Below are 531,853 nucleotides of genomic sequence, written 5' to 3' on the forward strand. Positions count from 1 at the left end.
GCACCCATAAATGCGGTAATATCAGCACCCATAAATGCGGTAATATCAGCACCCATAAATGCGGTAATATCAGCACCCATAAATTCAGCAATATCAGCACCCATAAATGCGGTAATATCAGCACCCATAAATTCAGCAATATCAGCACCCATAAATGCGGTAATATCAGCACCCATAAATGCGGTAATATCAGCACCCATAAATGTGGTAATATCAGCACCCATAAATGCGGTAATATCAGCATCCATAAATGCAGAGAAATGGTGCGGTGTATCATGGGCACAGCACTGGGCAGAAAGGCAGAGTGGAATGGAACATCAGACAGTGACTGCACGCAGTGGTACACATACAGGTCACACTCACTGGCACTGTGATGGTCAGGGACACGCAGCAGTGCAGGGGGTGTTTCCTTGTAATGGATACAGTCCTCTGCCAATGCTGCGCCAGTGCCTCTGACACTGTACAGGGGGAGAGAGGGAGTAGGATCACCAGTGGCCCTGTCTGCTTAGCACACACGCACAATCACACATGATGATGACTTTAAGGCCTCTGTCACACTGGGGAGGTGGGGGCATCGGCAGTAAAGCGCCGCTATTTTTAGCGGCACTATTCAGCCGCTAGCGGGGTGCTTTTAATGGCCGCAAAGCGCCGCTTTGATTTCAATGGGCAGGGGCGCTTTAGGAGCCGCTCCTTCAGCGCCTCAAAGATGCTGCTTGCAGGAAATGTTTTAATGTCCTGCCAGCGCACCGCTCCAGTGTTAAAGCACTTGGGCTTTCACACTGGAGTGAATGGAACCACTCTTTCAGGGCACTCTGCAGACGCTATTTTTTGCGTTATAGCACCTGCAAAACGCCTCAGTGTGAAAGGGGTCTTAGACTACTTTCACACTGAGGTACTTCGCAGGCGCTACAAAATAGCGCCTTCAAAATGCCCTGAAAGAGCCTCTCTTCTCACTCTAATGCGAAAGCTTTCACACTGGAGCGGTGCGCTGGCAGGATGCGCAAAAAAGTCCAGCTAGCCGCATCTTTGAGGCCCTGTAGGAACGGTGTACACACTGCTTCTAAAGCGCCCCTGCCCATTGAAATGGGCAGCGGCGCTGAACCGCCAGCAAAGCGCTGCTTTTTTTTTTATCCTTTTGGACCGCTAGCATTGTGCTGGCAGGACGCTCAAAAAAGTCTTGAGGCGCCCTGCTAGCGGCCGAATAGCGCCGCAAAAACGACAGTAAAGCGCTGCTAAAATAGCGACACTTTACTGCCGACGGCGCGATGCCCCAGTGTGAAAGTAGCCTAAGTCACATGCCCCTCCCCCGTCCTCTCTGAGATTATTATACAGATTTCAATTTTATTGCAAGGGCAGCAAAGGTAGGTGACAGAGAGAGAAGGGGGGGGTGCAGATATGGGACACTGGGATGGGAGCACAGGGGGACACTGGGATGGGGGAGGGGAGTACGGGGGGGACACTGGTATAGGGGAGGGGAGTACGGGGGGACACTGGGATGGGGGAGGGGAGTACGGGGGGGACACTGGGATAGGGGAGGGGAGTACGGGGGGGACACTGGGATAGGGGAGGGTAGTACGGGGGGGGAACACTGGGATGGGAGCACAGGGGGACACACTGGGATGGGGGAGGGGCGTACGGGGGGGGACACTGGGATGAGGGATGGGAGTACGGGGCACACTGGGATAGGGGAGGGGAGTACGGGGGGGACACTGGGATAGGGGAGGGGATTACGGGGGGGAACACTGGGATGGGAGCACAGGGGGGACACTGGGATGGGGGAGGAGAGTACAGGAGGGACACTGGGATGGGGAGGGGAGTACGGGGGGACACTGGGATGGGGAGGGGAGTACAGGGTGGGGGGACACTGGGATGAGGGAGGGAAGTACCGGGGGACACTGGGATGAGGGAGGAGATCACAAGGGGGACACTGGGATGGGGAGGGGAGCACAGGGGGGACACTGGGATGGGGGAGGAGATCACAGGGGGGACACTGGGATGAGGGAGGGGAGTACAGGGGGGACACTGGGATGGGGAGGGGAGTACGGGGGGGGACACTGGGATAGGGGAGGGGAGTACGGTAGGGGACACTGGGATAGGGGAGGGGAGTACAGGGTGGGGGGGACACTGGGATGGGAGCACAGGGGGGACACTGGGATGAGGGAGGGAAGTACGGGGGGACACTGGGATGAGGGAGGAGATCACAAGGGGGACACTGGGATGGGGGAGGGGGGCACAGGGGGACACTGGGATGGGGGAGGAGATCACAGGGGGGACACTGGGATGAGGAAGGAGATCACAGGGGGGACACTGGGATGAGGGAGGGGAGTACAGGGGGGACACTGGGATGAGGGAGGGGAGTACAGGGGGGACACTGGGATAGGGGAGGGGAGTACGGGGGGACACTGGGATAGGGGAGGGGAGTACGGGGGGACACTGGGATAGGGGAGGGGAGTACGGGGGGACACTGGGATGAGGGAGGAGATCACAGGGGGGACACTGGGATGAGGGAGGGGAGTACAGGGGGGACACTGGGATAGGGGAGTACGGGGAGGGACACTGGGATAGGGGAGGGGATTACAGGGTGGGGGGACACTGGGATGGGAGCACAGGGGGGACACTGGGATGAGGAAGGGAAGTACGGGGGGACACTGGGATGAGGGAGATCACAAGGGGGACACTGGGATGAGGGAGGGGAGCACAGGGGGGACACTGGGATGGGGGAGATCACAGGGGGGACACTGGGATGAGGGAGGAGATCACAGGGGGGACACTGGGATGGGGAGGGGAGTACGGGGGGACACTGGGATGAGGGAGGAGATCACAAGGGGGACACTGGGATGGGGGAGGAGATCACAGGGGGGACACTGGGATGGGGGAGGAGATCACAGGGGGGACACTGGGATGGGGGAGGGGAGTACAGGGGGGACACTGGGATGGGGAGGGGAGTACGCGGGGACACTGGGATAGGGGAGGGGAGTACGGGGGGACACTGGGATGGGGGAGGGGAGTACGGGGGGACACTGGGATGGGGGGAGGAGATCACAGGGGGGACACTGGGATGGGGAGGGGGGTATGGGGGGACACTGGGATAGGGGAGGGGAGTACGGGGGGACACTGGGATGGGAGAGGAGATCACAGGGGGGACACTGGGATGGGGGAGGAGATCACAGGGGGGACACTGGGATGAGATCACAGGGGGAACACTGGGATGAGGGAGGGGAGTACAGGGGGGACACTGGGATGGGGAGGGGAGTACGGGGGGACACTGGGATAGGGGAGGGGAGTACGGGGGGACACTGGGATGGGGAAGGAGATCACAGGGGGGACACTGGGATGGGGGAGGAGATCACAGGGGGGACACTGGGATGGGGAGGGGAGTACGGGGGACACTGGGATAGGGGAGGGGAGTACAGGGTGGGGGGACACTGGGATGGGAGCACAGGGGGGACACTGGGATGAGGAAGGGAAGTACGGGGGGACACTGGGATGAGGGAGGAGATCACAAGGGGGACACTGGGATGGGGGAGGAGATCACAGGGGGGACACTGGGATGGGGGAGGAGATCACAGGGGGGACACTGGGATGGGGGAGGGGAGTACAGGGGGGACACTGGGATGGGGAGGGGAGTACGCGGGGACACTGGGATAGGGGAGGGGAGTACGGGGGGACACTGGGATGGGGGAGGGGAGTACGGGGGGACACTGGGATGGGGGGAGGAGATCACAGGGGGGACACTGGGATGGGGAGGGGGGTACGGGGGGACACTGGGATAGGGGAGGGGAGTACGGGGGGACACTGGGATGGGGGAGGAGATCACAGGGGGGACACTGGGATGGGGGAGGAGATCACAGGGGGGACACTGGGATGAGATCACAGGGGGAACACTGGGATGAGGGAGGGGAGTACAGGGGGGACACTGGGATGGGGAGGGGAGTACGGGGGGACACTGGGATAGGGGAGGGGAGTACGGGGGGACACTGGGATGGGGAAGGAGATCACAGGGGGGACACTGGGATGGGGGAGCAGATCACAGGGGGGACACTGGGATGAGATCACAGGGGGAACACTGGGATGAGGGAGGGGAGTACAGGGGAGACACTGGGATGGGGAGGGGAGTACGGGGGGGGGCACTGGGATAGGGGAGGGGAGTACGGGGGGGGCACTGGGATAGGGGAGGGGAGTACAGGGTGGTGGGACACTGGGATGGGAGCACAGGGGGGACACTGGGATGAGGGAGGGAAGTACGGGGGGACACTGGGATAGGGGAGGGGAGTACGGGGGGGACACTGGGATAGGGGAACGGAGTACGGGGGGGACACTGGGATGAGGGAGGGGAGTACAGGGGGGACACTGGGATGGGGGAGTACAGGGGGGACACTGGGATGAGGGAGGGGAGTGCAGGGGGGGGGGGACACTGGGATGGGGGAGGGGAGTACAGCAGGGAGACATTGGGATGAGGGAGGGGAGTACAGGGGGGGGGCACTGGGATCAGGTGATGGAGAACTTTTCATACAGAATCACCCCTCCCTGTACATTGTATTACCCCCCCCCCCCCCCCCCGTACTGCAATTGTCCTATCCTGTCCGTCCCCTCTAATATAAGAGACATACCTTGTGCTCCAGCCTCCAATGCAGGGTGGCGACACTTCTCCTCTGCGGTTCTCTCCCCTCACTCGTGACCCTGCATGCAGAGGACATTGCGGGCTGTCCTGGCGCCGCGCGGGAAGATGGAACATGTCCCGACGTTTGTTTCTCCTGCTCGGCTCCTCCCCTTAGACACATGATCAGTGATGCTGCTCACTGATTCGTTAGGTAAGAAGGGAAGTGCCGTGCGGCGAGGAGCATGGCGGCCGCAACCCGCCGGCCCGCGGCTGCTTTTAACTACGGCAGCGGGCAGTGACAGTCTGGACTGGAGCTAGGCAAAAGCAGCAGCCCCAGGGAACTCAGTGCAGCCGACACCGTGCACAATTGAAAAGAGCGGCGGCCGCGGCGGCGGCGATGGCGGCCGCAGCTACGGCCGCCGCTGATTGTATTTGATTGACAGGCAGAAAAGCAAGCGGCCTACCGGGAATTTTCCCGCTATCCCGGTAGGCCAGTCCGGCCCTGTAAAATTGGAACTCCCTCCCACAATCTGTCTAACTATCTCCTAATCTACCCATCTTTAGATGATCCCTGAAAGCCCTTCTCTTTAACCACCTCAATACTGCGCACTTTCTCCTGCCCAGACCATTTTTTAGCTTCCAGCGCTGTCACATTTTGAATGACAATTGTGCGGTCATGCAACACTGTACCCAAATTTTTTTTTCTTATTTTCTGACAGTACATTTTGTAAATAAGTATTTTTTCACTATTTTTGCTGCACTGATGTGGTGGCACTTATGGGCACTGATGAGGTGGCACTTATGAGGAGACGCTAATATGTCACAATGATGGGCACTGATAGGTTGTACTGTTATGTGGCACTGGTGAGCACTGATAGGTGGCACTGGAGGGCATTGATAGGTGGCACTGATGGGCAGCACTGATGAGCCGGCACTGATGGGCATGGATAGGAGGCACTGACTGGCATCACTTATGGGCACTGACTGGTGGCACTTATGGGCATTGATTGGTGGCACTGATAGACACTGCTGGGGCTTTCCTGTAATCAGGGCACTGGTGATCAGTGCCCTGATTAGCTGCCCAGGTCCCCTCTGCGAGGAGATGCTGCTGATCGGCACTCCTCACAACACACTCTGTCAGTGTGAGGCGAGGAGAGCCGATTCATGGCACTTCTGTACTTACATGTGACTGGCTGTGATTGGACACAGCCGATCACATGGTTAAAGAGCCATGGCCATGGCTCTTTAAAGAGATCGGGGTTGCGCTGTGCCCTAGCAACACGGTGGGGCAACGATCGCTGCGCACCCCACAGGTGCATGAAAATGGTCTGTCGCGGTCTCTGCCCCTCCTTGTCCCTTACACCCCAGAGAGCTGTCCCCTGTTGTGTTATGTAATCTTTGCTGTGATTGTTTAGGGTGTGGTTGTATTCCATTGTTTGTGTCTGTCTGCCTTGGAAGAAGCGTATATTATGGGATGGATGTCCATGTGGAGGGAGGGGGGACTCCTCCAGCAGCCCCCACCTGCTGATAAGCCTGTTTACCGATGATAGGTTGAATACACCTGACCTGTGTGTCTATTGTCACTGGACAGTTTAACCCAACCTGAATCCAAGTGTCTCTGAGGCATTTTATCTCTCGTAACATGTGCTGGAAGATAGGCAGTTGGGGTTGTTCCTCATCCCGGCTCCTGCTTTCTACACTGTCAGTCTGTGCGGTCCTAGGCTATGGCCAGCGGCTACAGGCCAACCCCTTTGGCCTTCTCCATCCTGGGAGTGGATTGACCATGGCTGTGTGCCATCCTGTGAGCGGATTAACCCTGGCTGTGTACCATCCTGTAAGTGGATTAACCCTGGCTGTGTGCCATCCTGTGAGCGGATTAACCCTGGCTGTGTGTCATACTGTGTGCGGATTAACCCTGTGATCGCCAGCGTTGTGAGTAGAGCGAACTCTGTCCTTGTGTGTCCAAGACTGGGCACGGGCTACCCCTATCTGCCAGAACTCTGTTATTTCTCTTGTTTGGCCAGCCTGGCACGCATTACCCTTTACCAGCACGGACTCTGCTACCCCGCTGTGTATTTATACTGTGTTACAGACTCTTGTTTTGCCCAGCTGTGATAACTGCTACCTGGCTGTGTTAACCTCCTCTACCGTTAAATAAAAAGCTTTGCTCCTACTCTCCGCGTGTGTCTGTTCCACCACCTACATCTCAGTTTTAGGGCACCGTCATATGAGCTCCTCCCAGAATGAGAGCCGCACCTTCCCTCCGTCACATGACGGTGGGCGGGCAGCAAGCGTTTAAAGAAGCCAATCCTGCTTCTAACTAATACACTGTTTTTTACTTTCTCGATCAGCTCATTACCCCACAGTTACAATTTTTTTTTTCACTTGACCCTCCCTCTTAGATTGTAAACTCTAGCGAGCAGGGCCCTCGGATTCCTCTTGTACTAAATTGTATTGTAAATGTAATGTCTGCCTTCATTTTGTAAAGAGCTGTGCAAACTGTTGGGGCTATATAAATCCTGTATAATAATAATGATAATAACTTCATAGTACAAGTAGCTACAGGAATCGGGGATGGCTTGTTTTAAAGTTCTCTTAATGCTTGTTAGGAATATGTCTTAAAGAGGAGCTAGAGTCTCCAAACCCAAAATTGTTATTTTAACCACTTGCCGCCCATGGACGTCCTTCCATTCTTGCGCTCTGCGATTGCAAAGTCTGTGAGATTCAGCTGATCATAGATCGGGTAAAGGGCCAATCACAGCAGGTCCTTTACTACGTGATCAGCTGTCAGCCAATGACAGCTGATCACCGAAATAAACAAATGGCGGTTATCATCCTTTTTCTTCACGCTGACAGCGTGAAGAAAAAAAAGCCGCAGCTTCTGTTAGCGGGATTAGAGGGACATCGGTCCCCTTAGCGCCCACCAGTGCCACCTATTGGTGCCCATCATTGCCACCTATCAGTGCAGCCTACCGGCGCCTATCAGTGCCACACATCAGTGCAGCCTCATCAGTGCCTCCTGATTAGTGCCCACAAGTGCTGCCTCATCAGTGCCCACCAGTACAGCTCTCTGGGTACAGCAAAATGCCTGGAATTTTAATGCCGGGCATATTTTCAGCTTCTCACCCTTCATGTGCATGAGGCTTTTACCACTTCAGCCCTGGAAGATTTACCCCTTAATAATTGCACATTTTTTGCGATATGGTACTGCGTCGCTTTAACTGACAAATATGCGGTTGTGCGACGCTGTATCCAAACAAAATTTATATCCTTTTTTTCCCCACAAATAGAGCTTTCTTTTGGTGGTATTTCATCACCTCTGCGGTTTCTATTTTTTGCACTATAAACAAAAAAAAAAAAACATTTTGAAAAAAAAACATATTTTTTTACTTTTTGCTGTAATAATTATCAAAAAAATAAATTAACATTTCTTTATCAGTTTAGGCCAATGTGTATTCTTCTACATATTTTTGGTAAAAAAATCGCAATAAGCATATATTGATTGATTTGCACAAAAGTTATTGTTTTTACAAAATAAGGGATATATTTATGGCATTTTATGATCATTTTTTTTTTACTAGTAATGGCAATGATCTGCGATTTTTAGTGGTAATGTGACACTGCGGTGGACAGATCGTACACTTTTGACACTTTTTTGGGACCAGTGACATGTATACAGCGATCAGTGCTATAAAAATGCACTGATTACTGTATAAAATACACTGGCAGGGAAGGGATTAACACTAGGGGGCGATTAAGAGGTTAAGTGTTTCCTAGGGAGGTGTTTCTAACTGTGAGGGGAGTGGACTGAATGGGAGTAAAGAGAGATTGCTGTTCCTAATCACTAGGAACAGACAATCTCTCTCTACTCCCCTGACAGAACAGGGATCTGGTCAGTTTCTGCACTGGAAACTGACTGCATGGTGTGAACTAGAGCCATTGGAATATGTGGAAAACACTGTGCATGCATTTTTAGTGCAGAAAAAAAGCGCACGGAACTGAATGGAACTGCATCTGGTGTGAACGGACCCTAATGTAATTTTTCATGTAAAAAGCAGTATATTTACAACATAAAATAGAAGCATGATAAATAAATGTACCAATGATCAATAGCATATATAGTTAAACTGTAACCCATTTGCAGAGAGTCAGATGGGTGGGAATGAGACTCACTGGCTTATATTATAACAGAGTTGAGAGATAAGCCCTGTACACACGATCAGATATCTGATGGAATCTAATCCGATGGATTTTTTCATCAGATATTCGATGAAGCTGACTTTCATCAATCTTGCCTACACACCATTGGTTAAAAATCCGATCGTGTCCAAGGCGGTGACGTAAAACACTACGACGTGCTGAGAAAAATGAAGTTCAATGCTTCCGAGCATGCGTCGACTTGATTCTAAGCATGCGTGGATTTTTGACCGATGGATTTCCCCACAGACGAAAAATTGAAAACAGGTTCGTCCGATGAAAACGGTCCATCTGTCCGTTTTTATCAGACGAACCGATCGTGTGTACAGGGCTTAATGATCCCTAAACATCAGGTACTGACTGCCAGAGGTTCTGAAACATCACGAGGGTAGCCAAGCAATCCTGGATGAATTTTTTTCAGCTGCTATGGTAGTAAACCCCTGGATGTTTTTTTTTTCTGACCTGAAAGGTATTGTCATAATGTGCTAGTATGGATCGCATACTAGCACATTATGTGAAACTTATCTTAAAACGAAGACTTCCAGCACAACGCTGTCACCGCTGGAGGTGGCTTCATCTTCATCCGTTCTTCCCTCGGGCTGTGTGACTGGCCAGAGCTGCGATGACGTCACTCCCGCGCATGCACAGGGAAGCTGCCGTTTATGGCACAGGACTCTTAAGGGATGGACTGAGTGACCACTTCTTCAGAGCGCATGTGGATGTTTAGGAGATATTTACACTTATTATAGGCTTACCTATAGGTACAAGTCAGAGATGGGAGTTTCCTCCCACTTTAAATAAGTTATATTTCTTCATATAGATATATCTGCATTCCTATTATACTCAGTGGGCCGGATTCAGAAAGAGATACGACGATGTATCTCCTGATACGCCGTCGTATCTCTGAGTCCGGCCGTCGTATCTATGCGCCTGATTCATAGAATCAGGTTACGCATAGATATCCCTAAGATCCGACAAGTGTAAGTGACTTACACCGTCGGATCTTAGGCTGCAATCTCACGCTGGCCGCTAGGTAGCGCTTCCGTTTGTTTACGCAAGGAATATGCAAATGAGGAGTTACGCCGATTCAGAAACGAACGACCGCCTGGCGCTTTTTTTTTTACGTCGTTTGTGTTCGGCTTTTTCCGGCGTATAGTTACCCCTGCTATATGAGGGGTAGCTAATGTTAAGTATGGCCGTCGTTCCCGCTCCGAGTTTTGAAATGTTACGTCGTTTGCGTAAGTCGTTCGCGAATACGGCTGGATGTAATTTACATTCACGTCGAAAGCAATGACGTCCTTGCGACGTCATTTAGAGCAATGCACACTGGGAGATTTTACGGACGGCGCATGTGCCGTTCAATTAAAACGTAAAAAATGCGGGGTCAAGGGAAATTTAAATAAAAACACGCCCCCTACATCCCCATTTGAATTACGTGGCCTTACGCCGCTCTAACTAATGGCGCAAGTTCTTTCTGAATAAAGAACTCAAAGTTAGAGCGGCGTAACGTATCTCAGATAGGTTACGCCGGGCGGACAGATACGCCAATGTATCTGAATCCAGCCCACTGAGTCACCCATTACAACCATGTGATGAGATGACATAAACACACAGTACACATAGTAATAAAACTTCTCAATAAAGCTTTGACAGAATGTAGATCAAAGGATGTGATGTGCACTTTATTCATGTGGAAAACAGCAGCACAGACAGACAAAATGTTCCAGACGTAAACATTTAGAAAGCAGTTTTATATATGTATATATACTATATGTTAATAGACTAGGAATCTGCCTAATACATGATGTTTTTAAATTCCTATGTGTGAATAAGCGCTGGATTAAAAATGTTCATACAAAATATGGATGCATTAATAAGACCTGAAAGAATGCTCTGACAATGACATGGGTGGGAGGCGGATATACGACACAATTAAACCAACATTTCTAGGTAAAGTGGACCTGCCATTTATTTACATGAATGAATAGGGCACAGCGTTACAAAATAAAATTATACTCTTGGGTAAAAACCTTCCTTGTCATAAATAAAAATCACTGCACTGAGCTCTATCATGTCACTTAACCACTTAAGGACTGGACCAATATGCTGCTAAATGACCCAAGGGGTTTTTACAATTCGGCACTGCGTCGCTTTAACAGACAATTGCGCGGTCGTGCGACGTGGCTCCCAAACAAAATTGGCGTCCTTTTTTCCCCACAAATAGAGCTTTCTTTTGGTGGTATTTGATCACCTCTGCGTTTTTTATTTTTTGCGCTATAAACAAAAATAGAGCGACAATTTTGAAAAAAATTCTATATTTTTTACCTTTTTGCTATAATAAATATCCCCCAAAAACATATATAACATTTTTTTTCCTCAGTTTAGGCCAATACGTATTCTTCTACCTATTTTTGGTAAAAAAAAATCGCAATAAGCGTTTATCGATTGGTTTGCGCAAAATTTATAGCGTTTACAAAATAGGGGATAGTTTTTTTGCATTTTTATTAATTTTTTTTTTTTTACTACTATTGACAGCGATTCGGTTTCCCTTCTAAACATTTTTTTTCTTTGTTTTCTTTGTCTGAATTTCTCACTTCCTGTTCCTCCTCAGTAAGGTGTTCTGGCTGACTAACCCGATGGGGGCAAGCTTACAGGAAGTGAGAAATTCAGACAAAGAAAAAAAACATTTAGAAGGGAAATCGAAGGATAAGGTAAGTGAACTAACAAAGCACTAGCTTAAAGGAACCTATTTAGAGAATGAAAAACAAACCTTTACAACTCCTTTATGTTAAGGATGTGCTACATAATGGATCCTGAACCTGGGGAGAGCTAAAATAGATTTTCCTATGTGCTAAAAGTTAGAGTGAAAATCTGTTGTAAATGTTAAGCAGATCTTACAGTCACCTGTGCAAACCAATCCATATATGTAGGCCTAAAGCCTAGTACACACTGCTAGGTTTTTTTCCGTCCAACCCAGCGAGCTGAATGAAAATAACTAACAGCTCAGGTTGGAGCATCTGTACTAATAATCTGATGTTAGTACAGAAATCTCCCCTGCTGTTCTATTGTGTTTTGACACCACCATCCCCTGCAAGAACACTCCAGTCAGAGATCTCAGCCACTGGCTGAGAGCTCTGATCAGGAGCTGGTTGACAGACCTTTTTTAGTCTTGCCCTTTCGTCAGAACCCTGGCCAAATGGCTTCTGTTGGACAGGTTGCAGTACACATTCGGCCTGTGCAGGCCTGGTGCTACCACTAGGCAAACTAGGCACTGCTGCCTAGGGTGCCCGGCCCCAGTCGGGTCCCCCCTCCCCTCTGGTAGGCTGCATTGATGGGCGCTGGTAGGCTGCATTGATAGGTGCTGGTGAGGCTGCATTGATGGGCGTTGGTGAGGCCCCATTAATGGGCGTTGGTGAGGCTGCATTGATGGGCGCTGGTAAGGGCTGCATTGATGGGCACTGGTGAGGCTGCATTAATGGGCGCTGGTAGGCTGCATTTGATGGGTGCTAGTGAGGCTGCATTGATGGGCGCTGGTGAGGCTGCATTTGATGGGTGCTTCATTAAAAAGGTGGGGTATACATGGGCAGGGCAAAGGGGGGTGAAGTCAGGGGTGGGTCCAAGGTGGGCAGTAAAATGAGGTTTCACCTAGGGTGTCAAAAATCTTGCACCAGCCCTGGTCCCCTGTGTTAGGGGCCTTATGTCAAGCTTTATAACTGCAAAGCAAAGATGCACATTTCCTCCCCAATGTCACTTTAGTCCTGTCTGTACACTGTGTGATCTGTAGCTGTGTAAGGTTTGCTAGATAGCCAAGCTTTGCAGGTTTCAGACCACATCACTTGTGTTTCTAAACCCATTAGTATAGTATTAACTATGTAATGACATTATTTATGCATCAGCAAGTATTGTGAACCAGCAACAAATTAAATATGTATTGAATAATGTTATTTTTTGAAAACAGGGCAATGTGGGGCTCAGCAGCTTACTGACCCGCAAACCAACCCGGATGTGGTCTGGCAAGTGTCCATCTTGTCTAATCTTAGGCCAAACCTGCAGCCAAGAGACTGGATATTGAAGTGTATTCTACAAAAAATACTTTTGATTTATCATCTCTACTTTGAACTGTGTTTCACAAATTGTGGCGCATCATGTAGCACCATAACCATTGTAGATTCTGAGAACCACCTGCATGAATATAAATGACTACAGGTACTTCCTGGTACACCATTAGAAAGCTTTCCAACAACTCTATGGTCCATCTTTGGCTTCTTCCTTCAAAACTTCATTTTTCTTAAGCCATTGGCCCAGATTCAAGAAGCACTTGCGCGGGAGCAAGTGTGATTTGCGCCGCGCAAGTACTGATTTGCTCCCATGCAAATTTGCGGCTGATTCTGTAAACCAGCTAAGCCTGAAATTCTGCCTTTTTCCAGCGCACGCAGCCTCGCTGCTCCGGCGCAATTCTTGTGCAAATTTGCGCGGGGTGTAACTTGCGCATTCATGTTATTCCCTCAGCTAATATGCAAATTAGGTACTGCCGATGATTCTGAAACATGCGCGTGTGATGCGCATCTTGCGCTGGAAGCGCGCAAGCTTTTTTCCCCGGGCAAACTTGCTCCTTCTAAAAGCAGGGGCAAGTTAGCAACAGATGGCCACATGTCAGCTGCAGGAGCGCGCAACTTCAGCAGCACCTAGACAGACGAGCTGAACAAGCAGAGCACCCACATTTTCGGGACCTCACATCTGTGCACCAACATGCCAGGGGCAGCTATGGTTCTTGATATTCTATTGACTGAGCCGACTCGTAGGAGGGCACGGGAGAGGATTTACAGAGGGCGCTACAACCTTTTTCATATGAGTGATAATGAGGTGTATCGCATGTTTCGCTTCAGCCCTGAAGTCATCCTTGAGTTGGTAACAATCCTACAGGATGACATCAGCAGCCCGACCCATCGGGGACAGGCATTGCAGCCACTGGTGAAGGTAGTCGCAACCCTTCATTTTTTGGCAAGTGGCTCATTTCAGCGCACAGGTGGAGTGGTGGCGGGGATGTCCCAATCCAGCATGAGCAGGTGTGTGCACCAAGTGATCCCTGCAATACTCAGACGCATGGGCACACAATTTATCAAACCAACCACGGCTGACCTGCGGCAGAAGGCAATCAGTGATTTTTATGAAATAGCCAGATTCCCACGCGCTGTGGGTGCAATAGATTGTACCCATGTGGCACTACGCCCCCCCCGGCACCTCGAGCATATCTACTGCAACAGGAAGCATTGGCATTCGATAAATGTGCAGGTGATTGTGGATGCACATGGCCTCATATGGCATGTCCGTGCCAAACACCCAGGGTCAAGCCATGACAGTTTTATTTACCGACACAGCCCCATCCCAACCGAGTTTGACCAGAACATGTATGGAGACAGCTGGCTGATTGGTGAGTGACATGGGTGTCAGGTATGACTGCCCCCCCTCCATGATGCAGACATCACAAGGGGCACATGCACGACTAACATCCTCCTGTCTTTTCCCTTCCAGGTGACTCTGCATATGCCCTGGGACCTCACATGATGACCCCATTTCGTAACCCTCAAACACCATGAGAGGAAAGATTTAACAAAGCCCATGCACGTACCCGTGCGGTGGTGGAGCGCACATTTGGCATCCTTAAATCTCGATTCAGATGTCTGGATAAATCAGGGGGGACCCTGTTGTATTCACCCAACTTTGTGTGCCAAATCATCGGGGCATGTTGTATTCTCCACAATTTTGCTAAGAGAAGGGGCATGCACATTGAGCTACGCAATGACCTTACCCCCGAACCACGCAATCCCCCCCCCCCCAATAAACACTACCGGATCTTCTGAGGGAAGAGCAATCCGGAATGGTCTTGTGGAACGTCTCTTTGCACATTAAACACACCCTGATCTTGTCACAAGTATAATGCATGTATGCACAACACTGTGGTCCCTAGCACACACACACGACACATGCACCCCAAAGTGGATTAGACCCAACAATACCACATGGTATTAGGGAGCAGCAACGCCGCGTCAAGGCTCCAATTATGTTGCTGTCCATTCATACACCTTTCACATGGCAGAGGGTGACACCCCTTTTCCAGCAGGAGTGCCACCCCCCCCCCATTCACACACCAGTCACACTGTAGTATACACTCCTCACCGTGTGTAGGGACTACAAATAAATATAAAAGCTCATATTCTGAGCATATAATAAAAAAAATAGCTCATATTCTGAGCATATAATAAGAAAAATAGCTCATATTCTGAGCATATAATAATTTTTCAAATTATATTAATTTTTTTTTTCTTCTTTGGGCCAAGGGTGCCCCGGCTCCGGCTCCTCTATCTCCGTGGTGCGGAGGAGGCATGGGGTGGGGATGGAGGGGGGGGAGGAGCATCAACCCCTACTTCCAGACTCCTCGCAGGTGGTGGCTGCATGCCCTCCATGGCGTTGGCCAGGTGGGCGAGGATGGTGTTGGTCTGGCCCAACATCCGCATTTGGCGGGTGGTGGTGTTCCGCTGATGACGGCGGGTAACTCTCCCCTCCTCCCGCACTGCAGCGGTGTTGGCCTGCACAGCAGCGGTGTTGGCCTCCACCGCAGCTGCCATCCTGCTGACCTCAGCGGTTAATAAAGCGGGTGCGTTCTGCTGAGCCACCAAGCAGGTGACTATGGCCTTGGAGTTGCCACTTATTTCATCCAGGCTCCGTGAGACATGTTTGTCCCGGTCTGCATGCAGGGTGAGGGCATGCTGCACAGAGGTGGAGGTGGATGCCATGCTGTCCGCCAGACGTCTTACATCTCCCACCATGGCCCCTATATGGCGGCTCTGCAGGGCCTGCTCCTCCAGCAGACCCTGACGGAGGCTGGAGGGTATATCCCTGGTTTTGAACAGAGCCTTCCTGGGAGGAGAGGCTCGGGCACGGACAGAGGGAGAAGGGGAGGGGTACACAATGGAGGGGCTTGCCCTGGAGGGGGATGACGTGCTGGCCGGGGGGGTGGTGGGTTGATCAGGGATGGTGGTATCCTCCTGGAGGGAGCCAGAGTCCTCCTGGATGATGAAAAAGGACTCCTCCTCCAAAACCACTTCCTCCACCATACTTGTCCCCGGTAGGATCTCCTCCTGTACCAGCATTGCCATAATGTCCATGGGGCCTGACTGGACCCCTGGCTCAGGTATGGATGGCGTGGGTCGCCCCGCAGCCGAAGACGGCCCAGCTTCATCATCCTCATCACCACCTGTGGATGACACCAAAAAAAAAATTGTTGCTGGTGCAACACACTTCTCACATGTTCACTTCTACCCCCTCCCATGATGCACAGCAGATATGAAACAAAAATAATAGTTCCATGTTCACTTCTACCCCCAAATATGTTCACTTCTACCCCCTCCCATGATGCACAGCAGATATGAAACAAAAATAATAGTTCCATGTTCACTTCTACCCCCAAATATGTTCACTTCTACCCCCTCCCATGATGCACAGCAGATATGAAACAAAAATAATAGTTCCATGTTCACTTCTACCCCCAAATATGTTCACTTCTACCCCCTCCCATGATGCACAGCAGATATGAAACAAAAATAATAGTTCCATGTTCACTTCTACCCCCAAATATGTTCACTTCTACCCCCTCCCATGATGCACAGCAGATATGATTTAGTCGGATCTTACATCGTGGTCCACCTCCCGTGCCACCGGTATGTTTGCGGATAAGAGCCAGTTTCTCCCGGACCCTGCGCCTCATATAATTTAGTTTTTTCTGGATGTCATCCCAGGAACGCTCTTGATTACCCAGGGCATTGATGTCCAGGGTTATGGCTTCATAGATAGCCCTCCTTTGGGCAACGGTGGTGTTTGGCCGCTGGGCACCATATAGGACTTCTTTATGGCGCTGGAGTGCAGCAATTAGGATGTCCATCTCCGCAGCCACGAAGTTGGCCTTTCTTTTTTTAGTTCCTTTGGGAGGTGCCATCTCTTCAAAATAGGCTAAATTTCCTTGCTCAGGGGGGGTTGGAAAAAGCAGGATGAAATTCAGCAAAGAACCTGCGCAAGTCTGCTCCTATTTATTTGTTCAGTGCAAGCAGCTGAGCAGGATTTGCCCTGAAAGTATGATAGGCGCAGTTTGACGCATGCGCAGACGGAAGCGCCATAACTGCGCATGCGCGCGCCCAGCGCAAACCTCTGCTGAGCCGAAAAATGCTCATTTACATAGGGGCACACCCACTTTCACTTGCGCGGCCTTGCGCCCTCAGCTTTGCCTTAAACAGGAGCAAATTAACTGAACAAACGATTCCTGAATCAGGTGGCAATTTGGCTAAATTGCCCCAGCGCAGAGAAATTCAGCTGAGCAGCTCATGTGTAAGTAATGGGCAAATCTACCTGAATCTGGGCCAATGACTCAAGTCAGGAATTCATAGAGGAACCTTGTTCCCCATGACTTCCTCTCCCTCTGCTTTGCCGCTATGGTTGAGCGCCACCTGCAGTGGAGACAGCAAACTGCACCTGCTACTGGCCTTTAGGCATTTTTTTTATAAGGCGCATGCAAAGCATCTAGACTCTGTGGGCCAGATTCACGTAGATCGGCGCATCTTTGAGCGGGCGTAACGTATCCTATTTACGTTACGCCTCCGCAACTTAGACCGGCAAGTGCAGTATTCTCAAAGCACTTGCTCCGTAAGTTGCGGCGGCGTAGCCTAAATAGGCTGGCGTAAGCCCGCCTAATTCAAATGTGGAACAGGGGGGCGTGTTTTATGTAAATGTTATGTGACCTGATGTGATTGACGTTTTTAACGAACAATGCATGCGCCGTCCGTGGACATATCCCAGTGTGCATTGCTCCAAATACGCCGCAAGGACGTAATGGTTTTGACGTAAACGTAAATTACGTCCAGCTCCATTCACGGACGACTTACGCAAACGACGTAAAATTTTCAAAATTCGACGCGGGAACGACATCCATACTTAACATTGGTACGCCGCATGTACGCCTCATATAGCAGGGTTAACTTTACGCCGGGAAAAGCCTAACGTAAACGGCGTATCTGTACTGCGTCGGCCGGGCGTACGTTCGTGAATTTGCGTATCTAGCTGATTTACATATTTCTAGGCGTAAATCAGCGTACACGCCCCTAGCGGCCAGCGTAAATATGCAGTTAAGATCCGACGGCGTAAGAGACTTACGCCGGTCGGATCTAATACAAATCTATGCGTAACTGATTCTAAGAATCAGGCGCATAGATACGACGGCTCAGACTCAGAGATACAACAGCGTATCTGGAGATACGCCGTCGTATCTCCTTTGAGAATCTGGGCCTGTGTTTGCAACCCTGCGCTCTAGGTATTCTGCGTTCCAAGCATTTGTCCCTGAATCTTTCAAAGGACCCTAAGCCCAGGTTCACACTGACAGTGGGAATGAAATTGTGCTTGTTCAGCTGAACTCGCACAATTTCATTGCCACATGTTAGTCCCGAATGTGGCGTTGCACGATTCGGACGGTGCCATTGACGGCAATTGCCACCGATTTGGCATGCGATTTGACATGTCAAATCACATGCCAAATCGCTTCAATTTGAGTACCATTCTATACAGCGTTCAGCCCCATCCAGCTGCATCGTATTTTGCCTGCCATAGACTTGGACAGCTTGGAGGCAGTGGGGCTGGACACTGCACCTGCGCCTCTGAGGTTCACTAAAATACTTGGATCATATGCACAGGGGATAGATTACCAGTGTGCAAGTGCCCTATTGTTTTATGTAAGTGTGTCCCAATGTAATGTCAATGGCCCAGATTCAGGTAGAATTTGCCCCTTTCTTACAGAGGCACAGGGCAGCGTTTTTGCCCTGCGCCCCCGCAAATTTACTGCGCTACCCGCGATTCACCGAGCAGTAGCTCCGTAAATTGCGGGGGCGCTGTGTAAACTTGCCCTGCGTAAGAGTGCCTAATGTAAATGATCCCGTAGGGGGCGGGAATCATTTAAATTAGGCGCGCTCCCGTGCCGAGCGTAGAGTGCATGCTCCGTCGGGAAACTTTCCCGACGTGCATTGCGGCAAATGGCGTCGCAAGGACGTCATTTGCTTCAAAGTGAACGTGAATGGCATCCAGCGCCATTCACGAATCACTTACGCAAATCACGTAAATTTCGAATGTCGCGACGCGGGAACGACGGGTATCCTATAGCATTGGCTGCGCCTGCTATTAGGATGTGCAACCTTACGCGAAACCCGACGTACGCAAACTACGTAATTTGCGTACGCAGGGCTCGCGCAACGTTGTGAATCGGTGTTAGTATGCAATTTGCATACTATACACTGATCACAATGGGAGCGCCCCCTAGCGGTCATCGCTAGAATGCAGCCTAAGATATGCGTGGCATAAGAGCCTTATGCCACGCAGATTTTAGGCTGCAGTCGGCGTAACGAGCTCTCTGAATCAGGAGAACTCGTTACGCCTGGGCAACTAAGCAATTGCGCTGCGTAACTATGGTTACGCAGGCGCAATTGCTCTCTGAATCTGGGCCAATGTTATCTGATTCATTTTTTTTTTTTTTTTGCTGTATAACTTTTCCAATATGACTTCTATCCTCAATAGAATTTTATTTTTATTTTTTTGAGAAAAGTGCAACTTACCCGCATCTAATTTGCATGTCAGGAGATTGAGACCAGCTCTCTATGGAGCCGGTTCACACATCTCTGCAGTGGCTCCGGTGCGAATTGCATAGGAGTCCTGTGTGTCTTTTGTTTAATTTCAGGTCTGAATTTGTACCTGAAACAGTGAATGGAGACGCACTGGACCACTGCTGTGATCCGCTGCGTGTTCTAGTGTGAACCCAGTCTTAAAGTGGTGGCAGACCCTTATGTATACCTAGAGAAATGACTGACCACAGGTGATACACAGAGATGAAAAAAATACACATATATAAGAGTGTATTTTAATAAATTTAAAGCTTGTCCGAGGGTTCGGAAAAAAAAGGGGGGGCAGAGAGGCTGAAGTTACACTCTGCAGAGCTCAGGGAGGAGAGCTCTGATAGCTGATTGGAGGGAAGGCACACACCACCCTCCACACAGCACACAGGAACAGAGCTGAGGCTGTCAATCACCTAGGTCCCTCCCCGTCACCATTTTTCTCTTGGTGTCAGGAAAACCTGTCAGAAGTGACTCATGCTGATAGCAGGAACGAAGCAGCAGACAAAAGTGACACTTAAAGCGGTTGTAAAGGCAGAAGATTTTTTTATCTAAATAGATTCTATGCATTAAGATAAAAAGCCTTTTTTGTGCAGCAGCCACCCCAGCACCCCCTAATACTTATCTGAGCCCATCTCTATCCAGCGATGTTGCATGAGAGACTCGGCTGTCTGGGACTCTCCCTCCTCATTGGCTGACACAGCAGAGGCTGAGCTGAGGCTCGGCTTGGGTGCCCTCATAGCAAGCTGCTTGCCCTGAGGGCACTCAACAGGATGGAGGGGCCAGGAGCGGCAAAGAGGGACCAGAGAAAAGGAGGATCTGGGCAGAGCAGGTAAGTATAACATGCTTGTTATTTTTAACAAATAAAAATAAAAAAATTGACTTTAGTATCACTGTAAGATGACTATACATTTTACAATTTTTTTTTATTATTATTTTTTTTATTTTCTATAGATTTACCTTTAACTATGTAGTGCAAGGGCCTGCCTGATTGCATACAAATTGAAAGTGTTTAGATTTGACCTGATATCATACGGTTTTGGTAAATTTAAAGGAAAATTGTACAAGGAAATTGTATAATTTGTGGCCAGCTTTAGTGCTTTTAACTGAGACAAGTACACACCATTATAATAGAGGGATAAGCTTTGTTCATATTTCATACAACCACAAGTACCGTATTTATCGGCGTATAAAACACTCACTTTTGTCCCATTAAAACCAGGGGAAAATTGTGGGTGCGTGTTATACGCCGATCCCTGCTTGTCTCTGAGGGGAAGAGGAGCGAACGCTGCCGAAATAGACCAAGCTGAGTGTACTGTGTACTCGACTAGGCTCGCCTCAGCTCGCAGTCTCGCCCAGTCCCGCCTCCTAGCCTTTATGCCCCACCATTGGACCGTTGTTGTGTACATCATAGGAGCCGAGCCAAGGGGCGGGACTGTGAGACGAGCTGAGAGGAGCCGAATACACAGGACATCCAGTTCTGTGTATCTCGGCAGCGCTAACATTTAAAAACCCATCATGCTGCAATTTTGGGCAAACCTGCAGATGGACACTGGGCAAGGCTGCAGATGGACACTGGGCAAGGCTGCAGATGGAGACACTGAGGCTGCATTGATGGTCATTTAAAATGGAAGTTTTTTTCCTTAAACTTCCCTCCTAAACTTGGTGTGCGTGTTATACGCCGGCGCGTGTTATACGCCGATAAATATGGTAATTGTGACATGTGTACCTTTTTTTACAAATATTTATTACAGTAGCGATATAGAATTCTGGGGAGATTTTTTTTTTCTTTGTGTGTGTGTGTGTGTGAGGGCGGGGGTTTGCGAGGGGGCGGTTATGGAGCAACAAGATTTGCCAGAAATTGTTACAAAACATCTTTACAAAAGCGAAACAGGTTACTCACTTATCCAATTGTTTCCAAGCAAAATACTGTTTTTCCTTGTACTTGTTTGGCTATTATTTGCAAAGTAAATCTTCACATTTACCAATGTAATGCTTCGTACACACGACCGTTTTTTCTCAGCAGGAAAAAAAAACAAAGTTTTTCACAACGCGATTCCTCTCAAGCATGCCTTGCATATACACGTTCAGGCCAAGTACCGCCCTTCAAAAGCGCGGTGACATACAACACATACGACGGGACTATAAAGGGGAAGTTCCATTCAAACGGCACCACCCTTTGGGCTGCTTTTGCTGATCCTTTTGTTAGTAAAAGTTTGGTGAGAGGCGATTCGTGCTTTTCATGCGCTGCATTAAACGATGCAATAATTTGCAACGTAACGAATGTGATATCTCCATTATGAACACTAATTTTACTTTCCCCTTGGAAAAGCATACACACGACCGGTTTTCCAGACAGGAAAAAGTCCACCGGGAACCCTGACGGGAAAAAGGAAAGCTGGTTCTCTTTTTTTTTCGGCAGTTTTCTCGTCGGGAAAACTGCGATGGAGCATACACACGGCCGGTTTTCCCGACGGGAAAAAGTCCACCGGGAATCCCGATGGGAAAAAAGAAAGCTGTTCTCTTTTTTTTTCCCGACAGTTTTCTCATCGGGAAAACTGCGATGGAGCATACACACGGCCGGTTTTCCCGACGGGGAAAAAGTCCACCGGGAATCCCGACGGGAAAAAAGAAAGCTAGTTCTCTTTTTTTTCCCGACAGTTTTCTCATCGGGAAAACTGCGATGGAGCATACACACGGCCTGTTTTCCCGACGGGAAAAAGTCCACCGGGAATCCCGATGGGGAAAAAAGAAAGCTAGTTCTCTTTTTTTCCCCCGACAGTTTTCTCATCGGGAAAACTGCGATGGAGCATACACACGGCCGGTTTTCCCGAGGGGAAAAAGTCCACCGGGAATCCCGACGGGAAAAAAGAAAGCTAGTTCTCTTTTTTTTCCCGACAGTTTTCTCAACGGGAAAACTGCGATGGAGCATACACACGGCCGGTTTTCCCGACGGGAAAAAGTCCACCGGGAATCCCGATGGGGAAAAAAGAAAGCTAGTTCTCTTTTTTTCCCCCGACAGTTTTCTCATCGGGAAAACTGCGATGGAGCATACACACGGCCGGTTTTCCCGACGGGAAAAAGTCCACCGGGAATCCCGATGGGGAAAAAAGAAAGCTAGTTCTCTTTTTTTCCCCCGACAGTTTTCTCATCGGGAAAACTGCGATGGAGCATACACACGGCCGGTTTTCCCGAGGGGAAAAAGTCCACCGGGAATCCCGACGGGAAAAAAGAAAGCTAGTTCTCTTTTTTTTCCCGACAGTTTTCTCATCGGGAAAACTGCGATGGAGCATACACACGGCCTGTTTTCCCGACGGGAAAAAGTCCACCGGGAATCCCGATGGGGAAAAAAGAAAGCTAGTTCTCTTTTTTTCCCCCGACAGTTTTCTCATCGGGAAAACTGCGATGGAGCATACACACGGCCGGTTTTCCCGAGGGGAAAAAGTCCACCGGGAATCCCGACGGGAAAAAAGAAAGCTAGTTCTCTTTTTTTTCCCGACAGTTTTCTCAACGGGAAAACTGCGATGGAGCATACACACGGCCGGTTTTCCCGACGGGAAAAAGTCCACTGGGAATCCCGATGGGGAAAAAAGAAAGCTAGTTCTCTTTTTTTCCCCCGACAGTTTTCTCATCGGGAAAACTGCGATGGAGCATACACACGGCCGGTTTTCCCGACGGGAAAAAGTCCACCGGGAATCCCGATGGGAAAAAAGAAAGCTAGTTCTCTTTTTTTTTTTTTTGACAGTTTTCTCATCGGGAAAACTGCGATGGAACATACACGCGGCCGGTTTTCCCGACGGGAAAAAGTCCACCGGGAATCCCGATGGGAAAAAAGAAAGCTAGTTCTCTTTTTTTTTTTGACAGTTTTCTCATCGGGAAAACTGCGATCGAACATACACACGGCCGGTTTTCCCGACGGGAAAAAGTCCACCGGGAATCCCGATGGGGAAAAAAGAAAGCTAGTTCTCTTTTTTTCCCCCGACAGTTTTCTCATCGGGAAAACTGCGATGGAGCATACACACGGCCGGTTTTCCCGACGGGAAAAAGTCCACCGGGAATCCCGATGGGAAAAAAGAAAGCTAGTTCTCTTTTTTTTTTTTTTTTACAGTTTTCTCATCGGGAAAACTGCGATGGAACATACACGCGGCCGGTTTTCCCGACGGGAAAAAGTCCACCGGGAATCCCGATGGGAAAAAAGAAAGCTAGTTCTCTTTTTTTTTTTGACAGTTTTCTCATCGGGAAAACTGCGATCGAACATACACACGGCCGGTTTTCCCGACGGGAAAAAGTCCACCGGGAATCCCGATGGGAAAAAAGAAAGCTAGTTCTCTTTTTTTTCCCCGACACTGCGATGGAGCGGTTTTCCCGGCCAAAAGCTCTCATGGCAGTTTTCCCGACGGCAAAACCGGTCGTGTGTACGAGGCATAAAGGAAAATTCCTTTGGACATTCAATTGGAAAACAAACAGCCTATTTGCCTTTAGTAAATGAACTCCAATATCTGGAACAACATCATAACACGTGAAAACCAAGATGGGTAAATGATTGGGATTTAAACAGCTGATTTCTACCACAAAACCATCTGTCATCTTTTTGACGTTCTCCTCTAAACAACTCATACCACCATGAATCATTTCCTCTAGTTTTATGGTGATCATTTCACTTTATTTTATGCTGGTTTATATTCAGACTTTGGCTCAAATATGTGTGCTAGCGATCAGGAGATAAAGAGCAGCTGGGCAATGGAAGGAACTATTATCAGCGCAATGACCTTAGAATATCAGTATTTTGCATGTCCACCATCCAAAAACATTCAAGACAAATGCTTCTTTCCAAGAAAAGGAGTTGAAGGGGGAAAGGAAATCTCCAGCAACCACATGATGTTGTTGAGTCTCTTTTCCCTCCTCCTTTTGTCCCAAGAACATATGGGGCTCCTTTTTGCAGTGTTTGTTAAGCAATCCTCTCACCACAGGTCAGACCAGAGTAAAAAACCGCCTGGATGTCTCCCAGATGTGAATTCTTTATAGGATGAGAGAGAACTCACCCCTCCCCAATTTCCTGTGTCTGTCAGATGGAGAAAGGCTGTGTTCACTCACATCACTGTACTTATATAAGCTTCACTATACCGCCTAAATGCCATGACAAACAAGGTGGGCAAGACCATACAGCACCCTGCGAAACGAAGAAGAAAGCAGTACCGGAATACGAATAACTGGGCAAAGAATCGTATTGTGGTTCATGCAGCTGGTCCGCCACACTTAACTGAAGCTCGAGTTAATTATCAGCAGATGTGCATTATTCTGCGCGTTTCCTGATGATGCTGTTTTGTTTTCTGCCTTTATTTGTTTGCTCACATTTATCTATGCCTTTGTACAAGGTTGACATTACGGATCACGTGTATACATTGCAGTTTCCAAAGAATGTTTCAGACAGTAGAAAAAAGAAATGGGAAAGAAACCACAGCGGGATACTTGCAAACTTCCTTTAAAGTTCTGTTGGGGGTGGGGTGGGACGATACGTTTTGGAACAGGAGTACCATTTTATGTAAAAGGAATGTAGATTGCAAAATATGATTAGCCTGTCTTTGCGTGGACTATACTAATTTAGTGCACTTTCGGCGGGGTTCACATGGACTACACATGTGCTGCATTACATTTCCAGCTGTTTCAGATGTGTAAAGTATGGGTTGAGGGTGGTGGCGTTTTTCCGATTGTGTTCTCAGGTTCATGAAAATTCAAATGTTTCAGCTTCCTTAGGGAAACCAAAGGCATTGGCCCAGATTCAGGTAGCAATTGCGCCTGCGTAACCATAGTTACGCAGCGCAATTGCTGACTTGCGCCGGCGTAACGAGTTCTCCTGATTCAAAGAACTCGTTACACCGACTGCAGCCTAAAATCTGCGTGGCATAAGGCTCTTATGCCACGCAGATTTTAGGCTGCATTCTATCGATGATTGCTAGGGGGCGCTCCCATTGTGATCTGTGTATAGTATGCAAATTGCATACTAACACCGATTCACACCGTTGCGCGAGCCCTGCGTACGCAAATTACATAGTTTGCGTACGTCGGGTTTCGCGTAAGGTTACACATCCTAATAGCAGGCGCAACCAATGCTATAGGATACCCGTGTCGCGATATTTAAAATCTACGTCGTTTGCGTAAGTGAATCGTGAATGGCGCTGGACGCCATTCACGTTCACTTTGAAGCAAATGACGTCCTTGCGACGTCATTTGCCGCAATGCACGTCGGGAAAGTTTCCCGACGGAGCATGCGCTTTACGATCGGCGTGGGAACGCGGCTAATTTAAATGATTCCCGCCCCCGGCGGGATCATTTACATTGCGCGCGCTTACGCCGGGCTATTTTGCCGGCGCGCCCTCGCAATTTGCGGAGCTACTGCTCCGTGAATCGAGGGCAGCGCAAAATATTTGCGTGGGCGCAGGGCAAAATCGTTGCCCTGTGCCTCCGCAAATAAAGCGCAAGTCGTACCTGAATCTGGGCCATTGCTCAAATTGAGATTACACGATAATGCCTTGTACACACGGTTGGAATTTCTGATGGAAAAAGTCCGACGTAATTTTTTCATCGGATATTCTGACTGTGTGTATGCCCCATCTGACTTTTTCCTTCGGAAATTCCATGTTCTCTTTTTTTCAGACGGAAAAATTCCGTTCGTCTGTATGGAATTCCGACGGAGAAAAAAAAACATGCATGCTCGGAAACAATTCGACGCATGCTTGGAAGCATTGAACTTCATTTTCTAGGCTCGTCTTAGTGTTGTACGTCACTGCGTTTTTTACGGTCGAAATTTGGTGTGTCCGTGTGTATGCAAGACAGCTTGAGCGGAATTCCGTCTGAAAATCCTGTGGAAGTTTATTCAGACGGAAAAAAAACGGTTGTGTGTACGCGACATAAGCCTCATCGCCGTCATAGATGAGCACAAGTCTTAAAAGTGATAGGTGATATTTCCACAGACCAGGGAAGGATTAGGAGTTTTTGGCTTGGGAGGCATATGCCACCAACTGGAAGTTTCTTAGTAGGGCATGGGTAAGGAAAGTGAACTATAGCACATTATAGTGCACAGATGTGAATGCTGTGTGCGTTGTGGTGTTGGCAAAAATAGTGCAGGTGTGTGTTCAAACATGTTGATAGCCCATTCAAAGGAAATGGGCTTCCTTAACCCCTTGACCCATGGAAGGTTTTACCTCCTTCGTGACCACGGCCGGTTTTGCTATTTGGCACTGTGCTACTGTGATACTAAAGTCTAGTTTTTTTTCTCCCCCCATTTAAAAAATTTTTTATACTTGAGTTGAGAGGTATCTTGATATAGAGCGGTTTTACCCCGAAGGGTCCCGACGCGCAGGAGCCGATTAACCCACCAGCATGTCTTTAGAGTGTGGGAGGAAATCAGAGGTCCTGGAGGAAACCCACGCAGGCACAGGGAGAACATGCAAACTCCAGGCAGATGATGTCATGGTCGGGATTCAAACCAGCGATACTTACTTGCTCTGTGCAGTGGTTTTGCACAAAGCAGCCCAGATCCCCCTTTTCTCTCTATGTCGAATCTTTTCTCTCTATAATGTTGAATCTTTTCTCTCTATGTCGAATCTTTGTTCTCTATGTAGAATAATCTTGGACTAATAGAGTTAAAGGGTTTGTAAAGGATTTTTTTTTTATCTTAATAGCTTCCTTTACCTTAATGCAGTGCTGTTTTCATGTCCTCATTGTTCGTTTTTGCTCTCAAGTTGCTGTAATTCTTCTCTGATCTCCACACTTCCTGGTTGTCTGTTTCCTGATGACCACAGTACTGGGAGCTTTCTCTCTGTGGTCACTAACTTCAAGGAGGTGTGATTACTGTGTGTCTAGTTTCTAGTTTTGTTTTCCAAACCATCACTGCTCTATGGCTCTGTATGCTCTGTACATCACAGAAGCAGGAAACAACATCTATCTATTATCTATTTTATCTATTTTTTATCGTTTTTAAAAGGAATCAGTTAACTATTATGTCTCTATACCCTGTAAACAGTCATTTCAGCAATTTTTTTTTTTTATTTACAACCCCTTTAACCACTTTCCCACCGCGCCATAGACAAAAGACGTCTACAGCAAGGTGGAGTTATTCTGGGAGGACGTCCTCCCAGAATCCTTCACTCGCGCGCCCCCTGAGCGCCGGGTCTAGAAGACCCGGCGCATCACAGATCGCGGTAAATTGCCGCTGATAGCGGCCGTTTACCACGTGATCGCTCCGTCAAATGACGGAGCGATCACTTGTAAACAAACCAGCGTCATGTCATGACGCCGGTTCCTCCCTCTCCTCTCTGTACCGATCGGTACAGTGTGAGAGGAGAGGGGGGAGAGCGGAAGCAGCAGCAGCTGCTGTGGGCTGGATCTGTGACAAATGCAGTCACAGATCCAGCCATCCCTCCCTGCGCAATACTCTGCAATAACACCAATACTCTGCAATAACAACAATACTCTGCAATACCCCCCATACTCTGCAATACCCCCCAATACTCTGCAATACCCCCCAATACTCTGCAATACCCCCCATACTCTGCAATACCCCCCATACTCTGCAATACCCCCCATACTCTGCAATACCCCCAATACTCTGCAATACCCCCAATACTCTGCAATACCCCCAATACTCCGCAATACCTGCTAATATGACGGAAACAAGATTTTTTTTTTTACAGAATTTTCAGTGTTTTTTCATTTATAGCACAAAAAAAGTAAAAACCCAGAGGTGATCAAATACCACCAAAAGAAAGCTCTATTTGTGGGAAAAAAAGGACAAAAATTTCAGATGAGCACAATGTTGTATGACTGAGTTATTGTCATTCAAATTGTGAGAGCACCGAAAGCTGAAAATTGGTCTGGTTAGGAAGGGGGTTTAAAGCGGTCCTCCACCCTAAAGTGGAGTCCCGCTGATCGGAACCCTCCCCCCCTCCGGTGTCACATTTGACACCTTTCAGGGGGGAGGGGGGTGCAGACACCTGTCTAAAGACAGGTATTTGCACCCACTTCCGGCCACACGATACGGGCGAAAGACGGGCATTCCGTCACATCCCGTCTGTCGCCCGTTGTGTGCTGGGAACACTCGGCTCCCAGCACACAGCGTGTGAGCCAATCGGCGGGCGCAGCGCGACTCGCGCATGCGCCGTAGGGAACCGGGCAGTGAAGCCGCAGCGCTTCACTTCCTGGTTCCCTCAGCGTGGATGGCGGGGGGAGCAGCAGAGTGACGAGCGATCGCTCGTGCTCTGCTGCGATCGGCGCTGGACTCCAGGACAGGTAAGTGTCCTAATATTAAAAGTCAGCAGCTGCAGTATTTGTAGCTACTGACTTTTAATATTTTGTTCCCATGGCACATCCGCTTTAAGTGCCCAGTGGTGAAGAGGTTAAGGTTAGGCACATTCGACCACAGGTTCGATAGACACAGATTGTTATTGTCAGCGTCATGTCGAATCTCTTATCTATATCGAACTGTTGTCGCAAAGAAAACGGAAATAAAGCATTTGTTTATGTCTGATCTTTCGGTTTTCGGATTCTGCGTTTGTTAAAACGATAATGGAAATACCTGAAATTTGGATGAAATGCATTCGGACGAAAACTAATGCACATGTCTAATTCTAAGTACCCTATAAAAGAAAGATTCATATGATTATCTTTACTGAGAGTGCTCTTGTCCGGTCACATGATCTCTTTAGTGCCGGCTTCATTGAAGAGGAGAGATTGCCAACAATGGCTGCAATGCCTACACAGTGGGCCAGATTCATGAAGAGATACGACGGCGGATCTCCTGATCCGCCGTCGTATCTCTGAGATCCGACGGTCGGATCTATGCGACTGATTCATAAGAATCAGTTCCGCATAGATCTCCCTTAGATCCGACTGGTGACTTACACCGTCGGATCTTAGGCTGCAATCTACCGCCGGCCGCTAGGTGTCGTCGCTGTTTTTTACGCGTCGGATATGCAAATGAGGAGAACCACCGATTCAAGACCGAACGCCCGCCCGTCACTTTTTTTTTACGTCGTTTGCGTTCAGCTTTTTCCGGCGGATAGTTACCCCTGCTATATGAGGGGTAGCTAAAAAGGTATGGGGAGGGGGAAACATAAAGGCACTCACTTTTGCCAACATCCGAAATATTGAATCAAAAAACGTACTACACAAGGTAGTGACAGGGCGGACTTTTTCAGGCAATCACAGGGACATAGGGATTTTGAAAAATATAAATTTAATTACAAAAAATTACATACAATAACTTCAATAAAATACAGTGAAAAAGTACAGGATATACATCCACAAGCAGTATTATCTTTCGTTTGGCGAGACGAAAGATAATACTGCTTGTGGATGTATATCCTGTACTTTTTCACTGTATTTTATTGAAGTTATTGTATGTAATTTTTTGTAATTAAATTTATATTTTTCAAAATCCCTATGTCCCTGTGATTGCCTGAAAAAGTCCGCCCTGTCACTACCTTGTGTAGTACGTTTTTTGATGAGGGGTAGCTAATGTTAAGTATGGCCGTCGTTCCCGCGCCGAGATTCAAATTTTTACGTCGTTTGCGTAAGTCGATCGGGAATACGGATGGCCGGAATTTACGTAGCCGCCGAAAACAATGACGTCCTAGCGACATCATTTGGAGCATGCGTACTGGGAAATTTCGCCGGCGGCGCATGCGCAGTTAAATCGGCACGGGAACGCGCCTGATTTAAATTGTACACTCCCCCTAGCCGCGGAATTTGTATTCTGCCGGGGGAGTTACGATCCGACGGTGCAATTTTCGAGGTACTGTAAGTGCTTTGTGAATACTGCACTGGCCTCGATAAATTGCACCGGCGGATCTAAAGATCCGCTAATCTATGTCAATCTAGTCCAGTGACATTACCTATAGGATTACAATGGGGCATCCTTTGTTGGCTGTCCCTCTTCTACACTGAAGCCGGCTCTGGGAGTCGATCATGTGATCGGACCAGAGCTCACTCAGTTTAGGTAAGTTTAGACATCTTTTCTTTACAGAGTAGTTAGAATAGGCTTTAAATGGGGGTGGGAGCATGTTTAAAGTGTTTTTAAATGTTTTATTTCTTATTTTAAAAAACATGAAGGTAAAAAAAACTTCAACCTTTACAACCACTTTAAATATAGTTAGGATTTGTCTGGACATCTACTTTAATACTTTAGGACTAATTTGGTCAGAAACCAGCTTACCTTATTTGTGGAAGGAATCAAGAACTCATGGAGAAAACTCAACAATAGTGACCTCCGTATACAAGTTATTGGTAAAAGCAAAGGTGATATGCAAAGTGCAGAAACCGAAAACAAACAATAATAAATCCTTGTGCATCCGACACATCGGAAGACAGTAAATCAAACTGTCTGTTACATTCCATCTAGTGGTAAATCCATCATCGTGAATGCTGCTGAAAATCAGCCCGGCGTATCAGACTACTTTTTAATTAAACAAATTTTGCCAGGGCTAAATTAGGAAACATCAGCTACACCCAAAGGAACAATAATTAAGTAGCTGCACGTGCCAGACAAGATGGCTTACTAGTCTGGACCTGCTCAGAGATTTGCTGGCATCTTTAAGATGTCCTCTTTTGGAGTTGATGTGTCTAAACTGATTAATAATAACAAAATCATGTTTTAAATATACTTGGTTCATTAACAGCAACTAAAAAAACAAATTGAATGCATTTTAAGAAAAAAATTGTGCAAAAGGGGCTTAAAGGGGTTGTAAAGGATAATTTTTATTTCCCTAAATAGCTTCCTTTACCTTAGTGCAGTCCTCCTTCACTTACCTCCTCCTTCGATTTTGCTTTTAAATGTCCTTATTTCTGATGAGAAATCCTCACTTCCTGTTCTTCTGTCTGTAACTTCACACAGTAATGCAAGGCTTTCTCCTTGGTGTGGAGTGTCGTGCTCGCCCCCTCCCTTGGACTACAGGAGAGTCAGGACGCTCTCTACGTTGCAGATAGAGAAAGGAGCTGTGTGTTAGTGGGCATACGGACTCTCCTGTAGTCCAAGGGAGGGGGCGAGCATGACACTCCACACCAGGGAGAAATCCTTGCATTACTGTGTGGAGTTACAGACAGAAGAACAGGAAGTGAGGATTTCTCAAAGGATGAGGTAAGTGAAGGAGAACTGCACTAAGGTAAAGGAAGCTATTTCGGAAAAAAAGTTTTGTACCTTTACCTCCCCTTTAAAGTGAACCGTGCCTATAATACACACACTAAAGTGTTTACATATTTGGGACAGAAAGAGAATATTAAAACAAACCCTCATTCATCTCATTGTATCATTTATTGTATCTTGAAGCATGGTAAAGAAATTAGTCAAAGTTCACAACAAAGGCATTGGGGTGAATTAAAGCGGCGTTCCAAGTTTTTTTCTGTTTATTAAAAGTCAGCAGCTACAAAAAGTGTAGCAGCAGACTTTTAATAAACAGACACTTACCTGTCCCACGTCCCATCGATTCGGCCCCCGGCGCGTCAAACCCTCTCCCCCTCCTCTCCGCCGGGCACCTCCATTGACACCCAGCAGTGACAGCTTTTGGCTTTATAGCCGGGCACGCATTGCCATGCGCGAGTCACGCTGTGCTCTCGGAGTGGACAGGCGATCTTCTTTTTCTTCTTTTCCACTTTTGGGTGGAACTCCGCTTTAACAAAGCTTGGCCAAAAGACATGTGCTACAATGGGAGTCTCAATCGTGCGGGCATACTGATCCGTACACCTGTGCCAACGGCCAGGCTGCTGGTCCCAATTTGACAGCTGCAGTGTTGAAACGTGCATAGAAATCTGGTGGGAAACTCAAGCTGTGCATGCTGGTGGCAGGAGAGCAAGTCACATACTTACCTGTGATCAGGGGCACTGATAGAAATCATGGGGCCCCTTACAGCCTACCTGATGGGGCCCCCTTCACCTCCACCCCTGGTCCCTCCTTTAGCCCCACTCTGGCTCCACCCCTACCGCCAATGGCATAATTCTACTGGCAGCATGGGTGGCACTGTCTCTGCAGGAAAAAAGAATAATTGCGCTAAACCAAATCATATGAATATATCAAACAAACAATTTAGGCATCTGCCCAAGTGCATGTGCTAAACATATAAATTAACACTCTAATGTATAAACAATAGTGTAAATCGCACAGAGTCAGGGGCCCAAAACCACCTAGCTCTGCTTGAAGTGGTGTGTGAGAACCCCGGTGATAGATGCCACAAGTTACTAGATGCAACAAAACACCGTGGCCACAATAATACTAGTGAAAACAAACCACCGAAGTGGTAAGTGAAGTCCAAAATAAATAAAAATAAGTGATAAGTCCAATGGCAGGAAAGACACCCGTGTGAACTGCAAAGATGATGTTGTTAGGCACCAGACGTGAATCCACTGTCTCTGCAGCACATTACAGCATTAGCGGCATGGGTGGCACTGTCTCCCATGCCGCAATGTGCTGCAGACAGTGCCACCCATGACGCTAATGCCATAACGTATGTGCTACCTGCTGACAGCGCCACCCATGTCATATTGTGCTGCACACTGCCACCCATGCCGCCAATGGCATAATTCTACCGGCAGCATGGGTGGCACTGTCTCTGCAGGCAGCACATGTGTTATGACATTAGCGGCATGGGTGGCACTGTCTGCAGCACATTACTGCATGGGTGGCACCGTCTCCCATGCCGCAATGTGCTGCAGACAGTGCCACCCATGATGCCAATGCCATAACTCATGTGATACCTGCTGACAGTGCCACCCATGCCATATTGTGCGGTATGGGTGGCACCGTCTCTGCAGGTAGCACATGCATTATGACATTAGCGTCATGGGTGGCACTGTCTGCAGCACATTACGGCATAGGCGCTTTGGCGGCATGGGTGGCACTGTCTCTGCAGGCAGTACGTGTTATGGGCAGACAAAGCCACCTATGCCACAATGTATAGGTGCCATTACCAGAAACAACGCAGTGTTACTAGAGGTGCCATGCTACAAATAAAACAGTGGTTGTAGATCCTTAAGCACACCCCCCCCCCCAGCAAGCACACACCTGACCTGTGTAATTGTTGGCTGGGCTGAGTCACTTATTCCTGGTGATCCTGCTGCTGCCTGGACTTGAGGGTCTCCCACAAACTATTCCAGTCAGATGATCATCATGGGATGCCTCTGCCGATGCCGACATCCTCTGCCGCCACTGCTTCTCTTGAGTAGCCTCACTGCTATTTCTTCACGTGGAGCGAGAGGAATCAGAATCACTCTGCCGCGCCAGGAGGTGACGGCTACAGAGGACGCGCTGGCCGGGACTTGAGCCAGCATCAGCATGGCATGAGGAGCGGGCGCGGATGAGGTATTCTTCCGCGCCCGAAATATGAGAAATAGTCCCTTCCCTGCCGCAGCGGCCATATAAGAATGAACATAAGAAATAAAAAAAATAAAACGTAAAATGAACAGGGGGGGGGGGGGGGGTGTCGGCTAAATGACTGTTTGGTGCTGGACGATGTTAAGGGACCCTGATCGGTAATTTTTTTTCACATTTAACTAGTATTTTGTTCAGGTTGCCGGGCCCCGCTACTGCTCGGGCCCGGTACAACTGGGCCAGTTGTACTGGCCTATCAGCGGCCCTGCCTGTGATAATGGATGTCCTGCATTTTGTAGGCATCTGGAGAAATCTTCACTGCAGGGTTGCCTGTCTTCTTCCTGTCTCTAAACTTCCAGAGCTGCAGAACATCAGTACAGATGGTCCAATGGGGACCTAACCCTTCCTTCCTCCTTTTATTTCCTCCTAATCAATGAAAGAGGACAAGGAAGGAAGGTTGTGTCCCCATTGCACCATCTATACTGCTGTTCTGCCAGAAGACCCTAAGCTATTAACTATTGCTGCATCAGAAGTTCAGAGATAGGAAGAAGACAGGCATCCCTGCAGTAAAGATTTCTCCAGGATGCAGCTGCCTACACAAAATAGGACATCCTCCATTACAGATAAGCCATGTGATTAAAGCTATGGAGTTTTTTTTAGCTACATTTTTGCTTTACATTGTATAAAAACCCAATCAGTAAAATACAATACATATGTTTTATTATGGTAATGTATCTAGTATTAGGTAATCACAATTAATTTGATTTTCTATAATGTTGAAGATGTTTTGTTCCTTCTTATAGAACTGGGAAAGTTACAGAATAAGTAGTGAAATGTCTAGGTGAACATGCTAGTACTACAGGCTACAAGTTAAATAACCTGAATAAATAAGCCTCAGAAACATGTTAAAGCAGTAGTTAAAACAAAATGGGCAAAAGGCAGTTTAGGTCATGATGTGCTAGTATGCATCGCATACTAGCACATTTTGATAGAGTTACCTGAAAATGAAGCCCTCCAGTGGCACGCTGTCACCGCTGAAGGCGCTTCAATCTTCACCTGTTCTTCCTTCCGGGTTTGCGGGCTTCATCGATTTAAGTGACAGAGCCAACGATGATGTCACATGCTTGTGGAAGTCACATTTTACAGCACGATTCAAGGAACGGCACGGGTATGGTGTCACTGGCTGCATCTAAAGTAAATATCTCCTAAACGGTGCATGTTTAGGAGATATTTACTGTACCTAATAGGTAAGCCTTATAGGTAAAAAAATATTATTATTATATTATTATTATTATATTATAATTATTGTTAAAAACATACAAGGGGCTAGATTCAGATAGCCCGGTGTAATTTTCTGCGGGCGTAACGTATCTCAGATACGTTACGCCACCGTAACTTCGGGCGCAAGTTCCGTGTTCATAAAGAACTTGCGTCCTAAGTTATGGCGGCGTAGCGTATGTGGTCCGGCGTAAGCCCGCCTAATTCAAATGTGGATGATGTGGGTGTGTTTTATTCAAATTACTTATGACCCCACGTATTTGAAGTTTTTTTACGAACGGCGCATGCGCCGTCCGTGAAAGAATCCCAGTGCGCATGCTCGAAATTCCGCCGCAAATCGTCAATGCTTTAGACGTGAACGTAACTTACGAACAGCCCTATTCGCGAACGACTTACGCAAACGACGTAATCGACTGAAAATTCGACGCTGGCCCGACGTCCATACTTAACATAGGATACGCCTCATATAGCAGGGGTAACTTTACGGCGGAAAAAGCCTAACGTAAACGACGAAAAAAAATGTGCCGGGCGGACGTACGTTTCTGAATCGGCGTATCTACCTAATTAGCATATTCATTGCGTAAATCGACGGAAGCACCACCTAGCGGCCAGCGTAAATATGCAACTAAGATACGACGGTGTAAGAGACTTACGCCAGTCGGATCTTAGCCAAATTTCGGCGTATCTTGCTTTCTGAATACAGAATATATACGCCAACGTAGATTCTTTCTGAATCTAGCCCAAGGGCTTTTTATTATTGTTATTTTTGTATTTTTAAATCTGCAGCTTTGATAAAACTGTTACCTGGGGGTTGTTGTACGAGAAAATCCAGTTTTGGTCAAACACTGTTTTGTCTCTGTCTCCTAACTTTGTTGTCACCCTGTCACGTGGATTCCCAATGAAGACTGTAAGGAAGCTGTAAGCCATCACGTTGCACATTACACATTGCAAAGACATGGTCCATTGTGGCCACCGTTAGGAAATCTCTCATGGTAAATGTCCAGAAAGAGGAAGTGGCTGAAAATAGACCACAAGATATTAGCAGCTCTGAGATACAATAAAAAAAAGGTCAAAACCAGTATTTTATTTTAAAAATAGTGATCATTATTAGAATACATGATTTATGTAGAACCAACAGTTTGCATTGTGCTTTTCAAAATAAAGGCATATAGTACAGTTACAATACATTGTAAACCAAGAGAGCATGTGTCACTAAACCCACATAATAAAAAACTATCAATGAATGGTGTATTACATGCCGTTCATACTCAGTCAGTCACTATGAGATTTGTTTTCTGTATTCTGCAAAAAACTGGTAAATCCTGCTGCTCTCTATCTCCACCTTCTATTCATGTCCCCAATTTGGCTGGGGATTTTGCAGAGCAATGTTGGCAGCTCTGTACATGCTCAGTTTCCAATGAGTTTCTATGCTAAGTATTCCCTCCATATCACATCTGAGTAACCCGTGTGACTATAGAGTCACACATGTGGGCTTATACACAGTGGTGAATGACAGCTCACCCCCTCCCTCTTCCTCCATACCCACTAAGCAGCTAAACACAATGGGGGTGGGCTATTACATGTAGATTGATGGAGGCTACACCTCCCTCTTATTCTAAAGCCCTGTACACACGATCGGTTTGTCAGATGAAAACAGACCGATGGACTGTTTTCATTGGATAAACCGATCGTGTGTGGGCCCTATCGGTTTGTTTTCCTTCAGTGAAAAATAGTAGAACATGTTTTAAATTTTTCCTATGGATAAAAAAAAAACGATATAAAAAACTATCGTTCGTGTGGAAGGCCATCGGTCAAAAAATCCACGCATGCTCAGAATCAGGTCGACACTTGCTCGGAAGCATTGAACTTCATTTTTTTTCAGCACCTCGTAGTGGTTTACGTCGCCGCGTTTTGGCACGGTCGGATTTTTGACTGATGGCGTGTAGGCAAGACTGATGAAAGTCAGCTTCATCGGATATCCGACGAAAAAATCCATCGGATTAGATTCCATCAGATATCCGATCGTGTGTACGAGGCCTTAGACACAGGCTTGAGGTATGTGACACAGCCTGCGACTGGCAGAAATCCACCCAAAAAATTGCCAAAAAATAATAAAGATTTAATTTCAAATATATATTTGTATGATAATTTAAAACAGTTTATTGATATGAATTATTTATTAATACTCTGTATTCTGAAGGCTGTTTTTTTTATTTTGAACATGTGACCAGCAGCAGAGGAGTAAAAGCTCCTCCTGCTTATGTTTCCCTGCAGACAGGCTGGGAAAGATCTAGGTCATGTGACATCTATATATCAATTAGGAAAAAGGTACTGTTTTAAATGTTTTTTTTTATTATAATTATTAAACTAATCATGGTGCCATCATCCACATACAGAAAAAGAAGGGGCGATGTAAATGAAACAGTGTGTGTGTTAATATAACAAATTATAGTTCGGTTAGAGACATTGAGGGTTTTTTTAAAAACATCCTGACTTTTAGTTAATTTTCTAACATTACATTGAGCTCAGTTTCGACATTGACAGTATGCAGATTTTTTTTTTTGCTGTACATACCTCGTAAAGCTATTTTCTTAGCCGGTTTCTGGGTAGTGAATCCCGCGGGAGTAGGCGTTCCTATGCCGCAGTTGGTGATTGACTTGATGACAAAAACTACCCCCCCGTCGCATAAGGAGCGTCACAAGTTGCCGAAAGAAGCCGAACGTCGAGTCAGCGCTATACGGCGCCTGCGCACCGACGTTCGGCTTCTTTTGGCAACTCGTGACGCTCCTTATGCGACCGGGGGGTAGTGTTTGTCATCACGTCAATCACTAACTGCTGCAAAGGAACGCCCACTCCCGCGGGAGGCACTACCCGGGAAGCCGGCTGAGAAAATAGCTTTACGAGGTGTGTACAGCAAAAAAAATTAAATAAAAAAATCGGCACACTGTCAATGTCGAGACTGAGTTTAATGTAATGTTAGAAAATTGTTTTTAGGGTGAACCCCCGCTTTAAAGGGCCATTTTCCTTTATCTTTGTTTTTAAGAAGAATTTTTGTAGCCTTATTGGTATAAGGGGAATTTAGTGACATAGCTGAAATATTTTTTATACATGTTTAATGTATCAGTACGGGACATCTGCTATCTTCCCAACCCCGGATGATCACCCTCACCCTAGGAGACTGGGAACTGGATGACATTTTTCTTCCTGCATTAGGGACCTCAAAGGCAGTTGTAGGATATTTATAGGCAGCAGTGACCTGCAGTGTTGTTTTATCCCCAGTAACTGCAGCTGCAGCCAGACATGCTGTCTTTATCATCTTCATTCTTCAGTTTAATAAAACTTTTGCAAGCAGTTATCCACTGATGTTCTAGAACATCTGGAGTTCTTTGCTGATAACACCTTGTTGAGCCCTCAATTATCACACATTCTGGGATTTGTGATACAACTAGAGACAGTTCATCAAAAACTCTCTTATCCTTTCAAGTGACTATTATGAAGAGCTGTCAGATCACACTGGAAAGAAAGCCTGCAGCATTGAGTCAGAATTGCAAACTGTTTACTAAAAGCCCTTTTTCTTTTTAAACATTGCTTTTTAACTTTTATTTCTTGGAGCAAATGGTTTAAAATAAAAATAAAAACCTCTGCAGAAATTCTACAGAAGTCTTGTATGTTTGATGTCAAAGTGTGCGACTATGAACAGAATATGTAGTCATGGATTTTGTGTGGACAAATAGAAAAAAAACTTGAATACCATAAAAACACGTTTATTATTGTAGCGCCCCCCCCTTTTTGTTAGTGGGGCGTTACGCTAAAGTTAGTGGGGAATGGGAGATTTCGGAGGAGTTCCCCTCTTTGGGCATGCTGGCGGGGGGGTATATCTGGAGCCTGGCCATTTTTTCGGGTAGTCTGCGGGGCCCGAGTTTCAGGTGCGGCATCCACCTTTAGGGTGCGCGCATCCGCGGGCTTCATCCTCATGGCAGGTCGGGTCGAGGCTGTGCACCTCGCATCTCAGATGCGTTACGCCGACGTAACTTAGAGAGGCAAGCTCTGTATTCTCAAAGCAAAAGCGTCCAATTTTGCGCCGGCGTAACGTAAAATCGTCGGCGTAATTCAAAGTAGGAAGGAAGTGGGCGTGATCCATTTAAATCAACCGTGACCCCATGCAAATGAAGGCCCGAAAGAACGGCGCATGCGCCGTGACGTGATCATATGTCCCGCGCCCCTCTGCGCATGCTCACAACTACGCCCGGCGTAATTCCTAAGTTACGCCGGCCCACCGTTTATGCCCAGGGCATAAATACGCCCAGACATGCCCTTCGTCGAGTGCAAAAGTACACCCGTTTGGTTTGGTGTAGGTACTTTTGCGCTATTATTCTGGACATGTCTGCCCGGCGTTCTGGGAACAGAAAAAATAACTTCTCCCCAGAGGAGAAGGCCATCATCCTTGCGGCCATGGAGAAGTATGACGATCGCCTCCATGGGGCACGGAGCAAGGAGACGAGCAAGGGCAGAAGGGATGAGATCCTTATGAGGATCACCAACCAGGTGAATGCCGTGGGCAATGAGGTGAGGAGGCCCCAGGACATAACAAAAAAGATGAACGATATGCGCAGGAGGGTGAAGGAGAAGCTGTCCATTATGAGAAGGCATGCCAGGGACACTGGTGGTGGACCAGCCTCTCGCATTCGGCTGACTCCTGATGAGCAGGTGGTTGCCCGCTGCCTTAGGAGCAAGTGGAGGGAGTTGAGGGCTACGACTCAGTTGAGCCGCCCTTGAGGACAGGTAAGTGTGTTTTTTTTACTATCTGGTGTGTAGCATGTGAGGGGGGGATATGTGACAAGTGTGTGGGTCCACCAACATGTGAATGTTTTGTGTCATCTGCAGATGTCCAGGAGGGAGCTGGGCCATCTGGTGCCTCTGCCTGTCCCACGCCATCATCCCCTGATGATCCTGCCCCTGACCCCCTGGGAAGCCAAGAGGCATTAGTGGAGGGGAGTGGTGCCCAGACCTCCACTGAGGAGGTGATTGATAATGCTGAACATTTGGGTGAGGAGGTGTCTCTCTATCTAGAGGAGGCCTCCATATCGGCTGGTCCATCCCGGACGTCAAGCCTCCGATCCTCTGGCTCCATCCCCAACCCACCCACTCAAGTCCCTCCCCCTATGCCAGGCCTGAAGCCTCTCCTGGCCCCAGGAAGGCAACCAGGAAGACCAGGGGGGTTCCGGACTTCCTGCCAGAGAACCTGACGAGTGTCCAGAACTCGCAGACCCGCCATATGGGTGAGATGGCCCATGACATGAGGCGAGTGGCCGACAGCCTGGCCTCCAGGGGCCACATCAATGATGGGCTGCAGGATGTGGCTGGCAACACAGCAGCTGTCATCACCTGCTTGGGTGAGCTGCAGGCCACAACGGCTACCCTCGTGGCAGAGGTGCGGTCCCTGTCAGAGGCCGTCCAGGGCCACACAGCTGCCATTGAGGCAGAGGGGAGACTTTCGCGGCAGGTGCAGGCAGAGACCAACACCATTCTGACCCGCATTGCTGTGGCGTTAGAGGGCAGGCCTCCAGCCATGGTGGATGCTCCTCCACCTAATGCCCCCCCCACCTGAGCCGTCAACTAGGCAGTTGCGGAGCCATGGCCGTGGCAGCAGCCAGGAAAACTAATTATGTTGTTTTTTTTTTGCTCTGGTTAAGAGTATTATGATTTATTTTGTGCTCTGGTTAAGATTTTTTTTTTTTTGCTCTGGTTAAGAGTATTATGATTTTGTTTCTAATAATGCACACAGTGAGGTGTGCAGATTAGTGTGACTGGTGTGTGAATGCGGGGGGGGGGGGGTGACACTCCTGCCAGCAAAGGGGTGTCACCCTCGGTCGTTGGGGAGAATTTATCCCCACGACCCGTGTAAATGTGGTATGAATGGTCAGCAACATAATTGGAGCCTTGCCGTGGCGTTGCTGCTCCCAAGTCCTGCTTGTTGGACTTGGGCTAATCCAATGTGATGTGGATGTGGGGTGTGTGCTAGGGACCACAGTGGTGTGCATGCGTGCATTCTCCTTGAGCCATGATGAATGTGTGTGTTTAACGTGCAAAGATACGTTCCACGAGACAACTTCGGACTGCTGTTCCCTCAGCAGACGGGGTATCCTCAGGCAGGGGGGGATTGTCTGGTTCGGGGGTCAGGTCATCACGTATGTCAATCTCCAGGCCCTTTCTCTCAGCGAAGTTCTGCAGAATGCAACATGCACTGATGATCTGGCACACAAAGTTTGGGGAATACAACAGGGTCCCCCCGGACTTATCCAGGCATCGGAAACGGGACTTCAGGATGCCAAATGTGCTTTCCACCACTCCACGGGTACGTATGTGTGCAGCATTGTAGTTTTGCTCTACTGTGGTTTGGGGATCCCGGAATGGAGTCATGAGATGGGGCCCAAGTGCATATGCAGAGTCACCTGGAAGGGAAAAGACAGGAGGATGTTAGTCATGCATGTGCCCCTCGTGATGTCTGCATCATGGGGTTTGGACAGTCATGCCTGACTCCCATGTCACTCACCAACCAGCCAGCTGTCCCTGTACACGTTCTGTTCAAATTCTGTTGGGATGGTGCTTTGACGGTATATGTAGCTGTCGTGGCTGGACCCTGGGTGTTTGGCACTGACGTGCCATATGAGGCATTGGGCATCGGCTATCACCTGTACGTTGATGGAATGCCAGTGCTTACGATTGCGGTATATGTGCTCTGTGTCACGGGGGGGGGGGGGGGGGGCGTAGTGCCACATGTGTGCAATCAATGGCCCCCACGGTGCGTGGGAATCCTGCAATTCTGACAAAATCCGCCATTGCCTTATTCCGCAGGTGCTCTTGGGTGGGTCTGATGATGTGGTGGGACATGCATCTGAGGATTGCGGGGACAACCTGGTGCACACATCTGCTCATACTGGTTTGTGACATCCCAGCCACAACTCCACTTGTACGCTGAAAAGATCCAGTGGCGAGGAAATGCAGTGTTGCCAGTACCTTGACCAGTGGCTGCACTGCATGTGAGCGGTGTGTCTGGCTGGTGATGTCACCCTGCAGGGTTGTGGCTAAATCCAGGATGGCATCAGTGTTGAATCTGAAGATGCGATACACCTCCGAATCCCCCATGCCAAAGACGTTTATGCGCGTTCGGTATATACTCCCCCGTGCCCTCCTCCTTCTACGCGCCTGGGCACACACTAGTATAGCTATGACCATGCCTGCCCCTGGCATGTTGGCATACAGATGTGTTGTCCTGCAAGTGTGGTTGCTCAGCTTGTCCGTAACGGTGCTGCTGAAGCTGCTCTACAGCTGACCTGCACACGTCTGGTGCAAAGTTGCCCCTGCTTTATGAGGGGCAAGTTTAGACCGGATGTACAGCTTACGCGCACCGCACGTAGCCTGCGTCGGGCGGACGTACATTCGGGAATCGGCGTATCTCCCTCATTTGCATATTTGAATAGGAAATCAATGGGAGTGCAAGATGCGCCCAGAGTAAATATGCGCCTACGCTACGCCGGCGTAGAAAAGTTACGCCGGTCGGAAGAAGCCTATTTTCAGCCGTATCTGGTTCTGTGGGTACGGCGCATAGATACACTGGCGTATATATACACTTACGCCGCGCATCTCGAGATACGCCGGCGTAACTTCTTTGAGAATCTGGGCCTTGTTCTTTTATCCACACTCACATGCATCGCCATTAGACAGAAGAATTTGGTAACTTAATACGCCGATCCAAAATTAACCAGCGCCTCCTTCGGGGGTAGCGCTACATTATATACGTACCATTAAAAATCTATTACACAACATTGAAAATTACTCTGCACATAGGAGTTCACAACATGCAACATGCTATGATTAAGCACCTCCATAAGGTGTGAAATGCGTCAACAGCTTTTTCCTGTTTTATGTAACATAAATTGACTGTATTGGATTTCATCTGCTATACAAGATATCAATAAAAATACCTTAAACAGTGTGCGGCCATCCAGGACTTTTCCTTTCTTCCATGCAAAGAGTGAGGTTTCGCTTTAACCAGTTCCCGACCCCCCGCATGTACATATACGTCCACAATATGGCACGTACAGGCACATGGGCGTACATGTACGTCCTCGCCTATTAGCGGGTGGGGGGTCCGATCGGGACCCCCCCCGCTACATGCGGAGGTCGGGTCCGCTCGGGGAGCGATCCGGGACCACGGCGCGGCTATTTGTTTATAGCCGCTCCGTCGCGATCGCTCCCCGGAGCTGAAGAACGGGGAGAGCCGTGTGTAAACACGGCTTCCCCGTGCTTCACTGTGTCGGCGCATCGATCGCGTCATTCCCTTTATAGGGAAGACACGATCGATGACGTCATTCCTACAGCCACACCCCCCTACAGTTGTAAACACATACTAGGTGCACCCTAACTCCTACAGCGCCACCTGTGGTTAACTCCCAAACTGCAACTGTCATTTTCACAATAAAGAATGCAATTTAAATGCATTTTTTGCTGTGAAAATGACAATGGTCCCAAAAATGTGTCAAAATTGTCCGAAGTGTCCGCCATAATGTCGCAGTCACGAAAAAAATCGCTGATCGCCGCCATTAGTAGTAAAAAAAAAAAAAATAATAAAAATGCAATAAAACTATCCCCTATTTTGTAAACGCTATAAATTTTGCGCAAACCAATCGATAAACGCTTATTGCAATTTTTTTTACTAAAAATAGGTAGAAGAATACGTATCGGCCTAAACTGAGGAAAAAAAATGTTTTTATATATGTTTTTGGGGGATATTTATTACAGCAAAAAGTAAAAAATATTGCATTTTTTTCAAAATTGTCGCTCTATTTTTGTTTATAGCGCAAAAACTAAAAACCGCAGATGTGATCAAATACCACCAAAAGAAAGCTCTATTTGTGGGGAAAAAAGGACGCCAATTTTGTTTGGGAGCCACGTCGCACGACCGCGCAATTGTCTGTTAAAGCGACGCAGTCCCGAACTGTAAAAACACCTTGGGTCTTTAGGCTGCATATTGGTCCGGGGCTTAACTGGTTAATGTTTGAAGATCACTGCTTTATTCTAATATGTTTTTGGACCCTTTATCATTACACATTATTTGTTTCATTCAGAGTGAGAAGCTATTACTATGGTATATTGATTTATGAGGCGGAATTAATAGGTATATACACTATATTACCAAAAGTATTGAGACACCTGCCTTTACATGCACATGAACTTTAATGTGATCCCAATCTTAGTCCGTAGTAGGGGTGTAACGGATCGTCACCGATCCGTGATCCGAACGGGCCACCCCGTTCGGATCGGCACACCCCGCGATCCGCGGAGCGCTCCGGAGCCTAGGCCTAGGAAAGTCCCCGACTTCGGCCTAGCTCCGGAGCGGCGGCCAGTCTGCTTGCCAGAGCCCAGCGTGACACGCCTCCCCGGGGAGGCGTGTCACGCTGTGCACTGGGCTCTAGCAAGCTGAATGGGAATGTTAGCAGTGAAGCACTGGTGTGAGAGGAGGGGGGGGGGGGGGGGAAGGGGGGAAAAAAGAGCACAATAGCAATTCACAGGGGTGGATTAAAGAGGAAGCAGGTGAGGCTGTTTGGGACTTAAAGTACAATCTTGATGTTTTTACAGCAAAAAAAAATATATATATATATATATATATATATATATATATATATATTTTGCTGTAAAAACACCAAGATTGTACTTTAAGTCCCAAACAGCCTCACCTGCTTCCTCTTTAATCCACCCCTGTGAATTGCTATTGTGCTCTTTTTTCGGATCAGCAAAAAAAAAAAAAAAAAAAAATTCCTTTTTTTAATTGGTCCAAAAAAAAAAATATATTATTTTATTATATATATATATATATATATATATATATATATATATATATATATATATATATATATATATATATATATAAATTTTTTTTTTTTTTGGACCAATGAAAAAACGGACCCTTTTTTTTTTTTTGCTGATCCGAAAATGATCCGATCCGTGACTCCTGATCCGAGGATCGATCCGATCCGTGAGTTTTTTGATCCGTTGCACCCCTAGTCCGTAGGGTTCAGTATTGCGTTGGCCCACCCTTTGTAGCTATACCAGCTTCAACTTTTCTGGGAAGGCTGTCCACAAGGTGTCAGGGAACTCCTGTGAGACGTTTTGCATACAGATGTGCACAAGCAAATAGCCTTTGCTGTCTGGCCCACAGGCGCCAGACAGCCTATTTAAAGGAAGTCTGGGCTCTTGTGCTTTGCTGACTGATCTTCAGCTGTGTTCCTGAATCCTGCTCTGATCCTGTGTGTCCTCCCAGTATTTAGACCCGGCTTGCTCTTGACCTTGGCTCTGTGTTCTGTTCCTGTACTGTTGCCCATCTCTGACCCGGCTCCGTTCCTGACTCCAGGCTGCTGAACCCTGCCAAGCTGTTCTCCCGGGACCTCTTGCTCCAGGCACTCGTGTCCCTCTTGTCCTTCAGTTTCCTCTGTCTCACCTTCAGCGGAGCCAGGACAGGAGAATTAAGAGAGGCTGACCTCATCAAATCAGTCTCCCATCCGATCCCTGACAGTATCAGTCAGCCAATAATGGAGTCTGAAAGGGAGGCCTCTCCACCTACGGACTTTTTGCAATCAATCTCTGCACTAACGCACATCGTGCAAAAGTTGCAAGCAGATCTAAGTCGCATGGAAGATCGATTAACAACCGACACAGAGACTTTGCCACTTTTAGGTCCTTCTGCTGCTACATATGTAGCCACTCAGACGGAGGTCTACACATCCAGTGGAACCTACCCTATTCCCAAACCCTGACGATTTTCTAGAGATCGCAGGACATTTCGGAATTTTCGTAATGCATGCAAACTTTACTTTTCTCTCCTCCCACAAACTTTCTCCACGCAAGATGTCAGGGTGGGATTTGTTATTTCCCTCCTTCTGGATGAGCCCCAATCCTGGGCCTTTTAGCTTTGTGAGCAACTTGACCCAGCCCTAGCCTCTATGGACTCTTTTTTCTCTGCCATGTCTCAGCTGTACGCTAACCCCTTTTGTAGGCAGACTGCCGAACAAGAACTCATCAAACTACAGCAGGGCCAGAAACCTGTGGAGGATAACGTAACTGATTTTCGCCTCTGGAGTACCGATACAGAGTGGAATCAATCAGCCCTTCATCACCAGTTTCGTCTTGTTTATCTGACACTATTAAGGATGAACTTGCCAGAGTGGAAGTACCCCCGGTTCTGGAGGACCTGATTAACCTTGTCATTTGGATTGACCGACGGTTACGGGAACGCCAGTCTGAGAAAACCCACAGAGACTCTCCTCATAACAGATCTAAGAATGCCATTACCTGTCTCTCCAGCGACACGACTAGCTCACCCCGAGCTCCTTCTCGGAAAAGTTCTTTTGAGGTCCCCTCTGTCTGCAGCCGAACGCCTTCGTCGTCAGCACTCTGACCTTTGCCTCTACTGTGGTGATGCCGGTCACTATCTGCGAAGCTGTCCTGTACGGCCACACAAATCTCCCATCAACTGGATCCACACGATGCATCCACCCGAACCTGATTGGGTTCACCTAACCCTTCTTTGCCATCTACAGCTTGCTGGGAAAACCATTTCTGTCTCTGCTATCATAGACTCTGGTGCCTGCAGCTGCTTTGTGGACTCTAGTTTCGCAGTTTGGCACAATCTCCCTCTTTGTACCAAAAAACAAGGGTTCGTGGTACACCTCGCTGATGGCTCTGGTATCAAGTCTGGCACAGTAACACAGGAAACGATCCCCATCCTCTGCCTTTCTTCTACCAGTCATCAAGAGTTCCTACGTCTAGATGTCATCTCGTCACCCTTGTTCCCTATCATCTTGGGTATGCCCTGGCTGAAGGCACACAATCCCAGCATCAATTGGCTTACAGGGGAGGTTCTTTTCTCTTCACCTTACTGCCTGGTACACTGTGTTTTGCACGAGGTACACACCACTACACCTCTCCTGGCCATCCAGTCTGATCCGGAAACCTTGTTCCTGCAGTCTATCACGAATTTCTCTATGTCTTCAACAAAAAGAATGCGGACTCTCTCCCTCCTCACCGGGCCCTTTGATTGCCCCATAGAACTGTTGCCCGGAGCTGAGATTCAGTTTGGCCGTATCTATCCTCTTTCAGAACCCGAATTAGAAGCCCTCCGTCACTACATTGACAAAAATTTGGAGAAGGGCTTCATCCGACATTCCACATCTCCTGCAGGGGCAGGCATCTTCTTTGTCGAAAAAAAAGGATCATACCCTCAGACCCTGTGTGGATTATCGAGATCTTAACAAGATAACGGTTAAGAATCGGTACCCCCTTCCTCTGATTCCAGAACTTTTTCAAAGATTGCGAGGGGCACAAGTGTTTTCTAAACTAGATCTGAGGGGTGCATACAACTTAGTCAGAATTCGTAACGGGGACGAATGGAAAACTGCATTCCGAACACGCTTTGGACACTATGAATATCTTGTCATGCCATTTGGCCTCTGCAATGCCCCTGCCACATTTCAACATCTGGTCAATGACATTTTCCCGGGACTACTTAGATTTGTTGATTATCGTCTACCTGGACAATATTCTTATATTCTCCAGTTCTCTTGATCTTCACAGGTGTCGTGTAAAGAAAGTACTTAAAAAGGCTGCGACAACACCACCTTTACGCTAAGGCTGAAAAATGCGACTTCGAAAGATCTTCCATCCAATTCTTGGGACTTGTTATTTCTGCAGAAGGCATCTCTATGGATCTGCAAAAAGTTGCTGCTGTGCTTGATTGGCCTGCTCCTGAAGACAAGAAAGCCATTCAACATTTTGTAGGCTTTGCTAATTTTTATAGAAATATTATTAAAAACGTTTCCGGTATTATTGCTCCTGTCACCCAGTTAACTAAACAGCATGCTTCTTTCAGATGGACTCCTGAGGCACAGGATGCCTTTGAAAAATTAAAGACTTTGTTCACTTCTGCCCCCATTCTAAGACACCCTGACCCTGCTCTGGCCTACGCGCTGGAGGTAGATGCCTCTGAAACGGCAGTTGGGGCTCTACTATCTCAAAGACAGGGGGCTAAATCTTTACTCCATCCAATTGCCTTCTTCTCTAGGAAACTGAACGGAATGGCGCTATCTGTTGGAAGGGGCTGCGCATCCTTTCCTTATTTTTACCGATCATAAAAACTTGGAATATTTAAGAACTGCCAAACGCCTAAGACCCCGACAGGCCAGATGGGCACTATTCTTTTCATGTTTCACTTTTCATCTTACCTTCTGCCCCGGATCCAAGAACGGTAAACCCAATGCGCTTTCGCGCATATTCTCTGAGTTGGCCCCACCTCCTGAACCTGACACTATTTTACCTGCCAAAAACGTTCTACTCCTACAGGCAGATGTGATGTCCCAAATCAAGGAGGCAGTTGCTGATCACCCCCCTCCTCTGGATCTGCACCTTCAACCAAAGGATGAGCTCTTCTTCCACAAGGAGCACATTTTTATTCCTGAGCAGTTTAGAGTTCACATCCTCAAATGCCATGACCACCCGCTTGCCGGGGACTTTGGAATTCACAAGACCTCTGACCTAGTGTCCCGTTCCTTTTGGTGGCCTGATTTATTAAAAGATTGTAGAGATTATGTCAGGTCCTGCTCCGTATGTTTTAGAAACAAGTCTGATCGTGCCAAGACCTGGGGGTTGTTAGAATCTCTTCCTATACCTGAAAAACCTTGGAACATGGTTTCCTTGGATTTTGTTGTGGAACTCCGTCCGAAGGATTCACCACCATCTTTGTTATAGTGGATCGTTTCTCAAAAATGGCCCATTTTGTACCTTTGAAAGGAATCCCGTCTGCCTCTGAAACCGCTTCCGTATTTGTTAAGGAGATTGTGAGATTGCATGGCATTCCAGCAAGCATAACCTCAGATCGTGGGGTGCAGTTTACCTCCAAATTTTAGAGGGCTCTATGTAAAGCTTTGAGGATTGAACTATGTCTTTCATCTGCTTATCACCCGCAGACCAATGGTCAGACTGAAAGGACAAATCAGTCCCTGGAGCAATACTTGACATGTTTCTCATCCTTCTCTCAGGAAGTCCCTGATTGGTGTCCCTACTCCCCTTGGCAGAATTTGCATATAATAATTCTGTTCATTCTGCTATCAAACAGTGACCCTTCTATGTTAATTATGGGTATCACCCTTCCTTTCTACCTGATGTACCCATGGAGTCTTCTGTACCAGCCGTGCAAGAGAGACTGGACTTTTTCAACACCAATAATCAACTCTTGCGAGAGACGATCGAAAAGTCACAGGCGGCTAACAAGAAGATTTTTGATAGGAAGAGAAGAGGGAACCTGAACTTGAAGCCAGGAGACAGAGTTTTTCTGTCCACAGCTAACCTAAAGCTGAAATGCCCCAAAATTCTTGGGTCGTTTAAAAAAAAAAAAAAACAGATCAATTCTGTGGCTTTTGAATTATCCTTGCCAAGCAGTTTAAAGATTCATCCTGTGTTCCACATTTTGCTGCTCAAACCTACCCCTTTCCAAATCGTGGCACCGAAGCCCCTGCCCCACTACTGGTTGAAGGAAGTGAAGAATATGAGGTTGAGGCTGTTCTGTAGGAAGAGGGGAGGTCGGACTCAGTTCCTCATTGAATGGAAGGGTTATGGCCCTGAGGATAACTCCTGGGAACCAGCATCCAATGTTCATGCTCCCCGGTTGATACAGGCCTACCTCCAGCTTCATCCTGAAAAACGGTCTCTTGTGGGCATCCGGAGGCTGCCCCTAAAGGGGGGCAATGTCAGAGAACTCCTGTGAGACGTTTTGCACACAGACGTGCACAAGCACATAGTCTTTGCCATAGAATGGCGTACAGGCGCGCACATGCGCACCAGAGCTCGCAATCGCGCACACGTACAGGCCTAATTCCCCTTGGCGCCAGACAGCTTATTTAAAGGGAGACTCTTGTGCTTTGCTGACTGATCTTCAGCTGTGTTCCTGAATCCTGCTCTGATCCTGTGTGTCCTCCCAGTATTTAGACCTGGCTTGCTCTTGACCTTGGCTCTGTGTTCTGTTCCTGTACTGTTACCCATGTCTGACCCGGCTCCGTTCCTGACTCTGGCTCTGTCTATGATTTGGTACCTCATTGCCCGCCTACTGACAAACCTGGCTATCCCTGAGACCTTGCTTCTGTCTATGTTCCTGGTTGCTGTTAACTCTTGGTTACCTGCCTGGCTATTTTCTGTTCCTGCTCAGCGCATCACAGTCTACTCCAGGCCGCTGAACCCTGCCAAGCTGTTCTCCCGGGACCTCCTGCTCCAGGCACTCGTGTCCCTCTTGTCCTTCGGCTTCCTCTGTCTCACCTTCAGCGGAGCCAGGACAGGAGATATAAGAGAGGCCGACCTCATCAAATTAGTCTCCCATCCGATCCCTGACACAAGGTTTAGGAGTGTGTCTATGGGGATGTTTGACCATTCTTTCAGAAGAGCATTTGTGAGGTCCGGCACTGATGTTGAAAGAGAAGGCCTGGCCTGGGATATGATCAACATGTATAAGTAATATATAGGTTAATTATAGGTGTAATTTTATTGTACACAAACAAGTACACACAAACATAAATACTGATAGTGGAGCAAACAGTGCTCAATCAGCAATAGGTTGCATCTACAATATATCCAGTCAACATACATATCTCAACGTAGAAGTTACAATTTTACATCCGTAACTCAAGTGAGAAAAGATAAAACAAACATACAGGATCCTGATGTTCGGTTCAAAAAGAGAGGATGTGGTCTGAATTTGCATTGCTATCCTATGTATTAAGTAGTAGGCGGTATAGTAAGATTCGAATTGACCCATGAGTCTCAGATTTTATTAAAGTTTCGGGAGCATCTCCTGGCCCCATGTGTCAATTTGTATAGTGGGAGTGCTTGGTTAATGATGGTAAGCCAGAAAGTTATAGTGGGTGAGGACTGTGACTTCCAGTGCATAGTTATGGATTTCTTTGCATAAAACAAGACTATACGTCATCAATGTAGCCCAGTAGGGACCTCAAGGGGTTGCAGATGTTGGGTATTTGAGTAATTGAAATAATAAAGGCAGTCATTTCTGACCAAAATCTCCTAATCGGTGGACATTCCCACATCTTATTGTAAAATGTACCATCAGCCATGTTACATCTAGAACATGTTGCGAAGGACAGTCTATTCAAGCATAGCTCCCAACTGTCCCTTTGCTGCATTTGTCAATTTTAAAAGCCAATTTAAAAGAATATTAGTGGTAAATAAAGCTCTTGTGGATTTAATTAGCCTTTTTTGGGGGGTTATGTCCCCTTTACGGGGCGCATAAGGGGCGTGTCCTATGCCTACATATGTTTGCTAGTAGTTGTCCCTCATTCCCATCTCAAAATGTTGGGAGGTATGTATTCAAGAGATAGAGTAAACAGGGAGTATAGTAGGACCTGTATAATAATTTGGTTTGTATGACCTTGTCTCGAGAAGAGATAATGATAGAGACTTGGAGAGGAAGGACCTCCTGGCAGATATCCTCTGTCAACTTCGGTATTTCAGAGCGCCACCTGCTCTCCGTGATTCGAGTCCTACTAGTTGTGGAGTGAAGGAGAGACTTGTAATATGTGGACATTAGTTTTGTGTGGGAGGGGTCGTCAATAAACACTTGAGTGGAGAGGGTTGAATATCTATATTACAGAGGCCAAACTGTGCAGCAGAAGTGTGGCATATCTGCATATATCGAAAGTAAGCCTTGAAAGGGAGACCAAAGTCCCTACAAAAGTCTGCAAAGGATCAAAAAGTATTCTCTAGAAACAAGTGTGAGATTAGTCTCACCCCACGGCTAAACCAAAACTCACCGTCCATTCTACGGAAAAACTCCCACAGACATGGGTTGCGCCATAAGGGGGGGGTTAGGTGAGTATATGGTGGGAGTACCCGACGGCATCAATTTTGAGAGTCTAAATGAATTATAAGTAAAGTTGATGAAGGGAATATCCAATTGCCTCTCAGGGTATCAGGACAATTTTTTTTCCCTTGCCGGAGAAAATGGTTTCAAGCTTTGCTGGGGTTTTTCACCTTCCTCTGGATCAACTGTGGGTATAGGATTGTGTATATGGGATTGTATGATTTCCCCCCCCCCTTTTATTGGTTGAACTGGATGGGCTTGTGTCTTTTTTCAACCTGACTAACAATGTAACTATATCTTTATTATCACAGAAGATACTGTGTACAGTACATGGAACACGGCTTTGATGATTTATAAACGGTATACGTTTTAGCACAGGACTTTTTTTAATTCAAATGTATTTATTGCACTGATTGTTTACACAACACCATGGCGATCAGAGCAGAAGTTCGGCCCCCCTCCTCCCCAGGTCCCAGAAAGCTGCGGGACCAATCACATGTGCAGTGAGCAGCCGGCTGTGAAGCTGGAAGCTGTCACTGCCGGCTGCTCACAGTTAGTATGCCGGCCCTGGGGACTAGAGTTGCCACCTGTTCGGGATTCACCCTACGCAGTCAGGGTTTTGAATCGTGTCCAGGTTTCAGTCCACCTGAAATCCAGGCACATTATTCAGACAGAAATGTGGCTCGCAACAGAGCTTGACAGGTGGGTGAGGGGGCACTATGTGCACTGTATTACTATTCTCTTTAGAGTGGCCAAAGGTGCCCCAGGTCTGTTACAATCCTATAGTGTATACTAAAAAAAAAATATATGTATATTGTGTGCTGCTAAAGTGTTAGGGTCTGGCTTGAAGAAAAAGTGGCCACTCTACTGGGGACCGAAGCCTGGTGAAGAGACCGGCCAGGTGATGACATTGCTTAACTGTGGGACAGGTGAGTGTCTAATTATCAAGGCTGCTTTCACACTAAAAGCGCCCGCCGGCTGTTAGCACTAAAGCGCCACTCGTTTTAGCGGCACTTTAACGCTGTTAAATCACGCTTTTGCGCCATTTTTTGGCCACTAGCTGGACTCTTTTTACCCCAAAAAAGGGTAGAAAGTCCAGTTTCACAGCATTTTTAAAATGCTTTTCAGGTGGTTTAAAAGCACTGCTCATTTTTTCCAATGGGCAGGGCGTTTTGGGAGTGCTAAATACAGCTCTCCTAACTTGCCCCATAGATGCAGCTTGCAGGAATTTTCGGAACGTCCCACATGCGCACCGCACCAGTGTGAAAAGTCACACTGGAATGAATGGGAGGCGGTTTTCGAACACTTAGCAGAGGCTATTTCTAGCGCTAAACTGCCTGAAAACTGCCCCAGTGTGAAGCTGGTCTGGTGAAGTCAGCAGCTACAGTTTTCGTAGTTGCTGACGTTTCATTTGTTAATATATGAGAGAAGAAACTCTTTAAAGATATATGCTAAAGAGGCAGATCCAGGGATTCCATACCCGTTCAAAGACAGTAAAGCCCTGTACACACGATCGGTTTGTCTGAGGAAAATGGACCGATGGACCATTTTCATTGGACAAACCGATCGCGTGTGGGCCCCCCTACCGGTTTGTTTTCCATTGGTGAAAAAAATAGAACATGTTTTAAAATTTTCCTATGGATAAAAAACTGATAGAAAAAAAAGATTGTCTGTGTGGAAATCCACGCATGCTCAAAATCAAGTCGGAAGCATTGAACTTCATTGAACTTCATTTTTCTCAGCACATCGTAGTGTTTTACGTCACCACGATCGGATTTTTGACTGATGGTGTGTAGGCAAGACTGATGAAAGTCAGCTTCATCGGATATCCGATGAAAAAATCCATCGAATTAGATTCCATCAGATAACCGATCGTGTGTACAGGGCATAAGAGTGTTGTTCGATCTTGTAGTAGGAGCCTCATTTTTTTTAGTTTACAACAGGATCTTTTTAATAATACTGTACTTCTTTCTTGTACAGGTGCAATTTGGTTCATAAATATAGTTTCTTGCCAGCAGAGGGCAGTAACTGCGCTTTACAATACAGCATGTCTGTGATATTTCCTGCTGTAGAAAGATGGATTAGACTTTTTTTTCCCAAGTTGAAAAATACACGTGCTCTGGGCTTTACATTGGGTTATAAAAACAAGCCTGAGTCACCATATAAGTAAGCACCAAAACTGTGAAAAACAGTAGGTTAGCCACGTAAAGTTTCCTTTTATAGCTGCTGTTAATAAAGTGTTCCACTCCCATCCTAATGTTTTACCTTGCATGAACTGAAGAGCCTGTTGCAGATGAAATATGAGACGCAAGCCTTTAGAAATACTGAAATTCTTCATTTTCGACAATTTGGCAGTAGATGTAGCTAAAAACAAAGGCTGGCAATTATCATTTGTGTGATGTATTTTACAGATGTCACTGATTCAGTTAAATGGCAGACATACCCTAGTTATACAGACTCAATTAAACATCAGAAACGAGGGAGTCGCTGAATGTATTATTTAAAGGGGTTGTAAAGGTTTAATTTTTTTTGTTTGTTAAATAACAAACATACCATACTTACCTCCACTGTGCAGTTCGTTTTGCACAGAGTGGCCCCAAACCTCATCTTCTGAGGTCCCTTGGTGGCTGTCTGGGCTCCCCCCTCTGGGAAGCGCTCTCCCAAGGTGGTTAGCTTGCGGGCGCGCTCCTGTGTGATACAGTCAGCAGCCATAGCCGCCAAGTGTATCACTCGGCCCGCCCCCGGTGCACAGCGTCATTGCTTTGATTGACAGCAGCGGGAGCCAATGGGTGCACTGCTATCATCAAATGAAGAGTCCACAGAAGCTGGGGGAAAGCAACGCGGGATCGTGCCCACGGAGTTTCGGGGCTCAGGTAAGTAAAAACGGGGGCTCGGAGAGTGCAAGGTGTTTTTTCACCTTAATGCATAGGATGGTTAAGGTGAAAAACACGAAGCCGTACAACCCCTTTAATGTAAAGATCAGAAGTTAGGGTGTTACTGAATGTAATATTTCACACTGGGGCGTTTGTCAAGCGTTATTCGAGCGAAGCCTCATCTGCAATCCCAATGTGAAAGCCTGAGTGCTTTCAGAGCCCTTTCACACTGCCAGCGCCCGAAAAACGCTGGTAAAGCACCGCTAAGACCCTAACGATTTAGGGTGTTTTTGCAGTGCCTCAGTGTGAAAAGGTAAGGCGTTTTTACAGCGCTTTTCAATTTATTTCAATGGAGAGAGGTGTTTTTGAAGCGTTTTTTCAGCGCCCAAAAGCTGCTCCAAAGATGCTGCTTGCAGGACTTTTCTCAACGCCCTGCCAGTGCAACGCCTCAGTGTGAAAGGGTAAGGTGTTTTTACAGCGCTTTCAATTCATTTCAGAGGGGCGTTTTTGGAGCGTTTTTTTCAGTGCCCAAAAGCTGCTCCAAAGATTCTGCTTGCAGGACTCAGTGTTAAAGGGTCCATTGAGATGCATGGAGAGCGTTTTAATAGCGCTGTAAAAACGCTTCAGTGTGAAAGTGGTGTAAAGCTGAACTCTGGGTATAAACACTTTCATTGAAATATAGTCCTTAATAGTCACCAAAAATAAATAAATCTAATTTTGGTGCACCAAAGACATTACCTGGTAAAAAAAAAGTAGCCTAAGGGCTGAAGGACAGTAAACAGGCCCTTTATTTAGAGACCCCTACTTTAGACTTTGCATGTCAGTACATGGCACTCCCCAAAGAACAATCTGCGATAGATCATTTTCAGTAGAACCGCAACTGCCAGGCATGCAAGAAAAAGCTTCCACCTCCTGAAGGCCTTTTTTTTGCAGCCAAATGGGGATTTAGAGTGGTATATCTACTGTCTGCCATACGTGACCTGTTTCAGAAAAATTTTCTACTCTGCACTGTGACTGTATTATTATTAGTATACAGGATTTTTGTATAGCGTCAACAGTTTACACAGCGCTTTACAATAAAAAAGGGAGACAATACAGTTATAATACAATAAAATACAAGAGGATTAAAAGGGTAGCAGTGAGTACTAACATGCCAAAGGCAATGTCCATGATAAACTTGCGGCTGGGTAGTCCTGGTGGGGGATGGCAGGCAGTAAAAACCCAGCTTAACCACCCATTTTGCCACCCATGCAAACGGAGCCTAACCATGCTGACTGGCCAAGCACTGCCAAATGGTGGGAGTCACATACTCCGCCATACCCAGTACATGGTATTTCAGTTGGCTCCCGAAGCTCGATGGAACTGCCCTTTAAATACTTCTTTAATACCGACCAGTGTAGTAATTTCCAGTCTTTTGCCATGTTATTGCAATTTGCCAGTAGAATTAAGAGGAAAATAATCACTGTCCCAGTGGGCACAGTTTAAATGGTTATCTAAAGTAGAGAATGCTGACTTCTGTGAATTTTGTGTGCCGTAACTTTTATTAACCACTTGCTTACTGGGCACATATACCCCCCTCCTGCCCAGGTGAAATTTCAGCTTCCGGCACTGCGTCGCTTTAACTAACAATTGCGCGGTCGTGCGACGTGGCTCCCAAACAAAATTGACGTCCTTTTTTCCCCACAAATAGAGATTTCTTTTGGTGGTATTTGATCGCCTGTGCGGTTTTTATTTTTTGCGCTACAAACAAAAAAGAGTGACAATTTTGAAAAAAAATACAATATTTTTTACTTGTTGCTATAATAAATATCCCAATTTAATAAAAAAAAAACACATTGTTTTTCTCAGTTTAGGCCGATACGTATTCTTCTACATATTTTTGGTAAATAAAAAAGAAAAAATCGCAATAAGCGACTGGTTTGCGCAAAAGTTATAGCGCCTACAAAATAGGGGACAGAATTATTTTTTTATTTTTTTTTTTACTAGAAATGGCGGCGATCTGCGATTTTTATTGGGACTGCGACGTTATGGCGGACACATCAAACACTTTTGACACATTTTTGGCGCCATTCACATTTATACTGCGATCAGTGCTATAAATATGCACTAATTACAGTATAAATGTGACTGGCATTGAAGGGGTTAACACTAGGGGGTGAGGAAGGGGTTAAATGTATCCCTGCATTGTGTTCTAACTGTAGGTGGAGGGGGGGTGACTGGGGGGGGGGGGTGACCGATCTATGTCCCTATGTACAAGGGACACAGATCGGTCTCCTCTCTCCCTGACAGCACCGCTGTCTCTGTGTAAAACGGCAATGAGAGATGATCTCATATGTTTACATATGAGATCATCTCTCATTGGCCGCACAGATCGCATCGCAAATGGCCACTCTGATTGGCCGTTCGCGGCGATCTGTAATTGGCTGTGTCCAAGGGACACGGCCAACACAGAGTTTCCCCGCTGCGCGCTCTGGAGCGCGCGTGGGGAACGCCCAAAAAGGCGGACGTCAATTGACGTCCTGTTGGATTTTGGGATCCGCGCTGTAGCCGTCATTTGACTATAGCGCGGGTCCCAGGAGGTTAAAGAGAACCTCATTAGCTTTATACTGACAGAGATATCTGATTGGACTTTAGTTATAGTGCTAAACTAAAGCAAACAAGAAACTCAAAATCAATCAAAATATTTTTTTCTATTTTAAAAGAAATCCAATAAAATCGAATTTTGTCATTTAAAAAAAAAAAATATTTGTTTCCCCTTTCCGCTTTGTCATTAAGTACCGAACAGCTATTAATATATAAACTACATTTAGTGCAGGCAATTGTGGATCTGTAAAGAATAAGGCGCTAAACATGTTCATGTGAAACAACTGGCACAAAGAAAAACACTGCATCAAACTTAAATGTGCACATTAATGAAAAAAGAAGCAAGCATAAAGTCCATAAGTGAATAAATCCCAGCACCAAAACGGAATGCTCTGAGATAAAACTTCTAGATCTTCCACCACGAGTGCTCAGTATGAAGATGGCCGCTCACCAGAGCTGTTTGACCACTTTTTACAGGACGGTCAAAAAATGCTTTGGGAACACCAGATTGGTGGGAAGGGGCTAGGATGTAAAAAATTACTTCACAGGAGACACGGATAAAAGTCTCATAGTGTAGTATTTTTTTAATAAAGTAAAAACAGCAGCAAAAATAGCAGTTACACTCACGTGTAATAGTGCCTGGCACTAGGTGTAAACAGCGTGTGTGAGTCAGCTGATCCCAGGGGGTGGCGTGCGTTCCGTCTCTCTCTGAAGGGCAAAGCCTGATGTGGGGTATCTCTTATGGACCCGGAAATGACGGATCCTCTGCTCCAACATATGTTTCGTCGTGATTGGCTCTTCAGGAAATGATCCCTTCCTGAAGAGCCAATCACAGCGAAACATATGTTGGAGCCCAGTTCACACATATGCAATGTGGGAACCAGGGCGATTCCAGTGTGGGTTCCCTCATTGCATGTCACTCGCCGGCGGTTCACACCTGAAATCTGCGAACCGCTGTGGGTATCAATGTTAATTGTTTAAGTTAATGACACCCCCAGATGGGTTTGCAGATCGCAGTGTGAACTGCCAAATGGTGCAGGATTCGGATTGCATAGGTGTAAACACCCATGCGATCCAATACCAAAAAAAGGGTCCTGCACCATTTTAGTGCGAATGCAATGCGATTTCAGCCAAACAGTTTGTATGGCTGAATTTGCATCACACAGACATCGCATGTGATCTGCACAGCAATGCGGTGCGAATCACATGCAATGTCTGTCATCTCACAAGCCTTGGAGAGGCCTATCCTGCCTCCACCTAACAAATGTATTTTATTTTCTCCATCAGATCATCCCCCACAGTCATTACCCTTTGTATCATTTGACCCTCCCTCCTAGATTGTAAGCTCTATTAAACAGGGCCCTCTTGTATTGAATTGTATTGTAACTGTACTGTCCGCCCTTATTTTTTAGGCTGGGAGCTACAGAGGCCTTTTGAACATGGCTGACTGAATGTGTAGCATACCTCCCAAGATTTTGAGGTGGGAAAGAGGGACACCTACTAAAAAGTGCATTTTTTATGCAACTATATAGATCAGACCAAAATGAGGGACAAATGAGGAGGAATGAGGGACAGAGGGACATTGCTCCAAATCAGGGACAGTCCCTCAAAATCAGGGACACTGTGCCTGGGCTGTTTGCGCTTCTGGGCTAGGATGCCCTTGGATGAGAATCACAGAGAGTTTCACTGCTATTGCACAATTTCTGCTATCTCTCCACCGTTATCGCTCTGCACCGTCTTATTTGTGTATCGGTCTTCCCAGCTTCCAAGGGCCTGATGGTGACCCCCCAGAGCCAGGGAAAACTGGCATTCCTCCTTAGGGTGCAGCTTACTAGGCATAGGTGCAAAGTGGAAAGATTGGGCGCAAGTTACTTTTTATTTATCTGTAGCACTGACCCCCGAAGGAGCTGCTGGTTTGTTTTGGGTGGCATGTTACCTCTGTGACTCCGCCGTCTAGGGTAGTTGATGAGAGCCGTAGTAATGGAATGTCTTTTTCTTGTGCTTTTATTTACCCAACAAGGTAAAACAATAAAACTTGCGGTGAAGAGTAAAGATGCAGTAGGAGAAGAAACAGCAGATTCAGGCGTAACAATAAGGAAACAGTCCTGCTTCCAACAACACTTTGATTTCTTCGCCACTCCTGCCAGTGTGGGTTTAGTAGTGTACCTGGACAGGCCTCTCTCACAGACCTGGCAGCCAGAGTATCACTCGGAACTTTAAGGGAAGAAAGTCTCTGCCACAGACCCTCCCTAGAATTGAGATCACGGAGACAATCCTCCTTGATAAACGTTGGGCCTGGATCTCCTTCAGGTAGTTTGCAATTAGGTGTAGCGCTCACCCCCGAAGGAGCCGCTGATTGATTTGGGATCGGCAAATTAAGTTACCCTGACGTGGTTCCAGGGGTGCAGTGGTAGAACAAATAGTGAGCGAAGGTCCAGACAGTAATTGAAAGGTTTTCAATGCTTTATTTCCAGGCCAACACCAACATCAGTTTGGAAGGACAAGGTTGATGAAAGGATAGGAGGAGAAAACCTTGCGGTATCAGGCCTGGATAACAATAGAGCAGTCAGTACTACTCTGTATAGTACCAACTTCTGCAACTCGTCACCACTCTACTCGGAGTGGGTAAAGTGCCCCCGAACAGACCCCTATAATAGGCCTGGCAGCCGAAGTGTCACTCTGAACCGTCTGGGAGGAACGGGTCTGTCTCACAGACCCGGCTCTAGGGCCTTGGTCACAGGCCAATTTTGATAAAGGACTTGGGTGAATAAAGAGCAACTCTTCCCAGTAGACTTTTTCCTAAACAGGCCCCCGGATGACAGCAATCATACCTGTCAGTGATCCGAACACCCGATCCCAGACTGGGATTCTTTCAATAGGTCCTGGAATCCAGCGAAACACTGAAGTCCACCTTTTCCTTCTGATGAGGTTTGAGGCAGTATTGAGCCTTGGCCAGGTGGGCCGTGCTGGCGGGAACCATGGATGTGCGTACCCTGAAGGTGGGTACCGCACCTGGAACGGGGACCCCGCAAATGTTATTTGACACATGACCCCTGTCACAGATATACTCTCCCCCAGCATGCCTTGCGAGGGAAAACTCCTCTAATTGGCTGCTGAGAAAGCTTGCTCTGCCAGAACCCCTCTAGCGCCAACTGCTGGCCAGGGATGGCACTGTATCCCTGGACCACAGACTGACCCAGCGGATAATTCTGGAATGACAGACATCTGGAATTTGAACAAATCTTGAATGGGAGCAAAGTAACTCTCCCATTCCCCACTAACTCTAGCGTAGTGCCCATGCTAAAAGCAAAGGGGGCGCTACATAGCTTACCAACTGACAGGTGACTAACGTCCAGCCTCTCAGTGTCCGGTCACCTTGATGCCAGGTGGATTGTCGAGACCCTATTGGATCGCCAGCCTCTCTTGGCTCTCCTCAGGTGGACTCCCCAACGAACAGCCTCCTCTCAAAGGAACAATGCTTGGGATATTCTCAGGATTGGTGACCCAGTCGATTACTGGGGCCCAGCCACAGCTCAAACGTTCCGAACCAACGTGGTCTCAGAACCGGGAGCACCGTGTGGCACGCGCACCCCAGCCTGGTAGGCCATTTCGCCAGGGGCCCGCGATGTGGTCACCCTGAAGGTGGGTGCCACACCGGAAGAAGACCCCACCTCAATGGTGTCTGTTCCAGAAATACCCTCTCCCAGCATGCCCTGCGAGAGAACACTCCCTCCTGATTGGCTGCTGATAAAAGGCACCCAAGCCTCAACTCCACTGGTGCCACCTGTCGCCCCGGGGTGGAATAACACCCCAGCAACAACAGAACAAGCCCACAGCACAGCCAAGCTGAAACAGAGACCCTACTCAACATTGCAATTGAAATCAGAGTCCTTACACTCTGATTATCCCTTAAATTTCGACCAGCACCGGTACTTGGAAGTAACCCGGCGCTACAAATCTTAACAGGAATGGTGGAAGCGGGGGGTTAGGGCACAGGACACCCTTAGGCAAATGCAATAGCAATTTAGGCAAATTCCAGAGACAAAAATAAAACTAGGCAGGCAGCAATACAGAAAATGACCTTTAAACTGAATGCAGCAACCACCTATAGCAACCACTTCTCTCTCAGTAATCCCACTATAGATCTTCCAGTTTAACTCACAGTATCCCACTGTAGATCCTCAAGCTTTACTTACAGCTACCTGCCGTACTCCTTCAAGCTTTACTCACAGCTACCTGCTGTATTCCTGGATGAATCTCCACCAAAGCTTTCCTACTTACTTCACTTTCCCCAGCTAGTGAAGCATCTGCTCTGGTACTACTTCAGAACTTCATCCCTTCAAACTTGCCTCTGGTAACAGGAGTGGTCGTCCCTTCGGCAACTGCTTCTCCTTTACCTCTGGCAACGAAGAGGCTCCCCGTGGGCTGAGCCTCTAATTCACGTGGTTCTGCCCCAGGCTTTGAAGCTTAACCTCTGCTGCTTCTCCTTTGTAGCCCTTGTATTACTGGATAGGCCTCATGTAGACCTAGACGTCTGTAAGACTCCTGGATAGGCTTCAGGCTTAGCAGCCAGGAGCTGTTTGACACACATCCACCTCGGCCGCAGCCCCGGGCAGGAGAAACCCTGATTACCTGACTCCTTCCAAATAAATGGCCTATCCCAGCATGCAAAAAATACTAATGGCTGTGATAGGGGCCTTTTTTAAATATAATTTTCTTTCCTTGGAATGGGGGGGAAGTGGTGGTGGGTGGTCTGTATGGCAACTAATGGCTGATGGGGGCCAGCTTTTGTTTTTTGTTTTTTGGGGGGGTGGGTTGCGGCGGTGGGTAGTCTGTATGAGAACTAAGGCCTGATGTGGGCTTTTTTATTTTTCTGTGCTTTTCACATGTTTCTCGCTTTCTCTCAGGTCTCAGCAAGGCTCAAACGAAGCACACAATTTCAAGGCCACTGGGAGACTCACTGAGAACTATTTTGTTCCTGTATCAGCCAGGTCATGCAAGCTACAGTTTGCCCAAATTAAGGTATGTATTAAGGCAGGGTTTGACAAATTTGCTTGGAATCTAGGATCCAGCTAAAAAAGTTAGGAGCCAAAAAACGCACCCCGTCCCGACGAGCTTGCGTGCAGAAGCGATCACATACGTGAGCAGCGCCCGCATATGTAAACGGTCTTCAAACCACACATGTGAGGTATCGCCGCGATTGGTAGAGCGAGAGCAATAATTATAGCCCTAGATCTCCTCTGTAACTCAAAACATACAACCTGTAGATTTTTTTAAACGTTGCCTATGAAGATTTTAGAGGGTAAAAGTTTGTCAGCATTCCACGAGCGGACGCAATTTTGAAGCGTGACATGTTGGATATGAATTTACTTGGCGTAACATTATCTTTCATAATATAAAAAAAAATGGGGATAACTTTACTGTTGTCTTATTTTTTTATTAAAAAAAGTGTAATTTTTTCCCAAAAAAAGTGCGCTTGTAAGACCGCTGCGCAAATACGGCATGACAGAAAGTATTGCAACGATCGCCATTTTATTCTCTAGGGTGTTAGGATAAAAAATATATAATGTTTGTGGGTTCTAATTAGAGGGAAGAAGATGGCAGTGAAAATAGTGAAAAATTACATTAGAATTGCTGTTTAACTTGTAATGCTTAACTTGTAATACCAACGGCCACCACAGATGGCGCCAGCTTACACATCTGGTGGTAATAACTTGTAATACCAACGGCTCACCACCAGATGGCGCCAGCTCACAAAACAAAAAGCCAAGTCGCCAGGACCCTATTTCTAGTCGCCATGGCGACCTGGCGCCCGGGATTTGTCGAGCCCTGTATTAAGGTATGCAGTTATAAATATATATGGATCAGGGCTGTTTTTAACACAGGACACTGGGCCCACCAGTCATTGTTGTGGGTCCCAAAGCAGCTGCCCCTCTCACCTGCAGTCTCTTCCCCTCTTTTGTAGTACGCCTGGAGCCTCTGACCCTCTCCTTTACTACGCTTGTAAACTCTGACCCTCTCCTGTAGTACACCTGCAGTGTCTTACCATCTCTTGTACTAACTGCAGTAATCTCTAGCAACCAATTAGTGAGCGGTAATGATGTGCTGTGACCTCTAGCAACCAATAAGTGAGTCCAGAAGCCTGGCGTAATAAAGTACAGTGATGAGGAGTAAGAAAAACACAGGTACATAAATTTGGCACATCTTCACCACTTTTAGAATGCATGAGAGGCACTGTCTGTCTGTGCCAGTCTTTATGAATTACAAGGAGAGTGCAGAGGTCAGGTTTAGGTAAAGCACAAAGTGCAAGGGTCAGGAATAAACAAATGCACAGAAATGCACAAAATACCGCTCAAGCTAAAATTACCCTCTTTTCCCAATTGAAGTTCCACACCCCCAATTAATGACAAAACCACCTCCAGCACAAATTCCTGCCCCCCCTTCTATATTCCGCAGTCCAAGTAACAAAATATTTATTAACCAGTGTGCCACAGGTGGTCAGTGGCAGTAGCAAAAGTCAAACATCCCAATCATTGGTGGTCAAAAATGACCCTCCCTCCAGAGCAGTGGTCATCAACCCTGTCCTCGGGGCCCACTAACAGGCCGGGTTTTGTGTATTACCTTGGGGAGATGCAGACTAGAATACTGCAATCACTGAGCAGCAAATTATATCACCTGTGATGTATTTCAGTTATCTTGCAAACCTGGCCTGTTAGTGGGCCCTGAGGACAGGGTTGATGACCCTTCCTCCAGAGCATTCATGGTGAGTTTGAGTATAAAGACATTTCCCCACTCCCCCTAGCATTGGGTTCAGTGTCAATATAACAACTCCTTCTTCTCCCCCCTGCTTTGGTGGTTATTGGTAGTAAAACAGCCCCCCCTTAGTTCCCCTCCTGCTCAGGAGGTCATGAATTTTTCAGATGCCACACTCTATCACTGTTTCCTCCTGCTGCTGGAACTATGTATATACAGTAAAACCTTGGTTTGCAAGCAAAATTAGTTCCAGAAACATGCTTGTAATCCAAAGCACTTGTATATCAAAGCATTTTTTTTACAGGGTATAAAAGAGAAGAGAGGCACCTCTAAGTGTAGCAATAAGTTGCTAAATGCTGTACCTTCATTAAATGTAACCATATTGCTACACTTAGGAGGCTCCTCTTTTTTTTATACTCAGTTGTGACATTACGCTACTCTTATATCAAGACATCGCTTGTATATCAAGGCAAAATGTAATAAAACATTTTGCTTGTCTTGCAAAACGCTCTCAAACCAAGTTACTCTCAAACCAAGGTTTTACTGTACTGTGGAGCAGGAGACACCCCTCCCAAAAGTATGTGTATAGTGTTTTGGAATTAGGATGTAAAACACAGCCCACATTTTCAGGACTTCAGAACTTAGTTTAAGTCCCAGGACAGTCCAGCCACATCCGGGATTGTTCAGGGGTATGTTGTGCCTCTGCATTAGTGAGCAAGGGATGCCTGAACCTTCACAGTGAGTAGGAGGACCCCAGCATGATTAGTATGGTATCATAAATACATTTAGGTCGATTCAGGTAGATTGGATTAAATTTAGGTTGGCGTAGCCTACTGTTTTTAGGCTACGCCGCCGTAAATTATCTAGGCTAGTAGTGATTTTCAATCAACTTACCTGCTAATCTACGGCGGCGTAGCCTAAAACGAGCGGGCGTAAGGGCGCCTAATTCAAATGACTTGGAGGGGGGCGTGTTGTATGGAAATGAGGCTTGACCTCACGTTTTTTTGCTACTGCGCATGCGCCGGGCGACTACATTTCCCAGTGCGCATTGCAGCTAAGTACGCCGTACGGGCCTATTGATTTTGACGTGGACGTAAACGACGTAACTCCCGATTCGCAGACGACTTACGCAAACGACGTAAAAAAATTTGAACCTCGCGGCGGCAACGGCGGCCATACTTTAACATTGTTATTCCACTTCAAAGGTGGAACAACTTTAGGCCGCCTAAGGCCTTGCGGAAACGACGTAATTCGACTGCGGCGGGCTCGCGTACGTTCGGGAATCGGCGTAAAAGCTCATTTACATAATCTACGCCGGTCGCAATGGAAGCGCCATCTAGCGGCCAGCAGAAAAATTGCAAGCTAAGATAGAACGGCGCAAGCCGTTCTATCTTAGCTTTGTTTAAGCGTATCTCTGTTTGAGCATATGCTTAAACAAACGCCGGCGTAGATTCAGAGTTAGGTCGGCTTATCTACTGATAAGCCGACCAGCTCTTTCTGAATCTACCTAATTCTTTTTAGTGATTGCTAAATCATAATAAATGCTTTTTAGTCTGGGTTTACGTCTAAGAATTGCCAATTTCGCAAAATCACATGATTTACAAAAAGCGCCCTGCCTGAAAACTGTGAACCAATAACTCTGGACAAAAGCATGTGATTGCATACCATTGACATATGACATCTTAGTATGGCAAATTGGCAACATTAGGCGCTGCTATTTCTGAGTTTTTGCTTCTGGTATCCAGATGTCAATGTTCTGAAATATGTGTTCCATTACTGCCCTCCTGTGGATCATTGTATAATTACAACACTACATAACATTTTCTACAATAAAGAAAAAGCAAATTCACTTGATTTTTTTAATTTATCAGCTCCTAGTTTGCCATTAAAAAGTGATAATGACATGGAGAACAAATATAACATTCATCCTGTTATAAATATGCCAATTGTAAGGTTGGCGCAGATTTCATAATAAAGTTTAGGAAAATTAAGAAGCTACATAAATCTGGCTAATGATTTAGTGAAACATGTGGATGAATCTGGACTGTGCATTAATAAATGTGGGAAAGGATACAACATACTGTACATGTGTTGGTGACATAAAATTCAGCAATTGTTGAAAAGTAACTTTTTTAAATCAGCCCCTAAACATTAGTATTTCATGCCTTGCTCTCACTTTATCAAAACTCTTTTGTAGCTTGCATAGAGATACTGGGGCAGATTCACGTACCTCGGCGCATCTTTCCGCCGGGCGCAGCGTATCTAAGATACACTACGCTGCCGTAAATTATTTTATTTTTTTTCCGAATCCTCAAAGAATTTGCGCCGTAAGTTACGGAGGCGTAGTGTATCTTTGGCGGCGTAAGGGCGCGGAATTCAAATGGATGTAATGGGGGTGTGTTTTATGTAAATACGTTGTGACCCGACGTAAATGACGGGTTTTTTTAACGGCGCATGCGCCGTCCGTGGGGGTATCCCAGTGCACATGCTCGAAATGAAACCGGAATAAGCCAATGTTTAAGACGGTGACGTCATTCTATGCAAATCCCTATTCGCGAACGACTTACATGAACGACTTACGCAAACGACGTAAAAAATTCAAAATGCAAGGCGGGAACGACGGCCATACTTAACATGGAGTACGCCTCATAATAGCAGGGGTAACTATACGCCGGAAAAAGCCGAACGCAAACGACGTAAAAAAATGCGCCGGCCGTACGTACGTTCGTGGATCGCCGTAACAAGCTAATTTGCATACTCGACGCGGAATTCGATGGAAACACCACCTAGTGGCCGCCGAAAAATTGCACCTAATATCCGACGGCATACTAAGACGTACGCCTGTCGGATCGATCCGAGATGCAGTCGTATCTTGTTTTGATATCCTCATTTTCAGGGGTCTATCCCCAGCAAAAATATGTTCCCACTACCTGGGGGGGGGGGGGGGGTACTGGGACTTAGGCCTTGTACACACGATCGGACATGTCCGGTCGGAGATTTCTGTCTGATGGTTGTACACACCATCAGATAGAAATGAGAGGCAATCCGCGCGGACAGACAGCGCGGTGACGTGTCCGCGCCATCGCCGCGACGTGCGCGACGCAGGAAGGTCAATGCTTCCACGCATGCGTCAAAGTCATTCGACGCATGAAAGGAATGGCGGCCGCTCGGACATGTATGGTAGGTCTGTACAGACGACCGAACATGTCCGACGGACAGGATTACAGCAGGCTGTTTCTAAACAAGTTTGGAAATATTTGCCCGCTGGAAAAAGGCCCGGCGGGCAAATGTATGCTGGAATCCTGTCCGCTCGGCTGTACAGATGATCGAACATGTCTGCTGAAACTGGTCCGCGGACCAGTTTCAGCAGACATGTTCGGTCGTCTGTACGGGGCCTTAGAGGATGCAACCCTTGGTTATAAGCGGAGTTGCAGCAGTGTGCCAAGTATTGGGCTGATCACAGTAACTGGAGGAATCAGTTGTCTGTATGTTTCCACACTCTTAGGTAAGCTCCTTTCTATGAACAAGATATCATTTTTCTGTGACGTTTTGTAATTATTAGTGATGCACCGAAATTTCAGCCGAAAATAGAGGTCTCAGTGTTGTGCCAAAAGAAAAAAAAGTGGCGTTAATGGCTGCCGAAAAAGCCTTCGATTTTGCTGCAATTTTACTATGACTTTGATGCGATTTTACTTTGACGCAATTTTATTTTTATGGTGTATTTTTCATTGGTCATGTAATTTAAATAGTGCATCAAGAATGCAACACAGGCGCATTTTTGATGCATTTCAATAGGGAGGTGTGTGTTTTTGGTGCAGTTTACCAAACATTGACCAAAAACGCATCAAGCAGGATTTTTAACACCGCCTCAAAAGGTGCTGATAATGGCCTATAATAAATTCATATTCATTAAAAATGTTGATATTAATTAAAAAGTCAAATATAATACTATATATATATATATATATATATATATATATATATATATATATATATATATATATATATATATATCGATGCAGCTCCCTTCCCTTTGTTTTACTTTATAAATAGGATCTATGACAGATAATAAAGATAGTGAAAAGTGTACATTTATAACCAATACAAGAAGGTGGGACTTTAAAGCGGGGGTTCACCCTTAGAGGGCACTTTTTCCCCTTAGATTCCTGTTCGTTTTCTCTAGGGGAATCGGCTATTTGTTTTAAAATATGTGCAGTACTTACCCGTTTACGAGATGCATCCTCTCCGTCGCTTCCGGGTATGGGCTGCGGGAATGGGCGTTCCTTCTTGATTGACAGTCTTCCGAGAGGCTTCCGACGGTCGCATCCATTGCGTCACGATTTTCCGAAAGAAGCCGAACGTCGGTGCGCAGGCGCAGTATAGAGCCGCACCGACGTTCGGCTTCTTTCGGCTACGAGTGACGCGATGGATGCGACCGTCGGAAGCCTCTCGGAAGACTGTCAATCAAGAAGGAACGCCCGCTCCCGAAGACCCATACCCGGAAGCGACGGAAGAAGATGCAGCTCGAAAACGGGTAAGTACTGCTCATATTTTAATACAAATAGCCGATTCCCCTAGACCGAACGAGCAGGAATCTAAGGGGAGAAAAAAAAATTTTTATACATGGGTGAACTCCCGCTTTAAGGGCAGCTCAAATATTGAAAAAACATTTACGAAGATAAAAATAATCGGTGCATACATCAACATTAGAAACATAACAAAACACAATATAATAGTAACTGTAGAGCGTGGGCACGTGTGCACTCGCACCGTGCATGTGACGATCTTGGTGCGGGCTGCTTTGTTGATATGGCATTGTTTACTTATATTAACATCTATATATACCATATCCCTGTTTCATTGTTCCTAACAAATGTTATGTTCTGTTATAGAGTATTTTAAATGAATGATCTTCTCTATGTGAATTGTCCTGAAGAAAGGGTTCAAGTCTGTTCCTGAAACACGTTGGGTATAATGAGAACAGACTATCACTACAACATCTAGCTCCACAAACAGTTACTATTTTATTGTGTTTTGTCTGTTTTACAATAGTAATGTATGCACTGATTTTTTCTCTTTGTAAATGAATAAAACTTTTTATTTCATTATATATTTTTTCAATATTTGAATTGTCCTGAAAGTTTCACTGTATTGGGAAGTACCTTCTTGTATTGGTTCTCAACTATAGGGATGTTGGCAACAATTTAGGCTCCATTCTATGTACTATGGGCCAGATTCAGGTAGCTCGGCGTATGTTTGTGCGGGCGTAGCGCATCTCATATGCGCTACGCCAACGTTAAATGGAGAGGCAAGGCCAGTATTCACAGAGCACTTGCTCCCTAAGTTACGGCGGCGTAGCGTAAATGGGTCGGCGTAAGCCCATCTAATTCAAAGTAGACAGGTAGTGGGCGTGTTGTATTAAAATGAAGCGTGACCCCATGTAAATGAAGCGCCGAAAGAACGGCGCATGTGCGCGCATGCTCAGAATCACGTTGAATTTACGCCCTAAGATACGATGGCTCAATGGCAACGACGTGAACGTAACCTACGCCCAGCCCCATTCACGTACGACTTACGTAAACGACGTAAAATCCGACTGCAGTTCTGATGTCCATACCCTAACAGACTTAGACCAGGTATTTGGTGGTTTATCTTTACGCCGGACGTACACCTTACGTAAACGGCGTAGCTTACTGCGACGGGCGCAAATACGTTTGTGAATCGGCGTATCTCGCTCATTTACATATTCGACGCGTAAATCAATGGAAGCGCCCCTAGTGGCCAGCGTAAATATGCACCCAAGATATGACGGCGTAGGAGACTTACGTCGGTCGTAGGAAGCCAAAATTCAGGCGTATCTTGTACTGTGAATTAGGCGCATAGATACGACGGCACATCCGTGGACTTTAGATACGTCGGCGTAAGTCTTTGTGAATCCGGCCCATTGTGTACATTTATAAGCTAAGCCCTGCCTGCACTGTTAGAAACATATAGGGATCCCTGAACATAGCTTTGTATATCCTTAAAATAGTTGTAAGCCTCTAGAGTGAAAAATTAACAAAGCATATAGGGGCAGATCCACAAAAGAATTACGCCGGCGTATCTATTGATACGCCAGTGTAATTAAAAATTTCCTGCGTCGTATCTTTGTTTTGTATTTATAAAACAAGATACGACTGCATCTCGGGTCGATCCAACAGGCGTACGGATCTTAGGTGCATTTTTTCCGCTAGGTGGCTTTCCGTCGAATTCCGCGTCGAGTATGCAAATTAGCTAGTTACGGCGATCCACGAACGTACGTCCGGCCAGCGCATTTTTTTACGTTGTTTGCGTTCGGCTTTTTCCGGCGTATAGTTAAAGCTGCTATATGGTGGCGTACTCAATGTTAAGTATGGCCGTCATTCCCGCATACAATTTTGAATTTTTTACGTAGTTTGCGTAAGTAGTTCGCGAATAGGAATTTGCGTAGAATGACGTCATCGTCGTAAGCATTGTCTGGTTCCGGTTTGGGATACCCCCACAGACGGCGCATGCGCAGTTAAAAAAAAAACTTTGTTTACATCGGGTCACGACGTATTTACATAAAAAACGCCCCATCACTGAGATTTGAATGGCGAGCCATTACGCCGCCAAAGATACACTACGCCGCCGTAACTTACGGCGCAAATTCTTTGAGGATTCGAAAAAAAAAAATACGTTACGGCGGCGTAGTGTATCTTAGATACTCTGCGCCCGGCGAATTCTTACGCGAAGGTACGTGGATCTGCCCCATAGTGTGTACTTGCCCTAGTCTATAGCTTTTTAGTGTAGATCAAGGCTGCTCTTTCCTTATTCTGCTATCTGCATGAGTCACTTCTGACATCCAACAATCTTTGGAAATGACCCACCCCACCCTCAGATGTACATGTTTCCCTATGTGACTGTATAGCGGGGGGGGCTGTCTTTTCCCTCCACTCAGGTCTCAGTTTACACTTAGCTCTATGCTGTGCACTGTTTGACATCAGATCCCTGCTCCCTGGAAGCTGAAAAATAACATCCAACTTTTTGACTTTCCTGGGCCACATTGGAAGAAGAGGAGTTGTCTTGGGCAACATAAAACTAGTGCGATATTTTACACTGTTTTTGGTAAACTAACACGTTAATATCTGGTTCGATGGATGGAGTGTCAATTCTCAATGAGTTCTTAAAGCGGAGTTTCACCGAAAATATCAACTATATTCTATCTTAATCAATGCACTATCTACATCATTAAAAGCCACAAGAATTTTTTTTTTAATATATAAATACCGTATTATTTCCATTCCCATTTAGACTTCCGGCAGGGATTCCCCTCCCGCGGGAGTAGGCGTTTCTAAGCCTTTCCCCGTGCGCCGCAATGCAATGTGGGACTTCGCTGCAATGTATTCTGGGAGCACAGTGTCGTGCTTCCCAAGATACATTGTGGAACACAGTGCAGCGAAATCTCGGAAGATTTCACCTACGAAGTGACACGTGACGCTGCTTCCAGGAAATGATTGCTTGTGGGCTTCACAATGCCCACAAGCAAAATGTAAACTCACAGGAACAGATTTTATAACTCCTTTTTTCACACGAAAACGGACAGCGGATAATTGCAGGGACCAAAGAAGTGAGTGTACCGTAGTATTGTTAACCCCCATAGAATGCTGAAAAAAAAAAAAAAACGATCTGTCACGGAACCCCCGCTTTAAGGTGCTCATCAGATATTTTGGTTCCAATTTTGCCTTTCATGTGCTTCACCCTTGAAAATCGTTGGTCACAAATATAGGTGTTGCTGAAAACTGATGGCATGAATGAGGCATAATTGTGAGGAGTGGGAGATTTTTCTTCGGGAAGATAAAACGCACAAAAGTCAAGTACAGAGACACTGTCAAGTTTTTCTTGTCCTGCATATGTTTGCTAAGTGTAAACGCATTTTTATAACAGTCCCCCACCCAGAAATGATAATTTCTTGGTAAGTCTACGATTTAGCGCAGGAACACACTAGACACCCAGCACAATGGCAAGAAAGGTGTCAGTGCGTTGCCTGACCAATACATTTTTGCTGTGGCTCTAAAGCTTCAAGTTTTTTTACCTTCCTTCATGCAGTTAAAAACCTTCTCTGTGCAGCTTACCGATCTTTCTCCAGTGCTGTGCATGAGATCCTCGGCTCTCAGAGGACTCTCCTTCCTCATTGGCTGAGACAGCAGCAGAAGCCATTGGTTCCAGCTGTTTTCAGCACAGGCAGCACACTCTGCACCCAGTCACATGAAATAAAAAAATGGAATTTGCTGTTAAGTTTAAAGTGCATTGTGTGTACAGAGGGGGAAAAGATATATGTGTGGGGGGGGGGCTACAGTGGGGAACTGGTGTGTTTGGGGGGGGGGTTGTGGGGGGTTCAGAGGGGAACTGGTTTGTGTGCGGGAGGGGGGGTACAGAGAGGGAACTGGTGTGTGTGTGTGGGGGGGGGGGGCAGATGTGCAGGGGTACAGAGAGGGAACTGGTGTGTGTGGGGGGGCAGAGGGGGATCTGGTGTGTGTGTGCAGGGGGGTACAGAGAGGGAACTGGTGGGGGGGGGTACAGAGGGGGATCTGGTGTGTGTGTGTGCGGGGGGTACAGAGAGGGAACTGGTGTGGGGGGGGATGTGCGGCGGTACAGAGAGGGAACTGGTGTGTGTGTGTGTGGGGAATGTGTGGGGGTACAGACAGGGAACTGGCGTGTGTGGGGGGGCAGAGGGGGAACTGGTGGGGGGGTACAGAGGGGGATCTGGTGTGTATGTGCAGGAGGGTACATATGGGAACTGATATGTGTGTGTTGGGTGATTTAAGGGGAACAAAGGTGGGGTGCAGAGGGGAACAGGTGTTCAGGATGATACAGTGATGGGGTGATCTGAGGTGTGGACGTTCAAATTCACTTTTGTAAAATAAATAAATGCAGATCTTTTTGCAGGTCAAAAAATTTGCATTTATTATTGTTTCTAGTAAGAACCTGTAAAGCATTGTCAGTGTATCTGTTGCTCGTACAGACAGGCAGTTACATAGTTAGGCCCCTTTCACAAGGGGGGGATCAGTAATGATCCGCCTCCGTGTGCTCCGTAAGCTCAGCGGGGATCGCTCCGTTGATCCCCGCTGAGCCGTCATATGACAGGACGGTCTCTGCACACTGTGCTGGGACCGCCCTGTCTTTTCTCCGCTCTCCCGTTCTTCCGTCTGCAAAATCGGATCTTTGCGGAGGCGGACAATTATAGGGTGTCAGTGGATGTTTATCCGCTGACACCCGTGATCTCATAGGGATCAATATATGGCCCTTTTTCATCCGCAAACAGATGGATAAGAAAGCGTACATATGGTCCGCAAGTGTGAAAGGGGCCTTAGCCTCTCTGTATACTGCTCTAGCCTGTGGACCACAGCTAGCGTGAGGAAGTGAGCCGGTGCCATCCTCTAGTTGTCTTCGGGCCAGGTCCAGGGGCACAGGTGCAGGCATGTGGACCATGGCTGAAGTATAGGTGAAGAGGCACCGCAAAAATCTTAGTGAGCGGAGGAGCGAATGGGGGGGGGGGGCGGCAGCTAAATGAGGCTTCGCCTAGGGTGTCAAAAATCCTTGCACCAGCCCTGACCGTGGGACATGCAAATAGTCAGGGGCACAGGCAGACAAGGAAGTCGGGAACAAGCCAAAACGGTACACGGAAGATGAATGAAGCACTCTGCAAACAGGAACTAGGAACTACACTGCAGATAGGAACACTGTTGAACAGCACTGCAGACCTGTAGAGCAACGGTTAATATAGGCTTCCTGGGATGGACTAGGGTGGAGCCATACAGGAAGAGGAAGTGATAAAAAGGGGAACCAGAGCAGGATCAGCCTCTAATGAACACATGGAGATCAGGTAAGCAGACAGACTTGTTGCATATTCATGACACCACTGCACTGACCAGGTAAGTATAACATGTTTTTTATTTTAATGTAAAAAAAAATCCAAAGCTTTAATATCACTTTAAGGTTTAAATAAACTTTAACCTGTGCTGTGCATTACATGTATCATCATTGCCAAGATGCCACCATCAGTGATCCCCAAACACCACTTTTTTTTAAAGAGGTTCTGCTTCAAAGTGTTATTTCACTGTTAATGGTTATTTTACCAAAAAGCCCCCATGCATTCCAGCATCCTCAGCACATTACAAACCGCTCCATTTATATTGTTACTCCTATTCCCCTACATACATGTAGGCTGTGTGCAGCCTGCCAAAAAAAAAATCCCTTAGTAGCTCATCCCCAACATTGTGCATTGCTGGCAGGATGGGTTGGACATTAGGAGTGCACCTGGTCTGGCTGCAGCAGGCAAAGAAAAGTTTTTCTCCCAAATGTTTCTGCATTCAGAAGTTACCCCATAGTCTTAAGAACTGCTGTAGAACATGTGGCCCCAATGTTAGCCGCCCACAGCCAAGGTCTAGTTTGATAAAGCCAAGAAGGCTAGTACTGTATGAGTGTGGGGGCCTTTTTTAAGACGTACTAAAACTTTAAAAACATTGGTGAATTTCTCCCCTTCCCTATACTTTTCAAAATGTTTCATTAAAGGGTCACTAAAGGAATTTTTTTTTTTAGATAAATAGCTTCCTTTACCTTACTGCAGTACTGGTTTCATGTCCTTATTGTTCGTTTTTGCTTTGAAGTAGCTGTAATTCTGCTGTGATCTCCACACTTCCTGGTTGCCTGTTTCCTTATAACCATGGTACTGGGAGATTTTCACGGTGGACTCTAAGCTGTCATTACTGTGTGTCTAAAACTCCTCAGAACCAATCAGATTCATTTTAAAAACAAAACGCTGCCCTGGATTTGTTTGTTTTTGTTCTGTGAGTCTTCCCGACTCACCTCTCACCCGGAACTTCATGTATGTCCTTTAAAACCGAAAGTGAAACTAGAGGCACATTATATGATAGATTAAATTAAATTTTTAATCATTTTTAAAAGCAATCAGTTAACTTTTATGTCTCTATACCCAATAAACAGTCATTTCAGCAAAAAAAAATGTTTTCCTTTAGTGACCCTTTAAGCTTTAGCTAGAGTCTAACCTTCTGTTTTCTCCATATTTTATTACAGAATAACATTGCACTTTGCATTGAAAGATTTTGTTCCCCATATACAGTATATTGGTATTGAACATTTTTTAGCCAAACAGCATTGGGCACATCTTGCGCCCGCTGAAATGGAAAATAAAACAGAAGTCATGGCACCAGCTCCAGTTTTAATTGAGGAGGCAGGTGACATCTACTCAGATATTGAAATGACAGAACTTAAAAATTGTATCTATCCTACAAGGAATCGTGAACAAGAGAATGACAGTGAGTGTTTCAGAAAGCACTGACAGCACACATCTAGAGGAATGCCCATGTCAGCTTGTGCATCAAAAATACCCAACAGAAAAGTTTGAATCCCACAACAGAAACTTTAATTCAAGTTGTTTCAACACATTTTCATGGCTTTAATATTCCCCTAATGATGCTGCATTTTTTCAAAAAGGTGCTCATAATTTGCATGTCAAGCTTGCATTTTTATTGACTGGATTCTGAAGCTGCAACCATTGAATCGTTTAAGAGGCCATAATGTACAGTATGTAGATGTCATAAAATTGCTATGGAGGCATGCAACAAGTTAAAGCGGATTTCCGGCCACAATTTCACTTTTTAAATATAAATACCCCTGTAATACACAAGCTTAATGTATTCTAGTAAAGTTAGTCTGTAAATTAAGGTCCATTTTGTTAGGTTGTTACAGCATTTAGACACTTTATAAAATAGAAATTGACTGGGGCCATCTTAAGTGTGGGCATCATGAAGCCAGACTGTATGACTTCCTGGATTTCAGCCTTGCAGATCTCGCACATGCTCAGTGCTGCACAAGCAATGTAATAGTTTTCAGATCAGGTTTCAGCACCTGTACTGTCCAAGTCACATGATTCTTCGAGACTGGGGAGTGCACAGACTCCTGGAAAGTTACACCCACTACATTTCCAGGAGTCTGTGCGGTGAAGCTTAAGCACCTAGGTGCAGGAAGTGGGAAGATTAACTATTCTGCCTAGCAACAACACTTTGAAGGCATCTAAAAAAAAAAAAAATTTTCTTAAAGGACTAATGACATTTTTTTAAAACTACTGATGTAATGTTATATTTATGGGTGGAACTCCACTTTAAGTTAAAAAGAAAACATGTCTCAAAAATAATAAATGCGCTAGATAAAGGACATGTAAAGGATGTTAAAGATAAAGGGCCAAATCCTCAAAAGGGATACGCAGGCGGAACTGCTGTTCAGCCTGCGTATCCCTGTGCCTATCTTTGGAACTGATCCTCAGAAGCAGTTTTCCAAAGATAGGCAGAAGATCCGACATCTGTAAGAGACTTACACTGTCGGATCTTAGGATCTTCGTGTCGAAATGCCGCCTAGCGTATGCAAATGAGGACTTACGGAGATCCACAAAGCTTTTCAGCTTTGTTTTCTGCGTAAGTTTACGTTTGCATACGTAAAATTAGTTCTGCTTTTACAAAGTGTAAACTAGTAACACCTTGTAAAAACAGACCTTTTTTTCGATCGCCGCGATTTTTTTTAAATTTTGAATTTTTTTAACCCAACGCAACTTTATTGTCCAGTCGCAATCCACAAAGCCCGGCGTAACGTAATTTCACACGCTGCCCGTCGGGAAAATTACGTCACGAGCATGCGCAGTACGGCCGGCGCGGGAGTGCGCCTTATTTAAATTGTCATCGCCCCCTGCAGAAGAGGACCGCCTTGCGCCGGAGACATTTAAGTTACACGGCCTGAAATTTCTAGGTAAGTGCTTTGTGGATCGGGCACTTAGGTAGAAATTTTAAGTCAGTGTAACTTAAATGGGAAAAGATAAGTTAGGCAGGATCTTTGAGGATTTGTCCCAAAGAGAATATAAATTCTGTTGTTGAAAGTTTGAGTTACACTGCTTGTCAGGGTCTTGCACAGAGAGGTTACGGAGTAGATTGCAACTCTTCTAATAGTGGAAACTTTATTGATTTACTCAATGATGTTGCCATGTATGACAAAACAGTTGCTAAAAAAGATAGATGACACTCCTTTAAATACAAAATACACACTCCATGACATTCAGAATGAGATTTTCACCTAGCAACGCCCCTGCACAACCTGCTAAATGTTTGCACTTTATGTAGCTCCTTGCCATGATTGGCAAGGAGCTACATAAAGTGCAAACATTTAGCAGGTTGTGCAGGGGCATTGCTAGTTCTGGGGCTAGAGCCTATGGCAGCAAAGTAAAGAAGGTCATACGCTTGGGCGGGAATACGCATGTATATAATATACGTGTGTGTGTGTGTGTGTGTGTGTATATATATATTATATTACATTATATATTATCATTCCATCAGGGTCCCCAAAGCCCCCCTCATTTCATCAGGGTCCCAAGAGAGCCTCCCCCTACATCAGGGTCCTCAGAGATCCCCCTTACATCAGGGTCCCCAAATAGCCCCCTTACATCAGGGTCTCCAGAGAGCCTTCCCCTACATAAGGGTCCCCAGAGAGCCTCCTACTTACATCAGGGTCCCCAGAGAGCCTCCCCTTACACCAGGGTCCCCAGAGAGCCCCCTCTTACACCATGGTCCCCAGAGAGCCTCCCCTTACACCAGGGTCCCCAGAGAGCCTCCCTACTTACATCAGGGTCCTCAGAGAGCCTCTCCCTACATTAGGGTCCCCAGAGAGCCCCCCTACTTATATTAGGGTTCTCAGAGCCCCTCATTACATCAGCATCCCCAGAGATCCCCCTTACATCAGGGTCCCCAAAGAGCCCCCTTACATCAGGGTCCCCAGAGGGCCTCCCTACTTACATCAAGGTCCCCAGAGTGCCCCTCCTTACATCAGGGTCCCCAGAGAGCCTCCCCTTATGTCAGGGTCTCCAGAGAGCCTCCCTCTACATAAGGGTCCCCAGAGAGCCTCCCTACTTACATCAGGGTCCCTAGAGAATCTCCCCCTACATTAGGGTCCCCATAGAGCCTCCCCTTGCATCAGGGTCCCCATAGAGCCTCCCCTTGCATCAGGGTCCCCATAGAGCCTCCCCTTACATCAGGGTCCCCAGAGAGACTCCCCCTACATCAGGGTCCCCAGAGAGCCTCCCTACTTACATCAAGGTCCCCAGAGAGCCCCCTTACATCAGGGTCCTCAGAGAGCCCCTCCTTACATCAGGGTCCCCAGAGAGCCTCCCTATTTACATCCCTTTGGGTATATCAGGGGCTGCAGATGAGGCATGTATACACTAAAAAGCACCCCACAGTGTTGTTATTAAAACCACATGCTGCAATGTGAGATTCTGAAAATAACACTAGGTGGTGGTACACAACCATAAACACAGAACATGCAGTAAATAAATAAAATGCTCTGTATAAGCAGTGATAATACTGATATGTTTACTTACACTTGTTGTCAGACTATAAGTATAGAATTACTTTATTAGACTATTTCAGGATTACTTACTAATGCAATGTTATGTAACTCGTAGAAATTAGTCAGGATAACTATTGTGAACAACTTTCACCACACTAAGGCGCTGTTCACACTGCTGTGATCTGAAAGTCGTGCGACTTACGGAGTGTCTTTGCCAAACGACTTCCTGGTGACTTGAGTACTACTTTTATGCAACTTTTTTTATCAAAAAGGTTTTTATTGAACATATTAAATATCTTCCAATGCACAAGCCATATTTTTTGAACATTGACAATTACACAGTTGAGTTAACGTTGCAGTTGCTACAAATCAACATACAGCATACATTAGTGCACTTCCACGCTGTCCCCTCATGGACACATTACATCATGCATGGGTTATATATATATATATATGTAGCGCTACCCCCTCAGGAGCCGCTGGTTAGATTTGGGATCTACTCATTAACTGTTTCACCCCCTGTAACTGGCTCGAACCCACCCTTGGCACACCAGATAAATGCAACAGTATTGTGGCCCCTACTTGGCTGAGGCCACAATAGCACATATAAACATGTAATGGTAATACAATAATATTCGTTACCTTTTTCCTGTTGGCGACTCCCAGAAGTAAACACACGCCACACAATTGTTATATTCAAACCAAAGGAATAACTTTACTTTGCGTATGGTAAAGGGTAGGATTGTCCCGATACTAGTATCGGTATCGGGACCGATTCCGAGTATTTGCGGGAGTACTTGTACTCCCGCAAATACCCCCGATACCGAAATAGAATACTTGCCCCCCCCACCGCCGTTACGCCGCATCCCGCCGCCGTTACGCCGCATCCCCGCTACCGCCGACTGGGTAATACGGGCGGGGAACATTACAGCTTTCATTTGAATAGCTGTAATGATTCGCGCCGCGTATAGACACTCCCCCTTGCTCGGGTGAACTGTCCAATCCCGAGCGAGGGGGAGTGTCTATACGCAGCGCGAATCATTACAGCTATTCAAATGAAAGCTGTGTAATGTTCCCCGCGCGTAACAACCAGTCGGCGGCAGCGGGGATACGGTGGGATGCAGGTAAGGGGGACATGGCTGGATATGGGGGGGAGACATGGCTGCATGGGGGGAGACATGGCTGGATATGGGGGGAGACATGGCTGGATATGGGGGGAGAAAAAAAAAGGGAAAAAAAAAAGAGCGGAGGGCGCACCGACCTAGTGTGATACTGTTAAAATGTATTTATTCAAATATTAAAATCAATAGTTATACTCACAAAATTGGAGTTAAAATCAGGCTTTAAAATGAGTGCAGCAGATGTCCAGCAACATCAATGGAACACGAGTAATCGTTTGAACCAACAGTCAATATTACAGCTGACGCGTTTCAGGGGCGTACCCCTTTCTTCAGAGCTAAGTGGTCTGCAGTGCTATATGGGGGGAGACATGGCTGGATATGGGGGGACATGGCTGCATGGGGGGGACATGGCTGCATGGGGGGGACATGGCTGCATGGGGGGGACATGGCTGCATATGGGGGGACATGGCTGCATATGGGGGGACATGGCTGCATATGGGGGGACATGGCTGCATATGGGGGGGGACATGGCTGGATATGGGGGGGGGGACATAAAAAAAAAAAAAAACTTTTTTTCCATTACACAAGAAAAGAAAAGTCCCCTATGTGATGGAAAAAACTGTTTGGAAAAAAAAATCAAAAAGTGGAAAAAGTAAAGTTACACCCAAGCACAGGGTTCACGTGCTTTGTGAGTCACACATTCCATACATTCACATGTGCAGCTCAGTTTACACGTCATACATAAAAGCCGGCGGCGGCAGGTATTGTTATTTTATTGTGGAAAAGACATTGCATAATTCTCTTCTGCAATATAGAGCAGCTGGCTTGTACAGTTTTTCAAATATTGTTTTTAGTTTCGCTTTAAAAATCACCAAAGACCTATTCACGCTTGTGCATTGTGGTAACTCCCATTCCTACAACGCATGGCAACGTACCAGCTCTATGTGCGCAGTGATTCAATGCCATTCACTATATATATCTATATGCTTTTTTTTTCCAGATGTTGCAAAATGGAAATTCTGGGCAGAATAAAGAAAGGGAACAACCACGGGGCACGGATTATGGGAAGAGGGCTAACCTTCTGAGACAAATTGTAAGAATTTCCCATTGGACGCAGCCGATCACATAGGACACAGTGAAATTATCAATGGCACGCCAATGCATTGTATAATAGATCCTGACACACTGCAGTACACCACACTGCCTATACCATGCGTTACCGTGCACTTCATTTTTTTAAAAAAAAGGGTTATTTTTCAGTTTCAAATATTTTATTGAATTTTATAATTATCAACAAAATTCCATTAACCACTTAAGCCCCGGACTTTTAGGCAGCTAAATGCCCAGGCCAGGTTTTGCGATTCGGCACTGCGTTGCTTTAACAGACAATTGCGCGGTCGTGCGACGTGGCTCCCAAACAAAATTGGCGTCCTTTTTTCCCCACAAATAGAGCTTTCTTTTGGTGGTATTTAATCACCTCTGCGGTTTTAATTTTTTGCGCTATTAACAAAAATAAAGCGACAATTTTGAAAAAAATGCAATATTTTTTACTTTTTGTTATAATAAATATCCCCCAAAAACATATATACATTTTTTTCCCCTCAGTTTAGGCCGATACGTATTCTTTTACCTATTTTTAGTAAAAAAAATTGCATCAACCGTTTATCGATTGGTTTGCGCAAAATTTATAGCGTTTACAAAATAGGGGATAGTTTTATTGCATTTTTATAAATGTTTTTTTTTTTACTACTAATGGCGGCGATCAGCGATTTTTTTTCATGACTGCGACATTATGGCGGACACTTCGGACAATTTTGACACATTTTTGGGACCATTGTCATTTTCACAGCATAAAATGCATTTAAATTGCATTCTTTATTGTGAAAATGACAGTTGCAGTTTGGGAGTTAACCACAGGGGGCGATGTAGGAGTTAGGGTTCACCTAGTGTGTGTTTACAACTGTAGGGGGGTGTGGCTGTAGGACTGACATCATCGATCGAGTCTCCCTTATATAAGGGATCACTCGATCGATACGCCGCCACAGTGAAGCACGGGGAAGCCGTGTTTACACACGGCTCTCCCCGTTCTTCAGCTCTGGGGAGCGATCGCGACGGAGCGGCTATAAACAAATAGCCGCGCCGTCGTCCCGGATCGCTCCCCGAGGGAACCCGACCGCCGCATGTAGCGGGGGGGGGGGATGTCCCGATCGGACCCCCGACCTGCGGAAAGGCAAGGACGTACATGTACGCCCATTTGCCTGTACGTGCCATTCTGTGGACGTACATATACATGCGGCGGTCGGGAAGTGGTTAACAGAGCATGTACAATAATATAATAGTAATAGATATTTCATTAACAGAACATGTACAATAGTATAATAGAAAAAGGCGTAATCATTCAGGACAGTAACTCTTATAAATGTAAATGAATATAGATAACCTAGCGGATTGTAGGATAAGATTATGTAACATGAAGTGTCATAATCATAGCTTCATGGCAGCTATTTAACGACAAGTAATTGAGAAATTAAGTTGATTCAAATAATATAAAATAATTATGTCCAACTTTTCATATCCGTAATACTTGCACCATGTACTTGTATAAAAAAAAGTAACCTGTTCTCTTTGTATTGCTACCTTTGTGTGAAATCCCTGGTGTTCCTGCCCCCCTTTCCTATTAAAAAGTGACCACACTAAGCTGGAGAACACACCGTGGTCAGCTCTGTAGCTATGCTGGAAGCTCTGCCTGGAAACTCTTCTCCTATGATCAGATAGTATGGCGTGGTGGTTAGCACTCCCATGATATTAGCATAGTGGTTTGCACCCCCACGATATTAGCATAGTAGTTAGCACTCATGTAATATTAGCATAGTATGGCATAGTGGTTAGCACTCCTGTCATATTAGCATAGTATGGCGTAGTGGTTAGCACTCCTGTCATATTAGCATAGTATGACATAGTGGTTAGCACTCCAGTGATATTAGCATAGTGGTTAGCACTCATGTCATATTAGCATAGTATGGCGTAGTGGTTAGCACTCTTGTGATATTAGCATAGTATGGTGTAGTGGTTAGCACTCCTGTGATATTAGCACAGTATGGCATAATGGTTAGCACTCCCGTGAAATTAGCATAGTATGGCGTAGTGGCAGGTGGCGTGGCAAGTCACAATCCGCAACATGTGGCAGGCGACGTGGCAAGTGACATTCTGCAATTTGTGACAATCTTCAACGTGTGGCAGGTGACGTTGCAAGTGACAAGCTGCATCTGGTGGCAGGTGACGTGGCAAGTGAAACACTCGGGGGTCCCACTGATTTTACATTATGGTGAGTTGAACCATTTCATTTTATATTACAATGTAATAATATAAATAATGCATTTCAATCATCCTGACACCAAAACAACCATGGTGCCGTGATCATTGAAGCGCCAACACCAGCAATTTCCCTGATAAATTGCCCCCCAAAATAATATTTTCTGGTAGTGCCCCTCCCGAGACCAGACTCTGGATCCGCCCCTGTCCTATGGTATTAGCATAGTATGGCGTAGTGGTTAGCACTCCCATCATATTAGCATAGTAAGGCGTAGTGGTTAGCAGACATGCCATATTGGGATAGTACTAGCACTCCCATCATATTATTATAGTATTACATAGTGGCTAGCACTTCCGTCATATTATCGTATGTTGTAGTGGTTAGCACTCCTGTGATATTGGCATAGTATAGCATAGTGGTTAGCACTCACATGATATGAGCATAGTATGGCGTAGTGGTTAGCATAGTATGGCGTAGTGTTAGCACTCCTGTCATGTTAGCATAGTATGTTGTAGTGGTTAGCATTCTTTTGATATTGGCATAGTATGGTGTAGTGGTTAGATCTCCTGTGATATTAGCATAGTATGGCGTAGTGGTTAGCACTCCTGTGATATTAGCATAGTAGGGCATAGTGGTTAGCACTCCTGTCATGTTAGCATAGTATGGCGTAGTGGTTAGCACTTCTGTGATATTAGCATAGTATGGTGTAGTGGTTAGCACTCCTGTCATATTAGCATAGTATGGTGTAGTGGTTAACAGTCCTGTGATATTAGCATAGTATGGCATAGTGGTTAGCACTCCTGTCATATTAGCATAGTATGGTGTAGTTTTTAGCACTCATATCATATTAGCATAGTATGGTGTCGTTTTTAGCACTCCTGTGATATTAGCATAGCATGTTGTAGTGGTTAGCACTCCCGTGATATTACCATAGTATGGCATAGTGGCTAGCACTCCTGTCATATTAGCCTAGTATTATGTCGTTTTTAGCACTCCTGTGATATTAGCATAGCATGGCATAGTGGTTAGCACCCCTGTGATATTAGCATAGTAGGGCATATTGGTTAGCACTCCTGTCATATTAGCATAGTATAGTGGTCAGCACTCCTGTGATATTAACATAGTATGGTGTCGTTTTTAGCACTCCTGTGATATTAGCATAGTATGGCGTAGTGGTTAGCACTCCTGTGATATTAGCATAGTATGGCATAGTGGTTAGCACTCCTTTGATATTAGCATAGTATGGCATAGTGGTTAGCACTCCTGTCATATTAGCATAGTTTGGTGTCGTATTTCGCACTCCTGTCATATTGACATAGTATGGTGTAGTGGTTAGCACTCCTGTCATATTAGCATAGTAAGGCATAGTGGTTAGCACTCCTGTCATATTAGCATAATATGGCGTAGTGGTTAGCACTCCAGTGATATTAGCATAGTATGGTGTCGTTTTTAGCACTCCTAAGATATTAGCATAGCATGGTGTAGTGGTTAGCACTCTTGTCATATTAGCATAGTATGGTGTAGTGGTTAGCACTCCTGTGATATTAGCATTGTATAGTGTATTGCTTAGCACTCCTGTGATATTAGCATAGTGGTTAGCACTCCTGTGATATTAGAATAGTATGGCATAGTGGTTAGCACTCCTGTGATATTAGCATAGTATGGTGTAGTGGATAGCACTCATATCATATTAGCATAGTACGGTGTAGTGGTTAGCACCCCTGTGATATTCGCATAGAATGGTGTAGTGGTTAGCACTCCTGTGATATTAGCCTAGTATGGAATAGTGGTTAGCACTCCTGTCAAATTAGCTTAGTATGCAAAAACGGTCAAAAGCAACATGCAAAGGATTGATTTGTGCCTTAGGCGGTAAAAATGCGGTAGAAACGTGAGTGGATGATTAATGCATTTTTCGACACGCGTTTTACCACGTTTTTACCGCGATTTGCTGTTTTTGTTTTTTATATTTGTTTTATTTTATGATTTTAGCATAGTATGGCGTAGTGGTTAGCACTCCTGTGATATTTAGTATGGCATAGTGGTTAGCACTCCTGTGATATTAGCATAGTATGGTGTCGTTTTTAGCACTCCTGTGATATTAGCATAGTATGGCACAGTGTTTAGCACTCCTGTGATATTAGCATAGTATGGCGTAGTGGTTAGCACTCCAGTCATATTAGCAAAGTATGGTGTAGTTTTTAGCACTCCTGTGATATTAGCATTGTATGGTGTAGAGGTTAACACTCCTGTGATATTAGCATAGTAAGGCATAGTGGTTAGCACTCCTGTGATATTAGCATAGAATGGTGTAGTGGTTAGCACTCCTGTGATATTAGCCTAGTATGGCATAGTGGTTAGCACTCCTGTCATATTAGCTTAGTATGCAAAAACGGTCAAAAGCAACATGCATAGGATTGATTTGTGCCTTAGGCGTAAAATGCGGTAAAAACGTGAGTGGATGCTTTCTGCGTTTTTACTGCGATTTTATCGCGATTTGCTGTTTTTTTATATTTGTTATATTTTATGATTTTAGCATAGTATGGCGTAGTGGTTAGCACTCCTGTGATATTTAGTATGGCATAGTGGTTAGCACTCCTGTGATATTAGCATAGCATGGTGTAGTGGTTAGCACTCCTGTGATATTAGCATAGTATGGTATAGTGGTTAGTACTCCTGTGATATTAGCATAGTATGGTGTAGTGGTTAGCACTACTGTGATATTAGCATAGAATGGTGTAGTGGTTAGCACTCCTGTCATATTAGCATAGTATGGCATAGTGGCTAGCACTCCTGTCATATTAGCATAGTATGACTTAGTGGTTAGCACTCCTGTGATATTACCATAGTATTATGTCGTTTTTAGCACTCCTGTGATATTAACATAGTATGGTGTAGTGGTTAGCACTCCTGCCATATTAGCATAGTACTGCGTAGTGGTTAGCATTCCTGTCATATTAGCACAGTGTGGTGTAGTGGTTAGCACTCCCATGATATTAGCATAGTAAAGCATAATGGTTAGCACTCCTGTGATATTAGCATAGTATGGCATAGTGGTTAGCACTCCTGTGATAATAGCATAGTATTGTGTAGTGGTTAGCACTCCTGTGAAATTAGCATAGTATGGTGTAGTGGTTAGCACTCCTGTCATATTAGCATAGTATGGCATAGTGGTTAGCACTCCTGTGATATTAGCATATCATGGTGTCGTTTTTAGCACTCCTGTGATATTAGCATAGAATGGTGTAGTGGTTAGCACTCCTGTGATATTAGCCTAGTATGGCATAGTGGTTAGCACGCCTGTCATATTAGTATGCAAAAACGGTCAAAAGCAACATGCATAGGATTGATTTGTGCCTTAGACGTAAAATGCGCTAAAAACGTGAGTGGATGCTTTCTGTGTTTTTCGACACGCGTTTTTACCATGATTTGCTGTTTTTTTATATTTGTTATATTTTATGATTTTAGCATAGTATGGCATAGTGGTTAGCACTCTAGTGATATCAGCATAGTATGGTGTCGTTTTTAGCACTCCTGTGATATTAGCATAGCATGGTGTAGTGGTTAGCACTCCTGTGATATTAGCATAGTATGGTGTAGTGGTTAGCACTACTGTGATATTAGCATAGTATGGTGTAGTGGTTAACAGTCCTGTGATATTAGCATAGTATGGCATAGTGGTTAGCACTCCTGTCATATTAGCATAGTATGGTGTAGTTTTTAGCACTCATATCATATTAGCATAGTATGGTCTCGTTTTTAGCACTCCTGTGATATTAGCATAGAATGGTGTAGTGGTTAGCACTCCCGTGATATTACCATAGTATGGCATAGTGGCTAGCACTCCTGTCATATTAGCATAGTATTATGTCGTTTTTAGCACTCCTGTGATATTAGCATAGCATGGCATAGTGATTAGCACTCCTGTGATATTAGCATAGTACGGTGTAGTTTTCAGAACTCCTGTGATAGTATGGTGTGGTGGTTAGCACCCCTGTGATATTAGCATTGTAGGGCATAGTGGTTAGCACTCCTGTCATTTTAGCATAGTATGGTATAGTGGTTAGCACTCCTGTGATATTAGCAAAGTATGGTGTCGTTTTTAGCACTCCTGTGATATTAGCATAGTATGGCGTAGTGGTTAGCACTCCTGTGATATTAGCACAGTATGGCGTAGTGGTTAGCACTCATATCATATTAGCATAGTACTGTGTAGTGGTTAGCCCTCCTGTGATATTGGCATAGTATAGCTTAGTGGTTACCACGCCTGTAATATTAGCATAGTATGGCATTGTGGTTTGCACTCCTGTGATATTAGCATAGTATGGTGTAGTGGTTAGCACTCATATCATATTAGCATAGTACTGTGTAGTGGTTAGCACTCCTGTGATATTAGCATAGAATGGTGTAGTGGTTAGCACTCCTGTGATATTAGCCTAGTATGGCATAGTGGTTAGCACTCCTGTTATATTAGCTTAGTATGCAAAAACGGTCAAAAGCAACATGCATAGGATTGATTTGTGCCTTAGGCGGTAAAAACGTGAGTGGATGCTTTCTGCGTTTTTCGACACACGTTTTTACCGCGATTTTATTGCGATTTGCGATTTTTGTATATTTGTTTTATTTTATGATTTTAGCATAGTATGGTGTAGTGGTTAGCACTCCTGTGATATTAGCATAGTATGGTATAGTGGTTAGCACTCCTGTGATATTAGCATAGTATGGTGTAGTTTTTAGCACTCCTGTGATATTAGCATAGCATGGTGTAGTGGTTAGCACTCCTGTGATATTAGCATAGTTTGGTATAGTGGTTAGTATTCCTGTGATATTAGCATAGTATGGTGTAGTGGTTAGCACTACTGTGATATTAGCATAGTATGGTGTAGTGGTTAGCACTACTGTGATATTAGCATAGTATGGTGTAGTGGTTAGCACTCCTGTGATATTAGCATAGCATGGTGTAGTGGTTAGCACTCCTGTGATATTAGCATAGCATGGTGTAGTGGTTAGCACTCCCGTGATATTACCATAGTATGACATAGTGGTTAGCACTCCTGTCATATTAGCATAGTATTATGTCGTTTTTAGCACTCCTGTCATATTAGCATAGCATGGCATAGTGGTTAGCACTCCTGTCATATTAGCATAGTATGGTGTAGTTTTTAGAACTCCTGTGCTATTAGCATAGTATGGTGTGGTGGTTAGCACCCCTGTGATATTAGCATTGTAGGGCATAGTGGTTAGCACTCCTGTCATATTAGCTTAGTATGCAAAAACGGTCAAAAGCAACATGCATAGGATTGATTTGTGCCTTAGGCTGTAAAAATGCGGTAAAACGTGAGTGGATGCTTGCTGCGTTTTTCGACACGCGTTTTTACCGCGATTTGCGTTTTTTAATGATTTTAGCATAGTATGGCATAGTGGTTAGCACTCCTGTGATATTAGCATAGTATGGAGTAGTGGTTAGCACTCCTGTGATATTAGCATTGTATGGTGTAGTGGTTAACACTCCTGTGATATTAGCATAGTAAGGCATAGTGGTTAGCACTCCTGTGATATTAGCATAGTAAAGCATAGTGGTTAGTACTCCTGTGATATTAGCATAGTATGACATAGTGGTTAGCACTCCTGTGATATTAGCATAGTATTATGTCGTTTTTAGCAGTCCTGTGATATTAGCATAGTATGGTGTAGTGGTTAGCACCCCTGTGATATTAGCATATTAGGGCATAGTGGTTAGCACTCCTGTCATATTAGCATAGTATGGTGTAGTGGTTAGCACTCCTGTCATATTAGCATAGTATGGCGTAGTGGTTAGCACTCATGTCATATTAGCATAGTATGGCATAGTGGTTAGCACTCCTGTGATATTAGCATATCATGGTGTAGTGGTTAGCACTCCTGTGATATTAGCATAGTATGGTGTAGTATTTAGCACTCCTGTCATATTAGCATAGTATGGTGTAGTGGTTAGCACTCCTGTCATATTAGCAAAGTAAGGCATAGTGGTTAGCACTCCTGTGATATTAGCATAGTATGGTGTAGTTTTTAGAACTCCTGTGATATTAGCATAGTATGGCATAGTGGTTAACACTCCTGTGATATTAACATAGTGTGGCATAGTGGTTAGCACGCCTGTGATATTAGCATAGTATGGAGTAGTTTTTAGCACTCCTGTGATATTAGCATAGTATGGCGTAGTGGTTAGCACTCCTGTGATATTAGCATAGTATGGTGTAGTTTTTAGCACTCCTGTGATATTAGCATAGTACTGCGTAGTGGTTAGCATTCCTGTCATATTAGCATAGTGGTTAGCACTCCTGTGATATTAGCATAGTATGGTGTAGTGGTTAGCACTCCTAGCGTCTTCCCCTGGGAATTGATCTGGAATGATTCAAAGTGGATTGCTTTTCACGGGATACTGCACATGCGAATGAGCCCCTAGAGGGGAATTTCCCTCACTTTATGAGTTCCTTTCACTTCCTGTTGCATCCTTGTGACAGGAAGTAAATGGAAATGTTCCCAACAGTACACAGACTAAGGATGAGCTCTGGCGTGTTCGCATAGAACACGCGCAGAGCCCGCTAGGAAGTGTGCACGGCGCTGCGCTAATAACAGCCAGGAAGACATTTCACGATCCCTGCAGCCGAGCATCAGGACAATGTCTCCCTGGCTGTGATTAGCACAGCGCCGTGCACACTTCCTGGCGGGCTCTGCACGTGTTCTATGCGCACACGCCAGAGCTCATCCTTAACACAGACATAGCCTGTCTATAGCCAATTGTACTTGCGCTCTGCACATGTGCCTATCAGCCCCATAACATAACCAGCACTGTGTCCTACTGTTCTGCCATAGAGACAGAGACCAGCGCTGTCAATTACAGGGGTAGGACCGAAACCCTGATTGTTCAGCCATTGGTGAAAAGTGGGAGAATTCTCCCATCCACTTGGAGGGAACTGGATCATATATATATTTTTACTGGTGTACTGATTAAAAAAAAAAAAAAATCAAACAACAAGTATTTGCTGCATAAAAGTTCTAAATGGAACAACAAGGGGGGTGATAGATAGAGGAGGGAAGGAGATAGGGACAGTTCACTAAACAAAGTGTAAATGTGTAAATGCAGAGTGTAAAGTACAGTTCACTGAACAAAGTGTAAATGCAGAGCTCACCCATTGGATGGACGAGGCTGGAAGCTGGTGGCTCAGACATCATACACACAGCTTGGAATGTGTAGCAGTCAGGTCTCTGCAGTTCTTCATATCTCCCGCGCACATCTCCCCCTCTCTCTCCTGCACACAGCTGTACATCGTGATAGGTGAGACAGGAGGAGACAGGAGGAGGAGGAGCTGTGGTGTCTCATGTTTAATGCTGGGAGGGGGGAGTGAACTCGCTGGGCTGTGTGAGAGGAATGTCAGAGACACTCACTCCACTCAGCTGCAGCCCGCAATGTGCAGACTGATTCTCCTGTCCTACGGATGGGAGAATCAGTCTGTTCCCTCGATCTGTCAGTGACCGGACTTCCCCGACCCTGCAAAGTGGGGACAAACTTCCTCCGGGGACGTCTGGTCAGCCTAATGCTACAGGCTGCAGCACTTATAGCAAGTGGCTGCTGGGGGCCCCTGGCCAGCTCGGGGGCCCCCAGCAGTTGCTTGCTTTGCCTGTCCTGTTCCGACGGGCCTGCTTACATTCACACTGCAATGCAACCCAGAGTGCTGCAGCGGGCTGTGATAAAATGCAGGCATAGTGCATTTTATCGCAGTGCACTGTACAGAATCACCTGTCACTGTACAGCATTGCAGTGTGCTGCTGTTCAGTGACATGAATGAAGTGTACTTTTGTACACTTCAAATAAAGCTAAGTGAGGGGAAAAAGGGAAAGGGGAGCAGTATACTGTATCCCACACCACAACACCCCTTACTATAACCACAATGGACAGCTCCCGGGAAAGGAAACTGCAGCTGTTTACTAATGTGTCACTATTGGATCTAGGTTATGTAAAACAGGGAGTGTAATGGCGCTTGCCAAAGGGAAACTACAATAAGATAAAATATATAACAACATATAAAAACGTATGCGTATTGATCAGTGGTGTTCAATCAAAATATGTTCCACTCCTAATTTCCTTGAAGACCCTTCATAACATCCATAATTCAGGTGTGAAGGGTAGGAGTAGTGGATATGATAGATAAAATGGATTTACAATGATACTATGGAAATCATTGATTGAAGTGAATGAACAAATAAATGTAGACAAAGGCTTCCAGTGATACCACCAAAATAAAGTGCTCAAGTGTTGACGTGAATACAAAATCCCAAATAGGAAGTACTTTGTATAACAATTATAGCAAATGAGCCAGTGTGCACAAAGATAAAAAGTGCAAAGTGAATAAATAATGTTAATAAATAGATTTCATGAAGAATATAATGATAAAAATATATATATAGAAAAATGTCATAAATATGTAAAAATAATCCAGTTGATATAGTGTTCAAGTTGACTTCCAAAATTTCATACAAAAAATGTTCAAACGTTGTGTTCCAAACGTGCAAATAAATAAAAAATTAAATCAAGTGAAAAAGAATATAGAGATATTCAAAGTGCATAAATTTCAAAGATTTCCCAGCGGTGAAAAAGTTGTTCATACCTATGATTAAGTAGCGTTGTTCTGCTACGCAACGCGTCAGGTGAAGGAGGAGTGTCGTTGGTGACGTCATCTCCGCTCGCGGCCGAGAGCGGAGATCTGCTGACCATCTGTAATTATGACTGTGGAGTTATCTGCATGCTGTTCACAGCCGTTATAACTGTGAGTGTTACTACAGTATATCTTTATTAAAATTACCATTGATTTACTGCACTATGGAGCCTGCTTTTTACTTCTCTTGAGAGTGTCTGGAGGAACTTGGAGGTGGAGGATCGGAGTTACCTGAACCTTCCTGTATGCAGAGTGTGTACTGCTGGGTTTCATCCCCTATCCAACAGGCTTGTATGATCGCAATTGAGGTGAGAGGCTAGCATTATCTATCCTATCTGCACAGTCACTCTGGAGGATCGTGTGGTAGATTGGAGTATTGGTTTGAACAACTTTTTCACCGCTGGGAAATCTTTGAAATTTATGCACTTTGAATATCTCTATATTCTTTTTCACTTGATTTAATTTTTTATTTATTTGCACGTTTGGAACACAACGTTTGAACATTTTTTGTATGAAATTTTGGAAGTCAACTTGAACACTATATCAACTGGATTATTTTTACATATTTATGACATTTTTCTATATATATATTTTTATCATTATATTCTTCATGAAATCTATTTATTAACATTATTTATTCACTTTGCACTTTTTATCTTTGTGCACACTGGCTCATTTGCTATAATTGTTATACAAAGTACTTCCTATTTGGGATTTTGTATTCACGTCAACACTTGAGCACTTTATTTTGGTGGTATCACTGGAAGCCTTTGTCTACATTTATTTGTTCATTCACTTCAATCAATGATTTCCATAGTATCATTGTAAATCCATTTTATCTATCATATCCACTACTCCTACCCTTCACACCTGAATTATGGATGTTATGAAGGGTCTTCAAGGAAATTAGGAGTGGAACATATTTTGATTGAACACCACTGATCAATACGCATACGTTTTTATACGTTGTTATATATTTTATCTTATTGTAGTTTCCCTTTGGCAAGCGCCATTACACTCCCTGTTTTACATATGCTTGTTGGTGCGTGATCACTGTTTCAGTAGTGGCTGCTGCCTTTATAGATTTATTTATTATTTTATTGTATTTTACTTAGTTGCCCTGGGTAGATTGGTTTTGCGCATTAGTTCCCCCCTTTTTACTGGATCTAGGTTATGCTTTCTTCTATTTTTTCTACCCTCATCCCATTCACTCCAGAAGTTTCCCTAGGGTTTCTCGATGACGAGCTCTGGCCCACATATGCCAGGATTCCACATATGTCAGGATATTCCTGAGAGAAATCAAATTGTTGGCACATAAACATATATTCCGCTTAAATGGATGCAGGCCTCTCCACCCTTGATCTTTCAATGGATTAATGCTGTCAACTAAATACTTCCTCGTAAATACCATAAGGTCTGGGACATTTGGTGCAATCCAACCCATGCTATGACTGGCTAGGGGTGATGAATCTATTTTTTTCCACTAAGGTTTGCCTGTAGGATGCTCTAGTTTCACTTTTTATTTGGATTTCAGATCATCTTTTTTTTACCAGATGTAGCCAGGTGCTGGATACCTACATATCCCTGCAATCAGAAGACGCTGTGTGGCATTTTTTCAGGGGAAGCTGTTTCCCTCTAGTCAAAATAGAAAGGAAAGATAACCGCTCAGTTGTGATCAAAGAGCCTCCTCACTGAATCCAAACCATGGGTGCCGGCAATGCAATGGTAATGCAAAAATACGAAGGGGAACTTGGACAGCCACACTCCAAAAACGTTCCTTTTCTTTTAATCATCCTTTATTTGATTTTAAACAGCAAAAAACAGAAATTCACAAAGACCCGAGAGGCATTCCTCTGGTTTAACCCTCTCATTTACATAAGTCAGGGATATCAACATAAAATTCATCAAAACAAGAAAAATAGAACTCAAAGAAACATTTCCCCAACATATCATTCCCATGAATACACAAGGAAGAAAACAATCGCCATACATTTTAGGTATTCTTATCTTATCCTAATTCCCTTCCCCTCTATCTGTTATTCGAGGGCCGCTCTTTGGTCTGATAACACCTTCTTTGCAATAATACTATTTGTCCCTTTCCTAGCGGGATCCCCATGTCCCGCCAGAATCAGGGCAGTTAAACTGTCTCTCTCTGTTTCGCTTTACTTTACCTCCCTTATACCCCCCTTCCGTAATCTGTCCCCCCAAAAAAAACACACTAAAAACAAAAAAAAAAAAAAAACGTTCCTTTTATTAAAATAGATCACAAAATATACATGCCACAGCAAAAATTGGAACAAAACTAATGCGTTTAGCACTGTAGCTTCAGTGCTTAGTCATATTTTTGGAGTGCGGCTGTCCAAGTTCCCTTCGTATTTTTGTGTTTCCCTCTAGTGTTCCAGTGTGGGATGTCCTGTTACTTTCTTAATTAGAGACAAGACAGAGAAAAGCATCTTGGGACATGTAGTCCATACGGATATGATTCACCCTCTGGCTGTATTATGTGAAACTACAACTACCAGCTGGCTGATGAAGAAGAGCAGACTGCTGGGAGGCAGGGGCAGACTGACTATTGAGGCTCTCGGGCACTGTGTTTTTTTTACATCTGTCCCTGATATGTCCGAAACCGACATGCTTTTGATGTGAAAATCCTGAGATTTTAGCTGCCCTGCCTCTGCACTGCCTTCTGGCGTGGTGGCCATCTGTAAGCCTGGGGGGCCCCATAATCTTCTATTGCCCGGGGGCCCCATGAGTTGTCAGTCCGCCCCTGCTGGGAGGGACTATAAGAGGGAAGACCTGGCCTCTCTTAGGACCGGCGTGGATCTGCATGCAGGGAATCTGTTACAGGGTGAGCTGCAGATGAGTTGCGGCCTGCTCTGGCGGAGTTACGCAGCGAATATCTGGAAGGACACCTGCGGACAGTTCCCCTTCACTGTCCAGTGCCAGCGGCAGAGGCAGCCCGGAGGGCACTCCTGTTCCATCCACCCTGCAGGTATTTCGAGTTTGTGTGAGCTGTGGTGCGGTGGAGGCTGGATGTCATCCCTTAAACAACATTCCTGAGAGATCATCATCCTCTTCTGTTCCGGTGTGGTGAACGGGCGATAGACCAGTCTTATAGACACTGTATATAGACATCATTGTCTCCTGCACTCATTACCATCTTTAGTTGAAGGATCTGTTCCAGCATATAATAGACACTATGGGCCAAATCCACAGCCAGCGGCGCAAATTAAGTTTCTGAAAACTTATGTCATTTAAGTTACGGCGCCCTAAGTTGGTGTCGTAAGTGCCGTATCCACAGCGCATTTGCGCACAAAATTGCGCCAGCGTAACTTCAATTCTGAGGCGTAAGGCGGGGTTATGGCAAGTGGGAAGGAAGTGGGCGTGCTTCATTGTAATGAGCCGTGACCCCGTGCAAATGAAGGGCCGGCCGTACTGCGCATGCGTGCACGAATCTGCTGCTCACTGCGCATGTGCAGAACTTTGCTCAGCGCAATCAGTGAGATAGGTAAAAGGCCAAGTGTACTTAGTTTGAGGATCGCCCTGTGCTTAAATAGCCCCAGTCAAACACACTTCCCTTGCAAAAGTATTTCCCTGTGTTCCCTTCCATGAGCAATTTGCTTCTGCTCTTAGTTTGTCAGTGTTTGTTGGTAAGTTGTGTGTGATAGAGAAGTGTTGGAGGAGTATTATATTGTAGTTGTTGTTTGTTTCTGATAAGTGTATTTTTTGTTTGATTGTTTCTGCTAAGTGTTTTTTTTTTTTTTTTGCTTGGATTTTGTGTTTGTTTTTTGGGTGTTTGTTTTTGACTTTGTAGTAGCTGTCTGCTTGTGTGTTTTGCTTTTTGTGTGTTTGTTGTGTTGTATTTTTGTGTGTTTGTCCTGTTTGTTTTTTTGTTGCTGGGTGGTGTCTGTGATGGCCCCCAAACACAGGAAGCTTAATTTTTCTTATGTTGAGAAGAAAATCCTTGCCAGATATATCCAATATGGAAGATTTTTACATGGGCCTGATAGCCGGAACATCTCCCCGGCCCAAAGGAAGAGGATATATGCTAAAATTACGGATCACATAAATGCGGCGAGGGGGGGGGGGAGACTAGGACACCCACTGGCATCAAGAAAAAGATCAATGACCTGAGGAGCGTGGTCCGCAATAAGGTGGCAAAGCTCACTGCCCATAGGAGGGGCACTGGAGGAGGGGGACCATGCCCCATCCGGCTGACTGAGGAGGAATGGGCAGTGGCCCAGTGTTTCGAGCCAGAGCAGGTGGTGGGCCTGCCTGGTTATCAGTCTGATGTTCCTGTGAAGCCAGGTAAGTTTTTTGTTTTTCTATTTGGTGATTAGCATGTGTGGGTGCGGGAAGGGAAGATGTGGCAAGTGTGTGGATCCTCAAACCTGTGATTGTTTTGTGTCCTCCACAGATGACCAGGAGGTTGCTGGCCCATCAGGCCAGGAGGATGCTGGGCCATCAGGCCAGGCTGCTGCACCACCCCAAGGACAGGAGGCTGCTGAGGAGTCCCCAGGGGAGGGGAGTGGCCAAACCTCCCCTCATGAGGAGGCTGAGGGGGAGGAGGCTGAGGGGGAGGAGGATGAGGGGGAGGAGGAAGAAGATCTCCAGATTGGCCGGGAAATCCTTATTGCCACTGATCTCATGACATTTGAGGCTACCCTTGAGGCTACCCCAGAGGCTGGCACCAGTCAGGCCACCATCAGGGGTAACCCCTCCCACTCCTCCCCCAACAGGCCGCAACCCACAAGGGTCACTCTATCCCCTCCTCCCAGGCCACAAGCCTCAGGGGCAGGCAGGATGGCGACCCAGGAGACCAGGGGGGTGTTTGAGGGTCTGCCGGCCAGTCTGCAGAGGGACAATGCCCGGCAGACCCGCAGTCTGGGTGACATCAAAAAAACTATGACCAAGATGAAGCACAGCCTGGATGTAATGAGAGAGTCACTCAGTGATGTGGCCACCAATTCATTGGGGGTCATCACATGTTTGTGGTCCCTGCATACCGCCACAACAGGCGTGGCCCAGGAGGTGACTGCCCTCACCCAGGCTGTGCAGGACAACACCCGGGCTGTGCAGGACAACACCCGGGCTGGCCAGGCCAATACGGCTGCCATCACTGTCTGTCTGAACAGGATAGCAGTGGCCTTGGAGGGCAGGCCAGCCGGAGGTCAGACACCAGGGGAGGCTCCTCCATCCCCTGCTCACACCCCCCCCATGAAGATACTCCCTCCCCTGCTCACACCCCCCCCCATGAAGATACTCCCTCCCCTGCTCACACCCCCCCCCCGTGAAGATCCTCAAGTTGGCCATGCCCGTGCCCGTGGGCAGCCCAGATGGAGCACTCGCCGCCGGAATTAAATTGCAGGGGTACTTTTTTTTTTTATGGATTTTTCATGGATGGGCCGGGCATTTTGGCAGTCAGATTGAAGTCCAGCAAATATGTGTTGTCAGCTCTTCCTCAATGCTGTTGCTTGAGCAGACCTTTACACGGCAGGTGTAAAATTAGGGCTGCTTTTATAAAGTGTAACTTTGCTCCAGGAAACTAACAGGTGCGCACAGGGCGTAATCTACGGCGCACAGGGCGTAATCTACGGCGCACACACTTAATTTTGTGGATCGCCTATCTCCCTCATTTGCATCTTTGCCTATCAAAAAAAGCGGCGTGACTAGCGTAATTTGCGTCAGAGGATGCGCCGGTGTAATTATTTTAGGTAGGACAGAAAAACCGGATTTTTCGTTTTGAGGATCGGGCGCAAAGATACGCGCGGTGTAAAATTAGAAATCTCGAGTTAAGTCAGCGCATCTGCTTTGTGGATTTGGCCCTATATACAGACATCTTTGCCATCCATTGTTCTGCTGTTGCTTGGAGTTCCACAAAAGTTAACATCTTTAAGTCAGTGATCACTGTAAATCCAATTACAGTACTGATTTGCACATGAATACTGTATGCTGGTTATACACCATCTATTGGATCAGCTATTTGCTTTACCATTCAATATTCCTTGCATGCAATTTAACACCTAAGAGCTAGCTCAAGATAAACAGGATTGCCACACAGCAACACAGGACAACTTTCACCTCCCTCCCCACTTCAGGGATTTGTTTTGCTGAAGCTTGTAAAGCTGCAGTTCACCAAGAACTCTTTGTAAGAGCAAGTTGAATTGTAATAAAGTTCCCGTTTGCACTTGTTTATCTTCTGTCTTTTCCTTTTATGTGCGAAGGAGCAGTAGAGAGAGGTCTGACACTCATAAGAGCCATTCCTCTGTCCTTCTGTAGCCTATTCACATAAACATTGGGGTAGATTCAGGTAGATTTGCCCATTTTTTACACATGCGCAGTGCAGCTCAATTGCTCTGCGCCGGCGCAATTGGGCGAGATTGCCACCTGATTCAGGATGCCTTTTGTGTGTAAATTTGCGCCTGTGTAAGCTAAAATTGAGGGCGCAAGCCAGCACAAGTGAAAGTGGGTGTGCCCCTATGCAAATGATGGTCTGTCCGCCCAGCAGTGGCTTGCGCCCGGCGCATCCTCGATGGCGCATGCGCAGATCAAACGCTCCCGTGTGCGCATGCGTGCAACTGCGCCTGTCCTACTTCCTGGGCTACGCCGGCCCACCTGCTTGCACTGAGCAAATAAATAGGGGCAGACCTGCGCATGTCCTGTGCAAAATTACATCCTGCTTTTTCCACCCCCCCCCCCCTGAGCAAGGTAATTTTGCCCTTTATTTGCGATGGCACCTCCTCAGAGGGAAAAAAAGAGAAAAAATAATTTCAATCTCTCTGAGATGGAGATTATGCTGGCGGCACTCACTCGCCATACTGCTGTCCTGTATGGTGCCCAGCGGAAGAACACCACCACAGCCCAAAGGAGGGCAATCTTTGATGCCATCACTTTGGACGTGAATGCGCTGGGCAATGAGGAGAGGACCTGGGATGAGATCCAGAAAAAATTAAATGATATGCGGCGTCGGGTTCCGGGACAAACTGGTGATAATCCGGAAACATACCAGGGGCACGGGAGGAGGACCAGCCTGCCCTTTACGTTTGAATGTGGAGGAGGAGGTGATTGCCCAAAGTTTTGCGCTGGAGCAGGTGGAGGGAGTCCCAGGATATGATTCCACTGTTGGGGACTTGGGGACAGGTAAGTGTGTTTTATCTCATATTTGCTGTGTATCATGGGAGGGGGTAGAAGGGAACATGTAACAAGTGTGTTTTATCTCATATTTGCTGTGTATCATGTGAGGGGGTAGAAGGGAACATGTGAGGGGGTAGAAGGGAACATGTGAGGGGGTAGAAGGGAACATGTGACAAGTGTGTGACTCCACCAACATGTATTTTTTTGTGTCATCCACAGATGTTGAGGATGAAGCTGGGCCGTCGTCGGCTGCAGGGCGACCCACGCCATCCCCACAACATCATGGGATCCAGTCAACCCCCATGCAAGTACTGGGCATGTTGGTGGAGGAGGAGAGCACCCATATGCCATCTATGGAGGAGGAAGTGGTGGAGGAGTTCATTGACCTCCAACAGGAGGACTCTATATACCTCCTGGAGGATCCCACCATTCCTGACCAACCCACCACCCCCCTGACCATCACGTACTCCCCCTCCAGGGCAAGCCCCTCCAGTGTCCCTCCCACCATTGTCGCCCCCTCCAGTGTCCCTACCACCAGTGTGACCCCCTCCCCTTCTCCCTCAGTACGGGCCCCAGCCTCTCCTCCCACTAAGGCTCTATCCAAAACGAGGGGTGTACCCTCCAGCCTCCGAGAAGGGCTGCAGGAGGAACAGGCCCGGCAGACCCGCCATATAGGGGCCATGGTGGGTGATTTGAGGCAGGTGGCGGACAGCCTGGCATCCTCCTCCTCCTCAGTGCAGCAGGCCCTCACCCTGCATGCTGACCTGGGGAAAAGAGACACAGAGAGCCTGGAGGAAGTCAGCGCAAACTGTCTAGCCATGGCCACCTGTATGGTAGAGCAGCAGGACGCCACCGCTTTGCTCACAGCGGAGGTGAGCAGGTTGGCAGGGGCGGTGGAGGCCAACACTGATGCTGTGCGGGAGGAGGGGAGACGAAACCGGCAGCAACAGAGGAACACTACCACCCGGCAGCTGCGGATGTTGGCACAAACCAACAGAGTGCTCACTCGCCTGGCCAACGCCATGGAGGGCAGGCAGGCACCACCTGCCAGGAGTGAGGAAGTAGGGGATGATGCTCCTCCCCCCCCTCCATCCCCACCCCATGCTCCATCCTCAGCCCAGGCTCCACCACGCCGACTGAGGAGCCAGAGCCGGGGCACCCTTGGCACCAGGATGTCGAAAAGAAAAAAAAAATAATTTTCCTGTGCCTTTTTTTTTTTTTAACATATCCCTTGGTGCTGAGATAAGGAGCTTGTTCTATTTAGTTGGATTATGCTCATATGATGATTTTTTTTTAATATTTTTTTTTTGCTCAGATTATGAGCTTTTCTATATTTATTTAATGCTCAGATGATGAGCTTTTATATTTTTATTTTATGCTCAAAGTTTGAGATTTTATTTTGTAGTCCCTACACACGGTGAGGAGTGTATACTACAGTGTGACTGGTGTGTGAATGGGGGGGGGGTGTCACTCCTGCTGGAAAAGGGGTGTCACCCTCTGCCATGTGAAAGGTGTATGAATGGACAGCAACATAATTGGAGCCTTGACGAGGCGTTGCTGCTCCTTAATACCATGGGGTATCCTTGGGTCTAATCCAATTTTGGGTGCATGTGGGGTGTGTGTGCTAGGGACCACAGTGGTGTGCACGCGTGCATTCTACTTGTGACATGATTAATGTGTGTGTTTAACGTTCAAAGATACGTTCCACGAGACCACTCCTGATTGCTCTTCCCTCAGTAGACTGGGTAGAGTTTCTTGGGGGGGGGGGGGATTGTGTGGTTGGGGGGTCAGGTCATCACGTATGTCAATCTCCAGGCCCTTTCTCATGGCGAAGTTGTGTAGAATGCAACATGCCCCGATGATCTGGCACACAAAGTTTGGGGAATACAACAGGGTACCCCCAGACTTATCCAGGCATCGGAAACGGGACTTCATGAGGCCAAATGTGCGTTCCACCACTGCACGGGTACGTGCGTGAGCTTCATTATATCTTTCCTCTCCTGGGGTTTGGGGGTTCCGGAATGGGGTCATAAGATGGGGTCCCAGTGCATATGCCGCATCACCTGGAAGGGAAAAAACAGGAGAATGTTAGTCATGCATGTGCCCCTCGTGATGTCTGCATCATGGGGGGGACAGTCATACCTGACACCCATGTCACTCACCAACCAGCCAGCTGTCCCCGTACATGTTCTGGTCAAATTCTGTTGGGATGCTGCTCTGACGGAATATGAAGCTGTCATGACAGGACCCTGGGTGTTTGGCATGGACATGCCATATGAGGCCTTGGGCATCCACTATCTATGGACATTGATGGAATGCCAATGCTTCCGATTACAGTATATGTGCTCGGTCTCACAGGGGGGCTGTAGTGCCACATGGGTGCAATCAATGGTGCCGATGGTGCGTGGGAATCTGGCAATTTGATAGAAATCTGTCACTGCCCTCTGCCGCTGGACCTCCTGGGTGGGTTTGATGAAGTGGTGGGACATGCGTCTCAGGATTGCAGGGATAACCTGGTGCACACATCTGCTCATGCTGGATTGTGACATCCCAGCCACAATTCCACCTGTGCGTTGAAAGATCCACTTGCCAGGAAATGCAGGGTTGCCACTACCTTGACCAGTGGCTCCACTGCATGTCCACGATGTGTCTGGCTGGTGATGTCATCATGCAGGATTGTGGCCAATTCCAGGATGACTTCAGGGCTGAATCTAAACATGCGATACACCTCCGATTCCTCCATGTCAAAGATGTTCCTGCGCACTCGGTATATCCTCTCCCGTGCCCTCCTACGAGTCGGTTCACTCAGTAGTAATGCTAGAACCATAGCTGCCCCTGGCATGTTGGCACACAGATGTGAGGTCCAGAAAGTGTGGGTGCTCTGCTTGCTCAGCTCGTCCGTAACGGTGCTGCTGTAGTTGCTCTCCAGCTGACCTGTGGATGTCTGTTGCCAAGTTGCCCCTGCTTTTATGAGGAGCAATTTTGCCCTGGCCAAACAGCTTGCACGCTTGGTGTGCAAACTGCGCCTCACACGCGCAGGTTTTTGAATCAGCGTTAGTTCCTCATTTGCATATTTGCTGAGGGAAAACAATGAGAGCGCAAGTTGCACCCTGCGCAAAAATGCTCATTACATGCACCGGGGCAGAGAAACTGCGTCCGTTGAAAAAAGCCTAATTTCAGGCTTAGCTTGTTTTCTGGGTCATCCGCATATTTGCCTGGGCGCAAATCCGTACTTGCGCGGCACATATCGCGATTGCGCACTCGCAAGTCGTACCTGAATCCGGGCCATTATATGCACTCTTTTGAGCATAACAATTATAGTATTCACTGTTTAATGTTTGAATCTTAGAGATAATAGTTGTTTCGCTATCAATAACATTCTATGGGAAGCAACATTTTGGGGTGTAAGCTCATGTTGACTCTTTGATTTCTTTATCATTTATCACATTGCGTAAACTATTTCTGATTTAACCAATTCTGGTGTATTTCCTTATTGCTGCTGTTATTTAAGGAAAAAATGTTTGAACACAGGGTTGCAGAGGACTCACAGGGTCAGGGCAACCAGAGGCATTCTGATTTATCTTGCAACCTCAAGAGGGCAGTGCTACACTCACTTAAAGCATTGTAAAAAGGAAGACAGCTTTTGGTGTGGTTTAAAGCGGGGGTTCACCCGAATTTTTTTTTTTAACATTAGATTGAGGCTAATTGTGGGAAGCACAATCGGGTGTTTTTTAAAAAAAATCAATGCAGTACATACCTTTTTAGAGATAGATGTTCTCTGCGGCTTCCGGGTATGGTCTTTGGGACTGGGCGTTCCTATTTGATTGACAGGCTTCCGACCGTCTCATACAGCGCGTCACGAGTAGCCAAAAGAAGCCGAACGTCGGTGCGGCTCTATACGGCGCCTGCGTACCAACGTTCGGCTACTTTCGGCAACTTGTGACGCACTGTATGCGACGGTCGGAAGCCTGTCAATCAAATAGGAACGCCCAGTCCCGCAGTCTATACCCGGAAGCCGCGGAGAACATCTATCTCTAAAAAGGTATGTACTGCATTGATTTAAAAAAAAAACACCCGATTGTGCTTCCCACAATTAGCCTCAATCTAAAAATGTGTTTTTTGGGTGAACCCCCGCTTTAACTGTATTATATTTCCTCATGTTCATTACATGCTATGTATCCTGTCATTTCAAAGTCTCTTGCAATAAACAGTGTTTAAAAAAAAAATACCATCAAAGGCATTTACTGATCTATTTGACAAGTACAAAAATGAAAAAGAAAATAGCTGTTAATCCATCCAGAAGTTTTATGAACTGATAACTTTCTTTACTCTCTGCTTCTGGATTTTTATCAGTTAGTACTGTTCCCTGCTATTTCAGTGGAAAACAAAGCCCCTTCACCAATTATGGCAAAGAAAGGAAGGTGTTTTGTAGTCCTAATATTTTTCCTGTATTAGGGTGAAAAAGCTGCTCTGTATGGCTGTCATCCTAAAACAGGAAGCAAGTTAATGGCAGATATTTTGTATTACAAATGTATCCGTCTGGAGACTGGCAAGGAAATGTTATAGCTACTTTGTATGCTGGCTGAGCAGGTTGTCATAAAGTAGCTGCAGAAAGTTGTGTGAGCGTTAAAGCGGAACTTTACCCTAAATCGGAGGTTCCACTTTATGCCCTCCTCTGCTTCTAATTTTGCACATTCTTCTGGGGGTGGGGGGGGGGAATGGATACTTGAATTTGCCAGGTACCCGCTCGTGGCTGCATTCCCCCAGAAGTCCCCCCTCCACATGACCTTCTGGGACACGTCATAGGTCCCAGAAGGTTGTAGGACCATTTCGAAAGCACAGCATCGCCCCCCAATGCGCAGTGGTCAGCTGGCTGTGAAGCCACAAACATGTCGATGCCTAAGAACCGAAGCCTGTCGAAGAAGTGGTTTGTGCAGGGCTGATCCTGGGTGGCCGCCGCAAGCGGGGGGTGCCAAAGCTCAACTGGCACTCACATTCAGCAACAGCAGTTCCCATCTTCTCACACAGTGCTTCAGTATTTGTTCCGGCCGGCCGAGACCCTCTTGTTGCACTGCTGGCCTCTACTGCCTGCACTGGTTGCTAGGGTCGCCTGCCACCTGGCGTCAAGCAACTGGTGACATCACGAGGAGGAAAGCGAGGTCGAGGCCCCAGCATTCATAGTGGAGGAGGATTTAACTTCTTCCCTTCTCTGTTTCTAATTTTTGCACATTCTTCAGGGGGTGGGGGGAGTGGATACTTGAATTTGCCAGGTACCCGCTCGCACTTAAGGTCGGATTGCCGTTGCAATCCCCCAGAAGTCCCCCCTCCACATGACCTTCTGGGACACGTCATAGGTCCCAGAACGTTGTAGGACCATTCCCAAAGCACAGCGTGGCTCACGCATGTGTAGTGGGCAGCTGGCTGTGAAGCCACAAACATGTCAGTGCCTAAGACCCGAAGACTGTCGAAGTGGTTCATGCAGGGCCCATCCTGGGCAGCCGCCACAAGCGGGGGGTGCCAAAGCTCAAGTGGCACTCACATTCAGCAACAGCAGCTCCGATCTACTCACACAGTGCTTCAGTACTACTGCCTGTGCTGGTTGCTAGGGTCGCCTGCCGCCTAGCAACTGGTGACTTCACAAGGAGGAAAGCGAGGCTGAGGTCCCACCTAGTCAATTTTGGCTCCGCCCACCACCTCTCTCCATCTTCTCCAGGGTGGCTGCATGTGTCTCTCAGAGCCTGAGGGAAGGGAGATTAGAGCACGTCTGAAGAAGCAACCTGCACCTGCCTGAGGTGAGGCGGATGAATTAAAACATGTGTGTGTAATTTAGGTGCATGAGCTGACAGCAGATTATACCCACAGAGGGATAAGAGGAGGAGGTCACAAGGATAGACCTCTGTGATTCATGCAATGAATCACAAATTACTCCACTGTGTTATTGCAGAAGATGGAAAAGGACGGGAGAAGACATCGAGGACTCGGAGGACAGCTTTGACCAAGACAGGTAAGTGCTGGGCAGAGGGGGGCATTTGATGGGGCAAATCTGGCAGCACATTGGTGGCATTTGATGGGGCACACTGGTGGCATTTGATAGGGCAAATCTGAGAACACACTGGTGGCAATTTATGGGTCAAACTGGCAGCAATTGATAGGCACACTGGCATCACACTGGCGGCATTTGATGGGGCAAACTGGCAGCACACTGGTGGCAATTCATGGGCACACACTGGCAGCAATTCATGGGGTAAATCTGGCAACACACTGGCGGGAATTAATGGGTCAAACTGGTAGCACACTGGCGACATTTGATGGGGCAAACTGGTGGCATTTGATGGGGCAAACTGGTGGCATTTGATGAGGTAAACTGGCGGCACACTGGCTACATTTGATAGAGCAAACTGGCAGCACACTGGCGGCAATTGATGGGCACACTGGTGGTAATTGATGGGCACACACTGGCAGCAATTGATGGGGCACACTGGCAACACTGGCAACAATTGATGGCTACAGTAGCTGCATTTGATGGCACAGTGGCTGCGTTTGATGTTTTTTTTTCAGATTGTTTGCGCCTCCCCAAAAATGTTGAACACCAGCTGCCACTGGTTTACAGAGGAGCCAAACAGACTAAATTTACATGAATTTCTCTATCAACCTATTCTAGGAGGGTGCTAGTCTTGGGGATCATCAGAGCATGCTGTAGTATGCCTTATGGGAGTCTTCGGCTAGCAACAAGTGCTGCCCACCATGCCTTAGTTCAGGGGTGGACATACAGGGGCTGCAGGCATCGCCATCCTGACTGGGCCCCATGCTGCAGGGGGTCCGTGTAGGCCTCATGTGTGTCTTTGTAGGAAGAGCAGTAAGGCCGGCTGAGACCAAGCTCCCCGATCCTCTGCCAAACTGTAAATCTGCACTGCGGGGAGCTGGTCACACTGATTTTGCCTAAAGTGAAAGCATAGTGTGTGCTGTGCTCTTTGTCTCTCCCTACAGTGCAGTACCCAGTAGGAAGAGAGGAACAGTTCTCTCTTTTAAAAAAAAGGCTATCTATGTGTCAGGTCACCTGTGGCCAGGTGATAAGTGCACCCCTGGACCACAGAGCAGATATGGAGGAGAGATTCACTGGGGCACAAACAGGGATCCTACAGGCAGCTTGAGCCCAAGATTCCCCAGGGCGCGCAGTCTAAGACCCAGCTTGGTGTTCACCAGAGCCTCTAGTGGTGAGGATGGCCTTCGCTGCAGCTGGATCCAGGTCGCGGCACCTGGAGTCAACCTTCTGTAGGGAGAGAGGGGAAGCAGCACACAGGACACAAGCGATAGTGGAGGATAAGCCGAGGTCGGGGCAACAAGCAGACGTGGAATAACCAAGGGACAGGCCAAGGGTCAGGATCACAGGCAAACAGGAGAAGTCGGAGACAAGCCAAAGTCGTTACATAGAGATAACGTAGCACATGGCAGACAGGAACCCAAACACACAATGCTAACAAACAACGTTGAACAGCCAAGCAGACCTGCAGTGCACTAGTTAATATAGAGTTCCTGGGATGGCCTGGGGTGGAGCCATGCAGGGAGGAGAGATGATAAAAGGCAGACAGATAAGAGAGTCAGGCCTCTAATCAACACATGGAGGAGAAGGTAAGCTGCCAGACATTATTGCATATCCATGACCGTACCCTCCCTCTTATGGCCCCTCCCCCTCCCCCGCCTGGGCCCAGGCCTAAAAGGAAATCCCAGATGAAATCTCCTCAACAGACGAGGCACAAAGACCTTAAAGTCAGAAATCCAAGACGCTTTCTCAGGACCACGACCAAGCTCGTACTTTAGATAATCCTCAGAGAGCGGAACCGAGGTAGGGGGAGGACGAGAGGAATTATTGAGGACCAAAGGCCTAGGAATAAGCAAGGGCAAGAGAGGATCAACAAGAATCTGAGGAGGGTCCCTCAGACCCTTAAAGATTAACTGGGCATCTAGCACAGGACCATCAGACTGGGCAAAGGTCAGAGGAACCCTGAGGTCAGGTTGGTTAGAAGGTGACATGACACAGAAGTCCAGCTGGATAGCAGAAGCACCAGTAAATGCAGAGAGCCCTGAAAAAAAGGTTGAAAACCCCACCTAGCAGAATGAGGCAGTCTATCCAAAGGATGGATTGAGCCTCTTAAACAGGTTTGAATGGAAGTAATAGTATTAGGATGAGGCGAGGTTGCAGAAGGTCCTGAACAAGAAAAAGTAAAAGGCTCACTGGGCATGGGTTGGGTTGGCATAACTGATGCAGAGGCCGACTGAATAGCATAGTCAGGTGTAGCGACTACAGAACTTGCAAACAAGCCAGCCTGGCTGTGTGTTTTAGGGAGGGACAAAGGTAAACTGTTATGCAAACTGGAGTGCATGATCGGCTCAGGTTCACAGGTGGGCTCCTCATCCAGAGTTCCACATGGGCTAGAGAGTACATCGGCCTGACTATTGCAGGACACATCCCGGAAATCACTACATGCAGTAGGAAGAGCAAAAGATACTGGGATGGTGGCAACAGGAAGTTTCTCCCTTGGGGCAACCTTTGGTAGGCAGGCTGTGGGACAGGAGGGACCCCAAGCCAGGATCCTTTCCGGCAGTCCAGTCAATGTGTGGAGAATCGAGCCATAACCAAGGAAGGCCCAAAACGATAGGAGCTGAGGCCTTAGGTAGGACAAGGAAGGATATCCACTCCTGGTGAAGTGTCCCTACTGACATCTTAACAGGGAGTGTCTGGAAATGTATAGGACCCTTTGGGAGAACAGTGCCATCAATCGCCAAGACTACCAATTGTGTGGTGAGGGGCAAAAGGGTAATGCCGCGTACACGCGATCAGTTTTCGGTATAAAAAAACGTTGTTTTCACATCAATTTTCGTGTTCTGAAAAACGACAAAAAAAATTCGAACATGCTGCATTTTTTTAACGACGTTTTAAACTATCTAGTTTTTCGGGTTGTGAAAAATGTTCCTGTGTGGGCTAAAACGACATTAAAAACCCACACATGCTCAGAAGCAAGTTATGAGACGGGAGCACTCGTTCTGGTAAAACTACCGTTCGTAATGGAGTAAGCACATTCATCACGCTGTAACAGACAGAAACGTGCGAATTGTCTTTTACTAACACGGAATCAGCTAAAGCAGCCCCAAGGGTGGCGTCATTCGCATGGAACTTCCCCTTTATAGTGCCGTCATACGTGTTGTACATCACCACGCTTTGCTAGAGCATTTTTCTAAAAACTATGGTGTGTGGGCAACGTCGTTTTAATGATGAAGTTGGAAAAACATTGTTTTTTCTTCATGCTGAAAAATGATCGTGTATATGCGGCATAAGTCTCATGGACGATGCGATTTCCCAGTCCATGAAATTGCCAGGGGCTACGGAATCCAGATATGCCGAGACCGAATGGGGAGAAGCACCAACATGAAGGAACACAGAAAGAAGAAGACGAGAAGGTGAAGGTGATATTTCTGGGTCCAATACTCCACCTTCCAGATGTATTGAACCCGAGCGTTTTTCCGGGCGAAGAGAGCAAGTGTCACGAAAATGACCTTTGCCCCCACAGTAGAGACACAGGCCCAGAGTTCTGCGCTTAGCACGTTCCTCGGGAGATAGCCTGGTCCGACCCAGCTGCATGGGTTCCTCAGCTGGCAGGAGATGCTCCATGGGTCGAAGAGAGGGGAGCTCAGGCTGACTAAGGCCAAGGAGTGCCGGCGTCGCTTTTCTTGGGTCCTTTCCTGAAAGCGAGTATCGATCTGGTTACACAAGGAGATAACTTCGTCCAAATTAGTGGGAATGGTTCTTCCTTCTAATTCATCCTTCACCCTATTAGAAAGGCCATGCAAAAAGGTTGCTACTAAGGCCTCATTGTTCCAGCTCAACTCAGCCATCAGTATGCGGAAATGAAGAGCATACTGTCCCACAGAAGCTGAATCTTAGCTGAGACATAAAAGGGTGCTGGCTGCTGAAGAGACACGAGCCGGTTCTTCGAAGATATTCCGAAAAAGGTTCAAGAAATTAGGCAGGCTAGAAACCACTGGATCATTCAGTTCCCACAGAGAGGCTGCCCAGGCTAAAGCTTCACCGGAGAGGAGGGAAATGATATAGGCTATCTTAGCCTGATCAGACAAAGTGTTGAGGCTGGAGCTCAAAATGAATAATGCATTGGCTAAGGAACCCCCTGCAGGCCTTGGAGTCCCCAGAGAAACGAGACGGAGCAGGCAGTTGTAGTGAATGCGACTGGTGCAATAGGTGCAGTCGCTGATTGTACTTGAGGTTGCTGATTCAGGGTTCCCAAAGAGGTCTGGAGCTGCTCGAAGCGGGAAGCCAGATCCTGAAGCAATCGCATCACCTGAGTCTGATTAGATTCTTGAGTCTCAAGTCTGCAGACTATTGTAGTGATCTAATTTGTCCAATAAATGTAGTGATCATGTATATGTGTATATTGTGCCCAGTACTCCGGTTAGATAATTAATATCTTAGATGTTTAGTCTGATGACCATAAATTACGTTGTTTCGCAGCGACACACCAGGCTCTCCAGAGAACGCAAAATTTAATTAACTTACAATAACATACAAAGTCTAAAGTTCACAGACGATACAAGAATCCAACAGAGTATAATTCAGAATCCCATCTTCTCCTAGACCTGTGCAATGTTCATCATAGAGTGACAAGACAAGACTGCCAGCTTGAGTGCTTCAAATATTGGACTCACACTGGAAGGGGGGGTCAACCAAATGTTCCCATTGAATGAACATCCCACAAGTCTAATTACCATCAATAAACAATTCCTTATGTAAGGAAGTACCAGGCTATTTCACACACCTAGGTCGCCTTAGATAAGATTAACACATCAAAGAGTCTTCTGTATCTTTTGATGCGTGTCGTTTGACCACTAACCCCTTTGATGTGTAACCTTGAATGCCTGTATGTAAACCTATATATACTATGCCTTTCATATATTTTACAATACCTACATATCTATATTAATATTACTACAACTATGCCCTGCAATGGATCGTCTACGGGTAGCGGCACGTCGACCGGGTTTATGGCTGTTCAAACTGTCAGGTCACCTGTGGCCAGGTGACAAGTGCACCCCGTTGGGGTCAGGGGTGCACCACAGGGTAGTGATCCTTTATAGCCGAGTTCTGTGGACGGACAACAGAGCGGATATGGAGGAGAGGTTCGCTGGGGCACAAACAGGGAGCCTACAGGCAGCTTAAGCCCAAGATTTCCCAGGGCGCGGAGTCTAAGACCCAGCTTGGTGTTCACCAGAGCCTCTAGTGGTGAGGATGGCCTTCGCTTCAGCTGGATCCAGGTCGCGGCCCCTGGAGTCCCCTAGGTCACGCTCCGTAGGGACAGAGGGCAAGCAGGACACAAGCAATAGTGGAGGGTAAGCTGAGGTCGGGGCAACAAGCAGACGTGGAATAACCAAGGGACAGGCCAAGGGTCAGGATCACAGGCAACACAGGAGAAGTCGGAGACAAGCCAAAGTCGGTACACAGAGATAACGTAGCACACGGCAGACAGGAACCCAAACACACAATGCTAACAAACAACTTTGAACAGCCAAGCAGACCTGCAGTGCACTAGTTAATATAGAGTTCCTGGGATGGCCTGGGGTGGAGTCATACAGGGAGGAGAGATGATAAAAGGCAGCCAGATAAGAGAGTCAGGCCTCTAATGAACACATGGAGGAGAAGGTAAGCTGTCAGACATTATTGCATATCCATGACACTATGTATGTGTGTTTATATGTACAGTGGGGATCGAAAGTTTGGGCACCCCAGGTAAAAATTTGTATTAATGTGCATAACGAAGCCACGGAAAGATGGAAAAATCTCCAAAAGGCATCAAATTACAGATTAAACATTCTTATAATATGTCAAAAAAAGTTAGATTTTATTTCCATCATTTACACTATCAAAATTACAGAAAACAAAAAAATGGCGTCTGCAAAAGTTTGGGCACCCTGCAGAATTTATAGCATGCACTGCCCCCTTTGCAAAGCTGAGACCTGCCAGTGTCATGGATTGTTCTCAAACATCGTCTGGGAAGACCAGGTGATGTCAATCTCAAAGGTTTTAAATGCCCAGACTCATCTGACCTTGCCCCAACAATCAGCACCATGGGTTCTTCTAAGCAGTTGTCTAGAAAACTGAAACTGAAAATAGTTGACGCTCACAAAGCTGGAGAAGGCTATAAGAAGATAGCAAAGCGTTTTCAGATGTCAATATCCTCTGTTCGGAATGTAATTAAGAAATGGCAGTCATCAGGAACAGTGGAAGTTAAAGCAAGATCTGGAAGACCAAGAAAAATATCAGACAGAACAGCTCGCAGGATTGTGAGAAAAGCAATTCAAAACCCACGTTTGACTGCACGATCCCTCCAGAAAGATCTGGCAGACACTGGAGTTGTGGTACACTATTCCACTATAAAGATATATATGTACAAATATGGTCTTCATGGAAGAATCATCAGAAGAAAACCTCCTCTACGTCCTCACCACAAAAATCAGCGTTTGAACTTTGCAAATGAACATATAAACAAGCCTGATGCATTTTGGAAACAAGTTCTGTGGACCGATGAGGTTAAATAGAACTTTTAGGCCGGAATGAGCAAAGGTACGTTTGGAGAAGAAAGGGCACAGAATTTAATGAAAAGAACCTCTGTCCAACTGTTAAGCATGGGGGTGGATCAATCATGCTTTGGGGTTGTATTGCAGCCAGTGGCACAGGGAACATTTCACGAGTAGAAGGAAAAATGGATTCAATAACATTTCAGCAAATTTTGGATGGTAACTTGATGCCATCTGTGAAAAAGCTGAAGTTAAAGAGAGGATGGCTTCTACAAATGGATAATGATCCTAAACACACCTCAAAATCCACAGGGGATTACATCAAGAGGCGTAAACTGAAGGTTTTGCCATGGCCTTCACAATCTCCTGACCTCAACATAATTGAAAATCTATGGATAGACCTTAAAAGAGCAGTGCGTGACAGACAGCCCAGAGATCTCAAAGAACTGGAAGACTTTTGTAAGGAAGAATGGGCAAAGATACCTCAAACAAGAATTGAAAGACTCTTGGCTGGCTACAAAAAGTGTTTACAAGCTGTGATACTTGCCAAAGGGGGCAGTACAAGATATTAACTCTGCAGGGTGCCCAAACTTTGGCAGACAATTTTTTTTTTGTTTTCTGTAATTTTGAAAATGTAAATGATGGAAATAAAATCTAACTTTTTTTGACATATTATAAGAATGTCTAATCTGTAATTTGATGCCTTTTGGAGATTTTTCCATCTTTCCTTGGCTTTGTTATGCACATTAATGCAAATTTTTACCTGGGGTGCCCAAACTTTCGATCCCCACTGTATGTATACTGTATGTGTGTGTGTGCATGTATGTGTGTATATGCATGTATGTGTGTGTGTGTGTGTGTGTGTGTACGTGAATGTATGTGTGTGTGTATACATGTGTGTGCATGCATGTGTTTGCATGTATGCGTGTGTATTTATATACCGTATTTATCGGCGTATACTGCTCACTTTTTTGCCCTGAGAATCAGGGCAAAATCGTGGGTGCGCGGTATACACCGATACCCGCTTTCCCGCGCCGAGTTTGAATACTGCGCCGACATATACCAAGCGCAGTACACTCGTGTATTGTCGGGCAGTCTCGGCTCCTCCCGTGCTGACGTCCTGGAAGTACAGGACGTCAGTGCGAGAGTAGTCGAGCATTGCCGACAATACACGAGTGTACTGCGCTCTGTATATGTCGGCGCAGTATTCAAACTCGGCGCGGGAAACGAGCGGGGAGGACGCGAGGACGCCGCAGAAGGACGCCGGACCCGACGAAGAGGACACCCGAAGCCGCAGACGGACGCCGCGCAAGACACCAAAACTGTAAGTACAAAAAAACTATTTTCCACAGGAATTCGGGGGAACTTTAGGGGTGCGCGCTATACGCGGGAGCGCTCTATACCCCAAAAAATACGGTATGTGTTTTTATGTGTGTGTGAAAGGGGGGGGGGGGTGAATGGCAAATGTATGCTTGTGCCACATCCAGTATATATGAGGAAAAAAAAAGGGGTTCCCATGGGTGGACTTTTAAGGCACTGATAGTATTAATTCCCAATATATGGGATATTGAGGTAAAAAAAGATTTTTTTTCACAATTACACATATTTATCAAAAAAAAATTAAAATTTTATTAAAATCTACAGTTTCAAAGATTGTCACCATATAGGTAAATGCATGAAAACCTTCTTTACCTCTGACGCGTTTTTCTTCAGGGGTGTGTAGAGAAGGACAATTAATTAATCTAAGCATAAAAATACATAAAGTTAATTACATGCATTTAGAACATTATTATTAAATATATACAAAAAGTTTTCTTTATATGTGATGTATATACATGTAATCATTCACTTACGTATTATAAATGTAGTAGAAGGATGATGAATATTTCATTGGATACGATTTTTTAAAAGCATTGAAAATATAAACAGTGGATTTCTATAGATATGGCTTTTATATGTTAACTAAACCATCACCTCTATGCTCGGGTACTCCCTAGTTTGGATTTAGTTATTCAAACTTTTTTGTTTGTTATCCTCTATATGAACAAATATTAAAGTGGAGTTCCACCCATAAATATAACATTACATCAGTTGTTTTAAAAAAAATGTCATTAGTCCTTTACGAATTTTTTTTTTTTTTTTTTTTTTAGATGCCTTCAAAGTGTTGTTGCTAGGCAGAATAGTTAATCTTCCCACTTCCTGCACCTAGGTGCTTAATGCTTCCTAACCTACACCGCACAGACTCCTGGGAATGTAGTGGGTGTAACTTTCCAGAGTCTGTGCACTCCCCAGTCTCAAAGAATCATGTGACTTGGACAGCACAGGTGCTGAAACCTGATCTGACACTGCTTGTGCAGCACTGAGCATGTGCAAGATCTGCAAGGCTGAAATCCAGGAAGTCATACAGTCTGGCTTCATGATGCCCACACTTAAGATGGCCCCAGTCAATTTCTATTTTATAAAGTGTCTAAATGCTGTAAAAACCTAACAAAACGGACCCTAGTTTACAGGCCAATTTTACTAGAATACATTAAGCTTGTGTATTACAGGGATATTTATATTTAAAAAGTGAAATTGTGGCCGGAACTCCGCTTTAAACAACAGAAAATATCATAATATTGAGATATATATATATATATATATATATATATATTTTTTTTTTTTTCTGTTCCTTAACATAATTCAACCAAATAATGCTATTTGACTTATATTTAATAATAATGTTCTAAATGCATGTAATTAACTTTATGTATTTTTATGCTTAGGTGAATAAATTTACCTTCTCTACACACCCCTGAAGAAGGTTACCCCGAAGCGCGTTGGGTGTAAAAGGTTTTCATGTATTTACCTATATGGTGACAATCTTTGGAACTGTATATTTTAATTCAATATTTCATTTTTTTTTAAATATGTACAATTGTAAATAAAAACTTTTTTTTACCTTAATTAATATACCATATATTTGGAATTAATACTGTCAGTGCCTTAAAAGTCCACCCATGGGAACCCCTTTTTTCTGTTTGTGTGTTTATATGTGGGTGCATGTATTTGTGTGTTTTTATATATGTGTGTGTATGTGCGTACATGTGTGTGTACATGCATGCGCATGTATACATATTACTTTTAATCCTGACCCCCCTATATGTGTACAATCAGAACTATTTTCGTTTACCTCTTGTTCAAAGTACAAGCAAGAAAATGCAGTTCTGAGCATTGATTGTTTTTTAGAGTCTTTTGACAGCCAGTAAAGCGGCAATATGTTGCCTCCTGACGACCTGTTTTAACCCCCTAAATGCATCATCACTATACTGCAACTGCGTGCAATACACACAGTTGCGGATTGGTTGCAGTGCAACCCCATTCACCTAGGGGTATACTTCAAGAGTGCCCTGACTGGATAAAGATTGAGAAACACTGGCATAGAGGAGCCAATCTCTCCATTTTCCTCCTGTGGCTGCTGAATGGAGGAGAAGTGGGGGGAAATTGAGAGATTGGTTCTTTTATATGCAGCTGCTCCCCCTATCCAGCTTCTTTCTGCTGCCCCCCTGTGTGCTCTCCAGCCCCCTTGTGCTTTTTCCTGCCCCTCCCCAATCCCCACAGCTCTACAGGGATCTCGCCTCTCCCACCAGATGCTGTGGGAGATCTGCCAGGATCACTAACTCTGTCTATTCATAACTGAAACAGAGTAAACTGTGTTTACTATGCTTCAGTTTGTGAATCAATGGGAAGCTCTGTACAGTATCTGTTTCTACCGCTAGACCTCTGTACCGCCCTGTTGGATTTTCACCACTCAATCAGCCCTGCAGGCTATAGCCTGATCAGTGTACTCTGAAGTTTCCCTGCTGTCAGGATACAATAGCTCCGTGGGGAATATTCCCCCCCATCCCCATCAAGCAAAAAAAAAAAATGTACACGTTTTCTGCTGCGAGTATATGTGCCTTTATTTATCCTTTTTTTAAAAAAGGTGCACTTGAACCATTGCAGGGTGGGGGTTTTGTCTAATTCCCAAAGATCAGCTTTACTAACCTTTAGTTGTGAAGAGGTTTATAGGCAGACACACACCGGGGTTGATTTAAAGCAGAGCTCCACCCTAAAGTGGAACTTCCGCTGATCGGAACCCCCCCCCCCCTCTGGTGTCACATTTGACACCTTTCAGGGGGGAGGGGGTGCAGATACCTGTCTAAAGACCTGTCTGGGTCTTTTCACTTCTGAAAAACGCACAGTGTCATGCGGAGTCCCTCAGGGATCCCCCTTGTCGCCCGTACTATTCAATATCTATCTCCGCCCTCTTTTTGAAATCATCAGTAACCAGAAGTTACTCTACCACTCCGACGCGGATGACACGCAACTATATTTTTGCATCTGCAACAATAAGGATCACTATCTCGGACTAGAGAAATGCCTTACTTTGATAGAAAATTGGATGACGAAGAGTTACCTTAAACTCAACGGCTCAAAAACAGAACTTCTCCTGTTTCACGACAGCCGAAAGAGACTTCCCGCACCAATATGGACACCGCCGCCCATTCTGGGACAAGCCATCACCCCTAGCACCAAAGTCGAAAGTCTCGGAGTCATTTTTGACACCCACATGACAATGGATACACAAATAGGGTCAGTAGTCAGAGGATCCCACCATCTGCTGCGCCTGCTACGTAGACTCATTCCCCCAATATCTATGCGAAAAATTAAAATGTCACAACTCCAATCGCGTTCTGCGATCCACCAACCAAAATCTACTCCAGATACCCAAAGCCAGATAAAAGTCCAAAGGAGAACGCAGATTTGGAATCCAAGGACCTAGACTATGGAACGCTCTACCACCAGCATCCGGTTGGAGGTGAAACACCTGGCCTTCAGAAAAAAACTCAAAACCCATCTTTTCTGAGGGCAAAAGTACAGTAGGGAAAGGATACTAAGCGCCCAGAGGCGATTCAGTTTGCATGTGTTGCGCTATATAAGTTTCTCACGCACTCACCCATAGTATCTACTGATACGCCGTCATATCTGTTGTTCTATCTATGCGACTGATTCATAGAATCAGTTACGCATAGATGCTGTAGCCATAAGATCCGACAGGTGTAATTGTTTTACACTGTCGGATCTTAGGATGCAGTACCGCGGCCGCCGCTGGGGGGAGTTTGCGTCGTAAACCAGCGCCGGGTATGCAAATTAGGAGTTACGGCGATCCACAACGGTTTTTCGCGTTCGCTACGACGCCACTAGTCTAGTTTCCCATCGCAAAGTTAGTCGTTTTTTTGGTGCCTTAACTTTACACAGCAATCGTATTGCTGTAAAAAGTATGGCCGTCGTTCCCGCGTCGAAATTAAAAAATAACATTGTTTGCGTAAGCCGTCCAGGAATACGGAATTACGCTACGCGCGTCGCCGTTCGAAAAAATGACGTCACTTCGCGCAAAGCACGGCGGGAGTTCGGAAACGGAGCATGCACGGTAGGTCCGGCGCGGGAGCGCGCCTAATTTAAATGGCACACGCCCATTTGAATTGGCCCGCCTTGCGCCGGAGCCCGCCGGCGTAGGTTTTCATCGCAAGTGCTTGGTGAAGCAGGCACTTGCGATGAAAAATTGCGGCGGTGTAACGTATCTAGGAGTAACGGTGTAACGTATTCTACGTGAATCTGGCCCTATGTAACTAAATACAGTGGAACTTTGGATTACGAGCATAATCCATTCCAGGAGATTGCTTGTAATCCAAAGCACTCGCATATCAAAGTGAGTTTCCATAACTTGTTTCACTTTGTCTTCTATTTCCCTGTACACACAATCGGACCTTTATCCAACCAAATTCACATCGGAATTCCGACGGAATTCCATCGGAGGAAAATAGAACATGTTCTCTATCTAATCTCCAATGGAATTCATCGGAATTTCCGATGGAATTTCTCTGATGGGGTATACACACAGTCGGAATTCCCATTGGAAATTCCGATTGTGTGTACGAGGCCTATGGCATGCAATACCGCATGTGGCCAGATGTGGGGGGAGAGACTCGGAAATACTTAGAGATCGCTCGGCTGCACTCGGAAACCCTCGGAAAGGTTCGGAAACACTCGACCGACTCCGAGTGTCACCAGCGCCCCCGCACCACTGGCCAAATGCGGTACTGCACACCACAGAGGCTTGAATCCTGCTCATTTTGCAAGACAACACTTGCAAACCGAGTCAGGATTTAAAAAACAAATTGCTTGTATTGCGAAACACTCGTTAACCGCGTTACTCGCAATCCAAGGTTACACTGTACATGTACACAGGGTCGTTTTGTAGTCGTTTCTAGGCGGCTGAGTTTAGAAGCATTTTTTGGAAAGCGAAAAAAATGCATTCAGGATGGATGTTCAAAGGCATTGGAAATGCCTGTAACAGCTTGTAAACGCCTAGTTTCGTTTACAGGCATTTAACATTTTTGACTATTTGAAAAATTGCTTCTAAATGCAAATGGTGGTATAAACTGACGTTTCTTAAACGTTGGTCACTATCTGTCAAGTTTAATCGTTCAGGAGAGGTTGTAAAACGTCCCGTGTACATTAAAGGGGTTGTAAAGGTAAAAGTTTTTTTACCTTAATGCATCCTATGCATTAAGGTAAACAAACATCTGACAGCCCCGAGCCCCCGTTATACTTACCTCACCCCTCGAAAGTCCTGTGCGCGTTCTCGTCATCCTATTCGGTTTCCAGCCTGGCTGTTGATTGGCTAGGCTGGGCGGATTGATAGCAGTGCAGCCATTGGCTGGTGCTGCTGTCAATTACAGCGAATGACGCGGCGTGCCGGGGGGCGGGGCCGAGTGATACAGTCGGCGGCTATGGCCGCCGCTGTATCACGGGAGCGCGCTCCGAAAAACTTTCCACCATGCGAGGGAGCTCGCATGAACGTGGAAAGCTTTTGTGAGGAGGAGCAGAGAGAGCCGCCGAGGGACCCCAGAAGACGTGGATCGGGGCCACTCTGTGGAAAACGAACTGCACAGCGGAGGTAAGTATAACATGTTTGTTGTTTTTAAACAAAAAAAATCTTGCCTTTAGTTTCCCTTTAAGCCTTAGCGTTAGACATGAGCACTATTTCCAGTACAGACCCACATAATATAAATACCGTATTTTCCGGCGTATAAGACGACTTTCTGGATGCAAAAACATGCATCCAAAGTCGGGGGTCGTCTTATACGCCGGGTACGGTCTCCGGGTGCTGCCAGCCTCAATGATTTAAAAGACGCTCCTTCTCCTCCGTGTGTTCTGTGATAGGAGGAACACAAATCTTCCCAGCAGCGCCTCTGGTCTGTGTTCCTCCTATCACAGATGCCTTCTCATCCTCAGACGAGATGAGAAGACGTCAGTGATAGGCGGAACAAAGAACAGAGGCGCTGCTGGGAAGATTTGTGTTCCGCCTAACACAGGACAGTCTGAGGAGAAGGCGCGTCTTTTAAATCCTTGACGCGCGCCGCACGGAGACTGTCACCACATCGCACCGCACCGCCTGGCCTGCTATTCAGAAAAAAAAGTGAGTACCGTAAATGCACCGTTTGCAGTGATGGCACAGAGAGGGGGCAAGTGATGGCACACAAAGGGGGCAAGTGATGGCACAGAGAGGGGGCAAGTGATGGCACAGTGAGCAAGTGATGGCACAGAGAGGGGGCAAGTGATGGCACAGAGAGGGGGCAAGTGATGGCACAGAGAGGGGGCAAGTGATGGCACAGAGAGGGGGCAAGTGATGGCACAGTGAGCAAGTGATGACACAAAGAGGGGGCAAGTGATGGCACAGAGAGGGGGCAAGTGATGGCACAGTGAGCAAGTGATGGCACAGAGGGGGGGCAAGTGATGGCACAGAGAGGAGGCAAGTGATGGCACAGAGAGGGGGAAAGTGATGGCACAGTGAGCAAGTGATGACACAGAGAGGGAGCAAGTGATGACACAGAGAGGGGGCAAGTGATGGCACAGAGAGGGGGCAAGTGATGGCACAGAGGGGGCAAGTGATGACACAGAGGGGGCAAGTGATGGCACAGAGAGGGGGCAAGTGATGGCACAGAGAGGGGGCAAGTGATGGCACAGAGAGGGGGCAAGTGATGGCACAGAGGGGGCAAGTGATGACACAGAGGGGGCAAGTGATGGCACAGAGAGGGGGCAAGTGATGGCACAGAGAGGGGGCAAGTGATGGCACAGAGAGGGGGCAAGTGATGGCACAGTGGGGGCATGTAATGTAATGGCACAGTGAGGCATGTAATGTAATGGCACAGTGAGATTTGAAAAAGCCTGTTTCTGTCAGCGGTTCTGGCTACCCCTCAGCTTCCAGAAAGACTAGTAAGAAGGGGGTAGTCTTATACAGTGAGTATATCCCAAAATCAACATTTTTCCTGGAAAATTAGGGGGTCGTCTTATACGCCCAGTCGTCTTATACGTCGGAAAATACGGTAAACACAGAGATCTCATGTTTACTTGATACCGTCCATATCATATATTACCGAACTGACTGCAGCTTATTAAAAACTCAACAAAGCACGCGTTTATGTCTTCTCGGGCAATGAGAACATGTTTCATTTTCTCTCCATTAAACTGTTGCTCAGGGTGAATGGAATAGAAGACATTTCCAAGCAAGCTTTCACACAGAGGAAATTTGTGCAACTTTAAGGGCTGGGCCTAACCAGAAAAAAAAACTCAGGCTGCTCGCCAGCTTTCTGCTTTCAAATCAGGAAGTGAAAACAAGAAAAAAAAAAAATACGCAGCAGACAGCAGAAAGATTTTAGACCACTAAGGAAATACAAGAAGCACCCTGTATTATAATTGTTTGCTCTTCCTAAGGCTCCGTCTATTGATCTTTTATTGGATAATTAGTGTTGTTTAACCCGAGCAGATGAACTTGACAGCTTTTTATTCTACGAAGAACAACAAGTAGCTCGGAAGAAAGTGAAAGAGGAAAGCTATCGGTGTGGGGGAGGTATGTGTAATCTATATGATTTCCAGTAGTGCATTTAGAGTTTTATTATTATCTCACTGCGGTGGGATTGTCACTTTTTTTCTGATTGTTACATTGTAAAACAAATTGGATGGCGTGACATGTGTTGATTCTTCCTGGAATAGGCTGGCTTAAGAATGGAGTTGTACTTCCCTCAGTTGGTGGAGCGTGCAATGTCCGTATTTACAGACATTGTTCAGTAATGGCTTTTTGAGACCAAATATTTAGTAAATAGGGTTGTGTCCCAGGTGCTGTTTTAAAATGGGCCAGGATTGTTCTAATTGGGACTGGGTTACAGGGGTTGTAAAGCTTAAATTGTATTTATTTTTTTAAATAACAAACATGTTATACTTACGTTCGCTGTGCAGCTCGTTTTGCACAGAGTGGCCCCGATCCACAACTTCTGGGGTCCCTCGGCGGCTCTCTCGGCTCCTCCCCACTTCTGGTAACCCCCTCGGAAGCGTTCTTCCAAGAAGGTTACCTTGCGGGCACGCTCCCGAGTCCTGTATCCGATGTCCATAGCTGCCGACTGCAGGACTCGGACGCCCCCGACCCTTGCGTCATTGGAGTTGATTGACAGAAGCGCGAGCCGATGGCTGCGCTGCTATCATTCTATCCAATGACGAGCCAAGAGGACCGGGCCGAGATCAATCGCGTTCTCGACGTGGGACTTTCAAGGGCTCAGGTAAGTAAACCAGGGGGCTGGGGGGCCTGCAATCGTTGGATGTTTTTTTCACCTTAATGCATAGGATGCATTAAAGCGGGAGTTCACCCATAAAACAATTTTTTCAAACAATCCCCTTAGATGTATGCTCATTTTGTCTAGGGGAATCGGCTAGTTGTTTTAAAATATGAGCCGTACTTACCGTTTTCGAGATGCATCTTCTCCGTCGCTTCCGGGTATGGGTCTTCAGGAGCGGGCGTTCCTTCTTGATTGACAGTCTTCCGAGAGGCTTCCGACGGTCGCATCCATCGCGTCACTCGTAGCCGAAAGAAGCCGAACGTCGGTGCGGCTCTATACTGCGCCTGCGCACCGACGTTCGGCTTCTTTCGGAAAATCATGACGCGATGGATGCGACCGTCGGAAGCCTCTCGGAAGACTGTCAATCAAAATAGGTCCCGCAGCCCATACCCGGAAGCGGCGGAGAAGATGCATCAGTACAGCTCATATTTTAAAACAACTAGCCGATTCCCCTAGACAAAATGAGCATGAAGCTAAGGGTAAAAAGTGTTATGTACGGGTGAACCCCCGCTTTAAGATGAAAAAACATGAAGATTTACAACCCCTTTAAGGGAGGGGATGGTTACAAGGTATGTGCTTATTTTACTTGTATTGTTTACCAAAAAAGGTTGCTTAAAAAAAAAAAAAACCTTGTTAAAACAAATGGTACAGAACAGTGGCTATTTGTCCCAGGGCCTATTTAAAACTGCACTCCTGACACTAACACAGAACCACTGGCTTGTTAGTGACACCCGGGACCTAGCGCTAGGCCCAATCGCTGTAATGATTACATCCTGGTATTTCCATAGCTCCCAACTGTCCCTGATTTCGAGGGACTGTCCCTGATTTGGAGAAATGTCCCTCTTTCCTCCTCATTTGTCCCTCATTTTAGTCTGATATATATAGTTGTATTAAAAAATTCACTTTTTATCTTTCAAAAAGTATTTCCCAGTGCTAAACATTTGATCTGATTTCTAAATTGCTGCATTTGTAATTTTCAAAAGCCAGTATAACGGAATAGTAGTGGTGAAAAAAAACACTTGTGGGTTTGATTCATATTTTTTTTGTATAATTCCTCTTTAAAGGGTCACTAAAGGAAAACATTTTTTTTGCTGAAATGACTGTTTATTGGGTATAGAGACATAAAAGTTAACTGATTCCTTTTAAAAATGATTAAAAATTGAATTTAATCTATCATATAATGTGCCTCTAGTTTCACTTTCGGTTTTAAAGGACATACATGAAGTTCCGGGTGAGAGGTGAGTCGGGAAGACTCACAGAACAAAAACAAACAAATCCAGGGCAGTGTTTTGTTTTTAAAATGAATCTGGTTGGTTCTGAGGAGTTTTAGGCACACAGTAATGACAGCTTAGACCACCGTGAAAATCTCCCAGTACCATGGTTATAAGGAAACAGGCAACCAGGAAGTGTGGAGATCACAGCAGAATTACAGCTACATCAAAGCAAAAACGAACAATGAGGACATGAAACCAGTACTGCAGTAAGGTAAAGGAAGCTATTTAGCTAAAAAAAAAAATTCCTTTAGTGACCCTTTAAGGGGAATTATTGCTAATTGGTGTCCATCTCAAAAAGTTGGGAGGTGTGTCTTCCAATCTTTCTACAGATCACCCCAGAAGGTAGAAGGGAATTGTGCAATCACATTATGTTTATATTGGGAGTTTAGTGATTTCACGAGTGACATCACAGTACTTTCTATGACATCACAGGTTGCTAAAAAAATGTGTAAAAAAAAAATATTAATGAATATGCTGAGTTTGTGTCTATATATATACACACACACATAAGTACACACATATACACACAAACACAGATTCATTTATTTTTTTATTTTTTTTACGCTTTTTCTTAGCTTATGTACACACAAACACAGATTCACGTATTTTTCTATTTTTTTTAACACTTTTTCTGTGCTTATGTGTGTGTTTATGTGCATATCCTGAAAACAAATAAACCTATTCACTCCACAGATTAATTCCCAGCCCACAACAATGTTGTCAGTTGACCTTGATGACATTTGTATTTACTGCACAAGCGCCACCTAAGGGCTTGGTGACATGCAGTGTTCACTGTACTACGATGCATGCCTGTGCGGGTAAACACGGACTCGCACAAAACTATGCCGTAGTATTCCCCGTGTGAGCGAGCGAATCTCATTTGAATTATTAGCAGTGGCAAACCAGTAACAAAATTTGCCATTGACAACCAAAAATTATTTTTCTATATGTTACGCTTACAATTTAGACAAACCATGTTTTTCCCAGTGGAAATCGCAATGTAGTGTCAAAAGGGGATAAAGTTCCATAGCTCCCAACTGTCCCTGATTTCTAGGGACTGTCCCTGATTTGGAACAATGTCCCTCTTTCCTCCTCATTTGTCCCTCTCTTTGGTCTGATCTATATCAGTGTTTCTCAACTCCAGTCCTCAAGGCGCCCCAACAGGTCATGTTTTCAGGATTTCTTCAGATGAAACGGTTGTGGTAATTATTAAAGCAGTGAAACTGATCAAATCACCTGTGCAAAATAATGAAAAGCCTGAAAACATGACCTGTTGGGGCGCCTTGAGGACTGGAGTTGAGAAACACTGATCTATATAGTTGAATATAAAAAGCTCTTTTTACCTTTTAAAGTGTTTCCAAGTGCTAACTCTTTCTTCCAATTTTTAAATTGCTGTATTTGAATTTTTTTTTAAAGTCTGTATAGTGGTAAAAAAACACTTGTGGGTTTAACATTTTTTTGTATAATTCTACTTTAAGGGGGTGTGGCAGGGGGGTGTCCTATGCCTACATACTATTGCTAATAGCTCCTAGTTACCATCTCAAAAAGTTGGGAGGTATGAATTTCCCCTAAAGTAAGACACATAGGGCCAGATCCACAAAAGGGATACGCAGGCGTATCTACTGATACGCCTTCGTATCCCTGTTTCTATCTATGCGACTGATTCATAGAATAAGTTACGCATAGATATTCCTAAGATCCGGCAGGTGTAATACTTTTACACTGTCGGATCTTAGGATGCAGTACCTCGGCCGCCGCTGGGGGCATTTCTCGTCGAAATTCCGCGTTGGGTATGCAAATTAGCACTTACGGAGATCCACAAAGCTTTTTCCCTTCGTTTTTTTTCCGTAAGTGTTAGTTTGCCGTCGCAAAATTAGGGCTACTTTTACAAAGTGTAAACTTAGTACACCATGTAAAAGTAGACCCTTCTTTCCCGCGTCGCTGTCAAATTTTTTTTTAATTTTTTTTTTTTCCCGCCGCAACTCTTTTTTTTTCTTTTACGCCTGTCGCGATTCTCAAAACTCGGCGCAACGTAATTTTCGCGCAAAGCACGTCGGGAAAATCGCGTCGGGAGCATGTGCAGTACGTCCGGCGAGGGAGTGCGCCTAATTTAAATGGGACTCGCCCCATTAGATTGGGCACGCCTTGCGCCGGACGGATTTAAGTTACACCGCTGCAAATTTCTAGGTAAGTGCTTTGTGGATCGGGCACTTAGGTAGAGATTTTGAGGCGGTGTAACTTAAATCCCAATATTTAAGTTGCGCCCGCTGTACGTGGATCTGGCCCTTACCTTTTGCTTTTTCATTCTGCTACATTACAGAAAAGTCTCACTGTGATATTAAGCACATTCAGGGGTTGATTTACTAAAACTGGAGTGCAAAATCTGGTGCAGGTTTGCAGAGAAACCAATCAGCTTCTATTTTTTTACAAAGTTTAACTGCTTTTGGACAACCCAATTGTAAAAATACTGCAGCAGGGCGGCCGCTCGGTGCTGGGTCATGTACATGCACATGATCTAGCATTTCCGGGTAGGGGGTGCACGCCCGTCGCCCCATCTGTGCCCAGATTCGGTATATAGCACAAGTCAGTCAGCAGATCTCAGCAAAAGATTTATGGCTGGGACATGCTGATCGGCTTAGTGAATCACAGAACAGGGTCCTGTTTACTAACAGCACATGGCTCTGTACACGGAACACCGATATGGCTGTTTTTTTTTATTTTTTTTCAAATGTTTTTACTATTTGTTCCCAATAAATTCAAAGAAATAAAAATCTATCTGGTCCAAAAAAATAATGTATAATATAATAAGATAGGATACTAAAAAGATATACGGTAATTTGCAGAACCTATACGATACCTACTATACCTATACTAAAAAGTATAATTTTCAGAACCAAGCAAAAAAAGCTATGGGAATTTAGGGGGAAAAAGGCTCTGGCAACTAAAGTGGTTAATAATGCAGTAAAACTGGCAAAAAAATATGTTGATTGCTAAGATAATAAACTCTTCCATAATAAAGGTAAAATAAGTCCTAACTCCTAAAAAACAGTTTTGTAGATTTGGCATGTGTTAGTAAAGCCTCATACACACGATCGGACTTCTATTGGCCTTTCCCGTAGATTTTTGTCCGAATGGGCTTTGGCCGTGAACTTGTTCTGCATACATACGGCAGAACATTTTCAGCCAACTTTCACCAAATCACGTGATTTTTCAGCTCTTTACCGCCACCCTTTGGGCAACTTTTGCTGTTGTTGGCTGATGTTTAGCATTGGTTCTGAGAATGCGTGTTTGTACTTTGAACTATACACACGATCGGATTATCCTCCATTGAACATTTGTTGTCGAAAAGTTTGAGAGCATTCACAGCGAATATTTGTCTGTGGAAAAAGCAACAACAATTGTCTGATGGAGCATACAGACAGTTGGATTGTCCGATAAAACAGGTCCGTCGGACCGTTGTTGTCAAAGTCTGATCGTGTGTATTGGCCTTTAGGCTTGGTTCACCCGATGCGGGAACCAGTGTGATTCCAGCGTGGGTTCCCGCATCGCATCTCACTCGCAGGCAGTTCATATTGCCACCTGAAAACCGCTGTGGGTGTCAATGTAAAGTTAATGACACCCCCAAATTGGTTCGCAGATTGCATTGTGAAATCCGAAGTCAGACAGGAATCAGATCGCATGGGTGTGAACATCCATGTGATCCGATTCCAGTTCGGACCCAAAAAAGGTGACCCTAACCTTGGCCCTAACCCTGACCTAGATCAAACCCTGATCTTGCTATTTTATCTTTATTTTTTTTATTATTTTACACACACTTCGTTGCTTACAATTTTCTCCTCTAGCAAGGAGAAAATGACACAGTGTATCTTTTTCTCCATTCAAGAGGAGAAAACAACACAGGGATGGATTATTCAGTGACTGATCACTGTGATAGCCAAACAGAGGCTATGACAGAAATCAGGTGATCAGGAACCAGACCTCCGGATTCCCGATTGTTAATATGAGACCCAGGGCTCTCGTGAGAGCTCCACCTTTGTGCTGAGAGTGTACTGTGCAGCACGCTCCTAGCACAAACACAAATATGTGTGGCCACATAAATGTGTACAGAGGGAAGGGGTAAATATACAAAAAACACAAAAGTACTTCTTAAAGAGGAGTTAAGCCCAAAATCCTGTCCCCCCTCCCCCCGAAAGGTGCCAATTGTGGTACAGGAGGGGGTAAGGAATCAGATAAGCAGAAGTTCCACTTTTGGGTGGAACTACGCTTTATCCAATACTTTTTTCTTTAGGCTGCAATAATATTGGGGCTGGATTGAAAGGCTAAGTGAAGTATAACACTTTTTGAATGTATATTTTCAGATTTATACATTAGACCAAAAGCAGGGACAAATGAGAAGGAGTGAGGGACAGAGGGACTTTGTTCCAAAAGGAACAGTTCTTTCAAATGAAGGTCAGTTGCCAGCTATGCTGTTATTGGTTTGGTGATTTCCAAGGGGTCATTTGAGTTTGAATTTTTTCAGGTGTTTTAGGGTGTTTATATTTGCATGGTATAAAAGTTGAGCTTGACAGTTGTGTTCTTATATTAAATATAACTTGTTTAACGTAGGATACCAAGATGATGATGGAAGGTTCTATGCATTGTCAAACAAGCCTTTATGGCGTCCATTGTATTTAAGTCTTGAGAGTGGATAACAAACAAATCATGTCATGGACAGCGAACAGGCCCAGTGGAGCTCTGTATACAGGAAACGTGGAAAACTCTCAGGGACAGAGCTAAGAGTTTAGTGCCAAATATTTCATCCAATGCAACTGCAAAAACAGCTGTGCTCATCCTCCTTTACTCAGCAGGGGGGGGGGGGGGGGTCGGGTCTCTGCATGGAGATGCAGAGACCCGGCATCGTTGTACACATTTTTATACCAGTATCATACTTACTCGCACCATTTTTACAGTTTATGTAGCTACATCGATTTTATCTCCAGTGCAATATTTATTTTTTTACCTACTTGAAGACTATAACGTTTTTTAAAATGCTATTCCCATCGAGCGCTGCCTTTGTGTGTTTTTTGTATCCTGCTATCCTTTTTTCCAGTGGTTGGTAGCTGCACTGGGAATCAGCCTGCAAGGAGATCAGCTAAAAGTAGTTGGATCTGTATGTGCGTTATAATTAATCAAAATTATTTGATTAATCGATTAAAAAAAAAAAACGATTAATCGAACACAAAAATTTTGATCAGTAACAGCCCTAATATATATATATGTTATTGCTCTATGCAAGGGTTTTGCACAGAACACTCCTGATCCTCCTCTTCTCAAGTGCCCTTCCAGTGATCCTAGCTTTTCCTCCCTTTCTGAGTGCCCACATAGCAGGCCGCTTGCTAAGGGGGCACTCGTGCAGGCTCTGCCCCACCCCTTGCTCCGTCCACACTGGCTGTGATTGACAGCAGCAGGAGCCAATGGCTCCCGTTGCTGCATCTCTGTCCAATAAGAGAGAGCCGGCTCTCCAAGAGAGAGAGCCGAGAGACCCGCTGCTCTTGTGTACATCACTGGATTGAGAATCACTTTAAAGTGGTAGCAAAGTCTGTATTTTTATTTGAACCCAGGGCTGGACTGGGACAAAAATTTGGCCCTGGACTTCATCCAGACCGGCCCACTTTGACAGGTCTCTCCCATGGCGGCCAGACAAACCCCCCTGGCCGGCCAACCCCGATGGCCACACAAGCCCCCCTCCCCCTACACTAGCCATTAGCCGTTCTACTTTATTACATGATGCTCTGGTCCCCCATGCGCCTCTATCCCCCCATGATGCTCTGGTCCCCCATGCGCCTCTATCCCCCCCATGATGCTCTGCTCCCTCAATGCGCCTCTATCCCCCCCATGATGCTCTGCTCCCCCAATGCGCCTCTATCCCCCCCATGATGCTCTGCTCCCTCAATGCGCCTCTATCCCCCCCCATAATGCTCTGGTCCCCCGCAGCGCTCACCTACTCTACCTGGCTAGTTAACTTCAGCGTGACTGAATACAGACATGCTCCTCGGGAGTCGCACTGAGAAGCTCATCAAGACAAACTGGAAGGATGGTGGCCACACAGCTGTGACATAAGCTTTCGCGGCACTCGTTCTCCTGGTCCTTCCTTCATCCGCTTTCCAACCTGTCTGCTGCCGCGGAGAATCTATATGGAGAACGGGGGAAGGAAAGACCAGGAGAACGAGTGCCGAGGAAGCATGATGATTGTATGATGAGCTTCTCAGTGCGACTCCCGAGGAGCATGTCTGTATTCAGTCACGCTGAAGTTAACTAGCCAGGGAGAGGAGGTGAGCACTGCTAGGAGGGAGAGGAGGTGAACGATGTGGGGAGAGAGAGACAGAGGGGCGGAGGGGGGCGGCGGTCCGGTCACATCACCGGCACATGTGCTCTGAAGTAACAACATACCCACGTTTCTTTAGAGCTCTGTGCCACGACCATGACTCCCATGCACATGGGCTGGAGTGACTTTATTGTAGCTCGGCCATTCAAGCAGCTGCACCCGCAAACCCGGAAGCAAGACCACATGAAGATGGAAGCCTCTGCAGCGGTATCAGCCTGCCTCTGGATGGCTTGGTTTTATGGTAAGTCTTTCGTAATGTGCTAGTATGCAATGCATACTAGCACTTTATGTCTTTACTTTGCAGGGTTTGAGACAAAAGGGGGCAGCCCTGGGACTTTGAATGAGGTGAGAGAGGTTTAGCCAATGTTCAAAAACGAACAATGAGACAAAATCAATGTATTAATTCCAAAGTGTTATGTAACGAAGCGGCAACAACAATGGCCCAGATTTAAGAAGCAATTGCGCCCGTGTAACCATAGGTTACACGGCGCAATTGCTTACTTGCTCCGGTGTAACGAGTGCTCCTGATTCAGGAACCTCGTTACACCGACTGCAGCCTAAAATCTGCGCGGCATAAGGCTCTTATGCCACGCAGATTTTAGGCTGCATTCTTGCGTGGGCCGCTAGGGGGCGCTCCCATTGTGATCAGCGTGTAGTATGCAAATTGCATACTACCACTGATTCACAAACTTGCGCGGGCCCTGCGCAAGCCAGGTACGGAGTTTCCGTACGGCAACTTTAGCGCAAGACTGCCCCTTCTAATAGTAGGGGCAGCCAATGCTAAAGTATAGCCGCCGCTCCCGCGACGTGAAATTTGAATTTCACGTCGTTTGCGTAAGTGATTCGTGAATGGCGCTGGACGCCATTCACGTTCACTTTGAAGCAAATGACGTCCTTGCGACGTCATTTGCCGCAATGCACGTCGGGAAAGTTTCCCGGCGGCATGCGCTGTACGCTCGGCGCGGGAGCGCGCCTAATTTAAATGATTCCCGCCCCCGGCAGGATCATTTACATTGCGCGCGCTTACGCCGGGCAATTTTGCCGACGCGCCCTCGCAATTTACGAAGCTACTGCTCCGTGAATCGAGGGCAGCGCAAAATATTTGCAGGGGCGCAGGGCAAAATCGTTGCCCAGCTCCCCCGCAAATATCGCGCAAATGTACCTGAATCTGGGCCAATGATTGTGAGTTACCCGGCATAATAGCCAATGTACACAGCACAAATGAAAGTAAATATATAAAGATTTATTACAATTGTTATACGTCAATGAGCAACAATAAAACTTGAAAGTTGCAGGGCCAGTGGATGCACATATACAATAAACAAATAAAATGTACATACATATAAACAAAAATGTAAAACAAGCAACAAGCTTTATTGATGTTTGTTTTATGCCTGCACATGCTGGATATTATTGATGTCTGCATTATGTCTACATATTTTTGTTTACATGTATGTACATTTTATTTGTTTATTGTATACTGTATGTGCATCCACTGGCCCTGCAACTTTCAAGTTTTATTGTTGCTCATTGATGTATAACAATTGTAATAAATCTTTATATATTTACTTTCATTTGTGCTGTGTACATTGGCTATTATGCCGGGTAACTCACAATCATGGATGGAGGTATTAGCGGGGTCACACCAGACCTTTATTTTCTTTTTCTGTTTGCAGGGTTTGAGTTTTTTTTTAGCTATTTGTTATTCGTTTTTTTTAACCTTTACTATCGTAAGGACATGTCCCATGCTATTTATCAATAATCCATGATACCAGTGTTAGACTGCAGGGGCCAACTATTAATACAATTATAAAGGATGGGGAACAAACATCCATTGGGCCAGATTCAGGTACAAATGCGGCGGGGTAACGTATCGTCTTTACGTTACACCGCCACAAGTTTTCAGCGCAAGTGCCTGATTCACCAAGCACTTGCGTGTAAACTTTCGGCGGCGTAGCGTAAAGCCGTCCGGCGCAAGCCCGCCTAATTCAAATGGGGCGTCTACCATTTAAATTAGGCGCATTCCCGCGCCGAACGTTCTGCGCATGCTCCGTTTGGAAATTTCCCGCCGTGCTTTGCGCGAAATTACGGCGCCCCGACGTGTTTGTGAATGGCGACGTGCGTAACGTACTTACGCCAAAAAAAAAATTAAAATTAGATGCGGGAACGACGGCCATACTTTAACATGGCTGGTGTAAAGTTAAGCCATGAAAAAGCTGGCTTAACTTTGCGACGGGAAAAAACGACTCGCGACGACGTAACGCACGCGAGTACCTTCGTGGATCGCCGTAAAAGCTAATTTGCATACCCGACGCTGGAAAACGACGCAAACTCCTCCCAGCAGCGGCCGAAGTATTGCAACCTAAAATCCGAAGGCGTACGAAGCTGTAAGCCTGTCGGATCTTAGCCAAATGCCGTCGTATCTTGTTTGTGAATCACAAATTAACCTCTTCCATACCGGGCAGTTATACACACTTCCATACCAGGCCTATTCTGGCACTTCTCTCCTACATGTACAAATCATAATTTTTTTGCTAGAAAATTACGCAGAACCCCCAAACATTATATATGTTTTTTTAGCAGACACCCTAGGGAATAAAACGACGGTCATTGAAACCTTTTATCTTGCACGGTATTTGCGCAATAATTTTTCAAACGCCTTTTTTTGGGAAAAAAATTGTTTCATGAATTAAAAAAATTTAAAAACAGTAAAGTTAGCCCAATTTTTTTGTAAAATATGAAATATGATGTTACACCGAGTAAATAGATACCTAACATGTCACGCTTTAAAATTGCGCACACTCATGGAATGGCGCCAAACTTCGGTACTTAAAAATCTCCATAGGCAACGATTTGAAATTTTTTACAGGTTACCAGTTTAGATTTACAGAGGAGATCTAGTGCTAGAATTGTTGCTGGCACTCTAACGCACGCGGCGATACCTCACATATGTGGTTTAAACGGCGTTTACATATGTCGGCGGGACTTGCGTGTGCGTTCGCTTCTGCGCGCAAGCTACCGGGGACAGGGGCGTTAAAAAAATTAATTTTTATTTCTTTTTTTTTTTCATATATTTATTTCTTTTTTTACACTTTTTTTTTTAATTTTTTTTTTTTTTTATCACTTTTATTCCTATTACAAGGAATGTAAACATCCCTTGTAATAGGAATGTGTGTGACAGGTACTCTTTATGGAGAGATGCGGGGTCAATAAGACCCCACATCTCTCCTCCAGGCTGGAAAGCATGAAATCGGTGAAAAAAAATTCACCGATCTCATGCTTGTGGTTGCTTAGCAGCCGCAATCGCGGCTTTGTTTACTTACGGGGACCCGGGCGTGACGTCATCACATCGCGCCCGGGTCCTCCGACGGTCATAGAGATGACTGGTGACCATCTGGTCACCAGTCATCTCTATGCTTCCTGCGAGCGCCGGACGATTCGTTCTCCGGGCCCCCGATGGCACGGGAGAGCCCGGAGAAGCACCGGATGGCGGCGGGAGGGGGGGGATGTCCCCTCCCGCCGCCTGTAAGAACGATCTAGCGGCGGAACCGCCGCTATGATCGTTCTTACGTTGTGCAGAATCGCCGGCAGTTTAGAAGGATATCTGAATGATGCCTCTAGCTGCAGGCATCATTCAGATATCCACCCGGAAAGCCCAGGACGTCACATGACGTCCACTCTGAACGGCAGAAGTTCTTTGTGGACGTCATTTTACTATGGGCCGGTAGGGAAGTGGTTAAGATACGACGCGGCAAATTTGAAAATACGCCGGAGTATCAGTAGATACTCCGGCGTATTTCTTCTGTGAATTTGGCCCCATGTATTTATGGATGTATTTGTAGGATGACCAAGAAGGCAGTAAAATAGATTTTTCTATAGTCTACCTTGGCCCTGCGCCGGGAGATTTAGGAACCGGTTGGGCCTGCTTGTCACTACTGCATAGCTGAGTGGCATCTCTGCTTGAGGAAGAACTTAACCCCCTCATGGATAAAAAAATGTCTATAAACGGCTGTAGCTGAAGTTTACAAATAAGCATGATACCATATTTTTTTGATATAATGGATTATTCAATCTGTGTGGCTAAACATTTCCTCATATTCTTAAAACTAGTCCAACTTTCCCATATACTATCAAATCTTCCTACTTGCTCTTTCTCCCTACTATTCAGGTATTCCATTTTATGTATATACTCAATCCTATTGAACCATTCCCTTGTCGTAGGTCTTTCCTTATCTTGATACTTTTTTGGTATCACACACTTGGCGGCGTTTATTAAGTACAGTAATATTGTGTCCTTATATTGTGTTTTTATCCCATGTTTATATTGTGGAATAAACAGCACCAAGGGTCACCCAGAATCTCAAATCCCGTCTGGTTGGAATTTTTGGGCCAGTACAGGCGTTATGTACCATCTAGATCAGGGTGTTAAACTCAATTTCATCATGGACCGAATCAGCATTATGATTGCCCTCAAAAGATTAGCCTCTGTAAGATTAGATGTCCAGTGCATCCCCTCCCCTTTATATTAGATGTCAAGAGCCACCTTACCATCAGAAGTTGAGTCTCCCACTCTCCCTTACATCACAGTGCACCCCCTTTCCTTATGCTGCTGCTGGAAAGAAGCTGGATGCATTGCTTGAAAGCAGAAAGTAAGGGTCTTGAGAAGGCCCAGAGGAGGGCTGGAGCTCTCCTGCAGCTGCAGAAGAGGTGCGAGGGCCACATGAAATGGCCTGGAGGGCCGGATTGCAGCCTCAATGTGCCCATCAAATGCAGCCACTGTGCATTAATTGTCACCACTGTGCCATGCCATCAAACGCAGCCACTGTGCCATCAATTGTCACCACTGTGCCATGCCATCAAACGCAGCCACTGTGCCATCAATTATCACCACTGTGCCATGCCATAAAACACAGTCACTGTGCCATGCCATCAAATGCAGCCGCTGTGCCATGCCATCAAACGCAGTCACTGTGCCATGCCATCAAACGCAGTCACTGTGCCATGCCATCAAACGCAGCTGCTGTGCCATGCCATCAGATGCAGTCACTGTGCCATGCCATCAAACGCAGTCACTGGGCCACGCCATCAAACTCAGTCACTGTGCCATGCCATCAAACGCAGCCACTGTGCCATCAATTGTCACCACTGTAGCATGCCATCAAACACAGCCACTGTGGCAATTGTCACCACTATGCCCCTCAATTGTCGCCACAGTGCCAATTGTCACCACTGTGCCCTTTAATTGTTGCCACTGTGCCCATTGTCACTACTGTGCCCATTGATGCCACTGTGCCCATTATCACTACTGTGCCCATTGTCACTACTGTGCCCATTGTTGCCACTGTGAATGTCTCTGTGCCCTTTGTTGCCACTGTGCCCATTGTCACTTCTGTGCCCATTGTTGCCACTGTGAATGTCACTGTGCCCTTTAATTGTTGCCACTGTGTCCATTGTCACTACTGTGCCCATTGATGCCACTGTGCCCTTTGTCACCTCTGTGCCCATTGTCGCCTCTGTGCCCTGTAAAATGCACTTACCTTAATCCTTCGACGTCCCTCGATGTATTCTTCTCCCGCCTTGGTGAGGCTTCAGCCAATCAGGTTACCGATAACCAGAATCGGCGAACCTGATTGGCTGAGACGGCCGTCAGTCTTATCCAAGGAACGCACCCCGTACGTTCCCTGGATAAGACACCTGGGAGGATGAGGACTGTACACGGAAAGGCTATCAGAGCCGCTGGCTCTGATAGGCACTTCCGCACAGCCAACCAGCTGCCGTTATTCAGGTGGTCGCCGCTCAATGTCCGGCCACCTTGAATAGACCAGCGGCAGCTGGCAATAATAACATACATTCATGCAATGCATGAATGTATGTTATTTTCAGTGGCGGTGCGGAGCCAGAGGGGGCGGCGCGCCAGCGCCCTCTATGGACGGACCGCCGCTGGTGCTGACCCTGCCATCTTGGGTAAGGGAATCAGGAAGTGAAGCCTTGAGGCTTCACTTCCTGGTTCCCTACTGCACATGCACGAGTCGCGCTGCACGATCCCACTGGTCCCTGCTGTCTTCTGGGACCTGTGTGTCTCCCAGAAGACAGCAAGGGGGACAGAGAAGGTGCCGGACGTGGCATAGGTTGTTGCGGTAACCTATGCTTGGAAGTGAGAGCAAATACCTGGATTACATAGGTATCTGCTCCCCCCTGAAATGTGTGTGTGTGTGTGTATGTGTATATATATATATATATATATATACACATTTTACATACACACACTCTTATAAATAAATGTAAACAGACATTTTAAAATGTGTTAAAACAAGGATGGTATCAGTAGGGCAGTTGATCATGTCAGCGGTTGGTGTCAGTAGCAGTGGACAGTGCCAGTAGTGCAGTGGATCATGTCAGCCAGAAGAGCAGTGGATGTGTCAGTAGTAGTGGACAGTGTCAGTAGTGCAATGGATCGTGTCAGTCGGAAGAGCAGTGGATATGCCAGTAGGACAGAGGTTGGTGTCAGTAGTAGTGGACGGTGTCAGTAAAGTAGTGAACTTTGTCAGTAGAGCCATGATCAGGGTCAGTAGGGCAGAGATTGGTGTCAGTTGTGCAGTGGGCTGTGTCAGTAGGGCAGAGGGTGGTGACAGTAGAGCAGAGGATGGTGTCAGTAGAGCAGAGGATATTGTCAGTAGAGCAGTGGGCTTTGTCAGTAGAGCTGTAGACTTTGTCAGCAGGGCAGAGGATGGTGTCAGTAGAGCAGTGGACTTTGTCAGTAGGGCAGATGATGGTGTCAGTAGAGCAGTAGACTTTGTCAGCAGGGCAGAGGATGGTGTTGGTAGAGCAGTGGATGGTGTCAGTCCTTTTTTACATTTTTTTTAATTTTTTTTATTATTCTTTACTATATTAATTTCTATTTTATTTTTACACTTTATTTTAGGAGCCTGTTGGGGGGGGGGGTTCTTTGGTGAAATATCAGGGGTCTATGATTTCTTACTTTTGAGACAGCGAAAGGGGCTGATGACAGAGAAGATTCCCCAGTCCCTTTCTCTGCAGCCTCGGTTGTACTGGACAGTGAAGGAATGGGAAGTGCTCTGTGCAGAGTGGCTTCCTGTTCATTCACAAACTGAAGCATGATAAACACAGCCGGGCAGCGGGGGAGGGGGGGGGAATCTATGCCACATAGAGTGATTAGGGTGTGCCCAGGCACACCTGACACACCCTATGCGCACGCCTATGGCCAGAGCAAAAACATTTCCCTGTTTAATATACTTAGATACTTGAAGAGCAATCAGAATTTTTCCTCTTCCAAAATCTCACATTTCATAATTTGTGTTATGAATTTGTCTCTGAAAATGCCACCAATACCATATGAGCAATCATCTAATGTGTGGAATTCGAATTTGTTCCATGGAGCACATGTAGGTCTCCTAATCTATACACTTCTCCAGTTAAAGAGGAAGTAAATGCTGCCTTTTTTTGCTGACCTGTAAAGTAAAGGCATGATGTGCTGGTATGCATCGCATACTAGCACATTATGCGAAACTCAGCTGCAAACAAAGTCCTCGTTGTTTTCGCTGGAAGCTGCATCCATCTTCGCCCGTCTTCCTTCTAGGTCCGCGGACTCGGTCTCTGTGACTGTCCGGAGCCATGTGACATCGCTCCCGCGCATGCGCATGGGAGCCGCCGGTCACGGCACAGGGTTCTGAAGAAATGGCACAGGTGGCAGTACCTTCAGAGTGCATGTGTTGATGACGTCATCGGTGGCGTATACAGTAAATCTCTCCTAAACAGTGCAGGTTAATTCCTTTTTAGCAACCCATTGACTCCCCTGTCAAAACAGACAGTGTTGAACCATTTTGTTCACTCGACGGTGGGACGGGGAAGCCATATTAACCACTAGCGATATTCGCATTTAAAGATGGCGGTACCCAAGTTGATGGATCAATGAACTTGGGTACATCCAGCCTTCCCATAGATGGTTCGAACCTCGGCCAGTTCAGCAGGGACTGGCTGAGATTTGAAACATGTATGGGGAGGCTAAATGTGCGCAAGTTGATCGATCAATCAACTTGGGTACTACCAGCTTGTCAGATTTTCCATACGATTATTGCTAGCGGCTATTATAGCCACTAGCAGTAATCACTGTGTTCACTGTGGGATATCTCCCCCGGCTGGAAGAACACAATGGCTCCATGGGAGGGATTCCCCCATCAACACTGACTGTGATGATGGGGGAATTAAGTGATTTCCTTTCCTGCAACCCATGACTATGGCTGGCTTTAGTTCACTGTTTGTGTTTTCTTTCTGGTCTATATTATTTGTTTCATTTAATAATTATTACTGAAATTTAGAGCAGTGCGGGACAGTAAAGTACACTCCATTCTTTATTCTTTTATTTGAATATCTCTAAAATCAACTGATGTTAAAGAGTTTGTAAACTTCTATTGGTAAGTTGTACCTATAGGTAAGCCTATAATAAACCTATAGGTAAGCCTATAATAATGCTTATCTATAGGTACTGTAAATGTCTCCTAAACGTGCGCTGTTTATGAGACATTTGCTGTTTCCTCTTTAATGTTCCGTAAATCTGTAGATTTAATAAATTGGGGGGTCCCTAAGACCTAAAAAATATTTCAAGGCTTTCTCCGTGATAAAAACTTTGAAAAAGGCTGTTTTACCCTTTCCTCACTGTATGCAAAGTTCAGAAAACATATGGCTGGAGTTATACTATATCAATTACAAACTAAACATACTTCCTCAATATAATAAAGAAAGAGCTTTATGGTTAAAGTGCCTGGTGGCAAAATTATATTAGCTTTTGTTTATTGAACTGCAGGGACCACAAAATTATGAATCCGCAACTTATATTTTAATAAACATTAAAGCTTGTCTTATAAATAAAAATACAAGACGGAATAGAAGGTGAATGATGGACTTTGTAGACACCACAATAACAACTTATTAAAATTCAATACATTTTTATTACAGAATATATACAAATTAACAATACTAAAAACGTTAACTATTCATAATGCAATAATATAATATTGCCATTAGACTATATGAACACACCACCTATTGAACCAATAGCATTAAGCTAACTATTCATCAAAGAATTCATGGATTATAATCCATTGATATTGTTACATCAAATGTAGCGTGAAGAATAGGAAGTGTGCCATGGCTCAGCTCAGCATGTTTTGCGTGTGAACGCTTCTTCAGGAGCTTAGGCATAATACATTTCCATCATGGTAGCATACAAGGGCAGATATCCTTTTGTATGCTACCATGATGGAAAAGATAATGGCCCAGATTCAGGTAGAGCCGCGCAATATTTGCGTGGGCAAAGGGCAAAGATTTTGCTCTGTGCCCACGCAAATATTTGGATTTGCCCGCGATTCACGGAGCAGTAGCTCCGTAAATTGTGCCGGGCACTATGCTAATTAGCCCTGCGTAAGGGCGCCTAATGTAAATGATCCCGCTGGGGCGGGAATCATTTAAATTAGGCGCACTCCCGCGCCGAGCGAACAGCGCATGCTCAGTTGGGAAACTTTCCCGACGTGCATTGCGGCAAATGACGTCGCAGGGACGTCATTTGCTTCTAAGTGAACGTGAATGGCGTCCAGCGCCATTCACGAATCACTTACGTAAACGACGTGAAATTTAAATTTCACGAGCGGGAAGGGCGGCTATACTTTAGCATTGGAAGGGGCAGCCTTACGCTAAAGTCGCTGTACGGAAACTCCGTACCTTGCGTGCGCAGGGCCCGCGCAACTTTTGTGAATCGGTGGTAGTATGCAATTTGCATACTATACGCCGATCACAATGGCCACGCCCCCTAGCGGCCAATGCAAGAATGCAGCCTGAGATATGAAGGCATAAGGAGGCTTATGCCTGTCATATCCTAGGCTGCAGTCCGCGTAGCGATGTTCCTGAATCAGGGGCATTCGCTACGCGGGAGCAAAACAGCTATTGCGCCGCGCAACCTATGGTTGCGTGGGCGTAATAGCTTCTTGAATCTGGGCCAATATGTCTAAGCTCCTGAAGAAGTGTTGACATGCGCAACATGTAGAGCTGAGCTTAAGGCACACCTCCTATTCTTCACGCTACACTTGATTTAACAATATCAATGGACTACAATACATTGGGCCGGATTCAAAGAGATTTGCGCATTTATTACGGAGGCGCAGGGCAACAATTTTGCCCTGCGCCCCCGCAATTTTTTTGTGCTGCCCTCGATTCACGGAGCATAAGCTCCGTAAATTGCGCGGGCACGCCGGCCAAATGCCCGGCGCAAGAGCACGCAATTTAAATGATCCCGTAGGGGGCGGGAATCATTTAAATTAGGCGCCTTTCCGCGCCGAGCGTAGAGCGCATGCTCCGTCGGGAAAGTTTCCTGACGTGCATTGCAGCAAATGACGTCGCAAGGACGTCATTTGCTTCAAATCAGGAGCACTCGTTACGCCGGGGCAAGTAAGCAATTGCGCTGTGTAACCTAAGGTTACACAGGCGCAATTGCTTCTTGAATCTACCCCACTATGTCTAAGCTCCTGAAGAAGTGTTGACATGCGCAACATGTAGAGCTGAGCTGAGTTAAGGCACACCTCCTATTCTTCTCGCTACACTTGATTTAACAATATCAATGGGCTACAATACATTGTTTCTTTGATGAATAGTTAGCATAATGCTATTGGTTCAATAGGTCGTGTGTTCATAGATTCAAATGGCAATATTATTGCATTATGAACAGTTAACGTGTTTAGTATTGTTAATTTGTATATATTTTCTAATAAAAATGTATTGAATTTTAATAAGTTGTTATTGTGGTTATTGCAAATTTATCAGGACATGGCACTCTTATACATGTCTTTATTTTCTCAGTACCACTCTGTGATTATACATACAAAATCTTCCTTATAAATAAAAATCTCCTCCTTATTTAAAAACGTTCTTCAGAACTAATTGGTGATTTTCTTGGTAACTAAAGCCTTCTCAAATGCAGTTTGGATTGGTGGGAGGGTGAGATTTTGAAAAATTATTGTATCTCTCTGTAAAAAATAGGTAATAAATCATCTGGCCCTGATGGTTTGTAAAACAAGTTCTACAAGCATTTTAAGGATGTGGTTTTTCCTTATTTATGTTCCATTTTTACATGTTATGGAAACTGGTACTTTTCCCAAGGAAATGTTACAAGCACAGTAGGGCACATTCTAACAGTCTTTTCAAATTTTTAAGAACCTAATTATGGAATAATGATGTCAAGAGTTAAAGCAGAAATTCACCCTAAAGACACACGGTCGGACTTTTGCCCAACTTCAAAATCTGGAACTTTTCGCATTTGTCCGACCGTGTGTACGTTCCATCGGACCAACTTTTTTGGCTTTCATCGGACAAAAAGTTGGGTCTGCGAACGGACCAACTTTACGTCAACAAAAGTCCGATGGTGCAAAGTCCGACTGTGTGTACAGAAAACAATTGGACTTTTGTAAAAAGTAAAAATGCACATGCTCTGAAGTAAAGAGCACCCGGAAGCCTTCTGTCTAGTAAAACTAGCGTTCGTATTTGAAAATGCACATTCGTGACGCGGCAAGTTTTGAAATCTAGAAAAGCAGCGCATATTCTCTTTTTGTTTATAATGTCATAATATTAAAACCTGCTTTGCTGGTGATACGGACGGATTAAAAAAAAAGGTATTTACTTTGGATTAGTGTATTTTGTTTATATGAATCAAGCAAATTTCTAGATTCTTTTGTGTGTCAACTTCTAACAACCCCATTATCCCCAATTATTTATGATGGTCAAAGTACCAACTACTCTATTTGTGTCCCTTTAATTTACGCAAAGGAACGACCAAAAAGGCACGAAACAGAAAATCTGGAAAGCACTCACACGAAATGTCAACTAACTATAGAGTAGCTGAAGGAACGCAACGGGTGACGTCGGAGAATTGAACTTCCTCTTTTAAACGCTCGGCAGTACGTTGAAACGTCACTACGTTCGTGTTGGTTGCCGAAAAAGTCCGAGTGTGTGTATGCTATGGGAGTGATCGGACAAATCAATTAGGACAAAAATCCAAGGGAAATTTTGTTGGATGTCCGATCGTGCGTACAAGCCTTAACACTAAAATGTGTAAATCTAAAGACATCCACAATCTAAGACGAACCTATATAGCCCTGTAAAGACAATAACTCTATACATACCTTTTCTGAAGCTGGTCCAGTCCTAAGCTGAGCTGTCAGCTGCAGCATCCCTGTGGAGGCGGGAGCAGAGGAAGCATCCGACAACGGAAGCCCCATAGTAAGTCTATGGGAGATGTCACTTCCCATTAATTTCCCAGCCGTTAACAGCTATATACTCTGCACAACTTCCACCGCTTGAGACCAGACCAGATTGGCTTAAAAAAAAAGGTATATATAGTGTTTTATTCTTTACAGGGCTATATAGGTTAGTCTTAGATCGTGGATGCCTGAAGATTTAGAGATTTTAGTGTTATTGTGGACTTCTACTTTAAAGTGTATCTAAAAGTCCAACTTCTTTTTTAGTTATGAATAGAGTACGGAAGGGCTTGAACCCTGGTCAGGTTTTTATTACACACGGGTGTCACTGCTTCGAAAATCACCCTCTCTCTTCTTGTCCTTGTGAACCCTGTTACCAGGGCTTTCAATAAGTATAGATCCAAATTGTTGCATTTTCACGAAAAGAATAATAGTGACCCTTGTTCCAATGAAAACTGTCAAAGAGAAGATGTTCCCCAGTTACTTTTCACGTCCTGTTGTGCCTTTAGGTCAGGAAGTGACGGTAAATCTTGATAATCTGACACAGAAAAAAAAAAAAGAAAATCCGTCAAGGGTTTTAAGGCCAAATCCTCAGCCAGGCGGAGTAACTTAACTTTTTCCATTTAAGTTACACCGCCGCAAATTTCCCAAGTTAGTGCCCGATCCACAAAGCACTTACCTGGGAATTTGCAGCGGTGTAACTTAAATTCCGCCGGCGCAAGGCGTTCCTCTTCAAATGGGGGCGATTCCCATTTAAATGAGGCGCGCTCCCGCGCCGGCCGTACTGCGCATGCTCGTGATGTCATTTTCCCGACGTGCATAGCGTGAAATTACGTTACGCCGAGCTTTGTGGATTGCGACGGGTCAATAAAGTTGCGTCGAAAAAAAAAAAAGATGCGGCGCGAAAAAAAAAATTCAAAACAAAAAAAAAACGCGTCGCTGGACAGAAGGGTCTGCTTTTACATGGTGTACTAACTTTACACTTTGTAAAAGCAGCCCTAAAGTTACGATTGCAAACTAAAACTTACGGAGAAAAAACGAAGCTGAAAAGCTTTGTGGATCTCCGTAAGTGCTAATTTGCATACCCGAGGCGGCATTTCGACGCAAAATAACCCCAGCGGCGGATGCATCCCAAGATCCGGCAGTGTAAGTGGAAACTGATTCTGTGGATCAGTTCCAAAGATAGAAACAGGGATACGACGGCGTATCAGTCGATACGCCATCGTATCTCTTTTGAGGATTTGGCCCTAAGTTTTTTCTACTTTATATAGATCCAAGAAAAATAATTTTGCCATTACACTTCTGTACCATGAGACAACCCAGAAGGAACATAATGGTACTTCCGGGTATTGCAGAGGCAGTGCAGGAGTGAACAGGGAATGCCAGTCTGAGGAGCGCATGTATTATGTCTCAACCTTTTTCCATTCATGAACTGTATTTATTGGGCTAAAGGTAAGTGACATCTGCACTGGATGATGATGTCATCCTGTCCAAAGAGTCCCCCCTCCCTTTTCAGCAACATAGTAATGTTGTGAGTGTATCCTGTCACCCCTCCCCCCCCCGGAACCACCATAAAAAACAATAATGCAGTGTGGCAGATTGGGGCAGGGCACTGTGCAGCCATGCTGACTCTGCAGTAGCCCCCAGCCCCTCACTGCTGTCCAAGGCCACTATTGCATATCATGGGGCCCCAATACATCTGGTGCGAAAATTATAAGTAATAATACAATCCAAATAAATTTGGTATAGTGTCCAGTGCTCCAAAGCGAAATCCACAGTGACTTGTGACAATACTTCACAGAGGGAAACTTTTCAATGACTTTCAGTGATTCCACACACATGCTCCCCCTCCCCCCTTGTGATTGTGCTCCCCTCAAAGATTTTGACTGCACACCTAAGTTTGGTTAAAATGTGCAGTAGAACCAACACTGGCCTCAGGGTTGGTGGACTCTGTGGAACGCCAATCCCTTCGCTGTGGATGTCCTTGTGTGTGTATATGCAAAGAAAGGCTCAATAGTATAATAACGTTAAAACGCTGGTTTATTAAAAAATAGATTCATTGTACTCACATCTTTGTGCTACCAGTGCACTACTCTATACATAGCATGGGTAAATAGAACAGTTCCAATCCGACAGGTGTATTGTTATGCCTCTAGTCACCTTGTTGAGAAATCATTGTCACAGCTGGCTTCTCCTCTGTCCTAGCCCCTCCCCTTTAGAGTGTAAGCTCCTTGAGGGCAAAGGCTAATGTGAATGTAGAATATATGTGTAAAGCACTGTGTAAATTCACAACGCTATACAGTATAAGTACCTGTAGTAATAATAATAAGTAAACATGTCTAAACTGCTGCCATTCCATTTACTTTTGATTGCATGTGCTGAGCTCTGCTCAGGGCTTCCATATGTGAATGTCCCTCCACCATAGATAATTAGTAGGCATAGGATGTCCTCTAATTAGTTCTGTGGATCACACAGTTTTATTGGACACTGCACTATCCAGCAGCTGGAGAGTGGATTCTTATCTGTAAGATCGCAAGGAGTGCATAGTTCTGTGTACTGAGTGAAGAAGTCATACAGAACATCACAGAAGGCTGGGGGGTGATAAATCATTAGTGATCTGAGCTGAGCATTAGCAAGTGCTGTGTGAGCAGATCACGGTATCAGGTGAAAGGTGATGGACAGCTGCAGAAAATAATTATTTTTTCCTGTATCTGACCCTTCTGGTTTTACCAGATTTCCACCTGAATATAGTAATGAGTAGCACCATAGCACCAGAAAGCCGCTTGGAACCTGGAACTCTGGCCCTTCATGGCTCCCTCTCTCCCTGATAGCGCTACACTGTCCCTTCTCTTCTTTAGCCCTGGTTCACACTGGAGCATTTGATGTCAAATCGGCGGCAATTGCCATCAATGGCACCATCCTAATCGGTGCGACACCGCACCAATTTCAAAATGTAGCCTCTGTACTACTTTTAGCGATTTCGGTCTGCGACTTACAATGACATCTGTTCCGAAACCTGCACAGATGTCTCTAAAATTGCGGCCAAAATCGGGACTGACATGCGGGAGTGGAATTGTGTGAGTTCAGCTGAACTCACACGGCTTCATTCCTGCAGCTCAGTGTGAACCTGGGTTCAAGTATGGTGGGGGTCACAGTCCCCTATTAGTGACCCTGCCAAAGTCAAGTGCAGTCTTTTGCACTGCATAGGTGAAGGTAAATCTAAAGGAATATGAATAACAAAATTGTATAATGTATGGCCAGCCTAAGGGATGTTCTACTCCCTGCCTCTTCTACCCAAACTAGAAGAAAGATTTTTGCTGCTTCAAGAATGTTCAAGTATTCAAAGCTGATGGTACTAGAAGGGTTATAAAACTTGTGATATTAGTGGAGACCTTTTAGACTGCTCTACTCTTGTCTCTGTATACCTTTTATGGGTGTTCTGATATATAATTTGACATTTTTTGGTGGGGTTTTTAATGTACTGTATGTCTAGAAAGCTTGTATTTTGGATAGATTATGGAAGAATTAGACCTTCCGTCAGCTTACTATTACTGTCTGTGTCCCCTCTGGGGAAAATCACACTCTCTTTGTCCTGGTTATCATTGGAAAATCCAAAATGTTACAGTTGTCGAAAGAACAGAGGTGTGCGAAAATTCCCTGAACAGGACCTCCTTGTAGGACCTATGCACACATGTCCTTTTTCCTGTAGTAAAACACATCATTTGAATTCATCAAAATACATTTTAAGTAGAAATCTGAATTTTTCCTATGTGGTTGGTTGAACATGCGCTGCAAGTTTGTGGGTATGTAAAGGGAAATTCTAAAGGTCCAATTACGCCAATTTGACTTTACCGTAAGTGCGGCAATACTCATGTAAATAGGCCTGCCCTTGCATTGAGAATTTCCTTTGACTTTCCTCTCCTCTTTCCTCTCCCCTCCTTGGTTAGGGATACACTTTAGGGAACCCATCTGTGATCTGGTAATCAAGCTAATGCAGTTCTTATCCCATTTACCTGAGAACATTTACAGTATATGGATTCTCTCTCCCAAAAAATAGCAAACCTGGATGAATATCAAAATCTAATTTTAAGGAATGCAACACTCACACTCGTTCATGAGAAAGTTCCAACAGGGAAATCAGCTCCTCCAATCATCCTAGCCTTGCTTTGGCTTGTGGGATTAAGTAGAGGTGCAATTTGTTTCAGTCTAAAGTTGGACGAATTTGAGTTTTTTTGAGATTCGGATGTATTTGAGTTTCCGAATAACAATAGTGAAGAATTTCATAAAAATTTGTTTTGTTTTATTTATTCATTTTCTAACAAATTCAACTTTTTCAGAATTATTTGAATTCAAATTGGCTGAAAGTTTATTGACCGATCCAAATTCTGTATGAAGAATAGCTGTTTTTTTAAGGAGCGGGCCCGGAAAGCCGACCGCCGCCTCCTTAACAACCAATGATTCATCAGCTGTCAGTGGGCTTCCCCACTGGCAGCTGAATGTAAACAAAAGAATGCCGGCAATGGAAAATAAAGGAAAAAAGCCTGGGGTCTCCCCCCTCTTCATACCATGCTCTTCGGGTCTTGTATGGATATTAAGGTGAACACCATGCCAAAATTGTTAAAAAAAAATGGCTTGGGTTCCCTTCAAAATCCATACGAGTTCCTTATCTGAGAACGCAGTGCCGCAGGTCAGGAAAGGAGGGGGGGGACCACACCAGGCCACTAACTAAACAAAACAAATTCCGCAACGAATCCTCGAAAATTTTTTTTGCAACATAACGTATTTATCTGAAATTAAACAAATATTTTCTTTCTGCACATGTCTAGCAGAGACATGCCCACCAGCTGCTTTCAGGGTCTGAAGGGAGGAGGATTGTGGTCACGTGACAGGCAATAAATCACCCAAAATAAATGTAGAAAAACATACTAGCTTACTACTCACTTACCTGATATTGAAGCCTCCGAAGTCCTCCTCGTTCACCGCCGCTGCCATGTCCCCTCGCAAATACTTCCTGTTTTTGCTTAATCTAGGCTTACCTGTAGGTGCAAGATGTGTGGCTGGATTCAGGTAGATCGGTGCATTTTTAGGTGGGCGTAGCGCATCTCATATGCGCTACACCGACGTAAAGCAGAGAGCCAAGCACCCAATTCACAATGCAAATGCTCCCAACGTTGCGCCGGCGTAACGTAAAATCATCGGCGTAAGCCCGCCTAATTCAAAGTAGGTGGAAGGTGGGCGTGATCCATTTAAATGAACCGTGACCCCATGCAAATGATAGGCCGAACGAACGGCACATGCACTGTCCCGTGGACGCTTCCCAGTGCGCATGCTCAGAACGAACACCTAAGATACGTCGACTCACTGAATGTAACCTACGCCCAGCCCTATTCACGTAGTACTACGTAAACGACGTAAAATACGACGGCTGTTCCGTGGTCCATACCTTTGCATGGGATGCGCCTCCTTTATGTGAAATAACTTTAAGCCAGACGTACGCCTTTCGTAAACGCCATATATTTCTGCGACGGGCGCAAGTACGTTCGTGAATCGGCGTATCTCCCTCATTTGCATATTTGCAATGAGGTGGCCAGCGTAAATATGCGCCCAAGATACGCCGGCGTAGGAAAGTTACGTCGGTCGGAGGAAGCCTATTTTCAGGCGTATCTAGTTCTATGGGCACGGCGCATAGATACGACGGCGCACATTTACACTTACGCGGCGTATCTGTAGATACGTCAGCGTAAGTGTTTTGTGAATCCGGCCCATAGTATTTTTTGAAAGTCAGGCCATGGTTCTACTTTAAATGATCATTATTAGCCTATTGTCAATGACAAGTTTTAAAACTGGCCAAAAGTTGACAAAAATTATCTTTTGCAAATGAAAATGTCCTTCATATCCTCCTCTCTGAGTCAGCAATCTACCTAAATGGTGAACCAAAATATTTGTCTGCGCTTATTGGTATCTAAAAACGGATATACAAAAAACATCCTAACATAACATAAATCTGAAAATTTCAGCGCTTACAAAAATATTTCTTAGTATAAGAGTGTTACACCCATGCACAATTTTTTTTCTAAATATGTAAAATAAAGTTTTAGTATAAATTTCCCGTGATAAATTCATCTTGGATATATTGAAACCATCATTCAACCACAATAGTGGATCCACCATGTGTTGCCTTCACCTCAGATAGGAATGCAAACTCACCAGATATAAATGAATATTTATTCATTATACATACTCCTGAAGACGTGCCTGACATTAAAACAGCTGTAGAGTGTACCTGTTTGATGAATAAGGTTTAAAGAGGAACCACACTTTATCTGAGCACCACAAACCAAAAATGCTATTGCTTTCATTTTTTATATTTAAAGCAAACTTACCCATCTATCCGTGTCTCCATGCTTTAATTTGTTGAGAAATCACTTTGAAAAACACCACCTAGCATTTCTGGCCATGGCCAACAGATGATTCATGTAGCATTTACTTCCTGGAATCCAGGTACCCTTATCTCAGGCATGTAAGCAGGAGAGGGTGTGCTTATCTGAGAAAGCCCCTCCTTCCATACTGAAGATTCCTGGGATGTATGACATGATTTTTCTAGGCATAAAAAACAGGAAGTAACTGAAGAAATTACAAATTAAAAGTTTAAAACAAGCAAACATTGTATACTTTCCTATCCGTTTACTAATGCTAGCAGGAAAAGGAATAATGATAGTCAATGTTGATTGAGAAAGGGAAGTTCCGCTTTAATAAACCCGCTAGTATACACAGCTGGCAGTTAATGTTTGGGAAAATCTTCTACTTCCTCTCACTGGACATAGAAAATTTCAAAGAATGTCAGGCATTGGGAATCAGCTAAAAGATTACAGTTAAAATGGTATGCCACTCCACAAACAATGGCTAATAGACAAGGCCCGTCATTATATTGGTGGCCTATTCCAGCAATGTACAGGTGCCACACTCAATATTTTTGTAGTTGGACTTCAGCTGCCAAATTTCTAATGATTTCTGTAGTGAGCACAGAAAACTCCAATGTGTATTGCAACATGCTTCATCTCTCCCACTTATTGTGTAGCCTAACCAAGCTGCTTACATATTGTACAGCCACTGAACAATATTTATGGCTATTGTCTGTCAGGAAAAACTCTCAATTTTTTATCGTATAAGATAAAAATGTGCCTTACCTGTTTTTATTTGCTTCCTTTATAAGCACTTGAGTTTTGTCCTGATCCTAATGTCCTGATGCAACCCTTAGGCCGTGTACACACGGGCAAACATGTACGATGAAACCGGTCCGCCGGACCGTTTTCCCGTACATGTCTGCCCGGGGCTTTCTGTACGATGGCTGTACTAACCATCGTACAGAAAGCCGCGCGTAAACAATACGCGGGGCGTGTCCGCGGTGTCGCTGTGTCGATGACGCAGCGACGTGGGCGGGCCTGCCAGTTAAATGCTTCCACGCATGCGTCAAAGTCATTCGACGCATGCGAGGGATGGCGGGCGCTCGGACATGTACGGTAGGTCTGTACAGACGACCGAACATGTCCGAGCGGGGAGGATTCCAGCGGACTGGTTTAAAACAAGTCCAGGAATATTTGCCCGCTGGGAAAAGGCCCGGCGGGCAAATGTTTGCTGGAATCCTGCACGCTCGGGCCTACACACGACCGAACATGTCTGCTGAAACTGGCCCGTGGACCAGTTTCAGCAGACATGTTTGGTCGTGTGTATGGGGCCTTAGAGGGTTGAGCTACCCCTACACCTCAAGCTTATATGTTATAAGTACACTAGAAGGTGTTAAGGTTTATTGTATCACATCATAGTATTCTCTATTTAAATTTTTTATTAAGATAGTCTGTGTAACATGTCATGCCATTGAAGTCCAACACCAGCAAGCTATATACTTGCAACCCTTTTTTTCTCTACACTCTACACATTTTTGCATGTGGTATGGGTAGAGGTCTTCTTTTGTGTGTTTCTTACTGTGTTTTTTTGCCTCCGTCCTCCCTGAGCTCCCAAACCTCTCCTTTTACAGTTAAAGTGGAGTTCCACCCATACATATAACATTACATCAGTAGTTTTAAAAAAATGTCATTAGTCCTTTAAGAAATGTTTTTTTTTTAGATGCCTTCAAAGTGTTGTTGCTAGGCAGAATAGTTAATTTTCCCTCTTCCTGCACCTAGGTGCTTAAGCTTCCTAACCTACACCGCACAGACTCCTGGGAATGTAGTGGGTGTAACTTTCCAGGAGTCTGGGCACTCCCCAGTCTCGAAGAATCATGTGACTTGGACAGTACAGGTGCGGAAACCTGATCTGAAACCTATTACACTGCTTGTGCAGCACTGAGCATGTGCGAGATCTGCAAGGCTGAAATCCAGGAAGTCATACAGTCTGGCTTCATGATGCCCACACTTAAGATGGCCCCAGTCAATTTCTATTTTATAAAGTGTCTAAATGCTGTAACAACCTAACAAAATGGACCTTAGTTTACAGACTAACTTTACTAGAATACATTAAGCTTGTGTATTACAGGGGTATTTATATTTGAAAAAAGTGAAATTGTGGCCGGAACTCCGCTTTAATTTCCATGCTCTATGTATACTACAAATCCAAGTCCCTAGCCCATCTAGGGAGCAAGCAAGAGAGGGTGCCTGTGTTTCTACACACAGTGGGATTATGGAAAAGAAGAAAAAAAGAAAATAATGTAGCGCCAAAACTATAAAAAAGGTAACCACTAATTGGTTGTGAGGATGTGACCTCTATAGTTAGAGTTGTGTTAAGGTGAACAATCTCTGTGAAAATGTTCATACATATATAACAGAGCTATAATAGTAGCTCTGAGTGCTAGTGATATACCTGGATGGTATTATTAGCAAACAAAAGAAAAATCTTAAGTAATATAGTAATTACAAATGTGAACAAACACAAAAATAAATGTTCTGAAAACTAGGACGGGGAACACTCCCAGAGCTTCCCAAGAGCTGACTGTTCGTCACTTCAGTTGGAAAGCACCTTTTCCACATCAATGGAGAATCCTTTCCCTCAGAGATTGCACATCTTCAAAAGGACATTTTCATGAGGGATATGAGAAAAGAGGGAAAAAACACCTCCTCATAGTGTAGAAATGTATTTAAAATTCTTGATCAAAAAATATTGATACAACAAAGAGATAGTCCAAATCTCATTAAAAATAATTGCACAGCAAGGAAAAACGTCCAAAGTATAAAATGTTAGAATATAAAAAACCCAAACGATAGAAAAGTTATTCCCCACGGCACATCAAAGAAAACCACAGCAGGCAGATGACTTGAAATTGGCACAATGTTGGTGATATGGGTCAAAAATAACCGACCGGTTTCGTCCTCACAGACATCAACAGGGTTATGGAACTGACCCCCACCTCCACCTGTGCCTATAAATAACCATATGATTAGCTTACCTGTGATCTGCACCTGTTACACCGCTCCCCTCGGGCGTGCGTCTCACCCACTGCTACATCCTCCTCCTGCGCTCCAACAACCGGAAGTGGAACAACAGGGGCGCAGCCGAGGAGACCAATCGCAGTGCTCCAGTGTTTGGTGTCATCTCCTCCCGTCCCACATAACAACCTCTGTCCAATGTGAGGATGTGGGACAAGGGGTCGCTCCGCCTCCCACCGTTCAGCGAATCCGAGCCACAGACTCATCATCCATGACTCGACCGCTCAGGGGGCGGCGGTGATGTGCGCGTTGTCACATGACCACGACGATATGCGTGTCAGCAGACGTCGGGCGTGATGACATATGCGCTCCATCTCGTGCGTCCCACAGGGAATCATTAATGAAAAGAGAGGTGTGAGCAGTAGCTTTAAACCTCTAAGGTGAAACGAATCCTAAGCAGTAAATAAGTGCATTAGGTCCCCGGGAGCGTGTATACAGAATTGATCACAGATACTATACATCCCCGATTATCCAGGTGATGCAAAAAGTCATAATTTTAGTAAGTGTATGGTGATTGTGAAAAACCATCCACTGTATACAAATAAGAAACATAATGAAAAGGAAAGAAATTTGTTTGTTTTTTCCCTGATAAGTAACCAAGATGCCTGGTATATCCAGTATACTTCTAATTTGGATACACCCCTCATACCTGGTTCACCTCTCCAATGAGGGACAAAATGGTCTATAATTTGGAACAAAGTCCCCTCGACCTTCTTATTGTGGTGTTCCAAGTAATGTCTTGGTACAGTGTGTTTAGGGTACCCTGCCAAGATCTTGGCAATATGTTCACCTGCCCTTGTGGAAAAGTTCCGTATGGTACGTCCCATGTACTGTTTTCCACAAGGGCAGGTGAGAAGGTAAACAACATACCGGGTGGCACATGTTGAAAATTGTTTAATGGGGAATTCAACCCCAGTAACCGTGGATCTAAAATTAATAGATTTCTTCTTGGTAATGTTGTATGCACACACTTTACACCTCCTACATGGGTGATAACCCTTAGAAAGAGGAAAAAAAGTGGGTTTGACTGGGGGGTCCGGGACATTTGGCGCGATCTGATTTCTCATTGACATTGCCCCTCTATAAATGATGGATGCATTATTGGGTAAAGTGGGTCCCAAAGTGGGATCACTTGTTAATACATTCCAATGTTTTTGGATGATTGACTTAATTTGCTTATATTGCATGGAAAATGAAGTGAAAAAAGAGTTCCTGAACCTACTATCCTGTACCGTTCTGACTTGTTCTCTTGTCAGAGTTGCCCTATCAATCGTTGAAATTCTTTCAATTTCTTCCTGGATATGATTCTCAGAGTATCCTTTATCAACAAAGCGATTCTTGAGAATGTTTGCTTGTTCTTTGAAGTCTCCCAGGTTAGAACAATTCCGTCTAATTCGCAGAATCTGACTATGTGGGACGGACTTCAACCAGGAGGGATGGTGGCAGCTGTCAACCGGGATAAACCCGTTACGGTCGGTTTGTTTAAAGTAGGTTTTAGTTTGTAGACTATTATTTTGCACAAAAATTTCCAGATCCAAAAAATTGATGTTAGAGGTATTGGCCTCGTATGTTAAGCTGATTCCAACTTGGTTATCATTTAGATACCTCATGAAGGTCTCCAAAGACCCACGGTCTCCTCGCCATAGGAGGAGGATGTCGTCTATGTACCGCGCCCAGAGAACTATCTCCGGTCTGGCGGCAGCATAGACGACATCCTCCTCCCATTTGGCCATGAAAATATTTGCGAGGCTGGGGGCAAATTTAGCCCCCATCGCAACTCCCTTATGTTGTAAATAGAAATCCCCAGCATGCCAAAAATAATTGTGCGTGGTGGCAAACCTGAGGAGATCCATTATAAACAATCTTTGCAAAATGGGGAGATCGGGTGACCTATTGAGAAAGCATTCCACAGCTTGAAAGCCCAGATGATGGGCTATACTGGTGTAGAGTGAGGCCACATCAGCTGTGACAAGAATGATGTCATTGGTGTATATCACTTCCCCAAGTTTAGCAATGGTATGCCTGGTATCCTTGAGGTAGGAGGGAATTTTTCTCACTATAGGCTGGAGGTGGAAATCGATGTATTTTCCCAATCTAGAGGTGACAGAGTTAATGCCACTAATGATTGGCCTCCCTGGAGGGCATGTGGTGTGTTTATGAATTTTTGGCAGATAGTATATAACAGGGATACGAGGTACCCTAGGTACCAAAAAACATCATTCCTTGTTGTTAAGGATGCCTCTCTGTACACCCTTCTCCACTAATTTTTTTAAAAATTGGGTGTAACTACTGGTGGGATTAGATGGTAGTTTGACATAGGTCATGCCATCCTCCAGTAATCTTGACATTTCTGAATTATAAGCGGACTTGTCAAGAACCACTATCCCCCCTCCCTTATCCGCAGGGCGGATAACAAGGTCTTTTCTCTCGCATAGGGATTTCAGGCCATTTCTAATATTGGGATCAGAATGAAACCTTTTTAAAGGTAAATCTTCTAGGTCCTTCAAAACCAAATCCCTGAAAACTTTGATACTCGGTGCCAAAGGACAAGGAGGGTTAAAAAGGGAAGGGTTAGAAAGGCCCGTATGTCTCACACCCGTTGTAACGTCCGGGAGATTTGGTCTGGTGGGATTGGAGATAAAGTATCTTTGGATACTCAATTTTCTCGTGAATTTTTGTACATCTATAAATGTCTGAAACTTGTTGAGTCCTTTCGGAGGAACAAACTTCAGACCTTTATCTAGAACTAATTTTTCTGCATCATTGAAGGTAGAGGTGCTTAAATTAAACACCCCAGTACCTGTTATACTCTCGGTCTATTTCTTCCGGGCACGCCGCCCCCTCTCGACCCCCGTTTGGTTCTCCTCCTTTGGGGTGGTTGCCCTGTCCCTTGTGAAAATCCCCCGATTGGGTATAATTAGGTTGAACCTGATTATAATTGTAGGGGGGTCTATCAAAGTGATCTTCTTCTCTTTCTAGGTACCCATAGTAAGGGTCATAGTGTCTGGGTGGGTAATCTTTCCTAGGTGTGTAGGGTCCACCCCCACCCCTACCCGGTGTCCCATATCCCCTTGGGGGGTAATAATGGGAATCATTCCCTCTCCGAGGTGAGTAATCATTAGTACGATGTTCACGGGATGGGTCTCTAGAACGGTGTGAACCCCTTCTCGGGCCTTTACCTTTCCCCTTATTCCTTGGGGGGGGACCCCCTTGAGGTTGGTTGGGAGTTCGAGGACCAGAATGGTAACTATACCCAATATCTCTATTGGGAGGACCCGAAGTAGGTATGGACTGAGAAAAGGTAAGGACTCGAGGGACCTATACCCACCCCAGTATTCTCCTTATTCTGCCAACTAAAAACCGAAAGGGATCCGTAATCGGCAGAATCTCTCGTATATTTTTTCTGTTTTTTATGTTTCTGTTCCCGCTCCTCTTTTTCCAGATGAATCTTCAAACTGGTGGATAAAGTGATGTACTCTGTGGTGAATTTAGAAGGAAGGAGTTTCTCCTTAATTTCTTTAATTTCTCTATCTAAATTGGACATTCGGGTCTTTTTCCTATCAATTAAAAAATTTAAAAGGGATACGCCCTTAAGATTGAAAAACTGATACCAGGACTCAAGATCAGGATCTCCCTGTTGGGGGTGTACATCCCATCTCAACCCTCTGGGGACCATGTTCTCCTTGACATATTGTTCCAAGAACGCTATGTCCCATTGGAGATGAAGTTCTGAGGTCATCACGTTCTTGAGTCTCATAAAGAGACCACCCGTTTCCGAGTCTGTTTTCAGAACAGTAAATACACCTTCAGTGTTAAGAGTGCGACTAGTGCAGTAGTCAAACACATCCATTGTTGTATGGCAGCAATATATGAAATCCAAGTGCAGTAAAAAATATAAAAAGAATATATTGCGCTAAACAAATCTAAGTGTATATATAGTGTAAATAGGCAGCCAACATACCAGTGGATAAATGCAAACAGACAAAAAGAAAATAATGTAGCGCCAAAACTATAAAAAAGGTAACCACTAATTGGTTGTGAGGATGTGACCTCTATAGTTAGAGTTGTGTTAAGGTGAACAAACTCTGTGAAAATGTTCATACATATATAACAGAGCTATAATAGTAGCTCTGAGTGCTAGTGATATACCTGGATGGTATTATTAGCAAACAAAAGAAAAATCTTAAGTAATATAGTAATTACAAATGTGAACAAACACAAAAATAAATGTTCTGAAAACTAGGACGGGGAACACTCCCAGAGCTTCCCAAGAGCTGACTGTTCGTCACTTCAGTTGGAAAGCACCTTTTCCACATCAATGGAGAATCCTTTCCCTCAGAGATTGCACATCTTCAAAAGGACATTCCTTGGCATATAAAAGTTAGGGTACTCTTACCAGCTTTAGTTGACCCACAGCTCACCGTATGGTGGGTAGGTCCTCAGAGCTTGTATATACTGGCCGTCCTTCAGTTGCACCAATGGGTAGATGGATATCCCAATTCCGATACTCCGGATGGATCCCAGAAGGAGAGTTGGTAGCACCGGCCACAGGAACGTCACATGAGATGGTAAGGAGGGGAAACTCCCAATTTCATGAGGGATATGAGAAAAGAGGGAAAGACACCTCCTCATAGTGTAGAAATTTAAGGGCGTATCCCTTTTAAATTTTTTAATTGATAGGAAAAAGACCCGAATGTCCAATTTAGATAGAGAAATTAAAGAAATTAAGGAGAAACTCCTTCCTTCTAAATCCACCACGGAGTACATCACTTTATCCACCAGTTTGAAGATTCATCTGGAAAAAGAGGAGCGGGAACAGAAACATAAAAAACAGAAAAAATATACGAGAGATTCTGCCGATTACGGATCCCTTTCGGTTTTTAGTTGGCAGAATAAGGAGAATACTGGGGTAGGTATAGGTCCCTCGAGTTTGGAAATGGACGTTTCCCAACCATCTACGAGTGAGGCCAAAGTCCTTACCTTTTCTCAGTCCATACCTACTTCGGGTCCTCCCAATAGAGATATTGGGGGTTATCCTCAAAAGAGATACTCCGACTTAACTGTTGTTCAGTCTGTGTGTAACTTTGGAAACGATCCTCAAAAGGCTTTTTCCAAAGTTACACAGAAGATCCGGCATGTGTAATTGAATTACACTGCCTAATTTTAGGATGCAGTACCGCATCCGCCGCTGGGGGCATTTCGAGTCGAAATGCCGTTGCTAGTATGCAAATTAGCACTTAAGGCGATCCACAAAGCTTTCTAGCTTCCTTTTTGCGCCGTAAGTGTTATTTTGCAAGTGTAAAATTAGGGCTCGTTTTACAAAGTGTAAAGTTAGTAACACCTTGTAAAGGCCCATTCCAGCGACGGCATTTGGTATGCTTTCCCGAGGGAGAACTCCACGGCAATTTGTAAAAAACAAAACCGGCATGGGTTCCCCCCCAGGAGCATACCAGGCCCTTAGGTCTGTCATGGGTTGTAAGGAGACCCCCCCACGCCGAAAAATTGACGTAGGGGGTCCCCCTACAATCCATACCAGACCCGTATCCAAAGCACGCTACCCGGCCGGCCAGGAAGGGAGTGGGGACGAGCGAGCGCCCCCCCTCCTGAGCCGTGCCAGGCCGCGTGCCCTCAACATGGGGGGGTTGGGTGCTCTGGGGCAGGGGGGCGCACTGCGGGCCCCCCCACCTCAGAGCACCCTGTCCCCATGTTGATGAGGACAGGACCTCTTCCCGACAACCCTTGCCATTGGTTGTCGGGGTCTGCGGGCGGAGGCTTATCGGAATCTGGGAGTCCCCTTTAATAAGGGGGCCCCCAGATACCGGCCCCCCACCCTAAGTGAATGGATATGGGGTACATCGTACCCCTACCCATTCACCTGGAGGCAAAAAGTAAAAGTTAATAAACACACAACACAAGGGTTTTTAAAATATTTTATTATTCTGCTCCGGACGCCCCCCCTGTCTTCGTTATTAGCTCAATTACCAGGGGGGGCTTCTTCTTCCGCTCTCCGGGGGTCTTCTCCGCTCTCCGGGGGGGGTTTCTTCTTCCGCTCTCCGGGGGGGGGCTTCTCCGGACTCCGGGGGTCTTCTTCCATCTTCTCCCCTCTTCCGCTCTTGACTCGGCGAACCCCGGTTCTTCTGCAGCTCTCCGGTGCCTTCTTCTTCAGCGCTGGCTGCCTGCTATGTTTGTGTGTTAGCTCAATTAGTAACAGGCAGCCAGCGCGGTCTTCTGTGGCGTCAGGGTCTTCTCTTCCTTTCTTCCGATGTTGCCTCGTCGCCGGTTGTCGCTGCAATGATGGAAGCGCGCCTTGCATCACATTTATATAGGCATCACCGTCCCATCATGCTCCGGTAGGTACCCACGTGGTGGGTGCACGTGGGTAGGCACCCACCACGTGGGTACCTGCCGGAGCATGATGGGACGGTGATGCCTATATAAATGTGATGCAAGGCGCGCTTCCATCATTGCAGCGACAACCGGCGACGAGGCAACATCGGAAGAAAGGAAGAGAAGACCCTGACGCCACAGAAGACCGCGCTGGCTGCCTGTTACTAATTGAGCTAACACACAAACATAGCAGGCAGCCAGCGCTGAAGAAGAAGGCACCGGAGAGCTGCAGAAGAACCGGGGTTCGCCGAGTCAAGAGCGGAAGAGGGGAGAAGATGGAAGAAGACCCCCGGAGTCCGGAGAAGCCCCCCCCCGGAGAGCGGAAGAAGAAACCCCCCCCGGAGAGCGGAGAAGACCCCTGGAGAGTGGAAGAAGAAGCCCCCCCCTGGTAATTGAGCTAATAACGAAGACAGGGGGGGCGTCCGGAGCAGAATAATAAAATATTTTAAAAACCCTTGTGTTGTGTGTTTATTAACTTTTACTTTTTGCCTCCAGGTGAATGGGTAGGGGTACGATGTACCCCATATCCATTCACTTAGGGTGGGGGGCCGGTATCTGGGGGCCCCCTTATTAAAGGGGACTCCCAGATTCCGATAAGCCTCCGCCCGCAGACCCCGACAACCAATGGCAAGGGTTGTCGGGAAGAGGTCCTGTCCTCATCAACATGGGGACAGGGTGCTCTGAGGTGGGGGGGCCCGCAGTGCGCCCCCCTGCCCCAGAGCACCCAACCCCCCCATGTTGAGGGCACGCGGCCTGGCACGGCTCAGGAGGGGGGGGGGGCGCTCGCTCGTCCCCACTCCCTTCCTGGCCGGCCGGGTAGCGTGCTTTGGATACGGGTCTGGTATGGATTGTAGGGGGACCCCCTACGTCAATTTTTCGGCGTGGGGGGGTCTCCTTACAACCCATGACAGACCTAAGGGCCTGGTATGCTCCTGGGGGGGGAACCCATGCCGTTTTTTTCTTTGAAAATGGGCATGGAGTTCTCCCTCAGGAATGCATGCCGCTGTCATTTTTTTTATCCCGACGCAACTTTAAGCCGTCGCGATCCTCAAAACTCGGCGTAACGTAACTTCGCGCATGCGCAGTACGGCCGGCGCGCATGCGCAGTACGGCCGGCGCGGGAGCGCGCCTCATTTAAATGGGACTCGCCCCATTTGAATAGGAACGCCTTGCGCTGGCGGAATTTTAGTTACACAGCCTGAAATTTCTAGATAAGTGCTTTGTGGATCAGGCACTTAGGTAGAAACTTTAAGGCAGTGTAACTTAAATTGGAATTTTTAAGTTACGTCAGGTTTTTGTGGATCTGGCCCATTGGGTATAGTTACCATTCTGGTCCTCGAACTCCCAACCAACCTCAAGGGGGTCCCCCCCCAAGGAATAAGGGGAAAGGTAAAGGCCCGAGAAGGGGTTCACACCGTTCTAGAGACCCATCCCGTGAACATCGTACTAATGATTACTCACCTCGGAGAGGGAATGATTCCCATTATTACCCCCCAAGGGGATATGGGACACCGGGTAGGGGTGGGGGTGGACCCTACACACCTAGGAAAGATTACCCACCCAGACACTATGACCCTTACTATGGGTACCTAGAAAGAGAAGAAGATCACTTTGATAGACCCCCCTACAATTATAATCAGGTTCAACCTAATTATACCCAATCGGGGGATTTTCACAAGGGACAGGGCAACCACCCCAAAGGAGGAGAACCAAACGGGGGTCGAGAGGGGGCGGCGCGCCCGGAAGAAATAGACCGAGAGTATAACAGATACTGGGGTGTTTAATTTAAGCACCTCTACCTTCAATGATGCAGAAAAATTAGTTCTAGATAAAGGTCTGAAGTTTGTTCCTCCGAAAGGACTCAACAAGTTTAAGACATTTATAGATGTACAAAAATTCACGAGAAAATTGAGTATCCCAAAGATTACTGGAGGATGGCATGACCTATGTCAAACTACCATCTAATCCCACCAGTAGTTACACCCAATTTTTAAAAAAATTAGTTTCTGGGGGAACTTGGTGGAACTCAGTTCCACCACCTCTGGCTCAGACCCTTTGGTGCCTGCTCACCACAATCACTTGTAAAAACAGAAGTCTGGCTTCTGTGTTTACAAGTGACAGCTCTTCACTCTGTGTGTAAACCCCCCTGAACTCTGCACTCTGTATGTAATGCAATCCTGGTATTTAATGCCCCTTTAAGACCTTTCTACTGTTTGTGAAATCTGAACGGGGTCATGGTTGAGTTCCTGCACCTATTTTCTGAGAAAAAAAGCTCTGGATAGCAATATCTGTAAAATGTGCCAGCATCCCTATTGTTTGTAATTGGTAAGACCTGATCAATAAACTCAAACAAAGGCTGCTTGGGGCCTGGTTAATTGACCATAGATCAAAGGAGGAGGGGGAGTTGTTTGGGATTTTCGAGGCACTGATATGCAACAATGTATTAAAAATGTATAAATATTTATTTGACAAATTATAATGATACAAAAAATACAAGACATTTGGGACAAACCCCACAAATCAGATCGATCACAAGACCGTTTTGTCTAATCGGTGGAGTCGTAGTCTCGACCGGTTTCGCAGTATAAAACTGCTTCTTCAGGAGAATGTCTACAAAATATACAGGTAAAATATAGTAAAACAGCAAGCAATTATGTACAATAATTTGATAAGAAAGAAATTTCATAGGGTCAGTGTTGCGCTTTGTAGGAGAGTCACAGGACTACTCACCTCGGTTTGCCAGAGTGATCATAAACCCGCTCGGGCAAAAACCCCCTAGGGCGCACGTGGGGGATAATAAGGACGGGCTCTGGTGGAAGAAGTTAATTCGTTAGTCCTAATGGTTGGTATACTTAAGGACGGTTGTGCAAGAATGAAAAAGCCGGGGTGGGGTGAAGAAAACGGGGGGGGGGGGGAATTGTGGGGAAAAAGGAGAGGGAAAAAAGAACAAAATTAGGAGGAAAAAACAGGTATAGAAAAGTGTAATTGAAGGAGGAAAGAAAGAAAAGGAGCGAAAAAGGGAGGGGGGAAAAAGAGGGGGAAAGAAAAGAAAAAGTGAGAAAGAGAGAAGAGAGAAGGAGAGAAAAAAAAGGGGAAGAGGAAAGAGGAGGAAGAAAGGAATTATGTGACATAGGGAAAGATTGGGATGAGAGTGATGGAAAATAAAGAATTGAAAAGCAAGTGGAAAATGAATGGTAATGGGATGGGGAAGGAAAGGGGGGGTCGTGAATAGTGAAAATCCAGGGTACCCAAACGAAAACTGATTAGGACAACCAGAAGTGCTGATAATTGGATGAATGGGACACCAGGAAGTGACAATTCGTGCTGGAGTGGAATGGGTTAATTTAAACTAGCTTACCGTCCAGGATATAATAATCAGTTTAAACGATACTGGGGCGGGTGACACAAGATTGTATGCAGGGAACCAGCAAGCTGACAGGAGAGCCGGTGTAGTTAGACACAGGCGGTAACCAATCTAAAGAGAGACATGGTGCCAAACATATAGTTTGGAAGTGAATGTCTGGGATAATAGAGAGGCACAAGAGCATACAGTGCAAGGTCAGCATGGACAGTATATACTTACCAAGCTCTATGGAGTGTCAGCGCGTCCCCAGGGAGAGCTCCGTGCGTCTCATTCAGCTTGCTCGTGGAGCAGCTTAAATGGGATATCCCAAGTCGCGTCATAGGTCACATGGACGTGACGTAGACGCGACTCACCATCCAGACGGGCGCGCATCGTTTTTTTATTTAAAAAAATTCTTTTGATAAAGAATGTGAAAAGTACATATACTGCAAGTGCTTCTGAATACAGATTTAAATAGTGTGCATGATTCACAGTACAGTGGTTGACACGTAATGTTTGAAAGCATTGACACAAGTATAATAGAGCGTCATAACGATAAAAGATAAGTAAAATACACCACAATGCTTTGGAGACGGGTCTCTTATCAAAAAGCAAGACCTTATCTTGAAAGATTCTCTTTAAAATAAGCATCAAAGGTTTCAGGTTCTGTTGCTCAGTCCTCCCACTAACTCACTCTCTCAGACTAACCGCAGCCACGACATTCTTAGCCTTACAATATAATGTCAGATATTACTTTATCTCCTCGTATATATGATGTTAGTTGATCTTTTTTAGCTTCAGACTCCCAGCAGCTGACAAATCTTAAGAGGAGCATTGATTGGACAATTTGAAAAACCCATCCTGATGTGTTCTATGCCAAGATAAGCAGATGAGTCAGAACTGAGCCCTTTTCTTCTTCTTTGCCATAAACCTTCTACATTGGTAGTGTTGTTGACCTTCCCTTTCTATGTTAATGGGGCACCCTACAGAATATCAGCAGATTTGTACAGGTTTGTACACAGGGCAAATGCCAACATAACTACCGGATGATCTCCCCCAAGTTAGAGAGGTGGAGCCAACTACAGTATGTGGGGAGGTACTAGAGCTGGCTGAGTGCTTGAGCTTAATACAGCAACAAAAATAAGACACGTGGAAGATGGTGGAGCTTTTAGGGAGATGGGGAAAAGATAAGGGCAGTAGAGGGGGGTCATAATTGAGTTCCTGTACCTATTTTCAGAGAAAAAAAACTGTCTTTTACCTAGAAACAACAGTGATTGCCCAGTTCCTCGAAGCCCATGTTTAACCACTACCTGACGGCCGTACAACTTTATACGGCCGCAGGGTGGTTCTGAATCTCTAACTGGCCGTGTTTTTACGACCTGCGCATGCAGACAGCGGCGCGGGGCGCGCACGCGTGCTCGCCGCATCGCTGAGATGCCGATGCGAGTGCCTGGCGGCCGTGATGTCCGCCAGGCACTCGGGATCGGCGGCTACAGGGACAAGACGTGGATCTGTGTGTGTAAACACAGAGATCCATGTCCTGTCAGGGGAGAGAGGAGACCGATCTGTGTCTCTTGTACATAGGGACATAGATCGGTCACCTCCCCCAGTCACCCCCCTTCCCCCACAGTTAGAACACAATTCAGGGTACACATTTAACCCCTTCCTCACCCCCTAGTGTTAACCCCTTCAATGCCAGTCACATTTATACAGTAATTAGTGCATATTTATAGCACTGATCGCTGTATAAATGTGAATGGCGCCAAAAATGTGTCAAAAGTGTCCGATGTGTCCGCCATAATGTCGCAGTCACGAAAAAAAATTCTGATCGCCGCAATTAGTAGTAAATAATAAAAAATAATAATAATTCTGTCCCCTATTTTGTAAGCGCAATAACTTTTGCGCAAACCAGACGCTTCTTGCGATTTTTTTTTAGCAAAAATATGTAGAAAAATACGTATCGCCTAGACTGAGAAAAAAAAAGTTTTTTTTAAAAAATTGGGCTATTTATTACAGCATCTGAAGAAATCTTCCAGATTGTTTATTGGACTTTTTTTGTTGTTTTTACTGGGGATCTGCACAAGACACAGTTTGCTGTTTTTTAAGCGCAACTCCACCTTTTACCCAAGTAAAAAATATTGTTTTTTTTTTCAAAATTGTCGCTCTATTTTTGTTTATAGCGCAAAAAATAAAAACCGCAGAGGCGATCAAATACCACCAAAAGAAAGCTCTATTTGTGGGAAAAAAAAGAACATCAATTTTGTTTGGGAGCAACGTCGCACGACCGCGCAATTGTCAGTTAAAGTGACGCAGTGCCACAAGCTGAAATTTCACCTGGTCAGGAAGGGATATATGTGCCCAGTAAGGAAGTGGTTAAAGCACCTGTTGCATTCTCCACCAGTGCTGGTGATAGTGGACGCTACCTGGTGTGCTCTTGCATGAACCATCTTGTATTAGCTTTGTGGATTACTGTGTATGACATTGCTGGCTCTGACCCTGCTGTCTCCACCAGGGCCGGCCTTTGCGTTGTGCAAGTTGTGCGATCGCACAAGGCGCCTTGGACAATACGGGCGCCGTGCGGCTGTCACATCTTGCAGTCACTTTACTAAAAATGTGTTGAATGTGGCAGGAGCAGGGGCGGCCGCCGCCCGTGTCACTGCTGAGCAAGAGCACGGCACCCCAGCGCTGCGGAGGGGGGGGGAGCGTCGCGCCCGCTGACACTCATGCACGGGGCCTTGACACTCCCTCCTCCTCTCCTTGTCTCAGGTGGTACTGGCCTGGGTAGCGCGGCGCCGTAGCGTAAAGCGTGCATGCGTGATGCATGCTGCTGAGCTTCAAATCCTAATGGCGCCAAGAGGCAGCAGAGCACTGACCGACTGAAGCCGGGACCTGCCTGACAGACTGCCGTAACTCTGAAGAAAAGTAACGGTAAAGCAGCCCGTCCCCTCCCCCTTATCTAGCAGGCTCACACCTGTCATTCCCTCTTTCCCCCCCCCCCCACCTGTACACCAGATTTGAGCCTGTAAAACATTTTTTATATGTTATAGCAAAACATAAAATTATTATTTTTTTTCAAAATTGGTCTTTTGTTAGAGAAAAAAAACGAAAAAAATATAACGCAGAGGTGATCAAATATCACTGTGCAGTTGTCAGCTTAAGTTAAAGTGGAGGTTCACCTAAAAAATTTTTTTTATCATTGCATTAGGCTATTTAGTAGAATGAGAATCTGCGTTTGTTTTTTAAAAATGCTAGCGGGACATACCTTTTTCTATATAGATGATCAACGCGGCTTCCGGGTATGATCGTCGGGGCTGGGTGTTCCTAATTTATTGACAGGCATCCCGACAACGCATACAGCGCGCCACGAGTTGCCGAAAGAAGCCGAACGTCGGTGCGGCTCTATACGGCGCCTGCGCACCGACGTTCGGCTTCTTTCGGCAACTCGTGACGCGCTGTATGCGTTGTCGGGATGCCTGTCAATAAATTAGGAACACCCAGCCCCGACGACCATAACCGGAAGCCGCGTTGATCATCTATATAGAAAAAGGTATGTCCCGCTAGCATTTTTAAAAAACAAACGCAGATTCTCATTCTACTAAATAGCCTAATGCAATGATAATTTTTTTTTTTTTTTTAGGTGAACCTCCACTTTAAGCAGCGCACATAGCAAAACATGGCCTATCATGAAAGGGGGGGGGGGGGGGTAAATCTTCCAGAGGTCCGATTTTTTGCCCAGAGTTTATTTATACTTCAGGCAGTCTGTAATTGGCCTGTACTCCTACAGAGGATCACTTCATGTTTGTGACACCCCATGTTTATTGCCTGAAGTATAAATAAACTCTGGGCAAAAAAATGTCACGGTTTAACCACGTGAGCTCTGGAAGATTTACCCCCCCCATGACAGGCCATTTTTTGCGATGTGCACTGCATAATTTAAGCTGACAACTGCGCGGTCATGCGACGCTGTACACAAATAAAATTTGTATTTTTTTCTCTGTGGTATTTGATCACCTTTGCGTTATTTTATTTTTTCTGTTTTAACAAAAGACCAAATTTGAAAAAAAAAATGTTTTACTTTCTGCTATATAACATATCCAATTTTATTAACATTTTTTCATAAATTTAGGCCATGGGTCTCCAAGCTTTCTAAACAAAGGGCTGGTTTACTGTGCTTCAGGCTTCAGGAGGGCCAGACTGTGGCCATTTGGAGTACAAAATGTCCTGATGTCAGTGGGGAAAAAACCATGCTCCATCTTGTGTGTCAATGGGAGAAATTGTGCCCCATAATTGGTGTCAATGGGAGTAATGGTTGCCCCATAATCGGTGTTGTCAGGAGAAATTGTGTCCCGTCATTGGTGTCATTGAGAGAAATTGTGTCACATCATTGGAGTCATTGGGAAAAATTGTGCCCCATTATCGGTGTCATTGGATGAATTGTGCCCCATCATTGGTGGCAGTAGGAGGAATTGTACCCAAGGGCCGGAATAAAAGCAAGCAAAGGGCCACATATGGCTCCCTGGCCGCAGTTTGGAGACCTCTGATTTAGGTCAATGTCGTTGGTACAAAATATCCTAATAAGTGTCTACAAACTATGGGATATATTTATGGAATTTTTTTTTCTAGTAATGGCAGAGATCAGCGACTTATAGCAGGACTGCGATATTGTGACTGACAATCTGATACTTTGTGGGAACCAGTGACACTAATACAGTGATCACTGTACTAATGACACTGGCTGGCAAGGGGTTAATCATCTAGGGCAGGGGTCTCCAAACTTATTAAATGAAGGGCCAGTTTACTGTCCTTCAGACTTTAGGGGGCCGGACTGTGGCCACTGGAAATAGCAAAAATGTTCCGGTATCAGCAGGAGTAAACAATGCCACGTTTTTTGGTGTCAGTAAGAGGAGGAATTCAGGGCTGTGGAGTCGGTAGATAAATGTTCCGACTCCGACTCCTCAGTTTTATGTACTTCCGACTCCCCGACTCCGACTCCTCTGTATTAATATGCGAATGTATTTTATACATTCCTTGAGGGAAAGAAACGCAACCTACCACAGGACTACTGGCTGGGAAGCCAACAGTCTACTGTATTGCACAGTTTAAGCAAAAGACAAACACAATGAAAACAACGTTTTTTATTCTAAAACATGATTTTCCTAGGAGAATTCCATAGTCATGTTTAAAGTTTAAGCTAACAATCGGAGTTTACAAGTTTTTATAGCCTTAGCTAAATGACAGCAGTTTTTCCAATGGTTTACAGCTTCAGTCTTGAACTATTGGCCCTCCATTCCCTTCACTTATACAAGGGTCTCACTCTCTAGTCCTGCAAAAAACATATTTATTTAATCCCTTATCAGTGAGAGGCTAGGTTACACATGGACGCTGCGTTCCCTGTAAAAGCAGAACACAACACTATGGAAAGTATAAGTATTGCAGCTCCTAATTGTGCGTTGCGTGCCATATAGTGAAGCACATGAAAAGCATGCTTCTTCACGGTCACTTAACGTGTTCGTTTTGCGGTTACGTGAGGCACTGCATGCATTGGTCTTTATTCTTACAGTAGAGAAGCCATTAATTATAACTTTTTGTGAATTGGGACATTTAAACTTGCTTTTTTTTTATTCCAATCTAAATTTAGTAGGAGTCGGAGTCGGTGCATTGTTTGCCGACTCCGACTCCAGGTACCCAAAATTTCCTCCGACTCCTCGACTCCGACTCCACAGCCCTGGAGGAATTGTGCCCCTTTGTTGGTGTTATTAGAAGGAAATTGTGCCCCATTGTTGGTGTCATTAGGAGGAATTGTGCCCCATTGTTGGTGTCATTAGGAGGAATTGTGCCCCATTGTTGGTGTCATTAGGAGGAATTGTGCCCCATTGTTGCTGTCATTAGGAGGAATTGTGCCCCATTGTTGGTGTCATTAGGAGGAATTGTGCCCCATTGTTGCTGTCATTAGGAGGAATTGTGCCCCATTGTTACTGTCATTAGGAGGAATTGTGGCCCATTTTTTATGTCAGAAGATGAAATATTGCCCCAAGGGCCAGATAAAAGCAAGTAAAGGGCCACATCTGGCCCCTGGGCCGCAGTTTGGAGACCCCCTGATCTAGGGCAATTAAAGGCGTTATTGAGGCGTTATTCAAGCGAAGCCTCATCTGCAATCCCAATGTGCTGGTAAAGCACCGCTAAGACCCTAACGTTTTAGGACGTTTTTGCAGTGCCTCAGTGTGAAAGGGTAAGGCGTTTTTACAGCGCTTTTTATTCATTTCAATGGAGAGGCGTTTTTGGAGTGTTTTTTTTCAGTGCCCAAAAGCTGCTCCAAAGATGCTGCTTGCAGAACTCAGTGTGAAAGGTCCATTGAGACGCACTTAAATTGTCTGTTTATTGTTTATTAAAACAAATTATTTGTTACAAATATTTTTTTCCTCTTTGTGTATGTTTAGGTGACCAGGGGGGCGAGGGGGTAAAGATGGGGGGGGCGCCACAAGATTAGCTCACACAGGGCGCCTGAACACCTAAGGACGGCCCTGGTCTCCACTGTTCCACTGAAGTTCTTAGGATGGAAGTATCAATGGAAAGGCTTCTTATGATTGCCAGAATCTATAAAAATGATTTTTTTTTTAAATATCTATGAAAAAGTGGTTCTCATGGCAGTATCTCTTGAAGGTGTCCTTCAGATGGCATTGTTTATAATTCTCAGAATGGGCAATATCTATGAAAGGAGCTCTAAGGCCCCGTACACACGAGAGGATCTATCCGCTGGAATTCATCTGCGGATCAGTTCCAGCGGATAGATCCGCTGGTGTGTACATCCCAGCGGATCTTTTTCCGCTGATTTTTTTCGGGCCGACCGATTTCCAGCATGCTAAGAAATCTATCCGCTGGAATCGGCTTCAGCGGATCGATCCGGTGGTCTGTACAGACTCACCGGATCGATCCGTCCGATTCCCTTTCTCGCATGCGTCGTAATGATTCGACGCATGCGTGGGTATCCTTATATGACAGCGTCGCGGACGTCGCAGCGTCATCATCGCGGCGACGGCGCGACACGTCATCGCGATGGGATTTCGGCGCGGATTTCGATCCGATGGTGAGTACACTCCATCGGATCCAAATCCGCGGAAATCCTCGAGAGGATTTATCCGCGGATACGGTCCGGCGGACCGTATCCGCGGATCAATCCTCTCGTCTGTACCCGGCATTAGAGTGGCAGTATCTATCAATGGATTTCCTAGAATGGCCAAAATATGTGAAATTCTTACAATTGCCATTCCTATGGACAGAATTTTTAAAATAGCTGTATCATTGGAAGGAGTTCCCGGGGTGGCCAGTATCTACAGAAGGAATTCTTATGGTGATCAATATCTATCAAAGAAGTTATTTGGGTGGGCAGTATTTCTGCAAAAAATTCTTACGATGGCTTTACTGTATATTATTTGAGCCTCACCTGAAATGGACAAGTTTGGAAGGGCTGTGTAGGGTTTATCTAATGAGATATAAAATGCTTATCTAAATTTTTCTTATTGTACATAGAGATTTTTCTTATTTTGTATATACTGACTTCTCCTTGGGGGGGGGGAAAACAGATCAAATACTTATGGAATATAACTATAAAGAGGAAAACGTTATTTAGAAACAGGGCCGGCACTAGCGCAAGGCAACATTGTCACTTGCCTTACGGCGCCAGCGCCGGCCAGGGGACAGGGTGGGAAATCAGCCGAGCGAGGCTGCCCGATCGCGATCCAGCAATCCAGCAGGGAGTGCGCCGCACAGGGTGCACTTCACCCAGGCGCCACAGGGGTGGAGGCGCTCAAGCGCCAGAGCGCTCGGCTCCCTCCTCCTCTCCTTGTTTGAAGCCGCGCTCTCCACCGCCGCGGTATTTCCTTGAGTCCTCCTCTCCTCACGATCGTCATGTTCTCCACCCGGGCGGCGCAGCTGCACACTGCCCTCTCCTCTCCAGCTGCCACCCGGGTGGGGTTTGTCCTGGGGGGTGGTTTATGGTGGCCTCTGTACTAATGGAGGGGGGTGAGCGTGCTTTGTGGGGGGGTCTGTACTAATTGTGGGGGGGGGTCTCTACTAATGGAGGGGGGGTGGTGGTTTGTCCTGTGGGGGGTCTGTACTAATGGGGGGTGGTTTATGGGGGGGGTCTTTACTAACGGGGGGTGGTTTATGGGGGGTCTGTACTAATGGGGGTGGTTTATGGGGGGGGGCTGTACTAATGGAGGCGGGTTTGTTTGTCCTGGGGGGCAGCAGTGTGTGTGGGCTGCCACTGCGGGCGGCATCTGAAGGACAAGTTCAGACCACGCCACGCTCACCACACAGGCCGGACACACGCCCGCAGACCCGCCGCGTGACTTACAAGGCTTCAGAAACAGGTAAGGGGGACCTGTTTTAAAGTTTCCTGTTTAAAAAAAACACCAAATCCCTGCAATAATATATTAAAGCGGAGTTCCACCCTAAATCGAACATTATCGTAATAGTAATAATGCTCATAAACAATGCTTAATTCGATATTTTCATATAAAAAAGTTTTACAGTACCTTATAAGCAAGATAGGCTTCCGGTCTCCAGCCCTCGGGTTTCCGTCGGGTTTTCCATTGTTTCCTGTCCCGCGCTGCGTCTTCTGGGAGCTTACATTCGCCCTGTTAGAGGAAACATCGCGTGTCACTTCATGCTGCACGAAGTCGCGCGATGTTTCCTCTATGTAAAACAAGGAAGGAGGGCGGTGCAGTGTCATATTCTACAGCGGGCGTTTGATCTACATTACAGGACAGATACCGAGCGGTGGATGCTGGGATTACAGCATCACCGCATCCAGGAAGTCTCTGCTGGTGGGATTCATAATGCCCACAGTGAAGATGGCAACGGCTGACGATAGATGATATAAGTTTTTATTACAGACAGCATCAGATCGGAACGGACCTTGAACACATGAAACGTGAGTTTTATTAAGCCTCAACATTAACTGTTCAACTACCCCCCCAAAAAAAAAAACGTTTTGGCATGGGAGATCCGCTTTAAGCAGCCTGTATAATGTATTATTGCTGGGATTTGTACAGTAGTTCTCTGTAACTGCTGGTATTCTGCATTGCGTTTTATATAATGTATTATTGCTGGGATTTGCTGGGATTTGTAGTTCTCTGTAACTGCTGGTATTCTGCATTGCATTTTATATAATGTATTATTGCTGGGATTTGTAGTTCTCTGTAACTGCTGGTATTCTGCATTGCATTTTATATAATGTATTATTGCTGGGATTTGTAGTTCTCTGTAACTGCTGGTATTCTGCATTGTGTTTTATATAATGTATTATTGCTGGGATTTGTAGTTCTCTGTAACTTCTGGTATTCTGCATTGCGTTTTATATAATGTATTGTTGTTCCTCTATAGCTGGTGGTATTCTCCATTGCGCTGTATAATGTATTATTGCCTGGATTTGTAGTTCCTCTATAACTGGTCAGTGGTAATCTGCATTGCGCAATATAATCATTATACAGCGCAATGGAGAATACCACCAGCTATAGAGGACTACAAATCCCAGCAATAGTACATTATATACAATGCAATGCAGAATACCAGCAGTTACAGAGGAACAACAAATCCCAGCAATAGTACATTATACAGCGCAATGCAGAATAACGCCATCTATGCTATCTTTCTCTGTAAAAGATAAATAAGTTAAACGATCACTTTAAGCATCATAACCATTAAAGCTTAATGGAGCACAGATATAATGTATGGTGTGTGTGTGTGCGCGCGCACGCACGTCGGGGGGGGGGGCGTCAAAATGCACCTTTGCCTTAGTTGGCAAAAATCCTTGCACCGGCCCTGTTTAGAAATAACACTGAATTATGCGAGAGCATAGTGTGTTTAGGAAAGGAAGAGGAGGTGGGTGGGGTGCATGATATAGTTATACTCTGCTGAGTGTCTATATTAAAGGGGTTATAAAGGTAAAAAATGTTTTCCCTAAATAGCTTCCTTTACCTTAGTGCAGTCCTCCTTCACTTACCTCATCCTTCCATTTTGCTTTTAAATGTCCTTATTTCTTCTGAGAAATGCTCACTTCCTGTTCTTCTGTCTGTAACTACATACAGTAATGGGAGGCTTTCTCCCTGGTGTGGAGAAAGCCTCTTGAGGGGGGAAGGGGCGAGCAGGAGGGTCAGGACGCTCTCTACTTTGCAGATAGAGAAAGAAGCTGTGTTAGTGGGCGTCCTGACACTCCTGCTCGCCCCCTCCCCCCTCAAGAGGCTTTCTCCACACCAGGGAGAAAGCCTTCCATTACTGTGCGGAGTTACAGACAGAAGAACAGGGAGTGAGGATTTCTCAGAAGAAATAAGGACATTTAAAAGCAAAATGGAAGGATGAGGTAAGTGAAGGAGGACTGCACTAAGGTAAAAGAAGCTATTTAGGGAAAACATTTTTTACCTTTACAACCCCTTTAATGCCAGTAAAAACATGTCTCTCATGATTATTGCAAGGATCCTTTAATGTGTGCTGTAAAAGCCCCCATAAACACCCCCTCATTTTGTAGAACCACTTGTAAAGGGGTTTTCAGTCAGTGTTTATGAAGTTATGTGTATTTGTACTAGGCAGTAGGGCCTGTTGCACTTTATCTTGCAACTCAGCTTATGAGCAGAAAAGGTGTTAGTTCCCTCCGCGATGAGCCAGCTTTCAACTTACTGTACAATAATAACTTTTTCACTAATTGGTACAGGAGATCGATACTGTCTTTGCACATTGTGTAACCATTTAGAGATGTTTGGGTTGTATGGAGAATATTGGTAACACAACACCAGGGGTGGACTGACCATTGTGGCACTCGGCACTGCCCGAGGGCCCCATGCCACTAGGGGGCCCCATTAGGGTTGCATGGCTAAGTAAAACCAGGGACAGTATGTAAAAATCTGTGTTTTTTTTTTTTTACATCGGTCCCTGATATGTTTTAAAAACGACATGCTTTTGATGTAAAATTCCTCAGATTTTAGCTGTCCCGCCTCTGCACTGCCTCCTGGCGTGATGGCTATCTGTAAGCCCCGGGGGCCCCATAATCCTCTATTGCCCGGGGGCCCCATGAGTTGTCAGTCCGCCCCTGCACAACACTTATTTACATTTTTATATAAGCTTGTGACATGCACAACATGCTTAAATTGACATTTATTTAAAGACTGAGGGCCAGATCCTCAAAAGGGATACGCCGGCGTAACTGCTGTTACGCCGTCGTATCCCTGTTTCTATCTATGGAACTGATCCACAGAATCTGTTTTCCATAGTTAGGCAGAAGATCCGACATGTGTAAGGGACTTACACTGCCGGATCTTAGGATGCAGTCCCGCATCCGCCGCTGGGGGCATTTTGTGTCGAAATGCCGCTTCGGGTATGCAAATTAGCACTTACGGAGATCCACAAAGCTTTTACGCTTCGTTTTTTCTCCGTAAGTTTTAGTTTGCAAACGCAAAATTAGGGCTGCTTTTACAAAGTGTAAACTGTTTACACCATGTAAAAGCAGACCCTTCTGTCCAGCGACGCGTTTTTTTTTTGTTTTGAATTTTTTTTTTCCGCCGTATCTTTTTTTTTTCCCGACGCAACTTTATTGACCCAACGCGATTTACAAAGCTCGGCGTAACGTAATTTCGCGCTATGCACGTCGGGAAAATGATGTCACGAGTATGCGCAGTACGGCCGGCGCGGGAGCGCGCCCAATTTAAATGGGAATCGCCCCCATTTGAAGAGGAACGCCTTGCGCCGGCGGAATTTAAGTTACACAGCCGAAAATTTCTAGGTAAGTGCTTTGTGGATCGGGCACTTAGGTAGAAATTTTAAGGCAGTGTAACTTAAATGGAAACATTTACGTTACGCCGGCTCTTTGTGGATCTGGCCCATACATCTTATGTAACCTACAATTAAGCATTTCTTATCAGATGATAAATGTTTAGAAAAGTGCTGGTAAGCAGCAGCTGAAAAAATAAATCCCTGCAGCGAATTACAGACATCGAATAAAGCTTACCCACACCGGGCAAGGGCATACATGTTTACACATGCTGGGAATGTATGAAGAAGGCACACAAAAGCTAATAAGGAAAACGGGAGCAAACAGGAGAATAACAGAACAAGTTCTTAATGGAATGGATTAAACTGTACGAGAGTAAAATTGTTATGCAGGATTGTATTTTTGCTCAAAGTGTGAAGTTCCATACTGCTAATCGTAGATACCATAACTAAGTACGCCGCACACTCTATAATTGTTTTCACAACCACATAAGCACTTCAGACTGGTTTGGTTTTAGAGGTTAAGCAAGCTACAATTGTGTTTTCATAGTAGGAGACTCAAGGAGACTAACGCATATATAGATAGAACAAAGCATACCGATGCAGTCATACAGATAATTCCCTACTAGGGTTTAATCCCAGAACAAAAGCATGACTGCTTATTTTTCTTGGTTTTGTAAGTGGTAGGAGTAGGTAGTTGCCAAAGGACAGGATGATGAACAACATTTCTAGGCTGCGGTATGTAATTTATCTGGATCTTTTAAAATTCCAAGCAGCCATAACCACAGTTGGAGACTCTAGTGCAGTGGTCTCCAAACTGCGGCCCGAGGGCTGGATGCGGCCCTTTGCTTGCCTTTATCCGGCCCTTGGAGCAGTATCCCTCCCACTGATACGAGACACTATTCTGACATCTGACACCGACAGTGGAGCACCATTTCTCCCACTGACATCACTAATGGGGCACTATTCCTCCCTAGGATACCAACGATGGGGCACTATTTCTCCCCCTAATACCAGAGGTTTAGTTCCACTGATGCCAGGAAAATTTTCACCCACTGCTGGCCAAAGTCCGGCCCTCCAAGAGTCTGAAGAACAATAAACCGGCCCTTTGTTTAGAATGTTTGGAGACCCCTGCTCTAGTGCACAGGTTTTAATTCAGTGGTCCGTGTGCCCAAAGGGGTACTGCAGGCACCGTCAATAGTATTGCTTCCTAGTGCAGTACAATCAAATATGTAGATGATTGGAAAAGAGTACTATCTCTCAGGAATTACTTCATTTTTTATTTACTTAGGCTGTCCTATCTCTTGCCTTAAAGAGGAAGTAAACCCTCTCTGAAAAAAAAAACACCCAAAAAACCCTGCAAGACAAAGGCATAATGAGCTAGTATGCATAGCATACTAGCTAATTATGAATTACTTACCTGAGAACAAAGCCCCCGCAGCGGTCCTCAGACACGTCCTCGGTCGCCTCCATGATCCCTGGAGTGCCTTCCGGGTATCGCTGCTCTGGCGCTGTGACTGGTCGGAGCAGTGATGACGTCACTCCCACGCATGCACACGGGAGCCACCACTAATGGCATGATGCCATTAGTAGCGGCACGCTCAGTGCGCCTGCGCGCCGTTGTGCATATTAAAGCCAAGTAAAAATATAAGAAAACAATAACAAACACGTCATATTTACCTGCTCTGTGCAGTAGTTTTGGACAGAGCAGCACTGATCTTCTTCTTCTCGGGTCCCCCATGGGCACGTATGGCCCCTGCCTCCTGCCAAGTGCCCCATAGCAAGCTGTTTGCACCCAAGCAGGCTCGCTCCAGAGCCTCTGCTCTGCGTGTCCATTCACACACAGAGTCATGGTGTGGCCCGCCCCTTCTCTTTCCTCATTGGCTCACTGGCTATAATTGTCTCAGCCAATGAGGAGGGAGAGTCCCAAGAGAACCGAGGCTCTTGTGCACATCGCAATGGGGCTCAGGTAAGTATTGGGAAAGAAGGGGTGGGCCACACCGCGACTCTGTGTGTGAATGGACACACAGAGCAGAGGCTCTGGAGAGCAGAACAGTGGGGTAGTGGATAGCACTTTCACCTAGCAGCAAAGGTGTCGCTAGTTTAAATCCCGACCACAACACCATCTGCCTGGAGTTTGCATGTTCTCCCTGTATCTGCATGGCTTTCCTCCCACGCTCCAAAGACATGGTGGTAGGTTATTTGGATCCTGTCCAAATTGGCCCTAGTATATATGTGTACTACTGTGTGTCCCAAGCATGTCGAGATCCTACGGGGTAAATGACCGCACCAGCCAGGAAGACACTGGCTGCAAAAAGCGCCTAGAGCCGATTCAGTTTGCATGTGTAGCTCTATACAAGTCACTCATTCATTCAACAGAGAAGGTTTTTTACCTTCATGCATAGAATGCACAAAGGTAAAAAACCTTGCACCTTTATAACCACTTGAATTCTCTATAAATGAAGCAATGTAGCAAAGGTTTAAAACACTTAAAAACTGTCCAGCCAACAACTGTTTCCAGTGCAGCACACATGCTTTCTCAAGCTGCACGCCAGTTGGATTTGAATTGTTTTTAGCTTTTTCTACATTACATTCTACATTAAAGAAATTATATACCATGAGTGTGCTTGAAATCTTTTTATGGGATGTATCATTTATAGAACTGTTACAAGTGAGCACTGAGATATGCTCATATTGATGATACAAAGAAATGTTTTGCAGAGTTTGTAATTTTCTCCTGAATATATGAGTCAATCTCTCCAGAATCTTAACTGTGAGTGTCACACAGGGCCAAATCCACAGCCAGCGGCACAAATTAAGTTACTCAAAACTTATGTCATTTAAGTTACGGCGCCCTAAGTTGGTGTCGTAAGTGCCGTATCCACAGCGCATTTGCGCACAAAATTGCGCCAGCGTAACTTAAATTCCGAGGCGTAATGAGCCGTGACCCCATGCAAAAAAAGGGCCGGCCGTACTGCGCATGCGCGCACGAATCTGCTGCTCACTTCGCATGTGCAGAACTTTGCTCGGCGCAATCAGTGAGATAGGTAAAAGGCCAAGCGTACTTAGTTTGAGGATCGCCCTGTGTATAAAAAGCCCCAGTCAAACACACTTCCCTTGCAAATGTATATCCCAGTGTTTCCCTTCCATGAGCAATTTGCTTCTGCTCTTAACGTTTGTTGGTGTGTTGTTAAGTTGTGTTTGTGAGAAAAGTATTTGAGGAGTTGGAGAGTCTAGTTGGTGTTTGTTTTTGATAAGTGTATTTTGTTAATTTGTTTGTTATTGTTTTTGCTGATTTTTTTTTTGTGCTTGTATTTTGTTTGTTTTTTGTTCGTGTTTTATTTATAATTTATAGTAGCTGTCTGCTTGTGTGTTTAGATTTTTGTCTGTTTTTTGGGTGTATATTTTTGTCTGTTTTTTGGGTGTATATTTTTGTCTGTTTGTTGGGTGTGTATTGGTGATTGTTTTTTGGGTGTGTATTGGTGATTGTTTTTGGGTGAGTTTCTTGGTGCTGGGTGGTGTCTGTGATGGCCCCCAAGCGCAGGAAGCTTAATTTCACCCTGGGAGAGAAGCGAATTCTTGCTCTGGGCATCGTGCGATATGGGCGTTATCTGCATGGCCCTGAGAGCCGGAACACCCCCCCGGCCAGGAGGAAGAAGCTCCTTAAACGGATAACGGATCAGGTCAATGCGGCGGGGGGGGGGGGAGACCAGGACCCCCGCTGGCATACAGAAAAAGATTAACGACCTTAGGAGCGTCGTCCGCAATAAGATGGCAAAGATGGACGCCCATACCAGGGGCACTGGAGGAGGGGGACCCTGCCCAGTCAAACTGACGGAGGAGGAATGGGCAGTGGCCCAGTGTTTCCACCCACAGCAGGTGGTGGGCCTGCCTGGCTATCAGTCAGATGTTCCTGTGAGGACAGGTAAGTTTTTGGTTTTTCTCTCTGGTGATTAGCATGTGTGGGTGGGGGAAGGGAAGATGTGCCAAGTGTGTGGATCCTCAAACCTGTGATTTTTTTGTGTCCTCCACAGATGGCCAGGAGGTTGCAGGCCCATCAGGCCAGGAGGTTGCAGGCCCATCAGGCCAGGAGGTTGCTGGCCCATCAGGCCAGGCTGCTGCACCACCCCCAAGACAGGCTGCTGATGACTCCCAAGAAGGGCAGGATTCCCCAGGGGAGGGAAGTGGCCAAACCTCCCCTCATGAGGAGGTTGAGGGGGAGGAGGTTGAGGGGGAGGAGGATGAGGGGGAGGAGGATGAGGGGGAGGAGGAAGAAAATATTCAGATTGGCCGGGAAGTCCTGTTGGCCTCTGATATGATGACCTTTGAGTCTTCCCCTGAGGCTACCCCAGAGGCTGGCACCAGTCAGGCCACCATCAGGGGTAGCCCCTCCCACTTCTCCCCCAACAAGCCTCCACCCACAAGGGTCACTCTATCTCCTCCTCCCAGGCCACAAGCCTCAGGGGCAGGCAGGATGGCGACCCAGGACACCATGGAGGTGGCCGAGCGTCTGCCGGTCAGTCTGCTGAGGGACAATGCCCGGCAGACCCGCACTCTGGCTAAAATGCTCCAAAAAATGACCCAGATGGAGCACAGCCTGGGTGTAATGATGGAGGCACTCGGTGATGTGGCCACCAACTCAGTGGCGGTCATTACATGCATGAACTACCTACAGACCGCCACAACAGGTGTGGCCCGGGAGGTGACTGCCCTGACCCAGGCTGTGCAGGACAATACTAGGTCTGGCCAGGCCAATGCGGCTGCCCTCACTGCCTGTCTCAGTAGAATTGCAGTGGCCTTGGAGGGCAGGCCAGCAGGGGAGGCTCCTCCTTCCCCTGCTCACCCCCCCAGGAGGCTCCTCCTTCTCCTGCTCACCCCCCCAGGAGGCTCCTCCTTCCCCTGCTCACCCCCCCAGGAGGCTCCTCCTTCCCCTGCTCACCCCCCCAGGAGGCTCCTCCTTCCCCAGCTCACACCCCCCCCCAATGGACATCCTCCGCGAGGGCGTGGCCGTGCCCGTGCCCTTGCCCGTGGCCAGCCAAGGCGTAGCAATCGCCGCCGATAATTAGCAGGGATACTTTTTTTTTTTTTTTTTTTTTTTTTTTTTTTTTTTTTTTTATTATTTCATTTGGTATTCTGTACTTATGATTTGATTTATGTGTGTGAATGATGTGTGAATGTGGGGGGGTGGCATTCCTGATAAAAAAAGGGTGTCACCCTCAGTTTTGGTGGAGTAGGGATCCCCAGGACCAGGGAGAAGTGATGCCAGGTTCCTGAATGGTGTATGAATGCACCGTGACATAATTGGAGCCGTGGCGTGGCGTTGCTGCTCCCAAGTACCAAAGGGGGGGGGGACTTGGATCTAATCCAATTCGATGTGCATGTGATGTTTCTGTGCTAGGGACCACAGTGACGTGCATTCATGCATTCTCATTGTGACATCATTAATGTGCGTTTACTCTGCAAATATGCATTCTGCGAGGCGTCTCCTGACTGCTGTTCCCTCAGAAGAGGGGGTACCCTGGGTTACTAAAGTCACTATTATAGATAGGGGCATGGATGCCCCTGGCATGGTGGCATACAGATTGTAGTCCAGCAAGTGTGTGTGGTCAGCTCTTCCTTCATGGTATTGCTTTAGCTGACCTTTACACGGCATGTGTAAAATTAGGGCTGCTTTTATAAAGTGTAAAATTGCTCCGGGAAACTAACAGAAGCGCACAGGTCGTAATCTACGCCGCACACACTTAATTTTGTGGATCGCCCTATCTCCCTCATTTGCATCTTTGCCTATCAAATACAGCGGCGTGTCTAGCATAATTTGCGCACAAAAAAGCGCCGGTGTAATTATTTTAGGTAGGACGGAAATACCGGAATTTCATGCGTATCTCGTTTTGAGGATCAGGCGCAAAGATACGCGCCGTGTAAAATTAGAAATCTCGAGTTAAGTCGGCGCATCTGCTTTGTGGATTTGGCCCACAATTCTTATGTTACAGCTCAAGGAGTATGTCATACTTGCATGCTCTGTGCACTGGTTTTGCACACAGCAGCCCCAATCCTCCTTTTCTTTGGTCCCCCGCCAGCCACGGCAATCAGTTACACTCTGACAGTAAGCTCAGTGAACTACCTAGAACAATCAAGAGCGCCCTCGTAGTTAATTGAGCACTATATCACGACAGCCACAAAGGCTGTTAGTACTAATTTTCACATTCACAGAACACCATAAATGAAGCCATGCATTTTTTTTTTACATTGTTTCAGCTAGAAGATCCCATGCTCACTGTCAATGGATCGGGGGTGCGGAGGCTGGTGCATGTGTAACATGTTACACCCTGAATATAGGTGTAACATGTAACATATTACAAAAGGCGAACTTATCCTTTAAGGTGAAAAACCTTCTGCTTCTAGAACCATTTTACATATGTTAATGTCAAGGAAGATATGTCTGTACAGTATTGGCCAGATTCACGTAGAGGCCCGTATCTTTATGTCGGCGAAGTGCAAATGGGATGCGATACGACGTAACATAGTGAGGCAAGTACTGTATTCACAAAGCCCTTTCCTCCAAAAGTTACGTTGGTGTAGTGCAAATGGCCCGGCGTAACCCTGCCTAATTCAAAATAGGCAGGTAGGGGGCGTGTTGTATGGTAATGAATCGTGACCCTATGTAAATGAGGGCCGTTGGTACGGGGCATGCTCAGAATCACGTCGCAAATACTCATTGCTTTCGACGTGAACGTCACCTACGCCCAGCCCTATTCACGTACGCTTACGCAAACGACGTAAAATACGACGGCTGTTCCGTCGTCCATACCTTGCATGGGCTGCGCCATCTTTTTGGTGGTTTATCTTTACGCCGGAAAAACGCCTTACGTAAACAGTGTATCGGGCGTAAGTACGTTCGTGAATCGGCATATCTAGGTCATTTGCATATTCTAGGCGTAAATCCACGTACACGCCCCTAGCGGCCAGCGTAAATATGCAGCTAAGATACGACGGCGTAGGAGACTTACGCCGGTCGTATCTTAGCAACAGAGAAGCGTATCTCAGTTTAAGAATACGCTTAAAGATACGACGGTGCGCATTCGGACTTACGACGGCGTATCTAATAGAAATCTATGCGTGACTGATTCTAAGAATCAGGCGCATAGATACGACGGCACAACTCAGAGATACGACGGTGTATCTGGAGATACGCCGTCGTATCTCCTTTGTGAATCTGGGCCTATGTGTCTATTGTAGCCTCTAGAAAAAGATAAGGACCCAGAGATTAAATAACAGGAAACCATTACATTAGCTGTCAGTCTTTAAATATTTACAGAAATCCAAAGCATTATTGCACAGGTGATTTTATTGAACATTGTATATTATTGTATTACTATTTTAGATTTTTTATGTATTTATACTTGAACGTACAGGGCCAGATCCACGTACCTCAGCGCATCTTTCCGTCCGGCGTAGCGTATCTCTGATACACTACGCCGCCGTAACTTACACCTTTTTTTCTGTATCCTGAAAGAATTTGCGCCGTAAGTTATGGCGGCATAGTGTAACTTTGTCCGCGAAAGGGTGCGCAATTCAAATGGATGAGATGGGGGCGTGTTTTATGTTAATACGTCTTGACCCAACGTAAATGCCGTTTTTTTGAACGGCGCATGCGCTGTCCGCGGGGGTATCCCAGTGCGCATGCTCCAAATTAACCCGCAACAAGCCAATGCTTTCGACGTGAACGTAATTCTACGCAAAGCCCTATTCGCGAACGACATACGCAAACGATGTAAAATTTTCAAAATTCGACGCAGGAACGACGTCCATACTAACATTGAGTACGCCTCATATAGCAGGGGTAACTTTACGCCGAAAAAAGCCTTGCGGAAACAACGTAAAAAAAATGCGCCGGCCGGACGTACGTTTGTGGATTCGCGTATCTAGCTAATTTGCATACTCGACGCCGAATTCGACGGAAGCGCCACCTAGCGGTCAGCGTAAATATGCACCTTAGATCCGATGGCGTACTAAGACGTACGCCAGTCGGATCAACCCAGCTTCAGGCGTATCTTGTTTTGTGGATACAAAGCAAAGATACGCCGTAGCAACCTAGCAGGTACGCGGCGTATCAATAGATATGCCAGCGTAACTGCTTCGTGGATCTGGCCCACAGTATGTTCTTTTAAGTTTCCCGTCTATTGTTATATATGGGGAGATTTACTAAAACCGGTGCATACAGAATCTGTTGCAGCTGTGCACAGTTAGGTCCCTTTCACACGTGTACAACACAACAGTCGTATGACTGTAGATCTGAGTTTGCCCTGCAGCTTGAAGTCCGACATACATCCAAATTAATTGAACAGGCATCCGACTTTGGGCCCCGCCAATATCTGGTATGAATCTTTAGGGGGAATTCCATGCACAAGGTAAAAAAAACACCATGGGTTCCCCCTCCAAGAGCATACCAGGGCCTTCGGTCTGGTATGGATTTTAAGGGGAATCCCCACACTGAAAAAACTGCGCGGGGTCCCCCCAAAATCCATTCCAGACCCTTGTCTGAGCACACAGACCGGCAGATGAGGAAAGGGGGTGGGGCGAGCGAGCACCCCCCCAAACTGTACCAGGCCGCATGCCCTCAACATGGTGCTTTGTCTTCTCGCCGTTTTCTCCCTGTTCTTCTTACGATGTTGACTCAATGCTCTCTACCGCTCTAATGCTGGGTGCACGGTGTGCTACTACTTATATTGGCATGTCACTGGAGGCCCGCCCCTTATGACATCACCACCCAGCATGACCCCCATGCCAATATAAGTAGTGGCACACCCTGCATTAGAGCGGGAGAAAGTTTTGAGTCAACATCGGAAGAAGAACAGAGGGAGAAGACAGCGGAAAAGACCAGGCAAAAGAGCGGGCAAAAGAGCGAGATGACAGCGAGAAAACAGCAGAGAAGATCTGCCAGAGGCAGAAGACAGAGAGAACCGGAGAGGGCTAGAAGACATGGGGCCTGGTATGGTACAGGAGGGGGGGTGCTCGCTTGTCCCCACCCCCTTTCCTGACCTGCCGGGCTGTGTGCTCAGACAAGGGTCTGGTATGGATTTTGGGGGGACCCCCATGCAGTTTTTTTTTGTGTAGGAGTTCCCCTTAAAAATCCATACCAGACCGAAGGGCCTGGTATGCTCTTGGAGGGGGGACTCATGCGTTTTTTTTTTACCATTTGGCGTGGAGTTCCCCTTCAAGATCCTCAAAACACAAGTCGCATGCCAAAGTCAGATCAGTTAAGACGGCGACCTGACTTTGATCTGACTTCAGTGATATTTAATAGGCTCTGAAGTACAATCAAAGTCAGACCCAAGTAGTGCAGGGACTACTTTGAAGTCGGCAGGACTTGAAGTTGTACTAATATGAACGGTAGTCATTAAAAATCATGGGGGAACGACTTGTCAGGCGACATTGCAGCCCCAAATCTTAGGACAGATTGTACAAGTGTGAAAGGGGCCTAATCAATGCAGCTTGTTCAATTAATCACTTTGCGCCGGCCGTATGCATATATGTGGTTACTTGACAGGTAGGCCTTAACAGCTTTAAAATTGACTTTATCAACAGAACAAAAGAAAATGATAATCCATAACTATTTAGCAACCTAGTATAACAATAGATATACTGTATACTGTGATGCAATACAGAACTCTGTTACAAAAAACAGCCAGATTATTTTCTGTGACTTCTGTAGTCCGTAAACAAGAATCAAAAAGTACATCTGCTGGAGAAGGAAGTTTCTATATTTGCAAGTCTTGTGAAAACTGCAAACATTTCTGAGCACTTTTGTCAATAAGAGAACATGGGAAAGTAAACTTGATATTATAGCTTGCTTGAACTTCCTTTTGTTGGAGCAGTAATAGACAAATGATAAATATTAAATGGTAGATTTCAACATAATACAGTGTGCCAAGTCATCAGGACAATAACCATTATAGAACCAGGGGCCGTGAGCGTAGAGGGCCAGTGTTACAGAGTAATACATATTGAAGCAGTAACAAAGCAGTATCTGTAACTGACTATTGCCAAACTCCCAATCCCAGGATGTCCAAATAAACAGTATTGAACAATACCACAAGAAGCCAGACAACAATGCTAAGAGGAAGAGTACAGAAAACCGTTGATTCCTTTGAAGGAGAATTCTACATTTTGACCTGTTGCTTTTAACACATTAGGTTCAACAAGACAACCACACCAGAAAAAGGGATAGTTATTAAAAAAAAAAAATACTTTCAAATGACTACAATGAGATTTAAAAAGTCTACAGTTAAAATAAAGATCCTTGGGCCAGATCCACAAAAGAGATACTCCGACTTAACTGCTGTTCAGTCTGTGTGTAACTTTGGAAACGATCCTCAAAAGGCTTTTTCCAAAGTTAGGCAGAAGATCCGGCATGTGTAATTGAATTACACTGCCGAATCTTAGGATGCAGTACCGCATCCGCCGCTGGGGGCATTTCGAGTCGAAATGCCGTTTCTAGTATGCAAATTAGCACTTAAGGCGATCCACAAAGCTTTCCAGCTTCCTTTTTGCGCCGTAAGTGTTATTTTGCAAGTGTAAAATTAGGGCTGGTTCTACAAAGTGTAAACTAGTCACACCTTGTAAAAGCCCATTCCAGCGACGGCATTTGGTATGCTTTCCCGAGGGAGAACTCCACGGCAATTTGTAAAAACAAAACCGGCATGGGTTCCCCCCCAGGAGCATACCAGGCCCTTAGGTCTGGTATGGGTTGTAAGGGGACCCCCCCTACGCCGAAAAATCGACGTAGGGGGTCCCCCTACAATCCATACCAGACCCGTATCCAAAGCACGCTACCCGGCCGGTCAGGAATGGGAGTGGGGACGAGCGAGCGCCCCCCCCCCTCCTGAGCCGTGCCAGGCCGCATGCCCTCAACATGGGGGGGTTGGGTGCTCTGGGGCAGGGGGGCGCACTACGGCCCCCCCCACCCCAGAGCACCCTGTCCCCATGTTGATGAGGACAGGACCTCTTCCCGACAACCCTTGCCATTGGTTGTCGGGGTCTGCGGGCGGAGGCTTATCGGAATCTGGGAGTCCCCTTTAATAAGGGGGCCCCCAGATACCGGCCCCCCACCCTAAGTGAATGGATATGGGGTACATCGTACCCCTATCCATTCACCTGGAGGCAAAAAGTAAAAGTTAATAAACACACAACACAAGGCTTTTTAAAATATTTTATTATTCTGCTCCGGATGCCCCCCCTGTCTTCGTTATTAGCTCAATTAGCAGGGGGGGCTTCTTCTTCCGCTCTCCGGGGGTCTTCTCCGGACTCCGGGGGGCTTCTTCCATCTTCTCCCCTCTTCCACTCTTGACTCGGCGAACCCCGGTTCTTCTGCAGATGTCCGGTGCCTTCTTCTTCAGCGCTGGCTGCCTGCTATGTTTGTGTGTTAGCTCAATTTCTAACAGGCAGCCAGCGCGGTCTTCTGTGGCGTCAGGGTCTTCTCTTCCTTTCTTCCGATGTTGCCTCGTCGCCTGTTGTCGCTGTAATGATGGAAGCGCGCCTTGCATCCCATTTATATAGGCATCACCGTCCCATCATGCTCCGGCAGGTACCCACGTGGTGGGTGCCTACCCACGTGCACCCACCACGTGGGTACCTACCGGAGCATGATGGGACGGTGATGCCTATATAAATGGGATGCAAGGCGCGCTTCCATCATTACAGCGACAACAGGCGACGAGGCAACATCGGAAGAAAGGAAGAGAAGACCCTGACGCCACAGAAGACCGCGCTGGCTGCCTGTTAGAAATTGAGCTAACACACAAACATAGCAGGCAGCCAGCGCTGAAGAAGAAGGCACCGGACATCTGCAGAAGAACCGGGGTTCGCCGAGTCAAGAGCGGAAGAGGGGAGAAGATGGAAGAAGCCCCCCCGGAGTCCGGAGAAGCCCCCCCGGAGAGCGGAGAAGACCCCCGGAGAGCGGAGAAGACCCCCGGAGAGCGGAAGAAGAAGCCCCCCCTGCTAATTGAGCTAATAACGAAGACAGGGGGGGCATCCGGAGCAGAATAATAAAATATTTTAAAAAGCCTTGTGTTGTGTGTTTATTAACTTTTACTTTTTGCCTCCAGGTGAATGGATAGGGGTACGATGTACCCCATATCCATTCACTTAGGGTGGGGGGCCGGTATCTGGGGGCCCCCTTATTAAAGGGGACTCCCAGATTCCGATAAGCCTCCGCCCGCAGACCCCGACAACCAATGGCAAGGGTTGTCGGGAAGAGGTCCTGTCCTCATCAACATGGGGACAGGGTGCTCTGGGGTGGGGGGGCCCGCAGTGCGCCCCCCTGCCCCAGAGCACCCAACCCCCCCATGTTGAGGGCATGCGGCCTGGTACGGCTCAGGAGGGGGGGGGCGCTCGCTCGTCCCCACTCCCATTCCTGACCGGCCGGGTAGCGTGCTTTGGATACGGGTCTGGTATGGATTGTAGGGGGACCCCCTGCGTCGATTTTTCGGCGTGGGGGGTCTCCTTACAACCCATACCAGACCTAAGGGCCTGGTATGCTCCTGGGGGGTGAACCCATGCCGTTTTTTTCTTTGAAAATTGGCATGGAGTTCTCCCTCTCAGGAATGCATGCCGAGCGACGCTGTAATTTTTATTTTTTTTTTCCCCGACGCAACTTTTTTAAGCCGTCGCGATCCTCAAAACTCGGCTTAACGTAACTTCGCGCATGCGCAGTACGGCCGGCGCGGGAGCGCGCCTCATTTAAATGGGACTCGCCCCATTTGAATAGGAACGCCTTGCGCCGGCGGAATTTTAGTTACACAGCCTGAAATTTCTAGATAAGTGCTTTGTGGATCAGGCACTTAGGTAGAAACTTTAAGGCAGTGTAACTTAAATGGGATTTTTTAAGTTACGCCAGGTTTTTGTGGATCTGGCCCCTTATTCTTATATTAAAGGAGTTGTAAAGGAAAAAAATGTTTTGCCTAAAATTAATGTCTGCAAGGTAGACAGACAGAATAGTGTAATGATTCTGTTAAAAAACGAGTAAAAACCTATTAAATTCCTTCATCTATATCACATCTGGCGTTCTAGTTTCTGTTCTCTCATCCACTTCCTGGTTTGCGGCACTCGTTCATGTAAGAACTACATTTCCCAGTATGCATTGTAATTCACACCTTCTTGAAGTCTCTAACACGTAGAGAGCGTTCTCCCGCACAGATGTAGTTCCCAGGAGCAGGGGTGTCATTAGGAGTGGGCTGAGGAGGCTGGAGCCCCGAATGGGCAGCCGAAAAGCCCAGAGTCTTGGGCATGCCGAACTCAATTAGTAGCCCCGAGCGCCGCCGAGCAGGGACCATTCTTTTTCTGAGTGGGCCCGAAGACACAGCAGGTCCCGCCTTCTGGAACCTGCAGCGCCTATGATTGACGTCCCACTGGTCCAATCCGGGACATGTGACGTCCATCATAGGCACTGCAAGCTCAGAAGGCGGGAATTACAATGCCGCCCGGTGCGCCATGTCACTCGGTTCAGCGGCTCTCCTCCTCGGCTGCATATGTACGACAGGGTGACCTCAGGCACATTGGCACCCCACATCCCAGCTCCCTGCTCCATTCAGCGGCTCTCCTTTCCTCCTCGGTTCCTGAGTCCAGATCCTCCTCGAGTCCTCTGGCTGCATCTCTACCACGGCCGAGGTAGGTCACTCAGTGTTAGTGTATGTAGGTCAGTGATTGTGTATGTAGGTCAGGTCAGGTCAGTGTGGTCAGGTCAGTGTAGTCAGGTCAGGTCAGTGTGGTCAGGTAAGGTCAGGTCAGTGTAGTTAGGTCAGTGTAGTCAGGACAGGTCAGTGTAGTCAGGACAGGTCAGTGTATTCAGATCAGTGTAGTTAGGTCAGTGTAGTCAGGTCAGGTCAGTGTATGCAGGTCAGGTCAGGTCAGTGTAGTCAGGTCAGTGTATGCAGGTCAGGTCAGTGTGGTCAGGTCAGTGTAGTCAGGAAATGGTCAGGTCAGTGTAGTCAGGACAGGTCAGTGTAGTCAGGACAGGTCAGTGTAGTTAGGTCAGTGTAGTCAGGTCAGTGTAGTCAGGACAGGTCAGTGTATGCAGTGCAGGTCAGTGTAGTCAGGTCAGTGTATGCAGGTCAGTGTAGTCAGGTCAGTGTATGCAGGTCAGGTCAGTGTATGCAGATCAGGTCAGGTCAGTGTAGTAAGGTCAGGTCAGTGTATGTAGGTCAGGTCAGTGTAGTCAGATCAGCGGACGCTTGCAGGCAAATAAACCGCTCGTGTAGAGATACGATGAGAGGGGATGACGTCAGCACGTCGCTCGCTCCGCCCGACGCGTTTTGTGATAGGTCACTTAGTCTCCGCGTCGGGCGGAGCGAGCGACGTGCTGACGTCATCCCCTCTCATCGTATCTCTACACGAGCGGTTTATTTGCCTGCAAGCGTCCGGCCGGCGCTGCATGGCTGAATGCTTTTTGAAATCGTCACAAATGTGAGTGTTATACCTTTGTAATCTGTACCAATAAAGCAGGGGTGGCCAAACTTTTTTCAAAGAGGGCCAGATTTGATGAAGTGAACATGCGTAAGGGCCGAACATTTTGCTGACATTCTTTGAACCATTAAAATTTGGTCTAAGTGTGTTTGCCTGAGCACTAATACACTGCCCACACAAGAATTCTCTTGGCTTTGTGGCTGTGTGTGGTGAAGAGATGAGCTCAGGCTTATTATTTGGATATACCGTATTTATTGGCGTATAACACGCACCTTAACGTTGGGAGGGAAGTTTCAGGATTTTTTTTTAATAAAGAACTGTGAAGCAAAATACGGGTCATTGCCCATGAATGCAGCCTTGCCATCGCCATGAATCCAGCCTTGCCATTGTCATGAATGCAGCCTTGCCATTGCCATGAATGCAGCCTTGCCATTGCCATGAATGCAGCCTCTCCATTGCAATTAATACAGCCTCTTCATTGCCATTAATGCAGCCTGATTGATGCCCATCTGCAACCTCAGAGGGGAGGCGGGACGAGCGCCAACAGATTACATACAGGATAATCTCCTGTTTACACAGCAGCCTCTTTAATACAATGTCCCGCCTCATATGATAGACCGAGGAGTTGTCCAATAGCAGCCCAGGAGACAAGACTTCCTATTACAGATGCTGCAGAGTAAACAGGAGATTCTCCTGTATGTAATTTGACAGCACTTATTCCCCGCCCCTTCCTGTCCCCTCTGAGGCAGCACCGATAAATACATTATATATCCAAATTACCAGGGGGGGCCACATTAAACTGGAACGGGGGCCGCAATTGGCCCCCGGGCCGGACTTTGGACATGCCTGCAATAAAGTATCCCTGGTTTTATGCTATGGAAGCATCTCTTTTCCTTTTATGATCGGTACCATCAAATGTTAATGTGGAGTCTGCTGTATCCGGAAACTACTAGTAAACAGGTCATCTGTTTGGAGTTACATGCTGGGCTTGGTCCATTGGGACCTTCACATCTGGTAAGCAGATTCAGATTATCGGTGGTGGATTCACATAAGGCTCCCAGGGATCACGAACAGTCACTTTCTGGATTGTGCACGGGTGTTTAAATCTGACACGTCTATGGACTTTTTTCACTTCTTTGTGATTATTTTGCAAATATGAACTTTTTTTGTTCTCCTTTTTCATTTTTCACTTTTTCAACATTGATTTAGTTCATTTATTGGAACCTCTCCAGTAATGGTCAGAGAGGTCACTGGTTTATACACAAGTGTTGTTAACCTATTGTGTCTCCAGTGTGTTGGAGTCCATTTTATGATCACATATTAATGTTTACACATTTATTTATTTATTCATTTATGTATGCATCACTGTGGAATTTATCCTATTTAGGTAATTAACACATATTCTTGGGCATTATGCCCTATCCAGTCTTTCTTTGAGAGGAATACTGGCTTTTGGTTTAGCGCAGTTATATTTTTTCCCCATGCTTTTTTATGTTTGTTTAACGTAATAATTGCTGCTTATTAATCCAGATTCACCATATTCACATAGCGCAGTTGCTCTCCATTTTTCTATGTCCAGAATATAGTTGACCCTAAACATCTATTCATCATTAGGATGCTTAGGGGCATGTGTCAAACTCTGATGTGACAACCAAGGCCGGCCATACACGATGCAAATTTAGAAATTTGCATAATTTCCCCATCAACACGGATAGTGCTGACAGGGGAATTCCTCCTGCTGAACTATTGTCTGTTCACGGTGGGGGAAGCCATCCTTGCTGGCAGAAGACAGTGAGTATCGTAAGAGAATCCGGCTAGCTGGGTGTACCCAAGTTGATCGATCGATTGATCAGCTTGGTGCATTCAGCCTGCCCAATAATGGTTTGAATCTTGGCCCAGTTCCTGCAGAACTGGCCAAGATTCAAACTGTGTATGGCCAGCCTAAATTCTTTTTGCATATGCCTCAAGACCTGCAATTACATTTGATCCGCACATTTTCAGTCTAAGACCCCTTTCACACTGAGGGCATATTGCAGGCCCTATAGCGTTAAAAATAGCGCCTGCAATCCGCCTGCTGCTCCATTGTCTCCAGTGTCAAAGCCTGAGGGCTTTGACACTGGAGCGTTACGCTAGCAGGACGGTAAAAAAAGTCCTACTAGCCGCATCTTTGGAGCGGTGATGGAGCGGTGTGTATACCGTTCCTCCACCGCTGCTGCCCATTGAAATCAATGGGACAGCGCGGCTATACCGCCCGCAATGCGCTTCTTCATCTAGCAGCCGAAATGCGCCGCAAATCCGCCCATATCGTCGGCGGTAAAAATAGCGGCATTTTACCGCCGACGCTATGAGCGGTTCAATATGAAAGGGCTCTAAAAATGGTTGAACTACTAATATGGCTGGAGAACACTCTGTAGTATTTTTTTTTAATTAAGGGTTTTGTTATCAATATAAATTTTTACTGCAGTTATCCCCAAAGGTATTTGTAAAAGATATTTAAAAAAAAGTAAAGTATTCCCACTACATATGACATACAGTATGTTCTAACAAGAGATTAGACTATTGCGATATGCATGTGTCTCTGCTTGCATTCCCAAAATGCTTAGCTATGAATGCAGCCTTAACAATGTATTAATGACTACAGAGCTGCATTCATTTGTATCTTTTTCTATCTGCCTGGAGTTAAGTTTTCAAATGGAGAGAAGACGAGCAGCAGTAGTAGTAGTATATAGTTTTTTTTTCAAAATTGTCGCTCTATTTTTGTTTATAGCACAAAATATAAAAACCGCAGAGGTGATCAAATACCACCAAAAGAAAGCTCTATTTGTGGGGAAAAAAGGACGTCCATTTTCTTTGGGAGCCACGTTGCTCGACCGCGCAATTGTCAGTCAAAGCGACGCCGTGCTGAATCGCAAAAAGTGCTCTGGTCTTTGGCCAGCCAAATGGTCCGGGGCTTAAGTGGTTAATAAAGTAAAAAAAAAAATGCCCTCATTTTACCTCATGGGTTGGTGTGAATGAGCCCTATTAGTACGGATCGGATTTTGGGTGGGGGAGGCAGGTTTTCTTGTGGTTTTTCTTTGTCTCTTTGGTGTTATGTATTTTAAAACATACATGGATTGTATGTTGTTTGTGTTGTTTGTGTATAAAAAAGCAATAAAAACTATTTAATTAAAAAACTTGGGAAAACGTTTTTTTTTGTACTGATGGGTGCGTTAAAAAAGAACTCTCATGAGAAATGTATTTAATTCATATAGCACTTGATCCCATTCTGGTCGGTGGCCCCATTGTTCTCTAAATGCACCACTTTGTGCTAGATGTAGCTCCTCCCCAATCTGAAGCCCAAATTATGGGTTTTACTGTAGGGGAACAGAGCCTCCATCCCCTCTCTAAGACGAGGGATTGTTCACTGTTATGAGTGAAAAATCAGTGCTGCTGGTTCATTCATATTAGTTAAAGATCATTCAGAGCTGCAGCTCAGTGTAATCTATCTGCCAGTGCCCTGTATGTGTACAAGCAGCAGCAGACAGTTCACACTGAGTTGCAGCTCTGGTTGATCTTTTAGTATTATGAATAGAACCAGTACTGATTGTTCATTCATAATACTGACCAGAGCTTTTTTTCTCAGAAAATAGGTGCAGGAACTCAACCACGACCCGTTCAGATTTCACAAACAGTAGAAGGGTCTTAAAGGGGCATTAAATACCAGAATTGCATTACAAGTGATTGTGGTGAGCAGGCACCAAAGGGTCTGAGCCAGAGGTGGTGGAACTGAGTTCCCCCAAGTTCCCCCTGAAAAAAAGCCCTGATACTGACAATGCATTTAGTGCTGTGTGAACTTCCAGCAGCTGGTTTTACACATGCATAGCCCTGGCTCCACTTCACACTCATAGAAAGTCCCAGCCTTGCTGCACACACATACACAGCCCTAGATCCTGCTGCAATATGTGTGATCTTTCAGCAGCTGCTTTCACACCTACACTATATAACCAAAAGTATTGTGACACCTGCCTTTACACGCACATGAACTTTAAAGGCATCCCAGACTTAATCCGTAGGGTTCAATATTGAGTTGGCCCACCCTTTGCAGCTATAACAGCTTTAACTCTTCTGGGAAGGCTGTCCACAAGGTTTATAAGTGTGTCTATGAGAATGTTTGACCATTCTTCCAGAAGGGCTTTTATGAGGTCAGGCACGAGAAGGCCTTTCTCGCAGTCTCCGCTCTTATTCATCCCAGAGGTATTCTATCAGTTGGGGTCAGGATTGTGCAGGCCAGTCAAGTTTCTCCACCCCAAACTTGCTTACCTGTGTCTTTATAGACCTTGCTCTATGCACTGGTCCAAATCATTTGGTGGAGGGGGGATTATGATGTGGGGTTGTTTTTCAGGGGTTGGGCTTGGCATCTTAGTTCCAGTGAAGGGAACTCTTAAAGGGTTTGTAAAGGATTTTTTTTTTATCTTTATAGCTTCCTTTACCTTAATGCAGTGCTGTTTTTATGTCTTCATTGTTCGTTTTTGCTCTCAAGTTGCTGTAATTCTTCTCTGATCTCCACACTTCCTGGTTGTCTGTTTCCTGATAACCACAGTACTGGGAGCTTTCTCTATGTGGTCACTAATCAAGAAGGTGTGATTACTGTGTGTCTAAAACCCCTCAGCACCAATCAGTTTAGTTTTCCAAACCATCACTGCCCTGTTTTGGCTCTGTGGCTCTGTACATCACAGAAGCAGGAAACATGCAAAAACGAAACTAGAAACGGAAGGTACATCATATGATTGATTTTTTATCTATTTTTAATAATTTTTAAAAGGAATCAGTTAACTATTATGTCTCTATACCCTGTAAACAGTCATTTCAGCAAAACAAATGTTTTCCTTTACAACTCCTTTAAGGCGTCAGCATAGCAAGATGTTTTTGACAATTTCAGGCAGGGCCGCTGATAGGGGGGGACCACCAACCCTCCTGTAGGGGGCCCTGGCACTCAGAGGGGCCCAGATAGCAGGAGGGTTAGTGGAGAACAATGCCCTCTGTGTCTCTCACCCAGGTTTCTCCCCCCTCTACCTCCCGCCGGCTTTTAGCTGCTGGGTGAGAGACATGGAGGGATAATGAACCTGGCCAGCTGCCGCTGAGCTCCTTCCCCTGCCCCGAGAGGGGGTTGTGCTAGGAGGAGGGATTTGTGGGAATGTGTGCTAGGAGAAGGATTGAAGAAAGAAGATTTGTGCTGGTAGGGGAGATGCAGCTGATTGTGTACTAGGAGCCGATGAGGGAATTCCGGGCTAATAGGAGGGATTTGGGGAATTGTGCAGACAGGGGAGATTTGTACTAGGAGGGGGAATTGGGGTGGCATTTGTGTTCATTAATAATGATTTTCATGTATTTTTTTGTGAAAATATTGTATAGAATACTGTCAGGTGTGTGTGTGTGTGTGTGGGGGGGGGGGGGGGGTCACATAGGCTGTACGGGGCCCCATGATTCCTAACAGCGGCCCTGATTTCAGGCTCCCAACTTTTTGGCAACAGTTTGGGGATGGCCCCTTGCTGTTCCAACATGACTGCGCACCAGTGCACAAACAAGGCGGAGACTGCGAGCCAGGCCTTCTCGTCTACATCAGTGCCTGACCTCACAAATGCACTTCTGGCAGAATGGTCAAACATTCCCATAGACAGGCAAAGTGTCTGACCAAACTGCTTTGTAAATGAGGAACAGACTTGAATGGGGCCAAGTAAAAATTTAGTAATGAAGCTTCTCTAAACACACAAAACTGGCATAAAGTGGAAGCCTCAAAAAAGGTCATACAAGATCCTCTTTCCCTTGTGCTTCTCTGCAATTTGTTTTGTGTTAGTTCTATTTATGTATGTCAGTTGCCACACTATAGCTGCTTTTCCTGTCCTGTTTTGTTTTCTATTTGTCTCATATCTTTTCTCAATCTTTGACAAAAACATGACAGGAAGAGACAAACTAGAGGACAACTATGCAAGTATATATATGTCTTACTGATTTGTGTTATGTTTATAGTGCTCATAAGTGTTAATATACCAAAGCATAACACATAGCATTTTTATTATTTTACATTTGAAACTCAAGTCTTTCATGTTCACTTTATCAAACAGATCAGTTGACTTAAAGGGGTGGTTCACCCTAAAAACGACTTTTTTTTATTACACTGGCCCCCCACATTACAATACGATTAAGGCTATTATTATTTTTTTGATGCTGTACATACCTTTGTACAGCATATTCACCCGTTGCGAGTCCCGCGGGAGTGGGCGTTCCTCACATGTCTGTGATTGACATTTTGACCAAAAACGAGCTCCCCCCCGTCGCGTAAGCCGCGTCACGATTGGCGAAAGGAGCCGAACGGCGATGCGCATGCGCAGTATAGCGCCGACTCGCCGTTCGCCTCCTTTCGCCAACCGTGACGCGGCTTACGCGACGGGGGGGAGCTCGTTTTTGGTCAAAATGTCAATCACAGACATGTGAGGAACGCCCACTCCCGGGGGACTCGCAACGGGTGAATATGCTGTACAAACGTATGTACAGCATCAAAAAAATAATAATAGCCTTAATCGTATTGTAATGTGGGGGGCCAGTGTAATAAAAAAAAGTAGTTTTTAGGGTGAACCACCCCTTTAACATGGTGCATACCATATTACTGAGTTCTGCAGTATTTCATATGTGAACATTAAAGCGCACTGGGGAGCATACAATTTGAATGCAAATTACTTGTTTGGGGGAGAACCTCTGGAGGAATCAAGGATAGAAAAGGATCTGGGGGCTCTAGTAGATTGCAGACTCAGTAATGGATTCAACAGTAGCAACATCTTGAATATGCTGTCCATTTCTGGTAGCCAATGCTCAGTAAGAACTGGAGATGGTCCAGAGAAGGCCAACATAGCTAGATGGTGCCAGGAGGACCTCAGTTATAAGTTATAACTACAAACATTAAACGTATTCTCCCTGGGGAAGAGGTGCTTAACCACCTCAATACTGGGCACTTTCACCCCCTTCCTGCCCAAGCCATTTTTCAGCTTTTAGCGCTGTCAGAATTTGAAAGACAATTGCGTGGTCATGCAACACTTTACCCAAATTAAATATTAATACTTTTTCCACATAAAAAGAGCTTTCTTTTGGTGGTTTTTGATCACCTCTGTGGTTTTTAGTTTTTTCGTTATAAAGAAAAAAAGAGTGACAATTTTGAAAAACAATAACAATATTTTTTACTTTTTGCTATAATAAATATCCCCCCCCCCAAAAAAAAAAAAAAAAAAATATATATATATATATATATATATATATATATATATATATATATATATATATATATATTAAAAAAATCCTCAGTTTTGGCCGATACGTATTGTTCTACATATTTTTGGTAAAAAAAACCCCGCAATAAGCATATATTGATTGGTTTGCGCAAAAGTTATAGCGGCTATAAAATAGGGGATAGATTTATAGCATTTTTATTATTTATTTATTTTTACTAGTAATGGCGGCGATCAGTGATTATTATCATGACTGCGATATTGCGGCGGACACACTTTTGACACTATTTTAGGACCATTCACATTTATAAAAGCGAAAAGTGCTATAAATATGCACTGATTACTGTGTAAATGTGACTGGCAGGGAAGGGATAACCACTAGGGGGCGATCAAGGGGTTAAATGTGTACCCTAGTGAGTGATTCTAACTGTGAGGGGAAGGGGACTGACTGGGGGAGGTGACCGATCTGTGTCCCTATGTACAAGGGACACAGCATCGGTCTCCTCTCCCTGACAGGACATGGATCTTTGTGTTTACACACAGAGATCCATGGTCCTGCTCAGTTACTGGGCAATCGCAGGTGCCCGGCGGACATCGCGGCCGCCGAGCACGCGCATCGGGTTCTCAGTAACATGGCGAGTGTGCGCGTGCCCCCTAGTGGCTCGGCAAGGCGAGGACGTGATATGACGTCCTCCAAGAACTAGAGGATTATCGTGCTTGCGTCAATTGAACGCGGCCGGTAGTAAAGTGGTTAAAGGGACCTTACAGGTTCAGTTTTTTTTTAAATAACAAACATGTCATACTTACCTACACGTGCAGTTCGTTTTGCACAGAGTGGCCCTGATCGTCCTCTTCTGGGGTCCCTGTCTTGGCTCCTCCCCACAAGAGCTAACCCCCTCTGGGAAGCTCTCTCCCGAGGGGGTTACTATGCAGGCACGCTCCTGTGTTATACACTCGGCGTGCATAGCTGCCGATTGTATGATTTGGCCCCGCCCCCGGCGGGCGTGCCACTGGATTTGATTGACAGCAGTGGGAGCCAATGCCTGCGCTGCTATTAATCTATCCAATGAGGAGTCGATCAGCCAAGGAGAGGGACGAAGCGAGATCGCGCCCACTGAGATTTGGGGCTAAGGTAAGTAAAACAGGGGCTCGAGGGGCCACTGTCATCTTCTCAGTGCATGCACACACTTTTACTTGTGCAGTGGTTTTTGAATGGTCCTGTAGCCTCCTGGGACATGTGATGTGTCCTAGGAGGCTGCAGGAGGGGAGAGGATGGAGAAATGGATGTTCTCCTTGTCTAGGCAAAGTTTGCAGAAGTGGGAGCAAGTAATGAAAGAAAATGGCACTTGACCCCCCCCCCCCCACAAAAAAATCTGTAACTCAGCCACATGCTGGGGGGGGGGGAGTGAACTAGCAGGACTTACTTTTTTTGTGAAGGTCTTCTTTAAAACAACATTGTTATATATATATATATATATATATATATATATATATATATATATATATATATATATATATATATCTCAAGTGGAAACGGATATAATGCGATTTTATGATAAACTTTTTTCATTATATTCTCTTATATATATATATATATATATATATATCAACGGCGGATCCAGGGGGAGGGGGGCAACAGGGCAATTGCCCCCCCCCCCCAGATGGAACACTGATTGAATCAGTGTTTTGTCTATCACACAAGCCCGTCTAGGGGGGGACCTTTCTAGAGCACACTGCCCTGCCGAACACAGACCTACAGCTCCTGTTTGTTCCATGACACACGTCGGGAGAGGAGATACCTGCTGTGTGCGATAGAGGCAATGCCATGGTGAGTGCCATGCACAGTGGGGCTGCATTAATATACAAAGTGGGGCTGCATTAATATACAAAGTGGGGCTTCATTAATATACAAAAGTGGGACTGCATTCATAGACAAAAGTGGGACTGCATTTATAGACAAAAGTGGGACTGCATTCATAGACAAAGTGGGACTGCATTCATAGACAAAAGTGGGGCTGCATTAATATACACAAGTGGGGCTGCATTAATATACAAAAGTGGGGCTTCATTAATATACAAGTGGGGCTGCATTCATAGACAAAAGTGGGACTGCATTCATAGACAAAAGTGGGACTGCAGTCATAGACAAAAGTGGGACTGCATTCATAGACAAAAGTGGGACTGCATTCATATACAAAAGTGGGGCTGCATCCATATACAAAAGTGGGACTGAATTTATATATACAGTGGGACTGCATTTATATACAAAAGTGGGACTGCATTTATATACAAAAGTGGGACTGGATTTATATACAAAAGTGGGGCTGCATTTATATACAAAAGTGGGACTGCATTCATAGACAAAAGTGGGACTGCATTCATAGACAAAAGTGGGGCTGCATTAATATACACAAGTGGGGCTGCATTAACCACTTGCTTACTGGGCACTTAAACACCCCTCCTGCCCAGAGCAATTTTCAGCTTTCAGCGCTGTCACACTTTGAATGACAATTACTCAGTCATGCAACACTGTACCCAAATTATTTTTTTGTCCTTTTTTTCCCACAAATAGAGCTTTCTTTTGGTGGTATTTGATCACCTCTGGGTTTTTTATTTTTTGCGCTATTAATGAAAAAAGACCGAAAATTTGGAAAAAAAATGATTTTTTCTTAGTTTCTGTGATAACATTTTGCAAATTATTAATATTTCTTCATAAATTTTGGCCACAATTTATACTGCTACATGTCTTTGATAAAAATAACCCCAAATTTTTGGAAATTATTTGGTCTGTGTGAAAGTTTTAGAGTCTACAAGCTATAGTGCAAATCATAAAAAATTGTCACATCTGATCACACCTGATGTACTGAAGGCCTATCTCATTTCTTGGGACCCTAACAAGCCAGGAAAGTACAAATGCCCCCAAAATAACCCCTTTTTGGAAAGTAGACATTCCAAGGTATTTATTAAGAGGCATGGTGAGTTATTTGAAGTTGTGTTTTTTTCCCACAATTCTTTGCAAAATTAAGATTTTTATTTTTCATTTAAAAAATTTCTCAAAATTGTCATTGTAATAGCTTATTTCTCTCACATGGCATGTGCATACCACAAATGACACCCCAAAATACATTCTGCTACTCCTCCTGAGTAAAACGATACCCCATGTGTGAGACTTTTTCACTGCCTGGCCACATACGGAGGCCCAACATGCAGGAAGCGCCATCAGGGGTTTTAGGAGCATAAATTGCACATCTAACTAGTTGACTACCTATTACACTTTTGAAGGCCCTGGAACACCAGGACAATGGAATTACCCACAAAGTGACCCCATTTTGGAAAGCTAATGCCCCAACGTATAATCTATGAGGCATAATGAGTCTTTTGAACGGTTTATTTTTTTCCAGCAGTTTTTGGAAAATGTGGAAAAAAAATGAAAACGCATTTTTTTTACACAAAGTTGTCCATTGATAAGATATTTCCAACACATAGCATGTACATACCACAAATGACACCCCAAAATACATTCTGCTACTCCTCCTGAGTAAAACGATACCCCATGTGTGAGACTTTTTCACTGCCTGGCCACATACGGAGGCCCAACATGCAGGAAGCGCCATCAGGGGTTTTAGGAGCATAAATTGCACATCTAACTAGTTGACTACCTATTACACTTTTGAAGGCCCTGGAACACCAGGACAATGGAATTACCCACAAAGTGACCCCATTTTGGAAAGCTAATACCCCAACGTATAATCTATGAGGCATAATGAGTCTTTTGAACGGTTTATTTTTTTCCAGCAGTTTTTGGAAAATGTGGAAAAAAAATGAAAACGCATTTTTTTTACACAAAGTTGTCCATTGATAAGATATTTCCAACACATAGCATGTACATACCACAAATGACACCCCAAAATACATTCTGCTACTCCTCCTGAGTAAAACGATACCCCATGTGTGAGACTTTTTCACTGCCTGGCCACATACGGAGGCCCAACATGCAGGAAGCGCCATCAGGGGTTTTAGGAGCATAAATTGCACATCTAACTAGTTGACTACCTATTACACTTTTGAAGGCCCTGGAACACCAGGACAATGGAATTACCCACAAAGTGACCCCATTTTGGAAAGCTAATACCCCAACGTATAATCTATGAGGCATAATGAGTCTTTTGAACGGTTTATTTTTTTCCAGCAGTTTTTGGAAAATGTGGAAAAAAAATGAAAACGCATTTTTTTTACACAAAGTTGTCCATTGATAAGATATTTCCAACACATAGCATGTACATACCACAAATGACACCCCAAAATACATTCTGCTACTCCTCCTGAGTAAAACGATACCCCATGTGTGAGACTTTTTCACTGCCTGGCCACATACGGAGGCCCAACATGCAGGAAGCGCCATCAGGGGTTTTAGGAGCATACATTGCACATCTAACTAGTTGACTACCTATTACACTTTTGAAGGCCCTGGAACACCAGGACAATGGAATTACCCACAAAATGACCCCATTTTGGAAAGTGAACACCCCAACGTATAATCTATGAGGCATAATGAGTCTTTTGAATGGTTCATTTTTTTCCAGAAGTTTTTGGAACATGTGGAAGAAAAATGAAAACGCATTTTTTTTACACAAAGTTGTATGTTTCTAAGATATTTCCAACACATAGCATTTATAGCAAAAAAAATACACCCCAAAATACATTCTGCTACTCCTCCTGAGTACAACAATACCACATGTGTGAGACTTCTACATAGCCTGACCACATACAGAGATCCAACATGCAAGGAACACCGTCAGGTGTTCCAGAGACACATAGTATGCACATACCAAGAATTACACCTCAAAATACATTATGCTGAGCAAAGCGTAAACAAAAGATTACCTGTGGTAATAGTAGCGCAGTTCTACAGCAGGATAGCACTGGTCCAGGCAGCAGGCAGGGACTTGGTCAGCAACGTCCAGGCAGGGATACTGTCCCGTCAGGGTTAGTGCAGGTGGTCAGTTCATGCAACAGGCAGAGGCATGATGGCATAGGTCCTACAGGCAGCAGGCAGAAGTAGGGCCTCGTTCAGGACAGAATGGGGACAGGGGTAGAGGCTTCTCCCACCCAAATCTCTTTGAAGCCTCCGGGCAACCAGACCCTAATCTAGGATGAGAAAACAAAAAAGTTTTCTTCATCCAGAAAAACTTTTCTGGCGCCCCTCACATATGTGAGACCCCTGTGTTCCCACTAGTTCAGTAGCAGGGTACAAGATCAGTCCATGAGGCAGGCAAAAACATGGTCAAACAGTCCGAGGTCAGTTCCAGATCAGGCAGAGGCAGTACAGAATCGTTAGGCAGAAGAATGGTCGAAAAAACAGTCCAGGGTCAATTCCAAATCGGGCAGAGGCATTACAAAATCGTTAGGCAGAATCGTGGTCAAAAAACAAGCCGGGGTCAGTTCCATATCGGGCAGAGGTATTACAAAATCATTAGGCAGAATCGTGGTCAAAAAACAAGCCGGGGTCAGTTACAGAGCAGGCGGTGGCATAAGGGGTGTGAAGGTGTGTGAAGGCAGGAACGGAGGATTAATACTTTAGTTTGGTGTGGTAACGGCGAAAACAGTTAATTATACAGAGGCCTGGTTGGGAAGGACAATCCACACAATGGAAAGATGTGTCTCGTCTGACTCCATCACTGGCGCATACCTTGCATTTTTTTTGACGTCGTCGGCCTGTTTCTGTGGGAGGGATGTTATCGGGAAAATGACGTTCGGCGAGACGACTTAAAACATCAGATCGGATGGTTTGGGGTGGGCCGTTCGGGAAAATAAGGGCAGTGATAAGGTCCTCTTGGTAGCCAAGGAACTGTTTGGGGTTTTGGGTGGAGTTGCTGTAAATTACATAAGAATTGTATATGGCCAATTGAAAAAAATAAATGGCAACTTTTTTGTACCAATGGTACGTTCTTCTTGTAGCAAGATAGGGTTCAAGCATCTGGTCGTTGAAGTCGACCCCCCCCATAAACAAATTATAGTCCTGGATGCAAGTGGGCTTTCGGATGGTGGTGCCACGCCTTCTGCGGGTTTCAACGACGGTATCATTATGGATGGAAGATAGCATGTACACGTCTCTTCTGTCCTTCCACTTCACCGCCAGAACCGCATTGTTACGCAGACTTGCTGATTCTCCTCTTTTCAGCGTTGTGTTCACCAGGCTTTGAGGAAAGCCTTTCCGGTTGTTTCGGATGGTGCCACAAGCCGGGGTCTGCTTCCGGTGCAGGTTGTGGAACAGGGGAAGAGAGGTGTAGAAATTATCTACGTATAGATGATAGCCTTTTTCCAATAGGGGGTTAATGAGTTCCCAAACAATTTTGCCACTTGATCCCAAGTAGTCTGGGCAATTAGGGGGATTGAGCTGGGTGTCCTTGCCTTCGTATACTCTGTAGGCATACAGGTATCCTGTGACTCGGTCACACAATTTGTAGACCTTCACGCCATAGCGGGCTCTTTTGCTGGGGATGAATTGCTTTATTTGTAGTCTGCCACTAAATTTAACAAGCGATTCATCCACACAGATGTATTGGTCCGGGGTATATAATTGGGGGAATTTTTCTGAAAAATAATTCAGTAAGGGCCGAATTTTGAAAAGTCTGTCATGTTCTGGATGATTTCGGGGATGGCTCTGGGTATTGTCGTTGAAATGTAGGAATCTCATTATGGCAAAGTATCGGGATCTGGGCATTACGCTGGAGAAGATGGGCATGTGGTAGATCGGGTTTTTGGACCAAAAGGCACGGTAAGTGTTTTTTGGGTTGAGTCCCATACAAAATGTTAGGCCTAAAAAATTTTTAAACTCCTCCACCGTAAGGTCTCTCCACTGGAAGGGACGGGCATGGTATGACGTGGGATTTTTTTCAATAAATTGCTGTGCAAATCGGTTGCACTGGGCCACAATTTCGGATAGCATGTCTTCTGTGAACATTAGATTGAAATAATCAATTGGGGTGAAATTCTCCGTGTTCACTTGGATTCCTGGCTGGGCCGTGAAAGGGGGAATGTTGGCTTCTCCTGAAGTAGGAGGAAGCCACAAGGGGTTCTGAAGGGCATAGGGAAGGCTGGCATGGGTCCTGGAAGTTTGTTGCCGAGGCACTGCGGTGCTGGCGGATGGCCCTGCAGTGCTGGCGGATGGCCCTGCAGTGCTGGCGGATGGCACTGCGGTGCTGGTGGATGGCACTGCCTCCTCACTAGAACGCCTTCGTTTAGCCGGCCGGCTATCTTCCTCCTCTGAGTCACTCAGTGTTCCGCTACTGATGGCGGGCTCATAATTGACGTCCAACTCAGAATTTGAATTTGAAAGGGACTCTGAAAGAGAGAGCTCCCCGTTGCTCTCGTCGGGGGCAGAAATGATTTGGAATGCCTCCTGAAGGGAATAGGACCTTTTGGACCTTTTGGACATGGTTGCTGATGCAACTGCACAGGTGTGTGCTAAGCCTTCACTGATGGGCACTGATGAGGTGGAGAAGATCGGCACTGATGAGGTGGAGCAGATGGGCACTGATTGGCGGAGCAGATGGGCACTGATGAGACGGCACAGATGTGCACTGATAATGCTGCACAGATGTGCACTTATAATGCTACACAGATGGGCACTGATTGGCACAGGTGGGCACTGAGGTGGCACTGATGTGGCGGCACAGGTGGGCACTGATGTGGCGGCACAGGTGGGCACTGATGTGGCGGAACAGGTGGGCACTGATTGGCAGCACAGGTAGGCACTGATAATGCTGCACAGATGTGCACTAATAATGCTGAACAGATGTGCACTGATAATGCTGCACAAATGGGCACTGATTGGCACAGGTGGGCACTGATGTGGCGGCACAGGTGGGCACTGATGTGGCGGCACAGGTGGGCACTGATGTGGCGGCACAGGTGGGCACTGATGTGGCGGCACAGATGTGCACTAATTGGCGGCACAGATGTGCACTGATTGGCGGCACAGGTAGGAACTGATTTGGCGGCACAGGTGGGCACTGATGTGGCGGCACAGGTGGGCACTGATGTGGCGGCACAGGTGGGCACTGATGTGGCGGCACAGGTGGGCACTGATGTGGCGGCACAGATGTGCACTGATTGGCGGCACAGGTAGGAACTGATTGGCGGCACAGGTAGAAACTGATTGGCGGCACAGGTGGGCACTGATGTGGCGGCACAGGTGGGCACTGTTGTGGCGGCACAGGTGGGCACTGATGTGGCGGCACAGGTGGGCACTGATGTGGCGGCACAGGTGGGCACTGATGTGGCGGCACAGGTAGGAACTGATTGGCGGCACAGGTGGGCACTGATGTGGCGGCACAGGTGGGCACTGATGTGGCGGCACAGATGGGCACTGATGTGGCGGCACAGATGGGAACTGATTGGCGGCACAGGTGGGAACTGATTGGCGGCACAGGTAGCAACTGATTGGCGGCACAGGTAGCAACTGATTGGCGGCACAGGTGGGCACTGATTGGCACTGATGAGGTGGCAAAGGGATGGCACTGTATGTTCAACACGGATGGCACTGGGATGGCACTGGGATGGCACTGGGATGGCACAGGGATGGGCACTGGGGTGGCACTGGGATGGGCACTGGGATGGGCACTGGGATGGGCACTGTAAACGGGCACTTTTCACAGTAATTGACAGTAATCAGACCTTCTCTCTCCTCACACGCGCTGTCTGTGTGAGGAGGGAGAGGCGGCAATGAGAGATGATCTCATATGTTTACATTTGAGATCATCTCTCATTGGCCACATAGATCGCATCGCAAACGGCCACTCTGATTGGCCGTTTGCGGCGATCTGTAATTGGCTGTGTCCAGGGGACACGGCCAACACAGAATTTCCCCGCAGCGCGCTCGGGAGCGCGCGCGGGGAACGAACAAACAGGAGGATGTCAAATGACGTCCTCTTGGATTTTGAGGTCCGCGCTGAAGCCGTCATTCGGCTATAGCGCGGGCCGGAAGAGGTTAATATACAAAAGTGGGGCTGCATTAATATACAAGTGGGGCTGCATTAATATACAAAAGTGGGACTGCATTAATATACAAAAGTGGGACTGCATTCATAGACAAAAGTGGGACTGCATTCATAGACAAAAGTGGGGCTGCATTCATAGACAAAAGTGGGGCTACATTAATATACAAAAGTGGGGCTGCATTTATATACAAAAGTGGGACTGCATTCATATACAAAAGTGGGGCTGCATCCATATACAAAAGTGGGACTGAATTTATTTATACAGTGGGACTGCATTTATATACAAAAGTGGGACTGCATTTATATACAAAAGTGGGACTGAATTTATATACAAAAGTGGGACTGCATTTATATACAAAAGTGGGGTTGCATTAATATACAAAAGTGGGACTGAATTTATATACAAAAGTGGGGCTGCATTTATATACAAAAGTGGGACTGCATTAATATACAAAAGTGGGGCTGCGTTCATATATACAGTGGTGCTGCATTCATATGTACAGTGAGGCTGCAATGATGGGCACTGATGAGGCTGCATTGATCTCTTGTACCATGTCTGCAGTCTCTGACCATCTCTTGTACCATGTCTGCAGTCTCTGACCATCTCTTGTACCATGTCTGCAGTATCTGACCATCTCTTGTACCATGTCTGCAGTCTCTGACCATCCTTTGTACCATGTCTGCAGTCTCTGACCATCTCCTGTATCATGTCTGCAGTCTCTGACCATCTCTTGTACCACGTCTGCAGTCTCTGACCATCTCTTGTACCATGTCTGCAGTCCCTGACAATCGTCTACAAACTATGGGATAGATTTATGGCATTTATATTTAAATATTTTTTACTAGTAATGGCGGCGATCATTGATTTTTTTAGCGGTACTGCAACATTGCAGAAGACACACCGGACACCTAATTGAGTTCTGTAAGCAACACCTTATTTTCTGGCAGTGCCCCTCCCGAGACTAGACTCTGGATCCACCCTTGCATACATATATATACACACACGTGTTCACTTTTCGATTGTACTTGTGTTGTGTTTTTTCTGTGATATTTGTTTGGAGCAGAGCCAAACAAGCGATTTCATGTTATTGCGCTGTTTTATTACTATTTAAAGCATGTGACTGCTGGTGCTTATGGGTTATGACTAAGCGAAGAAATTTGTGTAATGCGTAAACCATGCTCCATGCTGTAAGAAATAACGTGGATTAACTCAAGCGCTGATAAGAATAAATAAACTGGATAAAATAAAAGACTACTAAATGAACTAAGCTGCAACTATTCAGATTAGTTCTGACACCACAATAAAGTAATAAAATAAAATAAATAATAATAGTAATTAATAGTGCACTAAGGACAACCTGATAATAATGCACAGTGCTAAATACACACACTTCTTGATAATGCTACAAATATATATATATATATATATATATATATATATATATATATATATATATATATATATATATATATATATATATATATATATATATATGTCATAAGTAGCAATAAATTACTGAAAAAATACCTTGCTCCGTGAAGATAAAAGTACATAAAAGGTTGCAGTCAGGGCCATCTTTAAGGCAGGGCAAAAGGGGCAGCTGCCCTGGGCCCGGTCATTGTTGTGGATTTATGCACAGTAGGTTGAAGAATAAGCCAATTATTGACCTCCAAATAAAAGACAATAAGACCCTGTACACACGATCAGTCCAAACTGATGAAAACGGACTGAAGTTCAGTTTCATCAGTCCAAACCTACCGTGTGTATGGCCCATCAGACTTTTGTCCTTCAGACCAAAGTTTTAAAACTTGCTTTAAAATCGGACTGATGGACTGATGACCGATCGGTCAAAACCGATGGTTAGTACGCAAAAGCATCGGTTCAAAACCCGCGCATGCTCAAAATCAAGTCGACGCATGCTTGGAAGCATTGAACTTTGTTGTGTTTTACGTCACCGAGTTGGACTCAATCGGATTTTTAACTGATGGTGTGTACGCACATCAGACCTCGTAACACACGGCCGAGTTTCTCGGCAAAAACAAGCAAGAAGCTTGCTGTTTTTTTTTTTTTTTGCCGAGGAAACCGGTCGTGTGTACACTTCAACGAGGAAACTGCCGAGGATCTCGTCGGGCCAAAAAGAAAGCATGTCTTCTTTTTCCTTGATGGCAATGGGAAAATTTGGCTCGCCGAGATCCTCGGCGGCTTCACAAGGAACTCGACGAGTAAAACGATGTGTTTCGCCCGTCGAGTTCCTCGGATGTGTGTACGAAGCTTGAGACCATCAGTCCATCAGACTTCAGCCTTCAGTCCATTGTCATCAGTTTGGACTGATCCTGTGTACATGCCTAAGGCCCCGTACACACGAGAGGATCGATCCGCTGATCGAAGGACCGGAGGACCGTATCCGCGGATAAATCCTCTCGTGTGTACTAGGCATAAGGCTCCGTGCACATTGAGGTACAATGGAAAGAGGACATGATATATAAACACATGCAGGGTGTCTAACATTATATTGTAGGTATATAGACAATATTATGGGTATTTGAAAAAATAAATTTAAGGAATTTTACATCCAGATTAAACAATAATCAGAATATTATAAAATGAACATGGGAAATGAATAAAAGGAATATAATTTTTTTTCGATTTTGAAATAATGAATAACAACAAAGGAATACGTACGTACATGTATGTTTTTTTTTTTGACGCTACAGATAAGAAAGGTAATATTTCTCACGGTAGCTGTCACCATAAATCATGGTGACTAAATATTGAGGGACAGCTTTTGAGAATTAGATGCAATTGTACTGATGAGACAGATTACTGCTGAGAAAAAAAGGACAGTTTGTATATAAAGGATATGAAAAAGAGCTTTATTAAGGACAAAGAGAAAGGAAAAAATGTTTACAAAATGAATAAACAGAGAATAAAAAGGATGGGTATACATTAGCAATCATTCTGGTTTATAATAAACGGTATAAAAGTGTTGAAAAGGTGATAGAAGACATTGGCCAGATTTAAAAATAGTGATAAGCATCTGGGCACTATTTTACTAGAACACCCTAGATTAATTTTTTTTTTTTTGTTTACAAACTTTTATTGCAAAAGATAGAGAGCGGTACATAGTTGGAAAAATATAAAGATACAGCATAATTATAAAAGATGTGGTAAGTTCATATCAGAAACAGAAATATAATATGACACAGCAAAGCAATTGGGGTTAACAGGCTTTACTTAGAGATGGGAAAGAACCATGGAGGATCTTGAAAGAATATTGAGGGAAGCCATGTTAAAGGGAATGTGGTATAATAAAGAAATTAGTTTGTATTAAAAAAGAGAGGTGAATATTCAGACCAGGGGGACCATTTATTGTTGAAAATGTGCATGGTGTTTTGTAGCGTATGGGAGATTTTTTCCATCAAATTTATCTCGTTAATCCTGTGTTTGAGTGGATTTAGGAGTATTATTGGGGATTTCCATTGAGATGCAATCAGCCAGTGTATGGCTACACATAATGTATGGATGAGTCTCATATGGCATGTGGAAAGGTCCGTGATGGGGGAGAAAAGTAAACAGTTATGTATTGTGAGGGTGATTGGTTTGTCTGAAATTTTAGAGGCAAAACTTTCAAGCTGTGACCAAACATTCTTGACCTTATCGCAAGACCAAAAAATGTGGGGGAAAGAACCCGAAACATCGCAGCCTCTAAAGCATGAGGAGGGGATTGAGGGAAAAATGGCGTGGAGTTTGGTCGGGGTATAATACCATCTGATAAACACTTTTAGGGCTGTTTCCTTGATTGCAATAGATCTGGTGCATTTGTGTAGATTGGTTATACAGTTGTCCCAGTTTACTGGGGAGTACGTAAAGTTAAGGTCTTGTTCCCATTTTAGCATATATGATAATTTATTGGGCTCTGTGTTGTTAGACATGATGAAATAAAGTTCTGAGATGAAACCTTTCATCCTGGGGGAATCGCGACAGAGTTTTTCAAAATGAGAGGGGGATTGGGTGTTTGTGGTTTTGAAGTGAGTTTCGAAAAATTGTTTGATAAGGATGAAATTATCGAATTCCGAATCCGGAATCTGATATTTAGCTTTCAGGGTGGAGAAGGGGATGAAGTTTGTACCTATAATAAATTTGTTAAGTGTAGTGAGGTTTTTAGTCTTCCACCATGAAAGGTCTATTGGGGAGTTTTGTATGAATTTTGGGTCTCCTATGAATGTAGCAAACGGTGGGGATTTAGAAACGAGGTTATATTTTCCATTATGGAGCTTCCATAAGTGATAAGAATGTGCTACAATTTGGTTAAGGGAATTTAGGGATGGAATTGAGATTTTATTTCCCCAGAGAATCCCTGAGATGGTGAAAGGGGATATTGAGGATTTCTCGAAAGCTATCCATGGGATCTTGGAATGCGGGATGTGCCATTGTGCTGTTTGGGTCCATCTTGCTGAGAGGTAGTATAGCCAAAGGTCTGGGAGGCCGAGGCCGCCAGATCTCTGAGATTTGTGCAAGACTTGTCTAGGAGAACGGGGGTGGGAGTCAGACCAAATAAATTTGTTAATATCAGATTGGAATTTGGTGATAAGGGATTTATTAATTCTAATGGGGAGTGCTCTAAATAGATAAAGTAATTTTGGGAGGAGTGTCATTTTAATCGCTGTGATTTTACCGAGGAAAGAGATCTTGAAAGATTTCCACATTTTAAGTGTCGCCCTTAATTTTTGAAACATCGGGATGTAATTTTTACTTGCAAGGTCATCAAGATTAGGGGTGAGATAAATACCTAGGTATGGGAGAGAATCTGGGGTGTAAGAAAATTCGAAGGAGGAGCGTATGGAGTCTAATTCTAGTGGGGGGATGTTGATGGGCATGCCTATTGATTTTGAGACGTTGACTGTGAGGCCTGATATGGATGCAAAATTGTTTAGGGTTTGTAGAAGGTTAGGAAGTGTATTGACCGGTTGTGTGAGGAAGAGTAGCATGTCATCTGCATACATGCTTAGTTTATATGTATCGGGTCCAGATGAGTAACCTTTAATATTAGGGTTGGTGAGGATTGCTGTGGAAAGTGGTTCAATTGCTAGTGCAAAAAGTAAAGGGGAAAGGGGACAGCCCTGTCTAGTACCTTTGCCTACTTTAAAAAACTCAGAGTTACAGCCCGGGAGACGTATTCTGGTGGAGGGGTTATGGTAGAGTGCATGAAATGCGTGTAAGAATTCGCCAGTGAAGCCGTATTTATGTAGAACACTGTCCAAGAATGACCAATGCACACTGTCGAAGGCTTTGTTTATATCAAGGCTGAGTAACAAAACAGGGTTGGAATGTATCTTGGCATCCTGGACTATATTTGTGACTAGTCTGATGTTATCTGTGATTTGTCTTCCGGGGATGAAGCCTGATTGGAAGGGGGAAATGAGAGTAGGGATAATAGAGGAAAGTCTGTTAGCTAAAAGTCTACTAAATATTTTAAGGTCATTATTTATGACGGAGATTGGTCTGTAATTTTGGGGGAGAGTATGGTCTTTGTTGGGTTTTGGGATCAAGGACATGTTGGCGAGTAGCATCTCGTCTGGGAAGTGATCGCCTTTTAAGATGCAATTAAAAAGTTTCTTCAAGTGTGGGACTAGGATCTGAGAATATTGTTTGTAATAGAGTGATGAGAATCCATCTGGGCCTGGGGCGGAATTTTTCTTAAGTGTTTTGATAATTTGTTCTAGTTCATCGTCTGAGCATGGCATGTTAAGGTTGTCTATTTGTGTTTGATTGAGTTTAGGGAAGGGGAGATTGTTCAACCACGTGGATGGTAGAGTGGGTGGGGAGGGTTTTGGTGCAGAGAGAAGGTCAGAGTAAAATTTTGTGAATATCGAAAGTACTTCTTTTGGGTGTGTGACCACTTGGTTCCTATTATTCTTGAGTCTGTAGATGTGTGACGGTTTGAGGGATTGGTTAAGTTTACGGGCGAACATTGCCGAGTATGAGTTGCTGGAGAGAAGAAATCTAGCTTTTGACCATCTGAGTGACTTTTCGGCTTTAAGGGAAAGCAATGTGTCAAGCTCGTTGCGTTTAAGAGAGATGGTTTTAAGGACAGCAGGGTCATGTGAATGTGTATGGATTTTGTATAGGTTATGAAGGTCTTTCGTGAGGGAGATGATTTTTTCAACATTATTTCTGTTACGTTGGGCTGCGCGTCTAATCAAGTGGCCTCTGATTACTGCTTTATGAGCTGACCAGAGTGTTGCTGCAGAAGTTTCAGGAGTGTCATTCAGGGAAAAATATTCTTTAATCTCTGAGTCAATTCCTTGTTGGTGGTTAGGGTCTGTTAGAAGGGATTCATTCAATCGCCAAGAATAGGAGGTGGGGGAGAGACCTATGAATTTTGTGGTAAGGGTGACAATATTGTGATCAGACCAGGAGCAAGGATAAATATCGGCGCCAAGGGAATTAGCTAGAATTATTGGGGTGCAGAATATGTGATCAATTCTTGAGTATGAATCGTGTGGGTGTGAATAAAAGGTGTAGTCTCTTGCACCTATGTTCAAGGCTCGCCAAGAGTCTATTAACTGGAGGTTAAATAGAAGAGAGGAGGTTGACTTGGAGAAGGATTTAGAGTTTAACGTTTGTTTGCTTCTGTCTAAGTTGGGTTGCGGAATTAATTTACTACCTTGAACTACGGGAGAGTCAGGACGCCCGCTAACACACAGCTCCTTTCTCTATCTGCAATGCAGAGAGTGTCATGACTCTCCTGTAGTCCAAGGGAGGGGGCGAGCACGACAATCCACACCAGGTAGAAAGCCTCGCATTACTGTGTGGAGTTACAGACAGAAGAGCAGGAAGTGAGGATTTCTCAGAAGAAATAAGGACATTTAAAAGCAAAATGGAAGGATGAGGTAAGTGAAGGAGGACTGCACTAAGGTAAAGGAAGCTATTTAGGGAAACAAATTGTACCTTCACAACCCCTTTAATAATGAATTTTAATGAGATTAAGGTTTTATACAGTCTTTTTACATAAAGTATTTTAGATTTAGATTTTAATATGTAGAGATTTATGATATGATATATGGATTTTATTGTATCTGGTACATACATTTAGGACATGCTGTATATATTTTATTATTTTATTTAAAATGATTGTAATGTCTCTTCCCCCCCCCCCTCTAAAAATAGCAAAGATGTTATACTTACCTCCATGTGTAGTGGTTTTACACAGATAAGTCCGGATCTTGCTCTTCGCGGGTGCCTCTTCTGTGCTCCTGGCTTCTCTCTCCTGTTGAGTGCCCCCAAAGCAAGCAGCTTGCTATGGGGGAACCCGAGCTGAGTCACAGCTCCCTGTGTCCATTCAGACACAGAGCTGAGGCCACACCCCACCCCCTCTCTCTCCTGATTGGCTGACTGACCTTGACAGCTCCACTGTTGTGTCTCAGCCAATCAGGAGAGAGAGTCTCAGATGACAGAAACATTCATGGACAGAGATGGGGCTCAGGTAAGTATTAAGGGGGCTGAGGGGGGCTGCTGCACACAGAAGGCTTTTTTATCTTAATGCATAGACTGCATTAAGATAAAAAACCTTATGACATTACAAACACTTTGATATTTCGTTTTTATTTCTATATTTATTTTAACCACTTGACGACTGCCGCACCCCGATGTCAGCAGAATGGCATGGGGAGGCATATTGGCGTACAGGTACGTCCATTTGAATCTGCCTCCCAGTAGGCGCGCGTGCCCACCGCGTGCCTCTCCAGTGCGGCCGTGGGTCCCGGGAACTCCATGTTCCCGGGAGTCCCGCGATTGCGGTCGGCAAGAGCAGAACGGGAGACTGCCTTTGGAAACAAGGCATTCCCCTATTCTGCCTCGTGACACTGTCACTGATGACCCTTCCCCGTGATCGGGAACGGTCATCAGTGACTTTTCACGTGTATCCACGCCCCCAAACAGTTAGAAGTTAGAATCACTTCTTAGGGAATACTCAACTCCTGCAGCGCCACCTAGTGGTTAACCTCTTCACTACCAGTGTTTTTTTTTACAGTAACCAGTGCATTTTTATAACACTGATCGCTGTAAAAATGACAATGGTCCCAAAATGGTGTCAAAAGTGTCTGATGTGTCCGCCATAATGTCGCAGTCACGATACAAATAACTGATCGCCGCCATAACTTTTAAAAATAAAATTATTAATAAAAATGCCATAAAACAGTCCCCTATTTTGTAGAAGCTATAACTTTTGCGCAAACCAATTAAACGCTTATTGGAATTTTTTGTTACCGAAAATATGGTAGAACAATGCGTATCGGACTAAACTGTGGGAAAAAATATTTTTTTATATATTCCTTGGGGATATTTATTATAGCAAAAAGTAAAAAATATTGAATTTTATTCAAAATTGTCGCTATTTTTTTGTTTATAGCGCAAAAAATAAAAATCGCAGAGGTGATCAAATACCACCAAAAGAAAGCTCTATTTGTAAGAAAAAAAGGACATAAATTTTGTTTGGGAGACACGTTGCACGACCGCGCAATTGTCAGTTAAATCAACACAGTGCCGAATCGCAAAAAGTGGCCCGGTCTTTAACCACCAAAATGGTCCAGGGCTTAAGCGGTTAAGGGCTTGATAATGTGTACAATAATGTATTTCAGTGCTTGTAACATTTTTTATTGTGTTAAAGGAATAATCGCCCTTGTAATCTTTAATTGGATGAATATAGGCATTGTAAGGTCCCATAATAACATCAGCATTTATAATGGGAATGCAGCGGTAGTTAAAGTGGAGTTCCACCCATAAATATAACATTACATCAGTAGTTTTAAAAAAATTTCATTAGTCCTTTACGATTTTTTTTTTTTTTTTTTAGATGCCTTCAAAGTGTTGTTGCTAGGCAGAATAGTTAATCTTCCCACTTCCTGCACCTAGGTGCTTAATGCTTCCTAACCTACACCGCACAGACTCCTGGGAATGTAGTGGGTGTAACTTTCCAGGAGTCTGTGCATTCCCCAGTCTCAAAGAATCATGTGACTTGGACAGCACAGGTGCTGAAACCTGATCTGACACTGCTTGTGCAGCACTGAGCATGAGCGAGATTTGCAAGGCTGAAATCCAGGAAGTCATACAGTCTGGCTTCATGATGCCCACACTTAAGATGGCCCCAGTCAATTTCTATTTATTAAAGTGTCTAAATGCTGTAACAACCTAACAAAACGGACCTTAGTTTACAGACTAACTTTACTAGAATACATTAAGCTTGTGTATTACAGGGGTATTTATATTTAAAAAGTGAAATTGTGGCCGGAACTCCGCTTTAATATGAAGCAGAGTGAACTAAAATGGTGTGGAGGGGTTTCCATACAAAATGAGTAAACAACACACGCGTTAAAAAGCAACATTGTAGAGGAGATTCAGGATGCGACCAGCTCTTTTACTACCTTTCAGGCCTCGTACACACGACCGAGTTTCTCGGCAAGAACCAGCAAGAAACTTGCTGGGAGATATTTTTTTGCCGAGGAAACCAGTCGTGTGTACATTTTCGTTGAGGAAACTGTCGAGAAACTCGACGAGCCAAAAAGAGAGCATGTTCTCTATTTCCTTGACGGGAATGGAGAAAATTGCCTTGTCGAGTTTCTCGACAGCCTAACAAGGAACTTGACGAGGAAAACGATGTGTTTCGCCCTTCGAGTTCCTCGGTCGTGTGTACGAGGCTTTAGGCTCCTGGGGATGATGGGTTACCCATGATGGTTTTTCAGAAATATTCTAACATACTTATGCCAAGATTATTAAAGGTGTTTATTGAAGCCCTCAAGTGTGGTCGATTACCATGTCTAGGACTGGTATTATTTTACTTTTGAAATCTGACAAACCCTCCACAGAACTCAACTCGTAGAGACCCATCTCCTTGCTACAGACTGATATAAAAATCTTAGCAAAAGTCCTGGCTAGGAGGCTTAACAAATTTTTTGCTAGCATTGTCCATGCAGATCAGGCAGGCTTCATGCCCAACAAATCCACAGCTGTCAACCTTAGAAGGCTGTATATTACAATGCAAACTCCGGCAGACAATATGGGAGCTAGGGCACTTCTATCACTAGACACTAACAAAGCCTTCGATAGCGTGGAGTGGTGCTATTTGTGGGCAGTGTTGGAGAAGTATGGCTTTCGAAAAACCTTCCTTGCCTGATCGTGTTTACTATATCAGAGTTCGCAGGCGGCCATCCGGGAGGGGGGTAGGACTTCCCAGCCTTTTGAGTTAGGAAGTGGAACTAGGCAGAGCTGTGCTGCCAACCTCCCTTGCCAATGCCACTGGCACTGATGCAAGAAAGGGAGCCGGCTCCTCAGTGCTTGCACCGCCAGTGCAAGTGACTGCCTGGCTGGAGGATTCCCCCCCCCCATCCTGGCGGCATGCTGCGTGTCCACAGAGAGGGCTTGGAGTGCCAGCTGTGGCACACATGCCATAGGTTCACCATCACTGACCTAGAGAAACGTTCCTCTGCTTTTTGACAGGCAGCTTTAGCTGGTGGGATAAAATGCCGGCTACAGCAGTGGCAGGGGATTGTGGCGTCTGGAGCACGGGGCACCCGACAGGGCATATGGGGCACATGCCCTGGGTGCCCAACATAAAGGATGCCCCTGGTGCCATTAGGGATGTTTTCCCTATGTATTGTAATTCTGTATTGTAATGTCATTCTTAGGTCTTATTCACATTGCAACTTTTCTTGAGACTTTTAGGCACTTCGCAGGCGTCAGGCCCTTTGTAATGGGCCCTGTAAATGCCAGATCTAAAATGTATACAGAGTACAGAAGCATAGCATAGTATGCACATTCTAAGTCTGTGTAAGCCTTAACCAGAAAAACTTTTATTTGCCCCATTTAGACTTTTGAAAGCATTTTGTTATATCTGTTTGATGTTTCCAAAAAAAACTTTGGGCCAGATTCACAAAAGGGATACGACGGCGTTTCTCCTGATACGCCGTCGTATCCCTGTTTCTATCTATGCGATTCATTCATAGAATCAGTTACGCATAGATATCCCTAAGATCCGACAGGTGTAATAGTTTTACACTGTCGGATCTTAGGATGCAGTACCGCGGCCGCCGCTGGGGGGATTTTGCGTCGTAAACCAGCGTCGGGTATGCAAATTAGCAGTTAGGGCAATCCACCAAATTTTTTCCCGTCGTTACGTCGCCGCAAGTTTGCCGTCGCAAAGATAGGGCACCTTTTACAAAGTGTAAACTTAGTACACCATGTAAAAGTATACCCGTCTTTCCTGCGTCGCTTTCACATTTATTTTAAATTTTTTATTTTTCCCGGCGCAAGTCTTTTTTACCCGTCGCAATTCACAAAACGTTGGCGCGTCGTAACTTCGCGCAAAGCACGTCGGGAAATTTGCGACGGGAGCATGCGCAGTACGTCTGCCGCGGGAGCGCGCCTAATTTAAATGGGACTCGCCCCATTCGATTGGGCACGCCTTGCGCCGGACGGGTTTAGGATACACCGCCGCAAATTTCCAGGTAAGTGCTTTGTGGATCGGGCACTAACTTGGAAAAATTGCGGCGGTGTAACTTAAACCAGTTACGTTACGCTGCACCCGGGCTATGTGAATCTGGCCCTATGTTTTCAGGAAGTGTGTTAGGACTAAATAACCCCTCTTTGTTGTAGAGATGAGGAGAGGGGGAGATGTTGTACTCCTAACACAATTATTTTCCTAGGGTGAGAAGGAGTGAGTGCTGTCACCCTAGGACAAGATGTATGTTACTGACAGGGTCACCAGGTGAATATAAAGGATAAAAGCCTGTAAAAGAAAAATGATTGCTGCTACTAAATCCAAGCAAGTTGCAATATTAATATATGATCCTTTTTAACCTGGGTTTAGATACACGTTAGAATAGCATAATAGCCACACAATCTTTAGTATAGTGAACCAGATGTGTAAGAAGTATACTTAGCAACACCTAGACACAGTTGAATTGAAGACTACATGGGTAACTCTTTATCCCTGCACTGTATGTTACAAACTGAACACAGTGGGCTAGATTCAGATACAATTGTGTATCTATGTGTCAGCGTAACGTATCTCAGATACGTTACGCCGCCGTAAATTAGGGCGCAAGTTCAGTATTCAAAAAAAACTTGTGCCCTTAGTTACGGCGGCGTAACGTATTTGGTCCGGCGTAAGCCTGCCTAATTCAAATGGGGATGATGTGGGAGTGTTTTATGCATATTAACTGTGACCCCGCGTATTTGATGTTTTTTACGAACGGCGCATGCGCCGTTCACAAAAAAATCCTAGTGCGCATGCTCGAAATTACGCCGCAAATCGTCAATGCTTTAGACGTGAACGTAACTTACGTACAGCCCTATTCGCGAATGACTCACGCAAACAACGTAAAATTTTCAGAACTCGACACGGGAACGACGTCCATACTTAACATTAGCTACGCCTCATATAGCAGGGGTAACTTTACGCCGGAAAAAGACTAACGTAAACAACGTAAAAAAATGCGCCGGCCGGACGTATGTTTCTGAATCGGCGTAAATACCTAATTAGCATATTCCTTGCGTAAATATACGGAAGCGCCACCTAGGGGCCAGCGTAAATATGCAGCCTAAGATACGACGGTGTAAGACACTTACACCGGTCGGATCCTAGGGAAATCTATGCGACTGATTCTATGAATCTGTCGCATAGATACAACGGCCCGCACTCCTTTCTGAATCCGGGCCAGTGACTGCACTAACTGTATATCTCTCAAGTGAATTTCTTGTTCCTGTGCAAACACTTGGGCTTGGGTTGCAGTTTTCACTTGGCCTTTAAAATGTTGGCAATTCTGATCAGATCAGTCATACCAGTAATATTTTTTGCATACCTCCCACCTATCTTTCCTCTAAGTCTGGTGATTTGTATATCCAGCACTTGCAGGGCACCTCCGTGTCGTCTATTTTTTTTTTAAAGGTTGGATTTATACTGTGTTGTGCATTTAGCAGTATGGTAAAGTACACATGTAAATGTGAAAAGACCCACACAGATTTCCTTTGTCCTCTGCAGTAAACTTCAGGACATAGATCTGAACCAGCCACACAGGAGAGAATGGAGTTTCTACTTGACATGCGCTAAAATGTAACAGCGTGAATGTATCGTAAGGGAAAATCTGATATTCTTAGAGCCTGATTACACAATTGTTCTGCGTTAGCACATGTGCATTAATGTTCATATTGAATGGGCTGTCTAACGCCACAAAAAAAGGCACTTGTGAAATTTTGGCGTGGCTCCCAAACAAAATTGACGTCCTTTTTTTCCACAAATAGAGCTTTCTTTTGGTGGTATTTGATCACCTCTGCGCTATAAACTAAAAAAGAGCGACAATTTTAAAAAATAAGCAATATTTTTTACTTTTTGCTATAATAAATAGCCCCAAAAAATATCTAAAAAAACTAATTTCTTTCTCAGTTTAGGCCGATATGTATTCTTCTAAAAATTTTGGACACCACTAGACTTCTGAAGTTATGTTGTGGTAATTGGAACCAGGCCATCAATAAATGCCTCCATGGATCAAATCTCAAAGATGCTCAGGCCTCGTACACACGACCGAGTTTCTCTGCAAAAACCAGCAAAAAACTTGCTGGGATTTTTTTTTTGCCGAGGAAACCGGTCGTGTGTACATTTTTCGACGAGGAAACTGTCGAGGATCCCATTGAGCCAAAAAGAGAGCATGTCTTCTTTATCCTTGACGGAATGGAGAAACTTGCCTTGTCGAGTTCCTCGACAGCCTAACAAGGAACTCGACGAGGAAAACTATGTATTTCGCCCGTTGAGTTCCTCGGTCGTGTGTACGAGGCTTCAGAGTTTTTCAGTGAGACTTCAGGAGATACATAAATTACCTACATTTAAAGCGGTAGTTCCCCCTCCAAAAAAGTTTTACCCTTAGTCTGATGCTCATTTTGTCTAGGGGAATCGGCTAGTTGTTTTAAAATCGACGCTGTACTTACCGTTGTAGAGAGCGATCTTCTCCGTCGCTTCCGGGTATGGGTCTTCGGGAGTGGGCGTTCCTTCTTGATTGACAGGCTTCCGACGGTCGCATCCATCGCGTCACAAGTAGCCGAAGGAAGCCGAACGTCGGCGCTGCTCTATACGGCGCCTGCGCACTGACGTTCGGCTACTTTCGGAAAATCGTGACGCGATGGATGCGACCGTCGGAAGCCTGTCGGAAGACTGTCAATCAAGAAGGAACGCCCATCCCCGAAGACCAAACCCGGAAGCGACGGAGAAGATCGCTCTCTACAACGGCAAGTATAGCGTAGATTTTAAAACAACTAGCCGATTCCCCTAGACAAAATGAGCATCAGACTAAGGGTAAAACTTTTTTGGAGGGGGAACTACCGCTTTAAGCAAGGGCATTATTTAACTTTGATCAAAGTTGCACAGTTTGTTTTTACATCAAAGTGAAACTGATCAAAGCAGTGAAGGCATTTTTATTTTTTGCTACAGCCGCAGTCACATAACATGCCTGAAATGATGTATGTTCCACGTCATGCAGGCTGATCCTTCCTATAGAAATCTTCTCTTCAGGGAAGGCTGGTCCTCAATACAGCACTAAATTCCTGGCACTGCGGAGGATAATAGCTTTGGGTCTAACATTGGAGTACATTGAATAAGGTTCAAAGAGATGCCCATTGCTTTACAGAATGTAACACGTTCTCTGAAAGTGGGGGAGAGGCGGATGAATGACAGGATCATCTCCCACGGTCACAGAACATGTTACATTCTGTAAAGCAGTGCAGGGAATTTTCTGAATGAAGGATAGGACAGAAAGGTTTGTGAGTCTGTTAGGACCTTCTTCAAAGTAAATCATTGCTAGACCTGAACCTACAGGAAGTTCAGTGCTGTGATGAAGATCCGGCATCACCATGTGAAGCGAAAATCATTAACAGTGAGTACAAAAAAAAAAAAAAAACAGCGTAAACTTCAGCTTTTAAGGAGTTTTGGCTGTACTTCTCCTTTAGATCACAGGAATGCAGATTGTTCTGCACTTCTGTGACCCGTTTTCAGCAGATAGCAAGCTGAAGCCATCCACTCCCGCCACCTCCACAGCCCAGCGCTCCAGTGGGTGCATGGGGGGGGGGGCAGAGCGAGAGGTGTTTGATCGTTCAGTTCTCAGCCTTATGCCCTGTACACACGATCGGATTTCTGATGGAATCAAATCCGATGGATTTTTTCTCCGAATATCCGATAAAGCTGACTTTCATCTGTCTTGCATACACACTATGAGACTAAATTCCGACCGTGTCAAAACGCGGTGACGTAAAACACTACAACAAGCCGAAAAAAATGAAGTTCAATGCTTCCGAGCATGCGTCGACTTGATTCTGAGCATGCGTGGATTTTTCTCAGATGAAGTTCCACACAGACGATCGGAATTTCCTATTGTTTTTTTATCCATAGGAAAAATGTAAAACATCTTCTATTTTTTTTTTTACAACGATGGAAAAAAGACCAATAGGGCCCACACACGATCGGTTTGTCCGATGAAAACAGTCCATCGGTCTTTTTCCATTGGACAAACCGACTGTGTGTACACGGCTTTAGAGTCTGTGGGGGACAGATGCCGCATGTAAGTATGTTTAAAAAAAAAAAAAATTCCCATACTTCTCTTTTAAACGAGTTGTAAAAGTCGAAGGTGTTTTTATCTTAATGCATTCTATGGGTAGAAGCCTCAACAGCACCCCCCTGTGACTCAGCTTACTTTAGCAAGCTGCTTGCTGTTGGGGCACTCAACAGGAGGGAGGGGCCAGGAGCAGCGAAGGGGGACCTAAGAAGAAGAGGATCAAGGCTGCTCTGTGCAAAACCAACTGTAGAGAGGAGGTAAGTATAATATGTTTGGTATTTAAAGCGGGGGTTCACCCTATGAACGGAAACATTTTTTTTTTTTCTACTACCATAAAATCAGGCATTGTAGCGCGAGCTACAGTATGCCTGTCCCGATTTTTTTACCCCCGTACTCACCTTGTAATCGTTCATCGAAGATACCGGGGAATGGGCATGCCTATGGAGACGGAGGATGATTGACGGCCGGCTCTGGCGCGTCACGCTTCTCCGGAAATAGCCGAAATAGGCTTGGCTCTTCACGGCGCCTGCGCATAGCCTGTGCGCAGGCGCCGTGAAGAGCCGAGACCTACTCTGGCTGTCTTCGGGGAGAGTGACGTGCCAGGGCCGGCCGTCAATCATCCTCCCTCTCCATAGGCACGCCCATTCCCCGCGGGAGCCGAAATCTACGATGTCCGATTACAAGGTGAGTCCGGGGTTAAAAAAATCGGGACAGGCATACTGTAGCTCGCGCTACAATGCCTGTCTCGATGGTAAAATCATGTGGGTGAGGGTGAACTACCGCTTTAAAAAAACAAGACTTTACAATCACTTTAAGGCTTCCTTCAAAGCTAGCAATTTGGGATCATGAGCAGAATCGCCCAGATTCTGCACACGATTCTGAATCGGCCTGCAATGGTGGCAAAACATAGCACGCATGTTTTTGTGCCATTAATGGCACCTAAAACGCGGTGCAGTTTTGACGCATTACGCAAAGCTTGTCCCCCAAAAGAAGCACCAGCTCCTTTTTGGGCGACAAGCTTTGCACGATGCGGTTTTAGGTGCTATTAAAAATTAATGGCACATAAATAAGTTTTGACAGAATTGCAGTGCAATGTGGAATCGCAGGCAGAATCACAACAATTCTGCCCACGATCCCAATTTGCTAGATGTGAATGGGGCTGAAAGAAGACTGAAGAACGTTTATACATTTTCAAAAGCTTCAGCACTTTACTGTGAGTTTCATAGAGCGTGAACTGGTAGGGTGTTTATGAATCTGCCACACAAAAATGTCTGAGGCCAAAAACATCAAGTTCCTCGTCGAGTTCAGTGTTGAAGCCACCAAGGATCTCGGCGGGCCGACTTTCCTCATTGAACAACGAGGAAATAGAGAACATGTTCTCTATTTGTCCCGACGAGTTCCTCGTCGGCTTCCTCGCTGAAAAGTGTACACACGACCGAGTTTCTCGGCAGAATCCAGCTCCGATCGAGTTTCTGGCTGAATTCTGCCGAGAAACTCGGTCGTGTGTACGGGACCTCAGACACAATACTTAAATGTGCAATACAATTGAAGGAAGAGTTGTTATTTACATTTCATTTTCCTTTAGCCTTAGTGGTAAAGCATTACCACATTATGAATTTGTCACAACAATATTAATAGACAGTAAAAGTATTGTAAATAAGAACTGTATCGATTTGTCACACACATCAGTTTTAACAATGAAAACGTTGCACGGGTTTCATGAATTTGGTTCAAGGCTTCCAACTATTTCCACACCGCCAGAAATGTGTCACAAAATACCTTATTAAATCGACACCATTGAGTTTCAATGTTTTGTTAGTTAAGGCTGATCTGCTTCCTCTCCCCCCTCGGATGCCATATTTGACACCTTTCACGGGAGAGGGGGGAACGGGTACCTGTATTTGACAGGTACCCTTCCCCATTTCCTGGAGACTGCGCCTCAGAGCCGTCCCTTAGAAGTTAGGGCCCCTTTCCTCCGCTGCCGGTCCAGTTAAAAAAAGCACCGCGCAGTAAGGCACTGGCTGTGAAGCCGAAAGGCTTTAATTCTGGTTTCCCTTACCACGAATGGTGGCGGCAGCACCCAGGAGGTGATCCAAAGATCAGCTGGGGTGCCGACATCGCGGGGCTCCCTGGACAGGTAAATGTCCATATATTAAAAGTCAGCAGCTACAGTATTTGTAGCTGCTGACTTTTAATTGTTTTCCCCCCAGGCGGAACACCGATTTAAGCAATGAAGGAGCACCATTATCAGGTTGTGCTTGGGGCATCAGTTGCTATTAATCCATCCCTGACTAAGTGCATTAGTGTCACAAAATTTCTACCCATATAGCAATGATAGCGTGTCACAAATTTGTGTCAGGCCTAGTACACACGAGAGGATTTATCCGCGGATACGGTCCAACGGACCGTTTCCGCGGATAAATCCTCTCGAAGATTTCCGCGGATTTGGATCCGATGGAGTGTACTCACCATAGGATCGAAATCCGCGCCGAAATCCCATCGCGATGATGTGACGCGCCGTCGCCGCGATGATGACGCGGCGACGTGCGCGACGCTGTCATACAAGGAATTCCACGCATGCGTCGAATCATTACGACGCATGCGGGGGATCCATTCGGACGGATTGATCCGGTGAGTCTGTACAGACCAGCGGATCAATCCGTTGGGATGGATTCAAGCGGATAGATTTTAAAGCATGTCTTCAAATTTTTATCCGCTTGAAATCCATCCCAGGGGATAAAAATCCGCGGAAACAGATCCGCTGGATTGTACACACCAGGGGATCTATCCGCTGGAGCCGGTCCGCGGATCAATTCCAGCGGATGGATCCTCTCGTGTGTACGGGGCCTCAGTGTTGAATTGTAAGTCTGGTAACTTGCTGCACATCTTCACTGACAAGTTGTACACTTGCAGAGCACTTGGAGCACAAGTTCTAGTTAAAACCTTTCCAATTTGTAGAAAATTTGCTTGGCAACCAGTTGCGGCCTGCCCATTCGGGGCGCAGGGGCGCCTGGCCCCTAATCTTCCCTTCCGGGGCGCCAGATGCATGGATTTCAGTGTGGGTATTTTTTATTTTTTAGAAGCACATGATTAATTGGTTTAAAAGGGTGGGCTCGGGGGGCAGAGCACTGCGCCCCGAGCCCTCCCACTTGTGTGACATTAGAGAATTAACACTCGCTAATGTCTTACTGCTTCTCTTCCTGGCCAATCAGGAAGCGAGTCCTGATACCTGACTGCCCAGGGATTCTTAGGACTCCTGGCCAATCGGGTCTCAGGACCCACCTCCTGTTTGGCCAGGAGGAGAACCAATGGCCCTGACTCTTCTCTTAGCAACCAACTCTCCGCACCTCTACCAATGCATAAGGTAAGGCCATGGATCGAACGTCGGGGGGGGGGATAGTGGGAGCTAGCGACGGGGGGATGGGGGTAATGTGTGCAAGCAAGTGCCGGGGGAGCAAGCGCTTAGTGTTTGCTGCCCCCCAAAATATTAAGCACCAGCTGCCACTGGTGGCAAGTCTCTAGCAAGAGAAAAGTTGCAGTGGTGAGTCTACAGCAAGAGCTCTGCAAGTCTACAGCATGAAAATTCTGCCACAGTGACCCCTGTGGTGGGATGACTTTTACACAACATAACTGAACAAGGACTTGCAGCAGATTTGCAGAATGTTTGCAAAAGTAATCTGGAGCCATGCAATGCGGACTTGCTGCAATTGTGCAACAAACTTGTGAAGCCTGGCAAGTCTAGCAATAGCTTGGCAAGTCATTTTCAAACTTGCAAATCAAGTGCTTGCTATCTGGGAAGGTCTTTGATTCCACCTGACTCTTGTCTTTTAAGATATGTTTGGTTTGGTATTATCAGTTAAATTCTGCGAATACCTACCTCAACAGATGATTGATACTGAATTGCTTGGCTCGGTAAACTCGTTTAGCAAGTAGGAAACACTAGTAGTTAGAGAAAACTCTTTGAAAGAAAATGGGTCAGGTTCCTATGTCTAATCGTGTCATGTGAAATAACATGGTTTTTGTTCACGCCTACAACATATTATACAACAGTGTAGGCTCCTGTGTAGGCGTGTACAATGTACTGTACAGTATAATTAAGAACAATTTTCAACCTTCTTTATCATCAAGGGTCAAGGATCATTACAAACAATCTCTACTCATTATCATGATCAAGAGAAAATAAATATTCTTACTGGGCGCATGAAAGAAAAAAAAAGTTTTTATGAGTTTTTGCCAGCATTATTATAAAAGTTTTTATAACACCAACAATTTTACGTAGTGCTTTGCTTACTTTACATTCACCTCAGTCCCAACCTTCAAGAAGTTACATTTTAAGTTCCCTCAAGAATACATATTAGAGCCAATTGACCAATAAGTACCGATCACTCACTGCATCCATTCATACCTGAAGCATAGTAAATGCTATGTTTACTATGCTTTCAGTTTGGGTAATGAACAGGAAGCTCTGTACAGTGCACTTCCCATTCATTAACTGTCCAGTACAGCTGAGGCTGCAAGGGAATCTTTGTCCTCATTTCCTTTCTCTGTCTCAAAAGTGAGACAGCAGGAATCTGTTTCAGACCCCTGATATTTCACATATTTCACCAAAGCCCCACAAACCTAAAATAAATTGTAAATAAATAAATATATATATATATATATATATATATATATATATATATATATATATATATATATATATATGTGTGTATATATATATATGTATATATATATATATGTATATATATATATATATATATATGTGTATATATGTATATATATATATATGTATATATATATATATATATATATATATATATATATATATATATATATATACATATATATATACTCACACACATGTGCTTGAGCTCTGGGGTTAGGCTGCGCAACATGCATACTCCATGCAGGTAATGTCCTGATTGGGATTCAAAGTGTAAAAACTCCGGTCTTGCCTAGTAGTGCTAACCACTAAACCATTGGTACTGGGAACAAGTCCAATTTGTGTACCAAGTTTCTTCTCTGGTTTTAATTAAGAGTCTCAGGCCTCGTACACACGACCGAGTTTCTCGGCAAAAACCAGCAAGAAGCTTGCTGTTTTTTTTTTTTTTGCCGAGTAAACCGGTCGTGTGTACACTTTTCGACAAGGAAACCGTCGAGGATCTCGTCGGGCCAAAAAGAAAGCATGTCTTCTTTTTCCTCGACGGGAATGGGAAAATTTGGCTCGCCGAGATCCTCTGCGGCTTCACAAGGAACTCGACGAGCAAAATGATGTGTTTCGCCCGTCGAGTTCCTCGGACGTGTGTACGAGGCTTCAGAGTTTCAAAGCCTCTTTATACTGACTACATTTACTAACCGTAAAACCAAGGTAGAGGCAGTGTGCTTAATTATATCCATGCTTATGTACACCTTCACACCTATTACTACAGGCAGAGTCTTCTGCAGGCGTTTCAGAGTAGTATGCAAATTAAAGCCCAATTGAACTTTTAGTTATCAGCTATATACATTCCAGGTGTATAAAACAAAAAGTGGAAGGACTCATGCCAATGGCTTTCTCTAGTTGTATAGCACGAATTCCGGTGCGTTTGCAATGGGCCCACAGTTGCTGCATACAAGTGCCTGTAGAAGTCAATAGCTGTACCCAGCAATAAGCTAGTATTTGCAGGTGCTTGTATAAGCACACGTATATGTACAGGTGTGCAACTCTACATGCAAAATTCTGCATCAGGAGTTTAAAGTCCCTATGCATATTTATGCAAATATCCCAGTACATCCTTTAACTTCTATAGATGGCTGTATTAAGCACCTGTAGGCTTCATGGTGGGAAAGTGTATGCCAGAATTGATGCTCTATAGCCAGATATAGCCATGTGCATGAGCCCTAAATCAACCCTATTGCTCTGCAATTAACAAAATTGGGCTCCCTGCTGATTGGAGAGCTCTGGCTCGACTGAGTAGAAGGCTGGTCTGACCTCTGCAAAGAGATCCCTGCTTGTGCTCAGAATGTAGTGTCCTGCTTTGTAGCTACTGACAGGGAACAGGCATTTCCTCTCAGGCTATAGCTTCCTAAAGTGGATGTAAACCCCCATTTTTTTTATTAAGGCTTGCACCTTGTACAGTATAGGATTTCATGTCATCGTTGCCCAGTCTTCCCACAAATAATTAATCCAGCTCTGAGCAGTCCTCTTGCTGTGAGTGAAAGGTGATTTAAATATCTCATGCACGAGTCTGAGAGAGGCATTCTTTGTACCTCACATCCCTTCCTCCTTTTTTTCCAGCTCTCCCAATATTGGCTACTCCCCCCCCATTAGCACGATTGGGCATTCTGAAGTCATGTGGTGACTTTTCTGTGTTTTGACTGGATGTTAGTGATCATAGCAGAAGTTCAGTGTAAGAAATACACAGGAGAAAAAGCATGTTGGCAAGGGGAGTGTGGAGGTGGGCGGGGAGTCTACTGACATCACGACTCCACCCACTGAGCTCCAGACAACAGACCCACCCACAGAATCTGCAGTTTTTCGGGTCTGATAACAGACAGATCGCAGACATTTGACAGGTAAGGATACATGCAGGAGGCATATATATCCTTATAGATAACCACAATGGCAGTAGTTTAGAAAGGATTAGAGTGGGTTTACATCCACTTTAAGCCTCAAATACACAATGAGAATATCTGATTGTCAATCTTCTTTTTTTGTATAATAAATAGAAATGCTGCTGACAATTCTCATACGACAGAATACAATTTTGGAAGGGATGTAATGTATTGTATTATATTGATATATATTCTTTCGTTTCCGAGCACTGTTCCGATTTTTTTCTGATGAAAACTGTACTGATTAAATGAAAATCGAACGATCTGGTATAAAATGTTGTGTTTGTCCCTTCGGATAATTTCGAATGAACTGTCGTGATCGTCTCTCGATCGATTTGAAAGCGGTATTTTTAGTTTGATTTTCTGATCATGTGTACTAGGCTTTAGAAAGAAAATAAATCATAAGACAATGAACACCTTTTGTTATAATGCACCTGGAATATATTTACCGGGTTTAAATTGAAAGTTTAGTTGGGCTGTAAAGTAATTTTGGTTAAAGTGTATGTATGGACAATTTTTTTTAATTGTTACTAAGGCTTGGGTCACATATATGCGAATCGGATGCATTTTTAGCCACATTCATGTGAACTGGACCACTTTCGATGGAGCCAGTTCACACATGTCCGGGGCGGCTGCGGTCCATTTCTGAAAAGGGTCCTGTGCAATTTTGGGTCTGGTTTTGTTGCGAATTCAAGTAAAAATGTACTCCTGGTGAACAAAACCACACCGGACTGCAAATCGCAGCCGGCCATGTGTGAACCTAGCCTAAGATTCTTCAATGCACATTTCTGAATATTTCTCCATATTTATTTAAAAACTGTAAGAACAGAAAAATACCCATTGATTATACCAGCGAGTGGCTGGAGGCAGCCAAATAGGGTTATACACGTACCAGACAGCAAAAATGATACAGTATTTTACCCTGTTGCATTCAGCAGGCAGTGCCAACTAACCCGACCCAATAAGGCTGCAACACAATCACTTCTAGTTCAGCCAGAATTCTAATTCAAGCACTCCTATCAGACAGCCCAGCTAGTAAATGTAATGTGGGTGGGCGGCAAGTGGTTAATAAATACATAACTGGGTTAGTATGTTATATTTATCTATATGTCTGCTTTAAAGCGGTACCACACTACATCTGAGCACCACAAACCAAAAACTCTATAGTAAAACCTTGGTTTTCGAGCAGAATTTATTCCAGAAATATGCTTGTAATCCAAAGAACTTGTATATCAAAGCATTTTTTTTACAGGGTATAAAAGAGAAGAGAGGCACCTCTAATGCCACGTACACACGATCGGTTCATCCGATGAAAAAGATTATTTCAGATTTTAGGTGCTGAAAGCGGTACCATTATTTTGGAAGGAAATTTGGTGTTTTACATTGTAGACCTGTAATCCATAGGAATAACTCACTTAAATCTGTCCAAACAAGAATCTAGTAGACATCCCGGGTATGAAAAAGTTTGAAAAACAAAATAATAAATTATAATATAAATATAATAAAAATTATTCAATAATGTAATCAACTCAAAATCACTGAAATTTGCTCAGTTGCAGAATTGTCGCTGTCATTACTTTTATTTTTTTATGAAGAATTTCCCCACAAATCGCTATCGCACAATTCTGCAAGTGATTATAATTTATTATCGCTGTTTTCTAGCTGCTCTAAAACCACTTTTGACATAAAGGGACACTTTTGGTTGCTATGGACAATCTACAGTTTGCAGGCAGAAAGAACAGTTTTTATAATATAAAAGTACATGTAGGACACTGGGCAGACCACTAGGGACAAGGGGGGGGGGGTGTATTTTTTACATACAGTACTGTAATCTATAAGATTACAATATACTGTATGTAATGTGTTTATTTACTTTTTTGAATTTGGCGCCGATCTCCGCCCCCGTGCGTCGTAACGTCGCAACGTCGCAGGGAACGGAGATCGGCGGCACACAGGGACACTGTGTGAATCGAGCGAGGACGCCGCTCGCTCACACAGCGGGGATGCATCGCAGGATCCAGGGACAAGGTAAGTAACTTTGTCTGTGGCTGCTGCGAGGCGAGCCCGAGTCTGGCTCGGGGATACCGCTTTTTGGTACAGAAATCTTACTCCGAGCCAGACTCGGCAATACCGCCAGGGGGGTTAAATGTAACCATATTGCTACATTTAGAGGCTCCTCTCTTCTTTTTTATACTCAGTTGTGACATGACACTACTCTTATATCAAGACATTGCTTGTATATCAAGGTAAAATGTATTAAAACATTTTGCTTGTCTTACAAAACGCTCTCAAACCAAGGTTTTACTGTATTCACTTAATTTTTAATATTCAAAGCAAACTCACCCATCCATCCATGTCTCCATGCTTTATTCTGCTGAGAAATCGCTTTTACATTTTTTGTATAAGTTTATACTGTATAAAGAAAAAAAAAATCTATAAAAATATATTTAAGCAAAAAAGAATAACACCCCTTCGAATTTCTGGCCAAGACTACCTTGAGTAAGGGCAGATGAATCATGTAGCATTTAATTCCTGGATTCCATCTGCAGGCTCTCGGGATGTATGACATAATTTGCCTAGGCCTGGAAACCAGGAATAAACTGAAGAAATGTAAATACTTTTCTATCTATTTACTATTGCTAGAAACATATGGATTAAAAACAGTCAATGTTGAGTTATAGAGTGAAGTTCTGCTTTAAATATCATCAGGTCTCATATCTGAAATGATTATGGAGGAATCCAGCTTCATTGCTGATGCTTCAATATTTATTTTCTAGGTCGTTTCGCAACCACCTCCCTCATTATCTCCTGATCACGGAAGAGCTGGGAACTTTTCTTCTAGGAGACAAGAAAGGGTAAGTGACAACATGACCCTAAAGTGACTAGTCATGAATCTGTTAGCAAGCAAGAATGGCTGCTACATGAAGTAGTCTATTGGCTATTGTAGCATGTTTTTGCTGTTTTTGCTGAGCAATGTTTGGATAAATGTAACAATTACTGTATATACTCACGTATAAGCCAACCCGAGTATAAGCCGAGGTACCGAATTTTACCACAAAAAAATGGGAAAACGTATTGACTCGAGTATAAGCCTAGGGTGAGAATGCAGCAGCTACTGTAAGAGGGTCAACAATGCCCATTTGTAGCTTCACTGTGCCCATTTGCACGCCTCACTGTGCCCATTGCAACCTCACTGTGACCATTGCAACCTGACTGTGCCCAACCTCACTGTGCCCATTGCAACCTGACTGTGACCATTGCAACCTGACTGTGCCCAACCTCACTGTGCCCATTGCAACCTGATTGTGCCCAACCTCACTGTGCCCATTGCAACCTCACTGTGCCCATTGCAGCCCCACTGTGCCCAAGTCAGTGTACCTGAAATTCTTGACAGGCTGCGGGCGTCCATTCATTGTTTAAAAGTCACGGTCTCCTCCTGATCCCTTCCGTGATAGGCGTTTCCTAGCAGACACTGTTCCGTCTATCTCATCCTCGGACTCAGTTAACAGCAGACACTGTGTTCAGTGTTCTGCCAATCATGGACGTCCTTTCATCCTCGGACAAGAGGACGTCCGTGATTGGCGGAACACTAAACACAGTGTCTGCTGGGAAACTGAGTCCGAGGATGAGTCCTGTGTCTGCTGGGAAACGCCTAGGGGACCAGGAGGAGACTGCGACTTTTAAACAATGGACTTCCGCAGCCTGTCAAGAATTTCAGGTACACTGACACGAGTATAAGTCGAGGGGGGTATATTCAGCCTTAAAAAAAGGGCTGAAAAACTTGGCTTATACTCGAGTATATACGGTACTACCAAATATAATCTAGGCATAGCAATTTTGGAAGGTCAGTAAACAAAAATGTACTTTTCTTTTAATGCTCAAAATTGCTCAGTTTCACTGCTGATTTACAACACAGCAACCTCACTTGACATATAACTGATGCATTTTTAAATGAATTTGTCAACAGGGTGTATGAACATTGAGTGGCATTTAAATTGCACAATGAAGCATGTCTTGCTGAGTCAGTCTGTTTTTTTATTCTAGTATTGCTAAATTTACTTAGAGGGCTGAAATGGTAAATAATTAGAACTGTCAACACACCTTGCTATAAAATCAGAGGAATAAATAAATGGAGTTGTTTTACACCTCTGGTTACTCGCCAGTAGCACCCCTTAATAAATAAAAGCAGTTTCTTAATTTCTTCACTTACTGGCTATTGCAGTGAAAAGTTGTATCGATCACTGGATGTTTTATAATATTAGTTCTGCTAGTTCTCAAGGTGCAGCTTTCTGCCCTCCTGGTTTTTTTTCAGGCTGCTTTTACTGCCATAATATTATCGTCTGATGGCACACTGCCTCATTGTTTTGGGTGTCAAAGCCTCCACCTCTGGATGAGGCTCTACTGCTGACTTTTAACGTGAGCACCACCCCAGTGTGAATGTTCTATGAGCATCAGCTTGGCCTCCTAGGTTGTATGATTGTTTTGGCCCTATATTCTAATGATCATGACTTAGCACCAACGTGGTGCAGGAAAACTGTGATTTCTACGCACTTCCTGCACTGCACATGAAAGTGCTGCCCTTACGAGATGTGTGCAGGTGTTAATTAATTGTTAAAGACACCCCAATATTTGCAGCCACCAGTGGCATACCAACAGGGGGTGCCACACATTGGGGGGGATGTCAGCCTGGTTCCCCCCGTGAGTGAAGCGGACTATGAAGTGCCTTTATGCACTGTGGCATTAGAAGAATTTTGATTTCTCTGATCTTTTAGTCCACACAAGACTATCTGTTACTCTATAATTCCTCTAGCACCATTCTATGGAAGCAGTAGGTTTAAAGAGCACACCAAACTCTTGAGATAACTTCTTTATTAACTTCAGCTTTTCTTCATATGTAACACTGACAATTTCGCAGCAGACAGTCCAAGTACAAACGCGTGTTGAATAAAGTATAACAAATGGCGGTTCAACTGTTCAATCTTGTCATTCTACATAAAATGGTAGATATATTTCTTTCTTCAGTATCTGTACTCTCACTTTAAGTTATTTAAACACTTTATGATCTCTCTGAGGCTTAATCAATAGTATTACTCGCAGTTTGATAGCATGCTTGCTATTGCAGTTTGATAGCACGTTTGCTATTACAGTTTGATAGCACGTATGTTTGCTTGTTTGATAGCACGTTTGAACATTTGCTATGATGTTTGAGGTTTGAGGTTTGAACTTTGGTGGAACTATAAGAATACACATAACTAGTTCAGTATACAGTTCTAATCACACTATTAACAATAAGAACATATATTCTGTAACTGTATTAAATGCCTATTTTGGCCACTTGCTTCCATAAAACTGAACTCTGAGTGGATGTGTGTCGGTCCAAATTTTCTCTCTCTGGTGTAATGAGTTCTAGAAGCTCTGCTTGGGAACTTTCCAGACAGAATGAGTGTAAGGCTGGCTGTGATTGGCCAGGACTCCCGCTCAATGTGAGATTGGCTGTGATTGGCCAAGACTCCTGAGTCACAAAAGCTTAACTCTATGCTTTCTGGTTTCAATTCTGATGGGTCTTGAGCTTACCTTACAGTCACACAACAAATCTTGAAAGGCATATTCTCTCTTTTTGCTTCTGTGAACACAATATACAACTGTTATATGACATCCATATATAAAGTCACAGTAAATAACTCTGCTTTTATCTCTCACATGTAAGCATATGAATTGTATTAAGGTTATTAGCAGTTCTAGCTTTATATGCATGTAAGTCATATTAGCAATAGGGATGAGCCGAACACCCCCCCTGTTCGGTTCGCACCAGAACTTGCGAACACACTAAACGTTCGTTTGAACTTTAGAACCCTATTAAAGTCTATGGGACTCGAACGTTTGAAATCTAAAGTGCTAATTTTAAAGGCTAATTTGCAAGTTATTGTCCTAAAAAGTGTTTGGAGACCTGGGTCCTGCCCCAGGGGACATGTATCAATGCAAAAAAAGTTTTAAAAATGGACGTTTTTTCAGGAGCAGTGAATTTAATAATGCTAAAAGTGAAACAATAAAAGTGAAATATTCCTTTAAATTTCGTACCTAGGGGGGTGTAAAGTTAGCATGTGAAATAGCACATGTTTCCCGTACTTAGAACTGTCCCTGCACAAAGTGTCATTTCTGAAAGAAAAAAAGACATTTAAAACTGACTTGCGGCTATAATGAAGTGTCGGCTCTGGCAATTCAGAGAGGATTCATTCATAAAAAATAAAAAAAAAGCGTGGGGGTCCCCCCAAATTTTATTACCATGCCCTTCAGATCTGGTATGGATATTAAGGGGAACCCCCGCCGTCAATTAAAAAAAAATTACGTGGGGTTCCCCCCAAATATTCATTCCAGACCCTTCAGGGGTCTGGAACTCGAAGCGCATCCCTAATTAGCAACCTAGGACAGATCTTTGCTGGCCAGCTACAACTTCTGTCAAACAGGATTGTTGGAAAAAAAATTTGATTAGACCCTGGGAAATTGGATGAGAACTCTGTTAGAATACAATGTCTCAGTGTGGAGGATTCTTCTATTCACCTCGATTGTGTAGTCTGCTGTCTTTCTTTGTTTGACTACCATTACTCTGTGAACATACATATCCAAGAGGGGCGTGGCCAGGCAGCGGATGTAGCCGGACGCGATCGAAGTGAGCTCCGCCGTGTATCCTAGCTATCATCCTGAGGAAGAAACCACACACCGACCAAAAGCACATTTTCGTGCCCCTCGCTATCCCGTGAGCACGGGCATACCTTTCTCGGCGCTCCGGTCCCGCGATGTCGCTCAGCAAGAAGCAGCTGGTGAATAGACCGGCGGAGCACATGTTCCAAAATGGCGCACATGCAGGCCGCACAGCAAAGGAGAAACAACGAGAGGCGGCGGAAAAACTGTTCTCCAAGTCCCAGCCAAAGGATCAGGTGGCCACACCAAGCACACCGGAGGGCTCTCCAGGTGGTGGATCCGAAGCGGATGACACCGTACCGCTAGAAGACCCGGTACAGGCGGGACTCGTGTGGGCCACAGTGAGTACTCCTAACCCCGAGTCCAGTAGGCCCCAATCCCCAGTGAGTCCTACAACGGAGGGGGAACCTACCCTGCGGGACATATTTGCGGCAGTGACCTCATGCAATCTGTCTATAACTGCCCTAACCACGGAAGTTAAGGGTATGAAGTCCGAGATCTCTTTTCTCAGGCAGGATGCCCAAAAGATGAGGGAAAGAACCTCCGCACTGGAAGAGAGGGTGAGCACCATCGAGGATGACCTGGGGCCCATGCAGAGGGATCTCGCATATAATAATCACTTGATTGACCAGCATTCCTCTAGATTAGAGGAATTAGAGAACAGGATGAGGAGAAGTAATATTAGGGCCATAGGCCTCCCGGAAAAAATAGAGGGGAAGAACCCCGTCGAATTTATTGAGAAATGGCTGGTTACTGCATTTGGGAGAGAAGTTTTCTCCCCTATGTTCTCGGTTGAACGTGCCCATAGAGTGCCATCCAGACCCCTACCACCTGGTGCACCACCGAGACCTTTTTTGTTTAAACTCCTGCACTACCGGGACAGAGACGCTATCCTGCATAACGCGAGAATTAATCCATCAGCCTTAAAAGTAGACAACACAAAAATCTCCCTATTCCCAGACTTCTCGGCTGAACTGCAAAAGAAAAGGGGCAAATTTCTGGATGTTAAGCGCCGCCTGAGGAACCTGGAGCTTAAATATGCGATGTTATACCCCGCCAGATTGCGAGTGGAAGTATTTGGTTCTGTACAATTTTTCGATTCCCCGTCTGCTGCCGCACAATGGTTAGATCGAGAAGAACAATCGATCCGGGAAGCAAGGGGCAGACGTCCCGCAGACTGAGTAAAGGACTTGCCAAGTCATCCGGGGTTTTAGGCAGCATCCTCCGCACTATCCGTTGCTAGGCGGTTTTTGTTCGCTTTGATTGCTAAGGGCTAATAGTTGGCTGTTGAGAAGCTTTTTAAAGACACTATGGTGCGCTTCCACTGTTGCCCCCACAAGGGCTATGTTGAGCCCTATACAACACCACAACCGGTGGTTATTCAGGCCATCTTGGCCATGCTACAACTATTTTCAATACTAGGGAATCCCGCCACGAACTGCCACATGAACTTCACCAGTAACTACCAATACACACCTGTGCTGCTGTTGACTTACAACCATATATCTCGAGTACCACCATGCCTGTTCCGAAACTTCTCCTGCTCCAGGTCACCTTTGTCGACGTACCTCCCAATCCTAATTTTGAGAGATAGGCCCAATCAAGGCTTTTACATTTGTCCGTTTGTCCCACACATGCTGCTGCAATGTTGCCCTACCTATATGTTTTTTGTCGCATTATACCTAAGACTTGGTTTTACTACTGGTTTGCTAGCTACACTTGATCACAGTGATATTTACCTAGGTCTTATACGAGGACATTCTCCTGTCACTAATATGAATCTAATACAATGTCTAATATAACTAGATGCCTATCTTGGAATGTAAGAGGTCTGAATGGCTCCGTGAAACGGTTGGAGGTGCTGCGCACAATCAAGAGACTGGGTGCTGAGGTGGTATGTTTGCAGGAGACTCACTTCCCCTCGGGCTCCACTCCGAGGTTAGCGACCGGGCAGTTTTGCCACCAATACCACTCCACGCATACGGTCTACTCGAGGGGAGTGAGTGTCCTGATCCGTCGAAGCACCCAATACTCAAATATGGCTACTAAAATAGATCCTGAGGGTAGATATGTCTTCATATATTGTTCTTTGTATGGGATTAAGTGCGTGTTGGCTGGAGTGTACATTCCTCCACCATTCTCCTCGACTGTATTGAAACTACTTGCTGATTTCATGTCTTGTCTTCCTGGTATCCCAGTGTTGGTCCTTGGGGACTTCAACAACCTGATGGAATATGAGAAAGACAAACTGAAGCATAATATAGAGATAGGGGGACATGTGAGAAGGGGCCCCACGCCATTTTCTAGATTGATGGGGGAGTTGGGTTTGACGGATGTCTGGAGGATCCGTAACCCAGATGCCAAAGTGTATTCCTGTAGGTCAGCTTCAGTGGGAGGATTGTCTAGGATAGATATGGGCTTTGGCAATGTCCTCTTGCTCCCCATGGTTAAAGACTCTGCATATCACCCGAGACACACCTCAGACCACTCTCCGTTCACGGTCGATTTAGGCCTAGGGGTACAGAGGGGTAAGAGCCTATGGAAACTCAATCCGTTTTGGTTGTCCCTTATTCCAGATCAGGATCCAATGCCACGACTCTTAACAGATTTTTTTAAGGATAATTTGGGAACGGCTGACATCCAAGTTGTGTGGGATGCGGCTAAGGCCTATATGCGCGGTCAATTTATTAAAATCATCAATCATATCAAAACCGACACTAAGGAGTGGGAGACACGGGTGTTAGACGAAGCGAGTCGCTCTGAGGCAGACTATGTGGCAGATCCCTCTGACGAAAACGCAAAGCGGAAATGGTTAGCCTCACAGAACATGCTTAAGGACCTCTCTTTTCGAAAAGCCGAGAACAAGAGGTTCTTTCTGCAGCAGAAGCATTTTGAAGAGGGGGAAAGCACAGGTCATATGCTGGCGATTCTAGCTAGGTCACAGCAGCCCCATTCCTATATTGCAGCGGTTACTGATGCGGGGGGTGCGATGTGTCATTCCACGCAATCCATCTTAGAATGCTTTAAGGAATTTTTCCAAAATGTATATTCATCTAAGGTTAGCCCCACTAAGGAACAAATACACTCATTCTTGGACAAATGTCGGTTACCGACATTTTCTAAGTCTGAGGTTACCATGCTTAATGCGCCCCTTACCCGAGAGGAACTCTTAGAGGCACTGGCGCAGGCACACAATGGCCGTGCGCCAGGAGCCGATGGCCTTCCATCAGAGGTCTATTGCAGGTATTCAGAACAGATCATCCCCATCCTTTTGAAAATATATAACACGGCCTTTGAAACTGGAGTGCTGCCTCCATCTATGAACGAGGCCCTGATTATAGTTCTGTTGAAGCCTGGGAAGGATCCGCTCTCCCCAGATTCATACAGACCCATTTCCCTCCTGACATTCGATGTCAAGCTTCTGGCTAGAGTCCTGGCAACCAGACTGTCCAAGTGCATTCACAATGTGGTGCATAGGGACCAATCAGGCTTCATTCCCACGAGATCCACGGCACAAAATCTACGTAGGCTGTTCCTAAATATTCAGGTCCCAGTAGACAATCCAGGTAATAGGGCCATACTCTCTCTCGATGCAGCCAAAGCATTCGATAGCGTGGAATGGCCATACCTTTGGGAGGCGCTGCAGCGGTTTGGGGTGGGACCCTCTTTTTTGAAATGGGTGCAATTGTTGTATAGCGCCCCAACAGCGAGGATGAGAGTCAACGGGGAGGTATCCGGGTCGTTTCGACTCTATCGGGGCACGCGGCAGGGGTGCCCACTGTCGCCCCTGCTGTTTGCCCTGGCACTGGAGCCCCTGGCGATTCACGTGAGAGCGTCTCCAGGGGTCGCAGGTTTTGTCAGGGGAACGGGGCGGGATGTTATCTCTCTATTTGCAGACGACACGCTATTATATTTAGGTGATACACGGGAGTCTTTGCGTAATGTGATGTCTTTGATAGCCGATTTTGGGGATCTGTCTGGCTTCAGCATCAACTGGAACAAGTCGGTACTCATGCCACTGGATCCCATGACAAATAGTCTCCCAAACTGCGCCAGGGATATAGTGGTGGTAAATGAATTTAAATATTTGGGTATTCAAATCACCCCCGATCCTACCCAATACCTGGCCAAGAATCTGACACCACTGTTACTTAAATTCAGACAGAAGTGTGCGTCATGGAAAAAACTCCCTCTATCTGTCACAGGCAGAGCAAACCTTGTCAAAATGGTGTGGGCCCCCCAACTCTTATACATTTTTCATAATGCCCCGACCTGGATACCACATAGATGGTTTTCTCAGATTGATGCTCAGTTTAGGGACCTGATATGGGGTGGTAAGACTGCACGCATAAAACTTAGTACACTACAACTTGCCAAGGACCAAGGTGGTCTAGCGGTCCCTCATGCTCGTTATTATTTTATAGCTTCGCAAATCCAACATGTAGGAAATTGGGGGGAGATAGACCACGGGGACCCGGTACGTGCGCCGCTGATTCCGCAGGGGTCAACGCTCCCGGCGGTGTCACACCTAGAAGCGGGGTTCACGCATCTAGACCAGACATTACCCACGGTGATACTGCTCAATACGCTCTGGAAATATGTCCGGTCCAGTCTTGGTGTCAGAGGAGTATGCCCTTTCACCCCAATTTGGAAAAATTCTTACTTCAGGGAGCTCCTTAAACTCGAAGGCTTCAGGCCGTGGGGCAATGCAGGGATCCAATACATTACACAACTGTTTGATGGTCTAATCCTTAAGTCATTTACAGATCTACAAGAGGAGTTTGGGTTGGGCAGAACTCAATTTTATAAATATCTTCAATTACGGCATGCAGCCCAGAAAGAAGCCAGACTTTTCCCTATAAGTATAGTGAGACACCCCCTCCATAGTGATGTGCTTTTCAACAAGGACAAAAAGGGCATGATTTCACAAGTCTACTCCAGACTGCTGAGTGTCACTCACGATGCGTCCGAATTGCCATGTAGGAAGGGGTGGGAAACTGATCTAGGCCCCATTGACGGGGATACATGGGAGATGTGCGTGACCTCTGCTCCTTTGGTCTCAGTCTCAGCGCAACATAGACTCTCGCATTTGTACCTCCTCCATAGAGTGTACAGAACCCCCGCCCGACTATACAAATGGGGAATACGAGACTCCCCAATCTGTCCCAAATGTAATGTGGAAGAGGGAGATTTACTACACATGCTATGGAAGTGTCCGAAATTATTCCGCTACTGGAAATATGTCATTACCACTATTTCCCAGGCATATGGCTTTTCGTTGTCACATGACCCAGTGATATGCCTTTTAGGTGCCCTCGAGGTACCATCACTCTCTCCTAATGGTCATACAGCCGTACTGAGGCTGCTGTATGTGGCACGAAAGGCCATAGCTAGATTGTGGATCACCCCCAGAGTACCGTCAGAGGGACAATGGGTAAAGATGGTAAATAGCCTGCTAATAAGAGAAAAGATCACTTATCAACATAGGAAATCACTTAAGAAGTTTTACTCACTATGGCAACCCTGGTTGGATGTACCGGGATTGGGCCCCACCCAATTGATCATGGAGAGACTACTGCAAGGGTAAGGGGATAATTGAAGGTTGGGCAAGGGTGGGCTGGTGTCAGGACAGGTAGTGAGATGTCCAGGTGTGTCTCGTGCGACAGGTTGTGGTGTGGTAGGGATCCTTGGATCATTGTCTTTTCACGAGTTACAGGGTAATGGCACATAAAACAGGTCCATTGAGTGCCTATGCCGTGAGGCATGGGGTGATATATGTGGAGGGATGCGGGTGTGTTGGGATAGTTGGGAAGACGGAATAGAGCCTGGAGTCCAGTGCATTGAGGTGCTGACCTCCATTACGTAAGGTTGGTGTCCTCAAGGATGCTGGTTCCATGTACAAGCAATACTGTACGGACTAATGTTACTGTATATCCTTAATTGTTTTATTTGGATGGGCATTCGCCCAGTTGTGAACACATGTAAGCTGTTTTTATTTTTTTGTACGCATCCTACAGTACTGTATGATTATCTTTTTTGCTTCAATAAACCTTTTCTTGATTAAAAAAAAAAAACATACATATCCAAATAAGGGGATTAGGAAGTTACCTATTCGAGGCTTCACCTGTGATCTTTGTGTGTACTCCACTGCCCCATACAGTGACCAGTCAAGGTGGGCCTTGGTTGAGAGATGGGCCTTTTTTTTATATTTTTGGTTGACTGATTTGTCTGAACACCCTGTACAGTATATACATTTATTCCACTCCTAAACACTTACCAGCTTCCTCTCACGATGCTGCAGAGGGCACAGAACTGCTCCACTGACTTACTCTTCTCACAGGAGACTCAGAGCAGACCATTGGCTCCTGCTGCTGTCAGTCAAATCCTGTTAAGCCTAGTAAACATGGGCTGAATGTCGGGTGACATCGGCTGGTGTAAGGCAACCGGGCCGACAGTTTGGCCAGCTTCTTTCGGATGAGCATGCTGGAAAACCAGCAGCCGACGGGCTCCTGATCAGTGCTCTTAGCCAATGGTTGAGAGCACTGACCGGAATGTTCTGGTGGGGGGCCCGTCCCCCTGTCAGAACACAAAAGAACAGCAGGGGAGATCGCTGCGCTAAGGTCGGATCATTAGTACAGCAGCTCCAGTCGGAGCTGTCAGTCTTTTTAATTCTACATGCCCTGTGTTGAACGAAAAAAGACTAGTGATGTGTACCAGGCTTTAGGAGGGAGCAGGGGGTATTGCAGAGCCACACTGGCTCAAGAGTGTGCCTGCATGGGCAGCCCTATAGCACATGGAAGCATACTTGCCAACTGTCCCGTTTTTAACAGGACAGTCCCGTGAAATAGGACCTAGTCCCGGCTAATTTAGCCTTCCGGGACTTGTCCCGGCTAGTGGGGAAGGCAGGTGCGGTGTATTGTCACAGTTTGCTGCCTATCGTACAATGCCCCGGAATTCACGTGGCGGCCAAACTGTGACACTACAGCGGCTTCTGGGTCTCGGCAGGGGCGGGTCTTGAACCAATCAGAGGTGCCCTCACATCTATACTAGGCGCCTTCCTTTGTTTACTTCCGCTGGGTGCAACACTGAGCACAGTCCCCCGGATCGGAAACTTTCGGCGAGTGGCCAGGAAGACCCCCGAGCCTGTAGAAGGGGGAGGTTATTAAAACGCGCACACTTCCGAGGCTGTCAGTGGTTGCGGGGAAGTGAGGGACATTGCGGAGTAAGGCTGTGAACCGGCTCCGTGGGAGAGGTGGGGTGTCTAAGTGGGTCCGGCTCAATGTGGGGGGGACGTGCTTTTTGGCAACCCGACAGACCCTGTGAAGGGACTCCAAATCCTTCCTGTACCGGCTGTGCCAGGCGGACCCGGACCTGGACTCTGATAAGGTAAGGGGGGGCTTGGGGATACCGGGCTGTGGGGACATGGGGGGGCTGTGCTATTAGTGCTTTCTATAGTGACTGGGAAGGGCTGCCTGTCACAGAGCCTGGGCTACTATTGTCCTAGCAGAAACGCAGATTTGGATTCTTGATGGGAATGTACATTGTAATGTATATGTAAAGCGCTGTGTAAATTGACAGCGCTATATAAGTACCAAAAAAATAAAAAAATCTTACTCTGTGTGGGTTTTTTCTTTTCTTTTTTTTTGTTCTTGTTTTTAATTATTTTTTTTTTTCCTGTAACCAACTTTAAAAAAAAAGTAGATGACTCGATACAGAAGGTAAAGTACCCTTTGGCTATGTGAATTGGGGTGTCCTTTGATTCCATGATATAATCGGGTAGCAGGGTCTGGTGGTGATGTAGAGTGGGACAGTATGGAGGACAATAAACACCATTCTCCTGTCCTAATACCGGCTGTCCTGGATATCCAGGTCCCTTTTTCAGTAGGGATCAACCGCTTTATTGGTGTGGCCAATATTCACTTTTTTTTTTTAAGTATCGGTCACAAATGTACCTGACTTATATTAATATTGCTTCAAGAGTTTTCTCCGGGGTCATCGATTGTGTATCCCTATAAAAGGTTCCCCGTTCTTCACAGTGAAGAACGGGGAAGCTGTGTTTACACACACCTCTCCTCGTTCTTCAGCTCCGGGGACCGATCGCGGGAGTGGGTGGAGCTTCGGGGAAGTGAGTGTGGTAATTAATTAATAGCTGTGCTGCAAAGTGTCCCTGGAATTTTTTTTCAAATGTTGGCAACTATGATCCACACTTAGAAGAGAAGAGGAGCAGAGAACGCTGGTGGGGTGGAGGCCACCAAAAAGAGCTATTATTGCACAGAGCAGGTAAGTATAGTTTTTTTTATTTTAGTCAGCAAAAAAAACGTTGACTTTAATATCGCTTTAATTTATGGTTGTGTGTCAGTGTTGTGTTGATTGTGTCTTTGTGGGCATGTTTCTAGTCAGCAAAGAATTGATTCTGTCTCTGTGAACATGTTCCTGTTCATATCTTTTATTTGTTTATGTATCACCGTGATTTGGTCATATTTGCCATACATTTGTTTGGTTGTGTGGAACTTTGGCTTCCTTTTTTGGATGGGAATTTCCAACATTTTAAATAGGACATATTAAATAGGATTTGTGATCATATTTTTTGTTCATACTGTTTTATATGCCTGTCTGCACTTCCTATTTCTTCATTACACACGTTGATCTGATTATTATTATTTTTTAACACAGTGGACTTTCTTTTTAAAAAACAGACCACAGCTTAAAGGGGTTGTAAAGGTTCGTATTTTATTTTCTAAATTGGTTCCTTTAAGCTAGTGCATTGTTGGTTCACTTACCTTTTCTTTTGATTTCCCTTCTAAATGTTTTTTTTTCTTTGTTTGAATTTCCCACTTCCTGTTTCTCCTCAGTAAGCTTTCCACCATCATCCGAGTGGTGGAAAGTCATTTAGAACAGCTTACTGAACACCTTACTGAGGAGGAACAGGAAGTGAGAAATTCAGACAAAGAAAACAAAGAAAAAAAAGATTTAGAAGAGAAATCGAAGGAAAAGGTAAGTGAACCAGCAATGCACTAGCTTAAAGGAACCTATTTAGAAAATAAAAAACAAACCTTTACAACCCCTTAGCAACCTTATACTAAGGCCCCATACACACGGGAGGATTTATCCGCGGAAACGGTCCAGCGGACCGTTTCCACGGATAAATCCTCTCGAGGATTTCCGCGGATTTTTCATCCGATGGAGTGTACTCACCATCGAATCGAAATCCGCGCCGAAATCCTCTGACGATGACGTGTCGCGCCGTCGCCGCGATTATGACGCGGCGACGTGCGCGACGCTGTCATATAAGGAATTCCACGCATGCGTCGAATCATTACGACGCATGCGGGGGATCCCTTCGGACAGATGGATCCGGTGAGTCTGTACAGACCAGCGGATCCATCCGTTGGGATGGATTCCAGCGGATAGATTTGATAGCATGTCATCAAATATTTATCCGCTGGAAATCCATTCCAGGGGATAAATATCCGCGGAAACAGATCCGCTGGAGTGTACACACCATAGGATCTATCCGCTGAAACCCATTCGCTGGGATTTTTCAGCGGATGGATTCTATCGTGTGTATGGGGCCTAACATAAGTGGAAGTGCAAGGTATCAGTGGGCAGAAATTCCTGTTCCTAGCATCAGCCACTTAATCACACTCTCAGTCTAATCCAGTAATCAGAACAAAATGGGATATATCTCCTGATTAGGATAAACTCAGGCTCATAGCACGAGCTATCCCTTTAGGAAGCTGTCAAAGTCAATAGCCAATTATAGGTGGCAAAGGGATTCCCTGCCAAGCAGCCACACCTATGCAAGGGGCACGGTGTACACATGTGGCTGCAGGGTAGCAAATGCTTCTGCTGCCAATGATTAGCTTTCGGCATTGACAGCTTCCCAGCAGAATAGCTCAGGCGAGTTCAAACCCATGCTAGAAATCTCCTCTCTAGCCCCAGGGTCTAAGCACGATAAAGCCCATGAGTGCATAAAGTCCACTTTATCTTCTGTGGGTCCCCTCCAGGGTGCCCACAAAAAAGTTTTCTCTGCTTGAATGTGGCAGCTACATCAGTACACAGCCTAGCTGCATTTTCTTCATATGTTGTTAAAGGAATAAGAAGAATAACTGGACTGCAGTTTGGAAACACTGCCAATTCTGCCTGCAGTCTTGATATATTCACTGTGTACAGAAAGTAAAAAGTTACTGGGCTTATTTCCTTCTAACAAACTCTTCTTCCTGTATTTTATTTAAATGTATAAAATATAAAAAGGGAAGAGTGTGACAACAGCAGTCTCAGATCTCGCTGCTGCCACCAGAAAGCAACGTTTGCTTTCTCTGCCAAACACTACGCAGAGATGTTTCCAGTTTGTGGGACAATAATCTAAGTGCCATCAGATTGAGAGTAATCGCCACCAGGGTCTGTTAACTCTGCAAATAACCCACCACACACTCAAACCATAGCCGCCCCCACATGTTTTAATGTAAACATGCACTGTTCACACGTTTAATGCGATATTTTTAAGGGTCTAGAAAAAACAACGCTTTTAAGGGTCTAGAAAAAACAACGTTTTTAAGGGTCTAGAAAAAAATGTTTTTTTCAACCCGATCATTAAAACGGCCTTGCCTACACACGATCGTGAAAAAAAAAGAATGCTCTAGCAAAGCGCGAAGACGTACAACACGTACGACAGCACTATAAAGAAGAAGTTCCATGCGGATGGTGCCACCCTTTGGGCTTCTTTAGCTGATTTCCTGTTAGTAAAAGACGATTCGCACTTTTCTGTCTGTTACAGCGTGATGAATGTGCTTACTCCATTACGAACGGTAGTTTTACCAGAACGAGTGCTCCCATCTCATAAACTTGTTTCTGAGCATGCGCAGATTTTTCACGTTGTTAAAGCCCGCACACGACCATTTTTTACAACCTTAAAAACGACAACGTTAAAAACGTCGTGAAAAAAAAGAGCATGTTCGAATAATTTTTTTCGCCTTTTTCAGAACCCGAAAAATGCTCTGAAGCCCACACACAATCGTTTTAAATGACATAAAAACAAAACGTAATTTTTTACAACCTGAAAAATTATCATGTGTACGCAGAATTGGAAACAACTGTGATATTTGCCGTCACATCCAAACAGGAATGTGTGGAATCTAAAATATGATAGCCCTCATAGATGCAAGGATTCTTTTTTTTTTCTAACTAATGCATTTAGAGATTATGCTTACAGTAAATATAGTTTTAATGAAAGAAAATAAATAAATGGTGCAACAACAGTTCAATAAATGAGACACAAAATGAAAGGTACTAATAGGAACCTTTGCCTGTTTTTTGGTTCCTGGATAGAGTCCAATTTATTTCAGAGTAAGGGCCCCGTGTGTGTCCGTCTGCTCAGCGGGGATCATCCGTAAATCCCAGCTGAGCTGTCGGCAGACAGGGCGGTCCCCGCACACTGTGCAGAGACCGCCCTGTCTTTCCTCCGCTCTCCCCTATGGGGAATCGGATGAATACGGACCGTGTGTCCATATTCATCCGATCCGTTCCGCCAGACGGAAGAAAAATAGGTAAACGGACTTGTAAAAAATGGACCGTTTGTCCGCCCGTGTGAAAGGACCCTAATACTGATTCTGACAGAGTTGTTGGTTCTCACAAATACCTGGATTTGGATTTCAACTGAATACAGAAGCACACGGCCACTCTTCATTCAAGGGAAGTTCCATCCCTAGTGCTGTTTTTTTTTTTTTTTGTTCACAAAATTCCAGCTTTAATGCCAAATATTCTAAAGGCATCAATATTTTGAGGTGACCATGTCTTACAGTTCAGCAACCAACATATTACTGAAAATAATTAAATCATGATTTGATCGATATAAAACAAGATATGTATCTTAAAGCGGTTGTATACTCATTTTAATAAATTTTCAGTGAAGCCAACAATGGAACATAATTCCTCCCATTGACACCAACAATGGGGCACTATTCCTCCTACTGACACCAATGATGGAGCATTATTCCCCCCACTAACACCAATGATGGGTCACTATTCCCCCCACTAACAATGGGGCACTATTATTCCCACTAACACCAATGATGGGGCACTATTCCTCCCACTCGCACCAACAGGCTTCTTACAGTGCCCATGGATAACTATTTTTCCACATCATTTTGTTTAACCACTTGGTATCCCTGCTATAGTGAAAAGACGGGCACAAGGTGGCTCTCAATTGCCGTGAGGACGTCTATAGACGTCCTCGGCTCCTCTGACCACTGGGGGGTGCCCGCTGCATCACTACAGTGCCAATGCGCGCGCCTGGCGGCCGCGATGTCCGCCAGGCTGCCATGATCGGCCGTTACACAGACAAGGACGTGGATCTGTGTGTGTAAACACACAGATCCACGTCCTGTCAGGGAGAGGAGACCGATGCTGTGTCCCTTGTACATAGGGACACAGATCATTCACCCCCCAGTCAGTCCCCCACCCCCACAGTTAGAAACACTATGCAGGGCACACATTTAACCCCTTTCTCGCCCCTAGTGTTAACCCCTTCCCTGCCAGTCACATTTACACAGTAGTCAGTGCATATGTATAGCACTGTTCGCTGTATAAATGTGAATGGTCCCAAAAATGTGTCAAGTGTCCGATGTGTCCGCCATAATGTCGCAGTCCCAATAAAAATCGCAGATCGCCGCCATTACTAGTTTGTAGGCACTTTTAGGTAGATTCAGTAAGAGTTAGGCCGACTTATCAGTAGTAAACCTATGTTTAAGCGTATACTCAAACAGAGATACGCTTAAACATATCTAAGATAGGACGGCTTGCGCCGTCCTATCTTAGATTGCAATATTTCGGATGGCCGCTAGGTGGCGCTTCCATTGCGGTCGGCGTAGAATATGTAAATGAGGAGATACACCGATTCACGAACGTACGCCCGGCCGCCGCAGTAGTTTTACGCCGTTTCCGTAAGGCATTAGCAGGCCTAAAGTTATTCCATCTATTAGGTGGAATAACAATGTTAAAGTATGGCCGCCGTTCCCGCCACAAGATTCGAATTTTTTACGTAGTTTGCGTAAGTCGTCCGCGAATCGAGATTTACGTTGTTTACGTCCACGTCGAAATCAATAGGCCCGTGCGGCGTACTTGGCCGCAAAGCACCCTGGGAAATGTAGGCGCCCGGCGCATGCGCATTAAAGAGAAGACGTGAAAAACGTGAGGTCAAGCCTCATTACCATACAACACACCCCCCTCCAAGACATTTGAATTTGGCGCCCTTACGCCCGCCTGCTTTAGGCTACGCCGCCGTATATTAGCAGGCAAGTACATTTTTTTTTTAATTCTTTATTTTATCATTTTTTTCAAGGTTATCCACATCATGTTAATTCATTTACACGTAAATATGCCTTCTGTATGTTACAACATAACTAAAAACATTCCACTTCTCTTTTTCTTACATTCTTTCTGTAAGTGTTTATAGTAGTAACTATAGTTCCTGAATAACCCATACATGTACCTCCCATCCCTCCTTCCCCCCCCCCCCCCCGGGGAAAAAAAAAAAAAAAAAAAAAAAAAAAAGGAAACGAATCTCTCCAGGTTGTTGTCGCCAGTGCCCCCCCACCCCCCTCCCCCTTCCTTCACGGGTCTCCCTCTCTATATCTTATATAGGGAGTCCATGTCATTCTGTACTTATCCTCTTGCTCTCTTATGCCCATGGTAAGTTTCTCCATCTGTTGGATTTCCGATATTCTACCTAACCATTGTTGTTTATTTGGGGTGTTTACACTTTTCCATAAAATTGGGATACATGCCCTTGCTGCCACCAGTAGGTGTCTGATCAGGGACCTTTTGAACCTGGCCAACGAAATTGGTATATCCAGCAAAAGGTATGTAGCCGGGCTATCTCCCAAATCCACCTCCAAGATATCTTTAACTGTATCTCTGACCATTTTCCAAAAGTCTTTTAGCTTTACACACGACCAGAAAACATGTAGCATTGTGCCCTCCTCCTTACCACATCGCCAACATCTATTTGAAACTTCCGGAAATATCCGGTTTAATGCTACAGGCGTTTTATACCATCTGGTAAGGATTTTGTACCCTCCCTCTTGATATCTGGTCGCCAATGAGGCTTTATGTGTGAAGTCAAAAATCTTTTTTATCTGATTCTCTGAAAACTCGACCTCCAACTCTCTTTCCCAGGTACGTATGAACGGTAAGTCCTTTGGTGCTCCCATCTCCACCCAGATGCTATACATCACTGAAAGACCATGTCTCAACTCCTCTCCCTTCAAACATATTTCCTCGAATCTCGTAAGATCTCTGAGCGGTCCTAGTTTTAATGATTTAATAGCCGTCTTTAGTTGATTTTGTCTCATTACATCTAGTTCTTTTGTTATTGCCTCCTCCCTTTCCTCTCTTCTTGCCCTTGGGATATCTCCCTCAAAGTGTATTACTCTACTCCAGCCTAACCGTTTTACTATCTTAAAGTATGGGTCTAAGAGTCCTATTTGAAATTTAGGGTTTCCTAGTACCGGGGTCAATGGGCTTGGGTATGTCGCTAGCTTGTTTTTCTTGAAGAAGTTTTTCATGACACGTAGAGTTGCGCCTACTGTAGGGTGTTTCTTGACCTCCCCTGGAATTTCTATTTCTTGTATCCAGACTATGCCTTCAAGGGGGATGTTTGTGATTTTTTGCTCTAGAGACATCGATGGTCTCTGATTTTCCCGGTTGCACCATTCAACCACCCTGAACATATGTGATGCCTCATAGTATCCCACTGGATCTGGGAAGCCCACTCCTCCCCTCTCCTTTGGTAATGTTAAAATTTCCCTGCGTAGTCTCGCCGTTTTTCCTGCCCATATGAACTTCGCGAACCTAGATCTTAGGTCTTTAAGGAAGCTCAAAGGGATCTTTACTGGCAGGGTCTGGAATAGGTACAGTAGTCTTGGTAACACATTCATTTTTAGAATGCTAATCCGCCCAAACCAAGAGTAAGTCTCTCTTTCCCATCTCGTAAAATCAGATTTAATTTGCCTTGCTAACGGAGCAAAGTTTAGTTCAAAGATTCTGTTTAGGTTTTTTGATATTTTTGTCCCTAAGTACAATATGTGGGAATCCGACCATTTAAACGGGAAATTCGCTATTAGTTGATCTTTTATTTGTTTGTTTACTTCTATCCCCATCGCCTCTGATTTGCCGTAATTAACCTTGAAATTGGAGAGAGCTCCAAATTCCCTTATCTCCTTCATCAAGGGAGGCAATGATAATTCTGGAGCCACCACTGAGAACAACAGATCGTCTGCGAAAGCTGCTACTTTGTACTCAGTTCCTTTGATCCGAAAACCTCTTATATCTGGATTTGATCGTATTGTCCTCAGTAGAGGCTCCAGTGTTAGGATAAAAATGATCGGAGAAAGCGGGCACCCTTGTCTAGTCCCGTTCCAAATTAAGAATGGGTCCGAAAGAGCCTCATTTACCTTCACTCTAGCAGAAGGGCACGAGTAGAGGCTGGCAATCCAGTTCTGCATGCCCACCCCAAGGCCTATAAATTTCAATGTTGCATTCAAAAAAATCCAGTCCACCCTGTCGAAGGCTTTCTCCGCGTCTGTTGAAATAAGTGCTACTGGCTTATGATATAATTGGGCCAGGTAGATGGTACTTAGCACTCTATGTGTATTCTCTCTCCCTTCCCTTCCAGAGACAAACCCTACCTGGTCTGTGTGTATAAGAGAGGGGATATATCTTACTAGTCTGTTAGCGATTATCTTTGAGAATATTTTTAAATCTATATTCAGCAAAGATATCGGTCGGTAGCTCGCACATATTGACGGATCTTTTCCTTCTTTCGGGATGACCGCTATATGGGCTTCTACTGTTTCTCGTCTCATCTGGGCTCTTTCTTTCAGTGAATTGAAGGCGTCTAGGAATTTCGGTAATAATTTATCTTGAAATGTTTTGTAATATAATAACGTGTATCCATCCGGCCCTGGTGATTTACCTGGTTTCATTTCCTTTATTGCCTCTTGACATTCTTCTAATGTAATCGGGGTCTCCATACTCTCTATACTTTCCTTTGAAATTTTGGGCATCCCTGACTTCTCTAGGTATTCTTTCATATTCTCTTCTCTCTTCTGTCTTTCCTCAGCTGATGGTTGGTTATTTAGTTGGTACAATCCTTTGTAATATTCTCTGAATGCTTTCGCAATTGATTGTGAGGAGTTCACTAAATTGTCTCCCTGTGTTTTTATTTTCTCTATGTGTTTTTTAGCTCTTGAATCTCTCAGCGCGTTTGCTAGCATCTTGGTGGGTTTGTTACCAAACTCATAGTACGCCCTTCTGCATCTATTCAGCTTGGCTTTCGCCTTGTCCATCAATAATAAATTAAGCTTCTCTCTAAGGGACATCAGTCTATCCTCGTTTATTATTTTTTGCTCTTTTTTATGTTCATTTTCCGCTATCTTAATTTCCCCCAGCAAGGTATCCAATTTTGCTCCTAATTTTCTCTTCCTATGGGCACCCATTGAAATAAGTATTCCCCTCAAATAACACTTATGTGCTTCCCACTTACACAGTGGGGATGTTTCATCGTCATTGTTCCTTTCGAAGAATACGACTATTTCCTGACCTATCCTCTCCTCGTAGTCTGGGTCTTTAATTACGGATTCATTAATCCTCCAGTTCCAAGCCTTCGGTCCTGAAACTCCCCAATCGATGCTACAACTGACTGGGGCATGGTCTGAGATTGTGATTGAACCAATTGAGGTTTCTCTTAGGTTCATCAAAACCGCTCGATCTAAGAAAATGTAATCAATTCGTGTATAAGTTTTATGTTTATGGGAGAAAAAACTATAGTCTCTTTCATGGGGGTGTTGGGACCTCCAACTATCTACTAGTTGCAGGTCATACAGCATGTTTCTTGCTTGCCTCAGTTTCGAGTTGGATATGCCATATACTCCCCTGGACGAATCCAGAGTAGGGTCCCATAGCATATTCATATCTCCTCCTAATATCAGAGCTCCTTCTTTGTTTTCTTTTATCAATTCTGCAAATTTACTTAAAGTAGTTACTGGGTCTATATTAGGGAGATAGATATTTACCAACGTAACCTGTTGATCGTTTAATGTCCCCTTTATCATCAGAAACCTTCCTTCTTCGTCTGTCAGCACCTTAGATTCCTTCCATTTTATATTTTTGGCTAGTAAAATTGCTACCCCGTTAGCTTTTGACGATTGAGATGCCCCCATGTAAACCACTGGGAATCTCTGGCTCTTCCATTTTGGAATCTTATCTTTTCTAAGGTGTGTCTCCTGTAAGAAAACAATTTGTGATTTTAATCTCACTAGTTCCAACAGTAGTTTGGTTCTTTTTTCTGGGATATTTAACCCTTTCACATTATACGATGTTATATTTAATCTGTTCATTTTGAGGCACCTTATTTGTCTGCGTTAGGTATACGACTTCCCGGCTTTAGCCCCTCTCTCCCTCGGCCCCGTGACCCTGTCTCAAAGAGGGGGGGGTATATAAGAGACGATGGCGACAACAAACTGGGGAGCGAAAAAAGAGAGAGAAGAGAAAAAAAAAAAAAAAAAAAAAAAAAAAAGATTCGAATTTTTTACGTAGTTTGCGTAAGTCGTCCGCGAATCGAGATTTACGTTGTTTACGTCCACGTCGAAATCAATAGGCCCGTGCGGCGTACTTGGCCGCAAAGCACCCTGGGAAATGTAGGCGCCCGGCGCATGCGCATTAAAGAGAAGACGTGAAAAACGTGAGGTCAAGCCTCATTACCATACAACACACCCCCCTCCAAGACATTTGAATTTGGCGCCCTTACGCCCGCCTGCTTTAGGCTACGCCGCCGTATATTAGCAGGCAAGTACATTGAGAATCATGTACTTGCCTAGCTAACTTACGGCGGCGCAGCCTAAACAGGCTAAGCTACGCCGCCGCAAGTTTGCACCCAGGAACCTACCTATATAACTTTTGCACAAACCAGTCGCTTAATGCGATTTTTTTTTTAAAAATATGTAGAAGAATACGTATTGGCCTAAACTGAGAAAAAATATAGTTTTTTAAAAAAAAATGGGATATTTATTATAGCAAAAAGTAAAAAATATTGTGTTTTTTTCAAAATTGTCGCTCTTTTTTTGTCAATAGCGCAAACAATAAAAACCGCAGAGGTGATCAAATACCACCAAAAGAAAGCTCTATTTGTGGGGAAAAAAGGACGTAAATTTTGTTTGGGAGCCACGCTGCACTTTTGAACTCTGAGTCGGTTGCAATGCAAATGTTTAACATTTGACTGTGGTACTATTTAGTTCAGTTGCATTAAAAGTCCATAACCACAAGCTCAGAACATTCCTGTCTGTGTAGTGAGGTACATACGGTAATTATTCACTTTACTGCTGAAGTATAAAACCTCGACATGCTTGAACGACTTCACATGGTGTTATGAGACAATCAAATCTCTAAGTATATCTTGCTTCCTTGCCAAATTTTTGGGGGATTTTTTTGCATTTGTATTTGAAGCTGAGTTGTGTATTGATAGCAAATGATTTTAAGTAATTACATATGACAGTAACATACATAAATTCACATGAATTGAATGAAATAAATGAATGTGTGTGCATCATAGTCATCAAATATCCTCCATAGATATATAATGGTAGTTACAAGATCAGCCCGCCAAACAGGCATTCTATGAAATGATTGTAATGTAGACATGCATTCCACTATTGGCTAAGCATGTCTTTTCAATAGGCAAAATACCCCAGTGCTGGCCAGGAGGTGCCTACGAGCAGGTAACCGACTGTGATCTGCAGTTGTTTTATTATCTGACTGAGATTATCTAGCTCGGGCAACCATCATATAAATGTAGTACTTGGCTGGGCTTGCCCAGCAATGCTGACAAAAAAAACAGCAACAGGGGCATCATTTTTTTTACCTCAGTGACGGACAGCTGCAGAGAGAGAGAAAGCTGGTCTGTGCTCTGATTGGCTGTTGCTACAGCTGAAGAGAACCCACCCCTTGCAGTCCTGGGGCAGGAAGACTTCTCATTAGCTGCCTGGAGTCCATGGACAGTACAGTATTTGCCCAGGGAGTGTGCTGCAGGTGGCGCTCAACCACAGCGGCAATGCAAAATAAAGCAAAGAGAAACACGGTTCCTCTATTTTTTCATGGGTCACTGTCGCAGTGATCCAGTTGGATGCTGACAGCCCATGTAATTCTGGTGGCCATCTTGGGTTGGACAGAGTCTATTTAAGTCCCTGGCTCTTGAGTTTGGCACGCATTTAGTGTGTGGGTAGTGTAGGGACAGGTCACCCGTCTGTCCGAGCCAGTGGTTAGGCAAGGCATCCCTGCAGTGATGAGAAAAACTGTACTAAGCAAGACAGAAGATGCCTTTATATATTTTGGAACATTTAATAAGAACAGTTTTTATTGCCTATACCAACCAACAAGCAAAAAAAATGGTTGCTAGGGACAGCTAGAACAGGTCTTGTTTATCACTTGCCACAGATAACAAGTGATTGAATCAATGCATTTGAAGATATGATTATCGCTCTTAAAAAAGTGGTTCTAAAGCCAGAAGTTTTTTTTATCTTAATACATTCTATGCATTAAGATAAAAAACCTGTGTGCAGCAGCCCCTCTCAGCCCCCCTAATACAGTCCTGATCAAAAGTTTAAGACCACTTGAAAAATGGCAATGCCCGCAGGACAAGGGACTTCTTCCAGGAGAATAACATCACTCTTTTGGCCCATCCTGCGTGTTCCCCTGATCTAAATCCAATTGAGAACCTTTGGGGATGGATGGCAAGGGAAGTTTACAAAAATGGACAACAGTTCCAGACAGTAGATGGCCTTCGTGCGGCTGTCTTCACCACTTGGAGAAATGTTCCCACTCACCTCATGGAAACGCGAGGCATCAAGCATGCAGATTTTTTTTTTTAAATGATCAACAATAACGGCAGAGCTACTCATTACTGAGTTCATGTTTGGAAGTTGGATTTCTGTTTTGGGGGGGTTTAGTTTTTTTTTTTTTGAAGGTGTGGTCCTAAACTTTTGATCAGCTGAAAAACAGCCTGTTTCAGTTTAATCGTTATTTTCAATTGAATGCTCATAAAAAGTTTTTTGTCTCACTCATTTCTTCTTGTTGCATGCTGAAGCTCTACTTGGAACATTGTTAAGATCCAACAATGTAAAATAAGATTTTTTGCCATTTTTCAAGTGGTCTTAAACTTTTGATCAGGACTGGATCAGGACTGGATCACGATCCAGCGATGTGCATGACAGCCTTGGCTGTCAGGGAACTCTCCCTTCTCATTGGCTGAAACAGCAGTGGGCACCTTTGACTCCCGTTGCTGTCAGTCAAAGTCAGTAAGCCAATGATAAGAGAGACGGGTGGGGCAAAGCAGCGGCTCCATGTCTGAATGGACACATAGAGCAGCAGCTTAGCTCGAGTGCCCCCATAGCAAACTGCTTGCTGTGGGGGCACTCAGCAGGAGGATTGGGGCTACTCTGTGCAAAACCACTGTACAGAGCAGGTGAGTATAACATCTTTGTTATTTTTAAACCAAAAAAACGAGGCTTTAATATCACTTTAACCGTATAGCTGTATTTGTATGCATCAGCAGCGACAAGAACAACTTCCTGATGATGTTATTTCTTGCAAAACATGTATTGTTGTATCTTTAACGTTGCAACAACAGTAATTGGTATCACCAAAACACACTGCGTAATGTTGAGTATATGTGATGCTAGAGAGGACTGCCAGAAACTGCAGACATATTAGAGGAAATGTTGGTTGGAGACTGTGGATATGCTACCAATATGTTTGGACACTAGAGACATTCTGCAGGAGACAGAGGATAGCAGGGATCACTGCTATTAGAACTTTACAAGTCTATACTCACTATCGTCCAGAGTGCCTAGTCTATCTAGGGACAAGCAAGAGAGGATGGCTATGTTTTTACATAAAGTGGAACCATGGAGAACAAATTCAGCAACAAGGAATTATGAATTTAGAGATTTGGACGAGGCTGAGAGCAATAGAAGGTACTTTTTTGAGTTAGGGATACATACTTGAATGGATTTCTCTTTAAACTGGAGTTTTGTGTCACATTAACCATTCAGAAAGTAGAAAGAAGATGTGGGTGCTGGATCTCTTATTGCAGTAGGTAATCCTAGTAAGGTCACAAGTAGTGTAGTGGGAAAGGGTACCTTAGGCAGTCCTCCCACATATTAACTTTTACTAGGGCATTATGGTCACTTTCACTTGCACACTATGGGGTGTGTTTATAAATGTTTTCACACAAGAGTCAAATAACTTGTGACGTTATCATACGGTGTGATGCTATGGAAACTACAAGATCTCCATGTTTAGCATGCACTTGGTTTATGCTAACATAGAATAGACTTATTTACCAACGCTAGCATTTATTCTTTAGAGTTAGGTTTACCTTTTTAAAGCAAAGGGTCCCCTGTAGGTTAAAACACACTGAGCAGGTTGGTTAAATGTTGTTCATAGTGAGTGTCAGACCTGTAGACTAGAAGCCTAGTTGAAAAACTTCCTTTCTGTGTCCTGCCTTATTGCCAGGAGAGGCCAGCTGATGCACTTGTCCCCAATATCACAGGAGCGGTTGGCTTTTCTCTTCCTAATCTTGGCGCCAGTAGGTGCGTTTTCTCCCTGTTACCAGCAAACGCCCTAGAGAAGAAGTATGTTCCTGCATGTGCCATACCCTCTAGCTCTAGGGTTTATTTCCTGATTTTTCCAAAAAATATTTAACAATTGGCATGATAACATCACCATGTAGGTCACGCCCCTATGCATGTCATCAACAAGGGACAATATGTTTTGTGAATATGTTTATGCTCTTAGAACTTCTACCCCAGGCATCAAAGCCTCCTGCATCATTTTGAGTCCGCTCCACCAGACTTATTAGCAGCAGCCCCAAAGCAAGCAGACTCTCTGTCTCCAGCAGGTCCCAGCAGCACACAAGGGACACTCCCTGGTCTCTGCTCAAATGTTTCTACCCAGGTTCAGGGAGGACTTAGTATGGCGGTGGCAGTAGCCAATAGGAATTCTCCTGACCTTGTTGCCAGGAGTGGGCACAGTCTGAGGTTGCAACAAAATTGTCTCTCAGTCTGGTTCAGTAGGAATCACAATCATGGGAGAGACTACTGACCTGACAGTTGTGCAGAAAACCATCATTGACACCCTCCATAAGGAGGCAAAGCCTCAAAAGGTAATTGCAAAAGAAGTTGGAAGTTCCCAAAGTGCTGTATCAAAGCACATTAATATAAAGTTATGTGGAAGGGTGCACAAGCAGCAGGGATGACCGCAGCCTGGAGAGGACTGTCAGGAAAAGGCCATTCAAAAGCGTTGGGGACTTTCACAAGGAGTGGACTGAGGCTGAAGTCATCAAGAGCCACCACACACAGATGGATCCTGGACATGGAATTCAAACGTCGTATTCCTCTTGTCAAGCCACTCCTGAACAACAAACAACGTCAGAAGCGTTGTACCTGGGCTAAAGAAAAACAGACCTGGTCTGTTGCTCAGTGGTCCAAAATCTTCTTTTTTGATGAGAGCAAATTTTGCATCTCATTTGAAAACCAAGGACCCAGAGTATGGAGGAAGAATGGAGAGGCACACACTGCAAGATGCTTAAAGTCCAGTATGAAGTTTCCACAGTCATGCACTTCATGCTTCCTTCCGCAGATGAGCTCAATGGGGATGCTGACTTCATTTTCCAGCAGGACTTGGCACCTGCCCACACTGCCAAAAGCACCAAAACCTGGTTCAATGACCGTGGGATTACTGTGCTTGATTGGCCAGCAAACTCGCCTGACCTGAACCCCATAGAGAATCAATCTATTGGGCATTGCCAAGAGAAAGATGAGAGACATGAGCCCGAACAATGCAGAATAGCCGAAAGTCACTATTGAAGCATCCTGGTTTTCCAGAACACCTCAGCAGTGCCACAGGCTGATAGCTTCCATCCCATGCCGCATTGAGGCAGTAATTGCTGCAAAAGGGGCCCAAACTGAGTACATATGCATGCTTATACTTTTCAGAGGTCCAATATTGTTTTATAGACATGTGCACACTGAAATATTTTGTTTCGTAATTTCGTTTTCGTCCAAAAAATACATTTATTTAGTTTTTCGTATTAGTTTTTATTTATTTAGTTTTTCGTTAAAAAAGGCATTAGTCCGAAAATCTAAATTAAGGTTGAATCTGTCATTAAAAGCTTATGGTGTCTGTCGAATGTTCTAAGAAAAAAAAAAAAAGAAGAATCTTTAAAAAAAAAAATTGACTCTTCATGTCTCTCTATATCGAATCTTCATGTCTCTCTATGTCGAACCTTTTCTCTCTATGTCGACTCTTCTTCATGTTTCTATAATGTAAAATTTTTTCTCTTTATGTCGAATCTTTTCTCTTTATGTAGAATAATATTGGACTAATAGAGTTAAAGTGGAAGTTCACCCTCAAAAAAAATTCTGACATCACATGGAGTCGAGCCATCCTACCGACAGAATGCCGGTGTTTTGTTTTTTTTCTCAGCACATACCTCGTTATCACGATTTTCACCCCCCGGCAATCCCGCGGGACTGGGCGTTCCCAAGCACTGCCTGTGATTGACAGGCTTCCGAACGGCGCATACTGCGCATCACAGGTTGCCAAAAAAACTGAGGGAAAAAAAAAAAACACTGGCATTCTGTCGGTAGGATGGCTCGACTCCATGACTCCATGTGATGTCAGATTTTTTTTTGAGGGTGAACCTCCACTTTAAGGTTAGGCACATTCGACCGCAACGAAAACGAAAATAAAGCATTTGTTTATGTCGGATCTTTCGGTTTTCGTTTTCTGTGCTTTCATTATCGTTTGTTAAAACGATAACGAAAATACCTGAAATTCGGACAAAAATGCATTCGGAGGAAAACAAATGCACATGTCTATTGTTTTATGTACAATCCTGGTTTTACTGATTGCATGTAATATTCTTATTTTCTGAGATTGTGGATTTGGGGTTTTCATGAGGTGTAAGCCATAATCATCACAATTATGACAAATAACGGCTTGAACCATCTTACTTTGCATGTAATGAGTCTATCTCATATATTAGTGTCACCTTTTAAGTTGCATTTTTGAAATAAATGAACTTTTGCACGATATTCAAATTTTTCGAGTTTCACCTGTATACTAACAACAGATATGAGTGAGTGAGTGAGTGAGTGAGAAACTTATAAAGCGCAACACTTGCGAACTGAATCGCCTCTGGGCGATAAATCTATATCTATAAAACCTATAACAATAATGTTAATAATGAAAGATACTTATCCTCTCCTCTAGGTAAGCTCTAGGTAAGCTTTGCTGGCTGAGCTCCAGCTGGAAAAGGAGTAGGCCTCTGTGAGCCTCATGGAGTTAGGCCCAAGCCATCAGGCTTCCATGAGGCCTTCAAGAGCCATGCGGCTTCAACATAGGTCTTCAATGAAAGAGGGACTGAGCTTCCTATAACCATTCCCTTTTACAAAACTCACTCATCGCTCATTCAAACTCCCCCCATTGCCAACCCTCTGTGCCTTCTGGAACAATCCTTTCACCGGCCAGTCTTCCTCAGTAGATTATATTTACTGACTGTCCTGCCATACTTGGCCTATGGGGGCGGTATTGCAGTCCATTGTCATGAACCTCTTTGAAGCTTCTAGCTCACCAGGTAGGCTGGAGACAAGCCCTTTCGCTACGCAGACTGCCTGGGGCCAAATTCCTCTATAGCTTTTAAAACCATAACACAGCAAGTGTCAGCATGGCTAACCTTGGTTTTAAAAACAGATGTTTAGAAACTTCAGAAATATAACATTATACCATGGCAACGTGTCGTTTTTCACAGAAAAGCCACCACTTTCACTATTCCACCTCGTTTTAATTAAGGCTCTAATAAGGATTACCAGAGCCCCATAACCCTCCAGAAATGCGTGGTCATGAAAGGCTAATGTTTACTACTCTGAGTTTCTGCTATACAACTATCTGCCCAGCTATATACACCAAGGCTCATGGTATCATCCAGACTCCTCCCCAGGGTGGATGTAACAGTATCTCGTACAAAAAACATAAAGGCTCGCAATAGTGTAAAAACCTCTATTAGACTTTATTTATTCATAAGGTTACACTTGCATGAATTTCAGAGTGACAGCGCATATACTGTACAAACTCCCAGCCAGCATCCATCATGGAGAATAGCGATTGGTGTGCTAACATCACCATTTAGGCCACACCCCTATGTGTGTCATCATCAAGGGACAATATATTTTGTGTCAGCTGTTTTAGAGGTGATTTCCCGCAGGAGAGCATTTTGAGAGAAAGACAGAATACTAATATATATATATATATATATATATATATATATATTGGTAAATACCCAAACAAGGACTTTCATTGCAGGAATGTAATTTGGTCAGTAGGTTTACCTGTGATCCCCAGCTGTGTGTTTACAATACATTACAGCAGCCAGGGATTCTGATGGTCAAATTGACCAATTTTGGCCAAATATTTTGCCACGAACCTGAATCTTATGCCGCGTACACATGACCATTTTTAATGGTCTAGAAAAAATTAAGTTTTTTTTCAACCTGATTCTTGTCAAGCCTGCCTTGCCTACACACGATCGTGAAAAAAAAATGCTCGACCAAAGCGCGGTGACGTACAACACGTACGACGGCACTATAAAGGGGAAGTACCATTTCGGATGGTGCCACCCTTGGGGCTGCTTTTGCTGATTTTGTGTTAGTAAAGGTTTGGTGAGAGACGATTCGCGCTTTTCAGGCTTCGTGCTTTTTTTAGTCTGTTACAGCGTGACGAATGTGCCATCTCCATTACGAATGCTAGTTTTACCAGAACGAGCGCTCCCATCTCATAACTTGCTTCTGAGCATGCATGTTTTTTTCACGTCGTTAAAGCCCACACACGACCATTTTTTGCGACGTGAAAAACGAAAACGTGAAAAACGACGCGGAAAAAAAAGAGCATGTTCTAAATTTTTAATGCCCATTTTTTACGTCATGAAAAATGCTCTGGAGCCCACACACGATAATTTTTAATGACATTAAAAAAAGGTCATTTTCACGTCATGAAAAACAGTCGTGTGTACGCGGCATTGTGTCTTTTAAGGGTTATAACATGTGTGGTAACTGAGTGTTGTCTTCTCTGCCCAATGGGGTTGATTTACTAAAGGTAAATAGTCTGTGCACTGAAAGTGCAATTGCTCTAAAACTAATGGAGAACATGCAAGGAAAATAAAAAACTTAATTTTTGCTTGCACATGATAGAAATCAGCAGTGCTTCCCCTCAGATCTAGAGTAACTGCACCTGCAGCCATAAGTGGCCTAATGGCTTGGGCTTGGTGGCTCCCCACAAAACATAGAATCCATGTATAATAGATTAATAAAGGTCCAAAATCTTCAATAGTTTAACTGGTGACTGCAAGAAAGGTAAAAGACAGCAAATGCATTTCGGGGTGACAAAATCCCCCTTCATCAGGTCTGGGTGGAACAAAAGATTATATGAACTCAAATTTTTTTATCAATAAAAAATTCCAAAAGCATAACACTGCGCTTGATTTAAATGTGAATAATAAACACCAATAATTAATGAATAGCTGCCAGTACCAAAATTTGTGATACAAAAATTAATAAAACATGTGGAATATACATTACAGCGCTCAAAGAAAATTTGAAATAAAATCTAATAGTGAACAGATCTTAAATATGACTATAATAACTGGTGAATAATGAGAGTTCAATCTCACAATATCAGATTAAAGTAAAAAAACAGTGTGTGTGACACAAAAACATATGTGAAAAAGGTAAACGAAAAATAAGAAGAAAAGTCCCACTGCATAAGATGAGTGAAAAAACATAAAAAATCGATGAGCGCCGCAGAATCGGAGCACCGAGCACCGCGGTACAAGAGGAGGGAGGGTTGCGGGGTGACACCGCAGCACCATCCATCCCCTCCTCTCACAGCCACGGGCTGTTAGCGATGCTCGGCAGTCGGCACAGCCCCCTCCTCTCTGTTTGTGTGTACAGAGGGGGAGGGGACCTTCTGTCCACGTGCCGTGGCGCTGCCTGCGATGATCTGAGGTACTGGGAAGGGGGGTGTTTGCACCTGGGGGGATTTCACTGAAGGGGGGGGGGTGTTTGCACTGAGGGGGGGGTTGTACTAAGGGGGTGTCTGTGTAACATGCAGGGGTCCAGAGGTGCAGGTGGCTGTGTAATGTAAAAGGGGTGCAGTGATGCAGGGTGCTGTGTAATGTAAAAGGGTGCAGGGGGCTATGAGATGTAAAGGGGGCCAGTGATGGAGGGTGCTGTGTAATGTAAAGGGGTCCAGTGATGCAGGGTGCTGTGTAATGTAAAGGGGTCCAGAGGTGCAGGGTGCTGTGTAATGTAAAAGGGTCCAGAGGTGCAGGGTGCTGTGTAATGTAAAGGGGTGCAGAGGGCTGTGTAGTGTAAAAGGGTCCAGAGGTGCAGGGGGCTATGTGATGTAAAGGGGTGCAGAGGTGCAGGCGGCTGTGTAATGTAAAAGGGGTGCAGTGATGCAGGGTGCTGTGTAATGTAAAATGGTCCAGAGATGCAGGGTGCTATGACATGTAAAGGGGTCCAGTGATGCAGGGTGCTGTGTAATGTAAAGGGGTCCAGTGATGCAGGGTGCTGTGTAATGTAAAGGGGTCCAGAGGTGCAGGGGGCTATGTGATGTAAAGGGGTCCAGTGGTGCAGGGGCTGTGTAATGTAAAGAGGTGCAGGGTGCTGTGTAAGGTAAAGGGGCCCAGAGGTGCAGGGTGCTGTGTAATGTAAAAGGGTCCAGAGGTGAAGGGGGCTTTGAGATGTAAAGGGGTCCAGTGATGCAGGGTGCTGTGTAATTTTAAAGGGGTCCAGTGATGCAGGGTGCTGTGTAATGTAAAGAGGTCCAGAGGTGCAGGGTGCTGTGTAATGTAAAGGGGTCCAGTGATGCAGGGTGCTGTGTAATGTAAAGGGATCCAGAGGTGCAAGGGGCTATGTGATGTAAAGGGGTCCAGTGGTGCAGGGGGCTGTGTAATGTAAAAGGGTCCAGAGGTGCAGGGGGCTATGTGATGTAAAGGGGTGCAGAGGTGCAGGCGGCTGTGTAATGTAAAAGGGGTGCAGTGATGCAGGGTGCTGTGTAATGTAAAATGGTCCAAAGATGCAGGGTACTATGAGATGTAAAGGGGTCCAGTGATGCAGGGTGCTGTGTAATGTAAAGTGGTCCAGAGGTGCAGTTGTGGAGAGGGGTACACAGTAGTAACAAAAAGATATTGAAGGATGCAGAGGTATGCAGGGGGCACAGTGGGGTGTTTTTACATTTTAACGTGGGGGGGTGCCAGATATTGGATCCGCCCCGGGTGCCAAATGCTCTAGGTACGCCCCTGGCCTATAGGCTCCTGAGATGTGAATTCCGGTTCTGGAGAAAGAGAGGTGGGGGGAGGGGACAAAGAAAAATGGAGAGAAAGAAGAAGGGATAGAACGAACAAGAAAGATGGATAGGGAGAGAGAGAAAAGGGGAAGAAAGGAGAACAGAGAGCAAACAGTAGGGTAAAAAATATTTGAAAAATGTTATGGGGGGGTGACACCATATTTTACCGCACCAGGTGACACCAACCCTAGTGACGCCACTGGTCCCAACCCTCCGAAGTCTTTATATGCTTTGAGAACAATTTCTAAGAGCTGATTAGGGGGAAGAGATCCCCCTTCACACAGCACACAGGAACAGAGCTGAGGCTGTCAATCACATGATGTGCCCTCCCCTGTCACCATTTTTCTCTTGGTGTCAGGAAAACTTGTCAGAAGTGCTTCTAGCATAGGAATGATGCAGCAGACAGAAATTACTTGCTCCAGACAGAGTCAAACACGCAATATAGAGGAATATGCTTTGTTCATATTTTATGTCTGAGGCTTACAACCGCTTTAAGTCTGAAATTCTAGGGTATACTTTAAGCCTTCAAATGTATGTACTGGGAAGTAAATGCAGTGGGTCTTTCAGAAAGCAAATGCCAAAAGACAGCTTGGGCCAGGTGGCTGGAACATTTACCAGTTTACATGTGCAGTGAGTGTTATTGAGAACTGTATTTCCCATTAAAAAGTTTGCAGAAAGCAGGACAGGAATCAAAGAAATACAGATTCTGCCTACAGTGAATACAGGCAAAAGTGCGTCAAATGATCAGTGAAGCCGTCATTCACAACAATAAAATAAAAAATTAGTAGGAAGGCTGGCCGCAGGCCAGCCTGAATTTGTGGGAGGAGTCCGGGGCTTTATAGCCCGCCTCCGCAACCTCTCCAGCGTCGGCTGGTTTTCTGGTTGCCTGGGCGACGGCGTCACTTCCGGCGTCTCGATTCGGTGCACACTCTTATTGAAGCTCGGCACCTCGTGGCGGCGTCTCCCGGTGGAGTGGCGGCAGGTAGGGTGGGGGGGCGCGCGGTCCTAGAGGGGGACATGGAGGTGCTCGGCCGGCTGCAGCAGCGTGGGGGGGGGTCCCCCGCGGCGGGCGTACGCACGGGTCACGGACAATACATTTTGAGCCACCCTGGCGACTTCGGGGTCGGATGGCATTTAGGGGAGCTGCAGCGCTGGATCGTCTGACCAGCGGCGGTAGGGGTGACACGGCATGGCGGCCGGGGGTAGGGGGGCTGGCGGTGGTTGGGCCTCGGCTCGGGTGTACTTATGTAGTCGGGGGGGTCAGGGCTGGCATAGGGTGCGTGGGGATGGAGTGTTTCAGGTGCCTTGTTCCTGCTTGGGGAGGGGGGAGAGCTGCGGTGCCGGCGGCAGGTCAAGTTGCTGTGGAGCTTTGACGGGGGGCGTTTCGGGGCTTACCCTCTCCACAGGTCCACTGGTTAGCTGGCTCATGTCTAATTTGAGTGTTCGCATCTGTCTCTTATCTCCAGCTTCTGCGCTATGGGCCAGATTCACATAGAGTTACGTTACTCCACGGCGGTGTAACGTATCCCATTTACGTTACACCGCCGCAGGTTTACAGCGTAAGTGCCTGATTCTCAAAACTCTTACCTGTAAACTTGCGGCGGTGTAACATTAATGCGCTCGGCGCAAGCCCGCCCAATTCAAATGCGCCAAACTTCCTGCGCATGCTCCGTCGGGAAATTTTCCAGACGTGCATTGCGCCAAATGACGTCGCACGGACGTCATTTGTTTGGACGTTAATGTAAATGGCGTCCAGTGCCATTCACGGACGACTTACGCAAACGATGTGATTTTTTAAATTTCGACGCGGGAACGACGGCCATACTTAATATGGCTTAGAACACCTAGGGCTCAGCCCTAATTTTACGCGGCGTATCTCGACGGAAACTACGTAAAGTTAGATCGACGGGCAGTGCGGACGTTCGGGAATCGCCGTAACTAGTCATTTGCATATTCTACGCCGACCGCAATGGCCTCGCCACCTAGCGGCCGGCCTAGAATTGCATTCTTAAGATCCGACCGTGTAATTCAATTACACCTGTCGGATCTTAGGGCTATCTATGCGTAACTGATTCTATGAATCAGCCGCATAGTTAGGACGGGCGGATCACAGAGATACGACGTCGTATCTCCTTTGTGAATCTGGCCCTATATTTTTATTTCAGGGTGCATTGCATGTTCATTTGTATGTATCTGTCATTTCATTTCCAGGTGGCTTCCTTACAGTTTTTATCTTGTCAGGAGTTCTCACGTTTCCCAGAAACGTCAGGTGTGTTCAGGTTCTAGCATGTTACCTGGGGGGGGGGGGGGGGGCCGACGCTGGACAATCTTTTCTCTTGTTTATTTTTCTGTCATTTATTTTCAGGTGTTGCTCCATTACGGGTGTTTTATAGGAATCCTCGCATTTTCCCTGAAAGGTGCGTGCAGGTTCGGGCGGGTTGGCTTTGGGTAGGGGCGGTCCCGGCCTCAGGGGTACTCGGGGGTCGTTCTTGCTGGTCGTGGGGGGTTTTAAGTTGCTTTGTCTATCTTTCGTTAGCGTTCGTAGGTGTGGGCGATCCGTGTCATTCTCAGCTCTTTCGTGAAGCTGCAGGTGCGTGTTTTTCATTTTCTTTCACAGGAGTTGTAGGTCATGCACAGGGCAGGGTCAATAGGTCATTCGGGCCAGAATTTGATTGTAAGTGTCATACAGGTTCTCGGCCGACATTCCTTCATCATACATTGCACTTCACTTCCTACTCTCATCTTCATACCCACCACGTTCTGTGGGTATCGTAGCCCTGAGCGTTCGTTATTTATTACCTGTCCTAGCGCAGCAGGTGGGGGAGCGGTCTCTTTGTTCGGCTTGATATTTTCAAATGTGTGTTGTTTTTACTTAGAGTCAGCATGACGCACGTCTCAGAGAGCGAAGAGTTCGCGTTTATTCCTCCATCCCTCTCCGGGGCTTCAGAACACGGCAGCACCACGTCGCTGGGAAGGTGGACGGTGCCCAGGCTTGCGGCGGAGCTGCGTCGTAGGGGCATTGCGTTTCCAGCCTCAGCCAGGAAAGCGTAACTGTTTAGGTTGCTTTTCCCTAGCCCAGCGCAGTCTTTTCCTGCGGATGATCTGAGTCAGGGGTCGGTACAGAACTCTCTCACGCAGATCCATGCCTTGTTAAACACCTTGTCCACTTCCATGTCACAGATGCAGGACAGGATGGAGGCGGTCGAGGCGCATGCGGCCAGGGCACAGGTGGCTCCGGCACCTCCAGTGCCAGTGCCGGCGCTTCCGTGCGCTCCCTTAGGTAATTCGCCCATCCTCTTGCCTGTGGCAGCGCCATCCCCGTTAGCGGTTTTTCCCTTTGTGTCACCAGCGCATTTCATTACGGCCAATCTCAGGAAAGACATATTGGAAGGGAAGGATGTCAATCTAGCTTCCCTTCTGATAGCGTCACAGGATGTCACGGAGAATAAGTCATATGCTTGCGGGGAGGTCTTGGTTGTCCTGAAGTCCAAGGACCCCAGGCTGAACCGGAAGCTTAGTGTGGCGGAGTTCGTGTTGGCTTTCGGTATTTTCCGCGACATCATTTGTACTGTTAGTCCAGATAGGAGGGTGGAGTTGGACTTGTACATGCATAAGGTGGTGGATTTGGCTCACAAGTATGGTGGTTGTAGCTTTTACGACTACCACCGGTCATTCGCGGCCAAGGTGGCGGCCACTTGGGCTCAGTTCCAAGTGGTCATGTGCTGGAGCAACATAGACATGGAATTGTTCTGCAGGCACTTCTCCAACCAGAAGTCCCCAGTTGGCAGCACATGCCAGTCCACTACGCACACCTCTGCATGGTGTCCCATTATAGAGGTCCCGGGTTCCTCAGGGGTGGGTAAGCTCATGACCAGTGCGTCCACCTCGGCACCATCCTGGCAGGTGGACAAGTTGGGCAGACCTATCCACTTCCTGGGTAAGTCACAAGTCTGTAACAATTACAACAATGCAGGGTGTAACTACAATCAATGTAGGCTCCTACACGTATGTTCTAATTGTTTCAGAGCACATCCTAAATCTTCCTGCGGTGTTAAACCGTTTTGTTCCGCGTGACTAAGCCAGGTCAACGTTGCCGCACTAGGTGCTCATTTGGAGGGTCATCTGTCCTCTGGTGTCAGGCAGTTTCTGTTGGAGGGTTTCTCCGCTGGCTTCCACACAGGGCTGATCACGCTGCCCATGGTTACCTGGGAATGCAGCAATCTGTTCTCGGTGGAGCATCACGCTTCTTTGGTGAATGAGTTGGTGGGGGTAGAGGTGGCTAAGGGGTTTGTTATTAGGCTGTTTAACTCTTCACCATTTGGCATGTGGAGGGTCAGCCCGATCGGGGTTGTATGTGGCAAGTTTTCCAATAAATACCGTCTCATTTATGACCTGTCTGCGCCTCATTGTTCGCACATTCCCAGTCTGAATGCGCTGATTCCCGCTGAGGAGTTTTCGTTAAAGTACTCGTCGGTGGATTCAGTCATTCAGCTCATCCTGCAGTTGGGGAGAGGGGCTTGGATATCTAAAGCTGACATTACAGCATCATGTGCCGCGGCCTGTATTACTTCGCCACCAAGCTGACCTTCGGGTCCCGTAGCAGCCCCTGTTTGTTTGATATCTTTGCCCAGGCGCTCCATTGGATCCTGGAGCACTCTAAGGGCTGTCTCGGGGTAGTGCACTACCTGGACGACTTCTTGCTTGTGGAGCACTCCGGCCGTCCACCTAAGGATTTGCAGGGGCTCATGCAATTGTTTGCCGAGTTGAACGTGCCGTTAGCGCTTCACAAGGTAGAAGGTCCAGCCACGGTCATCACTTTTCTGGGTATCACCCTTTTTTTTTTTTTTTTTTTAATTATCAAAGTTTTTTATTAGTTTTCCAACATTTCCATTTAACAATGTATTACAATATATCACACCATTATACAATAAACATCCTTATCTGTATCCCATAACCCCCCCCCCCAGGAAATAAAGAAAGAAGGAAAAAAAAAAAAAAAAAAAGAAAAAAAGGGGAGAGAAATGACCCCCCCCCCCCCCACCCTCACTTATTCCCGTGGCTCTCCCCCCCCCCCCCAAACACCCCCATCACCTTCCCCTAAAGACACTTTTACCAATTATTTAAAATCTGAGGCCTCTAAAAAACCATACAGCCACTAATAACTACCCCCCCCCCTTTTTATATCCCCCCTTCCCCCCTTCCCTATTCCACACACAGACCCCAATCACCCTCTATTCTGATCGCATGGTCGCTAGCTTGCCCAAGGTGAAGTTGGACAGAATTTGTCTGGAAGTCCACGCGTTTGCTCATTCCCCAGTCTGCACAAAGAAAGAGTTGCAGTCACTCTTGGGTATGCTCAATCATGCAATGAGAATCATCCCAAAGGGTAGGGATTTTGTCTCAAGGTTGTTTGCGCTGTTGCCTATTAGTCAGGATGTCGATGCCCGGGTCAGCCTGCAGGCTGACGTTCGCGCCGACCTAGTCATGTGGGACCAGTTTCTGCGGGACTGGAATTGCATTTCTTTGCTCATTCCACAGCCTGATACCTCGTCCCCCAGGGTGTTCACGGACGCAGCAGCTTCAGTGGGGTTTGCGGCTATTTGCGGGCCAGAGTGGCTGGCTGGTCGCTGGCCCCAGGAAGTGTTTCGTCTGCCCAAATTTTCACAGACTTCGGCATTATTTGAAGTTTACCCCATCGTGGCGGCAGCGGTCACTTGGGGGCCTGAGTGGGAGGGGAAGTCGGTCATATTTTTCACGGACAATCTGGCCACCGCCAATATTGTCAACAAAGGCAGGTCGGTGTCCCTGGTCATCATGGCCTTCATGCACAGGTTAGTCTGGCTAAGCTTGGAATACAGGTTCCATTTTCAGGGGGAGTTCATCAGTGGAGCTTACAATGGGGCAGCCGATGCTTTGTCCCGTTTCAAGTTTGAGCAATTTTTCTTGCAGCACCCGGAGGCGGAGTGTGTGAGCAAGCCAGTCCCTCTGTTCTCTCTCCTCACCATGGACTGACAAGGTTCTGGACGCAGGCAGTCGGTTTGGTAACACATCATTGGCCAGCAACACCTTCAGGGCGTATACCACAGGGTGGAGGCAATTCCACAGATTTTCAAGCCTGCATCTGTCTAGTTGTCCGTATGGTATCAGGGCTATCATGGCTTTCGCAGCTTATTGTCACAGGGCCAGATTCTTGTAGATTCCGCGGTGGTGTAGCGTAAGCCATTTACACTACGCCGCCGCAAATTACTGGAGCAAGTGCCGTATTCTTCAAGCACTTGCTCCGTAATTTGCGGTGGCGTAGTGTAAATGGCCCGGCGTAAGGCCGCGTAATTCAAAGGGGGCGGCTTGTATTTAAATTAGGCGCGCCCCCGCGCCGATCGAACTGTGCATGCGCCGGGCGGAAAAATAGCCCAGTGCGCATGCTCCAGCTCACAACGGAAAACGTCAATGACGCCGACGTGAGCGTCATTGACGTAAAGTCGTATTCGCGGACGACTTAGGAAAACGACGTAAGCGACGGAAAAAGCCGACGCTGACCCGACGCCATACTTAACATGGCATACGACGGACCTTCGTAAACTTGCCCCTCATATACAGTTGTATTCAAAATTATTCAACCCCCCACTGAAATTGATTGTTTTGGCCAGTTTGACATTGATTTTGATCATTCAGTCATCCTGCTTACAATTAAATCAAAGAGGCACGTATAGGTCAGACAAATATAACATAACATTTATAATGAAATAACCACAAATGTCTTTTCTGTGCTCACATCATTATTAGTGTTGAGCAGAATACGCCATATTCGATTTCGCGATATATCTCGAATATATAGTCGAATATTCGAGATATATTCGCTAAATTCGAATATTCGTGATATTTTATCGAAATTAAATAATTGCGAATTTTCGCTATTGCGAATGCGAAAATAATTGCGAATTTTCGATAACTGCGGTAGGAGCACTCTGATTGGCTCAGAATATTCGTGATATTTTACAATACAAAATAATTGCGAATATTCGGCAAATGCGGAAGGAGCACTCTGATTGGCTCAGAATATTCTTGATATTTTACAATACAAAATAATTGCGAATATTCGGCAAATGCGGAAGGAGCACTCTGGCTCAGAATATTCTTGATATTTTACAATACAAAATAATTGCGAATATTCGGCAAATGCGGAAGGAGCACTCTGATTGGCTCAGAATATTCTTGATATTTTACAATAGAAAATAAAAAGTGTTTTGCATTGGTGGTGATTCTTTACTCTATCCATCTGTCACAGCCGTTTGTCAATCAAACACCTTGAAGATTGAACACGTTCATGCTGCATGCTTTGGACTTTTTTTCACTTCACATATCAAAGACATTTTTATGAAAGATTATTTTTCTATTATTGGGACTATATTTCTTTATATATTTGTTTCACTGTGTATTTCACAAGTTATTTGCGCTTGCTTATTTTATAATTTGTCCACATGTCTTGTCACTAGACATATTTTTTATTCTTGTAGAGCGACTCCATTTTCTGTCTTGTATTAATTTATGTTGTATAACATTTTTGAGTTGCTGCTGTATTCTCCCCTTTTTTTAAGGTATGCGCAATTTTTTCCTTCTTACAAAAAAAAATATCAAACATACATACAAATATTCATAACAGAAACATACACAAAGCCCCCCCCCTTTTGCATCAGAGACAATCAGAGTTCTCCTACCACAGTTATCGAAAATTCGCAATCATTTTCGCATTCGCATTAGCGAAAATTCGCAATTTTTTTTTTTATATTCGGCAACATAAAAGGATCGCCTCAGCTTAGCCACTCGGCCCAGGGTCTCTAATCATACCAGCAATGCTTTTAGACTTCGATAGGATGTGATCTGTTTTAAAAATAAAATTGAAAAAATGCGAATATTCGGAATTGCGAATATTCATTGCGAAATTCGAAATATATCGCGAATACTCGAATATGCCATATTCGAGCCGAATATTCGCAATACGAATATTCGTGAGCAACACTAATCATTATCAGTTTTATTCAACCCCCAAGTGACATTCAATCTTAGTACTTAGTACAACATCCTTTTACAGTTATAACAGCTTTTAAACTTGAAGCATAGCTTGACACAAGTGTCTTGCAGCGATCTACGGGTATCTTCGCCCATTCGTCATGGGCAAAAGCCTCTAGTTCAGTCACATTCTTAGGCTTGCGCACTGCAACTGCTTTCTTTAAGTCCCACCAGAGGTTCTCAATCGGATTTAAGTCTGGGGACTGCGATGGCCACTCCAAAATGTTCCAGCCTTTAATCTGCAACCATGCTCTAGTGGACTTGGAGGTATGCTTGGGATCATTGTCCTGTTGAAAGGTCCAACGTCTCCCAAGCCTCAGGTTTGTGACGGACTGCATCACATTGTCATCCAATATCTCCTGGTACTGAAGAGAATTCATGGTACCTTGCACATGCTGATGCTTCCCTGTACCTGCAAAAGCAAAACAGCCCCAAAGCAGGATTGACCCCCCGCCATGCTTCAAAGTAGGCAAGGTGTTCTTTTCATCATAGGCCTTGTTCTTCCTCCTCCAAACATAGCGTTGATCCATGGGCCCAAACAGTTCTAATTTTGTTTCATCAGTCCACAGAACACAATCCCAAAACTTCTGTGGTTTGTCCACATGACTTTTGGCATACTGCAGTCGACTCTTCTTATTCTTTGGAGACAGCAAGGGGTGCGCCTGGGAGTTCTGGCATGGAGGCCTTCATTACGCAGTGTGCGCCGTATTGTCTGAGCAGAAACTTCAGTACCCACATCTGACAAATCTTTTCTCAGTTCCTCAGCAGTCACAAGGGGACTTTTCTCCACTCTACGCTTCAGGTAGCGCACAGCAGTCAAAGTCAGCATCTTCTTTCTGCCACGACCAGGTAGCGTTTCAACATTGCCCTTTGCCTTGAATTTGCGAATGATGCTTCCTATGGTGTCTCTTGGTATGTTTAACATCTTTGCAATCTTCTTATAGCCATTGCCCTTCCTGTGAAGAGTAATCACCTCTTCTCTTGTCTTCCTGGACCATTCTCTTGACTTCCCCATGTTTGTAACCACACTAGTAAATGTCTAGAAGGAGCTGAGTATCACAGTCATTTTAAAGCTGCCTAATTGGTGCTTATTAGGCTTTATTGCTGCTCCCTGACATCCACAGGTGTTTTCAATACCTGATTGAAAACACTTCAATGAACCTCTGTTCTTCAGAGTGGTAGTCTTTAAGGGGTTGAATAATTGTGTAAATGAAGAATTCACAAAATAAACATTTACTACTGTATTACAAAACCAATTGATGTCATTTTAGTTGCATATGGTTCTTTAAGAAGTCCTTGTATGATTTAATTCTGAATACAATTACAAATGTACACTAAATTCCCTAAAACCTTTTACAGCATTGGGGGGTTGAATAATTTTGAACACAACTGTAGCAGGGGCAAGTTTACGCTTACGGAAACATCGTAAATTCACTGCGTCGTCCGTGCGTACGTTCGGGAATCTCGCGTAAATAGCTAATTTGCATAGACGACGGGGAAAACGACGAGGCGACACCTAGCGGCGGGAAAAAAAATTGCATTTAAGATCTGACAGCGTAAGAGCCTTACGCCTGTCAGATCTAAGGGATATCTATGCGTAACTGATTCTAAGAATCAGTCGCATAGATACGACGGCCCAGATTAGGACTTGCGACAGCGCAAATGGCGTTGCGCCGTTGTAAGCCCTTTGAGAATCTGGGCCACAGTGTTTTGTCCGCCAGCACCATCAAGTCCTATTTGGCCGGGGTGCAACATTTTAGGACGCTACTTGAACCCTCCTGTCTGTCCATTTTTGCTGCACACCCTCTTAAGGCTTTATTGAGGGGTATCGGGAAGTCTCAGGGTTTGGCTCAGGTGTCTAGACGGCCTATAACCGGCCAGATGGTCCGGGACATGTCGCATTTACTATCTGCATCCCCATTCGGGGTGGGTCCCAGTTTAGTGATCAAAGCGGCTATTCATCTAAGCTTTTTTGGTTTCCTTAGGCCCGGGGAGGTTGCCCGAGTCAGTGGTCTGGCTCCGTTCCTGCCCAGGGGCAGTCTCAGTCGGGGTATTGACCACTTCGCTTTGCAGCTCAACAATAATAAGACTAGACAGGTAGGCTGTGGTTATGTGGTCAAGTATTACAGGGCTTCCGAGGCGTGCTGTCCACTGGCAGTGCTGGATGCTCTGTCTGGGTTACTGGCCATGTCTCCACCGGGCAGCCCTTTGTTACCATTCCCCTCTGATCCCTTAACTACCTTCCTGTCACATGTTAGGGAGGTTGGGTTTCAACCCGAAGTTGTTCACCGGCCACTCATTTAGGATTCGGGCAGCTTCGGACGCTTCCAAGCAAGGGGGGCCCCCGCACATCATCAAGTACATGGGGCATTGGAGGTCCTCGTGTTTCAACAGATATATCCCTGAACCTCACGCAGAGGTTGTTAGGGCATTTGCCTCTTTGTTAGATTAAGCTTGTGTGTTTTTCACGTCCATTAAAACCTTCGGTTTACACCTACTCATGTGTCTTTTGCCCTCTTTTCAGGTATACTGACCAGGTAGGCCAAGGCACACCTCAGGCCTTGGTTAATTAGGATAGGTCGGGACAGGAGGGCTCCGATTACAAGTAGGAAGGCTGGCCGCAGGCCAGCCTGAATTTGTGGGAGGAGTCCGGGGCTTTATAGCCCGCCTCCGCAACCTCTCCAGCGTCGGCTGGTTTTCTGGTTCCCACCCTCCCGGTTCCCTCTTTTCACGGTCTTACTATTCATTCATATTTATCATTTTTCACATACAGGGTATGCCCTCTTTTCAGGTATACTGACCAGGTAGGCCAAGGCACACCTCAGGCCTTGGTTAATTAGAATAGGTCGGGACAGGAGGGCTCCGATTACAAATAGGAGTAGGCTAGAAATATTAGAAATCCGTTAGGAAGATCCACCCTCTCTATTTGACCAGTTTACCATTATAATTAGTGGTTGTAAAGTCAGAAGGTTTTTTTTCCTAATGCATTCTATGCAGCAGCCCCCCTCAGCCCCCCTAATACTTACCTGAGGTTCCTCTGTATCCAGCGATGTCCATGAGTGCCTCGCCCTTCCAGGACTCTCCCTTCTGATTGGCTGAGACACAGCAGCAGCGCCATTGGCACCCGCTGCTGTCAAGTCAGTTAGCCAGTTAGCTCAGGTGACCCCATAGCACAGGAGGGAGGGACACAAGAAGAGGGGGGTCCAGGCTGCCCTGTGCAAAACCAACTGCACAGAGCAGGTAAGTATAACATTTTAGTTATTTTTATAGAACAAAAACTAAGACGTTACAATCACTTTAAAAGTAAAAGAAAATCCCAAATTTTGGGTTGTTCCTAGAAAAGTAATAGAGGGGAAATCTTTGAATGAAGACACTAGTTTAGTTGAGCTGGGGTTCCCCAAGGAATTCCCTTAATTTGCAGGGATTTCCTCCCACTTCCTGTTTGGCTATGGGATGAATACATGATTTTACATTTTGATCATAAATACACTTTAAAAAGACTGATGAACACGGTGGCTATTAATGCTTTCATGTTAATTTATGTGACGTCTTTATTGATTTAATATGGTCATTGAAAAGGACAACTGTTTATATATATTAAAACAATATCGGTTGCACTAATGCCACGTACACACGATCGGTTCACCCGATGAAAAAGGACCGATGGATTTTTTCATCAGATATTTGATGAAGCTGACTTTCATCAGTCTTGCCTACACACTATCAGTTAAAAATTTGTTCGTGTCAGAACGCGGTGATGTAAAAAACAACAACGTGCAGAGAAAAATGAAGTTCAATGCTTCCGAGCATGTGTCGACTTGATTCTGAGCATACGTGAATACAAATGCACGCCACACTTTTCAGATATTATTTGTAAAGAAAATTGAAAACCATTTAGCAATTTCCATCCACTTTACAATTATGTGCTACTTTGTGTTGGTCTATCATATAAAATCCCAACAAAATACATTTACGTGCAAAGGGGTATTGTCAAGTCTCTGATGTGAGGCCGAGTGGCAGAGAGGGTGTCCCTTGCGGCTAAGTGCAGTGCTCCCCTGGGAGTGATACAGGAGATACGGTGCCCAAAGGTGCACGGGTTGCCAGTGGTGCTGCAACAGGCTGGTAAGCAGAACGTGGCAGGGGTGCGCTGGGTAGCGATGTCAGTAGCCGTGCAAGAAGACGTCCTGAGTAGGCGCTTGCAGGATAAACCAGGAGCAGGGTTCGCAGCCAGGCCAGAGGTCATATACCGGGAGACAGTCCAAGAGCAAACAGGAGCAAGCCGGGTCATAAACAGTAGGCAGAGGATCGAAGAATAGTCAGCCAAGCCAAGGTCAGAGCGAAGAGATAATCAGGATCACAGGTCAAGTCAGGGGTTTCAAGGTAAACAGACACAGGAACATAGGAAGCTGACGACAATCCAGCAATTTGGGTCAGACAGTGGCAGCCTTTTATAGGCCAGCAGGGGGATCCACCTGTCACATGATGTGCCTATGGTGGCCATTTCTTCTACTGGCAAGATTGCCAGTGCTTCTACAGCCATTTCCCTGACAGGTATGAATATTTTTTCAAGGCACTGTATATACATTAGAGATTTGATAACAAATGTGCACACATTAAATTTACTGCTACTGTTTCTTCTTGCTGGAGTCTGCTATTTTGCTGAAGCCCAGAGTATCAGTCAATTTTTAGTCTGTCAGCAGATTGGCCTCTAGTGGCTCTGATTTTCGTCACAGTTGCAAAAATAAAGGGAAATTGAGCATGTGCAGAGCATGGTGAGACACGGTATTACTGGATTTTAAAAAGTATAACTATATCTGCAAAAAGGGATAGCCTGAAGTGATCTAGCAGGACTTATTTTCTGACTAAAGTTCAACTCTAAGCTGTAAAGGGGGCTGATGGGGTTGCTAACATACAGTGGTCCCAATGCCTTGCTTCGCACCCTTGTAAAAAAAAAGTAGCACCCCTGCTGCATTGCCACCGAATGCCATCCATTCAAGTCAATTCGGACACACTGCAAATGCCTAATCAACCATGTGCAATGGATGCGTTTGCAGTGCATTGTTGCAGCATTTACAGGGTTAAAACAGGCATCATATCATCTCCTCACTGTCTGTCAAATGCCTCTGAAAAGCATTTTGAATGCGGATCGCTATTTCAGAGGCGCAGCAGTTTAGCCACACATCTAAACTTACCTTTGCAAATGAGGCTGCTTCTCCTCCAGAAAAGTCTCTGCAACAAGCTTACAGATCTATGCTTCTGTACTCCTGTATTCTTGGGCAGCCAAGTGCAACAGTTCTGAATCAAATTAAAATGTATTGTCTCTGTAGTGAAAACAACAAGGTCCAATTCACACCTGAACATTTTGTATCTTGTAACTCCCTACCTGCAAAAACACTCAAAAACGCCTGTATAAATGCTAAAAAAAAAAAAAAAAAGCTGGTAAAAATGACAAAAGGTGATCAGCTCAAGTGTGTCTTCAAACAATGTACAGTATTACTTTGTATCTTCCATATATTTGTATCTATCTTCAGAAGAACCTGTAAAATCAATTTAAAATACAGTCATGTGCTCAACACCAATGCTGACAGATACATTCACCAGAGGTAAATGACCCTACTAAGTTATCAGATCAAAAGTGCTTGGCAAATTGCTCCTGATGTGACACTGAGGATTTATTAAGCACAGCGCATTTTTTTGGACTTTGGATTTGTGTACACTTGTTATCTAGTCTTTCTTTCCTGGATTGGTTATAGCTATGTCATTTCAGAGTGTAGAGGGGATCTAGTAAATGCGCAGAACTTATAAAAGCTCTTGCGAGACTTGTGCGAGATCTCGGAAGAACTAGATCATTTTAATTATATTATAATAATATAATTCCACCTTTGATGCTTATAAATAAAGTTTGTTCATTGTTTAACAATGGAGAAATACTTAATCAAGCCTGGAACTCTAAAAGAGAAACTGTTAAATGAAAAGCAAGGAAGCAAGCGAAAGTACAACGAAGATTACAATCGCTTTAATCTGATTTGCTCTCGAAAGCAGGCACATCCTTCGCAATAAATTTTAAATTAAATATGTAATGTAAAAATAAATATGCTCTTCACCACAAATCTTTTCAGGTGTGCCGTGAATTTTTTTAGATCTTTTTGGTGTGCTGCAAGGCAAAAAAGACAAAAAACTTTGAAAAACACTGATTATATATTATACAGTTGTGTTCAAAATTATTCAACCCCCCAATGCTGTAAAGGGTTTTAGGGAATTTAGTGTACATTTGTAATTGTATTCAGAATGAAATCCTACAAGGACTTCTTAAAGAACCATATGCAACTAAAATGACATCAATTGGTTTTGTAATACAGTAGTAAATGTTTATTTTGTGAATTCTTCATTTACACAATTATTCAACCCCTTAAAGACTACCACTCTGAAGAACAGAGGTTCATTGAAGTGTTTTCAATCAGGTATTGAAAACACCTGTGGATGTCAGGGAGCAGCAATAAAGCCTAATAAGCACCAATCAGGCAGCTTTAAAATGACTGTGATACTCGGCTCCTTCTAGACATTTACTGGTGTGGTTACAAACATGGTGAAGTCAAGAGAATGGTCTGGGAAGACAAGAGAAGAGGTGATTACTCTTCACAGGAAGGGCAATGGCTATAAGAAGATTGCAAAGATGTTAAACATACCAAGAGACACCATAGGAAGCATCATTCGCAAATTCAAGCCAAAGGGCACTGTTGAAACGCTACCTGGTCGTGGCAGAAAGAAGATGCTGACTTCGACTGCTGAGCGCTACCTGAAGCGTAGAGTGGAGAAAAGTCCCCTTGTGACTGCTGAGGAACTGACAAAAGATTTGTCAGATGTGGGTACTGAAGTTTCTGCTCAGACAATACGGCGCACACTGCGTAATGAAGGCCTCCATGCCAGAACTCCCAGGCGCACCCCCTTGCTGTCTCCAAAGAATAAGAAGAGTCGACTGCAGTATGCAAAAATCATGTGGACAAACCACACAAGTTTTGGGATTGTGTTCTGTGGACTGATGAAACAAAATTAGAAGTGTTTGGGCCCATGGATCAACGCTATGTTTGGAGGAGGAAGAACAAGGCCTATGATGAAAAGAACACCTTACCTACTGTGAAGCATGGCGGGGGGTCATCATGCTTTGGGGCTGTTTTGCTTCTGCAGGTACAGGGAAGCTTCAGCGTGTGCAAGGTACCATGAATTCTCTTCAGTACCAGGAGATAGTGGATAACAATGTGATGCAGTCCGTCACAAACATGAGGCTTGGGAGACGTTGGACCTTTCAACAGGACAATGATCCCAAGCATACCTCCAAGTCCACTAGAGCATGGTTGCAGATTAAAGGCTGGAACATTTTGGAGTGGCCATCGCAGTCACCAGACTTAAATCCGATTGAGAACCTCTGGTGGGACTTAAAGAAAGCAGTTGCAGTGCGCAAGCCTAAGAATGTGACTGAACTGGAGGCTTTTGCCCATGACGAATGGGCGAAGATACCCGTAGATCGCTGCAAGACACTTGTGTCAAGCTATGCTTCAAGCTTAAAAGCTGTTATAACTGTAAAAGGATGTTGTACTAAGTACTAAGATTGAATGTCAATTGGGGGTTGAATAAAACTGATAATGATGTGAGCACAGAAAAGACATTTGTGGTTATTTCATTATAAATGTTATGTTATATTTGTCTGACCCACACGTGCCTCTTTGATTTAATTGTAAGCAGGATGACAGGATGATCAAAATCAATGTCAAACTGGGCAAAACAATCAATTTCAGTGGGGGTTGAATAATTTTGAATACAACTGTACATATTATACATTCACTAAGTCCCTGTCCTCAAGGAGTTTGCAATCTAATGTCCCTAGCTCACATTTATACATACACATAATAGGACCAATTTACCTACCTACATGTCTTTAGAGTATGGGATGAAACCCAAGCAGGCACAGGGAGAACATGCAAACTCCAGACAGGTAGTGCCATGGTTGGGGTTTGAACCAACGACCTCAGAGAGTCTAGGCGATAATACTAACTACTTAGCCACTGTGCTGCCCATTTATGCCTTAAAGTATTGGGGCACCTTGTGGAGAGTAGAAAATCCCCTTCTCCAATGCATCTAACAAATCTCCCTCTGCATCACCTTACCCCAAGCTGCAGAATTTTTACTTGTGTGGCTATATAATACAATGTATCCATAGATTACAGGTAGCTTTTCCTGCAAAATCTATTGGATACTCTTTTATGCTTCTACACATAATCTGGGGATTTTCTTCTTCCATATAAGATCACTATTTTCGAACACATAATTACATGAAAATCATAGGCATTATGCACTGTCTGTGTAGACGCATACAGTAGATAACTAACACGCACACACACTCCCTCCCTCTCTCTATGTATATATATATATATATATATATATATATATATATATATATATATATATATATATATATATACAGTATATACTGTACATTTCTCTGTAAGTTTTCCTCTATAACAGGGGTCGGTCCCCAAACTTTCTAAACAAAGGGCCAGTTTACTGTCCGCCAGACTGTGGCTATTGGAAGTAGAAAAGGTCCCGACGTCAGTGGGAAAAACATAATGCCCCATAGTTTGTTTCAGTGGGAGTAATGGGGCGTCATCTTGGGTCATTGTCATTCGGGATAAATCATGCCCCATCATAGGTTATATTGGGAGGAATTGTGCCCTATTGGTATCATTGGAGAGAATTGTGCCGAATTGCTGGTATCAGTAAATGAAATAGTGCCCCAAGGGCCAGATAAAAACAAGCAAAGGGCCACATCTGACCCCCGGGCCGCAGTTTGGAGACCACTGCTCTATAAGACCTTGTGTAAAGCCATTGATATATGGAGCAGTCCCTCATTTATTTCCTTTCCTCTTTGGCTGTGTCTGGAGGAATATCTTCATAGCAGAAACAGTAAGGCCTCCTTACACTTGTGTTTGGGAGCTGTTAAAATGTGCAGTTGAGTCACTTTTTTTTACCACCCCCAACTGCCCTTAAGCTGAGCGGTTACCTTTCATTGTCATGATCACCGGTGCAGGGGGGTATGGGTGTTAACTTTAACCGCCACTGACAACCAATGCAGGGGAAACTTATATTTCACTGCCAGTGGCCACCAATGCAGGGGAAGGTTTAAATTTAATTGCAGTGGCCACCAATGCCTGGGGGGATGAGGTATTCACTTTCACTGCCACTAATCAACAATGTAGGGGGAGGTTAAAATTCACTGCCATGACCACCACTGCAGTGGAGGGGTTAAATTTCACTGCCAGTAACTTTTAATGTGAGAAAGGGGGTTAATAGTACTGACACAATGTTGCCAACCTGCCACAACACCCAAAACTTACTGACACAGCCAAGTTTTTACTGGCATTTTCAAAAGTTACAAAATTACGGTTTTAAGTGCAAATTAGAGTATTTAGGCTACAAACAAATACAATATGCAATTAGCATTATGATTTAAGGTAGGTATTAAAGCGGAGGTTCACCCAAAAAAATCAATTTTTAACATTACATTCAGCCGAGTTGTCCTAATGACAATCGGCTGTTTTATTTTTTTATTTTTTTCCGTACATACCGTATTTTCACCGCCGTTTCCGGGTATGTCTTCTGCGGGACTGGGCGTTCCTAATTGACAGGCTTCCGACCGTCGCATACTGCGTGTCACGAGTTGCCGAAAGAAGCCGGCAGGTACCCACGTGGTGGGTGCCTACCCACGTGCACCCACCACGTGGGTACCTACCGGAGCATGATGGGACGGTGATGCCTATATAAATGGGATGCAAGGCGCGCTTCCATCATTACAGTGACAAGAGGCGACGAGGCAACATCGGAAGAGGGGAGAAGAAGAACCTGACATCACAGAAGACCGCGCTGGCTGCCTGTTACTAATTGAGCTAACACACAAAGATAGCAGGCAGCCAGCGCTGAAGAAGAAGGCACCGGACAGCTGGAGAAGAACCGGGGTTCGCCGAGTCAACAGCGGAGAGCGGCGAAGAGAGAAGAAGACCCCCGGAGAACGGAGAAGCTCCCCCCCGGAGAGCGGAAGAAGAAACCCCCCCCGGAGAGTGGAAGAAGAAGCCCCCCCTGGTAATAGAGCTAATAAAGAAGACAGGGGGGGCCTCCGGAGCAGAATAATAAATTATTTTAAAAACCCTTGTGTTGTGTGTTTACTAACTTTTACTTTTTGCCTCCAGGTGAATGGGTAGGGGTACAATGTACCCCATATCCATTCACTTAGGGTGGGGGGCCGGTATCTGGGGGCCCCCTTATTTGAGGGGACTCCCAGATTCCGATAAGCCCCCGCCCGCAGACCCCGACAACCAACGGCAAGGGTTGTCGGGAAGAGGTCCTGTCCTCATCAACATGGGGACAGGGTGCTCTGGGGTGGGGGGGCCCCGCAGTGCGCCCCCCTGCCCCAGAGCACCCAACCCCCCCATGTTGAGGGCATGCGGCCTGGCACGGCTCAGGAGGGGGGGGGCGCTCGCTCGTCCCCACTCCCATTCCTGACCGGCCGGGTAGCGTGCTTTGGATACGGGTCTGGTATGGATTGTAGGGGGACCCCCTACGTCGATTTTTCGGCGGAGGGGGGGTCTCCTTACAACCCATAACAGACCTAAGGGCCTGGTATGCTCCTGGGGGGGAACCCATGCCAATTTTACAAATTGCCGTGGAGTTCTCCCTCGGGAATGCATACCAAATGCCGTCGCTTGAATGTGCTTTTACATGGTGTTACTAACTTTAGACCATGTAAAAGCAGCCCTAGTTTTACACTTGGCAAACTAAAACTTACGGCGAAAAAACGAAGCACAAAAGCTTTGTGGATCGCCCTAACTGCTAATTTGCATACCAGAAGAGGCATTTCGACTCGAAATGCCCCCAGTGGCGGATGCGGTACTGCATCCTAAGATCCGGCAGTGTAAGTCCCTTACAGATGTCGGATCTTCTGCCTAACTTTGGAAAACTGCTTCTGAGGATCAGTTCCAAAGTTAGAACCAGAGATACGACGGCTTACGCCGGAGTATCTCTTTTGTGGATTTGGCCCATATTTCTTATTTTATTTTTGATATCGTAAGTAGGGACCGGCCTCAGGAGGGCAAGAAATTAGAATGCGCAGCACACACACATAAAATTTACTCTCACAGTGACACTGACAGCAGTATGCAGATGCACAGATGATGACCCCTCACTGACACAGCACGTCCCCTCCTGAGTCACAGTGACAGTCTCTCTCCAAGCCTAGTGGTCCCTCCAGTCTACTCCAGTCTAAACAGCACTGACGGTCCTGGTCCCAGCCTGCCTTGCTCTTATATCGCAGACCCGCACAAGAGGCTCTGGCCGCTCTGCTTGGCTCCATTGCACCATGACATACATAACATGCTCAGGCACCGCCTCTGCCAGAGCTGCCCGATCACACCAGCAAGCACTTGGATGGTCCCAGCCACCTCCGGATCAAGCTTATCGTCACAGCCATATTTTTTACTGGCAACCTTTTACTGGCATTTACTGGCAGGAGAAAATTGTCTGTTTTTTACTGGCTGCCAGTAAAAATACTGGCGGTTGGCAACACTGTACTGACACCAGTTCTGGGGGTTATTTTTCCATCCACTGACACAATTGCTGGAGCTTTTTTTGTGTCCACTGACAGTGATGTTGAGGGTTATTATTGCGTTCACTGACACCAAAGCTGGGGGTTATTATTGCGTCCACTGACACCAAAGCTGGGGGTTATTATTTCATCCACTGACACAAATGCTGGAGCTTATCATTGTGTCCACTGACAGCAATGTTGAGGGTTATTTTTGCATTCACTGAAACCAGTGCTGGGGGCTATTATTGCATCCACTGACATTATTGCTTGAGGTTATTGTACGCCAACATCTTTTGTGTGTGTTGCAATACAGTACAAAAAAATGCAGTAGTACCAAATTTGCTTTTGAAATTTGAGATTTAGTTTTATGGGTTCATTTCATCATCTCTGTGTACTAATAATAAGAAAGGGAAACTATGGTTTTGGGGTCAGCTTTAGTTTGTTTTATAGGGTTGTAAGTTTTTCAACTGTTGTTTATCTCCAATGTTTGTACTATAGTTATATATTACAGTACATGAGAAAGTATTACCAGAGTGCCATGGGCTAACTAAAGAGACAGTAAAACCGTAATTATTTTATTTTGTGAGATCCAGTCATACCATTTTTCATAAGGTGAAATAATATAAAAATGGAATAATACGGGTGCGTAAACAATCTTCTTTAGCTGGTGCATTTATACCCTATTACAACAGCATTTTATTAATTGAGACCCATTTACACAATACAGAAGAAGGCAAATAGTTTTATGTCATATGTTTTCATTTCATATCAATGCGATTACATATCCCCCAACTGCCCTGGATTCCACAGAACTGTCCTAGGATTTTAACACAATCTTGCAGTCTTTCGGATCCAAGTGCCAGATGCTGGACTTTTTATCCCAGCTCCTAAATACAGCTCTATATAGACTGTGCACCAGAGTGATCTCCTTCCCGACAGAGTCTCTACATAGTACGTGGAAAAAAAAATTATGGGATGAAAACTGCAGTGCAAGGTAAGTGTTTTCTATTGTAGGGAAGATATCGATTTGTTAAATGACTAGCCGGGTCATGTTAAAGACTATCGTCCTGTGTCTGTATGAGCCAAGTGGTTGATAGATATCATATGGATTCTTTATAAATGGTGTTATGACAGCTTAACCTCCCTGGCGGTATGATTCTGTCTGGAATTACGTACCAAAAGCGGTACAATTATTTGCAAGGAAATTTGGCGTTTTATATTGTAGGCCTGTAATTCTTAGGAATAACTCACTTAAATCTGACCAAACAAGAATCTAATAGGCATCCCGGGTATGACATTTTTTTAAAAACAAAATTATAAATTATAATATAATAAATAATTATAAATAATTATAACAAATAATAATATAATTCTAATAAAAATTATTCAATAATGTAATCAAATCAAAATCACTGAAATTTTCTCAGTTGCAGAATTGTTGCTGTCATAATTTTTTTTTTTATGACGAATTTCCCCACAAATCGCTATCGCACAATTCTGCAAGTGATTATAATTTATTATTGCTGTTTTCTAGCTGATCTAAAACCATTTTTGACATAAAGGGACACTTTTGGTTGCTATGGACAATCTACAGTTTGCAGGCAGAAAGAACAGTTTTTATTATATAAAAGAACATGTAGGACACTGGGCAGACCACTAGGGACAAGGGGTGTGTGTATTTTTTACATACAGTACTGTAATCTATAAGATTACAGTATACTGTATGTATAGTGTTTGTTTACGTTTTTGAATTTGGCGCCGATCTCCGCTTCCGCACTTTGCGTCACTGACCTGTAACCAGAGTTTAAAATTAGGAATGCTGACTTTTCCCCCGACATTTACAATATTTGCTGCATGTTTGTTCATGGTCTGTGAAATAAAGAAGTCAGGCACAGCCACCTATCTGCTTGTCATCACCTACTGGTGAGATTCTTTAAAGTGGTAGCACACTGCTGCAGAATAAAAATAAATAAATAAAAAAAACACCTGTAAGAAAAAGGCATAATGTGCTAGTATGTAGGGCATTAGCTGGCATTAACTTTGGCAAATAACAGCTAATCACAATAGTACAATGGTGAATGGATTTCATTCAGAAAAAATGGTTGTTAATAACAGGGATTATCACTGTTATAAACAATCATAGTGCGTAAAAAGAAAATTTAAAACCTGATCACCTCCCTAGAGTAGTACAGTGTTGGTAAAACTGTATTGCTCTGGTCACAGTACGTAAAAAAATAAACAAAAAAATGTAATAACAGGAAAAAATATTTAACCGCCTCCCATCCGCCATCATTTGTCTATACGGTGAGCTCTCTTGTTCTGGGACGTCATATGACTCCACCAGTCTCACCGTGATTGCGTGCCTGCAGGGGCACAGAGCGCGATGATCCCTGATGCACTGTGTCCCTTGGCCACAGTGTCACCTCGATCTCGGTAAAGAGCCGATGGCGCCGCTCTTTACCCATGTGATCAGCTGTGTCCAATCAATGGAGGAGCCATTTATTGGCTCTCCTCCCCTCACACTGACAGAGTGTCAGGAGAGGAGAGCCTATCAGTGGCATCTTCTCAGAGGGGAGACCTGTAGAGATAATCAGGGCACTGATCATCAGTGCTCTGATCATCAGTGCAGCCCAAAGAGTGCCCAGCAGTGATGCCAATCAGTGCCCATCAGGGATGCCAATCTGTGCCCATCAGTCATGTCAATCTGTGCCCATCAGTGGTGCCAATTTGTGCCCATCAATGACGCCAATCTGTACCTATCAGTGATGCAAGTCAGTGATGCCTTTCAGTGTCCATCGGTGCCTGGTCATCAGTACCGCCTATCCGTACCACCTATCATTGTCCATAAGTGCCACCTATCAGTGCTCATCAGTGCTACATATCAGTGCCACCTATCAGTGCCCATCAGTGCTGCATATTAGTGCCTCCCCATCTGTCCCTTCAGTGCCGCCTCATCAGTGCAGCCTTATCAGTGCACATCAGTGAAGGAGAAAAATTACTTATTTACAAATTTTTTTGACAGAAACTAGGAAAACCGTTTTTTTTTTGTTTGTTTTTTTAGCAAAAAAAAAAAAAAAAACCCCAGTGGTGATTAAATACCACCAAAATAAAGCTCTATCTGTGTGAGAAAAAAAATAACAATTTTATTTGGGTACAGTGTTGCATGACCACGCAATTGTCATTCAAAATGTCACAGCACTGAAAGCTGAAAACTGGCCTGGGCAGGAAGGGGGTAAAAGTGCCCTCTAGGCAAGTGGTTAAAATAAAATAAAAAATATAATTTTTTTTGGCACCAGTCAATGTCCCTGATCACTGCCACACCAGTTATATGATGATGCTGTAATGCACTAGTGACAGTATGTAAAAAAAAAAAAGTATTGTGAAAAAAATAAATAAAAATTGTTCACATTCCAAAAAACTGCAACAAAAAAATTACAACCTAAAAAGACTCACTGTGCCCCTTACTAAATACAGTGGACTGTGTACTTTTCAAAATCGGGTAATATTGGGGGTATTTGTATTGTGCTGGCATTTTTGGGCCTCTAGAAATTAAATAGGCCATCAGTACATCAGGACTGATTGATTTCCATACTGTATATATCATCGTTTGTGGACTCTGTAACTCTCCTACAGACTAAATAATATACACTGATTTGGGTTATTTTTACCAAAGAAGTGTAGCAAATTTTTAAAGAAAATATATTTATTTGCAAAATTTACAACAGAACCTTCCCCTCCCCCCCAAAAAAAAAAAATCTGGCTTTTTTGTATATTTAGCAATATTTTACCACCAAAAGAAAACTCTAGTTGTGTGGAAAAAAATGATAAAAATTGAATTTGAGTACATTGTTGCATGACTGCGCAGTTGTCATTCAAATGCAATAGCGCTGAAAATTGGCCTTGACAGGAGGGGGTAAAAGTGCCAGGTATTGAAGTGGTCGAGGTATACCTGTCACAAATCTCAGCAGTGACAAGGCCAATAAATTTCCTCCTCAATTTGCAATATAATGCAGGGCTATATAGATAGAACTGCGGTGATGCAGGGTACTTTTTACATCATAATAATCAATGTAAAAAATACATGCAGTTTGCTTTGTATTGTTAACATTAGTTAAAAAGAGGCCATATTTTTATAGATTGGCTTATAGTTCTACTTTAGGGACACTAGTACAGAATTACTTTAAACTGTGATCACATTGTGTCTATAACCATTATATCTCGTTGTGGGCGGACGTCATATGACGTCTTCGCCTTCCCGAGCCACTAGGGGGCGCGCGTGCGCCCGCTGCATCACTGTCCACCAGGCACCTGCGATTGCCCAGTAATTGTGCAGGACCGTGGATCTGTGTGTGTAAACACACAGATCCACGTCCTGTCGTGGAGAGGAGACCGATGGTGTGTTCCTTGTACATAGGGAAGACGATCGGTCACCTTCCCCAGTCAGTCCCCTCCCCCCACAGTTAGAAATCACTCTCTAGGGTACACATTTAACCCCTTGATCGCCCCCTAGTGTTAACCCCTTCCCTGCCAGTCACATTTACACAGTAATCAGTATATATTTTTAGCACTGTTCGCCGTATAACTGTGAATGGTCCCAAAATAGTGTCAAAAGTGTCCGATGTGTCCGCCATAATATCGCAGTCACGATAAAAATCACTAAGCGCCTCCATTACTGGTAAAAAAGTAAATAAAAAAAATGCTATAAATATATCCCCTATTTTATAGCCACTATAACTTTTGCGCAAACCAATCAATATAAGCTTATTGCAATTTTTTTTACCAAAAATATGTAGAAGAATAAGTATCGACCAAAACTGAGGAAAAAAATAGTTTTTTTTATATATTTTTGGGGGATATTTATTATAGTAAAAAGTAAAAAATTATTATTATTTTTTTAAATTGTAGCTCTTCTTTTGTTTTTAGCGCAAAAAATAAAAACCTCAGAGGTGATCAAATACCACCAAAAGAAAGCTCTGCTTGTGGGGAAAAAATTATAAAAATGTAATTTGGATGTTGCATAACCGCACAATTGTCATTCAAAGTGTGACTGTGCCAAAAGCTGAAAAATGGCTTGGGCAGGAAGGGGGTGAAAGTGCCCTGTATTGAGGTGGTTAAAGGTGTTATAAAGGTTCATTTTTTATTTTCTAAATAGGTTTCTTTAAGCTAGTGCATTGTTGGTTCACTTACCTTTTCCTTCGATTTCCCTTCTGCGAACACAGCGTCTTCCCGCAGGGATGTAGACCCAAGGGAGGGGGCGAGCACACTGACTAACCCCCAGCCAGAACGGCTGGGATGATTGGGGCAAGCTTACTGAGGAGAAACAGGAAGTGAGAAATTCAGACAAAGAAAAAAAAACATTTAGAAGGGAAATCGAAGGAAAAGGTAAGTGAACCAAAAATGCACTAGCTTAAAGGAACCTATTTAGAAAATAGAAAATTAACCTTTACAACTCCTTTAAAATTGAATGAAAATGAATGAAAATCACTGGAAAATAGTAAGCCATCAGCTTTTAGGTCTTTCCCCTAAGTACATGACCTTTAGACAGTGGTGTAGCGTGGAGGGGCAGGGGGGGCCTCCTCCTGATTTTAGGTTCCGTGTGTCCCCAGCACTCCGACCGACATGTTGAGTGTCCGGCGCCCTGTGATTGGGCGTATGGCGGTCAAGTGAGGCGTAGGGCTGACCTGCTGCATTAGCGGTTGTTGCTGAAGTCCCGCCTCGGGACATGACCCCCATACGCCCAATCACAGTGCGCCAGACACTAAACAAGGCGGGGAGACAAGCTGCCTCCTCCTCCTCCTCCACCGCCGCCGCCTTGGCCTCCTCCGCTGCTGCAGAATGTGAGCCGCCTCCGCTGCCTCCTCCTATGCTGCTGCCGCCACCGCCGTTGCCCCCACCCCCTCCTCTGCCAACCAAAAATGTGAGCCGCCTCCTCCTTCACCGCCGCCGCTTTCACCTCCTCCGCTGCGGGAGAATGTGAGCCGCCTCCGCTGCCAAAAATGTGAGCCGCCTCCGCTGCCTCCTCCTCCGCTGCTGCCGCCACCGCTTCTATCACCACCGCTTCTGCCTCCTCCTTCTTCACCGCCGCTGCCTTCGCCTCCTCCGCTGGGAAACAACCAACAATGTGAACGCCTCCGCCACCGCCGCCTCCTTCAATCCGCCAGACCGATGTAGGCCAGGACTGGACAAGAAGGTGAGTGACTGTGAGACTCCCTAGTGTTACTGGCCTTGGGGGGAAGAGAGAGAGAGAAAGGGAATACTGTAGGCACCAGGACAGTGTAGTGTAGTATGGTGGTGAGTGTAGTGTAGTATGGTGGTGAGTGTAGTGTAGTATGGTGGTCAGTGTAGTGGACAGTATAGTACGGTGGTCATCCGTGTAGTATGGTGATCAGTGTAGTGGACAGTGTAGTACAGTGGTCAGTGTAGTATGGTGATCAGTGTAGTACGGCCGTCAGTGTAGTACGGTGGTCAGTCTAGTGGTCAGTGTAGTACGGTGGTCAGTGTAGTGTAGTATGGTGATCAGTGTAGTGGACAGTGTAGTACGGTGGTCAATGTAGTATGGTGATCAGTGTAGTGGACAGTGTAGTACGGTGGTCAGTGTAGTGTAGTATGGTGGTCAGTGTAGTGTAGTATTGTGGTCAGTGTAGTGTGGTACGGTACGGTGGTCAGTGTAGTGTAGTACGGTGGTCAGTTTAGTGTAGTATGATGATCAGTGTAGTGGACAGCGTAGTACGGTGGTCAGTGTAGTGTAGTATGGTGGTCAGTGTAGTGGACAGTATAGTACGGTGGTCAGTAGTGTAGTATGGTGATCAGTATAGTACGGTGGTCAGTGTTGTATGGTGATCATTGTAGTGGACAGTGTAGTAGGGTGGTCAGTGTAGTGTAGTGTAGTATGGTGATCAGTGTAGTGGACAGTGTAGTACGGTGGTCAGTGTAGTGTAGTATGGTGATCAGTCTAGTGGTCAGTGTAGTACGGTGGTCAGTGTAGTGTAGTATGGTGATCAGTGTAGTGGACAGTGTAGTACGGTGGTCAGTGTAGTATGGTGGTCAGTGTAGTGTAGTATGGTGATTAGTGTAGTATGGTGGTCAGTGTAGTGGACAGTATAGTACAGTGGTCAGTGTAGTATGGTGATCAGTGTAGTGGACAGTATAGTACGGTGGTCAGTAGTGTAGTATGGTGATCAGTATAGTACGGTGGTCAGTGTTGTATGGTGATCATTGTAGTGGACAGTGTAGTAGGGTGGTCAGTGTAGTGTAGTGTAGTATGGTGATCAGTGTAGTGGACAGTGTAGTACGGTGGTCAGTGTAGTGTAGTATGGTGATCAGTCTAGTGGTCAGTATAGTACGGTGGTCAGTGTTGTATGGTGATCATTGTAGTGGACAGTGTAGTAGGGTGGTCAGTGTAGTGTAGTGTAGTATGGTGATCAGTGTAGTGGACAGTGTAGTACGGTGGTCAGTGTAGTGTAGTATGGTGATCAGTCTAGTGGTCAGTGTAGTACGGTGGTCAGTGTAGTGTAGTATGGTGATCAGTGTAGTGGACAGTGTAGTATGGTGATCAGTGTAGTATGGTGGTCAGTGTAGTGTAGTATGGTGATTAGTGTAGTATGGTGGTCAGTGTAGTGGACAGTATAGTACAGTGGTCAGTGTAGTATGGTGATCAGTGTAGTGGTCAGTGTAGTATGGTGGTCAGTGTAGTATGGTGATCAGTGTAGTGGTCAGTGTAGTATGGTGGTCAGTGTAGTATGGTGGTCAGTGTAGTATGGTGGTCAGTGTAGTATGGCGATCAGTGTAGTTTGGTGATCAGTCTAGTTTGGTGATCAGTCTAGTTTGGTGATCAGTGTAGTTTGGTGATCAGTGTAGTACGGTGATCAGTGTAGTGGTCAGTATAGTATGGTGGTCAGTGTAGTGTAGTATGGTGGTCAGTGTAGTGTAGTATGGTGGTCAGTGTAGTGGACAGTATAGTATAGTGGTCAGTGTAGTGTAGTGGACAGTAAAGTGGTCAGTGTAGTTCTCAGTGTAGTTCTCAGTGTAGTGTAGTATAGTGTAGTGGATAGTGTAGTATAGTGGACAGTATAGTGTAGTGGACAGTATAGTGTAGTGTGTAATGGTCAGTAAAGTAATCAGGTTGGTCAGGGACTTTGGGAGTGTCTAAGTCTGCAGGTTAGGGCGGGGGCGCAAATTTCTTGAATTGCCCCGGGTGCTGACAACCCATGCTACGCCACTGCCTTTAGGTGAAATTGAGAGGACAAATACAGCATATGTGCTGCTCTGACAACAGTACTAGCAGTCTCATAAATCAGATATGCTTGAGCTAGTGGTTTCTGGCAGTGAAAATTCTTGAGTTTGAAATATTGCAGTACAGTACACAACACTGATTTTATCTCCCCTAAGTTCGGACTCAAGGAGTAAACTAACCAGACAAATAAGGTACATGATTGCAAAATATCCAATATGCACTTTGGTCATACTAAAAGTAAAGCATACTTAAGTGACACAGCATATGGTATATAACTCCATTTATTTTCCAACTTTGACACCGGTGAAGTGTTTCTGCATCACTCTGTGCAAATAACTGGGTTTTATGTCTACATTCTTCCCTTTGGGCTGAGCATGCTGTTGACAGGTTTATGCTTGCTGTGTTTTTTGGCCTAAATAGGTAACTGCAGCACAGATATGATTCAGTCTACGTGTGACATCACCAAACAGAGTGCATAAAGTATATTTATTGCACTCTTGTCAGTGCCTGAGCTAAAGGTTCATATTGATAATTTTGAGGCTTTTGATATCTACTGTCATGCTTAGGGCCCTTTCACACGGGGCGGATAAGTAATGATCCGCCTCCGTGTGTCTGTAAGCTCAGCGGGGATCGCTCCGTATATCCCCGCTGAGCCGGTGGCTGACAGGGCGGTCCCCGCACACTGTGCAGGGACCGCCCTGTCTTTTCTCCGCTCTCCCCTATGGTGGGATCGGATGGACACGGACCGTGTGTCCGTGTTCATCCGATCCGATCCGCAGACGGAAGAAAAAATAGGGTTTTCTTCCGTCCGCAAAACCGGATCTTTGCGGAGGCGGATGATTACGGGTGTCAGCGGATGTTTATCCGCTGACACCCGCATTCACATAGGGACCAATGTATGTCCCCTTTTCATCCGTAAACGGATGGATGAAAAAGCGGACATACGGTCCGCACATGTGAAAGGGGCCTTACATCAAATTCTGGTGGTCAGACACTATAGCTGGCTACTATGTTCTTCACCTTTAGCAGCCCCCTTTCCCATAAGGCAAGCAGGCCTACCAGTACTTGGTTGCCCCCAGGACTTATACATAGTTCTATAGTGCCTGGCTATCATGCCAGGGCAGGCACACACTGAGTAAAGCAAACAGGTACTCGCGGCTGGCAGACAGGCAGCGTGGTTCAATGGCCGTCCCAGTAAAAGACGGACAGAGTTCAGAGAATAGTCGTTATTCAGTCAGAGGTCATACACTGGGAAATCCGTCTAGCAGAGCAAGGCAGACAGACAGACAGACAGGGAGCTTGATCAGATATTACACATGTAATCATACTCTATCACAAGCATGAGACTGAAGGTTTGGCTGGCCTAAATCAGGTCTGGTCTTCACCCAGACTCTGGCCACAATCAATCACCTTGCAGGTGGACAGAAGTACAATGAGAATGCCATAGCCAAAACCAGGATGCTGTAACCAGCAACTATGACAGAGCAGGAGTGCATACGCTCTCGACACCTACCTAATAAATTCCAATTGAAAATGTAGTTATCATCCCAACATACCTTCTGGTTTAACATAGATCATCTGAATTGTCTAAACATGGCCTGCTCCATCCTTTGCCACTTTATAGACAACATTCTTTCCCAACCAATTTGATACTTCACTTCAGTTGCACTTTAGGCAAAACCAAGGGCTTCCTTATGTGAGTGACATGCAATTAATTACAGACTTATTTTTAAAGGGGTTGTAAAGGTACAATTTTTTTCTCCTAAATAGCTTCCTTTACCTTAGTGCAGTCCTCCTTCACTTACCTCATCCTTCCATTTTTTGCTTTTAAATGTCTTTATTTCTTCTGAGAAATCCTCACTTCCTGTTCTTCTGTCTGTAACTCCACACAGTAATGCAAGGCTTTCTCCCTGGTGTGGAGTGTCGTGCTCGCCCCCTCCCTTGGACTACAGGAGAGTCAGGACACCCACTAACACACAGCTCCTTTCTCTATCTGCAACGTAGAGAGCGTCCTGACCCTCTGTAGTCCAAGGGAGGGGGCGAGTACGACACTCCACACCAGGGAGAAAGCCTTGCATTACTGTGTGGAGTTACAGACAGAAGAACATGAATTGAGATTTTCTCAGAAGAAATAAGGACATTTAAAAGCAAAATTGAAGGATGAGGTAAGTGAAGGAGGACTGCACTAAGGTAAAGGAAGCTATTTAGGGAAAACAAATTGTATCTTTACAACCCCTTTAAGGACCTGGATGACACTAAAAGTTTCTTGGGTTAGATTATTATTCGTTATACAGAGGGTTTTCACATATCTGTCACCATTCTTGAGGATCATTAGTTCGCCAATTGATTGTCCTTCTTGCATTTAATCACTGTATAAATGCAGTCTTCTCATGTGATGGGATTACACTATGTAAAGATCTATATTAAAGCAAGAGTCTATTCTTTAGTCAGTCTTCCTTTATTATTCAAAGGTACCATGCTAAACAGTGTGGATGTACTTTCTTCCCTGCAGGCTTTTGTATTTTCACAGAATACCCAAACAGTAGGATGCAGGCACTGTGCAGCCAAGAATTTTACACCCAATTTTTACAAGGTGGTGCCAACAGGACCACCCACTGTTTAAATTCGAGCCATGTACGGCAGCCTATAGGAAGAATGTCCCTTATATTGGTGTCAATAGGAGGAAAACTGCCTCTTACATCACTATCAGTAAACCAGAAGTGTGCCTCTTAAGCCCTGTAATGAATGGCAGATACAATTCGCGCTAACCCTTTAGATAAAGTGAATACTTGAATGATAAATGACTGTGACACAAAAATTATTGAATAAAAAAGTGCTGCACCTCAATACAAAGAAGCCTAATATTGGGCTCCTAACAACATATAGAAACAAGGGAAAAAAGTGCACTACTTATAAACCAAAAAACATTTTGATTATATTAAAAAGTTAATTGTTGTGAAAATACAAATGAAGTGAAAAAAAATGAAGTGAAAAAAAACGTATGTAGTAATATTGTCCCATGCAGGAATCCAGCTAAGTTGTATAATCAAATGTGAATAAATCCTGTCAGGAAAAACATCTATTCTTAAAAGCCTTGGCTCATCCCTGGAGTCTTGCTGCTACAGATGAATCAGCTAACAAACAGCTTCAATCCCAAACAGGAAAAGGATGGCAGCTTACCAGATAGATGCACCCTCAAGGGGTAGTCAGGCATTCAGTGTGAATATCCGTCACAAGGTTCCGCTCAGCTACTCAGGTGTTTCCCTCTCCAGGTCACTTGGGAACCAAATTCGGGGATCTCCCTTGCTGCTCCGGGTTTGTCAACGGTAATCCGTGTGCTCAGACCATGTATAAGAAATTAAGATGGAAGGGAGGACTTCATAGTGCAGAGATTACCTTTTACAAAAGATTTATTCAGTTAATTGATAAACTGACAATCACTTAAAACAAATTCACACTGCACATGGTAAATCCTCTGAATCAAAACAAAAAACAGCATGTGTAAATTTCTACCAGCTGCGGTTCAGACCGATCAGCTGGTGAGCGTGGTGACGTCAGCAATGCTAGGCTCCACCCAACGCGGCGTTTCATTCAAAGGGGCCAGAAGGTCTTTGAGATTTGTGTTGCTTCTAAAGAGGACCTTGGGGCTATCAGGTATTTTAGGTCCCATTACCCTGTCACATTTTAGCACCGGCCAGTGCTTGGCCATCACTTTTCTAACCCACCAATGAAGAGAAGAGAAGGTGGTGAGAAAGGCCCATTCAAACATGTCCTTATTCCCTTCAGTGTTCACAACCTTTGGGACCAACATATTCTCTCTGTCCATAGAGGCAACTTTCTTAATACCTTCTTCCAGGATATCAGTGGCATATCCCTTATCCTCAAACCGTTGTTTGAGAATTTGGACCTGAGACTGAAAATCCTCAATTTTGGAACAATTTCTCCTAATCCTCCGAAATTGCCCTCTTGGTATAGCCTTCAGTCAATTAGGGTGGTGGCCACTATATCGTGGGATGTAGCCATTGCGGTTTGTATGTTTAAAATGGGCCCTAGTAAAAAGGGAATTCTGTTCTTTATAGATCACCAAGTCAAGGAAATTAACCGACACCAAACTGGACTTGTATGTAAATTTTATTCCCCAGTTGTTGTTATTTAAATTGGTCATGAATTCCATTAGGGAGAGTGTGTCACCCTTCCATAAAAAGAAGGCGTTGTCAATGTAACAACGCCAAAATAAGAGGCGGGCATCCTCAAGAGAGAATAGACACTCATGTTCCCACAGGGCCATGAATAGCCCAGCAAGGCTAGGGGAAAATTTGGCCCCCATAGCTACGCCGGTGCATTGCAAGTAAAAAGACACCATAGTAGAAATAGTTGTGTTCCATAGCGAAGCGTAAGAGCCTCATCACAAATTCCAGTATGGGGGGTCTTAAGGAAAAATCTTTTTTCAAAAAATATTCAGCTGCCAAATACCCCAGATGATGGGGGATGATGGTATATAGGGAGGAAACATCCGCTGTTACCAGCAGGACGTCCTCCTCTATTTTCAAACTGGTTATTTCTTTAATAATTTGCATTGAGTCCCTCAAAAAGGCTGGGGTTTTGGTTACAACCGTTTGCAAAAAATGATCCACATATTTTCCTACTCTAGAGGTAAGGGAATCTATGCCGCTTACTATTGGGCGACCCGGGGGATTCACAGGGTCCTTATGTACCTTCGGGATATAATAAATAATTGGCGTTTTAGGTGCCAAAGGGATCAAAAAATCCCGTTCCTTATCATCTATGATTCTCTTTCTGTGTCCATCTTTGACAATCGCCTGAAGGGCTTTTTTATATTTGCCCATAGGGTCACTCCCAAGCACTGTGTAGGTGCCTTGGTCTGATAACAAGGATGTCATTTCCTTAAGGTTACCAGACTTGTTTAGTAAGACAATTCCCCCCCCTTTATCCGCCGGTCTGATAATTAGGCTTTTCCTCTCGCATAGTAATTTAATGCCCTCCTCTGTATTTTTGGGTCTCTCTTTCCTGAACTGGATTTTAGATAAATTCTGTAATACCAGTTCCTTGAATACGGTAATACTCGCCGCTTGTTTGGCCGAAGGATTAAACAACGAGGCATTTCTTAAACCTGTGCCTGCCTGATGGCCAATGGTACTACTGTTCCTTAAAATAGGATTTGTCATGAAATGCCGTTTGATGCTTAACTTCCTGGAAAATTTTTGTATATCTATAAACATCTGAAATTTATCAAGTGATCTCCTTGGTGCATATTTCAAACCTTGGTTTAACGTTAAAGTTTCAGTGCCAGTCAATGTTTCTCCACTTAAATTAAAAACGCCATCGCATGTTAATTGCGACTTTTCTTTGGAGTGGCATCGTTGCCCTCCTCTGACCCCTCTCTTTGTCTTCCTTTTTTTGTTGGGACCTCTCCCTAAAAAACTATCAGTTTTGTTTCTCAGAGGCAAAGGTCCAGGTGGTCCCCCGTGTGCATCAGCTTGGGGGCCATATGAGACATTTCCATGTGTGCGACTATTAGGGATACAATCCCCACTACCCCCATGTCCATACAGCGGCTCAAATCTGTTGCCCACTGGTAGGTCATAACCCCAAGGTGCTCTAGAGGGTGGAGGGGCCTCACCTCTATACACCCGCTCTCCGTGACTGCCATAATATCCATGGTGGTCCACGTATGGATGCCTATTTTGTAAATGGGGGTATTGATTTTGATTTTGATAATTTGGTCCTTGGGGATATCTGGTCCCCTTAGTACCTCCATGGTTAGAAAACCCACCCTGGTTCCCCCCAATAAGGTGCGATGGAGGGTAGGGGGATGGACCAACTGGGGTGTATTTGGCTAGATCCCCATTAGATTTTTTCCGAACCCCGTGAGGTATTTTATTCCCACCAGTTCTACTGGGCTCATGTTCCTTAAATCCCACCCTCGGAGTAGGGGGACCCCTTTGGGACCTGGAAGTTTCCACGGAAGGGGGTGCATGACTGTTACTGGCGGCATCCCCAACTTCCATATCGAATTCCTCATTGTGTTGGCTATTATTTCGGTTGTTTTCCTGCAATTTGAAGACGTTCTGGGTTTTGTAGTCCTCCACGTCTCTCAAATTTTTTTTTTTCTTTTTGATTCTTTGTTCTTACTCCTCTTCAATCATAATTTATCTGAGCTCTTTGGAGTATACTTGGTACAAACCCTCTGAGCTCATGAGGGTTAATTTCTCCTTGATCTCATTAATTTCTGATTGCAATCTAGCTACTTTAGATTTCTTACGAGCTACTAAGAAATCAAGGAACGCTATACCCACATTGTTAAAGTATAAATACCATTCTGAGATGTCAGTGTCCCCTCTGTCTGAATATACATGCCAGCTAAGACTTCGAGGTATAATTTTTTCTTGTATATACCTCCCCAAAAAGATTATATCCCAAGTAGCATGCAATTCAGAAATGAGTACATTTTTAAGTCTCATAAAGATGCCACGTATTCCTTCTGAGTCGGAGCTATTTTGATCAAAAACTTCATCTGGATTAAGCTTTCTATTTTTATCTAAATCAAAGATATCCATATTTTTGGAATGATAGCCAAAGGATACATTTTGTTTCCTTTGTGTAGAAATAAAATCTAAAGTGAACCGGGGAAGCGGTGAGTTGGGTTATATTTTAAACAAGTAATGAATGGCAGATACAATCCGCGCTAACCCCTTAGATAAAGTGAATACTTGAATGATAAATGACTGTGACACAAAAATTATTGAATAAAAAAGTGCTGCACCTCAATACAAAGAAGCCTAATATTGGGGTCCTAACAACATATAGAAACAAGGGAAAGAAGTGCACTACTTATAAACCATTTTTTTTTTGATTATATTAAAAAGTTCATTGTTATGAAAATACAAGTGAAAAAAAATGAAGTAAAAAAAAACATATGTAGTAATATTGTCCCATGCAGGAATCCAGCTAAGTTGTGTAATCAAATGTGAATAAATCCTGTCAGGAAAAACATCTATTCTTAAAAGCTTTGGCTCATCCCTGGAGTCTTGCTGCTACTGATGAATCAGCTAACAAACAGCTTCAATCCCAAACAGGAAAGGGATGGCAGCTTACCAGATAGATGCACCCTCAAGGGGTAGTCAGGCATTCAGTGTGAATATCCGTCACAAGGTCCCGCTCAGCTACTCAGGTGTTTCCCTCTCCAGGTCACTTGGGAACCAAATTCGGGGATCTCCCTTGCTGCTCCGGGTTTGTCAACGGTAATCCGTGTGCTCAGACCATGTATAAGAAATTAAGATGGAAGGGAGGACTTCATAGTGCAGAGATTACTTTTTTCAAAAGTAATTTGGCTGCATTTGGTGAGCACTGGGCACAAGGCTGCATCATGGTGGGCACTGGGCTAGGGTGACCAGACATCCCTGGTTTCCGGGGACAGTCTCCAGACCAAGTCTGTCCCCAGTTTTGTCCCCAGATTTGATTTGAACAGGGGCTGGGGCAATTTCAAAAACAGAAATAAAAATTAATTACACCCCCCCGCTCCTACTAGCTTAGGGGAGTGTCCCCCCCCCCCATTATCTGTGCCCCTTTCTGATGATCATGTGCTGGTCGGAGCAATATTTTTTCCGTTTCAGGTGCATGTTCTTCTGCCTTGGCTGAAGTCCCAGCCAGCCGCCTGCCTGCTTATCTCCTTGCCTTTCCTGGCGGAGTGATCTTCCTCCGCTCCCCACCCAGTAGTAGCTAGGGCACGGAGAGTAAGACTTGACAGGCTGTGTGACGGGCGGTGGTCACCTTACACTGGGCACAAGGCTGCATTGGTGGGCACAAGGCTGCATGGTGGGCACTGGGCACAAGGCTACATTTGGAGGGCACAAGGCTGCATTTGGTGGGCACAAGGCTGCATGGTGGGCACTGGGCACAAGGCTGCATTTGGTGAGCACAAGGCTGCATTTGGTGGGCACTGGGAACAAGGCTGCATGGTGGACACAAGGCTGTATGGTGAGCACTGGGCATAAGACTGCATGGTGGGCACAAGGCTGCATGGTGGGCACTGGGCACAAGGCTGCATCTGGTGGGCACTGGGCACAAGGCTGCATGGTGGACACAAGGCTGCATGGTGTGCACTGGACACAAGTCTGCATGGTGGGCACTGGGCACAAGGCTGCATGGTGGGCACTGGGCACAAAGCAACATGGTGGGCACAAGGCTGCATGGTGGGCACTGGGCACAGTTGTTGTTAATATTTATTTTTATAACTTAATTCTGCATACCGGTAAAACATTTAAGTGTTATTTTTTTTAGATCATTTCATGAGGGCGTGTTTAGGGGCGGGGCGGGCTGGTTGAAGTAACTGGTAGCGAGTAAACCTTGAGGCCTGGCTAGTAGCTCAGGACTTGAAATTTTGAGCCCTGATCTAAGGGGCGGAGAGCTACAGAAGAGGCCGAGTTTTCTATTAATGTGCAGATCTGATAACTTGGCCGTGCTTTTAGCAATATACTATAAATCTTAGTGGGGTGTGTTTAAACACATAAAGGTCGGCTTTTGCAATGTTGTTGGGCAGCTTTGCACAAGTATATTGATAATACCACCCCCAAGTTATCAGCTCTGCCCATCAATTGGTAACTCAGCCTCTTCAGTAGCTATCCGCCCCTTAGACGATATAACAGTAATGCACCCGCCCCCTTGCAGTGTAGCACGAGCATCGGGAGCGTGCTGAAGTGTCTTTCACAATATCGTCGTCAGCTGACTCTGAGCTATTTATCTTCGGCTATTTCCGTTGGCCCGCATTTGGTTCGTACTGCGCAAGCGCTGCGCCTGCGCAGTACAGGGGGGATATTATCCACCGGGGGACACTCATCGGCAGAACACCGGCAGTAAGTCCCCATGTTCCGACCCGAGGTCCCGACCGGAGACTACTATCAACAAGTCCCAGGGGGACGGCATTGAAGGACCCGGCAAAGGGAGTAAATCCGGATCCCGGCCTGGTACCACATCAAACACGAACATCTGCTGTGGCACAGTATGGAGGGCATATTTAATTAGAGGCAGCTTTGGTATGCATCTGTATATCCCAGTGAATTGCTGTCAAATCAGATAATAGTGATTTAATTTGTCAATGTCTAATTTTAATGGCTCATTGTATGTAAAAAAAAATATATATATATATATATATATATATATATATATACATATATATATATATATATATATATATATATATACATACATATATATATATATATATATATATATATATATATATATATATATATATATATATATATATATATATATACATACATACATATATATATTGCGAATCACAGCTTTCTATAACCACTATTACTTTTACTGGTTATTTGTAAAATATGTACAAAGCAGTACTGAAATTACTGAAATTATGTGCGTGTGTGCCAAAGAAAGAAGTGAGAGAAATCTCAAGAGGAAGGAAATCAGTATCAATCATCACTGTTCACACCTACTGTTGACCACAACTTGCTTACATTATTTCCCTGGTTAAAGGAGACGCTTGCATATGTTCAAATGTAAAGTTAGCCCCACAGACAGACTAGGTTCTCCTTTAATAGGATCCTTTTTTATTTTCTCAGAATGAGATCAGATGTTTTAAAACTACATGTTTTAATTCTGATTAAACAATTGCATCATCTTACATTACACAGCTGTAGTGCAGATATGGGTTACATTCCCATACATCTTTTTTTCTGCATCTGCCAGTTTTGTACTTGCTGCACTGCTGTTTGTTTTTCTTCCCAGCTTTTTATTTGTGAGAACTGCTTATTATTACACATGCTTTGTCTGTTTGCCATTAGGCTGTATTCACATCAGAGCAGAGCAACTTTTAGACACTTTTATTTGAGAAGTTTTGAGTATTTTTTTTAAAGAAGTGTATTACAAGCGTTTTAGAAACGTATTGCAAGCATTTTACAGCTTCAGGTGATTTTGTTTAGCCAATAGAAAGCACTAGGGGAATGAGAGGCGGAGGAGATTGGGAGTGGAGAGCTGCTGTTTGAGCAGAAAATTGTACAACAAAACGCTCCTAAAATGGCCATGTCGCACATTTTGAGGTGTTCCCATTGAAGTCTATGGGGCCCAATCTGCCTCCAATCTGACAAAAAGAAGCTCATGTACTTTTTTGATAGACAGGCATTTTGCTTCAGGCGACGGAACACTCAGATGTGAACAGGGGCCATTAAAATGAATGGGATTTGGCTTGTTGCTCATTTTAGAGCTACATGCTTCAAGCAGAACGGGGCCTTAATATTTTTGTCCATACCTCATTTGGGGATGCTGTCTATAGTTAGTCCAACTCTTCTTCTTCATGCTTTAGCCTCCTATGATTTTTCGGACCGATCTGATGCTCATCTGTTATGATCTGCATACGTTTTGTGGATTAAAGCTTTCTACCATCTGCAGATATCATTTGGATCAAGTCACTGTCTGCCAAGCTACTGAGACTATAAATTAAGCTATCTCACCACAACTGGATCAGTTAGAGGATTCAAATTTACAGGGCTTAACCACTTCCCGCCCGGCCTATGGCCGATTTACGTCCGGGAAGTGGTTCTGAAATCCTGACAGGACGTCCATGGACGTCCTGCAGGATTTCATGCCACGCGCGCCCGTGGGTCACCGATGCCCATCACCGATCTCGGTAAAGAGCCTCCGGCGGAGACTCTTTACCACGTGATCAGCCGTGTCCAACCACGGCTGATCACGATGTAAACAGGAAGAGCCGTTGATGGCTCTTCCTCACTCGCGTCTGACAGACGCGAGTAAAGGAGTGCCGATCGGTGGCTCTCCTGACAGGGGGGGTTCGCGCTGATTGTTTATCAGCGCAGCCCCCCCTCGGATCGCCACACTGGACCACCAGGAAAGCCCACCCTGGACCACCAGGGTGGGCAAAAAAAAAAAAAAGCATTAAAAAAAAAAAAAAAAGATGCCAATCAGTGCCCACAAATGGGTACTGACTGGCAACATGGGAGGATCAGTGCTGCTCCACAATGTCCATCAGTGCCACCCCAAGTGTCCATCAGTGCCACCCCACAGTGTCCATCAGTGCCACCCCACAGTGTCCATCAGTGCCACCCAACAGTGCCCATCCATGCCCAGTGCTCACCTATCAGTGCCCATCTGTGCCACCCATAAGTATCCACCAGTGCCACCCATAAGTGCCGCCCATGAGTGCCCATCTGTGCCGCCTATGAGTGCCCAGTGCCGCCCATGAGTGCCCATCAGTGCCGCCCATGAGTGCCCATCAGTGCCGCCTATGTGTGCCCATCAGTGCCGCCTATGTGTGCCCATCAGTGCCGCATACCAGCGCCGCCAATCAGTGCCACCTCATCTGTGCCCGTCAGTACTACCTTATCGATGTCCATCAGTGCCATCTCATCGGTGCCCATCAGTGCCGCTATATCAGTGCCCGTAATTGAAAGAGAAAACGTATTTACAAAAAAATTAACAGAAAAAAATAAAAACGTATTTTTTTTTCAAAATTTTCAGTCTTTTTTTAGTTGTTGCGCATAAAAAAAATCGCAGAGGTGATCAAATACCACCAAAAGAAATCTCTATTTGTGGGGAAAAAAGGACGCCAATTTTGTTTGGGAGCCACGTCGCACGACCGCGCAATTGCCATTCAGAGTGCGACAGTGCTGAAAGCTGAAAATTGGCTTGGGCGGGAAGGTGCGTAAGTGCCTGGTATGGAAGTGGTTAAATTGTGGAAGCAGAACAGACAAAAAAGCATTTAGCTCCAGTCAAAAAAATCTTCCTTAGCTCAAGAAAATAATGTGAGGTGTGATTTGGACCCTGGATTTACATCAGTTTAGGACAGTGCAGCCATTGTCATACGAGCCTGTACATGCCTGCAAGCTAATAACAGCACAACATCTTACAACCTACAATACCAATACTACAGTGATTGCTTAGAGCCGGTTCACACAGGGGCAACACGACTTCCAGCACAACTTTGGGAGGCAACTTGAACACGACTTGAGTATGAATCACAACGCGACCCACAACACAACTTGAAGTCGCCTCCAGGAAGGGGAACTCAATGCCAAATTTTAAATTAAAAAACGGCATGGGTTTCCCCTCTAGGAGCATACCAAGCCCTTAGGTCTGGTATGGATTTAAAGGGGAACCCCCTACGCCGAAAAAACGGCGTGGGGGTACCCCCAAATCCTTAACAGACCCTTATCCGAGCACGCAGACCGGCCGGTCAGGAAAGGGGGTGGACACAGGCGAGCGCCCCCCCTCCTGAGCCGTACCAGGTGGCATGCCCTCAACATGGGGGGGTGTTGATGGGGACAAGGGCCTCTTCCCGACAACCCTGGCCATTTGTTGTCAGGGTCTGCGGGCGGGGGGCTTATCGGAATCATCGTACCCCTACCCATTCACCTGGTGGTAGAAAAATGTCAATAAAAAAACACTACACAGGTTTTTAAAGTAGTTTATTAGGCAGCTCCGGGGGTCTTCTTCTGGCTCCGGGGGTCTTTTTCCGACTTCTCCCTTCTCGACTTCACCACCGCTGTCTTCTTTCAGCTCTTTTACCAGCGGCGGCCCGGTCTTCTCCCTTCTTCCGACTTTGGGGGGTCTTCTTCCGACTTCGGGGGGTCTTCTAACTTCTCCGCTCTCTTCTCCCGCTCTCTGGTTCTTTTTCTCTTCTGCCGGGCACCACCGATGTCTTCTTTCAGGTCTTTCACCAGCGGGGGCCTGGTCTTCTGCGTCGCCTTCTTCTCTTCGATTTTGACTCGACGCTCCCTCCCGCTGTAATGCCGGGTGTGTGTTGTGCGCGGCAATATATATACGCCTCCATGTTGAGGGCATGCCGCCTGGTACGGCTCAGGAGAGGGGGGGTGCTCGCCCGTCCCCACCCCCGTTCCTGACTGTCTGGTGCTGCGTCCTTTTTTTGGAGTAGGGGGTTCCCCTTTAAATCTATACCAGACCTAAGGGCCTGGTATGCTCCCAGAGGGGGAACCCATGCCGGATTTTTATTTAAAATTTGGCATGCATTTCCCCTGTGGGAGGTAGGAGCTTGCCTTAGAACAGGTTCACACTGGGGCGACTTCCTGTAAAGTTGCCTCACTGTGAACGGGTATTCGACTTGGAGGCGACCTCCATTGAAATCAATGGGTACAGGTCGCATAGAAGTCGTTTTGAAGTAGTACAGGAACCTTTTCTGAAGTCGGAGCGACTTCAGTAGTGTACATTAAGACGGCTCCCATTTACTTCCATTCATTTCCTCGACCGTGCGACTTGGGGCAACTTGGGGCGTCTTGAAGTCGGATCCCGGGTTGCCCCAGTGTGAACCGGCTCTGTAAGTGATTGTAAAGGTTCGAAATAAAAAATAAAAATAACAAACATGTCATACTTACCTCCACTGTTCAGCTCGTTTTTCACAGAGTGACACGATCCTTGTCTTCTGGGGTCCCTCGGCGGCTGTCTCGGCTTCTCCCTGCATCAGATAACCCCATCTGGGAAGCACTTTCCCAAGGGGGTTACCTTGCGGGCACGCTCACAAGTCCAGCATTTGCGTCCATAGACATGAATGCCAGACTAGGCCCCGCTCCTGTGTCATTGGATTTGATTGACAGCAGCGGGAGCCAATAGCTGCACTGCTATCAATCTATCCAATGAAGAGCCGAGAAGCCTGGGCCGAGATTCAGCACGTTCTTGACGCAGGACTTTCTAGGGCTCAGGTAAGTTAACCGGGGGGGGGGGGGCCTGCAATTATCGGATATTTTTTCACCTTAATGCATAGGATGCATTAAGGTGAAAAAACTGGAAGGTTTACAATCCCTTTAATGGGACTGGTATAGAAGTCAATTTATGCATTATAGATGCCTGTATTGCCACATGCCATTCTTATTTTTTCTTATAATTTCTTCTCAAACAAATGGGACAGAATGCAGTCTGTGCTCCACATTAGCAGTCAAGAGTTGACTGGCAAAAGAGACTGCCAGTCAACTCTTTTATTGTCAGCACAATGGGGGTTATTTACGAAAGGCAAATCCAATTTGCACTACAAGTGCAAACTACAGGTACAAAGTGCACTTGAAATTGCACTGAAAGTGCTCTCGGAAGTGCAGTTCCTGTAAATCTGAGGGGTAGATCTGAAATGAGGGGAAGCTCTGCTGATTTTATATTCCAATCATGTGCAGGCTAAAATGCTGTTTTTTTTCCCTTGCATGTCCACCCAGGGATCTACAGCGACTGCACTTCCAAGTGCACTTTCAGTGCACTTTGCACTTGTAGTTTTCACTTGTAGTGCAAAGTGGATTTGCCTTTCGTAAATAACCCCCTATGTAACAGCAAAACATTACATTTTTTGTTGAAACTAAAACAAGGCAAGAACAAGAGTTAAAAAAAAGCTACATACTAGTTTTCACCACTGGATGAAGCCCTTCCTGAAGGTCTACCTTACATTAAAGCGGAGTTACGGCAACAATTTCACTTTTTAAATATAAATACCCCTGTAATACACAAGCTTAATGTATTCTAGTAAAGTTAGTCTGTAAACTAAGGTCCGTTTTGTTAGGTTGTTACAGCATTTAGACACTTTATAAAATAGAAATTGACTGGGGCCATCTTAAGTGTTGGCATCATGAAGCCAGACTGTATGACTTCCTGGATTTCAGCCTTGCAGATCTCGCACATGCTTAGTGCTGCACAAGCAGTGTAATAGGTTTCAGATCAGGTTTCAGCACCTGTACTGTCCAAGTCACATGATTCTTTGAGACTGGGGAGTGCACAGACTCCTGGAAAGTTACACCCACTACATTCCCTGGAGTCTGTGCGGTGTAGGTTAGGAAGCTTAAGCACCTAGGTGCAGGAAGTGGGAAGATTAACTATTCTGCCTAGCAACAACACTTTGAAGGCATCTAAAAAAAAAAAAAAACATTTCTTAAAGGACTAATGACATTTTTTTAAAACTACTGATGTAATGTTATATTTATGGGTGGAACTCCACTTTAACCCCACCTGTAATCCTAATTCCAAACTTTTAATTTACCCTTTCTGTAACTCCAAACCTCATACAATCCCTACATAATAGGGCTGTTACTGATAAAAAAAATTGTGTTCGATTAATCTTTTTTTTTTTTTTTAATCGGTTAATCGACTAATTTCGATTAATTATAACGCACATACATTTTTTGGATCACCACCATAAATAGTCCCCACTGTAATATCCACAGACATCTCACCACTGTAATATCCACAGACATCTCCCCACTGTAATATCCACAGACATCTCCCCACCGGGTGGACGAAGACGGCCGCTGCTCCGGAAGCTAGGCTAAAGTCGCGGCCTTTCCTATGGCCGAGGCAGCAGCGGAGCTCTGCGGATCACGTGGTGTGCCGATCCGCATATGGTGACCCGTTCGGATCACGGATCATTTACGATCTATTGCACCACTAGTACCGATCAAAAGAATTTTGATCGATCAAAATAATTAACGATTAATCGAGGAATTAATCTTTAATTTACACAGTCCTACTACATAATGGTAATGATTAACTCCAGCATTCCCTTCAGTTCTCTTCTGTACTTAAATTGCTTACTCTGATTTCAATGCACATTATGATTTTCTCACAGTGTGCATAAAAAGCTGCAACAATTTAGATAGAGCCCACCTCTATTCCACACGGAAGGCCATGCAATATGAGATTGTCATTTCCTCCACAGCCTGACTGCTCCTGGCCTGCCCCTTTTATTCATTGTATTTTGGTTCTTTCAATCATGGTAGCTCAACCTCACATGTGGGCGTTACCTAGGGAATATTAAGACAGTCAGAAGGATGACGAAGCCACACAAGGTGGCATAACGTGTAAGGGGCGGAGCCGGTGACGTAAGACATCTTTCTCGGAGCGCAAGATTTCTGTGAGCTATACCGAGCGTAATCCAATTTTAAAGAGGACAGTGATGAGGAGATGCATAAGTTGAATGGTGCATATTCACAAGCGGCAGCCTCTATCCACATCGCCACCCATGATGGTCTAAGGAGTAGTAAATGCAGTTTATTTGTAGTGCACCAGTATCTGTGAGAGTGTTTTTATCTTTGCTTCTAAATAAATGTGAGGTTTTAACACAGAAAGCACTATGATGGTTTAATATGTTTTATTCTTAAAGGGGAGGTTCACCCTATAAAAAATGTCTAACACTACATCCAGCCCAGTTCTGCATATAAAATGACACTGACCTTTTTTTGCCGTAGATAGCGTTTAGCCTAAGGCCCCATACACACCATAGAATCTATCCGCAGATAAATCCGTGCAAACGGGTTTCAGCGGATAGATCCTATGGTGTGTACACTCCGTGGGATATTTATCCGCAGATAAATCTCCCCTGGGATGGATTTCCAGCAGATGGATATTTGCTGACATGCTCAACAAATCCATCTGCTGGAATCCATTCCAACGGATGGATCCGCTCGTCTGTACAGACTTACCGGATCCATCCGTCTAAAGGGATTCCCCGCACGCGTCGTAATGACTTGACGCATGCGTGGAATTCCTTATATGACAGCGTCGCGCCCGTCGCCGCGTCATAATAGCGGCGACGGCGCGACACGTCATCGGCAGAGGATTTCAGCGCGGATTTCAATGCGATGGTGTGTACACGCCATCGCATAGAAATCCTCTGAAATCTTTGAGAGGATTTATCCGCGGATACGGTCCGCTGGACCGTATCTGCGGATAAATCCTCTCGTGTGTATGGGGCCTTAGAATTCACCGCGGCTTCCGGGTAGAGAATCCCGCGGGAGTGGGCGTTCCTATTGACATGCCATGTGTGCGCCGTCGTTTAGCATGTCAATCAATTGGCATGTCAATAGGAACGCCCACTCCCGTGGGATTCCCTACCCGGAAGCCGCGGTGAATTCTCAGGCTAAACGCTATCTACGGCAAAAAAAAAAAAAAGGTCAGTGTAATTTTATATGCAGAACTGGGCTGGATGTAGTGTTAGAAATTTTTTATAGGGTGAACCTCCACTTTAAGCACTACCTCTGAAATTTTGTCAGCTGCATACATAGTTCGATTGAATTGGGAGAGGATTCCAACTGCAGCAAGGTTTTCCCTTAAAGGGACAGGTGCATTTGACCTAATATCTATAGGTCAAAATTTAAGATGAGCTGGTGGTATTGTGTGCAGCACAAGGTTACTTTTTACAGAAGATTGTGAAGTTTACATTAATAAGCAATGGACCTTTTTATTCACTATTGTTTGGACTTTATTTGTTATTCTTGCTATACATTATTATTATACAGGATTTATATAGCGCCAACAGTTTACGCAGCACTTTACAATATAAAAGGGAGACAATAGAGTTACAATACAATAAAATACAAGAGGATTAAGAGGGCCCTGCTCAGAAGAGCTTACAATCTAATAGCTATACATCACATTTTTCTTTTTTTATGGATTGAGAATAAGGTGCAGCACTGAATCATCTTGGGTGAATCATTAACAATTTTGTGTGTGGAAAACTTTTTTGATTCTGGCAGCAGCACATAACTATATATACCGTACATATTTATATTATTGTTATCACAAGCTGTGCATAGGGGCATTTTTGTTTATCATCCCTTGGGTTGTAATGCGATGGTAGTGTAATATAAAGCATTCCATTGATGGAGGGATTGGCTGCTGGTTCCCCCCTCCCCTTTCTTCCCCCCTCTTTCTTTACTTTTTCTTTTACTCTGCTTTGCTGTTTGGCCCACTGAGTCATAATTACTTTCTACACTTTGATTAAAACAGTGCAAAATGTCAAATTACTGTGTGGGATGCAGACACTTCCTAGACCCTGAAGTTCACTATCTGGTCTTCAATCATTTGTGTTTATCATTGACGACATTGTGATGTTTGAGCATGTGGTCTTGTTCGTGGAGGTGATCGACTGTATGTACACCAATGTTGAGGTTTATATATTACCGTATGCCTTATCTTAATAAAGAATTGGAAACAATATATATAAAGCATTCATGTTTTATTAAAAATAAAAATAAAAAAGTGCTAAGTGCAGTAAGCCATAGCAATCAGTCAAAATTTGCTTTACAAAAGTCATAAAAATACAAGGTTGTGTCTGACTGGTTACTATATATTGCAAAGCATTTTGATGTAGAATCCTCAGAACCATCTGGTGTGTCATGGTACATTAAAAAAAAAATTGTGTGCTATGGTTTGTTGAACGCTGATTCAAAGGGCCAGATCCACAAAAGGGATACGCTGGCGTATCTACTGATACGCCGTCGTATCCCTGTTTCTATCTATGCGACTGATTCACAGAATCAGTTACGCATAGATATTCCTAAGATCCGACAGGTGTAATAGTTTTACACTGTCGGATCTTAGGATGCAGTACCTCAGCCGCCGCTGGGGGCATTTCTCGTCGAAATGCCGCGTCGGGTATGCAAATTAGCACTTACGGAGATCCACGAAGCGGTTTCCCTTTGTGAAGTCTCCGTAAGTTGTTAGTTTGAAAACGCAAAATTAGGGCTACTTTTACAAAGTGTAAAGTTAGTACACCATGTAAAAGTAGACCCTTCTTTCCCGCGACGCTGTCAAATTTTTTTATTTTTTTTTTTTCCCGCCGCATCTATTTTTTTTCCCGACGCAACTTTTTTTACCCGGCGCGATTCACAAAACTCGGCGTAACGTAATTTTGCGCAATGCACTTCGGGAAAATTGCGTCGGGAGCATGCGCAGTACGTCCGGCGCGGGAGCGCGCCTAATTTAAATGGGACTCGCCCCATTAGATTGGGCCCGCCTTGCGCCGGACGAATTTAAGTTACACCGCTGAAAATTTCTAGGTAAGTGCTTTGTGGATCGGGCACTTAGGTAGAGATTTTGCGGGGGGGGAAAAATTAAATAGGAAGATTTAAGTTAAGCACGCTCGTTGTGGATCTGGCCCAAAATTATTAGGCTGTTCTAAAATGTATGTAGACCTAGATTTTGAAACTAGAGATGTTTATCTACATCCACCCTCTACTCAATAAAGGTACATGTTCTAATGTGTAAAATTGTATCTCATTTAGATTATATTTATGGTCCAGCCTCACATGTCTACTGATATGTGATGTTATCTTTCCATTTTCAATCAAGTGTACATTGTCATAAATTCTTCTCCAGACGGAGGGTTTGGTCTTACCTATGTAGAATGAATAAGATTGGGTAGACCCTCCCTACCATTTGGGAGTTAACATAATAGCGGGGGAACCAATTATAGCTAATAGCAAGAACTAAAAATTCCCCTTCTAGTATCCATTAGACATGTGCACACTGAAATATTTTGTTTCAGAATTTTTTTTTAGTCCGAAAAATAGATATATTTAGTTACTCTCGAAATTAGTTTTTATTAATTTAATTTCGCTATAAAATGCATTCGTCCGAAAATCTGAATTAATTAAGGTCGAATCTGTCAATTAAAGGCTCAGGCCTCGTACACACGACCGGTTTCCTCGGCAGAATCCATCAAGAAACTTGCTGGGAGATATTTTTTTGCCGAGGAAACCGGTCGTGTGTACATTTTCATCGAGGAAACTGTCGAGAAACTCGACGAGCCAAAAAGAGAGCAAGTTCTCTATTTCCTCGACGGGAGTCTCAAATTGGCTCGTCGAGTTCCTGGTCGGGCTGGTTTCCGACGAGAAACTCAAGCGTGTGTATGCTAAGAAACCCGCGCTTGCTCAGAATAAAGTATGAGACGGGAGTAAAAGTAGCATTTGTAATGGAGATAACACATTTTTCAAGCTGTAACAGACTGAAAAGTGCAAATCGTCTCTTAACAAACTTTTACTTAACACGCGAGATTAGCAAAACCAGCCCCAAGAGTTTAGCCAGTGGAATTGAACTTCCCCTGCCGTTGTATGTGTTGTATGTCACCGCGTTTGAGAACGAGGAGATTTTGTCTTGACAGTGTGTATGCAAAGCAAGCTTGTCAAGTTCCTTGACAAGCCTAACAAAGAACTCGACGAGGAAAACGATGTGTTTCGCCCGTCGAGTTCCTCGGTCATGTGTACGAGGCTTTATGGTGTCTGTCGAATGTTCTAAGAAGATTCGACGGAGCAGCTAAACTGTAAGATGCCGCAATCATACATTTCCGGTCAAATGTTCTGCCTACAAGCTATAGAAGAATTCTAATGTTGTATGACACTAGTAATAATTATATTTATGAATTATTATTACTAGTTAACTAACATTCAAATTCTTCTATAGCCTATGGGCAGAGCATTTGACCGAAAATGTATGATTTCGGCATCGTAGAGTTTAGCTGCTTGTCGAAGTTTCTTAGAACTTTCGACAGACACCATAAGCCTTCAATGACAGATTCAACATTTGTATGTTTTTCTCTGCTTGGTCGAATCTTCGTCGTTCATGTCGAATGGTCTACCCCAACACTGTCTCTATAATGTTAAATCTTTTCTCTCTATAATGTCGAATCTTTCCTCTCTATGTAGAATAATCTTGGACTAATAGAGTTAAGGTTAGGCACATTCGACCACAGGTTCGATAGACACAGATCGCTATTGTCAGCGTCATGTCGAATCTCCTATCTATATCGAACTGTTGTAGCAGCGAAAACAAAAATAAAGCATTTTAATGGCAGAATTTTCAGATTTCGGATTCTGCGTGTTCGTTTTCGTTTATTAAAACTATAACGAAAATACCTGAAATTCGGCTGAAAATGCATTCGAACGAAAACTAATGCAAATGTCTAGTATCCATTGGCAGTATTTACCGAGCCTCTGGCACACATGACTTTCCTCTGTGTTTCTGTGTCTTCTCAAGATAAGATTCTAACCTTATGCGCTGTGTAATATTTTTGGTTTTATCTAAAACTTCCTAGCACATTTAATTTTGATGAGATGCTACATATTGTACTTTTTTGGCTTTGTTCAAATGTAAATAGAATCTCATTGCCAACATTTGGGAGAATAAGTTGAATTATTTATGTGCTGCGCACATTAACTCTGCTACTCCCTTGATATCCCCCACCCCCCATATGGCTTGGCAATTCTTGTCTGGTCTACTATACATACAGTGCATCAAATCCAAATGCAAACACACACAGGAAGAGCCGTTTCACACTGGGGCGACTCGTCAGGCGACTCAGCCGCCTGACAAGTCGCGTCCCATTCTATTCAATAGAACCGTTCTTATAGGAGCGACACAAGTCGCTCCGACTTAGAAAAAGGTTCTTGTACGACTTCAGGGGCGACTCGGGGCGTCTTGCGTTGACTTCTATACAAAAGTCATTTTGCAAGTCGCCTCTGAAGTTGTCTTCAGGATGCCTTGCCGAGTCGCCCCCGAAGTCGTGCCACCCCAGTGCCTATGGAGAGGGAGGATGATTGACGGCCGGCCCTGACACGTCACTCTCCCCGAAGACAGCCGGAGTAGGTCTCGGCTCTTCACGGCGCCTGCGCATAGCCTGCCGTGAAGAGCCGAGACCTACTCCGGCTGTCTTCGGGGAGAGTGACGTGCCAGGGCCGGCCGTCAATCATCCTCCCTCTCCATAGGCACGCCCATTCCCCACGGGAGCGGAAATCTTTAATGTACGAGAACACAGTGAGTACGGGGGTAAAAAAATCGGGACAGGCATACTGTAGCTCGCGCTACAATGCCTGTCTCGATGGAAAAATCATGTCAGTGAGGGTGAACTACCGCTTTAACATTTAATGTGCTATTAATAATGTTGTATATGGGCGGCTTGCATGTTTTCCAGGGTTATTTGCTCTGGAAAACATCGCCTTTTTTTATGTTTTGATAAACAAACAGAAGTTGTTAGAGAATATCTGGCATTGCTTGATGCTAGGATAATGTAATTGTTTATGCAAAGGCCCTTATTTCAATTACAAATAGCAATTATTGGGTTGTTTTTAGCATCAAACAAACTACATCAGTTCTTGTAACAATTATTAATTGCTTACAGAGCTAGTAGAACTATTTAAATGTAGGCCAGGATGAATGTGATAAATGACCCACTAGGATGAGAATATTTCCCCGAATGCAACATTATTGAGATCAAAATCTAAATGGAACTACAGAAAGAGAAGTACTGGATAAGCAAAGCACTACATACTGTAGATGTACAGTTGTGCTCATAAGTTTACATACCCTGGCAGAATTTATGACTTCTTGGCCATTTTCAGAGAATATGAATGATAACAAAAACTTCTCTTTCACTCCCGGTTAGTGTTCGGCTGAAGCCATTTATTATCATTCAACTGTGTTTACTCTTTTTAAATCACAATGGCACCAGAAACTACCCAAATTACCCTGATCAAAAGTTTACATACCCCGGTTCTTAATACCGTGTATTGCCCCCTTTTACATCAATGATAGTCTTTTGTGGTATTTGTGGACGAGGCTCTTTATCTTTTCAGATGATAAAGCTGACCATTCCTCTTGGCAAAAAGCCTCCAGTTCCTGTAAATTCTTGGGCTGTCTTGCATGAACTGCACGTTTGAGATCTCCCCAGAGTTGCTTAATGATATTGAGTTCAGGAGACTGCGATGGCCACTCCAGAACCTTCACTTTATTCTGCTGTAGCCAATGACAGTTCAACCTGGCCTGGTGTTTTGGATCATTGTCGTGTTAAAATGTCCAAGTACATCCCATGCGCAGCTTCCTGGCTGATGAATGCAAATGTTCCTCCAGTATTTGTTGATAACATACTGCATTCATCTTGCCATCAATTCTGACTAAATTTCCTGTGCCTTTGTAGCTCACACATCCCCAAAACATCAGTGATCCACCTCCATGTTTCACAGTAGGAATGGTGTACCTTTCATCATAGGCCTAGTTGACTCCTCTCCAAATGTAGTGTTTATTGTTGTAGCCAAAAAGATACATTTTGGTCTCATCACTCCAAGTGACTCTGTGCAAGAAGGTTTGAGGCTTGTCTCTGTCCTTTTTGGGCTCTTTAAAAATTATGATTTAAATCAAGTTGATTTAAATCAAGGCTTTTTACTCATGGCCCGGATTCAGATACAATTGCGTAACTATATGCGGGCGTAGCGTATCTCATATACGCTACGCCGCCGTAACTTTGAGAGGCGAGTCCCGTATTCAGAAAGAACTTGCGCCCGAAGTTATGGTGGCGTAGCGTATATGGGCCAGCGTAAGCCCGCCTAATTCAAATGAACCAGGCAGTGGGCGTGTTGTATTGAAATGAGCCGTGACCCCATGCAAATGAGTTGACGATCGAGCGGCGCGCGCATGCTTAGAGTCACGTTGCAAATACTCCCCAAGATACGTCGGCTCAATGCTTAGTCGACGTGAACGTAACCTACGCCCAGCCCCATTTAGGTACAACTTACGCAAACGACGTAAAATACGACGCTGTTCGTACGTTTCCGACATCCATACCTTAACATGACTTACCCCTGCTTTATGAGGGGTAAAGTTACGCCGGACCGACGCCTTACGTAAACGGCGTAAATAGATGCGCCGGACGGAACTAAGTTTGTGAATTGGCGTATTTAGGTAATTTGCATATTCAACGTGTAAATCAATGGAAGCGCCCCTAGCGGCCAGCGTAAATATGCACCCAAGATACGACGACGTACTAAGACGTATGTCGGTGGGCTGAAGCCAGATATATTTAAATCGTGATTTAAATCAAATCCACGCTGTTTAGAACCTCTGTTGGGTTTTGTATTGCTGTCTGTGCCTACACTGGGGACATTTACAGTATTTACCCACAGTTCCCAGGACAGAAGTGATAAGAAATCCAAAATGTTACAGTTGTCACCAGAACGGTAAGGGGAACTGTTAATCACTTTAGAGTGATTTTACTACTTGTTGTGTCACCAGGACAACAATGAAATGGATCTCCTCTGTCCTTACACTGGTATACACACAATTTGTTTGGAGCAGACATTTCCATAGTTGGCTGGCTGCACAAGATTTTTTACATCTAAGGCCTCGTACACACGACGGAGAAACTCGACAGAGTCCATAAAGAAACATGGTGGCAGAGCTTTTTTGCAGAGGAAAACGGTCTTGTTCATGCTTTTCATCAAGGAAACTGTCGAGGAACTCGATGAGAAAAAAAGAGAACAAGTTCTCTTTTTCCTCGACGGGAGTCTCAATTTCCTCGTTGTGTTCCTCATCGGGCTGGTTTTCGACGAGAAACTCGAGCGTGTGTATGCTAAGAAATCCTCGCATGCTCAGAATAAAGTATGAGACCGGAGTAAAAGTAGCATTTGTAATGGAGATAACACATTTTTCACGCTGTAACAGACTGAAAAGTGCAAATCGTCTCCGACCAAACTTTTACTTAACACGCAGTAACATGAGATTAGCAAAAGCAGCCCCCAGGGTTGTGCCAGTGTTATCGAACTTCCCCTGCCATTGTATGTGTTGTACGTCACCGCGTTGAGAATGAGGATATTTTGTCTTGACAGTGTGTACGCAAAGCAAGCTTGTCGAGTTCCTCGACAAGCCTAACAAGGAACTCGTTGAGGAAAACGATGTGTCTCACCCTACGAGTTTCTCGGTCGTGTGTACGAGGCCTTACACCTTATATGGCTTCCCCCTTTAACACTATCTTCCATGTTCAAATGGATTGCCTTCATCTACAATATTTGTGAGGCATTAGTCATCTGTCTTGTTTGCCTCACTTCAGCCCCAGCGGTAGAAAAGTGGGGACTTTTGGGGACTCCCTGTGCCCCTCCCTTACGGGACCAGCAGAACGGCATTGAGCTTTCTATATATGGTTTTAATGAGAGGCTATATTTGTATTTCTTTCTGCACATATATATTATTTGTATATCTATATTTGGCACATTCTATGCATTAAGATAAAAAAAACCTTCAGTGTGCAGCAGCCCCCTCAGCCCCCCTAATACTTACTTACCTGAGCCCCATCTCGATCCAGCAATGTTGCACGAGAGCCAGGAGGGGCCAGGAGCGCCAGCGAGGGACACGAGAAGAGGATCTGGGCTGCTCTGTGCAAAACCACTGCACAGTACAGGCAAGTATAACATTTTTGTTATTTTTAAATAAAAAAAAACAAGACTTTAATATCACTTTAGTCCCACTTTAATACACAAAAACTGTTGATAAAATCAGGAAAAAAGGCAAAGAAAGGGAAAATCACCATTATTGCCTTCAGCTGTTTTTCCCTATTACTGATTTACCACTCCATGTTCTGTACTGTTTTCCTGTATAGAAACAGCCGTCTTGGTGGAGGAGAAGGACTTTGCTTCCTCAAGTTCCCTGATGATGACTGGTGGGAGTAATGATCGAGATGCAGTGATCAAGATGCAGTGGGAGAAGTGCAGAAAATATAGATCCATAGAACTGATGGACCAGAAGCAGAGAGAGCCTTCCACTGCAGCTTTCTCTCCAGCAAGGCGAGCAGTGATTGGCTATTAAGTGACATCTCCAAATCTTGTGACACTAGCAGTTAGAGGCACAGTGCCTCTCACACTGCAAATATACAACTATAAGGCCTAGACACAGGGAGTGCCGTGCTATTTTTCAGGAGGAATTCTAGACAATAGGTAGATTTTTAGCACATATGGGTAATTAGCATCTCAGATGTTCCTTATAAGATAGCATATCATGGGAACGTGGCCACTGATAGTGGAGTATAGACAGTCCTCTTGTCTAGACCTGGGCCAGAATAGATGGCAGCAACCTGGCAGGAGTTGCCCCAAGTTCTCTCCTCTTAGCAGGTACAGTACCTTTTTAGTCTTCTCACATATTTCCCATCAAAGCCCGTGGGGAGACCCCTGGGGTTGAAAGCCAGCAGACACTCCCAGGGATCAGTGGCTCCTTCTTGGGTGGGCCAAAGTAGTGGGAGATGTTGCCTCCTCCCCTTCTCGCACAGGCAGCCATTTCACATTGTCTCTGTCCTCAAGTATCCCCAACAGGTCATGTTTCCAGGATATTCTTCACCTTGCACATGTGCTTCAAATCAATGTCAATGGCTTGGTATTTATAACAGTAATGTATCTAAGGGAAATTCCTAAAACATGGCCCTTTGGAGGTACTTATTGTTTTTTTTTAGATAACAATGACACATACTGTATGTATACAACACAAGCCAAAAACTTCCATATGATCTACTTGGTTTGCAATTATTTACAAAATGTTTGACATTGTCAACAACATGCACATGTGTAAAAAGAGGAGGAGCTACATATTACTATCATAAACAGCGTGTCCTTGTCATACAGCATTTTGTTGATTTAAAAAAAAATAATAATTGTAGTTATACGAAATGGTACTAAAAACATTCATATTGGACCTGCTTTACACTACCCCAGCCTGTGACACACCTGGTAGTATTTTTCTCTTCAGTGGAGTAACACAGGTAAGCTGTACAGGACCCCATGATTTCTAATGACGGCTCTGAATGGAAGAAGTTATATGGTCCTATGTTAGGTTTAGTTATATTGTTTAAAGTGACTCTAAAGGCCTTTTTAATAATAAAAAAGGAGGTTATACTTACCTGATCTGTGCAGTGATTTTGCACAGAGCCAGTCCCTCAGCTCTTCTTTTGCAGATCCCCAGCAGCGCTCTCCCCTTCTTCTTTTTACTAAGGCACCCAAAGCAAGCCATGTGCTATAGGGGCATCTGTGTGGGCAGGCACCCGAGCCAGGCCGTGTGCGTCCATGGACAGGCACAGCGTGACTCTGTCCTCTCACTCACCAAAGAATTTGACTGACAGCAATGGCTACCACTGCTCTTAGTGTAGCCTGTAAAAGCTGGAAGAGGGAGGAGAAGACCTGCAACCGGGCACAGCGCTGGACTGATAGAGGACTCAGGTCAGAGTTTAGGAGCGGAGGGGGAATAATAGTGGGGTGTTTTTTACTTTAATGCAGGTAATGCATTAGGATATTAAATACCTAGACTTTATTACCACTTTAGGAGTTGTTATACTTTATGCTGTAAAATTATGTAGGGTGCAATAGTATGCACTAACTGCCCTGCAATCTAGTGTAATGTGTATGTAAAGGTAACATTTAATTTTCGATTGAGTAGGGGAAAAGTTAGACCCTTTGTCAAGTCTTTTTAAAACAATTACAATTTTGTCTTTACTATTCAGTGATAAATACAGCATGTATAATTGTGTTATGAAATTTCCCTTTGTCTAATGCCCTGCCTATTACAGCTATAAAACTTAAATTATGACTTTGTACTTGACTTAATGTTATTTTATTTTTTCCAGCACGTATATTTGCAGATATGTCCAAAAGCAATTCTGTTTGGAGTTATGTGTCGAAAATGCCTACAGAGCATTTAAAAAATGTGTATGGAGATTTTCCCCAGAAAGTGAGGCAGCATCTCGGTGACTTGTTGGAGAGGCAGCCTTGGTGAGTATCCCACCATAACATATAAGGTATAATACAAACAGCTGAAGATGGCCTTATAACAGATTCTAACAGATTTAGCAGGTTTAAAGTTCATTGAAAACAGTAATTTGAGTTATGTATACATTTTAAATAAAAAAAAAGTGCATTTCAGCATATTTTTTTTATTTTCCTAGTCAATGCCATTGTTTCACTCATGTGCAGTGGGGATCAAAAGTTTGGGCACCCCAGGTAAAAATTTGTATTAATGTACATAACGAAGCCAAGGAAAGATGGAAAAATCATCAAAAGGCATCAAATTACAGATTAGACATTCTTATAATATGTCAAAAAAAGTTAGATTTTATTTCCATCATTTACACTTTCAAAATTACAGAAAACAAAAAAATGGCGTCTTCAAAAGTTTGGGCACCCTGCAGAGTTAATATCTTGTACTGCCCCCTTTGGCAAGTATCACAGCTTGTAAACGCTTTTTGTAGCCAGCCAGGAGTCTTTCAATTCTTGTTTGAGGTATCTTTGCCCATTTTTCCTAACAAAAGTCTTCCCGTTCTTTGAGATTTCTGGGCTGTCTGTCACGCACTGCTCTTTTAAGGTCTATCCATAGATTTTCAATTATGTTAGGGTCAGGAGATTGTGATGGCCATGGCAAAACCTTCAGTTTACGCCTCTTGATGTAATCCCCCCTGGATTTTGAGGTGTGTTTAGGATCATTATCCATTTGTAGAAGCCATCCTCTCTTTAACTTCAGCTTTTTCACAGATGGCATCAAGTTATCATCCAAAATTTGCTGAAATTTTATTAAAATCCATTTTTCCTTCTATTCGTGAAATGTTCCCTGTGCCACTGGCTGCAATACAACCCCAAAGCATGATTGATCCACCCCCATGCTTAACAGTTGGACAGAGGTAACAGATTTTCATTCAATTCTGTTCCCTTTCTTCTCCAAACGTACCTTTGCTCATTCCGGCCAAAAAGTTATATTTTAACCTCATCGGTCCACAGAACTTGTTTCCAAAATGCAACAGGCTTGTCTATATGTTCATTTGCAAAGTTCAAACGCTGATTTTTGTGGTGAGGACGTAGAAGAGGTATTCTTCTGATGACTCTTCCATGAAGACCATATTTGTACAAGTATCTCTTTATAGTGGAATAGTGTACCACAACTCCAGTGTCTGCCAGATCTTTCTGGAGGGATCGTGCAGTCAAACGTGAGTTTTGAATTGCCTTTCTCACAATCCTGCGAGTTGTTCTGTCTGATATTTTCCTTGGTCTTCCAGATCTTGCTTTAACTTCCACTGTTCCTGATGACTGCCATTTCTTAATTACATTCCGAACAGAGGATATTGACATCTGAAAACGCTTTGCTATCTTCTTATAGACTTCTCCAGCTTTGTGAGCGTCAACTATTTTCAGTTTCAGTTTTCTAGACAACTGCTTAGAAGACCCCATGGTGCTGATTGTTGGGGCAAGGTCAGATAAGTCTGGGCATTTAAAACCTTTGAGATTGACATCACCTGGTCTTCCCAGACGATGATTGAGAACAATCCATGACACTGGCAGGTCTCAGCTTTGCAAAGGGGGCAGTGCATGCTATAAATTCTGCAGGGTCCCCAACCTTTTGCAGACGCCATTTTTTTGTTTTCTGTAATTTTGAAAGTGTAAATGATGTTAATAAAATCTAACTTTTTTTGACATATTATAAGAATGTCTAATCTGTAATTTTATGCCTTTTGGAGATTTTTCCATCTTTCCTTGGCTTCGTTATGCCCAAACTTTCGATCCCCACTGTACTTTAAAATGTCTTGGTATTGGCTGGTAAAATAAGCACAGAAAAAGTAACAACATTAAACTTCAAAACATGCCATTTCTAATATTTTCAGTGAATAAACCAGGATTATAATTTTAACCAACATATGCTGTACATCAGTCATTCTCTATTATTCAATCATAGTCATATTATGGTATGTATTGTAAAATGTACTGAAAAGGAACAACTGCAAATCTAAAATATACAATTTTTTATTTATACCATGAAGTAGAACTATAACTTTAACCAACATATATTGTACATATATTGTACATTAATCATATTATACAGAATGTGCAAGCCATAAACTAAAGTGTATGTGAAGGCAAAATGTTTTTATAGGTAAAATTCTGACTTTTGTTATTTTGGTGGCATTGTAACTGTAGTGATACATTTTTCGGATATGATATATGTTTTATCCAAATCTTTGAATGTTTTCATACCTGTATTTGTATGTATAAAAATGTTTCAATAAAAAAAAACACAGCATTTTTGCTTGCACACGATTGGGTGATGGAAGTAGCAGAGCTTCTGCTCATATACTAATCTTTGGAGCAACTGCTCTTGCAGAGTGCAACTGCATTTTGCAAAGTAAACAGTCTTTTTTCCTTTAGTAAATTAACCCCAAGTATTCAAGGACCCTGTTTCCCCCCCTCTGGATATATCAGCTGCCTATTAAATCCTGGAAACTGGCTACAAATTATGTATGGCTGTAAGATTCCCTGGTCATCCAATTTTTGTTTACTTTGAGGACTCAGGATTCTGAGCAATACTCTGTGGCCTGGTTGTAGGTTTTGAATCTGAACTCTCCATTTATTAAAGAGAAAAAAATGCATTTTGAATAGTTGCATAGTTGCACTATGCAAATGCAGTTGCTCCAGAGCTTAGTAAATTATCAGAAACTCTGCTGATTTCCAACATCCATTCATGTGCAAGCACAAATGCATTTTTATTTTTTATTTGTTTTGCACGTGATTGGTTACTCTTTGCAAAGTGAAGCCTTACCTCATTTACTAAGCTCTGGATCAACTGCACTTGCAGAGAGAAACTGCACTTTGTAAAGTCCACAGTCTATTTGCCTTTAGTAAATCAACCCCAAAGTGTCTGCCTTGGTCTCAGTGAACTTTCTTTGTTAGCCCATAATTGACAAATAATTATTTTCTACTAGGCCTTTGGCTGCAGTGGATGGGTTTTGATCCTTTGTCGAGAAAGCTTGTGCAAATTGGGTGAAGTTGTTGGTCACCAACAAGATCTTCCCTTGTCCACTCAAATGAGGCTCCAAGTACAGGAAATCCACACACACACCAAATAATGGGGTCCTGTCCAGGGGTCAAGTCCTGGGGAAAAAAGTGTGGGAACTCCCACCCAAGATCCACTCCCCACCAAAAAAATAAAAATTATACGCTCATATGCATAATTACTAAACCGCATGTTTTTTTTTTCTTTCGATCCACTGTACCTTAGTAATCCTTTATGTTACTGGCTGCTTCCTGTATATGGATTCATTGGGTAGTGTGCGGGTATTCCGTCACTTCCTCGATGCCGCAATACCTGATGAATCCATATACAGGAAGCGGCCAGTAACATAAAGGATTACTAAGGTTCGCCTGCCTCTGACAGTGACTGGAGCTGGGCATCACCGCTTAGTGAAGGATTGGCTCGGGCGGCTCGGCTGCTCTAGTCCTGCAAAGGGAACGGAGTTCCTGCTGTGAAAAAAGTGCAGGAACTCCGTTCCCACGCGTTCCCGCAGGACTTGAGCCCTGGTCCTATCTTTTTCTTTTGTATACACTGCAAACAAACATGGCAGTAACTTTCTGCCTCTACGTTCATGCAAGGGCAGTAAAATCAGTCTTTGACTAGATCGAACGTTTGTTCTGATCCTAGGTGACCATGTTCATCATGTAAGGCCGCTGATACTGCATTCCTGTGTTTTAATCTATTACTGTACAGAAATGCAACAGTTTCCACGCCATATGAATCAACTTGGTCCTTTTTGGAGATTCAATCTGCAAAAGCCATGGCCAGTGACTTTGAAAAGCCTTCTGAATTAGTTGACAAAGCGGGTCTCAGATTTGTCTTTTATTAAATCCTGATTACTAAAGATGTAACGGCCTCTATTTTTCACTTGCTCTGGTACTTTAAATAAGGTGTAACACAAATGGCAACTAGATATAAAATAAACATAATCACTAATTTTATTAAAAGGTAGATATAATGGTCATAATAGTACATCCAATACATATACAACAATGCCAAACCAATTGGTAAAAGAGGATGATGAATACTAAAAGGTTGAAGTTGTCAATATATGATTATAGATAGTACATGCTATTAGGTGTCTGGTGTCAATACACGATTATCAAAAGGCACCTTAAAAACTCAACGTGTTTCGCGAGCTACCGCTCACTTCTTCAGAAGTGGATGCATATAGAACATGTCTAAAAATAAACCATCAATTTTAGAATATATACCATGATAGTAAATGACATCTGAGAACCCATAAGGGGCACTGTATGGAGCCCCATACTTACAAATTGGCTGAGCCAGACATTAAATAGCGACATTCTCATATGACAGTGGCCAGGCACGTCTGGCCTGGGAGCTGTAGAAGCAGAACCAGGAAAATCCCATGGGGGAACAAATGGAGGGTAGGTGAGGCATATGTTCATCCTTGTATGTCATCCAAAAATAATTAGCTTTCTGGTTTTGGTGTTTTTTACTCCTTTTTCACATATATGCACGGGTTGCAGGAAATAAATTTGCATGATTGCCTCAACACAAACAGTGCTGACAGCGGAATTCCTCCTGCTAAGCTACTGTCTTCTCCTGGCAGGGGGGTTGGGGGGTGTGATGGGCAGGGGAAGCCGTCCCTGCCATGAAATGACAGTGATTATTGCTAGCGCAAGTGGGAGTAGAAAATGTTTTGGCATCAGTGGGAATAGACAAGGCCTCATCTTTGGTATTAGGGGTAGAATAGTGCCCCATCCTTGGTGTCATTGGGAGGAATGGTACCCCATCATTAATGTCAGTAGAAGGAATAGTGTCCCATCGTTGGTGTTGCCGGGAGTAATTATGTCCCATTGCTGGAGTCAATATATGGAATAGTGCCCAAAGATGCTTGTAAACATTTGCGAATATTAGTACCAGACTTATCTTAACTTATCTCAGGATCTTCGACAGGTAGTAAAAGCTTCTTGGTGCCTTTCTCTACTCGTTCAGCAGTTGGGTCACTTATACATATCCTCCCTTGAGCCTTCTGTGGTGCTTGTGTTGAGACCAGTTCTCGCATCAACACTATTCCGCTCTGTCTTTTCCTGGAAATGCCTTTAGGAAGACATGGTTGTCCCAGCTAAACCCTCCTGAAGGCCACTCCTCTAGTCTCTATCCCTTCTCCAGACACCACAGACTTATCACCTTGTCTGGGGGCCTACCATTCAGGAACTAAATGTTTGTACACGGATTGCAGCATTGTGAGCAGGCCCTCTGATAGTGAGTTATAGCAGGAGTCTATAGAATTCAGGATCCACCTCACCAGGTCTGTGTTTATCCTAGCCATCTGTACCCTCCTCCTATCCTTCCACAGTCCCTAAAATATTCTCATGTGATGGTTCAAAGAACATGCAGTGCATTATAATTACTTTAGGTTGAAAAATGATAGAAGGCAATTGAGTTCAACCAATAGAAACATTTATGAATAAATACATTAAAAACCTGCTAATATGTACCAACCCCTAAACCCACAGGGGTTGACTTACTAAAACCGGAGAGTGAAAAATCTGGTGCAGCTGTACAAAGAAACCAATCAGCTTCCAGGTTTATTGCCAAAGCTTAATTTTTTTTATAATCACTTTTTTCCTTTATTATAACAAATCAAAGTACAAAAGAAACAATAAACAGAGACAGACAAAAACAATGCAAACAACATCTCCATATAAAATTATTTTAACATATACAACTCGTTCCCCTTTCCCCTTGGATTGCTCTGGATCTGTACTCCTGTTTTACCCTTTTCATTCTATTTTATTTATATATATTTTTAAAAAGGAGCTTAATAATCCCCTATATTTCTCTTTTCCCCTCAGGAAGGAGAGCAAGAAAGTAAGGCAAGGGGACCGAAAAAGTTCCACCTTAATCTAATAAAATTCTCTTAAACCTCTCCCCCTCCCCCAATCCTTTCATTACTTGATATTTTCCTCTTCATTCTAATTTTGCTCTCATCCTGAGCACATATAAACATACTCCGCGCCTATCCTGCGCCGATCCCCCTAAAAGAGAAAGGAGGGAAGAGAAAAAAAATTCTCTTCTCCTCTCTCCCTTTTCCTCCCCCCTTTTGGGCAAGTAACCCTCTTGCCCCTCACATATCCTTACTCTTCCCTCCAGAGCACCCTTGGGTGGTGGGAAACATTCACATACACACAGTATCCCCACCTCTCCAAAAAAAAAAACAGAAGAGGGAAACACCAACTAAACAGGACAAACAAATAAACACAAACGAAAAAAAAAGGAAACCCCCCCTGGCTTGGCTCTCCTCCCCTCGCCCCACCCCCAGGGTCAGTCCGTCACTATCTCAGAGGAATAGTATAACCATCCTGCCCATATATCCTTAAATTTTTCCTGTTGATCTCTCACTGTATGTACTAATTTCTCCACCTCCGTAATCTTCTCTACCTCCCCCTTCCAATCCCTTATCGTGGGGCATCTCGATTGTTTCCAGAATCTAGGAATTAGTGCCTTGGCTGCATTTAGCAAGTGTGGAGTAACACTTCTTTTAGAAGATTTAATAGATGATCGCATCCCATGAAAGAGGAAATGTAGTGGGGAGGGCTCTATAGCTCTAAGTGTTAACTTTTTTATCCAGGGTGTTATCTCATCCCAAAATTTCTTAATCTTGGGACAGTGCCACCATAGATGTTAAAATGACCCCTTCTGGTTGCCTCCCCTCCAGCAGTTAATGTCTGCGGACGGGTACATCTGCACCAGACGGGTCGGAGTCCGGTACCATCTAGTGAGAAATTTATAGGACATCTCTTGTATATAGGAACTAATTGAGGAATGATTCGTTGACTCCATCAATCTATTCACTTGTTCTGTCGTAAAATTATGGCCCAGTTCTTTTTCCCACTCACGAATGTAGTAGGGAGCTGTATGACCGTGAGCACTCAACACCAACTTATACATTTGAGATAACATATGGCCCGGCTCTGATAAATTAACACACCACTCCTCAAAGGTGTTCAATGGATTTGCGGGTCTCATCTGATGTTTCCATTTATTGAACCAGTCCCTCAACTGACTGTATTTCCATTCCGCCATTACTACATCCCCCATATTCTTTACTAAATCCCCCAATGGAAGAAGTTTCCCTTGTGGTGCCACTCCTGCACAGTTCCCTTTCCCCTCTACCCCAGCACCCTAAACTACCTCTTTCCTTCCCCGGAGGAAACCAGGGAAAACCTTCCAGGGGTGTCAAGTGTGATATCGGGGGAGCGAATCTTCCTGTCTTATTCATTCTGTCCCATATTGTGAGTGTTGCTAACTTGCTTTGGTCAGGGGGGATACATATTTTGACAATCCCCTATGAACGGCCGGTATCCATGGTGCCCCTGCCAAATTCCTTCCTGCCAACGTTTTCTCCACTGATACCCATTCTTTACTATCTGTATCATGGCACCAGTTCATAATACGAACCAGGGCCATGGCTCTGTAGTAGATCCCTATATCCGGTAGGCCTACAGCTCCCTCCCCCTTTGGTCTCCTCAGCATCTCATATGCCAGTCTGGGGTGTTTATCTCCCGATACAAAAGTCGTAAGGGCACTCCTTATTTTCTTGAAAAAATTCTGTGGCAGAGTTATCGGAATGGCATGCAAGACATAGATAAGCCTAGGGATTATATTCATTTTAAGCACATTTACCCTCCCAAACCACGTCAAAGTGTGGCCTCTCCATTTCTTCAAGTCTTGTATTATCGAAGCAACCAATGGACCATAATTTAGATCGTATAACCGTTTTACATCTGGAGTTATATAGGTGCCAAGATACGATAGAGCGTCTGTACGCCATTCAAAGGGGAAGGGTCTCTGTATTTTTTTTCTCAACCTCAGGGATACATGAATTGGCATAACTACCGACTTTTCAATATTTATTTTGAAATTTGATAAAAAAACAAATTTCTCTATCTCCTTCATTAATTCCATCATGGATTGCTGAGGTGAGGAAAGGTACAGTATTAAATCATCTGCGTACGCTGATATCTTGATATATGTTCCGCAGATCCAATTACTATCCCCTTGATCTTCCTATTTCCCCTAATTGTACATAAAAAGGGCTCCAACACCAGAGCGAATAACAGTGGGGACAGGGGGCACCACTGCCTAGTCCCATTTCGTATCTCAAAATAATCTGATAATCTCCCGTTTACTTTTACCCTTGCTCTGGGATTTGCATATAATGCCATCACCCATCCCATCATCCTTTCTTTCAGGCCCATCTCCCTCAGAACTCCGACCATGAACCCCCAGCCCACCATATCAAAAGCTTTCTCTGCATCCATTGAGATTACTACACTTGGTTTCTGATTTGGTCCTTTATGCATCCAGTGCATGACATGGAGGGCTCGAATGGTATTGTCCCTTGCCTCTCGGCCTTTCATGAACCCTGTTTCATCCAAATGGATCAATTTAACTATATATTCCTGTAACCTCACGGCCAATATTTTGGACAGGAGCTTCATGTCGGAGTTCAAAAGGGAGATGGGCCTGTAGCTGGAGCAACTCTGGGGATCCTTCCCCTCTTTTGGGAGAACTGTCACCTATGCCAGCAGAGCCTCTGCCGGCAAAGGTTTAGAATTTGAGACATCATTGAAATATCTACCAAGTGGGGCCAGCAGGATTGGGGCAAACTTCCTATAATACATATTTTGTTTTTTTTATCCACTTGAGCTCCAGAAAGGTTTTACCCCCTTCAGGACCAGGACATTGTTTGCTATTTGCCACTGTGCTATGTTAATTGGCAATCGTAGTGCAATACAGCATAATTATATAACTAATATGGCGATGTGATCAGTGATGCTGACTGGTGACCATGTTAAAAGAAAAAAAATGAAAGAATTTTTTATTCTATTTTTTAAAAAATTTTTAATTTCTAACAATTTTTACATTTTTTTTCTTACTATTTTTCTTTCACCAGAGTACTTCAGTGTCACTATAGTAACACTGTACTATTCTGGGGGCTGATTAGGTTTTTTTTGCTAGTTCACACCAGATGCAGTTCCATGAGCTTTTTTTCTGCACTAATGCATGCACAATGTTTTCCATGTATTCCAATGGCTCTAGTTTGCACAAGTGCAGTCAGTTCCCGTCAGTTCCAGTCAGTTTCCGGTGCAGAAACTGACTGGAAACTGACTGGAACTGACTGCACTGGTGTGAACTAGAGCCATTGGAATACATGGAAAACACTGTGCATGCATTTTTAGTGCAGAAAAAAAACGCACGGAACTTCATCTGGCGTGAACCGACCCGTAAGAATGGGTTAAACAATTATGACAGCTGTGATCACTGGTGATCTGTGGTTGGCTACAGCTAATCACATGGTACAGGGTGCTGTGATTGGCCCAGGTTCCATGTGATAGCTGTGGGCCAATCACAGCATATGCAACACAACTGTATGAATTCATTAATTTACAACCGCTTTTGTTGACATTGTGAACATGTGATCGCATAGCGATCACAAGATCAACTGGCCCCGAGTACTGGGATCTGCAATCTGCTTTGTCCGGTGGACACATTGGTCATGGGGTGGGAGGTGTGCTGTACTCAAGTAGGCAAAAATACATACATGTACCTGTACATAATTTTGCCTGCATGTGTCACCCAGCCACAGTATATGTACTGTGGCTGGTTGGCAAGTGGTTATTATCAAAGGAAAACTTGTCAAAAATAAACAAACTGTATTATGTCTTGCTATTACCATGACCCACCAGCAAAGAACAACCCAAACCTAATTCTCCTACTCCTGATGTTCATGATAATATCACAAATAAGTACATTATTTGTTGTTTGTACAGTACCTATAGTATTGCCCAGAAACAATAGTGTGAATTTCTAGCTAAATACACTAACACTAACTGGCAATGACACTGACACAAAATGACACAAAATATAAAGCAAACTAAGAAACAAAATCCAACTTTAAACACACTGGCAGTGACACTAATACTGACATGGATACTGATTCTCATACTAACACTGATGACCAAGCAGTGAGCTAGCTTTCAGCTGTATTTGTTCTTTTTTAGAGACGTTTTTGCCAGACTTCTTTAGAGAGGAGAAAAAGATTCAAGGTATGCTTTCCTCCTGGCAGAGGAGAGAAATTCAGGGGAGGTGCCTAAAACAAGTGATCACTGTGACTGACTATCACAGTGATCACATGATTGGGAGCTTTTTGTTAGTACAGGACCAGGAGCTGTCATACCATTCATCCATTGAGTCTCAATACTTATCCAATGGAAGAAGGCTCACTTCCATGAGGCCTCATATGTATGCATTCTTTGGGGTAAAAAAAAAAAAACACAAGAAAATGATCATGACTTATGGCATGTAGCTGATAAAACACTTAATCATACAGGGATATATATATATATATCAAGATGAATTCTTAAAGGGGTTGTAAAGACAAAAAAAATGTCCTTTTAAAATACAGTCTGTAAGGATTTAATACTAAAAAAGTCATGATTTGTATTAAAAATATGGCTATACCTCTTCAAAACGATGCTGAAAGTACACCTCCGTCACTTCTGTTTCATCATTTCCCCTCACTTCCTTGTTTTGCGGTGCGCGTGCATTGTTTATACGTCACTGCCTAATGGGAACTACAGTTCCCATTAGGCTCAGCGGCTCGCGCATGCTCAGAAGCTTTTTTTTTTTTTAAACGGCGGATGAGAAAAAGCAAAGTTCTTGTGTACTAATAGCCACACTCTACCCCTATCTCCCCCAGTATACACCCTTGTACTGTGTAGAAGCAGAGGATTAGAAAAATCTGTTTCACTTTCCACCAGAGCAATGGGGGCAGAGTGAAGGCGGGGTTGTAAAGAGTTATGCAAAGGACAATGAATGGAAGGGAGGTGGAGCTACAGCATCCTAGAGACGCCCAAGAATGTCCTGCCTCCTTGCCTGTGAAAGAGAGAGAACGTCTACACGCAGAGCTGTAGGCAAAGGGAGGGGGCGAGCACGTTCTAGACGTTCTGCTTTCCACCATGCAATACGGCTCAGATGCTGGTGGAAAGCAAGAAGAGGAGGCACAGGATATGGCATTTTGAAAGCTAAATTACGATATTTTGGAGGGCAAAATGAAAAAAGAGGTAAGGAACATGTAAATGCTCTAGCTTAGATTAATCAATTTAATCAATTTAGTGAATAAAAAACAAACCTTTAGTGTTCCTTTAATATATGTGTTACTTCATAGTTGTGGCACACACCACAGGTTTCACAATGAGTATTTTAAATATTTATTTAATATCACCCAGTGGAATGGCAGAAGGCAACTAATAGAAACGAACATTACACACATTTTACAAACAGGTATAATTAGTATATAGGTATTATTCAGGTAATATATACAGGTAATAAAGTATTATTCATTACTTTTGAGTGAATGAGACATTTGCAAAGCAAATTTTGTTTTTACAAATAGGTACCGTTTTGTCAGAGAGATTCAGAACTTTGGGTCAATGACATCAATTAATAAAATTTTAAGGTGCCAAGCTCGGTAAAAATACACAACATAATTCATTAGTGCATAATCATGTGCACAATTCAATAATTTTTTTTATCAAAAATAGTAATAATAATAATAATCAATGTGATGAAGACAGAGACATAAGCAGTAAGTCCATGCAACATTGAAAGTGCTATATGTGCATTGCAATCTCCCATGTGACTTGATATAGATGAATAAAACACACACACCATGATGTCAATGCGTACAGCCACCGTTGGATCACCTCACACGTTAATCTAAAACCAGCAGGCTCCTATGGTCCTCCAACCAACTCCACTTCAGTTGTCAGCATCAGAATGCATAAGGGAAAAAACTCAAATAGTGCTTGAATTGTGTAAAACCTTATCCAATTGTTTATTAAAATGCAGGGTACTCACATAATACAGGTACTTGCAGTGCACCAAACGCTAGAAGACAAGCAGTTAACATGTCCCGCAGAGCCACACATCCACTCTTTCCCGACAGCCACGCTGGAGTCTGTATGCCTCCACTATCGTAGCCCCTCTGCTACGCGTGTCAACACAGGATCACATGCCTTCCTCAGGGTGATCTCATTTTGCCATTTGGCAAAAAAGATACTTATAATGCTGGTTTTAAAACTTCAACAGATAGGATTTATTATGCAAATTTAGAAAGAAGCATAAATAATATCTTGTATATTGAACACAGTCAGGGCAATTCAACGATTTACAAGTGTCATAAGGTGTCTGTGACACTCTTTAGAGTTTCATTGTGCCCTTGACTCAACAAAAGTAAATTAAGTCCTTTATCGAGCTGTCTAAGCTTTTCCAAACAGCATACAGATCTTGTTTATGCAGAAAAGTGTTGTGGAAGCAGATCAGCGGAAGTTCCATTTTTGTGGAGTACACACTATGAGAAAATCGTAAGAAAAATTCCCTACGAGGCATGATTGCTCGCTGTCTGCCTCTCATATAGTCTGGCAGGCTACCCCATGCACTGGGACTACACGCCCAATGTGAATGAGGCTGTAAAAAATAATAAACAGTGTGACGAAACAAGGTATCAGACCCCTGCCCTTTTTACTAAGTCATGACACAATCTAGGTCAAAAATTAAATGTCTGAGAAATGGTTTTTGGGGTGTCCCTATGGTTGTGACTATGTCCCAGGGACAGTTTTCTATAGGTACTCATATCTCTGAGTACCTACAAAGCAAAGCCTGCTAACATGCAGATTATTGTCCAGCTTGAATGTAGCTTCATAATTAATATAACTTTGACAGGTTTCGGAAGCACAGTTCGCCAATGAGCTTAATTGGGCTGGTGCTGCTCCCCGTACTCCTAGGGAAGCGGTATTTGAGCTCAAAACACTATAAATTAACTGAGGGAGGTAAATATATCTATATTATGGCTTTGCTATCATTATCTAATGAGTTATGAAACATGCTGAAGTTATAAGTGCTAACCTGTCTGCAGAGATATGTATTGGCCATCTCCTCCAACTGAGCTATTTACAACCGGTATCTGTTAGTTCTTCGGATTGCTCAGCTTGTGAGGATGACAGTTTTATTTGGCTTCATGTACACAGGACTTTTTTACAATCGCTCTTGAACGATTTAACTTGACAGATAGTAACCGATGTTTAAAATGTCCAGTTTGATGCGTTTACATTCCGTGTTTTGCTGCGTTTGCATTTAGAAGCATTTTAAAATAGCCAAAAATGAAAAACACCTGTAAACAAAATGCTGCTATGAGTTAACGCGTTTACACACGTTTACAAGCTGTTACAGGCATTTGGCGTTACAAATGCCTCTGAACATCCATCCTGAACGAATTTTTTTGCATTCCAAAAAATGCTTCTAAACTCAACTGCCTAGAAACTACTATAAACGACCCTGTGTATGTGTACTCATAAGATAACATAGAGGAGAGTTCAGGGGCAGCTAAAAAAAAACACCCAACTGCTCCTAAAAGTCAGTTTACCAGCAGCAGTGTACATGAGGCCTAAGGGCTCTTTTTCACGGGCGGACCGTATGTCCGCTTTTTCATCCATCCGTGTACGGATAAAAAAGGGACATATATTGGTCCCTATGAGATTGCGGGTGTCAGCGGATGAACATCCGCTGACACCTGATCTCGCCTGGTTCCGCAATCCTCCGATTCTGCAGACGGAGGAAAACCCTATTTTTCCATCCATCTGCGGATCGGATAAACACGGACAGACGGTAACTTCATCAGTGACGTGACAATACGCGTCGGGATTGGAGCACTGGGTACAGTCATTATCTGACAGCAAGAGACGAGCTTGGCGCTCGTGGATGATATTCACTGCAGATTTTATTTAAATGCAAGTTTTACCAGTTATTTGTTCTACCAATAAATGTGCTTTTTTTATGGGATTACGCTATGAGTCTCTCCTCTCTCATATATACCGCCACATACTGAGTCACTGTTTACACACGGTTGGAGGCACAGAGGAATTAAGGTCATACACAGAGGGCTGACAAACTCGGCGTTCGTGGATTGATGCCCACGTTCCCCTGTTAAAAATTGAGTGTATTACAGAGTGACCTGTCCCTGTTCCCTTGCCGATGTGTAGCAGAGTTATGTTATGAACACTCTCTGTTTCCCTGTGTTTCTCTGCATATGATACCTGTCACTGAGATCATTCAGCAGTGTATAGGAAATTATCTGAGTAATACAATCACCTCCCCCAGTTACATCAGTGATGCTCCATGCTGGTTGTCTAACAGCATTAAGGTGAGCGGCTTGTACACACAGAGGTGTTCACACTGAAGCAATCGTTTTTCAGCACCTTTTTGGTGGTGGGATTACCACATACAGACTGTATGTGGTAATTCACCATCTTCCTATTTTCTGAGTTTTATATATCCCAGATATTTTTTTTCCTTGGACAGTTATTTGGACTTCACATTTTGGATTGTGATAATTTCACATTTATATATTTTTTATTTTTGATGGTCCACACCACTTTGTGGAAAGTTTGATGAGTCAATTAATGCTAATCACTTGTTCATTATTATTACTACACTGTTTTGTATACTTTTTCACTTAATTGTGTGTTCACTAGCCACTCCTCCCCTTGTGTTACACAGCGCCATTTACACAAGTAATATACAAAGATTTATTATATATTGTTTTTAAGGTAATTTACTATATTTTCAAAAACTGTACTCAAGCAGGTGGCTTAACGGACACATTACTGAAGTTTGAAGTTATAACTTACAACCAGTAATTTCACAGTAAATAGATAAATAATAAATTATTATGTTATAACCTATAGCATAATAATATATGATTTAGCTTGATTAAAACACTACCCTTTCAACAGCAGCAGATTCTCATTCTCCCTCTTAATGGGGTTGTAAAGGTTTGTTTTTAATTTTCTAAATAGGTTCCTTTAAGCTAGTGCATTGTTGGTTCACTTACCTTTTCCTTCGATTTACCTTCTAAATGTTTTTTTTCTTTGTCTGAATTTCTCACTTCCTGTTTCTCCTCAGTAAGCTTGCCACCATCATCCGAGCGGTGGTTAGTCAGCCTGAACAGCTTACTGAGGAGGAAGAGGAAGTGAGAAATTCAGACAAAGAAAGCAAAGAGAACAAACATTTTGAAGGGACATCGAAGGAAAAGGTAAGTGAACCAACAATGCACTAGCTTAACCTCCCTGGCGGTATGATTCTTTCAGAAAAAAGATGCTGAAAGCGGTACCATTATTTGCAAGGAAATTTGGCGTTTTATACTGTAGGTCTGTCATTTTTAGGAATAACTCACTTAAATCTGACCAAACAAGAGACTAGTAGGCATCCCGGGTATGACATTTTTTTAAAAACAAAATTATAAATTATAATATAATAAATAATTATAACAAATAATAATATAATTCTAATAAAAATTATTCAATAATGTAATCAACTCCAAATCACTGAAATTTGCTCAGTTGCAGAATTGTTGCTGTCATTTTTTTTTTTTTTTTTTTATGACGAATTTCCCCACAAATCGCTATTGCACAATTCTGCAAGTGATTATAATTTATTATAGCTGTTTTCTGGCTGCTCTAAAACCATTTTTGACATAAAGGGACACTTTTGGTTGCTATGGGCAATCTACAGTTTGCAGGGAGAAAGAACAGTTTTTATTATATAAAAGAACATGTAGGGCACTGGACAGACCACTAGGGACAAGGGGGGTGTGTATTTTTTACATACAGTACTGTAATCTATAAGATTACAGTATACTGTATGTAATGTGTTTGTTTACGTTTTTGAATTTGGCGCCGCTCTCCGCTCCCGTGCGTCATAACGTCGCAGGGAACGGAGATCGGCGGCACAGGAGGACGCTGTGTGAATCGAGCGAGGTCCCGCTCGCTCACACAGCGCGGTGGCATTGCTGGATCCAGGGACAAGGTAAGTAACTTTGTCTGCTGCTGCAGCGAGGCAAGCCCGAGTCTGACTCAGGGTTACCGCTTTTGGTATGAAAATCTCACCCCGAGTCAGACTCAGGAATACCGCCAGGGGGGTTAAAGGAACCTATTTAGAAAATAAAAAACAAACATTTACAACCCCTTTAACTGTATGAGAAAAACATGGGATTGTGGGTAAATCTTATACATAAACCCATGCGTTTTCCTTCTGATTAAGAGGACTGGGCTGGCATTGAGTATGTGTCTTTTAGACACATGCCCCCTTCTATTACACTGCAGTAAGAGGAGAGCCTCAACTGCAGCATTTTTATTGGACAGCTTGTTCCAATGGTGCTTTAACATCGGTCCAAGGCTCCAAGCTGTCCATTAAGCTCAGTGCTTCTGACAAGAAGTGGGAGGCACTGTGAGCTTATCCTCTAGGTTTTCTGCAAATAAAGTGTGCCAGCTTGTATTTAAACTGGCCGCTTTGTATGTAGCTTCTGACAGGCTGCACAAGAAACCCCGTATATCGGGAACTTTAGGTGGCAGGAGCCCCACATTTTGACCGGTAGTGGGGTAGGACTCTGTTACCTTGAAGCTCAAGTGGTTTTGTTTTTTCTGGGGGGGCATTTGTATTTATTTAATTTTTTTATGTTCATGGCAGGTGAGGCTCTGATGTGCAGCATATACCTATAAACATTACGTATTACTGTAGCTATCAAGTTCATGTATATTTTGTTTTTGCAGCACCTTGGTATTTGTCTTCTAAATGTACTGTATACAGTATGAAGCACGAACACCAAATTATTTGTATAACTTATATTTACCCAATTTTATTACAGGGAACATATGACTGGAACAGATTCCTTTTGTGTTGAAACAACAAGTTCTTTATTAAGTCAAATAGTAGAAGAGCTGGAGAAGGCAGCAATCAGTTGTAGCAGTGACGCAAGATTGATTCTTCAATGGGCAGAAGATTTTAAGGTAAGTGATGTCTATTATCAAGAAAGTCGATGTGCCAACCAGTAGCAGTTACAGAAATTGCTTTGAGAGATATTGGAGAAATGGTAATGTACGGCGGCGCAGCATATGTGGCATTCCCAGAGCAAAAGCAAATGAGGATTTCTATGATGCTTGCCAGGGCTACCAAATATACAGCAGCATCTGAGGACCTTAAAAGACAACTATACAGAAAGGATTTCAGCACAGTAGACGTAGACAGAATTGAGTGCTCACTGAAGGCAGGACAGTAAAAAGGATGGAGGGAGACTTAGATGCCAATAAAGCAGAAAAATGGCATTACCACAGCTATAATGCTGCTGCTTCTGCCGCAAAAAAACCCTCTTGACATATTAATAAAAAACAGCGGTTTCTTTTAGAAATGTGCACTCCACATGCTTGTTTTGTCACTTCAAAGCTCTCCTCCTATTACGGAGTGTTTTCTGCAGCATTATACAGAGAACACTAAAGCCTTGTACACACGACCGAGAAACTCGACGGGCGAAACACATCGTTTTCCTCGTCCAATTTTCTCCATTCCCGTCAAGGAAATAGAGAACATGCTCTCTTTTTGGCTCGTAGAGTTTCTCGACAGTTTCCTCGACGAAAATGTACACACGACCGGTTTCCTTGGCAAAAAAATATCTCCCAGCAAGTTTCTTGCTGGTTTTTGCCGAGAAACTCGGTCGTGTGTACGAGGCTTTAGAAAGACACTACAGGCCATGGCCTGTATTTTTATAAAAGACTTGTAAAATGCAGGTACAGTGTGGGGGCAGATACTGTGATGTCCTGTGGATAGTATCATGTGCTCCCCATTTTAAATAGAATCATTCGTGAAGACACTTGCAGATACTCCACTCTCAATTTACCAGTCTGGAGGAGACCATTTATTTACTGTATATTTTCTACCCTTTCTGGTAACTGAGTTCCTAGTGGTTCTACATGTATGACTTAAAGAAAACTATTTGCTATGGCTCGGCTGTCAGCCTTTGATAAGGGGGGCAGCACAGTGGCGTAGTTGTTAGCACTTTCACCTAGCAGCAAAAGGGTTGCTGGTTCAAATCCCAACCACGACACATCTGCCTGGAGTTTGCATGTTCTCCCTGTGTCTGCATGGATTTCCCCTGGGTACTCCAGTTTCTTCCCACACTCCAAAGACATGCTGGTAGGTTAATTGGATCCTGTCCAAATTGGCCCAGTATATGTGTATATATATGTGTGTCCCAAGCGTGTCGAGATCCTACGGGGTAAATGACTGCAACAGCCAGGAAGACACTGGCTGCAAAAAGCGGCCTAGAGGCTATTCAGTTTGCATGTGTAGCTCTATACAAGTCATTCATTCATTCATAAGAAGCACTTGAGGGCAGGTTGGCCAGGCCATGGATTTTTCCCTAAAAGGCATACTTTCCCCTACGTGACCATTCCCAGAAAATTCATTGTTCACCATTGCAAACACTACTTTCCTTTGGACTATGACTGTCTTTCCTGCCAACTGCTCTCCAGCACAATCACTGCTAATTCCTCTCCATCTCTCACTAGGCACTGCTGTACCTCAGATTTTGTCTATATCTCGCCAATGACTACTCATTATATGATGCAACTCATATATAACTCATTCTAGTATATTACATCAATATAAGCTTTAAGTTGTTCATATTTCTGTTTTTGGTTGAGAAGTTGTTTCCTTTTCTGTGATAAAAATGCTTGTAATCTTTAGTCATTTGCAGAGATAAAATCATTCTTTGAAATACCGGTACTTCTTTTTTTTTTCATATGACTTACAGTACTTTTATTGATTTTAGCATCCCACACATACATCAAAAACAACAAAACAAAGAAACAAGAGCCTTGAGTAATTACAAGGACAACTGAATCAAAGAATCGTAAACAAAAAAATCATGTCATTTATTCAAGACCATCGTCTTATGTATTCCCTTTTCATGTAAGGATCTGATGGCAAATTAAACCCAGTCAAAAATTGCACAAGGAAAGAGAGCGAATGAGAGAAAATATGAAAAAATATAAGGAACACCAAAAATGTATATAAAACTGAAACCAATACAAACTGTATTAGGTCACAACAACCTCAAGCTATAGTAAAAGAAGGGGGAGGAAAAGGGAAACGTGGAGGGAAGGGAAAGGACGTATGTAAAAATAAAATAACAAAGTAGCCTTGGGACTATAAATGAGACAGCGGTTATTAAGCTAAGCCATTGTCTCTAGCCCTATTACTTGTAGGAAAAAGGGGAGCAGCAATGGGGAAGGGAACAAAGGGGAAGGGAGGGAGAAAGGAAGGGGCGAGACAATAGGGATTGTGGGACTTTGAACTGAAACACACCAACGTAATATAATGAATCAATTGGTGAATTAAAATAACATTTATTGGATACATCAGAGCATACCGAGCAGTGAACGTTTATAACAATAGATACTGTACAAATAATAACAGGCATGATTGGTAAATCATATGATAAATAACATGAACCGTAAATGTACCTATGATATAACATATGCATTGCTGTATCCAAATTATTGTACATAATACAAAAGAGAAACAAATAAAGACATAATTGTCTAAAAACATGATAAACATGATATTGGTTGTCAGGGTAAAAATTCATTGATTCATAATTCTCAGAGGTAGACCACATGTGGTGTAATATACTCGCTCCTGATGAGTGGAAGTTTATCCACAAACGCGTCAAGCTTTATACTGATGTTCTGTCACAGTAACTATATTACACCACATGTGGTCTACCTCTGAGAATTATGAATCAATGAATTTTTACCCTGACAACCAATATCATGTTTATCATGTTTTTAGACAATTATGTCTTTATATGAATGAATGAATGAATGAAAACTTATATAGCGCAGCACATGCGAACTAAATCGCCTCTGGGCGCTTGATGTTCATGTCTCCTTTGATATCAAAAGAGATGAGTTTTGATCTTTCTCCTGAATGCTAAATGGTTCTCCTCCAACCGAATGCTGGTTGGTAAAGCGTTCCAAAGTCTGGGGCCCTGGACCGCGAATCTTCTCTCTCCTTTGGATTTGTGGTTGGCCTTCGGTATCTGGAGTAGATTTTGATTGGTGGATCGCAATACGCGATTGGGATTATGAGCTTTTATTTTTTTGCATAGGTAATGGGGAGCATTCCCATGGATACATCTATGGGTTAGACAGAGTGCTTTAAAAGCAATTCTGTCTTTTACTGGCAACCAATGAAGGGTTCTCAGAGAAGGTGAGATTGATTCCCAGGGTTTTTCCCAGTCACAAGTCTGGCGGACGTATTTTGAACGACTTGCAGACGAGCGATTTGGTACTTAGGGAGTCCGAGATACAGGGCATTTGCATAATCCAGTCTGGAGTTTACAATTGCTCCCACCACGACTGCTATGTCTTCTTTGGGAACGAAAGGAGTAAGTCTGCGTAATAGGCGCAGCAGATGGTGAGATCCGCTGACTACTGACCCTATTTGTGCGTCCATTGTCATGTAGGAGTCAAAGATGACTCCAAGACTTTTGACTTTGGCGCTAGGGGTGATGATTTTGCCCAGAATGGGCGGGGGGGTCCAAGTTGTAGTAGGTTGCTTCATACGCTTAGCGTGAAACAGGAGAAGTTCTGTTTTCGCTCCGTTGAGTTTAAGATAACTCTTTGTCATCAAGTTCTCTATCAAAGAGAGGCATGTCTCTAGATTGAGGTGGTGATCCTTTTTGTTGCAAATGCGGAAATACAGTTGTGTGTCATCTGCATATGAATGATAAAGCAGTTTTTGGCTGCTGATGATTTCAAAAAGAGGGCGAAGATAGATGTTGAATAACACCGGCGACAGGGGGGATCCTTGAGGGACTCCGCACGATAATGTGCGTTTCTCAGAAGTGAAAGGTCCTAACTTCACTATTTGCAATCGGTTGTCCAAAAAAGAGGCGAACCAAGATAAATCGCCTTCTGCGACTTTGGCTACTTCAGCTAGTCGAGTCAAAAGTAGCTTGTGGTCTACGGTGTCGAAGGCTGCGCTTAGGTCCAGCAGAACCAGAAGACAAGATTCTCCTTCGACTGCGGCCTCGAGAGCGTCGTCCCATATTTTGAGCAGTGCTGTTTCCGTCCCGTGTCCAGGACGGAAGCCCGATTGAAGGGGATCAAGTAGGTTGTGGGTATCTAGATGCTGTTGCAGCTGTTGTACCACTACTTTTTCCATTACCTTTGAGAGAACGTTTAGGCCTGTTATGGGACAGCGGTGAATTGGGTCCTTGGGATCTAGGGAGGGTTTCTTTAAGATAGGTCGGATTATGCCCTCTTTCAACTGGGAGGGCACTATGCCTTCCTTGAATGATTGGTTAATAAGCTGCATGGTAGGAGGTGACATGATGTCAGCACATTCCTTCAGCAGTTTAGTGGGGATGATATCATTCTGCGCTGTGCCGTTGCGCAAAGTACCAATGATATTCTTTGTGGCAAGGATAGAGATGGGTTCCAGCGTGAACTTACCTAATTGAGGTGAATTACTGCAGGTGTTGTATGGATAATTACGGGGGGGGTTGAGGGGGGTGTTGTTTTGCTGAATGCTTTCCCGGATTCCCTCGATTTTATTAATGAAGTAATCTGATAATTCATCGCAAAATTCTTGGGTATCCGAGTTAGGGGTTTCAAGACATCCTGGATTCATGGTCTGAGTGACCAGCTTGAAGAGTTTGCGGGGGCGGTTTAGGGCGCTGTTGATAGCCTCAGAAAAATAGTTTTTCTTGGCTTTGAAAATTTCTTTGTGATATTTTCTTGTTGTTGCTTTGTAGATGATGAGATTCTCATCTGAAGAGCTTCTTTTCCAAGCAGCTTCCGCCCTTCTGCGCTCTTGCTTCAGTAACGCCAGTTGGTTGTTGAACCAGCTGAAGGTATTTTTCCGGATGCAGGTTTTACGTTTTGGCGCTATTAAGTCGGCTGACTGTAATAGGGCTGCGTTTATGGTATCCAGTGTATCTTCAGCCGTTTGATGCGGCTGAATTGTTATTATTTTTTTCCTTAATGTGGTTTTGAAGAGTTCCGAGTGGAGCTTCTTCTGACATCTAGTCCAGTGTGTTATCACTGGCTTTGATGTTTTAGTAAAGGGGGGGAGTTCGGAAATAATGAATTTAATTGCATGGTGATCTGTCCATGGCAATTGTTCATTTTCCAAGATTTTTATTTCCAGATCTTGTCTGAAAATAAGATCAAGTATGTGACCTGAAGCATGTGTGGGCCCACATACTAGTTGTTCTAGCCCTAATCCTTCCAGGTGGTCAATACAGGCGTCGGCAACGGGGTCTTGTGGGGAGTTGGCCCAGAGATTGAAGTCCCCGAGCAGAAAAAGATGTTTGCTGTTAAGGGTGTAAGTGGAGATAAAGTCTGTCAATGATGGGAGAAGCTGCGATTTTGGGCCAGGTGGTCTGTAGCAGAGAAGAATGTGGACAGTCTTCTGGGAATTTGTTTGCAGTTGCAGAGTGAGGGTTTCCATGAATGGAAGAGGGTTTTGAATGACTGGTTTCTCTTTTGTATTATGTACAATAATTTGGCTACAGCAATGCTTTTGTATGTTATATCATAGGTACATTTACGGTTCATGTTATTTATCATATGATTTACCAATCATGCCTGTTATTATTTGTACAGTATCTCTATTGTTGTAAACGTTCACTGCTCGGTATGCTCTGATGTATCCAATAAATGTTATTTTAATTCACCAATTGATTCATTATATTCCGGTGGTGTGTTTCAGTTCAAAGTCCCACAATCCCTATTGTCCCGCCCTTCCTTTCTCCCTCCCTTCCCCTTTATTCCCTTCCCCATTGCTGCTCCCCTTTTTCCTACAAGTAATAGGGCTAGAGACCATGGCTTAGCTTAATAAGTGCTGTCTCATTTATAGTCCCAAGGCTACTTTGTTATTTTATTTTTACATACGTCCTTTCCCTTTCCCTCCACGTTTCCCTTTTCCTCCCCCTTCTTATACAATTACTAGGGATTAAGACATTGTTTTTTTATAGCCAGTGCCTCACATAAAGTCCCATAAACATACTTTTTCTTTTTAACCTCAAGCTATAGATGAAGACAAAAGAAAAAATAGTCAAGACTTGTGTACACCTATCTATCCAAGGCATTGCTAGATGCTAGATTGCTAGAACTGTGCCACACAATTGGTTGATTTACTAAAGGCAAATAGACTGTTTACTTTGCAAGTGCAGTTGCAATAGAATTTGCACCAGAGCTTAGTAAATAAATGAAAGCTCTGCAGACTTCCATCATCCATTCATGTGCAAGAAAAAATGCTGTTTTTTATTTTCCTTGCCTGTGATTGGGTATTCTTTGCAAAATGAAGCTTCGCCTCATTTACTAGCTTCAGGGCAAATTCCCTTGCAGGGTGCAACTGCACTTGCAAAGTGCATCGTTTATTTGCCTTTAGTAAATCAACCCCATTGTCTCCTGAACATATTTTGCTTGCATTTTAATGCTCTCTTACATTCCAATTGGCCCCACTGCCTGTGAGCAGGACATACTGCTTTTCCTTTGGTGTTACTGTTGACACACCATTATTTTCCTTTGGTATTCATAATTTTTTTTTCTTTCTGAAGAAAATATGATTGGCTACAGGGTTGTTTTTTTAACACATTTTTTTTTTTTGTGCATACAGAGAATGTCACTGCATGACCCAAACAGTACAATACTGTTTTTCAAGACCATTTGTAAAGGGGAAATGGAACTCGTTTTAAAGCAGGTATGCCATTTATCTTCTTTTCTTTAGCGCCAAACACTTTTTTATTATTATTATTTAATTATTGCTTAAGTTTAATTATGTTATGGGCTGCCTAGGGTGGTATCCATTGTATATACTCTAAATAAATAATGGGCAGGACTCCAAACAGCTAACCTTTTGCGTTTCATATATTTATGAAGGGAAACATCATAAAAAGTATAAGGCCGGAATCACACTAGTGCGTTGCGTTTTGGAGCTGCGTTCTTGTTGCGAATTTCTCTAGAGGGTGTTCTGCAGATCAACTGCGGTTTAGCTGCAGATCAGGTGCGAATTTGGAGACCTGGGAGAAGTTCCGGGTGAGAGGAGAGTGGGGGAGAATTGTATTGAGCTGAATGAGAGAAATTCCTGCAGAGAACTGAACACATGTGCGAATTAGATGCGTACCCATAGAAGATAATGGGACTGAATTCGCACCTGAGCCGCACCGCAAGACATAAAAACCACATGCGGTTTGGAGGCAATACGCAGTGCGGATGCATCGCACATATGTGAACCAGCCTCATTGAAAACAATGTATTTTGAAATGTCCTGCGAATTAGATGCGGTTTAAACCGCACTCAATTCGCATAGGTGTGAACCTGGCCTAACAGTAAAATGTATTACATGCACAAAATCTCCCCATAGTTCCTCTAGATCAGGAGTGTCCAACCTTTTGACTTTTCTGGGTCAAATTGGAAGAAGAGGAATTGTCTTGGGTCACACATAAAATACACTAACAATAAGGAGTGCTGATGATCAGAAAAAGTCAGGCAGATCATAAATTGACAACCAATGATATAGATAGTGTACCTATCTAAATAATACAACTTTTTTTTGTAATATTTTTAATAAAAGTAAATGAGGGCAACAAAAAACGAATGCGATATTTGACACTGTTTGTGAAAGACTAAGGCCTCGTACACACGACCAGTTTCCTCGGCAGAATTCAGCTTCCGACCGAGTTTCTGGCTGAATTCTGCCGAGGAAACTGGTCGTGTGTACACTTTCGGCCGAGGAAGCCGACGAGGAGCTCGGCGAGGAAATAGAGAACATGTTCTCTATTTCCTCGTTGTTCTATGGGAGCTCTCGTCCCGCCGAGCTCCTCGGCGGCTTCAGTGCTGAACTGGCCGAGGAACTCGATGTGTTTGGCACGTCGAGTTCCTCGGCCGTGTGTACGAGGCTTCACGCATCAATATCTGGTTCATTGAATATAGTAGCAATTCTCAATGAAGGTGCTCATCAGATATTTTGGTTCTAATTTTGCCCTTTATGTGCTTCATCCTTGAAAATAGTTGCTCATAAATATAGGTGCTGCCGAAAAACTGATGACATGAATAAGGCGTGATTGTGAAGAGTGGAAAAATTTTATTTGGGAAGATAAAAGTTATAAAAGTCCAGTAAAGAGACACTAGCAAATTTTCTTTTGGCCGCATGAGTTCGCTAAGTGTAAACACATTTTTAAAAAAAAATTACAATCAAAAAAACATTTTCTAAGTACGTTTACGAGTTTATGTTGGCCTGTAGCCGTCTTGGGCCACATGTGGTCCGTAGACCGCCGGTTGGAAACCAAAACTTGGCAAACTTTCAACTACAAGTATCATATACATTTTTTATGAGAACAAGGAGGAAAACCAGGCTAAAAGTACAGCAATTAAAGGGGTTGTAAAGGTTTCTTTTTTTATTTTCTAAATAGGTTATTTTAAGCTAGTACATTGTTGGTTCACTTACCTTTTCCTTTGATTTCCCTTCTAAATGTTATTTTTCTTTGTTTTCTTTGTCTGAATTTCTTACTTCCTGTTTCTCCTCAATAAGCTGTTCAGTAAGCTGTTCTAAATGACTTTCCACCGCTCGGATGATGGTGGAAAGCTTACTGAGTAAAAAACAGGAAGTGAGAAATTCAAACAAAGAAAAAAAATATTTAGAAGGGAAATCGAAGGAAAAGGTAAGTGAACCAACAATGCACTAGCTTAAAGGAACCTATTTAGAAAATAAAAGACAAACCTTTACAACCCCTTTAACAAACATTAATACACATGGATAGATACCAAAAATAAATAAACTTCAGCTGGTATGCAGATGCAAAAATCCCTTTCTCAACTGAATTACACCTACTACAATTTACTGTTATGTCTTTATATGATGCTTCATTTTATAAATATATGAAACTTGAGAATTTTGCCTATTATTTATTTCAAGTGTATTATTCCTGGATTTTTCTTGAGGAAACACAATCTATGGTTTCAGCACCCTTATACATGTAAATAAGTTATACATTGTATATGCCTTAAATGCACACATTGTTTAGGATAATTAATGATTATTGAGTTTTCTTTGGTAAACAGTGGTGGAGCCTGATAAGGTTACATTTTGCTGTTTGAGTTTCTAGGACACATAAGGAAGTAAGAAAAAATCGCTCCAAAGCAAAGGAAAATTTCCCCTTTAACAGTTGGTCAAAGGTGTGGGTGACCCATCGAAAGGCTTTCCCACCACCTATTGTTCCTGTGAAAGCTCAAAATGTTTGAATTCTCATCAACTTCTATACCAGAGAAAATGTCACCAGGACATATAGAGAGGGTGCATCTTCCCACGGGGGGGGGGGGGATGCAATAATAAAACTTGACAGAGGTTATACCACTTCCTTACGTTGTCCTCAAATAGCTAGCTGAAGCTCGCAAATGTCAGCAAGTCATAGAAGAATGAAGAAAAATTTCTTTGCATGAAATAAAATGTGCTGCAGGAAAAAACAAATAGGAACTGGGAGAAAATGTTGGTACACATTCAAAACTTGTTGGAGGTCTGATATCTTCCAGATGATGTGGGAAAACAATGGGATGACCTAGATTTTTATTTGTACTATTGTCCAATATTGGCCACTGCCCAGTTGTGGCTAATATGGATGCGATCAAGTAATCAATATATTAATCAGTTGTTCCACATCCAATGGGGGCCCCACCCACTGCATGCATCTTGTAGCCCTGTACATGTGGGCATGTGTTGAGAGGTATCCAGTGAGCTCTTAGCGGTGACCATCAATTGATGTATACAAGTTTCCACTTCTACAGTCATGTCCCCCCCCCCCTTTTTTTTTCTTGCCATTAGAGGGAGTAGGAATGAGTAGCGAGCCCCTATTGGTGACCACCAACCAACTAACTAATACAGGTTTTTATTTAGCTATGCTCCCCTATATTTTTTCTTCTTGGCTGCTAGAGAGAGGGATGTCTTTTTGGCAACTATGTGCCTGTATTGGCGCTGTAGTGGGGATGAGTAGCGAGAAGTTCCCCAGGCGAACCGGAAGTGGCGGGTGGAACGCATACACACCCACACTTCCGGTTTCGTGGCTCTACTATGCGCCGTGCATCTTGTGCATGCGCATGAGCGGAAGTGTCGCTCCGGCCCCCCTGGAAGTGAGGGCTGAAACACAGGAAGCATAAACACTTCCTGGTTCGAGGACGGCATGTGCTCCATCATATACCCATGGAGAGCCAGGAGAGACACTAGATACATTAGAAGTGTCTCTAATCGTCGACTCATTGCTGCCCAGTAGGAGTCACATTAGGGTAAGGCTGCATCTCTCTATATATTCTTTATATATCTATTATTTCTACTAGCATCTGTTAGGCCAATGTGCCATATACATTCCCTATCACTCTGAGGTTGCTATAGTCATTAGGGATAGCCAATTGGCTACCTCCTTTGGAGGTGGTCACTTCCAAGTTCCATCCCTTAGGGTGGGAGTGGCCGTGACCAAGGGGCAGGACTAGCTAATTGGTGGTTGCCTACCTTTGGACTCCTCTACACATGTGCACATGTATTTATTTGAGGGAATTTAGGAGAGCGATAACGGATCACCTAGGCTTTGCGGAAAGGGGTGCGCCCCAGAAACGCGTCAGCCATTTTGCCGGTATGGTATTATCCGATCCTCATTGTCATCAGGTTTTGCTAGCGGTTGCCAAGAGACCAGTCTGATTGTTTGATAAGCGTTATTTCAAGCTCCTTTTGTGAGTATGACTACTGCTTTTATTGTATTTAATAAAACCTTTTTATGGTAATGCCCTAGGTCGGTGCGCCCTCCCTTTTCTGTGTTTTCTTTTTTTTAGTTGCATGAATACCAATGGTTATGAGGAGGGCTGCAAGATTCTAGACTTTGCCTTATGATTGGACTACTCTGCCCTTTAGCGAAAAACACCAGAGCGCAGGAGAATTTTGTGTGCTATGACCTAGATAGTCCATAAGCAGGTTTAGAGAAATATTAGACAGGGCTGTACTTCCAGTTAGCATAGCTAGAATGATAATGAACTGTTGGTAATCGATATGTGACCGCCCCTGATACCCTATACCACCACTGTGCCTATGAAAAAAGCCACCACTTAGTGAAAATAAAGCATATATGTGGAATTAAACCTTTTTAAACAAAAGATGTGTAAACAGGAAAAATAGTGGCACAATGCAGTATGCTGCAAAAACTGTAAATGATAACAATGATGTAAAAAACGCAGATATTAAAAAATATCACCCAGTGACATGTGATAATTCAATAATCCATAAAACAAAAAAACTTTTGTGAAGTAATTCAATGCTTAATCTTCTTAAATCTTCCACCACACCAACATGCAAGTGACTCCTCTCCCTTTGAAATCGCACTCACCAACTTGAAATGCCTCCCACTTGGCTCAGATGCCTTTTAAACCTCACAATGGGTTAAAACGATCATCCAATATTCAAACATATATGTGCTTTACACAGGATCTCTCCACATGTGAAATGAAAAGAGTGCTCCAATAGCGTCATATCGTTTCAACCAGTTTAATAAAATTACACACAAGCTTCAATCTTTGCACTCACATTTCAAATAATCTGTGAAAACCATAGCAAATATTGGTACAGCGGTACACTGCAGTCAACGCGGACCTCAAGTGTGCGCTCGATATTAGTTCTCACCCACTCCAAAGCTCCAAATCGCGATGTCAGTGTCCTGCTACCAGCTCAGGCGTCACACGTCAGTATGGATTGCCGTGTGATAGCGCGCGATTAGCCTCATTTTATGAATAGCGTTTATGGGCATCTTTCCGCATTTTTTTTTTGTTAGTGTTTTTGGCATTTGTTGAGTAAAAACACTCCCTATAATCTAAAAACGCTAAACGTGGCAAAACGATGGTTACAGCGTTTAGCAGTGGTTTTTTTTTTACTTTTTTTATTTTTACAGCTCAACAGCCTCTGCCCCTGGATGCACAGGCTGTCGTTTTTTCTACTGCCCTTAAACGCTTATGCCTCCCAACGCCTCTGACAGTTTATGTGACACATAGGCTAACACAGGGGGGCTTTTAGAGGTAGTTAAAAAAAAAACGTGACATGCCCCTAACAGCAGCTGTAAAAATGCCCTGTGTGCATGAGCCTTTCAACCCTGTTATATTATGTACTCAGAGGAATGAAAGATACCACGATTCCAAAAAAACGAATTGATATTGAATCGTGGTATCTTCAGTTTATCTGAGTACATAATAAAACAGGGTTGAAGGGCTCATGCACACAGGATGTTTTTACAGCTGCTGTTAGGGGCATCTGATGTTTTTTCAGTAATTGATGGAAATCTGTACAAATAGGCTCATGTGGTCATTGTATTAGTTGTGCTGTTTCTCATACATTCTAGAAGATATTTACCTTATCATACTGTATATATACCCTACACAGAGGGTATATGTATTGTGATATTGTTGGAAATTCAGCTCAGTGGTAGTAACAATTCCAGTGAGTCATGCCGGTTCGAACTGTAGTTTTGCCAGCGTACTTTTATTAAATGAGGAAAAGTAATATTTATTGCATTGGGTTTTTTCACTTAAAAACAGACTAGAACAGACACTCGGCTAGTGTCTTGGTCACACACACTGCTCCCATGCAGTTCTGCTGCTCCACAGCACACCACAGTGACCCACAATGTCTTTCTCAAATGTGTGGCAGCACACATCTGCCACACTGGACACACCTGGGCATGCCCCGCCCCGCTGAGGAAGTTGTAATAACGTAACGTGTATGGGGGGAGGAGCCTGTTGGTACGTCGCTCGCTGCTATCCTTGGAGGACAAACATATGTTTGTTTGCATATATTCACTGCCGTTTGTTTCTTGGCTAATGTGAGTAGCGCTTTTAGGTTATCAGAGAGCACTTAGATCTGTTTTTTTTTCTCAATCATGGTCCTTGTGTTGCTGATTTTATGAGGAATCTGACCAATACATCATATCTACGGGTGCATTCCACGTTGTGAATTCTGCTTGTTTTGACTACCTGGTAAGACAGGAGTCCATATTTGGAGGTGAGAGTAGCCATTCTTACTGGTGGTGGGATCACTCTGAGTTTGAAGTTTAAACATCACTTGGTGAAGATTTCTGGAATTTGTTTTTGGCACCTTTTCGGAATTTGTTCACAAATTTTTGACTTTATTTATCACTTATTTATATATATATATATATATATATATATATATATATATATATATATATATATATATATATATATATATATATATATATATATATTATCTATTACATTTATTTTTGCACTGCAATATTTTTCTTCTATATTTTGTACACCTGGGCATGCACACATGCTGCCCCAGCAGTTGTTTGTCTCCTGGACAGAGCCCGTCTGACTCCTATGTTGAGACCTCCTGTCTCTAGGATGGAGACCATCCATGTCTCCTGATGGGAGCCCTGAGCTATCATTATAAGGGCAGTGCGCACCTGTGTATACCAGGGGTCAAGTCCTGGGGAAAAAAGACCCACTCCCCCACAAAAAAAAAAAAAAAAAATGATACGCTCATATGCATAATTACTAAACCGCATGTTTTGTTTAAGCAAGTTCTTTCTAAATCCTGCGATAACTCGTGGCAGGCCTCCGCAATGTCTCCTGGGAACAATGACAAAAGCTCCCAGGAGACATTGCGGCATCGAGGAAGTGACGGAAAACCCCCGAACTACCCGATGAATCCATTTACAGGAAGCGGCCAGTAACATAAAGGATTACTAAGGTTCGCCTGCCCCTGACAGTGACTCGAGCTGGGCATCGCCGCTTAGTGAAGGATTGGCTCGGGCGGCTCGGCTGCTCTCGGCTGCTCTAGTCCTGCAAAGGGAACTGAGTCCCTGCTGTGAAAAAAGTGCAGGAACTCCGTTCCCACGCGTTCCCGCAGGACTTGAGCCCTGGTGTATACACTCGCTCGTCTTCAGCTAGACCTGGACACTGGGTTGGAGATTTCTTCACTCCCAAAGCACTTTGAAAGCTCCAAACTATGGAGCCCAATCTGGGAATACCAAAATCCAAAGAAAGCAGTAAAAATAGGTTTCTCCGCTTATAATAAGTACTCCAATGTCACGTACTCTGCTTACATGAAAACCATGTGCCCTTGAGTTGTGGTGTGGGTGTGACTCAAATATAGGAAGCAGTGAAGAATGCTATTTCCTACAAATGTCAGAGACAATTAAAGTGTCACAGTGGAACATTTGTGTGTTTTTCAGCACCTCTGCGACCCTGGCTGTCGTTTCCTGGCATAGATATGCTTTAATAGGGGAAGATAATTAACTGCAGTGTTGCCCCTCCCTATTATTTACAAACTTACACATTTGAATGGCTGGACTAAGATATTTCTTTAAAAAGCAAGTTTGAATGACTCATCTGTGCATGTTCAGCCACTTTCCCATAGGCATAGGACTATGTCCACTGTATTTATTCACAGTATTAGATATAATAAAGCAAATAGCATATTGGAGGCCAGCATAGTTACATTAAAATAATATGATAAAATAGGTACAATAAAATAAAATAAAATAAAATAAATAAAATATAAAATACAATAAACGATTACAAAAAAAGAAAAAAAAACACATGCACACAGTATCTCTACATATATGAGATGTCATTGATGTACAGGTTACAGTTTATACAAAACATTTACTGGTATATCTAGCTCAGTGGCAAATAGTTTTAATACTTGTGTTGGATTGTTTCTTGCTGCAAGTCATATGTAAAAGGTTTGCATGCCTTTAATTTCATTGCAAATCTAATGCCGCGTACACACGACCGTTTTTCGGGCTGTAAAAAATTACGTTTTTTTTTTAATGTCATTAAAAACAATCGTGTGTGTGCTCCAGAGCACTTTTCACAATGTAAAAAATGGGCATTCAAAATTTCAAACATGCTCTAATTTTTCACGACGTTTTTAACTTTGTCGTTTTTAAAGTCGTAAAAAATGGTCGCGTGTGGGCTTTAACGACGTGAAAAAAACGCGCATGCTCAGAAGCAAGTTATGAGACAGGAGCGCTCGTTCTGGTAAAACTAGCGTTCGTAATGGAGTAAGCACATTCATCATGCTGTAACAGACTGAAAAGCGCAATTCGTCTTTTACTAACACGAAACCAGCAAAAGCAGCCCAAAGGGTGGCGCCATCCGAATGGAACTTCCCCTTTATAGTGCCGTCGTACGTGTTGTACGTCACCGCGCTTTGCTAGAGCATTTTTTTTTCACGATCGTGTGTAGGCAAGGCCGTTTTAACGATCGGGTTGAAAAAAACGTAGTTTTTTTCTAGACCATTAAAAATTACATTTTTTACAACCCGAAAAACGGTCATGTGTACGCGAGATAAACGTTTGTTTTACAGGTCTAGACATTACCTCCACACAGAACTGTCTTTTCAAGTCAGAATTTTTTTTTATAAGCTAATTAATTTTGACATGACTCATTTTCTGTTATTCTTATTAAAAATTTGACAAACATTTATTTGGATTTATTTGGCTAAGAATGTGGAAAATTATATATATTTTAATTCTATAGTAATTCTGTCTTCCAAAAATATATTCGTTTTAGGAGTCTTTAAAGTACCACTATCACGCTAATATATATTTTCATGTACCCAAAAATTAATATAGTTTTAACATTTTTAGTCATCTACATTTAGTTTTTGTTAGATAAATACATGCGGACTATGCTGAGGACAATAAAAGACTGTGACAAGGACTTGGCCGGGTTTTTGACTGTTATTTTCAGATGTTGATTTCTAAATGCTTGCAAATGTCTTTGTAACTATACTCTTTTACAGGCAATCACATAGGGCCAGATTCACAAAAGAGATACGACGTCGTATCTCTGTGATCCGCCCATCCTAACTATGCGGCTGATTCATAGAATCAGTTACGCATAACTAGCCCTAAGATCCGACAGGTGTAATTGACTTACACTGTCGGATATTAAGGATGCAATTCTATGCCGGCCGCTAGGTGGCGAGGCCATTGCGGTCGGCGTAGAATATGCAAATGACTAGTTACGGCGATCCACGAAGATCCGCGTGTTCGTCGCAATCCCGTACGTCGTCGCTAGTCGTTCTTACCCATCGTAAAGTTATACCTGCTTTAACATGGCTTATCTTTAGATCAGCCATGTTAAAGTATGGCCGTCGTTCCCGCGTCGAATTTCGATTTTTTTTTTTGCGTAAGGCGTCCGGGAATACGAAACGCCGTAACGCACGTCGCATTTAAAAAAAAACGTTGGGGCGCCGTAATTTCACGCAATGCACATCGGGAAATTTGAACACGGAGCATGCGCACAACGTTCGGCACGGGAACGCGCCTAATTTAAATGGTGCCAGCCCCATTTGAATTGGGCGGGCTTGCGCCGAGCGCATTTACGTTACACCGCCACAAGTTTACAGGTAAGTGCTTTGTGAATCAGGCACTTACGCTGCAAACTTGCAGGCGGTGTAACGTAAATGGATTACGTTACGCCACTGCTGCGCAGCGGAAATGTATGTGAATCTGGCCCAAAGAGAACGAGTAGGTACATAACCAAGAGGCAGGTGCTAGTATCAGCTGTATAATACAACTTATCATAGGTGTGCGCAAGGGGTGTGCCAGGTGTGCCTGGGCACACCCTAGTCCTGGGGTTGGCAAGTCGTCAATGTTCGAGCAGGTGACAGGTAAACCGCAATACTTCCTTGCCGATCCTCATAACCTGGACAGGAAAAGCGTTGGGGGTGGAATTTAGTGTAACTGATCTGTATTTTCCTCCTGCAGCAGCCGAAAGTAGGCTTCTCCTCCTCTCCCTGTCGATGACTTTCAGCTGCCACAGGAGTAAAATACAGTGGATAGGAACCAATATATGCCACTCCCACCACCCCTCCTGTCCCTGTTACTCTTCTTCCTGTTGCCCAGGTCCCCTTGTGTGCACCCTGGCTCCCCCTTCCTCCCATTGTTTTAGGATGGAGAGTGGGGAAGAGGCCGGTAAATATGCCAAACGCATGTGTTGGAGCTTTGGGGTGCACACCCTAATGCAATAGGCTGCGCACACCTATGCAACTCATTGATTTTACTCATAACCATTCACTTACAAATATGATGTTCTCATTAGATGTGAGAATAGTGAGACTCTTTCATGTCATACAAAATTAGGAATTTCACAAGACTTTCATTGCATAAATCTGAGCCCTCTACTCAGATCTCTGCCCTAAAGCTAACATTTATCATAGTTGCTTATTTTCTGACTCCTTCATGATTTATTGGGGGGGCAGGCAGGGTTCTCCATAATTCTTATTTTTCTTGACTGAGAACCATTGGCAATAGCCATTAAATCAACATCTAGTATAAAGTGATTGGAAGTGCGCACCACAAAATAATGCCTTTCACAGATGACATCTTGCTGCATCTAACCTCACCACATACTGTATATCAATGCCTAATTTATTTTCATGTAAATCAGTTCAAAACCCTTAAATATTTTACTATTCAAGCCAATTATCAATTTACATTGACTTTCCGACTTTAATGCTTCCACTGTTGCCTAGAGCAGAACCCTCTGGAAACATTGTTGAATAGGAGAATCCCAAATCTCACCAAATACAAAAGGGGTGCTAGTCACCTTTATCTTTTTGGCTACAAGGCAGACAATTGTCTATTTCTGGCAGTAGCCCGCTGTAAATTTTGGGAATGTCAAAGAGCGAATTACAGGAACAAGGATCAATGAAAAGCTCACAGCTATACTTACCGATACTCATGCAAGGTACCAGAGGCGGCTCTAGGCTTTGTGAGGCCTTTGTCAAAACTTGACATGGGACCCCACTCACACCCATGATGAGAAAAAAAATACAAGTTCAAGAGCCTCATCCCCACAACCCTGGCCAGTGTTTGTGGGGGTCTGTGGTCAGGGGGTTTATCGGAATCTGGAAGCCCCCTTTAACAAGGTGGCCCCCAGATCCTGCTCTTTAATAACTAAAGGGCGGGGGGCACCCGGTGATGTCACCTGGTGAATCCGCCCCTTGTGACGACACTGACTGAGGGCATGCTGGGTCATTGACGTCACAAGGGGTGGTGTCACCGATATTCACTGGTTGTTGATTGATTGATTTAATAGATTTATAATGCGCCAAATACTGACCCGTTAGGGAAGCTGGTGGCCCAGCTCCTGAGTCAGGGCTCATAACGCTGCCTGAGCACAGCAGCATTAACCTCCCTGGCGGTATGATTCTTTCAGAAAAAAGGTGCTGAAAGCGGTACCATTATTTGCAAGGAAATTTGGCGTTTTATACTGTAGGTCTGTAATTCTTAGGAATAACTCACTTAAATCTGACCAAACAAGAGTCTAGTAGGCATCCCGGGTATGACATTTTTTTAGAAACAAAATGATAAATTATAATATAATAAATAATTATAAATAATTATAACAAGTAATAATATAATTATAATAAAAAATATTCAATAATGTAATCAACTCAAAATCACTGAAATTTGCTCAGTTGCAGAATTGTCGCTGTCATTACTTTTATTTTTTTTATGACGAATTTCCCCACAAATCGCTATCGCACAATTCTGCAAGTGATTATAATTTATTATCGCTGTTTTCTAGCTGCTCTAAAACCATTTTTGACATAAAGGGACACTTTTGGTTGTTATGGACAATCTCCAGTTTGCAGGGAGAAAGAACAGTTTTTATTATATAAAAGTACATGCAGGGCACTGGGCAGACCACTAGGGGGTGTGTATTTTTTACATACAGTACTGTAACCTATATTATTACAGTATACTGTATGTAATGTGTTTGTTTACGTTTTTGAATTTGGCGCCGTTCTCCGCTCCCGTGCATCGTAACGTCGCAGGGAACGGAGATCAGCGGCGCACAGAGGCACTGTGTGAATCGAGCGAGGTCCCGCTCGCTCACACAGCACGGTGGCATCGCTGGATCCAGGGACAAGGTAAGTAAACCCTGCCTATGGATGCTGCGAGGCGAGCCCAAGTCTGACTCAGGGTTACCGATTGTAGCCAAAAAATTCCACCCCGAGTCAGACTCGGGAATACCGCCAGTGGGGTTAAGGTCCCCTGTCCCTCAAAACTGGGGTACTGCATTAGGCAAGTTAGGCAGCCGTGAGGCCCCTGTGAGTGCAAGGCCTTAGGCGACCGCCTAATTTGCCTAATTAAAGAGCCGCCTCTGCCAGGTACAGTGGTCTCTTGGATAGAATACCTTCTACTAAAAGTGTTTGATCATACTCTATTACATTGTTGAAACCAACATTCCTCATCATTTCTACATCACCTTGGCTGAACTCTCTAAACCTCCCCCACCCCTATCTCCAACTCCTGCTCACATTTCCGCTGTCTTATTTTATTAGCCTGCACCTTTCACATATTCCTACCAATCTACCAAAGTCATGAAAGAAGTAATGGTAATTCACAACGTACACTTACCTCTCACAAATCTTCTAAAATAGACTTTATGGATTTATCATTTACCAGTCTTTCCAGGATGAATTGATGGATATATTAAGTAACAGAAGTCCTAAATACTTACCTTATCATCACATGATTAAGTTCCTAGGTCTTCATACATATGTAGCCAGTATTGGAGGGAGCTCAGAGGAACATTTACTCTATTAAAAGGCATTCCTATTAAAACTCAATATACCTCTTTGACTGCTGACATTAAAATATTAATGTAGGTCTACTTTTTTGCTCAGACTATAAGGTAAAATAATTGATTATCCATAGGAGTCAAACAGGCTCTGTGTTAATTTTTTGTTTTGTTTTCCAGTATCCACGTTTGTCTGCAAGTTTTCAGGCTAAGCAGGAAGAAATGATGTTTCAATACCGTTGTAACAAGTTACAGCACAAAATGAAGCAGAGTTCAGTGGCACAACAAAGCTTGAAGGTTGCACTAGAAAATCTAAAATTCCATGGACAAGGTCAAGATCTGTCAGCTCTTCAAAAGGTAATATAACCTGAATCTTACAGTAGTTGACCATATTCAATAACTTCTGTAAAGCTGCCAAAATGTTACAAGATTTTCAGGAAACACTGTTACTTCTTAGCTGACGTAGGTCGGTTTGACGTGTACAATATAACTTGTTTATTCACTAAAAACAATGGGCTCCATTCACAAAAGCATGCCCCATGCAGTATGTAGGGGTTAAAGTCAATTCACAGAAGGAAATAAATAATTAAATTCATGCTGTAAATAAGTAGTGGTAAAAATATATGTAAAGATATAATAGCTAATTTTGAGTAGTCTTTGCCTTTTTGGATCAGTTCTCTTAACAGTAAGGCCTCGTACACACGACCGAGTTTCTCGGCAAAAAACAGCAAGAAACTTGCTGGGAGATATTTTTTTGCCGAGGAAACCGGTCGTGTGTACATTTTCGTTGAGGAAACTGCCGAGAAACTCGACGAGCCAAAAAGAGAGCAAGTTCTCTATTTCCTCGACGGGAATGGAGAAAATTGGCTTGTCGAGTTCCTCGACAGCCTAACAAGGAACTCGACGAGGAAAACGATGTGTTTTGCCCGTCGAGTTCCTCGGTCGTGTGTGTACGAGGCTTCACACATAAAAACCTAACTATAGAGATTTGGAAATCATTGGGGTGGATTTACTTAAAGTATAACTAAAGGAAAAACTTTTTTTTTTGGATAAAGTGGAGGTAGATTAGAATACCTGTCAGGTTCACCCTCTCTATTTGTCCTATTTACCATTATTATTGAAAGTAGAAAAAAAAAAAAAGTTTTGGGTTGTCCCTAGAAAAGTAATAGGGGAAATCTTCCAATAGGACACTATTAGATGGCAAAAAAAAAAACTGATGGAGGTTAAAAAAAGGTGCTTATGGCCCAGATTCACAGACGAGATACGACGGAGTATCTCAGATACTCCGTCGTATCTCTCAGGCCCCGTACACACGACCAGTTTCCTCGGCAGAATTCAGCTTCCGACCGAGTTTCTGGCTGAATTCTGCCGAGAAACCCGGCCGTGTGTACACTTTTGGCCGAGGAAGCCGACGAGGAGCTCGGCGAGGAAATAGAGAACATGTTCTCTATTTCCTTGTTGCTCTATGGGAGCTCTCGTCCCGCCGAGCTCCTCGGCGGCTTCAGTGCTGAACTGGCCGAGGAACTCGATGTGTTTGGCACGTCGAGTTCCTCGGCCGTGTGTACGAGGCCTCAGAGTATCTTTGCGACTGATTCATAGAATCAGTTACGCATAGATATCCCTAAGATCCGACAGGTGTAATTGTTTTACACTGTCGGATCTTAGGATGCAATACTGCGGCCGCCACTGGGGGGGAGTTCGCGTCGTAAACCAGCGTCGTGTTTGCAAATTAGTAGTTACGGCGATCCACGACGGTTTTTTGCGTTCGCTACGTCGCTGCTAGTCTAGTTTCCCGTCGCAAAGTTAGTCGTCGTTTTTGGTGCCCTAACTTTACACAGCACACGTATGTGCTGTATAAAGAACGGCCGTCGTTCCCCCGTCGAAATGTGAAAAATTTTCCTTCTTGCGTAAGATGTCCGGGAATACGGAAGTACGCTACGCACATCGCCGTTCGAAAAAATGACGTCACTTCGCGCAAAGCACGGCGGGAAATTCAAAAGGGAGCATGCGCAGTAGGTCCGGCGCGGGAGCGCACCTAATTTAAATGGCACACGTCCCTTTGAATTACGCGGGCTTACGCCGGAGGCCGCCGGCGGAAGTTTTCTCGCAAGTGCTTTGTGAATCAGGCACTTGCAATGAAAACTTGCGGCGGTGTAACGTATATACGATACGTTACGCCGCCGCGATTCTACGTGAATCTGGCCCTCTAGTTCTACTTTAAGGCAAATAGACTGTGCAGGTTGCTCCAGAGCTTAGTACATGAGGTAAAGCTTTATTTACAAAAATTTCCATGCAATTCCATGATTGGATGATATAAGTCAGCAAAGCCCTCGCTAATTTACTAAGCTTTTGAGCAACTTCCATGCAAAGTCCTCAGTCTATGTGCCTTTAGTAAATCCACCCTAATAGATGTAGTGAAATATATCTATTTGCTTCAGTTATTTTAACCGATTTTGGAGTATTTTTTTGTCTATACAAGCATTTCTGCAAACCGCCCAATCACTCCAAACATAATACAATGTACATGCATATCACAATGGTATAATCCCTTGTTAGAACATATGTCATATGTAGTGGGTATATTTTACTTATTCATAATTATTTTTTGAGATATTTTTTGCTCAAATATTCACAAGACATTCTGAATAGACAAGTATTCTTACAAAGGTGTTGAGCTGTTAGGAGAGGGGTGTCATCAATTTGAAGGTTTGACGGATGGATACCACAGTGACACTTACAAGAACATCAGAGAATGACAATGGCTATTCTATGACAAGAAAATACAGACCTGTCCAAAGATATAGCAATGAATTTGTCAACTATCACAGCAAAAAGGACTTTAAAACAGGGTTCCCTGGAAGTCTAGGATTCCACCAGGGGTTACCAGGAGAAATAGTATAAAAACAGTAATTTCTTTTTTTTCATTGGTGGAAAAGGGTATTTAGATATGTTTTCATTCAATATTTGACATTTAATAGATATTTTGTATCTACTTAATTGAACGTATCTGTTTTTGATACACCACATGTGTCCTGTGAAAGCAGCTTCCTCTCTTTATTAGCAATAAAAACTGACAGGGGTTCTAATTCTTCTCCACTGTATCCATGTGATAAAATACTCCATGGTTTCATAAGATAAATATTGCATACTTTGATGAAATACCGCATGCAGTATTTTAGTAGTGTTTTTTGTGAATTGCACAAATTTTTTTAAAACGCTATGAGCTATTTTACCACAAATTTTTAAGAGGAGAATACCGATTATGAATGGAGCCCATTGTTGTTGCATTTTACATTTCTTAGTAAATACTCATTTGAAAAGTTGTATCTAGCATGACAAGCAGGTACATTCTTTGGGACAATTATAAAAATGTGTTGTTTTTTTAAATGCTGAGGCTAACCCTGAAAATTGTATTTGTATGTTATTTGTTGTGATCAGTCAATTTGTCTTGTCATTATCTATGTGACCTCATGGATTTTGGCATACCAAATTGTTAATCTGATCTGTGAAAGATTACATTCATTGTTTCACTCATGCTCAGTTTTTGTCTTCCCTTGCCTTGTGTCCCCCAGCATCAAAGACCTGCATTTGTGTTATAGCCAAATTTGTTAAAGTCTAGTACACACTATCAGGTTTTTTTTTTGTTCAACCCAGGAGTGGGTTGAGCGGAAAAAAACTGACAGCTCAGGTCAGAGCTGACAGCTGACAGCTCAGGTCAGAGCTGCTGTACTAACGACGTTAGTACAGTGATCTCCCCTGTTGAGCTTAGTGTTATGACAGGGGGACGGCCCCCGCCAAAACACTGCAGTCAGCGCTGTCAGCCACTGACCGGGAGCTAGCCACCCTCTGGTTTTCCAAAATGCTCGTCCAAAAGAAGCCTGTCAAGGGTCTGGCTTCTGTCGGACCGGCTGCTATGCACACGGACCGAATGTCGGATGGTTTTTATAGTACTGGCTGATGTCGTCCGACCTGCGCCCGCCGTGTAGAGCTGACTGCGCAGGCGCCATATAGAGCCGACTCGCAGGTCGGCTATTTATGGAAAACTGGTGACGCGCCTTATGCGCCATGGGAAGTTTTTCACCAGACGTCAATCATCTAACCCAGGGATAGGAACGCCCAGTCCAGCGGGAATCAGAACCCGGAAACCGGGGGCAAAATAACAATATAACGGTATGTATGGCGAAAAAAAAAAATACCTGCATACTGTACATGTCGTTAGTATGCTGGATGTAATGTTAGATAATTGTTTTAGGGTGACCCTCCACTTTAAGTTATAGTTAAAGCAGTATTAAATTAATGTGTGCCTGGTGGGCTTTTGCTATAATGTGCAAGCATGCACAGCATGCTTGAACATTGTCACACTTGCCTTAACCTCCCTGGCGGTATGATTCTGTCTGGAATTACGTACCAAAAGCGGTACATTTATTTTGCAAGGAAATTGGCGTTTTATACTGTAGGCCTGTAATTTTTAGAAATAACTCACTTAAATCTGACCAAGCAAGAGTCTTGTAGGCATCCCGGGTATGATTTTTTTTTTTAAAACAAAATTATAAATTATAAATTATAATATAATAAATAATTATAAATAATTATAACAAATAATAATATAATTATAATAAAAATTATTCAATAATGTAATTCAGCAACTCAAAATCACTGAAATTTGCAGTTGCAGAATTGTCGCTGTCATTATTTTATTTTTTTTATGACGAATTTCCCCGCAAATCGCTATCGCACATTTCTGCAAGTGATTATAATTTATTATCGCTGTTTTCTAGCTGATCTAAAACCATTTTTGACATAAAGGGACACTTTTGGACAATCTACAGTTTTTAGGCAGAAATGACATTTTTTATTATATAAAAGTACATGTAGGACACTGGGCAGACCACTAGGGACAAGGGGGGTGTGTATTTTTTACATACAGTACTGTAATCTATAAGATTACAGTATACTGTATGTAATGTGTTTGTTTACTTTTTTGAATTTGGCGCCGTTCTCCGTCCCCGTGCGTCGTAACGTCGCAGGGAACGGAGATCGGCGTCACACGGGGACTGTGAATCGAGCGAGGAGGTCCCGCTCGCTCACACAGCGGGTGGCATCGCTGGATCCAGGGACAAGGTGAGTAAACCAAGCCTGTGGATCCAGCGAAAGGTAAGCCCGTCCAGCCCGAGCGTGACTCGGGTTTGCCGATCCTAACATGTAAAACCAACCCCGAGTCACGCTCGTGTTTACCGTCAGGGGGTTAAAGGGTTTGTAAAGGTATATTTTTTTTTCTAAATAGCTTCCTTTACCTTAGTGCATGCCTCCTTCACTTACCTCAGCCTTCCATTTTGCTTTTAAATGTCCTTATTTCTTCTGAGAAATCCTCACGTCCTGTTCTTCTGTCTGTAACTCTACACAGTAATGTAAGGCTTTCTCCCTGGTGTGGAGTGTCGTGCTCGCCCCCTCCCTTGGACTACGGGAGAGTCAGGACGCTCTCCACGTTGCAGCTGTGTGTTAGTGGGTGTCCTGAATCTCCTGTAGTTCGGGGGGGGGGGGGCGAGCATGACACTCCACACCAGGGAGTGTGGAGTTAACCCCTCTATATATCGAGGTCCCCAGTGCCCCCTCCTTACTTTAGGGTTAACAGAGCCCCCCTCCTTACATCAGGGTCCCCAGAGCCCCCCTTCTCACATCAGGATCCCCAGAGCCCCCCTTCTCACATCAGGGTCCCCAGAGCCCCCCTTCTTACATCAGTGTCCCCAGGGAGCCCCCTCCTTGCATCAAGGTCCCCAGGGAAACCCCTCCTCGCATCAGGGTCCCCAGGGAGCCCCCTCCTTACATCAGGGTCCCCAGAGAGACCCTCTCTTACATCAGGGTCCCCAGAGATCCTTACATTAAGGTCCTCAAATCAATCCCCCTTACATTAGGGTCCACACATCCCCCCCCTTATCAGTAGCCCCTTCTTCTTATATTAGGGACTCCAGAGCTGCTCTTCCTCTAAAATAAATCAGAGCTTTTCCTTACCTTCCTGGAGTTCACTGAGCTGGTCCTGAACTAGCAGCAGCTGCAGCAGCCAGGTCTGTATTGAGAAGCCCCGTGCTTCTCCATTGAACACAGAGGGGTGGAAGGGAAGAGTCAGGCAAGCCATGTGGCACTGGCAACAGCTGGAACAGGAAATTCCATGCTCATCCATTGAACACAGTGGGCGGGGGCAGAGTCAGACAAACCATGTGATTGTTTGCTAGAGCTGAGTGGTCGTGACCTAGCAACCAACCACCACTGACAGCTGCAGGGGGAGCCTTGAGGTGTGGCAGCAGCCAGGACTGCAGGAGAAAGTTCCGATCTCCGCTGAATGCGGGGGCGGAGTCGGAGTCAAATTAGCCACGTGGTTGGTTGCTAGATGCCGGGCGGTCCTAGCAACTAACCACTATTGTCGGCAGTGGCAGCAGCAGGACCCAGGAGGTGGGACTTCAGCGGTGTCACTGTGGCAGACAGAATGTGAGATCTATGGCAACACTGCCATGCAGTGGCGTCACTAGGGTTGGTGTCACCTGGTGCAGCAAAACATAGTGTCACCCCCCCTATCCTGCCCAGCGCCCTGCAGGAAGCGCATGGTCACAGGGTGCACCCCCAAACGGCCCCTGTAAATCAGAGTATAGGGTGGTATAGGGCAGGCTGGGCTGGTATAGGGCAGGTTAGGGTGTTACAGGGCAGGCTAGGGTAGTATAGGGCAGGTTGGGGTGTTATAGGGCAGGTTAGGGTGGTATAGTGGCAGATTAGGGTGGCAACGGGCAGGCTGTGGTGGCATAGGGCAGGCTGGGGTGGTGTAGGGAAGGTTAGGGTGGCATAGAGCAGGTTGGGGTGGCATAGGGCAGTTTGGGGTTGCATAGGACAGTTTGGGGTTGCATAGGACAGGTTGGGGTGGCATAGGGCAGCTTGGGGTGGCATAGGACAGGTCAAGACTGTGCTGTGATACTGTGCTGTGCAGTAACTTACAGAATCATTCCTGGCTGCAGATGAAGACACAGAGCGGGGCTGCTGAGTCCTCGCCTCTATCTCCTTCAGCTGCAGGATCAGCCATAGTGAAGGAGACTGTGGGAGGAGTTGAGGAGGCAGCCACACCCCCAGCTGCACCCACCAACTCCGGCCTCGGGACTGATATTGAAGATTCCAGAGGGGCTGAGTGACAGCCTAATCTGACGGGGTAGTGTCATAGGCAGCCTTGCTCCCCCGCACGGCTTGCAAAATAATTATATAATACAGTGTGTAGTGGCTGCCCCGGTGTCACCCCTCTGGCGGGTGTCGTCCGGTGCCCCCCTACACCCCCATAGCAATGCCTCTGCCAGCACGGGCTCAGGGGGCTAATTGGGCCCTAGGCAGATGCCCCTTTTGTCCTGCATTAAAGACGGCCCTGCTTCCAGGGATGTTTTTATTGGAAAAGGAAATGAAAATTGTTGAGTAGAACTTTGATTTTTCTTACAGATCTAACAAAAAATATATTGCTGTCCATACCCGGGCAAATCGTTCACCCTTATCTAATATTAACTGGTCCCCAAAAAGTGTCACTTAGGGTCAGATTTTTCCTTCGCAATGTCGCAGTCCCCGTCACTGGGCCCCAAAATGTGTCAAAAGTGTCAGTTAGTGTCCCAACTGTCTGCCGCAATATCACAGTCCCGCTATAAGTCGCTGATCACCGCCATTACTAGTAAAAAAAATAAACAAATAAAAATTCCATATATATAGACTTTTGCGCAAATCAATCATGTAGCAGAATACATGTTGGCCTACATTGATGAAGAAATTCGATTTTTTTTTTTATTTACTGGATGTGTTTTATAGCAGAAAGCAAGAAATATATATTTTTTTCAAAATTGTCTGTCATTTTTTTGATTATAGGGCAAAAAAGGTATAGCACAGAGGTGATCAAATACCACCAAAAGAAAGCTCTATTTATGGGGAAAAAGGGACACACATTTTATTTGGGTACAGTGTCGCAGGACCACGCAATTGCCAGTTAAAGCAACGCAGTGCCGTATCGCAAAAAATGGCCTGGTCATTAAGGGGAGTAAATCTTCATGAGCTGAAGTGGTACAAGTGTATCAAAACCCAAACATAAAAAATTATATAGTACAGCTTACCAGTCCTTAGATATAATGGTTGCATTTGTGTTTTTTTTGTCAAACGTATTATCCTTTATTTTCACCTGGTGATCCTAACAGTAACACACTTCCTGTCTAATGCCGCAAACACACATGTCGAGAAAAATTCAATTTTTTTAATTGATCGTGTGTAGGCTCCAGAGCATTTTTCTCGACGAGAAAAATGGGCATAAAAAATTTAGAACCTGCTCTATTTTTTCTCATCGTTTTTCTCGTCGTGAAAAATGGTTGTGTGTACGCTTTAACGACGGGGAAAAAAACGCGCATGCTCAGAAGCAAGTTATGAGAAGGGAAATTTGCATAATCAGCCCAAAGGGTGGCGCCATTCGAATGGAACTTCCCCTTTATAGTGCTGTCATACGTGTTGTACGTCACCGCGCCTTGCGCAAGCATTTTTTTTACACGATCGTGTGTATGCAAGGTAGGCTTGACAAGAATCACGTCGAGAAAAGCGTTGTTTTTTTTCATGACATGAAAAACAGTCGCGTGTACGCGGCATTAGGGTCTAAGGGTAAAAACATTCACTCACTGTACTCTATGGAGGAGCAGCATAGTCAAGCTAGGGCAGGACTACAGAAAAACTCCCCCTCCCCTTATTTCCATAACATAAATAGAGATGTTCTATAGTTCAAAGAGGATAGCTGGAAAATCTCATAACGTTGTTTAAGATTTGATTACAGAAAATCTATTTAGCCTGAAAAGAAGGGAACTAATACCACATCTAAGGACCGGTAAGCTGCAATTTATTACATTTTTTCTTGGGTTTGGATACACAATGCTGCTGCTCTCTGCCCCTTCCGCGCCCCCCCCCCCCCCCCGCACTCACTGCTGCTAATCACAGACTCACTATTGGATCTCGCTCCATGCTCCCTCCCACAGTCTGTGATCAGCACTGCCATTGGAAGCCCCCTCTTTTCACCTCCCACTCTCTGCACTACTCCTGGTGTCTCCTTCTGAGATTCCAGGAGCTGGAACTACCGAAGAGGCATTGGGTATCAATGTGCGCTGACAGTACTAATTTGCCAGTGCGCATTGAGAACAACACTGGAAACAACATTGGGCTGTATATATCCGCCACAATGCCAATTTACGTCAGAACCCCTGAGGACCACCAACATTTTCTTGTCAACCCTCAGTGGTCCACGGATCACTGGTTGGGGACCGCTAGTATAAAGGACATTAAAAGTTGCTGGGTGTAAATAGTTCTTGGGCAGTTTAAACTACGCATGTCTCTTTTTACCAAAACTCCCTACCTCCTAGTTATTTTTAGAGTTTAATTCCGCTTTTTGGTAAAGAGAAATGTAATGCTGTATCAATAGACCCATAGCAGAAATTGTAAAATTGCTCTAGTGTATGAAGGTATGTACAGGTCCAAGAGCTGAATTGGTTTGAATGTATAAAGTTTAGTCGCCTAGCAGTGTCTCTGCATACCTGCATCAGAGTCTTATATCTTGCTTTTACAGTGGAATCTTAAGCCATAACTTCCTGATGACTGCTGACTGACTTGTTGATATAACTGCCTTGGGGTTGATTTACTAAAGGAAAATAGAATGTGCACTTTTGATCCAGAGCTTAGTAAATGAGGTAAAGCTTCACTTTCCAAAGAATACCCAATCACATGCAAGGAAAATTAAAAAAAATGTTTTTGCTTGCACATGATTGGATGATGGAGATCAGCAGAACTCTCCGTCATTTACTAAGCTCTAGAACAATTTCAAATGTATTATGTTGTGATACTTTAACATTTTGGATGAATGCACTCGTTGGGGAACAGTGGCATTATTTAAAGTGATTATTATTAAGTATTTGGTGTTTATTGATTTAAACATCGTAGATAGTTACATAGTTAGTCAGGTTTAAAAAAGACACAAGTCCATCCGATTCAACCATAAAAAAATTAAAAAAAAAAAAAATATTGTACAATCCCATATACCCAATTCTATACCCACAGTTGATCAGAGTTGAGGCAAAAAAAAGCATGATCCAATTTGCTACAGCAGGGGAAAAAATTCCTTCCTGATCTCCCGAGAGGCAATCGGACTTTCCCTGGACCAACTTTACCTATAAATGTCAGTACCCAGTTATATTCTGTACATTTAGGAAAGTATCCAGACCTTTCTTAACCTTCCTGGCGGTGTTCCCGAGACTGACTCGGGGTTAGATTTTCCTGCTACGATCGGTAACCCCGAGTCAGTCTCGGGCTTGCCTCGCTAGATCCACAGGCACTTTTTACTTAACTTGTCCCTGGATCCAGCGATGCCACCGCGCTGTGTGAGCGAGCGGGACCTCGCTCGATTCACATATTGCCTCCGTGTGACGCCGATCTCCGTTCCCTGCGACGTTACGACGCACGGGGACGGAGAACGGCGCCAAATTCAAAAACGTAAACAAACACCTTACATACAGTATACTGTAATCTTATAGATTACAGTACTGTATGTAAAAAAAACACACCCCCCCCTGTCCCTAGTGGTCTGTCCTGTGTCATGCATGTCATTTTATATAATAAAAACGTTTCTTTCTCCCTGCAAACTGTAGATTGTCCATAGCAACCAAAAGTGTCCCTTTATGTCAAAAATAGTTTTAGATCAGCTAAAAAACAGCGATAATAAATTATAATCACTTGCAGAATTGTGCGATAGCGATTTGTGGGGAAATTCGTCATAAAAAAAAAAAATAATGACAACAACAATTCTGCAACTGAGCAAATTTCAGTGATTTTAATTTGATTACATTATTGAATAATTTTTATTATAATTATATTATTATTTGTTATAATTATTTATAATTATTTATTATATTAGAATTTATAATTTTGTTTTTAAAAAAATGTCATACCCGGGATGCCTATTAGAATCTTGTTTGGTCAGATTTAAGTGAGTTATTTCTAAAAATTACAGACCTACAATATAAAACGCCAAATTTCCTTGCAAATAATGGTACCGCTTTCAGCATGTTTTTTCTGAAAGAATCATACCGCCAGGGAGGTTAAAGCAATCTACTGAGCTGGCCAGAACCATCTCTGCAGGGAGTCTATTCCACATTTTCACAGCTCTTACTGTGAAGAAACCTTTTCGTATTTGAAGATGAAATCTCTTTTCCTCTAATCATAAGGAGTGCCCTCTTGTCTTTTGTGTTGACCGTAAAGTGAATAACTCAACACCAAGTTCACTGTATGGACCTCTTATATATTTGTACATGTTGATCATATCCCCCCTTATTCTTCTCTTCTCAAGAGTGAACAAATTCAGTTCTTCTAATCTTTCCTCATAGCTGAGCTCCTCCATGCCTCTTATCAGTTTGGTTTCCCTTCTCTGCACTTTCTCCAGTTCCCGATATCCTTTTTGAGAACTGGTGCACAAAACTGAACTGCATATTCCAGATGAGGTCTTACTAATGATTTGTACAGGGGCAAAAATATATCTCTCTCTGGAGTCCATACCTCTCTTAATATAAGAAAGGACTTTGCTCGCTTTGGAAACCGCAGCTTGGCATTGCATGCCATTATTGAGCTTATGATCTACCAAAATCCCCAGATCCTTCTCCACTACAGATCCCCCCAGTTGTACTCCCCCTAGTATGTATGATGCATGCATATTCTTAGCCCCCAAGTGCATAACTTTACATTTATCAACATTAAACCTCATCTGCCACATTGTCGCCCAATTAGACAGTGCATATGTAGTGAGTACATATTTTAGCTCTGCGCCATTTTCTTTTAATTTTAATCGTTCTTTCACTGGGTGTGTGTGAGTGGCTTTGTTTTAGGTTTCATAGGGCAAAATGATAATTTTGTCAGTTGACTGCAATAGGTATTACACAAGCATATCGTTTACAGAAAACGTTTTTGCACTTTTTCATGCATGGACTTGGCATTGAAACGTTTTTGCTTTCTGGCTGATATGTGCTAGTATGAGTGGTATTGAGTAGCATGACAACCTTGTCATCTCATAAAAGTTAAAAGCTAAAAAAACAGTTGTAACACACTTTTATTTTATCACAAAATAAAAAGCAGACACCATTTTATCTGTAGAGGGTGGTCCAGAAGAGTAATTTAAACATAATCCCTTAAAGAATACAAATAATACAAGCTAACACTAGAGACGTTTTTCTAAAATACTGGCTAGCATGAGTAATTAATTATTATAATTGCTAATAATGCTTAGGAGTTGAGCCGTTGTTATTAGGTACTCAAGGTGTTCTATGATTATTTCATAATGGCTACTCACTGCATTTCTCCTTTTTACTATATTGATTATTCTCTGGTATTTTTGTTCCTTATTTTTGTTCCATTTCCATTTCACTTCCCATCTCTGTACATCAATGTGTTACACCCTGAACAGGTAAACCACAGGAAATTTAATTCTTTTGACACTTCCTAATAAAAACTTATGAAAATATGAAACCTTTTCCCCAATACAATGCCAAAATATTATAGATCTAGCGTTAAAATCTTCAAGGTGTACGAAAATACAAGAAATAAATTATAAAATATTAACACGTTGGTACTATACGCCAGCACGTCTAAATATATTTTTTTCAGAAATGTCAGATAGATGCTGGAGAGGGTGTGGGGAGAAAGGGACAATAATACATATTATTTGGGGATGTCCAATAATAAGACAATTTTGGCAAAAAGTTTGGAGAATTACCCAATCACTTACGGAACACCAGATTACAGATGACCCCGCGTTCTTTTTATTACATCATACACAAATTCCTCTGAGAGGTTACAAGAGGTCGATGATATGTCATTTGATAAATGCAACAAAAAGTTGCATTGCAACAAAATGGAAAGACTCGGAAGCACCCCAATATCTATGTGGCTTAAAAAAGTTAGGAAAATAGGAATAATGGAGAAACTCCTGCCGAGGACGATAGATAAGAAAGAGCAAATTAAAATGATTTGGGCACCCTGTGAATTATTTGTACAATCAGAGGAAGGGAAAAAGTTACTAGGGGGGCAAGAATAATAATTAGAGGTGGAGGAGGAGGGAAGGGAAGTGGAATAAGAGAAAAGAGAAAAAAAAAGAGAGGAGAGAGGAAGGATGTATGGATGATCAGCACCGGGGGGGACAGCGGAGAAGGGGGGGTTAAAATAATTTTTTTTAAATAATTTTTTATTTTATATATTTTTTTTTTATATTTATTTATTTGTTTATTTATTTTTTTCTCTCTCTCTTCCTCCTCTCCTCCGGTCCGTGGTTATACACGGACGGAGGAAGAGAGGTGGTGGGGGCCTTGAGGAGGGGAAAAGGGGGGAGGGAATGAGGGGAAAGGGGAAAAAAATGGGAAAGGAAGGGTGACGGAGATAAAGAGGGAATTAGTTTAAACAAGGAATATATATAGGAAATATATGGATAATTAGGGTGGAGATGAAATAACTGGGGAAGAATGAAATTAAGTTATAGCAGGAATAGCATTTTGGTTATGACATCTCTCCTAGGGGGAATAGAAGTAAAACTGCTTGGGATATAGTATATTATAATTTCCCTCTGTGGTAAACTATGAATAGTAAAAATAGTTGAAGAGAGAGATGTAAAGTAATATCCATATATGTTGTTTTAATGGATTTTGCTTGTTCCGTTTCTTATGTTTCCTGTATTACTTTCTTGCCTTTTTAAAAAAAAAAAAAATACAGACGTTAAAAAAAAGAAAAGATGACATGAAACAAAAATCTGCTTTTAATTGCAGCAATGGGTAATGCTATTTGAAGAATCGTTCCAATTCCTGGCCAACGTTCAGGATCAAGCACTCAAAATAACCAGCATCTGGAAGAGGCGTCAACAGATGTCAGGGAATGGGGCTCCATTTGACGAGAATCTGCTGCCCCTGCAGGACAGGTGAGGAAAGACTAAGTCATGAAGCAGAACAGTGGTTCTCAACCTCAGTCCTCAAGTAGCCCCAACGGCCATGTTTTCAGGTTTTCCTTTACTTTGCACAGCTTCTTTAAATCAATATCAATGACATGGTATTGATAAGAGCTATTATATCTATTAAGTGGAAGTTCCCAAAACATGGCCCGTTGGGGGTACTTGAGGTGTGAGGTTGAGAACCACTAAAGTAGAACTTATAAATGAACCAGTTCATTCTGTAAAGTACTAAAAAACATTGTGCTTTACATTTTTTGAAGACTTTCAGGACAAAATCAAAAAAGTTTACTTTACAGGTTTCTTTGTATTTCTTTTTTTTTATATAAAACAGGTCCCATCAGTGTGACATTTAGGAGACTCTTTCTTTATCAATTTTTCATCCAAAAAATGTACCCAGATTTCACCCAAAATACACACATTATTTTTAATAACTGTTATGCAAAAATGTGTAAATCTTGGGTAAACGTTGGATGAACATTATTCATATATGCAAGTTGTTAAAGTGGTACTAAACCAAGGACCCTGCATTCACAATATCTGGTCTCCCACAGTACATAGGGCATGGAAATGCAATAATTTTAGTAAATATATACTGCTAAATACCTTTTCTCATCAGCAGTATATAGCAGTCTTATGACTTCTATCAGTATCTGGTTAAAGCTTGCAGGAGGAGATGTCTGACTGTCCTGTGAGGCTGCATGACCCCTGATCCTCTGTCTGGACAGTGCTGATTGGCCCTGTGCTGATCACATGCACCCTCCCAAGAAAAAACTTTGTAGCAATACACACCAAACTAAGCATGTGCAGAGTGACTCCTAGGGAGCACTGTTCTATCAGGGGATGGATTGGGGCAGTGGAAAAAGTAGAGGATCAGAGAAGACAGGATCACACAGCCATTTTACGCAATGCGGATCATAAACCCCATAGGTTCCACAGTGAGTATAAAGTCCCATACACACTATCAGTTTTCCTGCAGGTTTTTCTCTTCAGGTTTACCAAAGCCATGTAGTGCAAGGCCCTGCCTGATTGCATACAAATTGAAACTCTTAAGGTTTGACCTCATATTAGATAGTTTTGGTAAACCTGAAGAGAAAAACCTGCAGGAAAAACTGATAGTGTGTATGGGGCTTCACAAGCATGCTTTACTGCATATACAGACTGATTTTACTGTTGTGGGTTTAGTAAAACTTTAATGTTTTAGTGGTTTTCACCATGATAGTTTGGCAGACAGAGTTTTGAAAGCAGAGGTTTTTTTTTGCATAATAGTTCCTCTTTTGGGTTGATAATTAGTTTTGCTCTGATAAAAATGGTTAAAAGAAACCTGTTGCAAGGTTTAATTGAAAGTTATGTTCAAGGGTTACGTTATTGTAGTGTTAGGATTTGAACTTGTGGGGCCACCAGGGGGTTCTTGCCATAATGGGAAAATATGGTCAGCATGCACTGAGCATGAACAGGATTATGTAACTGAAGTCAGCACAACTTCCCCTCATTCACTAAGTTTAACGAAAGCTTAGTTTACAAAGAGAAAATTCACTTAGCCTAATTAATGAGGTGAAGTTGTGCTGACTTCATTCATCCAATCACGTGCAAGTAAAAGTCTATTTTCATTGCATGTTATTTTTATTTTTTTGCATATTCTCTGTCTAATTATATTTTCATATAACAAAACAAAGATAAAGATGTGGTACCATAGGGATACAAAATAGGCGAGCTAGAGTAGCCACTTACAAACAACACACATTTTAATGGCTGCTAATATCTAAATGTATAATATCACAAAAGTAGAGAGAAGAAGAGAGGGGAAACGAAGAATGGGACAAGGAACATTTAAGCCCCGTACACACAATCGGACCGGCCAAAATCACATCGGAATTCCGACGGACTTCCATCGGAGTATAATAGAACATGTTCTCTATCTAAACTCCGATGGAATTACTCCGATGGGGCATACACACGGTCGGAATTTCCAATGGAAAAAGTCAGTCAGACTTTTTCCATTGGAAATTCCAATCGTGTGTACGGGGCTTAAGAGTAATGTGGAGAGGTGGAATAAACGTGTTAAACAGGACTGCTAATCAACTTTTCATAGAAGAATTTATAAAGTCCATGGTTAGATGAAGTAGCCACTGAAATATTTGTATCCCATTAAAAACAGAAGGTACCAGTGTGTATCCAAAAGTCTTTATGTGTTTCCTGTGTCTCATGAAGGGGAGCTTTCAAAGGTTTGAGTTGCATCAATATACCACAAATGCATTCTATAAGTTTTGTATTTCAGAACACAAGAAGGTTATGACTGGACAATGCCACCAAAGATGTGCTAATGAGAAAGTTCACTTTCTTTTTGTTTTACCTCATTCACCAAGAAAAGTGAAATTCACTTTGAAAGTGAACATGATTTATACCTCTATGGTTAATGACTTTTTTTAAATGTTTTTTTTTTTTTAGGTTGGAATTCATCTTTGGCATATATGAAGAGCTTATTCGCATGATTAGAGAACTCAATGAGGCAGGGCAGAGAGCATTGCCAACCGAGTATTTGGAAAAAATATCTGCTGGCTTTACATCACTAATTAAAAGGTAAGAATATATTTTTAATGGCTTATATTGTACCAGCACTGTATGAGTGCTACGATATCCTGGAGAAATACTATCACGAACCCCCCCATGTTCTATTCACAACAACTTTAATAAAGCACCACACATTTCCAAGCAGAAAGCATACTTTGTATCAAATGTGCCTAAACACGGCATCGCCGCTCCGGCCAATCACAGCGCTGCAGCGGCGATTACAGGAAGAAGATCGCCAGACACATGTCGGCGGCGGCGGAGGAGAACTTCGGGGGCTTCGTTCTCAGGTAAGTCGATCATAATGAGCTAGCTCATTATGACTTTATATTGCAGGGAATTTTTTTTTTTAACAAGGGTTTACTTCCTCTTTAACTGGTAATTGCGCGGTCATGCAATGTTGTACCCAAAACGAAATTTGCATCCCTTTTTCCCCACAAATTGAGCTTCTTTTGATGGTGTTTGATTGCTTCTGGGATTTACATTTTTTGTGATATAAACGGAAAAAGACTGAAAATTTGGAAAAATAATTATACTTTCTTTTGTTATAAGAAAAATCGAATAAACTCAATTTTAGTCATACATTTAGGCCAAAATGTATTCAGCCACATGTCTTTGGTAAAAAAATGTCAATAAGCGTATATTTATTGGTTTGCGCAAAAGTTATAGCGTCTACAAACTAGGATATATTTTCTGGAGTTTACACAGCTTTTAGTTTATGACTGCCTATCTCATTTCTTGAGGTGCTAAAAAGGCAGGGCAGTAAACCCCCCCCCCCCAAATTACCCCATTTTGGAAAGTAGACACCCCCAGGAAATTGCTGAGAGGCATGTTGAGCCCATTGAATATTAATTTTTTTTTTGTCCCAAGTGATTGAATAATGACAAAAAAAAAGAAGTTGTCACTAAATGATATATTGCTCACACATGCCATAATAATATGTGGAATTGCACCCCAAAATACATTTTGCTGCTTCTCCTGAGCATGGGGATACCACATGTGTGGGACTTTTTGGGAGCCTAGCCGTGTACGGGGCCCCGAAAACCAAGCACCGCTTACGGGATTTCTAAGGGCGCAAATTTTTGATTTCACTCCTCACTACATATCACAGTTTTGAAGGCCATAAAGTGCCAAGATAGCACAAAACCCCCACAAATGCCCCAATTTTAGAAAGTATACACCCGAAGCTATTTGCTGAGAGGCATGGTGAGTATCTTGCATCTCTCATTTGTTTTTGAAAATGAAGAAAGATAAGAAAAATTTATTTATTTTTCTTTTTTCAATTTTCAAAACTTTATAACAAAAAGCGAGATCTGCAAAATGCTCTCACCATACCTCTTAGCAAATAGCTTGGGTGTCTACTTTCCAAAATGGGGTCATTTGGGGGGGGGGGGGGGTTGTGCCATCTGGGTATTCCATGGCCTCCGAGACTGTGATAGACAGTGAGGAGTGAAATCAAAAATTATCCCGCTAACACTGCGATTTTTGGAACCCTAAACTGCTGGGGACTCTAGTATAGATCTGATCAGATCAGATATTGATCCGTTCAGATACTATACCACTAAGGGAGGTGTATGCTGTGTGCGTGGGTGTTAGCGTTACTGGGACTAATCTGACGCTGCCTGGGGCGACGCAGACCCTATCTGATACTAAAAACTAACTGATATCACCCGCCGGGCGATCAGGGGGTTAAACCTTTATTGGGTAATAAACGGCAGGTGCCCTGACGCTATAAAAAGCAAACTAACTAACCAGTGTCATCCGTAACACTTATATGGTGATCACTAATGAAAGGGTTACCAAGCGGCAATCAGGGGGTTAAAACCTTTATTAGGTAGTATATGAGGGTACCTGATGCTAAAAAAACCTGACGGTGAACCTAAATAACTTAATGGCTACCTAGCGTCACCCGCAACACTAATATGGCGATCAGAAAAAAGATTGCGTAGTGACACTGGCGACAGGGGGTGAAAGGGTTACCTGGGGGGCGATGAAGGGGTTAAACCTTTATTTAGGGGGGTTAGGGGGTACCCTACACCTAAAGAGGCCTACCACTAATATCCTTGACACTTTTTGCAGTCACAAATGACACCAAATGCTGTGATCAGTAAAGAAATTAACACAGCAAACGGTGACACTGTGACTGGGGGTGCAGGGGGTGATCTGGGGGGTGATCGGTGGGTGATTGGGGGGTGTTGTGTGTGCCTACGTGTCCTGGTGTCAGTGTACTGTTGTGCACTTACTGTGAGATGTCTTCTTCTCCTCGTTGCCGGATGAAATGACCGGCACAAGGAGAGTGACATCACTTCCTCTGCTTCTGTTTATAGTTACAGAAGCAGAGGAAGATGCTGATTTGTCAGGAGGGTTCGTGAGGGGGTGGCCATGAATCGGTGGCCTCCCCCTTATCTCGGATCGCTCCTGCAACAATGCCGACCGCCACAAGCACTGGGGGGGCCGATTGGGCCCCCCAGCCGCTGGGAGGCAGGGACGTATATATACGCCCATTTGTCTGCCTGTGCCATTCTGTCGACGTATATCGTCGTGCGGCGGTCGGCAAGTGGTTAATTTGCAGATGAAATAAGTAAACGGGATTTGTCTATTGAGTGATGATTTTCAACCAGTCAATCAGCTTCATTATGTTTGGTGATCTCTCTACTGTTGTATTGGTTATTCTAAAACTTTTCATTAAAGGAAATTTGGCCCGAGAGAAAAAAGTAAGCTACTACTGCTGAACATACTTTTTATGAGCTGGAATAAAGCATGCAGCAAGTGAAATCAGAGGGAAGCCATGGTTCCTTGGATCTATACCTGTTGTGGGTCTGTGACTTAAGCCGCGTACACACGATCGGATATCTAATGGAATTTAATCCGATGGATTTTTTCGTCGGATAAACGATGAAGCTGACTTTCATCAGTCTTTCCTACACACTATCAGTCAAAAATTTGACCGTGCCAAAACGCGGTGACGTAAAACACTACGGCGTGCTGAGAAAAATTTGGTTCAATACTTCCGAGCATGCGTCGACTTGATTCTGAGAATGCGTGGATTTTTGTCCGATGGACTTCCACACAGACGATCGTTTTTTTCTATCGGTTTTTATCCCTAGGAAAAATTTAAAACATGTTCTATTTTTTTTCACCGATGGAAAAAAGACCGATTGGGGCCCATACACGATCGGTTTGTCCGATAAAAACAGTCCATCGGTCTGTTTTCAATGGACAAACCAATCGTGTGTACAGGGCTTAAGAAAGCATAGGGCCAAATCCTCAAAAGGGATACGCAGGCGTAACTGCTGTTCAGCCTGCGTATCCCTGTGCCTATCTTTGGAACTGATCCTCAGAAGCAGTTTTCCAAAGATAGGCAGAAGATCTGACATCTGTAAGAGACTTAGGCCCCGTACACACGGCCGAGGAACTCGACGTGCTTGGCACATCGAGTTCCTTGTCGAGTTCTGGGATGAAGCCGCCGAGGAGCTCGGCGGGACGCCTTCTCCCATAGAACAACGAGAAAATAGAGAACATGTTCTCTATTTTCTCGTCGAGCTCCTCGGCGGCTCCATCGAGCCAAAACTGTACAGACGACAGAGTTTCTCGGCAGAATCCGGGTTTTGACCGAGTTTCTCGGTGAATTCTGCCGAGAAACTCTGTCGTGTGTACGGGGCCTGACACTGTCGGATCTTAGGATGCAGTACCACATCCGCCGCTGGGGGCATTTCGAGTCGAAATGCCGCTTCGCGTATGCAAATGAGGACTTACGGAGATCCACAAAGCTTTTCAGCTTTGTGTTTTCTGCGTAAGTTTACGTTTGCATACGTAAAATTAGTTCTGCTTTTACAAAGTGTAAACTAGTTACACCTTGTAAAAACAGACCTTTTTTTCGATCGCCGAGATTTTTTTTAAATTTTGAATTTTTTTTTTCAGCGCGTAACTTTTTTTTTACCCGACGCAACTTTATTGTCCCGTCGCAATCCACAAAGCCCGGCGTAACGTAATTTCGCGCGCTGCCCGTCGGGGAAATGACGTCACGAGCATGCGCAGTACGGCCGGCGCGGGAGCTTGCCTCATTTAAATTGTCATCGCCCCCTGCAGAAGAGGACCGCCTTGCGCCGGAGACATTTAAGTTACACGGCCTGAAATTTCTAGGTAAGTGCTTTGTGGATCGGGCACTTAGGTAGAAATTTTAAGGCAGTGTAACTTAAATGGGAAAAGATAAGTTAGGCAGGATTTTTGAGGATTTGGCCCATTGATACCAAAGGAAAATATTTTCCTGTTGGAGAAGTCAAAAGTGTCAACCTCTATTTAGACTAGTTTAGGTTTCCTTTAAATGTGTCAAATACATAGTTAAAGCTCAACTCCTGGCAGATATAAAAAAATACATATGAATGCAGCTCTGTGTTCATTAATACATCATCATTATATGTATGTTTTACAAGCAGTGTAAGTACCTGAATTTGACTTGGTATTAGTCTCTTGCAGTTTTTGTACTGCAGAGCTCAGAGTGGAAGAAACTGTACAGAAAGCCAATCGGTTAATTTGCTGACCAGGAGCATGCTGATAGATTGAGAAAGCAGAGTGACAGGGAGATGGGCTCATCATTGTGCTTGCTTCACTGTTACTTCACTTGTCACTGTCCACTCACAGACTGGGCTTCACAGTCCACTACTTCCTGAGCGGAGAGGAAGTTAGTTGATTGAAACTGAAAATTAATTAACCCGGAATACTAAGGATATCTAGTGTTGGAAAGAAAGTAGTGGGGGGGGGGGGGGGGGGGCTCTTGACTTAAGGTGTGTATTATTATTTTTTAATAGGCTTTTTTTGGTTTTATTTTTGACAGAATGTCTAAATAAAAAAAGTGACTTACAGGGTTAATTCACCATTACAAAAAGAAAGACTGCCTAGGCAGGTAAGGGGTGTTCTAGATAAAATTCCCTGGCTATAGTTATAGGCAATTGACATACCTCCTGAAGCCTGGCTCTAATACTCCCAGAATGTTGCTAGGATATTGCTGAATGAAACCTATAGCTAGATTCACATAGAGTTAGGACGGCCTATCAGTAGATACGCCGACCTAACTCTGAATCTGCGCCGACCTAAGTTTAACCACTAGCCGACCGCGCACCGTCATTATACGGCGGCAGGTCGGCTCTCCTGGGCGAGAGCCCGTAGCTATACGGCGGCTCTTTGAGCCGCCACTAGGGGGCGCCTCCGGCGGCGCGCACGCGCCCCCCGCTCGCCCCCGACTCCCGTGCGTGTGCCCGGCGGGCGCGATCGCCGCCGGGCACACGCGATCGCTCGTTACAGAGCGGGGAACGGGAGCTGTGTGTGTAAACACACAGCTCTCGTTCCTGTCAGCAGGGGAAATGCTGATTTTCTGTTCATACAATGTATGAACAGAAAATCAGTGTTTCCCCTAGTGAGGCCACCCCCCCCCCCCCCACAGTAAGAACACACCCAGGCATACTTAACCCCTTCCCCGCCCCCTAGTGTTAACCCCTTCACTGCCAGTGGCATTTTTATAGTAATCCAATGCATTTTTATAGCACGGATCGCTATAAAAATACCAATGGTCCCAAAAATGTGTCAAAAGTGTCCGAAGTGTCCGCCATAACGTCACAGTACCGAAAAAAAATCGCTGATCGCCGCCATTACTAGTAAAAAAAATATATTAATTAAAATATCATAAAAATACCCCCTATTTTGTAAACGCTATAACTTTTGCGCAAACCAATCAATAAACGCTTATTGCGATTTTTTTTACGAAAAATGTAGACGAATACGTATCGGCCTAAACTGAGGAAAAAAAAAGTTTTTTTATATATTTTTGGGGGATATTTATTACAGCAAAAAGTAAAAAATATTAATTTTTTTTTAAATTGTCGCTCTATTTTTGTTTATAGCGCAAAAAATAAAAACCGCAGAGGTGATCAAATACCACCAAAAGAAAGCTCTATTTGTGGGAAAAAAAGGACGCCAATTTTGTTTGGGAGCCACGTCGCACGACCGCGCAATTGTCAGTTAAAGCGGCGCAGTCCCGAATCGCAAAAAGTCCTCTGGTCTTTGGGCAGCAATATGTTCCGGGGGTTAAGTAGTTAAGTGTATTCTCAAACAGAGATACACTTAAACCTATCTAAGATATGACGGATTGTGCCGTCCTATCTTAGGGTGCAATATTTAGGCTGGCCGCTAGGTGGCGCTTCCATTGCGGTCGGCGTAGAATATGTAAATCACTAGATACGCCTATTCACGAACGTACGCCCGGCCGACGCAATACAGATACGCCGTTTACGTAACGCATTATCAGGCCTAAAGTTATTCCAACAAATAGTTGGAATAGTAATGTTAAAGTATGGCCGCGGTTCCCGCTTCGAAATTCGAAAATTTTACGTCGTTTGCCTAATTCGTCCGTGAATAGGGATTTACGTCATTTACGTCCACGTCGAAATCAATAGGACCGTGCGGCGTACTTAGCCGCAATGCACACTGGGAAATGTAGGCGGACGGCGCATGCGCCGCTCCAAAAAAAACGTTAATCACGTCAGGTCAAACCAAATTATCATAAAACACGCCCCCTCAGCCTATTTTGAATTAGGCGTGCTTGCGCCCGCCGCATTTACGCTACGCCGCCGTAAGTTAGGAGGCAAGTACTTTGAGAATACAGTACTTGCCTCTCTGACTTAAGGCGACGTAGCGTAAATACGATACGCTACGCAGCCTTAAAGTTGCGCGGGGCTACCTGAATCTAGCTACTAGTCATTACTGCTCGCTTCATCACAGGGGTGAGCTTTTTCTCTGATTCAAACACCCTCACATGCTCTTTCTTTTGACCTAATGCAGAAGCTCTGAGCTCAGCATTTGATGGAAGAGGTGAGCAGTAATGACTAGGCCTCACTTAGCAATGTCCCATCAACATCCTGGGAGTATTTCAGTCAAGCTTTAAGAAGTATGTACCGTAAATGGCCCACACCTATAGAAGGGGCATTATTAAAATTTACTCAGAGCTTCACAGCTTATTTCTTTTTACTAACAACACCCCTTACCTGCCCAGACATTTTTTTTTTTTTGGTAAAGGTGGACTAACCCTTCAAATTTGCAGTGATTCAGTGACCCTAGGTAGTTTGTTGCTGTCATTCACACTTCATTGTTCTTTCTATTATCCTGTCAGATTGAAAGGTACCAGATTGTAACTAATGTCTAATACAGTGGCCATCAACTTTCTTGATATGGGGGGACTCAAGTGTGGCCCTCAACATCACCAAAGGGCTGCACATAAAATTATGTGAATATTTTGAGTCAGATACAGCAGACACACACACGCTGTAGTCAAAGACTATCGGCATGATACAAAATATGGTCAAAGACTATGCACATAATACAGGAGATGTTCAGAGACTTCAGCCATGATGCAAGAGCTGCAGATACAAAAGATGGCTAGAGGGCATTCCTTGACCCTGACATGGTTTGGGCATTGTAATGCCCTCAAAATGACCATGCCCATATATACTTTACTTACTTCAAGCCCTAAGTAAATATATGTCCCCGTAACGTTTTTCAAACAGTTCTGCTCTATGTTCAGGGAAATAATTTGGGCCCATAAACCTCTGAGGCTGAAGCTACAACTTCTCACCATGTCCAAATCCAAGAGGGACATAGGCCTCCCAGATGTAGCCAGGTACTATAAGGCAGCTGACCTCTTTCAGGTAGTGGATTGGCACTGCAACAAGAGCTCCAAGCAGTGGGTGTCTATAGAGATAGAAGATGCCTATGTCCCCCTCCAGTCCCCCCAATGTTTGTTCTCCCAGCCTGAGGTGACCTGCAGACTCAACCTGTGATTGCCACCTCTCTGAAATTGACAAGAACTGTCTTCAGCTCTACATATCTCTCTCCATTGCCCTCTCCTATGACACCAATCATAGGGAACCCACTCTTTGGTTTACGAATGGGTGTCTATAAAGACTAAGCTACTTTGGAAGGTTTCGTCTTTTGACATAAGACATTTCTCACTATTTATCTACTCAACGCGGCCAAAGCTTGTGTTCCATCTCTGTGGAGGCAGACTCAACCTCTGACTAGATTACTGTGGTACTCCATAATTAACAATATGCATTGCATGGAAGAATGGAGGAATAGACTGTTACTCCTGATAACACAGAATAGAAGTTTAGGGAGAGGTGGAGATCATGGAGATATTTTACATGTACAAACGGTTACCTTTAGGACCTGCTCAGTTCAGAGCCAACTACAGGTTAAGTCGCATGTTGGCCTTACATTTTCCTGCAGGCTTTTGGGTGTGGGTGATCCCTGGAGAATGGTTTTAGTGTTCTATCCCCTTCTCTTTACAACCCCTTCTCCCCTTTCCCCTGTTTTGATCTTCCCCTATTCCACGCATAATGCAAAACTAGTTTACTATTCTGCAATTCTGAAATTTCTTTACACTGTGCTACGTACACCGTGAGCAGGAAGAGCTGAAAAACGTACTTGTCTTTATTTGTTTGCTTTTTGTTTTATACTCACGTGTTAGACTTATCTCAGGTACTCTGCTATCGACCTTTAGTGGACTCAACTGCTATATGCCTAGTTTTACATGCATCTACCTTATTTAAATTGTTGTTTTTCATGTGATGTATGTCTTTTTGTGACCTATTGTATGTGAGAAGCTAAACCACAATAAAGACTTTTTTTTTAATGGTCAGAGACTGCAGCCATGATACAATAAATGGTCAGAGACTGCAGCCATGATACAAGAAATGGTCAGACACTGCAGCCAGAGACTGTGCTTCCAGAGACTTTCAGAGACTGTGAACATGCCATAGGAGTTGTCGGAGACTGGGGACATGCTTCAGGAGACAGTCATAGACTGGAGACTTATTACATAAGATTGCTATAACAAGGCAATAATGAAAAAACAGATTAGTGTCCACAGGGGCCTCAAGGGCTTTACAAGAAGTGCCAAAGGGCCATAGCTTAGTCACTAGGGTCTAAAATATATTTTAGGCAACTACAATGTGACATAATAACTATTAATGTCAATGCACAAGCATTTGTAAACTATAAGACTTCCTTTTGTTTTATTTATCTTTCAGTAACTGTGTGCCATTGGCCTTTGCATTGTGGTATTAAGTAAAGCCAAGCGGTATTATACACATGCAGAGTCAGTTATAAAACATGCAAAAGCATGAGATATCCCAGACAGAAGGTACCTAGTGCATACCTCCCAACTGTTTGAGATGGGAATGAGGGACACCTATCAGCAAAAGTATTCAGGCATGGGACACACCCCTTGCCACGCCCGCTTAAAGAAGAATTATACAAAAAAACAAGATTGGTTAAACCCACAAGTGCTTTTTTACCACTACTATTCCTTTATATTGGCTTTTAAAATTTTAAAATGCAGCAATTTAGAAATCGGATAAAAGGTTTAGCACTGGGAAACACTTTTTGTTAGAGAAAAGGTGCATTTTATATACATCTTTATAGATCAGACCAAAATGAGGGACAAATGAGGAGGAAATGGGGCCAGAGGGACATTGCTACAAATCAGGGACAGCCCCTCCAAATCAGGGACAGTTGGGAGCTATGACATAGTGTCAGACTGTGTATCCAGGAACTACCAATGCTCAAGTCATAGGTAACCCTCCCTGGAATGAATAATAATGTATCTTGTTTGAAAATACACATTTTACACATTATGTAACCATCACATTTTGATTTCAATACACTAGAGGGCAACCAATACACATTTGCTAAAAACTGTACGTGTGCCACAAATGTAAAAAGGTCCACTCTGTCTGGAGACTACCATAAAACACTAACATCAGGTCCAATCCCAATGAGATCTAGGTGAGATTTAGAGTAAAGGAATCTAACTAGTAAAACTATTAATCCTGCTGTTTCTGTGCAAAACCATTTTAATTTGCAACTAAATTTAAATAATAATCTGTATAAAAGATCTACATAACAATCTCTATGTATCATCGTTTATGAAAGTGGAGGTAAAGGCAAAACCTTTCTAAGTATAACGATCTTTTCTTTACAGGGCTAGATAGATTAGGCTTAGAACATTGGTGGGAGTAGGATTAGGCCTCGTACACACGACCGTTTTCCTCAACAGAATCCATCAAGAAACTTGGTGGCAGAGCTTTTTTTGCCGAGGAAAACGGTCTTGTGTATGTTTTTCATCGAGAAAACTGTTGTGGAACTCGATGAGAAAAAAAGAGAACAAGTTCTCTTTTTCCTCGTCGGGAGTCTCAATTTCCTCGTCGTGTTCCTCGTCGGGCTGGTTTCCGACGAGAAAAACGTTTGTGTGTATGCTTAGAAACCCGCACATGCTCAGAAGGGTGACGCCAGTGGAATCAAACTTCCCCTTTATAGTGCCGTCGTACGTGTTTTACGTCACCACGTTTGAAAACGACGAGATTTTGTCTTGACAGTGTGTACGCAAAGAAAGCTTGTCAAGATTCTCGACAAGCCTAACAAGGAACTCGTCGAGGAAAACGATGTTTCATTTACGACGAGTTCCTCGGTCGTGTGTACGAGGCCTCAGAGTTAGTTTTTGCCTTTACTTCCACTTTAAACTATAGTAAGAATTTAGCTACAAAATCATGGAATGATAGAACCATATACATACAGTATATTAGCTGCATAATAAAACATTTTAAAACAAATAATAAACATAAAAATAAATAGCAACAGCATCTGTGTTATCCATGTGTGCTATATTATTATTTTTTTTTCATTCTTTTTGTAGCTCATTTTTGGTTGACAAGCAGCCGCCTCAAGTTTTGAAGACACAGACCAAGTTTCAATCCAGTGTCAACTTCATGCTGGGGTCCAAAATTCTTTCTGGTGCTAGCAAATTGCCTGTCATAAGAGCCAATATCGTTACTGAGAAAAAGGCACAAGACTTGTTGGTGGCACCTTCCAATGAGCCATTAAAGTGAGTAAAATTGCAAACACTACAACTAAAACAGAACCCTGTTCTGCATGTATAGATAAGAAATAACTAACCAGCAAAAAGCTTTTTTTAAATCTGAATTTATTTTAGATGTCTTGTTTTGAATATAGAATTCTTCATTGGAAGTAATAGCTGGTAATTGGACCTAGTTTATGAAGACATAGATTCATTTACTAAAACTGGAGAGTGCAAAATCTGGTGTGGTTTGGCACGGTCAGCTTCTAATTTCAGTTTGTTCAATTGAGCCTTGACATAAAACATGAAAGCTGATTTTTCACTCTACGGTTTTAGTAAATCAACCCATAGTCTTGTTTTAGATGTGTGTGGCTGCTGGTGGTGTTTTATATCTCTTCAGGACTTCAGCAGCTAGTTTTCCATGTCTCTCAAGTTCTGACTTATCTTTATGAACGACACATAGGGGTTGATTTACTAAAACTCGAGAGTGCAAAATCTGGTGGAGCTCTGCATACAAACCAATCAGCTTCCATGTTTTTTGTCAAAGCTTAATTGAACAAGCTGATTGGCTACCATGCACAGCTGCACCATTTTTTTTGGACTCTCCAGTAAATTAACCCCATAGTGTCACTCCCTCTTTCTGTCAAAGCTAGCCTCCCACCAGCTCCACTGCTGCATTTTCTATAACATGAGAAAGCCAGAAAAATCTAAAAGAAGCAATAAGTCCCCCTGAGGAGCTCAGATGCAACATTCCTTAGTGATATAAGATGTTGGTGAATGAATAAATCCACCAGCATCTGCTCTGTAATTATGTGGTGCTATTCTATTGAAAACCTAAAACACGTAGAGCTCCATGTTACACCTAAGAATGAATTCTTTGTTTTTAATTTCAGTGATAGTGCTGGAGAAATAGAAAATGGAAGATCTGTTTTTGAGTTCACCCAAGCCACACGGACATGTGGAGCTGTTTTTAAAAATATGGTATGAATTGAACAAATCAGCTTGCCTAACATATGCTTTTTTTGTGCTTTGAAAATGCAAGAACTGGCCAGTTCATTAAAGGAGATGAAATATAGAATTGCTAGTCCTAGTGGTATGAATTCTCTATTCTAGTTAATATAATGCAATATATAGGGTACATAGCATCGTGTTCTACATGGTGTACAGTACCATTGCATAAGTTAGCAACTGAGAAGTGCACATCAAGGCAGTGGAGCTGTATGCTGTGAGTAGGGTTGCCAACTCATCCCTTTAAAACAGAACACATATTAATTACACAGGTTCTGAGGCTAATTTAATGCAAATAAGGCACCAAGTGAGTTTAATTACCTCCTTAATCAGCCACAGAACCCGTGTAATTAATATGTGTTCTGTTTTAAAGGGATGAGTTGGCAACCCTAGCTGTGAGTGCACGTGTGCTGTGAGTACCTGGGTGCTGTGAGTACCCGAGTGCTGTGAGTGCATGTGGGCTGTGAGAACTCGAGTGCTGTTAGTGCGCGTGTGCTGTGAGTACCCGAGTGCTGTGAGTACCCGAGTGCTGTGAGTGCACGAGTGCTGTAAGTACCCGAGTGCTGTGAGTACCCGGGTGCTGTGAGTGCACATATGCTGCGAGTACCCGTGTGCTGTGAGTACCTACGTGCACGTGTGCGGCGATTGCTGCAAATATCTGTGGGCTGCGAGTGCCTGTGTGCTGTGAGTGCCCGTATGCTGTGAGTGCCTGAGTGCTGTGAATGCATGGGTGCTGTAAGTACCCGAGTGCTGTGAGTGGCCGCGTGCTGCGAGTACTTGTGTATTGTATTGTTGGGTATTAGTGTCAGGAAGCTAGTAGTTAGTTAATTTTAACAGAGTATAATTCCCAATCTCCATTAAATTAGTAGGTACGATGTCCAGCGGTTATGGAGATGCAACTTTGTACATCTTGTGGCATGTATGCATTTCTTGATCATCTTTTTGAGGGAGAATACTGCTGTTCAAAATGTAAGCACATTGTTTCCTTGGAAGCCCAGGTTCTGAATCTAGGGAAGCAACTGTCAACTCTGAGATAACTCTCCATCCTAAAGGGGCCAGCACAGAGGCAGGTGGAGACAAAGAGGGTCAGGCACCAGAGAAGAGTAGATAGGTGACAGTCAGGAAGGGTAGAGGGGAAACAATCAGGGAGGCTGGAACACCCCAATAAGTATGCCTGTTGTGACATTGGTTAAACAAGTCAGGGACCATAATTGCTGGAGCAGAGTGATGCCCCTAGCTGCCAGGGGAATAACTCCTCCAGTGAGGGTGGGAGTAAAGCCAAGGGAAAGGAAAGACAGATTTTGGTGGTAGGGGACTGAATTCTCAGAAGGACAGAGAGGGCAATCTGTCCCAAAGACCCGAAGCGCTGAACTGTATATTGTCTACCGGGCACTTGGGTTCGGCACATCATGGATCTGGTGGAAAGATTACTGGGAGGTGCTGGGGAAGACCCAGCTGTCATTGTGCATGTTGGCACCATTGACAAGGTCAGAGGAAGATGGAGTGTTCTAAAAAACGATTTTAGGGACTTAGGAGCTAAATTGAGAAATAGGACCTCCAAGGTAGTATTTTCAGAAATACTACCGGGACCTTGAGCCACACCAGAGAGGCAGCGGGAGATTAGGGAAGTAAACAAGTGGCGGAGGAGCTGGTGTAGAAAAAAGGGGTTTGTGTTCTGAGTCGGTTACTGGCTTTTTAGCAGGGACGGACTGCACCTAAATGGGGGGGGGGGGGGGGCGGCTTGGCTGGGAGAGAACATGACGAAAAGTTATAGGGGCTTTTAAACTAGGCTAGGGTCCAGAGGGTAGTATTGGTGACATTAGTGGTAGGTTTACTAAAGAACTTAAACCAGAGGTAAGTACAGTAACAAGTCCTATTTGCCACCTCAAAACACGCAATAAGGAGATAGTATGCGTCCGGACTAAACTATGTGGCATGTTCACCAATGCCAGGAGTCTAGCGGACAAGATTTGAGAACTTGAGCTGCTATTGTACGAGGAGGATTTAGATTTCATGGGAATTTCAGAGACTTGGTTCAACAGCTCTCATTATTGGCTGGCAACCATTGAAGGGTATTACCTATATTGCAGAGTTAGGGAGGGTAAAAAAGGGGAAGGCGTATGCCTGTATATCAAAAACGATGTACAAGTGAATGTGAGGTTGACATCACTAACGGAGCAAGGGAGGAGGTAAAATTCTTATGTCTAGAGCAACAGAGGGAGTAAACCAAGGGGAAAGTAATGCTGGGAGCATGCTATAGGCCCCCTAACCAGAGAGAGGAGAGGAGTGGACCTCCTATCACAGTTTGGAATGGCGGCAAGGAAGGAAAGTGTCATTATAATGGAGGATTTTAATTATCCAGCCAAAGACTGGGCGGAAGGAACCGAACTAATTGCAGGACAATTTCATGCAACAGATAGTAAATGAACCAACAAGAAACAAAGTGTTACTAGACCTTCTGATTACCAACAATACAGACTTGATCACAGATGTGGAAATACAGGGCAATTTAGGAAACAGCGACCATAGGCCAATTTTTTTAGTATAAATCACACAAATAGGAAACATAAGGGGAATACAAAGACACTGAATTTCAAAACAGCCAACTTCCATAAACTATGCTCCTTGCTAGAAGATATTAAATAAGATAAACTCGTGCTTTTGCCTGGCCAAATCACATCGGAATTTCCGACGGAATTCCATGGTAAAAATATAGAACATGTTCTATATCTAAACTTCGATGGAATTCATTGGAATTTCCGATGAAAATACTCTGATGGGGCCACACATGATCGGAAAATCCAATGGAAAAAGTCCATCTGACTTTTTCCATCGAAAATTCCGATCGTGTGTACGGGGTATTAGAAGCAAGGAACACAGAGAAAACATGGGTGTGCTTTAAGAGCATATTTAATAAGGGTATTTGCCATGGCATCCCAATAGGAAATACATTTAAAAAGAGCTAATAAAAAAGTCCTGTGTGGCTTAACTCCAAGGTAAAAATGCATATAAAAGCAAAGTCCTTCAAAAAATATAAGGCTGAGGGGTCATCATCAGCATTTCAAGTTTTTAAAGTATGTAATTAGAAATGTAAGGGTGCAATCAGGGCAGCAAAGATAGAACAAAAAAGGCACATAGTAGAGGAGAGTAAAACATCCCAAGAAATTATTTTAGTATATAAATAATAAAATAGGGAGGTCAGATCATATTGGCCCAATAAAGAATGATGAATGGAATCTGGTTACAAAGGATAGAGATGGCGAAAGTATTGAATTTATTTTTCTCCTCAGTCTTCACGACGGGCTTCAGTAACCAAAACTGCAAGGTTTATCCTCATGAAACGTCACAGGAAGCACCCTCATGGCTAACAGAGGATCTAATTAGGAATAGACTTGAAAAACATAACAATAATAAATCAGATGGCTTGCACCCTAGGGTCCTTAAGGAACTCGGTCAAGTAATTGCCAGACCATTGTTTCTAATTTTTACGAACAGTCTACTGATTAGCATGGTACCAGCTGATTTGAGGAAATCCAATGTAGCACCAATATTTTAAAAGGGACCAAGATATATCACTGGGAACTACAGACAAGGTAGCCTAACGTCAATAGTTTGCAAGATCTTGGAGGGGATGATAAGGGACTATATACAATATTTTAGTAATGAAAATTGTATCATTAGCCGTAATCAGCATGGATTCATGAAAAATCGTTCTTGCCAAACCAATCTATTAACCTTCTATGAGGAGGTGAGCTTCCATCTAAATAAAGGAATGCCTGTAGACGTGGTGTAACTGGATTTTGCAAAGGCATTCGATACAGTTCCCCATAAAAGTTTCCTGTACAAACTAAGCTCTGTCGGCATGGACCATAGGGTGAGTACATGGACTAAAAAATGGGGAGTACTCCAAATGGGCTGGTGATAAATGGGGAGTACTCCAAATGGGCTTGTGTGGAAAGTGGGGTCCCCAGGGTTCTGTCCTGGGACCAAACCTAATCTAATTTATTCATAAACGACCTGGAGGATGGGATAAACAGCTCAATCTCTGTATTTGCGGATGATACTAAGCTAAGCAGGGCAATAATTTTTCCGCAGGATGTGGAAACCTTGCAAGAAGATGTAAACAAATTAATGGGATGGGCAACTACATGGCTAATGAGGTTTAATAGCAAAAATATGAGTGCATTCTACTCATTAGGGGGAATCTGACAGGCTCAGCAATGGCTTGCAATGCCAGGCTGCTCCAAGAAAAGCCAGCAGAATATTGTCATGCATTAAAAAGGAGAATAACTCCAGAGATAAAATGATAATTCTCCCACTCTACCAGACATTGGTATGGTCGCACCTGGAGCATTCCATCCAGTTCTGGGCACGGGTCCTCAGGAGGGATGTTCTGGAACTGGTGAGAGTCCAGAGAAGGGCTACAGAGCTAAAAAAGGGACTGGAGGACCAGTTATGAGGAAAGATTACGAGCATTGAACTTATTCTCTCTGGAGATGAGGCGCTTGAGAGGGGACATGATTTTAATGTACAAATACCGTATTGGTGACCCCTCACTAGGGATAAAACGTATCTGCGAAAGGGAAATTAAAAAGACACGCGGCCATTCACTAAAATTAGAAGAGAACCGGTTTAACCTTAAACTGCGTAGAGCGTTCTTTGCAATAAGAATGTGGAATTCTCTTCAGCAGAGAGCATAGACAATTTAAAAAAACAATTAGATAGGTACCTAAACCTAAACGACCTTAACATACAGGGATATACAATGTAATACTGACATAAAAGCACACACACCTGCCAGAGCGAAACGGGTACGTTACTACATATCTTTTGGTCCTGCCCAAAACTGAAACCCTTCTGGTCGGAGGTCAAAAAGATCTCCCAGACGTTTACGGAACGACAGCTCCCTGACGACCCAGCCTTCTATCTACTACACGCTACTGACATCCCGACCCGTGTGTATAAGAAGTCGATTCTCAGACACCTCTTTGACGCCGCCAAAGCCTGCATTCCACTTTGCTGGAAGTCCCCCGATCCACCGACCGTGGCAATGTGGCTACGTAAGGTGGACGACATTGGAAGATTGGAAGACCTGACCCTATCAAACCAGGACAGACAGGAATCCTACAAAAATACATGGCAACTGTGGAACGTACACAAATACTCAGACGAGGGACAGTCCCTCAGAGGCCCACCGCCCTAGGGCTGAACGCGGCTAACAGCAGCCCCAGCCTGAATGGAGCGGAGGACGATGACCCAAACCCAATATAGATGAATCTGCAAGACAAGCGGGCCCGGAGATGCGGGTGTCCATGCCCGCGAACCCCCCCCCCTTTTTTCTTTTTCTACTCTTATTCCCATACTTCCCTCGGGCACTGGTGCTGTCCACCAACCCCCTTTCTACCTCTAACTACTATTTCTTAGAAAACAGGAAAATATGGGCGTATCGGCGGGTCATGTTTATAGGACTTAGATGAATATGACTGTATAACTGATATGCACTTAACTTGCGAGTTCATGCTCACCACTGTATGTTGCACTTTTGCTGTGATCTGAGCGAGATCGCCCGTTGTATTGTATAAATAAAGAATTTTGAAAAAAAAAAAAGCACACACACATAGGTTGGACTTGATGGTCTTTTTTCAACCTCACCAACTATGTAACTATTTAAGAAGCATCTAATACACACAGGTGTACAACTCAGTGGTTTGTTTAACAGCTTTATTGGTTTTATTGGTATACAGCCAATATGCTTTTGGTTATCGGGCTTTGTGGAATGCACTGTTGCTTAACAAAAGTTTTTTTTCCTATGGAGACTGATGCTTGGTTGAAGGGGGTTTCACAATATGCTTCGTCAAGCTCTAGTTGCAACTGCTTTTGTAAGTGAAACTGAGCAAGGTATAATTCCCCTCCAAACGCATTGGCTGTACCATACCCAATCTTTTAACCAAAAAAATACATTTACCCAACCGCTGAGTTGTGTGACTGTCCATACTAGGGGCTCCTCAATATATACTTACAGATTATAATTATTCAATGAACTAGCACCCTTATTAGTTTCATTTTGTCAAGAGTTGAGCAGCCTAGATCCATAGCACAGCACCAATACTTCACCAACATTGTACCCACAATAAGGTTTTCCACCAAGCAACACAACAATGTTCAGAACTTTTCCAGCTAAACCAAAACAATCGCATTGGAGAGGTGTGGTCAGGGAGGAAGCACATGTGCATAGGAACAGTGGCGTCCAATGCAGAACTTTGCAGGTGCAGTGACACAGTTAGTGGAGGAAAGCTTTGTTTGGGTGGCTGTCAGTGAAGTGTGTTGTGATCAGTGGAGTAGTAAACATGCATAATTGATGACTTACCTGCTAGTCTTGTGGCACTGGGTTTTCTGAAAGAGAAGCCACACTGGCACAAAACTATGCAGCTAGAGTCAGGTGCCTAATTTTTCTGCTATGTAACTCCTGTTTTTCTTGCTGACAGTTGCTAAAGAAGATAAAGCGATGTGAGAGGAAGGGATCTGAATCAGTCACAGAGGAGAAATGTGCAATACTCTTCACAGCTGACATTAACTTCAGTGGCTCCATTCACGTCATTCAGGTAATTTAATTGTTTTCTCTTTGAGGATTGGTGATGCTTTTAATAACAAAAAAAAAACACTGCAAACAGAATTGATCATGGTAAGTGTTACAGTAACTTGCGGTAACCAATTCTAGTTTGCAAATCTGATTATAAAAATTTGGGTTGATTATTATGGGGTACTTTTTTTTATTTTACCTTACGTTTTAAAAAACATAAAAAATGTTTTGTAGTCACAAGGAGCCATAACTCAGTTCTCAGAGCTGGTAAGAAAACATAATTGTAAGTGATAACAGCATTAAGTTCTATTTACCAGACCATTTTCAGGGTTCAGTATAACAATAAAAACAAAACCACTAATATCTCAGTTTTACTTCCTATAGTTGACAGTATTCTAAATCAATAGTATGTCTATAGTACAATTATCTGCTCTTAATTAAAAAAAAAATCTGAATGTTGCTCAATGTAGTATTAAACCCAAAAACAAAAACGTATTAGGCCTCGTACACACGATAGGTTAACCAGAGGACAACGGTCTGAAGGACCGTTGTCCTAGGTTAACCGATGAAGCTGACTGATGGTCCGTTGTGCCTACACACCATCAGTTAAAAAAACGATCGTGTCAGAACGCGGTGATGTAAAACACGACGACGTGCTTAAAAAAACGAGGTTCGATGCTTCCAAGCATGCGTCAACTTGATTCTGAGCATGCATGGATTTTTAACCGATGAACGTGCCTACTATTGATCAGTTTTTTCCCATCGGTTAGGAATTCATAGGTTAAATTTAAAGCAAGTTGGCTTTTTTTTAACCTATGGTTAAATAACCTATGGGGGCCTACACACGATCGGTTTGGACCGATGAAAACGGTCCATCAGACCGTTGTCCTCTAGTTAACCTATCATGTGTACGAGGCCTTGGATTAAATCTTGCCAATCTGTAGATGTTTTCTTTTTCTTTCACTCGATAATCCAACCAGTAAGTCTGTTTATTTTCAGCTTACCTTACCAGCCAAAGCTGTCCAGACAAAGCGGAAATTAAAGGGTTGAAACAAACTATTTCCCACTGACAGGGGTGTTTACAATAGTTTGCTGTAGCTGCTTGTGGGTGGAGGCTACTCGCCCTGAACTTGAGGGTACCTTTCCCATGGTTGTGCTCATCGATGCCCAGGAACGGGGGGAGGGGGGTGCGTTCATGTGAAAGTCAAACATTATGGCAGTACCCCAGCTTAGAGATGAGCCCTATACTGGACAGTAGTTCGTTACACAGAGTTCCATTGGGAAGTGTACTGTCCCATGTTCCTACACACCCTTGTTAGATGTATGTTGCATTTAGGAGGGACACTGCTGAGCCTGTGTCCTCTCTACCAGTCCAGCATACCTCTGTCACCGCATATCCAGTGACGGAATGTGGTCCCACGGAGCATTAGAGTGGACCGCACGCATGCTCTCACTTACCATGCGGCCAAGTGTATGGAGTCTCCGTACCGCTGGCTTGGTCCCAGTTCCTTTGTTTGGGGGAACTGACTGCTAGGGAGGGAGCCACATCACCGTCCTTTTCGCTACCAGAGGACATATGACTTACACCAGGTATCACGCTTTTGACCGGTTGCTATTCATTTCCCACCAGTTCATGGTTACCCGTGGCATCTTCTGTCCTGCTCTGATTCTTCTGCCGAGTTAACGTTTTGTAGTGGCCTTGCTTGATACCCCATGTGTGCTTTACTTCTTTTGATACACCATGTTCTACCATGCACCCCTTGAATAACTTCAGACCAGGCTTAGAACTTTTCACAAATCTTTACTGAGAACTCTCTCTCGTAGCAATGTCCATATAAATGACATGCAGTCTATCCCTCACTAACTTAAATAAGTTTGCCCAGGTATACCTTAATAAGTCCATAATTAGTGTCCTCCAAAAGCTTGGCAGTTGCTCCTTGGCACAGCAGCCCCTTCTCAATATCCCATGTGCGGCCTTCCCCCTCTTTTTACAAGCACAGAGAAGTAAGGCAGGGCACAAAAAGCCTGGTAAAGGAGTCCAAACCAAGTTAACCCCCTCCCAACCTGGCCAGGCTAACTAGCTTGCTAATATAGAACCCACAATATAGGCAAGCTGTCTACATGCTTTAAATGTGTTAGCTGGAGTTCAGCTTTAATTTCATCTAAAACTGCTAGTCTAGCTCTACCCTCTCCCCAGACTGACAATGTTGCTTGCCAAAGGTGTCTGCTTTACTACTTCACTCATAATGCAGACACCCTAAGACTGAAAGTGTGTCATTGGCTGACCACGTGAAATAAAGGGGGGGGGGGGAACCGAATGCAACCACCACATCTAAGAATTGGTAAACTGCAATGTATTATTTTTGTTTTTTAGTTTAATACCACTTTAATGGCAATTAATTACTAACATTCAACTTCCTGTGTGTCTGAGTAACAAATCCTTTGACCAGCAGTAAGAGATGCCATGTTGTAGCATTGAGATCATCGGTTCAAATTCTCCCATGGCAATTTCTGCATTTTTCTATACTTTTTATGTTTTCATAAGTTTTCTCCAACAGCATACTATTAGGTGAAAATGCTTCAGTATTTCCCACTAATACACAATTTGCAGCATCCTTCCTTCTTGGGTGTGGAGTGATGATATGCAAGCAAATAATGACTGCAGCATCAACATGGGCCTATGTTGCTGCCCATATTACTTTTGAATTGCCTGCGTGCAAGTTTGAACTGAACTAAGCCTCATCACTCCATTAACCACTTCCCGACCGCCTTACGACTATATACGGTGGCACTTTAAAGATGGATATCTCGGTAACTGCAGCAGCTGCTGCCACAACCGAGATATCCATCTTTAGGGTGAGCGGTCCTGTAAAAGATAACGGTGGTCTCCGCGGCGGATTCGCCGCAAGATCGGCAGCGGGAGAGGGCCCTCCTCCCGTCGCTCTGCCGCGCCCTCCGCCGCTTACCAGAGCCGTCGGTAGCGGCGGAGGCAATTGTGTCCTTTCACATGCTGTGTGGGGATGCGAGTGAGGGCAAGATGGCCCCCACCCGTCCCCATAGCATTGCTGGGTGGAAGTGACATCAAAACGTCAGTCCCGCCCATGCTTCTTAAAGAGACATTTTTTTGTTGTCATTTTTTCAAATGACAACATTTCTTTTGCATTTAAGTCTAAATATGAGATCTGAGGTCTTTTTGAGGGCCTGTCATGCTTTTTTCTATTACAAGGGATGTTTACATTCCTTGTAATAGGAATAAAAGTGATCGATTTTTTTTTTCCCGTGTAAAAAATAATAAAATAAATAAAAATAAATAAGAAAAAAGAAATTAAAACAATTTAAAGTGCCCCGTCCCGATGAGCTCGTGCGCAGAAGCGAACGCATACGTGAGTAGCGTCCGCATATGAAAACCGTGTTCAAACCACACAAGTGAGGTATCGCCGCGATCGTTAGAGCAATAATTATAGCCCTAGACCTACTCTGTAGCTCAAAAAATGCAACCTATAGAATTTTTTAAACGTCGCCTATCGAGCTTTTTAAGGGTAAAAGTTTGACGCCATGCCACGAGCGGGCGCAATTTTTAAGCGTGACATGTTGTGTATCATTTTGTGACAAAAAGTATTGCAATGATCGTCATTTTATTCTCTAGGGTGTTAGAAAAAAATATATAATGTTTGGGGGTTTTAAGTAATTTTCTAGCAAAAAAAACTGTTTTAGTCTTGTAAACACCAAATCTGAAAAACACCCACTGTACTGAAGTGGTTAAAGTGGTTGTAAAAGCTGAAGTTTTTTTTTTTTTACCTTCATGCATTCTAGTTGGACTCTTTTAGTTGAACTTTTCTTTTCAAACTATTTTTGACAATCCTTTAGCGCTGCACTTTTTGTATGTTATATGTTGCCATTAACCACCAGTGTATTGTGTCAGCTGCTTCTATCATTTTTTTTGTAAGCATAGGTTTATTTGTTTATTTGTTTGTTATATCATTCAGAATTGATATTTTCAATCATCTGAAATGTGATTGGTTGGATTCGTTGCAAATGAAATTACCATGGATCATTGCCATTTTTTGATTGTACAAACTGATCCATGTCAGTAACTATTGGCAGCACCAGGCCCGTCGGAACAGGAGAGGCAATGCAAGCAATTGCCTGGGGCCCCCGAGCTGGAAGGGGGCCCCCAACTAGGGTGCCCACGTACATTGTCCAGAATAAAAAGAACAAGCGCTGACTTCTGTAGTCTATGGCTGCAGGGAGATTGAGTGGATCTGTCAGGTTGATGTCGGGATGGGCGGGGCCAATATCCGGAGCTCCGCCCCTTTGTTAGACAACCCAGAGCATAGTGAGCGGGAAGTACAGGAAGTGAAGGTGCCCAGCAGCTGACCAGTGTCTCTCTCCCTCTGCCTTTATGCTACAATGGCAGCCGATTCCCAGCCTCCTGTATTCTCTCCCTGCACTCAGCTCAGTGCTGTGATGTCGGCTCTCCTTCCTGCATGATCTTCTATTTACCTCGTAAGTTTGTTACTCCTCCCCCTTCTAGATACTGGTCCTGCTCACATTCTCCCTTCTTTGTCCCAGTGATTGTGCCCAGAATTTGTCTCCATGCAGTCACCCCTGTGCTCTCCTTCTGTCTCACATCACAGTGGATCTCATTCCTCCAACTCACTGTCCCAACAAGCCTGTGTATTGTTTTCTACTCTCCTCCTGACTCAGCCTATCTTATCCAGCATGGCTTCTCACTCTCTTCTAGTGTCATTCTTCCTCAGTTCTGATACAAATCTCCCATCCCCCTATCTAATGTAACTTCTACTCCCCTCTACACTATCATCACCCCTTACACACCCCCATCCCCCTCTATACATCCATGTATCACACAGCCCAGACACCACTATGTAACCCTTCACTGACTGATCTGGTTAATGTGTCCCATGTTCTATCACCCATAGCTTAAATCTGTCATTATAGGAATCTGAGCAATAGTCCAATTGTATTCATAACGCCAGATCAGTCCTATTCCCTCACCTATAATAAACTCCTCGCTGGGCTCACACGTGTGCGATCACAGACATCGCATGTGATTTGCACCGCATTGCTGTGCACATCATATGCAATGTCTGTGCGATGCAAATTCAGCCATTCAAACTGTATGCCTGAAATCGCATTTACACCAGAATGGTGCAGGACACTTTTTTTGGTCCTCACTGAAATCAGATCTCATGGGTGTGACACTTCTGGGTGTAAACACCCATGCGATCCGATTCCTGCACCATTTTACAGTTTACACAGCAATCTGAGAACCAATCGGGGGGTGTCATTGGCTTTCTATTGACACTCGCAGCGGTTCGCAGATGTCAGTGTGAACTGTCTGGTGCGATTCGGGAACCTGCACAGGATTCGCAGGCTTTCTCACATCACACCAGTGTATACCCAGCCTTAATCATTTCACTAGAAGGTTAGTATAGGGATCAGGTAGGTCAGTGTAGGGATCAGGTAGGTCAGAGTAGTGGTCAGTGTAGGGATCAGGTTGGTCAGTGTAGGGGTCAGGTAGGTCATGCTGGAATTATTATGCTTCCCACATTGCTTTTTTTTATATTTTACCATTTTGTGATCACTTTTATTGGCTATATTTACACTGATTTGTAAGATATTTTTATAAATAAAATTCATTGGTTGATCTACACCATATGCAGCCCTCTTTTATATGTCATGCTATGCTGGGGCACTAGTGATTCATCTTGCCCCACCATCACCCCTTCCATCCACCCGGCTGTTGGTTTTCTGCTTGCTGTGGTTCTGCGCTGTGCGTGCGGGGGGGGGGGGGGGGGGGCCTCCATATCCATTTTGCTTGGGGCCCCCTAATTCCTTCAAACGGCCCTGGGCAGCACAATATACATTCAGGACTTTTAACAGAATTGTCAGGGACTGATTTCCTGTCTCAATACAGGAGAAGCTTGCAATGTTTCACTGGCACAATCTGTTGAAGAAGAAAGAGACAAACACACACACAGGACAGCTTCTTGTGGAGTGGAGCTGGAGAATGAGAGGCAGCTCTCTCATTATGCGTTAACTTTAATAGTCCTCATGACTAGTGTTGAGCAGAATACGCCATATTCGATTTCGCGATATATCTCGAATATATAGTCGAATATTCGAGATATATTCGCTAAATTCGAATATTCGTGATATTTTATCGAAATGAAATGATTGCGAATTTTCGCTATTGCGAATGCGAAAATAATTGCGAAATTTCGATAACTGCGGTAGGAGCACTCTGATTGGCTCAGAATATTCTTGATATTTTTTCGAAATTTCGCAAAATGCGAATGCGATATTTACTGCGCAATTTCGACAAATGCTGTAGGAGCACTCTGATTGGCTCAGAATATTCGTGATATTTTACAATACAAAATAATTGCGAATATTCGGCAAATGCGGAAGGAGCACTCTGATTGGCTCAGAATATTCTTGATATTTTACAATACAAAATAATTGCGAATATTCGGCAAATGCGGAAGGAGCACTCTGATTGGCTCAGAATATTCTTGATATTTTACAATACAAAATAATTGCGAATATTCGGCAAATGCGGAAGGAGCACTCTGATTGGCTCAGAATATTCTTGATATTTTACAATACAAAATAATTGCGAATATTCGGCAAATGCGGAAGGAGCACTCTGATTGGCTCAGAATATTCTTGATATTTTACAGTACAAAATAATTGCGAATATTCGGCAAATGCGGAAGGAGCACTCTGATTGGCTCAGAATATTCTTGATATTTTACAATAGAAAATAAAAAGTGTTTTGCATTGGTGGTGATTCTTTACTCTATCCATCTGTCACAGCCGTTTGTCAATCAAACACCTTGAAGATTGAACACGTTCATGCTGCATGCTTTGGACTTTTTTTCACTTCACATATGAAAGACATTTTTATGAAAGATTATTTTTCTATTATTGGGACTATATTTCTTTATATATTTGTTTCACTGTGTATTTCACAAGTTATTTGCGCTTGCTTATTTTATAATTTGCCCACATGTCTTGTCACTAGACATATTTTTTATTCTTGTAGAGCGACTCCATTTTCTGTCTTGTATTAATTTATGTTGTATAACATTTTTGAGTTGCTGCTGTATTCTCCCCTTTTTTTAAGGTATGCGCAATTTTTTCCTTCTTACAAAAAAAAATAATATCAAACATACAAATATTCATAACAGAAACATACACAAAGCCCCCCCCCCCCTTTTGCATCAGAGACAATCAGAGTTCTCCTACCACAGTTATTGAAAATTCGCAATCATTTTCGCATTCGCATTAGCGAAAATTCACAATTTTTTTTTTTTTAATTCGGCAACATAAAAGGATCGCCTCAGCTTAGCTACTCGGCCCAGGGTCTCTAATCATACCAGCAATGCTTTTAGATGTCGATAGGATGTGATCTGTTTTAAAAATAAAATTGAAAAAATGCGAATATTCGGAATATCGAATATTCACCGTGAAATTCGAAATATATCGCGAATACTCGAATATGCCATATTCGAGCCGAATATTCGCAATACGAATATTCGTGAGCAACACTACTCATGACATCACAGATACATACATTTTCATTGGTTCACATTAAGTACACACCCATCGATCCCTCCCCTCCTGTGAGCACATGGCAAGAGTCTTTGTCCAAAACTAAATCACAGGGGTTTCCTAATGAAATCTACAAGGAGTATCACTCTTTTTCCTAATGAGATGGGCTAGAAGGAGGGCCTGTCTAAGAGCAGGGGGCAGGGAAAGGAAGTCCATATATGGAAGAAGTCCTCTGGTTACAAGTCCACAAAATAGTCCTTTAGAGATCCATACGCAAGAAGCAAGAGTATTGCCTTATAAGGGTATAAACAGTCCAGAACAAGAATTCCTTTGGTGGGGAATGGCATAGAAGAGTGGAAACACTTTTTAAACACAGTTCATTGATGTTCCAATGCTGGATGCCAACTTCATTAAACATATCTTATATAAAATCATCAAGGAAAATAGGTACTAATATGATTTCATTCATGCATATTTATATATATAGAAAGGTATAAAAAAAAAGAATATATAAAAAATAATACTAAACATTATTAATAGTTCTAATAAAAAATTAGCTCATCTTATCAAATAGGCATTATTACAGAAATCTATCACAGAATAGGCCCATGTATGGCTAACTGACTAATTCTTGCTATCTTTTATAAACCATAGGTAATTAAAAATTTATACTGCACATTTCATTGTCAGGATATCACATAGGTGATGGATGCAAGAGTGAGCTGACAGCTATGGTGTCATTTTTTATGAACAGTGAATGCATTACAAAATATGAAGTTAAAATGCCCCGTGTGTGTGAAAGTTGTACATAAACAAAGGGAAATGTGATCTGTTCTGTAATACCTTTACGGATTTGTTTAAACTTTTCTTATGTCTGTATCCAGGCTTTATCGTTACCACTTGTGGTAATAGTGCATGGCAATCAAGAAAACAATGCCGAGGCCACCATTCTATGGGACAATGCCTTTTCTGAGATCGTAAGTGTCTAAAACATCTTTCTTGTTTTCTCTACTATTACCGTATTTACTTTAGCTTTAATCCATTTTTTCTATTGGCAAACATTGAACGCTAAATATTCACATAATGCAGTAGGTTACACACCTTTGGCTGTCCTTAGATGGACCAATCTTTGTAGGCATTTAAAATATCTGTCTTAGGAGATCACTGAGAGCTGCTACCATAACAAAGACCTTGAAAAAATTGTCATTGAGATATTTCATCATGTTGTAAGATTCCTTCAACTAATCCGAACAGGGTATCACCGATGCTGTGTACTCTTCTGTTGCTACAAGAAATCCATCAGATTGATTGCATTATTTTCATATAGTAACCTTATACTAGCATGACTCCTAGTTATCCAAAACATCAGAACTTTAATATGAGTTCTTTTCCAAGTTCCATTAATTGTAACATTAATTACAGCCTCAGAGCAAATACAATTTTCCTTCTTTGGTTAAAATTGCCCCATCCCAAAATGTCTTATAATGAATAATTAACTTGAATAAAATTATGAGAAACAATTGCAGTGGGGAAATCTGAACTATTAGTTCTGGTTAACATCATTTGTATATTGGAGGAATAACAAATCCATAATTACAGACTGCAATCAATTATTATTATTCCAGTAAAAACCAAGGAATTGAATCTAGAATGACCCAAAAAACATAACATTATAATTTTAAACTACAATCATTTGGGCATATTTATAAAGTAGTGAATATGACATTCAGCAAACATACACTAATTTGATCATTGTACCTGTGTACTGAATGTTTGGTGAATGTCACATTCAGAGCAATTATGACTTATAAATATACAACATATTAGTATGAAATCAGACCTTTGTTGGCATCGCTGTATATGAATGTAGGAAATTAAACTGAACACATTGGGGTTGAATTACTAAAGGAAAATAAAAACTTTGCAAGTGCAGTTGCTCCAGAGCTAAGTAAATGAGGCAGCTTCACTTTGCAAAAAGTAGTCAATGAGGTGCATGGAAAAAAATAAAAACTATTATTATTACTATTATTATTACAGGCTTACCTCACTTTTAAGTACACAATAGGGTTTATTTACTATTGCTGCAAAGTGCAAAATCAGGCTCACTTCTGCATAGAAACCAATGAGCTTCCAGGTTTTATTACTAGGCTTAATTGAACAAGCTGGGGTTAGACGCTCATTGGTTTCTATGCAGAAGTGAGTCTGATTTTGCACTTTCCAGTGATAGTAAATAAACCCCATTGTGTACTTAAAAGTGGGGTATGCCATAGCACACCGTTATCAAGACGACACCTCCAAATATTGCTGGAGGGGCTGTCTTGAAGTGGGAACTATGTCACATATATGGTGGACCTGCCCAAAAATTAAAACATACTGGAATAATGTATTATTGGTAATTGAGGAGATAACCGGAATTAAAATACTTCCTGATCCATGGGTCTGCTTGTTCCATGGGACAGAAATGTCAACTAAACAGTACATGAGAACTTTACTTCCACACGTACTAGATGCAGCAAAGAGTCTGATTCCCAAACAATGGAAGGACCCTATGAGCCCGACAGAGAAGAGCTGGTTTTGCAGAATCAATGATATATATTATGCTGAACAGCTCAGGTACATGGGAGAGGAAGGAGAAGGCGGATTTAAACGAAAATGGCAGGACTGGGCTAATTTTAAACTTGCACCAAGGTATATTGATAGGATGATATGATGATATGATATAGTGTAGGAAGGTTAATGGGCAAAGAGTGATTCAATAGGAGACAGATTTCCGGAGATAGGGGAGGGTGGGAAGGAGGGGATAAGGGTTGGGGGCGGCTTGAGGGTGGGACGAGGGTTTGTTCGGCTAGGGGAAACTAATGTATCTATTTATGTATTTAAGTATTTTTTCCTTTCTCTTCTTTTGTATATTTACTGACATATATTTAAGGAAAAAAAAAAAAAAGGGGAATAAAAAAAAGGGGAAGAAAATGAAATGGATAGATAAATAAATTTTCCAACCATGATGCGAACTAAGGAGACTGCGAATTGAACGCAAATTGATTGAATATCCTGATAGTTCTCTGAGGCGAAAAAAAAAAAAAGAAAAAAAAAAAAAAAAAAAGTGGGGTATGCCTGTAGTGTGAAAAAATATTGAAATTGCACTGAAAGTGCACTTGGAAGTACAGTCGCTGTAGATTCGAGGGGAATATGCAAGGAACATAAAAAACAGCATTTTAGCTTGCACATGATTGGATAATAATATCAGCAGAGCTTTCCCCTCATTTCAGATCTGCCCCTCAGATTTACAGCGACTGCACTTCCAAGTGCACTTTCAGTGCAATTTCAAGTGTACTTTGTAGTGCAAAGTGGATTTTCCCTTCGTAAAAAAAAACCTTGTAATGAGAAGTAGGGATGGGCTATCTGTTTGAGTCGAACATGAGTTTGAAAAGAGAAATGTCATTTTGTGCAGGGACTTTTCTAAGCACGGGAAACATGCACTACTTTACAGGCATACTATAGACACCCCCCAGGTATGAAATTTAAAGGAATATTTCATTTTTATTGTTTCACTTTAAGCATTATTACAATCACTGCTCCCGAAAAAACGTCTGTTTTTAAAACTTTTTTTTTGTATTGATACATGTCTCCTGGGGCAGGACCCGGGTCCTCAAACACTTTTTATGACAATAACTTGCATATTAGCCTTTAAAATTAGCAATTTTGATTTTTCATGTTCATGTCCCATAGACTTTAACGGTGTTCGCGTGTTCGAATGAATTTTTTGCCTCTTTGCATGTTCTGCTGCGAACTGAACCGGGGGGTGTTCGGCTCATCCCTAACAGGGAGCAGAAGATCAGTGTCCCGTCACAAGTTAGAACAGGGAGATGCCTTGTTTACACAGGCATCTCCCTGTTCTGCAGCTCCGTGACACAATTGCGGGACACCGGTGGACATCGAGTCTGCGGATCCCACAGGCACAGTCACAGAGTTTGTGGCAGGGAGCATGTCGGCAAATTCAAAGCAATGTACCTGTACGTTGCGTTGCGTTGCGCAGCCATGCCATTCTGCCAACGTATATGTACAGGATGCGGTCGGCAAGTACCTACATCTTCAAATAAAATACAAAACAATATACATATATATATTATTTCCATTGGTATTGTGCAGAGATAACTTATGTCAATGCTAAACTAGGGAAGACGCCCCTTCTATGTGGAAGAGAAAGTGCCATGGAAGAAGATGTGCCAGACTCTGAATATGAAATTTATGGCTGAGGTGGGGACAAAGCAGGAACTGAACCCTATTCATTACCGCTTTCTTGCCCAGAAGATCTTTGGTGACAATGGTAGTTATGATGATGTTAAAGACCGTATGGTGTCCTGGACTCAGTTTAACAAGGTAATAACTAAAATGTCTGCCACCTTCCCCTTTTTACTGCAGTGATTTTTTTGTTAAACAAAAGATGATTTTCTTATTCTGAATCGAGTACCAGTAAGTGAGAGATGAGCTGCTAAGTGGCACAGTAAAGATACACCTTGTGTAGGATTGTCATCACTAGGCATTAGAGTTTCCAATTACAAAGGATTTCCCCCAATCAGCTTTCAGTTACTGTATAGGCTTCAAGCAAACTTGTGGAATGGTCGAACCCTGAACAGTGGACATTGGATTAAACAGCTTCTGTGCAGAAGTGTCAGGAGCTCCGAAACCTAGACGATCTATAATGTAAACATTTGCTTTGGCCTAGATCATGGGTCTCCAAACTTTCTAGGCAAAGGGACAGTTTACTGTCCTTCAGGCTTTAGAGGGGCCAGATGGTGGCCATTGGGAGTAGAAAATACCCCAGCATCAGTGTCCCATTATTCGTTTTGATGGAAGGCATAGTGCCCCGTTGTTGATATATGAATGAGAAGAAGAGTGCCTCATTGATGGTGTCAGTATGTGGAACAGTGCTCCATCTTTGGTGTCAGTGAAATAGTCCCCCAAGGGCCGGAGAAGGGCAAGCAGAGGGCCACCACTGGCCTAGGTGAAGCTATCATATCTGGTGGCTAATATGGATGCAAGAGGGGTGACCACAGCAAGAACATGCAAGCTCTAGTTGCAGTTTGCCCCTTGTGTTGGGCTAACTGGAATTAAAGTATACACATGTTTAGCCACAGCTGGTTTTAAAGGATTTGACTATCCCACAAGAACAGGGTTGTATTTAAACTATGTGATGCCCTAAGCACACCTAAAATATAATGTCCTTTTGTACAAACTTCTCCCTTTTGTATCATACAACCACTTTAGTAAAAACTATAGCTAAATGTGATATTGAAAGAAGAATGCTGACTGTTTTTAGTTTAAATATGATTTTGACCTGTACGCGGCAACATGGAAGAGAAAAGAGATAAGGTTTCATGTTCGTTGAAGTGAAAAAAGATCTTCCTGATGACCACATATCCATGCCATCCCTGAGGTGAGTGTGAATGGGAACCTCTGACCAGGCCACACCCCCCCCCCCCAACATGTTTCGCCCCGCCCCTCAGAGCTTAGTCATGGGACTAAGCTCCCTGTGACTAAGCTCTGAGGGGCGGAGCGAAACACAGTGGGGCGTGGCCTGGTCGGAGTCCAGGCTAAGGTTGTCATTCACATTCATCTCAGGGATGGTATGGATGTGCGGTCATCAGGGAGACCTTTTCATCACGCCATTACAGGGGCGCATTTTGTGGAGCCTGAGTGCTCCACAAAATGCAGGTTTGTTGAGCTATTGTGAGTCTTCTCACAGTATTCGACATACACCCTTCCTAGTTATAGTTTGCTCAATTTATCCATTAGCCCAGGTTTACACTGGGCTGCGAGAGTGAAGCCGTGAGAGTCCAGCTGTAAATCGCGGCCCGAAATTGCAAAAAGTAGTACAGAAAAAACTTTTGAAATCAGTGCAGCACCGCACCAATTAGGATGGTGCCATTATCGGCATATGCTGCCGATTTGACATGTCAAATCGCACCAGTGTGAAACAGGCCTTAATGTAAAGGGGGTCAGAATGGTAAACAAAAGAAAAAAAAAAGCAGTTTGCAAAATGTTCAGGATTGGTGCTACCATAGATGCTAGCCCACAAGTGCTCTTATGTTAAATACAAAGAGCTATGTAATCTAGGTTGTTGACAATATGACACGGCATGTTGTATATGAGTAAAACCTTGGTTTGTGAGCATAATTAGTTCCAGAAACATGCTTGTAATCCAAAGCACTTGTATATCAAAGCATTTTTTTACAGTGTATAAAAGAGAAGAGAGGCACCTCTAAGTGTAGCAATAAGTTGCTAAATGTCGTACCTCTAATAAATGTAACCGTATTGCTACACTTAGAGGCTCCTCACCTTCTTTTTTATACTCAGCTGTGACATGACGCTACTCTTATATCAAGACATCGCTTGTATATCAAGGCACATTTTATTGAAACATTTTGCTTTTCTTGCAAAGCGCTCTCAACCCAAGTTACTCTCAAACCAAGGTTTTACTGTATTCCTAAATCTTCAATTTTTTTTTTAAAGTGTAGTGATTTATATGCATACGATAGGCCAAAATGATTATATATTCTCTATATATATTATATATAACAGATACAATGCAATACTCCCAGAAGCAAAAAAATATAAGATCCGTAAAAAAAGAATATTGTTTTAATTTTTGCATTCATCCAATTTTCAGGAACCTCTTCGGGAAAGAAACTTTACATTTTGGCAGTGGTTTGATGGCGTTGTGGACCTCACAAAAAAGCATTTAAAAGATTACTGGTCTGATGGGTGAGTGTAAGGGCAGAAGTACATGGACAATTTGTAGTAGCACTACTAAATCTGTTACTAAACAAATTGAACAAATGGCTCCTTTTGATATAAGCTTCACAAGTAGCATATAGTAGTGTGCAGTAGTTATCAATGGCACTGAGATGGAACACCAGTCATGTGAGATTAAAGCAGTATTAGGCCCAAAACCAAAAATGTATTATACAGTAAAGCAGTTTACATTTTCTTTTTTTAGGCTTTTTTTTTTCCTTTATTTTTATCTGGTGATTCAGCCAGCAACACACTTCTTGTCTTAGGTTATCTCCACTCCAAATGGAGGCACAAAGGAGACACCTTTGTATACACAGGAGGCAGAAAAATGGGGGAGACGGGAGTGTTAGGCTGGATTCACACCTATGCATTTTTTGTGCTTTTTGCATTTTGAAGATTTGCACTACAGAACGTGTTCCATAGGAAACCATGTATAATGGACTGTAGTGCAAATCTGCAATATGCAAAAAGCACTAAAACTGCATAGGTGTGAATCCAGCCTTAGATGCACTAGCAGATTTTATGGACTTAACTAACAAATTAAAGTCAAACTCCAGCTAACACGCTATAAGCACATAACATTTTTTTTATTTTGAGATAAAAGTTTTACATAAATATATAAAAGCTGACCATTGTAAATCCACCATCAGTTTTAAATGGTTTGTCTCAATTCTCTAACTTCCACTTTTGCTGGACAGCTTGGCCTGTAAGGAAGCTAAAAAATAACAGACTTAAGCCTCGTACACACAATCGGATTTTCTGCGGACAAAGCATAGAACTTTTGTCTGAAGGGCTACTCTGTGTCATTAGTAAAGTGACAGTGCATATTATTAGCACTGATCACTATATTATTGTCATTGGTGATGTCAGTGGCAGTTAGTCAGTTCCCCCCAGTGTCAGATTGCCCACTGCAGTATTGCAGTCTCGTTATAAGTCGCTGATCACCGCCATTAGTAGTATAAAAAAAATCTAGTATATATCCCATAGTTTGTAGATGCTATCACTGCCAGACAAACCAATCAATGTACACTTATTGGGATTCTTTACCAAAGGCATGTAGCAGAATACATTTTGGTCAAAGTTTATTTCAATTTATTTTTTATTTTTTCATTTATATCACAAAAAATAAAAAACCCAATCATGATCAAATACCACCAAAAGAAAGCTCTGTTTGCGTGAAAAAAGATATATATATACTAGGGCTGTTACTAATCAAAATTTTTGTGTTCGATTAATCAATTTTTTTTTAATCGACTAATTTCGATTAATTATAACGCACATACAGATCCAACTACTTTTAGCTGATCTCTTTGGAGGCTGATTCCCAATGCAGCTACCAACCACTGGAAAAATGGATAGCAGGATACAAAAAACACACAAAGGCAGCGCTCGATGGGAATAACATTAAAACTTTTATAGTCTTCAAGTAGGTAACAAAATAAATATTGCACTGGAGATAAAATCGATGTAGCTACATAAACTGTAAAAATGGTGCGAGTAATACCAAACGGTAACAAAAGCAGTCATAAAAACATGTAGCTAAGTATGATACTGGTATAAAAATGTGTACAACGATGCCACTGCTGAATCCAGATGAGGAGAAGTTAACATCAGTCCATCGGCATGTATATGTCCAGTGAAGGGAACTATCACAACTCCCAGTGGATGGTTGTAGAATCCCAGTTGTAACAGCCCTTGTGTGTGGCAGATAGTAAGGTCCCGCCGACATGCAGATATGAAGGCACAGCAAAGGAGCCCTTCAGATGGACACGGCAAGCCCTGCCGGTGGCCTTGACATCACCGGATCTCCGACGGAACTCCCTGAAGCGGGCGGAGAGGTGAGTACAAATCAAAATAATTTTGATCGATCAAAAAAATGTTGATCGATCAAAAAAATTTAAGATTAATCGATGAATTAAGTGCTGAGCCGTCCCCTGTTGGCATAACGACTTAGGTGGACCTGTCCACTATCATCCTGCCCCTGGAGCATGAGCTGGACTGCCTTATTGATGTTGGTTTTCTGTGGTAGTGGCTAATTCGCTGACATGTCTTGGTTCTGTACTGCTACCTTTTGACCCCTGCGCGGGTCCTTGCTGGGATTTATGCCAGATGTTGGCTGTGCTATTGTACGTTTTGTATGTCTATGTGTTGTTGCAAATAAAATAAAAAAAGATTTAAAAACAAAAAAAAAAGATTAATCGATGAATTAATAGTTAATTTCCACAGCCCTAATATATACATTATGTTTGTGTACAATGTTGCATGACCGCTCAATTACCAGTGAAGGGGGTAAAACCTTTCCGGAGTTGAAGTCAATGCTACATGCTACTTATGTGGCTTACACGGTAAAGATTCTTCCATCTGCGTAGTTACGTTACCCATTATTTTCCAGCGCTTTTAGTTGCAACATTGAGCTACTAAAAACTCCACCTGACAAACTGTCCCATTGAGGTCAATGGGACCACGCTACAACTGCAAGAATGTTGCTTGGCTCATGATTGCTTGGCAATATTCCAATGCAAAATCCACCTTGGGTTTAAACAACAAACAAACATGCATTTAGAAGCTGACAGGATCTCCTCATGCCTGGTAACTGCTGCTCTACCACCCTCTGAAAAGTTATTACTTTTCAGAGGGGTAATAGAGACTGCAGCTACAAGAGCGCTTACAGTTAGAGAAAGAATTTGCTAAAAAGAGGGCACTGGTATTTTTTTTTTTTTTAGCTTGAAAAGGTTTTTGGAAAAAGGAATGGTAATATTGGCCTACTGTATTGATTCATAGTCTCCCACCTGCGCTACCTAGGTTTCACCTCAGTTCTAGCCATCTCCTTAGAGTAATTTGTCTTTACTTCATGTCCTACTGACAATGTTTTACCAGACAGGAAGTGAGGGAAACTCTCCAAACTTAATCCTGACTGAAATAGTAGAGTAGGAAAAGGCACACACGGAAAAGGCAAACACAGGTGTTTATTTCCGTGTGTGTCCCTGTTACAGCTTGTCCCTCATTTTCCATCTGGTGAAATAGTTTGTCAGCAGGGTAGAAAGTAACTTTCACACTGGGGCGGCGCTATACCGTTGGATTTGCCGCGGGATTCGGCCGCTAGCGGTGCAGTATTAACCCCCGCTAGTGGCCGATAAAGGGTTAATACCGCCCGTAATGCGCCTCTGCAGAGGCGCATTGCGGGCGGTATTGTGGCGGTTTCCCATTGTTTTAAATGGGAAGGAGCGGTGAAGGAGCGGTATACATACCGCTCCTCTCACCGCTCCAAAGATGCTGCTAGCAGGAATTTTTTTTCTCTCCTGCCAGCGCATCGCCTCAGTGTGAAAGCCCTCCGGCTTTCACATTGAGGTTGCTTGGCAGGAGTTTTTCAGGCGGTATAGCAGCGCTATTTTTAGCGCTGTACCACCTGAAAAACTTCTCAGTGTGAAAGGGGTCTAAAGGTAATTCCCAGTAATGGAGCCACACATATCAGTAAATAACTGGACAGGATTTCTATTCCTTCTCCGCTCTATCCAAATAAAGAATAAAATGTTTTTGGTTGACGTACTCTTTAGGAGCCTTATTTCCCTTTCATCTAATGTACAGTTTAACTAATTATGCTTTTATTACCTTTCTTTTGTCTAGATTAATATTGGGATTTGTCAGCAAGCAATATGTGCACACTATTTTGGGCAAAGCACACAATGGTACCTTCCTGCTACGATTTAGTGACTCTGAGATCGGGGGCATCACAATTGCACACATTGTTCGTGGAGATGATGGTAAATAAAATAATTAATCATTTTAATTTAATAGAACATATTGGATGTAGGAAGGAAAAAGGAGGCGCTGGCAAATCAAATGGGAGGACTGCTGCACCTGAAATTCCCTGAACTCCGGGAGAAAAAAATATATATGAAGGTAATGAAGTCATACCATAAGTGATAACAATCTATATGTAACTAATAAAAGTATGTAAAACATAGTAAATATTCAAAAATACAATACAAGTGTACAGCAACCTAATAGGCTGAAACATAAATAACAAAATAAACATTGATTCACACCCATAAAAGGCAGGTATGAGGTAACAACAGTGACCAAGTGAACGCACAGTCCCAAAAGTTGTATGAAAAGGGTGTATCAAAATAAAAGTACAAATTTTAATAAACATGTTTATGTTTAGCCTATCAGGTTGTTGTACAATTTTGTATTTTTGAATATTTACTTGTGATATGTTTTACTGCACGGATGTTAGTCCCACTAATAGTTGCATATAGATTGCTATCACTAAGGTTATGTTCACATCTCCGTGTTTGGGGGGCGACAATTGCGGTAAAAACTCGCAAATAGAAATGTCGGGAATTCTGTTCGCGCATTTTTACCGCAATATTCGCGGGGAAATCGTGCCACGTTTGGGGTGCTATTAAAATCAATGGGCAACACACTGGAAATGCACAGGCGTCCCACGATTTGCCACTATTGCGAATCGGGGGCAGAATCGTGGCGATTCTGCCTGCAATTCGGTACACGGAGATGTGAACGAAGCCTTGTGGTATAAAATTGTGATACATTGGGACAGCACACCTTAAGCACCTTCACAAATAGAACATATTAAACATATTCTTCCCATGTGCAAGTGGGTGCAAATACCTGTATTATACAGGTATCTGCACCCCCCTTCCCCCTGAAAGGTGCCAAATGTGACCCCGGAGGGGGGAGGGTTTCCGAAAAGCGGAAGTTCAATTTTTGGGTGGAACTCCACTTTAAGTTTTGAAAATTAAAGCTAGAAGATGCTTGTTTGTCATTGACAGCTGCTGTAGATACTGTCTGCTCCAGTCTTAGTAATTACCCCGTATTGTTTTAATTTCTTGCACTGCCTAACTAAAACAAACTGAATAGGCTTGGTCAAAAAAGGCCTAAAGTATAAGAACTCATAGCGATAAACAGGAATGTACAGTATCTTTTACTGACTGAACTGTAATGTACTGAAGTCTGAATGGTTTCTAGGATTGGCTTCTCTTAGAAAATGATCATCACTCTCCTTGTGCCTTACTAAACGAAACCTTTCCTGAGAGAAACATGGAAGTTGTCATTGCTAACTTCTTATTGCAGAATCTAATCTAAACTCCAGTAATACTGAATAGGCCCCTGCCATGTATGAAGGGGAGTCTTTATTAAAAAAATAGTTGACATTTTAAAGCCCAACCTTTCAGTTTAAATCATCTAAATACATTACAGGTCCATCAAAACATTAGCCACAGCCTGAGTAGAAAAGCCTTTCACCTAGTGTATTGAAGGACCCTTCCTTTTTAAGTGGAAGCAGTAGTCTTTCTGCAGAGGTTGAACAGACCTCCTGCTGAGTTAGTGCTGGAACTCTCCAAGCAGCAGGGAGCACAAGCTTTGCTGATTGGAGAGCTCTACCTCTGACCCATCAGGCGGTGGTTCAGACCTCAGCAGAGAGACCACAGCTATTAAAGAGAGCAAGGGTCCTTTTCTGCAGCATGCTGACAGGGGACAGGCTTTTCTATTCAGACTGCAACTGCTTCTAAGGAAAGCAAACTGTATTGTTAGTCATACACGCTTCGATAAATTATAGTTTTTTTTCCAATTAATATCTATTTATAGTCAACAACCCATTTAATATGTAGGCAGGTGCAGTCTACTTTCTCCACTGCAGGTAGCACTCAACTGTAGTGGCATTGCGGAGGGAGAGGAAGTTATAAGGAACATAGTTCCTCTATGGTTTCCTGGGTCACTGGAGAAGCATTCTGGTTAGATACTGCTGCCCCATGTGACTCTGGTGGCCATCTTGGATCAGGATGGAAGCATCTATATGAGACCCTAGCTCCCAGGCTTTGCGTGCATTCTGCATGTAGGTAGTGTAGGGACAAGTCACTCATCTGTCAGGCGCAGTGGGTAGCAGTAGAGAGAGGTTCCAGACGAGTAGGGAGAGAATAGGGACAAGCCATCCATCCTTCCTGAAAGCCTCCCCGTTTGGGTACAGCCCAGTCAGGCCGCATTTCACCCCTCAAGACAGATGCTGTCTGCACATCCGAATCCTGCTCTGCTACACCCTGCTTTTACATTTAATAAGTGTTTCTGGTCAAGTGCCTTCCTGCCAGGCTTGTTGTGAATTGATGAATTTAAACTTTAATAAGTACTGCTTCCTGCAACTGGACGTTGAGTGTTTACTGCAGCCGTACCATGCTGCACCTCCCCACAAATATGCTACACATGTGGAGTTCGATCAATGGTTGAAAGATAAAAGCTCTCAATCACATATATGTTGTACCCATGCAATATCATACTTTAATTGATCAAAATATAAAAAATTCATGAACAAAGCTTCTTAGTGCTGCCAATGGAGACAACACCATTGATACTTTTCTGACCTGGGTGATCAACTCAGTTTGATCAAATCAAATTTAAATAGAGTTTCAGTTGATTAGAAGAGAAGTGATGCCAATTTAGTTGTTTGCCAATTAGATAATTTAAATTAAATCACACAATGATCAGATAATAAACTCAAAGTGTAGATGACCACCAAAAGGCCCCATTAACCTCCCTGGCGGTATGATTCTGTCTGGAATTACTTGCCAAAAGCGGTACAATTATTTTGCAAGGACATTTGGCGTTTTATACTGTAGGTCTGTAATTTTTAGGAATAACTCATTTAAATCTGACCAAACAAGAGTCTAGTAGGCATCCCGGGTATGATTTTTAAAAAAAAACAAAATTATAAATTATAATATAATAAATAATTATAAATAATTATAACAAATAATAATATAATTATAATAAAAATTATTCAATAATGTAATCAACTCAAAATCACTGAAATTTGCTCAGTTGCAGAATTGTCGCTGTCATTACTTTTATTTTTTTATGACGTATTTCCCCACAAATTGCTATCGCACAAGTGATTATAATTTATTATCGCTGTTTTCTAGCTGCTCTAAAACCATTTTGACATAAAGGGACACTTTTGGTTGCTATGGACAATCTACAGTTTGCAGGGAGAAAGAACAGTTTTTATTATATAAAAGTACATGCAGGACACCGGGCAGACCACTAGGGACAAAGGGGGTGTGTATTTTTTACATACAGTACTGTAATCTATAAGATTACAGTATACTGTGTGTATTGTGTTTATTTACTTTTTTGAATTTGGCGCCGTTCTCCGCCCCTGTGCGTCGTAACATCCCAGGGAACGGAGATCGGCGGCACACGGGGACACTGTGAATCGAGCGAGGAGGACCCGCTCGCTCACACAGCGGGGAGACATCGCAGGATCCAGGGACAAGGTGAGCAACTTGTCTGTGGATGCTGCGAGCAGGTAAGCCGCGCCGCTGCACACTCTGCACAGCTACCCCGAGCGTGACTCGGGGATACCGATCGCAGCATGAAAAAACCACCCCGAGTCACGCTCGGGGATACCGCCAGGCAGGTTAACATGAAAGGTCCGATTGGGTCTGCCTGTCAGTTTTGGAGGTAAACCTGACTGGACCCTCCATTCTGTTAATTGACTTGTGTCCGTTTACACGCGCCTACCTCTAATGCAACCCAATCAGGCAGAACAAACAGACAGAGATTCGTTCCCTTTTCTCTGGCCAGATGGGATTGGAAGGCAGTTGAGTGTAAATGGACAGCCAGTCCAGTTCCATATGACTACCCATAGAGCAGAGCGGGCTGTGTCCATGTCCGCTCTGAATAAACTGAGCAAACACGGACCTATAATCTGCCTTCTTTGCCCTGCTCAGCAGGGGATCAGTGGACACATCCCCTGCTGAGCGAACCGGAGTTAAGCAGAGTCTGGCATGTGTGAAAGGGGCCAAAGACGTAGCACACATTTTATGTTAACTACTTGCCCACCGCTACACGCCGATATAAGTCGGCAGAATGACAGCGGTGTTCAAATGGGCTTACCTGTACGTCCCCTTTAAGAAGCTGTGACCGTGGGCTGCAAACTCAATGTTCACCAGTGGCCCACGATCGTGTGGGAAAAGGGAGTAGCAGCTCCAGGTGGGAACCCAGATGAATATCCTCTGCTGCAGACAACTCAGGTGCAGGCAATGCACTTAGCAAAGCAGGAACAAAAATTGTCTCTGGACAGCCGCACTCTAAACAAATTGTAGCCTTTATTAAAAGAAGGACAGCACTACAAGTCCCAGAAAAATAAAATAAGACCTGACGGCTGAAGCGTTTCGCACTGAAACTAGTGCTTAGTCATAGTGATCGTGTCATGGAGAGGCAGAATGGGAGATGCCTATGTAAAAAGGTAATTTCCCTGTTCTGCCTAGTGACAGGACAGTGATCTTCTGCTCCTTGTTATTTGGGAGCAGTGATTACTGTCATGTCCCTCGTAGCCCAGCCCACCCACAGTTAGAATCACTCCCTAGGACACACTTAACCCCCTTCCTTCACCAATAGTGGTTAACTCCTTCCCTGCCAGTGTCATTTACACAGTAATCAGTGCAATTTCACAGTCACGATAAAAATTGCAGATCGCCGCCATTATTAGTAAAAAAAAATAATTATAATAATAAAAATGCCATAAAACGATCCCCTATTTTGTAGACGCTATAACTTTTGCGCAAACCAATTAATATACGCTTATTGCGATTTTTTTTACCAAAAATATGTAGAAGAATACATATCGGCCTAAACAGAGGAAAAAAAATTTATAAAGTATATTTATTATAGCAAAAAGTAAAAAATATTGCTTTTTTTTCAAAATTGACGTTCCTCTTTTATTTATAGCGCAAAAAATAAAAATCGCAGAAGTGATCAAATACCTTCAAAAGAAAGCTCTATTTGTGGGAAAAAAAGAACGTCAATTTTGTTTGGGTGCAACGTCGCACCACCGCGCACTTATCAGTTAAAGCGGTGCAGTGCCGAATCGCAAAAAGGGCTCTGGTCAGGAAGGGGGTAAATTCTTCCCGGGCTGAAGTGGTTAATGTACCTGAAGTATATTTAGCTGACTTAAACTGAAAGCTCAATTCAGCTTTACAATTTTTTTTTTTTTTATTAGAGGCACCTCTACATGGCAAGAGTTTAAGCTTACATTGATTACATTGTTACTAAACATATTAAACTTTTTACCTTTTTGAATTACAAAGATTAAATTTGTAGTATTAACTGCTTAGATTAAAAATTAATAACCTGTAATATTCCTGTAATATCAGAGAAGGGCTGCTGAGGTGTGCAGGTACAAATCTAGTACCGGCTTTTCCATTTAGTAAACACAATTTGTGAATAAGGGGCCAAATCCTCAAAAGGGATACGCAGGCGGAACTGCTGTTCAGCCTGCGTATCCCTGTGCCTATCTTTGGAACTGATCCTCAGAAGCAGTTTTCCAAAGATAGGCAGAAGATCTGACATCCGTAAGACACTTACACTGTCAGATGTTAGGATGCAGTACCGCATCCGCCGCTGGGGGCATTTCGCATTGAAATGCCGCTTTGCGTATGCAAATGAGGACTTACGGAGATCCACAAAGCTTTTTAGCTTTGTTTTTTCTGCGTAAGTTTACGTTTGCATACGTAAAATTAGGGCTGCTTTTACAAGGTGTAAACTGTTTACACCTTGTAAAAACTGACCTTTTTTTCGATCGCCGCGATTTTTTTTAAATTTTGAATTTTATTTTTCGGCGCGTAACTTTTTTTTTACCCGACGCAACTTTATTGTCCCGTCGCAATCCACAAAGCCCGGCGTAACGTAATTTCGCGCGCTGCCCGTCGGGAAAATGACATCACGAGCATGCGCAGTACGGCCGGCGCGGGAGCGCGCCTCATTTAAATTGTCATCGCCCCCTGCAGAAGAGGACCGCCTTGCGCCGGAGACATTTAAGTTACACGGCCGAAAATTTCTAGGTAAGTGCTTTGTGGATCGGGCACTTAGGTAGAAATTTTCCGCCAGTGTAACTTAAATGGTAAAAGTTAGGTTACGCCGCCTGGCTGAGGATTTGGCCCAAGGTATCATTTTGCAAGCCAAAAAAAACCCCTAGTGTTTATCACTCCTGAAATGTCTTTCTATTAGGTGCATCATACATTATTATCATTTATGATAAATATCACTTGAAAGGCTAGTTTTAATTTTCTATGACAGCTTGATGAATTGGGCCCTGTGTATAATTTTTCAACAATTTCAAACCCAAATGCACTAAAATGTGTTTTTATGTTTGATTCCAGGTTCAGGACAGATCCAAAACATCCAACCTTTCACAGCGAAGGACCTACAGATTCTGTCCTTGGGTGACCGCGTCAGGGATTTGAAACAGCTAAAATTTCTTTTTGATAAAGGGGAAAAAGATGCAGTCTTTGAGAAATACTATAAAAGTATGTAACCCATTCACTAATCACTTCCTACCCTTTACTTTGCTTTGTGTTCAATCATTTGTACAGCGTCTTCTATGAACGTAAGCATGTAGCTAAAGTTATCAGCTTCCAGTCTGTCATCCTAAAAAAACTGTTAAACTTCTACATTCCTGTATGAAAAGTTACTATATTACTATTTACAGTTATATTGCTAGTTACCGTATTTATCGGGGTATAGCACGCTCCCGCGTATAGCGCGCACCCTTAAAGTTGCCCGAATTCCTGTGGAAAAAAAGATGTTTTGTACTTACAGTTTTGGTGTCTTGCGCGGCGTCCATCGGCGACCTCGTCGGGTCCGGCGTCCGCCTGCGGCTTCGGGTGTCCTCTTCCTCGGGTCCGGCGTCCTTCTGCGGCGTCCTCGCGTCCTCCCCGCTTGTTTCCCGCGAGTTTGAATACTGCGCCGACATATACCGAGCGCAGTACACTCGTGTATCGTCGGGCAGGCGCGGCAACTGTCGCGCTGACGTCCTGTACGCTCAAGACGTCAGTGCGAGAGGCGCCGAGACTGCCCGAAGATACACGAGTGTACTGCGCTCGGTATATGCTGGTGCAGTATTCAAACTCGTGGCGGCAAAGCGGGTATCGGCGTATATCGGCAAAATAGTGCGCGGTATACGCCGATAAATACGGTATATGTGGTTGGTAATAATAAGCATATAGTAGTGATTGATGGTGCTGTTCTCCTAAAGCAGTAGTTGCCAACTTGGGAATTCCAGTGCTACCCCTTATATCACAAAGGGGTCACACATAATATTTAGTGTTAGGAATGAAGTTCAAATCAATGAGATTCTCAAAGTTGCGCCAGAAACAGGGATGCGCTGCATTGCCTTTTCTCTGGTCAACTGAGTCACAAGAGACAATAAGTTGAAGTAATGGATAACCTAGCCCCCTCACCTAAAATGGATGCGCTCACAGCAACCATATTGTCAAGCCCTGTACACACGACCGGGATTCCCGGCGGTATAAAGTTCGCCGGGAATCCCGACGGGGCAAAATCGAGAACCTGCTCGGTAAGTTTCCCTGTGTACATACGACCGAGTTTCCCGTCGGCAAAACTGCGGGGACAGCTTTGGCCGGGAATTCCGGACGTGTGTATGCTCCTTTGCAGTGTTTCCCTATAGGAAAACTGCCAGGTTTAACACCTGCCGGGAATCCCGACGGGAAAATGGAGAGCAGGTTCTCTATTTTCTACTTTATTAAAAAAAGAGTCTGCCTTAAGTACTGTCAGTATACCCTGGCAGTAAGGCATCTGTTTGAAGAAGGCAGTCCCTGCATGAGTTTAACTTCCACAGGCGTGCACAGCCTATTGCATTAGAGTGTGCACCCTAAAGCTCAAACTCTACTTAGGTGCCCCCATAGGAAGCTGCTGACTATGGGGGCACTCAATAGGAGGGATGGGCTAGGAGCAGCAAAGAGGGACCCGAGAGGAAGAGGATCCAGGCTGCTCTGTGCAAAACCAACAAAGAGGTAAGTATGACCTGTTTCTTATTTTTTTAAACTAGACTTTACAATCACTTTAACCTATACGTGTACTTTGCAAATCTCACACCAATCTTTCTATTTGAAATTTTCCTCCCCCAGAAGTCTCCACCAGCGGTGCTGGGTACAAGAGAACAGTTATTATATTAAAAGTACTAGGGTAAGTTTCTCTCATCTAATATTTTTATTACATTTTCATTATAAAGAACCACATATACTGTAAAATACCTTGTCGACAATATGGAATTAAAATGAAGCAAAAAATCCAATTTTGTTTTACTCTCCAGGAAATACTACTCTAATGCCTCGTACACACGATCGGTTTTCCCGGTGGTCAAAAGTCCGCCAGTAAAACCGGGGGGAAAACCGAGAACCTGCTTTGTTGCTTTTCCCGTGTACACACGACTGGTTTTCCCGACAGGAAAACTGCAATGACAGCTTTGGTCGGAAAAACCGGCCCTGTGTATGCTCCACTGCAGTGTTTCCCATAGGAAAACTGCCGAGCAAAAAAACACGAGAATCACGGCGGGAAAAAAGAGAACAAGTTCTAATTTTTTGCTCGCAGTTTTCCTGTCGGGAAAACTTCTATGGAGCATACACATGACCGGTTTTCCCGACCAAAAGCAAACATGGCAGTTTTCCCATCGGGAAAACCAATCGTGTGTACGAGGCATAACAGTTAAAAAAGCGGTTTAGCACACTGACCTTTTCCCTAACCTCCCGTATCCTTATTACATATTTTTCCATTATACCCAATGTAAAAAAAGTCCATGTTGCAGAACGCACAGCAAAACACCTAGGCCCAGATTCACAAAGGAGATACGACGGCGTATCTCCTGATACGCCGTCGTATCTCTGTTTTAGGGTCTTCCTAACTATGTGAGTGATTCATAGAATCAGTTACGCACAGTTAGCCCTAAGATCCGACAGGTGCAATTGAATTACACTGTCGGATCTTAGGATGCAATACCTCGGCCGCCGCTGGGGGGAGTTTGCGTCGTAAACCAGCGTCGGGTATGCAAATTAGTAGTTACGGCGATCCACGACGGTTTTTCGCGTTCGCTAGGTTGCTGCTAGTCTAGTTTCCCGTCGCAAAGTTAGTCGTCGTTTTAGCTGCCCTAACTTTACACAGCACACGTATGTGCTGTATAAAGTATGGCCGTCGTTCCCGCGTCGAAATTTAATTTTTTTTTGTTCTTGCGTAAGACGTCCGGGAATACGAAAGTACGCTACGCACGTCGCCGTTCAAAAAAATGACGTCACTTCACGCAAAGCACGGCGGGAATTTCTAAACGGAGCATGCGCAGTAGGTCCGGCGCGGGAGCGCGCCTAATTTAAATGGCACACGCCCCTTCGAATTACGCGGGCTTACAAGTGCTTACAAGTGCTTTGTGAATCAGGCACTTGCGATGAAAACTTGTGGCGGTGTAACGTATCTACGATACGTTACGCCGCCGCGATTCTACGTGAATCTGGCCCCTAGTTCATATTCCTGAATAAGCAGTGTAATATATACTTTCAGCTCAGATATAAGCAGCACATCACAAAGCCAATATTTTAAAATGTCCAGCTTGATACACAGCCAGTGTTACAGTGTGATATATAGACCAAAATGCAGTGACTTTGTTCTTAGTATTGTACAATACACAAGCCACATTCCCCTGCACTAAGAGCCCATAAATAATCACTGTTTTGATTTCCCATTGCTTGTTGCTACTCAAAAGTGGCAGTGTCTAGAACACACTGCATTCTATGAGTATTGTTTCATCTTGCCGGAGAAAGAAGTTTTGGCAGGACACTCAGCCTCCCCAACCTTTAACAAAATTCCAGGGCGGTGAGCTGGGTTTTATAAAGCAAAGAAGCTGGCAGGAGAGAACAGGTCTTTTTGAAGTGTAACTATGGACAAAATAAAAATTCACATATATTATGTAATCTGTCAGTAGTATTAACACAAAAGCTTTTTTTCCCCCAGAGTACCCTCTGCAACATAGTTTTATTACTTATTGATCCTGCCAAAAGATGTTTCTGTACACATCCTATAATAGGGAGACAATGCAGTTCGTTCTGCAGTGAAATCACACAGCAGCATTGGCATCTTATGGACAGGGTAGTCTTAGATGGGCATGAAGTTTTAAAGGAAAATACAAGCAAATCAATGAAGGCCTCTTGAGCCCCTTAGGGAAAGAGAGCCTTGACTGATGGGGGCATGGCCAGGTACAGAACAAGGTGGTGGTCACCCAGGGATTGGTTGTTAGGGGGGTATGGGCCCAGGGCCGGCCCTATGATGGGACCGGGTGGTACCATGGGTACCAGGCAGCACTTTTAGGGGGGCAGCATACTGATGCCTGCCAGCCCGGTTCGCCAGCTCCGCTACTCAAATAAAATGTATGTCCTTTTTTTCCCACAAATAGAGCTTTCTTTTGGTGATATTTGATCACCTCTGCGGTTTTTATTTTTTGTGCTATAAATATATATATTTTTTAACTTTTTGCTATAATAAATATCCCCAAAATTTTGAAAAATAAACTATTTTCTTCAGTTTAGGCCAATATGTATTCTTCTACATATTTTTGGTACCAAAAAAAAACACAATCAGCGTACATTGATTAGTTTGCGCAAAAGACATTGTGGCCGCCGGCAATTCACAGGTCCCTTTATACTCCTGGATACATGTATAGAGCCATGACATGTCCTTTTATACGCCTATATGCATGTATAGAGCCATGACAGGCCCTCTTTATACATCTATAGAGCCATGACAGGCCCTCGTTATACTCCTTTATACATGTATAGAGCCATGGCAGGTCCTCTTTATACTCCTATATACATTTATAGAGCCATGGCAGGTCCTCTTTATATTCCTTTACATGTAAAGAGTCTCGACAGGTCCTCTATATACATGTATAGAGTCATGACAGGTCCTCTTTATACTTCTTTATACATGTATAGAGCAATGACAGGTCCTCTGAATACTCCTGTATACATGTATAGAGCCATGACGGGTCCCCTTTAGTTATCACAATATAAAATAATGAATGTGGGGGCATTTTGGTTGGTGTGATTTTTTTTCTGGGGGGGGGGGGGCAGCATTTCATTCTTGGTCCCAGGCAGCACAATGTCTTGGGCCGGCACTGGATGGGCCCGAGCTCGGGTATAAGCGTTGCCCCAGAGAATTCTGGGTCTTTCAAGAACGTGTTTGGAAGAGCTGCCCACCCTCCCGCCCCTTTTTTCGATGGTATGTCACAGCTTTCTGCGGTTTCTCGACCTTGCCAGCATAGAATGGCTGTAATGGGCCATGCCCTTGATGGAAATTGGAAGTAGGCGTTCTGTCCAGCACTTATGGTAAGGACAGCCCCCCCTTTGGAATTGTGTGCTCACAGTACAACTGTGACTGTCACTAGTTGAAAAGTGTTCACATGTTATGTTTGGTTTTTAATAAAGTTGTGGCCTTGCCTTTTCCAACCTAATGGTTGTAAGTGTGTTTATTTAATAGGGTGAAGGGCAAGGGGGAAGGTTTTTCTATATATCTAGGTTACAGTTAATTGTGCCTGGGCTCATTGCACCTCAGCAGTCAAGTGGTAATAATCCCAAAACAAAGATGTAATATGTTGCAGCTTACAAATTATTGTATGAGGTGGCTGCTTTCATTTTTGGGGGGATTTTTTTCCTTTATGTATTTTCATATAGTGATCTAGCTAGTCAGTTTGTTATTTTTTAACTTCTTGTAAAGTGCTAGTTCACCTTTACAGAAAATCTGTAAAGTTGACCTAACAGTGGTCCCGCTCCAACCCCAAGTTCTCGCTGTACTTACCTCTCGCAATCCTGAGCTTTAAAGGCTCCTGCTAGCCACTCCAATGGTTTAGGGATGGATTTTAAATTCCCACTGCTTTCTCTCCTCTCTGTCCGGCGCTGCCATTACTGACCAAGAATTATACAAAAAGCATATGATAAAAAAAGATACATAGAACTTTTTACATCTTTTATATCTAAAGCTGAACTCCAGGCAGATAAAGTGTAAAAGACACAAATGAATGCCTCTGTGTGTGTGTAAGTAAAATAAAACCAGACTGCTGACGCGTTTCCCACTGAAACTAGTGCTTAGTCATATGAATAAGCACTAGTTTCAGTGCGAAACGCGTCAGCCGTCGGGTCTTATTTTTTTTGCTGGGACTTGTAGTGCTGTCCTTCTTTTAATAAAGGCTACAATTTGTTCAGAGTGCGGCTGTCCAGAGACAATTTTTGTTCCTGCTTGTCTGCAGCAGAGGATATTCATCTGGGTTCCCACCTGGAGCGGCTACTCCCTTTTCCCTTGTGTTTGTGTGTGTGTGTGTGTGTGTCTGAATTTGATCTGATCATCCTCTTGCAATCCCTTGTATGGCAGAACTCATACAGATAGAAAGGGAAGCAACACAAAGATCAGTGCCCATGTGCAAACAAGGGACATGCCAATAGAAGGAGAGAGCAGAGAGACAGAGATATGAGTGTGCTGTTTCTCCTTTCACAGTTCAGACTAGAGTTTCTCAACTGGGGTTTCATGAGAGGTCACTAGGGGTTCCACCACAATCTACCTGTCAGTCACAGACAGCTGATGGATAGATCACATCCCCTTTGCCGACACATGCAAAGCTAGGCAGGGGCCACCGTGCATTGTCGTGGAAATCTGCCCGTCTGTGTGCCCCATGTAATTTGCCCTGCAATGACTAAGCGCTAACATTTGCGCGATACGTGTCTACTTCTTTGTCCCCTGCTCCATCTGTCAACCATATGAAGCTTCAATAAAAGGATTCTTGGAAGTGCAGTCTTCCAGAATCATTCCTTATGGCGGCTGGCATGCGCTCCAATCCTCGCTCCCTCCATCGGCAAACAGTGTGCGTGCACGGGCCAGGCATAAAGTCAATGGCACGCAGCCTGCGTTTCAAGCCTCGTCTCTGGGGCCGACACTCAAAAAACCGGACATGCCCTGCACTCACAAATGATTAACGGCCAGCGCACATAGAGACTACAGTAAAGGAACACCCACACTAGACACCAAAACCGGATAAGAAAGGAGGCGAACACACTCATATCCAAGCCTCGGTCCCGGGGATTACCCCTGTGTGTTTAGTGATGAGAATGGACCACTGCTAAATTTAAAAAATAAAATAAACTAAAACTGAGCAGTAAAAAATACAAATATATATATATATATATATATATATATATATATATATATATATATATATATATATATATATATATATATATATATATATATATATATATATAAGAAAAAGTTATATATAACAAAAAAAATTAAAATCTATAAAAATTTAACATAGTGGAGAGTAACAGATATTGCCTTAACATAAATGTTAAAACTTAACTAGAAAATTGCTGAACAAGATATGATAATCTAGATGTATATGGACAACTATGTACACCTCCATAGGGAGGCACACTAATAGCCATCAAAATGTTAAAACATAATAATAATAATAGTTAAAAAAAAACAAAAGGAAAAATCCAAACATAAAAAAATGTAAAAAATATAAATAGAAACATTTTGAAAAGAGAACCCAGGCTTTAAAATGCAGGGGCTACCAAGGAAATGTATGAGTGACTAGTAGATGATATTCGTAAAACCTAAGCTACCAACATAGAAAGTAAGGCCTGGTACACACGATAGAATCCATCCGCTTGAATTTATCCGCGGATCGGTTTCAGCGGATCGGCGGATTTATCTGTTGGTCCGCTGGCTTGTACACACCAGCGGATCAAAATCCGCGCCGAATTCCCATCGCGGTGACGTGTCGCGCCGTCGCCGCGATGATGACGCGGCGACGTGCGCGACTCTGTCATATAAGGATATCCACGCATGCGTCGAATCATTACGACGCATGCGAGGGATGGGTTCGGACGGATCGATCCGGTGAGTCTGTACAGAAAAATTAACAGAAAAAAATAAAAGCTTGATTATTTTCAAAAATGTCGGTCTTTTTTTAGTTGTTGCACAAGAAATAAAAATCGCAGAGGTGATCAAATACCACCAAAAGAAAGCTCTATTTGTGGGGACAAAATGATAAAAATTTCATTTGGGTACAGTGTAGCATGACCGCGCATTTGTCATTCAAATTGCGACAGTGCTGAAAGCTGAAAATTGGCTTGGGCAGGAAGGTGCCTAAGTGCCTGGTATGGAAGTGGTTAAATGAGTTTTAAAAAACATCATGAAAGAGAAATATAATGTCCCACAATGCAGTGTGCTGTGATGATAGAGGAGAGCATAGAGTTTCCTGCAGTCACTTCCTTCTATGCACTTCCTGTTTGTGCTGCTTGAAGATGGATGACATCAACAAATCTCCCAACTGTCCCTGATTTCGAGGGACTGTCCCTGATTTGGAGCAATGTCCCTCTGTCCCTCATTCCTCCTCATTTGTCCCTCATTTTGGTCTGATCTATATAGTTGCATATAAAATGCATTTTTTATCTATCAAAAAGTGTTTTCCAGCACTAAACTTTTCATCTGATTTCCAAATTGCTGCATTTGTAAATTCCAAAAGCCAATATAAAGGAATAGTAGTGGCAAAAAAAGCACTTGTGGGTTTAACCAATCTTGTTTTTTGTACAATTTTCCTTTAAGGGGGCGCGGCAAGGTGTGTGTCCTATGCCTGCATACTTTTGATAGGTGTCTTATCTCAAAAAGTTGGGAAGTATGACATCAACTTTCTGAGGGTAGATGCGTAAATCATGATTTAGGACATGAAAGTGCCTTTTAGAATATCTCTAAAACAAATGTACCCAATGGAGCCTGCATGCCCTTCTCCTCCTTCCTCTGCTCAGCCAATTGCTCATACATCAGCATCACCTGCAGGAGGCCAAACATGAGATAAAGCATAATAGGAATCCATGCTGCTGCCTTCCCTGCTAATGGAGTATGCACAGGAAACATTCACCATGACAAGCTACACCTTAAATTGTTTATTTCCTATAACTTCCCTGTAACTGTCACATCCCTTTAAAAAAAGGGCATTTGTGGAGCGGTTTTAACGTGCCTAACCGCAAATTAAATGCTTCAAAACCATGCATAGGGTGTTTGGAGAGTGTTTTTAAAGCATAATTAATGCTTATAAAATGCCAGTCTAAAGTCCACACTAAAGCACATTAACGCAAGTCGTCTAACTCCCATACTAGAGCGCATTAACACTATAGGAGCATTTGTTAAGAGTTCGAAATTTAGTCGAGTCAAGTGTGAACAAGCGCTTAGGTTAAGACCCCAGAAATGTTTTCTTATATTGTATTTAATATGTATGACAGAGTAGTTCAACCATCCTAGAGAACACAAGCTTCAAAATCATCTACTGTGTCTACAGAAAAATTAAAAAAAAAGTTAAATTATACGTTTATATGAACTTATATCTAACCTGCAAAATTTATTATTTTTATATAAGGGATGAAAATGAGTCAAAGCACAATCCTTCTCCAATGGATGTAGGTGACCCTTTCTGTCCATTAACAAATTGTCGGCAAAATCTGTGAGTATAATAAAATAAATATCCACACACAAAAGCCAAACCAATATACATGCAATGTAATATGACAGTCACCATGTATTTTTCATAGGCCCTTTCAGGAAGGAAACACTGTCCTAGAAAATGGTATTTATTGCTATATTAGTGTGGCGCCCTGCTCCCAATGATTAGGGCGCTATTCTTAATGTAGAGGGTGTCTGAGCCAATAGCTCAGACTTTGTTTAATTCAATTAAATTAGCCTCTGTTCTGGCTATGGTTGTGTTTGATAGGATTTCCCACTGTTGCCTGTAGGTGGCGTTACCACCTCAGCCCAATTTTGGAACACAAGCAAACCATAGTGTATTGGGTGACCCTTCTCGGCAGCATCCCAGTGGGAGTGGTGCCCCGCTGTGCATGCCGGGAAGGGGTACTTAACGGGCAGACGCCGTTTTTTGGGGGCCTTTGCCTCGTGGCCCCCCTGGCGCGAGTTATGTGTGTGTGATTCCAGCCCCGGGACCACGTTGGTCCAAGGCTGCATCTCTATTGAGTAGGCTCAGCTAAGCTGGCTGGGGCCTATGATTCTAAAGGGGATCCCAAGCTGTCCATCCAAGTGAGGGAAGCGCTTAAGGAAGGAAACCGGGGGAGGACCTTCCCTGGAGGAGACCAAGCAAAGCAAGCTAATGTCTCGGGATCGGCCTGGTGACTTCGTTATACAGGGATCCGCAGCTCTACTTGTTTTAGGCCCCGTACAGACGAGCGGACAGTCCGATTAAAACGTTCCGCCGGACAGTTTTCATCGGACATGTCCGTTCGGAAATTTCGGTCTGATGGTTGTACACACCATCAAACCGAAATCCGCGCGGACAGTGACGGGGCCGCGCCGTCGCCGCGACAGAACCACTTTAATGCCCCTTGCAGGATGTCTCCAATTTACAAGCCGACCTCAATGCTCTGTCTGATTGGGCGACTAAGTGGCAGATGAGGTTTAATGTTGATAAATGTAAAGTTATGCACTTAGGGAATAAGAATATGCATGCATCATACATGCTAGGGGGAGTACAACTGGGGGGATCTGTAGTGGAGAAGGATCTGGGGGTTTTAGTTGATCATAAGCTCAATAATGGCATGCAATGCCAAGCTTCGGTTTCCAAAGCGAGCAAAGTCCTTTCTTGTATTAAGAGAGGTATGGACTCCAGAGACAGAGATATCATTTTGCCCCTGTACAAATCATTAGTAAGACCTCATCTGGAATATGCAGTTCAGTTTTGGGCACCAGTTCTCAAAAAGGATATCGGAGAACTGGAGAAAGTGCAGAGAAGGGCAACCCAACTGATAAGAGGCATGGAGGAGCTCAGCTATAAGGAAAGATTAGAAGAACTGTGGGCCAGATTCACGTAGAATTGCGGCCGTGTAACGTAACCCGTTTACGTTACACCGCCGCAAGTTTTCAGTGTAAGTGCCCGATCCACAAAGCACTTACCTGTAAACTTGCGGCAGTGTATCGTAAACACGTCCAGCGCAAGCCCGCCCAATTCAAATGGGGCGGGTACCATTTAAATTAGGCGCGCTCCCGCGCCGGACGTACTGCGCATGCTCAGTTCGCAATTTTCCCGACGTGCTTTGCGCGAACTTACGGCGGCCCGACGTGTTTGTGAATCGCGACGTGCGTAACGTACTTACGCCGGGAAAAAAAATTCAAAAGCGACGCGGGAACGACGGGCATACTTTAACATGGTGGAGTAATTTTACACCATGTTAATAGCATCCCTAACTTTCCGACGGGAAACTAAGACTTGCGCCCACGTAACGACGGGAAAAACCTTTGTGGATCACCGTAACTGCTAATTTGCATACCCAACGCTGGAATACGACGCAAACTCCACCCAGCGGCGGCCGAGGTACTGCATCCTAAGATCCGACGGTGTAAGTCAATTACACCTGTCGGATCTTAGGGCTATCTATGCGGAACTGATTCTATGAATCAGCCGCATAGATAGAATAACAGATACGACGGTGTATCAGGAGATACGCCGTCGTATCTGTTCTGTGAATCTGGCCCTAAATCTATTCACTCTTGAGAAGAGGAGAATTAGGGGGGATATGATCAACATGTACAAATAATTAAGAGGTCCATACAGTGAACTTGGTGTTGAGTTATTCACTTTACGGTCAACACTGAGGACAAGGGGGCACTCTTTACGTCTGGAGGAAAAGAGATTTCACCTCCAAATACGGAAAGGTTTTTTCACAGTAAGAGCTGTGAAAATGTGGAACAGACTCCCTCCAGAGGTGGTTCTGGCCAGCTCAGTAGATTGCTTTAAGAAAGGCCTGGATTCTTTCCTAAATGTACAGAATATAACTGAGTACTAAGATTTGTAGGTAAAGTTGATCCAGGGTAAATCCGATTGCCTCTCGGGGGATCAGGAAGGAATTTTTTTTCCCCTGCTGTAGTAAATTGGATCATGCTCTGCTGGGGTTTTTTGCCTTCCTCTGGATCAACTGTGGGTATAGAGTTGGGTGTATGGGATTGTACTGTGTTTTTTATTTTGTTTGTTTATTTTTTTTGTGGATGGACTTGTGTCTTTTTTCAACCTGACTAACTATGTAACTATGTACACACGATCGGAATTTAAAAAAAAATCCGATGGAATTTTTCATCGGAATTCTGTTCTGTCTTGCATACACACTGTCAGACCAAATTCCGACCCTCCAAAACGCGGTGACGTAAAACACTACGACGAGCCAAGAAAAATTAAGTTCAATTCTTCCCAACATGTGTCAACTTGATTCTGAGCATGCATGGGTTTTTTCTCCGTCGGAGTTACACACAGATAGGAATTTCCTATCGTTTTTTTTTTTTCCTTTGGAAAAAAATAAGACATGTTCTATTTCTAAACACAGACAGAAAAAAGTCAGATGGGGCTCACACACGATCGGAAATTCCGATCGTGTGTACGTGGCATAAGGTGTCAAAAGGCAAAAACCCTTACCTTATGTTCAAAGGCCAGGCTGAGGATTGTGGTTACTTTGGCGAATTCTTGCAATAATTCACCAGGTCTATGAACTACAAACAGTGAATATGCTGCTTTAGCTACAAACCGATGGTAGCAGTAAAACGGAACCTCATCTCTATCAAAGATTAACCTTTCTATGTTGCTCTAATTTTTTTATTAGCTTTAGTCAACTGGTTATTTTGAACACAAACGCCCCTTACAATAAAAAATAAACTTCTCATATATATATATATATATATATATATATATATATATATATATATATATATATATGAGAAGGCTGGCCGCAGGTTAGCCTGAATTTGTAGGAGGAGGAGTCGGGCAGTACTTAAACCCGCCCTCCTCCTTTCTCCTGTAAGCCTTCTCTGTCGTATCCCACCCACCCAGTCCCCTTTATTCTTATCTTTTTCCTTTTCATTTCATTTGAGTATGCCCCCTTTAGGCATACTGACCACGTGACCTTTGGCACACCCCAGGTCACTTCCATGTTTTCCTTTATCACGTTTCTTACTCAATCTCTTGCAAAGTACAAATATATATATATAATACCAATTTAATGTTTATGTAACAAGATTCTTTTCATTTAGGTCTCCGATATATGGTTCACCTGTTGGAAGTCCCATATCATCACAGATTTGTAACTCAACACGCATATGCAGGTAGGATAATTATAGTATACTTACTGTATATACAGTAATGCTTCTATAAAGTATGTTAATCAAATGTAAAATATGCTCCATAAAAAGTAAATGATAGTTCTGTAACTTGCTGGGATTATCACTTTGTATTAGGTTATTAAACAGCAAACAAAAATTATTACCCAGAAAGACAGAGTACTTGTTGTGTACATTGTGTGACAGCTCTGTATGGGGATCATCAATTCCCTGATGCCCATGCTAAGTTTAGCAGTCTCCGTATCTAACATTTAACTTGACTATAAGAGCCGGTTCACACTGGGGCGACTTGGGATCCGACTTGAAGTCGCCTCAAGTCGTCCCAAGTCGCGCTGTCGAGAAAAACAATGCAAGTGAATGGGAGCGGTGTTAATACACACGACTCGAGTCGCTCCGACTTCAAAAGAAGTTCCTGTACTACTTCAATCCGACTTGTAGGCGATTTGTACCCATTGATTTCAATGGAAGTCGTCTCCAAGTCTGATCCAAGTCTGATCACTGTCTTAACTGAAGCGACTTTCCAGGAAGATAACATACATTTCTCAGGCAAACCTCTCCCTCCCCCTCCCTCCCCTAGAGCTGATTGTTGTTTGATTGGCCACTGGAAAGTCTCCTGTCCTGGAGACGACTTCAAGTCGTGTTGTAAATCGCCCCAGATCGCCCTGTGGTTCATGCTCAAGTCGTGTCGGAGTTGCCTCTGAAAGTCGCGCTGGAAGTCGTGTCGCCCTAGTGTGAACCGACTCTTAAGCTATCACTCCAATGTGCTGGAAACTGGTTCTGCTTGGGGAAATGTATAAACCTATCCATACACTTACAGCATAGATTGTCATGTTGAGAGATATTTATAAATAGTCTCCAGTTAGAAAGAGTTCAATGCATGTTTTTTTATATAGTGTGCTAATTTTCGAAAAACAGCTACTTTATTATGCTTCATAAAATACATTTTAGCAACCCTCCAGTCAAAAAATAAATAAAAAAATAGAACTTAAAATGCATACAGGGAGCCCAGTCTACTTGCTAGCCATTTCAGTTTAGTCTTCCCCATTCCCCTTTGTCAGTGACCTGGTTATATGAACACCTTTGCTTGTTATATAGGCAACAAATCCCCAAACAAATTCATTGCAGACTTCTTGCTTACTCTCAGGTATACAGGTGATACTTGAAAAATTTGAATATCGTGCAAAAGTTCATTTATTTCACTAATGCAACTTAAAAGGTGAAACTAATATATGAGATAGACTCATTACATGCACAGCAAGATAGTTCAAGCCGTGATTTGTCATAATTGTGATGATTATGGCTTACAGCTCATGAAAACCCCAAATTCACAATCTCAGAAAATGAGAATATTGTGAAAAGGTGCAATATTCTAGGCTCAAATAGGTAAATTCAGTAAGAGTTAGGCCGGCTTATCAGTAGATAAGCCGACCTAACTCAGAATCTACGCCGACTTATGTTTAAACGTATCTGGACATGTGGTATTAGACTCTCTCTCTTTCTCATTCCTCCTTCTGGGGTCTCCAACCCAACAACCGAATTGGTACTTTGGTGTCTCTTTGGGCAGATGGACCGGTGCTGTGAGGTACCTTTGATTGGAGCACTGATGAAATAGATTGGGATAGTTTTTACCAAGAGTTTAATCCCAATATTACAAGGGGCCACTGTGTGTAAGATAATACTCAAAAGATGCAAGGGCCAAGTATGGGCGAGCACACAGCAGAGGTCTTATCATTTGCGGCTGGTTTTAGGATGAGGGGGGCCAGGCACCGCCCTTCTTTGTTGACCCCTCCCACTTATAAGCCCCATTCCTTAGAGAATCCACCCACTCCGTCCCATGCATTCCATTTCATCTACCCATAGTGTCAGGAGTATACAGCTCAGCATCACAGGACAGCAGTATACAGCCACAGCATCACAGGATATGTGTATATAGCTCAGCATCACAGATCAGGATATATAGCTCAGCATTACAGATCAGGGTATACAGCTCAGCCTCACAGATCAGGGTATACAGATCAGCCTCCCAGATCAGGGTATACAGATCAGCCTCCCAGATCAGGGTATACAGCTCAGCCTCCCAGATCAGGGTATACAGCTCAGCCTCCCAGATCAGGGTATACAGCTCAGCATTCCAGATCAGGGTATACAGCTCAGCATTCCAGATCAGGGTATACAGCTCAGCATTCCAGATCAGGGTATATAGCTCAGCATTACAGGTCAGGGAATATAGATCAGCCTCACAGATCAGGGTATACAGCTAAGCATTACAGATCAGGGTATATAGATCGGCATTACAGATCAGGGTATATAGCTCAGCCTCACAGATCAGGGTATTTGGCTCAGCCTCACAGATCAGGGTCTATAGCTCAGCATTACAGATCAGGGTATACAGCTCAGCATTACAGATCAGGGTATGTAGCTCAGCCTCACAGGTCAGGATATGCAGGTATACATCATCTGTCCTGTATACAGCTAGCTATAATCACCTACCTTCCTTCCTGTATGTAGAGACCTTCCTCCATCATCACTGACTGCAGCTATACATCATCTGTCCTGTATACATCTATATATACAGTGACAGGCCAGATTATGTATATCTGCATAGAGGAAGGTCTCTATATACAGGAATGAAGAAGGTGGGTGTATACAGCTGTATACACTACACAGGACAGATGTGTTTACAATTTGTGAGTGCTGCTTGATATCCCTTATTTTAAATAAGGGGTATCAAGCAGCACAATAATGTCAGAACCCTAAATAAAAAAAAGAATCTCAAAAAACTTCAATATCACGACAATACCAGTCTCTGTGATATGTAACGTCACATATCATACACATCACACTGCAAATGACATAAAAAATTACTGCAAACTTAGCAGAAAAGGTGGAAACCCCTCCTACAGATATTTGGCAGTGGACAGTGTCAGTTGGGCAATGGAAGGTGTCCATTGCTTATTTGTGCAGCCTATCAGTGCCCATAAGTTTAGCCTCATCAGTGCAGTCTTATCAGTGCCCATAAGTGCGGCTTCAGGACCCATCAGTGCAGCATATTAGTGCCACCTATCTGTGCCCATAAGTTCCGCCTGCATGTGCGCATGACACACATGACATCATTTTATTTTTGAGAATAGCTTGGGGGGTGGTGCCCGGGATCTTATACCAATCAACAAAATAATTAATAAAGACATAGTATACTAAACTAACATTGTCCCAGGTAAGGATCTGGAGCTGCTCATTGTCACTAAACCAGAGAGGATGTTTTTAGATCAGGCACAGGGCAAAGCTCTGGAAGAGCACCATGCTGTTGTATCGGCTAAGCCTAAGGCTATCTCTAGTCGGGAGGAGGTCCCTTTAAGAATAACACAACATAATAAGTAAGCTACACACACACACTCATAAAAGTACAGTATAAAAATATAGTGCAAATTGTATTGTACAAAATTATTTTGACAAAAACACATTAAGATAAAGCCAAGAGTCTGATGAGGTACCTCTGTGGCAAATCAATGCGTTTCAATAAGCTCTTATTCTTGGACACCTAGCAACTCTCTTATGAATATGCATCAGGTTGGATTTTACTTTGCAACCTCTTTTGAAAAAAATCCTTTGGGGAGAAACAAATCACTGACATCTATTTTGAATTCCCTGGGCCTATAGCTGGTGCTCAGGTTTTGTGTATTGACTTTCTCTGGCTAGCTCTTGCTTGCACAGATAGCCCCTGGCATTTTGTTGTATTTTTCCCTGTTCCAAAATGGTAGCAACTACACTTCCTGGGACAATACAGGAAGTAATGCAGGAAGTAAGCGCAGTGGTTCCAGTAATATGGTGGCCCCTGTTTGGACCGTGCGCAGTCTATACAGGTGCACACAATTTTTTAATTGAGCATCATTAAAGCTGAATTTTGCTTCCCCAGCAAAAAAAAATTAAGTCAGAAGCTACACATACTGTAGCTGCTTACTTTTAATATTAGGACACTTACCTGTCCTGGAATCCAACGATGTTGGCTCCCATGAGGGAGAATGAGGAATGAGGAGGGGGGGCCGAACTTTTGAGCATACCTCCCAACTTTTTCAGATGGGAATGAGGGACAGCTATTAGCAAAAGTCTGTAGGCATAGGACACACCCCTTGTCATGTCCCCCTAAAGGAGAATTGCTCAGAAATAAATGATTGTTTAACCACTTACCCCCCGGACCATATTGCTGCCCAAAGACCAGAGACCTTTTTGCGATTCGGGACTGCGTCGCTTTAACAGACAATTGCGCGGCCGTGCGACGTGGCTCCCAAACAAAATTGGCGTCCTTTTTTTCCCACAAATAGAGCTTTCTTTTGGTGGTATTTGATCACCTCTGCGGTTTTTATTTTTTGCGCTATAAACAAAAATATAGCGACAATTTTGAAAAAAAATAATATTTTTTACTTTTTGCCATAATAAATATCCCCCAAAAATATATATAAAAATTTTTTTTTTCCTCAGTTTAGGCCGATACGTATTCTTCTATATATTTTTCGTAAAAAAAAAAAACGCAATAAGCGTTAATTGACTGGTTTGCGCAAAAGTTATAGCGTTTACAAAATAGGGGGTATTTTTATGGCATTTTTATTAATATTTTTTTTTACTAGTAATGGCGGCGATCAGCGATTTTTTTTCGGTACTGCGACATTATGGCGGACACTTCGGACACTTTTGACACATTTTTGGGACCATTGGCATTTTTATAGCGATCAGTGCTATAAAAATGCATTGGATTACTATAAAAATGCCACTGGCAGTGAAGGGGTTAACACTAGGGGGCGGGGAAGGGGTTAAGTATGCCTGGGTGTGTTCTTACTGTGGGGGGGGGGGTGGCCTCACTAGGGGAAACACTGATCCTCTGTTCATACATTGTATGAACAGAAGATCAGCATTTCCCCTGCTGACAGGACCGACAGCTGTGTGTTTACACACACAGCTCCCGGTCCCCGCTCTGTAACGAGCGATCGCGTGTGCCCGGCGGCGCCCCTAGTGGCGGCACAAGGAGCCGCCGTATAGCTACGGCCTCTCGCCCAGCAGAGCCGACCTGCCGCCGTAGAATGACGGCGGCTGGTCGGCAAGCAGTTAAACCCACAAGTGCTTTTTTACCACTACTATTCTTTTATATTGGCTTTTGGAATTTACAAATGCAGCAATTTAGAAATTGGATGCAAGGTTTAGCACTGTAAAACACATTTGGATAGATAAATAGTGCATTTTATATACAAATATATGGATCAGACCAAAATGGGGGACAAATGAGGGGGAAAGAGGGACAAAGGGACTTTCCTTAAAATCAGGGACAGTTGGGAACTATGCTTGTGAGTAATCTCGCTGTGACGAGATCTCTCAGAAGTGGGCACAGGTACCCCCCTGAAAGGTGCCAAATGCGGAGGGGGGTAGGAGTCAGATAAGTGGCTTCCACTTTTGGGTAAAATTCCACTTTTATTTGACCCTCCTCCCCTTTTGAGATCTATATATGAACAAGTGTCAATATAAAACATCTAGTTGTAATACACCATGACAATGTCAACCTCTTGGTTTGACCCTACTGTATTTTTGTCAAAACATTTTTTGTAAAACAAAATTTGTAATATATTTTTATACTGTACCTTTATGAGTGCTTCAACTCTGGAACGCACAGCTGTTATATGCCTGGGTGCCTCTTCCTTGGCATTCAATGGGTATGCTAAGAGCAACACATGTTAACTAAATGGTGCACCTTAATGTGTGTGTGTGTGGTAATGCACTGCAACACAACATGCTTTTAAAGGAGGGATAGCCCTAGCCATTCACTTGTAATCTATATAAAAATGCTTTTCCTTCATCCCTGTTCCCAACAATATAAACTGTCAATGAAATATTTAGGCAAAACGTTGTCAGTTTTTGTATGGGTGTGTCCCATGACACCTATGCATAATTATGGAATGTTAATATTTTCTCTATGAAAGTTTAATTGGTTGAGAGGCATAATAATCTTGAGCTGGGTCCATACAGGCAGTCACTAGCGGTCACTACACAAATTTGGAGCATTTTTCTAATACTAGCAATTAATACATTCTACACTCCACTCTCCCTCCCCCCCCCCCCCCCCATGTGTAGAGTTTGGATGCTATTTGTTAGGGATTTACCAAAGGGTCGATCGTGGGTAATGATCGTATTTGCATAGGTTGCTTGTGAGCACCCAGCTTTCCTCTGTATGCAAGGCACAGGTGGTGGCTGGTAAAACATACATTTCTCTGCTAGAACAGACATAATTATGATTTACAGGAGCAAATAAATACAAAAGAGACACAGCCCTTTTAACCTCTGCTAACAATGCAGGTGGGAATGTGAATGCAGCTAGCTAATGATTTCATTATTGAGCACTTACATTTACAAAATTGTATTTCTAGAAAACAAGACATATAGGGCCAGATTCATGTAGATTTACGGCAGCACATCGTATCCCATTTACGTTACGCCGCCGCAAGTTTCCAGCGTAAGTGCTTGATTCACAAAGCACTTGCGTGAAAACTTTCGGCAGCGTAGCGTAAAGCCGTCCGGCACAAGCCCGCCTAATTCAAATGGGGCGTGTACCATTTAAATTAGGCGTGTTCCCGCGCCGAACGTTCTGCGCATGCTCCATTTTTGTAAATTTCCCGCCGTGCTTTGCGCGAAATTACGGCGACGTGCGTAAAGTACTTTCGTATTTCCAGACGTCTTACGCAAAAAAAAATTTAAATTTGACGCGGGAACGACGGCCATACTTTAACATGGATGGTGTAATTTTACACCATCTAAATAGCACTCTTAACCTTACGACGGGAAAAGCCGACGTAAGAGAATGCGACGAACGCGCGTACCTTCGTGGATCGCCGTAAACAGCTAATTTGCAGACCCGACGCTGGAAAACGACGCAAACTCCACCCAGCGGCCGCCGGAGAATTACACCTACGATCCGAAGGCGTACGAAGCCGTACGCCTGTCGGATCTATGCCAAAAGCCGTCGTATCTTGGTTTGAGGATTCCAAATCAAGATACGACGCAGCAAATTTGAAAATACACCGGCATATCAGTAGATACGCCGGCGTATTTCTGCTGTGAATCTGGCCCATAGATACTAACATAAATATACTAGATAACTGGTTACATTATTCAAATTGTGTTGTGTTCATGCTCTAGTTCTCCAGGTGAATTGGTCCAGCCATTTCTACCAATGCCAGATCAAGCACCTTTTAATAGGTAAGTGTAAATACTGTTACACTGTTACATATATATATATATATATATATATATATATATATATATATATGTGTGTGTGTGTGTGTGTGTGTGTGTGTGTGTGTGTATATATATATATATATATATATATATATATATATATATATATACAGTATCTCACAAAAGTGAGTACAACCTTTACGTTTTTTCTAAATATTTTATCATATCTTTTCATGTGACAACACTAAAGAAATGACACTTTGCTACAATGTAAAGTAGTGAGTGTACAGCGTGTATAACAGTGTAAATTTGCTGTCCCCTCAAAATAACTCAACACACAGCCATTAATGTGTAAACCACTGGCAACAAAAGTGAGTATACCCCTAAGTGAAAATGTCCAAATTGGGCCCAAAGTGTCAATATTTTGTGCGACCACCATTATTTTCCAGCACTACCTTAACCATCTTGGGCATGGAGTTCACCAGAGCGTCGCAGGTTGCCACTGTAGTCCTCTTCCACTCCTCTATGATGACATTGCAGAGCTGGTGAATGTTAGAGAACTTGCGCTCCTCCACCTTCCGTTGGAGGATTGCCCAACAGATGCTCAATAGGGTTTAGGTGTGGAGACATGCTTGGCCAGTCCATCACCTTTACCCTCAGGTTCTTTAGCCAAGCAGTGATCATCTTGGATGTGTGTTTGGGGTCATTATCATGTTGGAATACTGCCCTGCGGCCCAGTCTCTGAAGGGAGGGGGTCATGCTCTGCTTCAGTATGTCACAGTACATTTTGGCATTCATGGTTCCCTCAATGAACTGTAGCTCCCCAGTGCAGGTAGCACTCATGTAGCCCTAGACCATGACACTTACACCTACACCTACATGCTTGACTGTAGGCAAGACACACTTGTCTTTGTACTCCTCACCTGGTTGCCGCGACACACGCCTGACACCATCTGAACCAAATACGTTTATATTGGTCATGGTTCCAGTAATCTATGTCCTTAGGCTGCTTGTCTTCCGCAATCTGTGAGCTTTCTAGTGCATCATCTTTAGAAGAGGCTTCCTTCTGAGACAACAGCCATGTAGACCAATTTGATGCAGTGTGCGGAGCATGGCCTGAGCACTGACAGGCTGACCCCCCCCACCCCTTTAACCTCTGCAGCAATGCTGGCAGCACTCATATGTCTATTTCCCAAAGACAACCTTTGGATATGACGCTGAGCACGTGCACTCAACTGGAATGGATACGTTTGGAGACATTGATGAGGACAAGTGAAACCAACACAAGTTTGGAAGTCTGGACGGTCACCGCCACCATTGGAAATCTTCAACTGGCTCCTGTATTATCGTGAACCAGAGTTTCCCTGGAGATTGGAAATTGCATTTTTTCCTTGCTTTGGGAGATCGAGAAGGCTGATTTTACTCCTCTCAGAGAGCATTAAGTTATTGAAATAATCACGAAGATTGAGCACAGAAGAATCTTTGATACACTGTTCAGAAGAAGCGTCACATTTTAAAGATTTTTTTTTCACCATTCAAAAGAATCTTTGCTTATTTATTTTGGAAATTGTGGACATTATTTATCTTCGTTATCACATTCATCTTTATTATTTAATTGAGGTTTAGAAAGTTGCGCTGATCACTATTCACTTACAGTATGTCACTCCCCTCCGTTCGTCTCACTGGAACAAAATTCCCTAATACTTCCTCATACGAAACTGCCGACTGGAGCTGCAGAACCGGTTCTAAGGTGAAACCACCGCTTTCACACAGAGGTTGATTGCAAAGGGGCTGATTGTTTAATATGGACATTTGTTTGCTTTACATGTGGGTGATATGAGAGGAGGTCTCTGGTAACCATCCAAGGTGAAAACAGCTACCTGGCCACATACCAAAGGAAGGAGGAACAATAGGAGGAGTACTCCAGAGGATTGGCTATTATCATAAATGCTTTTATTTTAAAGCCTTGAGGTGAGGGTACATCCGGTGAAGGGTGCACAAGGATCCTTTTATCATATGCGCAGAGGTGGATCAGAGTGAAGATTGGTGTTTTTCACAGCATCAGTTTTTTCCTATTACATATGGGACTGTTTTTTTTATCACATTATGGACTATAATTTTGTCTAAATTCACTAAAGATTGGATCATTTACTATTTATCGTAGGATTCATAAGAATATTGTTTATTGATTGCATTGTATATTAATTTATTTATTCATCAATTTACACATCATATTATATGATTTGGCATTCATGTGAAGGTGAGAGCACTTGCACTTTACTGAGGAGGGGGAAGATTGCATTGAGCACTTTATATATTTAGGGGGGTCACATATACACCATCATATCATTGATAGTTCACCTAGCGCTGTACTCATTTGTTATTTATTTTTCTGTTCTGAGTGGAACCTGTCCTGTTAAACCGCTATATGGTCTTGGCCACCATGCTGTAGCTCAGATTCATGGTCTTGGCAATCTTCTTATAGCCTAGGTCATCTTTATGTAGAGCAACAATTCTTTTTACAGATCCTCAGAGAGTTCTGTCAGGTCACCTGTGGCCAGATGACAAATGCACCCCGTTGGAGCAGGGGGTGCACCACAAGGTAGTGAACCTTATAGCCGACTGCTGCGGACGGACCACAGAGCGGATATGGAGGAGAGGTTCGCTGGGGCACAAACAGGGATCCTATGGGCAGCTTGAGCCCAAGATTCCCCAGTCTAAGACCCAGCTTGGTGTTCACCAGAGCCTCTAGTGGTGAGGATGTCCTTTGTTGCAGCTGGATCCAGGTCGCGGCCCCTGGAGTCCCCTAGGTCACGCTCCGTAGGGAGAGGGGGGAGAGGACACAACCGATAGTGGAGGGTAAGCCAAGGTTGGGGCAACAAGCAGACGTGGATTAACCAAGGGTCAGCAGACCTGCAGTGCACTAGTTAATACAGAGTTCCTGGGATGGCCTGGGGTGGAGTCATACAGGGAGGAGAGATGATAAAAGCCAGCCAGATAAGGGAGTCTGGCCTCTAATGAACACATGGAGAGAAGGTAAGCTGCCAGAAATACTACAAATCAAAGACAAGTTCTCTGCCATGAAGTGCCATGTTGAACTTCCAGTGACCAGTATGAGAAAGTGAGAATGATTACACCAAATTTAACACACCTTCTCCCCATCCACACCTGAGACTAACAAGTCAGATGACATCGGGAAGGGAAAATGGTTAAGCGGGCCCAATTTGGACATTTTCACTTAGGGGTGTACTCACGTTTGTTGTCAGCAGTTTAGACATTAATGGCTGTGTGTTGAGTTATTATGTTTGGACAGCAAATTTACACTGATTTACAAGCTGTACACTCAGTACTTTATATTGTAGCAAAATATAATTTCTTCAGTGCTGTCACATGAAAAGATATTATAAAATATTTACAAAAATGTGAGGGGTGTACTCACTTTTGTGAGATACTGTATATACTGTATATATATATTTATATATACAATCAAATACGTCCCAGTGGTTCCATCTTGCTTTTTGTGGTTTATCTGTCTCCCAAGCCTCCATTGTTTTCCATTGTTTTTAAATATACAATCTAGGCTACCAAATCCTACTTTCTTTATCACATTGTGTCACAGAACAATGAAGAAATTGTTCGTAAAATCAATCACTTCATCCAGACTATTGTGTTGCAATAATACACATGGTTACATAGTTAGTCAGGTTAAAAAAGTCAATTTCGTTAAACCAATAAAAAAAAAAAAAGCCCACAATTCTATACTCCTATTTGATCCAGAGGAAGTCAAAAGACTCCAATAAAGCATGGTCCAATATGATCCAGTGGTGGAAAAAAATCCTTTCTGATGCCCACAGGAGGCAATCAGATATTCCCTGGTTAACACTACCTGTTATTTATTTATAATATTCAGTTATATTTTATTCATTTAGCAATGTATCCAGCTCTATTTAAAAACAATTTGCTGAGTTGGTCAAAACTAGTTTTGAGGGAGTCTCTTCCACATTTTCACAGCTCTTGCTGTGAAGAAGCCTTTCCATATGTGGAGGTTAAACCACTTTTCTCCCAGACGTAGAGTGCCCCTGTCTTGTAGTGACCTGAAAATGAATAACTCTACATCAAGTTCACTATTTAGACCACTTATGTATTTATACATGTTGATCATATCCCCCTTTAATCACCTCTTCTAAAGAGAGAATACATTCAGTTCAGCTAATATTTCCTCATATCTGAGCTCATCCATGCCTCTTATCAGTTTGGTCGCCCTTTTCTGCATTTTCTCCAGTTCCCTGATATCCTTTTTGTAAACGGGTGCCCTAAACTGAACTGCATATTCCAGGTGAGGTCTTACTAATGATTTGTACATGAGTAAAATTATATCTCTCTCTCTGGAGACTGTACCTCTTTTAATACAAAAAAAGTATTTTGCTAGCTCTACCAAAATACCCAGATCCTTCTCCACCATTGACTCCCCCAGTTATTCTCCTCCTAGAATGTATGATGCATGCATGTTTTTAGCACCCAAATGCATAACTTTACATTTATTAACATGAAACCTCATTTGCCCCATAGCTGCCCAATTAAATAGTGCATTGAGGTCAGCTTGTATGCTGGAGACATTCTGTAAGCATGTTATTCCACAGCACAGCATGATGTTAACTACAAATACTTTTAATGGCTAAGTTCACTTATGGACAATGTTGCATGTTCAACCTGGTTTTAGGGTGGAGCATATAACATGTTCCAGCATATGCATTCAACACACCCAATCCCCCCCCCACCCCTCCCTTTGACAGCAGGCAGGGGATCTTCTCCCCACATCCGCAATTTGAAAACAGTGTGGCCATGCAGGGCTCCTGTGAATGGATACACTATAGGTACTTGTACAAGGCTTGTAGTTCACAATGAACTTCCAGAGTGATGGTGAGCACAGGGCCAATCAGCACTGTCCAGAGGGTCAGAAGTCCTGCATCCTGATAGGGCAGCCTGTGCATTATGTAAACTCCTCCTACAAGCTTTAACTAATAACTGATAGAAGTCACAAGACTCCTATATAAGGCTGAAGAGAAAAGCAGTATATATTTACTAAAAAAATTGCATTTTCATGTTCTGTGTACTGTGGTAGGCCAGATATAGTGAATGCAGGTTCTGGGTTTAGTAGCACTTTAATGTGCTTTGATAAAATATTTATAGAAATCTGAATGGAAGAAATTAGCTGGTATAGTATAAATGTATGAATACATTTCTTGAATTGTTCTCTTTCTGATTTTAGGTATATGCCAAGTCCTGCTTATCCAGGAATGGAGAACCCAATATGGCCCAGAGCTTTCTATCAGGAGACTTATCACCCAGACCTATCACAGACCTATCCTAGTGGAGCTGTAATGTAAGCTGATTAGAACACCTTGACATAGCTTCTATTCTTTATGAATATAGTATTCAAGAGTAGGTGGTGGTTCTTAAAGAATAACTCTCACCGGAAATTATAAAGGTTTGTTAAATCCCCCAGAGAAAGTGCACTTAGCACTTGCCCCTGTTAAAATCAACACTGTGGTTTAGAAGCAAAATGCAAATTTTATCACTGTCAGCGCTGACTGCAGCTCCACCCCAGGCCGAAGCACAAATTATGGGCGTTCTGTGAGGAGTTACAGGCAGAACTGAAGCTTCCACCCCTTCAATGCTGCAGCACTCTTTGTTATACATCCCTGTGCCTCCTTTGCTCCATTTATACAAATAAAAGCCAAACTTGCAACCTCTTATATCCCCTTCTCTGTTATGCAGCCATGTCTCCTCTGCAACTGTTTAATGACTGAACCCACAATCTCCTCTTGTTCCACTTGTTTTAGGACATTTATTCCTATGAATGGAAACATAAACCTGGGGTGAGAAAACCCTAGTCTTGTGACTTGCAGATAGCGTTATACAGAACCCATACTGCAGCCTGCAGTTTATGAGTCACAAAATGCATGTGCAGTGTGAGGGAAAACTGTAGTGTCCATGGAGAGCAGTATCAATTTTCTGCTATATGTAAATTGTAGACCCTTAAGTGATTGACTCTTAACCCAGATTGTTACAGCTGTAGTTAAATTTGGATTTAAAGGTGGTGATTATGTTATGTTTATGGCTTTGTGTTAATTAACGGCGAGGAAAGGCACAGAATAAGATAAATGGATGTATATTAATAAATAGGCAGAAACATACCGACTTTTAAGTCGAAAAAAAAAAATCAGCAGATTATTTGTTAAACATCTTTGGTTCATATTTATCATATCTTATTTATTTTTAATTAGGAGTCCGCTTGACGAGGTATTGGATATAATAAGCAGCGATGCCAGCCAATCCAACTTTTCCCCTCATACTCTGCTTCCAATGGATGAAGACCCTGGCTGGAGAAACTGAGTCTATCAAGCTGCAATCTAAACACTTACGAACTGAACCACCTTTTACCATGTATATTCTGGGCCAAAAGAGCAGCTCTGGACCAATCATTTGTCAAGACAATCGCAGTTGTAAAACTTTTATACAGGATTTGTTGAGACTTCAATTACAGGCATCCATTGCTAATGACACCATGGTTACTGTTCCAGACAGAACTTGATTTATCATGTATGGCAGTGTATATAATGACACAGCGTGATGAACTAAAACTAAACTTCCACTGTCAGGATCTTCAGCATTACGTTCTGTGAAATGATTCATCCAGCAAGTAGTTGGCTTTCGGAATGCGTGAGAATGAATTCTGAGCCCACGCAGCTCAGCCTCCTACCTGCTCTGAGGCTTTCTGGCATGCAGTGGGTTGGGTTTTACGGATTCTGGCGCTGAGCGTAGGCATCGCTACCAAGGCAGTCAGATGTGACCTTTTCTAGGCCTTGTGTGGGAGGGCCATCAAGCTACCGAATTCTTCAGACCTTGGAAGCATGTTTGTCACAGGGTCTGATATTACAATATTACTAAATAAAATAAACTACTACATGAATGTATTGTTGAAGTGACAATCATACAGCAATATACTTGTGAATGATTTTGCTAATGACCAAGCAGGACTGAGTGGGACATATTACAAGTAATTATCAGTACATCATCATTGACAAAAAAGCGGCATGTATCGATAAAGGAAAATGTATACGGTATATCATTTATAAACTTTTTCATCTGAAGAATGCATGGTTTCCTACTTTTTCTTTTAAAGGGTTATTCCACCTATAAATAATAGTTTAGTTCTCTCAGGGACTCAATAGGTGAGATTCAGCATTATTAGTAACTCTCAATCCTCGTTTTGATTTTGCATAATAATATTTAATATTTATTTACCATATTTATGGTATATAGTGGCAATCAAATAAACAGCGGTTAAGGCCCATCTACTGCATTACTTTTATTTTCATAAAAAATGTAATGCCCTACAGTTATGCAAATAAAAAGTAGCTCTTGCTCCAATAGTGATCCCATCTCAGAGCTGCCCCCCCAGTGGCTTACTGCTGTGCTTCTTTAATGATGATCCACTTCTATGGCAACCCACTTCCTCTACAGTAAAGTTAAGCTTTGGTCAGCTTTTATAAATACATTTTGGGTGTACCCCTGTATAGTAAAAGCCTACTGCTTAGATCTAGGGGGGAGAACAACCAATGCTTTCCTATGGCCCGCTCCAGCCGCCGAATGTGGTCAGGCCCTCAGCGTCCTTGCATACAACACTGGTCCTGCATTGTACATGATGATGTTGGTGAAAAAGTGGTCGCATGACTGGCAAAAGAGGAACGGCTCCATCCTGGAACTAGTAGGGAAGAAGTCTACTAATCTATATATATATAAAACTCAACGTGTGTGTGTGTATGTATGTATGTATGTATGTTCCAGCATCACGTCCAAACGGCTAAAGATATTAACATGAAACTTGGCACACATGTTACTTATATGTCAGCAACAAACATAGGGTAGGTGGTTTAACCCTTACCCACCCCCATTTGCCATGGTCGGGGTTTTCCTTTAAAGTCCCATTCAACTCTATGGGAAATACATGTTACTTCATGTTCCAGCATCACGTCCAAACGGCTAAAGATATTAACATGAAACTTGGCACACATGTTACTTATATGTCAGCAACAAACATAGGATAGGTGGTTTAACCCTTGCCCACCCCCATTTGCCATGGTCAGGGTTTTTCTTTAAAGTCCCATTCAACTCTATGGGAAATACATGTTACTTCATAACTTCCAAACGGCTGTAGATATTTCGATAACACTTGGTCACATGTTACTTATATGTCCACTTAAACTATAGGATAGTTAATTTATCCCTTAACGACCCCCATTTGTGCGGGTCGGGGTTTTTGTTTAAAGTCCCATGCAAATCAATGGGAAATGTATGTTCCCACATAACTTCTGTACGCCTGGAGATATTTCAATAATACCTGGTACACATATTACTTATATGCCAAATAAAAATATATGACAGTTAAATTAACCCTTACCTACACCCTTATATAAAAGATGGGTATATTTATATTACTATGATTTTCCTCCCCAAAAGGTTAAGATAGGAAGACCGGGCAACGCCGGGTATTCAGCTAGTACAGTAAATATTTCTCCCTTTTTCACCTCCTCCAAAAGACTATTAGAGCAGTAGACCATTACCATTTGAGGAGCCGGGGGGGGGGGGGGGGGGCAAACAATTTTTTTTATTTAAAGGCTTATGAAGTTCAAGTTTAGGCTGTGCTGGGATCACAGGACAATACTGCAGTGGACAGCGCCAGGTTGTTAAAACTCAACCACCACTGGAGAGAGAGGACATCACGTAAATAGCCAAAGATCCCTGCCAAAAAGCTATGTATATTACATTTCTTTTAAACAAAGTATTAAAGTAGAATTCCAAGCACCACCTAACTGATCTTAAAAATACTACATCAGTAATTTGGGGAAAAGAGGCTGATGTGATCAACCTAACCCCCCCCCCCAACACACACCCACCATTTGTGTCCCATTAAAATTAAGAATGGACACAAACCAATGCCATACAGGACTAACAAGATTGCCAACAGCTGCTTGGTCACTGCCCACCACTACAATCACTGGCATCAAGGGGTAGGTTCATCTTAATAGCATTATGGGCCCCTGGGAAAAGTAATGCACTGGGACCCCTACCAACCTGCCTCAATTTATGCATCTACTCTTGATAAACATATATTTATTAGTAGTTTCAATAAAATCAGTTTTAAACAATAAGAAAACATGGCACAAATTAAAGGCTAATCAACACAATGGGTACAGTACAGTTGGGGAGGCAGAAAGGCACAGTACAGGGGTGGGGGGGGGGGGGCAGGAGGGCACAGTTCAGGTTCCAGGATGCTGCCTTGGACACAGCCATCCCGGGACATCTTAGTAAAAAGTGTGAGTGTTCCAGCAAATCTGGGACAGTTGTCAAGTACAATGTATTGCAAAATTATCATGGGGCCCCTATTCACCTGGGGCCCCTGGGCAGTGCATTAAGATAGCCCTCTCAGGGGGCACCCTAGCAACCTCTCATGGAACCCTATTTATAAAATGCTGCTTTAGAGCCAGTTTGGTCAGGTGCCAATTAACCCACACATTTATTTTTCTTTTGGCATTATGGGTGGAAACTGGAGTTACTGAAGCAAATTATGCAACAAATGGGAGATCATATCACCCTCATGTAGATTGTGTTCTTGGCAGAATAAAACCCAAGGCCTTAGTATGAAGAAAACGCAGAAGAGAAAGACTGCTGCAACAGAGGATAAAACCAGCAGTGGAGGAAGATCTCAACCCTGGTGTCTATGAGAGGTATGTGTGTTCACAGCCAATGCCCTTCAGACCAAAATCCATGGTTTGGTCTGTCGGATATCCGATTGTGTGTATGAGGCTTTATATGCAAGTTATTGCCATAAAAAGGGTTTGGGGACCTGGGTCCTGCCCCAGGGGACATATCAATGCAAAAAAAAGTTTTAAAAACTGATGTTTTTTTCAGGAGCAGTGATTTTAATAACGCTTAAAGTGAAACAAGAAAAATGAAATATTCCTTTAAATATCGTGCCCTGGGGGGGTCTCCTTAGTATACCTGTAAAGTGGCGCACTTTTCCCATGTTTAGAACAATATCACCTCAAAATGTGCATAGCAGGGTGAGACAGTATATTACTGGATTTTATAGAGTATAGGCGCTTATTTTTTATATTTTATATACAGCAGCAATACCTGCAAAATGGGCCAGTCTGAAGTGATCTAGCAGGACTTAATTTCCTGACTAAAGTTCCAGTTTAACACAGTTTATATTTTCCAAGACAACATAAGAAATTCACCAGCCAACTTTTATTTGCGGTCTTGATTTCTTCTTCAAAGGGTTGGGATAATTCAGTTGGAATCATTCAGTTAAGGGTGGACATTGCTTCACTGAATCATCTACTGGCTTTTGTGGACTCCAGTGGAAAGTTCCCTGCTCTCTCTGACATGGCGTCCCACACCTACAGCAGCAGAAGCAAAGTACTCTTGTTCCATCCATTCTCCGTAATGTAAAACAATTGGTTTTTCAAGTGGAGAAGGTGGGATGCCTTCTGTAGCAGAGGGCCAAAGCAGGCAAATAAAAAAAACTGATTTTATCAAGTAGCAAGGAGTAACAGAAAGGTGATTCAACCCATCCCTACCCTATAAATAATAACTATATACAACATTGCCAGATATTCAGTACAATTTAGAGAAACAAAGCCATTTGGGCCTCGTACACACGACCGAGTTTCTCGGCAAAAACCAGCAAGAAACTTGCTGTTTTTTTTTTGCCGAGGAAACCGGTCGTGTGTACATTTTTCGACGAGGAAACTGTCGAGGAACTTGACGAGCCAAAAAGAGAGCATGTTCTCTTTTTCCTTGAAGGGTATGGAGAAAATTGGCACGTCAAGTTCCTCGACAGCCTAACAAGGAACTCGACGAGCAAACCGATGTGTTTCGCCCGTCGAGTTCCTCGGTCGTGTGTACGAGGCCTGACACAGAGCAAAGTCATCAGGAATAAACACGCAAACTACAAATAAGATGTAAAATAAAGTTTATTGTTTCAAATAACAAAATAAATAATCTAATGTAAAATAAAAGACTACCGCTAGAATTTCTATGCAGAACACAAACAAAACACAGGCCATCGGTTAACATTGAGATCACACTGTGTCACATAGTAAAATCGTACACGTAGGCGGTTATTCTCATCCAGGACATACATATAACAGAGGAAGCAGTGATTAACAGAATACCACGTAGAAGCACTTGTAAGCGAAATGAAAGTCTGATCATACCTACTTATTTTATCGTGAACTCTTTATATAATTTTTTGGGATGTACAGAGAGCTGTTCTCAATTTTATGTTACTAGCATTCTGAGCTTGGCAAGGTATTATGATACAATGATTCCTTAAAAAATTTGAGGGAATTTCTTAAAAAGTGAGTTTGTTGTTATAAAAGAGTGAAATCATTACTTACCATGGGGCATAAATAATAGCATGAGTATTTATCCAACTGGATTTTCTTAACCAATGTAAAGTAATGAGCGGTATGTTTGCACACAGTAACTCCCTTTACCCAACTATTTGCTATGTAAATATCACTCATTCTAGCACTACAGTTGAAAAACATTATATACTGGTATTTTATATCTCTCTGTGACTCAAGTTGCGAGATGTCCTTCGTTTCCACCCAACAGTCATGGCCATAAAACTAGATGTTATCACTCGCCCCATGATAAATTTGCAATTATGTACACTTTACAAATAATTGAGAGATAAGCTGAAGAAGTCACACCTTACAAAAGACATAAGAAGCCAACGGATAATTTAACTTACCAATTGAGTTGGCCAAAATGGTCTTTTTTTTTTTACAACTTCAGCACTGTACTGACAATAAAAAAATAGTTATTTTAGACAAGCCATGGGCTTTATTCTTTATGTTGTTAGAGCTGGCTGTCTACTGGCCATCTCCTACCACATCTCCCTGAATTTCCTGCACGCGTTGCAGCTTCTCCTCTCCTAAGGACTACATATCCCATATTACCTTCCTGCCTACAAGCAGAATTTCCTGTACTGACTTTACCTTCTGAATTCCACCTCTGAGCCCCTTTGTAGTTCAGGAGGCAGGCTCTGTGAAATGTGTGACACAGCAGTGCCTACTCACAGCACATAATGAATACGTGTCACAAAATTTAAAAAAGGAAATGTGTGGGACCGTTACAAACATTAGGATCATTCAGAGTTATATGAGTAGGCTAGAGATAACAGAAACACAATGAGAAAAATTAACAAATGTGTAGCGCCCCCTTACTTTTAGTATGGGCGTTACGCTAAAATTAGTGGGGAATGGCAGGATTAGTTTACTCCTATTCATAATTTGTGGAAATTTGGGTTGTTGCCAATTTCAGAATCTGTCCTGTAGGTCAGTCTGCGCTCCGAGGGTGCGTTATCACCCCCGGGCGGCAGGTGGCGCTAGAGGGGTTCTGACAGACCCACCTTCCCCAGCAGCCAATCAGAGGAGTTCTGCACTCATTGGACATGCTGGGGGGGGATATATCTGTGGCAACCGCCATTGTTCTCTGTTCTGTGCGGGGCCCCAGTTCCAGGTGTGGTATCCACCTTCAGGGTACGCGCATCCATGGGCCCCGCCACCGTGGCCTGCTTCACTGAGGTTACCCACCATGCGGAGCCTCACCCTAATATTGAGAGGGGCCCCAGCGACTTGCTGGGTCCCAACCTTCTGCTGTAAGGATCCTAAGCTGGGAGCTGTGCGATGGGGGATTGGCTCGAGGAGAACCTAGAACTAGAGGTTGTCCAGGAGGCCTAGACGAACCATCGGGGATCCGGTCACCACGCCGCATGACAGGTATGCTTAAGCTGTCAGTTGGTGACACAAAAATCTGAGTTGACTGGGAGGATTCACTCATCCTGAACTCACATACCTCAAATTGATAAAGCCTGTACCAGAGGCTCTGAGTCAGGCCGGTGCTACAGGCCTGTTCCTCCCAGTGATCTTTAAGTGGCGCTCCGGCTGCCAGGCATGTGATAGTCGCCTGTCCGGGGGGAACTTTACCCACCCTGATCGGGGTGGCGAAGAATTGAGTTGCACTATTGCTAAGAGCAGGCTTGCTCTTTTTCATATCCAAGGCCTGATACTAAAGTTTCTCTATGCTCATCAACCTTTCTCTATTGTGTGCCATGTTGATGTTGGCCATGTTGGGCCTTGAAAACTCATTCTGTGTCTGGACACTTGCTCTTCACCTACACTCACAGATGTCACCCCTAAACCAAACCAAGAAGGTAACTCAGTAAGCCGATCCCAAACTAATCAGTGGCTCCTTCGGGGGTAGCGCTACAAATGATTTTACTTTTTGATCATAGATACACTTAACAACTTTAGTAGGTTCTCTTCATGTTCCCTGCAAATTGTTTGTTTTAGTGACACTTATATTTGAGGCTAAATATCTTCTTTTCTTTTTTTTGCAACAGCAATGGCTTTCATTAGTTAGCTTGTATTGCAAAATATATATTTTTTTTACAGGGTTAAACGTGGGCAAACATGAAAAGCAAACATTAAGAACCTGGTTTTCAGTCTAGGTCGATGGCATCTGAACATTGGTTAGTTCTTTTTTTGGAGGCATGGGTGCAGTCAGATCAAGGGGGAGCAATAGATTACTAATAATGCTTCTGTAGCAAGCAATATATCATTATTTCAAATTATTTATTGCTTTAGGGCTGATCTCCACCTGAACAGGAAATAATAGCATTTCCTTACCAACTTGACATCAGGTTGATCTAAGCTCAGAAGCTTGAAGCACCAGTTTCTAAGCCCTGAGCAAGCCAGGGCCTACATATAGTATCTCAAAAAAGTTTTTTTGTAAATAGTTTAATATATCTTTTCATGTGACAATACTAAGGAAATCACACTTTGCTACAGTGTAAAGTAATGAGTGTACAGCTTGTATAACAGTGTAAATTTGCTGTCCCCTCAAAATAAGTCAACGCACAGCCATTAATGTCTAAACTGCAACAAAAGTGAGTATACCCATAAGTGAAAATGTCCAAATTTGGCCCAATTAGCCATTTTCCCTCCCGATGTCATGTGACCCGTTAGTGTTACAAGGTCTCAGTTGTGAATGGGGAGCAGGTGTGTTAAATTTGGTGCTATCGCTCTCACTCTCTCATACTGATCACTGGAAGTCTAACATGGCACCTCGTGGCAAAAAACTCTCTGCGGATCTGAAAAAAAGAATTGTTGCTCTACATAAAGATGACCAAGGCTATAAGAAGATTGCCAAGACCCGGAAACTGAGCTGCAGCACGGTGGCCAAGACCATACAGAGGTTAACAGGACAGGTTCCACTCAGAACAGGCCTTGCCATGGCCGAGCAAAGAAGTTGAGTGCACATGCTCAGCCTCATATACAGAGGTTGTCTTTGGGAAATAGACATATGAGTGCTGCCAGCATTTCTGCAGAGGTTGAAGGGGTGGGGGGGTCAGCCTGTCAGTGTTCAGACCATAAGCCGCACACTGCATCAAATTGGTCTGCATGGCTGTCGTCCCAGAAGGAAGCCTCTTCTAAAGATGATGCACAATAAAGCCTGCAACAGTTTGCTGAAGACAAGCAGACTAAAGACATGGATTACTGGAACCATGTCCTGTGGTCTGATGAGACCAAGATAAACTTATTTGGTTCAGATGGTGTCAAGCGTGTGTGGCGGCAACCAGGTGAGGAGTACAAACACAACTGTGTCTTGCCTACAGTTAAGCATGGTGGTGGGATTGTCATGGTCTGGGGCTGCATAAGTCCTGCCGGAACTGAGGAGCTACAGTTTATTATGGGAACCATGAATGCCAACATGTACTAGAACATACTAAAGCAGAGCATGACCCACTCCCTTCAGAGACTGGGCCGCAGGCTAGTATTCCAACATGATAATGACCCCAAACACACCTCCAAGATGACCACTGCCTTGCTAAAGGAGCTGAGGGTAAAGGTGGGGGACTGGCCAAGCATGTCTCCAGACTTAAACCCTATTGAGCATCTGTGGGACATCCTCAAAACTGAGGAGTGCAAGGTCTTTAACATCCACCAGCTCCGTGATGTCATCATGGAGGAGTGGAAGAGGACTCCAGTGACAACCTATGAAGCTCTGGTGAACTTCATGCCCAAGTGGGTTAAGGCAGTGCTGGAAAATAATGGTGGTCACACAAAATATTGACACTTTGGACCCAATTTGGACATTTTAACTTGTGGGTGTACTCACTTTTGTTGCCAGCGGTATAGACATTATTGGCTGTGTGTTGAGTTATTTTGAGGGGACAGCAAATGTACACTGTTATACAAGCTGTACATTCACTACTTTACATTGTATCAAAGTGTAATTTCTTCAGTGTTGTCACATAAAAATATATAATAAAATATTTACAAAAGTGTGAGGGGTGTACTCACTTGTGAGATAATGTATTGGTTCTATGGAGAACTATACTAGTAAATTTGCATCCTTAGGTTTGCTCCATACAGCAACAGATAGCAAAGCTTTTTTGTGTTGATTTAAAGATCACAATAAAGAGACATTTTCATGTTTTGCCAAGATCTGAATACGGACTTCTTCTCTTCTGTGCTATTGTGTGCATTCCGTAATTATGCCAGTGAAGGTGCAATTATGCCAATGCAAATGTATCAGTAACTCTGACCTGATACAGAACATGATACAGAAAAATAAGGCAAATGACTTCCTCTGTCACTAAAATTAAAATGTTAAAATAAGGGCTACCTGTAAAGAAAAGAGTTAATGCTCCCGTAGCCAATTTTTATGTTCCTCCTAAGTCATCATCCTTTGCTTTCTTGAAGAGATAAGCTTGCTGAAGAATCTTCAGTATCCAGCACACTTTTGGATAGGTTGGATGCTTGGTCTCCCTCTGCACCAACTCCTATGCTAATTTATGTATGGGGCCAGTGGATCCAACCAGAGAGTACAGAGGGGTCCCACGCATCCGACATACCCAAAAAGTGTGTTGGATATTAAAGAACCTGCAACAAGCTTAGCTCTTCAAAAAAGCATCCCAGGAGGCAGGAAAACTGTGTTATTAGTTGTTTCTAGACATGTGCATTTGTTTTCGTACAAATGCATTTTCGTCCGAATTTCGGGTATTTTCGTGATCGTTTTAACAAACGAAAACAAATGCGCAGAATCCGAAATCCGAAAGATCCGACATGAAAAAATGCTTTATTTACGTTTTTGTTGCTACATGACGCTGACAATAACAATCTGTGTCTATCGAATCTGCGGTCGAATGTGCCTTAACCTAACTCTATTAGTCCAAGATTTTTCTACATAGAGAGGAAAGATTCGACATAGAGAGAAAATATTCGACATTATAGAGACACGGTTGGGGTAGACCATTCCACATGAATGACCAAGATTCGACGAAGCAGCGAAAAACATACAAACGTTAAATCTGTCATTGAAGGCTTATGGTGTCTGTCAAAAGAAAATTGGACAAGCAGCTAAACTGTACGACGCCGCAATCGTACATTTCCGGTCAAATGCTCTGCCCATAGGCTATATAAGAATTCTAATGTTGGTTGACTAGTAATAATAATTTATAAATACAATTATTACTAGTGTCATACAACATTAGAATTCTTCTATAGCTTGTAGGCGGAACATTAGACCGGAAATGTACAATTGCGGTGTCGTACAGTTTAGCTGCTCCGTCAAATTTTCTTAGAACATTCAACAGAAACCATAAGCCTTCAATGACAGATTCAACCTTAATTTATTTGGATTTTCGGACAAAAGCATTTTTTAGCGAAACACAGGCCCAGATTCTCAAAGGGCTTTACGACGGCGCAACGCCATGTACGCCGTCGTAAGTCCTAATCTGGGCCATCGTATCTATGCGACTGATTCTTAGAATCAGTTACGCATAGATATCCATTAGATTCGACAGGCGTAAGGCTCTTACGCCGTCGGATCTTAAATGCAATTTTTTTTTTGTCCGCTAGGTGTCGCCTCCGTCGTTTTCCCCGTCGAGTATGCAAATTAGCTAGATACGCGAATTCCCGAACGTATGCGCGGCCGACGCAGTAAAGTTACGACGTTTACGTTAGGCTTGTGCCAGCGTAAAGTTGCCCCTGGGTATATGAGGCGCAATCAATGTTAAGTATGGGCGTCGTTCCTGCGTCGAAATTTATAAATTTACGTTGTTTGCGTAAGTCGTCCGTGAATGGGGCTGGACGCCATTTACGTTCACGTCGAAACCAATGACGTCCTAGCGACGTCATTTGGAGCAATGCACCCTGGGATATTTTACGGACGGCGCATGCGCAGTACGTTTGGCGCGGGAACGCGTTTAATTTAAATGCTACACTTCCCCTACCTGCCTAATTTGAATTAGGCGGGCTTGCGCCAGGTGATTTACGCTACGCCGCCACAACTTTACAGGCAAGCTCTTTGTGAATAAAGCACTTGCCTGCAAAACTTGTGGCGGCGTAACGTAAATCAGATACGTTACGCCCCGTCCAGTTTTACGCAATTCTACGAGAATCTGGGCCTAAATAATTAAAAACGAATTTCAGGAGTAATTAAATAAATGTATTTTTCGAACGAAAACGAAATTCTGAAACAAAATATTTCAGTGTGCACTTGTCTAATTGTTTCTTTACAGGCAACCCTTATTTTCAGCTATGTGTTCTGCTGACAAAGTTGATTTAATGAAATGGTTGGCCCTTAGTCAGTTTGGCTACTTTGCAAAACATGTAAAGAAACGCGAGCCAAACTGTTTTGTTAAAAGAGATCATTTCTTGCCAAAGATTTGACAGCACTTTACATAATTGTTCACTTAGTCAGTCCTTATAACCTGAACCATGCCAAATATTAATCAACTAACCATGCAAACGAATTCAAGAGAATTGTGCTAACAGGTAATAGTTTAACATTTACTGCACCCCCATAAAATTGAATATATGTCTACATTTACCATAGAAATGTGTGATTATTCATTAATATTGGCTGCTATGGTCATCCATTAGTTGCCACATAACTCTATATTTTTCTACATATGGTACACAGCTAGACAGTATTGTATTTGGTGATATATTTTATGGACTGATGATTCAAAAAGTATTACAAAATACTGTATTGCAGAACGCTACTTTGTAACTTACGACAGGACAAATATGGTTATAGCTACTTTTGCACATGGACTAGAACCATAATAGTACATAACACATAACACAAACAATACAGGAAATACACTTTTGTATCCCTAATAAAGAACTATACATTTAAACAACACAATGGTTTCTCAGTAGGACGTATGGCAAGGTATCTTTACACTATATTTTCAGGGCAAGCTGTCTGTGTAGCGGAGAATACACATGAACATTGTTGGTGAGATGGATAGTGTCCAAGCCGCAACCCTGGCAGGAAGCAATGACTTCCAGGAATTTGTTATTGCTGCTTGTCACATAGGGATTACACTCTGCATATTTCAGAATCTCCCAATAGTCAAACATTGTATAGCTTCTCCTAGCATGAATGTGAGGCAGTTAGGAATGGCTTTGTGGTAAGGCAAAATGAGAAGATTGTCTCAGGCAGTGTTTATCATTATTCCTGCCATGTCGTACCTCTCGTTATCTCTGTCAACAATATACCTGAACGTTACTTTGTATACAACGACCAGCTTCTCATTTTTATTGCATTGGTCAGATTATATTTAAAACTGAACTCCAGGCAGATATTAAAACACACCAAGCAATGCAGTCTTATAATTATTTAAAAATACATTTATTGAACTTTAAAGGGGTTGTAAAGGCTTGTTTTTTAGTTTCTAAATAGGTTCCTTTAACCACTTAAGGACCGGACCAATATGCTGCTAAATGACCCAAGGGGTTTTTACAATTCGGCACTGCGTCGCTTTAACAGACAATTGCGCGGTCGTGCGACGTGGCTCCCAAACAAAATTGGCGTCTTTTTTTCCCCACAAATCTTTTTGGTGGTATTTGATCACCTCTGCGGTTTTTATTTTTTGTGCTATAAACAAAAATAGAGCGACAATTTTGAAAAAAATTCAATATTTTTTACTTTTTGCTATAATAAATATCCCCCAAAAACATATATAAAAAAAAAAAATTCCTCAGTTTAGGCCGATACGTATTCTTCTACCTATTTTTGGTAAAAAAAATTGCAATAAGTGTTTATCGATTGGTTTGCGCAAAATTTATAGCGTTTACAAAATAGGGGATAGTTTAATTGCATTTTTATTAATTTTATTTTTTTTACTACTAATGGCGGCGATTAGCGTTTTTTCGTGACTGCGACATTATGGCGGACACTTCGGACAATTTTGACAAATTTTTGGGACTATTGTCATTTTCACAGCAAAAAATGCATTTAAACTGCATTGTTTATTGTGAAAATGACAGTTGCAGTTTGGGAGTTAACCACAGGGGGCGCTCTAGGAGTTAGGGTTCACCTAGTGTGTGTTTACAACTGTAGGGGGGTGTGGCTGTAGGACAGACGTCATCGATCGAGTCTCTCTATAAAAGGGATCACTCGATCGATGCGCCGCCACAGTGAAGCACATGTGTTTACACACGGCTCTCCCCGTTCTTCAGCTCCGGGGAGCGATCGCGACGGAGCGGCTATAAACGAATAGCCGTGCCGTCGTCCCGGATCGCTCCCCGCGGGAATCCGACCGCCGCATGTAGCGGGGGGGTCCCGATCGGACCCCTGACCCACGTCTAGGCAGGGACGTACAGGTACGCCAATGTGCCTGTACGTGCCATTCTGACGACGTACAAATACATGCGGCGGTCTGGAAGTGTTTAAACTAGTGCATTGTTGGTTCACTTACCTTTTCCTTCGATTTCCCTTCAAAATGTTTTTTTCTTTGTTTTCTTTGTCTGAATTTCTCACTTCCTGTTCCTCCTCAGTAAGGTGTTCAGTAAGCTGTTCTGGCTGACTAACCACCCCTCAGATGATGGTGGCAAGCTTACTGAGGAGAAACAGGAAGTGAGAAATTCAGACAAAGAAAAAAAAAATTAGAAGGGAAATCGAAAGAAAAGGTAAGTAAACTAACAATGCACTAGCTTAAAGAAACCTATGTATAAAATAAAAACCAAACCTTTACAACCCCTTTAAATGCCACTAGATTAAATGCCAGAATTTGCCTTATCAGCCTCGTATAATCTCCTGTACAGCAGAACTCAGATTGGTCAGTACTTGGGGTCAATTTGGTGTCCTGCTTTGCTGGTGTGCTGGACGGGAGGAGAGAGCAGAGAGATAACCTGACCAGTTTGTTGATGATTCACTGTCCAGTTACAACCTTGGGGGCAGGAAGGTGACCTAGCTGTGCTGTTTAACTGGAGCATAGAAAAGATAGATCACCAGGCTAGCTGTGTAAATCTCAGGAGCCAATGGATGCGTGGATAGATATACAAATCCCTTTCATAGTAGAGAGCTCCCATCAGTTTTTAACTGAGTATTTAGCTGTCTCCCTGAAGTTTAGTCATTTGACATAAGCTAAATACTCTTCATGTGACCTTTTATATACTAATGCCCGGTACACACGATCGTAAATTCCCCCAGCAAAAGTCAGATGTGAGCTTTTGAATGGAAAATCCGACCGTGTGTATGCTCCATTGGACTTTTGCTGGCAGAATTCCCGCCAGTAAAAGATTGAGAGCTGGTTGTCAAATTTTCAGACGGAAAAAAATCCTATCTGGAAAATCCGATCGTCTGTAGCAATTCCGAAGCGCAAAATTCTGACGCATGCTTGGAAACAATTTGACACATGCTCGGAAGCATTGAACTTCATATTCTCAGCTTGTCATGTGTGAGAACGTCACCGTGTTCTTGACGATCGAAAGTTTTGTGTGAGCGTATGTATGCAAGCCAAGCTTGAGCGGAATTCCGTCGGAAAGACTATCCAAGGTTTTTCCGACTGAATTTCCGATCGTGTGTACGGGGCATTAGGGGTAATAGAGGGAGAGCAATGAATGGATAATAATGTTTTGGTCTCGACTGTGTCCAATATTGCTGATGGCATCATCAGCTGTTCTGATTTGTTTGAGACAGCCTTCTTTGGACACTTGATGGGGTGGTGCTTGGGTATGCATTTGACTTTGGTTTTTCTGAACAAAGACAGGGCTTGGATGGCTTGGAGTTTAGCCTAAAGTGTACCTGTAGTCCAGATGAGCTTAGTAAACTGTCAGGTCCTTACTGTAACAGGAGACCTCAGCTATGTGCACACTGGTGTCACTGGGCCAGATTCACAAAAGAGATACGACGGCATATCTCCTGATACGCCGTCGTATCTCTGAGATACGATTGTCGTATCTATGCGCCTGATTCATAGAATCAGGTTACGCATAGATAGCCCTAAGATCCGACAGGTGTAATTGACTTACACCGTCGGATCTTAGGCTGAAATTCTAGGCCGGCCGCTAGGTGGCGATTCCATTGCGGTCGGCGTAGAATATGCAAATGACTAGTTACACCTATTCACGAACGTCCGCTTTGCCCGTCGCTCTAAATTTACGTTGTTTCCGTAGAGATACGCGGCGTAAAACTAAGGGTGCCCTCTGGGTGGCCTAGCCAATGTTAAGTATGGCCGTCGTTCCCGCGTCGAAATGTTAAATTTCACGTCATTTGCGTAAGTCATCCGTAAATGGTGCTGGACGCCATTTACGTTAACGTCGAAACCAATGACATCCTTGCGACGTCATTTAGCGCAATGCACGTCGGGAAATTTTAGGGACGGAGCATGCGGGAACGCGCCTAATTTAAATGGTCCCCGCCCCATTTGAATTAGGCGGGCTTGCGCCGGGCGGATTTACGCTACGCCGCCGCAAGTTTACAGGTAAGTGCTTTGTGAATCAAGCACTTACGCTGTAAACTTGCGGCGGTGTAACGTAAATGGGATACGTTACGCTGCCGCAGCGTAACGCATTTCTATGTGAATCTGGCCCACTATGTCTTACATATTTAAGTATTGACCAGTGCCCATGGTCCTTCCCTGTCCGGTAAATCACTTTATGGTCAGTCCATCATTGTGATGGTGGACTCTCATTGACCAATATTGTGGTGCAGCAGGAAGCATATCTATACTTGGAAAATAGAATACTGTCTTTGACAGGTATCCTTTCCCACTTCCGGGGAGTCCAGTCCAGGCGTGAAGCCGAAAGACTATGGCGACGGCAATGGTGGCGGCAGCACCCGACAGCTGATGGAAACATCAGCTGCAGTGCCGACATCGAGGGACTGCAGGACAGGTAAGTGACCATTTATTAAAAGCCAGCAGCTGCAGTATGTGTAGTCGCTGGCGGTTAATAAAAAAAATTCCCGGACCTCCGCTTTAAGGATGAGATGTCACATTTGTGTGGACTGATCCTTTAACATGTAATTCAGGCACAAAATGCAGGATAGAAGGCTTAGTGATCCATTGGCGTGTGACTTGGAAATAACATTCACAGGAAGATTGCGGCATGCAGTGAGTCACGATCATAACACTTATTTTGACATTTTTACAAAAGGCAAGGTGACATTTCACAGGTATTTTAGACTACAAATCTACAGACAAGAATTTACACATTTATACATATAGTAATATAATAACAAAGGAGGGTATTACAGTGAATGTAAGACTAGAATATTGATCATAGAACTGATTGCATGTCTATAGGTCACTGCTTAGTGACACAAAACAATAAATAATAAAGGCAACTGAGGAACATTATATAGGTATCAACAATAAATAACAATCTAAAATATAGACTGAACTGAAAGGTTCCTGCTGGAATGTATAATCACGATTCTACGTTAATCACTGAGCTATTTGTACATAATTCGTTGAATGGAAGTAGAGCAAAAGCTTATGATATAATTTCCAAGGCAGAGAGTATAAGCTTGTTACTTCTTTCACAACCTATTATGAAGTCTGTACAGGCTGGTGTCCGGTCTGCTAGCCTAGAGTCCAAGAAGTCCACAGAGCAGTGTTAGTGATGCTGTGATAACGTATAAATGTCCAATGTATTATTGCAGTCAGAACATGAGCTGTTTTATTGCTTTCTTAAAAGTGGTCTACAGGGCATCTGGGGAAACACAAAGAAACTTCTGCTTCTTCAAAGTCTAGTTCATAATAAACTCATTGGAAAAAGAAGAAGAGTGATACATCTATTAGAAAATATACAAGGGCAGGAAATGATTCAGTGCTCATAAATATCATACTGTATCTATGATAGCAGCACTGACATGAACTAATATCTTGTGGCAATGATGAGTTTTATTAAAGGGTCAATCCACCCACAACTTGTATTTCCATGTTGCTTGTAGGGTGAATTAGCCCCCAGACGCTCGTGATGAGATCTCTACCAACGTTGTTATGCAGGGCTCTCCAATGGAATTGTTATAGAGGAATTCCAGACTAATCACTAAATGCACATTTGAAAAACATACATGAAACTAAGCCCATTGCAGTGAAATGCGTCAAGGAGGGACAGTCTTTGAGTGGGACTGTTCTGTATGTTGCCATGCTGCTTACTGTCTAATAAAGGAAGATCTGACACCGCTGTGTTGTTAGCATTCATTAGTACATACATGCTGTACTGTTTTACCTGCAGTATTCTGGACATATTTTATGCTGATACACGCACCTCTGTCACACAGTAGGAGCATGCTCATACCAGGGTGTTGGGGTAAAGCATGCATTAAGCATACATGGATTAATATGTGTGGCATTAAGCAGCCTATTTATTTTGAATGGATTGCCAAAGCCTAAAGAGTAACTCCACTTCTGTAAAAAAAAAAAAAAAAAAAAAAAAAATTCCCCTCTGGGTTACAGAACTTTTTTTTTTTTACAGAGTCATACTTTTCTGTTATTCTGAAGAAATAGCCGTTTGTTTGCCTGTGACCATGAATCTGTATGGGAGTGGTTTTATAATTATCAATCAGCTGCTGCACCTGCTAGACTCTAATGAGTACAATTGCAGGGTCTGCATTCCTTAGGCCCCTTTCACACTGGGGCGGGAGCCGCGGTGGCGGTATAGCGGCGCTATAACGTCAGATTTGCCGCGGGACTCGGCCGCTAGCGGTGCAGTATTAACCCCCACAGCAGCCGATAAAGGGTTAATACTGCAGAGGCGCATTGCGGGCGGTATTGCCGCGGTTTCCCATTGTTTTAAATGGGAAGGAGCGGTGAAAGAGCGGTATACATGCCGCTCCTCTCACCGCTCCAAAGATGCTGCCGGCGGGAGATTTTTTTCTCTCCTGCCAGCGCATCGCCTCAGTGTGAAACCCCTCGGGCTTTCCACATTGAGTATGCAGTGCAGGAGTTTTTCAGGAGGTATAGCAGCGCTATTTTTAGCGCTGTACCGCCTGAAAAACTCCTCAGTGTGAAAGGGGTCTTAAGGGCCAGGTCACACCAGACGCAGTTCCGTTCAGTTCTGTGTGCTTTTTTTCTGCACAAAATGCATGCACAGTGTTTTCCATGTATTCTAATGGCTCTAGTTGGCTCTAGTTCTCTCTGTGCATGCATTATTAGTGCAGAAAAAATGCACACAAAACTGTACGGAACTGCGTCTGGTGTGAACTGGCCCTCAAAATGCATGCACAGTGTTTTCCATGTATTCCAGCAGCTCTAGTTGACTCTAGTTTACACCATGCAGTCAGTTTCCGGTCAGTTTCCGGTGCGGAAACTGACCGGAAACTGACTGCATGGTGTGAACTAGAGCCAACTAGAGCCATTGGAATACATGGAAAACACTGTACATGCATTTTGTGCAGAAAAAAGCACACGGAACTGAACGGAACTGCATCTGGTGTGATCTGGCCCTTAGACATAAGTTTTCATTTAAGAGTATTCCACTAAAAATGAAATTTTTGTTGCAGACGATGCTCAAAATCTGATTTGTATCTTAGTGGTGACTTCTGTGAAAATCAGTAAGCCAATCACACAAGCAGGAAATGACGTATCTGGGGGGCGTCCTGTACTCCATCTGTGTACAGGATGCCCCCAGGTAGCCATATTGCATTGCATGTTACAGAAAGTTGCAGCTCTGCAGATTGAAAAGGAAAGGTACATTTTAATAACATTCAATTACATTATGACTTGTGTCACAACTGTATATTCTATATATTTTCTTGTATTTGTTCATTCTTTTTTCCCAAAAAATGAGTTACCCTTTAAGCTTTGTAATGCACCAAAAGTGGACATGCTGCATTATTTTTCAATGCAGTACACCACAACAGATTTACACGTGTGTGTTGTATTGCACTACAACACAAGTGCATTTTGATGCATTGCACAGGTGCATTGAGATGCCAAACAAAATAAATGGCACCACATTTATTTGCGTTTACATTGCAGTAAAATGTGCGTTTTACAACAAGTGTGAATGGACCCTAAAGCCAGAAGATTCCTCACTTCAGCATTACAACTTCCTGAGTCACTTTCTGATTCATTGTCTACTGAGCAGGCTGGAGCTGGAGTCGTGACACAGGAAACCACACTGCTGAAGCAGGAAATAAGGGTGTCACCTTCTTGGCTGTGCATCGTGGCAGATATGTGTAAATCTGGATTACCAAGTTTGTAAATCTTTATGCGGGTAAACCAGTATATATTTATTTCAAATGCCCATGTAACTAGCACGTGTTTTCCTAGCATTTATTTTACAGGTAAAGAAATGTAGCAGAAAGAGTATGATTCCAGTATTGCAGCTAAATAATTGACATTTCATGGCATTTGGGGGGAATTCTCTCTTATGGCCGGCCTGAGTGATATAATCACACAATGCATTCTTTGGTTCACTGGTATTCATTTACAAATAAACTTTTAATACTGGATGGACTCAGGCCTCGTACACACGAACCGAGTTTCTCGGCAAAAACCAGCAAGAAACTTGTTGAGATTTTTTTTTGCAGAGGAAACTGGTCGTGTGTACACTTTTCGACGAGGAAACTGTCGAGGATCCAAAAAGAGAGCATGTCTTCTTTTTCCTCGACGGGAATGGAGAAATTTGGCTCGCCAAGATCCTCGACAGCCTAACAAGGAACTCGACGAGCAAAACGATGTGTTTCACCCGTCGAGTTTCTCGGTCGTGTGTACAAGGCTTCATCCTTTAAATTCAAATTTTTCAAGCAAAGGTTTATGGAAAAACACGATTATTTATATGGCGAAGACCCTAATCATGACAAATCAGTAAAATAATGAATACCTGATGCTCAAAGATTCATCATTCTTCCATTAACTGGGAGGATCACATGTATACATCATCTAAGGGCTAACTACCAGCTGGATCATTGACTGAATATAGCATATACGGTATCCAAAATCAGACTGCTTGTTTTTAATCTGATTATTGGGACACCAGCAAGTGAAGAATTATGAGCGCAGTGAGATACAAGCTACTTCAACGTGTTCAGTAGACAGTATTGCATGACTCTTATATGTGGTGTACAGCTAGCTGCCTCTACTCTACTGGGTTGTAAATTATTCTGCAGAATAAGAGTTACATTGTAGCCTGACTTCCTATACCATGCAGTCTGTTGTACTGTCTGTAATGAGAAGCAATTCACTGTTATTACTTACATCTATTACTGTATATGAATAAAACATTACAGTTGCAATCTCATTTAAAAGCTAAGCATGTTATACAACGTGATCCAGCCCATTACAATATGCACTACAGTACATTTAAACCAAATATCTCCCAAGATCTCTGCGTGAAAGCCCAACGGCCAAGCCTGAAAATGCGTTATATATACCTAGGACACTATAAATAGTAGTTGCACTAAAGATAGTGATGACACGTCATTATGTGATGGCTCAGTGTCCTAAATGGCTTTGGGTTAGCAAATAATGGGAATCCTCAGCCTTGAACAGACGTTATACTGGTATGCCTTTGTCTTACTCGTGCTCCTTGCAGCTCCCAGTTCGGAGGTCTGTGATTTGTGGAGAAACCGGCAGACTTGAACAACTTTCTGATCCTCCGTCCTCACATTCTAAAAGTAATAGGAAAAATAATAAATACAATATAGAAATTGTCTCATTCCTGTATATAAAAGACAAGAAATACAATTTTATAATAAGTTATTGTATAAATGACATGCTTATTGCAGGAACCAATAGAAACTAGTCACGAGAGATAAACAATTTTGGCAAATTCTGTTCACAGCAAATCTGGCAGACAGTTATGCCTTGTACACACGATCGGAATTTCCAATGAAAAAAGTCAGACGGAATGTGTGGGCCCCATCGGACTTTTTTCCGTCGGACTTTAGAAATAGAACATGTTTTATTTTTTTCCAATGGAAATTCTGATCGTCTGTGTGGAACCACACATGCTCAGAATCAAGTCGACACATGCTCGGAAGCATTGAACTTAATTTTTCTCAGCTTATCGTAGTGTTTTACGTCACTGCGTTTTGGACAGTCGGAATTTGGTCTGACGGTGTGTATGCAAGACAGCTTGAACGGAATTCTGGCGAAAAATTCCATCAGATTTTATCCCATCGGAAATTCCCGATCGTGTGTACAGGGCAAAAGTGAATATTCTCTCCACCAGGCAGATGTGTGTAGTATTATTTTATTGTGGCAGGTCCATGACCACCCTGGGGCAGACGCTTTACAGTTTGCCCTGTACTGGAAATATTTGTCCACTAAAGAACGCTATGTGCAGGTAAGAGTTGATGCAATTGACCAGCTTAAACATGTATTACAATATGAGAACCAATAATGCCTGTTTAAAGAGGAATTCATTGGTCAAAAATGTAAATAAAGATAATTGCTAGCATTAGTCACATTCAACTGAACTTGTTTTGTAGCTTATCCAAGCCATTCTTCAGTCTAATGAATGTCAGAAAAATACCCCAGCATTTACATGCACAAAGGTAGCACAGACACCTCATTCAAATTACCATGGAATTCATCAAGGAAGATGTTGATTATCCAAAAACAGGATAGGGGGTGTGAAAGTTGGGAAGCCCTCCAGTTCTAGCTACATACTTCCATTCTTCTTGTCAGAAAGTCTTTAAAGATGTTAATCCTTCAATTCAAAATGCCGGGGTAGAGTTAGAAAGGACATTTTATGTGAAAGACAGCTTGTACTAGCATAGTCCCATTTTTATGTGAATTGTCAAAAAGCGGGGGTAGAAATATTAACACTGTATTATATATGGTATATGATATATAGTACCGAAAGAGCCTACCCCTGTTCAGGGATGGTTGTTCTAGTTTTATGTAGATGGCCTCTTTAATGCCTCTTGGGAACCAGTTGTCCTCTCCCAAAATGTGTATCTCACTGCCCTCAAAAGAAGGTCCATTTTCCTTGTTGGAAAGCTGCTTTTGATCTGTAGAATTTACCATCTTGTGTTGGGCCATTCATTTGTTGTTAAGTTGTTTTGTCTTCCCAATGTATAGGCCTTTCCTTTCCTCACTACACTGCACCGCATATACCAAGTTACTGTCTGATAAAGATTATAAATGGAAAAAATACCCACCAGCTGTATGCTGAAAAAAAAAAAGTGTTTCAGTGGTCAGACCTAACGCCACACACTGTATCAAACTGGTCTGCATGGCTGTCATCCCAGAAGGAAGCCTCTTCTAAAGATGATACACAAGAAAGCCCGCAAACAGCTTGCTGAAGACAAGCAGACTAAGGACATGGATTACTGGAACCATGGTCTGTGATCTGATGACAGTACAAAGACAAGTGTGTCTTGCCTACAGCCAAGCATGGTGGTGGGAGCATCATGGTCTGGAGCTGCATGAGTATTTCCGGCATTGGGGAGCTACAGTTCATTAAGGGAACCATGAATGCCAACATGTACTGTGACATACTAAAGAAGAGCATAACCCCCTCCCTCCGGAGACTGGGCCGCAGGCCAGTACTCCAACATGATAACGACCCCAAACACACCTCCAAGGCGACCTCTGCCTTGCTAAAGAAGCTGAGAGTAAAGGTGATGCATGTCAAGCATGTCTCCAGACCTAAACCCTATTGAGCATCTGTGGGGCATCCTCAAATAGAAGAAGGTGGAGGAGAGCAAGGTCTCTAATATCCACCAGCTCCATGATGTCATCATAGAGGAGTGGAAGAGGACTCCAGTGGCAACCTGCGAAGCTCTGGTGAACTCCATGCCCAAGAGGGTTAAGGCAGTGCTGGAAAATAACATTGACACTTTGGGCCCAATTTGGACATTTTCACTTAGGGGTGTACTCACTTTTGTTGCCAGCGGTTTAGAATGGTTGTGTTTTGAGGGGACAGCAAATTTACACTGTTATACAAGCTGTACACTCACCACTTTGCATTGTAGCAAAGTGTAATTTCTTCAGTATTGTCACATTAAAAGTGATAAAATAATAATAAATAAAATATTTACAATGTGAGGGGTGTACTCACTTTGGTAAGATACTGTATATAGTCCATTAAACATCCACTGTGCTTAACAGTTCGTGTGCTCTCATGCAAAATTTTGCTGCCAGTGAATCAATCAATCTCCACCATGAAACCAGCTCTGTACCCCTTTTACTCACTCTACCCAAAAACTGAGTATTCATAGCTGCAGCTTGTATCGGCTGTGAGCACTTTCCAGAGACAAGCGATGGCAAGAGGAATGCAGAGGCGGACAGGCTCCCCTCCCTCTGCATTCCTCTTGTCAATCCTTGTTTTGAGAAAGTTCCAGAAAGGATTCCAGGCATATACTACTATAAGGGAAGATAGCTTTGTTTATCTGCTGATATACTGTACATTGACATCGAAATAAGCCAATACAACTGCGATTTAGTGTACCTTTTTTAAGTCATATTTGAAAGCTTCACTTACCGTGTATTTAAACCATGTGCAAATATACTACTGATAGCTTCTCACCTGAGATATGAGGAGTCCCAGGCACACACAGGCTAATACGGCCCAACCTGTCACGTGATACCAGCCTGGCCAATCGTAACCCTTCATCCATCAGTGTCTGTTGTAGTAGTTGTCTACTCCATGGAGATGGGTGTGGGAGAGCAATAGATAAGTCTGTAGGAGGAACTCCTGGGGATGATGGTATTCTTACCGTCACAGCTAAGGACAGAGACAAAACAAATTTATTACATTTTTCAAATTTTCCTTAAAAAATATGTATATTTAAAGCACAAAAAAAAAAGATTTTTATTTTCGGTTGTTTGCATAATACAATATTTTTACTTGTCTCTGCTTGGTTATGCGCCACAGGCTGGGTGGCTGTTGGGATCTTTACACACATCTATATACTTACATACAAAGGCGAAAGAGCTGCCCCGGCGTGACCAGTCTGCATCCAGAGCTGTTCAATCGTACCTGTACACAAGTAAATGCTTGAATATGTATAAGGATCTGTACAGCCAATTGGCCTGTCAGGCTGTTATAATTTTATTAGGCTACTGAGGGTGGCTATATGGTACTCAAACATCTCTACAGACTTTTGCATCCATGTGAATGAAAACCTTAGTAATGAACCAGCTGCTTATGGCTGCTATGTTGTCTGGAAGCCACAAAAGCAGGACATTGTCAGAGGCATCAACCCTAAATTCTACATGTTTAAATGTTTATGGACCATAATATTTTCCACCACACATAGAAACAAAATGCAACAAAATAGGTGAAGGATTTGTTTCAATGGGATTTATGCTTGTGTATCAGTTTGCCATCAGTTTGAGACCCTTCTTAAATCATTCATTCGAACTTCATTGATACAGGCGGACCCCTACTTACAAACACCTGAGTTACAAAGGACTCCTACTTACAAACGGAGGGAGACAACAGGAAGTCAGAGGAAATCTACCCATAGGAAGGGAAATTCTCACCTGTAAGAGTTAATATGGGAAAAGGTGTCTCCACTGATGCTTTATCACCAATCCTTGTTTCCCTAAAAAACCCAATTTTTTTAAATCCAATTGTCATTGGGACAGAAAGTGAGGTGAAATCTTCTGAACAGGGGCACAGACAGCAAAACAGATGTTACAGGGGTGATAACCCTTCCCTATCCTATCCTATTTGGCTGGAATTACACTTAAAAATGTACCTGTTCTAACTTACAAACAGATTCAACTTAAGAACAAGCCTACAGTCCCTATCTTGTTTGTAACCCAGGGACCGTCTGTATGTACATTTGATCTGCCTTTAACCTGCTTTAAGTGGGTTTTGCATTCATATGGATTTGTATGGACATGTGTAGCGCTTGTGTACTTTCAGCACAGGTGTTATTCTAAATTAAGAGGGGGATGAGAGAGTTAGTTAGCTCTCATCCAGGTGATTTGTGCAAATTGGGCCTCTGTTCTGGCTGGGCTGTGCTATAGGTTCATTCTGTGTTCCTGAGGTGCGTTTCCACCCCGGGGCGGCATGGGGCGGCATGCGGCGGCAGTGGAGTTCAGGCTGGAGTGCCTCTTGCCAGCAGCCAATCAGGAGGGGGTTTCCCTCGCGGGGAATGCTGGGGGAGGGTACTTCTTGAGCGGACGCCATTAGGCGGGAGTCCAGTTCTTGTTTCGGGTGTGGCACCCACCTTCAGGGTGACCACACATCACGGGCCCCGGCGATATGGCCTACCAGGCCGGGGCGCACGTGCTACGCGGAGTTCTTGGTTCCGGGACCATATTGGCCCGGGACAACTGAAGCTATGGCTGGGCCCCAGTGATCTACTGGGTCCCCAAGTTCTGAGGAGAGATTTCAAGCGAGATAGCTGTTCGGTGAGGAGTCAGCCTGAGGAGAGCCAAGAGAGGCAGGCAATCCAACAGGGCCTCGACAATTCATCGGAGATCGGGGTGACCAGACACTGGGAGGTTGGATGTCAGCAACCTGTCAGTCGGTTACCCAAACTAAGAAAACTACCTGAGGGAGATTCAGGCTCCAATATTACTGAGCAAGATTTACTTCACTATCTACATTCCAGAGAAGGGGGACTGTGGCAGAGGTTCCACTCTGATTCTCATTTCTACCAAGTCTGTGGCAGAGGCTTGTCTCTTTCAAGGTTTCCGAGTGATACCCTGGCTGCCAGGTCGGTATGAGAGGCCTGTCCAGGTACACTATACCCACTCCGACTGGAGTAGCGACGAGATTAAAGTATCGTTGGAAGCAGGATTGTTTCCGTTGCAGTTAGGCCTGAATCTGCAATTCTCCTCCTCGCCCATCTTTCATCTATCTACCTCAAGTTTATTGTTTGCCGTGTTGGGCAAGAATAAAAGCACAAGAAAGACACCTGCTGTTTGGACATTCCATCATTGCTGCTCTCATCTATCTACCCCTAGACGCTCCTAGAGGTAACACGCCATCCCTATTCTATAACCAGCGGCTCCTTCATGGGTGAGCGCTACACATGCATATCCCCCTTAAAGCAAAAGAGCCTATAAACACAACCACTAGGGGCTTGTTTACAGTCTGTGCCACCCCTCTATAAAATAATCTGCAGTTGGCGTGGTACAATAGTGTCTGTCAAGCATTCAGAAGGCGATACTGCTGCCTCCTGAATGTTTTTTATTCATTTTTTTTTTGCAGAACTGGGATTTTGAATGGGACCACCACACTGCAACCCGAATCTAGCATCTGGCTCGTGGCTGCGGCACAGCCCTATTCACCTGAATGGGTCAGGTTTGGTGGTGACGCTGCCTGCCAGACGCCACGTGAGGTATAATTTTTTTTTTTTTTAGAGCATTGTGGCTGTGGCATTATACAACCCTTTTTGACCGCCTTTGCAGCTTAAGGGTGGCAACTGAGAGGCAACAGAGGGACAGTGAAAGCTTTAGTTTTTTTTTAGAACATTGTTCACTTTATAAACTTTAGGTAAAAGCCAACACTACATGCCATACAATTTCTAGAGAAGCCAGGGATAGTTGGACTTTTCCAAATAAGTGAGGATCATAAGAGTTGTAAGTAAAGGGGCAGATTGTCAAAGAGATCAATCTGTATGGGAGTGCATGACATAATACCCTCTGTGAGCTGACATTTCAGCATTAAAACACAATTTCTGTACCACATGTTAATGCAGTAAAGCAGCAGCAGCCCCACCTTGCATATGACCATCCATGCTCTCCCCTGAAATGCTGCCACTGTCTTCTTCCATGCTATGCCTCATCAATGTATTTACCCCCTCTGATTCGCCTTGCAATGACACCTCCACAACCTAGAGAAAAAGAGTCAGCGTTTTAATGCATTTTATTATTTCAAGTTAGCTGATATTAAGTTATACATCACTATATCCCTCTCCCTGATTCCTGTATAACCAATCACATTCAATTTTACAAGAAAGATTTGAATCTGATTGCTGCCAGTATTGCTCAGCATTTTTTATATCAGGATGCGTATGAGCAGAGAGGGTATTCCAGCATCACAAGCAGGACAAAGCAGGACATTACAAATTTACAAATGGTCTTAACGGAATGATAAGATCTAGAATCACTGCTATCAATGTGCACAGTGTGATTCAGGAGCGTTATGATTAGCAAAAGAGATGCGCTCAACAGAAAAATTTGTATAGTTTCGGATTCGTTCATTAAGTTAATCATTTTGTTTGGTCAAATTTGTTATGTTAGAATGATTCATTTCCGGAATATCAAATCAGAATTAAAATATAAGAAGATGGCTTTTATAGTTCTATTTTTATGCTGTTCTATTTTTCTATTCTATTCTTTTATTTTCTATTCTATTCTGTTTGATTCTATTCTATTCTATTTTCTTCTATTCTTGTTTTCTATTCTATTATTTTCTATTGTTGTCATGCCTTTGGCCTACAAGGAAATACTGTAATATCTTCCGGACTTGTAATTCGAATATTGTCCACTAGATGTCACTCTTAACAAAGGACTGTTGATGGGCAAGTTCTATGGTAATGTACATATCCTGTTGTGTTACTGAAAACTGTCTTCACTTCCTATCACCACTTTTTCATCTCTTTTCCACTGGACAGTCCACATGGAGCCAGCTAAGCCTGCACCAGTGCAGCACCACATGTTTTCTAAGTCTTGATCCTCCTCGGACAGCATCGCTGGTATAATAAAGACTGTTTCTCTATATGTGTCATGTATCAGGAGTGACCAGAACTGTGTGGACTGCAACAGAAGAAACCGCAAACAGAAATAGGTGAAAGTAAGTAAGTTTATTTAAGGTAAATAAATATAAATGTGAATACACCACCAATACAACAAGTGAACAAACCAAACAACCAGAACAGTGACAGTAATCAACCAGCATATGTAGCAAGGGGAGAACCAGAATCGTAGTCAAGCCAGGCCAGGGATCATTAACAGGAGATCAGCAGATGGGGAACCAGGAGTAGACAGACAGGGACAAGAAGGAAGGAATCAGGCTGCAGGAAAAGGATCCAGGGATGCAGGAACAGATACAATGGGTTCAGGTATCAGGTATCCAGGCTGTAGATCAGGGCACAAGAACAATACCAGGGCAGTGTGTTCACTTGCCGGGTATTTATACACATCTCCTGCAATCAGTCTCAGGTGACGCCTAATTGCAGGAGATGTTGGCCCCACACTACCAGGAACCCCCCGCTGGTGGATGCCAGTACTGCAGCCCAAAGATTACATAATACCACCACCCGGGGAGAGCATCCCTGACAGTTCCAGACTGCCAGGATACACCTGCTGGTAGACCTCAGTACTGCACGCCAAATATCAAGCAGTGTCACCAGCGGAAGGAACCTTTCCTGACAATATGCCTAGTAGACATTTGTTGGTGTTCATATAATTCTTATATGTTCATTTATTTGTTTATCTCTAGTTTCACCATTATTCATACGCATCTTATATGGCCACCACCTGTTCATCGTAAAAAAGATCCAAAGTCACAGACAGTCTGGTTATTTAGGATGCAAGGTTTAAGCTGTATGTTGAGCTACATATAAGCCAGGGGCAAACGTGTAGCGAGACCAGAACAATTATATTCCTCTATTTTTTTTCTATTCTATTTTATTCTATTAATTTTATTTATATTTATTCTATTCTATAAAAGCAGCCTAAGGTAGGAATCGTCATCTTATTTTACTTTATACCTTACTGTATTTATTGCAAAATGTTTCCATTTCAAATTTGGATTAAAATGTATTTTCTAATTCATTTTCAGACTCAAGTTTGGATAATTCTTTTTGTTATAATTTTTTTTTAGATTCATTGGAATTCATTACTATTGTGATTCTGATTCTGAAATTTGGATACATGCACATTTCAGAATAACCAAAATGCAATCTTACTTTAGATTCGTAACAAAACAAATCGCACATGTCTAATTAGCAACAGCATTAAATAACAGCATTTAGAACTATACTTTAGTGTATATGTTGTCTTTTACTGTGTGTATGTTTGCAGAGTTATTTGGTGAGATATCAGGGGTCTAAACAGACCCCTGACATCTCCCCTTTGAGACATGGAAAGGGACTGAGGACACAGATTCCCTAGTCCCCTTCTCAGCAGCCTCAGTTGCACTGAAGATGAATGGACAGGAGATAGAGGCTCGGATAAGGCATTGAAGCATTTTCACAAGTACAAGTACTCGTGCAAATGCTCGGTATCGGCACTGATACTAGTATCGGTATCCGTGCAACCTTAATTAAAATAGAACTATTAACCACTAGCCGACCAGCCACAGCAGTTTTACGGAGGCAGGTCGGCTCGGCTCGGCAAAATCACGTAATAAAGCTCTATTTGTGGGAAAAAAAGGACACCAATTTTGTTTGGGAGCCACGTCGCACGACCGCGCAATTGTCAGTTAAAGCGACGCCGTGCCAAATCGCAAAAAGTGGCCCGGTCATTGACCAGCAAATTGGTCCGGGGCTGAAGTGGTTAAATCCTGATTTGTAAAGGTAGCAGGGCTATACTAGAGCCATTTCTGTCCTGGGCCCACTAATTTCATATAGTGTATAAATCACTGAAAATTATGTTACATGGGAATAGGCTACGTAAGCAATTATGATGTCAAAAGTTCTACATTAAAGGTCAACAAATACGTTTGTGCCTAGGGCTTAGGTGCATAAAACATTTGTTTGTACTCTCTGCAGAATTTTATGTTCATCTGTCGCCGCCAGGGATATTATAAATTATCTTACTTCTTGGCATGTCTTTGTGTTACCACTTTGGTGGTTGTGCTGTATCTACACATGTTGAGTAACGTCCCAGCCATTAGTCATCAAGCTGCAATAATGCTTAAAGCTGCATTCACATCTCTGGGTTTTGTATCCCGGGCAGAATCACGGCAAAACTGCCCGTGATCAAAGTGCTGAGGTGTAAATGACAAATCGCAGAAAGCACATTTGAGACTGTCGCGCGATAAATTTTGCTGCAATCGGGCAACCCGCATTGCGTGGAGCATTTTGCCCAAAAGTAGCTCCTGAACGATTTATCACGCCACAATCGCGGCATAACTGCACTGCGATTTTAGGTGCCATTCAAATGAATGGCATCTCAAATGTGCTTTCTGTAATTTGTCATTCACACCTCGATGCTTTGAAATCATGGGCATAACCATGGCAAATCTGAAAAATGCTGAGATGTGAATACAGCCTAAAGCATGCTAAATAGCATTTTGGACATGCTCAGATGACATGCAGTGGGACCAGACAGGCCTTAACCAAGCTTTAATCTGCCTTACTGCCTGACTTTGAAGGCTAAGTTTACCTTTACCAGAAAATAGTCAGTGCAGTCGGTGGGTTCCAGTACATAATAAAAAACTGTGCAGCTTTGTAAAAGGCTCATTAACCACTAGGCTACCAGCGGGACAATAAGCCTCTCATTCTGGGAGGACGTCATATGACATCCTCGCCTTCCCGAGCCACTAGAGGGCGTGCTCACTGGGAACCCGATGCACGTGCCCGGCGGCCGTGATGGCCACCGCGCACCCTTGATTGCCCAGTAACTGAGCAGGACCGTGGATCTCTGTGTGTAAACACAGAGATCCACATCCTGTCGGGGAGAGAATACTGATGTACATAGGGACACCGATCGGTCACATCCCCCAGTCAGCCCCCTCCCTCTACAGTTAGAATCACTCACTAGGGTACACATTTAACCCCTTGATCGCCCCCCAGTGTTGACCCCTACCCTGCCAGTCACATTTACACAGTAATCAGTGCATATTTATAGCACTGTTCGCTGTGTAAATGTGAATGGTTCCAAAATAGTGTCAAAAGTGTCCGATGTGTCCGCTGCAATATCGCAGTCATGATAAAAAATCGCAGATTGCCGCCATTACTAGTAAAAAATAAATGATAAAAAAAATCTATCAATATACGCTTATTGCGATTTTTTTTTACCAAAAAAATGTAGAAGAATACGTTAGGGCCAAAATTGAGGAAAAATATATTTTTTTAATATACTTTTGGGGGATATTTATTATAGCAAAAAGTAAAAAATATTGCTTTTTTTTCAAAATTGTTGCTCTTCTTTTGTTTATAGCGCAAAAAATAAAAACCACAGAGGTGATCAAATACCACCAAAAGAAAGCTCTATTTGTGGGGCGTAAATTTTGTTTGGGTGCAACGTTGCACGACCGCACAATTGTCAGTTAAAGCAACACAGTGCCATATTGCAAAAAGTTCTCTGGTCAAGGAGGGGGTAAATTCTTCCTGGGCTGAAGTGGTTATGGACACTTTCACTAAAAGTGACATTTTACTTTAAAGGCTAAGTTGACCTATACCAGAAAATAGTCAGTGCAGTCATTGGGTCCCAGTAGATAATAAAGAACCGTGCAGCTTTGTAAAAGGCTCATTACATTTTATTGTCGTACCTTTTTTTAGCCCCTCTTGAAGCATGACCGAAAAACTCCCACTAGCTGTCTCCTCGTCCTGCCTTGTTGCTAGGACATAAATAACCATTGGACGCTCACTCCCAGATTTACAGGATAAAAAAATGTTTTCTTGCATTCACTGCTACAAAATTGCTAGTCTGGCATGGCACTAATGGAGTAAAGTAGTCCTGAAGAACCGCCAGTAAGCAATTCAACCCACCCACATCCACTCATTGAAATATCATTTTTGAGTACACTTAAGAAATAACTTTTGCAATAACAAATTTTCAGTACGTAGATGTATTGCTCTATTACCTCTTGTTTAAGTAGTTTTGCTTGTGGTGCACCCATTTCCTCCGGAGTTAACCTAAGAGTGAAAAAATGAAAGAATGGATACTAAAATACTGATTTCATGTTGTCACTAAAACATATATTAAAAGGGTTCAACTTCAAACTACCGTATTTTCCGGCGTATAAGACGACTTTTTGGATGCAAAAAAATGCATCCAAAGTCGGGGGTCGTCTTATACGCCGGGTACAGTCTCCGTGCAGCTGCGATCGTCATAATTTCAAAGCTGCGCGCCGTCTTCTCAGCGCGTCCTCGCTGTCCTGTGATAGGCGGAACAGAAATCTTCCCAGCAGCGCCTCTGTTCTGTTTTCCGCCTATCACAGATGCCTTCTCATCCTCGGACGAGATGAGAAGGCATCCGTGATTGGCGGAACATAGAACAGAGGCGCTACTGGGAAAATGTGTGTTCTGCCAATCACAGGACACGCTGAGAAGACGGCGCGTGGCTTTGAAATCATGGACGCTCGCAGCAGACGGAGACTGTCAACGGCCTGCAAAACGTGAGTGATGGCACAGTGGGGGGGAAAGTGGGGGCATGTAATGTGATGGCACTGTGGGGGCATGCAATGTGATGGCACTGTGGGGGCATGCAATGTGATGGCACTGTGGGGGAAAGTAATGTGATGGCACTGTGGGGGAAAGTAATGTGATGGCACTGTGGTGGCATTTAATGTGATGGCACTGTGGTGGCATTTAATGTGATGGCACTGTGGGGGCATGTAATGTGATGGCACTGTGGGGGCATGTAATGTGATGGCACTGTGGGGGCAAGTAATGGCACAGTGGGGGCATGTAATGGCACAGTGGGGGCATGTAATGGCACAGTGGGGGCATGTAATGGCACAGTGGGGGCATGTAATGGCACAGTGGGGCTTGGAAAAAAAGGGGGTAGTCTTATACAGTGAGTATATCCCAAAACCAAAATTTTTCCTGGAAAATTAGGGGGTCGTCTTATACGCCGAGTCGTCTTATACGCCGGAAAATACGGTAAGCTAATAATTTTGCTATATTTATTCACGTCTTCAGTTTGGATGTTTGGAGCAGCATCTTGAAGGGTCTGACTTTTGAGATCTACTTGTTCTATGGCTCACCTCCCCACCACATCACATATTTTTACATCTGTGTTTAAGTAATTATTACAATGTACTATTGTTATTATTCAGGCTTTATATAGCGCCAACGGTTTATGCAGTGCCTGATAAAATAAAGAGAAAGAGTACAGCTAAAATACAATGCAAGAGAGAGTTATATGCAAGATATAGGAGCTTACAATCTAAAAGGGAGGGGCATGTGATACACAAGTGGTAACTGTGATGATAGTATAAGTTGATGAAGAAAATAAAAGTTCAGTTTTTAGGTAAAAGCAGGTAGGCTTTCCTGAAGAGATTAGCTTTCATGGATTAAGTCCTAAAATTGGTTGTAAACCTCAGAAATTAAATATCCTTATATATCCTTATATAGTGTGTGCTTGTCTCAATTCAGAGTACTAAGTGTATATGAGGCGTACCAATGTTAAGTATGGACGTCAGGCCAGCGTAAAATTTTCCGTCAATTACGTTGTTTGCGTAAGTCGTTCGCAAATAGGGCTGTGCGTAATTTACGTTCACATCGAAAGCATTGGCTTCTTGCGGGTTCATTTGGAGCATGCGCACTGGGATACTTTCACGGACGGCGCATGCGCCGTTCGTAAAAAGCGTAATTTACGTGGGGTCACAATAAATTTACATAACACACGCCCACATCTTCCACATTTAAATTAGGCGGGCTTACGCAGGCCTATTTACGCTATGCCACCGCAACTTTGGTTTGTGAATACTGCACTTGCCTGTTAAAAGTTGCGTAGGCGTAAAGTAAATAGGATATGTTACGCCCGCACAAAGATGCGCTCTTCTACGTGAATCCGGGCCCTAGACGCGGTGAGGACGACTTTCTGAAGTTCAAACCGAGCATTAAAATGGGGAAGAAAGGGCATTTAAGTGACTTTGAACACGGCATGATTGGTGGTGCAAGATGGGCTGATCTTCAAAAACCTCTGATCTACTGGGATTTTCACACACAACCCTCTCTTGGGTTTACAGAGAATGGTCCGAAAAAGAGAAAATATCCAGTGAGCAGCAGTTGTGTGGACAGAAATGCCTTGTTGATGTCAGAGAAGAATTGGCAGGTTTGAGATGATAGAAAGGCAACAGTAACTGAAAAAAACCTCTTGCTACAACCACGTTATGCAGAATTCCATCTCTGAATGCACAACACATCGAACCTTAAAGCAAATGGGCTACAGCTGCAGAAAACCACACCGGGTGCTACTCCTGTCAGCTAAGAACAGGAAACTGAGGCTATAATTCACACAGGCTCACCAAAATTGGGAAATAGAAGATTGGAATCAAGGTGATTCATCAAGGTGTTGGAAAAATTCCTCTGAGATTTTGGTCAATACTGACATGACAGCATGCTGCAGATTTTTCAACTGTAAACCCATAATGCGAATCTTCCATTCCACCACATCCCAAAGGTGCTCTATTGGATTGAGATTTAATGACTGTGGAGGTCTTTGGAGTACATTGGAGTACAGTGGACTCATTGTCATGTTCAAGAATCCAGTTTGAGATGATTTAGGCTACTTTCACACTGGGGCATTGCACCGTCGGCAGTAAAGCTTGGCTATTTTTAGCCGCGATTTAACGTTTTTATGGTGCTATTTAGGCACTAGCGGGGCGCTTTTAAATCCTGCTAGCAGCCGAAAAAGTGTTAAACCCACCTGCAAAGCGGCACTGTAGCGATTGATTTCAATGGGCAGGGGCGGTGTACACTGCTCCTACAGGGCCTCAAATATGCCACTGGCAGGACAGTTTTGAGCGTCCTGCCAGCGTACCGCTCCAGTGTGAAAGCTCTTGGGCTTTCACACTGGAGTGAAAAGAACGGCTCTTTCAGGGTGCTTTGTAAGCGCTATTTTTAGATATATAGGGCCAAATCCACAGCCAGCGGCGCAAAATAAGTTTTTTCTAACTTATGTCATTTAAGTTACGGCGCCCTAAGTTGGTGTCGTAATTGCCGTATCCACAGCGCATTTGCGCCCAAAAGTGCGCCTGCCGTAACGTAAATTCGGAGGCGTAAGGCGGGGTTATGGCAAGTGGGAAGGAAGTGGGCGTGCTTCATTGTAATGAGCCGTGACCCCATGCAAATGAAGGTCCGGCCGTACTGCGCATGCGCGCACGAATCTGCTGCTCACTGCGCATGTGCAGAACTTTGCTTGGCGCAATCAGTGAGATAGGTAAAAGGCCAAGTGTACTTAGTTTGAGGATCGCACTGTGCTTAACTAGCTCCAGTCAAACACACTTCATTTGCAAAAGTATTTCCCTGTGTTCCCTTCCATGAGCAATTTGCTTCTGCTCTTAGTTTGTCAGTGTTTGTTGGTAAGTTGTGTTTGATAGAGAAGTGTTGGAGGAGTAGTAGATAGTAGTTGTTGTTTGTTTGTGATAAGTGTAATTTTTGTTTGATTGTTTTTGCTAATTTTTTTGTTTGTTTTTTTTCTGCTTGGATTTTGAGTTTGGTTTTTGTGTGTTTGTATTTGACTTTGTAGTAGCTGTCTGTGTGTATTTTTGTGTATTTGTTTGGTGTGTATTTTTGTGTGTTTGTATTTGACTTTGTAGTAGCTGTCTGCTTGTGTGTGTATTTTTGTGTGTTTGTCCTGTTTGGCTTCTTGTTGCTGGGTGGTGTCTGTGATGGCCCCCAAACGCAGGAAGCTGAATTTTTCACATGTTGAAAAGCAAATCCTAGCCAGGTATGTCATACAATATGGAAGATATCTACATGGGCCTGATAGCCGGAACACCTCCCCGGCCCAAAGGAAGAGGATTTATGCCAAAATAACAGATCACATAAATGCGGCGGGGGGAGGGGAGACGAGGACCCCCGCTGGCATTAAGAAAAAGATCAATGATCTGAGGAGCGTGGTCCGCAATAAGGTGGCCAAGCTCACTGCGCATAGGAGGGGCACTGGAGGAGGGGGACCATGCCCCATCCGGCTGACTGAGGAGGAATGGGCAGTGGCCCGGTGTTTCGAGCCAGAGCAGGTGGTGGGCCTGCCTGGTTATCAGTCTGATGTTCCTGTGAGGCCAGGTAAGGTTTTTTTTTTTTTTTTTTTGGTGATTAGCATGTGTGGGTGGGGGAAGGGAACATGTGCCAAGTGTGTGGATCCTCAAACCTGTGATTGTTTGGTGTCTTCCACAGATGACCAGGAGATTGCTGGGCCATCAGGCCAGGCTGCTGCACCACCCCAAAGACAGGAGCCTGCTGAGGAGTCCCCAGGGGAGGGGAGTGGCCAAACCTCCCCTCATGAGGAGGCTGAGGGGGAGGAGGATGAGGGGGAGGAGGATGAGGGGGAGGAGGAAGAAGATCTCCAGATTGGCCGGGAAATCATTATTGCCACAGATCTGATGACCTTTGATGATACCCTTGAGGCTAGCCTTGAGGCTCCCCTTGAGGCTACCCCAGAGGCTCCCCTTGAGGCTACCCCAGAGGCTCCCCTTGAGGCTACCCCAGAGGATCCCCCAGAGGCTGGCACCAGTCAGGCCACCATCAGGGGTAGCCCCTCCCACTCCTCCCACAACATGCCGCAACCCACAAGGGTCACTCTATCCCCTCCTACCTGGCCACAAGCCTCAGGGGCAGGCAGGATGGCGACCCAGGACACCAGGGTGGGGTCTGAGCATATGCCGGCCAGTCTGCTGAGGGACAATGCCAAGCAGACCCGCAGTCTGGGTGACATCAAAAAAACTATGGCCAAGATGGAGCACAGCCTGGATGTAATGAGGGAGTCACTCAGTGATGTGGCCACCAATTCATTGGGTGTCATCACCTGTTTGTGGTCCCTGCATACCGCCACAACAGGCGTGGGCCAGGAGGTGACTGCCCTCACCCGGGCTGTGCAGGACAACACCCGGGCTGTGCAGGAGAACACACGGGCTGGCCAGGCCAATACGGCTGCCATCACTGCCTGCCTGACCAGGATAGCAGTGGCCTTGGAGGGCAGGCCAGCCGGAGGTCAGACACCAGGGGAGGCTCCTCCCTCCCCTGCTCCCCCCCCAATGAAGATACTCCCTCCCCTGCTCCCCCCCCAATGAAAATACTCCCTCCCCTGCTCCCCCCCCCAATGAAGATACTCCCTCCCCTGCTCCCCCCCCCCGTGAAGATCCTCCAGGTGGCCGTGCCCGTGGCCGTGCCCGTGCCCGTGCCCCTGCCCGTGGGCAGCCTAGACGGAGCACTCGCCGCCGGACTTAAATACCAGGGGTACTTTTTTTTTTTTTTTTTGATTTAAAAATTTTGGTTATTATACTGTACTTATGATTTGGTTTATGTGTGTGAATGTGGGGGGGTGGCATTCCTGACAAAATAAGGGTGTCCCCCTCAGTTTTGGTGGAGAAGGGATCCCCAGGACCAGGGAAAAGTCATCCTAGGTTCCTGAATGGTGTATGAATGCACAGTGACATAATTGGAGCCGTGGCGGGGCGTTACTGCTCCCAAGTACCAAAGGGGGGGGGGGTACTTGGATCTAATCCAATTCGATGTGCATGTGATGTGTTTGTGCTAGGGACCACAGTGGTGTGCATTCATGCATTCTCATTGTGACATAAATCATGTGCGTTTCCAGAGACAAAAACATTCTCAATGTGTCATTAAACATGTGCGTTTACTGTGCAAAGCAACATTCTCATTGTCACATAATTCATGTGCGTTTGCAGTGAAAACAAATAATAACATTGTCACATAATTCATGTGCGTTTGCATTGGAAAAAAATAATAACATTGTGACATTTTTTCTGGCCATTTACTGAGAAAAGATGCCTTCTGCCAGGCGTCTCCGGGCTACTGTGCCCTCAGTAGACCGGGTAGAGTGGGCTAGGGGGGGATTGCCTGGGTGGGGGGTCAGGTCAGCACGTAAGTTAATCTCCAGTCCCCTTCTCGTTGCAAAGTTATGAAGAATGCAACAAGCCCCTATTATTTGGCACACAAAGTCTGGGGAATACAGCAGTGTACCCCCAGTCTTGTCCAGGCATCTGAAGCGGGACTTCAGCAGGCCAAAAGTACGCTCCACTACTGCCCGGGTGCGAATATGAGCCTCGTTGTAGCGTTGCTCTCCTGGGGTTTGGGGGTTCCGGAATGGGGTCATCATGTGAGGGCCCAGGGCATATCCAGAGTCACCTGGAAGGCAAAAGACAGGAGGATATTAGTCATGCATGTGCCCCATGTGATGTCTGCATCATGGGGGGGACATACCTGACACACATGTCACTCACCAACCAGCCAGCTGTCTCCATACACGTTCTGCTCCAATTCACGTGCTATGTTGGTCTGCCTAAAGATGTAGCTGTCATGGCACGAACCTGGAAATTTGGCACACACATGCCAGATGAGGCCATGGGCATCCACGATTACCTGGACATTGATGGAATGCCAGTTTTTGCGATTCCTGAACAGGTGCTCTGTATCATGGGGGGGCTGTAGTGCCACATGGGTACAGTCAATGGCCCCGATGGTCCGTGGGAATCGTGCAATCTGGTAGAAATCAGCCATGCTCTTCATTCGCTGGTCCTCCTGGGTGGGCTTTTCAAATTGACTGCCCATGCGTCTCAGTATTGCAGGGACAACCTGGTGCACACACCTGCTCATCGAGGACTGTACCATCCCAGCCAGACCTCCACATGTTCTCTGAAAAGACCCAGTGGCCAGAAAATGCAGGGTGGCCATAACTTTAATATGAGCTGGCAGGGCATGGGATCGTTGGGTTGGGGTGTTCAGATCATCCTGCAGGATCCTGGTTAAGTCCAGGATGGCTTCCTGGTTTAATCTGAAGTGGCCAATGACCTCAGACGCAGTCATGCCAAAGAGATCTTGGCGTGGGCGGTAGATCCTCTCCTGTGCCCTCCTCCTCCTCCTCTGTGCCCTCCTCCTTCTCTGCGCCTGTAAAGTGGCGAGTGCCGTTATAATCATTGATGGCCCAGGCATTTTGGCAGTCACAATGAAGTCAAGCAAAGAAGTGTTGGCAGCTCTTCCTAAATGGTGTTGCTTCAGCAGACCTTTACAGGGCTGGTGTAAAATTAGGGCTGCTTTTATAAAGTCTAATTTTGCTCCAGAAAACTAACAGGTGCGCACAGGGCGTTATCTACGGCGCACAGGGCGTAATCTACGGCGCACACACTTAATTTTGAGGATCGCCCTATCTCCCTCATTTGCATCTTTGCCTATCAAATAAAGCGGCGTGACTAGCGTAATTTGCGTCAGAGGATGCGCCAGAGTAATTATTTTAAGTAGGACGTAAAAACCGGATTTTTCGTTTTGAGGATCGGGCGCAAAGATACGCGCGGAGTAAAATTAGAAATCTCGAGTTAAGTCGGCGCATCTGCTTTGTGGATTTGCCCCATAGCGCCTGCAAAGTGCCTCAGTGTGAAAGTAGCCTAAAGCTTTGTGACATGGTGCATTATCCTGCTGGACATAGCCATCAGAAGATGGGTACACTGTAGTTATAAAGTGATGGACATGGTCAGCAACAATACTCAGGTAGGCCGTGTAATTTAAATGATGCTTAGTTGGTACTAAGGGGCCCAAAGGGTGCCAAGAAAATATCCCCCGCACCATTACACCACCCCCGGCAGCCTGAATCGTTGATACAAGGCAGGATGGATCCATGCATTCATGTTATTTAAGCCAAATTCTCACTCTACCATCTGAATGTTGCAGCAGAAATCGAGACTCATCAGACCAGGCAACGTTTTTCCAATCTTCTATTTCCCAATTTTGGTGAGCCTGTGTGAATTATAGCCTCTGTTTCCTGTTCTTAGCTGACAGGAGTAGCACCCGGTGTGAAATGACATTTCAGTTTTTCAGTTGAGAAGCGGGGGGGGGGGGTTGGCGGCTTACCTCTATCCTCACACGCCAGCAGATGGTGGTGTCCGCACAGGGGCCCCAGCAGGGAGGGCCCTTGCCGCATTGCTGCGTCCTCCTGCAGTCCGGTCGGCCGTGTACCATAACCGCGCAGTACAGGAGATTCAGTCTGCTGTTCCCGAGGCCGGACTGAAAGGAAGTGAACACTCAGTGTGTGCACTTCCTGTCAGTCCGGCCGGGAACAGGAACCTGATTCTCCTGTACCGCGCGGTTATGGTACACGGCCAACCGGACTGCAAGAGGACGCAGCGGTGCGGCAAGGGCCCTCCCTGCTGGGGCCCCTGGCCAGCCCGGGGGCCCCTGGCCAGCACGGGGCCCCAGGGAAATGCTTGCTTTGCCTGTCGGGTTCCGACGGGCCTGCATTCAGAGATGGAATTCTGCATAACGTGGTTGTAGCAAGAGGTTTTTTTCAGTTACTGTTGCCTTTCTATCATCTCAAACCAGTCTGCCAATTCTTCTCTGACATCAACAAGGCATTTCTGTCCACACAACTGCTGCTCACTGGATATTTTCTCTTTTTCGGACCATTCTCTGTAAACCCAAGAGAGGGTTGTGTGTGAAAATCCCAGTAGATCAGAGGTTTTTGAAGATCAGCCCATCTTGCACCACCAATCATGCCGTGTTCAAAGTCACTTAAATGCCCTTTATTCCCCATTTTAATGCTCGGTTTGATCTTCAGAAAGTCGTCCTCACCACATCTAGGGCCCGGATTCACGTAGAAGAGCGCATCTTTGTGCGGGTGTAACGTATCCTATTTACGTTACGCCTACGCAACTTTTAACAGGCAAGTGCAGTATTCACAAACCAAAGTTGCGGCGGCGTAGCGTAAATAGGGCGGCGTAAGCCCGCCTAATTCAAATGTGGAAGATGTGGGCGTGTGTTATGTAAATTTATTGTGACCCCACGTAAATGACGCTTTTTACGAACGGCGCATGCGCCGTCCGTGAAAGTATCCCTGTGCGCATGCTCCAAATTAACCCGCAAGAAGCCAATGCTTTCAATGTGAACGTAAATTACGCACAGCCCTATTCGCGAACGACTTACGCAAACAACGTAATTGACGGAAAATTTGACGCTGGCCTGACGTCCATACTTAACATTGGTACGCCTCATATACGCCTTATATAGCAGGGGTAACTTTACGCCGGAAAAAGCCTAACGTAAACGGCGTATCTGTAATGCGACGGCCGGGCGTACATTCGTGAATTGGCGTATCTAGCTGATTTACATGTTTCTAGGCGTAAATAAGCGTACACGCCCCTAGCGGCCAGCGTAGATATGCAGTTAAGATACGACGGTGTAGGAGACTTACACTGGTCGTATCTTATACTAATTCTGGCTTATCTGATTCTTTGAATCAGGCGCCAAAATGCGACGCCTCAGACTCAGAGATATGACGGCGTATCTGGAGATACGCCGTCGTATCTCCTACGTGAATCCGGGCTTAGATGTCTAATGGCATTGAGTTGCTGTGATTGACTGATTAGCAATTTGTGTTTCCAAGAAATTGAACAAGTGTACCTAATAAAGTGGCCGGTGAGTGTAGTTTGGCAATTCGACTTAACAAACATCTAAGAAAGTTTTTCTTAGAGGAACAGGATGGTTTTATCGCCAGTGTGCAAGCATTTGACAGTTTTAGAAAAAAATTGATTAATATTTACACTGTTAATATTAATCTAACTGCCTTTTAACTCTCACCCTGAGAAGTAAAAAAGCTTTTCAGAGTTTATCTTGGCCTTGCATATTTGTGTTTCTTAAACAATTTTACATCAATGACATCATCATCAAAACATTCCTGACTTTACAGCACAGTGATCTTATCACACGCCCTGCTCTCTCTAGAAAAAGAACCATTAGCATTTTAAACTTTCCAAACATTCAAGGAAATATAAATAATTATAAAAAGTATACAGACAGCCTGTTCACTAATAATCTCGTTTTTACTCTAAATTATAACTATAGCATCGTATTTTAAAAGAAATTGTGCTTAAAAGGGGTTGTAAACACTTGTTGTGTTTTTTCCCCTTAACCTCCTTGGCGGTAATCAAGAGCGTGACTTGTTAGGCACAGTGGACAGAGGCTACAATGGTGGGCACAGGTATGGCTGCACTGATAACGTTTGTAACTTAATTCGGCATAAAACATGTAAGTGTCATTTCATGAGATAATTTGAGGACGTGTTTAGGGGCAGAATTAGGGGTGGTGCAGGGTAGGGATTGGTTGGGTCAACTGGTGGCGAGTAACCCTTAAGGCCTGGCTAGTAGCGCAGGACTTGAAATTTTGAGCCCTGTACTAGAGTCTTGTTTGGTCAGGTTTAAGTAAGTAATTACTAATAATTGCAGGCCTATAATACATATCACCAAATTTCTGTGCAAAAAATTGTAACGCTTTTCGTACAAAAGTCCAGACATAATCATACCGCCAGGGAGGTTAATGCATCCTATGCATTAAGGGGAAAAAAACTATCTGTGGTGCATAAAAATTAATGAAATGTATTTTGACATTTCAATAAAGTCGAAAGAAAAAGAAGCACAAAGTGTGATGTTTGTGGGTCTTAAAGGTGTGTAATCCCGCGGCTTTTGTCTTCTCGATGGCAGAATGGCTCCCAATCAATCCCTGCATGCCGGCGGTACCCGCGCCCCCCCCACCACTCCCAGCTCCTCTTCCCCTGGGGCTTTCCTCTGCACAGGTGAGCAGAGGCTACAATCGTGGGCACAGTGAGTAAAGGCTGAAATGGTGGGCACAGTTTGTAAAGGATGCAATGGTGGGCACAGTGGGCAGAGGCTGCAAGGGTGGGCAGAGGCTGCTATGGTGGGCACAGGCTGCAGTGGTGGGCAGAGGCTGCAATGGTGGGCAGAGGCTGCAATGGTGGGCAGAGGCTGCTATGGTGGGCACAGTGGGCAGAGGCTGCTATGGTGGGCAGAGGCTGCAATGGTGGGCACAGTGGGCAGAGGCTGCAATGGTGGGCACAGTGGGCACAGGCTGCAATTGTGGGCAGAGGCTGCTATGGTGGGAAGAGGCTGCAATGGTGGGCACAGTGGGCAGAGGCTGCAATGGTGGGCAGAGGCTGCTATGGTGAGCACAGTGGGCAGAGGCTGCTATGGTGGGCAGAGGCTGCAATGGTGGGCACAGTGGGCAGAGGCTGCAATGGTGGGCACAGTGGGCAGAGGCTGCAATGGTGGGCACAGTGGGCACAGGCTGCAATGGTGGGCAGAGGCTGCAATGGTGGGCACAGTGGGCAGAGGCTGCAATGGTAGGCACAGTGGACAGAGGCTACAATGGTGGGCACAGGTATGGCTGCACTGATAAAGTTTCTAACTTAATTCGGCATAAAACATGTAAGTGTCATTTCATGAGATAATTTGAGGACGTGTTTAGGGGTGGTGCAGGGTAGGGATTGGTTGGGTCAACTGGTGGCGAGTAACCCTTAAGGCCTGGCTAGTAGCGCAGGACTTGAAATTTTGAGCCCTGTACTAGAGTCTTGTTTGGTCAGGTTTAAGTAAGTAATTACTAATAATTGCAGGCCTATAATACATATCACCAAATTTCTGTGCAAAAAATTGTAACGCTTTTGGTACAAAATTCCAGACATAATCATACCGCCAGGGAGGTTAATGCATCCTATGCATTAAGGGGAAAAAACCTATCTGTGGTGCATAAAAATTAATGAAATGTATTTTGACATTTCAATAAAGTCGAAAGAAAAAGAAGCACAAAGTGTGATGTTTGTGGTTCTTAAAGGTGTGTAATCCCGCGGCTTTTGTCTTCTCGATGGCAGAATGGCTCCCAATCAATCCCTGCATGCCGGCGGTACCCGCGCCCCCCCCCCCCACCACTCCCAGCTCCTCTTCCCCTGGGGCTTTCCTCTGCACAGGTGAGCAGAGGCTACAATCGTGGGCACAGTGAGTAAAGGCTGAAATTGTGGGCACAGTTTGTAAAGGATGCAATGGTGGGCACAGTGGGCAGAGGCTGCAAGGGTGGGCAGAGGCTGCTATGGTGGGCACAGGCTGCAGTGGTGGGCAGAGGCTGCAATGGTGGGCAGAGGCTGCAATGGTGGGCAGAGGCTGCTATGGTGGGCACAGTGGGCAGAGGCTGCTATGGTGGGCAGAGGCTGCAATGGTGGGCACAGTGGGCAGAGGCTGCAATGGTGGGCACAGTGGGCACAGGCTGCAATGGTGGGCAGAGGCTGCTATGGTGGGCAGAGGCTGCAATGGTGGGCACAGTGGGCAGAGGCTGCAATGGTGGGCAGAGGCTGCTATGGTGAGCACAGTGGGAAGAGGCTGCTATGGTGGGCAGAGGCTGCAATGGTGGGCACAGTGGGCAGAGGCTGCAATGGTGGGCACAGTGGGCAGAAGCTGCAATGGTGGGCACAGTGGGCACAGGCTGCAATGATGGGCAGAGGCTGCAATGGTGGGCACAGTGGGCAGAGGCTGCAATGGTAGGCACAGTGGACAGAGGCTACAATGGTGGGCACAGGTATGGCTGCACTGATAAAGTTTAATTCGGCATAAAACAGGTAAGTGTCATTTCATGAGATAATTTGAGGACGTGTTTAGGGGCAGAATTAGGGGTGGTGCAGGGTAGGGATTGTTCGGGTCAACTGGTGGCGAGTAACCCTTAAGATCTGGCTAGTAGCGCAGGACTTGAAATTTTGAGCCCTGTACTAGAGTCTTGTTTGGTCAGGTTTAAGTAAGTAATTACTAAGAATTGCAGGCCTATAATACATATCACCAAATTTCCGTGCAAAAAATTGTAACGCTTTTGGTACAAAATTCCAGACATAATCATACCGCCAGGGAGGTTAATGCATCCTATGCATTAAGGGGAAAAAACTTCTGAACACTGACCGTCCCCCTAACCCCCCCGTTTTACTCACCTGAGCCAGTTCGTTCCCTCAGTGGGGACGCACTCTACCTCTCTGCCCGTTGTCTCGGCTCTTGATTGGATAGATTGATAGCAGCGCAGCCATTGGCTCCCGCTGCTGTCAATCAAATCCAATGACGCGGGCGACGGGGGTGCAGGGCCAAGTCTGTCATTCTGTGTCTATGGAAATGCTGGACTTGGGATCATGCCTGCGTGGTAACCCTCAAGGAGAGAGCTTCTCCTAGGGGGTTTACCGATGTGGGGAGGAACTGAAAGTGACAGGTGGATCGGGGCCACGATCTGCAAAAAGGAGGTAAGTATGACATGTTTGTTATTAAAAAAAAACGAGAGATTACAACGCCTTTAATTAGAAATCCATCTGCAGTTACAGTTTTCTCTTTTCCCTTGCAAAGTTCTTTGTCAGTAAAGTCCATCTAATGCAGCTTCCTGTGATGGTGTGGTAATGATGCTGCACTGCTCCTGAATTCAGAGCAGAATTGTCACCCTTGTGTAGGCTGTGCCTACTTGCACTACAGAGGGGTGAAATGTTGCAGGATTTTGGCTATCAGCATTGTCACCGCTACTTCACAAACCTGTAGCAATCTTTACTTTTAAACTCCAATGCAGCAAGCCTCTTTAGTTATATTTCGTATTTAGCTAAAAGGTTGACTTAGATCTCATACACACTATTAGATTTTCTGCAGATTTTTGTCTTCAGATTTACCAAAACCATATATTATGAGGTCAAACCTTAAGAGTTTCAATTTGCATGCAATCAGGCAGGCCTTTGCACTACATGGTATTGGTAAATCTGAAGACAAAAATCTGCAGAAAATCTAATAGTTTGTATGGGGCTTTACATTATCAACCCCCCTGTTCAAGTGGAACACTCTCAACTCTAAAATGAGCAGAGAATCTCTCTCTTTAGCAGCATTGGCTTTATCAGGGTGGTCAGAATGATCACACTATTGTTAATTCTATATTTTAGGACCCTCAGACTTCTCCAATTAGTTATATTTGAACATTTGTAGCCCTCTTTTGGGTGATATGAGAAATGGCCTTCCCCAAACAGGATATTGCATCAAACCTGTAGGTTTATAAGAGAATCAGAACCTAACCTAAATAAATCTACTCTCAGACACATTCTAAAACGAATCTATCTAACCCTGTAAAGAAAAAAAATCGCTATACATACTTTTTCTGAAGCCACACCGGTACAGTCTCCAGCGGCGCCCTGTGTGCAGGAGAGAACCAACAATGGCTGGGAAGTGACGTCACCCATAGAGTTACTTTGGGGCTTCCATTGTCAACTGCCTCTCCTACACACTCCTACACACTGAAGCAGCCCCTGACAGCTCAGCGTGGGTCCAGACTGGCTGCAGAACAGCTAAGTATAGCTGTATTCTTCTTTACAGGGCTAGATAGATTGGGTTTAGAATGTGGCTGTTAGTAGGTTTAGAGTTAGTTAGGTTTTGGCTGAACTTCTACCTTAATAACAAAGTTGGCAGTGCCCCCACCGAGGACAGGGCCTCTGTGAAAAGAGGGGATTCCCTTCCTGGGAAATTAATCAAAGTAATTGGGAGCAGAGGAACTACTGCAACCAGCATATAACATTAACCATAAGTATATAGAGGCTAGGGATGAGCTTCAAGTTCGAGTCAAACTCATGTTCGACTCCAACATTGCCTGTTCGCCTGTTCGGCGAACAACGAACAATTAGGGGTGTTCGCGGCAAATGCGAAAAGCCGCGGAACACCCTGTTAAAGTCTATGGGAGAAAAGTTAGCATGTGAAATAGCGCATGTTTCCCGCACTTAGAACTGTCTCTGCACAAAGTGTAATTTCTGAAAGGAAAAAAAGTCTTTTAAAACCGGACTTGCGGCTATAATGAATTGTCGGCTCTGGCAATTCAGAGCGAATTCATTCATAAAAAAAATATAGCGTAGGGGCCCCCCCAAATTCCATTACCAGGCCCTTCAGGTCTGGAATGGATTTTAAGGGGAACCGTCAATTAAAAAAAAATAGGGTGGAGTTCCCCCAAAAATTCACACCAGATCCCTTATCCGAGCACCTTAACCTGGCCAGCCGCAGAAAAGAGGGGGGGACAGAGTGTGGCCCTCTCCTGAACCGTACCAGGCCACATGCCCTCAACATGGGGAGGATGTCGATGTTGATGGGGACAAGGGCCTCATCCCCACAACCCTTGCCCAGTGGTTGTGGGGGTCTGTGGGCGGGGGGCTTATCAGAATCTGGAAGACCCCTTTAACAAAGGGGGCCCCCAGATCCTGCCCCCCTATGTGAATTGGTAATGGGGTACATTGTACCCCTACCATTTCACGAAGGAAGTGTAAATAGTTGGAAAAAACACACACACACACTGTAGAAAAAAGTCCTTTATTAATAAAAAAAAAATCCAGCGGTGGTAATTTACTCGGTCCCAGCTCCCTGCTCCAACGTTGTCTGTATCCAGCGACGGTTGATCTCCGGTCCAGCGATGAGAAGATCCATCAATCCAGAGCGCAGCCACGCCGACCTCCTCTCTCCGCTGGACAGAGCCCAGCGAATGACGCGCTGTAGCTTTGACATTTCTTATATAGGGGAGGCGGGGCCACCCGTCACGTGACCCCGCCCCCTCTGACGCACCCTCTGCTACGTCACTGGGGAAGCCCAGCAAGGGGGAAGACTGGGCTTCCCCAGTGACGTAGCAGAGGGTCTCTGGTGAAGCGCTTTACTTTTGTGTACAAATAATATTTTTTGAGTGTTGCATGATATTTAAAGAGGCAGCAGCATTACTGTAATATATTTCAAGTAAGTGCACCTTAAGGGTTGGTGCCCCTCTTCTCTTTTATTTTATTTTAGTTGCAAGATGAATACTGCATTTACTGTCTGCTGTGAGCTACATTTTCACATTTACATTCCTCAGTTCTTGTATATGGGAATAAATCATTTCAAACTTAGTGATACCACATAGGTTCTGCTCTGCTGAAGTATTACAGGATCCATCTGTAAATGACAGCTTGAGTTCCTCCACATTGTAATGTGCCATATGGTTTTTCTAATCAGAATGTTATTTGTGATCTTACCTGGAGCATTTTAGAGATGCTAAGTAAGAGCTTTCCCGAGCAGCCTGCCTGGCCAGCGAGAATAATTCCACCCTCCGCAGGAGCAAGGTGTTATCCCTTATACAGCATTGAGCCGCTGCTTCATTAATTGTCAGCTGTAAAGGAAACAAGAGACAAGATGAACAGGGTGTTATAATGAATCTGTATAATAGACCTTATCTGTACTACATACAGAGTAACAGGAAACATTTTTTTTTTTAGATGGTAGGCAATCAAAAACACTAAGCGCTCTCTATCCGATATGGCATTACACCATACCTGACACCACGTTTGACAAAAAAAGACAAATATTCTCAAAAGCCTTCAACATAACCAAAAGATTAATCTTGGCAATGACTACATTTTCATTTTTCATGCTACTTTTACTACCAAGTGCGATACAAAGGATATCCTTTATACAAGAGGTCTTCAATTTTTGACAGCTTTTATTACACCACAAGCTCTCATAACTAGAGCCGCCCACTGATACACAATATGGGCTGCATATACTAACATATGAATTGGCATAAAGATAAGTGTATTTAATGAAATGCTTGAAGTGAACACATGTACAAAGATAGCCTTATATGTGACAGTATACTTGGATACACATATGGCTCTTAAGGGGCTTTTGAAAGAGGAACCACAGAACCCTGTGAAAGACACAGGAGAACGACATTTCCAGGAGAGGTTGGTTTCCTAGCAAACTTTAGTTGTCATTTTCTCATAAGCAGGAGAAAAAAAGTATTGTCATTTTCTTATTTTTCACAGAAAACAGCTTTCTTTCCATTTTTAGATTGCCATCAGGTTAACTTTAAATAACGTTACAAGGCTTGGAAAAAAATGGCTAATGGGCCCCAAGAGTCAGGAGCTAGCTAGAAAAATCTTGGGGCCCATAGTATGTTTTATGTGGGAAAACAAGAAGAGCAAATACTGAGATTATAATCTGCCCAGGCCATAACAATTAGTCCGAATCTAGCTATCATTTTTATCAAATAAGCAAAAAGAAGAGATGCACATTGAACTGTTTATTATTTATGTTCTTCATTTCACATACACATGCCCTATTCAGTGTAAAATAAGCAAATGTGGAGGATGAGATCTTATAAAAAAAAGAGACACCATTTGTTGGTGACAAGGGATGAGCTTCGTATTCGAGTCGAACTCACGTTCGACTCGAACATCGTATGTTCGATTGTTCGGCGAATTGCGAACGTTTTGGGCCGTTCGCGCCAAATTTGAGTGGCGTGTCATGGGCCATAATTCACTGCGGCATCGCAGTGCATTGCTGGCTGATGATTGGCCAAGCATGCACTATGACCCGCATGCTTGGCCAATCACAGCTTGCAAAAAACGGAGAGCCATAATTGGCCAAAGCCAGGGTGGCTTTGGCCAATTATGGCTCAGGGGGTTTAGTACATGCCCCACACTATATAATGCTGCCTGGAAGTCGGCCTTGTGTAGTGTGTCGGTGGTTTACAGAGAGAGAGAGAGATAGTGTAATTTTTTGGAGTTAGATAGAGCAGGCAGGCTAGTCAGTTAGAATTACAGTGTGTAGAGGATATATGCATCCCAGGTGTTGTATATATATTTATACACTGTATTGAGTTTAGCTAGCTGCAGTATTTTCAAGTGGTGTACTGTCTGTGCCCTCTGTACACCTAAAGCTACGTGTGTGTAAATAAAAAAAATCACAAAAATAAAAAATGCATGCTAACAAAAGCACCATGCATTTTGGTGCAGCGGCATTTAAAAATAAAATGAAAAAAAGGCCCATGCACTTTGGTGCTATTGAGGGGTGGCAGGCAGTTCATTCTCAAATTAATAGGCTGTTCTGCAGCAAGACACATACTCTGATGCATCCCATAGATGTGAAGTTGAACCTTTAAAACACAGTCAGGAGGCCGAGGCGCACCAAAAAAAACAAATTTTCAAAATTTCAAATTTGTCATTGGGACAGAAAGTGAGGTGCAATCTTCTGAACAGATGCGCACAGACAGCAAAACAAATGTTGCAGGGGTGATAACCCCTCTCTATGTTTTCCAAAAAGCTTCAAAAATAGATTTTTTTGGCTGGAGCTACACTTTAAAAAAGTACCCGTTCAAAATTACAAACAGATTATACTTAACAACAAACCTACAGTCCCTGTCTTGTTTGCACCGCCTTTATACTGCTGTTCAAAGTATATAGGGCCAAAGGGGCTGGTAATGACCTGGGGGGAGGGGGCGGGGAAACCCATGCTATTTTTCTCAATGATTTTCATCTATATTGCAGACATTACATTAAAGCCGCAAGCAGTTTTAAATGACTTTTTTCTTATAGTAACACCCAGCAGGTACGCTATTTAAAGGAATTTTTCAATTTTTTTTTCACTTTAAGCATCATTAAAAACACTGCTCCAGAAAAAACGGACGTTTTTAAAACTTTCTTTTTCCACTGATACATTTTCCCTGGGGCAAGACCCGGGTTCTCAAACCCGTTTTACCACAATAACTTGCATATTAGCCTTTAAAATTAGCACTTTTGAATTCGAACGTTTAAGTCCTATAGACTTCAATGGGGTTCTAAATGTTTGCGCGAACGTTCGGTCCGTTCGAACAGGGGGGTGTTCGGCTCATCCCTATTGGTGACCTATACTCTGATTATTGTATCAGCTTATATTCATCTAACCTAAGGTTTACTTTACTAAAAAGTAAGTGGAGTGTACCAATTGGACATCAACCATTCAGTGATGGGCAGGAGAAATTAAAAAGCAGATCTTCTTCTTCACATGATCAGACCTTCAAAATGAATGCACAGTATACAGTATTAAACCAGGCCCAGGTTCACATCATTACTTTATTTGACTTCACAATTTAGTGAAGGAACCCAGTTAATTATGTAGCCACCCTGTCCTAAACAGGGGTTACTATCCAAATTTAGTTAGGCGGGGTGGTAGACAACCTAGCTGATTTATAGTCTACTTGTTCATTTGGGTTTATCCTCCTCTGCCAGTAGGTGTCACTGGTACCTCTGGTATTAGTATGAGAAACTACAGTAAAACTGATTTATGAATAATCATTCTTCCCCCAGCCAACCTATAAGCAGGCGCTTCCAAGGGGGTTCTGAAGTGTTATTTTTTTTGCCATTTTGATGCTGTGAGGTTAATCAGTTTGACTATGTTGGTACTTGTTATATTGCAGAATTGTTGCACTGTGTCCTGCTAAGCTAGTGGTTCCTGAGAAGGAAGGATTAATGCTACTGGTCAGGTTTTCCCACTCTTTCCAGGAAGGTTACCACCCCTGCAGGCCATACCATATAAATAGGGGCTCATTAGTGCCCTTGAGAGAGGTTAGGGGAAAGACTGAACCGCCCCCTGGGGGGAGCCCAGTCAGGGTTCCTGATGGGGTCTGGAACCTATGGACTTGTGCTACCTTAAAGAGAAGGTAAACCCAGGAAAAAAAACACCACCTGCAAGACAAAGGCATAATGAGCTAGTATGCACGGCATACTAGCTCATTATGTAATACTCACCTCCGATCAAAGCCACCGCAGCCATCCTCCTCCAATGCCCGGGCAGCCAACATCTTGCCCAGGGGTTACTTCTGCGTATCGTGGCGGCGAAGTGACGGCACAGCCTTAATGAGGAACGACACACTACAGTGCGCCTGCGACGCTTGTCTAGGGCGCATGCGCCGTAGACAGTGGCGCCTATGATTATAGTAAATATCTCCTTAACCGTGGAGGTTTAGGAGATATTTCAAGCACCTACAGGTAAGCCTTAAACCTAGGCTTACCTGTAGGTTAAAGTGGTTGTAAAGGGTTTACAACCACTTTAACTGGACTCTCTTAGGGGTTATTGCTACCTCTTGTGGATTTACTGCCTGTGATGGACTCTTGCCTTGAGAAGAACTATTTATGAATTTGGCAATCTGCCTAAGAAATGACTGCCTCATTGGGCACCATTCGGGGAAACTAGAGAGCTTTGTACCAGAAAGTGTGTGTAAGATGTCTTTGAGAACTGTTTACTTGTGAAATGCAACTACCTCAATAAATGGCACAATAAAAAAGGTATGACCTGGCATAGCCGCAGCAGCACAATCTCCATCCCTATATATATGGATAAAAAGAAAATAAATGAACAGTGGGACTTTAGTTGAGATTGGTTGCTGCAACTGATTATTATGGAGTATATACATATATATATATATATATATATATATATATATATATATATTGTACAGGACACCGTGGCTGGGTCCTGGAAGGACGTTATATTTCCCCTCTGTTTGGACTGTGGTACCTTTAAGGGAATGGAAAGGGTTAACGCACCTGTCTAAGGAAGTAGTTTAAAGCAGACAGGAAGTGCAGGTGAGAGAGGAGGAGTGTAGGAGAGTCCAATGCATGGTGAATGGTGGACAAGGAAAGCTGTGGAAGCTATGAAAAGCTGTGAAAAGCTGTGAAAGGACTTGGCAGTGTCCTGCCTAAAAACCTGCTACTGAAGGACTTACCTGGAAGGACTTGTGAAGGATGCTTCAGTAATTCTCCCTGCTCGTTATATTGTGTGTGTTAGAGGTAAAAAGGGTTCATGTGTTACAGGCTGATTGATATGTTAATGACCCTTCCTCAGCCAGCTCCCTATTTCAAAGAGTTAATTGACTCTCCTGTGTGTATTGTTCTAAATGTTAATTGATAAAGGAATGTGTCTGATCAGGTTAAACATAGCGGAGCCGAACCGGCTAGATACTGATTAGTTCAAAGAAATATCCTTATTTCAAAGGATCTGTATTGAAGACTCCCCACTGTGTGAGGGGGGGCGGAGATTGTCATTGTAACAGTTGTAACCACATATAAGCTCTGTGTTATACCATTAAAAGTCTGTCTGGTTCCAGCAGTAAGCTTGTCTCATGTGTGGATGATTCTGTGATGTTCTGTTATGGGAAGAAGGGACTGTTTGACGGGGATATCATATCAATACCGTCACAATTGGTTGGCAGCGGTGGGATTTTCCCTTCTATTCCCCTTTACATCCGGATTCCAAGCAGACACTGGAAGAACTACTGGAAGTTTGTGGAAGGATTGCTAGCAACAAAACCAAGCGGGTCATCATAGCAGAATTAATGGAGCGAGACCAGGAGGACGGGATTGCAGCAACGCCAGCAGTACAAGAGATGGAGACACCAGTGATTCAGGAGGAGGAATCACCAGCCAACAAAGTAATGAGAGAGAAGCTAGCATGGTTCGGTCCGAACCCAACGGCAGATGTGGTGCTGAAAGTGATGGACCTGTTAGCAAAGGCAGAACTACAGAAGGCTAAACAAATAAGAGACGCAGAACTACAGAAGGATAAACAAATAAGAGATGCAGAGCTACAGTTAAAACTGGCAGCAGTCCAACAAGCAGCCGCACATTCTCCAAACAGTGAGTACAGCACAGCAGACGCAAGGAAGATTCCGTTTAGCGCTTTTAAAGCTTTTGATGAAAAGGACTGTGAGATTGATAACTACCTGGCAGATTTTGAGCGACAATGTAACCGGCACCGAATAGCTAGAGGAGAGTGGGTCGCAATATTGTCAGGCAAACTGTCAGGCAAAGCTTCTGATGCTTTCCGGACCGTGCCAGATCAGGATATCCATAGCTACGCCCGGGTTAAAGAAGTGCTCGTGGCTCGTTATGCAGTAACCCCAGAGTCCCACCGACAGAAGTTCAGGGACTCACGCAAAACCACGGAAGACTCTTACGCGGAATGGGCATGCCAGTTATCCCTGTCGGCCTCTAACTGGGTTTACAGCAGCCAGGCCACCACCGCAGAGGACATTTTGCAACTAATGCTCCTGGAGCAATTTTACAATCACATCCAGATGGACGTCAAAGACTGGGTGAGAGATCGCAGGCCCATGACTCTACCAGAGGCTGCGAAATTGGCGGATGAATATGCGGATACTCGCAAGACGAACCAGGTCACACCACAGGTACAACCTCCACGACCAACGGCGCCCTCACACCCACCAGCCGCTAGATACCAACTTCCTAACAGACCGGTGACATCTAGCCCTCGCTATCCACGCCAGGAGGACAACGAACAACGCTGCTTCCGGTGCAAACAGCTGGGTCACTTCAAGCAGAATTGCCCCATGAACAACAACACCAGGTCAAATTGGTCTCAACCTGGGTACCGCCCACCAGCAGCAGCCCATTGTGTAGACTCGGCTAGGGATCTCCAGGAGCTGGGTCAGGAAGAACCATTGGGCACCCCTTACGAAGTCCTCACGGTACAATCTGTTATTACGGACAACAGGGAACACCATTGTCAGCTGGTCATGGGTGACAGCCATGAGCCGGAGGGGCCCTGGAGGGAGCTGGGCAGAAAGAGGCACCGCCGGCTACCCCCCAAGAAGAAGAGGTCCTGGAAGCCGTATAACCAGCTGACCTGGGAGGAGAAGAAGCGACTGGAGGAGAGGGAGTCGCAGCGGGCGTCCCAGATGCGGGCCGAGATGTTCGCCAAGGGCCCACCGGTGGCCCCTTACACCACCACCCAGTTCCTGATGATGAAGGACCATGTGGAGAGCCTGCAGGACATGAGCAAGCAGGAGCTGATCCTTGAGTACATAGAGCTGGAGGAGTGCATAAGCCGCATAGAGGAGGAGAACAACCACCTGAGGTCACAGCGGGGTGACCCCCCCAGGCTCCATGAACTGGAGATGGAGCTGGAGAAGCTCAAAGAGGAGAACCGGCGGCTGCGGAGGGAGCAGAGGGTGGCTGACCCTATGGGGCACTGATTCCCCCCCCCCCCGGACTCTGAGCACCAGTGCTACAGCATTTCAACAAATATAACTTTTTCTTTTTATGAATCTCCTGTGATTGTCACTTCAGAGCCATAACCTGCCCCCTCCCATAGCGGGACACCTAGACGGCGGCGCACAGACCCATTTGCCGTCTTCACACTGACTTCTGGTGACTCTGCAGATTGCACAAAGACTTGGGGACTGACCGGCGTGTGATCTGACGACCCGGTGACATACCTGAGTCTGAAGCAGTTGCCAAGGGAGGTCAGTTACGCCAAACGGAGTTAACCTCGGACTAAAAGCTCTGAACCCGTCAACCCTACTGGACCAGGGAAGGTCCAACCGGGTTTGCCGGAGCAGGGAGAAGAAGGGGGGCCATTGTGAAGGATGCTTCAGTAATTCTCCCTGCTCGTCATATTGTGTGTGTTAGAGGTAAAAAGGGTTCATGTGTTACAGGCTGATTGATATGTTAATGACCCTTCCTCAGCCAGCTCCCTATTTCAAAGAGTTAATTGACTCTCTTGTGTGTATTGTTCTAAATGTTAATTGATAAAGGAATGTGTCTGATCAGGTTAAACATAGCGGAGCCGAACCGGCTAGATACTGATTAGTTCAAAGAAATATCCTTATTTCAAAGGATCTGTATTGAAGACTCCCCACTGTGTGAGGGGGGGGGCGGAGATTGTCATTGTAACAGTTGTAACCACATATAAGCTCTGTGTTATACCATTAAAAGTCTGTCTGGTTCCAGCAGTAAGCTTGTCTCATGTGTGGATGATTCTGTGATGTTCTGTTATGGGAAGAAGGGACTGTTTGACGGGAATATCATACCAATACCGTCACAGGACTGTTTAACTGCGATAGCAGTTCTGAGCTGTACAAGTCGGTGAGACTGTTATTTCTTTTGTTTTTGCTGCTGCTAAGCCATTTAAGTTTAATAAACCTCAGTTTTGATTTAAGAAGCCTGTGTCCTGCGATCAAGCTGGTCCCCCAAACATTACAATATATATACACAATTATGTAGATGCTTGATAAAGATTGAAGAGCCAAACTGTATAGGCATCCTAGGGGTCAGAACTCTACATGTTTCGTGAATCACATTCACTCATCAGTATGAATACAAAAATGAATTCACTGTATAGAGTAAGTACAGAAAATCAGATATATAAATATAATAAACCCTTCATAACAATGAGGGAGAGAAAACTTTCTGAAGGATCCAAAAAAGTTCCCTTAAGAAGTACTTAGATGAACCGATACTTACAGATCAGCTCAAGAACTGACTTATGTGAGGATGAAGAGAGTGGGATAGGGGGTCCCCATCACATGCCCGGGCCTGGAGCTGAGGCAGGAAACCCAAACCAAATCAGGGGGTCAGCTAGTTGGCAGGTCAGGTCATCACAATGCAATCCCAGAGAGGATAGATGACCTAATAACTTTTTTGGATCCTTCAGAAAGTTTTCCCTCTTTCATTTTTATGAAGGGTTTATTATATTTATTTATTATATTATATTTATTCATCAGATTTTTTGTACTTACAGTGAATTAATTTTTACATTCATACTCCTGATGAAAACGTGTAGAGTTCTGACCCCTTAGGATGCCTTTACAGTTCTGCTCTTTCATATTTATCTAGCATTTACGTAATTGTGTGTATATATACAACACGTATGAATATTGCACTTTAATCGCAAGTCCTTGTGGTATTCTTCTGTTAATATGTCAGCTTCATTTTGCTGTGTTTTATGTATATGTTGTAAACTGTATCATGCATTTCTAGATCACGGAAATTGTGTTTGATAAAGAAAAGTTATAACTTTATGTATATATACTCTATAATAATAATTTGCAGCAACAAATCTCATCTAAAGTCCCACTGTTCATTAATTTTCATTTTATCTATACCTCAGTAAATTAACTTTATTGTTCATATAAATTGCCTGGTCTGAAGTCTCTAAAGGGGTGTATACATGGCATATCAAAAGAACAGGGCTTACAACAGGGGACTGAAGAAGTTAGAGAAGATACAGTACAGGTGTCTAAGAAGCAGAATGTTGTCCAGAGGAGGCTATATTGTCGTTGCTAGGGTCTACTGTATTTGTGTCACTTGCTAAACAGCCTACCAGTCAGGAAACAGTTGATATAGCAGAGGTGTGTAGGTGATGGATGCTCTGGTATTGAAAGGATGTTGTACTTGGCCCCTGTACTAGTGACTGGTTCCCCACATACAGGGGCCGACCTTGCCGCACAGAGTACTTAGGAAACTAGCCTGGCAGTCATGTGTGATGTAGTGAGGCCTCAGAAGGAGAACAAGCATGAAGTTATGGAGAAGAGCTATTTCTGTATCCAATAGCAGCAGACAGAACACTGTCACTAGGAGTGAGGTGATGGCACTGCTGAGTTGGTGGAGACTGCTACAAGCTCCGCGGTACCAGCTCAGAAATTATGTACACCCGGGGAGAGGTAGTCTCTAACATAGGGTGACCAGACATCCCCGGTTTCAGGGGACAGTCCCTGGATTGAGGACACTGTCCCCGGACCAAGTCTGTCCCTGGTTTTGTCCCCGGATTGGATTTGAACAGGGGCTGGGGCAATTTCAAAGACATTCAGTGCAGAATAAAAAATAAATTCTGAATTACACACCTCCACTCCACCGCTTCTACTAGCTTGGGGGGGGGGGGTCCATTATCTGTGCCTCTTTCTGATGATCATGTGCTGGTCAGAGCGGAGGGAATATTTCTTCAGTTTCGGGTGCATGCCCATTCCGCTCCACTTCTGTTTTTCTGCCTTGGCTCAAGTCCCGACCAGCTGCCTGCCTGCCTATCTCCTTGCCTTCCCTGGTGGAGGCCTGGAGAGTGAGACTTGACAGGCTGTGAGGCGGGCGGCGATGGGCATAGAGTCGCTGATTGCCACCATTACTAGTAAAAAAAAAAAAAATATGTCCCCGGATTTCATTTAAAAAAATCTGGTCACCTTACTCTAACAGTTGTGTCCAAAGTGCTTTAGTGTCATGTCAATAGTGTAAAAAGTGTGGCCATAGATTACAAAGTGTTAACTGTGCAAATCCTCTGCTTGCTTCTAAGTCTGGAGTATCGCCTTAATGTTGATTTCGCAAGACCATGGATGCTGCCTGTGTTACATGCATTAGCGAGTGCAATTCCATGCTAGAATGCCTTATGCCCAGCCTACAACCCTGTAGGAGGTTTATTGCCACTGGTGCATGCTGGTGCACTGGTACATGCCATTGGTTCATATCCCACTATTGTATAAGTAATCTATACCCTGAGATGAAATGTCGGCCCATCCATGTCCCTGCTTCCAGGGTTCAGGGGGGTGCTACAGTTACATAGGATAAGCATCTTTCTTTCTTAGGCCGCGTACACACGGTCGTTCCAAACCAATGAGAATGGTCCGACGGGCCATTTCCATCGGTTCACCGCTGAAGTGGCCTGATGGTCTGATGTGCGTACACACCATCGTTCCAAAACCGATCGGGTCAGAACGCGGTGATGTCAAACACACGACGTGCTAAATAAAACAAAGTTCAATGCTTCCAAGCATGTGTCGACTTGATTCTGAGCATGCGCGGGTTTTGAACCAATGCTTTTCTGTACTAACCATCGGTTTGGACCGATCGGTCAGCGGTCCATCGGTTTGATTTTCAAGCATGTTTTAAAATTTTGGACCGAAGGAAAACAGACCGATGGGCTATACACACCGTCGGTTTGGACCGATGAAACTGAACCTCGGTCCATTCTCATCGGTTTTGTCCGACCGTGTGTACGCGGCCTTAGTGTTGAGTATATTGGCCTGTTGTACAGCAAGGTGCCAGGTAGTCTTTTTCCTGCTCTCCAATTTCTACTACAATGAGCACACGCCTCTTCTGTCTGCCTTTCTACTAAAAGAGCTGTCCCGATAGAAGCTGCCAAGCAGCATGCACAATTAAGTCTTCTGTATTGGGCTAAAAACAACACAGACTCAAACAAACATCTACAAAGTCAGCTGTGGCGATGTCTATGACTATCTGTTGTCATTCTGGCAAAGAGTACTTACATATTGTAGGCTGTTACTGAGCATAGCTCAACAGATTTATGCCGAAACCAAGCAAAAAAAAAAATCTAACATTATAATCTATTTTATTATCTAAAAATAAACTTGCAATTTACACATGAGCTGTGATACTAATAATAGAGCTGACATGATTTCACATTTATGTAAATCAACTTGTATATTTTTATGTTTGCTTTTGGTGTAAAAAATAGTGAGTGTAAGAAAGAATGATATACAGGTCAGTGCAAAATATTTCTCAACACAGCAGTAGAATTTAGCCCTTTCACATAAGCTGCAGCGGCACTTTGCCGGCGGTTCTGCAGCGCAGCCCATTGATTTCAATGGGCAGGGACGCTTTAGGAGCGGCTTATACACCTTTCAGGGGTGAGCAGATATCTGTGTAATACAGGTATTTGCTCCCACTTGCTGACATAGATCACTGCGGTGATCGTGGTGACCTACGTCATGCTCGACGCCTACGCGGTCCTCCCCCGCTGTCTCCTCGGAAACACACAGGTCCCAGAAGATAGTGGGGACCAGTAAGGAGGCACAGCGCAACTCACGCATGCGCAGTAAGGAACCTGAAAGTGAAGCTGCAAGGCTTCATTTCCTGATTCCCTCACCGAGGATGGCGGTGGGGGCAGCCGAGAGCCTAGCGATTGATCGGCCATGGCTGCCGACATTGCAGGCATTTATTAAAAGTCAGTAGCTGCAGTCTTCTATTGTGTGTAAGTTTGGGGGAAATTGGTTAACATTTGATGTATTTTATGTACGTTAAGCCGCCGTCCTTTTTTTCCCATAAATAGAGCTTTCTTTTGGTGGTATTTGATCACCTCTGCGGTTTTTATTTTTTACGCTATAAACAAAAAAAGAGCCTACATTTTTTAAAAAAGACAATCAAAAAGACTTACGACGGCGTATCAGTAGATACGCCGTCGTAAGTCCGAATGCGCACCGTCGTATATTTAAGCGTATTCTGGAAACCAGATATGCTTACATTTGGCTAAGATACGACCGGCGTAAGTCTCCTACGCTGTCGTATCTTATGTGCATATTTACGCTGGCCGCTAGGGGCGTGTACGTGGATTTAGGCGTTGAATATGCAAATGACCTAGATACGCAGATTCACGAACGTACTTGCGCCCGATACGCTGTTTACGTAAGGCGTTTTTCCGGCGTAAAGATAAACCATCAAAAAGATGGCGCAGCCCATGCAAGGTATGGACGACGGAACAGCTGTCGTATTTTACGTTGTTTGCGTAAGCGTACGTGAATGGGGCTGGGCGTATGTTACGTTCACGTCGAAAGCAATGAGTATTTGCGACGTGATTCTGAGCATGCGCCCACATGCGCCGTACCAACGGCCCTCATTTACACGGTTAATTTAAATGAAGCCCACCCACTACATGCCTACTTTGAATTAGGCGGGGTTATGCCGGGCCATTTGCGCTACGCCGACGTAACTTAGGGAGCAAGTGCTCTGTGAATACAGTACTTGCCTCACTATGTTATGTCGGCGTAGTGCAAATGGGATGCGCTACGATGGCATAAAGATATGCCGCCATACGTGAATCTGGCTAAATATTTTTTACTTTTTACTCTAATAAATATCCCCCAAAAATCTATAAAAAAATAATAATTTTTTCCTCAGTTAAGGCGATATGTATTCTACTACATATTGTTGGTAAAAAAAAAAAACGCAAAAATCGTATATTGATTGGTTTGCGCAAAAGTTATAGCATCTACAACATAGGGGATAGCTTTATGGCATTTTTTTATATATATATATATATATATATATATACAGTGGGGATCGAAAGTTTGGGCACCCCAGGTAAAAAGTTGTATAAATGTGCATAACGAAGCCAAGAAAAGATGGAAAAATCTCCAAAAGGCATCAAATTACAGATTAGACATTCTTATAATATGTCAAAAAAAGTTAGATTTTATTTCCATCATTTACACTTTCAAGAGTACAGAAAACTAAAAAATGGCATCTGCAAATGTTTGGGCACCCTGCAGAGTTAATATCTTGTACTGCCCCCTTTGGCAAGTATCACAGCTTGTAAACGCTTTTTGTAGCCAGCCAAGAGTCTTTCAATTCTTGTTTGATGTATCTTTTCCCAGTCTTCCAGTTCTTTGAGATTTTTGGGCTGTCTGTCATGCACTGCTCTTTTAAGGTCTATACATAGAGGTCAGGAGATTGTGAAGGCCATGGCAAAACCTTCAGTTTACGATAGGGTTGTCCTGATAGCGATACTAGTATCAGTATCGGGACCGATACCAAGCATTTGCCCGAGTACTTGTACTCGGGCAAATGCTCCCGATGCTTCACCCGATACTTGTACTGTCAGCGGTGATCAGTGCATGGGGAAGTTACAAGCACCGATTACCACTGTATAGATTTAAAAGTAATTTCTCCGCTTCTCTCTCTCCCCCCCCCCCCAGCTTTCAGCTGCTTTAAAATCAGCGGTGATCGGTGCTTGCAACTCCCCCACACACGATCACAGCTGACTGTCCCGTGTCCTCCTCCAGCCCCCCTCTGTTTTGCTGCAGTCTCCCTCCCTCCATGTCCCCCGCCATGTTTCTCTCTCCTTCCATGTCCCCCCGTGTTTCTCTCTCCCTCCGTGTATACCTCCGTGTCCCCCCGTGTTTCTCTCTCCCTCCGTGTATCCCCCTGTGTATACCTCCGTGTCCCCCGCAGTGTTTCTCTCTCCCTCCGTGTTTCTCTCTCCCTCCGTGCTCCTTCTCTACCCCCTGGAACTGTCAGGATGGAGAGCGAGGTAGGAGCCAGTAAATCCGGCTCCTTACTGCTCCGAATAGACAGAGTCAGTGATCACTGACTCTGTCTATTCACATAACTGAAACATTGTAAACTGTGATTACAATGTTTCAGTTTATGAATGAAGAGAAGCGGCTGTCTTCACTCCATTCATTTTTCATTTGAAAAAAAGTATTGGTACTTGTACTCAGTCTTAAAAAAGTGGTATCGGGACAACCCTAGTTTACGCCCCTTGATGTAATCCCCCGTGGATTTTTTAGGTGTGTTTAGGATCATTATCCATTTGTAGAAGCCATCCTCTCTTTAACTTCAGCTTTTTCACAGATGGCATCAAGTTACCATCCAAAATTTGCTGAAATTTTATTGAATCCATTTTCCTTCTACTCGTGAAATGTTCCCTGTGCCACTGGCTGCAATACAACCCCAAAGCATGATTGATCCACCCCCATGCTTAACAGTTGGACAGAGGTTCTTTTCATTAAATTCTGTGCCCTTTCTTCTCCAAACGTACCTTTGCTCATTCCGGCCAGAAAGTTCTATTTTAACCTCATTGGTCCACAGAACTTGTTTCCAAAATGCACCAGGCTTGTCTATATGTTCATTTGCAAAGTTCAAACGCTGATTTTTGTGGTGAGGACGTAGAAGAGGTTTTCTTCGGATGACACTTCCATGAAGACCATATTTGTACAAGTATCTCTTTATAGTGGAATAGTTTACCACAACTCCAGTGTCTGCCAGATCTTTCTGGAGGGATCGTGCAGTCAAACGTGGGTTTTGAATTGCCTTTCTAACAATCCTGCGAGCTGTTCTGTCTGATATTTTTCTTGGTCTTCCAGATCTTGCTTTAACTTCCACTGTTCCTGATGACTGCCATTTCTTAATTACATTCCGAACAGAGGATATTGACATCTGAAAACACTTTTCTATCTTCTTATAGCCTTCTCCAGCTTTGTGAGCGTCAACTATTTTCAGTTTCAGTTTTCTAGACAACTGCTTAGAAGAACCCATGGTGCTGATTGTTGGGGCAAGGTCAGATGAGTCTGGGCATTTAAAACCTTTGAGATTGACATCACCTGGTCTTCCAAGACGATGATTGAGAACAATCCATGACACTGGCAGATCTCAGCTTTGCAAAGGGGGCAGTGCATGCAATAAATTCTGCAGGGTGCCCAAACTTTAGCAGACGCAATTTTTTGGTTTTCTGTAATTTTGAAAGTGTAAATGATGTTAATAAAATCTAACTTTTTTGACATATTATAAGAATGTCTAATCTGTAATTTCATGCCTTTTGGAGATTTTTACATCTTTTCTTGGCTTCGTTATGCACATTAATAAAATGTTTTACCTGTGGTGCCCAAACTTTCGATCCCCACTGTATATTTTTTACTAGTAATGGCGGCGATCTGCGATTTTTATCGCGATGCAACATTATGGCGGACACATTGGACACTTTTGACACTATTTTGGGACCATTGTCATTTATACAGCGATCAGTGCCATAAATAGCCACTGATTACTGTATAAATGACACTAGGGGGCGATCAAGGGGTTAAGTGTGTCCTAGGGAGTGATTCTAACCATGGGGGATGGGCTACCACTGACATAACAGCGATCACTGCTCCCGATGACAGGGAGCAGCAGATCCCTGTCATGTCACTAGGCAGAACAGGGAAATGCCTTGTTTACATAGGTGTCTCCCCGTTCTGACTCTCTGTCTCACAATGGCGGGCCGCCGGCAAACATTGAGTTTGCGGGACCCATGGACGTGCGGCAGGTTAACGCGCACGCTGGCATCAGCACGCTTGCGCCCGCACGGCAGCAAATTCGAAGGTACATACAGGTACGCCCATTTGCCTGTACGAGCACTTCTGCCCGACGTAAATGTGTTAATGTCCCTAGATTGCCTTGTAGAACACAGAAATGCATTAAACTTCTTTCATAGGTTTGGAAAGTCAAACTTGGGCAGTGCAAAGTTTCAGGGCAATTGATTGAGGTTTAGGCACATTATTACACGTTAAGCTATATTAAGCCATTTTCACATTAAATGTTTTAGTATGAAATCATAATTAATACTATCTAAGAATGTCCATGCAAATATTTATTTCTACTGCTCAGCCAATTGCACAATTGGACATACAGTTGAACATGGTACTAGCATTATATAAATGTTTTTTGTTCGTTTTTTGGAAACCCTCATTTGTAGTCATATATTGTAAGTTCGTTTAATATTTTTAACCTCTTGGGATCTGCGCTATAGTCAAATGACGGCTACAGCGCGGATCCCAAAATCCAAGTGGACGTCAATTGACGTCCGCCCCTTTGCGCGTTCCCCGCGCGCGCTCCTGAGTGCGCAGCGGGGAACTGCTGTGCTGGCCGTGTCCCTTGGACACAGCCAATCACAGATCGCCGCGAACGGCCAATCAGAGTGGCCGTTTGCGATGCGATCTGTGCGGCCAATGAGAGATGATCTCATATGTAAACATATGAGATCATCTCTCATTGCCGTTTTACACAGAGACAGCGGTGCTGTCTCTGGAGAGGAGACCGATCTGTGTCCCTTGTACATAGAGACACAGATCGGTCACCCCCCCCCCCAGTCACCCCCCTTCCCCCACAGTTAGAACACTAATTAGGGTACACATTTAACCCCTTCCTCACCCCCTAGTGTTAACCCCTTCAATGCCAGTCACATTTATACAGTAATTAGTGCATATTTATAGCACTGATCGCAGTATAAATGTGAATGGCGCCAAAAATGTGTCAAAAGTGTCCGATGTGTCCGCCATAACGCCGCAGTCCCAATAAAAATCGCAGATCGCCGCCATTTCTAGTAAAAAAAAAAATAATAAAAAAAAATAATTCTGTCCCCTATTTTGTAGGCGCTATAACTTTTGCGCAAACCAGTCGCTTATTGCGATATTTTTTTTTTTTTACCAAAAATATGTAGAAGAATACGTATCGGCCTAAATTGAGAAAATGAAAAACTATAGTATTGAGAAACAAACGGAAAAAAAAACTATAGTATATTTCTAGTAAATGGTCATACTGAGGTATTATTTAAAACAGAGTAACAATTTGGAATCGGATCAACCACCTGTTTTTACCGCCTCCTGCTTGCCCGTGTGAAAGAGACCTAAGAGCTTTGACAATGAATTGCAATCACACAAAAGACCTCAGGTAGCACAGTATATTTTGTTAGCATGCATCACATCCACCAATCAGATGCAAACTTTCATTCCGGCGGTACTAACGCAGACTTTTATACTTTTAAACAGCAAAAAAGTTAACTATAAAATCTAAAGGACAGAACAATGGAGAAATTGTTCTCAGCTATCAATCCTTTAGATGACAGTTTTTTATTACAGATACAATTATTCGATGTACCGTATTAATGTATTATTAGAAATTACCGTAGTTGGTACGCTCTGTGCAGCTCTGAATGTAAATCCAATAATAACTGACCCCATCAGAGCTCATTAGCATTTTCAGTACTGGATCTTTCATTTAATAACACAAGTAAGGTTTTTCTCCCTGTGTGAGCTCCTGATAAGAGCACCGCTCGGTATGCCCAATTTCCCATACACTTTGACTGTTAAAGGGGTTGTAAAGGTTCGTTTTTATTTTCTAAATGGGTTCCTTTAAGGTAGTGCATTGTTGGTTCACTTACCTTTTGCTTCTATTTCCCTTCTAAATGTTTTTTTTCTTTGTCTGAATTTCTCACTTCCTGTTCCTCCTCAGTAAGCTTGCCCCCATCATCCCCGCAGGGATGTAGTCCCAAGGGAGGGGGCGAGCATGCTGACTAACCCCCAGCCACAACGGCTCGGATGATGGGGGGGGCAAGCTTACTAAGGAGGAACCGGAAGTGAGAAATTCAGACAAAGAAAAACAACATTTAGAAGGGAAATCGAAGGAAAAGGTAAGTGAACCAACAATGCACTAGCTTAAAGTGGGAGTTCACCCGAAAAAACAATTTTTGACATTAGATTGAGGCTCATTTTGGGAAGCAGAATCGGGTGTTTTTTTTTTAAATCGAAGCAGTACTTACCGTTTTAGAGATAGATTTTCTCCTCCGCTTCCGGGTATGGTCTTCGGGACTGGGCGTTTCTATTTGATTGACAGGCTTCCGACGGTCGCATACATCGCGTCACGAGTAGCCGAAAGAAGCCGAACGTCGGTGCGGCTCTATACGGCGCCTGCGCACCGACGTTCGGCTACTTTCGGTAAATCGTGACGCGCTGTATGCGACCGTCGGAAGCCTGTCGGAAGCCTGTCAATCAAATAGGAACGCCCAGTCCCTCAGCCCATACCCGGAAGCGGCGGAGAAGATCTATCTCTAAAACGGTAAGTACTGCTTCGATTTAAAAAAAAACACCCGATTCCCCTTCACAAAATGAGCCTCAATCTAATGTTAAAAATTGAGTTTTTGGGTGAACCTCCACTTTAAGTGCCCGTTCACACTACCGCGATTTGGGATCCGATTTGTGTCGCCCCAAGTCGCGCGACATGAGAAATTACATTGAAGTGAATGAGAGCCGTCTTAATGTACACTACTGAAGTCGCTCCGACTTCAGAAAAGGTTCCTGTACTACTTCAAGGCAACTTCTAGGCAACTTTTCTCAGGCAAACCCCTCCCTCCCACAGAGCTGATTATTCTTCGATTGACCACTGGCAAAGTCGCCTGTCCTGGAGGCGACTTGAAGTCGCGTTGTAAGTCACTCCATGTCACGCTGAAGTCGCGCTGAAGTTGTCTCGCAAATTCGCGCTGGAAGTCGCGTTGCCCCTGTGTGAACCGGCACTTAAGGAACCTATTTAGAAAATAAAAAACAAACCTTTACAACCCCTTTCGGCTCTCATACACTAGGATTTTCTTTTTAATTAGTGGCGTCCATTGATTCCTGAGCGTAGTGTCACTTGAAGCTCATCACACAAAAAAATCATAAAGCTTCTCTTGGGCAGAGTCATGTGTTTTGGCTCCAATAGACTTCAATGGGAGCGCCTGAAAAAGCATAAAAGTTACTTTTTTGTGCTTTGTTTTTCTTGTTTAGCCACTTTCTTTCAAAAATACTTGTGCCTAAACACCCAGCTCAAGTGTAAATGGGGCCTTACTGTTCCCAGAGATCAACTTTAAAACTCCAATGCCACTTATTAAAATATCTAAAATGCGTGTTTTGGCAAGCAATTAGAGTTCATTTCTTTTTTAAGCCTATATTAGAAAAATAAGACTTAAAAAGTTGAATTTGGGTTTTTAGTCAGGCCGCGTACACACGATCGGTCCAAACCGATGAAAACGGACTGAAGGACCTTTTCATCGGTCCAAACCGATCGTGTGTGGGCCCCATCGGTCAGTTAACCTTCGGTCAAAAAATTTAGAACTTGCTTTAAAATTTAACCGATGGACTGATAACCGATAGGTCAAAACCGATGGTTAGTATGCAAAAGCATTGGTTAAAAATCCACGCATGCTCAGAATCAAGTCGACGCATGCTTGGAAGCATTGAACTTAGTTTTTTTCCCCACGTCGTCGTGTTTTACGTCACCACGTTCTGACCCGATCGTTTTTTTAACCGATGGAGTGTAGGCACATCAGACATCAGTCAGCTTCATCGGTTAACCGATGACAACGGTCCTTCAGACCATTCTCATCGGATGGACCGATCGTGTGTACGCGGCCTCAGAGATACCCATATATTAAATATTAAACAACTAACAGACTTTTTTGATAATGCAGTGTAGAGATCAAATCTAAACAGCAATTTCTGGGAGACCAGCAGAAGCCATTTAGATTTTTGATGTCAGATACCTACTGTATTTATTGGCGTATAGCACTCAATTTTTTACCCTGAAAATAGAGGGTAAACTGTGCCTGCGTGTTATATGCAGGGGGCTGTGGAAAGTTTTTCCCTGAAACTTCCCTCTTAAAGTTAGACCGCGTACACACGGCCGTTTCAAACCGATGAGAATGGACTGAAGTTCTGTTTCATCGGTCCAAACCGACCGTGTGTATGGCCCATCGGTCTGTTGTCCTTCGGTCCAAAATTTTAAAACATGCTTTAAAATCGAACCGATGGACCGCTGACCGATCGGTCCAAACCGATGGTTAGTACAGAAAGCATCCGTTCAAAACCCGCGCATGCTCAGAATCAAGTCGACGCATGCTTGGAAGCATTGGACTTCGGTTTTTTCAGCACGTCGTGTGTTTTACGTCACCGCGTTCTGACCTGATCGGTTTTTGGAACGATGGTGTGTACACACATCAGACCGTCAGGCCACTTCAGCGGTGAACCGATGGAAACGGCCCGTTGGACCATTCTCAACGGTTTGGATCGACCGTGTGTACGCTGCCTTAGGGTGCGTGTTATACGCCTGTGCGTGTTAGGCCTTGTACACACAACGGGACATGTCCGATGAAAATGGTCCGTGGACCGTTTTCATCGGACATGTCCGCTGCTGGATTTTGGTCTGATGGCTGTACACACCATCAGACCAAATTTCCAGCGGACAGCGAACGCGGTGACGTGGCCGCGTCATCGCCGCGACGATGACGCGGCGACGTGCGCGACCCTGGAAGGTCAATGCTTCCACGCATGCGTCGAATCACTTTGTCCGGTGAGTCGTACAGACGACCGAACATGTCCGACGGACAGGCTTCCAGCGGAAATGTTTCTTAGCATGCTGGAAAATTGTCCGGTCGGCCGTACACACGACCGAACATGTCCGCGGACCAGTTTCAGCAGACATGTTCGGTCGTGTGTACGAGGCCTTATACGCCGATAAATACGGTATTTATTTGTGATTTGCTAAGTACAGTTGGTTCTACGACTCATGGAATAAGTCATCGTTATTAAAAAAATTTCCTTTATCAAAAACAAGGAGAGCAGCTTCACCAACCTCATGCAGCGTGAGTCTCTTTCCTTCACGTCTCTTGGAGTCACTTCTTCCATATATAGCACTGTGCCTTCTTATCTCCCTCTCTTTTCTGGGCCCTCCGTCTGCCATGTGAAAGATATGGCCCAGTGACCTCCCCAATTTTTTGTTTATTTTAAGCATGGATCGTGCCTCAGCTATATCACCACGTGGCAAGCCTTTCATCAGCCTTTCCACACTGTCTGATATCACCTGTACCATGTCAAGGTCCAACCTTTCACCTCCTGGGCCATATGGCATTCCTCTCCCATCTTCATCATCATCCACATCATCGTCATCTGCTTCATTCTGATCTGGAGAAACCTGCACTGTCCAAGTTCTGCCGTCCAGTTGTACAGGTGATCTTTTCTCATGCTGTTCCAGCTGCTCTGGGACACCAAAACCCACATTGGTTTTGTTTAGGCTTTCAGAATTACTAATAACGCCATTACATTGTCTACCAACCCTTCCCATTGTTTCAGATATCTTGAATAAAGGTATGCTGGTGCTTAGAGGGGCATTTCCCAAAGGTGGCTGGTTGAACAGTCCTGGATTAGTAGCCCAGTCTCTTAAGGCTTTCTGTAATCTTCGCACATGGAGAGGCTTTGTTGCCATGCCAACCAAAGACATGATCTCCAAGAATTCATCTTCTCCGGCTTCACAAAGCTGCTGCACGTCATCGCCGCCCTGCTGGATGAAGGTGTCATAGTAACCCAGTAAGTTGGCTCTCTGCAGGACACGATACAGCTGTAACTCACCCAGGGTACGAGGGAGGGAAGATGTGTCTGCACAGATTCTACAAGTTAAAACAAGAATTAAAGATTTAAATTATGTTTGTAGCTTGCATTGTGCAACAAATATTGGAAGTTAACATAAATACATTTCAGGAAACAAAGTGATATTAGTTTATAATTAAAGTGACCTCATCAGCAACTTAAACAATTGCAGGTTAAAGCACAGAGAAATCAAGAATATTGTATTCACTTGCAACGTTCCTTTGAAATTGCTTGAAAATTTTGCAACTCAAGGATGAGTCAATTCCCTAGCACATCATAGCCCTCTACTCTTCTGGGAAAGTCTAAAGCCTCATACACACGATCGGATTTTCTGCGGACAAAGCGTAGGACTTTTGTCCAAAGGGCGTTGGCCAAGAACTTGTATTGCATACAAACGGCAAAGAATTGTCAGCCATCAGCTCTTTAGCGCCACCCTTTGGGCAACTTCTGCTAATGTTGTATTATGGTTAGCATTGCTTTTGAGCATGCGTGTTTTGGAGTTTTGTCTGATGTACACATGATCGGATAATCCATCAACACCCATTTGTTGGCAGACAATTTTAAAGCTTGCTATCCCACATTTGTTGGCGGAAAATCCAACAACAATTGTACGATGGATCATACAAACAGTCAGATTTTTTGACCAAGCAGCCTGTCATCACACAATTCCCGTCGAATAATCCGATTGTGTGTATGAGGCTTAAAGGGGTTGTAAAGGTTCATTTTTATTTTCTGAATAGGTTCCTTTAACCACTTAAGACCCAGACCAAAATGCAGGTAAAGGACCAGACCTTTTTGCGATTCGGCACTGTGTCGCTTTAACTGACAATTGCGCGGTCGTGCGACGTGGCTCCTAAACAAAATTGGCGTCCTTTTTTTCCCAGAAATAGAGCTTTCTTTCGGTGGTATTTGATCACCTCTGCATTTTTTATTTTTTGCGCTATAAACAAAAATAGAGCGGCAATTTTGAAAAAATTCAATATTTTTAACTTTTTGCTATTATAAATGTCCCCCAAAAATATATAAAAAACCTTTTTTTTTCCTCAGTTTAGGCCGATACGTATTCTTCTACCTATTTTTGGTAAAGAAAAAATCGCAATAAGCGTTTATCGCTTTTTTTAGCTATGACTAAGCATTAGTTCTTAATGCGAAACGCGTCAGCTGTTCTCCCCACTGTATGCTGTTTGTATGCTGTGCATTTTTCCTTTTAAATAAAGAGCACGTCTTCTTTTAAAGACCTACTTGGAGTGCGGCTGTCCATCTACTTCCTTATCTGCATAAGCGTTTATCGATTGGTTTGTGCAAAATTTATAGCGTTTACAAAATAGGGGATAGTTTTATTGCATTTTTTTTATTTATTTTTTTACTACTAATGGCGGTGATCAGTGATTTTTTTCGTGACTGCGAGACATCGGACAATTTTGACACATTTTTGGGACCATTGTCATTTTCACAGCAAAAAAATGCTATAAAAATGCATTGTTTACTGTGAAAATTACAATTGCAGTTTGGGAGTTAACCACTAGGGGGCGCTGAATGGGTTTAGTGTGACCTCATATGTGTTTCTTACTGTAGGGGGGCGGGGCTGGACGTGTGACGTCATTGATCGCCTTTCCCTATATTCAGGGAACAGACGATCAATGACAGCGCCACAACGAAGAACAGGGAAGGTGTGTTTACACACACACCTCTCCCCGTTCTTCAGCTCCGGGGACCGATCGTGGGACTCCGGCGGCGACCCACGGCTGGGCATTTAACAATCACCTACAGGTACGTGATTGTGCCCAGCCGTGCCATTCTGCCGACGTATATCGGCGTTAGGCGGTCCTTAAAGGGGTGGTTCACCCTAAAAACTACTTTTTCTTATTACACTGGCCCCCCACATTACAATACGATTAAGGCTATTAGTTTTTTTTTGATGCTGTACATACCTTTGTACAGCATATTCACCCGTGGCTTCCGGGTTGCGAGTCCCGCGGGAGTGGGCGTTCCTAACATGCTGGTGATTGACGTTTTGACCAAAAACGAGCTCCCCCCCATCGCGTAAGCCGCGTCACGATTGGCGAAAGGAGCCAAACGGCGATGCGCATGCGCAGTATAGCGCCGACTCGCCGTTCGGCTCCTTTCGCCAACCGTGACGCGGCTTACGCGACGGGGGGGAGCTCGTTTTTGGTCAAAACGTCAATCACAGACATGTTAGGAACGCCCACTCCTGCGGGACTCGCAACCCGGAAGCCACGGGTGAATATGCTGTACAAAGGTATGTACAGCATCAAAAAAAAACTAATAGCCTTAATCGTATTGTAATGTGGGGGGCCAGTGTAATAAAAAAAAGGAGTTTTTAGGGTGAACCACCCCTTTAAGTGGTTAAGCTAGTGCATTGTTGGTTCACTTACCTTTTCCTTCGATTTCCCTTCTAAATGTTTTTTTTCTTTGTTTTCTTTGTCTGAATTTCTCACTTCCTGTTACTCCTCATTTAGCTGTTCTGGCTGACTAACACAGCATTTCCCCGCAGGGATGTAGTCCCAAGGGAGGGGGCGAGCACGCTGACTAACCCCCAGCCAGAACGGCTCAGATGATGGGGGCAAGCTTACTGAGGAGAAACAGAAACTGAGAAATTCAGACAAAGAGGAAAAACATTTAGAAGGGAAAGTGAAGGAGAAGGTAAGTGAACCAACAATGCACTAGCTTAAAGAAACCTATTTAGAAAATAAAAAATTAACCTTTACAACCCCTTTAATTTATCTGCACTGGACCTGCTTCTCTGCCACTCCCTTCACCTCCCTATATAACATTTTTTATGTATCTTTCTATACTTGGGGTTTTAAAGTGATAACACACTGGTAAATGTGTGTATTACAGATATGTAATAACATATTTGTTTGTCATTTTGCCCCAACACACCTTAAATTTCCATCAGAGTTAGGTGATCTGGCTTGTATTTACAACATATTCTAATGTAAGCGTCTAAGTGTTAGAAGTTCATGTCCCTTGTCAATAATAATTACCTTGCAAATTTAAAGTATAACTAAAAGCAAAACTTTTTTTTTTTTTGAGTAGAGAGAGATTAGAGCGCATGTCAGTTTTTATTGTCATCTGTGCTCTCTTTAAGGAGATTCACTTTCTCTATTTGTCCTGTTTACCATTATCATAGAAAGTGAAAGTAAAAGAAAATTCCAAATATTGGGTTGTCCCCAGAAAAGTAATAGAGGGAAAATCTTCCAATGGGGACACTAGTTCTGGTGACCTGGGAGTCCCCAAGAAATGTCCTTAATTTGCAGTGATTTCTTCTCACTTCCTGTTTGGCTATGGGACAGGAAGTGAAGGGAATTTACTGCAATATGACATAGATGGCGAAAAATTGACAGGGGTTATAACCCCTGTCTCAAGTTGTTTCAAATACCACTCAAATATCACCATAGGGATTAAAGGAACACTAAAGGCATTTTTTTTTTAAATAACAAACATGGTATACTTACCTACACTGTGCAGCTCGTTTTGCACAGAGTGGCCCCGAACCCTGTCTTCTGGGGTCCCTCTGTGGCTGTCTCGGCTCCTCCCCGCAAGAACTATCCACCTTTATGCAAGCTCTCTCGCATGGTGGTTAGTTCTTGGGGCGCGCTCCTGTGATACATCTGGCGACTATAGCCGCTCACTGTATCACTCGGCCCCGCCCCCCTGGCGCGCCGCGTCATTGGATGTGATTGACAGCACATCCAATGGCTGCGCTGCTTTCAACGAACCAATGAATGAGACGAGAACCCCGGCCAAGTAGCCAGCGCGTTCACGGCGCAGGACTTCTGAGGGGTCAGGTTAGTAAACGGGGGGGGCTGGGGGGCCGCTAATCCTCTGATGTTTTTTCACCTTAATGCATAGAATGCATTAAGGTGAAAAAACGTGTACCTTTACAACCCCTTTACCAAGAGAAATTTTAACATGTACAGCAACGCTAATTCATTATTTCTATCTTTGCAATTTACAGAATAAGGTATTTTATCCTGTATTAGCCTTTCTTAACTTTTTAGCATTGAGGAACCCTTGCAATAACTTTCCAGTTTTGAGGAACCCTTGCAATAACTTTCCAGTTTTGAGGAACCCTTGCAATAACTTTCCAGTTTTGAGTAACCCATGCAATAACTTTTCAGTTTTGAGGAACCCTTGCAATAACTTTCCAGTTTTGAGGAACCCTTGCAATAACTTTCCAGTTTTGAGGAACCCTTGCAATAACTTTCCAGTTTTGAGGAACCCTTGCAATAACTTTCCAGTTTTGAGGAACCCTTGCAATAACTTTTCAGTTTTGAGGAACCCTTGCAATAACTTTCCAGTTTTGAGGAACCCTTGCAATAACTTTCCAGTTTTGAGGAACCCTTGCAATAACTTTTCAGTTTTGAGGAACCCTTGCAATAACTTTTCAGTTTTGAGGAACCCTTGCAATAACTTTTCAGTTTTGAGGAGCCCTTGCAATAACTTTCCAGTTTTGAGTAACCCTTGCAATAACTTTCCAGTTTTGAGTAACCCATGCAATAACTTTCCAGTTTTGAGGAACCCATGCTAGTATCTACTATAGTCACAGCTCATGGAACATTAGTGTGATGGAAGGTATGATCCTTACACTTGTGGTCATTGGGAAGAATCCCTCCTTACAGATACTGTGTTTCCCCGAAAATAAGACCTACCCCGAAAGTAAGACCTAGCACAATTTTCCAGGAGGGCTGCAATATAAGCCCTACCCTGAAAATAAGCCCTAGTTCGAGGTAATTGTGTGCTTTTAGAGGAAAGGCGGTATAATCCTGTTACGGCGGTGTGTTGTGTGTTGTGTGTGTGTGTCTCTAGTGGTATCAGATCCTGTTATGGCGGTGTGCGGTGTGTGTCTAGCGGTGTCAGGTGCCTTTGATACAGAGCGGCGCTCAGCTGATCTCTCCGCTGGTCTCCTCTACTCCTGCTTGTCTGCGGGGGATCTTGGCCCCCCTCCCTCTGCAGAGCTTCAGCAGGTCACGGAAGGTACGGTGCAGAGCCTCTGCAATCAACATGTCATACTGTGTTCGGTATGCAGCATGGATACTCCTGTCTCCACAAGGTATTCACAGATTATTTTTCTTCACATGCTGGTGTGCTCTCTTCCCTGCTTCGAGCATTGCAGAGGGAGGGGGGCCAGGGGCCCCTCGCTGGTGGCTGGGAGAGTTGGAGGAGAGCTGAGGTGTTTGGCACTGTTGGATTGCAGGGGCACACATTCTGTATTGTGTGCTACTGTAAAAGAAAGGATTTGGGCATTTTAAGTTTGTTCAAACTGGGGATTCCTGACAGGAAGGGAGAGAGAGAATATGTTAAGACCTACCCCGAAAATAAGCCCTACTGGGACTTTTGTTGACAAAATTTATATAAGACCCGGGCTTATTTTTGGGGAAACACGGTAGCTATAAAAAGATCATTGTTGTCAGAGATTACTCATCTAAGAGACAGAGATTGCAAATTGCTCACGGAACCCCTAGCAACCCCTGGAGGAACCCTAGAGTTTCACAAAACCCTTGTTGAGAAAGACTGCTTGTTATCATTCTTGTGCCGCATCCATCTCCCCTTGGAAGGAGTTAATTGCCTTACACAGAAGTTCCCTTTTTGAACATTGTGTTTGTTGAGTGGCACTGCTATTTCGCTAAGGTGTCATTATATTGTTATTGTATACAAGCTCCAGAAAGACATGTACTTTACTTTGAAAATGACTGTAAAGCTATTAACTCCCACATGCTGCGATTGAGTGTATGTTTTATACTTCAATAGTCAGAGTTTTAATTAACATTTTACATAAAAAAAAAAAAGCTTGATCATCCAGTTGGAAAATAATTACACCTTGCTGGGAGATTCAATAAATAATAATAAATATGCTTCCATGACACACTATAGTAGCTGAATTTTTTAGAAATATTTGCTCACACTATGGGGCTTATGAAAAGTGAGCAAACTGACAATTTTAGGTGCCTATAAAAACAAGTTGGCATTCAAATCTTTTCTGTAATGCAAAACTGAAATGAAGCAAAGAAGTAAGGGCCAGATCCACAGCCAGCGGGCTTAACTTAAATCTTCCTATTTAAGTTACACCGCCGCAAAATTTCTACCTAAGTGCCCGATCCACAAAGCACTTACCTAGAGATTTTCGGCTGTGTAACTTAAATCTAATGGGGCGAGTCCCATTTAAATTAGGCGCGCTCCCACGCCGGACGTACTGCGCATGCTCCCGACGCGATTTTCCCGACGTGCTTTGCGCAAAGTTACGCTACGCCGAGTTTTGTGAAACGCGCCGGGTAAAAAAGTTGCGTCGGGAAAAAAAAGAGATGCGGCGGGAAAAAATTAAAAAAAAAAAAACTTGACAGCGTCGCGGGAAAGAAGGGTCTACTTTTACATGGTGTACTAACTTTACACTTTGTAAAAGTAGCCCTAATTTTGCGTTTGCAAACTAACAACTTACGGAGACTTCACGAAGGGAAACCGCTTCGTGGATCTCCGTAAGTGCTAATTTGCATACCCGACGCAGAATTTCGACGAGAAGGTACTGCATCCTAAGATCCGACAGTGTAAAACTATTACACCTGTCAGATCTTAGGAATATCTATGCGTAACTGATTCTGTGAATCAGTCGCATAGATAGAAACAGGGATTCGACGGCGTATCCCTTTTGTGGATCTGGCCCTAAGTTGCTTGGGAGAAATAAATATATTTTTCTTAGCACACTTTTCATACTCCACCATAGGAGGTATCTCATCATTTGAAATATTTTACAAGATCGTGATCTGAAGATTGTCAGTTTATTAAGATACCATCTTCTGATTGCAAGGACTAGTTCTCTATTATATACATGGGCTTCCACATGGGGGGACAAGTGCCCCCCTCCTCCCCGAGCAAGGTGTCTGCACAGGCAGCCCTCAAAAGTTCCACTCGTCTGCTCACATTTGGCGAGTGGAATTTAGCAGGGGGCGAGTGTGGAGCAGAGGCTGACAGTTTCCTCATGGACTGATGGGCAATGTTACACTGCACTGATGGGCTGCATTGATAGGCAACGATTCACTGCACTGGTGGGCAATTATACACTGCACTGATGGGAAATGATAGGAGGCACTGATGGGCAAGTATACACTGCACTGATGGGAAATTAAATGCTGCACTGATGGGCAATAATACACTGTACTGAAGGGCACTGATACACTGCACTGATGGGCAATGATACACTGCACTGATGGGCAATGGTAGGCTGCACTGATGGGCACTGATAGGCTGCACTGATGGGCAATGATATACTGTACTGATGGCCACTGATGAGGCAGAACTGATTAGCTGCACCGATAAGCTGCACTGATGAGCACTAATAGGCTGCTCTGATGGGCACTGATATGCTTTATGTTAATATTGTGTAGCCCTGTTGTGATTTTCAGCCATTTAAGAGGATGTAGATATATATATATATATATATTGCAGCAGGTGGAGCCAGAGAGCACATATTTGGAGGCTGCAGTACAGAACAGACATAGAGATACATTTCTACAGCAAGGGGCTGGATAACTGCATTTCCCAGGAGGCTTTGAGACAGGAAGTTCCAGGAGAGAGGGGAGTCAGGAGGAAGTAGTGAGGAGAGGGAGTCTGGAACAGTGACCAGGGAACACAGATCTGCATCACAGAGTGATTTAAGACAGCTTGTGTCAGAGCTGTGTGTTTGCCACTGAGACACAGGCTCTATGCTATAGTTCTTGGAGAGACTGATGTTCGTCTACTGAAACAGAGAGAGACTGTGTTTTGAGCGATCGAACTGAGGCCTGGTCGCAGGGCCGATCCAGCCACCGGAGTAATCCAGCCTGCCCAACTGAGTGAGTACAGCTGACGGAGGTTATTGCCAGATTCCCCAGACGGCCCCTAGAAGATCTGAGATGTCCTGCCGGAGGCTTTAAAAGACTGCATCCATTTCACAGACGTCGGTCTGAGGAAAGAGGGACACTCGCTTCCGCAGACAACCATCCTCCTTCCCCAAAGAGACATTGGAAGTGGTGAGCGGCCTTTGGCCATTGCAACAAGTGTATTTCCTACATCTGTCATACATCCAGGGCCCCAACGTTGGCTAGCCTAGGACAGTACTACTGGCCAGTAGTTTAGGGTGGGGTCGATACTGCTAAGTATATAGATATATTACTGTTCATCGCATTCAATCTAAACGTATTATCTCATTCTGTTATTAGTTGTATTATATTAGAGTGGGGAGACATTAAGGTCTTTTGCTCTATCCCACAGTCATTAAATCTGTTATAAAACTTCACAAGGTGGGCTGGTGTGCTGTGGATTCATTGTTTGTGGTGTGTCACAGAGGTGAGACAGAAGACCCGATAATTCAGCGGCTCCTTCGGGGGTGAGCGCTACACGTGGGGTGCTCGTCCGGGATTTCTTCTGATACCTCTCGCAAAGTGATAACCGCACAAACGAGCCAGCAATGGATCCAAACACCGCAGCAGAGTGGTGCAAAGAACAAAATGGCCAATTAGGGCTGAGTATAGTAATGGACATTCCTGCTGACAAATGGACAGAGGAACAGATCCGTCAAGCAGTAACTACACTAGCACCTGACCAGAAAGTGTTTGTAATAGACACGAAAATAGATCAAAAAGTCTCCCATACCTATGCCCTACTAGAATGGAAGAAAGGAGTCCCAACCTGCTTCCAGGGTGATAGCATCCAGCTAGCCGGAGAAGTTAAAGCACGGTTATTCCCTCTACTCACCTCAGCAAGTTGTCTGGAGGGACCAAGCCAGGCCATGTCAGACACAGTGGAAGTAACTACCACTTCTGTACCAACCACTAACTACCCCCCAGCTTCCTTCTTCATGGACATAGGAAAACTGGTAGAGAGCGTTAGAAAAATGTCCTCGCCATCTGTGAACTATGGCTACAGGAAGTTGAGAATTTTTTCTGGAGTGCAGCCTGTACCTCCTGGAGAAGAAGAGTATGAAACCTGGATGGAACAGGCTATGCAAGCACTGGAAGAATGGGATGTTCCAGAGGCTCAAAAGAAACAACGCATTACTGAAAGTCTGAAAGGCGTTGCAGCAGAAGCCATCCGAAATTTGAAATTCAGTCAGGAGTCTTGTACAGCATATGACTATCTTCGCATGCTACAAGATGAGTTTGGGCGCACAGAGAAAGCTACAGATCTAATCTTCCTATTTGAACACATGTTTCAACGGGAAAATGAGCAGCTTTCCGAGTATATTCGACGACTAAACAAAATGCTATACCAGATTGTACTAAAGAAAGGAATAGAAGCCAGGGATATGGATCAAGTTAGAATGAAACAGATCCTGAGAGGCGCTCTGAGTTCCGATCCCATCTGGATCCAGTTGAAGACCTTACAAGGGGGTACCTCTTTGCAATACTCTGATCTCATTAAGATGGTAAGGGAGGAAGAGGCTATCCTAGAGGAGAAAAAGAAGGGCTCAGGATTTTCATTTCCTGCTGAGGTTCGAACGCTCAATGTGTCGAATGGGAATTCAGAAGTGGAGCAATTAAAGGCTCAAGTTTCCCAGCTGATGCAAATGCTAACCCTATTGTCTGCAGGTGTCAAGTCGCCCCTTGAAAAAGTCACTTCAGAACCAGTTCCTGAATCTACTACTCAGGTGGTGCCTATCAAGAAACCGTCAAACATCTGCTATAATTGCGGAGGAGTGGGTCATTACCGAAATATCTGTCCGAGCCCATTGAATTCAAGAGGAAGTTATCGACCGGCGGGAAACTACAGAGGGCCCCAGTGAGGGAGCAAACTGGGTGCCCAACTACTGAAGACTGCTCTGATTCCCAGGATACCAATAAGAGGCCCAAGTCTTTACCCAGAGCCTCACCTGCTATGACAAAAAGATCCCCTCCCCTGGCGTCTGGTCCTGTGTCAGAGGGAGGCAAGGCACACCCACAACCTAAACACCCGAAAGGGGGAAGAAAACAACCACCACAAGCGAGGAAGAGGGCTAGAGTGCAGCCGACTGGGTCTATGCCTTCTACTACTCCGAAGAAGTTCCCTGACCAGTTGATAGGCCCTTCACCCATTATCCCAGTTCAAGTAGAAGGGGTTTACACAAAGGCTCTCCTCGATTCAGGTGCTCAAGTAACACTGATTTACCGGGACTTCTACCAGAAGCATTTGAAGCATCTACTCCTGATGGAGTTAGAGGATCTCGAAATCTGGGGTATTGGGACTCAGAAGCTTCCATATGATGGGTGTCTACAAGTGAAGCTGGAGTTCAGTTCGGCAACTGTTGGACAACCAGGGGTCTGTGACGCCTTAGCCATTGTATGTCCCCGCCCACCAGGAGCTAATCGAAGTTCTATGATTGTGGGAACAAATACTGACTTGGTGAGACGCCTTATAACTCCATTAGTGACGGAAGAGAGTTCTACTTCAGAGGAGATGCACCCGATGTTGCGGCCAATCTACCAGCGGATTATTCAAGAACAGAGGGCCCCTGCAGAAGTGGGACGGCTTTGGAGATTAGAAAGAGCAGAGAAGGTCTTACAGCCAGGAGAAATGACTAGTTTCCGGGCCTCAGTCAAGTTGAATTGGTCACAACCAGGCCCCTATGTGGTCCTGGAAACTGATCCCAGAAATATGAAGAGATCTGGAGTGGAATTGGTGCCTGAGATAATATCCACCAGAGCTCTACAGCGGGCCTGTGGGAGAGTCTCTGTAAGTGTATGCAATGTGTCAGACTCCCCAGTGACCTTGAAGGCACGGATGCCGATTGGACAAGTGGCCACTGCCACACCCCTCTCACCCACTGAATTGATAGATGGAGTAGACAGAGAGATCCCAGCTGAACGATTCTATCCTAAAGATGCCCCTGTCTCGCCTGAGTGGAAGAAGCGAATTCAGTCTCAGCTCCTCAAGTGGCAAGATTTATTCTCCAAGGATGAGTTTGATGTGGGGTGTGCTAGGAGCACTCAGCACCGCGTTCGCCTCCAAGATGACAAGCCCTTTCGAGAAAGGTCACGGCGAGTCCCATTGGGAGATCTAGATGACCTAAGGGAACAGCTGGCTGAATTGAAAAGGACCAGGATAATCCAAGAATCCAGGAGTCCTTATGCCTCACCCATCGTGGTAGTTCGCAAGAAAAACGGTTCCATCCGTTTGTGCATAGACTACCGCACACTCAACCAAAGAACCATTCCCGACCAATACACTACTCCTCGAATAGAAGATGCCTTACAGTGTCTGTCAGGAGCAAAGTGGTTTAGTGTACTTGACCTGCGAAGTGGATATCACCAGATACCCATGCATCCTGAAGATAAAGAGAAGACTGCTTTCATCTGTCCACTGGGATTCTTTGAGTTTAATAGAATGCCCCAAGGCCTCACAGGAGCCCCAGCAACTTTCCAACGACTAATGGAAAAGACGGTGGGAGACATGCACCTGATCGAGGTACTAGTGTATCTAGATGACCTAATAGTCTTCGGAAGAACACTGGAAGAACATGAGCAGCGGTTGGAAAAGGTCTTGAAGCGGCTGCATGAAGAAGGATTGAAACTTTCCTTAGAGAAGTGTCAGTTCTGTCTGCCTTCAGTCACGTACCTGGGACATGTTGTTTCAGCAGAAGGCATATCAACTGATCCTAAGAAGTTGGAAGCTGTGGCTTCATGGCCGAGACCTCGTAATATTACTGAACTCCGGTCCTTCCTAGGATTCTGCTCATACTATAGGAGGTTCGTAGAGGGGTTTGCCAAGATAGCTCAGCCTCTGAACACGCTTCTAAGAATGGAAGGAGCAGAAGATGAATCAATGTCCTTTGAGCCGGGTTCATCAGCCCACGGAACTAGGAAGCCTCGTGAATCAATCCAGGAGGAATGGACCGACCAATGTGAAAAAGCTTTCCTCCAATTGAAAGGAAGTCTAACACAGGCTCCTGTCCTTGCCTACGCTGATCCTGCCAAGCCTTATGAACTACATGTGGATGCTAGCAGAGAAGGGCTAGGAGGAGTACTATACCAGGAATATGATGGCCTCCTGAGACCGGTGGCATATGTGAGTCGGGGTCTCACCCCTTCTGAAAAGAATTACCCCACTCACAAGTTGGAGTTCCTGGCCTTGAAGTGGACAGTGGTGGACAAACTAAAAGACTACCTGTACGGGGCCAATTTCGTGGTCAGAACTGACAACAACCCACTTACTTACATTCTCACTACGGCCAAACTGGATGCCACTGGGCACCGGTGGTTGGCTGCCCTGTCAGGATTCCGCTTCAGCCTCAAATATCGCCCTGGGGTCAATAACCAAGACGCGGATGCCTTATCCAGGAGACCCTATAGCACAGGGGTCCCAGAAACAGAGTGGACTCATTTGACTCCAGATGGAGTTCAAGCCCTATGCCAAGGGGTGGAGTGCCGAACCAAAGGAATGATTGGAGCAGAGGCCATAGGAGTCATGGCTGCCGGTGTCCCTAAAATGTATTGTAACCCTACACAGCTGAGGAGTGAGGGCCTGCCTACTTTCACGAAGAAGGACCTGAGAGTAGATCAGGCTGAAGATCCTTTGATCGGGTTAACTCTGAGAGCAATGAAAGCGGGTCAAAGAGGGCTCCTACTAACTGATTCACCAAAAGAGGCTCGTCTGGTCCACAAAGAGTGGGAACGGTTGAAACTGCTAGACGGGGTGGTCTACCGAAGGGGCCCCTCGGATGACTTAGAAGAAAAGCAGCAGTTGTTCCTCCCAGAGAAGCATAGAGAAAATGTGCTGAAAGCTTTGCATGATGACCATGGTCACTTAGGAGCAGAGAGAACTTTTAAACTGGTCCGAGACAGATTCTATTGGCCCTGCATGAGAACCGAAGTTGAAAGCTACTGCCATTCCTGTCTAAGATGTATCCAGAGGAAAACTTTACCTTCTAGGACTGCTCCAATGAGCCATCTACAGAGTCAAGGGCCTATGGACCTGGTGTGTATTGACTTCCTGTGCTTAGAGCCTGACACTAGTGGACAGGGAAATATCCTAGTGGTGACAGACCACTTTACCCGTTATGCTCAAGCTTTTCCAACCAAAGATCAACGTGCTCCTACTGTAGCCAAAGTCCTAGTAGAAAAGTTCTTTGTTCATTATGGTCTACCTCAGAGGATCCATTCTGATCAAGGCAGAGACTTTGAAAGTCGACTCGTCAGGCAGCTCTTGGATCTATTGGGGATTCAGAAGTCAAGAACCTCCCCCTATCACCCCCAGGGTGATGCACAACCGGAGAGATTCAATCGGACTCTGCTCAATATGTTGGGAACACTGTCGATCAGGGAGAAACAGCACTGGAGTGGGCATATCTCTACCATTGTGCATGCTTACAATAGCACAGAAAGTGATGTTACAGGATACTCACCGTACCGCCTCATGTTTGGAAGAGAAGCCCGATTACCAGTAGATTTAGCTTTTGGCCTCTCCCTTGACCAGACGTCTATTGCCTCTCACCAGGGTTATGTGGATAGACTGAGGAGAAACCTGGCTTCTGCATTTGAGAAGGCCCGTTTGACATCCGGGAGTAGAGAACAAAGAAACAAACGGAACTATGACTTGAGGGTTCGGGTACAGGATTTACAGCCAGGTGATCGAGTTCTATTAAGAAATTTGGGTGCTTCGGCCAGACACAAACTAGCTGATAGATGGAGTTCTCAGATCTACATCGTCTGTAAACAATTGCCTGGCCTGCCAGTGTACCAGATTCGACCAGAGGGAAAGACCGGGCCACTGAAGAATTGGCATCGGAATCATCTCCTACCTCTGAATGAAGCTGTGCGGGTACCAGATAGAGATGAGTCTCCTTCACCCATTCCATCCACTTCCCGTCAAGCACCTGTTACTCGGTCCCAACAGCCACCTTCTACAAGAGAAAGTGAGGACGACAGCGATGAGGAAGATGTGTGTCCGAGTTGGATGTGGCCATCTGAACCAACTATTATGACTCCTGAGCCGGATTTGAGCAATCTGAGACCAGATGCCCCTGAATTTGTGCCTCAAGCAAACGAGGATAATTCTGTACCCTCTCAAGTGGAAAGTCTCTTGCCGGAAACCTCAGTGCTAGAAGATACCCCTGTTGAGCCAGTTGAAAAGGAAACTGAATTCCCTCAGTTAACACAGCAAGTAGAAGAGGACTCAGCAGATGAAGGCCCATCCGGGTTTCTAGAATCAAGGTCCAAACGACTGGTGCGACCTCCTCAGAGACTCACTTATGACTCACCAGGGAACAGCACAGAGGAAGCTATCACTACTGTACGCAGATCACCCAAAGTGTCCACCCTAACCACAGAGGTATCAAAGGACTTGTGTCCAATCCCGACCATCAGCACACCTTGGTGGAGTGTTCCTCTGCCCCCTCCACTTGCTAGACGTTGTCATAGACTGCATCTATCTATGCACAGTAAAGGTATTCAGATGGTCTAGTATAAACTTTATATGTGCCTTTCATACTGTATATATTGTCTGTAGAACTTACAAATACAGTTTACCCTTTGGGGGGGACCCCAAAGACTTTAAGTAGGGGGAGAATGTAGCCCTGTTGTGATTTTCAGCCATTTAAGAGGATGTAGATATATATATATATATATATATATTGCAGCAGGTGGAGCCAGAGAGCACATATTTGGAGGCTGCAGTACAGAACAGACATAGAGATACATTTCTACAGCAAGGGGCTGGATAACTGCATTTCCCAGGAGGCTTTGAGACAGGAAGTTCCAGGAGAGAGGGGAGTCAGGAGGAAGTAGTGAGGAGAGGGAGTCTGGAACAGTGACCAGGGAACACAGATCTGCATCACAGAGTGATTTAAGACAGCTTGTGTCAGAGCTGTGTGTTTGCCACTGAGACACAGGCTCTATGCAATAGTTCTTGGAGAGACTGATGTTCGTCTACTGAAACAGAGAGAGACTGTGTTTTGAGCGATCGAACTGAGGCCTGGTCGCAGGGCCGATCCAGCCACCGGAGTAATCCAGCCTGCCCAACTGAGTGAGTACAGCTGACGGAGGTTATTGCCAGATTCCCCAGACGGCCCCTAGAAGATCTGAGATGTCCTGCCGGAGGCTTTAAAAGACTGCATCCATTTCACAGACGTCGGTCTGAGGAAAGAGGGACACTCGCTTCCGCAGACAACCATCCTCCTTCCCCAAAGAGACATTGGAAGTGGTGAGCGGCCTTTGGCCATTGCAACAAGTGTATTTCCTACATCTGTCATACATCCAGGGCCCCAACGTTGGCTAGCCTAGGACAGTACTACTGGCCAGTAGTTTAGGGTGGGGTCGATACTGCTAAGTATATAGATATATTACTGTTCATCGCATTCAATCTAAACGTATTATCTCATTCTGTTATTAGTTGTATTATATTAGAGTGGGGAGACATTAAGGGCTTTTGCTCTATCCCACAGTCATTAAATCTGTTATAAAACTTCACAAGGTGGGCTGGTGTGCTGTGGATTCATTGTTTGTGGTGTGTCACAGAGGTGAGACAGAAGACCCGATAATTCAGCGGCTCCTTCGGGGGTGAGCGCTACAATTGTTAAAATTGTTAAGATTTCTTTTTGGAACTTAATTCTGCATAAAACATTTAACAGTGTAATTTCATTCGATAATTTACGGGGCATGTTTAGGGACAGACTTAGGGGCAGGGTAGAGGTAAAAATAGATTAGAAATTGCTAATCAGACAATGGCAGCTTGATCCTTCTATTAAAGGAAAGGTCTAGGGCTGCAATTAACGATTATTTTCATAATCGATTAGTTGGCCAATTATTGTTTCGATTAATCGAATAATCAGATAATAGCCTTTAAAAAAAAAATGTACATTTAATAAAAAATTTGGGCAAATTTGTTGTTGGGCAGATTACAAAACACAAATTGCCGCAAAAACACATTACATTATTGCTTTTCTGCAGCTTCTCCATTGAAGTATATTGAACCAAAAAAAAATAGCACCGTTTTGCATTAAAAAGTCCTTGCCCTTTCCAAATACGCAGCAGCTGAAATAAAATCATGGATGTGAACGTGTCCCATAGGAAAACATGTAACTGAACTGTAGTGTGTTTCTGCAAAAAGCATCAAAAACAGAGAGGTGTGACCCCAGGCCTTAGATGTTTAGTAACATAATGGGGTTAAAAAAAAACTAAAATAAGTACAAAAAGAGCAAATAATCGCTACTGTAAGGGGTTCATTAAAAGTAATATTTACAGTAAGGATTTGCTTTTTAGTACTATAAAGGGCTAATTTTAGTTGTTTTAACCCCTTTATGTTACTGGCCGATTAATCGATTATGAAAATTGTAATTGATTAATTTCATAATCGATTAGTTGTCTATTAATAGATTAGTCGTTTCGGCCCTAGAAAGGTCCAGCCTGAACTTTTTAGGCTGGGCTTTTCCTATGGGTCACAGGAGTGAAAATCGTTTTGCACTCCTGTGACCGGTTTTCAGCAGAGAGCGGACTGAATTCCACACTCCACTGACGTCACCAGGATCAGTCAAGGCATCCTGACTACCGAAGTCTGGATCCGCCAGCTGCCTTGACTCATGGCAGTCTCAGCAAGCCTACGTGACCTTCTGTGGCACATACCTTACAGCCATCACCATTCACCATACTTCTCAATTTTAAAGCATGGCCTCGTGCCATAAAAATAATTTTTCTATTACTATATTGATAATACTTGTGCTTTTGTGTTCCCCTTTATTTGTAGGTAAAGCAGTCAACAACAAGCTGACAGTGTTTCCAGCTCCTCCCCTACCCCAAGGCACAATACGATAGATCAGGGCTCAAAATTTTAACTCCTGAGTTACTAGCCAGGCCTCAAGGGTTACTCGCCACCAGTTGCCCCGCCCAACCCCTACACTGCCCTGCCCCTAATCCCGCCCCTAAACACGCCCTCATATATTATCTCATAAAATAACATTTAAATGTTCTATGCAGAATTAAGTTATAAAAATATTAACAACAACTTTATCCATACCCAAAAATGCAGCCTACCCCTGTCCGCCAATGCAGCCTGCCCATGTCTGTCAATGCAGCCCGTGTCCGCCAATGCAGCCCGTGTCCGCCAATGCAGCCTGTGTCCGCCAATGCAGCCTGTGTCCCAGTCCTCAGTGCAGCATGTGTCCCCAGTTTCAGCCTGTGTCCCCCCCCCAGTTTCAGCCTGTGTTGTTCCCACCCAGTTTCAGCCTGTGTCCCCCCCCCAGTTTCACCCTGTGTCCCCCCCCCCCCAGTTTCAGCCTGTGTCCCCCCCCCAGTTTCAGCCTGTGTTCCCCCCCCCCACTTTCAGCCTGTGTTCCCCCCCCAGTTTCAGCCTGTGCCCCCCCCCCAGTTTCAGCCTGTGTCCCCGTCCCCCAGTTTCAGCCTGTGCCCCCCAGTTTCAGCCTGTGTTCCTTCCCCCAGTTTCAGCCTGTGTTCCAGTGATCGTAGGGGATGAGAGGGGAGAGCCGCCACCGCCGCCTGGCTAATTAGAGCACTGGGGAACATAACAGCTTTCATTACAATAGCTGTGTGTTTCCCTGCCGTGCAGCGCCATATACAGCCCCTCCCCCTTGTCCGGGGAACTTTGATAGACAGATCACCATCCCAGAATTGGACGGTGTTCTGTCTAACAGCTATTGTATTGAAAGCTGTTATGTTCCCCAGCGCTCTAATCAGCCAGGCAGTGGCTGCGGCTCTCCGCTTTCTTCCCCTATGATCGCTGGGACAAAGGCAATACAACCCGGGCCGACGGCGGTGCTTGCCCCCCCCCCACTCCCAGGCAGCCCACACTTGCCCCCTCTCAAAATCCACTAGAAAAATGCGAGCAGGCGAGTGGATTTTTTGAGGGCTGCGATAGATAATCTATACTTTATAACATATTTGACATGTGTTAGTAAAACCCTACACACTGTATCATCACAACTACTTTGTGCATCCAAGAAGATCATACTGTGTTTTTTTCAGGACAAATTGGGCTTTAATTTGGTGGTAAATGGTGATGGATATCTCCTGTTTTTTTTTATATTATCAAAGGAAAACTGGCCCAAAATTGCAAAACAAAAATCATTTTGTTTTAAATTTAGCTGTATATATCACAGCGATACCACATATGTGCATATTATTTGTTGTTTGTATCCATAGTACAGCCCAGAAACAATAGTTTATACTACCTAAAACAAACCGACACTAACTGACACTAATACTTATTTAAAAAATATTAGTATATACTGACCCTGAACTTTGACCTGCACTTGACACAAATACTAACCCTGGCGCTCAGCTATAGTGCTCAGCATAAATTAGTACACCCCAACAGATTTGTCAGAAAACATTTACTGGTACTTTATTTTCAGAATCAACATTTTCTATGGGACACTATAGTACAAAATAGTCCCACAAATGCGGGGCAAGATTTGTTAATTTGCACACACAAAAAAGTTTTTTCCTAACAAATTTATTCAAGACCATGTTGCAAAAATTAATACACCCTGATGAAAGTCTTAGGAACAAAAAAAATTTTAGACAACAAAATCCTAATGAACAAGAATTCAACTATAGGTGAGTGTAATTATTAATTAAACATGTGTCCAGCAGACTGTTATTTTTAAAAAGGTGTTACTTAAAGCAGAGTTCCGCCGAAAAAAAAAAAATTAAAAGCCAGCTGCTACAAATACTGCAGCTGCTAACTTTTAATATATGAACACTTACCTGTCCAGGGCGCCCACGATGTCGGCACCCAAAGCCGATCTGTCCCTCTGCTCTCGGGTGGAGGCGCCGTCATCTTTGGTAAGGGAATCAGGAGGTGAAGCCTTGCGGCTTCACTTCCTGGTTCCCTATTGCACATGCGCGAGTCGCGCTGCGCTATCTCACTGGTCCCTGCTGTCTTTTGGGACCTGTGTGTCTCCCAGAAGACAGCGGGGGGTGGAGGAGGGGCCGGACATGGCATAGATCGCCACGGATGCCAAATGTGACACCGGAGGTGGGGAGGAATCCGAAAAGCGGAAGTTCCATTTTTGGGTGGAACTCCGCTTTAACAAAGAAAACCCCTTCCCATGTCATGCTGTCAACAATGGCACCACGTGGAAGAGAAATGTCACAAGGCCTGAGAAGGAAAATAAATTATTTACACAAGAAAGGTGAAGACTAAAAGAAGATCAGCAAAGCTTTACTTATCATTTAGAATACTGTAGCAAAAGAGGTACAAAAATTTAGATGGAACTGCAAACATCTCACAGAGACGTCCAGCCCATCCACGGAAGTTACCACCTCGACAGGAGCATCTTCTGCTGAGAAGGGTTGAAGAAAATCACCATGCAAGTTCACTGCAGTTAGCTTAAGAAGTAGAAAGCCAATGATCTGGTATGAAGAAATGTCTGGTTGGCCGCACATCGAAAAAATCACCTTTATTGAGTCCAAAACACACAACACTCCAAACAGCAAAAGAGGGAAGGAGATACAGCGTATAATACAGCTAATGCATTTCACTCCATACTCTGTGCTTAATTATAGTTTAGTAGAAAGGGAAACTGGGGTGATTGTTTCCCATGACACAATGCGGTGTACACTGCAGAGGAATGGCATGCATGGGTGTCGTCCACGAAGGAAGCCTCTTCTAATGCCCATGCACAAAAAAATTCAAGGCTATCACAGTGATCAGGTGACCCAAAACCTGGAGCTCCAGGTCCTGATCATTAGTACAGGATCCAGGGCTCCCGCAGAGACCCCAGTCTCTGTGCTGGGAGCGTGCTGTGCAGTGCGCTTCCAGCAAAGAACAGATACGCATATATGTGGCCCCACAGAAAAAAAGCCCAGTCCACTGAGGCCACATACAATGCCATGCACTAGATTTTAGTTAGGGCTATTAGAGTAAAGGAGGCTGAATACAAATGAACGCCAGATTTTTCAGATATTTATTTGTAAAAAAAATTAAAAATCATTTATCATTTTCCTTCCACTCTCCAATGATGTGCCACTTTGTGTTGGTCTATCTAAAATCCAGATAAAATACATTTATGTTTTTGGTTGTAACATGACAAAATGTGGAAAATTCCAAGGGGTATAAATACTTTTTTAAGGCATATATGCCTTATATGCATACTGTCAGCGTGAAGGGGTTAAATTACCCCTAATAAAGTTTGTTTAAGATAAAACTGTAGTTATCATGCAGCTGACATGTCTTATCTGGCTCAGTGTCATTCATGAACAGTATTTTAAAGCCCAGCAAAAATAAATCTGCCCTTACAGTGCACTGCAAGGGGTCAGTGTTTGTTTAGTCTAGTGGTAGAGTATTAAGGAGTAAATACTTACCTGACCCCTCGCTCCAACCAGCTCCCATCAACACTGCGACCAGCCCCTTGTAGCCTGCTCTGTAAGCTGCAACTGGCTCTGGTGCACTCCAGCCTCCTCAGTGTACTATACAGGGTTAAGTTCCCTGTATAGGTGTAATATTCTAGGCTCAAAGGGCCAGATTCACAGAAGAAATACGCCGGAGTATCTACTGATACTCCGGCGTATTTTCAAATTTGCCGCGTCGTATCTTAATTTGTGATTCACAAACAAGATACAACGGCATTTGGCTAAGATCCGACAGGCTTAGGGCTTCGTACGCCTTCGGATCTTAGGCTGCAATACTTCCGCCGCCGCTGGGTGGAGTTTGTGTCGTTTTCCAGCGTTGGGGATGCAAATTATCTTTTACGGTGATCAACGAAGGTATTCGCGTGCGTTACGTCGTCGCTCGTCGTTTTTTCCCATCGCAAAGTTAAGCCTGCTTTTTCATGGCTTAACTTTAGACGAGCCATGTTAAAGTATGGCCGTCGTTCCCGCGTCAAATTTAAAAAAAAAAAAATTTTTGCGCAAGTACGTTACGCACGTCGCCATTCACAAACACGTCGGGGCGCCGTAATTTTGCGCAAAGCACGTCGGGAAATTTCCTAACGGAGCATGCGCAGAACGTTCGGCGCGGGAGCGCGCCTAATTTAAATGGTACACGCCCCATTTGAATTAGGCGGGCTTGCGCCGGACGTCTTTACGTTACTCCGCCGCAAGTTTATACTCAAGTGCTTTGTGAATCAAACACTTACGAGGAAAACTTGCGGCGTTGTAATGTAAAGACGATACGTTACGCCGCCGCATTTGTACCTGAATCTGGCCCAAAGTGTCCCACTCTAATCAGCTAATTAGGCCATAACACCTGCAAAGGGTTCCTGGTGCACTCCAGCCTCCTCAGTGTACTATACAGGGTTAAGTTCCCTGTATTGTATGTGATGCTGAGGCTCCGACCGAAGACCAAAACTTTAGCCAGAGGAGGAGAGCACTGGAGCTGGACAGAGCGAGAAATCAAGTGGGAGATAGAGCCTGTTTTGAAACCCCCTAAAGATTATGAGCAATTAAACCTTGCAGTATGTATGGTTGTGGGGGTCGGTGTATAGGAGGGGCCCACAGCAAGGATGCATTTTTTTATTTTCTTGGAGTTGGGCTTTAAGCACTTCAACTCCTGCACACGTATACCCCTTATGAAACAGTAAAACAGTAGTAATAATTACATTTACACTATTGGCCTATTGATTGGGCTAAGAATTTGTCCTTCATACATTTCTATTGTTTAATGGTGGACACAATGCTGGCGATTGACACTAGGTTTGACTGCTGATCTAACTGGCTATCATTATTTCAATGGACCACTTTATTAAATCCACCTTTTCAGTTACCGTATACTCTTTCATAGCTTATAAGGTTGAAAAGGGACCTGTCTATTGATTTCAACGAGAAATGAAAATAACTGAAAAACATTAACTTTCAGGATCAGGAGGATCAACCTGTAGATGCTATAGAGAAAAACAAAACAATCCTATAAAGCCCTAAAAAAATCTTCCTAATCCAAAAAACTATTGAATATTCACTGGACCAGCAATCTATAGTGCTATATCTTATAAATAATAACAGTTATATTTTGTGGATTAGAAACGACTTTGTGAAGCTACTAGCTTGGCTAGAATCTTACAATAGTCAGTATAAAAATACGGGCTTACAGTTATAAAGAACAAAAAATTCAAAAGAATAATGTATGATGAATGCCTAAAGCAACTGTTGGTTGCAAGTGAATAATCCATTGTTCATTGAATGTAAAAGAAGGCAGCTGAGCACTGGAATCCACCCAATTGTTTATTCATGGAATTATGGAGGCGGTGATGAGGCGTTGTTTAAAAGAAAGCCCACAGAAATCCCACTTACATTTTACTTTACTGGAAAGTTATGCTCACCATGATAACAGCATAGCCTATCTGAGTGCTATTTTCATAGCTTATTATTTGAATTAGTTACAACTCATGACACTTTTTCCCAAACTGTCAGGAGTGGTCAATGTAATATAGCCCAGGGTAGTCCTGCTAAAATTATCCTTTGCAGATAGTTAGCAACTGCTGTACTTTTCTTAGGATTGAAATTGACGTAGGTCTCAGATCTCTGTAGAGATGTAGATGAGATCCGTCCCCGTGAGCCCTGTGCAGCCATGACTAAGCACTAGTTCAAGAGTGAATAAAGACAACTTTTTTTTTTTAAGTCATTTCGGAGTGCGGCTGTCCATCTTCCTTCCTTCAATTTCATTTGCTACGTGCATTTCCGGCACCTGGGTAATCCGACCGTTCTTGTATGTCCACAAGCCTCACCTGGAGCGGTGGAAATTCTTTCCTCTTCCGTTTCCAGCGGATAGATTTCTTAGCATGCTAAGAAATTTTTATCCGCTTGAAAACCGGTCGGCTGGACAAATGTCCGCCGAAAAATGTCTGCAAGGCCGTACACACGACCGGATTTGTCTGCTGGAACTGATCCGCGGATAAATCCCAACGGACAGATCCGGTCATGTGTACGGGGCCTTAGGCCTCGTACACACGATAGGTTAACCAGAGGACAACGGTCTGATGGACCGTTTTCATCGGTCCAAACTGATCGTGTGTGGGCCCCATAGGTTATTTAACCATCGGTTAAAAAAAAGCCAACTTGTTTTAAATTTAACCGATGGATTTCTAACCGATGGGAAAAAAACGTTTGTTAGTAGGCACAACCATCGGTTAAAAATCCACACATGCTCAGAATCAAGTTGACGCATGCTTGGAAGCATTGAACTTCGTTTTTTTCAGCACGTCGTTGTGTTTTACGTCACCGCGTTCTGACACAATCATTTTTTTAACCGATGGTGTGTAGGCACGACGGACCATCAGTCAGCTTCATCGGTTAACCTATGACAAAGGTCCTTCAGACCGTTCTCATCGGATGGACTGATCGTGTGTACGAGGCTTTACGTTAACAAGACTCCCAAAATATATCTTTCTCCTACCTGAACACTTAACCATCCTATGAAACAATTCTTTCACGGCCCTTTAACACTTATTTGTAAAATGTGAACTTTCTGATTTAAAACGAACACTGATTTTATATATATATATATATAATGAAGGGGGCAAAATCTTATTTTTATTTTTTAGCACCATTAGTCTACAGATTGCATAGACAATTGAATAATGTTTGCTTTTGGTGGTATTTAATCACCACTGGTTTTTTTTTAACAAAAACAAGATGTTTTACTTTCTGCTCTAAAACATATCCAATAAAAATAAATAAAAAAATCTCATTATTTTATCAATTTTGGGCAAAATGTATTCTTCTACATGTTTTTGATAAAACAAAAGAAAAATCCCAATAAGTGTATATTGATGTGCGTGCCATAGACCTGGAGGTAGGCAGTGACATATGGGTAAGTAATGACAAAGTTATTGACGAATCAAACAACCCGTAGCTAAAATGTAAAAATGGCTTTGGTCCATGATGGGTATACAGATGGGAGAGCTGAGCTCTACTTTGATATTACTTTATTCCACCTAAATTACAACCAAGGCAACTTTTTTTTTATTTAGGATAGAGTGAAGACGGAGTAAAACATTTAAAAGGGTTTCATTGTTGTCTGCGTGCCCGTTAGGGATACTTACCCTTTCCATTTGTCCTGTGTACCGTTATCACCAAGGGTGAAAGTGAAAATCTCTAATTCTGGCTTACAGGAGCACAGGAACAGAGGGATAATCTTCCAATGAGGATACTGGTTCTGGTGACCTAGGTTCCCCTCACTTTTTAGGGATTTTAACTTTATTCATTTGTGTTGGCTATAGATATGAAGTGAAGGAAAATTTCCCCAATGGGTCGCAGGTGGCAAAAAACTGACAGGGGTTTTAACTCTCCCTTATTCTATCCAAAATGGAAAAAATAAATGACTTTAAACTCCCCTAAGGCTCTTAACAGATAATCTCCCCTCCTACTCTTTACCTAGAAACCAGTGGCGGCCCGTCCATAGGGGGCGCCCGGGCGCCGCCCCCCCTCCCCAGGCAGTAAAAAAAAAATATATAAAAAAAAAAAAAAAAATCGAAATTTTTTTTTTTTTTTTTTTTAAACATGTCCCTTTAACCAGTTAAGCCCCGGACCAATATGCAGCCTAAAGACCCAAGGTGTTTTTACAGTTCGGGACTGCGTCGCTTTAACAGACGATTGCGCGGTCGTGCGACGTGGCTCCCAAACAAAATTGGCGTCCTTTTTTCCCCACAAATAGAGCTTTCTTTTGGTGGTATTTGATCACATCTGCGGTTTTTAGTTTTTGCGCTATAAACAAAAATAGAGCGACAATTTTGAAAAAAATGCAATATTTTTTACTTTTTGTTATAATAAATATCCCCCAAAAACATATATAAAAACATTTTTTTTCCTCAGTTTAGGCCGATACGTATTCTTCTACCTATTTTTAGTAAAAAAAATCGCAATAAGCGTTTATCGATTGGTTTGCGCAAAATTTATAGCGTTTACAAAATAGGGGATAGTTTTATTGCATTTTTATAAATTTTTTTTTTTTACTACTAATGGCGGCGATCAGCAATTTTTTTCGTGACTGCGACATT

The 531,853-nt window shown here is 44.1% G+C and overlaps 2 protein-coding genes across 2 annotated transcripts; one reads left to right on the forward strand and one right to left on the reverse strand.

Moving 5' to 3' along the window:
- Positions 1-120,185: 120,185 nt before the first annotated feature.
- Positions 120,186-438,827, forward strand: STAT6 (signal transducer and activator of transcription 6). The gene is made up of 22 exons (XM_040340948.1): positions 120,186-120,442; positions 227,753-227,830; positions 315,258-315,402; positions 332,202-332,343; positions 339,020-339,103; positions 352,177-352,353; positions 365,835-365,983; positions 368,459-368,590; positions 379,323-379,511; positions 380,378-380,465; positions 386,978-387,094; positions 395,535-395,627; positions 398,827-399,030; positions 401,321-401,415; positions 405,070-405,206; positions 411,618-411,764; positions 413,385-413,442; positions 420,707-420,790; positions 424,369-424,440; positions 431,632-431,691; positions 436,940-437,053; positions 437,958-438,827. The coding sequence occupies exons 3-22, from the start codon at positions 315,275-315,277 to the stop codon at positions 438,064-438,066; spliced, it is 2,379 nt and encodes a 792-aa protein (XP_040196882.1). The 5' UTR covers positions 120,186-120,442; positions 227,753-227,830; positions 315,258-315,274; the 3' UTR covers positions 438,067-438,827.
- An 18,927-nt stretch (positions 438,828-457,754) lies between these two features.
- NAB2 (NGFI-A binding protein 2) lies at positions 457,755-512,681 on the reverse strand. The gene is made up of 7 exons (XM_040339345.1): positions 512,647-512,681; positions 506,150-506,960; positions 485,648-485,781; positions 469,728-469,779; positions 464,691-464,805; positions 461,538-461,735; positions 457,755-458,670 (listed from the first exon to the last, which is right to left on the reverse strand). Exons 1-7 carry the CDS (start codon positions 512,679-512,681, stop codon positions 458,576-458,578), a joined length of 1,440 nt encoding a protein of 479 aa, XP_040195279.1. The 3' UTR covers positions 457,755-458,575.
- Between the last annotated feature and the right edge of the window lie 19,172 nt (positions 512,682-531,853).

This window comes from Rana temporaria, chromosome 2 (assembly GCF_905171775.1).
Source record: "Rana temporaria chromosome 2, aRanTem1.1, whole genome shotgun sequence".
In the NCBI taxonomy this organism is placed as follows: domain Eukaryota; kingdom Metazoa; phylum Chordata; class Amphibia; order Anura; family Ranidae; genus Rana; species Rana temporaria.

Excerpts from the sequence above, each read along its gene's own strand:
- STAT6 (XM_040340948.1), top strand. The coding sequence starts at position 315,275 with ATGTCCAAAAGCAATTCTGTTTGGAGTTATGTGTCGAAAATGCCTACA. Across the intron at positions 339,104-352,176 it reads TGGAACTCGTTTTAAAGCAG|TATCCACGTTTGTCTGCAAG; the intron begins GTATGCCATTTA and ends TTTGTTTTCCAG. Across the intron at positions 395,628-398,826 it reads ACAATGCCTTTTCTGAGATC|GGAAGACGCCCCTTCTATGT; the intron begins GTAAGTGTCTAA and ends ATGCTAAACTAG.
- NAB2 (XM_040339345.1), bottom strand. The coding sequence starts at position 512,681 with ATGTGGGAGTTAATAGCTTTACAGTCATTTTCAAA. Across the intron at positions 485,782-506,149 it reads AGAGACTCACGCTGCATGAG|CTGACAATTAATGAAGCAGC; the intron begins GTTGGTGAAGCT and ends TTTCCTTTACAG. Across the intron at positions 464,806-469,727 it reads CAAAACTACTTAAACAAGAG|GTTGTGGAGGTGTCATTGCA; the intron begins GTAATAGAGCAA and ends CTTTTTCTCTAG.